Source organism: Phacochoerus africanus, chromosome 11 (assembly GCF_016906955.1).
Source record: "Phacochoerus africanus isolate WHEZ1 chromosome 11, ROS_Pafr_v1, whole genome shotgun sequence".
Classification (NCBI taxonomy): domain Eukaryota; kingdom Metazoa; phylum Chordata; class Mammalia; order Artiodactyla; family Suidae; genus Phacochoerus; species Phacochoerus africanus.
This window is the reverse complement of record NC_062554.1, coordinates 114,808,047-115,377,785: the sequence shown is the minus strand read 5'-3', so window position 1 is coordinate 115,377,785 and position 569,739 is coordinate 114,808,047. Positions and strand designations below refer to the sequence as shown.

The window sequence follows — 569,739 nt, the reverse complement described above, 5'->3', positions numbered from 1 at the left end:
AAATATTAACTTCTGGAGTGGCGTATTATTTCACATATACTAGGAACAGAGGTAGAAAAGAGGGGCTTTGGAGTCAGATATTCATTCATTAAACTAATATTAAGCTCTTAGTGTGCACTTAGAATTGTATTGGGTAATAAGGGATGTAACAGTGAAGACAAAAAAAAAAAAAAAAAGATCCCTGTCTTGTGGAAATTATATTAGAGAAGAGGAAGGCAAAAGAAATAATTTCAGATGGAGATAAATACTATAAATAAGGAAGTACAGTTTGACAAAGGGTGAGTAGGTTGGGGCCCACTTTATATACAATTGACAAGGTCTCTGAGAAAGTGACATTTGAGCTGAGTCCTGCATGATAAGAGAGGATGAGCTGTATGAAGATCTGAGGAAGTGTGTGCTATTCAGGTGAAACTTCAAGAGCAAAAGCCTTGAGATGGTAAGAACTTGGGTTGTTTGAAGAATAAAGGAAGTCTGTGTGGCTGGATTATGGTGAATAAGGGTGGAGTAGTATGAGATGAAGCTAAAGAGGTTGTGCAGCAGAGACTTCTTCCATGGTGTTATGTCTCTTAATTTGTGGCTGGACATGTGGCTGCCCAGAATAAAGATGACACTTTCTAGCCTTTCTTATGGTTATGTATAATCATATGACTAAGTCATATAGCATGTAAATAGAAGTGTCATGCAGAGCTTCTAGGAATCTTCCTTAAAAAACAGCAGGCATGTACCCCTTGCCCTTTTCTTACTCTTCCAATTTTGCTGCTTGGAACACATAATGACTGGTACTCTAGCTGCTTTTTTAGGTCACTGGGCTGAGGGTCAGGTCCCAGTAATGTCAGAGCATGGCCTGGAGAGAGTTTGTACCCTAAGGACTTCTTGAAGCTGTACTCCAATACCAGCCTTGGATGGTCTCTTCCAAACTTAGAGATATAAACTTCTATCTTGTTGAAGCTATTTTTGCTTTTATTCTCTTGATCATAGCCAAACCTAATGCTAACTGATACACAGAGGAAGGATCCACATCATCTAAGTTTTTACAGGTACTTTGAAGAGATTGGGTTTTATTCTTTTGTTTCGGTTTTTTTGTTTGTTTGTTTTTTTTTTTTTTAGAGCCACACAAGCGGCACGTGGAGGTTCCCAGGCTAGGGTTCTAATCGGAGCTACAGCTGCTGGCCTTGCCACAGCCACAGCAACGCAGGATCCAAGCCGAGTCTGTGACCTACACCACAGCTTATGGCCACACTGGATCCTTGACCCACTGAGTAAGGCCAGGGATCGAACCCTCAACCTCATGGTTCCTAGTCGGATTCGTTAACCACTGTGCCACGACGGGAACTCCTGGGTTTTATTCTTAATGCAGTGAAGAGCCATTGAAATTTTAAACAGAAGAGTAGTATGATCCAGTTTGTATTTTATAGGATACAATGGAGAATGATGAGTTGTAGGTGGTCAAAAATGGACAACAGTGAAAAGATTGTTAGAAATGAACAACCTCATGGAGAAGTTAGTAATGTCTTGAAAAATTATGTATGGTTTACCCTTTGACTAGCAATCCCACTTCTGGGATTCTGTCTCAAAACTCACTAGCAAAAAGTACAAAATGAAGCAGGAATAAGGTTATTTATTAGAACAGTATTTGTAATAGCAAGACTAAGAATTATCAAAGTGCTCATCAGAAAGGGATTAATTGAATAAATTATGGTGTAACTGCACAGTGAATTACTGCTATTTAGTTTAAAAAGTTTGAGGAAGATAGCTAATATTGCCATGGAGTTATTTCTAGGATACATTATGTGAAAGAGCAAGGTATGGACAGGGATTATAGTATGCTATTTTTTATAGAAGGAATGGGGGAAATGGGTATGTGTGTGAATTTCCTCAGGTTTTCAAAAAACAATTGTAGGATGGACCAAAAACTAATAAAAGTGGTAACTAATGGAGTAGGGGGAAGCAACTGATTAGAGGAGACAGGAATGAAAGTTAGGATTTATCTGAATGTTTCTTGTTTATAATTTGAAACCACATAAGTGTTTTATGTAATTATGAAACAAAATTAGATCAAAAAGAAAAGAACAAAGCAATACTTAAAAATTGAAAACAGATGAACCTGACTATATTAAGTTCATGCTATAATCACACAAGGAATTATTTTTAGTATCACTAAATGCTTGTATTTTGACTATATTGTGAGTGGGCCACATCCTAGGAAAAGAAGAGCAGCAAAGCAATCTTAAATTGCATTCAGTTATTTATTTATTTATGTTTTGCTCTTTTTTAGGGCCGCATCTGTGATATTTGGAGGTTCTCAGGTGAGGGGTCCAGTCAGAGCTGTAGCTGCCAGCCTATGCCACAGTCAAAACCACGTGGGATCTGAGCTGCATCGGTGACCTATACCACAGCTCACAGCAATGCCAGATCCTTAACCCACTGAGCAAGGCAGGGAATCAAACCCTCGTTCTCTTGTGGATACTAGTTGGATGCATTAACCACTGGGCCACAATGGGAATTACTAGTTATCTTGTTATTAAAAAATGTTGGTATTGTAATTTTACCACTATTTATATTAAGATAAAATATATGTAATTATAACAATGTCTGTAACCAAGATTTTCAGTTTAAAAGATACACACTTATAAAAGCAAGAAAGCTAAGTAGAAACTCTGCAATATTAAGTTTGAATTGGAAATATGAGAATGAACTCATTTTTGAAAAGCAAAATTTTTTAATTTTGATAAAGACAAATTTATCAGATTTTTTTCTTTCTTTTGCTTTGGGTGTTGTTCTTGCTTAACCCAAGGTCCCAAAGATTTACTCATTTTTTTTTTAAACTTTAAAAAATTTTTTGCCTGGCATGCAGAATTTCCCAGGCAAGGGATCAAACCTGTACCACAGTAGTGACTGAAGCCACAGCAGTGACAATTCTGGTTCTTTAACTCTATTAGACCACTAAGGAACTCCCTATTTCTTGTTATCTTCTAAGGATTTTGTAATTTTAACTTAAATTTAGGTTTGTGGGAGTTCCCATCGTGGCACAGTGGGTTAAAAACCTGACTAGTATCCATGAGGATGTGGGTTCAGTCCTTGGCCTTGCTCACTGGGTTAAGGATCTGGTGTTGATGCAAGCTGTGACGTAGGTCACAGATGTGACTTGGATCTGGTGTTGCCATGGCATAGGCTGGCAGCTGCAGCTCTGATTTGACCCCTAGCCTGGAAATTTGCATATTTTACAGGTGCAGCTCTAAAAAGATAAAAAATTTAGGTTTGTAGTCCATTTTGAGTTAATATTTATGTATGGTGTGAGGTAAGCATTCAAATTCATTTTGCACATGGATATGCACTTGTTCCAGCACCATTTATTGAAAAGACTATTGTTTTCCCATGAATTGTCTGTCGCCTTCCTTAGAAATTAATTAGCCGTAAATGTTTGAGTTTATTTCTGGACTCTCAATTGTATTTCATTGATCTGTATGTCAGTCCTTATGCCAGTACCATACCGTCTTGATTACTGTAGCTTTGTAGTGTGTTTGTAGGAGTGCGAGTCTCCAATCTTTGTGCTTTTTTCAAGATTGTTTTGGCTATTCTTTGTGTTTTGCATTTTCATAAGAAGTTTAGGATCAGTTTAGGTCAGCCTCTGTTAAAAAAAAATTAGCAGAGATTTCGATATGATTGCCTTGAATCTGTAGATCAGTTTGGAGTGTATTGCCATCATAGTGATATTAAACCTTCCTGTTTATGAACATGGGATATTTTTCTCTCTCTTTAAACCTTTCAGAATTTCCTTCAACAATGTCTTATTTTCACCGTTCAAGAATTGCACTTTTTTTTGTTGTTAAACTTATTCCTAAGTTGTTTTTTATGCTATTGAGAATGGAATTGTTTTCTTTTTTTCTTCTTGAATTATTTTCTCAATTTCATTTTTGGATTGTTTTTCTAGTGTGTAGAAATATAATTGATTTTGTGTATTGCTTTTGTATCCTTTGATCTTTCTATAATCTTGCTGAACTTCTTTATTCTTGTAGTCGCCCCACCCAAGTGGGTATCTTAGCATTTTCTATATATAAGATCTATGTCATTTGTGAATAAAGACAGTTTTACTTCTTAATTTTAATCTGGATGCCTTTTAGTTCTTTTTCTTGCCAAATTGCCAAGGCTAGGTTTTGAGTACAATGGCAGATAGAAGTAGTGAGAATGTACAGTCTTATCTTGCACTGGGTTTTAGTGGGAAAGTATATTTCACCATTAAATATGATGTTAACTGTAGGTATTCCATAGACGGGCTTTATCAGGTTAAAGAAGTGCTCTTCTATTCCTAATTTGTTGAAGGTTTTTATTATGAAAGGATGTTGGATCTTGTCAGATTGTTTTTCTGTGTCTATTGAGATGATTCATGTCTTTTGTTTTGTTATGTGTTTTTAGTTAAAAACACACATTTCACTTCTGGTTTCACATGTAAGGAGCTTGGAAGTCACTACTTGGTCCTAACAAGGAAGGAGCTGAACAGATGGAAAAATCGACTATTCTTGGATCAGTGAGAAAGGGGAGGACACAGAGAAAACTGTTACCCCCAAGATTGGAGAGACAAATAGGCAAATACAGGGAGTCATGTCATACAGAAGCAGTGACTAAGGCGCAGAAAACCCCTGTGGGAACCAGTGCTGGGGTCAGAAAACCTGAACTATAATTGATGAATTTCTGGAGGCTTGGTGTGGATAAGTCTGAGAATTTAGAACTCTAGGAGAACCTGGTCATTGATTGGGTGGGGGGTGCTCACAGTATTGTGAGATTTACCTTAGGGGCTCAACCAGGTTCCTATAGTAAATATCAGAGAAAAATTCTCTCATAGTTCTGGTGAAGAGAAGGGAAAAGGAACCATTTTGAAATATGTAAGAGCACTCGGTTCTTAACAAGTTCTTCCCTCAGGGGAGATTAGCTGGAGCCTAACTAACCTGAGGAGAGGGAAATAGCCAATACTAATCCACTCTAGCCATTCTGTTGCACCTAAGGGGAGAGAAAAAAACAAATTTATGAAGTTCACAGTCCATAGGCCCAGGCTCACTAAAAGGTTGAGACCTAATCACAGGACCACAAACTTTTCCCTTCTCACCACCACATTACTAAAAGCCTATTTACAGTAGTTTCTTTTACCTGGTTCAGAATGTCTGGCTATCAAGAAAAAAATTATGTGGCATACGAAAAGGCAAAAAACAATTTTTTTTCAAGGCCACACCTGTGGCATATGGAAGTTTCCAGGGTAGGGGTCAAGTCTGAGCTGCAGCTGCCAGCCTACACCACAGCCACAGCAACACTGGATCCTTAACCCACTGAGTGAGGCCAGGGATTGAACCTGCATCCTCATGGATACTAGTCAGGTTTGTAACTGGCTGAGCCACAATGGGAACTCCAAAAAACACAATTTGAAGGAATAGGCCGAACATCAGAAACAGACATGGTAGTGAAAAATCTTATTATCTGAGAATTTAAAACAATTGTGATTAGTGTGCTAAGGGATCCAATGGATAAACTTTTCTTGTGCAGGAAGAGATGGGCAGTGTAAACAGAGAAATGGAAATCCATATTAGAACCAAAAAGAAATGCTCAAGTTTAAAAATAGTGTAACAGAAATGAAGAATGCCTTCGGTGGGCTTATTAGAAGACAACACAGCTGAGGAATCTCAGCTACAGGACATAGCAATGGAATCTTTGAAAAGCAAGGAGAACAAAGACTGAAAAAACAATATACAGGGTCTGTGGGACAACTCTAAAAGGTATGACATACAGTTGACTCTTGAACAACACAGGGTTGAACTGCCTGAGTCCACTATACATGGATTTTTTTCAATAGTAAATACAGTACATACAACCCAAGATTGGTTGAATCTGCAGATATGGAATTGTGGATACAGAGGAATTGTCTGTATAGGAGTGTAAGTTAACATGCAGATTTTCGACTGTGCAGATGGCTGGGTTGGACCCTTAATCCTGTGTTATTCTAGGGTCAACTGTTGCACAAAATGAGAATACCATGAAAGAGACAGGAACAGAAGAAATATTTAAAATAATAATGACCAAGAGTTTCTTCAAATTAATGTCAGATACCAAACCACAGATCCAGGGACCTCAGAGAACACCAAGTAGGATAAATGCCAAAAAAAACTGTACGTGGACATATAGGAGTTCCCTTGTGGCACAATGGGTTCAGTCCCTGGCCCAGGAACTTACACATGCCGTGGGTGTGGCAAAAAAACAAAACAAAACACTATACCTAAGTATAAATTATTCAAAGTATAAAAAATCAAGATAAAAAATCATGAAAAAAGCCAGAAGGAAGAAAATACCTATAGAGGAACAGAGATAAGAATTACACCTGAGTACTCCTCAGAAACCATGCAAGCAAGAAGAGAGTGGAATGTTAAGAGGAAAAAACTCACCAACCTAAAATCCTGTACCTTGTGAAATTATCCTTCAAAAGCGAAGGAGATGCAGATATTTTCTTGGATAATGAAATTTGTCATCAGTAGACCTGCCCTGCAAAAAATTTTAAAAGTTCTTCAGAGAGAAAAATTATATAGGTGAGAAACTTGGATCTGTATAAAGTAAGGAAGAACATCAAAGAAGGAATGTGTGAAGGTAAAATTAAGTTTTTTTTCTTATTCTTCATTATAAGATGACTGTTCAGAATAATACCAACAATATATTTGATTAAGCTTGTTTAAAATATACATAATAAAATGTTTTGATATATTTCATAATATAAACATATAAATATGTATTTATGTCTATATGTAATTGAAATGAATGACAGCAGTGATACAAGGGACAGAATGGCCTGTCCAGATATTACATATGTCCTTATTGATGAAAAAAAACACTTAAGAAATATTTCTAAATATTTGAGTATCTATAGAGGAGTATAGGTTTGACTGCTACTTTTACAATAGGAATATATGCATATACATAGAATAGAGACTAAGGGGACTATAGAAGGACTTCTAAAAATGACTGAGCAAAAGAACAAAGAAGGAATTTGACCAAATGAGTGACTAGAAGGACAGAAAAAGAAAACTCCAAGGTATAATTGCAAACATTAAATAAAATGATAACTAGGGGAATTTTAATATGAACTGGGTATTATGTGATATTAAGGAATTGTTAATTTTGTCGTGTGATAGTATTATTATAAGTAGATCTTACCTGTTAAATATTCAAGTGTGAGTGAAATAACATGATGCCTGGGATTTTTAAAAATACTCCAATGGTGCTGAGAAGAGTAAGAGTGGGAGGGAATAGATAAAACAAAATTAGCAATGTTTTGATAATTTTTGAAGCTGGTTGATGGGTACGTGGGCATTCCTGGATTTGTTAAAACCTCCCCCCGCCCCATGCATTTGCTTCTCCCAGAGTGAGAGAAGAGAGGAAGAGAGAGAAGTGAAAGGAAAGCAGATGCTTTTATAACTTAATTAGGAAGTGACATAACATCACTTTTTAGCATATAATTAGACTCACAGACCGGACCAATCTTTGTGCAGTGCAGAGGGGATTACATAGGGCTTGAATACCAGAAGGCAGGGATCACTGCAGGCATCTTGGGGCCTACCCTCCCCACCACATAGAAGAAAAGACTTATGGGAATAAACATCAGAAAAGAAAGCAAAGAGAGGAAACTACAGGCATCCTTTATGATAGTACCTGTCTGATGCCTTCTCTTGTCTTATTTCTTGAGGCTTGCCCTTTTGCATTTTATTCTCCTGATAAACCAAACTGCTGAGATAGCCCCAAACACTCCATTTTGTCTCATTGCCTTTATTCTGTGTATTTTGCATATGCTACTCTTATCTGGAATGACTTTCCACTCTTGCCTACTTGGCAAAACTCCACTGTCAAACCTTTCTCAGCCACAGCTCCTTTTCTGATCACTTTTCCAGTGCATATCAGGCCAGACTATTGAATCACTGCTGCTGGGCTAGGTGCAGTCAACCCTTGAACAACTTGGGTTTGTACTGTGGGTCTACTTATATGTGGATAATTTTCAATAATAAGTACTATAGTGCCCTATTGTTTGAAGTTGATGGAATCCAAGCTGATAGTAATTGTATCAATCAAGGTTCTCCAGAAAAATAGAACCAATAGGATCTCTCTCTCTAAGGAAATGGTGTATGCAGTTCTAGAGGCCGAGAAGTCCCACAGTCCACTTATGCAAACTGGAGAACCAGAAAACCCACTGCTATAATACTTCAGTCTAAGTGTGAAGGCCTGAGACTCAGGAGCTCTGATGTTTAAGGGCAAAAGATGAACGTCCCAGCTCAAGAAGAGAGAGAGAATTTCCCCTTTTGCATTTTTGTTCCGTGCAGCCCACAACGGATTGGATGATGCCCACCCACATTGGTGAGTGTGGGTCTCTACTCAGTTGACTGAATCAAATGCTAATCTCTTCCAGAAACATCCTCACAGACACACCAAGAAGAAATGTTTTACCAGCTATCTGGGCATCCCTTAGCCTACTCAATTTGACACATAAAATTAACCACCACAGTGGTCCATACAACTTTACCAAAGTTCTATTTTTCTTGTGAAAGCTTGAATTTTATCATTGATGATAAATGCAGTCAACTGTTTTCCTTGCAGTGACAGCCTCCCTTTGTGCATTTTCCAGAAAATGTCCACTGGACACCCAAGTCTGAATAACCTTAATTTGTCATTCTTACAGAAAGTGGCTTGTTCAGCTTACAACTCAGAACAGTCACGCAAGATTTTTCTTGTGACAATCACTGTGTTTTGGTATGCAGCAGAAATATTTCATATATCTGAGCATTGAGATTTCTTAAATGAAATAGGTATTTTTTTGAACTGTAAGTAGATGGTAGTGAATATTATAACTTGCGGTATAATTTGGTGCCACTGCTTTGAATTGTGCTAAAGTGTCAGCAGTTTTATCTACCATTACTTTTGCATTATCCGTGCAAATAGTATCACAATTAAAAAAAAAAAGGCAAAAAACTTCCTAGGATTACAAACAAAAAAAGCTCTGACCGATGGATACTTTGAAAGAATCTTGAGGACGTCAGGTCCATAGACAACGCTTTGAGAACCACAAATATATAGGCTTGATCAAATTCAGGTTTGAAACTAAGGGTTTTTTTGTTTGTTTGTTTTGCCTCCCCTGTTGCATGTGAAAGTTCCTTGGGCCAGGGATCAAACCTGTCCTGCAGTTGCAACCTCCGCTACAGCTGCAGCAACCTCTGATTCTTAACCTGCTGTGCCACATAGGAACTTCCTAAAACTGTAAGCTTTTTGAAGGCAGAGACTCTTCCTGTTTAGTAGCAGTTCCAATGTTCATTGATCTAAATTCACACTAGTAGATAAAACTGTCCCCTTTCCCTAGGAATTCAGAATCCGATACGTAAATATTCTTTCTAGGAGAGGGGTTTTAATAGGTTACCGTTATTGGAATAACCCCCAATTTTTTTCTTTTCTTTTTGTCTTTTTGCATTTTCTAGGGCCACTCTTGAGGCATATGGAGGTTCCCAGGCTAGGGGTCGAATCGGAGCTGTAGCCACTGGCCTACGCCAGAGCCACAGCAACGCGAGGTCCAAGCCACGTCTGCGACCTACACCACAGCTCACGGCAACGCCAGATCCTTAACCCACTGAGCAAGGCCAGGGATCGAACCCACAACCTCATGGTTCCTAGTCAGATTCGTTAACCACTGAGCCACTACGGGAACTCTGGAATAACCTCAAATATTTAACATTAGTGCAATAAATACCATTCATCTTTTACATTTAAAAGAATGTAAGTTCTTAACTATAAGGGACTGAAAGATTACTGTTGCTAATGACCTTAAAGACAACTCTGTTGCAGAGTTTTGTCATTTCTAGGAACTATTCTTATCAATCACTTCCAGAACAGGGACCTCAAAGCAATTTACAGAGCCGGTTGTCACAAACTACTTAGACAAACAGCCAGTGATATTCAGGTTTACTGAGCTATTTTTGCCTCTTCCTTCTTCTGTCCTGTACATCTTCCCCATGCCTCTTCTTCCTTTTCCTATCTGTTTCCTAAGTTAATATAACATTTAAAAGGCTTTTAACACAAATATTGTTTGTGAGGGAACTTTTCTACTTCACAGTTGTCAAGAACTATTCTCTTCAGTGTGGATATTTGCAGGTAAAATATTGGCGAACAAAACTGGGGGAAAATGGGAGTTCCCATTGTGGCTCAGTGGTTAATGGACCCAACTAGCATCCACATGGATGCAGGTTCGATCCCTGCCCTTCCTCAGTGGGTTAAGGATCTGGCGTTGCCTTGAGCTGTGGTGTAGGTCAGATCCCATGTTGCTGTGGCTGTAATGTAGGCCGGTGGCTTCAGCTCCGATTTGACCCCTAGCCTGGGAACCTTCTTATGCCACGGGTGCAGCCCTAAAACAAATCAAATGACAAGAAAACTGGGGAAAAATGATGACAGAATGGGGATGTGCAGAGTAGTAGAGAGAAGAATGAATTTGGAATCAGGGAATGTGGATTTGAGGTTCCAATTCTACCATGTCATTTTAACTTTTCTAAGCTTCAGTTTACTCACTTAAAAAATGAAGATGACTACCAACCCAAACCAATTCTATGAAGTAAGTAACTTAGAGTTGTAGAACTCACTATACAAATAAGTTAATAAATACTGTATTTTACACCAATCTCTTTTATAGAGTAAGTATATTTCACTCAGTAATAAAACTGGAGCACCTTCAGTGGAAGGAAAAAAAACCCCTTTTAAGCTCCATTGAACAATCTGGCCACTGCTATAGTTCCTGAGTTTCTAGTCATCAACTGCTACTATAAAATGCTCTCACTGGGAACTTTTTTCTGCTTATGGAGAGTCCAGTCCCTAGAATTTTGTTCCTATTATCTTCCTCTCCTTTTCTTCAAATATATGCAATATATAGTCTTGGGAAATATGTGACTTTGTTTTGAAGAGTGACTGTTAATAATGCAGTACTGTAAGGATCCCATAAATTTTTTTATACTTTTTCAATGTTGCATACCAGACTTACTTAAAATTAAGGTCTATTAGTATATTTAGTTCCAGGCATGTCTGCAGTGGCTGTGTGGCAAAGAGAGAGAATGGAGTAGGAGTTTGGGGAACTGATTTTAAATGCTGGTTCTATCATTAAACTGTTTACTCTTAGGTAGGACTTCCTTGGTTTATAGACTTAGATCACAGAAATAAATGGGTTTGGATCAGATGATTATAAAATGTCCTTCCAGCTCAAACCATATGATTCTAAATGGTTTAAAGGTTTGGTAATAAAATACTATTTTATATACATACAAAATAAAAATTCATTATTCTAGCTGATAATCCCTGTATTTCTTCAGGTTGAAAGTACTTGTAACTTTACACATAAGAAATATAAACAATATAGAAACAGAAAGTTTAAAGAAATAACAAAGCACAAGCATTAAAAAGGATTAACTAATTTTTTCATGGTAAGTACTACCTTTATTTATAAAAGTTATACATGCTAGAAAAAAGCATAAATGATACATGTAAACAACTGTTTACCAAATACTTGTTTTTTTCCTTGTAAAGGTGCAAATGATCTTTAAATGTAAACACAGAAGTTGCCAAACATTTTTGTAGTAGGAGGGAGGGAGAAGAAGGTTATTTGTTTTGGTTGTGGTTAAAGTCTTATTCAAAGATTTTCCTGCAAAATACATTGAAAAAAAATGGTCTATGAACATAACAAAAAAACCTCAACCACTGAAATTTGTATCTTTTTTTTCTTAAAAATGTTAATTTTTTTTACCAGAAAGTGCAATTTGAGAGTAGTAGTAATAGTGGCTTTATAGAATGAGGATAATGATTTACAGTTTTTATAAAGGAACCAAGATTTTATTAATAAAATGCCTCCATTGATTTTACACTCATTAGCATACTATTACATGAACTGAAGAATTCATTCCCTTTGGAGGTGGTGATTACAGGTAAGCCTCAGCATCAGCAGGCCTGAGCATCAAGTGTAAATTGCATAACAGTGTTCACTGCTGGGGAGAAGACATTTCTCCCTGCTGGTCCTTAGTAGCAAGAGGAAACAGAAAGGAAATTTGCTTCAGTCAGTAATGTTTTGAGCAAAAACTCTTGCCAAGTTGCACATGATTCTACTTGGGGGATTCTCAAGACAGTATTTGAGAAGTGTATACTGTTTTTGTAGAGGTACTGAGTAGAGCTCTAGATCTAGCAAAAACTCTATGAAAATACAAAAAAAAAAAAAGATTTTAAATATAGTGGAAAACAAGTTAATATGGAAGGATACAAGATGTACACTTCCACTGATAAAAACTTTAGCATCAGAGTCCTGGTTTTATCAGTTTAATATTCCTTTTGACTTGTTCTAGTTAAATGTTTCCTTTGTTTTGTTTTATAGATTTTCAAGTCTTCTGGTGCTTAGTGCAAGACTGATGGCCAACTAATACACTATCCTTGTCACTGGCAGTTCCTGTAAGTAGTGATGGAATGCTCAGAATGAATAGTTAGGTCATATATAGCCTCCTCTTCTCTTATTAGCATTTTCAAACTACTAAAGGGTTTTCCTGCTCAAAATTTTTGTCCTTTTTGTCTTTTTTTTTTTCTTTTTTGGTGGAGGGAAGGCTAAATTAAAAAAAAAAACCCAACAACAAAAAATCCATGATAAATTAAAACCAAAAATAAATATTATTCTGCAGAAAACTGAAAATTATTGTGCAAAGGTGGCATCTTGCAGGTGAAGTACTTTCCTTGTGTTTGTATTTCCACATGTTGAGGCACCGGCAAAGAATACAATTTGTTTAGTGTTTTCTAGAGCTGTACAAAGCTCCAAAGTCAAAGCTCTCCAGAACACAGAAGTGCATATACATGACTCTCTTCTTTATGTTCACCATATATGGGATTCACAATGTGTCATTTTTATAACTCCTACACCACCCCCAAGCCGACGGTAATTCATCCCACCATATAACCTGCAAAGAAAGAAACACAATTAGATTTATAAATGGAAAAAGCACTCTTTCTTCTATAACATAGATGTTAATAAAACACATTTCTAACTTTTATATCACAACTAATATTTTCAGCTTCATACATCTCTTCCAAAGATTACGAGCTTGAATTGAGCACTGGCAAGTAGCAGAATCATAATTATTTCAGATACTGACCGAAATGGTCTGACTTATGGGATACTGTTTTTTTTTTTTTTCTTTTTTCTTTTTTAGCGCCACATGTGCGGCATATGGAAGTTCTCAGGCTAGTCGTCGAATCGGAGCTGTAACTGCCGGCCTAATGCGAATTGCATCTGCAACCTAAGCCACAGCTCATGGCAACACCAGACCTTTAACCCACTGAGCGAGGCCAGGGATCAAACCCTCATCCTCACGGATACTAGTCGGGTTCATTATCACTGAGCCACAACAGGAACTCCTGGGATACTGCTTTAAGAGAGTACCATATCCACTTTTTGCATTGTAACTTTATAACTCTACACTTAGACTGATTTTAAAAATTATATGGAACCACATATTCTACATTTTTGTGCCTAATTTGACCCTGGCTGTATTTCTCCACCTACATTTTCCTTTTGCCTAAACTTTAGTTATTTTTATCCTCTTCTTTTGTCTGTAGTCTGAGAAATCTTCTCAAACCCTTTATGGAACAAAACTGGGTATGATTAAAGTCAGCATATAGCTTGTGACATGTGAACAAGATCATCTTCAAAATTAAGGATTTTCATGGAAAAGAATATTAGATCGTCTGTCACCTGTAAGGTATTGATTTTAATTTGGTTTAATTTTGAGATACGTAACTAGAGAAATTTAGATAGTAATGTCTCAATAGATGATCCTTAAGAATTCCATGAATATTACTTGGTCAAATAATACTAACATATATTAATAATAGCTACTGAGAAACAAGTCCTTATATAGGATCATAGTCATTAAGTGGCAGGAATACATTTGGTTATCTTCCCAAATGATGTTTACTCAAAATTCCCACTCAAAATAGAGAGCTATATATAGACGAAAATACACCACAAGTGAGAGGGTCCTAATCATGAAAACCTGCCATTCTCTCTCCCCTACCTCTATTAGGTTTTGCTAAAATGTTGCCTTTTCAGTGAGGCCTTCCTGGGCCACCTTTTGAAATGGGCTCTCCTCTCGCACTCTCCACCTTTGCTATGGTATGGCACTGTTTATCTTCCTCGTTGTCACGTCAGCTCTGGGAGGGCAGGGAATTTTGTTTTCTTCACAAGGCTGTGAAAATGTGATGTAGAAGCAAAAAGTGCTGCAATGTCATAGTCTGCCTTTAGTGTTGTGACCACTGAGCCATAAAGAGTATGAGAGAAATGCAGAATCCATAGAATGTCATTTAGGTATCTATCAAAGTTGTGACTTTCTCAGAGATGAAGACTATAAAAATAAACCAGTAAATTCATTAGTTGAATCTTACAGACTAATGAAAAAATATGGGGGGGGAGAGTAGTTACAGGCTCAAAATTAGAAAATGCAGCAGGAATGGACTACAAGACTGCCCCTTTTGGAACAGTGACTATAAAGTAGACTTCAGTTTATTTTACCTGGTCATGAGAAAAATCTTTCAGAATATCTGCTGCTTCATATCTCATGTCCAAATGGGTATCTGTGGTTAATGTGTAACCTCAACCACTGAGATGGTTACTCTAGATTTATTTAGGCAAATAAGTCTAACTAATTGACAGAGAAACCTGCAATTGCTTGGAAGATGAAAGTGTTTTCTTACAAGGTTAGTATTTAGAATAGATATTAGCATAGGTATCTATACCATCTATAAAATAGTATTAATATTTTATATTAAATGTGAGAATTAACTATATATTTGACATTTTAAGTTCCTATAGTGTTTAAGAGATTTCAGTATATTAGAGCATCTATAGATTAGTTTTGCGAATTAGGTATAAAATATGTGATTGAGCAAAGATTTAGACTGAAGAGTTTAGGTTGAAAGTTTCAAGAGAATTGTGCTAAATTTGTTAAAGTTTTTTTTTTGTCTTTTTGCTATTTCTTGGACCGCTCCCACGGCATATGGAGGTTCCCAGGCTAGGGGTCGAATCGGAGCTGTAGCCACTAGCCTACGCCAAAGCCACAGCAACGCGGGATCCGAGCCGCGTCTTCAACCTACACCACAGCTCACGGCAACGCCAGATCGTTAACCCACTAAGCAAGGGCAGGGACTGAACCCGCAACCTCATGGTTCCTAGTCGGATTCGTTAACCACTGCGCCACGACGGGAACTCCTGTTAAAGTTTTTGAATGTTTAAAATAAATTCACGAGTCACCTGATTTATGTGAATATATAAGAACTACTTAAGTACTTAGGAAGGATTTGTTAGACAAGGTTTAAAAGCAAAGTAAAATTAAGTCTATATAGTTTAATATAGTCAAACTCTTAAGAAAGATGTAGCCTTCTCCCTAAAAGTGACTTTAGGGAGTTAAAATTTATTGGACTTTAAAATAGAATAATAATGTATTTAAGAAGATTTTAAAAGTTCAAAGAAAAAAACCTGGTTTTAAAATTATTATTATTAGTTTGTCTTTTCTAGGGCCGCACCCGCGGCATATGGAGGTTCCCAGGCTAGGGGTCTAACTGGAGCTGTAGCCACCGGCCTACACCAGAGCCACGGCAACTCAGGATCCAAGCCATGCCTGCGACCTACACCACAGGTCATGGCAACGCCAGATCCTTAACCCAAGGCCAGGGATCGATCCTGCAACCTCATGGTTCCTAGTCGGATTCGTTAACCACTGAGCCACGATGGGAACTCCTAAAATATTATTTTAAAAAAAGTAACTGTAGGAGTTCCCATTGTGGCTCAGTGGTAATGAACCCGACTAGTATCCATGAAGATGGGGATTTGATACCTATCCTCACTCAGTGGGTTAAGGATCTGGCATTGTCATGAGCTTTGGTATAGGTTGCAGAAGCGGCTCAGATCCCTTGTTGCTGGCTATGGTGTAAGCTAGCAGCTGCAGCTTCGATTTGACCTGGGAACCTCCATATGCTGCAGATGCAGCTCTAAAAAGCAGGAAAAAGAAAAAAAGTAACTGCAGTTTCGTTTTTCTGGGTATAAAAATTACAGTGACAGATTGAGAGCCAAAGGTTCTGACCCTAATTGCTTAGATAAGTTATTATATCTCATGGTGCCTTAGTTTCCTCAGCTGAACATGGTGGGGCTGGAGAGAGATTATTTGTTTTTGCTGTCTCTGATTATGAAACTGGACAGTTGGAGAAGAAAATTGTGTAAGATGTCAGCCACTTCAGAGCAGTAAAGTCAAAATAAGCCATCAAACCTGGGTAACTTTGAGCCCTTTTCAAAGTACCGCAAGAGGTTAATTCAGTGTACTGTCCATCTTGGTTTTGATGGTCATGGACTATCTCAAGCCCATAATTTTCAAGTTAGCAGTAAGGTGATTTGCAACACTGCCTAAAGGTTACCTCCACGTATTGGCATCAGGATCAAAAACTTCAATGGTCTTCAAGTACGTTGTGCCATCAAAACCTCCAACAGCCATGAGCTGTCCATTCACGACTGCCAGGCCAACCTACGGGACCAGAACACAGTGGCTGCTGAAGAAACTAGAGAATCATTAGGAAAATTTAGACTGGTTTCTAGGTTAATCTCTTTAATAAAAGATAGTCCTTTAGGGCCTTACATTCTGGTTTACTTGAACACAGAGGGAAAAAGTAGTCACAAAAATCTATTTAACTATGGGAACTATAATATTATATATTCAGTTAGAATATTTACACAGAGTCAAAAACATTTATTTCTTAAATTTTAGGTAAAGCAATCACTGGGAGTTAGCAAGAACCTCCAAACTGCTCTTAATTGTTTTGGTATTTGCCTGTTCTAGTCTACTATGTAAATTTCCACTGAAATTCTCTTTAAAATATAGATCTAACAATGCTGTCACTTTCTGCTAAAAACTTTCTACCTCCCTACTGCCTAAAGGTAAGTGTAAAATCCTTATGTCATTCAGTTCCTCCAGACTTCTAATGCACTCTATGCTGCAGTAATGCTGGTTAATTGCTAGTCCCAGAAAATACCATATGTTTTTATACCTACATATTTTGCACATGTTATTTTCTGGCTGGTGTTTTCTTTCCCTCTTCTAGAAAATTGTATTCTTCCTTCATGGTCTAGCTTACATGTAACTTACCCTGGTAAGTCTCTCCACTGTTCCAAAAGCATTGAATGTACTATTCCATGTTCTCCTATAATGCACATGCCGCTACAACAGAATGTGTTTTCTATAGTTAGAAAGAAACACTTCAATTTCCCTCAACAAATTGGGAGCTCCTTGAGGAGAGGAATCAGGTCATGCTTATGTTTGCCTTCCCAGCACACAGTAGGCACTTAATAAGTATTTGCTAAATGAGTGAAAATATAATCAACACAGTGTAGCAGTGAAAACAACAGGAATGTGACTAAGAAGCTGTTATTTACCAGTAATAAAGAGCCATAGATATGTGAATGCTTTGACTTGCTGATGCCTACTGGTGGTGTTCCTGCTGTGTGAAAACCAGAATTTACTCCCTTTTATTCTCAGGTTATGGAGTCTTTAGCTGCAGCTGAGTTCTCCCACCTATTATCCTACATTGATGGGCTCATGATATGACCAGTGGTTTATGGCTTGCACTTCACTCTGAGCCAAATGTCTTAGGATGGATAAATTCTATACTCCACTCTCGAAGTCTCTTGCAGTCACAGGTCATTGATGGTCTAAAATATGACATAGGTCAGCCTGCTCTAGCCTATACTATAAATGGGATAGATGCAAACCAGTTTGTGGAGACTAGTGGTGGGGTCAGATAGGTTTCTGCTTTGAATTGCTAGGCCAGCTACTTAGAATATTACCTAAAAACATTAGGTAGGAGGAATTAACTCTAAGAGATTTGGATAAATCCATATACCTAATAGATATCAATGAATATGAGTAGAGTTAGATATGGTAGTAGCTAAGACAGAGAGATGCCTTTCAGAGAAGCAACTGTTACAAGATAAATCATAAAAAATCATTCTCTAATTAACTATATGATTGGCTATAAGATATTTAATGACTTGAGATAACAGTAATCAAAAGAAGTTAACTTTTTTCCCAGTAGAAAAGTAGCAGGAGTTGTAGTGCCTATACAGTGCATCTCCTCACTGACTCAGTGTATTATATTTTACAGATCAGACTTCCCCTTCTGCACAGCCCTCTCCTGGTTCTTGTTTTTCAGTTTTCAGTAGTTGGCACTTACTCCACTACGGCGGGATGTCATAGCCACCACTGGAGACCACTGGTTAGTTCTGGGGTTGTATCTCTCAGCACTGCTAAGCTCTGTAGTGTCATCTCTACCTCCTACGGCATAGATCATGTCCTGATACACCGCACAGCCTAGGTGTTTCCTCCGGGTCCCCATAGGGGCTATGGTGTGCCATCTGTTTTCCTGAGGGTTATAACGCTCCACTGCAAGGAAAAGAAAAACCAGAAAGTGACTATTCAATCATTTCCTCTCACCTCTAGCAACGCTGTATCCTTAACCCTCTGAAAGAGGCCAGGGATCAAACTTGTGTCCTCATGGATGCTAGTCAGATTCATTTCTGCTGAGCCATGACGGGAACTCCTCTAGTTTTCTTTATAGCCACTTTGCTTTGTGATAACATATTTTCAATAAGCAATCTCATATTTGCTTCTGAGAAGGACTTACCCACCTTTGAATAATACCACTATACTCTTGTCAGGGACTGGTTTCTTTTAGGTATGGTTGGTGGAAAGGGCAAATGTTGGAATCATGGTACCTTGTTCTAGTTCTGGCTATATAACTCATTAGCTCACTGACTCATGGCCTCTCTCCTCATCTTAAAAAGAGAATGTTAGACTATATGATCTGTAAGTACCATTCCATACTGATAACTTGTTATAAGCAGAGAATTTTTTTTTTTGTCTTTTTGTCTCTTCAGGGCTGCACCCACGCATATGGAGGTTCCCAGGCTAGGGGTCGAATTGGAGCTGTAGTCCCCAGCCTATGCCAGAGCCACAGGAACACACGATCCAAGTTGTGTCTGCAGCCTACACCACAGCTCACAGCAATGCCGGATCCTTAACCCACTGAGGCCAGGGATCGAACTTGTGTCCTCTTGGGTGTTAGTTGGGTTCGTTAACCGCTGAGCCACGACGGGAACTCCAGCAGACAGCTTTATTCTTGTTCCCCACTGCCTTAAATTCCTACTATATCCCAAGCCACCAAGGAGACAAGATATGTGACAGTCTGATGTCAGTGCCACACTGACAATGTCCTCAGGCAAAAATTTCTTTAAAGAATACCAGTTTATAGCTATAAACCAGTTTATAGCTGTGTTTTTACTTATTTTTAGATTATAACATAGAGGGTTTTGGGGTTTGTTTTTAAAGAAAGATAGTTGAAAGGAGGGGAATAATCATATTAAGAAAATAGTTCTTTTATTCATTATAAATTCCCACCAACTTGTAAAAGGAAGGGAGAAAGAAATGCTTTTGGAATATACTAGTAGTCCATGGCTGCAGAAGGAGCTGAGGAGGAGTTAAGAGATGCACTCTCCTAAAGGGAAAATAACGTTCTTAAATTATAGGATAACTTGGACTTGTTATATTTTTTATAGGAGGACTCTCCTAAGAAAACTTGCTTTGGGGGAACCAGACTGACCTTAGAAGAGACTAACCTGTGTTGAGTGGAGATGTCCCATCAGAGCCACCTACAGCATATAAGAACCCTCCTAACACAGCCACGGCCACACCCAGTCTTCTGGTACTCATTGAAGCCACCCGAGTCCACTTGTTCTCCTTTGGATCGTACCTGTGGTGAGAGAAACCAAAGACTATATATGCGCATGTTTTTATTAAGTGAAGCCTTTTCCATAAGGTATGAAATCATGCTAAGGATATGTTAGATACATAGACTTGCTATGGTCAAATGGACAGTGAGAATCTAACATATTTTACTTTATTAGAGAAAAAAAGAATTAGTGCCTGCATCAGTTATTAAGCTATCTTCTATATGCTGATTTATGATGCTGGGGCTAGAACTCTGAAAACTACATCTCTCCTTTGCCAAGCTGGCTCTCTTTTAGATTCTGCCAACAGAAAGGACTAGACACTTTCTGTTTGTTTGCCAATGCTATATCAATGTTGTCTTAGCAATGGCCCTTTACTCTGGCTGTACTAGTTAATTTCAGTTTCTAGCCTTTTTCTGCCACTTCCAAAGCCATCCTTGTTGTACTTCTTAAAGATCTTAGTCACTGCTCTGTGAGGGACCTACTCTGAGCTCCTAAGATAGAGTATCAGTGTTCCAGTTATCTACTGCTATGTAACAAAGCTCAGTGACTTTACACACTAATCATTTATTAACTCTCATGTTTCCACAGCTCAGGAATTTCGGAAGGGAAAGGGAATTAGGGATGTTCAAGTTCAGATGTCTCATGTGGTTGCTGTCACATTGTAGCTGAAGCTGGAATGGCAGGGGGCTGAAGCAGCTGGGGGCTGGGTGGGCATGTCTCCATGTAGCCTCAGGGTTTCTCCATGTAGTCTAGTTGGGCTTCCTCTTAGCATGGCAACCTCTGACAGCTCAAGGGTTCAAAGGTGAGTGAGGTGTGACTTAACAGCTATTTGGTGCTGTTAATAGTTATCAGGTGCTGAAGGCCCTAGTTCTGTGGAAACTCTCCTCTTAACTTCTAGGCTCTAATAACCTGAATCTCTTTTGTTTTCCCTGCCCTAGGGTTCTTACAGTTACTTCAGTGTCCATTTTTTTTTCAGCCCTTCAATATCTGCTAACCATTTTTTAAAATATAAAACTCTATTTACTAAAATAACTGGTATTGTTTCTATTTTATTTAAAAACCTGAGCCTTGCCTGATTGATAAACTACTAGCATTCAGAAATAGATATGATGGAGTTCCCATTGTGGCTCAGTGGTAACAAAGTTGACTAGTATCCATGAGGATGCAGATTTGATCCCTGGCCTCGCTCTGGCATTGCTGTGATGTAGTGTAGGCTGCAGACGCAGCTTCAAATCTCATGTTGCTGTGGCTGCAGCTGTGGTGTAGGCCAGTGGCTACAGCTTGGTTTTGACCCCTTAGCCTGGGAACTTCTACATGTTGAGGGTGTGGCCCTGAAAAAGACCAAAAAAAAAAAAAAAAAAGGAAGGAAGGAAGGGAAAAGAAAAAAATAAATAGATATAAAAAAACCACTTGGAATAGTTCTGACATTTTATTTTGTGAAAAATTCTGTTAGCTTATTAAGTATTATATAGCAAACTATACCACTATTATAGGATATAAAATAAATAATACTGAAAAAAAAAAAAAGACCTTGTTCTTAAGAATCACATGAGGGAGACAGAGCACATTCTTTAGAAGTGGCTCAGCAGATTAAGGATCCAGCATTGTCATTGCAGTGGCTTGGGTCACTGCTCTGGTTCGGGTTTGATCCCTGGCCTTGGAACTTCCACCTGCCATGAGCCTGGCAAAACAAAACAAAACACCACCTCCAAACAAAAGCTGAGAATGTAGTAACTCATACAGATGAAAGAAGCAGGGATATAAATGCTGCAGAATGCAGGCCCTGGTTATGGTTAGCCAGTGAAAGTATCTTCAGGTTTATGTACTTTGAATAATGTTTATCTTTCATCACTTTTGGAAAATTCTCAGCCAAAAATTCTATCTCCAAATATTGCTTCTGCTCTTATTTTCCTTCTGGAACTCAAATTACATGTGTGCTATACTATTTGTTTTCCATGAGTTGCTTATGGTCTGTTCCTTCCATTCTGTTTTGTTTTTCTGTTTGAATATTTTCTTTTCTTTTGTCTTTTTAGGGCCACACCCTGGACATATGGAAGTTCCCAGGCTAGGGGTCTGATCGGAGCTATAGCTGATGGCCTATTCCACAGCCACAGCAACACCAGGTCTGAGCTGCATCTGCAACCTATACTGCAGCTTGCAGCAATGCCAGATCCTTAACACACTGAGCAAGGCCAGGGATTGAACCTGAGTCCTCACAGATACTAGTGGGGTTCTTAATTCACAATGGGAACTCCCAGGATATTTTCTATTAATCTGGCTTTGAGTTTACTAACTCTTTCTTCTGCTGTGTGTCCAATCTACTTCCACTGTGTCTAGTTAATCTCATTCAATGAGTTCATTTTAGATACTATATTTTCCAGTTGTAGAATGTACATTTTATTTTTAGATTCCAGTTTTATATTAAAATTCTCCATCTCTTTACTCATCTGTTGATCTTTTCCTCTATTTTATTTAATGCATTTATTATACTTTAAAATCTTTCTCTAATTCTAAATGTTGATTATCTGTAAGTCTGCTTCTGTTGTCTACTTTTTCTCTCAATTATTGGCCACATTTTTCTGTTTCTTCATATGTATGATAAAACTTTTTTATTGTATGCTGGACATTATCATAAAAGAACAGAATCCTAGAAAATAAAGTTGACATTATTCTACTCCTTAGCAAACCCCAACCCGTACCAATGGACTCACTCTTTCAATTGTATTAGGCAGATCAGGAATTTAGCTTTAGTTAGACTCAGTCCACCTCTGTTTTCAAAGATCTCAAGGATGACATCTGTCTTGTATTTGTTGCAGGCCCCTCTAGTAGACTTTATTTTCTTTTTCCTTTTTTTTTTTTTTTTTTTTGGTCTTTTTGCCATTTCTTTGGGCCGCTCCTGCGGCATATGGAGGTTCCCAGGGTAGGGGTTGAATTGGAACCGTAGCCCCTGGCCTATGCCAGAGCCACAGCAACGCAGGATCCAAGCCGCATCTGCAACCTACACCACAGCTCAAGGCAATGCCGGATCGTTAACCCACTGAGCAAGGGCAGGGACCGAACCCGCAACCTCATGGTTCCTAGTCGGATTCGTTAACCACTGCGCCACGACGGGAACTCCTAGACTTTATTTTCTAGGCACTGTAAGACTGCATGAGATTTCATTTATCCTGGTCCTCTACTTTCCTGTGCTACCCTAACACTCAGCAAACATACCATGGGGAAAAACAGCAGTATGCTCTAGATTCCAATCTGGCATGCCAGCCTGCATGACTGGCAAGAGTTCCACTGATTTCTCTTTGGGAGAATCCCTCTGCCTAGACCAACTCCAAAAGTCAACCCATATTAAGACCTGGCAAATGTGCCCAGTGAAGAAAACATTTGATGATTTCAGCTCACATAAGGTAGGCTCTTTCTTCAATGGCATTTTAATTCATCTAGTCTTTGTTATTCCATACGACTCTGGTGTTTTAAAGGATATATTTGTACTTTGTCATTTTTTTCTTCTACTTGGAAGCAGAAGCCTTTGCTTAACTTTTAAAACCTTTATTGTAAAGTAAAACATAGATACAGAAGGACCCTCAAAATGAATCTAAAGTTTATAATGAGTTAATATTAGGCAAGTCCACTTGTAACCACCATCGAGGCCAAGAAAGGTAACTTTGCCTGCCACAATGGAAGCCCTTCCATGTGTCCCCTTCTAATCTCGAAGCATTCCTCCCCTTAGGGTAACCATTGTCCTGACTTTATACAGTAATCACTTCCTTGTTTTTCTTTCTTTTTTTCTTTTTTTTTTTGGTCTTTTGTCTTTTTTTTTTTTTTTTTTTTTAAGGGCCGCGCCTGAGGCATACTGGTTTCCAGGCTAGGGGTCTAATTGGAGCTGTTGTCGAAGGCCTATGCCACAGCCACAGCAATGCCAGATCCAAGCCACGTTGCCACCTACACCACAGCTCACAGCAAGGCCTGATGCTTAACCCACTGAGCCAGGCTAGGGATCAAACCTGCAACCTCATGGTTCCTAGTCAGATTTGTTTCTGCTGTCGCACAACAGGAACTCCCCTTGCTTTTCTTTAGAGTTTATCACCCAAGTGTGCATCCCTAGACACTTACTTATTACATGTTTCTTGTATTTTTTTAAAGTCTCTTTTATCTATAGGTTTCCCCTCCATTCTCTTTCTTCTTCTCCTACTGCTGGAATTCAGGTTTTAGAATCTGAGGCATTTGACGTGCAGTTTCCTCCACAATATGGATTTGACTGACTCTACACTACAGAAGGTGATGTGTTTGCAGCTATTAATCATTCATGTGTAGGTTCATTAACTTACTGAAGCTGCATTATGGTAAAATCCTATCATTTATTTTCTTTTACTGGAATACTTTTTTTTTTTTCTTTTTTGGCCTCTCCAGAGATGCTGGGCTAGGGATCAGATCCAAGCCATAACTGCAACCTATGCCACATTTGCAGCAATGCCAGATCCTGCTGAGCCATGCAGGGGATCAAACCTGCATCCTCTCATTCCAAAGATGCTGTAGATCCTGTTGTGCCACAGCAGGAACTCTGGAATACTTTTTAAAAAGAAACAGAGTTTCTGTTATGGCTCAGCAGGTTAAGAACCGGACTAATATCCATGAGGATGCAGATTTGATCCCTGACCTTGCTAAGCTATGGTGTAGGTCATAAAGGGCTCAGACCTGGCATTGTAGGTCATAAAGGGCTCAGACCTGGCTGTGGTGTAGGCCAGCAGCTGCAGCTCTGATTCGACCCCTAGCCGGGAACTTCGCAGCCCTAAAAAGAAAAAAAGGAAAAAACAAAAAAGAGAGAAACAATCTTATCTACTATTTTGTTACCCAATTCATATGTGATACAGTTCGTGTAAGAAAGCCTGGATTTATGCTTGCTTCCTTCACTTTATTTACTAGTTTTCATGATAATAAATTTATTCCTTACGATCTTCCAAAAGTAACCAATTAGGGACTCATAGATTTAAATATATTTATTGGATTTTAATCAATTACAATTATTATCTCTTTTAAACTTAAAATGGTCTCATCTTTGGTTAATGAGAACATCTTCAAGGTGGCTCTTGAATCTTTTTGATATCTAGTAATCTTTGATAGCTTGCTTACAGTCTGGTATAATAAGATGGTTCAGGCTCATCTGTACATCCCTGTCCTAAATCTGGAATCAGGCATTTCTCCAAGAAGCTCTGGTTTCTTTTAGTGGGAAATACCATTTCAGGACCCAGTGAGGGAGTGGAGATGTTCACTGACTTGGTTAGTCATTATTTCTAAACTTGGTTGGTTATTATTTCTAGTTGACAGAGCTACAATATAATTTTTTAAAAGAGAAATTTAATTCAAATTCAAATTAGGACCACAAGGTATTTTACTTAACCTCTTCTAGTCTACATCCATATTTTTTCATATCAAAAGACCTGGTTTTCAAGGACATAGGAAGATGACAGAATCATAACCCATACTCATTTCTTTTATTTCACATTATACACATAACAGTCTTAAAACAGTAATATCATTACTCAGATATCCCCAAGAACAATAGACTTTCTTGTTGCATGTCTCTTCCCATTCTCCTCCCACTTAAAAAAAAAATAGTTAAACTAATTTACATTGACTGAGCATACAGTCAGTGCATGCTACATCCTCTCCTTTAGTCATAGTTTTCCAGTTTACTTTAGGTTGAATGTTCACTATCATTCTGTTAGTATCTCTCCAGGAATCTGGCTGAGGCTTGTTCTCTTAGTAGAATCCTCAGAAGAATTCTTTTATATTTCATCAGTTTCTCTAGGTATAAAATCCTTGGGTTACATTTTTTTTGACTATTTTAACAATGCTACTTCATTTTCTACTGGCATAAAGTATTACTTTTAAAAAATCTGATGATAAATAAGGAACATATAAAATACATCAAAAATTTGTTGATGACTAAAGGATTTTTTTCCTTTATCTTCAAGGTTCAGTAATTTTATAGAATATGTTTTCATTGTTCTTGGTCAGTATTCAGAAGATATAGTGTATTCTTTCAACAAACCATTTCAATTTGAAAAAAAAAAGAAAACCAGGAAAATAAATGAAATAGTTTTTAAGCATCTGTTCTGTTCTCTCTTGCTTCTGTTTTTTTTTTTTTTTTCCCCCTCATGGACTTCTATTATCTGCATATTGGATTTTTTACCTGCCTTCAATATTTGTTGCAAGCTCTCAAATCCTTTTTACCTCTTTATTTCTTTTTATCTTTAAAACTTTCGGAGTTCCCATCATGGATCAGTGGAAATGAATCTGACTAGCATCCATGAGGACATAGGTTTGATTCCTGGCCTTGCTCAATGGATTAAGGATCTGGCATTGATGTGAGCTGTGGTGTAGGTTGCAGCCAAGGCTCGGATCTGACATGGCTGTGGCTGTGGCACAGGCTGGCAGCTGCAGCTCTGATTCAACCCCTAGCCTAGGAACCTCCATATGCCACTGGTGAGGCCCTAAAAAAACAACAAAAAAACTTTCCTTGTTTTCACTTTCTCCTTTTCTTTTGGTATGCTTATCTGTTATGCTTATTTGTTCTAGTTTAAAACTTCTGATAGGAGGTTTTTTTTTACATTGCTAATATTTTTCAGAGTTTTGTCATTTTATTTCTGATCTTTTCTAATTTTGTATGTTTTCATATCTTGCATTGTTTTCCTAATTATTTTAGCACATAGTTATAGTTTTGATCTGTTCAGTAGGTATGTCTTTGTGGTGTGCTTTTATTCTCTACAGATATGTTATTCTGTATATTCTCTCTACATATATCAGCTTTGTATAAGACCTAACCTCAATACATTGCTGTTGCTCATTTTTACATGGAATGAGTTTTCCTTAACTTTCCGAAGGAGGAGTGGATTGTGGTAATATTTCCAACTTCATGGAGCATCCTCTTATTTTTTTCACATATTAATATAAAATAGTGGTTTGCCTCCTGAAATTTATCGGCTTTCTTCATTGCTTCTAGTTTTAGCTTGGCCTTCTCTTTTTATTGTATCTGTTATCCTTGTCCTGCTCAATTTTGACTCTAGTCCCCAAAGTGTGGGCCCTATTCCCCAAAGGCCGTCCTAGCTGGTCAGTCTTGAGGATTCCTAGAGACTAGGTGGCTTTAGCCCAGCTGGTTCTCAACTGGGGTGACTGGGCCTCCAATTCCAGCCACCCCCCTCAACCCCAGGACATTTTTGGTTGTTACCACCAGGTATGTGCTACTGGCACTTAGTGGATAGAGGCCAAGGATTCTGTTAAACATTCCATAATGCAGAGGATGCCCCCAAACCTTCCCCCCCCCAAAAAAAAACTCCTCAAAGAATTATCTTTTGAAATTATCCAAAATTTCAGTAGCACTGAGGTTGAGAAACTCTAATAAATCCTTCAGATCTTACTGCAGGTCCCCTGCACTTACTCCATATTGGGAATGAGCTAAACGTTTTGAATTTTAGCTGTTGTTCATAAATTTTCCTTTCATGCTTTCTAATATATATATATTGGCTACTTTGGGAGGGGGGTTGTTCTGTTCTTACCTCTCTCAGACTTCTGATTGCTTCTTGCTGTTTCTCTTGTACAGACAATGATTTCATGTAGGTCTCCTGGCTACTGGGATTTTGTCTTTGCCGATTTGTGTTTTTATGTTCATTTAAAATGTTGTACATAGGGTTGTTTTTTTTTTAATTGTGGCAAAATATCCATAAAATTTGCCATTATACTCACTTTTAAGTGTATGGTTCAGTAGTGTTAAATATATTCAAAGAGTCATACAACTAAGTCCATAACTTGCCTGTAGGTTTTTAGCTTTTCTGTTTTATTGCTCTGTTTTTATATGGGAATTGGAGAGATGAAAAAATTACACATGATTTTGAAAGTGAAGAAATAAGTTTCTTGATAGATAAAAGGGAAATGGCATTGCTTTCAAGAGTTATTACTTACAACTTTATCTCTGTTTAAGAGAAAGTTAAACTCTTGAATTTAAACAATGGCACACAACTAGTAAATGCTACTTAAAAAAAAAATTCAGGAGTTCCCGTCGTGGCGCAGTGGTTAACGAATCCGACTAGGAACCATGAGGTTGCGGGTTCGGTCCCTGACCTTGCTCAGTGGGTTAACGATCCGGCGTTGCTGTGAGCTGTGGTGTAGGTCGCAGACGTGGCTCGGATCCCGCGTTGCTGTGGCTCTGGCGTAGGCCGGTGGCTACAGCTCCGATTAGACCCCTAGCCTGGGAACCTCCATATGCCGCGGAAGCGGCCCAAAGAAATAGCAAAAAGACAAAAAAAAAAATTCATTTCTTTTTAAGAAGTGAGGATGGGGGAGTTCCCATCGTGGCGCAGTGGTTGACGAATCCGACTCGTAACCATGAGGTTGCGGGTTTGATCCCTGGCCTCACTCAGTGGGTTAAGGATCTGGCGTTGCCATGAGCTGTGGTGTAGGTTGCAGACACGGCTCGGATCCCCCGTTGCTGTGGCTCTGGCATAGGCTGGCTGGCAGCTAGAGCTCCAATTAGACCCCTGGCCTGGGAACCTCCACATGCCAAGGGTATGGCCCTAGAAGAGGCAAAAAGACAAAAAAAAGTAAGGATGGGAGTTCCTGTCATGGTGCAGCAGAAATGAATCCGACTAGGAACCATGAGGTTGCAGGTTCGATCCCTGGCTTCATTCAGTAGGTTAGGATCTGGCGTTGCTGTGATCTGTAATGTATGTCACAGATGCGGCTTGGATCCTGCATTGCTGTGACTGGTGTAGGCCGGCAGCTATAGCTCCGATTGGACCCCTAGCCTGGGAACCTCCATATGCCACAGGTGTGGCCCTAAAAAGCAAAAAAAAAAAAAAGAAGTGAGGGTGAGGTATAGTATGTTCTTGCCAGTAATCATAGCACATGAGGCTCCAAAATTTAATCTCTAAGAATGATCAAAATAAGATGGGGTAAGAAATGAAGAACAGAATCTACACCAAAATTAACTGATTAATAAAAGTATAAAGTAAACCATGGTATCCCACCAAGATTTCTCTAAGTACACTTCAAGAATAAATGAAGAGAAATTCCCGTTGTGGCTCAGTGGTAACGAACCCAACTAGTATCCACTAAGATGCAGGACCAATCCCTGGCCCCACTTGGTGGGTTAAGGATATGGCGTTGCTATGAGCCATAGTGTAGGTCACAGATGCAGCTTGGATCTAGTGTTGCTGTGGCTGTGGTATAGGCTGGAAGCTGCAGCTCTGATTCGACCTGTAGCCTAGGAACTTCCATATGCCACAGGTGTAGCCCTAAAGAAAAAAAAAAAAAAAGAATAAATGAGAACCCATATAAAAAATACTTCAGAGTTTTCATAAGATGTGCTAGAGAAGGTATTACTTTAATCATCTTCTGAAGGAAGTCTAAGCAAAGTCATTCCAAGTACTAGTAGAAAAAAAACTCCAACAGATTTCAGAAGTGGTATGCCCTGATATAATTTATAAAATGTAATTCCAGCACTTCAATGTTAGGCTCAATCAGTATAACACATAATTTAAAAAACTGGGTTTTATCTTTCATCTTCGTAGATTTTAAGGTTAACTGAAAACTTTCCCTTAAAGCCCAGGGGAAATCTCCTGAATACTGAATCCCCTATTGTTCTAAATTGTTTTTCGTTTTTTTTTTTTTTTTTTTAGGGCCCTCTATATTCTTTTAAAAAATTGAAAATGACTTAAAAATCACCTCTCAACAATGTTGAGGCAAGACACGCCATCCTGGCCACCCACAGCATAGAGAAAGCCTCCAAGCACTGCCACACCGACACTTGTCCTGCAGGTGCTTGTAGGAGCCACATCACTGCTCCATTGGTTTGTTTTGGGATCGTATCTGCAGAAAACACAAGAACAGTTTATATTACACAAAGAAAGTCTAGTTATATTTACATATTCAATGATATATAACATGATATCTATTCTTTTCCTAAATAGGCTGATTAATAAATAAACATATGGAAATCTAATTTGTTTTTATTTTCTGAAATTATTTTACTTAAACTTATATATGAATATATTTTCTTTATAATTTTTTCAGAATGTTATAAATATATTTTTATATTTATAAATATAAATTTGAATTCCACCCAATTCCTGGTCTCTTCTCCTTTTGATTTGGTGTACCTCTTTCAAGACTCTCAGTAAAACAATTTTAAATAGGTTATCTATCTATCTATCTAATGTATCTATCATTTGTCTATTTCTTTACATGCAAACATGTTTTCCTTACATAAGTAATACCACACATTAGGCACTGCTTTTTCACTCAACATATTTCTGAGATCTATTCATGATAACAGATATAGCTCTAGATTTTCCTTTGACCTTTCATTATATTGTATGCCATATATTAGCTAATCATATTCTTACTGATGTATCCTTACACTGTTTCTGACATTTTATTATTAAATACAGTGATTATCCTTGTATATTTCTCCTTGTGCAAACAGATGATAAGAAGCAAAATCATGGGGCAAAGAGTATATTCACTTTTTTTCCCATTTTTTTTTGGCCACACCCATGGCATGAGGAATTTTCTGGGCCAGGGATTGAACCTGTGCCACAGCAGTGACATGAGCCACTGCAATGACAATACCATATCCTTAACCTACTGAGCCACATGGGAACTCCAGAGTATACTCATTTTTAATTTTAAAAAATACCATCAGGAGTTCCTGTCGTGGCGCAGTGGTTAACGAATCCGACTAGGAACCATGAGGTTGCAGGTTCCATCCCTGCCCTTGCTTAGTGGGTTAACGATCCAGCATTGCTGTGAGCTGTGGTGTAGGTTGCAGACGCGGCTCGGATCCCGGCTCGGATCCCGCGTTGCTGTGGCTCTGGCGTAGGCCAGTGGCTACAGCTCCGATTCGACCCCTAGCCTGGGAACCTCCATATGCCGCGGGAGCGGCCCAAGAAATAGCAAAAAGACAAAATAAATAAATAAATAAATAAATAATAAATAAATAAATAAATAAAAAATACCATCAAATTGCTCTTTTTGTAGCTTTATCAATTTTATGTGTTTTTAATTTCATTAGTTTTTCTTCCTATTTTCTTGGGTTTTGTTACTCTTTTTATAACTTCTTGATTTAAAAGCATGATTTATTTTCCCATCTAATTTTCAAATGAATGCATATGTTTATAATGTATATAAATTTGCTTCTGAATATTACTTTTGTTGCATTCCCCATATTTTGATATATATGGGCTTAAGTGTTACTAAGTAGTAAATATTTAATCATTTCCACTCTTATTTAACTCATCAATTTGTTTTTAACTTGTGGCCTTTTTTTTTTGTAAACTTCTATATAGCTGATCCTTCTGTTTTTCTTTTTTTTCAGTTATACAGTCTATTTCTCTAGATCCTGATATGCTGCAGGGTTTGGCAGATATGTTGGGAAGTATCAAGAATTACTGTAAATCAATGCGGCAGAATGAAAAAGGGCGAATGAAAGCAAGAAACTACCAAGTTATTAAAAAAAAAATCAATGACTGTAGGTATCCAATGTGCCAGGCATTGTGATAGATATGGGAAAAGACATTTCAACAATTATAGCCAATGTAATATGTACAAGTATGTTCAAAATACTTTTCAAAGCAGAGGAAAGAGTAACTAACTTGTCTGTAAGGTGCCAGAGAAGGCTTTATATAAGAAGTAACATTTGAGTCTTGAAGAGATATTCCAGCACAGAATAGCTTTCATAAACGTAGGCAAAGAGGCAAGAAAAAGGATAGCATGTCCAAGGAACTGCAAGAAGTTTGGTGGGTCTGCACTAGCATTTTTAGGCAATAGTTGTGTGCCAGGGGAGCCAGGCTGGAAAATTAGGTAGAGGTCAGAGTGTAAGGACTCTTATGTCACACTAAGTGGTCTAGGCTGCCAACTAATGCTACAGAACAATACTAAAGCAACAAATCACATCTGTTTCTTTTTCTTTGTGAACAATTTTTAAATTTTATGTTTCTTTTTTTTTGGGTCCCACCCATGGCATATGGGAGTTCCCAGGCTAGGGGGTGAATCAGAGCTGTAGCTCCTGGTCTATGCCACAGCAACAGCAACGCGGGATCTGAGCTGCATCTGTGACCTACACCACAGCTTACAGCAACACCAGATCCTTAACCCACTGATTGAGGCCAGGGATCAAACCCGCATCCTCATGTATACTAGTTGAGTTCGTTAGTGCAGAGCCACAAATGGGAACTACCTGCTTCTTTTTCACTTTTTTTTTTTTTTTAAACTTATGGCTGTACCAGCGACCTACATCACAGCTGTGGCTATGCTGGATCCTTGACCCACTGTGCTGGTCCAGGGATTGAACCCTCCCCTCCACAGCAACCTGAGTCAACTATACTTAAAAAAATTTTAAGTATAGTTGATTTACAATGTTCCTTCAATTTCTGCTGTATAGCAAAGTGACCCAGCCACACATAGATATACATTCTCTCTTTATACCATTTTCCATTATGTTCAACCCAAGAGACTTGACACAGTTCTCTGTGCCGTACAGTGGGACCCCAATACTTATCCATTCTAAATGTAATAGTTTGCATCTACCAACTCCAAACTCCCAGTCCATCCAACTCTCTCCTCACTCCACCCTGGCAAATATAAGTCTGCTCTCCATTTCCATGGTGTTTCTTTTTTGTAGATAGGGTCATTTGTACCATATTTTAGATTCCACATATAAGTGGTATTGTATGGTATTTGTCTTCCTCTTTCTGACTTACTTCATTTAGTATGAGAATCTCTAGTTCCATCCATGTTGTTGCAAATGGCATTATTTGTCCTTTTTTTATGGCTGAGTAGTATTCCATCGTATATATGTACCAAATCTTCTTAATCCATTCATCTGTCAGTGGACATTTGGGTTGTTCCATGTCTGGGCTATTGTTAATAGTGCTGCAATGCATGTTAATAGGGATGCATGCATCTTGTTAAATGAAAGTTTTGTCCAGATATATGCCCAGGAGTGGGATTGCTGGATCATATGGTAGTTCTATATTCAGTTTTCTGAGGAACCTCCATACTGTTTTCCATAGTGGTTGTTACCAAATTTATGTTCTCAACAAAAGTACAGGAGGGTTCCCTTTTCTCCACACCCTCTGTAGCCTTTGTTATTTGTTGACCTGTTAATGATGGCTATTCTGACTGATGTGAGGTGGTACCTCATTGTAGTTTTGTTTTGCATTTATCTAATAATTAGTGATATTGAGCATTTTTTTCATGTGCCTATTGGCCATCTGTATGACTTTTTAGAGCAATGTCTGTTTAGGTCTTCTGTCCATTTTTCAATTGAGTTTTTTTTTATTCAGGTCTTCTGCCCATTTTTCAATTGAGTTTTTTTTTATTCAGGTCTTCTGCCCATTGTTTGATTGGGTTGTCTTTTTGTTTTGTTTTGTCCTGTTTTATTTTTTTTGCTTTTGAGCTATATGAGCAGTTTGTATGTTTTAGAGACTAAGCCCTTGTTGGTTACATGGTTTGCAAAGATTTTCTCCCATTCTGTGGGTTGTCTTTGCTTTTTTTTTTTTTGTCTTTTGTCTTTTGTTGTTGTTGTTGCTATTTCTTGGGCCACTCCCTTGGCATATAGAGGTTCCCAGGCTAGGGGTCGAATCGGAGCTGTAGCCACTGGCCTACGCCAGAGCCACAGCAACGTGGGATCTGAGCCGCGTCTGCAACCTACACCACAGCTCATGGCAACGCCAGATCATTAACCCACTGAGCAAGGGCAGGGACCGAACCTGCAACCTCATGGTTCCTAGTTGGATTCGTTAACCACTGCACCACGACAGGAACTCTTTACATTTAGGTCTTTAAACCATTTTGAGTTTATTTTTGTGTATGGTGTTAAAGAAGTTCTAATTTCATTCTTTTACATGTAGCTGTTCAGTTATCCTAGCACTACTTATTGAAGAGACTGTATTTCCTCCACTGTATGTTCTTGCCTCCTTTAGTCATAGATTAGTTGACCATAGATGCTTGGATTTATTTCTAACCTTTCTATCCTATTCCATTGATGTATATTTCTGTTTTTATGCTGATACCATACTGTTTTGAAGATTTCAGCTTTGTATTACAATCTGAAGTCAGGGAGCCTGATTCTTCCAGTTCTGTTTTTTCAATATAGCTTTGGCTATTCAGGGTCTTTTGTGTTTCCAAACAAATTTTAAAATACTTTGTTCTACTTCTGTGAAGAATGTCATTGGTAGTTTGATAGTGATGGCACTGAATCTATAGATTGTTTTGGCTAGTATAGTCATTTTGATAATATTGATTCTTCAATCCAAAAGCATGGTATATCTTTCCATCTGTGTCATCTTTGACTTCTTTCATCAGCATCTTATAGTTTTCAGAGTACAGATCTTTTGTCTGTTTGGGTAGGTTTCCTTCCTAGATATTTTATTCTTTTTGATGCAATGGTAAAAGGGATGGTCTCCCTAATTTTAATTTCTCTTCATGATCTCTCATTGTTAGTTTATAGAGATACAATCAATTTCTGTGCATTACTTTTGTATCCTGTTACTTTGCCATATTCATTGATGAGCTCTAACCGTTTTCTGGTAGACCATTTAGGACTTTCTAGCTAGTATCATGTCATCTCCAAACAGGGATAGTTCTACTTCTTTTCATACACACACACACACACACACACACACACACACACATATTTTTTTTCCTTTTTAGAGCCACACCCAGGGCATATGGAAGTTCCCAGGCTAGGGGTTGAATCAGAGCTGTAGCTGCTGGCCTACACCACAGCCACAGCAACACCAGATCTGAGCCATATCTGTGACCTACACCACAGTTTATGGCAACACCAGATCCTTAACCCACTGAGTGAGGCCAAGGATCAAACCTGCATCCTCATGGATTCTTGTTGGGTTTGTTACCACTGAGCCACAATGGGAATTCCTTCTTTTCTAATTTGGATTCCTTTTATTTATTTATTTTTTCCTTCTTTGATTGCTATGGCTAGGACTTTCCAAAACTATGCTGAATAACAGTGGTGAAAGTGGACATCCTTGGTGTGTCCTGATCTTAGCAGAAATGCTTTCAGTTTTTCACATTGAGAATGTTAGCTGTGGGTTTGCCATATGTGGTTTTTATTATATTGAGGTAGTTCCCCTTTATGCCCACTTTCTGGAGAGTTTTTATCAGGAGTGGATGTTGAATTTGTCAAAAGCTTTTTCTTCATCTACTAAAATGATCATATGGTTTTTTTTCAGTTTGTCGATGTGGTGTATCATACTGATTGATTTGTAGATATTGAAGAATCCTTGCATCCCTGGGATAAATTCCACTTGATCATGGTGTATGATCTTTTTAATATATATTTGGATGCTGTTTGTGAATATTTTGTTGAGGATTTTTGCATTTATGTTCATTAGTGATATTGGCCTGTAATCTTTTTTTGTGGTACCTTTGTCAAGTTTTGGTATCTGGGTTATAGTGGCTTCAAGGAATGAGCTTGAGAGTGTTCCCTCCTCTGCTATTTTTTTGGAAGAGTTTCATAAGAATAGGTGTTAAATCTTTGAATGTTTGAGAGAATTCACCTGTGAAGCCATCATGTCTATGGACTTTTGTTTTTTGCAAGTTTTTAAATCACATTTTTAATTTCAGTGCTTATGATTGGTCTGTTCATATTTTCTATTTCTTCTTGGTTCAGTCTTGGTAGATTGTACCTTTGTAAGAATCTGTCTGTTTCTTTTAGGTTGTCCATTTTATTGGCATATAGTTGCTCATAGTAGTCTCTCGTGATCCTTTGTATTTCTGCAGTGTCAGTTGTAACGTCTCCCTTTTCATTTCTAATTTTATTGATTTGAACCCTCTCCTTTTTATAACTTGATGAGTCTGACTAAAGGTTTATCAATTTTGTTGACTTTTCAAGGAGCCAACTTTTGATCTTCTCTATTGTTTTGTCTGTGTGTCATTAATTTCTGCTCTAATCTTATGATATCTTTTCTTCTACTAATTTTCTTCCTTTTCTAGATGTTTTAGGTGTAAGGTTAGGTTGTTTATTTGATTTTTTTTCTTCTTTCTGAGATAAGATTGTATTGCTATAAACTTCCCTCTCACAACTGCATGTGCTGTGTCCCATAGGTTTTAGATTGTTGTATCTTCACTGTCATTTGTCTCTAAGTATCTTCTGATTTCCTCTATGATTTCTTCAATGATCCATTGGTTGTTTAGTAGCATATTGCTTAGCTTCCAGGAGTTTGTGGTTTTTGCTGTTTTTTTTTTTCTTGTAGTTGATTTCTAGTCTCATAGCATTGTTGTCAGAGAAAATCCTTGAAATAATATCAATTTTTAAAAATTTACCAAGGCTTGATCTGTGGCTCAAGATGTGATCTATCCTGGAGAATGTTACATGTATATATGTATACCTGAGAAGAATGTATGTTCTACTGCTTTGGGATGGAATGTTCCATATATATCAGTTAAGTCTGTCTGGTTTGGCATGTCATTTAAGCCTATGTTTCCTTGTTGATTTTTGGTCTGGATGACCTGTCCATTGATGTAAGTGGGGTGTTATTAAAGTCCCCCAATATTATTGTGTTGCTGTTGATTTCTTCTTTTATGACTGTTAACAGCTGCCTTATATACTGTGGTGCTCTGGTGTTGGGTGATTATATTTACAATTGATATATCTTCTTGGATTGGTCCTTTGATCATTACATAATGCCCTTCTTTGTCTTTTGTGACCTTCTTTATTTTAAAATCTATTTTGTCTGATAGGTGTATTGCCACTCCTGCTTTTCCATTTGCATGAAAGACCTTTCTACATCCCTTAACTTTAAGTCTGTATGTGTCCTTAGATCTGAAGTGAGTCTCTTGTAAACATACGGGTCTTGTTTTTTGTATCCATTCAGTCAGTCTGTGTCTTTTAGTTGGAGCATTTATTCCATTTACACTCAATGCAATCATGGATAAATATGTACTTATTGCCAATTTCTTAATTTTTCTGGATTGTTATTTTGGGTCTTTTTTCTTCCCTTCCTCTTTTATTGTCTTCTCTTGTGATTTGCTGAATGTTATGTTTGGATTGCTTTTTCCTTTGTCTTTTTAGAGCCACACCTGTGGTATGTGGAAGTTCCCAGGCTGGGGTTGAATCAGACTGGCCTACCACAGCCACAGCAATGCCAGATCCAAACAGTTTCTGTGACTTATACTACAGCTCAACAGCAACACCAGATCCTTAACCCACTGAACAAGGCCAGGGATGGAAACTGCATCCTCATGGATACTAGTTGGGGGTCATTACCACTGAGCCACAAAGGGAACTCCTGATTTTTCTCTTTTTGTGTGTGCGTCCATTAAATTTTTTTGATTTCTGGTTCCCATATATTTTGATATAAGCATCTATATGTGTACAGAATTATTTCTGATTGCTGGTTTATTAATTTCAAACGTATTTTCAATGTTCTGCATTTGTCCTCTCCTCTTCTCATGCTTGCTAATTTTGATACATTTATCAATGGGTTACTTCCTACTTTTATATTATCTTTGCCTTTACCAGTGAGCTTTTTCATTTGTAATATTCCTATTTCTAATTGTGGCTTTTCCTTTTCTGCTTAGAGAAGTTCCTGTAGTAGTTGTTGGAGAGCTGGTTTGGAGGTGCTGAATTCTCTTAGCTTTTGCTTGTCTGAAGAGCTTTTGATTTTTCCATAAAATCTGAATGAGAGCCTTGCTGGATAGAGTATTCTTGGTTCTAGGTTCCTCCTCTTCATCACTTTAAATATATCTTGCCTCTCCCTTCTGGCTCGTAGGGTTTCTGCTGAAAAATCAGCTGTTAATTCTTACGGGGATTCCCTTGTATGTGATTTGTTGCTTCTCCCTTGTGGCTTTTAATATTTTTTCTTTGTATTTAATTTTTGTCAGTTACAATTAGTGTGTCTTGCTGTGTTCTTCCTTGGGTTTATCCTGTATGGGATTCTCTCTGCTTCCTTAACTTGAGTGTTTTCTTTCCCATAACAGTAAAGTTTTTGGCTATAATCTCTTCAAATATTTTCTCTGGCTCTCTCTCTCTCTTCTACTTCTGGAACCCCTGATGCAAACGTTGGTGCATTCATTGTTGTCCCAGAGGTCTCTTAGGGTCTCCTCAGTTCTTTTCATTCTTTTTCTTTATTCTTTTCTGTGGCAGTGATTTCCATCCACTCTGTCTTCCACCTCACTTATTCATTCTTCTGCCTCTGTTATCCTGCTATTCCTTCTAGTGTATTTTCCATTTCAGATATTGTACTATTCATCTTAGTTTGCTTGCTCTTTAAATCCACTAGCTCTTTGTTAAATATTTCTTTTAACTTCTCAATCTGTGTCTCAATTAATTTTGAAATATCCTGAATCACCTTTACTATCACTCTGAATTCTTTTTCAGGTAGATTGCCTATCTCCTCATCATTTAGTTGTTTTTGTGTGTTTTGTCTTGTTCCTTTGTCTGAAAGTTACTTCCTGTCATCTCATAATGGCTACCTTTCTGTTTACTGTCCCCTTGAGAACGGGTATGTAGATGTAGTAGGTGTCCAGTCCTGGAGTTCTAAGGGATGGTAGTGGTTCACATGTACCTGGAGCATATGATATGAGCAGCAGTATCACACTACCTCTCCTGGAGCTGAGTGGCAGCTAGGGAGTATGTGAGGAAAGTGGCAGTACTCTAAGTTCACAGGATTGCTTTTGTAGCATGTGGGGGCAGCAGTGGTTCCTGAGACCACTCTTGCTACTAGGTAGCTCTCTGGACTATTTCCTGTAGTTGGCAACATCAGCAGTTCCTCTTGTGGTCCCTCTCTTAGCCAGGGAGGCTCTGGGGACTGCTCTCTGCAGCTGGAGGGGCAGGTGCTGCTCTGAAGTTACTCTCCTTTTTGGCCACTCTAGGTATCTCTCTCTGTAGCCCCAGTGGCAGGGACTGCTCCCTAACTGTTGCTAAATGGCTTTCTCTATAGCTGCAGGACTTTTACTTCTGGCAGTCACTATCCCAGCTTGGCTTCTGGCAGGAATGCTCTCTGTAGCTGCCACAGATCAGAATGTAGACCAATGGGCCTCTTGCAGCTCCTTTGGTGTGGAAGTAGTACAGCCAGCTTTTCCTGGTAGGCCAGTTTGAGGCTCCCACAGGGAACTTGTACCAGGGGGTCTCTCGAGGCTCCTTTGGCATGGGCTGCTGCAAGGCCACCGGGAGGAGCTCTGGAACTTGTGTTAGTTGCCTGGGTGGTTACTCTGCCTGCTGCCATAAGTTGGGATGCTCCCCAGCTGTTGCTAGGCAGCATCTGCTGCTGGGTGGCTCCCACAGATGAAGCAGACAGGGTCCTTCAGACTCAGAGCACCTGCAGGGACAAGGCTGTATAGTGGATCCAGCCCCTTCCCTCCAGCACCCCCAAACAGTGGCGCCTAGCCTCTAAGCCTGAATGGGTTGCCTCAGCTTACACCCTCAAATGTCACTGCCCTATATTCTAGACTCTCCAGGCTGTTTCTGCCCTGCCAACCCCAGTTTTTCCCCACATAGCTAACCTCAGCTCTCTCTTTGCGTGTAATCTCTAAAGCCAGTTTTAGTTCCCAATACCTGCTTGCACCAGCATACGGCTGCCATAGCACTGACCACTAGTGGAGGATTGTTTCCATTTTCACTGCTCCACACCTTCTGCTTTGTTCCCCTCCAATACTCTAAAGTTCCTCCTCTGTCCAGCTGATCTCCTCACCGGTGGGGGAACTTCCCAGGGTACAGAAGCTTTTCCTTTTTCCAGCTCCCTTTTAGGGGTGCAGGTCCTGTCTTGCTTCTTTTCTCTCTTTTTTCTTCTTTCTTTTGTCTTGTTCGGTTTCATGAAGTTTTTCTTGCTCTATCATAATCCTGAGGTCTTTTTGTCAGTGTTTAGCAAATTTTCTGTGCAAAGAGTTCCACATGTAGATGCATTCTCAGTATATCTGTGGGAGTGGGTGAGCTTCATGTCCTACTGCTCTGCCAGCTTCCTCCCCCTCCACAGTTGGATTCTTAATCTACTGCGCCACAGCAAGAACTCCAAGTCATATATCTTTCTAATTAATATCTCAAACAAAACAATATGAATAGAGAAATTTCAAATTGGCCTTACTTACCTTTCAACACTATTGAGATAAGAAGATCCATCATGGCCTCCTACTGCATATAACAGGTCATCAAGAACACTGACCCCAACTCCACATCTCCTTTTGCTCATTGAAGCTACCATTCGCCATTCATTGGTCTGTGGGTCATATCGTTCAACACTGGAAATGGCATCTCCACTGCACCAACCACCAACTGGGGAAGTAATAGAAATGGTAAGGAGAATACCTTTCCAAAAGTATAGAATATATCACTCATTTCTACCCTTTAAATTGTGACCTCTGCCTTTCTGGGTGTGTATATATGGAGGCAGGGTCAGATTCTGAGCTACTTTAATAGCTCCCATGGTAGGTCCATGTGTGTGACTACTGTGGCCCTGGCCCATGACTTTGGTGGATTAGGGCCTAAGGATCTGTGCTGGAAGCTTTGTGAACACAGCATCTCAGGATGCCTGCATTCTCAAAGCTGAGGTAGGGCTGATGGCAGAGCTAACAGTGTAGTTGTGAGCCCACACAGGCAACACCACAGAGCACACTCCCTGGTAAATAGCTCTGCCCAAGGAATACTTATTGGCTTCTCTCCCAGCAGGAATGCTCCATTCTTGCCTACCTCACACTGCAGCTCAGAAATGGATCTGGGGCCTTCTATTCCAACAACTATGGAACAGACCTTGCCCGAGAGCACTGAGAACCACAGAACAAAGAGGCGGACCACTCAATATCCAGCAAAGGCTCTGGTCACCACAACACTAGCCACACGCCCTATCAGGGGGATAATGACCAGTACACACTGAGGAAACAGGCAGCAGACATCCTGTTACTAAAAACAGCCCCCATACCAAAAATATTAAAACCATGCAAGCTACAAAGGAATACTCCCATATAAAAATAGCCCTCCAATACCAGAGTAGATGATTGTTTCTCCTAAGCTAATAGAGCAAGAGAAATACAAGTAAAATGAAGAAGCAAAGGAACTATTCCCAATTAAAAGATAAAGAGAATTCTCCTGAAAGGACAAACAATGAAACAAAGTTCTTCAGTCTGAAGAAGTTCAAAAAGGAGATATGAAAATACTGAAGGAATTAAGAAAGGCTATTGATAGAAATGCAGATTACTGAAAAAGAAACTAGAAACTGTAAAGGAAGCAAGAAAAATTAGAAAACTCATTCACCAAGATGAAAGCTGAGCTTAAAGGCAATGAACAGAATGAATAATGCAGAACAATGCAAAAGTGATCTTAATGATAGAATAATGGAAATCACCCAATCAGAGCAGCAGACAGAAAGTCAAATGAAACAAAATGAAGGCAATATAAGAGACCTATAGGATAATATAAATTGTGCCAATCTACACATAATAGGGATTCCAGAAGGAGAAGAAAGAGAAAAAGGGATTGAAAATGTATTTGAAGAAATTATGGGTGAAAGTTCCCCAAACCTAAAGAAGGATTCTGATATCCAGTATAGGAAGAAGAGAGGTTCCAAAATGCAATGAAGCCAAATAGACCTCAAGACATATTATAATAAAAATCGCATAAGTTAAAGGTAAAATAGAATTTAAAGGCAGTAAGAGAAAAACAAAGAGTTATTTACAAGGAATCCCCACAAGACCATCAGCTGATATCTCTACAGAAATGCTGCAGGACAGAAGGGCGTGGCAAGATATATTCAAAGCCCAGAAAAGGAAAAATATGCAACCTGGGATACTCTACCCAGCAAGATTATCATTTAGAATAGAAGGAGAGATAAAGAATTTCTCAGACAAGCAAAAACTAAAAGAATAGAGCAATAACAAACATATCCTAAAAGAAATAGTGAAAGATCTTCTCTAGATAGAAAAGAAGAATCTATAGGAAAGAGAAAAATCACAAATGTAAAGCACTTAAATAAGCCAGTGCACAGATTAAAAACAAAATAAAAAAATTTCTTTGAAATCAATGAAAACCACAATAAATAGCAAAAGGATGAACATGAAGATGGTAAAAAAGGACATCAAAATCAAATGTGTGAGTGGAGAGTAAGAAAATACATTTTTTTCCCCCAGAATGTGTTTGAGCCTATATGACAACCAGTGTAAAGCAAGTAGTTATAGGAAAAGGTTAACATACTTGAAAAACAGGGCAACTACAAATCAAAAACATACAAGAGATAAACAGAGACCAAAAAGAAGAGAACACAAGCATAATGCAAAAGAAAATTATGAAACCACAAAAGGAAAAATAAGAAAGGGTTAATAAGAAATATAAAATCAGCATGAAAACAGGTTTAAAATGGCAATAAGTATATATCAATAAATACCTTCAATACTCCAATCAAAAGATATAGAATGACAGATTGGATTTATAAAAAACAAAACAAGAGCCTATAATATGCTGCCTACAAGAAACTCACTTTAGAGCAAAGCATACACATAGATTGAAAGGGAGGGGATGGAAAAAGACATTTCATATAAATGGAAATGACAAGAAGGTGGGGGTCATAATTAAAACAAAGCTTCTAAAAAAAAGATAAAGGAGGTCACTATATAATGATAGAAGGATTAAGACAAGAAAAGGATATTACTCTTGTCAACATATATGCACCCAAAATAGGAGCCCCCAGATACATAAAACAAATACAAACAGACAAAGGAAGAAACTGATGGGAATACAATAATAGTAGGAGACTTTTTTTTTGTCTTTTTGCCTTTTTTTTTTTTCTAGGGCCGCTCCCGCAGCATGTGGAGGTTCCCAGGCTAGGGGTCGAATTGGAGCTGTAGCCGCTGGCCTACACCAGAGCCACAGCCACGCAGGATCCGAGCCACGTCTGCGACCTACACCACAGCTCACGGCAATGCCGAATCCCCAACCCACTGAGCGAGGCCAGGGATCGAACCCACAACCTCATGGTTCCTAGTTGGATTCGTTAACCATTGCACCATGACGGGAACTCCAGTAGGAGACTTTTAACACTCCACTGACATCAATGGATAGATCTTCATGACAGAAAATCACTAAGGCAAAAGAAATCCTAAATGAGACAATAGAACAGTTAGGTTTAACTGATATTTTCAGGACTTTCCAAAAAAGGAGAATATACATTCTTTTCAAGTTCACATGGAACATTCTCTAGGACTAACCACATACTAAGACACAAAACAGGCCTCAACAAATTTACCTTGAGACAAATGATAATGGCAACAAAACTCTACAAAATCTATGGGATGCAGTAAAAGCAGTTCTTACCGAAAGTTTATAGAGATACAGGCCACCTTCAAGAAGCAAGAAAAATCTCAAACAACCCAACCCACCATCAAATGAATTAGAAAAAGAAGAACAAACAAAACCTAAAGTCAGCAAAAGGAATGAAATAACAGAAATCAAGAGGAAATAAATAGATTGAAAAAAAAAACAATAGGAAAAAAATCAATAAAATCAAGAGCTGGTTGTTAGAATGGGTAAATAAAATTGACAAATCTCTGGCCAGTCTCATAGAAGAAAAGAGAGAAGAATCAAATAAAATAAGAAATGAAAGAGGAGAACTTACAACTGACACCACAGAAATACAAAGAACCATAAAAGAATATTATGAACAATATATTACATGCCAACAAATATGACAACCTACAAGAAATGGACAAATTTCTAGAAACAGCCTACCAAAACTGAATCAAGAAGAAATAAATAAACAGAACAATCACTAGAAGTGAAACAGAATCTGTAATTTAAAAACTATTACATTTAGAATGGTTAAGCAGTGAGGTCCTGCTGTACAGGACAGGTAACTATATCCAATCTCTTGGGAAAGAACATGATGGAAGATAGTATGAGAAAAAGAGTGCATATAAGTAAGACTGAGTCATTATGCTGTACAGGAAAAATTGGCAAAACATTATAAATCAACTATAGTTTAATTTAAAAAAAAGTAAAAAATGAAAAACTCCTTACAACAAAAGTCCAGGACCATATGGCTTCACAAGTTGAATTCTACCAAACACACAGATAAGAACTTATACTGATCCTTCTCAAACTCTTGCAAAAGACTGAAGAGGAAGGAATACTTCCAAAGACAATCTATGAAGCCACCATCACCCTAATACCAAACTAGGCAAAAACACTACCAAAAAAGAAAATTATAGGCCATTATTTTTTTATAAATATAGATGCAAAAATTCTCAACAAAATATCATCAAGCTGAATCCAACAACACATTAAAAAAATCATATACTACGACCATACTGGATTCATCTTCAGGGTCACAAGGATGGTTCAACATATATAAATCAATGTGATACCACATCAACAAAAGAAAAGACAAACACCACAGGATCAGGAGTTCCCGTCGTGGCGCAGTGGTTAACGAATCCAACTAGGAACCATGAGGTTGTGGGTTCGGTCCCTGCCCTTGCTCAGTGGGTTAACAATCCGGCGTTGCCGTGAGCTGTGGTGTAGGTTGCAGACGCGGCTCGGATCCCGTGTTGCTGTGGCTCTGGCGTAGGCTGGTGGCTACAGCTCCAATTCAACCCCTAGTCTGGGAACCTCCATATGCCGCGGGAGCCGCCCAAGAAATAGCAACAACAACAACAACAACAAAAAAGACAAAAGACAAAAAAAAAAAAAAACACAGGATCATCTCAATAGATGCAGAAATAGCATCTGACAAAGTCCAATATCCATTTATGATAAAACTCTTACAAAATTGGGTAGAAAGGGAACATATCTGAATATAATAAAAGTTATTTATGACAAAACCACAGCCAATGTAATACTCAATGGTGAAAAGCTGAAAGCCATCCTGCTAAAATCTGGATTAAGACAAGGAGGCCCACTCTCACCACTTCTATTCAACTTAGTATTGGAAGTCCAAACCACATCAATCAGACAAAAAGAGGAAAAAAGAAATGCATTCAAACTGGTAAGGAAGAGATAAAATTGTTATTAAATGCAGATGACATAATACTACATACAGAAAACCCTAAAGACTCCATACAAAAACTACTAGAATGCATAAACAAATTCAGCAAGGTAGTAGGATACAAGATTAACATATAGAAATCTGTTGCATTTCTTTGCACTAACAGTGAAATATCAGAAAGGGAACATAAATAATTCCTTTTAAAACTGCACCAAAAAATAGTAATAAACCTCACCAAGGAGGTGAAAGATTTATATGGTTGAGAACAATAAAACATAAATAAAGGAAACTGAAGATAATTCAAAGAAATGGGAAGCTATCCCATGATCTGGGATTGGGAAACTTAATATTATTAAAATGGCCATATAGCCAAAGCTAGATTTAATGTGATCCCTATCAAATTACCTGTGACATTTTCCACAGAACTAGAACAAATAATCATAAAATTTATATGGAACCATAAAAGACCCAGAATTGCCAAAGCAATCCTGAGGAAAAAGAACCAAGCAGGAGATATAACCCTCCCAGACTTCACATAAAACTACAGTAATCAAAAGGGTGTGGTACTGGCATAAAAATAGACATATGGATCAATGGAACAGAATAGAGAGCCCAGAAATAAACCCACACACCCAGGATCAATTAATCTTTACCACAGGAGGCAAGAATATACAGTGGAAAAAGTCTCTTCAGCAAGGGGTATTGGGAAAGCTGGACAGCTGCATGCAAATCAATGAAGTGAGAATATACTCTCAAAGCATACACAAAAATAAACTCAAAATGACTCAAATACTTTAATATAGGACATTATACCATAAAACTAGAAGAGAACATAGGCAAAACATTCTCTGCCATAAAATGTACCAATGTTTTTTTAGGTCAGTATTAAAAGGCAAGAGAAACAAATATATATATATATATATGAGTCACTCTCATATATATATATATGAGTCATCTGCTGTATACCCAAAACACAACTGTACTTATAAATGAACTATACTCAATTAAAAAAAACTCAATGTGCTGTATACATTTTATTTTATAATATTTCATTTAAATTAGGGTTATACAACTAATACTAAATCACATTAAGTTTTGTATATATCAACTTGCTTAAATTTTAATTCTGTTCTGGGATATATGTTAGAAATCTCAGTATCAGAGAAAACATCTTAACTTCCAAAATCTGGCTATAAATGTGAGGGATATAAGTATTTGAGAAAAAATTAAATAGCCTAATCATTAAACTTCACACACAATTTTATAATGGAAACCATTAAAATCAGCTTTTTACTGGATTACATGGCTCCAAATAAAATTAATATCACTTCATAAAATGTGTTCTTTGATACTAAAGAAAAAATAAGTTGTCAGGAAGTAAAATTTAAATCTTTGCTGTGACATGGGGAAACAAGAAAAAGAAATGGCTGTTCAGTTACACTGCCTCATGGCAATTTTATGTGTATTATCATTTCCAAGGCAGCAGATGATGGCATAACTGGGATAGAACTAGCAAGTTATTATTATAAACCAAGTATACTGTACTTAGCAAAATAAAGTGTATGCACTAGTTTTTGCCGTGGAAACTCTCAATTTGTGTTGAGTGATGTATGGAAGGAAAAATATTGCTGAAAAGCGGACATATAGTTTCATCTGTTGACTCTAAAAAGAGTTACTTCAAAGGTAGACTTGGTCAAAAACTGTTACCTTAAATTAGGCAATCTTCATAAAAATATCTAGATTAAGAATTGCTGTCTGTGAAAACTAAAAATCCCAAATACAGAATTGAGAAGCATGAGAGGACAAGCCAGAAGACATCAGCAGGAATAAAACGCTCCCAAGTAAAAAGCTACTAAGATTACAGATTTGAACTTAGGCATCCGGGATGAGGAAAGGAAGATTCAATTTTCCAAAGTTAAGTAAGAATTGATAATATGGCATTCCAAAGATAATGAAAACAAAATACCAGTAAAAACCAGAGCAAATCAAGGATTAAGTTTTAAACAGAAACAGATGGATCAAAATCTAAAACAATGTCAGTGGACATTGGAACTCTATTCACTCAAGAATAGAGTTCAGATCGGGATAACATAAAAAGACTGAGAAAGCAGGGAAAACCAATACTAGCTATAAAGAAAAAGACTCAATGGCTTTTCTCTACAAATGAAAATAGAAGCCTTAATAGTGACAGATGATTTAACTTTTCTTTGAGTTTTTCTGTTAATCAATATTCTATACTACATGTGTAGGCACTTCTATAATTAGAAAAACATGAATTCCCATTGTGGCTCAGCAGTAATAGTAACAAACCTGACTGGCATCCATAAGGACTCAGATTTGATCCCTGGGCCCATTCCATGGGTTAAGGATCTGGCATTGCTGTGGCCATGGCGTAGGCTGGCAGCTGCAGCTCCAATTCATCCCCTAGCCTAGGAACTTCCATATGTGGCAGATGGCAGATGCAGCCCTTAAAAATAGAAAAAGAAAAAAATTTCATATACAAAGTGGCTTTAGTATCCATTAATGCTTTCTAAATTTCCTTTTCCATTAATCATGATGAGTCTACGCTAATTTCTCACTAGTGCTCCTTAGGATCAACAGCAGGCAATTAATCTTTATTGAGTGCCTGCTCTTTCAAGATTGCTACACAGTCTGGAAACTACAAAGATAAATCAGAAATGGTCCTTGCTCTAAAGTAGTTAATAATAGAGTAGAGGAATAGATACCAAATCAGCAGTATAAAATTATAAGATTATTAGCAAGAGTTGAGATCATGAAAATGATCCAATTTAACTGGCAAAGTGCAATTTCATAAACCATGATTTGCTCAAAAGGGACAAATGAGATTTTAGTGAAACACTGAAAACTTGGCACCTGACAATTTATTATCATGTCACATTGAAAGAATATGGTGAGAACTAGTAAGATAGAAATGGCAGTTGTTGAATAATTCAAATGAAGTCAAGTTTAAATTTCTATTTAATAGAGTTACATTACTGTCTTAAGAGCAATAAGCATTTCCACAGGTATACTTTGTCTAGTTCCACTAGATTGGTACCCTCCACTAAATTGAGAAAGAACCCTGGGCCTGAAATGTACCTTCTTTCTTTCTTTCTTTTTTTTTTTTGGTCCTTTTTTAGGGCCGCACCCGCAGCATATAGAAGTTTCCAGGCTAGGGGTCAAATTGGAGCTGTAGCTGCAGGCCTACAGCACAGTCATAGCAATGTGGGATCTGAGCCATACCTATGACCTAGATCACAGCTCACCGCAACACACTAAACTAGGCCAGGGATCAAACCTGCATCCTCGTGGATATCAGCTGGGTTCGTTACTTCTGAGCCCTGATGGGAACTCTCTGAAATGTAATTTTCATATATCTATTTGGCTTAGTCTTTAGCTTTTGATCACAGGGAGGTTCTCTTCTGTTCCATTTTCCCCTGAATTCCCATTATCCTCCCCTCTTCCTTAATCTAGTTCTTAATCATTGCCAGATGTCCTGAGGCTGAGACGGACAATAGTGTACCATCATCCCTACTGCAGGTACTATAACTAACAGCAAAATAAAATAGTTAATAGATCTTGGTAACAATGTATCTACCTCCACAAAGATGACCCTACTGCTAGAATTCCTGAAACTAACATAACATCATGAAACTAAACTACAGGTATCAAGTAATTAGACCTTACATCCTTCTAATGAAAAAATATAGACAACTGACTTCCAAATGGGGAAAGAGAAACTCTGATGTAACTTACAGCATTCTTGTATGAATAGGTAGCTGGCACAACAAACCACTTCTATAAATAAAAGACCCCAAAAACATAATTTATCTAGTTTAACCAACAAAGCTAAACAAATGTCATAAAAGCTTCCCTGGGAACTTAACCAGATCTGGCAATGAATTTATTCACCAATTTATGGCAACTATAGATGCTATGTGGGAGTGAGGAGGCAGATGTACAGAACTATGAGCATGCAAACAAGTGTCTGGGCAAACTCACATGAATACATGAATGTGTACTGGCACATGCATACATAGGAATGAAAGTCACAGTAGTAAATAAGAATAATAGAAATAAACCTGTTAATAACAATGAACAGAAACATTAGGATACTGGGGGTATAGAAGAGTTAAGTACATGATGAATTAATAATAATAAAGTTTAATTTAATAATTGCCTGAAATCTAAAACAAGAATGAAGGAATTCTTTAAAAGAGAAGGAACTCATGGAGTTCCTTTTATGGTTCAGTGGTTAACGATTCCGACTAGGAACCATGAGGTTATGGCTTCGATCCCTGGCCTCGCTCAGGGGGTTGAGGATCCAGCGTTGCCCTGAGCTGTGGTGTAGGATGCAGACGTGGCTCGCATCTGGTGTTGCTGTGGCTCTGGTGTAGGCTGGTGGCTACAGCTCTGATTAGACCCCTAGCCTGGGAACCTCCATATGCTGTCAGTGCAGCCCTAGAAAAGACAAATAAAAATAAAAAATAAAAGGGAAGGAACTCAGCCATAAAAAAGAACAAAATGATGCCATTTGCACCAACATGGATGGAACTAAACATTCTCATATTAAGTGAAGTAAGTCAGAGAAAGTCAAATACTATATGATATACAGCACAAATGAACTTATCTACAGAAAGGAAACAAACTCATGGACATGGAAAACAGACTTGTGGGGGGAGTTCTCATCAGGATTCAGGAGTTAATGAACCCAACTAGGATCCATGAGGATGCAGGTTTGATCCCTGGCCTCGCTCAGTGGGTTAAGGATCCAGTGTTGCCGTGAGCTGTGGTGTAGGTCACAGACATGGCTCAGATCTGGTGTTTCTTTGGCTGTGGTATAGGCCGGTAGCTACAGCTCCAATTGGACCCCTAGCCTGTGAACCTCCATATGCCGTGGGTGTAGCCCTAAAAGACAAAAAAAAAAAAAAAAAAGCCACACCAAAAAACATACTTGCGGTTGCCAAGGGGGAGGGTGAGGGACTGGGAGGGACTGGGAATTTGTGATCAATACACTGAAACTATTGTATTTGGAGTGGATAAGCAATGAGATCCTGCTGTATAGCACAGGGAACTATATCCAATTACTTTTTTTTTCTTTTTTGGTCTTTTGTCTTTTTAGGGCCACACCTGCAGTATATGGAGGTTCCCAGGCTAGAGTCTAATCGGAGCTGTTACTGACGGCCTACGGCCAGAGCCACAGCAACGCGGGATCTGAACTGTGTTTGCGACCTACGCCACAGCTCATGGCAATGCCAGATCCTTAACCCACTGAGCCAGCCAGGGATTGAACCCGCAACCTCATGGTTCCTAGTTGGATTCGTTTCCGCTTCGCCACGATGGGAACTCCAAAATCCAATCACTTGTGATGGAACATGATGGAGAATAATGTGAGAAAAAGAATGTATATACATGTGTAACTGGGTCACTGCTGCATAGCAGAAACTGACAGAATATTGTAAATCAACTACAATAAAATTTTTAAAAAATGAAAGAAGGAAAAAGGCTGATGATTAGAGAAAAAGAAAACTTGGCAACAATTTTCTTTTTGAAGAAATGTTGCAACTGTCTGTGTGAAGAAACTTGGAAAAATTTACAAAGGAGAATTTAAACACAAATTATCAATTTTTCCTTCTAAAAATGTAGGGAAAAATACCTTCTCACATGCCAAGAGAAAACAAAATTGGAGGGGAAAAGATGGGCAAGTGGATAGGCTGATAGGAAAGCATACTATGCTCCAGTGATTGCAGAGAACTCCCTGACAAAAAGGAATAGAACACTTCACATGTCAAAATGGGAAAACAGAATCTGAAGATGCCTACATTTAAGAGCCATGGAATTACTGGAACTTCGAAGTGTAAATACAAAGACTATAATAGGTTCCAGCTAGCTTCATGAATCAGGATTTGAAAAAAATTGAAGTGAAAGAACTTGCTATGGACTGATGTTTGTGTCCCTTCCAAATTCATATACTGAAATCTAATCATCAATGGTATCAGGAGGTGGGGACTTAGACAGATGTGGCCAGGGATCGAACCCACAACCTCATGGTTCCTAGTCGGATTCGTTAACCACTGAGCCACAATAGGAACTCTCTGTTTAAGATTTTTTTTTTTTTTTTGACAGTTGTATAATTATGAGGTGACTCGCACACTGGAATAAAAATTAATGCGTGGTATTCATTGAAACAAAACATCCACTGTATGACATTTTTAGATTTATATAAATCTTTTTTGGAGGGTACCAGTGTTGGATCATGAGTTAAGAGTCAAGATACATCATGTTATTATGTATTTCTCTTATGAAAGTGGATGCCACAACAGTCCAAGGGACTATTCAAATGACAATTTCTCATGTGGGAAAATATTCGGTTTAGTCACACTAAGATCCAAACCTGCGAACAGTACTTCTCCACATCTGATAGGTTTCCGTGGTCTTGTCCTTGGTCCTTGCATTAGCGGTCGTTCTTGAGGCAACAGAAGATAGTTTTTAGCCTCATCTACCAAGTCCCTGTGGAAAAAATTCTGCTTTTATTCCAGATGTTTAAATAATGCTGTTAGTCAAATCCCAATGTGGTTTAGGAATATATAAGATGGTAAAAAGGAGCAAGTATTAAATCAAACCAAATCACAAATGCCAGCCAATATTAAAATGGTCACAAACATGACAGCAACGATGCCAATCATACTATTAGCTGTGAAATGATTGGTATTTCCATCATGACTTCATATCTCACTGCAAATTTAGTCTAAAACTCAATATGCCTGAGGCTAACAATAACTTATGAGAAACTAAAGATTATAACTTAATTACCAGCCTGCATAGTTACTGCTTTCTAACAAATTTATTAGATTTTGCAGGATACTGACAAAATAGCACATCAGTCAAGGCATTAGAGATTTGCTAGATTGATTAAAATAATAGAACTAGGTCAAAAGATTGGATTGCTAGAAACTCTACTGTCCTTTAATATTAACTTGCTATCAGGTTCTGTATGAATAGTTTACTCTCAACAAGTCTACTAGGATGGACAGTTTTTTTTCTATTAAGGTACTTTATGTAAAGAACCTAGTAATCATACTTGTTAGATACAATATCCTAATTCAAACTATTTATGGACTTATTTCACTTGAGTCGAGTGATTCAGTGACTAATGCAAATGCAATCTTTTAACTCTGTTTTCTCTCAACTCTGAAAGTGTTTCCTAAACTACACTATTAATTATTTCTCTAATTATTTTATGTTACAACGAGTAATTTATTACTGTTGGACCAGTCCCAGGCATGTCCCAGCTATGTGACTTTGCTAAGGCCCCTTCTGAGTTTATTCATGCTAAAAACAAAAACAAACAACACTCTCCAAAACTCCAAGCTGATGACCAAGAATTCTTTCTAGCTTCCTCAGCTAAAAACAAAGACTATGATCTTCTAATAGGTGGTTTTTAATTAAATTGTTTAGGGGTTCCTAGAAAGAGTACAATAGAATGAATACTTAGCAGCCAACACAAAATTAATAGTAACAACAACAAAGTCTTAATACATATTACCTCATTTAATCTCCACCACAGCCCAATGGAATAGATACTGTCACTATCCCTATTTTATAGATGAAGGAACTGCAGCAGAAAGAGGTCTAAATAACTTGACTAAGGTCACACGGCTAGTAAATAATAATTCAAAAGGGACTTACACATAAGTATCTTTACGTTCTGCATTGGAATCAGTACCATCTGATTTATATTTTATAAGAGGGGGCACCTTTGTATTGTTTCTTCAGATTTCAGGATCCACAATTCATATGGTTTTCTTTCTGCTGTTATCAATATTGGGGGGAATTAATTGCTATTTATCTTTTTTTTTTATGTTTAAAAGATAAACATCTAAAACCCCCTGTAAAATCTCCTGTTAAAGGGACAGGCTTCAGATTACAGAAAAATGCAAGTGAATGTATATATTCTATCTCTGTCCTAGGGATTCCCGATTCTAGAACAAGTTTGTTTAGTCACTAAAGAAGATCCCAAGATTAATATAGTTTAAGGAGAATTCTGAGTACTGACTCACTCTTTCATTTTAATATATGGAACATGCTGGGGAAAAAATGGTTAATTGGTTTATTAATTCTATATATATTATAAAGATAGCCCAATAAAATAGGTGTCCTATTTGTCCATTTGTCTTGTAAAAGCATTCAGAATTTCTTTTGATCAAAAAAACATAATGGAGTTCCCCTTGTGGCTAAGCAGAAACAAACCCAACTAGTATCCATGAGGATGCAGGTTCAATCCCTAGTCCCCCTCAGTTGGTTAAGGATCTGGCAATGCCACGAGCTATAATGTAGGTCACAGACCCAGATCAGATCTGGTGTTGCTGTGGCTATGGCATAGACTGGCAGCTGTAGCTCCCATTTGACCCCTAGTCTGAAAACTTCCATATGCTACAGGTGTAGCCCTAAAAATAAAATAAAATAAAATAAAATAAAATAAAATAAAATAAAATAAAATAAAATAAAATAAAAACAAAAACATTATGAGGAGTTCTCTTGTGGCTCAGCAGGTTAAGGATCTGGAGTTGTTCCTACTGTGGCTCTGATTACAGCTGTGGAGCAGGTTTGATCCCTAGCCCAGGAACTTCTGCATGCTCTGAGCATGGCCAAAAACAAAAACAAAAATTATGAAACTGCTTCATCAAGCTGTAGTGGAACTCCTTCTACAGCTACTTTAGGAATGTGGTAGACCTTTTAAGTCTGTCTACAATCTCAGAAAGCTAGGCTGGTCCTATTTTCTACCTAGGCATATGTGATAGAATGAAAAAGTGCTCCTGACACTCTTTGATAGAGTCAACAGTATCATTTAAACTTATCTCAAGAAAAAATATATTAGCAGAGAACTGCCTCTTCGAACTCAAGCTTGCATTAAAATCTTAGAAGTCCACCTCTTTGTTGCCATGTCTATACCAATAAACATTACACATAAAAAACTAATGGAATGGAATACTAGTAGTTCAGTCCTCCTCTTCTTCCATCTCTTCTTGACCCTTACCCAGAAGAAAAACCTGTTAAACACTGCCCTGACTTCATCACTGAAAAATACAGTATTTACAAAACAGTACAAATAAGGAAATTAGGAGAAAACAGGAATGTTTAGTTAATTTTTACCATCCAGGGTCATTTATACCTGCATTCTTCATCACTTTTGATGAGAGGATCAGAGCCTACAGTGCCCACCAGGAATTTGGGACTAAGCAATGGCAAACGAACATGCTGTAGCACCTATGAGATAATAAACAGTATTAAAGGCACAGACTTCCATCTGCAAGATATTTAAGAGAATACATAACTCATGCTCACATATTGTGTTTCCAATTGTTCTGAATCTAAATGAATTAATCAATTGATCTAACAAATAAATAAGGAAGACAGAAGAAAGGCATAAATACTAAATTTATTCTAACTACCAATTCAGTAATTAGAATAATCAGAAAATTGAAAGCACACCAGTATCACTTTAGAATGCTAGTACATGCTTTCAAAAGTATGTTATAAGCTCTTCTATAATTAGCATATATGACTGGACTCTAAATTCAAAAAAATATCCTATTAAATTGCTAAGGACTATGGTCAGAATAAGAATATTAACCATTTCATTTAGTGAGACTTAATGACCCATTCATTACTTTAATCTTCATATAGTGGTGGGATTTCTAAGCCATAGGGGAGGGAAGCATGATGATTGCCATCCTTGTTTTCTTTTGTTCATTTTTTGTGCCATTTAGGTTCTGATTTGTACTATAGCACAAACCTAGAGTTGATACAAAATAGAGAGGAAGGAAGCAAAGGAGCAAAAAGTTCATAATGATAAACACAAAATGCTTAACACTTAGCTCCATTATTGGGAAAGAGATGGTCTTTCTTACAGTCTAACAAAAAGGATAATGGTTTATTTTTTGCAAGTCAGCTACATATTGTTTCATCCAGTACAAAGCAGTCACTTCAAGAAGCATTTCTATCATACCTGGGGTAACTGAGGACGTCTTTCTTGAATACTGTACTTGACCCAGGCCATCACTGCATTGAACACCTGTTCTTCACTGCGAACATTAAGTTCATCACTAGATATTATATCAATGAGTTGATTGGCTGGAAGCAACATGAATTCTTCACTTTCCATCACCTGTTTGAAGTTAGGTCAGAATAAAAGAAAAAAAAAAAAACAACCCTGGGATCAGATTTATTTCAATATTTTTCTTTACAGTTGTAGGGCGAAGCTCTATTTTACAATGGAGCTGAAGTTCAAAATAGTACCAAAGGACAAGAAAAGTTTAAAAAGAAAACAGAGTACATAAGATTTTTACGACAATGAAACTATACTGTTGATACTACAATGGTTGGTGCATGTTATCATACATTTGTCAAAATTCATAGAATGTACAACACCAAGAGTGAATCATAATGTAAATTATGGACTTTGGGTGATCATAACATGCCAACGTAGGCTCACTTGTCATAACAAATATACTTCTCTGGTGCAGGATGCTGATATTGGGAGGGGTTACGTTGTGTATGGAGACAGGGCATATGGAAACTTCTATCTGCTTGATTTTGCTCTCAACCTAAAATTGCTCTAAAAAATAAAGTGTATTAGTTTTTTTTTTGGGGGGGGGCTCAAAGGACAATACAGAAAGTACAATTAAAATTCAGGAAAAACAATTTGTGATCAAGCAATTTAAGAAAAATGATACTTTCCCCAAAAGTGAAGTATCAAAAATTTATATTCAAAATAAACTAAACTATACCAAATTATAATTCTAGAAATACAAGAGTCATGGAGTTCCTGTTGTGGCTCAGCAGAAACAAATCTGACTAGGAACCATGAGGTTGTGGGTTCGATCCCTGGCCTTGCTTAGTGGGTCAAGGATCTGGCGTTGCCATGAGCTGTGGTGTAGGCCAGCGGCTATTAAATCTAGCTCAGATTAGACCCCTAGCCTGGGAACTTCCATAGGCCGTGGGTGTGGCCCTAAAAAGAAAAAAAAAAAAAGAAATATAAGAGGCATATAAAAAAATCAGGAAAAACTTTCAGAGGAAGATGAGCTGCCCAAAGAGCAATATCTAGGAGCAAAAACACCAAGGAGCCAGTTTGAAAAAAGAATGAGGGTGTCAGCAATTCTACAAGTAAGAATGAATACAATGAATTCCCATGAAAACTTCTGAGGACCAAGCAACTCTGGTGTATTCATATGTGTATGAAACTTCAAACACACCAATAATTTATCTTTATCCAAGGCTTAGACCATTGTTAGAATGCAGATGAAATGGGAGTTCCCTGGTGGTCTAGTGGTTAGGATTTGGCTCTTTCACATTGCAGCCTGGGTTCAATCCCTAGTCTGGGAACTGAGATCCCACATCAAGCTGTTGCACACATGGGACAAAAAAAAGTACAGATGAAATGGCAACAAGGATATTACCTCGTTGTACAATCCAGCCACATATCCCCAAATCATGTGAATCTTGTCATCAGTACATAGAGTAAAAGGGACAGGGTGCAATGCAGAGGAGGGTAACAGTCACTGCTACACTCCATGAGGTTTGCTCTTTCATTCAGACAGAACAGTGAGCTATACGTGATGTCTACAAGTGTAGTGAGGATATGGTTTAAGAGCTCAAATTCCCACCATGCAACCTCTGATGCAAATGATATATTCTCTTGGGACAGGGTTATTTTCATGCTCATCAAAAAGTCAAAATGTTTGGCAGGATATGAGATAAGCCAAACAATTTGAATATTTGTTTGAGAATTCTTCCCCAAGCTACATTAGAGAAAAATTGCAAATCTCAAAACAGTTAAGGGCCATAAGCTGTACTTAGGGTAAAAAATACTAATGAGCACTTCGATTTTTTTGGCACAAGTCTTCTGGGGTTCAGGAAATTAAATAGGAAATCTTGAGATTTTAGGTGAAATTGCTTAGCCAGATCACTTAGTAGTTAGAATGGCTTGGAGTTCCCGTTGTGGCGCAGTGGTTAACGAATCCGACTAGGAACCATGAGGTTGCGGGTTCGGTCCCTGCCCTCGCTCAGTGGGTTAACGATCCGGCATTGCCGTGAGCTGTGGTGTAGGTTGCAGACGTGACTCGGATCCAGCGTTGCTGTGGCTCTGGTGTAGGCCGGTGGCTGCAGCTCCGATTCGACCCCTAGCCTGGGAACCTCCATATGCCGCGGGAGCGGCCCAAGAAATAGCAAAAAAAAAAAAAAAAAAAGGGCTGCATTGTATTCTTTGTGGCAGGTCTATCAGATTTAGCAAATAAAAATACAGAGCATACTTATACTAAAAACTATTTGTTGTTTATCTGAAATTTAACTGGGCACCCTGTATTTTACCTGGCAGCTTTATGTCAGGGAGCTATAAAGTCAAGAGCCAAATTTGGGGCCTAGCTCCAAATGAAGTATGCTGGCCTTTACAGCACGAAAAATTTTAGCCATGGCTGTATCTTACTTTCCTCTTCTTTTCACTATGATTTCCTAAGTACAAGTATGATATTGTATATCTCTCTGAAGTCCTTAACATTCTTTTAGGATCTTGTCAAAGTATATAATTTCCCCCTAATTTAGTAATTATAAACCAAATATTATATAAATATGAAGGCTCACCAAGTTTAAAGTTTATGAAAAAACCACTACGATATTAAAAGGTCACTTATTGGAAATCTTAGATGGCAAGAAGACATGAACATTAGTGTGAGAAAATTTTTTTGGCGCTAAAAGAGCAAAGGGCAAAAATAACATTTTTGATGAACAAAGTCTGATTAAAACATAACTTCTCTTTTTTCCATCAACAATAAAAAGATATTAATGATGTATCATTAGGACAAATCTAACACTGAAGTCTATCCTTGAACCAAAAAAAACAGGTTAAGAAAATAATGCTTTAAAATACCCACTTCCTCGGAGTTCCCGTCATGGCACAGAGATTAACGAATCCGAATAGGAAACATGAGCTTGCGGGTTTGATCCCTGGCTTCGCTCAGTGGGTTAAGGATCTGGCGTTGTGGGGAGCTGTGGTGTAGGTCGCAGACTCGGCTCGGATCCCGAGTTGCTGTGGGTCTGGCGTAGGCTGGCAGCTACAGCTCCATCAGACCCCTAGCCTGGGAACCTCCATATGCCGCAGGCGGGGCCCTAGAAAAGACAAAGACAAAAAAACAAAAACAAAACCCATTTCCTAAATAAGAGTTTGTAAGAGATCTAAGTTTTAACTCCCATACTCTTATAGTAATGAACTTACTTTTAGTTTGTTTCTTCAGATAAATGCAGATGCAATCTGAAGAATGAATAAAACTGAATGAAAACAAGAATGAACAAAGAGAGTATTCTAGAGCTGTTGTAACAGAAGTGAATGGTGAACTCAGTGTCGTTGAGTTGAAAGAAAAATTTTAAGTTTATGTTTACAAGCAAGAGTAATGCTGTATGGATTAAATAACAGAAGGAAATTAAATATAGATTTGTTTGAAAATAATTTAGATGAGTCACAAGTGTTAAGCCTCAAATGGTAACTTTTTTTTTTTTTTTTTAACATCTACACAGAACCATTCTAGTCCATGAACAAAGGTAATCTCCTCACTGGGATTTCATTATATATTGGGTTCACTTAGAAGACAGGGTTATAACTACAAAAGATTCTAAAACTTTCTTTACTATTAAGAATGTTCTTCAGGAGTTCCTGTTGTGGCTCGGTGGTAACAAAACCTGACTAGTATCCATGAAGACACGGGTTCAATCCCTGGCCCTGCTCAGTGGGTTACAGATCTGGTGTTGCTATAAGCTTCGATGGAGGTCACAGACATGGCTCGGATTTGATGTTGGTGTGGCTGTGGCGTAGGCCAGCCGTTCCAACTCCGATTTGACCCCTAGCCTGGGAACTTCCAATATGCTGTGGGTGTAGCCCGAAAAAATACATATATATATATATTCTTCAGATATTTATTAACTACCTCAAATCAAAAAAATAAACTGTTGTTAAAACAGGAAATTTTTAAAAATACACTTTATTTTCTTATTTTAAATGTATAGTTCAATAAGTTTTGATAAATGTATATGCTCATGTAACCATGCCCACAATCAAGATAGAGGACATTACCGTCATCCCCAAAGGTCCTAAAGCAGGGAGTTTTTAATCTGGGGTCCAATGACTTTGGGAAATTCTCAGTGATGACAAATCTTTCTTTTTTAGAGGGTGCATTTGATATTTGAAAATAGTGGAATGAAGTCAAGGGTCAAATCTTTTTAAAAAGTTGTAGGAAGAAGTTGAACTATTTTGAATGAAAAAGTAAGTGTGACTATAAAATACCGACTTTTTATTTAATTTAATGAGGTGTAAACTCCATTTAGTCATGGTGTACTCCTCTTTTTATACTTTGTTAGAATCGATTTACTAATATTTACCAAGAGTTTTCCCATCTAAATTCATGAGATACTGATCTGTAATTTTCCTTTACGGTCAGTAGTTTTGACATCAGAGTTATTTTTCCTTATTTAGCAATCTCCTCTACCTTTTTTTGAAAGATTTTGTATAAGATTAGTATTATTTCTTTCTTAAATGTTCAGTAGAATTCACCATCTGGGACTGGTGTTTTCTTTGTGGGAGGGTTTTAAAATTATGAATTCACTTTCTTTCAAAGATACAGGGTTATTCTGGTTTTCTCTTTCTTTCTTTCTTTTTTTTCTTAGGTGGGGGGAGGTGCTGCACATGGAAGTTCCCAGGCTAGAGTCAAATCAGAGCTGCAGCTGTAGGCCTATGCCACAGCCACAGGAACATGGGATCTGAGTCGTGTCTGTGATCTATACCACAGCTCATGGCAACACGGGATCTTTAACCCACTGAGCGAGGCCAGGAACTGAACCCACATCCTCATGGATACTCAGCCACAATGGGAACTCCTGGTTTTCTCTTTCCTGAGTTAGTTTTTGGCATTTGTGTTTTTCAAGTACCACTGGTTTTTGCTCTAACCTTTATTCTTTGGGTTTAGTTTGCTCTTCTTTTTTCTAGTTCTCAAAATTAACCATGAGAACAAAAAACCTTCCCACATAGCAGAAGAAATTAAAACAAAAAACAAAGAAGGAGTTCCCATTGTGGATCGGTGGTAACGAAACTGACTAGTATCCCTGAGGATGTGAGTTCAATCCCTGGCCCACTCAGTGGGTTGCCGTGAGCTGTGGTGTAGGTCAAAGACACGTCTCAGATCTGGTATTGCTGTGGCATAGGCTAGCAGCTATAGCTCTGATTCAACCCCTAGCCTGGGAACTTCCATTTTAATTATTTATTTAGTCTTTTTTAGGGCTGCACCCTCAGCATATGGAAGTTCCTGGGCTAGGGGCTGAACTGGAGCTACAGCTGCTGGCCCACACCACAGCCACAGCAACACCAGATCTGAGCTGAGTCTGCGAACTATGCCACAGCTCACGGCAATGCTGGATCCTTAACCCACTGAGGAGTGAGGCCAGAGATGGAACCGTGTCCTCATGGATGCTTGTCAGCTTTGTTTCCATTGAGCCACGATGGGAACTCCTAACCTGGGAACTTCTATATGCTGCAGGTGTGGCATCACCCCCTGCTCCTCCCAAAAAATCACACACACACACACACACACACACACATAAAGCAAAGATACTACCTAAAGAAATATAGTAAAAACAATTTTGGATACTATTTACAAAAATATTATGACCGAGAACAAACATATCAGTCATAGTAATAGATACAATCAGGCTTTAATTTCTTATTTAAAGAAAAAAGATTTTCAAACTGGTTTATAAAGTGTAACCCAATTCTACTTGAATTCAAGAAAAATACTTACAATATCATGATGCAAAAAGACTAAAAGTAAAGGGATGAGCAAAGATATATCAGGTGAGTGAAAACAATAGTAACTGAAAGCCAGATATCAGATAAAGTAGAATTCAGAGGACAAATGAATTAAATCTGACAAAGGAGGACACTTTATAAAGCTAAAAGTTACAATCTGTAAGACACAAGATGACTGCATATATAAATCAAGCAACATAACAACAACCAATATAAACACAGATAATGCAAGGAGTAATAGAAACACACAAATAAGAGACTTATAAGTCTGTGGACAAAAAATGAGAATATATAGGGATTCTCATACTAAATGAAGTAAGCCAGAAAGAAAAAGATAAATACCATATGATAGCACTTATTTGTGGAATCTAAAATATGGCACAGATGATCCTATCTACAAAACAAAACAGATCACAGCCAAGGAGAGCAGACTTGTGGTTCCCAGGGGGAGGGGGAAGGGAGTGGGATGGACATGCAGCTCAGGGTTTTTGGATGCAAACTGTTATATTTGGAATGGATGGGCAAAGGGACTCTACTGTACAGCACAGGGAAATGTGTGTGATTGGGTCACTTTGCTGTGCAACAGAAATTGAAGAAACGTTGTAAAGCAACTATACTTTAATTTAAAAAGAATATAAAAGACCTAAGCAACAATTAAAAAGATAGACCTTATGAATCTAAAACTATTTTATAAGAATACAGATTAGAAAATACACCTCCTTCTCATACACACATAAAATAGAAAAACTGATCATATATTAGGTTACTAAGAAAAATGTTAGTAAATTTCATGAAGTAGAAATATTATAAACAACACAAATGCAATACACTGAATGCACAATGCACTAAAATTAAATACACAATGCACTAAAACTAGAAATTGAAAATAAAATACAAATTCCCCCCAAATCCCTTCTTTCTGGAAATTAAACTTTTTTCTATTAATTGTTCTTGGTAAAGAAAAAAAGTGCTAAAAAAAGAACTCAGGAAGCCAAAAGAGAGCACAAGGAAGGAACTAAGAAAGGTAAAACCAGAACATAATGAAACAGAGTAAAAAAGTTGTTGATCTAATTAATAAGTCAAAGTACTGTATCTTTGGGAAAAAATGAATAGCACTAGCTACTTTATCCAAGGAAAAAACATTGAAAGCACACATATACAAAATACTAAATACCAAGGGGTAAGTAACCATTGATGCAGAAGCCAAAAAATTAACAGAGAATACTTTGTATCCCTTTATACAGATAAATTTGAAAGCCAAGATGAAACTGATTATTTTCTTTTTTTTAAACTTTATTTTTATTATTATTTTTTGTCTTTCCATCTTTTCTAGGGCTACACTCACGGCATATGGAGGTTCCCAGGCTAGGGGTCTAATTGGAGCTGCAGCCACCAGCCTACACCAGAGCCACAGCAACGCGGGATCCGAGCTGTGTCTGCGACGTACACCACAGCTCACAGCAACACCGGATCCTTAACCCACTGAGCGAGGCCAGGGATTGAACCTGCAACCTCATGGTTCCTAGTCAGATTCGTTAACCACTGTGCCATGATGGGAACTCCCGAAACCGATTATTTTCTAAGGAGATATATTTTACCAAAATTGATGCTAGTAGAGAAAGAAAATTTTGTAGAAAAGAGAGAAAATTATCAATAAACTACTTCATAAAAAAAACACCAACTCTAGATAGTTTCACAGAGAAATTCTACAAACTTTCAGAGGCTACATAGTCCCAATGTTTTACAATTTCAAAGCACAAAACATGATGAAAAACTTCTAACTCATTTTTATGAAGTATAACTTTATATCTAACCTGATAAAGACAGCACAGGAAAAAGACTAATATCACTTATGAATATTGATATAAAAATTAAAGAAAATAGTAGTGAATAGATTCCAACATCACAATAATAGTATACCACAACCAAAATGTGTAAAGCAAGACCATAAAAATGCTCTAATTTTAGAATTCCATTAATGTCATTCATTTTAGTGCATTTAAGGAGAAAAACTCATATGATTACCTCCAAAAATACTGAAAAAGCCCTTGACAAAAATTCAACACCATTTCTAATAAAAAGCATCCAAGAAAATAGGAATTGTTGGACATGGATATTTCTTTAATATGATAAAATGCTCACATCTCAGTCCCAAAGCCAGTCTATTACGGGAAAACACCAAAGGCATTCCTACTATCAATAGAAGCAAAGAAAGTATGTCCAATATTTCCAATATTATTTAACATTTTACTAGAAATATTAAACCAAGCAACTATAGAAAGATAACAACTGGAGGTATGAACAATTGGAAAAGAAGAAATAAAACTACTGACATGCAGATGACATGATAGAATGCTCAGAAAACTCTAAAGAATCAATGGAAAAAGAAGCTGAAAGAATTAAAAAATTCAGTAAGGTAGCTTTCATATACATTAAATAAGACTAGAAATTCTAATGAAAGAGAAAAATCTATTTACAATACCAACAAAAGATACACTTAGGAGGAGACTGACCATGATGGCAGAGAAGGAAGACTCTGAGCTCACCTCCTCTCAGGAGCATACCAAAATCACAAGTATCTGCAGAACACCATTGATAAAAAAAGACTGGGAAAGATCTACAACTAAAGACATAAAGAAGGAATCACAACAAGACAGGTAGGAAAAGCGGACTCATGATATAATCAAATCCCATATTCCCAGGGTGGATGACCCACAAACTGGAGAATAATTATATTGGAGGGATTCTCCCCCAGGAGTGAGAGTTCTGAGCCCTGTGTCAGGCTCCCTAGCCTGGGAGTCCTGTACTGGGAAAACAATCCCCTAAAGCATTTGGTTTTGAAGACCAGTGGGGCTTAATTCTAGGAGCCCCACAAGACTAGAGGAAATAAAGACTTCACTCTTAAAGAGTGCACACAAAATCTCATGCTCACTGGGACCCAGGCCAAAAGCAGTAAACTGATAGGCATCTGGGCCAGAGGTATTTGCTGGTCTTAGAGTGTCTCCTGGACAGGTGTTGGGGAGGGCAGCTGCAGCTCGCCCTGGGGACACAGACATTGGTGGCAGACATATTTGGGGACATTCTACCTGTGAACACTGCTACTGGTGGCTGCCATCTTGGCTCATTAGTACCAAGACTTGGTCCCACCCAAGAGCCTGTAGACTCCAGTGCTGAGATGCCTCAGACCAAACAACTAACCGGGTGTGGACAAAGCCCCATCCATCAGCAGACAGGATAGCTGAAGACTTCCTCAGTCCACAGCAGCCTCCAGACACGGCCCTGCAGAGGGTCAAGACTCAGCTCCACCTACCAGTGGGGAGACACAAGCCCTTCCCTCCAGGAAGCCTGCACTAGCCTCTGGACCAGCTTCACTCACCAGGAACAGACACCACATTCAAGAAAATGGATCCCACAGCCTGTGGACCCAGTCCACCCACAGGAGGCCAGGCCTTACTCTGGGACCAGATATCCACAAGAAGGCCAACACAAGCTTTGGGATACCCTGGACTCCATATCCAACCCCAGCGTCCCCATCCCCAACCCCCTAGTGATCTGAAACAAGCTCTGGAATCCCTGGGCCATGCAACCAGACTCCAGGAATGGCTCTGCTGGCAGTAGTCCAGTACTAACCTCAGGAACTAATGTCATCTGCCAGTGGGTAGACAACAGCCCTGGAGTCTTTGGGACCCTGACTCCTGCTGCCAGTGAGCCAGCACTAACCCCAAGGCCCCTGTTGCAGGCAGCCACCTTGTGAGCAGGTCTTGCTAAACAGCAGCCAGGAAGTAACATATGCACAAGACAGGACCTGGCAACCAACTGAGTTAGGGGCTAACCAAACCTACCAACCACCCACAGTCATCCTGCTACAATAGAAAGATTTACATAGCTCTCTTAGGGGGAACTCCAAGAGCATAAAGCCTGGGTGATTGAGAAGGAAGTGCATCATTGGGACATGCAGGACTTCTCCTATAGAAGGCTACTTCTCCAAGGTATGAGAAATGTAACTAACCTACCATTTACATAAAAATACAAATAGCAACTTAGAGAAAATGGGAGCAGCAGAGGTACATGTTTCAGATGAAAGAACAAGATAAAACCCCAGAAGAACAACTAAATGGCATGCAGATAGGCAATCTACCCAAGAAAAGAGTTCAGAGTAATGACTGTAAAGATAATCAAAGAACCTGGGAGGAGAGTGGAGGCACAGAGTGAGAAGCTAAAAGTTTTTAACAAAGAGTTAGAAAATATAAAGAACTAGTGAATAGAGATGAAGAATACAATGAATGAAAAGAAAAATACACTATAAGGGATCAATGGCAGACTAAATGATACAGAGGAACAGAGCAGTAAGCCAAAAGAGAGCAGTGTAAATCACTGCCACTGAATAGAAAAAAGAAAGAAAAGAAATGACAGTTTGTGAAAGCTCTGGGACATCAAGCATACTAATATTTGCATTATATGTGTCCCAGAAGAAGAGAGAAAAACCTGAGGACATATTTGAAGACATAATAGCTGAAAGGAAATAGTCATCCAAGTCTGGAAAGTACTGGGTCCCATACAGGATAAACCCAAAGAGGAACACACCAATATATATTGTAATTAAAATGACAAAAATAAAAAATGAACATTAAAAGCAGCAAGGGAAAGGCAACAAGTAACACACAAGGAAACTCTCATAAGGCTATCAGTTGGTTTTTCAGCAGAAACTCTGCAGGCCAGAAGTGAATGGAATGATATTTTTCAAAGTGATGAAATGATAAAACCTACAACCAAGACTACTCTACCCAGCAAGGCTCTTGTTCAGATTTGACAGAGAAATCAAAAGCCTTACTGACAACCAAAAGCTATAAGAATTCAGCATCACCAAATAATCTTTACAACAAATGCTAAAGGAACTTCTTTAGGAGAAACAGAAAAGGCCACCAAGTAGAAATAAGAAAATTAGCTCACTGGTAAAGACAAACAGACAGTAAAGGTAGGAAATCATCCACACATAAAGCTGGCAGGGAGGTTAAAAGACAAAAGTAGTAAAACCATCTATATATACAATAAGCTATTAGGGATACACAAAACAATTAGATGTAAAATACAATATCAAAAACAGTACTCATGAGGGGAGGAGAATACAACTGCAGGATTTTAAATTACATTTGAAAATAAGAAACCAGCAACTTAAAACAATCACATATATCTACGTATGCATGTGTGCATGTACATATTATTGCTATACAAAAGCCTCATGGTAACTGCAAAAGAAAAATCTTTAATAGATTTACAGAGAAAAAAGAAAAAAAGAATAGGAATCTAACACTAAAGATAGTCATCAAATCATGAGAAAAGAGAAGAAAGGGGAAAAAAAAGACCTACAAGAGCAAACCACAAACAATTAACAAACAGTAATAAGAACATATATATTGAAAATTACATTAAATGTAAAGGGACTTAATGCTCTAACCAAAAGAAATAGGAGAGGCTGAGTAGATACAAAAACAAGATCTATATATATGCTGCCTATAAAAGACTCACTTCAGATCTAGAGACACATACACTCTGAAAGTGAGAGGATGGAAAAAGGTACTCCACGTGAGTAAAAATTGTAGGCAGAGTAGCAATGTTTATATCAGACTTTAAAATAAAGAGTGAGGGTGGGGGAAAAATGTATACATGTAAGGATAACTTGATCCCCTTGCTGTACAGTGGGGAAAAAAATAAATAAAATAAAATAAAATAAAATAAAGAGTGATAGAAGAGACAAAGGAGAACACTACATAATAAGAGAAAAACCCAAGAAGGTATAACAACTGTAAATATATATGCACTGAACATAGGAGCACCTCAATATATAAGGGAGATATTAACAGAGAGAAAAACAGAAACTGACACTAAAACTATAGTAGGGGACTTTAATACCCTACTTACATCAATGGCAAATCATCCAGACAGAAAAATCAATAAGGAAACACAGGCCTTAAATAACAAATTAGACCAAATGGGTGAAAATGATATATATGGAGCATTCCATCTGAAAACAGCAGAATACACACTCTTTTAACTGCACATGGATCATTCTCCAGGATAGAGCACATGCTAGGGCACAAAGCAAGCTTTGGTAATTTAAGAAAACTGAAATCATATCAAGCATCCATTTTGACCAACATGTTATGAGACTAGAAAACAACTACAAGAAAAAAAACCCACTAAGTTCCTACTGTGGTGCCGTGGGTTAATGATCCAGCTTGTCTCTGTGGAGGTGCCAGTTCAATCCCTGGCCTGGCATAGTGGGTTAAGGATCTGGCATTGCTGGTACTGTGCATATGTCCCAGCTCTGGCTTGGATTCGATCCCTGGCCAGGGAACTTTCATGTGCTGTGGGTGTAGCCAAAAAGAAAAAGACAAAATCCCCACAAAACCCACAAGCATAGTGGGGAGACTAAACAATATGCTACTCAACAACCAATGGATCACTGAAGAAATCAAAAAATACCTAGAGACAAATCAAAATAAAAATATGACAATCAAAAAACTATGAGATGCAGCAAAAGAAGTTTTAAGAGGGAAGTTTATAACAATACAAATGTACTGCAGGAAATAAGAAAAATCTCAAATCAGCAACCTAACCTTATGCTTAAAGCAACTAAGGAGAGAACAAATAAAACCCAAAGTTAGAAGAAGTAAAGAAATCATAAGGATCAGAGCAGAAAAATGAAATAAGAGACTAAGAAAACAACAGAAAAGATCAATGAAATTAAAACCTGGTTTTTTGAAAAAATAAACAAAATTGATAAACCTTTAGCCAGACTCATCAAGAAGGAAGATGAGGGGGCTTAAATCAATAAAATCGGAAATAAAAAAGAAGTTACCACCAACACCACAGAAATACAAAGGATCTTAAGAGACTATTATGATCGAAGGTATGCCACACACTTATGATCAATTAATCTACCATTAAGGAGGCAAGAATATACTATGAAGAAAAGACAGTGTCTTTTTCATTAAGTGCTGGGAAGACTAGACAGCTACATGTAAAAGAATGAAATTAGAACCTTCTCTAACATAATACACAAAAAACAAACTCAAAATGGATTAAAGACCTAAATGTAAGGCCAGATACTATAAAACTCTTAAAGGAAAACATAGGCGGAATACTCCTTGAAACACAGCAATATATATATTTTTTTATCTGTCTCCTAACATGAAGGAAATAAAAGCAAAAATAAACAAATGGAACTCAATTAAACTTAAAAGTTGGGAGTTCATGTTGTGGCTCAGTGGAAACAAACCTGACTAGTATCCATAAGGATGCAGGTTTGACCCCAGCCTTGCTGAGTGGGTTAAGAATCCGGTGTTGCCATGAGCTGTGGTGTAGGTCACAGATGTGGCTTGGATCCCATGTTGCTGTGGCTGTGGTGTAGGCTGGCAGCCATAGCTCTGATTCGACCCCTAGCCTGGGAACTTCCATATGCCACACCTGCAGCCCTAAAAAAGAAAAAAAGCAAAAAAAAAAGGTTTTTGCACAGCAAAAGAGATCATCAACAAAATGAAAAAGCACCTTACTGAATGGGAGAAAATATCTGCAAATGATATGATGATAAGAAATTAATATGCAACATACATATACAGCTCATACAATCCAACATCAGAAGAAGAGATATTTTTCCAAATAGTAAATGCAGATGGCCACCAGACACCTGAAAAGATGCTCAACATTGCTAATCATGAGGGAAATGCAAACCAAAACCACAATGAGATACCACCAATCACCTGTAAAAATGGCTACATCAAAAAGAACATAAATAACAAATGCTGGCAACAATGTGGAGAAAAGGGAACCCTAGAATAGTCTTGCCAAGAATGTAAACTGATACAGTCACTGTGGAAAACAGTATGGAGATTATTCAAAAAACTAAAAATAGATCTACCATATGACCCAGCAATTCCACTCCTGGGTATATATCCAAAAGAAACAAAAACACTAATTCAAAAAGATACATGCACCCCAATGTTCATAGCAGCATTATAATTGCCAAGAAACACAAGTGTATCAGATGAGTGGATAAAGAAACAGCATGTGATTTTACACACACACACACACACACACACACACACACACGTGCACATGCACAATGGAATACTCCTGTGGCGCAGGAGGTTAAAGATCTTGTGTGGTCACTGCAGTGGCTTGGGTTCGATCCCTGGTCTGGGAACTTCCACATGCTGTGGGCGTGGCAAAAAAACAAAAAACAAAAAACCAGCAAACAAAAAAGAATGAAATTTAGTCATCTGCAGCAACATGGATGGACTTGGAGGGCAATATGTTAAGTGAAATAAGTCAGAGAAAGACAAAAATTATATATCGCTTATATGTGCAATCTAAAAAATGCAAACTAGTGAATATAGCAAAAAAAGCAGCAGACTCACAGAGACAGAGAGCAAACTAATGGTTACCAATGTGGATGGGGTAATGCTATACAGAGGTGGGAGAGGGGGGAGGTACAAACTACTGGGTGTAAGATAGGGCTCAAGGATGTATTGCACAAGACAAGGAGTACAGAGAATATTTTATTACTATTAATGGAAAGTAAATTTTAAAAGCCATATAATTTTTTTTTTTTTTTGCCTTTTCTAGAGTCTCTCCCATGGCATATGAAGGTTCCCAGGCTAGGGGTCTAATCGGAGCTGTAGCCACCAGCCTACGCCAGAGCCACAGCAACATGGGATCTGAGCCGCATCTGTGACCTATACCACAGCTCACGACAATGCCGGATCCTTAACCCACTGAGCAAGGGCAGGGATCGAACCTGCAACCTCATGGTTCTTAGTCAGCTTTGTTAACCACTGAGCCACGACGGGAACTCCAAATTTTTCTTAAATTAAAAAAAAGAAAACAGGAGTTCCCGTCGTGGCGCAGTGGTTAACCAATTCGACTAGGAACCATGAGGTTTCGGGTTCGGTCCCTGCCCTTGCTCAGTGGGTTAACGATCTGGTGTTGCCGTGAGCTGTGGTGTAGGTTGCAGACGGCTCGGATCCCGCGTTGCTGTGGCTCTGGCGTAGGCCAGTGGCTACAGCTTCGATTCAACCCCTAGCCTGGGAACCTCCATATGCCGAGGGAGCGGCCCAAGAAATAGCAACAACAACAACAACAAAAAGACAAAAGACAAAAAAAAAAAAAGAAAACAAATTGGAAACAGATTCAAATAAGCAAATGACTGTTAGGAAAAAATATACTTAAAATAAGCTTAAAAACTACACAAAACCTAACTGAAGAAAACTATACAAAATTCCTAAGAGACACAGAAATAGAATTGAAGAAATACAAAGACATCCATTGTTTTTGGATACGACAACTCAATGTGCAAAAATGATTTCTTCTTAAGTTAACTAATAAATTAATATGATTTCAATAAATACAGGAAAAAGTTTTTCTTCTCAGAGCTGGATAATGTGATGCTAAGTTTATTTGGAAAAATAATCGTGCAAGAAAGAAGGAAAACACTGAAAAAAAGTTATATGGTGGGAGTGCTAGCTCTTGTACTATATTCTTCTGTTTACTCTACAGAGCCTAAATAATTTAAACACAGCGAACAGTGCAGTACTGGTGCATGGCCTAAAACAGAAGGTCTAGAACCAAGCACACACAGAAAGTCAGTTTATAGTAAAGATGTTATCTCAAATCACTGGGGCAAAGAAAGACTTTAAAGCCTTTTATTATATAGATATTTTAATATATTTTATATATAATAAGAAAAATGATAAAGAAAATATGGCAAAATGGTAACAACTACTTGATCTGGGTAAAGGGTATTTGGAAGTTTTTTCTTTTTCCTGCATTTCTTATGAACTTTAATTTTCTTTTTGAATTTTTTTCAAATAAAGTTTAAAAATTATTTTTCTATGGGAGTTCCCATTGTGGCACAGTGGAAATGAATCTGGCTAGTATCCATGAGGATGCAGGTTCAATCCCTGGCCTCGCTCAGTGGGTAGGGGATCTGGCATTGCTGTGTGCTGTGGTGTTGGTTACAGACACAGCTTAGATCCCAAGTTGCTGTGGCTGTGGCCGGCAGCTGTAGCTCCACTTTGACCCCTAGCCTGGGAACTTCCATATGCTGTAGGTGCAGCCCTAAAAAGCAAATAAATAAAAATTTTTTTTCTAATCTTATAGGTTAAAATGTGTTGTTTTGGTGTACGTTCAACTATGTCTAAGAGTGAGTATCCCTTCATGCTTTACACTTGAATGTTTCTTTTTTCTTTCTTTTTTTTTTTTTAGGGCCACACCCTCGGCATATGGAGGTTCCCAGGTTAGGGGCTGAATCAGAGCTGCAGCCACCAGCCTATGTCAGAGCCACAGCAATGCAGGATCTGAACTGCGTCTGCGACCTACACCACAGCTCACAATACTGGATCCCTAACCCACTGAGGAAGGCCAGGGATCAAACCCACGTCCTCATGAATGCTAGTCAGGTTAGTTAACCACTGAGCTACAACGGGAACTGCAGAATGTTTCTTTTTTCTTTTTTTCTTTTTTGTCTTCTTTTTGCCTTTTCTAGGGCTGTTCCCTCAGCATATGGAGGTTCCCAGACTAGGGGTCTAAGTGGTGCTGTAGCCGCCATCTACGCCAGAGCCACAGCAATGTGGGATCAGAACCGTGTCTGTGACCTAGACCACAGTTCAAGGCAATGCCAGATCCTAACCCACTGAGCAGGCCAGGGACTGAACCCGCAACCTCATGGTTCTTAGTCGGATTCGTTAACCACTGAGTCACGACGGGAATTCCCAGAATGTTTCTTTTTTACACATTGTTTATTCATATCCTTTGCCTATTTTTCTTTTCTTTTTTTTTTTGTCTTTTTGCCTTTTCTAGGGCCGCTCCTGCAGCATATGGAGATTCCCAGGCTAGGGGTCCAATTGGAGCTGTAGCCACCAGCCTACACCAGAGCCACAGCTCTGTCATGTATGTCCAAATAGGTTTTCTGAGTTTGGTATAATTTAATTTAGTTTACGGTGCTTTTTCATTTGTTATTGTTGTTATACACAACAACAATTTTTATGCAACCAAATTTATCAATCTTTCTTTATGGCTTCGGTGTTATATCCTGCTTAGAATGGCCATTTTTACCCCTGGCCTGCTAATGCTTTCTTCTAGAATTTAAAAAATTTTTTAGGTATAATTTATTTACTCATTGGGAATTCCATCTGTTTAGAGTTTATTTTTCCCCCAAATCACCGGTTTTCCTAATTACATATTTTAACCAATTTTATTCCCATATATTTTAACTCACCTCTAAATTACTTATAATACCTAATACAATGTTAACATTACATAAATAGTTGTTGGCACTTGACAAATTCAAGCGTCACCTTTGGGAACTCAATGGAATTTTTTTTTCATATTTTTGATCCATGGTTGGTTGAATCTGTGAATGCAGAACCAGTGAATATATATCTATATCTGGTTATTTCCTCTTTCTTAAAACAATCCCTTCCTTTGCATTTCATGACCCCCGAACTGCTGATTTTCCTCTTCTCTCTACTCTAGTTATTCCCAGTGTCCTTTGCCAGTTGCTCTTTCACTAATCATCCTCCAATATTGGAAAAATTTTAGGGTTTTTCCCCTTTCTCTCTACTATATGATAGCACTGACATTGATTTTTTTTTTTAACCTGTTTATGGTGCTTTTTGTTTTTAAAAAGTTTTAAATTCATTTTCAACCAAATTTCTTTTATGGCTTCAGGGTTAGTTATATCCTGCCTAAAAAGGATTAAGCCATAGTTTAATTAATATGACTTAATTACTATGTTGATGATTCCTAACTTTTAATCTCAGCCTAACCTCTTTTCTAAGATACAGACTCATATAAACAGTGACCTGCTCAAATTCTCTGTTTAGGTATCTCATAGGCATCTCAAACTGAATGCCTAAGATGGAATCCATGCTCTTAACTCCTCAAACTGTTTGCCTCTCCATAATATCTGTAGTACAGATTCCCAGAAATGGGGTTGCTGAGTCAAAAAGCGTGAGCAAAAAGTGTGTAATTTTGATAGTTACTGCCAAATTTCCTTTCAGAGGGGTTGTATCAACTTACACGTACACTAGCAATATAGCTAATTCTCCTTGGTCTTGTCAACAGGGTGTGTAAATCAAACTTTGTAATCTGATACATTAAAAAATAGTACTCTGGTGTAGTTTTGTGTTTCACTTATTATGAACAAGTTTGAACAGATTTTCATATGTTTAAGGGCAATCTGAATTCCTTGTTTACTGACCATTTTTCTACTAGGTCACTGGTCTAGGTTACTGACCAACAGGAGCTCTTGATATATTAAGGAGATAGCATTTGTGATATGAGTTGCAAATATTTCCCCTCCATTTGTCTTTGACTTTTGCCTTGTTATTGTTTTGCTTCATTATGCAGAAATTTTTAATTTTTATATGGTCAAATCTATCAATTTTTTCCTCCATGCCTTTTGGGTTAGTCAATTAGAAAGGTCGTCTTCTTTTCAAGATTATAAAGGAATTGCTTCATATCATTTTCTACTATTTTCATGGCTTCGCTTTGTATTTTTAAAACCTTTGATCCATTGGAGGTTATTCTGGTGGACATAAGAGTGACATTAAAATATGAAAAGGATCACATCTTTCCTTTGCTTAAAATGTTTTAATGGTGTTCTATTGGTCTTAATATTAAACCTCAAATTCTTAACATGGTCTATTAACTCCAATGTGATCTGGCTCTGTTCTTTCTGTAAAAGCATTATCTAACACCCTCCCCTTTGCTCTCTGGATTTCAAAGGTTCCTCAAACTTGTTAATATTTCTTCATGTCTCAGAATTTTGTATGCACTGTTCCAGAACCAAAAGTAAATCTCTCTGTAATACACTGTTAAATCATCCAGGGACTCTTCTTTGTAGCACCTATTAACTATAATTAATTATTTGTATAATTAAGCATTCAACTGCTGTCTTTCCTGCTAGATTATAAACTCCACTAGAAGAGACACCTAGGTATCTTGTTCCCAAGTGCAGTGGCTAAAGCACAGTAGCTTTACAAATATTGATTAAATGAATGAATGAAAAATAGGTTTAATAACAATTATTTTGATAACATCTAATTTCACTTTTCTGATTATTAGTTCACCAAATAATCTCTGATGTACAATTTATTTTGCTGAACAATCCATAAAATCAGGAAGGAAATGCTTCATGCAAATGACCAGTACCAAATATCTTATCAGACACAAATCTCCTTATAAATTAATAAACCATATTCTGACTTGAAAATTAGCCTTTTATGAATGTGGCTGGGGGAAATCAATCCTTAAACTTTAGTTTTTGCTAAGGGAATACAAAATTGTTTTCCAATATAAAAACAAGGCTTAGAATTTATAACCTCTCTGATGAGTTAGAATCAGCAATAAACACTTAAGCAGGTATGTGTTAGTTAGCACAATATGAGCCCATATTGCTCTCCTGACAAATACATTGTGAATGCATGCAAACCACCAAGTACAACTCACCTCTTGAAAGTTATGCTGAGTGAACTTGTCAGCTATCCTTAGCAACTCACGACATGAATGTGTGTCAGCAAATGCCCGAATGCCCAGGCAGTTAGAAGGATCTAATTGTCTCTTTAAGAATTCACAACAGGCTTCCTGTATTTCTGCCAGTTGGAGGAGGCAAGCAGCTGGCAGAAGGGTCTGAACATTGCCCTCTTCCACAGTTATCTGGGAGGTATATGCGAAGTCTATCAGTAGTTCCATAGCCCTCTCATCTATGTCTCGGATCACTACTTCTGTCTGACGGCTCTCCGCCAATTCTCCTGTAAACATCGCTCGGAAGTAGGGACTACAGGCTGACAAAATGACTCGATGGGCATATATCTTCTTAGCGCCCACAACCAGCACCACATCACATAACTCCCGGTGCTTTCTCAGAAGGTTAATCACTTCCAAGGTTTGTCTAGGGTGTTTGTCCGAAATATAGGGCATGCGGGCAGGTTGGGGAACCCCTTCTGGCAGTTTGTTGGGGTCTCCAAGGGTGCAGCGGCTTGTTACATCCATTCCAGTCTCTCCTGGTCGAATGTTGGTACACCTACGGGAATGGGGGTGGAAGAGAAGATGGCAGTATTCTTAGAAGTACATTCTTACATTTCATATATATCATTTCATATGTAGAAATTCAGGTGTTAACTTACTAGGCAAATGCTATAAACTTAAATTATTGATAAATAATTAGAACTAAGATATTTGCATTTTCATAATCATCATACTGTATCTATCAATAGGCAGGAAAAAGGGCCTATGCCTCTCAGTTAAGACAGTAACTATTCTTTTAACAAATATATACCAGTTCTTAAAATTTACAAAGCATTTTCCTATGGATAGAAAAAAATTCAAAGGAATATAAAGAGGCAATCAGGGAACATAATTATCTAGGAGAGATACATGAAGAGCCAGAAAGAGGGCAACCAGGATAAAAAATGTGGTTCACAAAAGCAAAACCTACAAACTACTTGTTTATACTGGAATGAAGAGCTGACTGGCATAAGATATCAGGTTACTACAAGGGTATATATTTTTTTGTGAAGTAGGACCATCACATTGGGTTTTTCCAGAGCATAGGTGAAATATCCAACACACATGCTTTAGACTGTTTATTTCTATTCTGATTCTATACTTACTAAGCAGTCTTCTGACATACAATTCTTTCACAAGTAACATGTTATTTAAAAGAAGGGTAGGTGACTCCAGTGTCCCGATCGCTGGGTTTTAGGCCAGCCTCATGTGAATCTCAGAAACTAATCATCTGTGACTATATTAAGATAGTCTAATACCAGGCCTGCAAGGTACCGCTAAAGCTGTAGCACTGACAAGACCTACAGTGTAATAAAACACTGGAGGGTCGACAGAGTACCCTGGAAGGGAGAGGAGAATCTCAAAGGACAGTTTGGGAAGAAGAATCTACATTTACATTACAAAGACATAACTTGAAAACAAAGAACAGATTTTTTCCTTTCTCTAAAAACAACCTGTCTTTCCAAAGTATTTATAAATTCAGTCTTTCTATGCTTGGCCTCAGCCTACCAGGTGACAGTGTTCCAGAGTACAAACTGTTCATAACTCCTGACATCTGGTAGAAACAGCACTGTTCATGCCTGACACTGTAAACTGAAACAAAGCTGAGCAAGTTAAAGGATCATTTTTACCATCCACATAAACAATCAAGAAGGCTTTTAACCACAGTGCTTAATAGTGCCTTGTTTGTAGCAGATGCTGAAAGAACAGATCATGTTGGTTACTAGTGGTATAGTCAAGCTTTAAAAAAAAATCCCACCATTAAAGACAAGACCAATTTAAAAATTCCTATTGTACTAGTGACACTGTACGTTGAAATTAAATGTTTTTGTTGTAACCTTAATTATGTACATAAAGATGGTACTGTTGAGTTCAGATATAAACAATTTTTAAATTTCATCTAAGTGCAATATGGATGCTAATTTATACATATCTACTCATGCCATAGCAAAAAAAAAAACTGCTGTTATTATTACATTAGCAAAGATTCTGACTTTCAATAATGGGTAGTTTCTATACTTTAATCAATTGTCTGGTTTACAAACTCAGAAGGAGTTTTCTTAAATGTGGTCATTCTCTAAAAGTTCTGTTCTTTCTACTCTGTATACACATTCTTGAGGAAGTGCATTTATCTTTTTTTTTTTTTGTCTTTTTGCCTTTTTCTAGGGCCGATCCCGTGGCATATGGAGGTTCCCAGGCTAGGGGTCGAATTGGAGCTGTAGCCACTGGCCTACGCCAGAGCCACAGCAACGCGGGATCCGAGCCGCGTCTGTGACCTACACTGCAGATCATGGCAACACCAGATCCTTAACCCACTGAGCAAGGCCAGGGACCAAACCCACAACCTCATGGTTTCTAGTCAGATTCATTAACCACTGTGCCACGAGAGGAACTCCGGGGAAGTGCATTTAATTCATGGTTTCTATCACCTGTATGTGAATGGCTAAAGGATTCCTAACTCCTACCTGGACAAGTTCTGAATTCAGATCCATGCGAATGTCCCACATCACTTAAACTCGATATATATCAAGGACATTACCTATAACTGATTCCTTGACTCTCTACCTTCCCCCAGGCAGGTGCCTCTCCTCCAGTCTTCCCTGGATCAATAAAAAGCAATTCATTCTTCCAGTTGCTCAGGCCAAAAATCTTGGAGCCCCTTCCCTTTCATACACCCTCAAACCCAATCCATCAATAAATCTTGTCATTTTCCCTCCAAATAACACTTAGAATCCAACATTTCTCTATATTTCCACTAGTCCCACCCTAATTCAGGCTAGGCTCACCCTTATTGTAATAGCCTTGTAAGTGGTCTGCTTATTTACACTTTTGCTGATTTACATTTTCTTCTCTAAATAACCAGAATGATCCTTTAGAAAAGTCAGATTATGCCACTTCTCTGCTCAAAATCCTTTAAACACTCACAATAAAAACGAAGCCTGTTGGGTTACAGAACCTCTAAATGACTCCTCCCCCTCCTCCTACTACTCCTCTTGCTCACAGTTCTCTACTCACACAGACTTTGTTGCTATTTTGGGGCCATGGCAAGGCCTCTCTTCCTTCAGAACCTTAATCCTTCTTCTTGAAAGGTTCTTCCCCAAATATGTGCAGAGCTCATTTCCTTATTTCTTTCGGATTTCTGTTTGACTATCAACCTATCAGACCTTGCACAAAACAGCATTTTTTTTACATTTACTACCCTATACCCTTTATTTTGCATAATGTTTCTTTATAAATAATTATCTCCTGTTATGAAATACTAGCTTTCTCCCCCAACTAGAACATAAACTCCATGAAAACAAGGCTTCTGTTCTCTTTTGCTCAATGCTATACTTCAAAGCTGGATGCAGTGCTCATTACATAGTTGTCAAATGCACTCAACTTTTCTTCCTGCCAAATTAAGCTATATCATCCTCCAAACTTTCTCGTCTAGTTCTCTTGAAAAAATTTGCCAGGTTTGTAGCCAGGCAAACATAGGCTCACACCTTAGCTCCATCATTTACTAGGTATAGTCCTGGGCAAATTACTTAATTTCTCTGATCCTTGAGTTCATCATTTGTAATGTGAGGATAATTACAATTACCTCACAAGAAGAGTGACAGTTTTGGGATCTGTTTGACTGTAGGTCCTCAGACTCCAGTCAGTGCTATCCCAAACTGTCTTGGTCAAATGGATCAAGCATTTGAAATGAAAATGACCCTGGCAATCTGGTTTATGTGGTAGTTATCCTTAGAGGGAAGAAAGAGCAAGCATGCTGCTATCTGACTGGACTACACCACTCGTTTAGGAGAGTGAGAAGGAGCAAGAACAGGGATCACTGGTGGGCTGAGACTTTTAAGCGGTACCTCATTTTAAATCTTCTGAGAAGTTGTATTTAATTCTAGTAATTTAATCCTTGAAGTAAAATTTATTTCTATTCATTAAATAAATTAAACTTCTACAGTTGTTCTATTTGTTTTTGTAAATGTTTACTTTAAAAAAATCCTATATTCTCCATCATTCCTATCACACCCAGAGACAGAAAAGGTCCCCCCCCCCCGTACATTTTTCTGGGCAAAACTGAAGAGAGATTATAATAAATAATCTAGAAATAGACTGTTTTCACAATTTGTCACATCTATATTCACAACTATTTTGTTTGGAGTCTGATGGATTAAGCACTCTAAGGGCTTAAGGGATGGGGTTGTAAAGTGAAGTATGAATTGCTTTCCAGGACAGCACAGAGCCTTAGGAAAGCAAGTCTGATTGTCCAAGGGAAAATTCATCTAGAGAGGAGTTCCCATCATAGCTCAGCGGGTTACAAACCTGACTAGTATTCATGAAGATGCGTGTTCAATCCCTGGCCTCAATCAGTGGGTTAAGGATCTGGTGTTGTCATGGCTGTGGCATAGGCCAGCAGCTGTAGCTCTAAATTTGACCTTTAGTCTGGGAACTTCCATATGTCACAGGTGCAGCCCTAAAAAAGAAAACCAACAACGATAAAAAACACCCAACAACAACAACAAAAGAAAATTCATCTAGAGAAACTAGAGGATCTGAAATTATTCGCTTTTTTTTTCTATTTTCTTTTGCTTTTTAGGGCCACACCCACAGCATGTAGAGGTTCCCAGGCTAAGAGTCCAATCAGAGCTACAGCTGCTGGCCTACACCACAGCCACAGCAACAGAAGATCTGAGCTGCATCTGCGACCTACACCACAGCTCATGGCAACGCCGGATCCTTAACCCCCTGAGCGAGGCCAGGGATTGAACCCACAACCTCATGGTTCCTAGTCGGATTCGTTTCCGCTGTGCCAAGACTAGAATTCCAGAAATTATTTGCTTTCTAACCTGTGGATTTCTATCACAATACTGAATTAAATTACAAATATATATAAAAAGAAACTGAACTCAAATAATATTTGGATTAGCTTAATTTACAAGACTAAACTACACATGTTTTAAGGTTGAAGGAGGCAAGTGGAAGGATTACTCCAGACTCTATCTACTGTTAACAAACTAGGGAGACCAAACAAATAGAGCTTTTACCTTCTCCTACGAAATGACTCCGCCAATTCTAGGAAAGAGTCAGTCTTTCTAAAACCAAAAGGGTATAAAATCTGCTAATGATACGTCTGGCAGATTTTGTATTCTGTTAGCATTTATGAAAAGCATAACTTCAAGATAAATTCTATTAATGGCCCATTTTACCATCAATTCTCTCAAACTTTAACATAATCTTGATTTTGTTCTTCTACTAGCTATATCCTTCAAGGGAAGCTGACAATGTCTCCAACTTTAAGAATGACTCCTGAATTCTCTTAAATCAATTAGCTGATGGAATTCTCTTACCTAAGCTGGTTACCAAACTGTAGGAACAGACTTATATTCCATAATTTAAGGAGAATTTCTTATGCAGGGCGTTAATAAGGAAGAGTGTAGCATTCTACATTGGTAAGGGTGGTAAGGGGGTGGAAAAGCAATTTCAAGTTGGGATGAAGCTGATATTGCAGAGGCTCTATTGGAGACAGAGAGAACCTGGGTCCCAGTTGATACTATCAAGCCAGGCAACCCTGGAGTCCACCCCACATCTAGATTTCTTGTTATGTAAACAAAAGATTTCCATATTGATTAAGTCAGTTTGACTCAGGAAATCGTGCTTTCAGCTCAAAATATTCTGATACCAAAAACAGAGTAGTTAAAATGTTAAAGAGTAAAATTAGCCACATAGTCTAAGTTATGACCAAGCTGAATATAGAAAATTACCCTTGCTTTGACTGGCCACCTACTCCTGTATATAGAGTTTCTTCCTCCATTATTATCAGATTTTCTAAATATGATATTGATAGATTAAGAATTATGGTTTGAATTTATGCCTTTTCTTTCAAATGAAGAAAAAGGTGGGATAAAGACTAGATACTCTTTCTTCCCTGGCTAACTGCCCAACTCCTATTAGGCTGTTATATTAAGTCTTAAAATACTGTGTTTCTCTAACACCACCTACGTGGGGGTGCTTGGTAAAAATGCAGATTCTTAAGAGGAGCCAGAAAAATCAAAATCTTGCGATATGTGGCTCCAGAGTCTACATTTAGTAAGCAAGTTATTTAAACACAAATTAAAGTCTGACTAATAACTGGTTAATAAATTTAACAAATAATATTTCTTTCCTAGTATAAGCTGGTTTTTACAAGAAGAATACATTGAAACACAAGAGGCATAAGCAGGTTCATTATGACTAGGTCAAAGAACAGCTGGAGTGGGTGTTCAAAATGCTATGGTCAGGAGTTCCCATCGTGGCGCAGTGGTTAACGAATCCGACTAGGAACCATGAAGTTGCGGGTTCGGTCCCTGCCCTTGCTCAGTGGGTTAACGATCCGGCGTTGCTGTGGCTCTGGCGTAGGCCGGTGGCTACAGCTCCGATTCAACCCCTAGCCTGGGAACCTCCATATGCCACGGGAGCGGCCCAAGAAATAGCAACAACAACAACAACAAAAAAGACAAAAAAAAATGCTATGGTCAGAAAACATTAGGTTTTATGACTTCAGACAACATTTTTCTGATTGATAGGAATGAATTTTTGAAGTGAATAAAGGTAAAAGTCACAAGAATTTTAGAAGGAAATGTAGGCTAGGTGAACAGAGGGGTTGTTCCCATGAATACTGAATCTCCTTAAATGACAGAAGAATCAAATTATGTGCATATAGGAAGCAAAGACCAAAGAATAAATCAAGTATCTTAAATATTCTTCATGTTTACTAAAGAAATGTTAGAATTTTTGGTACCTCCCTAAGTACACTTAATAACACTTCCACCCACCCAAAATGTGTAAGTCAACTTAAATTTGAGAGCTATCATGTCACTTATTCCTCAGGACTCCTTCAAAAATAATAGAGTCTATTGAGAAAAGAATAATTTTATGTAAGTGGCTATGACTATGTGAAATCAAGTACAATAAAAAGTTTGAAAAAACCATAGTCTTCTAAAGCATTTATAATCAAGTTTTATCTATTAGTCCAAAGAGCTAGACTCTTTCCTTAGCTTGGAATTGTGCTATCTGCTAGATGAGCATCTCTCCCTTTATACTTCAAAATTTTTGTTTTAATTTAGAAATTAACAGCCTCCTCTTCAAAAAAAAAAAATAAATAAATCTGTTGAGTTGACCCTCAAAGTCCTAAGCACATTTGAATAGGGAGAGCTAGAGATTTGAGTATATACATCCTTAAAACAGAAATAACATCTTATAGTGCCTGTTCTGCTTATTAGAAGAGCACCCACCAGGCATACATTCCATATCTGATTCCAGACCAGAAAGCCAGGTTGTTAATCCCTTCATGTGAAAACAGGTCGAAAATGCTTCAGCTCTAAGACATCTCATCATTGTTTGCTGGATGAAATAAAGGTCAGCATTGCATGCCCCGGCTCAGCAATCAAGGTAAGATGGAGGAAGGGCCATGCAAGCAAGCTGATCTCCCTACATGTTAGGAAAGCAAGTCTTCCTGGACAGCAACCTCCTATCTGACATCTCATTGGCAGCACCGTATTACAATGCCATCCCAAAATGCAAAGAATATTAAAGATATCAAGTATAATATTCACTTTTCTTGAGTGTATATATTAGGAAGAAAGGAAGGAAAGTTGTTGAGTAAGCCAATGTACAATGTACAGCCACATCAAGAAAGAGCCAAATCAAGCAGGTATTATCTTATACTATCTTAAGTACACATTTTAAACTGGCAAAAGATAAAGAGGAAATTCTAGAGTCAAGTGATCTGAATGGGATTTGTCTTTTGATGTTGAACTCAAGGAGCTCATCTGATCTTCATCATTAGTGAACATTATCAATATAAACTCTAGATACAATTAAAGAAAACAGATCCAGAGAAACTAAAGCTTTTTACCCATTTATGAATCTTCACTGGATTTTTGCCTTAGGCCCCACCTTAGACACCTTTAGTACTCTCTAGGATTCTGTTTTGGGCATCCTCTTTTTCTGTTCTACCCTCATTCACACTTACAACTTCAAGAATATTCTGCATACTGATGACTCATGTCCCCCCGCCTCCAGCCCAAATCAATCTTCAGCCACAGACCTATATTTCAATTACATGCTGGCTATCTCTATCTGGCTGTTTCCCAGACATAATAATCTTAAAGTATATGAAAGAGAATCTATTCTTGACTTACTGAAACCTATTCCTCTTCCTGTATTTTTCAATCTCATTATCTCATAATTAGGTAGCACATTTGAATAGGGAGAGCTAGAATTTTTGGAATCATTTCCCAATTTGGAATTTTTGGCATCATTTACATTGTTATCTTTTCCTTACTCTATATCATCAAATCCTTTTGATTTTACTATTAAACAAACTCCCAATTCCATTCACTTCTCCCAGTCTCCCTTTCCACAGACCTACTTCATGTTCTCATGATCTTTCATCTAATCTACCATAACTCCTTTAAATTAGTTTTATTTTTATCTTTTATTTTGGGGGGCATCATTTCTTCTCTCTTTCCAGTCCACATCCTATCTTCTAGCTCCGTCCAAAGAACAAATCTGATTTGTATAACAATATTCATTTGCTCTTAAAGGTTAAAGTCAAAACTCTTTCCCATGGTTGCAGCCTTGTTTTCTATGATGTTTTTCCCCTTTCCCTCGTCACATATTCTATACTTGGGTTATACTTACTATTCCATACATGTTATACCTGTCCAGGTCTTGGGGTCTTCTTCTTCTTTTTTTTTTTTGCATAGCTGTTCCTTCTGTTTATGGTGTCTTTTATTATCTCCCTTTTTAAATTCTTATCCCTTAAAGTACATTCTTTACTTTAAAGCAAATTCTTATTCTTTCTAGAAGATCCAGCTCAAATATCACCATATCTGTGAAGCTTTCCCCATCTCCACAGAGGAGAGGTTTACATCTCTGTTAAAATCCTATTTGGAGTTCCCCTGTGGTGCAGTGGGTTAAGGATCCAGCATTGTCACTGCAGGGACTTGGATCACTGCTGTGGCATAGGTTTGATCCCTGGTCTGGGAATTTCCATATGCCATGAGTGCGGCCAAAAAAAAATAATAATAATAAATAAAATAAAAAACTGTTCATGTTGTATTATGGTATCTGTTTACATGTCTTTCCATCACTTCATCTGTATATATGCAGTATACAGGCATAGAACAAGTATATGAACATTTGGTGAGTGAATAAACCAATTCCTGTTAAAACCAAGCTTAGTTTACTATTTGTATATTTAAGGAAAGATGGAAGAATTATACTGCAAAACGTTTTACTGTCTCTAAATTAAATAAATGATTAAAAAATAATATTTTGGGAAATAGGCACACTGTTGATGAGACCACAGATTGGTATAATCTCTAAGGAGGGAAGTTTGTTAAAATTAACCAAAAATTTTAAATGCATGTACTCTTTGGGCAATTTTAGTTTTTTTTTTTTTTTAGGGCCGCACCTGCGGCACATGGAGGTTCCCAGGCTAGGGGTCTAATCGGAGCTATAGCTGCTGGTCTACGCCAGAGCCACAGCAATGCCAGATCTGAGCCACATTTGTGACCTATACAACAGCTCACAGCAATGCAGGATCCTTAACCCACTGAACGAGGCCAGGGATCAAACCCGCAACCTCATGGTTCCTGGTCGAATTCATTTCTGCTGCACCACAATAGGAACTCCTCTTTGGGCAATTTTACATCGAATAATTTATTCTATACTTACACAATTAGGCAAAAACCACATACATTGATATTCACTGCAGAGCTGGATATAACAGCAAACCATTTGAAATAACTTAAATGTCTCTCAATGAGACTAGTTAACTTTGTGCCTACAGATAATAGAACACTATGTAACTATTAAAATGAATAAGATGGGTCTATAGGTATTTGCCATAATCTACAAAATAATATATGAAGTGAAAAAAGATACAGAAGAATGTGTATGATATGCAAACATACATTTTTTTAAAAAGAGGATAATCTATATATGCTTGTAAATGCATTATAATACTGTGAAAAGAATGAATAAGAAACTGCTTTCAAGTGATTCTTCTGGAGAGGAAAACTGGGAGCTTGGGAGCTAGGGTCATATTAGCTGACTTTTCACTCAATAGCCTATTTTATCTTTTAAGTTTTGTAGTATTTACACATAATAGCTAGTTAAATAAATGAATGCAATGAAGTTTTACTAATAATATGCCAATCAGTTTCATAAAACTTTATGACAAGGCATTAGAATACTCTTAAAAACAATTTTCAATCTTTTCTTGGTCATGGTGCGCCACCCCCCTGCCTTGGGAAAAATCTGCAGGTACTGTTCAATTGTTGAGTGGTTCAAGCAATCATTCAGTGATCATTAGGTGCCAGGGATGAAAAGATATAGAAGACACATGAGACTCAAAAAGCTCACACTCCCGTAGGGAGAATAAACATATATTCAAATAATCTCAATATAAACAGTTATTTCTTTTTTCTTTTTTCTTTTTATTTGGCCGTGCCCATGACACATGGAAGTTCCTGGGCCAGAGATTGAACCCTTGATACAGCAGAGAAAATGCCAAATCCTTAACCAATAGGCCAACAAGGAACTCCTAAATAGTTATTTCTCATTCAAAGCTTCTCCAATAGCAGGTAAGTATAAACCCAAATGCTTTTTATGTTGCAGCAGCAAGAATGACAGCCCAATAAGGAAAGAGCAGGGAAGTGTGACTGTGACCTAACACACGTAGCAGGTAGAAGTGAAACCAGAGAGCAATAGCAGGCCAGGCTCTGCCCAAGTGATGGTGATGAAAAAAAAAAACAGTAACTTAACAATTAATGGCACCAAAATTCTCCAACATCATTTTGATTAACTGGCAATGTTATATAATAAAACAAGAAAAAAAGGGTAGATATGAGTGATTAAGCAAATATTTTATATGGAAATTATTGATAAACCAAAAACATTCCCACATTTTAAAAATTAAAAATTAATTTTTTTAAATTAATAAGCTCTTATTTTAACAATTACATAACATATGACATTCCTGGGAGCTGAGGATGAGAAACAATCAGTGGCTTTTTGAAATCATGTTAGAAGTTGAAATAACAAAGCACTTAATATATGTGTTAATTTCTTCATGTACTTTCAAACATTATTCCTACTATTGAATAAGATAAATAAGATAATGGCATTTATTATATCTATAATAACTCTCCATTTGGAGATCTCAAAGCATTTGCAAACATTCATTAACTCTCAATATCCTGGTCAGATATATTAGAGAAGAAAATTGGGGCACAGAGAAGGTGAATAACTCAAGGGCAATCAAAAAAACTCAATAATAGATTTGGAAAAATATTCGTATTCTGGTTCTTGTTCCTTAGTTCTAAGTCATATCCCCATCATGGTATGCTTCTTTTCTTGAAAGGGTCTGCCAGAGCTGTTTATCTTTGATGTTAAACAAAAAATAATTAAATACAGTTCAATAAGTGTGAAATGAGTTTAAAAATGAAGAAATAGAACTGGGCTGACTTTATTTCAATAACGATTTGAGTCCTACTTGTTAAAACAGATTGAGAAAAAGCATTACTAAATTCTAGGGTTGAGAAGGTCTATAAGTGTCTATATTTTCCCACACACTGTTCTATTTTTCTATGGACTAAGTTATTATGTCAAATACCTTTTTTAGTCTTCTAACAATCTTCTATTAAAATAGCAATGCAGCTATTTTAATTCAAAGAACAAATGTATTAATGAACACGAGTGACATAACCAAAGACATAATTAGACATTCAGTACAGTGTATTATAAAAAATCATTATTCTTATATGGCAACAGAACCCTCTGTATTCTACAGGGAATTGAAGACTATAACTAATCTGTATAGTATCACAGTACACATAATATTATCACAAAAAATTACAATGCAAAAAAGAAAATTGAAATGTTAACTACATAAAGCTCAAAGCACTCTTTAGAAATTTGTTCTACATTTTATTTTATTTAAAAAGCTATTAATTCCTAATATTACCTTTATTTTACAAGAATTTTTAATTCTAAACAGAATTTGGTAAGATTTGACAATCTTTTAAAAAGATTTAAATGAAGCCCTAGATTATTAAGTAAATTTCATTTAATGAAACCGAAGATTTTCTTCCTAAATGCCTACCTGCGCATTGGCTTTCCTTCCATGCACCATGAAAAGTACCCTTCACCACACTCTAAAGCCGAACCTAAGACAACAGAAAAGCAGTAACTTAATAAAAACTATTTCTGATTTCTCCAGTAACAATCTCTACACATTCATCTTGTTCAGTGATAAAGAATTTTATATCCTACCATACGAAAGGCCTTTTGCAGATGCACAATCACAACCCTTAGCTAGCACCTTTAAGATGACCACCCTCACTCTGAACGCTAAAACGATTATATGGGAAGGTGAGGAAAGGTGCGCTAAATAGTCCCCCGACTGCTAGGTTAGTCTTCTCTCTTCAAAAAGTGCTTGGAGACATTTAACTTTGACAGAGTATTTACCAGACACCCACAGCAGTACAAATATGATCAATCAGATAGAGAACACACTGGGTTAACGAGGGATATGAAAGCTCTTAGCTTGCCCAGAAGTGACAAGAGCAGGAATAGGCACTTGCCATAAAAACAAACCAACTTCCCTTGCGATAGCCCGGGCTCCTAGAACAGAGTAGACAAACTATGGCTTCAGACTAACATTCCCTCTACAAGCCCTTCCCCTCAGTTCCCGAAACAATGTTCATCACCCACTTGGCAAAGTCTTGAGAGTTAAGCGGGACGCACCGTATCCACTTTCTTTCCCCTAAATTCCGCCCCCGGTCTAGGGAAGCTGTCCAGGGTGCGGAACCCCACGCCCTAGGGCAGAACAGCCCAGCGCCGCCACGGGCTCCGGGGTAGGGTTGCCAGCCAGCTCGAGCGCAGTCAGGTGCCCCGCAAGGCCCAGCCCCAGTGCCCCGAACAGCCCCTTCTTGGTGCCTACTGACAAGCAGCGTGCAAAGCACGGCCCCTACCCACCTGGGCAGCCCAGCAATTTAGAACCGCAGATATTACAAACCACTTGCGGCCCACTGCCCCAGCTCTAAGGCGGCTAACCTACCGGCTCCAACACTTGTCTTCCGTAGCCTCTTCTGCGTCCTCCTTTCGGCACCTCCACCCTTTTCTCTGCAGACGCTAGCGCAAGCAGGATGCGGCTCCCGGAGCGATTTCCTCCCCACTCTCGCTCCACTTCACCAGCAGGAAGTTGTCCTGTTCCTAAATACTTCCCTCTGGAACCCACATACTTCGACAAAGGGTTCCGGCGCAGATCAGGAAGTAGCCTTGCCCTGCTGGGGGCTTGGGTACTCCCAAAGACTGCATGTGCAGTTATCCAGTTCCTTGTACCCCGAGAGTGACCACTGTGCGAGTTCATCACTGAACTGGCAGTATCCGAATACTGAAGCCTCCTCCTCTCTTCGTTTTCCCCAGCAGAAGCCAATAGAAAGATGATAGGAGTCATGGAAAGCCAGGAATTTTGATTTATTTGTAGCTGGTGGTCTCCTATTAGCACAATCTTTCCTCTAATTGTGGACCGAATGATTGACACATGCATGTATGGGGTTTACACAAATTAGGTCCCTACTATGTGCAAGCTGCTGAGGATCCACAGACAAATCATAAATAGACGCAACCTCCTAGATTTTCCACTGTTTAGGTTTCAAAACACCAGGGTTTTATTCAGGATGGCAATGTTAGCTTGCCCTTTCACTTAGTATTCACCAACAGACATTTAACAAAACTCTTCTGTGTACCCACTTTAGCATTAGGTAGGAAAAAATATATTTTTCAATTTGTCATTTGCCCCATTTTCCTACAGCACACAATCATGAAATTTTCACTCTATGTTTAGGAAACAAACAGGTGACAGTGTGGGGGATGCAATTATCAGTAATATCAGTGAAAGACTGTTGTTGGTTTCTTGTTGACTATATAGGCTAAGCATGAACTTAACCAGATTTTCTTTAGCTGTTCTTCACATGGGATCTACATAGGATTGTCTAATTGTTTCTGAACGGGAAAGTATACCTTTTGTTAATTAGCTTGTAGTGGGAAATGCATGGTATTTAGATCCAGGTATTCATAGCTTTAAATCCCAGGCCTGTGACTGACTAGCTTTAAGATCATGTTGTATATCCGGGAGTTCCTGTTGTGGCACAGTGGAAACAAATCTGACTAGGAACTATGAGGTTGCGGGTTCAATTACTGGCGTCGCTTAGTGGGTTAAGGATCCGGTGTTGCCATGATTTGTGGTATAGGTTGCAGATATGGCTCGAATCCAGGGTTGCTGTGGTTGTGGTGTAGGCCTGTGGTTACAGCTCAGATTCAACCCCTAGCCTGGGAACCTCCATATGCTGCAGGTGTGACCCTAAAAAGAAAGAAAAAAAAAAAAGGAAGAAATATCATGTTGTATATCTGGCACTTCGTAGGCACTCAACAAATGTCAGTTTTCCCTCCTCTCCTTTAAATGGACTCATTAATTGAACACTTACTGTATACCAAGTACCATGCTAGACCTTGGAAATACGGTTGTGAATGAGATGGACACCACCCTGAAGTGCTAGTGATCATTTATGTAGTTATGAAGGTTGACTGTCAACATTTTATTTTTCCGTTTTAGGGCCACACCCACAGCATACAAAAGTTCCCAGGCTAGGGGTTGAATCAGAGCTGCGGCTGCTGGTCTACACAACAGCCACAACAATGTGGAATCTGAGCCACATCTGCGACCTGTGCTGCAGCTTGGTGCAACATGGGTCCTTAACCCACTTAGCAAGGCCAGGAACTCCAGAAGTATTCTAAATCACGTAAAAGGATATAGACAATAAAAGGTAAAAAAAATAAGCAAAATAACTTGTCAGTGGCAAATGCTATCTAAGAAGGTAATGTTATAGAGAGTGACTAGTTGGGGAAAGAAGAGGCTACTGTAAAAAGCGTGATCAGGAAAGTGCTCTCTGAAAAGATGGGTTGAGATCTGAAGGGTGAGGGAGAGCAATCCAGATGGAAAGCAGAGAGAAGAGTGTTTCAAGTACAGTGGCTAGCATAGGGAAGGGACCAGAGACATAAATAAGCTTGTCCTGTTCAAGGAACATTAAGAAGGCCAGTATGACTAGAAGTAATATGAGATATAAGAGAGATAGGCAAGAGCAAGGTTATATATTGTCTTGTTGGCTATTGTACGAAATTCAGATTTTATTTTAAATTCTATGGGAAGGCTCTGTATAAACGGAGATATTTCAGTTCAATTTAGTTTTGATAGTTGATCCCAAATTCAAAACCTTTAAAATTAGAAGAGGAAAATGTGGATGTTCCATATTAACTATAGAAATATAGTTAACTGTCGCATGTGGGAAAGAATACAGATCATTATTTCCAGAAATATTCTTGGTATGGCTGATGGTAAACGAAGGCTGATTTTATTTTTTTTTAATTGGGTACTTCAATAAAGAAATTTTTTGGAGTTCCCGTTGTGACGCAGTGGAAATGATTCCGACTAGGAACCATGAGGTTGTGGATTCGATCCCTGGCCTTGCTCAGTGGGTTAAGGATCTGGCATTGCTGTGGCTGTGGTGTAGGCCAGCGGCTGTATCTCTGATTTGACTCCTAGCCTGAGAACCTCCATATGCCACCAGTGCAGCCTTAAAAAAAAAAAAAAGAAAAGAAAAATTTTTCCTTGGTAGAATTCACTCATACAATTAATTAAGGGTTATCATCGAAAATAGCTGCCTTCCATGGCTAATCATTAGTCCCAGAATGACTTATAAAGAAAAAAGATGGAGGCACTAAGATGCCCTCAGTTCTTACTTTCTCATCTGAGAATTTAAGGTAAGTTTCAGGTGCAAAGTAACAAGACTAAGCTAGAAAGCAGTGAGTTTTGAGTTGATGGAAGGAAAAAAATCAGGATGTGTGCATGTATGATGTGATTTTAAGTATATTTAATTTAAATTGGATCCATAAACTTGGATATCTTATGTAAGCAACTGACCCAAATTGTGTTTATATAAACTCTGTAAAATGGAAAAAAAAAATTACAATATCCATGGTGCCTTAGGAAGTATTGGATAATAATCACCACAAATTCTATAAAAGTAACCAGATGTCTTTACTGACATACTCTAACCTTAAAAATAAAAACACCAGGAGAGAGAAATTATTCCCACTCTACAGATGAGGATGATGAGGTATATGTATATTAAATGACTGACTTAAGATCCTGCAGCTAGTTAACTTTAAACAAAAAAGTGATAAAATATAGATTGAAAACAAAATCAATCTATTGCCACTCCCCCTCACTGGAAAAGTTTTAAAAATTATCGCTATGAATTGTAGGAAACTCTGCACAGAAAAGGAAAATATCAACAAGATGAGAAGGAAAGCAGTGAGTTTTGAGTTGAGGAAAGTTTTGAGTCATTCTCCTACTGAATGGGAGAAAATATTTGCAACACATATATCTGATAAGGGGTTAATATCCAAAATACATAAAGAACTCAAACATCTTAATAGCAAAAAACAAACAAAAAGTAATCAAAAACTGAGCAATCTGACAGGTATTTTTCCAAAGAAGACATATAGATAGCCAATAGGCACATGAAAAGTTGTTCAACATCAATAATCATCAGAGAAATGCAAATCAAAACCATAATGAGATATCACCTCACATGTTTTGGAATGGCTATTATCAAAAAGACAAGAAATAGCAAGTGTTGGTAGGAGGTGGGGGAAAAGAAACTTTAGTATACCATTGGTGGGAATGTAAACTAGTGCAGCCATTGTGGAAAACAGTATGGCGATTCCTCAAAAAATTAAAAATGCAACTACCTTATCATCCAGCAATTCCACTTCTGGGTATTTATCCAAAGAAAATAGAAACACTAACTCAAAAGGTATAGGAACCCCCAAGTTCATTGCAGCATTGTTTACAACAGCCCAAGTATGTTCATCAATGGATGCATGGATAAAGAAAATGTGAAATATATATAGGAATGTTATTAAGCTATAAAATATAATGAAATCTTACCATTTATGACAGTGTGGATGGACCCTGAGGGCATTATGCTAAGTGAAGTAAGTCAGAGAAAGACAAATACCATATGATTTCATTTACATATGGAATCTAACAAACAAACAAAAAACAAGCTCATAGACTCAGAGAACAGATTGATCGTTGCAAAAGCACAAGGCAGGAGATGGGTGAAATGGATGCAGAAGGTCAAAAGGTATAAGCTTCTATTTTTTAAAAATTACTCAATGAATTTTTATTACATTTACAGTTGTACAATGGCCACCACCACCAAATTTTATAGCATTTCCAACCCTCAGGGCATTCCCTCACCCCGCCTCCCAACCTGTCTCATTTGGAAACTATAAGTTTTTCAAAGTCTGTGAGTTAGTATCTGTTCTGCAAAGAAGTTCATTCTGTTTTTTTTTTCAGATTCCACATGTCAGTGAGAGCATTTGATGTTGGTGTCTCATTGTCTGACTGACTTCACGTAGCATGATAATTTCTAAGTCCATCCGTGTTGTTGCAAATGCCATTATTTCTTTCCTTTTAATGGCTGAGTAATATCCCATTGTGTATATGTAGTACATCTCCTTGATCCACTCCTCTGTCGATGGACATTTAGGTTGTTTCCATGTCTTGGCTCTTGTAAATAGTGCTGCAATGAACATGCGGGTGCATGTGTCTTTTCGAGTCATGGTTTTCTCTGGATAAATGCCCAGGAATGGGATTGCTGGATCAAATGGCATTTCTACTTTTGGTTTTCTGAGGAATCTCCATACGATTTTACACAGTGGTTACACAAAAGGTACAAGTGTCAGCCACAAAGAAAAATCACAACAATCATTGGAGCATCTACTTAGGACATACACCTAATAAGTGTTTATAGTGTGCTCAAACTTCTGCCAGGTAGAATCCTTTCAATGCTATCAAAAAATACACTTAAAACACCAGAAATATACATGCCCCAAATGATACCTAGTCAAGGTCATAGCTTGTCCTAGCCAAAGAAGAAAGCTAATGATGACGTGTTATCTCTTGACTCATGGAAATTAAATGTTGTAATGCATATAAAGTACTTAAGAGGTCCCTGGCACATCACAGATGCTCAACAAATGCAATTACCTAGATTTTTAAATGAAAAAAATTTAAGGGAAAATCCAGTGATTCAGGCCATAGAAGAGGAAGAAATGACTACGAGACAATTAATATGTAAAATTTTTGTGAAAAAAAGGAAGATAGGGTAACAGGGACTGAATTCCCCATCCCACTGAGAACAATCAAAAACTGGATAAAATGTATGAAGTGATGGTTTTCAGGCAGCATAGAACATGAACCCTCGTGGACACAAACAATTTCCCCATCTTATTGCTTGGAGATTTGGCTAAAGAGCAGGGAAGATGCAGGCAGAGCCTGACAACCTCCTTTAACTGATGAGACAAAAGTTAGGAGTTTGGGAAGATCAGGCAACTAGAGTTTTCAGAGAAGTGTACCGAAGAGAAAAGAGCCTCATGGAGAGTTCCAAATGATTTTAGAGGATTTCTGTTGAATATTTGTTTTCCCCACTTTATTGAGATATAATTGACATATAAAACTTTGTATATAGCAGTTTGTAAATGTGGTGCTGGATCAATAGCATTGGCATTGCTTGGGAAATGGAAATTATTGAGACACTGACCTTTTTAATCAGAAACTCTGGAGGTGAAGGATGGTAATCTGTGTTTTATTTATTTATTTATTTTTATTTGTATTTTTTTGTCTTTTTGCCATTTCTTGGGCTGATCCCGAGGCATATGGAGGTTCCCAGGCTAGGGGTCTAATCAGAGCTGTAGTCACTGGCCTACGCCAGAGCCACAGCAATGCGGGATCTGAGCCGAGTCTGCAACCTACACCACAGCTCACAGCAACGCCGGATCCTTAACTCACTGAGTGAGGCCAGGGATCGAATCCGCAACCTCATGGTTCCTAGTCGGATTCGTTAACCACTGAGCCACGATGGGAATTCTGTAATCTGTGTTTTAATAAGACCTCCAGGTAATTATTATGTATGTTAAAATTTGAGAACCGCTATTCTAATTTATTTATTTTCACTTCTATATTGTATTCCATTGTGCAAATATTATCACAGATTAAAAAAATACTATAATCCTGCAGATGGATATTTTGACTGTTTCCAGTTTTCCCTTTTACAATGTTAAAATGTAAAATCTTGCATGTGTCTTGTCTACACCTGTAACAGTGTCTCTGGGATATGAAGTAGGAATAATATCGCTAGGTTCTATGCTATGCATATCTTCAACTTGACTAGCAATAGCCAAATTGCTCTCCAATGTAGCTGTTTTATGTTACAATGAGAACAACAGGAACAACTACTACTGCTGCTGCTGCTGCTGTTGCTGCTGCTGCTACCAGCAAATACTTACAAAAGACTCCAGACATTGTTCTAACTGCTTTTCTTATATTAACTCAGCAATACTCACAGTAGTCCTCTTGAGGTAGAGGCTATTATTATCGTTATTCCAATTATACAGGTGACACTAAGACATTAACTAACTTGCTCAAAGTTGAGTTAAGCCAAAGAAGCAGAGCCAGGATGGAAAACCATGCGAAAGGCTCTAGAGTCTGTGCTTTCAGCTGTAGTCCTATGCTGCCTCTCCCACTAGCAGCAGTACAAGGGTTTTTGTTGGTCTACATTTTCATTACACTTGCTGATTCCCAAATTTAAATTTGTTTTGCCAATCTGATGAGTATAAAATGGTAATCCACTGTGGTTTAGACATCTATTTTTCTGATTACTAGTACAGTCAGTGCATCTTTTCACATGTAGTCAGCATTCATTCTCTTCTATAAATTTCCTGTCACGAAACGTATCTTCAAAGTGACCCTTAGCTTCTCTTACCATATGAGAAAAGTATGATGAGGATGGTATCAAAATGTTAAGGACTGTTGCTTACCAATGACTGAGTTTTTAAACCATTGGCCAAGGAGTTCCAGTTGTGGCACACCGGAAAAGAATCTGAATAGCATCCATGAGGACACAGGTTTGATCCCTGGCCTCACTCAGTGGGTTAAGGATCCGGTGTTTCTGTGAGCTGTGGTGTAGGCTGGTACCTGTAGCTCTGATTCAACCTCTAGCCTGGCAACCTCCTTATGCTGTGGGTGTGGCCCTTAGAAGGAAAAAAAAAAACAAAAAACAAACAAAAAAACCTTGGCCAGGATAAGAGCAGTCCCTTCTATTTTTGTAAAGCTATTAATTTTCCATCCCACTGCAATCTGGTTTGTGCTTCTGCTCACTATGTTTCTTTTTAAAGTGGAGCATTAAATGTAAACCAATCCTTTCTATTTACGTCAAGACCTACAGACCTCCATTTAGAAATATGAATACAGTAAACCTGACATTTGCAGAAACTAGAGGATTTTTGTCACCCCTAGTAAGACTTTGCCCTTAGGAAATCTGCTTTTCCAGTTGAAAATATCCCTGAAATAGATTTTACCTGGATTGGGTGTGAGGGAGTAACAACAGCCAAACCATTCATCAGGGGCTGCTACGGTCACCTTAATTTCAACTGGAAATTACATTTTTCACTTTTTTTTTGTAGTTTTGTCTTTTCTAGGGCCGCACCTGAGGCACACAGAGGTTTCCAGGCTAGGGGTTGAATCAGAGCTACAGCTGCCAGCCTACACCACAGCCACAGCAACACCAGATCTGAGTCGGGTCTGCAACCACAGTTCATGGCAACGCCGGATCCTTAATCCACTGATCAAGGCCAGGGATGGAACCTGCAACCTCATGGTTCTAGTCGGATTCATTAACCACTGAGCCACGACGGGAAATCCACTTTTTTTTTTTTCTTGCTGTGTATAGAATATCATGCTTGGACCCAAGGTTCAGCAGTAAATAAGACCAACAGGTTTCCTTGTTTTATGGAATTTCATTCTTGAGACAGGGGCTCTAAAATTAAACCATGAATTACACAAATAATTGTTTAATCACAAATGGGATAACTGCCTGAAAGAGACCTCTAAGATACTAAAGAAGATAAACAGTAGGGAGCTCAGAGAGTCTGGAGGGTCAGGAGAGGAGGAGTGGGCAGGCTCTAAGATGGCCCCTGCCTTAGTTCAGGCTGCCATAACAAAATACCACAGACTGGGTGGCTTAAACAACAGTTCTGGAAGCTGGAAGTCCAAGATCAAGGTGCCATCTGATTTGGTTTCTAGACCCCACCCTTATTAGCTCCTATAGGCCTTATGTCCAAACACAGTCACATGGAGAGTTGGAGCTTCGACATGTGAATTGGGGGTTGTGGTGGCATAATTTAGTCCATAATAGCCCACAATGTTCTCTGCCACATGGTATTCACGCCCTTGTATAATTCTCTGCTTTGAGTGTGGCCCCGTATCTAGTAACTAACAAATAGAATATAATAAAAGTGGTGGGATGTTACTTTTGAGATTAGGCTACAAAAGGACTGTGGCTTCCACTGTGGATGTCATCTCTCATTTCCTTGTTTTGAGGGAGTCAGCTACTGTACTGTGATGTGCCCTAAGGAGAAATCCTCATGGCAATGAATGGACAGAGGCCTCTGGTCAGCAGGCAGTGAGGAACAGAAGCCCTCAGTCCGAGAGCCCAGAAGGAACCGAATCCTGCCCTCAGCAACATGAGTGAGCTTGGAAGCAAATTTTTTCCCACTTGAGACTTCAGGTGAGATTGAAGACTCTGCTTGTAGCCTGACTGCAACTTCATGAGAGACCTGAAAGCAGAAGATCCAGCTAAGCCATGCCTGGCTTTCTGATGCACAAACCCTGTGAGATAATACATGTTTGTGTTTTTAGTCATAAAGCTTTGGGTAACTTGTTATGAACAACAGATAACTAGCACAAAAGACTTCCTTGAGGGAGTGACTCTGGGTAGGGTTATGAAGATGATGAGAGTTATTAGGTGAAAAAATTGGAGGGGAGGGAGGATGGTTTTAGGCAAAGACACTAAAGCCTATGAAGCAAGGACAGCTTGGCAAGAGTGCAGTGGAGAGGGCAGCATGAGAAAAAGCTGGTGAAGTGAGATAGTGCTTTGGAAAATTCAGGAACATGACAGGATGAATGAGCACAAATCAGACAATGACAGAGTACTTTCCTAGTTCCCTAGATGCATGTATAGAATTATAGGATGGTACAGTGGAGAACATCAGGATAGATTCCAGGAGACCTGAGTCCCACTGCAAACTCTGTGATCTCAGTCAATCACTTGGTCTTCCTGGCCCTCAGTTTTCTCATCTATAAGATGAAATCTGAATTCTTGACAACTCCCAGTCAAGCATTATAGTTATATGAAATCTATACGTGGAAAATGATAAGACACTCCTGAAAGAAACAAGATAGGCTTGAGCAGAGACAAAAACATCCCATGTTACTGGAGAAAAAGACTCAGTTTCATAGGGATGACAGTGCTCTGTAAGTTAATTTATAAATTTAATGCAATCCAAGTAAACCATGATCAGAGTTTTACTTTCATTTGTTTTGTTTTGTTTTGTTTGGCTGTGGTATGCAGCTGCTTGATGTGGGATTGAACCTGGACCATGGCAGTGAAAGTGGCCGAGTCCCAACCAACAGGGAACACTCCAATATCAGAGTTTTGAAAGAGATAAGTTGATTATAAAGTTCATATGGAAGAATAGACAAATAAGAATACTCAGAAATAGTAGTTCCCGTCGTGGCGCAGTGGTTAACGAATCCGACTAGGAACCATGAGGTTGCGAGTTCGATCCCTGCCCTTGCTCAGTGGGTCAAGGTTCCGGCGTTGCCGTGAGCTGTGGTGTAGGTCACAGATGCGGCTCAGATCCTGCGTTGCTGTGGCTCTGGCGTAGGCTGGCAGCTACAGCTCCGATTCGACCCCTAGCCTGGGAACCTCCATATGCCGCGGGAGCGGCCCAAGAAATGGCAAAAAGACAAAAAAAAAAAAAAAAGAATACTCAGAAATAGCCTAAAAATAGAAGCAGCAAAGGGGAGGGCTAACCCTACGGATATTATTACAACATGTTTTAAAATCTCTATAATTAAATCTGTGGTTTTGGTGTATCAATAGATAGATAAACGGAGTGGGATAGAAAATCCAGAAATAGAACCTAAGGACACATGGAAATAAGTTGGTGATAAAGATGATATCTCAAATCAGTGGGGAATATATGGACTATTGCATAAATAATGTTGATAAACTATGTTAAAAGATAAATTTGGATGCATTTCATGTAAGGAGTTGGTCCCTACTGTAATCTCAGCGAAGGCCACTGAGGACCCTATGAAAATCTCAGAAGCAGGGAGTTGTCACAAGTTGGAATCAAGGAATTGGGTCTTTATACCACATAACAACTGAATGTGTCATAAGTCTAAACATAAATAATGAAAGTGTAAATATAGTGTAAGACATGAATGAATTTTTTTATTAAGCATCAATGGAGGAAAACTTCCCTGAGTATGACTCAAAATCTAGAGGCAAATTTGTGTAAAAACAAGTTCCTTGGAAAAATACTACAAATAAAGTGAAAAATGACCATTAGGAAAAATATATTTGCAATATGGGATTCATAATGTACTATATCCATGACTCTAAAAATGGCGAAAAAGAAATAATATAGATGACCCTTTAATACTTGAAAACATATTCAGGGTGTTCTCTTGTGGCTCTGAGGATTAAGGATCTGGAGTGTTCACTGCTGTGGCTGTGGTTACAGCTAAGGTATGGGCTTGATCCCTAGCCTGGGAACTTCCTTGTTCCACAGGAGTGGCCAAAACAAACAATAAAAACATTAAACAAACAAACAAACAAAAAAAGAAAATATGGGGAGTTCCCACGGTGGTGCAGTGGGTTAAGAATCCTAAGGCAGCAGCTTGGGTCACTGTGGAGGTGTAGGTTCAATCCCTAGCCCAACTCAGTGGGTTAAAAAATCCAGTGTTGCCACAGCTGTGGCATAGGTCACAGCTGTGGCTGGGATTCAACTCCTGGCCTGGGAACTTCCATATGCTGTGAGTACAGCCATTTAAAAAAAAAAAAAAAAAAAAAAAAGGAGTTCTTGTTGTGGCTCAGCAGAAAGAAACCTGACTAATATCCATGAGGATGTGGCTTCCATCCCTGGTCTCACTCAGCAGATTAAGGAGCTGGTGTTGCTGTGGCTGTGGTGTAGGTCACACACGTGGCTCGGATCCCAAGTTGCTGTGGCTGTGGTGTAGGGTGGCAGCTGTAGCTCTGATTTAATCCTAATCTGGGAACTTCCATATGCCATGAGTGTGGCCCTAAAAAAGCAAAAAAAAAAAAAAAAAAAAAAAAGAAAAGAAAAGAAAAGAAAATATATTCAGTCTTGCCCATAATAAACATAAATGCAAATTACAGCTATATTAAGACCTATCAGGTAGGCAAAAATCCAGAATTGGACAACTTACTTTGTTGGCATGACTGTGGGGACGGAAGCATTCTCATTCATGGCCAACAAAATGATAAAACTTCTATGGAGAGAAATTTGGCAAGATTTAGCAAAATTACATTTGTATCTACTTTCTGACACAGCAATCTCATGATCCCAAGGAAACACTTGCAAAATTTTTTTTTAAAATTATACACCAGGTTATTAACTGCAGGATTCATTGTGGGAGCAAAAGAATGGAAACAACCCCAAAGCATCTCAATAGGGGACTGATTGAATAAGCAATAGGCTATCCCCATAATGAGGATCATGCAGCTAAAAAAGGAAATGAGGAACAGAGAGCCTCCCTGTTTACTCACATGGCATGTTCTTTGGCTATACTGTGAAGTAACAAAACCTAAGCAAACAATGTTAGCAGCATGCTAACTTTGATATTAAAAGGGATAGAAATATGCATGGGTATAATATGTATATTCAATTTTTTCTTTTTTAAAATTATAGTTGATTTACAATGTTGTGCTAATTTCTGCTGTACAGCAAAGTGACTCAGTTATACGCATATATACTTTCATTTTAATATTCTTTTCCACTATGGTTTATCCTAGGAAATTGGTATAGTTTCCTGGGCTGTTCAGTAAGACTCATTGTTTATCTATTCTAAGTGCATTTACTTATTTTTAGAACAAAGGAAGGATAAACTGAGAATTAATACAAATGGCTAGCTAGAGGAGCAAGGTGGGAAGAGTAGAGGCACTAGGGGCTGAAGTCAGATTTCTCTGAAAGTATTGAATTTTATATTTTTATTTATTAAATGTTCTTAATGACTAAAACAATTCACTTTTCTAGCAAATTCCATTTTTACTTAAATAAAATTTTGTTATTTTTATTAATTACTAAATAACATTTATTTTTCTCAATAAAATTAAAGGCATTTATCTTGTTTTATTTATTTATTATTAGTTTATTTATTATTATAATTATTAAATAAACTTTATTATTTCAATATTTAGGGCATTTTATTTAAATATCTTTAAGAATTTTTAAACAATTGTAATCAAAAAAGAAGAAATCAATGCTTGAATATTGAAAAAAAATGGGCCTACTGTATGTCAAATTGGTAGCATAGGGTGAATCCAATAATATACCAGTCAGACATCTTTCAGGAATGAGGGACATAATCCATCAGCCACTAGAAGAGCTACTGACAGAGAGATCTCAATTGTCAACCCTTTCTGGGAAGCACCTTGTGGGAAGAGAGGGGCTTCCTGTGCAAGGGCTTGCTTCCTTCCTGGGGTAGCTTGCAGCCACTCACTGGTTGATGCAGGGGTACAAGGTACATCTCCTTTGCCCCATCTTGGGACAGCTCTGAAGGGCCACCCAACTTGAGAGCTTCCCAGAGGGTCTGCATATCATAGCCCAGATTCTCTCTCTGCCCGATTTCCCCCTACCTTTCTTTCCAGCTGTTGATTCCAAGAGCACTCCCTAATAAATTGCTTGCAAGCTAAATACCACCTCAGAATATGCTTCCTGAGGCACCCAATTTGACAGTTGTGCCAGGAAGGCCAGGAGTGGGTCAAGAAGCAGTCTAAGATGGTGCTATTGGAGCACTTGCTGCCAAGCTGGCAGAAGATATTATTACTGGTGGTGGAAAGAGTGCAAATGATCTCTGACACAATTGCAGCACGTTTGTTAAAAATTTTCAGTATTAGCAAACTGTTGGGGAGGAAATACTCTAGTGGGTGCAGTGTATCAGGTGTTACAGATAGAAGGAAGAAATATGGGTGAGCTGTTGCTAAGCTCATTTGATGCTCTCTAAAGAAATATAGGGAGTGATTAATTGGCTAGTAAAAACTAAACATGAATGCTAAAGGATTTCCTAGGTAAAAAAATATAGAAGTTCTCTTTTTTTGCAACTGAAGAGCAGAAAAAGCTGAGGATCAGGTCCAGGGCTTAATCATAAGAGTAGCAGGGCCTCGAAGAAGGTCAAACTCCCAATACTGGCAAGTCTGGTAGGCCAAGGATATGATGTTAACTGGGAAAGCGTGGGATCCTGACATATGGAATGGGGACATTGGGGTTCATGCCCCTAAAAATATTTAATTCGCAAAGGTCCATGAGCCAAAGAAAGGACTCCCACCTCCCTAGGGCTCCTCCCTTCTTGCAGGACAATTGAGTCCTTTCATGGTCAGTTCTGCTTTTCCTTAGCTAGGCTTACCATTAGGCTAATAACTAGAGTTACGTCACTAACTAACCTGGCTGGGGATGTGTGGACCTGATAATGAAGGAAAGAGATTTTACCTTAATGAGTTCAGGATCCAGGAGGCAACACATAATAATAGAGTAAAAGGGAATATATCCTAGGAGTTCAGAACCTAAGTATATATGGGATTGAACTCTGAGAGTGCTGGATTAAAGGGGCAGAATATAGAGTTGAATTAAGGGAGTTTAGTTCATTTGGAATCATTCTCCTGGGCTGTCCTAAGCCCTCTGTTCTTTCGTTTATTTACCTTGGATGACTTCGTCTTCTTTGTAGGTTTTTGTTAACTTTTATATGCCTATGGCTCCCAAATCTATATTTATATCCTAGTCTTGTCTACTAAGCTTTGGTTTCAAATATATGTTAGTTGGAGGCACACTGATATTTCTACCTTTTCCTTTCTAAGACTGAATTCATCATCTTGATACTTAACCTGCCCTTCAAAATCTCTTCTGTTTACGCAACCACAAGCCACCTGATCACACAAGACAGAAACCAGGGGGTCAGCTTTGTCGGCTCCTCTTTGTTCCGTGGTCTTGTCCTCTCCAAACCATTCTCCACATTGCTGTTTGACCTCTTCCAATCCCTCTGACTGCATCTCTTATCTCTCTCCCAACCACATACTCTCTTGCTATTTCAACCTACTTAGGTATTTACTAGTGCACTTTGCTATTTATTTTGTGTCTCCATGTACTTTCACACATTTCTTTTGGAATGCCTTTTCCCATTTCTTTGCCTGTTGAATTTCTAGTTATCTCTTGGTTCTGGATTTTCACTCTGCTATCCTCTATTACTTATTATTCCAAACTTTGGGCTATCTGATAAGTACGCCTTGTAGAGTTATATTTTAAGTTACTGACACAAAGATGGTGAAATGGAGAGGGTGACAGAACACTAGGGCATTTTACTAGAAACCTGCCTCCAGGTTAACACTGATTGACTAACCAATAATATTCAAGCATAGTTGTTTATCCACAAGTGAAACACATAACTGTAAAATCATCCTTCCCAAATTTCATGTATTTATCCCTAGGGATAGCATGTTTCTAAAATAAACTTGTACTATATTTTCCCCCTCCATATTATGAGACATTGATGTTACAGGTAATGAAAATTGAATCTTTTTGAAAAAAATAATTTATTGACTTACATGATTTACTGACTTACACAAGGGTAAAATATGACTTCAGACATGTCTAGTCCTGTGACTCAAGTGATGATCTCAGGATTCAATCTCATGCTCACTTCATGAACACTTCTTGGCGCTTTCGTTGCTCTGTCAAGCTCTCTCCACTTGATGGCAAGATGGTTACTGGCAACTCAGGTTGACCTCCTCTTATCACCCCTACTAAAACCAACCAACTAACCAACCAAACCTATTTACTTACTGCTCTAGCAAAAATTCAGAATTAGCTTTGGTTACACTGGTCTCTGTTCCATGTTTTCCCTGCCCTAATCACTGTGCCTAGGGCTTGGCCAATACTTAATCTGGAGTGGAATCAGTCCCACCCAAACCACATAGGCTGAGAGTGTGCCCAAGGAGTTCCCTACTAGAAAACTGTGCTGCAAGCAGAAGAGGAAGTGTGCACAGGCAGAAACAGTGGATGTTCAGTACCCCCTCCTTCATGTTTCAGAAGAGCTATACGCTAAAATAGTCCTTTAGTCATACATCAGGAGGGGCATTAATATTATGTAATTACTGCCAAAATAATGCTCAAGATAGAGTTTTTTTTTTCTTTTTGGCTGCACCCACAGCATGTGGAAATTCCTGGGCCAGTGATCAAACCTGAGCCACAGCAGTGACAATGCTGAATCCTTAACCTCTAGGCCACCAGGGAACTCCAAGATAGATTATTTTAAAATTATCATTTTGGATGGGCATCCTCTAATATGTAATTAGTTTATAGCTAACCAGTGGCAATGCTGTTGTGATTTAAACTAGACTGACCTAGGTTCATATCCTGGTTCAGCCCTTTCCTAGCTGTGTGGTCTTAGGTAGGTGACTCAAATTTTCCAAGCGTCAGTTTGTAGAAGAATACTACTATCTTCACAGAGTTGCTCTGAGGATTAAATACATATACTCAGTATATGATAGGCCTTCAGCCAATGAAATATAAATATTAATATAGTACACTAAGTTACCTTGGAGTAACTTTCTCATCTAGGTAGTTTATCCTATTGTTTCATCAGAAATTAAATTGTATAAAGAACATGATTACTAGTCTATAAACTATGGAATTTAGGAAATATAATAACATTGAAATGATTTAAATTCTATTTGGATGGTCCATTCTCCTAGAGAGAAAAAATTAATTTCAATCAATTTGGAAACCACTCTACCATAATTTTTTGGAGCTGACCTGATTTCAGGGGCGGGGGGGTGGGGGGGGCTTGAATAGTTCTTATCTCATCTGCTCCTGAAGTCATTTGTACACCAGGCCCTCAAGTTTTATCAGGACTCCCATCATTAGTACCTTCAGGTATCCTTGACATGTCTCTGGTACATTCATTTGTCTCCTTCAGATGCAATGGATTTTTTTTTTTTTTTTTTGGCTGCACCCTTGGCATCCTGGGCCAGGGATCAAACCAACTCCACAGTTGCAACCTGTGCCACAGCTGTGGCAACTTGGGATCCTTAACCCACTGCACCACAAGCAAACTTCCCCAATGGCGCTTCTCAGTATTCTCATTCCAAGTTTTGGGGTGGGGGATGGGAGCTCAAGTTGATCATAGAAATGTCTCTGCTGTATCTGGGCCACCCTTGAGGCAGGGATCTCTCTCTCCTAAGGCTCTTTCTAACCTAGTTAGCTCAAATGAATCACGTAGCTGTTTCTGACATGGAGGTAGGAAGAGAAGGCCCTCTTGCTTTTAGGTTTCTCAGACCTATTTAGTGCTTTCCCACCCTTTCTAACATTCAGAGAACTAAAAATATACTTTTAATAACTCTAAGTTATTTAATTCAATTTAAGACTTCCAAGACACAATTGTATTTGAGAATCCTTCACATCCAGTGATGATTAACTAAAAACAGAATCATGCACAATGATGCATCATAAGTCATCTTCCAACCAGACATTAAAAACTCTCTCCCCAAACTAAAGACTATGAAAAACAACATATTAAAAGTTAAAAACCTAAAATTTCTTTTTTCATGAACTTCAGTAGGAACTGAGTATTTAGTAGAGCAAATATGGTGTATTGTGATTATAGGAGTAAGCTAGCAGTTGACAAAGCTTTTGGACTATTGTTTCTGTCTACAATGTCAAACTCTACAATTCTGACTACCACAACTTATGAGAATAAGAAGCATTAATAATTACAGTTTAGATTTTTCAAAATTATTAATGTATTCCAGAAATTCAAGTCTATGATAGTGATATTTTTCTTGGACCTTAGGCCAAGTATTCATTTTAAAACTAGGCTATTCAGCCTTCAGCTTAAATGTTTAGAGTTCCTCTAAAATATTACCTGCTCCTTAATGATTTCCTTGTAAAAATAGTAAAGAAATGAATGTTTCCCTTCACACTTGTCTTCAGCACTGTGATGAATGTGAGTATTTATATAATTTCCAGGTAAGCTCAGACCTTCTCTTCTGGTTTCTTTCGATGTTCTTGTTCCACCTTCCTCCTGTTTAAAAAGTGGATTGTTTTAGATCTTAAATTTAAAAAGAGATATGGTTTCCAAGCTGCTTCTGCTGCTGCCATAGTTGGCACTTGGGAGGTACGAGGAAACGCTTCTTCTTGTGACAGTAACGATAAACCATAGGTGATATATCCTCAGTAGACTAGAAAATTAAGGAGTTCCCTTTGTGGCTCAGCAGAAACAAATCTGACTAGCATCCATGATCCCTAGCCTCCTTCAGGGGGTTAAGGATCTGGCTTGCCGTGAGCTGTGGTGAAGGTCGCGGATGTGGCTCAGATCCTGCGTTGCTGTGGTTGTGGCGTAGGCCAGCGGCTTCAACCCCTAGTGTGGGAACCTCCATTTGCTATGAGTGCAGCTCTAAAAAGACAAGAAAATTAAGCAAGTTGTCCATTTTAATTACAATCTTTCCTGATTTTAAAATGCATCCTCATATTTTCCGAAAATTCTTTCGTTTAAATGCCAAAGAGAAGGCTAAAACAGACTGGCCACAATACTCACACCTTGTTTTTAAATTTTATTTTTTAAATTGCAAATAAATATAGGCCCTATTAAAGAAAACTTACGAAATTAAAAACAAACAAACCTGCACGCCGCTGTCCGAACACAACGATTTTAAGTGTTTTCATGAATTCCTCTACATCTTTCGTCCCTTGCTTCCTACACCTGCCACCAAGACCTCCGCGCGCAGCGGCAAGGGGGCGGTGCTGCCGCGCTGTGTGCGCCGTCGCCATGGTAACCTTGCTAGCCCTCGGCCTAGGAAGCGGTGAGTCGGGGGTCTCCAGACCCAGGGCCCGGGGTGGGCGCTCGGGTGGGCATGGGTAGCTGGGTATCTCCCCCAGCGAAGCTGCGAGGCTGGTGCTGGAGGAGCATGGGCTTCCACCGCTGCGTCCTCAGGCTTTGCCTCTGCCCCGAGCTTTGCGTAGCAGGCCCCGCCCCGCGGGCAGTCCCTGGGGCCTCAGGCCGAAAGGCGAACTTTGGTGCCCAGAGGGGACCGGTGCCCCTCCTCCGGACCTCCCTATTCTCTCCTTGAGGCTGCCGCTCAATGCATCCTCGTCTGGCTTTCGCTTTGTTTAACCCTCGGCGCCCAGGACTGCCCTTTAAGGCCTTCTCCTAGAGCTGGGATTTAAACTCCTCAAGGGACTACGGTTTTGTTTTTGGTTTTTTCCCCCCTCGTTTTCCGCTGCAGGTGCGGCCCATGGAAATTCCTAAGCCAAGGATCTTATATGAGCCACAGCTGTGGCAACACTAGATTCTTAACCTGCAGCCAGGGACTACTTTTTTTTTTTGGAAGGACATAGTCAGTTGTCTTAAAAGGCTCTTAAGAGTTATTCATCTACCACAACTTCAGACTGTCTTGTCTGCCTCCTTGCCCTTTGTTTATGCTAAAACCCATTCCTTGGATTACCCATTTCTCCTTTTAAGACTCGATTTTCTATGCTGAAGTATCACCTCTTCTGGGAAGCCTTTCTGCGACCTCTCCACTGGACCTCTAATTGAGAGGTTCAGCCTCTTTACTCTCAAAACTCTCTTTGCTTATCTCCACAATGTCACTTATCTCACTCTGTCATTGCTGATATACTTCTTTTTTTTTCATTTTTAAAAGTTTTATTGCAGTATAGTTGATTCACAAGGTTGTGATAATTTCTGCTGTGCAACAAAGTGATTTAGTTATACTTGTACACACATTCATTCTCTTTTAGATTCTTTTCCCCCTAGATAGATTATCACAGAATATTGGGTCCATTTCCCTGTGTTATACAGCACGTTCCCACTGACCAGTCATTCTATGTACCTCAGTGTGCATATGCTAATCCCAAACCTCCAGTCCATCCCTGGAGTTTGTTTTCAAACTCTTTGAGTCTGTTTCTGTTCTGCAAATACGTTCATTTATATCCTTTTTAATTTTTATTTATTTGTTTATTTTTGGTCTTTTTGTCTTTTAGGGCCGAAGTTGCGGCGTATGGAGGTTCCCAGGCTAGGGGTCCAATAGGAGCTGTAGCCACCAGCCTAAGCCACAGCCACAGCAACGCTGGATCCGAGCCATGTCTGTGACCTACACCACAGCTCATGGCAACGCCGGTTCCTTAACGCACTGAGGGAGGTCAGAGATGTAACCCGAGTCCTCATGGGTGATAGTCAGGTTTGCTAACCGCTGAACCATGACGGGGACTCCTTTTTATTTTTTGTATCATTTTTTAGGTCCCACATATAAGTGATACCATATGATGTTTGTCTTTCAATGTCTGCCTTAGTATGATAATTTCTAGGTCGATCCATGTTGCTGCAAATGGCATTATTTCATTCTTTTTTAATGGCTGAGTAATATTCCTTCTTTTTATGTATCACATCTGCTTTATCCATTCCTCTGTTCATGGACTTTTAGGTTGTGTCCATGTCTTGGCTGTTGGAAACAGTACTACAATGAACATTGGAGTGCATGTATCTTTTCGAATTATGATTGTCTCGGGGTAGATGCCCAGGTGTGGGATTGCTGGATCATATGGTAGTTCTATTTTTGTTTTTTTGAGGAACCGCCATACTGTTTTCCATAGTGGTTGTACCAATTTACACTTCCACAAACAGTCTAAGAGGGTTTGCTTTTCTCTGCATCCTCTTCAGCATTTATTGTTTGTAAACTTTTTGATGATGACCATTCTGACTGGTATAATGTGGCACCTCATAGTAGTTTTGATTTGCATTTCTCTAATAATGAGCAGTGTTAAGCATCATTTCATGTATTTTTTGGCCATCTGTATGTCTTCTTTGGAGAAATATCTGATAGATCTTCTGCCCATTTTTTTGGTTGGAGTTTTTTTTTTATATTGAGCTGCAAAAGATGTTTATATATTTTGAAGATTAATCCCTTGTCAGTTGGTTCATTTGCACATAGTTTCTCCTGTTCTTTGGGTTGTCTTTGTGTTGTTTATGGTTTCCTTTGCTGTTCAAAGCCTTTTAAGTTTATTTAGTTCTCTTTGTTTATTTTTGTTTTTATTTTCATTGCTATAGGCAATGGATCTGAGAAGATACTGCAGAGGTTTATGTCAGAGTGTTCTGCCCATGTTTTCCTTTAAGAGTTTTATAGTATCTGGTCTTATATTTAGGTCTTTAATCATTTTGAGTTTATTTTTGTGCATGATGTTAGAGAATGTTCTAATTTCATTCTTTTGCATGTAGCTGTTCAGTTTTCCCAGCACCACTAATTAAGAGACTTTTTTTCTCCATTGTGTTCTTGCCCCCTTTGTGGTAGATTAGTTGAAGCTGATTTAGTTCTGACTTTCTCACCAGGCTGATGCCTGTGGGGTCAGGACCTATTTGATTTCTATTGTTAGTACCTTAGCAGCCTCAAAAGAAGTTCACACTTTACAGTTAAAAGGGAAAGTTTATAGCCTTATTTTCCTACACTAATTCAGTAAGGCAGAGTAGGTGTTGTTCTCATTTCGCAAATGAGGAGACTGAGTTCAAAAAGTTACATAAGTAATAAAGATGAGAATCAGGACTAAATCAGGGCCCTCTGACTCACAGTTCCACCTTTCAGAGTTCCAGCCCTCCTTCTCCCCTCTCCATGCTCATATTCTACATGAAGATTTGGTGTATGTAGTGGGAGCTGCAATTTTGATTCATGTTATAACTTTTCTGGGCAAAGAAAGTATCTGTTCGTACAGTAACTATTATAAATACAGTAAGAATTAGCAATTAAAATTGAGAATTAAAAAAAGTTTATTCTTTTAACAACGCAAAACCCACTATATGTTAAACATAAATTACATATTTCTCATGGGAAAAACTATTTTCTAAAGTAAAAGTAGTACAAAGTTGAATTAACTATCTAGAATATTGATAAATGGAAGAAAGGTTGTATCAAGGGTAGCTTTGGCTATTCGGGCCTTAATCATGGGCCCATATTAGATCTGGTTTTGTCCCAAATTTATGAATTAACCTGGGATTAAACTGATCTCTGGACGCACAATAATCTGCCTGTAATTAAGTGTTTGGTGGTCATAGAGTAGAAAATCAATTACTCAGACCCTATACAGGAAAACTGTGTATTAAAAAAAGAATGGAATTACCATCTTGTCTTTTGCTTCATGGATGCTTTTGCTCTAGGATTGATGATGTAAGGTTCTGCATACCAAGTGCTCACCGTGTGTTTAGTGCATGCATCATCTGATTTAAATGTTTACCTATGTGATTAAAACAAGATATCACAAACTACTATATACTGTATGTTATAAGAGAAGTAATATATATGTATTTGGACAGGACATCCACCTCATGGGCTAAATTAGCTCTGCAAGCTGTAGTTATGCTTGCAATCCAGTGAGAAGGAATTGCACTTTTCTAGAAGTGGCATACCACATATCTGCTTACATCTTATTGTCTACTACTTGGGCACCATATTGCAAGAGAGATTGGGAAATAATTTTATTCCAGTGTAAATGTTGGTTTAAAAAATGTGGCTTAAAGAATAGAGGGTGGGATTCTATTCGTAAAGAAGGGGAGATTAGATTTTGGGAAAGAATTATGTCTAAGTGCTATACTTACCAGGGGCCTATAAGATCAGGGAGGCTGGATAAGCAGGAACCAACGGAGCTCTGGAGGGTCAGATCACAAGAACAACTGCAGCATGTTCTCTTAGTAGGATATTTGATCAGTATGTTCTTGCTGTCCCTTATGAATAAGGACCTTCAAGTGGCCTCATGTCTTCGAGTCCCATGTTCAAGAGTCAAGGTCCTGGTTTCTTTCTTTTGTCTTTTTTTGGCCCGCACCCATGGCATGTGGCAGTTTCTGAGCCAAGGATCAAATCCGCACCCCAGCAGTGACCTGAGCCACAGCAGTGACAATGCTGAGTCCTTAACTGCTAGGCCACCAGGGAACTCCAGGATCCTGGTTTCATATTTGTGGAAGCTAAAAAAAAAAAAAAAAAAAACAAACTCAAAGATACAGAGAACAGATTGGTAACTGCCAGAAGCAGGGGGTAGGTGGTGTGGGGTGGAATAAGTGAAGGTGGTCAAAAGGTACAAACTTCCACTTATAAGATAAATACATTCCAGAATGTACTATACAGCATGGTGACTGTGGTTAGCAATGTTGTGTTGTATTGAATTGAATACATACTATATTGTATTTTAAAGCTGCTAAGAGATTAGATTTTTTAAAGTGTTTTATTCTTTCTTTCTTTCTTTTTTTTTTTCCAGCTTTTTTGCTTTTTAGGGCCACACCCACAGGATATGGAGATTTCAGGCTAGGGGTCAAATTGGAGCTACATCTCCTGGCCTACACCATAGCCACACCAACACAGGATCTGAGCTGTGTCTGTGACCTACACCACAGCTCACGGCAATGCCAGATCCTTAACCCACAGAGCGAGGCCAGGGATTGAACCTGCAATCTCATGGTTCCTAGTCAGATTCGTTTCCACTGCGCCATGACAGGAACTCCAATTTTTAAAAGTTTTTAATCACAGGAAGAATTTTTTTGTAATTATACAGGGTGATAGATATAACTAAACTTATTGTGCTAATAATCATTTCCCAATATATACATATATCAAATCACCTAAACTAATGCAGTGTTATATGTCAGTAAAAAAAAAAAGTAGTGCAATGATTAACAACAACAGCAAATAGTGTCAAGACCCCTGGGACTGATTGCCTGAGCCTAACTTATGTGTCTGCTCACAAGCTTGTGCTGATATGCAGAGAAGGAGGATCTTGCCTCTCTGGCTTCTGTAGTGGGAAGTTGGCTTTATCTTCCATTAGAATAATTCTCTAAAATGGAAATTAAAATTTTTTCAGGAAGTATGTGTATGGGGATGTGTCTTGGGAGTGTGGAGAGTTCAATGCCAGGCACTCAAAAGGATTATATTTTCCTCTATATTTATTCTGTACAATGAAGAAATTGAATGAAACAATCTCAGATAAGGTATGGATCAAATCTTAGAGAGGATTCATGGTTCCTTGGCTAAGTCAATGCCCATAGAGGCAGGAAAATTACAAAACTTGCTTTTTTTTTTTTTCTTTTCTTTTTAGGGCCAAACTCGCAGCATATGGAGGTTCCCAGGCTAAGGGTCAAATCACAGCTACAGCTGCTGGCCTACACCACAGCCACAGCAGTGCCAGATCTTTAACCCACTGAGGGAAGCCAAGGATCAAACCTGCATCCTCATGGATACTAGTTGAGTTTGTTAACTGCTGAGCCACAGTGGGAACTCTGAGAAACTTGCTTTTTAAAAAATTTTTGTTTTGCTTCTCTCTTATTTATTTATTTATTTATTTATTATCTTCTTAGGGCTGCACTTATGGTATATGGAAGTTCCCAGGCTAGGGGTTGAATTGGAGCTATAGCTGCCAGCTTATCCCACATCTATAGCAACGTAGCATCCAAGCCAAACCTGTGACCTACACCATAGCTCACAGCGATGCCAGATCCTTAACCAGCTGAGCAAGGCCAGGGATTGAACCTGCATCCTCATGGATACTAGTTGGATTCATTACCGCTGAGCCATGACGGGAACTCCTATTTATTTATTTTTAGGCCGTGCCGTGGCATGTGGAAATTCCCAGGCTGGGGATCGAACCCAAGCCACAGCAGTGACAATGTCAAATCCTTAACTGTTAGGCCACCAGGGAACTCCTATTTATTTACTTTTTTTAATGACTTCACCTGTGGCATATGGAAGTTCCTGGGCCAGGGATTGAATCCAGACCACATCTGTGGCCTACACTACAGCTGTGGCAATGCTGGATCCTTTAACCCACTGCACTGGGCCAAGGATCGAACCTGGGTCTCTGGTGCAACCCAAGATGCTGCAGTTGGATTCTTTACCCACTGTGCCACAGGGGGAACTCTTTTTTGCTTCTCTTAAAGAAAAGGCACAATCTGTCCTTTGAAATATAAATGGAAGTTTGTTAGATCTTATTAGGAAAGATTTTGTTTAGTAAAGAATATGGCATTTAAGTTGGGCCATAAAGAATGGGCAAGATTGGTCAGTCAGAAGTCAGAAGCAAGGGAAGTGTGATTCCCTTTATCCCACTTCCTGAATCCTTCCTCATCCCCTCAACACTATGCTGAATCTTGTGTTCAATCTTGCTTTTCTTTTTTTAAAAATAATGTTATTGTGCTACTTATATTTCTGAAAAGTCTATTTTAATTTTAATTGCTTTGAACTTTACAAAAATATATCTTGATAGCTATAATCTTTTGGATTTACTTTTTTCAGCTAATATATTGCTAAGATTCATTCATATTGTTTTGTGCCTTGGTTATTAATAGCTATATAACAAATTATTCCCAACCTTGGTAGCTTAAAATAGCACATTCATTATCTCACAGTTTCTCTGGGTTAAGAGAATCAGGGCACAGTTTAGCTGGGTCTTTTACTTCAGGGTCTCTTATGAGGCTGGGATTGAGGCATGGCCTGGGGCCACTGTCATTTCAGAGTTCAGCTGGAGCAGATCTACTTCCAAACTCACTCAGGGGCTGGTGACAGAATTAAGTTACTCATGGGCTGTTGTACCAAGGGCCTCCGTTCCTTACCGCTGTTGGCCGGAGGTTTCCCCCTGTTCCTTGAAAGGTGGCCCTCTCCATCCTAGCACTTGAGAAGAGCCAGAGAGAGGATACCAACAAGGCAAAAATCACAGCCTGTTGTAAATGAATTATGGAAGTGACACCACATCACCATTGCTGTATTCTCTTCATTAGAATAAAGTCACTTTGTTTAGCCTCCATTCAAGGGGAGAGAATTACACAAGGGTGTGAATACTAGGAGGTGTGGGGTAGGGCTATGGGAGTCATGTCAGAAGCTGTACCACGTGCTATATCATTGTAATTTCTTCATTTTAACAATCCTGTACTATTTTATGTGAATATGTCATAGTTTATGCTCCTGTTCATGGACACTGGGTTTTTTTTTCCTACCCGTGATTTTAGCTGTTATGAACTTTGATGCTATAAACATTTTTATGCACATGAGGGGACTTTGCTACTCTTCCCTGAATAATTCCCAATTTAATATGTGTTCTGCCAGAATAAATACTGTTAGGTATTCATTCTTTGATTAATTCTACCTGGAATAATCTTGTCCCCTCTGAACTCCCATAGCGCTTCATGTCTTGTGATTCTTAGTTGTCATCCTTTATTACACTTGTTTTGTGCATGTCATATTTTCTCCTTTACAATTGTAACTTGTTGAGGGCAGGAAATAAATTTGATTCTTCTTTGTAGTTTACATAGTGCCTACACAGCACTTAGTATATTAGTAGGCTGTAGACCTATGCTGCAGCCACAGCAACTCAGGATGCAAGCCACATCTGCGACGTATTCCACACTTGTGCCAACGACAGAACCTTAACACTGTGATGGAGGTCAGGGATTGAACCTGCATCCTCAGGGACACGATGTTGGGTGTGTAACCCACTGAGCCACAGAGGGAAACTCCATGTGCCTGATTTTTAAGATCTGGCTTCAGTGATCCAACTGAATGTCTCACTTCTGCCCAACATGGACCCTTCTTTAGGCATGCGAAGTCTCTTTAACAATCTCTTTCAGTCTTTTCCTCATGAATCTCACTCACATTGATCTCTTTCTTCTGTTCCTATTGAATTTAATGTTCACATCACAGTTGAGCATTTTAGTATATATTCAGGCAGTGTGTTGGTGCATAGTACACATTATTGATTGAATGAAGTATCTTGTTTTAAAATTATTTTGAACCGGTTAGGTATTTTCATCCCGTCCATGTTGTCTGTTGACTGATAAATAAATATTGATTTGTTTGAGTAATTTCTGTGACTTTTTTTGGGTTTCAGGTATTTTTGGAGTTAATGGAGTCAGAAGGACCCCCAGAGCCAGAGGGTTCAGAAAAATCACTGTTTTTCTCACAGCATGAAGAACAGGAAGATGAAGAAGAAGAAGAAGAAGCCAAAGAAGAAGAAGAAAAAGAAGAAGCCAAAGAAGCAGAGGAAACTGCCACCATTAATCCCCTCTTACAGCCTGCACTCACAGGGGATGTAGAAGGTCTGCAGGAGATATTTGAGGATCCTGGGAACCCTCACCATGAACAGGCCATGCAGCTACTCTTGGAAGAAGACCTGGTTGGGAGAAATTTGTTATATGCAGCTTGCATGGCTGGGCAAAGTGATGTGATTAGAGCTTTGGCCAAATACGGTGTGAATCTGAATGAAAAAACAACCAGAGGTATTTTTCTTTCATCAGTATTACTTCTGATTACCTAAAGATGCTCTGTATTATCTTTAAAATTTGGATACATTTGACGTGGCTGCCTTATATTTGCATATGTTATGTATGTATATATATGAATGTGTGTGTGGTGCATGTTGATGTGGTATAGATTGTAGTTAAGAACACGGAATTCACTATTTATTAGCTGTGTGATTTGGGTGAATTACCTAATCTTTTTTGTGTATCTGTTTCTTCATCTGCTAAATGAGAGGATAATTGTATTTTCCTTATAGGTTATGAAGATCAAATAAGATAATAAATATAAATATCTTATCACAGTACTTGGCACATATAAGTTGGTATATAGTAACCACCCAGTAATATTTTTGTCTCTTTCCTTTGAAGATTTATTAGTTTTTGCAGTCATTATCCAATTAGCTCTTTAAATTCAGTCACTTGGGTTTTTTTTTGTCTTTTTGTCATTTCTTTGGCCACACCCGTGGCATATGGAGGTTCCCAGGCTAGGGGTCTAATCAGAGCTGCAGTTGCCCCCTACACCAGAGCCACAACAATGAGGGGTACAAGCCGTGTCTGTGACCTACACCACAGCTCACAGCAACGCCGGATCCTTAACCCACTGAGCAAGGCCAGGGATTGAACGCGCAACTTCGTGGTTACTAGTTGGATTCGTTAACCACTGAGCCGCGGTGGGAACTCCCACTTGTTTTTGTCTAGATTGCAAATATAAAACATGGTCATTATAGATAATAAAAGAAAACAATGATCTTTTGCAAATAGAGGCTATACATTTTCTTCATGCTGACATGAAACAATTTTTAAAATAGATCATATGTCAGGCCATAAAGGAAGCATCAGCAAATATCAAAGAATCTGTAGCATGCAGTCTGTGGCCTCTGACCACAATAAAATAAAGTTAGAAAATAGCTAACAAAAAGATATCTGAAAATCCCTATAATTTTGGAAACAAAAACATGCTTATCTGTTGGTAAGAGAAGATATAATAGAAATTATGAAATATTTAAATAGCAGCAGGATCAGTATGTCAGAACCTGTGGAATAAAACTAAAATTAAAATTCTAATGCTCATACTAGAATATAAGAAATAGTGAAAATTATAAAGCAAAGTATTTAACTCAAGGTGTTAGAAAAAAGAACAACTGAAAAATCCCCCCAAAAGAATAAAGTAATAGAGTAAATCAATGACACTGAAATAAAGGAACAATAGAGAGGATCCACAAAACTAAAATCTGTTTTTTTTTTTTTTGTCTTTTTGCTATTTCTTTGGGCCGCTCCCGTGGCATATGGAAGTTCCCAGGCTAGGGGTCCAATTGGAGCTGTAGCCCCCTGCCTACGCCAGAGCCACAGCAACGCGGGATCCGAGCCGCGTCTGCAACCTACACCACAGCTCACGGCAATGCCGGATCGTTAACCCACTGAGCAAGGGCAGGCACCGAACCTGCAACCTCATGGTTCCTAGTCAGATTCGTTAACCACTGCGCCACGACGGGAACTCCTAAAATCTGGTTTAATGAAAAAGACAGACTTGAAAAACCTGTGATGATATTGATAATTTTTGATATTTGACAATATCAGAAGAGATATAATAAATAATATTTGGAATTTTTAAAATGAAGCATTCACTCAGGAAAAACTAAGATTTAAAAAATCATTAGAAAATATTGTAAACAACTTCATAACAATACATTTGACAACTTGGATGAAATGGATGATTTTCTAATAAAATATAAATTACCAAAATTGATTGAAAAAAAATAGAGGAGTTCCCGTTGTGGCGCAGTGGCTAATGAATCCGACTAGGAACCATGAGGTTGCGGGTTCGGTCCCTGCCCTTGCTCAGTGGGTTAAGGATCCGGCGTTGCCGTGAGCTGTGGTGTAGGTTGCAGAGCAGCTCGGATCCTGCATTGCTGTGGCTCTGGCGTAGGCCAGTGGCTACAGCTCCGATTGGACCCCTAGCCTGGGAATCTCCATATGCCGCGGGAGCGGCCCAAGAAATAGCAACAACAACAACAACAACAAAAAGACAAAAGACAAAACAAACAAACAAACAAACAAAAAAAACAAAAAAAAAGAAAAAAAATAGAAACTTGACTGGTTCAATAGTTATTTGTAATAGTTCTGAATAAGTCATCAGAACGTGCCTCATTTTCCCACCCTGACCTAATGCCAGAGTCAAATGTTCTAAAAGATAAAGTTTACTACACTTGTAAGGAAAAAGTAATCTCTAGCTTGGACAAAGTTTCCAGAGAATATAAAGAGAGTTGGAAAACTGCTTAATTTATATATGAGAGATATAACTAGCACAACTGGTTAAGGACAGTACTAGAAAGGAAAACTATGGGTTGATCTCATTTAATAACAGATTTAAACATCTTAAATAAAATATTAACAAATTGAATCTGTGATTGTGTGTTAAAACATTTATTGGACTAGGTTGGGTTATCCCATTAATGCAAGGGTTGTTTTTAACATTAGAAACAATATTAGTGTAATGGACTACATTGAAAGAGTAAATGAATAAAAGCACATGAAGTACGTATGATTCGCTCCATTAAGGAGCCAGAGCAAAGTGCAGATCAGAAAGACAAGATGTGGGTGTCTTGCACCCATAATTTACTGGCTGTGTTCCTTGGGCCAGTTTTCTTATCTGTAAAATAAGAATTATAATGGTTTTGACCTCATAGGTTTTTTAAATGAACTAAGGGAGTTCACGGTATGCAAAGCATTTAGAATAATGCCTGGCCCCCTGTAATTGTTCAATTCTTGATTGCCATTATGAACCTCTACTCTGTCTGGATTGTGTTTGTCAGGTTACACACTCTTACACTGTGCTGCAGCTTGGGGTCGTTTGGAAACTTTGAAAACCCTGGTGGAATTGGATGTTGATATAGAAGCTCTGAACTTCCGGGAAGAAAAAGCTCGAGATGTTGCTGCTCGGTATTCCCAGACTGAGTGTGTTGAATTCTTGGACTGGGCAGGTAAGGAAGCTCACAAGAGAGCAAACTGCCTGAGTCATGGATTTCCTCCCAGAAGTTGTCCATTTATATGCTGTGTCTTTAACAAAGCAAAGAGGTGATTAACATTTTCACCTTCTATCAAGATGTTGTATTTGTAGACATAATCATAGTCACTATTGATAATATGTGAAATCTTGCTATTTTTCTTCTTCTTCTTTTTTTTTTTTTTTGCTAATTTGCTTTTGGCCTAAAACATTGTACTTAATAGAAACTGTATTGGAAACTGGTTGATTTACCAGCTTCTAACAATTTCACCAATAATTTTCCATAAGAATATATATGTAATGTAAGTTCAAGGCCATTTTCTGAGAGACCTAGGTAGAGTGGACCATTCCTTAAATGTTTTTTTAAAACAACAGATATTTGAGTAATGCATTTGATTCCCTAGGTAGAAACAATTGTAATAATTTAAAGTGGTTTGCTGGGCAAAATTAATCTATGGTTTTAGAAGTTGAAATAGCAGGTATCTTTATGACATGAGGGGAACTTATAGGGCACAATATTCTTATTTCTTAATTTGGTTGCTCTTTACATGGTGTGCTCGTTTGTGAAAATCATTGAGCTGTACGTTATAAACTTTTCACTTTTTTTGTATGTTATACTTCAATCAGAAGTCAAAAACTGTATTATTTTGAGTTTTACTACTACTTATTTATTTCCACAACCCTCCAGAATAGAGCTTAAGAGATTTCAGAAGGATACACCTGTGTAATTATGTGTGCATACAAACATTGGTTAAAAAACTAGTACTAAGGAATTTCAAGACATTTATTTTACATAGTTATCCGGATTTGTGTTTTTAGCAAGCATTTTTTAAATGCCTTCTTGTGAGCATAGCATTGTTGTGGTACAATTGATTGTTCTTGCCCTTTGGATATGTGTTAGGTGGGGTATGATTAGCTAGAGACACATCCTAGAGTTAAATAACAGTATCAGAAAGACTATAATTAAAGGTTAAAACAGCAGAGCTGGTGGTATATGTTATGTGATGGTCAAAGAACATGAATTCAGAACATGTGAGAGTTGAAATGGGCCTTGAGGAAAGGGTGGAATTTAAATACACAGTATAAGGGGAAAGGGGTGTGAGCAAAATCTTACAACTGTGAATGAAAGTGACATGTTGGGGAAATGGTGAGATTTCTTTGCTAGAACAGCAAGGCGTAGCTTACACTGGTAGACTACAGCACAGGTAGAATAATGAGAGAAAGTACATGGGTTCTTAAATCAGATTGCTTGAGTTTAGGTACTGGTGTCTCCACTGGAAACCTGTGTGACCTTGGACAATATACTTAAATCTTTTATGCTTCAGTCTTTATTTCTAGAAAAGGCGGGCCAATAATAGTTCTTACCTCTTGGAAGGGGGTTGTTGTGAGAATTAGATGAAATGATATAAAGCACTTAGCACAATGCCTAGTATGTGAACAACACTTGAAAAATGCTGCTGCTATTATTACAGTCAGATTATACCTTCAACTATCAAGCTAAGGTGCTTTCATTTCATTTCATTTATGTAGTCATTGGGAGCCATTGACAATTTTTATGTGGATGAAGAAGAGGGTGAAAGTGATATCTAGGAAGATTCGTATGGCAGCCCAAAGGAGCTTGCTTATCAGTAAAATGAGAAGGGAACTGGGAGAATTAATAGAAATAAGGAAATTGAGGGACGGTAACATATTTGAGAAGAAAAAAATGTTATACTTTGTAGATTATCTTATACATGATTGTCCTCTTGTACTAAATGTTTTCTGAGTCAATATTTCTGTCAATACCTTCAATTTTATTAGTTATACAAGCAAAATGAAGATAGCAAAGAATTTAATTGATCCCCATGAATAGATATTGTAAGCGAAACCCACATTATATAATTTAAAATTCTTTTTTTTTTTTTGCCTTTTCTAGGGCCTCTCCCATGGCACATGGAGGTTCCCAGGCTAGGGTTCTAATCCGAGCTGCAGCTGCCGGCCTACACCAGAGCCACAGCAATGTGGGATCTGAGCTGCGTCTGCAACCTACACCACAGCTCACGGCAACGCCGGATCCTTAACCCACTGAGCAAGGCCAGGGATCGAACCTGCAACCTCATGGTTCCTAGTCAGATTCGTTAACCACTAAGCCACAACGGAAACTCCTAAAATTCATTTTTTAATCTTTTATTTTTTTATTTATTTATTTTTTTGCTTTTTAGGGCCATACCCATGGCATATGTAAGTTCCCAGGCCAGGGGTCGAATTGGAGCTACAGCTGCCTGCCTACACCATAGCCACAGCAATGCCAGATCTGAGCCATATCCGCGACCTACACCCACGGCTCACAGCAATGCTGGATCCTTAACCCACTGGGCAAGGCCAGATCAAATCTTTGTCCTCATGAATACTAGTCAGATTCATTTCCACTGAGCCACAATGGGAACTCCCTTAAAATTCATTTTTTGAAGAATGACCCATGGTACTTAAAAAAACACAATCCAGGAACAAATTTTTCTGTAACTTAAAGTTTGGGACTTAGTGGGTATTGAGTTTCATTTGTTTCCTTCTCCCTAATGTCCACCTGTTTAGTTTGCATCCTTGAGTGCTTGTTTGGAGGTTCTAGTAGGGGAGCACAGCTACTCGCATACCCTTGACCAAAGAACAGTCCTCCTCTATCGGGGATGGTTGTCCTCTTCGACCCAGCCTGCAGCTTCGGGAGGGGCGCACATGGAGCAGTGAGGGAGGAAGGGGACACCTGCCTAGCCAGCCACATCAGCCGAATCAACCCTGGAAATCAGTGGGGTGACATGTCGCAGCCAGATCGCCGTCACATCCTAGTTTGCATCCTTACAATCTTGGGGGAATTATACCTACTATTTCCTATCAATGAAGGTAAAAGAAGACTATAGTACTATAATTGTTCCGTTTCCAGGTCAATAATGGAATTGGTCAGAATTGGAGCTTCATGGTAATGTAGCTGTAGAATGTCGGAAATACAAACTACTTAACATAAAATATTACATTTGTTTAATTCAGACTTAAGAGTACAAACCACTTCCATTTCTTGTTCTAGTAAACAAGAACATCTGGAGTGGGAGTCATCTGGAGAGGTTACAAGATTGAGGACTCCCTACCCCAGAGATTTGTCTATACTACTGAAGATTCCACTATAAGAGAGAAATGTCTTTGGGTTTTTGAAGTTTGTAGACTTTTTAAGTACTCAAGTGTCCTCCATTAAAAGAAATATATTATCAGTGTTCTCTTAGAAGGGATTAGTTGACAGTTAAGAACCGTAAAGGGATGGAACAAGTATTCATGGAAATGTGGGAGCAGGGCTGTGCTATGGAAGAGTGGAAGCAAGGAGGGTCTAGAAAGTGGAACCATAAAACAGCTTTTAGTAATTTACAGTAACCCAAGGCAGGCTTCTTTCTTTCTGTTACTTGTGAAGACCATAGCACTATTACTGTGCAAATGATTTTTTTTTTTAAGTTTTACCCCTTATATTGATGGGAGATATGTTATAGATTTTGGCATATTTTTCTAGGATTTTTCAACATGTGAATAAAATCTGTCCTAGTCTCAGACCAGTCTCTCAGTTTTTGTTTGGAAATAGGGAATTTTTTTTGAAAAAATTGAGGTGGCAGATCCATAAAGTGTGGAATAAAAACTGAGGCATCTATCAACAAAAGTTGAAATTAAAAAGTGTTAATATTTAATTCTTCACTTATTCTACTGAAATAGAAACATCTATACTTTAAAAATTAATCTATTCCTTCATATTTCCATACTATTTTTAACAATCTGAGATGGAAAATTAAAAGTCTCCTCGTGGCCATAAAATTTGCTCAGCTGACAGAAAAATCACAAACAGTATTTAAATCAGAGATTTATTGAAACATTAAATCAAGATTCTATTCTACAGATTGCCTAATGATTAGTCATTTAACACATTAAAAAGAACAAAACACCTAAACATGAAGAAGTGAGAGTATACAGTCTTTTCCCCAGTACTTTTAGTAAGTATGGATGCTGTTTTAGCTGAAGAGTAGCTTTTCACACTCAGGCTTCCTTGGAAAGTTTCAGTAAAGAATGTGGCAAAAAATTACAAAGGGTTCCCAAAGAACCATTTTTATCCTTACAAGTTCTTTCAATAAATTTCTTGTGCAGTGTCCATATTGGACTGAGCTATATTTGCACATGGATCTTTCTAGTATCTCCTGAGTCCTTCTCCTCCTTCACTCTTCTTCCTCTTTAGTTTTCGGTGCTTGACCTTTCTTAGCTGGAGGGTGGTGGGACACCTGATTCAGGTACTTGGTCATCATTGATGTTGTGGCCACCAGTTTGAAGAGTATTTGGTCAATGTCGTAAACGGACTGGTTTTCTATATCATTACCAGATGTGTCTAAGGAGGCTTGTTTCTTCAGCTACAAGGAGAAAAGCAAATAATATTAAAGATTTTTCTCTGACTGTGGTTCAAATTACAAATTTGTTTTTCTGGAATGAACGCACTTCAGCTCTAAACACCATGAATTAATTAATTGATTAGTTAAATGACTTATTTAGACAAAGCAAAAGTTTACTGTAGGAGAAAGGTTTAAATGCAGAAGAAAATGCTCTTTTGTATATGCCCCTGTATAAGATTATAGTGATCTATATCATCAGCAAATATTTAATACACACTTTTTATGATTAGAAACATTCTGCTAGGAGAAATTATTTAAATATTAGTAAAGTATTTTTCTTTACTAAACAACCTTAAGGTGTATGTGATGAAATCATAGTCATAAACATCTGACTGTTGTGAAGATCAATGAGCTTTTAAGATTGCCTCAAAATACGGTGTCATTAGCAAAGTGGGAAATTAGTTTGAGTGCTGTTTCCAGAAAGTTATCCTAAAGTTAGAAATGAGTTTACAGTCCATTAAAAAAGTACATGCCAACTTTTGTAGACTTAGCTTTCTTAGATAGATCAGGAAGGGATCTAACAAGATCTGTTGTTCCATATCCTTCTTTTTATGGATCAGGCAGCTGAGAAAGATACAGTGATTTACCTAAGGGCCCAGACAGATAATGTCATTTCCTACACATTCTACTCATTGTAGCTCACTACTTTATTGCTGTGTTTTGTAACTTGAAATAATCTATCTAAAATAATAGATTATCTTATGGACCTTTTAATTCATACACATTGTTGAGCACCTAGTATGTGCAAGATACTGTGCTAGATGCTGGTGGTGAATGGTGGGAGTGGGGAAGGTTACAAAAGAGAAAAAGGCACCCCTGCTGTTGTGCAATGGGTTCAGCAAACATCTCCGGAACGCTGGGACATAGGTTCGATCCCCAGCCAGGTACAGCGAGTAAGGATCTGGCATTGCTGCCAGCTGCAGCATTGGTTACATCTGTGGCTTGGATCTGATCCCTGGCCTGGGAACTCCATATGCCAAAGAGCAGGGGAAAAAAAAAACAGTGTTTATTCTCTCAGAGAAGCTCATAATCTTATATCTTATCTTTTAAACTCTTTGACATTCTATAACTATCACTATTTGCATCACTAATTTACCTTTTTTTTGTGTTTCTTCCATTTCATCCACAGGTAATGTGCAGACAAAACAAACAAGATTAAAAGTAGAGCTTGTGCTAAAATATAAGTAAGATGTAAACAACCCTGAAATATGTCCGTATTAGCAAAACTGCAGCATAGTTTGTCCAGAGGGTAAGGTAAACAGTGGGATGGAGGAGGCTTAACTTTCAGATAATGCATTTCTTCTGGAAAAAATCTCCCATCCAACCTTTGTCCAGGTAGTGCCATCACAAATGCAGAAGCTCCCCCTGAAGAAGCAGATAACCAACAGAGAAAAAATCAGGGATAGTCCTTGAGTGGACATTTTTCTTTCTTAATCGGGAAAAAAAAAATTATAGTCAAAAAATTGGTTAGAGACAGAGCAAAAACACCCTGAGTATTAGTTAATGTGGTGCTCCAGAAAGCACTTGAGGTAATTTTCCTAGTCAGGAAAATATATACTGATGACCATGGTAACATCATCAGTCATAGTGATTCAGGGATAAGCTCAGTGACATCATAAAGAACCACATTGGAACCTAAAAGGTGCCACTTAGCCAATCACCTTGGTTTCTTAGGGAGACTTTTTCTTGCTTTTTTACCAGAATGGTTTGAAACCTCTTCAGTTTTCTGATAAACAAAGACTTTCGTAATATTTTGCTAGATACTACATTTAAATTATAACTATATGAATAGAATTTCATGGAAACAATTTACATATATTCCTTCCAACCCTTTTAAAGTATGGCACATTCATATCTGCTTAAAAAATAGCTATAGTTATACCATTTCATACAAACTAGCACCTGCTTCTGTTTCTTTCATTCTAGAATGTCATTCCCTTCAAATAGTTAAGCAAATACTGAGTGTCTCCTCTTTTGACCTATGTATTTTTGGTAGCAATGCGGAACTATCAGGTATCGGGTAGGGGTGGGGAATTGGCATGGTATGTGAAAAAGAGAAGGTGAGGTAGCATGGTATACAATAAGGTGAGACAGACTCTGACTTTAAGGAGTTTACAGGCTAGAGGTAGAAAAGCAAGATAATAAAAAATTACAAGACAGACTAAACCCAAGCTAAACCGAATTATAATCATGTTGCAGCAGATAGAACAATGAGTTCTGCTTGGGGGAATTAGGAGTTTCACAGAAGTGCATTTAAGTAAGCGTTGAAGAATGAATAGAATTTTTGTGGGTGGCAGTGCAGAAAGGGCATCTTAGGTTGATGAAACATAATAAGCAAAGAAATTCTGTGTAAACATTTATACAATAAATATTTATTGAGAACCTCTTATGTGCTAAGTACTGTTCTAGGAGCTCAGCATGTGTACACAACACCCACAAAGCAATCTCTGTGGAGTTTACTTTCTAGTGGGGAGACACAGAAAATAAAATCTATCTAAATTGACGCATCTGTGGAGTGCTATGGAGAAAAATAGAGTGGCAAGGAAATTATGAAGTTGCTAGTAAGTGAATGAGTGAGTGTATGTTACTTTTTGGAGGGCAGTCAGGAGACACCTCTTTGATAAGGTGATGTTCAAGCAGAGACCTGAGGAAGTAAAGAAGGGAGCCCTGTCGACATCTATGGGCAGAGGGAACAGGAAGCCAATTATGGATAGACTCTGGATGAATGTTGGGAGAGATAAAACTGGGAAGATGTGTGTGGCTAGATAGGCCTCAGAGGGCCGTGCATTTTACTCAGTAGTCAATATGGAGTTATTCATAGGATTTTGAGGAGAGGAGTAATATAACAGTAAACTTATTGAGTGTGCCAGGCAATGTGTTAAGATATTTGCATGCATTATACCATATTTTGCTTAATTCTTACAACAACGCTACGGGGACTGTACTATAATACTTCCATTTTATAGATGGAGAAACTGAGGTTAAAAGGGGTTAAGATATTGCTATGGTCTGGATGTTTGTGTTTTACCAAATTCATATATTGAAATCCTGGTGCCCAGTGTGGTGGTATTAAGAGGCGGGGCCTTAGGGAGATACTTAGGACATGAAGCTAGAGCTGTCATGAATGGAATTAGTGTTCCTATGAAAGAGTCCCCACAGAGTTCCCTAGTCCCATCCATTGAGTGAGGACACAGGGAGAAAATGCTGGGGATGAAGGAAGAGGACTCTCACTAGACTGCAGCCACCGGTGGCCTTGATCGTAGACTGCCCAGCCTCTGTAACTGTGAAAAATAGTTCCTGTCGTTTATAAGCTACCCAGTCTGGTGTTTTTCTACTCTGAATGCACTAAGACAGGTTGGTAGCATTAAGAGGATGCTTGCAGGGAGTTCCCGTCGTGGCGCAGTGGGTTAACGAAGGCCGACTAGGAACCATGAGGTTGCGGGTTCGGTCCCTGCCCTTGCTCAGTGGGTTAAGGATCCAGCATTGCCGTGAGCTGTGGTGTAGGTTGCAGACGCGGCTCGGATCCCGCGTTGCTGTGGCTCTGGCATAGGCCAGTGACTACAGCTCCGATTGGACCCCTAGCCTGGGAACCTCCATGTGCCGCGGGAGCGGCCCAAAGAAATAGCAAAAAAAAAGACAAAAAAAAAAAAAAGAGGATGCTTGCAGTAAGCTCCTTTCTCTACCAAGCCACCCAAAAATAAATAAACATTCTCAGTAAAATCAGCATGCTTACAACAAATGCTCTTTTATGGCAAGTCCCTTAGGCCCCTCTTCTAATTCCTCCACTATTCTCCATCCTGTATTGCAGGTTTTTGTTTTGTTTTGTTTTGGGGTTTTTTTTTTTTTTTGCCATTTCTTGGGCCACTCCTGCGGCATATGGATTTTCCTAGGCTAGGGGTCAAATTGGAGCTGTGGCCACCAGCCTACACCACAGCCACAGCAATGCAGGATCCGAGCCGTGTCTGCGACCGACACACTACAGCTCACTGCAACGCCGGATTCTTAACCCACTGAGCAAGGCCAGGGATCGAACCTGCAACCTCATGGTCCTGTATTGCAGTTCTGGAACCACTACTGACTCCAGGTCATCCAGCTGGTGGAGCCAAAACCTAAACCTTGGATTCCAGTTTAGGGAGTTAATTCTGCTTGCAACATGATTGATACTTTGAAGCTGTTAAGAGCTGGCAGGAAGAAGACCAATTGACTGGTCCATATACATTAATACTCTTCCAGATGTGGCTCTCAGTTTGACTATGTAAAGCACTCTTGTCCACTTTACAAATAGGCAAAAGAGGCTCATCAAGATGGTTGGATACTACAGAGGACATAATTGAACTTCAGACTGATTTCATTACATCTTTAAAAAAATGCCATTTTGGAGTTTTATGAAATTGTCTCTACTGATGATGTTAAGCTTGATTGTGGCCTCCAAAGATATCCAGGTCCTAATCACTGGAACCTGTGAATGTTATAGGGCAGATATGATTAAATTAAGGATCATGAGGTAGGGAAATTATCCCGGATTGTCTAGGTGGACCCTATATGTAATCATGGGTGTCCTTATGGAAAATAGAGGGATGTTTGACATGAGGAGAAAATGATGTGATGTCAGAAGCAGAGATTGGGGTGATGCACTTTGAAATGTCAGGGAGGGCCACAAGCTGAAGAATATAGATGTTGCTAGAAGCTGAGAAAGCGAGGAGTGGGTTTTTCTCACAGAGCCTTGAGAAGGAGTAAGCCCTGCCAATGCCTTGCCTTTAGTCCAGTGAAATGGAGATTTCTGGTCTCCAGAACTGTAAAGAATAAGCTAGTGCTGTTTTAAACCATCAAATCTGTAGTAATTTGTTAACAGCAGCCATGGGAAATTAATACAGATGTTTATACCTGGAAGTGTGGTGTGACTGTAACAAATACTGAAAAATGTGGAAATGGCTTTGGAATTGGGTATTGGGTGGATGGAAGAATTTTGAGGTCCATGATAGAAAAAGCCTCAATTGCCCTGAGCAGACTGTTGGTAGAAATATGGACCCTAAAGTGCCGCTGGTGAGGGTTCAGAAGGAAATGTGGAACATATTATTGGAAACTGGAGGAAAAGCAGTCTTGTTACATACTGGCAGAAAGCTTAACTGAAGTGTGTCCTGCCCTTGAGTGGAAAGCAGAACTTATAAGTGCTGCCCTTGGATATTTACTGGAAGATACTTCCAAAGGAGGTGTGCAAGGCATGACCTGGTTCCTCGTGTTGCTTATAGTAAAATGGGAGAGGGGAGAGATAAATTGAGGAAAGAACTGTTATACAAAAGGGAAACAGGGAGTTCCCATCGTGGCTCAGTGGAAATGAATCTGACTAGTATCTATGAGGACACAGGTTCGATCCCTGGCCTCACTCATTAGGTCAGGCATCTGGCGTTGCTGTGAGCTGTGGTGTAGGTGCTGTGAGCTGTGGTGTAGGTCCTGTGACCTGTGTCTGTCCAGGCTCGGATCCCACATTGTTGTGGATGTGGCTTAGGTGGGCAACTATAGCTCCAATTCGACCCCTAGACTGGGAACCTCCATACGCTGTGGGTCCGGTCCTAAAAAAGCAAAAAAAAAAAAAAAAAAAATTACAAGAGAAATAGGACCTGATGATTTGGGAAATTCTCAGCCTACTTAGGTGGTAAAAATGCTAAAATTAGGAGATTCACAGCCAGGAAAGTGTACTCTGGAGTGAAGCAAGGATGTGGTGGGACAGTGTTTTTCACTAGTGCTGAAGTGATTAGGTGTGTTACTCATGGATTCCCCTCATACATCTCTGCAGGCATCATAGGAATGGAAATGAGATTATCTAAGAAAGACCTGTGGAGGAACCTCTTGGATAATAGAATGAATCTTTCTGACATGCAGGGAGACTAAAGAGGTTTTTGAGAATGTTCTACCAGTAGAAACATTGCCAATGTGGACCGATGGACAGAGAGATGACCAAATGAGAAAAGACTGCCAGATGCCTAAAACTATATTGGCAGGAAATGGACTGACAAAACCATTCAGCTACAAAAACTTTCTATCTTTTATGAAAAAGGAAGGATGACTTGGGCTGGAGTTGCAGGCCAAGAGGATGGAGTCTTACACCACAGAGGATTAGTCCCAGGTTTTTATTCCTAATAAAATTTGCCTGGGATTTCAAAATTGCTTGGGACTTTGGTGATTCCTTTTTTTCCTTCTATTTTCTCACTTTTCAGAATGGAAATATCTGTAACTATTGCTCTGTGCCTGTCCCATCATTGTACGTTAGAAGTAGATAACTTGTTTTCTAGTTTCACAGGTCTGCAGATGGAGAGGAATTTTACCCTGGGGTGGATGTCTCACCCATGCCTTATTTAGATGATAAGATCTTAGACTTTTGAGCTGGTGATATTTTAGATAAGCATTTGTGCTGAGACTTGGCTTTTGGCATGGGGTAAATTTATTTTGCACACGGGATAGATGTACTTTTGTGAGGCCAGAGGGTAGACTGTGGTAGGCTGAAAGCTGTCTACCGAAGGTATTTAGGTCCTAATCCCTGGAACCTGTGAATGTTACCTCATGCGGGATTTTGCAGACCCTTAAATTAAGGATCTTGAGATGTGGAGATTATCCTGCATTATCCAGCTAGGACCTAATATGTAATCACAAGTGTCTCTATTATAAGTGAGAGGAAGAAGGAGATCTGACACAGCAGAGAAGGTGAGTTGATGATGGGAGGCTGGAGTGATATCCTTTGAAGGTGAAAGGAGGAGTCATCAGCCAAGGAATACAGGCCTCCACTAGAGATTGAGGCTGAAAAATGGCAAGAGAATAGATTCTCCTCTCAGAGCCTCCCAAATGAATCTTCCCTGCCAACACCTTGACTGTAGCTCAGCAAAACTCATTCAAGACTTTTGGCCTCTAGAGTTGAAAGAGGATTAACTCACATTGTTTCAAGCCACTAAATTTGTGGCAATTTGTTATAGCCACCAGAAATGAATCAGTCATTAATAGGAGGCTAATCTACCATTTCCTATATTCAGTTGTTCCATCTAAGAATATGGTAAATTTTTCCATTTATTTGAGTCTTTTATTTCTCTTAGAGTATTGTAATTTTATTTAAATGGGTCTTGGAAATTTTGGGATGAGTGCTATAGACAATGGAATTTTTTTTTTTTTGTCTTTTGTCTTTTTAGAGCCGTACCCACGGCATGTGGAGGTTCTTAGGCTAGGGGTCTAATTGGAGCTACAGCTGCCGGCCTATGCCACAGCCACAGCAATGCCAGATCCGAGCCATGTCTGTGACCTACCCACAGCTCATGGCAATGCTGGATCCTTAACCCACTCAGCGAGGCCAGGGATCGAATCTACAACCTCATGGTTCCTCATCGGAATTACTTTAAACACTTTTTTTTTTTTTTTAAGGAGGGAAGCTATTTTGAATTTATTTTGAAGGATTGAGAAGCAAGTGATTGACAGTTTTTCTATTGAAAATATTTTTGTTCTTTACTCCAGAGTAGATATTTTAATAGAATATGGTCTCTCTGGGATCAGGTATCACATTTTATTTTTATTATTTTTTACAGCCACACCTGCAGCATATGGAAATTCCTGGGCCAGGGGTTGAATCAGAGTTGCAGATGCAGCTTATGCCACAGTCACAGCAATACCAGATCCTTAACCCACTGATCAAGGCCAGCGATCAAACCCACATCGTCACAAAGACAACATCAGGTTCTCAACTTGCTGAGCTGCGGTGGGAACCCCTTTTTTATTTTTTTTTAAAAAATTTAACAGCAGGTATCACATTTTATATTTATTTGTTCTTCAAAAATTTTAATGCAATTCTGGGACTACAGCAAATGTCTCAAAGTGCTCTGCTAGTTGAGTGTTTTTCCTTGAAATTCTGCAAGGAGAATAACCACAATAAATCTCCCACACAGTCTTTATAAAACTCTAGATATATAATAGTACATTACAAACTGTTGAGCATATTTTTTTGTCTTTGTCTTATTTTTGTGCATTTTGCTGTCCTATTCTTTCAGACGCAAGGCTGGCACTGAAAAAATATATTGCAAAGGTCTCTGCAACTGTTACAGACCCAGAAAAGGGCCCAGGGAAGCTTTTTAAGGAAGACAAGGTACTACGTTGTGCTTATAGTTTGTTCTGAAGTCTTTTGTGATTTTTGGCTTGTATCTTTTAATTTCTACACTAATGCACTAGAAGTAGGTGGTGGTCCTTAGGTCCTCACTGCTTTCTTCTCCCTCCCTTCCTTCCTTTTTTCCTTTCTTAATAAACTACTGATTAGAGATAGTCTGATAATAATTAAATGAAATAATATTACAGAGTGACATGGAGATATACTAAGTATCACAGCCAACACCATGAATGGATCTTAGAAATGTAATGCTGAGTGAAAAAAAAATCTCCAAAGAATACATAGATTTTTGTAAAGCTCAAACCCAAGCCAAACTAAACTCTGTCGTTTGGGGATGCCTGAATATGGGGTAAAAGTATTTAAAGAAGGAAAGCAAAGGTATAAGTGCAGATCATGGTTATCTCTTGGAGGTGGGCAAGGGGATGAAGTGGGAGAGGGGCACAGAATTAGTGTTAATGGTATTGGCAGTGTTCTTGTTCTTTAGGTTGATTAGTGGGATCCACTGATACTTATTTCATTTTATGTTTTAAAACGTCGATACACAGCATATGTCTTATATATATGCACATTACATATTTTTTAGTATATCGAATTTTACACAATGGTATAAAGATACAGAAATGTAAAGAGAGCTAATTGTAAAACCAGCTTGCCACATTTACTATATACTAAGTACTGCTTCTGAATTAGTTTTTACTTTGGATGTACACACAAAAGAGATAGGCTCAAGATATCAGAAATGTGTTTTGGTTTTAATTTTTTTCCTGTGTTTCTATGCAAAATGTTCTGTGTGAAACAAAATATAGGCAAAATTCTATTAGAATAGCTATTGCATCTTTTAGATCTGCAAAACAATCCTTCTGGCACAAACAGTGCTTTGTCAAACTGGTTACTGTAAAAGCCTTTAATTTCAACTTTTAAATATTTGGTTATTTGAACTAGAAAATATTATGTATATTTAGTAATAATTAGAATAAAAGTGAAACATATAAAGCAAACTTAATAGTTTTCTCTTTTCCCTTTCTAGTCTTATTATCCTATGGTTCTAGTAATACTTCTGTGTTAATCTCATCATACTTTTCCTTTCACTTATATAAACACATGTATGCATATATACAGTTTTGTAAGTTTTTTTATATATATAAAAATGGGTTAAGGGAGTTCCTGCTGTGGCACAATAGGTTAATGATCCAGCTCATCTCTGTGGCTTTGACGGTTTGATCTCCAGCTCAGTGCCTTGAGTTAAGGATCCAGCATTGCCCCAGCTGTGGCATAGTTTGCAGATGCAGCTTGGATTTGATCCCTGGCCTGGGAATTTCCATGTGGCATGGAGCATGGCTGAAAAAGGAAAAAAATAAAAATGGGTTCATACGATACAAATTATTCTTTAATTTGCTTTTTTTCCTTTCAAGAATATATTATGAACATCTTTCCACATCCATTCATTCTGTATGCTTCTGCATATACCACTGCTTATTTAATAATATGGATAGGACACATAATAAATTTATTCATGTCTCTTTTGTTACAAACCATAGAACATGAACATCTTAAATCAGACACCAGCAGTTTGCTGTGCAAAGAGATGGTTTTACAATGCAAATTTAGAGGCTTTCAGTGAGATGGAGACCTTTTTGTATTTCTTGTACTTCTTCCTCCTGTAAACCTGAGAAAGAATAAAATACCAGCATTGTTTGTTGAGTGGCATACAGGTCATATCATCCACTTATTCTTTTCCAACCTTTTTTTTTTGTCTTTTTGCCTTCTCTAGGGCCGCTCCCGCAGCATATGGAGGTTCCCAGGCTAGGGATTGAATCGGAGCTGTAGCTGCCGGCCTATGCCAGAGCCACAGCAACGTGGGATCCGAGCCATGTCTGCAGTCTACACAACAGCTCATGGCAACGCCAGATCCTTAATCCGCTGAGCAAGGGCAGGGATCGAACCTCAACCTCATGGTTGCTAGTCAGATTCGTTAACCACTGCGCCACGACGGGAACTCCCTCTTTTCCAACCTTTGCAAACACTTTTCTTTATCAGAGGGCTCAATGAAAATAAAGAATTAGGGAGAGGGGGTAGACTGGCTCAGGGCTTCATGAGTCTAGATTAAGAGTTTCATTATTCTCACATTCTACTAATGTTAGAGTTGCACTGTCCACTATAGTAACCCCTAGCCACATGTGGCTATTTAAATTAGAATTAATTAAACTATTTAAAAATTTAGTTTGTTAGCCACGCTAGCCACTTTTCCAGTGCTCACTGGCTATGTCTAATGGCGACTGTGTTGAACAAAGCAGATAAAGAGCATGTCCATCATCACAGAAAGTTATGTTGCACAGTGCTGGTTTGGAGATATTAGAGATTTTTATTTTTTTAATTTATTTTTTATTTTTTTTATTTTTTGCTATTTCTTGGGCCACTCTCATGGCATATGGAGATTCCCAGGCTAGGGGTCGAATCGGAGCTGTAGCCACCCGCCTAGGCCACAGCCACAGCAACGTGGGATCTGAGCCACGTCTGCAACCTACACCACAGCTCATGGCAACGCCGGATGGTTAACCCACTGAGCAAGGGCAGGGACTGAACCCGCAACCTCATGGTCCCTAGTCGGATTCGTTAACCATTGCGCCACGACGGGAACTCTGAGATTTTTATTTTTTAATAAATAAGTGGTAAATTCTTTGTTTCTGGCTCTAGAATACCATCCTCAGTGCATGCCGTATAAAAAATGAGTGGTTGGAAACCCATTTGGAAGCTTCCATTAATGAGCTTTTTGAGCAGAAACAGCAACTGGAAGATATTGTGACTCCTATCTTCACAAAAATGGCTACACCACGTAAGTTTTGGGTAAAAAATGGTTTGATTGTCAGAAAAGATGAAAATAGGTTCAGTGTTATTTCTGATGTACTCTGATTTCAACAGTTGTCATTAAGTAGTCATTAACCTTGTTCCAAGCACTAATCTATAACTCAGTTTCATTAGTAGTTTCAATATGATCAATAGCTAAAAGTAATGACTGAGTGATAGCTGTAGAGAATGTCTAATAGTAATCTTATTACCATCATTAATCATTTAGTTTTACGTAATTTACTATGGTTCTGACCCATGATTTTCAACTAAGAAGGCCTGTCCTCCAAGGAGATAGAGGTACAAAATTTGAAAAAAAACATTTTCAGTGTTAGAACTCTATAGCTTGAAAAACCTGTTGTGGGAACACTACCCTGTCTGTAGAGAAGGTGCACCATCAGAATCTCGATGGCATATGTGCCTAAGATTTTTAAAATATCAGTTCTTTGAGATGGAATTCTCAAACCATTAAATTCAGCACTTAAAATGTGTACAATTCAGTGGTTTTCAGTATAGTCACAGAGTTGTATAATCATCACCACTGTCTAATTTTAGAACTTTTTTTTTTTTTTTGTCTTTTTGCCATTTCTTGGGCCGCTCCCACGGCATATGGAGGTTCCAGGGCTAGGGATCGAATCGGAGCTGTAGCTGCCAGCCTATGCTAGAGCCACAGCAACGTGGGATCTGAGCCGCATCTGCGGCCTACATCACAGCTCATGGCAACGCCAGATCCTTAACCCACTGAGTGAGGCCAGGGATCGAACCCCCAACCTCATGGTTCCTAGTCGGAAACGTTAACCACTGTGCCATGACAGGAACTCCTAATTTTAGAATATTTTAATAGCCCCCCAAAGCAACACCATGCCTGTTAGCAGTCACAACCCATTCCTCCCTCTCTTAAACCCTGGGCAACCGCTAATTTATTTTTTGTCTCTGTGGATTGCTGTTCTGAACATTTCATAGATAGAATCATACAGTGTGTCACCTTTTGTGTCTGGCTTCTTTCACTTTGGACAATATTTTTAAGATTCATCTGTGTTGTAATATGTGTCAGTATTCCTTTTTATCACTGAATAATAGTACATGGGATGGATTCAAATTTATCCATACATTAAGTTGATGGACATTTGAGTTTTCACTCTTTTGACTATTAAAATAATTATACTATTAAGTTTTGTGTGCACATTTTTTGTGGCCACATGTTTTCATTTCTCTTGGGTATATATTTGGCAATGGAATTGCTGGGTCATATGATACCTCTATATCTAACCTTTCGAGAAACTACAAAACTGTTTCCAATTTTCCATTTCCATAAGCAATGTGTATGAGAATTCCAACTCCACATTGTTTTCAATGTTTGTTATTGTCTTTAAAAATTTTTTTAGCCATTCTGGTGAATATGAAGTATCTTAATGTACTTCTGATTTGCATGTCCTTAATTATTGATGATGTTAAGCATTTCTCATGTGCTTAAGAATCATTTGCATATTTTCTTTGGAGAAATGTCTATTTGCATCCTTTACCCATTTCTAAGTTGAATTTTCATATTTTTTGCTTGTTTGTTTTTGTCTTTTTAGGGCCCTACCTGTGGCATATGGACGTTCCAAGGCTAGGGGTTGAATTGCAGCTATAGTTGCAGGCCTATGCTACAAACACAGCAAATCTCCAGATCTGAACTGCATCTGCAGCCTACACCACAGCTTGCAGCAACACCAGATCTTTAACCCACTGAACGAGGCCAGGAATCAAACTCGCATCCTCATGGATACTAGTTGGGTTCTTAATCTATTGAGCCACATGGGAACAACTTGTTTTTTTTTTTTTATTTTTTTATTTTCCCACTGTACAGCAAGGGGGTCAGGTTATCCTTACATGTATACATTACAATTACATTTTTCCCCCAGCCTTTCTTCTGTTGCAACATGAGTATCTAGACAAAGTTCTCAATGCTATTCAGCAGGATCTCCTTTAAATTGAAATATTGTGGATTTGCAATATGGTATTAGTTTCAGATGTGCTACATAGTAATTCAATATTTTAATAGAATTTAAAGTTATTACAAATAATGGCTATATTTTCCTTGTATACAGTATATGCTTGTTATACTTGTTGCTTTTTATAAAAATTGAAGTATAGTTGATTTATAATATTGTGTTAATTTCTGCCATAAGGCAAAATGTTTCAGTTATGCATACATATATTAATAATATATTAAATAACACAAATATGTATATAATACAAATATATATTAAATATATTAAGTAATATTTTAAAATAATATATTATTTAATAAAAAGAATATATATACATTCTTGTTATTTTAAAATTTTATTTATCTATTTATTTATTTATTTTTGCTCCACCTGTGGCATGTGAAAGTTCCCAGGCCAGGGATCAAACCCATGTCACAGTAGCAACCTGTGCCACAGCTGCAGCAATGCCAGATCCTTTACCCGCTGTGTCACAGTAGAGCTTCCTATTAATTCTTTTAAATGTTGTTTTCTGTTATGGTTTATCTCATATAATGAATACAGTTCCCTGTGCTATACAGTAGGACCTTGTTCTTATCCATCCTCTGTGTAATAGTTTGCCTCTGCTAACCCTAGTCTCCCAGTCTATCCTCCTCACCCCTCTTCCCCCTTGGCAACCACAAGTCTGTTCTCTATGTCTGTGGGTCTGTTTCTGTTTTGTATATAGGTTCATTTATGTCATATTTTAGATCCTACATATAAGTTGTATGATATTTGTGGAGGTTTAAAGAAAATTTTTTTTAGGGCTGCATCTGTGACATATGGAAGTTCCCAGACTAGGGGTCAAATTGGAGCTGCAGCAGCCAGACTATGTCACAGCCACAGCAATGTGGGATTCAAGCTGCATCTGCAACCTACACCACAGCTCATAGCAACACTGGATCCTTAACCCACCTATCGAGGCCAGGGATCAAACCCTTGTCCTCATGGATACCAGTTGGGTTTGTAACCCGCTAAGCCACCTGCTAGGAACTCCCTGTCTTTCTTTTTCTGACTTACTTCAGTTAGTATGATAATCTGTTTTCATCCATGTTGCTGAAAATGGCATTGCTTCATTCCTTTTATGGCTGACTAATATTCTATTATATATATGTACCAACTCTTCTTTATCTGTTTCATCTGTGAGTAGACATTTCGGTTGCTTCCATATCTTGGCTATTGTGAATAGTGCGGCTATAAACACAGGCAGTCATTTATCTTTTTGAATTATGGTTTTGTCCAGATATATACACAGGAGTGCAAATGCTGAATCACATGGTAATTCTATTTTTAGTTTTTGCGGAGCCTCCATAATGTTTTCTGTAGTGGCTGTACCAACTTACATTCCTGTTGCTTATTTATACCCTTATCTTTCCCCTCCCCTCTTCCCTCTCCCACTGATAACCAATAGTTTATTCTCTAAATCTGTGAATATCTTTCTGTTTTGTTATATTCATTCATTTTTTTATTTTTTAGATTCCACATATAAGTGATAACCTAGAATATTTGTCTTTCTCCATCTCACCTGTTTCACTAAGCATAATGGCCTTTAGGTCCACCATGTTGTTGTAAATGGCAGAATTTCATTTTTTTTTTTGATGGTTGAGTAATAGTCCATTATGTGTGTATACCACATCTTCTTTATCCATTTATCTTTTGATGAATACTTAAGTGGCTTCTGTATCTTAGCTATTGTAAATTATGCCACTGTGAACATTGGAGTGCATGTATCTTTCCCAACTAGTGTTTTCATTTTCTTTAGATACATACTCAGAAGTAGAATTGCTGGATCAGGGAGTTCCTGTTGTGGCTCAGTGGTTAATAAACCCAACTAGTTAGTATCCATAAGGACATAAGTTTGATCTCTGGCCTTGCTCAGTGGGTCAAGGATCCAGCATTGCAGTGGGCTGTGGTGTAGGTCATAGACACAGCTCGGATCTGGCCTTACTATGGCTGTAGGCCGGCAGCTACAGCTCAGATTCGGCCCCTAGCCTAGGAACCTCCATGTGCCACAGGTGTGGCCCTAAAAAGACAAAAAAAAAAAAAAAAAAAGAAATTGCTGGATCATATGGTAGTTCTCTTTTTAGTTTTTTTGAGGAACCTCCATACTATTTTCTACAGTGGCTGCACCAATTTACATTTTACCAACAGTGTACTAAGGTTCCCTCTTTTCTACATTCTCACCAACATTTGTTATTTATAGACTTTTCAAGATAGCCATTCTGATAAGAGTGTGGTGATAACTCATTGTGGTTTTGATTTGCATTTCTCTGATGGTTAGCAATGTTGAGCATTTATTCATATGCCATCTGTATGTCTTCTGTGGAAAAATGTCATTCAGGTCTTCTGCCAATCTCTTAATCAAATTGTTTGTTTTTTTTTATTGATGTTGAGTTCTGTAAGCTGTTTATATGTTTTGGATATTAATACCTGGTCATTTACATCATTTGCAAGTTTTTTTTCCCCATTCTGTAGGTTGTCTTTTCGTTTTGTTGATGCTTTCCTTTGCAGAAGCTTTCAATTAGGTCTGTTTATTTTTGCATTTGTTTTGCTTTTGGAAACAGAACCAAAAAATATTGCCACATTTTATGTCCAAGAGTCTTCTCCCTATGCTCTTTTCTAGTAGTTTTATGCTTTCATGTCTTGCATTAAATTTTTATCCATTTCAAGTTCATTTTTGTATGTGGTGTGAGGAAATGTTTTAATTTCATTCTTTTACATATAGTTGCCCAGTTTTGCCAGTATCACTTATTGAAGAGACTGTCTTTTTTCCATTGTATATTCTTGCCTCCTTTGTTATAAATTAATTGACTGTAAGTTTGTGGGTTTATTTCTGGGCATTCTGCATCCTGTTCCATTGATCCATGTGTCTGTTTTTGTTCCAGTACCATGGTGTTTTGATTATTGTAGCCTTGTAGTATGGTCGAAAGTCAGGGAGTGTGCTTTGCTCTTTTTCTCAAGATTGTTTTGGCAATTTTGGGTCTTTTGTGGTTTCATATAAATTTAAGTGTGATTTTTTTTTCCTAGTTCCATGGAAAATGCCATTGGTATTTTGATAGGGATTGCATTAAATCTGTATATTACTTTGAGTAGTATGGCCATTTTAACAATATTATTTCTTCTCATCCAGGAACATGGGCTATCTCTCCATTTTCTTATATCATCAGTTTCCTACATTAATGCTTTATAGTTTTCAGAGTATAGGTCATTCACCTTCATGGTTACATGTATTCTTAAGTATTTTATTCTTTTTGATGTGATTTTAAACAGGACTATTTTCTTACTTTCTCTTTATCATAGTTCATTATTAACGTACAGAGAAGAAACAGATTTTGGGGATATAAATCTTGTATCCTGCAGCTTTACTGAATTCATTTGTTAGTTCTAATAGTTTTTTGGTGGAGACTTTAGGGTTTTCTGTATATAGTATCATGTCATCTTCAAATAGTGACAATTTTACTTTTTTCCCCCAATTTGCATGCATTTTACTTCTTTTTCTTGTCTGATTTCTGTGATTTGGACTTCCAATGCTATGTTAGATAGAAGTGGTGAGAGCAGGTATCCTTGTCTTATTCTTGATTTTAGAGGAAAATCTTTAGATTTTCAGCATTGAATATAATGTTGGTTGTGGGTTTGTCATAAATGGCCTTTATTATGTCCAGAATATATTCCTTTTTATGGATTTTGATGAGAATTTTTATCATGAATAGATGTTGAGTTCTGCATATGCTTTTTATGTGTCTTTTGAGATGATTGTGCGATTTTATCCTTTTTGTTAATGTGGTGTATCACATTGATTGATTTGCATGTATTGAACCATCCTTGCATTCCTGGAATAAATCCTGCTGGATCATGGTCTATGATCCTTTTAATGAATTTTTAAATTTTGCATGCTAAATTTTATTGAGGATTTTTTATCTATAGTCATTAGAAGTATTGGCTTATAATTTTCTTTTATTATAGTATCTTTTTTTTTGTCTTTTTGCTATTTCTTTGGGCCGCTCCCACGGCATATGGAGGTTCCCAGGCTAGGGGTCTAATCGGAGTTGTAGCCACTGGCCTTTGCCAGAGCCACATCAACGCGGGATCCAAGCCGCATCTGCAACCTACACCACAGTTCACGGCAATGCCGGATCGTTAACCCACTGAGCAAGGGCAGGAACCAAACCCGCAACCTCATGGTTCCTAGTCGGATTTGTTAACCACTGCACCACGATGGGAACTCCTATTGTAGTATCTTTAGTTTGGGTATTATGGTAATGATGGCCTCATAGAATGAATTTGGGAGTGTCCCCTCATCTTCAGTGTTTTAAAATAGTTTGAGAAGAAAAGGAAAGATAGCCCATATTAACTCTTCTTTATATGTTTGGTAGAATTCCCCTGTGAAGCCATTTGGTCCTGTCTTTTGTTTTTCTGGGAATTTTATTATTATTATTATTACAAATTCAATCTTATGACTAGTTATTGATTTGCTTAGATAGTCTACTTCTTTTTGATTCAGTCTTTGATGGTTGTATGTCTAAAGAAATTTGACCATTTCTTCTAGGTGGCCCAATTTGTTGGCATGTAACTATAGTATTTTTTGTGATTTATTTTGTATCTTTGTGATATTAGTTATTATTCCATCTCTTCATTTCTTACTTTGTTTACTTGAGTCCTCTCCTTTTTTTCCTGATGAGCCTGGCTAAAAGTTTATAAATTTATCTTTTCAAAAAAACAGCTCTTGGAGTTCCTGTCATGGCGCAGTGGTTAACGAATCCGACTAAGAACCATGAGGTTGCGGGTTCAATCCCTGGCCTTGCTCAGTGGGTTGGGAATCCAGTGTTTCTGTGAGCTGTGGTGTGGGTCACAGATGTGGCTCGGATCCCGCATTGCTGTGGCTCTGGTGTGGGCTGGCAGCTACAGCTCCGATTCGACCCCTAGCCTGGGAACCTCCACATGCCGCTGAAATCAGCCCTAAAAAAGGCAAAAAGACAAAAAACAAACAAACAAACAACCAGCTCTTGGTTTCATTGATCTTTTCTTTTTTTTTTTTGGTTCTCTTATTTGTTTCTTTTCTGGTGTTTATTATTCCCCTCCTTCTGCTGACTTTGGGCTTTGTTCTTCTTTTTCTAATTCTTTTATATGGTAGGTTAGGTTGTTTATTTGAGATTTTCCTCGTTTCTTGAGGAGGTCTATATTGCTATAAACTTTCCTCTTAGAATTACCTTTGCTGCATCCCATAGATTTTGGAAAGTTGTGTTTCCATTTTCACCTGATCTGAGGCATTTTCTGTTTTCTTCCTTGATTTACTTTAGTAGCATGTTGTATCATTTCCACATGTTTGCATTTTTCTTTTTATTGTTGAATTATAAAAGTTCTTTATGTATCTTGGGCACAAGCCCCTTATTGCATATGTGATTTGCACATATTTTCTCCCATTATGCAGATTATCTTATCGTTTTCTTAATTGTGTCCTTTGCACAAAAGGCTTTAATTTGATGAAGTCTAATTCATCTGTTTTTCCTTTTTCCCCCCTTTTGATTGTACTTTAAGTGTCATGTCTAACAATCACTGCCTTCTTCAAGGTCACCAAGATTTATGTTTTTTTGTAAGAGTTTTCTAGTTTTAAGTCCTATATTTTGTTCTGAGATCAATTTTAAGTTATTTTTTATATGGTGTGAAGTAGGATTTCAGCTTCATTCTTTTGAATGTGGATGTTCCAGTACCTAAGATATATGTGTTTATCAAAAAGAGGTGTGTGTGTGTTTTCTTAAAGGTTGAGACACTTAATCTGTTTTAGGTAGTATGACAGAATATCCCTTGCCACTGATACCTAACATCTAATGAACATATACATAGCATTCTCCTAGGTTCCCTCAGATGCCTTTGCACTATTCTTGTCTTTAAGGATTCCACCAGCAAGTTTGTGAGTAAACATATGTATTTGAAAAGATAAACTAAGTACTGTATATATTCCGAGAAGCCTAAGCATAAAGAGGAAGCATCATGAAGAGGAATTGCCTGAAAAGATAGGTAACCATGGTAGAATAGGAAGGGAATTCTGGATGAAAGCACAGTATGACGATAACAGTTTAAGATGTGGGAATACAAAAGTGGTCAGGATCCATCTGGCTGATTGTAGTTGAGTTGGAGTTAAGGAACAGTAGAAAAAGTTGGAAAGTGAGCTTGTAATCATTTGATTAAATGTACAGTATTGTGGAGTTCTCGTGTGGCACAGTGATTTAAGGATCCAGTGTGGTCACTGCAGTGGTTCAGTTCACTGCTGTGGCATGGGCTGGATCCCTGTCATAGTTACTTCCATATGCTGTGGATGCAGCCAAAAAAAAAAAAAAAGGAACTGAATTGTAAGCTAGAAGTTTGTAATTTATTTTCAGGGCAGGGGGTTGCATTAAAGGCTTTATTTGAAGTAGAAGAGAAGAGGGATTAAGTAGTGGAAAATAATCTGGTTTTCCTTGTAAAATGGAATAGAGGGAGAAGAGACTAGAGGGAGTGAGACCAGTATAGTCCAGGAGTAAGAAGGTTAAGACCTGAATTGTTGGTTATGTGGTTCAATTCCCACCTTCCCCCGCTGTACCACCAGTATTGTTAGTCTGGCCCAGCTACCCTCCCTCCCCTTCTCACCCCTCAGGAAGGGTTAAATGTCTCCTCAGGTCCCCTCTATCCCCTCCAAGCACCCGGTGTCTTAAACCTTCATATTATAGAAGTGTTCAATCTTGATGGAACCTCTGAAATGACCTCCTTGCTTTACAACGAAGAAAGTACGGGCACGTGAGGTTAAGCAGTTTATTCAGATTCACCCTGTTTAATGGCAGAATTTGGAACAGTAATACTGATTATATGAGAATTGTGACCTCACAGCTTTAAATATTAAAAAAAAGAAAAAAAGGTGGAGGGGGAAATGCTTGCATTGACTCACCAACACCAAGTTTTCATTAATGACTGGTTCAGGCTTGGATATACTGATTTATTTCATGTCTATTGTTTTAAAAATTGGCTTCATTTTTGTTTTCTGTTGCAAGCTAATGAAATTATTTAAAAATCTGCTTCCTTTCAGGTCAAGTGAAAAGTGCCAAATCTGTATTCTAAGCCATGATCAGAAAAGAAGCCAAGATCATACCTTCTACTGAACATACATTTTTAAAAAGGCCACATTTTCTTCTAGTATCTATAGAGGCAAACCTATTCATGCCAACTGAAGTTAAGAAAATAGATGTGGGGTTTTATAAAAATGTTCAAGTATGAAATTAAATCACCTTTGTTTTGTTTTACTCCATTCAGCATGCTAATGTACAGACTCTCTGGCCCTGCCTCTGCCCCTTGCAAGTCAGCCTCATGTGAGTTCCACGTGCTCCTTCCGGAGAGCACCAGTGTATGACTCCCTCTAAAAGACCATATGGAAGCTCTAAAAGCTGCTTGGAGAATCTAACAATTTTCTGTGTAATTGAGGCAGGAAATTTCTCTTTCACTGAGGAATTCTGTTTTTTAAAAAAGACGTATTTTCTATTTGCAGAGGAAAAATATTTTCTTCTCTCAAATGGAAAGCTATGGGATAACATTCTAGAGCAATGAAATGTTAAGAATGGTTTGGATCAGACCTCAAATTAAACAGCTATTTATTTCCTATGTCCAAATTAAAATTCACCTTTAAGGTAGGATATAGTCTCTTAGTAAATCTCATTTCTTTATCTTAATCTCCTTCTAAATTTAATAAACACAGATCTTTTTTTATACTTAGATTTCCCCTATTCTGTAGTTTTGGCAATACAGTTATTATAAATGGATTCCATTTGGCGATATAGTTATTGTAAATGGATGCTATTTTCCCTTCTGTTTTATATTATGTAGGTTTTAACTGTCATTGATGGTTTCATATCAGTGATTTGGAATGTCCTTTGTTCTTGTTTGTCTGAGAGCCCCTGAACCTTCTATGACTCTGATTTTCTGGAAAAGTTTTACAGAGTGAAAATTATTCTCTTCTTTGTCCTGCCCTGAAAGCTAGTTTTTCCACTGTAGAGAGGAAGGAAAAGAAATGGGCAATTCAGTAATTCCTTATTGGTTGACATTTTCTTTCTTTTTTTTTTTCTTTTTTTAGGGCCCCACCCGTAGCATATGGAGGTTCCGGCCAGGGGCTGAATCAGAGCAGTAGCTGCCAGCCTATGCCACAGTCACAGCAACGCCAGATCCATATCTGTGACCTACACCACAGCTCATGGCAACTCCAGATCTTTAACCCACTGAGCAAGGCCAGGGATCAAACCTGCATCCTCATGGATACAAGTCAGATTTATTTCCACTGAGCCACGATGGGAACTCCAGTTGACATTTTCTCAGCCGTAGTTTTGAGGAACACTGTTTTAAATTCATCTCACAAATTTTAAGGTTTTGAGATCTTTTTTTATGTATGAGCAATTCCATTTCAGTTGCCTTAAACAGAAGAACAGAGCAATAACTCTCATTCCCCTCTCTGGTAGATCCAGTGGGTGTTGGTGGTGTAATGCAAAGAAAGAGACCTGTGTTTGTGCCATTCTCTTGATATTGTAGATTGTAAGAAGTACATTATCTTTAAGCACTGGGATAATTTGGAAAAATGCCAGGTGCCATTTTTGTCATTTCTGTTCTAATTCTACATTTCCTGAACTTTTATCTTGAATATGACATTGCTTTCCAGTCCTGGTGATTAGGGAAGGATTTCTCAATCTCACTTAAAAGATTCCTAGATAAGACCAAGGCATTTCTAGAGACTTTGAGTAGAAAATAAACCTCTCTCTCCTTTATTCATATTTAAGTCTTTTATTCTTAATTTTTTTGTAGCTTTTGGTGTATTCACTAATATTTTCTCCTTGAAACTCATATTGGCACCTTTATGTCATTATGGTTCCTTTACTTTCTTATAAACTACTTTTCTCTTTTCAGCAGCTGCTATGAATATGTTTGTGCCCCCACCCCCCCCCCCAGTTTGAGATCTAGTGCCCAATGTACGAGTATTAGGAGGTGGAGACCTTGGGAGGTGAATAGGTGGTGAGGCTGAGCTCTCAGGAATGGGATTAAGCCCTCATGAAAGAGGCCCTAGATAGCTCCTTTGCTCCTTGTACCATATGAGGTTAGAGCGAAAAGACATCCATCACTAGACAGAGCATCTGCTGGCATCATGGTCTTGGACTTGCCAGCCTCCAGAAGTATAAGAAAATAAATTTGTTTTTTATAAGGTACCCAGTTTATGGTGGTGGTATAGCATCCTGACCGGACTAAGACACCAACTCCTCTTCTTCATCTGCCTCCAGCTACAGAAACTTTTCAAAAATTAATTCTTACAATTGTATATGTCAGTTATAACTCAGTAAGGTTGAAAAAAAAAAGTTAATCCTGATCCTTAATGAAGCAGTCTGTAATTCTCTTCCCCGTGACCTCTATCCCCGTTGTTAGGAAGAACTAATCCCTCCCTCATTGGGGCACCCATAGCATTAACAGCCTCATACTCTAGTCTATTTAATTGTTCACATGTTTGTCTTCCCATGTGAACTATGAACTCTTTGAGAGTGGGGGCTTTGTCCTGTTTTTCTTCATTCCCAAAGAGCCTATAACATAGTAAATTAGTAAGTAATAGTTGTGAATGAATTCTTTCAGTGCCACCTTATTCACAGAACTCTGTAGTCTTTATTCACTTATAGAGCTTGTTCACTTGTATAAAAAATGACTCCTGAATCCTTATCTCCATATTTTTCTGGTGTCAGAACCCCATTTCAACTCCTGCTCCTCTGGAAGACAAGACACAAAAGCATCCAGCTTTCTGATGGTGTATCTAGTTTCTTCTCTAATCTTCTCTTTTTTTAACCTTCGTCTTGCATGCTGTACTACTTTTTTTTTTTTTTTTGGTCTTTTTTGTCTTTTCTAGGGCCACACCCATGGCATGTGGAGGTTCCCAGGCTAGGGGTGTAATCAGAGTTGTAGCCTACGCCAGAGCACAGCAATGCAGGATCCGAGCTGCATCTGCAGCCTACACTACAGCTCAGGGCAATAAGCTGCATCTGCGGCCTACACCACAGCTCAGGGCAACGCCGGATCCTTAACCCACTGAGCAAGGTCAGGGATCGAACCTGCAACCTCATGGTTCCTGTCGGATTCGTTAACCACTGAGCCACAATGGGAACTCCCATGCTGTACTACTTTTTAGGCACGTGAACCTAGGGACTTCTGGATTTCACTTCAAAGATTTTATTGATGTGAGGATCTGAATATACATTTGTGTCTATGGCTTTAGTATGTTTTGAGAGATACACAGTATGTCTTGTGACATATTGTTGCATTGAACTATAGTTGTAGTCACAGGAGTATGAAATGCCTTTATGCTCTGAGTCTGAGCTGTTACTCAGGCAGCTGCATGGCTTTTTCTGAACACTCAGAGTAATTAGTTACTATTTTAAAGTGCATACAGGTAAATTAAATCACGGTATTTGAGAGGTAGTAAAGCAAAGGCTACGTTCAGTTTCTGATAACTTCTAGACAGTAGTTCCTTAGGCTTTTTTATTTCTTCATTGAAAAAATGTAAAAAAAAAAAAAAAAGGAGGTTGGTATGACATCATTAAGAAAATAAGTACTCTCTGCTATCACTATTATTTAATGAAAGAAAAGACATTCTAACACTGTAAGAAGGGAGGATGTTACCTCAGTATAAGGTTCTACCCTTTAAGTTGAATAAATTTTACCATAGACTTTTTTGTTTTTATTTTGCCATATATGATGGAACTTCTGTCATGAATCACAACTGGCCTATAGTTCAGCCTTTGAGAACTACTGCTTTAGACTAAGCTAAAGCAGGCAGACTGCTAACATGACACCCCAAATTGTAAAGGGCTGACAATCCCGCCCCCCATGTATAATGGAATTTGTGATAGATTGTATTTTCCAAGATGGCCACACCTCCCATCCCACATGCTCTTCTTACAATGTGGTCATGACCTTCTCGTGTAGAGAGGTGGGTCTCTGTTCTCTCCTCTTGAACCTGTGCAGGCCTGTGACCACAGTGGAAGTGATAACTGTGTGATTTCCATAGATCGTATAAGATAAAAGGTGATACAGTTTCCACCTAGTTCTCTTGAGATGCTCCTTGGAAACCAGCCTGTGGAGAGACTCATATGGACAGGAGCCCTGGCTGAGCTCCAGACAGCAGTCATCAGTGATAGGAGTGGTCATCTTGGAAGCGGTCCTCCAGTTGAGCTATCACAGCTGATGCTGTATGGAACAGAGACAAGCCTCTGTTGAGCCCTGCCAGAATTGTAGATTTCAGCTAAATAAATGATTGTTGTTGTTTTAAACTACTAAGTTTGGTCTGTTTGTTACACAGTGATATATAATATATAAATTTTGGCATGTGAAAGTGAAAAATTGGCATAATAAACTATAAAACATGTGGTATTGCATTTTTGGGATTGGGCGGTGGCTAGAAACTGAAAGGGGCCAGAGGAGAGTGTTAGTGAAAGCCTGAATGACCTTGAATAGATTATTAGCAGAATCTTTAAGGCAATCTAAGAGACTATTAGTGGGGATTTATAGAAAAGAGAGGAAATTTTTATTAGAAGTTGCAGGAAAGGGACCCTTGTTAGGTGACAGTGGTAAGTTTAGCCACACTGTTGTCTAAGTAAGGAACTCAGTGATCCTGCTAGGGGCTTTTCCAGACAGGGTTCGTGTTCCACCTGACTTCCCCTGCTAAAATATGAGAGGAGAGAGACGAGCCAAAAAGGAACAGTCCAGTTTTCAAATAAAATTTAAAAGAAATATAAAAGATCCAGTACTTGCTGGGTTTGAAAATAAAATTATGTCTCATTCTTAGCCTTTCTAGATGGCAGAAGCTCTCAAACTAAGAAATGGCTTCTGAAATCTCAGGCAGAATTGTGAGGTCATTTTTTTAAGACCTCAGAGATATCCACATGGTATGTCATGGAAATGTCTCTCCTTGAAAAGGTTTTCCTCAGCCTCAGACTTCTCAGTGCAGCTGGGAAGACAACCTCTAGTTGCTGTAGGCAGTCATTACCACAGCTAAGCTCAAATGGAAAGAGAACAGTTCTCTCCCAGTAATGATATATATGTATAATCTCAAGGCAATGGGAGCTATGACCAACCAACCTGTTCCATGCCTATCATCAGAAGAGAGGTTGGGTGGAGACATACTGGGAAGCCTGAGCTACTTAAGTCTACTCACATGGCTCCACCAAAAATGGTGCAATATGCATTTACTGCTTTCTATTTTAGCTCTATGGCAAATATTGTTATGGAGGAAAATCTGATTATCTCTGTGTTTTAGTTATGTGCTGTCTCTACCTCTCAGAACCATATACAACCTAGAGCCAACTCTATGAATTTAGTCCAAGTTTTCTTGAGGTCTGAGGATTTTTCCAAAAGTCATGGACAATCTGACTTTTGAAATGTAAAACTGCATGAGTCTTACCTATAGGGTCTAGATGAACCAAATGAGCCTGAGGGGACAGCAGTAGGATAGGAACTAGCTAGAACTCAGGCATTATTGAAATCGATCTGAGGCATTGCTGTGGAGGAGAGAAATCAAGGTGACAAGCAGTATGGATAAGGTTAAGATGAAATTGGGAGAAAGGGAATGAGTAAGGAATGGGTCTCTCAGAAGACAGTCTGTGAATAAGACAACTTAAGAAACCTTGGTCCTTGGGATTTATGGGATGGGTCAAGTGGTTTAAAAGAACCATACCAGATAACAGCAACAAAATGATATAAAGCAAACATTTAGGGGGAATGGTGCAAGAGTGCTAATGGTAGTTGTTGCAGTCAGGGGCAGACATAGAGCTGTTGACTGAAACCATTTAATCTCAAGTAGGAATTGGGACTTTTATTTGTCAAAGTTTCCTTGAATTTCATTGCCACAAAATAACTTTCTTGAAACTAAACTACAAATTGATTAATAAATAGTTCATTTGCTTAATTTTATACTGTATTTGTTTTTAATGATTAGATTTGAGGCAAAAATAGCATGTTTGGCATCATGGTACTTGGGACGTGTTTGTCCTCCTGTGAAGTATGGGTGGTATTGTTCCTTCAAATTAAGGACAAAAAGCCAATGACAAGTAGGAGTTAAGGAGGAAAACGGGAGTGAGAGACTCCATTGAAGAAAAAGGAAAGAAAAAAAAAGAAAATAGAAAGGGATGAATGAAAAAGTCGGGAGACAGGGCAGTATGGAAAATGGTTAGGGTTGAAAAAAGAAAAACAGTATATATTTAAAAATATTTAGGAGGAGTTTCTGTCTGTATGATCAATGACCATTTCAACCACTGTCAGTCAAAGAAAATCAGTTAAAACAGTTGTGAATACAGACACAATCAGAATAAAAGCCAATCAGTTGTGAATACAGAGCCAATCAGAATAAAAGTAAGTCAGCAAGAAACCAATAGGAATTAGGCATGGAAATAGCTTTTGGTGTGATTTCAGTTGGCAGTACTGTCTCTGGCAAACAGATGCCCAGCTGAGCACTGTTTGTGATTTTCGAGTAATTTCATCTTGATTTCAACTCTAAACCAGCTTAGTTTTGGTAGAAGGTATTGCTGGTGTTGGTAGTTGGGAGAACTTGATTTGAGAGTGATGCTTTCCTAACAAGAGGGGATAATAGGCTCTGAAGGTGCCGAGGAACTGAAGAGCTGCTTGAGGGAGAGGTAAGGCAATTTGAAGAGAAAACATTTTGAATTTCATTTCTTGCCCACCATCTACTTCACAGCAGAATCATTGTGGCTTGTAGATAAAACATGTACAGAACAAAGATGCAAAGATGAGCTCCAAATATTATTGAGGATACTTTAGGAACCTCTAGGAATTTTAGGTTAAAGCTAGCTGCAAGGAAAAGTGAAAGAGGTGTTCCTGTTGTGGCTCAGAGTGTTAAGAATCCAACATAGTCTCCATGAGGATATGGATTCGATCCGAGGCCTTGCTCAGTAGTTAAGGATCTGGAGTTGCCGCAGGCTGCAGTGTAGTTCACCGATGTGGTTCGGATCCGTTGTTGCTTTGGCTGTGGTGTAGGCCAGCAGTTACATCTCTGATTCAACACCTAACCTGGGAACTTCCATATGCTGCAGGTAAGACTGTAAACAAACAAACAAAAAAAGATAGAGAGTGAGTACATCTCAGGACCCTCACCTATATTTGTGCAGCGTATGTCCCACAGAGGAGCAGCAGCCAAGGGGTGGGATGGGTATTTGGGCTGAAATCTAGCCTCTTATTTACATGCCAAGCCATGTGCTGTGTTGTGAGGGAGGGGGACTTTTTCTAATTCACTCAAATGTACCATATGATCAAACCTCAGCTTAAGACTTTTCCTTTGTTTTTTGGTTATTTACATCCTCCCCATTCCTAACCTTTAAGTGATGTGACTTAACTTTGACCTTGTTTCCACATCTGCCATTTTGGATTTGAAGGGGCCTGAGGGTGGAAAAAGGGGACAAGAGATTGCAACAGTATGAGAAAATTCTAGAAGTTCAGTTCATCAAATATTTATGGAGAGCCTATTATGTGCTATATATTGTGTGCACAGCCTTAAGGGAAATTAATAGTCAGTCTTGGTCCTTGAGAAACTCACTGTCCAATAGGGAAGGCAACCATTACCATGCTGTACAATAAATAGTAAATGGAAAAATCAGCACAGTCGTTCCCCATACACATGTAGCAGCATGAGGAAGAAGCGCTGTCACTGCTACTAGTGTTCCTATAAAATGTTCTTAGAGCAAAAGTGTATCAGGAGATATTGATGTGTACTTGTGGCAAGAAGAAACGTGCTCAGATCTGAGAGTAGTGTAATCTAGGGTAGGAAGAATGCGGATGGCTTAGGTCTTAGCAAGTCTTATTTTCTTCCTTTCTGTGTATCATAACAGGTGAGTCTGTACTAGTCAAAGTGTCAACAGTAACTCATCCAGGTTCATCAACTGAGACTGAAAAAACAATGCAAAACCCAAACCTGTCCTTCTGGGCACAAGAAGAGGGTAACAGACCTGATTTACTCTGTGGAAGGTCAGCTGACTATACTATCGAAAAGGTGTATTTCCCAGTTCTTGTATGTTCTACTATTGTTTTGGGAGGTAGGTGGTTTTTTAAAAATTTTTTTGTTTTTTGTTTTTGTTTTTAAATCTCCTCACAAGTGCAACAAAAGTAGGGGACCAATGAGATTATAAGATGTGAGTGAATGCTATCTGTCTTGTTTCGTTTAATTATAAGTATGATCTACACTACTTGCCTTCATTCAGTGACTTCATTTTCTGGGTACAACAGGGTGGAGAATAACACAGTCCTTCACTGCAAGGAGTCTTCTCACAGGGGAGACAGGCAAACAAATAATTACAATGGAATATCAGTAGTATAACTATAAAAGATTTGGTCTAGAATCTCTGGTAACAAGGGAGAGGGAGCGCCTTGCACTGCCTGGCTTGCACTGCCTGGCTTACACTCTGGTCTGCCAGTCTTAACCTGATCAAAGTATCTGAGGTGGGGGCAAGGTAAATGGGGCAAATAGAACCCTGATATATTGTTCACAATTTTCTTAGTTGATGTCATTAATTTTGTCCATTCTAGTATAGCTTTTGAAGTGCTTCTTTAGAGAAGGTGCACCACCCACCCCACCCCCTAGTAGGGAATTAGGAAAAACTTCACCTGCAAGGGTCTCTTAAAAATTTTAAGAATTTAATAGGTTAATAGGAGTGCTGAGTGATACTCATGCAGGTAACATATTAAAAAACACAGATCTTTATTAAGATTTTAATAGGTTAATAGGCATGCTGAGTGATACTCATGTAGGTAACATATTAAAAAACACAGACCTTTATTCCACATTTCAATGCTAGTGATTAGAGAAAATTTTCTAGTTCCCTTAAAATTGTTTTTATTTGGGGAAAAATTTCAGGTGCTTGAAAATCCTTTCCAGAACTAGGCAGATTATAAAGAAGCAATGATGCAAACACATGTAAAGAACTTCTTCAATTTTACTCGTCAGGGGATGAAATTGCTTTCTCTGGGGTCTTTAAAATACTCATTAATGAGCTTGGTCCCTTTAGGTACTATAGATGCTGTTGACCATGCATTTCACTAGCTTTGGATCCTTTTTGATTACATAGAGACATGTGCTCCAGCAGTAAATGGATTGTAGAAATAATGAGAAACATTTCTTTATCTAGCCTTATGCATAACAAGTATACAAAAAATATTTACTGATTTACTGATTTGTCATGACCTATAGCTGGAAGGCAGGAAATGCAGAATTTGAGATGCCAGTGGGTCTTGTCTGAGGCATAAACTAATTGGATTATAATCTATATATTGCCTTTGGAGGGAATGAGCTGAATAGAGTAGGGAGTTTTAAAGTAAGAAAATGTTATTCTTTGTTTTTCTCTATGGCCTTCATTTTAAAGTCTATTTTGTCTAATATGTGACAGAATAACCAGTGTCTTTTGACACTTGTAGGTGAAAATTTTTCGCTAGGATTAGATAGTTAAAAGTATATTTGGCTTTTAGGAAAACTATAGAATAATGTTGCTGTAGCTTAGAGAACTTCAACAGTTTCCACATTGACCTATGAGTGATGCCTCATTATGTGTCTTGTACTTGAGACAGCATTTGTAACAGATGTCAGTTTTTATTCATAATGATAGGACACTCAGAGGAAGTTTAAAATTAAATACATAGATGGAATATTGTTTTCAATCTATACTTTATGACTAAATAACCCATATATGTGTTATTTTTTAGGACTTCTGAGAGCATTTTTAAAGAATTCTGAAGTCATTGTCTTGATTCTTTTTCTATTTGGATTTTTTTTAATGATGTAATTATGATTGTATTTTATTTTTATTTTTAAATTTTTTAGTCAGCTTTTAATTTTCTTATTTTTTATTACTCAATGAATTTATTACATTTATAGTTGTATAATGATCATCACAATCCAGTTTTAAGGTATTTCCATCCCATACTCCCAGCGCATTCCCCCCACCCCCCAACCTGTCTCCTTTGGAAACCGTAAGTTTTTCAAAGTCTGTGAGTATCTATTCTGCAAAGAAGTTCATTGTGTCCTTTTTTTCAGATTCCACATGTCAGTAAAAGCATTTGATGTCGGTGCCTCATTGTCTGACTGACTTCACTTAGCATGATAGTTTCTAGGTCCATCCATGTTGCTAAAAATGCCGGTATTTCGTTCCTTTTAATGGCTGAGTAGTAGTCCATTGTGTATATGTACCGCATCTTCTTGATCCACTCCTCTGTCGATGGACATTTAGGTTGTTTCCATCTCTTAGCTATTGCAAATAGTGCTGCAGTGAATATTGGAGTACATGTGTCTTTTCGATGCTGAGGAGTGGGATTGCTAGATCTGTATACTTTATGTCTAAATAACCCATGTATGTATTATTTTTTAGGACTTCTGAGGGCATTTTTAAAGAATTCTGAAGTCATTGTCTTGATGATTCTTTCTCTATTTGGATTTTTGGTAGGACAACTGGCCTACAGTTCAATTCAGGTAATGTCCGTAGGATACATTAGAGAATAAAAAACAAAGACCAAAACAAGATCAACTCCCATCCTATCCCTGAATGAGTGGAATTTTTTTTTAATGTGAATAGCTACCGATAAAAATTCATCTGGTGTTAAACATTTTGAAAATGAAAAACCATCCAAGAAAAGAGACGTAAGTTAGGCTTAAAATAAAGCAATAATTTGGAAGTAAAATGTGACTGAATTCTTGGGTTCTTCACCATCTGCCTGCAGTCTTTGCTGTTTCCTTCCCCTGTACATATACTGGATTCTTCTGTGCTGTTGTCTTCAACACTCGTGGAGACTCTAGTTACAGAAGGCAGCAGTCACAGTCAGGATGAATGGTTGCTCTGCCAGATTGAATGCAAAACTGGCATCATATAAAACATAATGTAGATCCAAGAAAATTTTCATTAGTTTCTTAAAACTTGATTTCAAATACATAGTGGTGTAATCAACAACCATTTCTTCACTCATTCTATTATTTAAAAAAAAAAATTGGAGACAGAGCTTGTACCTTTCTAAAATTGTAAACGCCTCTTGTTACTCTTCTGAAACACCACCACCACTACCAGCTAACATCTCTTGAGTGTTTACTATGTGCCAGGCTCACTTTTAAGTGCTTTGTTTCATTTAAATTAATTTAACTTATTAACTCTTGAGTTAATTCATTCATCCTTACATCAGTGTAAGTAGGCACTCTATTCCCTTTTTACTGATAAGGAAACTGAGGCACAGAGATGTTAAGTAAGGAATCTTAAGCTTTTAATTGGGCAAGAGACTTGAGGAGGGAATATTTACAGCACTTCAGTCATTATTGCTGTGTTTTCCATTCATTTGTGTATAACTTCATGATTTATGTCCTACATATACAATATACAATACAATCTGTATTATTATCTATGTATTATTTTTCTATACTTGACCCATTTATAGATTTTAAAATCCTAAGCTGACCATGAAGTCACCAGTATCCATGTGAAGTTCTTTTTTCCTTCTTATGCAAAGTAGAGTAAATATCTTAGAGTCAAATAAAAAATAATTATCTGTGAACCACCCAGAATGATCTCAGGGATCACCAGTGGTAGAGGTACCACTTTTGAAAACGCTGATTACTTGCCACAAACTATGTTCTTATAGCCTGAACTCATCCAATTTTCCAGTGAGTGGAGGACTATGGATTTAACTCATTTGGACAGTTAGGTCAAGAAATCTACCATAAGACCCCCAGGACTGGCCTTGCAGATAATCTCTCATTAGTTACAAATTGGAATATTGTACAAATTGTATTGATTGGCAGAGCATCAACCTAATTTCTAATACTTCAAAATGTCAGCAAACTAATTTCTTGCTTGCCTTTGTTAGTTTAGGTGCACCGAATCATCTACCCTCTTCTAAGAACACCAAGTTTTTCACTCTATTGTTATTTTTCACCTTTAATTATATTTATGGCTGCATTGGATGTGGATTTTTATATACTCAAGAATGTGTTTTGGCAGGTAAGAACACATATTAACACTAATTATGGTCCATTCTTGCTTATTCATGTTGATGAGAATCTGTCTAATAATTAATAATCCACAAATCACACTTTTAGTTGCTTTATCCTCCTCATTCTGCAGACCCACTACTTAAAGAGAGTTGAGGGGAGGGAGAAGGAATGAATATTTGCTGAGTGACCACTGTGACGAGGCACTGAGTTAATGTCATCTCCCTTTCATACATAAGCAGGGTGTAGTTCAAAGGTTACAGGACTGAAAAATGGCAGAACCCAGATCAGACTTTCTTTCAACTGTCTCTAGATTTGTCTACTTTCACTGCTTTGGTTGTTTTCTTTATGTCTTCTCTCTTTCTCTTAATCATGCTTGCCAGACTATTTTATTTTTCTTTTAAAAATGTTTTATTTTCTTTGATTTTGTTCTGTACTTTTTCTGACATCTTGAGTTAGATATTAGCTAATTGACTTTTAGCTTTTTCATTTTTTGTATTTTGTGCATTTAAGGTTTTAAATTTTCCTGTAACTACTTTTCAGCTTCATCCCACATGTTTAGATTTTTAGTGCTTTCATTATCATACTTCCTATTTAAATTTTATTATAACCTTTTCTTTGACCCATTAATTACCTAGAAGTTGTTTTTAAATATCCAAATATGGCTATTTTTTTTTTTTTGGACCTCTCCTCTGGCATGCAGGGGCCGGAGTCAGGGACCAGGGATTGAACCTACACTATAGCTGTAGCCAGAGTCACAGCAGTGATGAGGTCAGATTCTTAACCCATTGAGCCACGAGGCAACTGCCCAAATATGGCTTTTTAATGATCAGTTCTCATAGCACATTGTGATCAGAGAATATGCTTTGTATATCAACTCTTTGATTTGTGTAGGAGTTTATTATTTTGCTAATTAATTTTTTCCCCTCATTATTTAGCTACCCTTTGTCCCAAGTAAGGCTTTTATTTTAAGTTAATTTGTTGGTAGTATCAGAAAACTGTTGGGCAATGGAATAATACAAAAATTTGCTGAGAATGGCTTCTTCTAGAAAACTTTTAGGAAGGTGCCAAATTAACTGGCATGTGCTTTTTTGCCCATTGTTTTACCTCTCTTTCTGCCTGAAGCCTTGCAGATCATCACTGAGGAAACTAAGAAATGTTTTACACAGAAGCAAGAGAAATTTGCATTTTATTTTAGAACATTTTGATGTCAAGAACTGTTAAGCTGGAAAAACAGGAAAGATTGGTTTACTGGTCTTTTCACAATAAGGTAGACTCTCATTTGCTTGGAAGAGATGGTTTCTTTGAGGCAGGTAAACTCAAATACCTTTTAATATCGTCCAGGGTAATTGCTTAAAATATATAAGCAGAGTCTGCTTTTTTTTTTTTTTTTTTTCTGGCTTTTTGCCATTTCTTGGGCCACTCTCTCGGCATATGGAGGTTCCCAGGCTAGGGGTTGAATCAGAGCTGTAGCCATTGGCCTACACCAGAACCACAGCAGTGTGGGATCTGAGCCGCGTCTGCAACCTACACCACAGCTCACTGAAACGCCGGATCCCCCACCCACTGAGCAAGGCCAGGGGTCGAACCTGCAACCTCATGGTTCCTAGTTGGATTTGTTAACCACTGAGCCACGAGACGGGAACTCCAGAGTCTGCTTCTTACATAAGTAAACGCAGTCGTGACTTGTTAGCTGTTAAGTCTAATTCTGTGTTATGAATTGGTTTCACAGGTCTTGTTAACTGGATTAATTAGCTTTTCTACAGCATTCATCATAATTGGATATGTGGTTCTGAAATTCAACAAAGATTCCTGGGATTTGCAGTCTTGCCTACTCTTTAGCATGACTCTTGTCATTACAGATCCTGTTCATTCTGTGAATTCACTGAAAACTATTGGTATGTCAGATTCATTTCCCTTATTTTGAAGATATGAGGATATATTATTTTATTTTGATAATATTTTTCTTGGACAAGTTGTTCATCCACCCGAGTAGATATTTGTGCTGTTTTTTTTTTTTCTTGGAGATGGAGCATTGACTGACTTGAGGTATGCAAAGTCAATAAGACAGTCTGGGATCTGGGATAAATAACAAAAATTATAATCTCAGATAATTTTTTCAAGAAGAAAATGTGATCTTTCTCCAAAGTGATAAAAATTACCATTCTATTCCATCCCATTGAATTCTAAGCCAAAAAGAGAGGCTCTACCCACCCCTAATGGAACTTTTTCAAGGCCTGCATACCTCTTGTTAGAACTGCCTTTATTTTGGAGCAGTTAAATTGGGCAGAGGGTAGGGGAAATTGTAGTTTATATGAAAGAAATAGGGTGAAATTATAGTCTGGTAAATAGGTTATCCAATAAAAGCGTATTCTTAAGAGGGTTAGATGTTCTGTACTACTATCCATCTTATTTGGTAAAAGGTAATTTCACTCTGAACCATCCCCCTGTTGTCATGTTTTTTTAACACAGCCGTGAAAACTAAAATGGTTAGATGCTATGAGTTCTGTTTTTGACTCAGAAATATTTAATCAGTTTTAAGGTGTCAGTTATATTTAGTGGAAATACATTGCCTTATTTTTTTTCACTTTGTTTATAGCATTTTTTTAATAATTTTTTTTATTTTCCCACTGTACAGCAAGGGGGTCAGGTTATCCTTACATGTATACATTACAATTACATTTTTCCCCCACCCTTTGTTCTGTTGCAACATGAGTATCTAGACAAAGTTCTCAATGCTATTCAGCAGGATCTCCTTGTAAATCTATTCTAAGTTGTGTCTGATAAGCCCAAGCTCCCGATCCCTCCCACTCCCTCCCCCTCCCCCTCCCATCAGGCAGCCACAAGTCTCTCCTCCAAGTCCATGATTTTCTTTTCGGAGGAGATGTTCATTTGTGCTGGATATTAGATTCCAGTTATGAGTGATATCATATGGTATTTGTCTTTGTCTTTCTGGCTCATTTCACTCAGTATGAGATTCTCTAGTTCCATCCATGTTGCTGCAAATGGCATTATGTCATTCTTTCTTATGGCTGAGTAGTATTGCATTGTGTATATATACCACCTCTTCCGAATTCAATCATCTGTCGATGGACATTTGGGTTGTTTCCATGTCTTGGCTATTGTGAATAGTGCTGCAATGAACATGAGGGTGCATGTGTCTCTTTTAAGTAGAGTTTTGTCCAGATAGATGCCCAAGAGTGGGATTGCAGGGTCATATGGAAGTTCTATGTATAGATTTCTAAGGTATCTCCAAACTGTTCTCCATAGTGGCTGTACCAGTTTACATTCCCACCAACAGTGCAGGAGGGTTCCCTTTTCTCCACAGCCCCTCCAGCACTTGTTATTTGTGGATTTATTAATGATGGCCATTCTGACTGGTGTGAGGTGGTATCTCATGGTAGTTTTGATTTTCATTTCTCTTATAATCAGCGATGTTGAGCATTTTTTCATGTGTTTGCTGGCCATCTGTATATCTTCTTTGGAGAAATGTCTATTCAGGTCTTTTGCCCATTTTTCCATTGATTGATTGGCTTTTTTGCTGCTGGGTTGTATAAGTTGTTTCTATATTTTAGAGATTAAGCCCTTGTTGGTTGCATCATTTGAAACTCTTTTCTCCCATTCTGTAAGTTGTCTTTTTGTTTTCTTTTGGGTTTCCTTTGCTGTGCAAAAGCTTTTCAGTTTGATGAGGTCCCATGGGTTTATTTTTGCTCTAATTTCTATTGCTTTGGGGGACTGACCTGAGAAAATATTCATGATGTTGATGTCAGAGAGTGTTTTGCCTATGTTTTCTTCTAGGAGTTTGATGGTGTCCTGTTGTATATTTAAGTCTTTCAGCCATTTGGAGTTTATTTTTGTGCATGGTGTGAGGGTGTGTTCTAGTTTCATTGCTTTGCATGCAGCTGTCCAGGTTTCCCAGCAATGCTTGCTGAATAGACTTTTTTTTCCCCATTTTATGTTCTTGCCTCCTTTGTCAAAGATTAATTGACCATAGGTGTCAGGGTTTATTTCCGGATTCTCTATTCTGTCCATTGGTCTGTCTGTGTGTTTTGATACCAGTACCACACTGTTTTGATGCCTGTGGCTTTGTAGTATTTCTTGAAGTCTGGGAGAGTGATGCCTCCTGCTTGGTTTTTGTTTCTCAGGATTGCTTTGGCGATTCTGGGTCTTTTGTTGTTCCATATAAATGTTTGGATTGTTTTTTCTAGTTCTGTGAAAAATGTCATGGGTAATTTGATAGGGATTGCATTGAATCTGTAGATTGCTTTGGGTAGTATGGCCATTTTTACAATATTGCTTTTCCCAATCCAGGAACATGGAATATCTTTCCATTTCTTTACATCTTCTTTGATTTCTTTGATTAAAGTTTTATAGTTCTCGGCATATAGGTCCTTTACCTCCTTGGTCAGGTGTATTCTGAGGTATTTGATTTTGTGAGGTGCAATTTTAAAAGGTATCGTATTTTTGTATTCCTTTTCTAAAATTTCATTGCTGGTATACAGAAATGCCACTGACTTCTGAATGTTAATCTTATATCCTGCTACTTTGCTGAATTTATGAATCAGTTCAAGTAGTTTTGGGGTTGAGTCCTTAGGGTTTTCTATGGAAATACATTGCCTTATGATTGGAGTGGGACACCTCCAACCTTTCTGGCAGGTGAAACTCCCATTTTTACACCCATTTTTACTTACAGTTGAGAAAACATAGTAGGTTTTAAGATGCTTTTAGTGGTGATATTCTAAATTGTCACCAGATATTTCTCTAAGAGTTTGATCCTCTTCTCTTTTTTCCACCTTTTTCCTCTAAATGTAATTTTTTCTGTCTTTCTTTCACCTGTTTTTCTCTTTTAGGCATTTGTGTTGCCACTTGTTTTATTCACTGAATTCTTTTTTCTGCTCCCTTTTCTGCAATCTCTGACTGTAAGAGGGTCTAACTATAAACTTTAAATATTTATTGCAGTTTCCATATTCAAAATTTTTTTCAAAAAAGGGAATGGAGTAGAAAGGCTTCTATTTCTTTAAAATAAAACTAGTAAAATTATCTCCCTCTTAGTTGATATTTTCTTTATGTCAGTAATACTCAGGGGGTACATGGTTCTGGATTCAGTGGCATTTTTACCTAATAGGACAAATGTGTCTTGTTTTTATGGGGAAAAAACCACTCTCACTTATTTATGCTATTGACAGAGCCACCATATGTGTCCTTTTTGTGACTGATATAAATGATCCTTTCTATCTAATTGTCAAAAACATTACTTTTTAAAGGAAAAATATTTTTCCATATGCCTAAAATTATCATAATACACAGAACTGCAATTTCTACAGTGTAAATGGTGCTTTGTTTCATGTAGCACCCTTGCACTACCTAAGTCTGAGGTGGACTAACGCACTGAAAGAAGATGTTCACATGCAAGTTAAAAGGGACTTGTCTATTCATTACCTGTTTAAAGAGAGTGCACAGGACTTGAGCAATTTTTCACTTGAAAACAGGTCTGGAATGGGAGCTTGTAAAAGAATAAAATACGAAGTCTTAGTAAAAATAATAACTTGAGGCTTTGAGTTCATGGAGCTGTGGGCCAGTCTCAAGTAAAATTAATTATATGCTTAGGAAAAGTCTTCAACATTCCAATGATTCTATCTAGGTCATGGAATTAGAGATGATTTATGCTTTATTCTTTCCTTTTCCAGATTTTGCAGTGAGTTAAGTAAGTTCAGAGTAATTTTTTTTTTTGTCTTTTGTCTTTTGTCTTTTTAGGGCCGCCCCCGTGGCATATAAAGGTTCCCAGGCTAGGGGTTGAATTGGAGCTACAGTTGCTGACCTACACCACAGCCATAGCAATGTGGGATCCAAGCCACATCTGTGACCTACACCACAGGTCATAGAAACGCCAGATCCCCAAGCCACTGAGTGAGGCCGGGGATTGAACCCATGTCCTGTGGAAATTAGTCGGATTTGTTTCTGTGGCACCGCAATGGGAACTCCATATACTTCTTTCTATATCAATCTGTAGTTATACTAGGTTGCATAACGTACCATAGCATGTGATTTTTTTTTTTTTTTTTTTGCTTTTTAGGGCCACACCCATGGCATGTGGAAGTTCTCAGGCTAAGGGTCAAATCAGAACTACAGCAATGCAGGATCTGAGCTGTGTCTGTGACCTACACCACAGCTTGGGGCAACCCCAGTTCCTTGACCCACTGAGTGAGCCAAGGGATCAAACCCTCATCCTTATGGATACTAGTCAGATTCATTTCTGCTGCACCACAGTGGGAATTCCTGTATGTGATATGTTCTTAATTTGGGGTTTATGCTCTTAAGTAAAAGAAGTTTAGGGCTGGCCTGCATCTCCATGAACTCATCAGGGACACTGGGTCCCTCTATTTATACACGCCTATGGTTAAGATGGAATGACAGGGACTAGATTTACCTTTTTGCCTGAAATGACTAAATAGATAAGATTTATGAAAGTAAGAAAATAGTTCTTAGATAGTGGACATCAGGTTGTGCAGGACAATGATCCCAATAAAGGCAAAAAAAATGTGTGTTTTTTTTTTTGTCTTTTTAGGGCCACACCTGTGGCATATGGAGGTTCCCAGGCTAGGGTCCAATCAGAGCTACAGCTGCCGGTCTAGGTTACAGCCACAGCCACACCAGATCCAAGCCGAGTCTGTGACCTACACCACAGCTCACGGCAACGCCGGATCCTTAACCCACTGAGCGAGGCCAGGGATCGAACCTGCAACCTCATGGTTCCTAGTCAGATTTGTTTCAAGATCAGCAGATAGTCTGGATGGGCAGTTACCAATCACTATCCCCCTACTTATAAGTTGTATAACACTAGGCAATTGACTTGATATATTTTCCATTAAACTAAACTGTTAATGAATGTTAAGTGCCAATAAGATTTTGTACTTATTTTTTATTTTTGGGACTTTTTAGGGCTGCACCTATGGTATATGGAAGTTCCCAGGCTAGGGGTACAATCAGAACTGTAGCCACTGACCTATGCCACAGCCACAGCAACACTGGATCCGAGATGTGTCTGTGACCTACACCACAGCTCATGGTGATGCCGGATCCTTAACCCACTGATCGAGGCCAGGGATCAAACCTGCGTCCTCATGGATCCTAATCGTGTTCACTAACCACTTAGCCACGATGGGAACTCCAGTACTTAATTTTTAAACACCAGCTTTATTGAGATATAATCCACATATCATAAAATTCACCCTTTTAAATTGTACAATTCAGTGGTCTTTCATATATTTACAGAGTTATGCAGCCATCATCACTATCTAATTTTAGAACTTTTAAATCAACCTCAAAAGAAATCTCATACCTATTAGCAGTTGCTCATCCTTATTCCCTCATCCCCAAGTTCCTGGCAACCAGTAATCTATTTTCATTTTATGGATTTGCCTATTCTGGACATTTCATATAAAAAAAACTGTACACCCTGTGATTTTTGTGTCTGGCTTCTTTCACTTTGTATAATGTTTTCAAGGTTCATCCTTATGTCATTCAGTACTTCATTCCTTTTTTGTGGCTAATATTCTATTGTAGGGATAGACCACATATGTTTATCTTTTCTTTCTTTTTTTTTGTCTTTTTGCCTTTTGTAGGGCCGCTCCCGCTGCAGATAGAGGTTCACAGGCTAGGGGTCCAATCGGAGCTGTAGCTGCCAGCCTACATCAGAGCCACAGCAACGCGGGATCCAAGCCACGTCTGCGATCCACACCACAGCTCATGGCAACACTGGATTCCCAACCCACTGAGCAAGGCCAGGGATCGAACCCGCAATCTCATGGTTCCTAGTTGGATTCACCACTGAGCCACGATGGGAACTCCTGTTTATCTTTTCATCAGCTGATGGACTATGGGTTGTTTCTACTTTTTCACTGTTAGGAAAATGCTATGAACATTCACGTATAAATTTTTATGTGGACAAATGTTTTCAATTCTCTTGGGTATATGTCTAGGAGTAGAATTGTTAGGTCGTATTTTGTACGTATTTCTAAATGTGATTCTTTTGGAGTCTGACAGTTCATATTTATTCAAGCTAAATGTAGTGGCGTAAGAATCTCATTGTGAAGCTCAAGCATGGTTTGAGGCAGTGGACACTTCAAAGAGTGCTACTGCCATGTTCCTTTGGCATTGTAGTTAAAAAAGTCACAATGGAGAAAGTTAAAAGCAGTGATTTTAGACCCATCCCAGTTATGGCTGCCTTCTTGCCTTTTTTTTTTTTTCCTATCATATTCCTTCTATTTTTGTGTTTCTTGTGAAAGAGCATCATCTTCATGTACTATATTAAATTGTATTTTATATTTCCTTTTACAGGCATTTCTAAAATGTATACTGATATCATTAGAGGAGAATCAATGATTATCTGTGGCTTCACATCCATTTTTTTTGGAATTTTACGGAGCAAGTTACTTAGCATTTCCAGTTTTAAGGGTAAAGGCTTTTTTTGTCTATGTATTTTCTGAAATCATTCTTATATGGTACATATCAATTCATACTGAAATTAAAATATATTCAAGATATCTTTACTACTTTCCCTATACTTTACTCATGGACCAATTTAAATAGTGTATTAGGTAATGAGAAAATAATTATCACCTATGTATTAACTTGGAGCTAAAGGGGAAAAGAATGTTAAGGAAATTATTTCATCTCCCTTAATGTGCATGTGCACATGTGTGTGTGTGTGTGCGTGTATGTGTGTGTGTACACACCACACAATCGTGTCTTCTAGCCCAGATGTGCTTCTTTCCTGGATCAGTCTGGATTTCATTGAGTGAATGTTAAGAATTGGCTTGGTCCTGGATTTGAGTCTGAGGGTGAAAGCAGAACAGTTCAAGCAGTACTGAAAAGTCAGGTGCTGGAAGTGATACTAGTGAGGCTCATGTGCACTGGGATATGGAGCATGCTGACTTGCTAGGTTTTTAGATGTGCTACTAGGAAGGAAGACAGGGTGGGGAGGAACCTCAGCATGAAGAGGGAAGAGGTACCCTCCTGGTATGTTTATGACATAGTTGTAGGAAGAAAGAGGTGCTAAAAGGAGAAAAATTTTTGTGACAGATTTGCAGTGCTTCTCAGTAGGGGAGCTGATGGCATTTGGGCTGGAACAATCTTTGTTAATTAGGACTATACTTAGTGTTGTCTTATATCTGCTCACTAATTGCTACTATTGCTCCTCAGATATTGTGACTAAGGAAAATCTCTCTTTTTCATTTCCCAAATGTCCCCTGGGATGGGGGCAGGGGTCACAAAGAGACTACAGGTTGGTGGGTATCCTGGACGTGGTGTTCTTGGCCCTAACATAGTTTGCAAAAACATTTGTACTCGAATGTCTTTTGGTTGATCATCCACTTTCCAGTTTGTTATAGATTTTTCACATTTATGCTCCTTGTCTGTGTCCTGAGGGCATTTGAATCTGCTGTCTCCAGATAAGCAAACCCAAGCCACAGACTCTGAGGGAAATATATCCCCCGAAAGCCTCTTTTGCCAGGCTTTCATGGGAAATTTCCATTTGCTGAAGAACAAGGTCCCCCCTCAAAATCTCAGAGCACACCAAAGTGCAGAGACCCAAATGCCATCAATGAAAGAAACAAAAGTTATGCTTTAACTTTCTTTTTTCTTATTTTCCTTTCTAGAGTTACATATAATCATATGCCTCTGCTTGGACATTTTTGGAAGCACAGTATGTGGATATTGGTGTGCAAGGATCATTCAGTTTATATTGACTGACCTTTTTAGCAACACGCTGACCAATATCGTTCTTTGTATTTCAATGGTGTACATGACTTTCTACATTGGTAAGGCAGAAACAGATATTCAAAATGCTGTCCTTAAGTGAACTTCATGCATTTTAATTTTCCCTTGTTCTTGAATCCAGTTGTTTCTTCTGAGTTGCTTCCCCTTAATGTGTCTCCTCTGTGCATCTTGTCATATTATCTTTCTGCCACCTCTAGCTCTTTCCTGCTCTCTCTCTCTCTCTTTTTTTTTAATGGCTGCACCCATGCCATATGGAAATTCCTGGGCCAGGGATTGAATCCGAGCCATAGCTATTACCCAAGCCCCAGCTGTGGCAATGCCAGATCATTTAACCCACTGCTCCAGGCCAGGGATTGAACCCTCACCACCATAGAGACAATGCTGGATCCTTAACCCACTGCACTACAGAATGACCTTCTCCTGGTCTCTCTTAATATGCCCTTAATTTCAATTCCTTTGCATTCCTCTTCCGTATGGTTTTTTTCTTACTCTTTTTTAACTCCACCCTTTCACCTTACATTTAGTCACTGGCAGTCTCCTGGAAGGGGAATTGGAACTGAGCTAATTTCTGCCATGACCCTTAGCAAGCTGTCTCCAAAATGAGAAAGTTGGGAGAGATGCTCCTGAGATATTTTCTGGCTCAGCAGTACCCATTCAGTGGGTACCAACCTGAGGGGAGAAAATGGTGTAGAAAATGGTGGCCCTTACCTGAGGCAAAGAGGCAGGAAAGGAGAGGGAGAACTTAGGTATGTCCATATCTGGAAGAGAAGCAGGTGAGTGGAATAATCGCAGGAGTCAGTGCCTGGCACTGGTAGACCTTCAGCAATCATTTGTTAGTTTAGTCCAGTGAGATTGGGGATTAAATTTTTTACTCCCTTGACTGAGGGAACCAGTTCCCCAAATCCATAGCAACCATGGCAAAAACATGGCCAAATTCTATTTCTGCTCTTACCATGCACAGTAGAGCAACTTTCACCCATGAAAGGTATCAGTTATCAAGAGGTTAATTACTCCTTTTTTCACCTCCAGTTACCAAACAGCTCTGCTTCCACTGTAGATAAATTGCCACCTGATGTTGCACATTACCCCAAATCAGTAAAATTATAAAAAACATTCACTGTAGGGCCATTTCTTTCAACTTCCTTCATTTTTTACCTCCCTTGTATACCTATTATGAATGCCTTAAATGTCTGAAGAAAAAAGTTTAATGTTTCCTTTTGTTCTCATTAAACCATGAGTTCCTTGAGGTGGAGGTTGTCTCAAATTCATCTTTTTATTTATTCTGTTTTCTCTTCCCCCAGGCAAGCCCAGTGCTTGCCATGTGCCCAGTAGTAATTTAACACATGGTAGTTAAATAAATTACTAGTGCTTAAAGATCTTTGGTATTAGGAAGACTTGAATTCAAATCCCATGTTCACAATTTACTAGCTTGGTGACATTGAAATATTACCTAAACTCTCTAAGCTTTAGTTAGTTTCCTGACCTATAAAAGTGATACAATCTAACCTAATTTAGAGGGGTGTTGCTGGCATTAATGAAACAGTATATTGTGTGACTCACTAGTGTCTCTTACCAGCTTGCAAGAGCTGATTTTGCACTTCTCTTCCCAAGGCTGTGTACGAGTGACATGATGTTGGTGGCTTGAAGTTGGCCATAATGGCACTATGGAAATTGTCAGGCACTACCTTTTTTTTTTTTTTTTTGTCTTTTTAGGGCCACACCCATAGCATATGGAGTTTCCCAGGCTAGGAGTCAAATCAGAGCTGTAACAGCCGGTCTACACCACAGCAACGCAGGATCTGAGCCGCGTCTATGACCTACACCATGGATCCTTAACCCACTGAGCGAGGCCAGAGATTAAACCTGAATCCTCATGAATACTAGTCAGATTCGTTTCTGCTGAGCCACTACAGGACCCCCCACCCTGTAATTTTTTTTTAAACCCAGTTTGCTGGTTTTAAACACATCAGTCCAGTACATCAGTGGACTCAATGTAGGGCAGCCAATAAAAGTTGGTTCCCTTTCCTTCTAACTCATGGAGGTGTTTCCAGTCAGTGCTTGAGAGGCCAGGAATAGATTCACCCTCTCAGCTTTCAGAAGAAAAAACTGCTGCAAAGCCTTGATCTTGGACCTCTAGCCTCCAGACTATGAGACAATAAATTCCTGTTTAAGACACTTAGTCTGTGGTACTCTGTTACAGCAGTCCCAGGTAGCCAGTAATCCTCCTTCTTCCTTTACAATTTCCTCTGCTTTAGGAATTAAAAACAATTTTGGGCAGTTTTTTACTCTTATACTTAATCAGATCCTGACAGCAAAAGTCAGTGATAGATAGTTATAAGAGGTTTGATTTCCAGAAAGCTAAATACAGGTAAAATTTTCATTACATATTCTCTAGTGTTACATTTCTGTCCTGTTATCTAATTTTATTTTTTTCCCGTCACCAATGAATACAGTGTTAACGGGCTTAAATCCAGGAAGTGTCTGATTGAGGTTAGAGAGTCACCTTTTTGAGCATAGGCAGCGATCTCCATTTTTGTCTCTGTCAGGTGAAATTCACAACACCTGGACTTTTAGAAATCACTTGTTTCCAGACAATCATTCATAGTCAAAAAATTGTGCAGACATTGCCACACAGACCAAAGACATATTGGAACATTCTCGGCTGACAGATAGTGTAGTTAGAAATACTGCTATATCAGCCCGTGGAAGAAAATTTGCCTTTAGTATATAAAAGTCACTCTAAGAGAGTCAGTGTATAATTCATGAAGATGGTGGGTTATATCAAAGTCGAGGCCGGAGATACAGCAACAGAGGTGGTGTGAGGGATTTGTCCTGGCAGAAGGAATATTTTATCAAGTGACATTGGTCAGAATTTCCGGGGAAAGGAGATAATAAAAGGCAGATGGGCTTTAGTCATTTTATTGCCTTAAAATACTCTACAGACAGTGCATTCCCTTCTTGCCTAGGCCCAGGCTGACTTTTCCTGCTGTCTCTTTTTTGTTGTATCATTGGTCCAGGTAATCAATGTCAAAGGACTTCAATCATCATCCTAATATTTTTCTAGTTAGGAAAGATCCATTCCTGAATCCTGCTACTTTTAGGGAACAAATCCCTTGGTTCTCCCATTAGGAGGACCTTCACTTTTCCTGAACCAGAGAGAGAGAGTGGGATTGAGAGAACCACTTTCCTGTGGCATCAGTTTTCTGTGATGATTTCTTTCCACTGAGTCGGAAAAATCTTCCAACTCTATTTTTGAATACCTGGGTTTATGCTGATGAGAATTACTTCTTTTATTGCATGTTCCATGACTTCCCCCCCCCTTCTTGAACGTATATTAAATGCCATTAAATAGCATTTGTAATTTTTAAAAGATTTTGTTTTTCTAATTATAAAAGTAATACATACTCATTGTAGAATTTTGGAAAATTTCTGAAAAGTCAAAAAAGAAATCAGGAGTTCCCGTCATGGTGCAGTGGAAATGAATCCAACTAGGAGCCATGAGGTTGTGGGTTCCATCCCTGGCCTTGATCAGTAGGTTAAGGATCCGGTGTTGCTTGTGAGCTGTGGTGTAGGTCATAGATGCGGCTCAGATCTGATGTTGCTGTGGCTGTGGTGTAGGCCAGTGGCTACAAGCTCCAATTAGACCCCTGGCCTGGGAACCTCCATATGCCCACGGGGTGCGGCCCTAAAAAAAAAAGACAAGGAAAAAAAAAAAGAAATCACCTACAAATCCATGTCATAAGTTTAGTGACTGATACATTTTGGCATATATACTCAAACTTTAAAAAAATATCTATAAGTGTACATACATGTATTGATGTATGCATTCCCACCATATATTCTTATAATATTGGGATTATATTAAGTGATATTAGTTTTAAAATAAAGTTATTTAGTGTTTATCTCACAGCAGATTTTATCGCTAAGTAGTGACTGTTACTGAAAAAGACCAATGAGCTTTAAAAGTCCCATAGTATGAGTTGTGTGAGATTTCGAGAAACAGAAAATTGCCCTATCATCACAGTTCCCAGTACTACTGGTTTTAGCATCATTGGTTATTTACATTAAATTCAGTTAAATAAGAAGGTAAAAAAAAAATCTAAAATGGAGTGAAGTGATTAGATAAACCAAGAAATAATAAAATCCTCTTCAAATTAATTAACAGTATAAATTTACTGGGCAGTTAAACTGAACACTTAAAATAATTAATAGCATAAGACTAATGATTAATAATTATTCCTTGTTTTAAAAATATACCAAGCACCTTTTCATGTTATCTAGTTTCATCCTCACAACAACTCTATGAGGCATTATTCTTTTATACCCATTTTACAAACATAAGGACACTAATGGAGCAAGAGGAGATGACATTCTAAGAACCAGCTCTGCCCTGCTCCAAAGGGCTTCCCCTCCTGCCTTGCATTTTCTTTCTTTCCTTCTGTCTGACATTGAAAATGTGCTATCTGAAGGTTCTGCCACCTAGAACTATTGGTATTTACGATATACAACCATTTTTCATATTTGGTTTTCCTGCCTCAGAATACATTTACAAATTTGTTTAGATCCCCAAGAATTACAGTCGTAGGAGAGTCTACCTCAGGTTTCAGGACAGCAGGCCTCAGGACCTGTGGTCACCAAGGCAGTACTAAGCCTGGACCACAGCCCCCAGGACATGCAGCACAGTGTCCCTGAAGTTCTGGGCAAAGGCTGTTAAACTTATTTTCATTAGCTCTTTCCTCAAGGATGGCCAATGGCAGGGCTTGGCAAACTACAGCCTGTGGGCCAAATATTCCTATTTTTTGTATATCCCACAAGCTGAGAATGGTTTTTACATTTTAAAATGGTTAAAAAAAAAAAAAGAATATTTTGCAGCATAAAAAATGTACAGTTCAAATTTCAGTATTATTTATGGAGCAGTCATTTGTTTATATATTATCTATGACTGCTAATACACTGGAACAGCTGAATGGATTTGCTGCAACTGAGACCGTACGGCTCACAAAAACTAAATATTTACCATGGGATCCTTCACAAAAATTTGTGTCGACTGCTGATCTAAGGATTAGGCCAATCCCTTTAAGCAACTTTCTCCAGGAACTACTACTACTCTTTTAAGTGTCCCAATAATTCTTCACTTGAGATAAAGTAGCTCAGTGTGTAGATTTGAATATATAACTAATTTTATTCATTTCTTTTCTCCCCAGTGGAATTTTTGGGAATGTCAGGTATGGTTGCTTTAGTCACTGTAGGACTGAATTTAGATTCCTTAAGCTTTAAACCGAGGATCGAGTTAATAATTACTAAGTAAGTCTCCTATTGTGTACTTAGTATAGATCTCATAGAATTTTAGAGTTTGAGTGGTCCTGCCTTCATTAATATTAATAAAATTCCCTTTTTATAACTTTTTTCTATTTTTACTTTTAACTACTAGTTATATTTGAAAAGAACTTAAGCTTCCAACAATTACTGACGTCAGTAATTGTTGGAATTGTTGGTATTCCTATTATGAATAAAGAATCAGTGACACAGAGATCACAGTGCTTTTAATACATATAATTCTTTGATAAAAATTTACGTTGAATTGTGGGAAGTTTAAAAATACTTTATTCCTTTGTTTCTTTCATAATGTGCCTGAATGACAATATCTGAGTATGGGAAGAACTGCAAAAGTAAAGTAGCAGAAAGATGCAACACCAGCAAACTCTTATTTAGCTTTCACATCTGCTATCGTATGGACATCTGTGGATAGAGGAAAAGCCATTTGCCTATCTTCTCAGGAAAATGAGTTAGCTGTTCTCTGAGGGACTATGCTAAAATACAGAATTGCTGTAGAATTATTTCACACCTAATCATAGTCTAGCATAGAAATTCTCACATTGGATGAAAGTAAACATTGAAATGAGAATTCATTATTCTGAATTTTCCCATGAAGATTTATTGCTTCAATATAAAGGGTTCATTTTTCTGAAATTATGTTTCCTACTTTTTTGATGTGTAAAGTGTCATTTCTCTTATGAAGTTCTAGTCACAGAAGATCAATCTTTTTAAAAAATAATTCTTTTTTTTAAATAATTCTAAGTAGCAAAATAAGAAATTGGCACCTGTAACTTATACTAGTTTTGTATGTGTATGAAGGAGACTTTATTGATTTTTTTTTTCTTTTCTTTTTTTTTTTTTTTTTTTTTAGGGCAACACCCATGGCATTTGCAAGTTCCCTGGCTAGGGGTCCAATTGGAGCTGTAGCTGCTGGCCTATGCCACAGCCATAGCAACACCAGATCCGAGCCACATTTGTGATCTACACTGCTGCTCACAGCAATGCCAGATCCTTAACCTACTGAGAAAGGCCAGGGATTGAACCCGCGACCCCATGGATACTAGTTGGATTCGTTACTGCTGAGCCACAATGGGAACTCTGACAATGTACTGATTTTTAAAACCCAGAGCTTGGAAATAACTAGTTCTGCTTTTTTGGCATCCCATAGATTTTGGTGTATTGTGGGGTTTTTTTAATGATTTTTTTTCCATTATAGCTGGTTTATAGTGTTCTGTCAATTTTCTACTGTAATTCCATAGATTTTGTATGGTTATGTTTTCATTGTCATTTTTCTCAAGGTATTCTCAAGGAAATGAAAAAGTTTCCTTTTTGAAAAACTTTCTTTTCATTTCCTCATTGATCCATTGATTTTTTAGTAGCATGCTGTTTAGTCTCCATGTAGCCAGTTTTTTTCTCATTCCTTTCCTGTGGTTGATTTCTAGTTTCATGCCATTGTGGTCAGAAAAGATGCTTTTCTATACTTTTAAATTTGTTGAGGTTAGTTTTGTGCCCCAGAATGTGGTCAATCCTAGAGAATGTTCCATATACAATTGAAAAGAATGTATATTCTGTGGGCTATTATTATTTTTATTTTTTGGATGTAATGTCCTGAAAATATCAGTTAGGTCCAACTGTTCCATTGTATCATTTAGGATCTATGTTGCCTTGCTGATTTTCTGTCCAGAGGATCTGTCCATTGGTGTGAGTGTGGTGTTAAAGTCTCCTACTATTATTGTATTCTCATCAATTTCTCCTTTTATGTCTGTTAGTATTTGTTTTATGATTTTGGGTGCTCCTATATTAGGGGAATATATATTGACAAATGTAATATCCTTTTGTTGAATTGATCCTTTTATCATTAAATAGTGTCCTTTTTCTTTCTTTATAGCCTTGTTTTAAAGTCTCTTTTGTCTGAGTATTGTGACTTCTGCTTTCCTGTCATTTCCATTTGCATGAAATACCTTTTTTCATCCCCTCATTTTCAATTTATATGTGTTCTTTGCCCTAAGGTAGGTCTCTTGTAAACAGCATATTATAGGGTTTTATATTTTTATCCCATCTGCCACTCTACGTGTTTTGATTGGAGTATTCAGTCCATTGACTTTTATGGTAAATAGGTATTTATTGCAATTTTAAACCTTGTTTTCCAGTTGATTGTATGTTTCTCCTTTATTCCTTCTTTTTCTTTCTTTTTCTTTTTTTTTTTTTGGTTGGATGATTTCCTTTTATTTTATACTTGTGTCCTCTTCTGTTTGTTTTTTGTAAATGTATTATTTGTTGATTTGTGGTTGCCCTGTTTTTCAAGTATGTTAAATCATTCCTATATCTGCTTGCTTTTATTGATAGGCTCAAATACATTTTTTAAAAAAGTCTATGTATTCTTACTCTCCTTCCCCACATTTTATGATTTGATGTCCCTTTTTACATCTCTTCTTTATCCTTTTGCTGTTCCTTGTGTTTTTTGTCACTTTCATAAATAGGTTTTTTTTTTTTTTTGATCTATATACTGGCTTATTTAAGTGATTACTTTCCAGTATTGATTTCCTCCATCCTATATCTTCTTACTTCTTTCCTTTTTAGAGGAGAATTTTCAGTATGTCTTTTATGATAGGTTTAGTATTGCTGTAGTCTTTTACTTTTTGTCTTCTGCGAAGTTATTTATTTCCCCTTCTATTTTAAATGATAATGTTGCTGGACAGAGTATTCTAGATTGCTTATTTTTCCCTTTTAGAACTTTGAATGTATCCTGCCACTCTCTTTTGGCTTTTAGCATTTCTCTGAAGCCTGAGTCTCAGTGCCTAGCCCCCACCTGAGTATCTTAGACTGTGGTGGACCAGGTGGTGGTACCGATTGTCTATGTGGCTCTCTCTCTCTGATTTGCCTTCCTTGGATCAGCTGTTGTGATTTTTTTTGGAGGCTTTGAGTCTCTCTGACCTGGCTGATCTCCATGTCAGTTAGGTGGCCTTCCTAGGTGTGGATTCCTTTCCTCACAGCTTCCTCTCAGGTCCCATCCTAATTCTTTTTTTTTTCCCCTCTTCTCTCTCTCCCTCTCTCTTTTCTTTTTTTCCTTTTTTTCTACCCAATTATGTGGAGGATTTCTTGCCCTTTTTTGGAAATACTAGGTCTTCTGCCAGTGTTCGGTAGATTTTCTATATGAATCATCTTACATGTAGATTTTTTTGATGTGTTTGTGGGGGAAGGCAAGCACCATGTCCTATTCCTCTACCATCTTTATCCCACCCCCCGAGTCCTTCTTAATATCTACTGTGACCTGGACATTGTAGCTAGGTTTGAGGCTGTGAAAATAAGTCCCTTCTCAGAAGATGCCCATTATTAAGTGGTAGACATGTTTATGTAAGAAACTGATAATTTGTGTAAATAAGTATATATTTATCAGGATCTTACTATATGAAAAGCATTTTTAAGGTCCTGTGAAGACATTTAAAAAGTTATTCTACTCGATTGTTCCATAGTTTCTGAATTTTTATAAAACTAAGCTTTGGGGTTTGAGTTCCCACTCATACCTTTTTCTTCTAGAAGTTCTGAATCTATTGAATCAAGAGACGGGGATCAAAGAGAGAAAATCAAACTATCTGCTTGACTGGAGTAATGCTGTATCAGGAAACATGGTTTATATCTGAAGCTAAAATGAGGCTACAGAATACCTCTTTCCTAGTATAGATCTTGAGACCTACCTATAGGAAGACTGGTTGGTGGGACAGACAACAGTTACCCAGTCATCTGAAAGGGAAAGTCTGAAATGGGGCATGTGGGGGGGACCAAGAAAAGGCAGGACTTGAAATCTGCCTATGGAAAGCAGACCTGCCCCTAACCTGGGTGTGTTACCACATGGAACCAGAACAGCCCCATGCCCTAAATGCTGTGCTTTGGTCTCTCATTAATAACATTTGGGGGTGGGGCTAGATATGTAGAATTGTCAAAACAATCTGGTGATTCTAATGCTCTTCTCTGCTTAAGAATCTGGATTGTGTAGGTGACAGCTGCTGTAGGGATTCAGAGGAGGCTAACCTCCAGTGAGAGAGTTGAGGATATTTTCCTGAGGAATATGGGATTAGAGTGAGCCTTACAAGATTTTTAGGAATTCAAGGGATGAGGAAGCAGACAGAAGACACTTTCAGGATAAGGGACTTTCATGCAATTCAGAAAAAAGTGTGCAGAGGGCATCACAGAGTAAGCTTTCACAAAGCCAATGTTACCCATGGGGTTCCTTTTGGCAGCCTCAGCTGTGGCTTCAGCTGTGGGCCTGACAGTTGACATGCTGCCAACTTATCTCAGCAAAACTGCCCTGTCACCAACCTGGGAGGTTGGGAATCCATATTTTTTCTGCCTTGCCCTTGCTATTCTGTGGTGAGAGGCAGCCCACTGGTACTGGTATGATGAGAGTAATGGTAAAAATGGAACCAGATGTATTTTAGTGCCGACAAATATACTTTTATTTTAATTAAATTAATTTTTATTTAGGTATAGTTTATGTATAACATATTAGCTTCAGTTATACAACATAGTGATTGAATATTTTTATAGATTATACTCCATTTAAATCCAAAATAGTAGGTATATTTCCCTGTGCTATGCAATATATCCTTGTTGCTTATTTATTTTATACATAGTAGTTTGTACCTCTTAATCCCCTACCCCATCTTATTTTTCCACCTCTCTACTGGTAACCATTAGTTTGTTCTCTATGTCTGTGAGTCTGTTTCTGATTCCAATAAGATACTTTAAAATGTTGTTTATAACAGTGATGGAGGCAAGGACCTCTACTAAGACAGGAATGGCACATCTGTGATAGATGCTTTTATGTGAAAAGGAAACTATTTAAAAAACACATTCCTTAAATTGTGATCTCCTTTCCATCTATCCTAGGTTTCTAATAATGTTTTCATATGTGTTCCAACATTTAATATATACTTTCTTTGGCATTGTGATTGGATGTGCTGAAATCAAGTATATTCAATTTCAAACCATAGTTTTCATGTTCGTCTTATTTGTCACAGTTTGTCTTGCAAGGTAAGAATTACAGTTTAAAGTTTACCTAGTGGACTTAGGTTAGCTCAGAATTAGAATTGGGAAGAAGTGGGTTATAGCAAAAAGAGCTCTGAACATGCAGTCAGAAAACCTGTATTGTTATCATGGTCATGATAATAGCTTTCTGTGCAACTGAGGGAAAGCCTGTTTATTCTTCAAGTTTTCATCTGTAAATGAGAAGGGGCAGAACAGCAGCATCAGCATAACTTAGGAGCTTGGTAGAAATGCAAATTCATGGGCCCCTCCCATTTCACTGAACTGAATCTCTGGAGATGAGATCCAGGAACCTAGTTCAAGATGCATGTTAAAGAGTAGATCTCTTTTAATGAAAGACTTACAATTCCTGGATTCTTTTTTTTTTTTTTTGGTCTTTTTTTTTTTTTTTTTTTTTTTTGCTATTTCTTGGGCCGCTTCCGTGGCACATGGAGATTCCCAGGCTAGGGGTCCAATTGGAGCTGTAGCCACCGGCCCACGCCAGAGCCACAGCAACGCGGGATCTGAGCCATGTCTGCAACCTACACCACAGCTCACGGCAACGCCGGATTGTTAACCCACTGAGCAAGGGCAGGGACCGAACCCGCAACCTCATGGTTCCTAGTCGGATTTGTTAACCACTGCGCCACGACGCGAACTCCAATTCCTGGATTCTTATTAGGGTTCCTGAATCATTTGCTTTTTGCTTCTAATTTCAGCCATAGAACTCATCATTAGGACATTCAGAGCATCCTTGTGCTTTGGATTATTTGTGTTCATTTCCCACCAATCCTTTTGTTTTAAATATGTTTCTGCTGCCCTTTGTCAATCAGAATTGATGGAGCATACAAAGAACAAAATGTTAAAGAAAGAAAGGATGCTTGTTAAAGAGCGCCAGTGGACCAGATTAATGGCTTCTAACATTTTTTGACTTTCATTATCATTTATTATCATCATAACTATGATAAGGCCATTTATTAAGCACTAACTATATACATTATGCCATTAATATTATACAACCCTTTAAGGTAGGTGTTATTGCATCAGACTTAACAGATGAAGCCCCAGAGAGGTTAAAAACTTGACTGGAGTCACCAAATTGTAAGGACAGAGTTGAAATATAAACTCAACTCCCATGAGCTTGCGTTTTCTAAAATGGCATTGCCCATGCATGGCAGCTGTGTCTTCTATAAGAATACATGACGGTGTCTCTGACAACACTGTCATTTCCCCTGAGGACAGGCCTGGCTGAGAGCGCTTCCTTTATAAGATGGTCTGATGAAATGTTACTTCTGCTGATTCTGAGGGCCCTGCAGGCAACCCAGACAGGCACTCTCACACAGAAGGAGGTGTGTTCAATTTATGTTTCTTTCCACCACAGGAGCACAAGTGCAAGCTGAGATTTGTCACAGTGTTTGAACAAGTATACATGGCTTTTTGCACATTGTTTGACTCAGCTACACATCTGTTTTCTCATTTTATCTGCATATGGACATTGGGAGATAAGAATTATCATCTCCATTTTGTAGATAAAAATGTCCAAGAAAAGTGAAGTACTTTGCTCAAGGTCAAATGGCTGATGAGTGCCAGGGATCTTGTGTGAACTTGTGGTTCCACATCACTGGAAAGAAAGACTTTAGTGGAGCGAGTCATCCTGAGGGGCCCTCAAAGTATGGATGGACTTTCCATAAGACACTTGTTAAGAAAAACATTTCTGAGAAGACGAGCCAAACACAGGCCTGGCTCTAATAATAATTGCTAGCAGGTATTAAGAGCTGACCACAATTCAAAACATCATTCTTAGCCCTATGAACATTGCATTCTTTAATTAAATCTTCATAAAAGTCCTTTGAGGCAAGTGCAATTACCATTATTATCTTCATCTTACATATGAAAAAAAAAATCAAGACTTAGAGAAGTTAAGTTAGTAAAAGAAATTTAAAATTGAACCCAGCTAGCTGACTCCCGAGGTTTTGCTATACTGCCTCTCTGTTTTTGATGTCAGGAAATGACATAAATTATTCTATTTTGGCTGGACTTGATGGTATTTTAGAGAAAGATCATTCAGTAAGGCAGAAAAGTTTGATAAGAATTACTTTGCGGAGTTCCTGTCCTGGCACAGTGGTTAATGAACCTAGAAACCATGAGGTTACGGGTTCAATCCCTGGCCTTGCTCAGTGGGTTAAGGATCCGGCGTTGCCGTGAGCTGTGGTGTAGGTTGCAGACATGGTTCGGATCCCCGCGTTGCTGTGGCTCTGGTGTAGGCCAGTGGCTACAGCTCCGATTAGACCCCTAGCCTGGGAACCTCTATATGCGGCAGGAGTGGCCCTAGAAAAGGCAGAAAGACAGAAAAAAAAAAAAAAAAAGAATTACTTTGCAAAAGGCTTAAATGCAAGGCAGAGGGGTTTGGCCAAATTAATTATATATATTACAGATGGCAAATTGTAGATTTTCTGTTTCTCAGTGACAGGAATTCTCTAAATTGTCTTATACATTTCCCAGTTAAGCAATTGATACACAACACAGTATCTTTTTTGAGGCTGAGAACATGTCAATTTTATTTCTGCTTAAGTTTCATTTGAAGGACAGTACTGATACTCTTTTGGTGCATATCTGCTAAAAAGGAATGTAAATTTGGCACAGAGTCATATAGAAAAATGATCTGTAAAGAAAGGAGGCCCAAATTGAAATTATTTACATGGTATTTTGAGTATGATTCTGTGGGAGCTCAAGAAAAATTTGGTTAAGCTAAATTTATGCATGTGTCTATAATAATTTTATTTTTTGGTCATGATCTGAAGGTCCTTCTGGACAAACTTCTGAATCTAGTAATGGCCTTCCAGGGAACTTGACAGTATTATTTGATGTTTCCCTGTAACAATTTACTACCGACAGTAAACACTGGTGTTAATGATAATTTCTTGTATTTGTATGGAACTTACAGCATTATTTTTCAAGATTTGACTATGATAGGCAAAATTTAGGTAGTAGATTTGGTTAGTCCCAGAAATTTTGAACATCTTATCAGTAAACTACATTGTCTTCTCTTTTCTGAAAAATTTCACATGAAATTTAGTGTTTACTACAGCATTTAAACCAAAAATAATATTAATACATAAGGTGTGATTGTAAAAATAAGTGTTTTTCTCTCCATAGGTTAGTTACTATTGTATTAGTGAGCCCAATTCTGAGGCATTCAAGTTATGAGTACAATTGGAGATGGGCAGTTGTTATAGCATGGTCTGGAATTAAAGGAGTTTTTAGCTTACTCTTGGCTCCTGATATTCATAATCTGGCTGAACAAAAAGTAGAGTCACCACAGCTGGTAAGAAAAATCATGTCCCATGACTATTGATATATATTCATTTTTATTTTGTAGCATGTGTCACAGTACCCAATAATAAAGCTAGCTGTTTTAAAAATTAGATTTGAAGAATGCCTTCTTTTAAGTAGAAAGAAACTTTTGGAGCAAAGTTTATTTATATTAACAGTATAAAAGGGACTGAAAATCAAAGTCATGGTTTGGACATGGGAGTCAGATGGAATCGAATCCTGGCTTCAGCTCTCACAGGCTGAGTGAGTTCTCCAGACTTGTGGAATTTCACTTTCTAGTGGAGGATTTAAATGATGCTTAATAAAACAACCCGACGCTTAGTAAATGCTCAATAGATATTACTGAACCGATAAATGTTGTTTTTCAATAGCTGTCAAAAAAAAAAACAAAGAAAATAATGCCTGGTCCAGAACATTCCAATCCCTATAGCTCTCAGCGCAAAAACTGAAATGCTCATTAAATACACCAAGGAAAGGAAGACTTTGTACATTTTGGAATTAAGGATCTAGTTATATTTATTTCTTTTAGGACTAATTAAAAATTAGTTTCTTGAAAAAATTTAGCCGATTACTATGTTATCCATATTGAAAGACAAAGTTCAGTTTCCTTTCACCTCTCCCTCAAAGCATCTTGCCCATGGGTTCACCTGTGGGTTTCTGGGCAATCTGGTAGTAGCAACATCAGTGAGACTGAGACTCCAGGGAAGGTCCACAGAGCCCAGAGCATCTGCTGACAGCCCTTGGGCACCTCATCATTTGTAACAGTACTCTGTGAACTAGCTGGTTAAGTTGTTAGAAGTTTCTAAAAACCCCAGTGCCCTCAATCATCTCCCAGTCAAATGAATCCCAAACTGCTCCCAAGAGGGAGAAAAGCCTTGAATAATGGGAATTAAGAGCACTACCCACCTCCCAAGAAATTTTAATCTGGAGATAGATGTGCAGAATTTCTCGATATTATTCCAACTTCAAGTTCAGAATTTTCTCCGCTTTGCTCTTTTGCTCCTGTCCCAGAAGCCCCTAGGAGTGCAGTATTTCACAAATGTCCTTTTTGAGAGGATCAACTATCACCCTCTCCATCTTGCATGTGGGGAAACTAAAACAGAGAACAGCATGTTAGTGAAAGAACTCAGGTACCCTGACTCCCCAAAGAGTTTTTGTTTTGTTTTGTTTGGCTATACCCAGGGCATGTAGAAGTTCCTAGGTCAGGGATTGAACCCCTGCTGCAGGTGCAACCTGTGCCACAACTTCAGTAATGCTGGATCCTTAACCTGCTGTGCTGCAAGAGAACTTCCAGGAAGAGCTTATTTTGAATGGTGCTTAGAAAAAACGAAGTATCATAGTCCTCACCGTCTTTCCTGAGTATTTACACTTCATAACTGGGAATTAATTTGGAGTTCGAACACACCTATAGTTTTGCGGTGGACTTTGGGTCCTTCCATGTTCTAGAGGAAAAGAATAATAACCAATATCTGAGCTCCTTCGGCTTTCTGTTGTGCAAGGAATTGGCCCGAAACCAAGTCAATGATATGTTAAGTAACATTTGGGTGTCATTTTACAGTGTTTCTCAAATCTGTCTAATATTAAGAATCCCTGTGATACCACCCCAGACCTATAGAATCAGAATCTGCAGGGAAGAAGCCTGGGACTCGATATCCTTAGGAAGCACTTCAGGTGCTTATGGTGATCAGTCAAGTTTGGAAAATACTCTCTGAAGAACATAATGCTAACTCCATTTTCAGTGAAGGACACTGAGACTCAGAGGGGTTAAGTTAACTAGCCTCTAATTACATGGCTAGTAAATGGCAGAGCCATGACCTACAACTGTGGTTAAGCTTCTGCTTCTGCTGCTGCATGGAGCCTCTCTTGCTTGACCCATCACAGTCCCTGACTGCTTCTTTAGAGCTTATTGTGGGGCTATAGTAAATGCTTGTGGCAGGGGCACTTCCCTGTCCCCTGTGGTCACCTCTGCCTCTGCTGTTGCTGGGGTTCTTCCCCACCCCTGCAGGTTCTGCAGCCTCAGCCAAGTCTGAGATGCATCCACGGTGCTGACTTTGCATGGCTACTGCTGATGGCAGCAGCTGTGGAGAGCTCTTCTCTGGGCCCTTGCACCTCCCAGAAACTATGCAATCTATTTTTTCTCACTCTGATTGAGAACTAATTTCCATGCCAGTAGGTTGATTATATTCACATAATATGAAGGTGTCCACATGACAACTTTTTTGCCTTTACTTACTTATCAGAGACAGGTTAAAAGCTGTGGATTAAAGTAGAATCTTGTTAGTGGTTAATTGCACAGTGATTCCTTTTGGAGAACTTATTAATGTTTTGGTTCTATTTGTGTGGTTTGTTTTTTCAGTTTATATTGTATATACAAGTAATATCATTAATGACTATGGGGATAAATTCATACATGATGACTCATTCAGCCAGGACATTAGGTAAAGTATAGCTCTTCTTCATTAATTACTTGGGAGGATAACACAAATAGATTACTGTTGGGGGTGGTGGAGATATTTCTTATGCAGCTCAAGAAATTGATTATGAAATCATTCATTTTCATTCACTCACTATTTATAGATGACACATTAATTGGGTTCTTGGTTCAGCCCGTTTAACAGAAATCACATTACTAGTGGTTTAAAGAAGGCTTTGGTTTTTGCTTTTTCCCTCCATCAAAAGTCCAGAAGGGGGAGTTCCCACTGTGGCACAGTGGGTTGATGATCCAGGTCGTCTCTGTGGCACTGTAGGTTGCAGCTTCAGCTCTGATTCTGTCTTTGGCCTGGGAATTTCCACATGCTGTGAGTGTGGGGGGAAAAAAAAAAAAAAGGTCCATAAGGGTGGGATGGTTCTGCTCCACAAGGTCCAGAGATCTCTGATCCTTCTCTTTTGTTGCTCCTCTGCTTCCTGGGGTGTTGCTCTTATCTGCAGGGGTAGAGGCTGGCTCACCGCCGCTATTATCTTCAGTCCAACCAACTAGAAAGAGAAAATGGGGGTGCGTGTGATGGTGGTGGTGATGGGCACTGGAGGGTAAGCAACATCCTTTTAATGGCACAATCCAGAAGTTGTGTGTATGTTTAACCCTCACATTCCACTGGCCCGAACCTAGTCACATGGGCACACATGGGCACACATGGGCAAGGGAAGCTGGGGAATATTATTTTAACCAACTGGCCATGTGTTCAGTCAAAAGTTAGAGATTCTATTGGGGAAGGAGGAAGGGGAGAATGGATGCTGGGAACAATCAGTAGGTTGGCCAGAGTTGCCTCTGTATAGAAAAAAATTTGAGGTTGTTGATAATAAAATATGTAGACATAATAAAATCACAAATAGACCAATGATCGATAGAGAAATCAACAATAAAATAATCAGTGGCAGTGGAGTCAAGGGTGGGGAGAGAGGGTGGGATGGGATTACATGAAGTCTAAGAGTAGGGCCTTAGTGTCATCCAGTATCCCATGGCCTAGTCCTCAGCTTGGCTGGTGCAAAGAACTGACTCTCTCAGTGTGTCTAGAATTGACCAGCCTCCTGGAAATTTATATATGCTGCACTCACAGGAAATTGTAAAGAAGAAAATAAATTTATTAGTTTATAATGAGGATGATTTCTTTCTGCCTGAAGTGATTGTGACCTTTATTCAGGGTATTCACCTCTACATGCCAGTTTTCTTGATAAATCAAATTACTGATCAGAAGGTTTCTTGGAAAGCATCAAACTAATGGAAGGGTAATGTTTAAGGAGAGTTCCTGTAACAGGGAACTAGCCTGGTGAATTTAGCCTGTCTGCTTTTGTCTTCACAGCCCTACCCACTCCTGAAACTGTGCCCCATCAACACTACTGCAGAACTTCCTGTGATAGCTTATCTCAAAGTCAAGGGCTCCAATTTCTGAACAGGGATAGTAACTGGGGTAGATTTTTGGTAGTTCTCCTTCTTCCCCAGTTTTGGGTTTGTTCTTGTTTGCAGAGGAAAGTTGCTGCTGGACCAGCAAAAATCTACCCTGGAGCATGAGTGAAGTTAATTTGATCCCTGAAGATTTGCTCGCACCTCCCTTCTCACCCGTTTCCTTTGACTTTTAGGGATCTAGACCACTCTGATCTCTTGCTTAAGACATAACATTTGAGTTTCTCCTATGCTTGCTTTCTTGGGATTGCTCTTACTTTGATATTCAAAGGCAAGATCAAAGTGTTTTGCTATCATGGGGATGATTTTTTTTCTTCTCCTTTTCTTCCCTTACAAATTTTATTGTATTAAAATAAATAAACCTCAGGATTCCACTATGAAATAAAAATATATTACAAGTATTTATCCTCAGAATCAGTGCTCATCAGTTCTAGAAATACATGCATGTTAGCATATAAGTGACAAACTTGAGTTTTAGCAGTAAGAGTTTCAAACCATCCTGTTCCATTTGGCCTAATGCTTTTTAAGAGATCCTTCCTTATTCTTTTCCAGGATCATCTCAAACAGGAGTTCTTTCAAATGTACTGTTGCCATCAAGTGGTCCACATATATTTGTTTCCCTTGAGCAACTGGAGAGTGGCTGTTGCTCCATCATGATGAGTAGGATGTAATTAGGCAAATGAATAAACTTTCTTTTTGTGTGCTTTCAGCCATAGGAATTTTAAATCCAAATCTGATACTTTCTAATTGTTTAGCATGAAGTCAAATGCATCTTTGCTCTGGGCTGTAGAGAACTGACTCCAGACCTTTTCCAATCCCTGAAATTTCAGCTACTACTGTTGCACACCACAGTGTCCTGTGGAGAATGCAGTCAAGTTAAACTGAAACATTTAGAAACATTTTAAACTCTTTATGAGTCATCCCATACACAATTACAAAGAGAATGGTTTTACTGAGGTGAATTCTGAGAGAGTAGGCTAAACTCATTCACCGGTTGCACTCACCAATTGCAAGCAAGCCTCATAGTTATAACTCCAGATTCGTATTTCAAGATGATACAAACTACTGCAAGTTTTGGACATGTTAAATTTGAGGGATCTCTATTGAAATGGCCTTTAAATTTTATTATGTATAAGAATCAGTTGGGGAAAGAAAAGAATCGGTTGGAAAAATTGTTAAAATGCTAATCCCTAGGCCAGTCTGAGTCTCCAGATATGGGATAGAGCCCAAGAGTTTGCATAGTTTAATAATCAGCCCCTTCACCTCTAGAAGATGTAAGTAGTTTTCCATACTTTGAGAAATACTGACTAGGTGCCTTGAGGTATTCATGTCTCTAGCTATAGGGAACAAGAAACTAAAAAAACATTCTTCAGTAATGGAGTCAGATAAAGTTGGGCTGTACAGCCAAGAGAAAATGGATGGTTGGGTAATTTACTGGAAAATTTTGGACGAAAGTTGTTCCCGCCTTGAGCACTCTGGTTGACTATGCAGGTGATGCCAAGATTTCACTACATCATGCAGTATTTTGCTTCCCTGTGTCTTCACTGTAAGATCCTTGCTTTTCTTTGTCACAGGTTTGTGTGCCATCTCTCTTCCAAGACAAATGGCCATGCAAAATGCCATTAAGCACATCCAGGAGATAATACAGAACAAAATAACTTTATTTAAAACCGAAAAAATTTTGACAAATGTTAATTGGACCTTAGTAGAAGAAAAAACGAGAATTGAATACATCATTCCTGTGAGTCGATTCCTGGCCAAAAAAAAATAGGCCTTTTCCTTCCTGGATCTGCCTCTCTTGCTTTAGTTTATTATAAAAAACTTAATTTTGCTAGTTATATGTCAGGATACTAATGGGAGACATATTTAGTAGCTTTGCTGTATTGGCAAAAATACTTCATTGAATTCTGTCTCCAAAGAGGAGGTCTTGGTGATCCAGCCTTATTTGCCAAACACAGCAGAATTGGTGTTGTTACGTACTGGCTGGTTGATTAACTATGAATGACCTCTGCCAGGGCGACTTTTCCAGTTGGTGGATGAGGTGAGAGAGCTGACCCTGTGTAAGTACAATCAAAAGCAGAAAACAGCGGCTGCTTCAGAGAGCAGTTAAGTGTAGACTTATTTGGGGAGGAATTTGGCTTCTAAATCTCTCCAAACGAATAGTTACTTCACCACAATTGAAAGCCAACATTTCTTATAGGGAGAGTGTTGTTCATTTATTCACAACCTTTTATTTTACTGACTCTCGTTTGAGTTGTTGGAATCTTTACTGAGTGTATTTGACAGCTCCTAATCATTTTAACTTATTTTTAACTTGTCTATTTGTTTTTAAACCTAGTGTGATACTGTTCAGTTTGCCCACACTTCATATGATAAAAAAGCAAAGGAGGAGTGCCCAACAGATGAGGTTTTAATAGAAGAAGCCAGATTGCATATAGCTATAATACAAATGGTTGGTACCCCTCATATAATCTGCTTTAAAAAAAAATTTTTTTTTTTTTGCATATGCTTTTCAAGTGACTAGAATTTTTTTTCACCTTTGATTGGTTGTTAACATTTATGTTTGGTGTATGGAAATTAAGAAATAAAAAATAAACCTCTTAGGCTTTAAATTCAAGTCACAAATCTTATTGTTCTAAGTCTAGCAGATTTACATTTACTTTTGAGGATTCTTTGAATAATGTTTGGTGCCACTTACATACTTAGTTAATTAAACAGCTTCAAAGATTTAAAACTGCCTTTATAAATTTAATGTATTTGAGTTCCTTTTATACAAAATTCTCTGAAGTGCTTGTTTAACTCTTGTAAATCTAAGAAGTTAAAATAAATCTATTGAATCAAAATTCTCTTAAAATATTTGAAATGTAATATTTAAATGCTGTAAAACACAGAAAGAGTACTAGGTAAAATCACCTTATCCAATTGCACACTTAAAATTGGGGTTTATTATAACAGTTCATATGTCATTCAGTTTTACAAACATATAAAAGACTCACTATGCCCAGAGTCTTTCTTTTTTACTTAGATTTTAAAACTTATTATTGTGAGGAATTTCTAACATATACAAATGTAAATACAGTATAATGAATCCTCAGGTACCCATCACCCAGCCTTAAAAACCAGTCACACTTGACCAACCCTGCCCCATCTCTGCCTTCGTTCACTCACCCATCTTCCATATTATCTTGAAACAAATCCCATATATCATATCTTTTCATCTGTTACTATTTCAATATGTCTTTCTAAATTTTCAAGTCTCTTAAAAAACATAGTAAAATACTCATATTGCACCTAAAAATTAATAATTCCTTAAAAAACCACATATTGGGTCAATGATCAAATTTCCAATTATCTCAAAAATGTGATCAATATATATTTTCACAGTTTATATTTCAAAATTGGATTTCAATAAAATTCACATATTGCAATTAAGGAATATGTACTCTAAGTCTCTTTTAATCCATAAATTCCTTCTCTTTTATTTTTTCTGTGGAAGAACATACTTCTTAATACAAAAATATTAACACTGTATTTTAATTTTTAAAAACATTTCTATGCTTAATTTAAAACATGCTCAGAATTTGAAAGGCTCTTGCCCAAAGACATAAAGTATGATCATGAATTCTTTGTAGAATCTCCTATTAAGAGGTGGTGTCTGTATTCCTCCCCACCATGACTTGTTTTGACCAAAAAAAAAAAAAAAAGTAACGAAATGACTTTAGGACTGTACTTGAGGCCATATTTTACTGGCAGAACTCTAGATTTGGTTTTTACTCCTCAAACTTTGGTCACCTGGAGAGATGGCAGATGAGAAATTGCTTTGGTTTTCAACTTGGCAAATCATGGTTTCTTTATAGTTTCTGTAATTTCTGCTTGCAGATTGAACTGCTGCCCTTCAGTTTATCATTATCATCCCATACTTTATTGTATGCAGCTGAAAAAGTTGACACTTTACTATTTCTAGACTATGAGAAATCCAGAAGTCTCCTTAGCCAGGTACATAAATTTATTAGGTACATCTTCCACTTTCCATGTTCCCTTAGGTGACAGTATTGCCAGTTGTGAGCCTTCTTTGTAGCATAGCTGCCTTGCTCTAGTCTGCTGCATCAGTTTCTCAGTGCTCTTCCAGCTTCCACTAACAGTCTCCTTTTTGTCCTTCTAGCCTCTGCTCACCACCTGGCCCCAAAGCTAGTGACACATGCTTTAGCTTTTTGTTATGTAAGCTCTCAGTGCTGACTTTTGTTTTGGTTAGCCTTTGGAGTATTGCAAAATTTATTGGCAGAAAACAATAGTTTGGTATTTCTCATAGTTCTGTGGTTTGGCAATCTGGATGATTTTGTGGTTGGTCTTGCCATGTGTCTGCTGCCATCATAGTTCAACTGGAGGTTGAGGGTCTAGCATGTCCTCATTCATAGAATTGGCAATTGACTCTGGTTGTCTTTTAGGGCACTTTGGTTCTCTTCCATATGGCCTCCTAGCTTCCAGTAGAGTGGACTGGGCTTCTTCACAGCAGGGTGGTCTCTGGGTTCCAACAGGGTGAAGGAAAAGCTGCAAGAACTCTATATCTCCTAGGCTCTGAAAGTTGAATAACATCACTTTTACCTCCATTCTATTAGTTAAAGTAAGTCACAAAGCTAGTCCAGATTCAATTAGTTAAGGATTGGAGGAGCAGCAGTGTTAGCTCCAAAGAGGCACGGGCACAGACATGTTGCATTGGGACCATTGTTATAATGACCTGCCACATGTACTTTTTAAACCATCAATCTGGAAGTTCCCTTGTGGCACAGTGGGTTAAGGATCCAGTGTTGCCGCAGTCGAGGCGTAGGTCACAACTGAGGCACAGGTTCAGTCCCTAGCCTGGGAATGTCCACATGATATCAGCCAAAAATAATAAAATAAAATAAAATAAAATAGTAAAATAAGATAAAATAAAACCAAAATCCTATGTAGTGACCTACTCCATGTTACCTTTTTTTAAAAAATTGGAACTATATTTGATATATGGTATTGTGTTTGTTTCAGGTGTACAGCATAGATATTCAGGTTTTTTCAGATTATATTCCATTATGGGTTATTATAAGATAGTGGATATAAGTCTCTGTACTATATAGTAAACTCTTATCCTTTTGTGTGTGGTAGTTTATACATGTTAATTCCATACTCCTAATTTGTCCCTCTCAACTCCTTCTCCCCTTTGGTAACCATAAGTTTGTTTTCTATGTCTCTGAGTCTATTTCTATTTTATATAGATTTATTTGTGTTATTTTTAACATTCCATGTATTTGTTTTTCTCTGACTTATTTCACTAAGCATAATATTCTCTAGATCCATCCATGTTGCTATAAATGGCAGTGTTTCACATTTTTTATGGCTGAGTAGTATTTCATTATATATATATACACATACTACATCTTCATAAGCAAATTGTCTGTTGATGGGCCCTTGGGTTGTTTTCTACGTGTTGGCTGTTGTAAACAGTGCTGCTATGAACATTGGGGTGCATGTATATATTTTTTTAATTTACATGCAGAAGTGAGTAGAGTTACTAGATCATATGCTAGCTCTATTTTTAGTTTTTTAAGGAACCCGCATACTGTTTTCCATAGTGGCTGCACAAGTTTTCATTTCCACCAATAGTGTAAAAGGGTGCCCTTTTCTCCACATACTCTCCAGCATTTATTATTGGTAGACTTTTTGATGGTAGCCATTCTGACTTGTATGAGGTGATATTTCGTTGTAGCTTTAATTCGCATTTCTGTAATGATTAGTGATGTTGAAAACCTGAAGTAAACTCTTTGCGTTGTATAGATTTTGAGTTTTCTGAAGCTAGAAATCTTTTTATCTTTTATAACATCCAGGAGAATACTTTGCAAAAATTGAATAGTCTGTAACTATTTAAATTTAATGAAGTTTATTTCCTGCTATAGAAGTTTTTGAAAATTATATTTGTATATATTGAGTTCAACAATAATACTAAAAGTGAGGGCTATGTAAAGGTCAAGCAGAGTACATTACTTTAATGCTTTGGTCCTTTGTAATTTTATTTAAAATTATGTTTAGAGTAGCTTTGAAAAACAGTGTAACGATGGAGTCCTTGGTGTAGAGGCAGCCCGGACATTAATTGGTGCAATCAAAAGCTATTGCCACATTCAAGGAAAGTAAGTGTAATACTTCTTTATTTGATATTTCCAAAATTGAATGGGAATGTGGTAATGAATGAACAAACTGAAAGTCAGGTGTACAGATTGGTCATTCCTTTTATCTCATCTATCTATCCATCTATCTACCCATTTATTTCCATTTTCACTTGTTTATACTTTTTTCTCTCAGATTTTTTTTCTCAAAACTTCGTAATTTTGATTATGAGGAGTTTTTGGAGGAAGATCTGACTATAGAGCAATTATATAAGAGACAAGGGAGCCATAAAAAAACTCATATAGATTTAGTTATGATTTCAATTATTTTGTCTTTATATCACGTTTACTAAATTACTGCATAGGGAAAGTGGGGAAGCCTGGAGCCTGCCATTAAACTGCCCTCTGGGTTGGAACAGGCTCTAGAGGAATTGACCCAACCTATGGGATTGATAGGTGTAATTAAATGTGCTGGGGAAAGCTCAGTATCTTGGAGATATGTTGCTATCTGGTTACAGTCCTGGGAAACATTAGATAATAGTTTAAGGCAACATTGGGGGACAACAATGATAGGATAGTTAACATTTCAGCAGCTTGGTAATACATCTGGGAGATACAGTATCAGTTCCTAAATAAACTTTGGGAAGGATAGGGACTTCAGGGCCTTGGAGAATCTTGGGGCTGGGCAATGCATAACAAAAGGAAGCTTGATTCTGAACCCCAAATAATTTGTCAGAAGAAATTTTGATTATATTTTACTTCAGGTCAGGAGTAGTTCCAGGAACATGGAAAGCAGGAGTCTCACACTGAAAATGACCATGTGGATGGATATAGAGGCGTATTTAATAACCTATATTATATTTATATTTATTTTAGTGTAACTTTCTGATTTATATTACCCAAAGATATAGCACTTGCTTTTCATTATAACATGTACATATATTTTCTCTATTAGATTCGTGAGTATTTATGATGTTTCAACTTATGTAAAAGCTAGAAGTTTGGCTTGTGAAGTTTAAAAACCTGTTAACTTTTTTGGAATATCATAAAGATAACATATCTCCTTTTTATATGAGTAAGTATTGTGAATCTTTAATAGCAATGTTCTTGAATATATGACCTTGTCTACATTGTCAGAATAGATTAACTTGACTTCCCCCCCCCAAAAAAAAAACAAAAAAACCCAAAAAAAACCCCACAAGTAATATTATAGTCAACTCATATTGATTGAGTGAGGAAGGACCAGAATGCTTGCTTGCTTATGTTTCTCCATTCTGTTGTAGCAATTTCATTGACACCTCTATTAGAGAGTGGGTAGAAAAAAGAAGAAAAGGTGGTCATATTTAGATTCTTCAAGTTTTAATGCCACGTCTTGGATTCACATTACATGTTGGACTTCTTTCATATTCTTATATATTCTTCTGGGGGTGAGCAGGGGTAAAAAATAGCAACTCAAAGACTACATGTAATTCTCAACTTAACGTCATCTATGCCATGGGATTGTTCTGTTGAAGTCTATAATTAGGATAAACACAGCATGTCCTTAATGGCTATAACTAATTTCCAAATATCACAAGATAGTAAGATCTGAGATTTTACTTGTGTAGACTCTTATATGCTTACATCTTTTTAGAGCATACTTTAGAGTATACTTATATACTTTTTATATACTTTTTCTACTAACAAAAGATATAAAATGACAAGATACTGGGGCCATTAATGTTAATAAATTTAAAGTGAGTGTTAACATCCTTTTTAATAACAAATAATGATAATTTTTTAGCTTTCTTCCACTTATTAATTTTTAAGTAAAATATAAAAAATTAAAACCCTGGGATCTGGGAGTTCCCATTATGGCACAGTGGTTAACGAATCCGACTAGGAACCATGAGGTCGTGGGTTTGATCCCTGGCCTTGCTCAGTGGGTTAAGGATCCGGTGTTGCTGTGAGCTGTGGTGTAGGTTGCAGACACAGCTCAGATCTGGCGTTGCTGTGACTGTGGCGTAGGCCGCAGCTACAGCTCCAATCAGACCCCTAGCCTGGAAACCTCCTCCATATGCCATGGGTGTGGCCCTAAAAAGACAAAAAAATAAATAAATAAAATAAAAAAATAAAACCCTGGGATCTTGGCATATATCCAGGTAACCTCTTTGTGCTAACCTCTATTTTAGATGAATAGAAAAAAAATTTTAAATATGTCATAGTAACTATTGAATAGAATATTTTTTTCTATTCCCAATTTTAAGTAGTGATAATGTTTTCCTCTAAATGTATTTGTTTCTTATTTTTGATGTATGAATCATTGCATTTTCCCATGTGCTATTAGCATTGATTTTAAAAAGAACCCTCCAAACAAATTTCATCAACAAATTACTCAACCTTACATCTGAAGGAACCTGAAAAAGAAGAACAGTCAAACTCAGGAAGAACGAGAGCCCAGAAATGAACACACACACACTTATATTGGCAATTAATTGATAACAAAGCAGGCAAGAATATACAGTGAGAAAAGTACAGTTTTCCAATAAATGGTATTGGTAAAGCTGGACAGCTACAAGCAAAAAAAAAAAAAAAAAAATCAGACTGGAGTACTCTTTCAAACTATTCACAAAAATAAATTCAAAATAGTTTAAAGACTTAAATGTAAGACCCAACACTATAAGCATTCTAGAAGCAAACATAGGCAGTAAGCTCTAACATTGGTCTTAGTAGTTTTTTGGTATGTGTCTCCTAAGGCAGGGAAAACAAAAGCAAAAATAACAAATGGGACTACATCAAACTAAAAAGAAAGTACCAACAAATAAAAAGGCTACTCCTGAATGGGAGAAGATATTTGCAAGCAGTATATTCAGGAAGAGATTAATATCCAAATTATACAAAGGACTCAAATAACTCAACATTAAAAAAACCCCAATAATCCAAAAAAAGCCAGAGGATCTGAATAGATATCTTTTTTTTTTTTTTTTTGTCTTTTTGCCTTTTCTGGGGCCGCTCCTGCAGCACATGGAGGTTCCCAGGCTAGGGGTCTAATCGGCTGTGGCTGTGGGCCTATGCCACAGCTCACAGCAACCGGATCCTTAACCCACTGAGTGAGGCCAGGGATCAAACCCACAACCTCATGGTTCCTATTGGATTCGTTTCCCCACTGTGCCACGATGGGAACTCCTGAATAGATATTTTTCTAAAGAAGACATATAGATGGCCTACAGGTACATGAAAAGATGCTCAGCATCCTTAATCATCAGGGAAATGCAAATCAAAACCACAGTGAGATATCACCTCACACCTGTCAGAATGGCTATTATAAAAAAGTACAACAAATAAGTTTTGGTGAGGATGTGGAAAAAAGAGAACCCTCATTCACTATTGATTAGAATGTGCATTAGTGCAGCCACCATGGAAAACGGTATGGCAATTCCTAAAAAATTTAAAAATAAAACTACCACACACGACTAGGAGTTCCACTCCTGGGTTTATTATCTGAAGAAAATGAAAACACTAATTACAAATAGATATGCAGTATTATTTACAATGGCCAAGATATGGAAGCAACCTAAGTGCCTATTGATAGGTGAATGGATAAAGATGAATGGATATATATATATACACACTCAGCCATAAAAGGAATGAAATCTTGCTATTTGCCACATGGATGGACCTAAATGCTAAGTGAATGTAAGTCAGACAGAGAAAGGCAAATACTATATGATTTCACTTATAGGTAGATTCTAAAATACAAAACAAATGAGTAAACTTAACAAAAGAGAAACAGAGTCATAGAAACAGAAGACGAATAGGTGGTGACCAGAGGGGAGGGGTAGGAGGAGGCAAGAAATAAGTGAGGGAGATTAAAAGATTCAAACTTTAAGTTTGCAAAATGAAAAGTCATGAGTATGAACTGTTCAGTGTGGGGAATGTAGTCCATAACTATAGAATATCTTTGTGTGGGAGTTCCCTTTGTGGCGCAATGGTTAACGAATCCGACTAGGAATCATAAGGTTGCGGGTTCGGTCCATGCCCTTGCTCAGTGGGTTAACGATCTGGCGTTGCCGTGAACTGTGGTGTAGGTTGCAGATGCGGCTCGGATCCCGCGTTGCTGTGGGTCTGGCGTAGGCTGGTGGCCGCAGCCCCGATTAGACCCCTAGCCTGGGAACCTCCATATGCCGTGGGAGCGGCCCAAGAAATGGCAAAAAGACAAAAAAAAAAAAAAAGAATATCTTTGTGTGGTAACAGCATAACTAGGCTTATTGTGGTTATCGTTTTGAAATATCTAGAAATACTGAAATCACTTTGTTGGGTAACAGAAACTAACATAATCTTGTAACTCATTTATATTTCAAAATCAACCAAAGAACTCATAGAAAAAAAGATCAGATTTATGATTACCAGAGGTGAGGTGCAGAGGAGGTGGTATTAGATGAAAACAGTCAAAATGTACAGACTTCCATTTATAAGATAAATAGGTACTAGGAATGTAATATACAACATGATAATATAATTAACACTGCTGTATGTTTATATGTGAAAAGTTGTTAAGAGAGTAAATCATGAGTTGCTTATTATATGGAAAAAAATTTTTCTCAATTTCAAAATTTTTGAAATAATTTTGTATGTATATAAAATGATAGATGTTCACTAAACTTATTCCGGCAATCACGTTCATTATGCATACTTAATTGGAAGAGCCCCTTCCCCCCCAAAAAAAACCCCAAACTAATATGTAGGGGGTGAAAAATAAATGATACTTAGAAGAAAAATTCCTCAGTCCTGATATCGATGAACAGCCATATTTTAATCTTTTTCCTTTATGATTTTTATGTATAGAAAGTATGTTTTATATTTTTGCTTAACTATTATTTTAAATTATTTGTAATCTTCAAATTAGTTTAATATTTGTTTGAATAAATGTTGAACTTTAGATTTTAATTGTTTTACCTTTAATCTGATGTGTTGATCTCTTTTTTTCAGGAATAATAAATTTTTGACTTTTATATATCACATTGTATTTTCAGAAGAATTTGAATATGCAGGATATATTATAGCAATAATATACATTTACCCCATGATAATGCATCTATGGCCAATGGCAAGAGAATTAAATGTATCAGCACTGATATTAGTGAACTACTATTTTGTGTTCTTATATCTGTTAGAGTCGACATTGAAGGTACTGTTTAAAATAGAAAGTATCCTATAAAAAGAACAGTTTACACAATTAAATGTATTTTTGTTCACTTTTTGAAATAATTGATACTAGAAGACATTGCCGTAATAGTTGAGACGATCCTGGAATTTTAGTAATCTTTTTGAATTTTCTGAACTTAATAATGAAATCAGCATAACAGTCACAATCTTGGATGTCAGATAAGAGAAGTATTGTAAAAGTAGAGAGAACTCAACAATCAGGTTAAAGAGAACTGAAAATTTAGACATGGGAATTTCCCTCCAGTAGTCTCTGTAATGATGCACAAAATAAATAAGTAAATAAAACCAAATTGGTTTGCTAGGTCTTTGTCATAATATGAGAGCTACCTTTAGGATAAATGCTTCAAAGATGATTTATCAGCATTACTGTTTTCATACTTTAATTATTATTAATAGCATTGCAGTGAAGCTGTTCACTGGTTTTCATTGCTTGTCTTTGGCATTCCAGCTTCGTGATAGATTATATATAGTTTGAATCAAATTATAATTTTTGATGTAGGACATTTAAAAGGATTTTTTTGAATTTCAAGTAAATGACTTAAAACCCACCTCTTGGTACATAACTCATTTGTACTTGAGGATTTAACTCAATTTTTTAGAGTCTCCCCCCCATATCATTGGATAGTGCTATAAAATGATGTACATTCTATATGTTTTCTAAACAGATAATAATTTTGAAAAGGAAATACTTTCATCAGCACTGGAATACTTTGGAGTTTTTGATCGTGATTATTGGAATCATTGATATATTTTGTATATACTTTGTCAAGCTGAGACCAGACAACTTGGTTCTTATTCAATTTACAGTAATAATGGGTTATTTCAGAATAATTAGATTTTTTCCTCTTATCAAGGTAAAACTTTACAATTTTAAAATATTTTTTTTACACTATTTTCAAATGAATTAAGAAACCTCATTGTTTCGAAAGAAATAGGGAAGGAGCTGTCTTTTTCCTGGAGTGCTCCCTCTCTCTGTAGATAATCTGTTTGGTTAACTCTCTCACTTTCTTGGAGTCATTGCTCAAATCTCATCTCTTCACAGCGAAGGGCTTCCCTGACTATACTATGAAAAATGGCAACCTGCCCTCCACCGTCCCAATTTTTGGCTCCATCTTCCTGGCTCCCCTCCACCTGTTAAAGTTTTAATTGTTCTCTATAGCACTTACCACCATTTTTACTCTGTGCTGTAAGTACTTTCCATGAGATAGGGATCTTTGTTTTGGTCATTAATAAAACCTGTGGCTTTAGAATGCTACCTAGTATCTAGTGAGTAGTTAATAAATTATTTATTGAATAAATAAGTGAAAATGATGGTGGGAGTTCTCTCTGTAGTGCCATGGGTTAAAAATCTGACAGTAGCAGCTCAGGTCACTGCAGAAGTGAGGGTTCGATTCCCAGCCTGGCACAGTGGGTTAAAGGAACTGGTGTTGCTGCAACTGTGGTCTCAGATTCAATCCCTAGGCTGGAACTTCCATATGCCCCAGGTGCGCCATCAAAAAAAAAAAAAAAATTTTTTTTTTTGATGGTGCCACTTGAAGCAGGATAACCCAGAAACAAGTTCTCCAAGTTTTGGTAACCTTGGAAGAATACCGGAGATCATTACTTTAGATCCTCTTAGAAAAAGCTCAGGGGCGTTCCCGTCGTGGCGCAGTGGTTAACGAATCCGACTAGGAACCATGAGGTTGAGGGGTTCGGTCCCTGCCCTTGCTCAGTGGGTTAACGATCCGGCGTTGCTGTGAGCTGTGGTGTAGGTCGCAGACGCGGCTCGGATCCAGCGTTGCTGTGGCTCTGGTGTAGGCCAAAGGATACAGCTCCGATTTGACCCCTAGGCTGGGAACCTCCATATGCCTCGGGAGCGGTCCCAAGAAATAGCAAAAAGACAAAAAAAAAAAAAAAAAAGCTCAGAAGGTGCCAGTGCATCATGGAATAAAGCTTTATAAAAATCCTCTTTAATAAAATCTTTCCCTCTGCCCCAAATTTCACAACCAAAATAAGATTTTTTTTTTTTAAGAAAAATCTTTCCCCTCTTTGCTCTTGTGCTTCCTTTGCTATGATGTTCTTTTCCTGGTCACATCTTCCTCTTGTGTTACCTGGTCCCTCACCATCATCCCTGTGCTGTGCTGTGCTGTGCCTCTGTCTCTGTTTGACTATTTTGCTCCACTGCTGCTATCTTGGTTCTTAGATATTATTATCCTCATTGGGCAGATGAAGACACTGAATCCACGAAATTACTAATAACTTGCTCAATGTCATAGAGCTGATATTTGAACCCAGAGAGATTTTTTTTTTGGTCTTTTTGTCTTTTTCTAGGGCCGCACCCATGGCATATGGAGGTTCTCAGGCTAGGGGTCAAATTGGAACTGTAGCTACCAGCCTATGCCAAAGCCACAGCAGCACAGGATCCAAGTTGCGTCTGCAACCTACACCACAGCTCACAGCAACGCTGGATCCTTAACCCACTGAACAAGGCCAGGGATGGAACCCGCACCTTGTGGTTCCTAGTCGGATTTGTTAACTACTGAGCCACGATGGGAACCCCTAGGGGTTTGTTTTTAAAATCCCATTCTCTTCAGTCATGCACTCTCCTACCTCAGCTTATGATTTGAGAAATTTAAAGCTAAGGAGGATCTTGGATACCCTAACTTCCTTATCTCACAAGTAAAGAAACTGAGGTGTAGAGCAATTTATTTGGATGGCAAATGTCACTAAGGTTACGGGGTGATCTCTCGGGTCTCCTGAAATCTGAGTGTATGGAGAATGGGGGAAGAGGCCTTGGTAGGGACCCTCCACTTAAAACTGCAAAACCAGTTATTCATTGAGCTTTCATTCCTTTAGAGAGTGGCTCTCAAACTTGAGTCACGGGGAGGACTTGTTAAAGCACGGAAATTTCTGCTTCCATCCTAGAATTTCTGGCTCAGCAAGTCTGGGGTGGGGCCTGAGAATTTGTGTTTCTAACAAGCCTCTGGGTGATGCTGTTGCTGGTCCAGAAATGATGCTTTGAGAACGTTTGCCTTAGAGGGTGCTTTTCCTCATCAAATTGTCAAGTATTTTTCTCTCTCTCTCCATTATTCCAGATAATAATACCACTGCTTATAAATATTGTAGATGTGCAGATCAAAAAGCGCCTGAGCTTGATGTATAGTATTACAAAAGGTTATGTCAAAAGCCAAGAGGATACCAAATTTTTAATAAGACAGATTTCTAGCCGAGAATCAATAAATCAGGTGAGTTGTGACAAGCACTGGTCATTTGGGAAAAACATCACTAGAAGGTGTATTAATTTCTTTTAAGGTCGTGTCTGCATGTTTTTGACCCCATAGATAAATTACAGCAAGTGAAGGGGAGTCATTTGTTTATTATGTCATATGAGGTGCTGCAGGAGACAGTCTCTGCTCTTTAAATTTTCAGCTGTCATCGAACTCATTTATGATCTTCATTGAAGACAATCTGTTTGTTTTTATTTTCTGAGTGCAGAGTAGAGATTCCATCTGTCTTTGTGTAACACTCTCTGAAAGGTAGGATACTTGAAAAGGCTTCATATAGGAGTTGAGATATGAACAAGCTTTAAAGAAAGGCTAGGTCTGAAGTGGTAGGAAGAAAGAGGGAAAGAAAACAAAGATTTAACAGTGAAAATGCTGGTACTGAGGAGTGGATGAGGGGTAGTATATATAATTATAAATGTTATTTTTCAAGACCCTCCTTATTTTCAGGCAGCATAAGGCAAGTACCAAATGGAAGGTGAGGACATAAATACATTAGGAACTCATAGACAGAATGGATCACCTCCTAACCAAGTTCCCTCATGCCAGGCTGTCCTTTACAGGCTACTCTGCAGTTTCGTAGAGAAACGTCCCTAAAGGGGCTATTTTAAGTTTCATGAGTGATTTTCTGCTTAAGAGTATTCATGTCTATGCATGGCCTAAATGTCCTGGAAGCCATATGTGTATGTGTGTGTGTGGTTGTATGTACACAAAGAGAAGAGGACAGGGATAGTAAAAAATAATCATGCATAATTTTACAACTTGAAAGGAACATAATAAAAGAAGTAAAATATCCCTCCCTGCCTTCCACCCTACTACTTCTAAGAGACAGGCCCATAGTAACCATCTTGGGTTAAATTCCCCTACTATTTGCCAATAATAATTTTTATAATATGCATAAATATTTAATTATTGATTCATTATTATTATTTTTTTGGTCTTTTAGGGCCGCACCTGCAGCGTATGGAGGTTCCCAGGCTAGGGGTCCAATCTGAGTTGTAGCTGCCGGCCTAAGCCATAGCCATAGCAACGCCAGATCTGAGTCGTGTCTGTGACCTACTCCATAGCTCATGGCAATTCAGGATCCTTAACCCACTGGGCAAGGCCAGGGATTGAACCTGCATCCTCATGGATACTAGTCAGATTTGTTTCTGCTATGCTACAACGGGAACTCCAATTTATTATTTCTAAACCGCCTTTATTTACTCTGCCGTTAAATATATATAAGGAGATTAGAACATTCCTTTAACCTTTTCTTTTTCTCCTCATCTTAAATTTTTGGAGCTATTGTTTATTTTTTTGGGGGGGGGCTGCATCTGCAGCATGTGGAAGTTCCTGGGCCAGGGAGCAAACCCACACCACAGCAGTGACCTAAGCCACTCCAGCAACAACACCAGATCCAAATCCTTAACCTGCTGTACCACAAGGTAACTCCACAATGTTATTATTTTTACAGGGAAATGGTTTATAACATTTATAAAATTTGCATTTTATGCTATAAATATAATTAAGCCTTATTCTTTTCAATAATTCTATACATGGAAAACCAAAAAAACCTTTACTTCATTATGGTTGTATATATATTATTCACTGTTGATCCTATCATTTGATTCAATCCATAGCAAAGGAGATATGATACAATGTCACTAAACATTTAGTATTTAAAAGATACTCTTCTAGGTGAGACAGTCAAATTTGAATTAATACTTTTAAAAACTATCTTTCTTTTCTTCCTTTTGTTCTATTTCTCATCCACTCTTTCTGTAGTCTAACACGAGCTTCCTTTTTAATTTCTTTTATTATGCCAGATTATGCCCATAAGTAATTTTTTCCATACCTCCCCAAATTTTTTTCCATAAGTCCAAAATTCTTTTTGTTTTGCTGTTTATTTTTTAGTTTGACTCTCCAGAAGTATTTTCTTGAAGTCCTTGCCTCTCTGTCTTCAGATATAAGACTGACTGTACTTTTGCTTTTGAAGGTGACTTTTTTCCTCTCTTATTAAGAGGCTTTGGGGACTTTCTTTTTATCCTTCAAAATTCTGAAATCTCACAAGATGTGTCTAGATGTTATTTAAAAAATTTTTTTTAATGCCGTGCAGCACTTGGTAGAGCCTTTATAGTCTCACAATTGCTATCTCTCTTTCATTACTTCTTTGATTATTTTCTCCCCTTGGTTGTTTCTATTTTTTCCTTTTGGCATTCCTTAAAAAAGAATTTTGAGTATCTGTGTGTAGTCCTTCTTTCACCTTTTCTCATAACTTTCAACTCTTCCTTCTTTGCATTGAGAACCCCCAGTTTAATTTTCTAGGTTCCTGAGCCGATCTTTAACTGTGTCTCTTCTGCTCTTAAGCCCATCTATTAACTTTTCTTTTTTGACAAATACTTTTGATCTCTAAGAACTTCTATTACTTCTTTTTCCTAATAGTTCTTTCTTTTATTTTTAATGAATGTGATATTATCTTGAATGTCTTTATTTAAAAAATTTCTGTTTCTTGTACTATTTCTGCTTTTTTTGAAGTTCATTCTATTTATTGTGTTTGGTTCTTGTCTTTCATTCTGGTTTCCCCCCAGTGTTTATTGATTTGTGGTTCCAGTTTCATACATGTAGATCAAAGTCTACATAGAATAGTAGCAATAGCTGAAGAGTGTTTTCTCAGCCCAAGTGAGACTCTTGATTTTTAGTCCAATAATGAATTTAAAGACTAATTACTAAAGCCCTAAATCTTATAATTGTGTGAAATACATAAAATCAGGGATGGAATGAGGGTTATGTCTTCTGGTTGTTATGCCTGTTTTTTGTGATGATTGTTGGTTATCTCAGGTTCTCATCCAAGAAAGAGAGGCTATTTCCCTATTAAATTCAGGAGAGGGAAAAGCTCGAAGACACCTAATTTAATATTTTTATTTTAAATTTCTAAAATACATAAAGTATATTGTTAAATATCTTTTGCATTTAAGATTTCTTTTTTATAATCAGGGACCACTATAGGAAGCATATACCTGAATTTTAGGAAGGCATTTGACATCTTTTATGATATCCTTATAGAAAGAATAGAGAAATATTACCTAGATTTGTCAAAGGAGTGTTGATTGTTGCATTAAATATTAATTTGCAACAGAATTCTGTCCTGTTGATTTACTTGGAATATTGGAGAAGAAAGTTAAAAGAACTACTGAAAGTCTAGGTTGATCTGTATTAGAATATAAAGCTATTCATAAGAGAAAAGATTTCAGAAACAGGAAGAAGAGAGAAGAAAAATGAGAACCAGTGAGAGGATTTAAGAATGTGTTTTGAGGAGTTCCCGTTGTGGCACAGTGGTTAAGGAATCCGACTAGGAACCATAGGTTGCGGGTTCGATCCCTGGCCTTGCTCAGTGGGGTTAAGGATCCAGCATTGCCGTGAGCTGTGGTGTAGGTTGCAGAGGCGGCTTGGATCCTGCGTTGCTGTGGCTCTGGTGTAGGCCGGCGACTACAGCTCTGATTCGACCCCTAGCCTGGGAACCTCCATGTGCCGTGGGAGCGGCCCTAGAAAAGGCAAAAAGACCAAAAAAAAAAAAAAAGAATGTGTTTTGAGGAGTTTGGATGAAGATGTAGAGATTTGGGGGCAGTTATCTGGAAGTGTAAGAGATGAAATGAATATTCCTTTTGCATTTTTAAAGGAAACTTTGGTAAAGATTTAAGCGGCATCTTGGGATATGTTTAGATATCAAACTGGTGTTTCTTCAGAAAGTGACATGATTCAAGAAACTGGTCAGTGACAGCTCAGCTTTAGAGAAGTCACACATATATCTGGGCTTTCAGGATTATTTTCTCTTTGTGGGCTGGAGTCAGTTTCTATGTTCCTTTAGTTCCTTTATGCCAGGTCATTCAGTGGCAGTTTTACAGAGTTGCTATAGGTGCAGTCTGATATGAAGGGGGCTTAGCTGCTGTCTATGCACCTTTGCAAACAAGGCTGGAGCATGGTGTGTGAGTGCAGGCTAATAGCTTGGCACCTAACCCAGTGTTGGTTCAGTGTTATCAAGGGAAAAGAAACAACTTAATTAAAATTGTACATCTCATTCCTATATTCAAGATGGGGGATTTATTATTACATGTGATTTTTCCAAACCAAAAATAGCAGTGCACACCTAACTTAAACTGTAGATAGCAAACAAGCTGTTCCCTGTAAATAGCACTATGCCATGCATTACCCAGGTGCAGAATTTCAGTTGTCTGTGCCTGACCATCCTAGGGAACTGTCAGTTGTTCAGTCCTAGGGCTAGTCCTAGGCTATTGGTATGGCCATGTGCAAGCTCCAGACTCAAAGCTAGAGGGTAAACTCTGTGAAGAGCCATGCCTAGGACATGGTGGGCATTGGGCCAATACCTATTGTATGACTGAACAGTGATTGGTTAGCCCAGAGAAGAAGTATTTCTTCAGTTATGTCAGGATTTATCTGTAGGAAACGTGAATGACTTGTCGCCATTATTTTTCTCCTTATTCCACTTCTTTTTGTGCTCCTGATGATTGGCCCCTTCCCTAAACAGCTGCTCAGTTGACCACCCTCTAGTGGGGCTCAATCTATGAGAATTCTCCTTGAGGCGCAGTGGCGTACACACGAATCTTTTCTGAGAAATATCAGGCACAGTAGTTACGTAAGCTCCTGACTGCATCATAATCACTGAACTTCCCAGTAGGAACCTGGGAAAGCAGAAGAATGACATAGAGGGAAAAACTGAGCCATGTTATCTCTCCCAAATGATAAACTAAATGAGATTTCTTCTACCACATCTCTTTTTCTCAGATTTTAAAGCCAGTAATGCACTTGGTATAAATAGAAATTAATATTTTTTCTTAACTTCTCACAGAAATTATACGAAATTTTGGAAACCAACAAACGAGATGCTGTCAAAGAACTAGGTAGGTAGTTGGAATATCTGATTTCCTTATTATCCCGTAATTTAACCAAAGGAAGAGACAAGTTCATACTTTCATTCAATTTCATTTCATTCATTTATTCATTCTGTAAACATCTATAGAACACATGTAATGGGCCAGGTGTGCAAAAAGTGCAGATCCTGGTGGGAGGTGTGAGCGTATCAATGGATAATTGAAGAACGAGTAGTTCTAGTATTTGCTATGGGTGGGAACATAAAAGTAAGAATGAGGAATGCAGAAAGTGTATTAAGGTGGCAAGATCACATTTTTTTTTTTGTCTTTTTTGTTGTTGTTATTGTTGTTGTTGCTATTTCTTGGGCCGCTCCCGCGGCATATGGAGGTTCCCAGGCTAGGGGTTGAATCGGAGTTGTAGCCACCGGCCTACACCAGAGCCACAGCAACTCGGGATCCGAGCTGCGTCTGCAACCTTCACCACAGCTCACGGCAACGCCGGATCCTTAACCCACTGAGCAAGGGCAGGGACCTAACCCGCAACCTCATGGTTCCTAGTCGGATTCGTTAACCACTGCGCCACGACGGGAACTCCCAAGATCACATTCTTTAGAGTTGGAAGTAAAAGACTCACAGTGGTTACCTTTGGCAGAGGGTGCTGTTTTGTTTTACTTTGTTGGGAAGGACACTCAGGAATGTGGGGTTGCAAGGGATGTCATTTCTTGAGCATCTGCCGTCACTCTGCTTGAGGTGAAACATACAGTGGAGCCCTAGGATTTTATACAAAGCTTCTTGCCTCTGCTTTCCTCATAAGGGGGCTGTGGGCCAGGCTCTCAGTGTGTGCAAAGTTACCTGGTGTAGAGTCTGGTGTATGGTAGGCCCTTAATACATGGACATTATTACAAAAGAAATAAAGCAAAACCGTTTTATGTTCATAACCCGGTTGTAAGATGCCATCTGGATTTACAAGGATCCTACTTTTCACATCAAAACTGAAAGAACATGGTCCAATGAATGAAATTGTAAGTTTGGAGACAACAAATCAGAATATATGGCACTGTCTCAGGAAATCCATTACCCATTGTTTCCATTTATGTATTAGGCAGCTTTTTATTTCTGTGCTTTTAAACACTAAGGGCCTAGGAGTTGCTGTCTTATGTTTTAGATCAATATGGAATATTGCAAAGTTTTCTGGATTTGTACATGCAAAGGGAGTTCCTGTTCCTGTATGGTTACTGCAACCTATTGTTGAATGCTAATTATGTCAGGAATTGTGTTAGTGGCTTTATATTGCATTTTTTCATTTAATCCTTATAATTACTCCATGAGGCAAATACCGTTATCATCTTCATTTTATAGATAATGAGACTGAGGCTTCGAAAGTTTAACCTGCTTGTGGCTTTACAGCTGGTTGAGTGGTGAGCTCGACCTCAAGCCCAGGTGTATCTGACACTAGAAACTACACTCATGACCATGGTGTCCTTCATTTCACTGCTCAGCTCATTTCAGCAAAAAAAAAAAAAAATGATTGAATACATTCCAATGTCAGGCATGGTGCTCCAGCTTAGGATTACAAGCATGAAACAAATGCAGTTTTATCCTTGACTCCCAGGCTGTTCTGTGACCCTCACATTTGTTAAAGAGGAAAGAATACGCAATTTGACCGCCAAAAGACCCAGCAGCCAAAGTCCAGGGGCTCCTTCATTCAGACATTTATTCATTCACTCAACAAAAATTATACACTATGGAGGTTGAAACAAATAAAGAAAAATAATACGGCTACAATGTAATGAGTTCCATAATGAAGATATGTAGGCAATGCCATGGGAATAAGATGGAGTGATTTTTTTTTTTTCTTAGTTGGTATAGGAAGGCTTTTTTCAATGTTTTCATCCATAAAATGGAGATGAACATTACTTTAGTCTTATCTACCTCATAAGTTCTGTATGAAACAGAAATGAAAATATACTGTTTATATCCTATGAAAATTATAAGCTGTTATGCCAGTATTAGTTATTATTGTGGTTATTGAGTTTGCTTGCTGATAATTTTATTTGCCTCAGGACTTATAGAGCATGAGGGTCGTGATGTTGTCATTGCTTTGAAAACTAAGCAGGCAATCCGGAACGTGATTGCTAAAGCTCTGAAAAACCTCACCTTCCTTTGGTCAAGAGGCATTATTGATAAACATGAGGGCGTTGAGATGAATAAGGTAATAAAGCAGTTTTCTATATAGCTTGATTCCATGAGCCCAACAGCCAAGCCTGCCCAGTGTTACTTTAGCAGAGTGTAATGAGTGAGGGAGATTGAATAAAGAGTGAGTCATTCTGTACAGTAGGAAAAAAAAATGTATTGAGGAAATAAAAAAAAAAGTTTTTAAATTAAAAAAAAAAGAGTGAGTCATGTCAGGTATAACTCTATAATTGCCTAAGCCTTTGTTACTTACTTTATCTGATACACTCCATGTCAAAACCACTTGGTTTCGGAGTTCCTGGAGTTTTTATTGTGGCTCAGCAGTAACTAATCCAACTGGTATCGATGAGGATGTGGGTTTGTCTTTTTTTTTTTTTTCTGTCTTCTAGGGCCACACCCGCAGCACATGGAGGTTCCCAGGCCAGGGGTCTAATCGGAGCTGTAGCTGCTGGCCTATACCACAGCCACAGCAACACCAGATCCAAGCCGAGTCTGGACCTACACCACAGCTCATGGCAATGCCGATCCTTAACCCACTGAGCGAGGCCAGGGATCAAACCCGGAACCTCAGGGTTCCTAGTTGGATTCATTTCCTGGCCTTGCTCAGTAGGTTAAGTATCCGGTGTTGCTGTAGGCTGGCAGCTCGAGCTCTGATTTGAACTCTAGCCTGGGAACTTCAATATGCTGCACATGAGGTCCTAAAGGAAAAACAAAAACCCAAAACCACTGGAGTTCCCATTGTGGCTAAGCAGAAATGAACCTGATTTAGTATCCATGAGATGCAGGTTTGATCCCTGGCCCTGCTCAGTGGGTTAAGGTTCTGGCATTGCTGCGAGCTGCAGTGTAGGTCACAGATGTGGCTTGGATCTTGCGTTGCTATGGCTGTGGTGTAGGACAGCAGCGACAGCTCTGATTCAAGCCCTAGCCCCTAGCCTGGGAACTTCCACATGCTACAAGTGTGGCCCTAAAAAGCGAACAAAACACAAAACACAGACAAACAAAAAACAAAACAAAAACCACCACTTGGTTGCAAGTAACAGAACCAACCTGAGCTAGGTTTAGCAGAGAGATGTGGTTGAAGGATTTATTATAAGAACACAGGGTGCCTTACAGAACCCGTGATGGCCAGACCTCAGGAAGGGTCTTAAAGAATGACCTGGAAAGCGTTCCAGAGTCTCCATTTCCTATCAGGGTTGCCCTCTATGGCATCTTCTTTTGGCTCCTTTTACAGATTCATTAGATTTTTCTGCCTTTCTGTCCACTGGTGGAATACGTATTGCCCAGTCCTACCAGCTATGGCAAGGGAGGTGGTCATCACATAATGTTGACATAGTTGGAAGGGGATCAACCTGTGTGTGTGTGTGTGTGTGTGTGTGTGTGTGTGTGTGTGTGTGTGTTGGTGGGGATCAGAGAGGGAACCACTGTGAGAGGAATAGGGAAGACACCTTAATTGATTAGCTGATAAATGGACTTCTGAAAAATTATAAATTTGCAAAAAGGAACACAAGATAGAGGAAAAACATATGTAATTTTTTTTATTTTTTTATGACTGCACTTACAACATATGGAAGTTCCCAGGCTAGGGGTCAAATCGGAGCTGTAGCTGACGGCCTACACCACAGCCACAGCGGTGCAAGGTCCAACCCACGTCTGCAACCTATACCACAGCTCATGGCAATACAGATCCTTAACCCACTGAGCAGGGCCAGAGATGGAACCTGCATTCTCATGGATACTAGTCAGATTCATTTCTACTGAGCCACAATGGGAACTCCAAAAATATTTAATCTTTAATCCTACCACATTATCACACCCATCATCTAGACAGCATTATAAGAACACAGAGGGCAAATAGGAATATTCTTTCTATCCAGTACAAGTGTCCATCTGTTTCCTAGAAGTTCTGGTCCCACATTTTTCCTGTGTCCCCAATGATAAGCTGCTCCACAGTGTCACACGCTTTTGCTTGTCACTGACACCTTTCAGCCACAGGCCACCATGGATTGTACTTCTGGATGTTCCGTGGACACAGTCCCCTCTCCACGGCCTCTGAAGGAAAGTGGGTGTGGGACAGGCCAGCTTTCTGCTCTATAGCCAGCCCACTTCTTTAGTCTCTATAGCATCATGGCAAAGGACTAAATGGATAATATGATTTCTCCTTAGGGTCTGTCAGAGGGACAAAAGTGTCACTTTGCTGTATTCTTCAAGTTATACCTCTATGCATTTTGTGTTTTGTATTTTTTGTATATTTTTTCATTTATCACTTTGAAGACTATATAGATGATATATATATATAGATAGATAGACTATAAGATTTAATTGAATGTTGATACCCATTTGTTAAACAAATAAATAATAGCCCTTATGAGGAGAGACTGGTTTTTTTTCCTATAGGTTTGTTTAGAAAGGTAACAGGTAAATCAGTCATTCAACAGTTATTTATTGAATGCCTACTGGTTGCCCATATTGTCAACCAAAGAGATATAATTATTACTCTCAGGTCATAGGGGGCCAGGTAAACTTAGCCAGTTTAATTAAGTATATTTCCAATGCCTACTATATGCCGTGGACTCCTCAGAGGAGCCTGGGGGTGCACAGGAGTACAACACTGACCCCAAAGTCCACGGGCTCTTCTTCATTCTTTCATTTAGTCATTTATTCAGCCAATCAACAAAAGTTACATATAAGCAAAGATACTACTACTACAATGTAATGAGTTCCATAAAGGAGAGTTGTAAGAACTACCATGGCAATAAGCCAGATGAGTGATTATCTCTTACCTGCTTTGGGAAGCCAGAGAAGGCTTCTCAGGGGCCATAGAACTAGAACTTTATCCTTCTAAATTATAAGAATTTAGAGAAGCAAATCATATGCATGAAAAAAAATTTTGAGAGAATGTGGCATTAATTCGTACGGTAATAACGAAATTTAAATAATTTGAGATTAACAGGGTAGAATACAACTGTTAACTGGATTATAAAGATGATAGGTTCAATATGAGTTAATATATCTGAAAATAATAATAAGGGGAGAATAGGGACAAAAAAAGGTTAGAGGACCCTTTAAACAGGGTAAGAGAAGCTCTGAATCAAAAACATGGTTATGTTTGCATAACAGTATTTTATTTAGATTTCCTTAATTTCCCTTTTCTGTGACAGGATCTGATCACCATATTTTGATTATTTGTTTTAGGTACTTCTTACAAAAATAAAATCACTGAATAACATTCCAATGGCAATCCCTCCCCCTACTCCTGACAAATATCTTCATAACATCGTTTGGCTGGAAAATAAAGATGCTCTTATTGAGTTCTTCAAGGTAAAGATTTTCTCTTCTATTCTGGATTAAGTTCAATGATAGTTATATTTCATTTTTTCCACTCTCTGATGCAAGATTAACAAGAACTTATCCAAAGCAAGAATCCAGTAATTGCCACTGAAGGGGGCAAATCAAAACCTAGAAAGTGGATTTCATTTTGAGCCTAAAGGGCGAAGATATTTTTTTTTAAATAATTGCTTACTTGCTTATTAGGATGAGTAATCTGTGTTACCTGATTATTACCAATCCCATCTTATCTTCTATCATAGAGCCCTGGGCTTCCAGATGCACAGTCTGGAAAAGAGTTTTCCAGAGCAAGGGTTTCATATTTAAATTACTGTACAGGTGAGGCAGATAATATAAAAGTAAAACCATCAGTGTGTAGTATAAAGAGAGAACAGTGAGGACTGTGGTGTATTCAAGAGTTCATGCTCTGCCTTAAGTCAGCAGAGTGTTGCTATAGGAATTTGTATTCTTTCAACAACTGTGTATTGAATATCCTCTATGTGCCAGAGACTGTTCTAGGTTTGGGGATATGGTAGTGAACAAAATAAATAAGTCCCTGCTTTTATGACTTTATATGATACGTATGGAGATGGACAATAAACACACAAACACGTAAACATAGTAGTCAGATGGTGACAGATGCTATGGAGAAAAGGGAATATGGTTGGGCAGCTATTTTATATGGGTGGTTAGGAAAGCCTGTCCTAATAAGTATCATTTGGAAAGAGATCTGAAATAAGTAAAGGAGCAAGCTGTACAGATACCTGGGAGAAGGCAAGTGCAGTACCCTAAGGTGGCGTGTGCTTGCTGTGTTCAAAGAACATTGCAAAGGCCTGTGTGGCAGGACAAGCGATGGAGGGAGGAGATGAAGCCACAGCAGCTGCAGAGAACTTGAGTTTGTGGAACTTTGTAGGTCATTGTAAGAACTTTGGCTTTTCTCTGAATGAAATGTGAAGTGGACTGGAAGGTTTTGAACGGAGAAGTGACATAATCTAATTTACACTTAAAAATGACCACCTGCTGATGTATTGAGAACAGACTGTATGGGGTCAAGGGCAAGTTGGGGAGTCCAGTTAGGAAGCGATTACAATAATGTAGGCAGAAGATGATAGTGGCCTGGATACGTGAAAGTGGTGAGAAGTGGTCAGACTTGATATGTTATGAAGAGAAAACTTATAGGTGCTGATGGAATTAGAGAAATGATGACTTCTAGGATTTCAGTCTGAAAATAGAAAATGGTCTGAAAATGGAATAACCATTTATATGGGGAAGAGAAGATGTATATGGGGGAGAGGACATGAGTTTGTTTCTGAAAATGTTAAATTTGAGAAAGCTATGAGACATCTAGGTGGCGATGCTGTGTAAGCAGACTGGAATGCAGGTGGGAGGCTAAACTGGAGAAAGAAATTTTGGAGTTGTCAGCAGAGAGATAATATTTAAGGTCTTAAGACTTGAAGAGATAACTTAAGGAATTATTATGGAATCCAAGGATTTAATCCTGAGATACCCACCATTTAAAGGTGAGGAGATGAGGAAGAATTAGCAAAAAGAATTGATGCTAGAAAAAGAGATCAGATTTATGGTTACCAGAGGTAGGAGGTGGAAGTAGGTTAAAGGGTACAGACTTCAAAGGTAAAAGTAAATCCTGAGGTTGTAATATACAACATGATGACTATATTTTTATAGTTATATTGTATGGAGTATTTGAAAGTTTCTAAGAGAGTAGATTCTGATAGTTCTTATCACAAAGAAAAAAACTTTTTGTAACTATGTGAGGTGATTGTGTTATTGTGGTAATCATTTTGCCGTACATGTGTGTTAAGTCATTATGCTGCACACCTTAAACTTATATAGCGCTGCATGTCAATTATAGCTCAATAAAACTGGGGAGGAAAGAATCGAGGAGTTATCCATCAGGTAGGACGAAAAGAAAAAATGATGTCCCAGAGGCCAAGTGTGAAATTATTTCAAAAAGGAGAAAGTGATCAACTATGTCAGATGAGGCTAAGAGAGCAAATAAGACTGAAAGTTGACTATTAGATTTAAGAATGTAGAGGCTAGACCTTTTTTAAAAAAAGAAAATCCATAGATTTGAATTTTATATGAAAATTCCAAATTTTAAGAATTTGGCAACCCATTCAGAGTTTAAAAAATACTGTGGGAGTTCCTGTCGTGGCACAGTGGAAACGAATCTGACTAGGAACCATGATGGTTTCGGGTTTGATCCCTAACCTCGCTCAGTGGGTTAAGGATCCAGTGTTGCCATGAGCTGTGGTGTAGGCCTCAGACATGGCCTGGATCTGTCGTTGTTGTGGCTGTGGTGTAGGCTGACAGCTGTAGCTCCAATTCGACCCCTGGCCTGGGAACATCCATATGCCACTGTGTGGCCCTACAAAGCAAAAAAAAAAAAAAAAAAAAATGCTGTGTAGGCTAAACCAAATACATCTGTGGACTGGTTGTGACCCATGGACCACCAGTTTGTAGCTTTAGCTTTTATGGCTATTGTATGAATTATAGGGATAATAACTTTTCATCAACTTGTTCAAACCTGTTAGGTTTTTGGAATTAGGAAAACTCTGACAAATAATGGTTCTTGCTTTACTGCAAATTTGGTTGTACTATCCCTAGTGATCTAGGCATCGAGATATATAAGGAATCTGTCCATAACGAGGACATTTTCCTTGTTTTCTAGGAAGACAGCAATCATAATGGGGTTCCTACTGAGCTTTGAATATCTGACTTCTTTTAGGCTGTCCTAGTGTTTTCTTCATGTCAGAAACTTGTACAATTTTCTTTTGAAGTTGATTTCAAATTTAGTTAAATTAAGGCTCCTTTGGTTGGAAATAACAAAAACCTGCTTGAACTAGTTTAAGCAGAAGGGGAGCTTACTGAAAAGATACTGTGGTAGTGAGGCAGAATATTAACTCAGGTCGTCAGCGTAGGAGCATGGGCTTCGATGCCTTCTTTGATATGGCCATTGATTAACATTTGTGGCTTACGGGCTCCAGGGAGTAACATCCCCACAGGCCTTGTTTACTGTAGGGAGTGTACCTACACCCAGATGGACTTGAATCCCTAATCCCCTGTGACTCAGTTTACGGGAAGAAAAGGACAAAGAAACTATGAGACTTAGGAACATTTCCACACCTAAGACCCTATTGGACAAGGACTGATATGGGTAATTGAATAAGGCCAATGGGAGAAGACCACATCTCTCTGGGCCTCACGTTGGTACCCCCCCACCTTTAAGGAGTAAAAACCCCTATAGGACAATAGAGAAAAGGGGGCTCTTCTCCCTCCTCCCAGTAACCCTGGGAGCTATCTGCTTTCCTTTAATAAAAACTTTGCCTGTGTGTTTGTGGAGTTCGTTCTTCGACCACCGTGAACGAGAACCCAGATTCCGGCACCATCTTTCCGGCATCAGTGGTGTACAGAGGCTAAGAAACAGTTGACCAACTAACCCTGAGCAGAGTGGGAATCAGGCCGGCTCAGCGTGTCGGTGTCAGGAATTTGTGGACCCTTCTTCTAGCACGTGGCTATGGTGACTCTTAACTCCCAAGCTCTTTGTCCCTCAGTTCAATTTCTCAAGAAAGAAATCTAACTGGCTTAGCTTGTTACCTGCAGTGCAGATGTTCTATTTACTTCTGAGTCTTTGCAGAAACGGAATCCTCTGCCCCGAATGATCTTCAACTCATCTTATCCTAGATGAAGGATGACCTTCATGAAGGACGGACACCTCTTCCTTCAGGTTTCCACGTAGCTATTCTTTCCTCTGTGAAGGCTCCCTGGACACCCACGACAGGGTCCTGTGGCCTTTCTGAGTTTTTTTTCCCCAGAGTCTCTTACCCTTGTTAACTTGATCAGAATTATTATTGTAGACGTTTGTCCAACCTAGCATTTACTGGGTGTTTCTACCAGTCACTCTTGTAGGTTCTAATCACAAAGCCTGCGGTTTTCTGGCTTGTTCCTTTTTTCCTAGGAGTTACTGAGGTATGTCAGAACATTATAATTCATTAAGAAACCAAAGAATACAGCTGGAGTTTATGCTACTTTTTAGCTTGAAAATCTTACTTAAATATTTTTGCTTTAAAATCGTATTTCTATTTGGAAAAGGAGATTATGAAAATTTATGTTGATTCTTTTTCTTTTGTTTTCTTTTCTTCTTTTTTTTCCTCTCAGGATAGAGCCAAACTTGCCTATTTTGACTATGGAGATATCATTTGTAAAGAAGGTGAAATGCCACAAGGAATCTACTTAATTATTTCAGGAATGGCAATTGTAAGAGACCATTTATTCTTTATTGAAAATATATTTTCTAATATGTAATTAATCACATAAGAAGAAACTTAGGAACCAAGACGTTTACAAAGTTTTAAATAATTTCTTTTCCAAACGACACTGTTTCTGTTCAGAGTGAACACTGCAGCTAAGATATAATGATAATACCCACCATCTGAAAGGTGCTTCCTATTTTAAAAAATGCTTTCGTATTTATTACTTATTCCTTACAACAATTCTGTGAGGAACAGTATTTTATACAATATTCAGATAAGGAACCTGATTCTTAACCCTGCTTAAGGAGGGTTACTTAAAAGGAAACCACAGTCAAGAATGGAAGAATAATAGGGTGTGTTCCCATTGTGGCTCAGTAGAAATGAAGCCTGCTAGTATCCATGAGGATATGGGTTCAATCCCCAGCCTTGCTCAGTGAGTTAGGGATCTGGTGTTGCTGTGAGCTGTGGTGTAGTGTTGCAGATGCGGCTTGGATATGGCATTGCTGTGGCTGTGGTGTAGGCCAGCAGCTGCAGCTCCAATTCAGCCCCTAGCCTGGGAACTTCCATAAGCTTCCAGTGTGGCACTAAAAGGCAAAAAGCAAAACAACAACAACAATAATAATAATAGACCACATTATCAAATTCTTTTTTTTTGTCTTTTTGTTGTCGTTGTTATTGTTGTTGTTGTTGTTGTTGCTATTTCTTGGGCCGCTCCCACGGCATATGGAGGTTCCCAGGCTAGGGGCTGAATCGGAGCTGTAGCCACTGGCGTACACCAGAGCCACAGCAACTCGGGATCCGAGCCGCATCTGCAACCTACACCACAGCTCACGGCAACGCCGGATCGTTAACCCACTGAGCAAGGGCAGGGACCGAACCCGCAACCTCATGGTTCCTAGTCGGATTCGTTAACCACTGCGCCACGACGGGAACTCCACAATATCAAATTCTTAACAGAGATCAAACAAGAGGAAGATCATACAACTTTTAGCTTTTAAAGGATCATACAATCCTTTTAGAAGGATTTTGGTGTCAGTATAGTGCTAGGGACAAGAATCCTTTAGAGACTGAATACTAGTAGCTAAATCCATGATAAACCCTTGCTACGACCTAAATAATTCCTATATCCTAGATGACAGTTACAAGTGACAAACCCTTATTATAGTACAGATAATTGGCTTTCTCTTTTTGGGATGGCTGTTTCAGACCTTAAAATATCAAAATTAGTCATGGAAATAAATGACTATAGTAAATGTAATGCTAACATGTATAGCATTAAGTGGTACTTTTCAATTCATTCATTCAACAAATATTTACTTCACTACTTTCATGCAGCGGGTACTGTTTATTCTAGGTATAGTATTGACAAACAAAAATCCCTGACTTCTTAGAGTTTAATTTCTAGTAGAGTCATAGAAGGAGATGGGACAATGAACAAAACATGTCAGTTAAATATATAGTATGCTAACAGTGAAGGAGAGATGAGGAGGCTAGTTGTGACATTTAAAAGGATGGTTGAGAATGGCAATATGTTATGACATTTAATCCTTGTATCAGCCCTATGAGAAAACTGATGGACAGAGAAATCAGTTCATTTGCATGCATCCATCCTTTGATGACCACTTCCTTTTTTACATTTGAATGGCTCATGTGATTATGTTGGGCGAACAGGATAATCCAGGATCATCTCTTTAAGTTTAGTTTATTAGTAACCTTAATTCTATCTGCAAAATTCCCCCCCCTCCCCATAGCACTTCACAGATTAATGTCGGATTGAATAACAAAGAGATAGGAATCTTGGAAGGATTTCTTTAGAATTCTGTTTACCACAGGTACTATCCTCTTTGTTGCTTTGTAAAAAGCAGAGATAGTCTTTATCAAAGTGCCTTTAAACTGCATTCACAATTAAATTAAGGGACTTCCTTTGTGGACTAGTGGTTCAGACTGGGCATTTTCACCGCTGAGGCCCAGGTTCAATCCCTAGTCTGGGAACTGACATCCCACATCAAGCCACTGCATGTTGTGCCAAAACAAACAAACAAAATAAAGTTATTACCTTAAAAAAATAAATTGAAAAATGTCAAAGTTGTTTGGAAGCATGAATGCCTCTAAAAGTTTGAATGGTAATCACTAGTAGAGGGTGCAGTTTTCATAGCAACTCCTTTAGTGAATACCATTTCCCCCCCTGTTTCTTGTGTCTTGAACAATAACAGCCTTGCTCTGAAATTCACAGCTAAACTTCCTGGAACGTTCTGTAATCCCTCTGGTTGATTCCTGCATCTTCTTCCTGAAATCTGATACCTTTCTTTTACCCATAACGGGCCTACCAGTTCTTTTCATGAAATAACCAACCAACCTGTGTTATCCTAAGACCTTTTCTATTAATGTCTCATGGTAATTATTCTTAAGCATCTTAAGGGAGGCAAGGCTTCTACTGAAATCATGATTTTGTTTGGAGGCATATTAATTCATGATACCTGATTTATGCATCCATGCAATCAAAAGTTTTTTCCACCTCAATCACTAGCCTATTATGCTAAGAATATCTAGGACACTCAGAGTGTGTGCCTGCATTAGTGACAGACTGCAATGACTATTTTTTTAAATTTTATTTGTATGGCCACACCCACAGCATGTGGAATTTCCTGGGCCAGGAACTGAATCAGCAACAGCTGTGACCTATGCCACAGCTGTGGCAATGCTGGATCCTTTAATCCACCATGCCAGGCCGAGATTGAGCACGCACCTCCACAGTGATCCAAGCCACAGCAGTCAGATTCCTAAACCACTGTGCCATGGTGGAAACTCCTGCAATGACTACTTTTGGTGGGATTTTAATGTAAGGCAGGTAAATAGGGGTCATCTATCTGTAAAGCTAAAGGTTAGGAACAGTCTTTGCCTTGGAGAGTTGAAATGTGAAAAAAACTGTGATTTTTTTTTTTTCGATGTTGAAATGTTTGTTATTTTTTTTAACCTCAAAAAATTTTATGTTTATAGTTGTGCAACAATCACCACAATCCAGTTTTATAGCATTTCCATCCTAAACCCTTAGCCCATCCCTGCCCACCCCCCAACCTATTTCCTTTGGTAACCATAACTTTTCCATGTCTGTGAGTCAGTATCTGTTCCACAAAGAAGTTCATTGTGTCCTTTTTTTAGATTCCACATATAAATGATAGCATATGGCTTTGGTGTCACACTGTCTGACTTCACTTAGCATGATAATTTCTAGGTCCATCCATATTGCTGCAAATGCCATGATTTCATTCTTTTTTATGGCTGAATAATATTCCATTGTGTGTACGTACCACATCTTCTTTATCCGCTCCTCTGTTGATGGACATTTAGGTTGCTTCCATGTCTTGGCTATTGTATATAGTGCTGCAATGAACATTGGAGTACATGTATCTTTTTGAGTCATGGTTTTCTCTGGAGAGATGCCCAGGAATGGGCTTGCTGGATCAAATGGTAATTCTATTTTTAGTTTTTTGAGGAATCTCCATACTGTTTTCCATGGTGGTTGCACCAATTTACATTCCCATCAATAGTGTAAGAGGGTTCCCTTTTCTCCATACCCTCTCCAGCATTTATCATTTGTGGACTTTTTTTTTTTTTTGTCTTTTTGCTATTTCTTGGGCCGCTCCCAAGGCATATGGAGGTTCCCAGGCTAGGGGTCCACCGGCCTACACCAGAGCCACAGCAACGCTGGATCCGAGCTGCATCTGCAACCTACACCACAGCTCACGGCAACGCCGGATCCTTAACCCACTGAGCAAGGGCAGGGACCGAACCCGCAACCTCAAGGTTCCTAGTCGGATTCGTCAACCACTGCGCCACGACGGGAACTCCCATTTGTGGACTTTTTGACGATGGTTATTCTGGCTGGTGTAAGGTGGTACCTCATAGTAGTTTTGATTTGCATTTCTCTAATAATTAGTGATGTTGAACATCTTTTCATGTGTTTTTGGCCATCTGTATGTCTTCTTTGGTGAACTGTCTGTTTAGATTTTCTGCCCATTTTTTTGATGGGGTTGTTTGTTTTTTCTTGGTATTGGGCTGCAGGAGGTGTTTATACATTTTGGAGATTAATCCCTTGTCAGTTGCTTCATTTGTGAATATTTTCTCCCATTCAGTGCATTGCCTTTTCATTTTGTTTAGGGTTTCCTTTGCTGTGCAGAAACTTTTAAGTTTAATTAGAACCCATTTGTTTATTTTTAATTTTATTGTCATTACTCTAGGAGGTGGATCTGAGAAGATATTGCTATGGTTTATGTCAGAGAGTGTTCAGCCTAAGTTTTCCTTTAAGAGTTTTATAGTATCCAATCTCATATTTAGGTCTTTAATTCATTTTGAGTTTATTTTTGTGTATGGTATTAGGAAGTATTCTAATTTATATTTTACACGTAGCTGTCCAGTTTTCCCAGCACCACTTATTGAAAGGATTGGAAACCATGATTTTTACAAAGCCTTATTCCTCCTTCACACCTGAAAGGATTCATAAAGGATCTTTTCCTTCTGTCATAATAATTGCAAGAACCAGAGGGAGCTCCTAGGTTTTGGTCAAGGGCTTTTAATTTTGTGTTTCCATTTGCAGCTGCAGAGTTCACCTCCAACCTTTGGAATAGAGAGGAGCCTAAGGGCTGAAAGAGAGTCCACATCCAGGTTTACAGAGTACTGTACTAGCGGGGACATAATTGGAGAGCTGTGCTGTCTGCTTAAGCGTGAATTTGAATATACTGCCATCTGTGAAACTATTTTACAGGTAAGAAATTGGTTCTATCTGTATTGTGGGTTGCTAGTTAATTCTTCCTCAAAGAGTACCAGTGTCTTCTCTTCCTCTGGATTTTGATATCTTTAGTCAGTCACCCATCCAGCTATTGTGAAGCAGTGTAGACTAGCTGAGAGAATGCCAATTTAATGTCTCACAGCTGCCATGGGATCTGGGGGTGGGGAGAGTGTTTTATGATCATTTAAAAATTTTTTATGCAACTTTTAAAGGTTACTTTCCATTTACACTTATTACAAAATATTGTCTATATTCCCCCAAGTGGTACAATACATCCTAGCGCCTATTTTACATTCAATAGTTTATACTGTTCACGCCCTGACATACTGTTCACGTGGCATATGGAGGTTCCCAGGCTAGGGGTCCAATTGGAGCTGTTGCTGCTGGCCTACAACACAGCTGAAGCAACACCAGATCCAAGCCGCATCTATGACCACTTGTTGCTCACAAGCAACACCGGATCCTTAACCCACTGAGTGAGGCCAGAGATCGAACCCGCAACCTCATGGCTCCTAGTCGGATTGATTTCTGCTGCTCCAAGATGGGAACTCCACTTTTTTTTTTTTAATTAAAAGATAAGATACCTAACTTGCGATGTTATGAAGATAAGGAAAGTACATACGTAAGGTGCTTGGCATATTTAGGTGCTCAATAAATGGCCCCCATGATGAGAGCACTTTTAAAAAGAGTTCTGGTTGGAGTTCCCGTCATGGCTCAGTGGTTAATGAATCTGACTAGGAACCATGAGGTTTCGGGTTCGGTCCCTGGCCTTGCTCAGTGGGTTGAGGATCTGGCGTTGCTGTGAGCTGTGGTGTAGGTTGCAGACGTGGCTCAGATCCCGTGTTGCTGTGGCTGTGGTGCAGGCTGGCGGCTACAGCTCCGATTCGACCCCTAGCCTGGGAACCTCCTTATGCCATGGGAGTGGCCCAAGAAATGTCAGAAAGACAAAAAATAAAAAAAGAGTTCTGGTTTTTCAATGCTCTTTCCTCCATTTTTCACTTGCTAAGTAAGAAGTTTATTTAGCAAGTCAGTGGCCTGATATTCCCCTAGCTGTGGGGGATTCAAATAGAAATTTTCCAATTTGCAAAGAATTCTCAAGTTTTAGGGACCGTTAGATGCAGTAGATCAGGATCCAGAGTTTGAAGAGGGTGACAAACCCAGAAGGGAATGTTGCCTCATCAGTTTCATACATTTCATTTTTGGATGAGGATAGAAGGCATAAATGTATTCACAGGGCTGAACTGAATTCACTAACGTTCCGGTACCTTGAATTCTGAGTCACCCTCCTTATTCAGACTGGCACTTTGCTATAGAAACAAATACCGTGAATGAGCCCACTTTATCTACTATGGCAATAAAAACAGGCAAGTTTATGTGGCTTAGTTCCTTAATCTTGGGCTCATGAGCAGTGTCCTTTATCATAGCTATTGATTGGTATAAAATTTCCTGGCCTAATATTAAGTCTATAGCTTTAATTGGACTGTACATTTTATCATCTTAAATAGCAGTGTATCATAATTACTGTGCCAGAGTTGATAGTTTTTCTAGAAGGTGAAGATGAAATCTATAGGCATCTTTTTTTTGATTTATTATTATTTTTTTGCAATTTAGTTTTGAATCAAGCTTATTGCTTGATACCTTGTTGTTTCAGGCCTGCTTTATCTCCCTGGAGGATTTATATGAAGGTTTTGATGTCTTCTGGCCATCCCTGGAATATAAAATATGGCTAAAGCTTGCTCTCAGTATTGCCTATCAGTATTTTGAATCAAGTCTTGTTGATGAGGTAAGTCACATGATTAAAATATGAATGAAATTTTATTTGCTGTATTTTTTACAAAATGGAGTTCATATTTTGGAGACAGAGACAGAAAGGAAGGTTGTGTCTGATCTTTTTATTTTTTATTTTATTTTATTTTATTTTATTTTTTGTCTTTTCTAGGTCCACACCCGAGGCATATGGAGGTTCCCAGGCTAGGGGTCTAATCGGAGCTGTAGCCACTGGCCTACACCAGAGCCACAGCAACACAGGATCTGAGCCGTGTCTGAGATCTACACCACAGCTCACGGCAATGCCGGATCCTTAACCCACTAAGCAACGCCAGGGATCAAACCTGCAACCTCATGGTTCCTAGTAGGATTCGTTAACCACTGAGCCACGATGGGAACTCCATTGTGTCTGATCTTTTAAAGAAAGATTCCAGAATTTTCACTACTCTCTTATCCTGACTTCTTGTGGGTTGTCAGTCCCCTGTGATGGCTAATTTTCTAAGGCTACCTGCAGTCATTTCTTAAAAATAATAAAGTAGATTCAGCAAATCTTAATAGGTAGAGCCCCAGAAATCAAACATAGCATTAGTTAGAATGGGTTAATGAACACTCAGCCTGGTGTTGATTATAGTCTACTGTATCTGCATTAATATATAAATCTGGCTTTTCTTTTCTTTTTTTTTTTTTTGGTCTTTTTGCCTTTTCTAGGGCTGCTCCTGCAGCATATGGAGGTTCCCAGGCTAGGGGTCTAATCAGAACTGTAGCCACCAGCCTGCGCCAGAGCTACAGCAACACAGGATCTGAGCCGCGTCTACGACCTACACCACAGCTCACGGCAACGCCGGATCCTTAACCCACTGAGCAAGGCCAGGGATCAAACCCGCAACCTCATGGTTCCTAGTCGGATTCGTTAACCACTGCGCCACAATAGGAACTCCTAAATCTGGCTTTTCAAATCTTGATTGAGTTTACTGAGGCTTGTCTATGAACTTTCTCTCCAAAAGGTAGTTCAAGTTTGTTCTTGGACTGGCATAATATGCAATTGTATATTTACATCTCATTTGATAATTATTTGAGCACCTATTGTGAGTCAGTAACTGAGGAAGTGATAGATATGAATTTCAGCAATATACATTGAATTGTGAGACTGGATATAAATATTGGGTTAAAAAAATTAGCATGTCTCAAGAGAATGGCAATACAAGCCACAGACTGGAATAAAATATTTGCAAAAGACATATCACATAAAGAACTATTATCCAAAATATACAAAGAGCTTTAAAAACTCAACACTAGGAAAACAAAAAGCCTGATTTAAAAAATGGGCCAAAGATCATAACAGACACCTCACCAATGTTACATGAATGGCAAATAAACAGGAAAATATGGTTCACATCATATATCATCAGGGAAACGCAAATTAAAACAACATGTTACCACCACACACATATTAATTGGCCAATATTTGGAACACTGACGGCACCACATGCTTGCCAGGGTGTAGAACAACAGGCACTCTCATTCATTGTTGGTGAGACTGTGAAATGGTTTAGCCACTTCAGAAGGCAGTTTGGAGATTTCTTACAAAACTAACAGACTCTTGCCATATGATCTAGCAATCACTCCTTGATATTTACCCAAAGAAGTTCAAAACGTATGTCCACACAAAAACCTACACACTGATGTTCTTAGTAGCTTTATTCCTAATTGCCAAAACTTCATTTTCTTCAGGTAAGTACCCAGGGGTGGCATTGCTGGATCATATGGTAGTTTTATTTTTAATTTTTTGAGGACCCTCCATACTGTTTCCCATAGTGGTTACACCAGTTTACAATCCCACCCATACTGCATGAAGGCTTTCTCCACATTCTTGCCAGTGCTTGTTATTTGTTGTTTTTTTTTATGATAGCCATTCTGATAAATGTGAGCTGGTTTGTAGTTCCTTGATGATTAAATGATGTTGAGCATCTTTTCATTGGAATTTGCTTTCTTCTTGATACCATGTGTCATTTTGTATGAATTATAGGAAAAAAAATCTGATTTTATTTTATTTTACTTTAGGACTTAACGTTTCAGAAATGCGTGGTGCTCAATCATGCATATGTGGAGACTTTATCGAGCTATAACGAAGTGACTATTGATAATGTGAACATGAAATTTGTTATTGTTGTGTACGGCAGTGTTATTGATACTAAGACAGAGATACCATATCTTGCACCTTGCATTTTACCTAAAACCTGTGAACAGGTAAGGAAGAGCATTTCTAGAGTCATTTTCTGTTCATGGTGCCCCATAAGTGACTTTAAAACTCAACTGACCACCTTAAAAACAAATCTAACCTATGGAGTTCCCATTGTGGCTCAACAGTAACAGACCCGTCTAGTATCCATGAGGATGTGGGCTTGATCCCTGACCTTACTCAGTGAGGTAAAGGATCCAGTGTTGCTGTGAGCTGTGGTATAGCTTACAGCTGTGGCTCAGACCTGGTGTTGCTGTGGCTGTAGTGTAGGCTGGCAGCTGCAGTTCCAAATTTGACCCCTAGCCCGGAAACTTCCATGTGCTGTAGCTGTGGCCCTAAATAAATAAATAAATAAATAAATAAATAAAAAGTAAAAGAAATTTAACCTAGAAAGACCCTACAGTTTTCACCTGCCCTTTACAAAATAATCAAAATGTAAACAGGGCTTCTGTGTACTGTTGTGCAAGTTATACCTTGTACATGGGTGTCACTGAGGGACAGATGGGGCAGGAATCTGCCTGCTCTTTGCTTGCCAAGCTGTTTGCCCTGGCATGGGCTGTGCCTCCCCAGAAGAAGGATAGGGTATGTTTTTTCCTAGATCACAACAAGGCATTGGCACCATATGCTAGCATGGCCCTGGAAGTATCTGCACTGGTTGATAAGAGGGGAGATGAGTAGGGACCATGTCACTTTGTTGCCACTTTAGGGGCTATGGGCCCTCAACTTGACAGGGGCCCTGGGCCTCATCATTCCATACCTCTGTAAGGAAGGGGGAGATGTGAACATAACAGGGATGGGAAGAGTAGAAGCATGGTCTCTAATTTGCCAAACCACCTGCCATTGCACTCCAGAGGGGATGGGAGGACAGAGCTCAGGAATGGGAGAACCAAGAGGTGGTGCGAAGAGCTGACATCTCTTTAATCTGCTAACAAGTTTCTCCTCTTTGGGAGAGACCCTTTCTTCTTGTTCAGGCTGGGAAAGGTCATGAATTGAATGATAATTTATGTCCTGGAAAAGTTGATACTCCTAAAAAGTGTATTTACCCCTTTCATAACATTCTCATTTCATCAACCTCTCAACAATTTGGGGTATGGAGGTAGTTGAAATGTTTTCTAATAGAAGATGAAAATCAGGAGTTCCCGTCGTGGCGCAGTGATTAACGAATCTGACTAGAAACCATGAGGTTGCGGGTTCGGTCCCTGCCCTTGCTCAGTGGGTTAACGATCCGGCATTGCCGTGAGCTGTGGTTGCAGATGCGGCTCGGATCCCACGTTGCTGTGGCTCTGGTGTAGGCCAGTGGCTACAGCTCCGATTCGACCCCTAGCCTGGGAACCTCCATATGCCGCGGGAGCGGCCCAAGAAATAGCAAAAAGACAAAAAAGACAAAAGACAGGGAAAAAAAAAACAAAAACAAAACCTGATCCCTGTGCCCACTAGCTGCGTGAGCTCGGAAAGGTGCCTTCAGCTTCCTATTAGTAAATGAGAATAAAAGAGGCAGCTATCTCATAAGGTTCTTGTGAGGATTAAATGAGATGTTATGTAATAATATCTAGATAATATCTAGAAATGACAGTTAAAATTGTTGCTTGTGTGCTCCTTGTGTTCTGGGAGGACAGATTTTTTTTTTTTTTTTTGTCTTTTTGCCATTTCTTGGGCCGCTCCTGTGGCATATGGAGATTCCCAGGCTAGGGGTTGAATCGGAGCTATAGCCACCGGCCTACGCCAGAGCCACAGCAACACAGGATCTGAGCCGCGTCTGCAACCTACACTACAGCTCACAGCAAAGCCAGATCCTTAACCCGTTGAGCAAGGCCAGGGATAGAACCCGCAACCTCATGGTTCCTAGTTGGATTCGTTAACCACTGCGCCACAATGGGAGCTCCTGGGAGGACAGATTTTGTGGTGCATGGGGCAAAACTCTAGGAAAGTGCTTTATTTCCATCTGTGCCCTGGGCCCTTGTGTGTCAGTATTGGAGTAAAAGTAACTCAGTGGATGCTGGGGATTCCATTTTCCAAACTGGTTACAAGAAATTTCCTTTCTGATGTCAATAAATATGCAAAAGATAATTTGCTGGTCCAACTTCTTGAAACAATATTGAAGAGGATTTGAAGTGAAAAAAATAGAGCTTAGGTTGGAGGCCCAGTTCTAGGTTTTGGCTTATGTCTTATATTCTTTGGAAAGGTTAGCAAGGGACCTAGTTAGAGATTAAAAAAAAACATGCCCTTTTGACTCATTTTGACTTTTCTCCTTTAGGTGCAGGGAACTTCAGATTTAAGCAAGCTGCTGATTATCCAAGCATCTGAGCTTGTTAAAAATAACAACACCAAGGCCATGGGTAAGGAGTAGCCCTTCACTGGTAGGAAAACTGTTGAGAAGGACTTCTGATATGTTTAAGATTCATTTCATTCTAAGAAAATGATTCCAGGGCATTGTGTATGTTTATCATCAGTCTCCATTCTTAGGTCCACCCCAGCTGCCACATTGCTTCGGGGAGGTCACATGTGAGAGACTTCTAAACACTGAAATTCTGATGGTTCTTTCTCATGTTTCTCTCCCTACACCCTTGTGGGGGGATGGCACCTTGTAATTTGGTCCTGCAGGCTGGAGCCTCATAGTCCTTTGCAAAGCAGAGCAGGAGTAGGGAGGGTATAGACTCACACAGAAGGCCCAGGTGTGGGAAGCCAGGGTTCTCTAACAACCCAATGGAATATGGAACCTGACCCATGTTCACTGAATATTCCAAACCATGATCCCAGCCACAGCTCAACTGACTTACTTTGAGTTGCCCTTTGATAGTCACTAAGTAATTATTGTCACTAAATGGGCTTAGCACTCATTTGTATTCATTCTAAAAGAAGACTAGATAGGAAGGCCTTGCTCTAGGGAAAATACATTCAAGATCTTTCGTTCAGTGCTCAGCATTTACCAAGTGACCATTTTTGCAGCTACCCAGCTTGAAAACATGGTAATCTTTGATTTGCTCCTCTCATGAGCACCATCCTGGTGCTTGCAATTTGTGTTCTCTGCTAGCTTAGACATTCTAAAGGAATTGTTAATTTGTGTGTGTGTGGGGGGGTGTTCCATGATTTCAACTTGTTTGCACAAAGTGACATTTTATCAATAGTGTATGTCTCATTATTTCTCATTTGCATAAAGTCTGCCAACCCTCAGCCCTCATATGTGGCAATAATCAGATAGAGCTGAGCAGCGCTGGCTCCTGTAGGGGAAGCAGATACTTTACAGTTTGTTGCAGTCCAAGCCACTCCCTCTTGTGTTGTATTGGACTTTGGGGAGCCTAGTAACAAACCTCCTTGAGGGGGAAGAAAGTAAAAAAGCCTCTTTGAAAGGGGAGAAGGGAAAGGGGAGACTTACAGGGAGAAAGTAAATTGAGATTTTGAATATTCTCCTGCTATCTATACTCTTAAGTTCCTAATTGAATTTTTCTGTTTCACACATTTATTTGGATTGGCTCAGCCCACACCAGTTTTGAAATGACCAAGAGAGACTATAACTGGAAGCGAAAAGATGAGGTAATAAACTTGACACCTTGATTAGATTTTTCTCATTGTGAATATTAAACCGCAGAGCAAAAGTAAATTATGAAGTCAGGTAGTGACATGTAGGTGGTGTGAAAAGAGACTCTTAGTGGAAGCTTATTAATATGGAAACATTGGGATCAGGGCTTACCTAAATTACTAAAAAATTAAATCATGGAATATTTTTGAAAAATACAATAATTTTGCCCCAGTTCTCCCTCTCCCATTCCCCCCACTCCCAACTCCTTCCCCCAACATTTAATTCAAAAGCAGGGATCTCTGAGATTAGGGAGTGGGAGGACCATTCATCATGCATATGGTTAGACATTAGGGTTTGAATATGGATCCTTCTCTTTGGAGCATGACTTCCCGTGGATGTGTGCGTCCCTGGTGAGGCTTTGTGGAGCAGAGCTTGAGCATAGGCATCTTCCCTCGATATCACTTTTACTTGATGATCTTTCAAAGGGAGAAGTGAATTCATTTTACTGTTAGGTTATTACGTTTTATATTGAAACAAACATACCATGGGGTAGGATGACAATTTGTATGAATCTAAGATAAAACAAGATAACGCAAAACATTTTATTATGGAGTGTCACTTAGGTTTTTGTCTGACACCTTTTCCTAGTTTCCTCAGCAATCAGGGCTAATTTAGAAAAGTTTGGGAAGTGCCAGAAGCTGTGCCTAGAGGTGGCGAGGAGAGGGCTGGTCACGCTGGGCCAGGACAGAGTAGAGGCAAGTCTGGTGGGAAGAAGTGTAGCCTGCAAAGCTCATTACTCAGTGAGGGCCCCTATCAGCTCTCATTTGGGCCAAAGCCCACTGCTGAGTAGAGTGGAGAAAAAGACAGAGCAACAGGGCACCAGGCAAATGTGGAAGTGGGCCATGTAGCAGTCATGGTGCCAAGAATGGGCTGCACCAGTTGTCAAGTCACTCCCCATCAGCATGTCCTCTAAAGAAAAATGATGTGCTGTGTAGGTGCAGCTTCATGAGACGTCACTTGGCCCATCACATCCCCAACCAGATAGCTACCCTAAAACCCTTCTAATGGAAATGCTTGTCCTGCCACCATCATTTATGAGAGTCAGGGTGGTTTGCAGTGTGTTGGGGGAAGGAAAGCTGCACTGACCAAACTTACAGTTATTGATTCCTTTAAACAAAGCAACTTCATTCTCTGTAGGCAGTCTTCCTAGGTTATCCTCTCCTCGTCTAAATGGGACCCTTTTTCACAAATGGGAAAATCTAGTGATTTGACTCCTCATTTGCCACTCTTTTCTGGGGTCCATTATTTAAAAAATTCTCATTCCAATTTAGGAAAAGTTTCCAGTTCACCTTGAAACCAGTCACAAAGTTAACTGGAATTTTACTCTCCTAACATTTAAGTGTACCTTTGATAGACTACTCTAATTGAATTAATGTATCTCTTTACAAGATGGTGTTTAGATGGCATAGAGATAGATGCACACATACTTACTCAAAGTCCTTAATATGTCAGATCTTTTAAAAAGGGGGTGTTCCAGATAATAGAATGAAAACTTTTCAGTAAGTTTTCTGATTTTGTGACTTAAGTTTTTTTTCTGGAATGTTCATAGTCTAACACTTTTAATTCTGACTTTCTTTTATAGTTGGAAGCTGGAACCCATTTTAGAAAAGGATATTAATGGCACTAATGAGATATGTGGAGTCAGGTTAAAGACCAAGCTAATATCCTGACTCAAGTGCCGAACGATGATCTGGCAAGGAGTTTATTTAGAAATTGCTAAAACAATTTACTGCTGCATTTATTTTACAAGTGATTGATGGACTGCTCCAAAAGCTCTGATTTTAAGTTGTTACATTATACTTGAGATGTTCAAAATTCTTCAGGATAATATATCCTAAAATTTATGGCCTAGCAAATGAAATCCTGTATCCAGCTGAGGGCAAGTTATAATAGAGTACAAGTTATCACAAGCGTAAATTAACATATTACTATCTAAAGCATATGATTTATAATTTTGATTTGTGATATTGCTATAGTAAGTATCTCCCTAACATTTTTTCAAAGCTATTTCCCCCATTCCCAGTTTAGTAAATATTGGAAAATGGAACTCTATTCCATAATCTCAGTTTCTGAAAGCAAAGCTTAAGAGAAATTAACAAGCTTACATTGCATACTATTTTTGATAATCACTTTTCATTTTATTTTAAAGTCAAATAAAATTAAATTTTATGGTCTGATTATTTAGAATCTATCATTCCTTTTCATCATGTGTTCTTTTAAAAGAACACATGATTCTCCACTCCAGGGTAAACCATAATAGAATAGAAGGAAACATGAGAAAAAAGTCAAGCCTAACTATTAAGAACTTTTAGGATAGCTAGAATAGGGCAGTATTTCTCAGAGTGGCCTGTAGGGCACCTGTGTCTCAACAAATGTCAGGTGTGGCTGCACATTACAGAAACCACAGGACTGGTTGCTAAAGGAAGTTATCACAGACCCAGGCTCTTTTTAGGCTCCTCTCCATTCTTGGCCTGTGCTTTCATCCTTAGGGTGGCAAAACAACATCTGTCACTCAGGCATCCCATTTGCTTTTCAGTAAGGCAAGTTCCTTTCTCATTACTGAGCTTTGCTTTTAGTAGGAAGGGACCCCCACCCTGGGGGCAGCACTGTCACATGACTATACCTATTTGTCGTTGTAAGATGAATTTTAACTGGCAACTCACTTTGTCACCCTTAATCCAATCTAGGTCTTTTAGTAAAGAATAAAGGGAAATGGGTATTGGGTCAGCTGCAGTGTCTGCTGTGCACTCTTATCACAATTACCTGTGCTCCAGATGAACTTCTGGTCACCTGTAGACTCAATCTCTGGGGGTAGGCCCCTGACCTCTGCATTTTAACATGCTCTTCATGTGATTTAATACATATCGAGGCTTGAGATCCACAGGGTAGGGGATGAAGAAGTAGCAGAAAACAAATGTCTGCTCTACCACCTTGCTTATGAGGCACATTGCCATGTATTTGAAACAACTAGAGGACAATACTTCACTCCAGCCACATCAGGATGCTTTTGGCCTCAGGCAGCAGAAAACCCAATTCAAAAGGCTTGAACACTAAGGTAATTTATTATTTTACTTAATAGAAGTCCAGAAGTAGGATAGGTTCACAGTTGGTAGGTAGATTGGTGATTATGAAGGATCAAGATTTTTTTCTTTCTCTCCACTTGGCTGTTGATCTTTACAGCCTCATCCTATGGCTGGACTCCGGCTCCCAGGCTGTAAGTCAACTGCCAGCAGCAATCCATGCTTCATGTTTTCTTGTTCATATTCAGTGTGAGAGAGAAAAAGAGGCTTCCAGTTGCTCTCGAGTCAAGAATTCTTTAGAAACTCTGATAATCCTCTATTTGCGTCTCAATCCCAAGAACTGAATCACATGTCCATTTCTGAGCTAATCACTGACAAGAAGGTGGCAATGACCTTTTAATTAGTTAATGCACCCTTTGAGTCAAAGTCGTATTTCCTCAGTTTGTGTTGTCCTGAAGGGATGGGGTCAAAGGGAGTAATCACTGTCAGTTCACTGCATCCAATAATTGACATCTTGACTTGGCCCTTTAGAAACAGCTGTTCTGGCTTCTTACCCCTTCTTGAGCTTTTCAATCCAGATTCCTACCCTTAGGGTAGAGGTTGGAGGTGAGGTCAGACTTTAAACAAGACCACACATGGGACTCAAATTTATCACTTTACTAATCTATCTAAATTAGCCTAAGCATTTGATGATTCCTTGAGAAGTTACATGGTACGCTGCCTCTCAAGTTCTTATACTTCTCTCATAGCCACAAGGGCCATATAATTCACTTTCTGTTAATACGTCTTTGGATTTATTAAATCTGTTCTCCCCATGAAAATTGAGAGCAATAATTCTAGAAAGGCAGACTCTCCTCCCCATGCCCAATAGTGTATTAAAAAATGTACGTGTCATCACCTCTACCCTGGCAATGCATGTTCATTGATTAACATTTTATATTTGGAAAAGAATGCTTTTAGTCTCAGGGCTTCATCCTGCTTAGTGTCAGAGTCAGAGCTCAATTTGAGGGTTCATGACCTCCTTTTTCCTTGAGCTTTTCAGCATTTTTATGCTGACATCATCTATATGGGCAGATAGATACAGCCAAACAAAACACCAAGGTTTGGGTGCCTGAGCGAGTGACAAGAGGGGCAAAATATTTATTGGGGGAAAAATTGATGAATTTGATTTTGAATTTATAAAATTCAATGGCCAGTGTTCCATTGATCAGTAAAGATAAGACTCAAGTTTGAATAATTAGTGTTGGAGATTTAGACTTTGAACTCTTACCATGAAAGAAAGTCGAAGCCAGACGAGGACTTAAGAAGGTAATAGCCAAGGAAAGAGAGCAGTGAGGAACCTAATAATGAGGGGGGTGACAGGATGTGGAGGATCCAGGGAGTAGTCAGAAGAGGTGTGCTAAGGAGGACCAGAGAAGCTTAGTTCCTTAACGCAAAGACATACAGTGTCTTGGAGAAGAGGTGAAGCAGGATGCCAGCCCTCTTGTATCTCTTTCAGACTAGCATTCTTCTAGACTATAATGTAGTTTGGAATTTTCACCTTCCTTTTCAACCTTCTTGGTGTCACCCAAATTTTACAAGTGGAAAACTGAAGTTAACTTGATTTCTCTAAGTGACTTCTATAAAACATGGTACCAGGGACCATGTTTTACACAATTCTACTCAAAAAAATATAGAGGGTTACATGAAAAAGATTTTAACAGGTATGGGACACTTCTTTCTAAACCCAGGACTAATTAGAACAGTATAAGTCTGAGAGACTCCAAGTCAGAGTGCTTAATACCCTTTCCAGAAGAGCACAGATGTCCCATTATTCTCAAGGTTCACATTCTTAAACCCAACAGTCCCACTAAAACGTTAGGTTAAGGAGAGCTCTTTACAGCAAGTGTCGCACATTCCACAGGATCTAGGCAAGTAACCCAAAGAAGCAAAGTAGGTGGTGAAATCACATGTTCATCTGTTGCCCCGCCCTTTTCATTATGTGAAATTTTATCTCCCTGTCTTCAGAGAAAGCACCAGGGTCAATCCCACTAAGAAGGAAACATCTGCCCCCAGGGCACACATCTAAACTAGTAGTTCAGAACATGACAACAGAATTCTCTGATTGCATTTTAACAAAGGGTTTATTTGCTGATTCCTAAAAAGCAAAATTCAGAAAATAGCCCCCTTCCCCCACTTATGACTAATTCTATAGTAGAACATTTCCAATTGTCCTCTCTTGCCAAGGTGTGCCCTTTCATAGGCACTTCATCATAGAGCAGACCGACATCCAGAGATACTTTGAAAGGCACCTGGCACTGTTGTACTGCTCACGCCTTCTGGTACACCTCCCTGGCAGGGAAGGGGAACCTTTTCTGTAGTTGCCCCCTTTCAACAGAAATTCATTGAAAAAATTTCTTGATAGCAAAGTATTTAAAGATCCCTCCCCCAGCTTCAGTCATCAACTGGAAAAGTAAAGAATTGAAAAAGTTTTTCCCAGCTGTGATCAAAACATGGAATACTGAAGAACATCTGGAGTACTCTACATCCTTAGGTTCTGTACTTAGATGTGTACAGGGGAAGTTGAACCCCAAGTTCTGTTGCTTTCCAAAATGGGTAACAGAAGAGAGGATTTGATTAGAATAGCTAAAAAACAAAACAAAACAAAACAAAAAAGCCTGATAGTCAATCTCTGATGGAGCAAAGCTGATTTTTTTCAACCATAAACTGATACCATCTTATTGACCCTGCAGAGATCCAACAAGATGAGCCTCACATTTCAGAGAGTTGGCAGAGAGCTGATAAGTGAAGAGAAGAGAATGCTGCTGAAGGCACAGAGCAAAGAATCCCAAGGAATTTTTAGTGCCATTTTCATTTAATAAGCCAGTAGTATAGCAACTTAAAGACCTTGGCTGAGATCACACCAGGATGTTTTTATGGAACTGCTGCAGGAAAATGAGAGGGGCTGCTGGCATCCTCTGGCTCATGGTGCTAAGTGAGCAGCTCCAGCACCAACTCCTTGGAGAGCCTATGGCTGGGGTGTGTAACGGAGGTATTTCTTGCCAGATGGGAGCTCTTTGGTGAAGACTCCTTTAGGGAAAAGTTTTTTGGCTTCCTCTTCAGGGATATTTGGAAGGACCATCACGCTGTCTCCATTCTATGGAAAGACATTGACAATGGTGAGTCTTATCCTAAAGCCTAAAGGCAAGAATTAATTTTAGAAAAGTAGCTACAGGTACTGATGAGAATGATTATTCTCCTTTGCTTGATTAAGTCTCCTTTGCTCCCTCCCCTGAGGAATTTTGGTTTTGACACTTTGGGGAAGTATTTCCCCATCTTAACAAGAAATAGTCCTATTTTAACCCAGTAATGGCTCGCCACCACACTTTGACATTTCTCTCTTATTTTTCCTTTTCTTTTTTGCTTTTTAGGGCTGCACTTGTGGCATATGACAGTTCTCAGGCTAGGGGTTGAATAAGAGTTGCAGCTGCCGGCCTATGCCACAGCCACAGCAATGCAGGACCTGAGCTGCATCTTCAACCTACACCACGGCTCATGGCAAGGCTGGATCCTTAAGCCACTGGGTGAGGCCAGGGGTGGAACCCGCATCCTCGTGGATACTAGTCGGGTTCATGACCCACCGAGCCACAACGGGAACTCCTAAAATTTTAATTCTAAAATTCTAAGTCATTAGTGTCCTGCTTGACTGAATCTGGCTTCCTCTCTCATCCCCTTCCCTTCATCCCACCTCCTGCTGCTGCTTTTCCAGGCATGCTGGCTCTTCTCTTCCTTGAATATGCTAAGCTCACTGTTAGGCAAGCTCCTTAGCTGTTGTTCCTTCAAGTCTGCAGTGTGTTTCCCTCCCAAATATGTGTGACTTGGTCCCTTGTTTTCTTTAGAGCCTTCCCAAAGGTCCCTTCAGAGAAAGGCCTTCCTTGACAGGCAGATACAAAACCAAGCCTTTCACCATTGCTCTCCTTCTCTCCACCTCCGCTTGCTCACTCTCTATCACACTGTCACCTCATAGCCTATAAACTTGCTTATTGTCTGCCTCTACCCACTGGAATGTAAATTCTGTGAGGGTAGGGACTTGATATTGACTGTTCACTGCTCTCTCCCAGTGCCTGCTGTCTGGGCTCAGTGCATGTATGCTTAACGCATGGATACAGAATTTAAATGACTTGCTTGTCAGAAGAAACAAAATAACCAAACCAGGTATTCAGGTTAGCATATTAAAAAATGTAGGTTAAAACATTCCTGTGATATTCTCCATGCCCTACCTGTGGCAGAAATCTTAGATATTCAAAGTTCATGAACAAGTTTCAGAGAATTCTACATGGGTCTAAAAGGCTGAAACTTAGGAGAAACGAAATGCTTCAAGATATTAATACACCAGATACTTTGATGCCCTTTTATGTCCTTTTCTTAGGAAAAGGAATCATTCTGACCAATTATTTATCCAAATAATCTAAACAAAATATAGGGAGTTTGTGTTTTGTATAAAAGGTGGTAAGAGCCTGAAAATGGCCTCTCAGCAAATCTTCTTAAACTCAGCCAGGAGAAAAACTCTTCCCAGTGTACCTGCATGCTGGAAACACAGCCCCAGGTAACACAGAACTTGAAGGTGGCCATTTAGAGATTGGGCCCCACAGGCCTTCCTGGCAAGTTGAGAGTCTGCCCTTTTAACATCTTTACCTTCCAGTCAACCGGAGTGGCAACCCTCTTTTCTGCTGTCAGCTGGAGAGAGATAATTACTCTGAGAATCTCATCAAAGTTTCTGCCAGTGGTAGCTGGGTAGAGGATGGACAGTTTCAGCTTCTTGTCAGGACCAAAAATAAATACCTGCAAAGTACACAGACACAAACAGGAAGAGCTCCTTGAGTGTTTTTGATATTGAAGTCTCTTAGAAAGCTTACGTCATTAAAAATTTTCAAGGGTATGACAAAACAAAACAACACCAACAAAAATCCCCAGATATCTAGAAGGATATGCCACTCAATCTGAATGGCTGCAATACAGATGATTTTCTTTTCCATGTTATTTTTCTAAACTTGAAGAGAATTATATTTGGTTCTGGCTGTCTCAGCAAGAAAAACTGATTTGCAAACTGTACCTAGGAATGGCCTCAGGAAGAACTATGTTTACGACAGATGATTGTCATAAAAATATAGTACTAATGGGAGTTGAGACTGGTCCTCTGTTGTACATTTGTGCAGATGAGGGACTAAGTTTGGTGGGTAAGGACAGAACAAATAAGAATTCAAAGCCAGAGTGCCTTATGAAGGCTATGACCCACTGCTTTAAAGAAAGGGCTGTCAGGAGTACTACAGAAAAATATTTCTCAGTTCTAGATGACATCTAAGGATAACTTTTATGTAGATTTCCAAAAGCTGTGAAATAAGCAGTTTAAAAATTTAGCTGAAAATTTTTTATTTGTCCCAGCGTTTAGATAATAAGTGAAGAGTGCCACCAAGACATACCCTAATTGGAGATAATTCTCCCATTTCCTTTAGTTGGTCCAAGCATTTCCTTGGACATATATAGCCTGGTCAGTCATGATGATTATATAATGGATGTTTACAACTCACCACACGAGCTGTCACAGGCATGCCCTGTTCGTCCTTTTCTGCTGGGTCTAGCATACCCAACTGGATGGCAAGGTCCCGACTCTTATCATCAATGATGGGAAAAGGTAACGTTTCCTTGGGCTCCTCACCATTGTAAGCATTGATATCCTGAAATGCAGGTGAAAGGGGAAAGAGCAATTTCAACCTGTGAATTTAATCAGTTAACAGCCATCGTCTTTATTATAAGACAGGGAGGAGGGCCATAATAATAAAACTTTCTCTAAGCAATTTTAATAAGAAAATTAATGAATGAGCACTCCTCATCCCAATTATTCATTGACAGGAATAGCACTAGGGTATAGTACTTAGGTTATAAGCCTTTTCTCTTAAAATTTAGCATGCTTTTACTGCTTTGAGAAAGCAGCATTAACTCTTTAAGAGTTGAATAATGTAGAGTTACACCCCAATCCAAGGTACTTCTGGGTACCCAAATACCAAAAAAACCTTCAGAAACAATGAGTTCACATTTAGAAATTATACCACATGCAGAAATAATTCAGTAGATCTGGTCTTTGCCTCAAAAGCACTCTGACTCAGACATTAAACTACTGTTAAGACAGATATTAATAAAGGTAAAGAAACATGAAACTTAAAGCAAACATAAGAACAGAGTTGAATATATACTTCAAGGACGATTTAAATGATGGGTAAAAAGGCAAAGGTAACTTTATACTAGGGTGAAATCCACATAGAAAAACCAAGCATTTCAAGTCTGAACTAAAGGACCATTATGTACTCCCTTTCTCTCTGTATCCCTTGTTCCTGTAGTAAAACTTCACTTATTTTCCTATCCCTGGAAGTTTTTTTTGGGAAAAAAAAAATCTAGCTTCATCATTTGATCTAGTGTTGATATTGCACATAAGGTGGGTTAAGCATTATGGTAAGTACATGTGGGATACAGATGAGTAAGACACAGTTCCTGCCTTCAAAGGAATTTCTAATTTGGTTGGATAATTCCCATAAATAGCAGCAAATGCAAGATGATAATATGTAAATGACAGGTTGAATATACTGAAGTATACCAACCTCCTCATTGGTAGGACTGCTGTGTTGGGAAAGCCTTTGAAAAACCTTCTGGGGAGTTCCCGTTGTGGCGCAGTGGAAACAAATCCGACTAGGAACTATGAAGTTGCGGGCCTCACTCACTGGGTTAAGGATCCAGGGTTGCCAGGAGCTGTGGTGTAGGTTGCAGATGCGGCTCTGATCCACCGTTGCTGTGACTGTGGTGTAGGCCAGCAGCAACAGCTCCGATTGGACCCCTAGCCTGGGAACCTCCATATGCCACAGGTATGGCCCTAAAAAGAAAAGACAAAAAAAAAAAGAAAAAAAGAAAAAAAAGCTTCTACCTGGGCCTTGAAGAATAGATAAGATTTTCATAAGGCAAAGGAAGGTATTCTAGGGAGTGGGAGCAATATTAATGAAACATATAGGCATAAACTACTGATTGGAGAATGAGGAATTTATCTTGTGATTCAGTGGGTTAAGGATTTGGTGTCACTATAGTGACCTGGGCTGTTGATGTGGCACAGGTTCCATCCCTGGCCCAGGAATGTTTGCATGACACCTGTGTGGCCAAAAAAACAAAACAAAACAAAAACAAACAAAAAAAAACCCCACCACAAAAAGGTCTATTTATTATGTGGAGCCTTGCCAGTAAAACAGGAAAAACAGGAGTTGATGTCACAGCAGACAGATCCTTTGTATATTTCTTAATAGAGACGCCATAGGATAAAAGACATTGGTGAACTTTGAAATGGATCACAAGAAGTTTTAACACGTTCCTTAATTTTATTAGCTTAACTTTCCTTCTGCTGACACAGGCTGTCTATCAAGTCACCAGACCTAAGTAATAATCAGTATGATTTCATGCTAGAGGCACCTTGAGGTTCCCTATGTAACCAGTTTGTTCAAAGTTTGGACACTATTTTGAAAATTGGGACTCGTTTTCTATTTAATGCAATCACAGTTTTGAAAATTCTAAGGCACAAACTCACCAGTGGAAATGAACCTGGGTGTGTTCCTGTACTTTAAAAGGGATTATATAATGGGCTATGAACTCCTTCAGCCAACTGTAATTTTCATTATTACTATGCAGTAATACTCAACCCTTCCATTTTCACAATAGGCATTACATTCTACCCTTTGAACACAAAAGAGCCATATGCCTTCGCTGTATTCTATCCTAAATCAAGCTAATTACTACTTTTTATCATCTAGTATTAAAGAGAACACTGTTTGAGATTCAAATCCCATTGTCACCATTTTCTGGCAGGTAAATCTTGAGCTTGTCCCTCCAACTCCCTAGGTAAAAAGAGTATTCTCATTTGAAAAACTGGGAGCAGGAACCATATACCTCCCTTAAAGGGCTATACTTAGAAACTGATGAGAAACTGCCTGTGAGAATACTGTGGAAATGTCAGCGGCCATTCACAGCCAAATGTAAAGAATGAAAAAATACACCTCAAGAAAGAGAAATGCATTTCCTTTCTTCCTATACATGATTCTTCTAATATCAGACACTTAGAATTAACTGGTATACAGTGGCCATGGAATGGAGCCCCAAGTGGCCAGCTCACGAGTCCGTGCTACATCTTCTATTCAGCTACACATGAAGGGCTTGACATTGTGCCTAATGCACGGGAAGCATTCTTCAAAAGTTCCCTAGCATCATTTCGTAGACACTGTAGCAAAGTCATTAAAATGTTGTCTAGTCTAGACCACATTTATTATCCAAGTAAATGCTTTTGTTGAAAGTAGATAGTTGCTTCGGTTCATTCATTCAACAAATAAAGACTGCTGCCTGGGATGTACTGAGTCCTGAGCACTGTTCCAAGAGTGCACAAAACAGGGGTCTGCCCTGCTGAGCCTCCACTTTGGTGGGGAGAAACAAACAAATCAGCAATGTACAGAGTATTTGAGATGGTGACAAACGCTAAGGAGAAAAATTGACTGGGGGAGGAGGAGGGGTTATAATTTTAGATAAAGAGGGCAAGGATAGCCTTAATGGGTGTCATTTGAGTTGAGACCTGAATAGGTAAGGGCAAGCCATAAAGATACCTGGGGAAATAATCTTCCAAATAGGATTCTGGATATATTTTGAAGGTTGAGCAAATTAAGTTAGCCAATGACTCAGGTAGTGTGGAAAAAAAAAAAACAAAAAAACAAAAAAAAACACAACAGAGGAATTAGGGGTGAATCCTAGATTTTTGGCCTGAGCAAATACCAAATGCAGATGTCATTAGCTGAGATGAGTAAGACCCTGGGATTAGGAATAGGAGCCTGGTTTTTGACATACTATATTTGAGATGATAGGACATATCAAGGGAGATGCTGAGTAGGCAGTGGTTACAACATTCTGGAAGCCAGGAGAGTCTGGCCTAGAGATAGAAATTTGGGAAGCAGAGCACAGCAATGTGGGTAGATGAGTTCACCAATGGAAAGAGTATAGATAAAAAGAGATCCAAGAAATGAGTCAGGGCAACTCCAGCATATATTAGCAGCTGGGAGATGACATTCACTCCAAGGATGAGCAGGCACAGCTAGAGATGTGGTGTCCTGCCTGGAAGCCAAGAAAAATGGGTCTGAGAACAAACCACTGGATTTAGCAAGGTGGACATACTGTGTAGTCCAAGTCAGATTTTCAAATAATCAGTGAAGTCTGAATCTAAAGTTACTTGTACCCTTACCTCAAAAAAAACCAAGCTACTCCATAAAATTTTTAACTTAATCTATAACCTTAAAGCATGTGCCAATGGGTACTGTACCTTGCTCCAGGCAAGATGGTCTTCGACACTGTCTATTGAAAGGGCAATCATCTTAACATTCCTCTTGGCAAATTCTGGTGCCAGCTTGGCCGCTCTGCCAAGCTCTGTGGTGCACACTGGGGTGAAGTCCCGAGGGTGGGAGAAAAGAATGCCCCATCTGGATGAAGGAAGAGAAGGCCACAAATGAATAGAGAGATTCTTGCCAACATCGTGTACAATGATAAATCACAAATGCTAGATCGAAAATGACTGTCTTTCTTTCTTTTTTGGCACAGCAGTGCAGTGGCTTGATGTAGAATCTCAGTTCCCAGACTAGGGATTGAACTTGGGCTGCAGTGCAAATCCTAACCATGAGAGCACCAGGGAACTCCCCTAACTTTTTAAATGAATGCCTATGAGGACAATTACTTTCAAACTTTTCTGTTGAAGAATGCTTTTGGTTCTTCTTACCTCTAGAAGAGCCTATGTTTAAAAGTCCAATTCAATCAAAGATATGAAACTCAACATGATAGATACTTAAAAAGACTTTAACAGATGTCCCAATATGCCCTGAATCTAGACCAACCCCTGACTTACAATAATAAACAGATTATGTAATCAGAAATAAATAGGCTTCTATCCTCTATTTGTAAAATTAAAGCTGACACTTGGCTTCTTTGAAGTGAACAGATATAAAAACTTTTCTAAAACTAGTTTACTGCTCTAACCTGCCAAATGGGGCACCTGCCCAATATTTGTACCCGGGCAAAGCAACAGCACTTTTAAGAGTTTTACCTATCCCTTCATTTGCATTTTCTTCTTGCTTTAGACCAAGTGGGTAGGAAAAATGACAGCCTACAATGTTGATTTCTGCAACTATAGATGCTGAGTAATTACTAATATCTAAATCATCATTACCTATGGTTAAACTTGTATAGATTTTAAGTACATTGCAAGCTAAGTCACCAAGAACCTTTGGAGTAGTTTCCTTCTCCCTGGCAACAGAAACTACTCTTTCAACTAAGAAAATCTAACACTCAGTTTCCACCCTCCCATCGACTTGACAACATTAAAGCAGGATCCTAAACTACTAGATTACTAAATCTAGCCTAGATGCCAAGCTGACCTCTCCAAAGTTTGCCAAGTTTCCTGAAGCACAAAGAACAGAGCAGAGACAAGATACTTAAATCCCACCTACATCTGCCACTCAACTCCCAAGTCTTCAGGAAAGGAAAAGACCTCCTTACAAAAAGGGTGGATGGCCCTATGGCAAGACTGGGATGAGAGAAGTAATATTTTTAAGATTGTGGAGGGATGTGGTATGTTTACTTTTTATGAAGGGCAATAAGAGATATATATATTTTTAAATAAACTATGAGTAAAAACTAGGCCTTAAGAGCCTGCGGTAAAGGATCTGTTTACAGATCAGATGAGACTTAAGGAAAGTCTTCAGAAGTAGAATAAAAAAACAACAACAACAGGGCATTTCCTCCTGTATTGTTAGGCATTCTCTTTCCATTGCTGAGTCAAGAGACGGTTTTGCTAAATCATGTTAAGGAACTCCTTTGAAGCCACCTCAGAACCAAACTCTGTAGCTTACCACAAGGCTGGGAATAGGATGAACTCTGGGAATGTCCTACTGTGTATGGCCTGTCTCCCCTCTAAAACTCCCTACTGCTGCTCTTCAGAGTAATACAATTACACTATCCTATTTCCTTCCTTCCTCATTTTCAAAAGACAAAATGTTTCCTCCTTTAAGGGAGGGTCCCTCCTCATCACCCCAAGGAAAATACATGTTTTGTTTGGTGGAGATGCACTGTGAAGAAGCTGCTTCTACTACATGCATACAGAAAGAGTGATTAGGCTCAATAAACTCACCAAATGCAGCCCCAAACCCCTTAGTTGTTTCCAGTTGCCGAGGGCAGGGTAGATACCAAGAGTGTTCGAAATTATTTTAATTTTTTACTCCAAAACACAACTGGATCAAAAATGGATCACCTGGATTGAGATCACATTAAGAATGGAGTTTGGAAAAATTATATTAGGAAAAAAAAATCCATTAAAATGATATAAAAAGCTCAAACTTATTTTTAGGGTAGGGCAGGAAATAGTACTATCCCCTGCCTGGTTTGAGATTGACTTGTATATTATTTGTTTATAAATGCAGATATTTTTCTCTTCCTACTGGTGACTCCCTGAGAAGGCACACTATTAATCAAATCAAGGTCAAGGCCAATACACAATACTCCCACCAGCCCCCACCAAGTTGGTTAGTTTAAATAGTTACATCATTTATAAATATCGCTACAGTAAATATGCTTTATATTAATAGTTATCTTTAATATATTTAACTCAAGAGTTCTGATAAGATTTTGTTTTATGGGAGGTGAGGGCTGTAGATTGGAATGGGAAGAAACATTCTCTGAAAATCCTTTGGAGTCTTGGAGAAATACTAATACCTAGATTTCAAGTATGAGACTGGACATAGTCTGTATTTCCGAAGCCCTTCCCTGTCTTTAAGGTCTGAATGTTCCATTTCTCATCCTTTTTCTAGCCTAGTTCTCTTTCAAAAACCTTAGCTTTTCCCTTAATCAGTGGCTGGAAAATGGATTTAAGGAATTGTAAAAGGGGGGTGGTTAGGACTAAGTTTAAGAATCTCTCCCAGGTGCTCTGCATGGGTCTCTCCAAGCATTGATTAATCTCATAAACTTTGCCCTCTGTATATACTACATATACCTGGACACTATATAAAAAGGGTACAAAGCAAAGGTCATAAAGCCTTGGACCACAGTGTAGTGGGGCCACTGGAACTCCAGAAACATAACTAGACACATCTGGGACGTTTCATATTAAATGTAATAAACTTAAAGTTTGCTTATTCAGGAGCTGTAAAACCACGGTTACACCCATGTACTCCAAGTCATAGTGGTATGATTGCCAGGCTAGATCATGGGTCAGCAATTCGGCAAGCCTACGTGCTTCTGGAAGCATGGCAGATGGGGGAGGGGGCAGTGAGAGGCACGCAGCTATGAAACAAAAGGGTCTACAAGTGGGGAGGTGGGGTGCTCCGGTGCCTGCCATGGGTCACTGCAACTGAACGACCTCAGGAAGCCCTTGCCTCAAGGTGTTGCAGGTTCTGGAGTGAAGGACACACCCACACACAGAGTGTTCTGGGATCCTCCCAAAGCTGTTATCAAATCATACTGTGGCCACTGGAGCAGGATCTGGGTAAAAAGTCTTTCAGCTACTTACTTGGCAAGCTAGTGGTTTCAAATTTTTTGTGCAAATACCACTGCAGCAAGCAGAACCCTCAGATAACACGCTGGGCCCTTCCTGAACCTTCAGCCAGCAGCAGTGTCCTCTGACTTTGGCCTTGGACACCCACTTTCCCCAGGGAGCAAATTCCAGAACCGAAGGAGGGAGGTGAGACCCTGGGCACAAGTCCCAGGAACTGACCGCAGATGAGGCTCGGCTCCTGCCCCCTCCCTGTTTCGGCAGAACCACGCTACTTGCAGAGTTTAGAAGACAGAATTAAATAGACAACAAACCCTCCTCTGCACTGGCCTGCAGTTCCCAGGACCTGATTTTGTTCCCCTCCCCCTCTCTAAAGCCAGCCCAGCCACGCGGGGGCCGGGAGGCTGGAGAGGATCAAGTGGCGGGCGCTTGGCTGACCAGAGGGTCGCCTCCTCCCAGCGGCGATCTGTCGCCGCGGGGCAGGGCACACAGGAAAGGCACGTGCAGGAACCGGTGCCGGGAGGAGGCGGGGCGGCAAGCGGTGGAGGACGGAAGGGAGAAAAAGGGGAAGGCACCTCCGAGTCCGGGCGTAACCCAGGGCAGGGCGACAAACTGGCCACTTACGAGTCTCCCAGATAGTCGTGGAAACGGATGCGGGCCGATGGTAGTATTGGCTTCGAAGTTGGGAGCCTCGTCCCCGAGAAGCAGACCTCCGGGCATGGCGGCAGCAGTGACGCGGGAAGATGAAGAAGCCCAGCAGCGACAGCTAACGGATGGCTGGTTCTAGCCTTGTAGGTGTTGCGGGGAGGAATAAATGGGGCTTCAAGGGGCGGGGCGGGACAGGACGGGAGGGAGCAAGGTGGGCGGGACCAAAGCACAGTCAAGATAGGCGGGGCCGCGGCGGGCGGGAGGGGCGGGGCCAGGTCTTGGCGGGGTGGGGCGGGGCCAGGCCTTGGCGGGGTAGGCGGGGCCCACGCTGGCGGGCGCGGTAGAAGAGGCCGGAACTGGCGGTAGTCTGAAGCAGGGCTGGGACAGAACAGCCCTGGGCGCGGTCCAACACCTCGCCAGGCCTCCGACCTGCCAGGATCCCTCACGTGACAGGGGACTCAATGACGTCGCCCTTTGGAATCTTGGGGGTGCGTTCTGGGCTTTGGAGGTAAAGGAAGCGGAACGCAATAGGAAGGGGGAGCCCCAAGGCTGAGAGCCGCCCTGCGGAGCCGCAAGAATCCGCGGAGACCCTCCTGACACCCATTCATGGTCGACTCCCAGCAGAGGGGTCCCGCGACCCCTCCACTCCCTGCTCTCTTAGTGTGAGCGTCTGGAATCCTGACCGCCCCAGCCAGCCTAGCCATCCTGATCTCTGTATCTGAGAATGTGGCAAGACCCAGACATGTGGGGCACCTTACGTCAGAGGAAGTGGCTTTCTTGTTGCAGCAAAAATGCCAGCACCTATGTCAGTAAGTGCTTGGGGGAATGAGAACAAAGTTTTATTTTTATTCCACTCCCAGAGTTCACTGAATCATAAGCTATTCAACACAGTTATCCTGAAATCTAAATCTAAATTAAAAACATATTTGTTGTGGTCTATTGTGTGCAAGTCAACTCTTCCACCCAAGAAAGTGGGAAGTTTAGATTCATTTCTTTGCTTTCTGTGTGCCAAGCACAAGGTAGACAAAATGACTGTATTCTTGGAGCTTTCATTATAGTGAGGGAGGCGTAATTAAACAAGAATATGTTAAACCGTAGTAAATCCTATTCAGAGAAAGTAAGGTTATGTGCCACAGGGTGACTGGGGTGCATCTTGGATTGGATGGTCTGGTCTGAGAAAGCCTCTGGGTTAATGTAGGTAAACTATAAGTAGTTACCATTGTCAGCTGCATCTGTTTCCACAATCATCTTAGTTTACATAGTAAGTTCTCTGGCAACAGTAGCTATTATTTGGATGATGATAGTAGTTTATGCAATAACCCTTGTTTTGCCGACTATGTGCTAGGCATTGTGCTAGGCCTGCTGATAACAGAGGAGAGATATAGTTTTACAAGGAAGGCAGAGGTATGTACAGTTATGATAAAAACCTAGCGTAAATGCTGATGGAGTTTGGGTGGAGAAGATGGACCAAAATGTTAGATTCAAAATTACCAAAAATTCTCTGGATGGTGGTCCCCAGGCTTAGAGAAGGCACATGGCAGTGTGAAGAAAAATGACTCACATACTAAGATTTCAGTTTTCAGTGGAGTGATGTTTTCATGTGTATGCGTGCCAATCATATTTGCTCAGTTTTCCTGTACAAGGACTTGTAAGATTACTGGTAAAATTTCTTAGCCATTTTAGAAAACTCTGTGAAGCTACTATAATTTAATCTGTAAACCAGTTTGACTCCAAGCTTTGGTTTTAAAAGCTCTATGCTTTAATTCCTTTTGTAGGGGTGAAAGAGAAGAGGAAAGGGAAGGTAATTTGAATTTAAGGCTATTAACAATGTTGTGGAGATAGGCTAGAAAATGCAGATATGCCAAAATTATGGAGAAAGAACACAGAAACATTATAGACCTCTATAAAAGGCATAATTGTAAAACTGTTATATATTAAGCAATAATTTAATAATAAAATAAGATAAATGTCTGTTAGAATTTACAATTCCAGAGATCGCACACTGGCAGTCCTCTTGTACATTGCAGACTTGTTTGCTTTAGCCTTTTCAGCATTTTAAATTCTTTTGATTAGCTGTCAACATTTAAATTTTTTTAATTTTTAAAAATTTTCACAAAAATATCTGGATTTCTGTTTCCTAAAAAGTCCCAAGAGCTGGCCACACTGGGCTTATGTTCCACTTGGCAAACAGTGACTGGAGAGTAGCCTTCTACCAGTGCCTATATTCCTTATTTTTTCAGAAGGCTCCCTGCTGCTTACTGATGTGGTCTGCTGACTTCTACCCCATTCTTGCCTGGTTATTTTTCTTAGATTAGAATTAGGAGGAAAATGAGTTCTATCCTAACGTATCCTATCTCTGTCAAAGATGTAAAAACTCAAATGTTGCCTAAGGGCTATATGTTTCTAGGAAGAACAAAATAGAGCGTATTTCCTTGTTCCCATATTCTTGATATGCAAACAAAGTCGAAAGAACACCAGCAGTCCTACCTGACCCTTGTAGGTAGTTGAGTTTGACCTTTGTGCTGCTGAAGGAAGGTGCTGTGTGGTCCAGCCCCCATTCTTGAAGGAATAGCAAGGTGTGCCCTGGGAGAGAAGCAGCCAGAGAGACATTCCAGACATTCCAGGGAGAGCAGAATGTGGAAGTGAGAGGGCTAGGCTAAGAGAAGGATTTACTTTGCAGAGAGAGTGGAGGCCTTGATATCAGAAAAAAAGTGTCTTGGAGTTTCCATGCAGCTCAGTGGATTAAGGATCCATTGTTGTCACTGCTGCAACCCCTGTCACTGCTGTGGTGCAGGTTCCATTCCTGGCCTGGGAACTTCTGCATGCTGTGGGTATGGCCAAAAAAACCAAAAAAACAAAAAACAAAGAAAGAAAAGAAAAAAAGAAAAAGAAATGTCTTCAGGCAGATCTCAGGTTTGGGGGAAACTTGAAGTCCTTAGAATTAACTCCTGAGTGACAGAAAGGCAGGGACTGCAGGGATTTTTCAGAGGGATGTGACTCTTGGCTGATTGATAGTCTTTTCTGTTCCTAACTGCTTTGGACAGACTGGAGGAGGAGATGAAGGGATTGGCAATGCCTATTTGGAAGAACAACAGTATATTAGGATGTCTCACAAAGTTTTACACTCCTAAGTTTAGACCGTATTTTACTGATAAATATTTGTGACCTGTTAGACATAATGGATGTGGAGCTAGATCAAACAAAGTATTGGAGGAGTGTTTGGCCATCTCCCTGCAGCCACAACAGCAAAATTTCTTCTCCACCTTCTGCTGGATATAAAAGAGCAATGTTTCCCTATAATTGTAGCTACGTAAAAATTCTTATGCATGTGTGAAGTGATATGTAAAACTTGAAATTAATGTTAGGAAGGTGGAATGATTTTTTTTGTTTTGATTGGTAAGAAATAGATTTACTATTTAGATGCTTGTGAGAGATGCAGGCGGGCTGGCAAGGAGGCTCTGCCCTGAGAATTAGGTGGGCTACATTTTTATAATCCAAGGGAGGTAATGATGTTTTTAAAAGCAATTCTTATGAAGCTTTCTTGTTAAATTTTTTTCAGGTAAAAATATTGAGGGCTGGAAACTGTACCCGCTGGTCAGGTGCTATCAACCTGCTATGTGAGTAGGGCTGATAATCTTTCCACTGCTCTTCTTCATGTTTAATGTGTTTAATCCTCCCTATCATATCTAGTATAGGACATATGCAATTTGGAAAGAGATCAGAGTAGGATATGTGGCTACAAAAATGAAAGGACAACAGCTTCTAAAATGCCAGAGTGATGAATAGCTCTCAGAGGGTTTTTGGAGTGGTTAAATTCTGGCACTTCTTTTCCCAAATAAAGCACCCTTCCTAAAGGTGCTTATACTGAGACTGTTTATACTGAGACTATTTACTTAGTTTCACAAGTCATGATTTTTTTGGGGGGGGAATATTTAGTCATAAATGGTTAAAGGATTAGATTTTAACACATGACATAATAAAGACAAAACTTGGAATTGCTTAAAGGATGGTGAGTTAACCAATTTTCTCATTGGCTTTTAGTTAAGCATAGTGTGCTGATGCTATAAAGGAAAGAAATTGTGGTTTTTACAGAGTGGTCACTGAACATCGACTTGTGAAGCTTCATATCTGTATATACAGAGATTGTAATAGAGAGGAAAGAGGGAAAGGGTAAAGAGGGAGAGAAAGAGAATGCAGATAGCAAAGAAGTCGTAAGAGCTGGGAAAGGGAAGAAGAAAGGAAAAGAGAAGAAAAATAAGTGTTTTGAAGAGGAACCAATTTTAATGCCTGCCTTGCCCAGGCTCCCTCCCAAGGAAAGCAGACCACATGGTGTTGATGCTTTGGCCATCAGTGATTGCACAGAACTAGGTGTCTGGCTCAAAGGCAATCAACCTACAGACTGGCTAACAGCCTATGGGGGCCCAGTACAAAATACTTTATTATTGGATCCTCTTTTGGTGACTGAATTGCAAGACAGTGGATTCAGTCAGCAGGTCAGCTAAGTATAGATAGAAGCTCAAAGACGGTCGGGTAAGATAGTAAGCAGAAGCCATGAGACAGCCAGGACAAGAGTGGAGAGTGGCAGGAACTCTAGAAGCAGAGCAGAGAGGACTGATGCTGCCGAAGGGTGCAAGATAAAAGGTCACTAAAGGATACCTTACACAGGATTCTAATAGCCTGCTAGCTTCCAAACTTAAACTCTTTAAGGCCTAATGCCAGGGTAAACTAAAGCTAGGTGGTGAGAGAAGGCATCTCGGGTACAGTCAGTCAAGCTATGCATTTTCTGAAAATTTAACCATGGTGATGATGATGATGATGGTATCAGTCTGCTTGTTATTATCATCCAAGATCTGGTACTTCTAAGCAATGTTAGAATCTTCATGTTGGTCTAAATTGTAAGCAATGGCTATAGTCGCTGTCAAATTTTTGTAATGTACATTAGTTCTGGATTAGCACATTTAAATTACTTATCCTTTATATTTAAAAAGTCTTCTACATAGAAATTAGTTTGGAGAATTTTCCATTATATAGTCAGAGCTCCTTATGTGTAGACCTTATTTATTTACACAGTGAATTGATTGTGGTTCAAGCGATCTTCCAGCACAGTTTCTGTCTCCAATTCCTGAGGTAATAATTCCTGCATTTAAACACCAGATTTAAAGTATTTTTTAATTAAAGAATAGTTGATTGACAATGTTGTGCTAATTTCTGCTGCATAGCAAAGTGATCCAGTCATACACACACACACACATGCACATATATGTATACATGTTATCTTCCATCATGTTCTATCCCAAAAGATTGGATATAGTTCCCTGTGCTATACAATGGGCCTCATTGCTTATCCATTCTAAATGTAATAGTTTGCATCTACTAACCCCAAACTCCCAGTCCATCCCACTTCTTCCTCCTTCCCCTTGGCAACCACGAGTCTGTTCTCCATGTCTGTGAGTCTGTTTCTGTTCTGAAGATAGGTTCATCGGTACCACATTTTAGATTCCACATATAAGTGATATGATAATATGGTATTTATCTTTCTCTTTCTGACTTCACTTAGTATGAGAATCTCTAGTTCTCTTATTGCTGCAAATGGCATTATTTTGTTCTATGGCTGAGTAGTATTCTAGTTTGTATATTTACTGCATCTTCTTAATCTGTTCATCTGTGGATGGACATGTAGGTTGTTTCCATGTCTTGGCTGTTGTGAATAATACTGCTCTGAACATACGGGTGCATGTGTCTTTTTGAATTGTAGTTTTGCCTGCATATATGCCCAGGAGGAACCTCCATACTGTTTTCCATAGAGGTTGTACCAAATTTACATTCCCACCAAGAGTATAGGGGGTTCCCTTTTCTCTACACCAACTACAGTCATTTGATATTTGTGGTCTTATTAATAATAGCAATTCTGACCAGTGCGAGGTGGTACCTCATTGTAGTTTTGATTCACATTTCTCTAATAATTAATGATGTTAAGCATTTTTTCATGTGCCTATTGGCCATTTGTATGTCTTCTTTGGAGCAATGTCTATTTAGGTCTTCTTCCCATTTTTCAATTGGATTGTTTTTTTTTTGTTGTTGTTGAGTTGTATGAGTTGTTTGTGTATTTTGGAGATTAAGCCCTTGTCAGTTGCATCATTTGCAACTATTTTCTCCTATTCTATAGGTTTTGTTTTCTTTCTTTTTTTTTTATGGTTTCCTTTGCTGTGCAAAAGCTTGTAATTTTGATTAGGTCACATTTGTTTATTTTTCTTTTTATTTCTATTGCCTTGGGAGACTGACCTAAGAAAACATTTCTATGGTTGATGTCGGGGAATGTTTTGCCTGTGTTCTAGTTTTATGGTGTCTTGTCTTATGTTTAAGTCTTTAAGCCATTTTGAGTTTATTTTTGTGCATGAATACCAGATTTGAAGTGAGCAACAATAGCTCAATCATTATAAAGTAAAAGTAATAGAGCTTAAGTTATTTATTGTGAATGACCACTTAGACTTTTTGTTTTTAAATTTAAAATGTATATGGTATCATATCATATGCAAACCATGACAGTTTTACTTGTTTTCATATTTGGATTCCTTTTATTTCTTTTTCTTCTCTGATTGCTGTGGCTAGGACTTCCAAAACTATGTTGAAAAAAAAATGTGAGAGTGGGCATCCTTGTCTTATTCCAGATTTTAGGGGAGATGCTTTTAGCTTTTCATTGTTGAGTATGATGTTAGCAGTGGGTTTGTCATATATTGCCTTTATTATGTTGAGGTGTGTTCTCTCCATGCCCGCTTTCAGGAGAGTGGTTTTTTTTTTAAATCATAAATGGGTGTTGAATTTTTTTAAAAGCTTTTTTCTGCATCTATTAAGATGATCATATAATTTTGATTCCTCAATTTGTTAATGTGCTATATCACACTGCTTTGTGGATTTTGAAAAATCCTTGCATCCCTGGGATAAATCCCACTTGATCATGGTATATGGTCTTTTAACATAAAGAAATAAAATATTTATTTAATAAATAAATATAGAAATAAATAAAGAAAATCCTAAAGACACCACCAGAGAACTACTAGAGCTCATCAATGAATTTGGTAAAGTTGCAGGGTGGAAAATTAATATATTGAAATCTGTTGTATTTCTATATACTAACAGCAGACTATCAGAAAGAGGAATTAAGGAAATAGTCCCATTTACCATTACATCAAAAAGAATAAAATACATAGAAATAAACCTCTTTAGAAGGCAAAAGACCTGTAGTCTGAAAACTATAAGATGCTGTTGAAAGAAATTGAGGATGACACAAATAGGTAGAAAGATATACGACGTCAGTATACAGATTCATTGCAATCCCTATCAAATTACCAATGGTATTTTTTGTAGAACTAGAACAAATAATTTTAAAATTTATATGGAGAAGTTCCTGTCGTAGCTCAGTGGTTAACGAATCTGACTAGGAACCATGAGGTTGTGGGTTCGATTCTTGGCCTCCTCCGTGGGTTAAGGATCCGGCATTGCCATGAGCTGTGGTGTAGGTTGCAGACGCGGCTCGGATCCCGTGTTGCTGTGGCTGTGGCATAGGCCGGTGGCTACAGCTCCAATTCAACCCCTAGCCTGGGAACCTCCATAAGCAGCGGGAGCGGCCCAAGAAATAGCAAAAAGACCAAAAAAAAAAAAAAATTATGTGGAAATGGAAAAGACCCCAGATAGCCAAAACGATCTTGAGCAAGAAGACCAGAGCTGGAGGAATCCCATTCCCTTACTTCAGACTATGCTACAAAGCTTCAGTAATCAAATAGGATGGTACTGCCACAAAACCAAACATATAGGTCAGTGGAACGGAATAGAGAGCTCAGAAATAAACTCACACACTTATGGTTAGTTAATCTACAACAAAGGAGACAAGAATATTTAATGGAGAAAAGAAAGTCTCCTTAATAAGTGGTGATAAGAAAACTGAACAGGTATGTGAAATGATGAAATTAGAACATTTTGTAACACCATATACAAAAATAAACTCAAAATGGATTAAAGATCTAAGTATAAGACCTGATACTATAAAACTCCTAGAACGCTCTTTGACATAAATCACAGCAACATCTTGTTTGATCCACCTCCTAGAATAATGACAATAAAACCACAAATAAACCAATGAGACCTAGTCAAAATCAAAAGCTTTTGCACAGCAAAGGAAACCATTAAAAAAACTATAAAACTCCTAGGAGAAAACGTGGGTAGAACACTCTGACATAAATTACAACACTACTTTTTGGATCCATCTCCTAAAGTAAAGGAAATAAAAGCAAAAATAACAAATGGGACCTAATTAAACTTAAAAGCTTTTGCACAGCAAAGGAAACCGTAAACAAAACAACGACATACAGACTGGGAAAAAATATTTGCAAACAATGCTACCAACAAGGGATTGATTTCCAAAATGTGCGTATAGCTCATACAGCTTAATAAAAAACAAACAAACAAAAAACAACTTGGAAGTTCCCTGGTGGTCTAGTGGTTAGAACCCACTGCTTTCACTGCTTTGGCCCAGGTTCAGTCAGTCCCTGGTCTGGGGATTGAGATCCCACATCAAGTGGTTGTGTGCTCTAGTCAACAAACAAACAAACAAAAACAAAACAAAAAACCCCTAAACAATCAAAAAAATCATAGAAGACCTAAATAGATATTTATCCAAAGAAGACATACAGGTGGCCAACAGGCACACGAAAAGATGCTCAATATTGCTGATTATTAGAGAATTTGAAATCAAACCACGGAGTTCCCGTTGTGGCGCAGTAGTTAACGAATCCGACTAGGAACCATGAGGTTTCGGGTTTGGTCCCTGCCCTTGCTCAGTAGGTTAAGGATCTGGCGTTGCTGTGAGCTGTGGTGTAGGTTGCAGACGCAGCTCGGATCCCGCGTTGCTGTGGCTCTGGCGTAGGCCGGCGGCTACAGCTCTGATTAGACCCCTAGCCTGGGAACCTCCATATGCCGTGGGAGCGGCCCAAAGAAATAGCAAAAAGACAAAAAAAAAAAAAAAAGAAGAAAAAAAAGACATCAAACCACAATGAGCAATTAACTCACACCTCTCAGAATGGCCATCATTGAAAGAACCCACTAATGTTGTTGAGGATATGGAGAAAAGAGAACCCTGAATTACAGTTGATGAGAATGTAAATTGGTGTAGCCACTGTGGAAAACAGTGTGGAGTTTTATCAAAAAAAAAAAAGAACTACTATATGATCCAGCAATTCCACTTCTGGGTATATATTTAAAAAAAAAAAAAAAAAACCCAAAACTAATTCTAAAAGATACATGCACCCCAATGTTCACAGCAGTATTATTTATAGTTGCCAAGATTTGGAAGCCACCTAACTGTCCACCAACAGATGAGCAGATAAAGAAGATGCAATGGAATACTAACAAGCCATAAAAAGGAATGAAATTTTGCCATTTGTAGTGACATGGATGGACTTGGAGGGCATTATGCTAAGTGAAATAAACCAAAGACAAATACTGTGTGATATCACTTATATGTGACATCTGAAAAATTCAGTGAACTTTTGGGGTGGGGTGCTATAACAGGGATGGAGGAGGTACAAGGTGAAGATAGGCTCAGGGATGTATTATACAACATGGGGAATATAGCCAATATTTCCATAACTGTAAATGGGAAGTAAACTTTAAAAACTGTATAAAAAAATTCAAAAAAATTTAAAATGTGTACACTGAAAACTATAAAACATTACTGGAAGAAATTAAAGAAGATACAGATTAATAGAAAGACATCCCATGTTCATGTGTTGGAAAACTTAATATGCAGATGTCAATACTACCCAAAGCAATTTACAGATTCAGTGCAATTCCTATCAAAACCCAAAGTTATTTTTTTCAGAAATGAAAAAATCATTCTTAAATTCATATGGAATACTAAAGGATGCTGAATAGATTAAATAATCTTGAAAAATAGGAACAAAATTGGAGATCTTATGTTTTCTGATTTCAAAATATATTATAAAGCTACAGTTATCAGAATAGTATGGTACTGACAAAGATAGACATATAGACCAATGGAATAGAATAGATAGCCAGAATAAACCCTTACATATATTGTTAAATAATCTTTGGCAAGCGTGCCAAGGGCACTTGATGAGGAAAGATGGTCTCTTCAACAAGTAGTGTAGGGAAAACTGGACCTCCACATGCAAAGGAATGAAGCTGGGCTTTTACATCATATGCAGGAAAAAAAAAAGGGTGGGGGAGAAGCTTATGAAAAACAAATGAACTATTATGAAAGCTCCCTTGGCCAAAATCTAGTCCACAGCCTCCATAAAATTACCTATCAAGGGCAAGTACAAATGTTAAAATCTTCTGCACAAATATTAGTAAAAAATCTTAAGTAGTCTGAATGGTTAACCTTAACTTGCTCCATTTGCCAGAAACACAATTTGTATCCAACTGTTCTTTTGTAAACTAGTGAGTTTGTGTTATTATACATGTCTTATGGCTAAAATTTTCAAATGACAATGGTAAGATTTTTGTTTGCATTTGTATTATGTATGTTATGTATATGTGGTACTTTTCTATGTTCATATGGTATTACCAAAAGCAACTTGTAAAATAGCTGTATGAAATTGGCTTAATAATGCTTATATAAATTAAGACTAGTCAAATGAGCTTATGTTGTCTGTTAGATATTTGAAGTTATAAAATTATGAATTCATGCTCTAAGAACCAAAATACAATAAAATAAATTGCTTAGTGTATGTCAAGCAGAGAAGTGAAAAGAAAGAGAAAAGCTGCATATTTAATTTTTTAGATGCTTTGTTTCTATGATTTTGGTGTTTTATATAAATACATATACAAAAACAAAAATTGTCACCTGATCATTATTATATTGAACAAGTGTATTAAATAAATGTAAGTGGAATAAAAGTTTATAAATAAACCTTTTAACAATGATTGTTTATTAAATAGATCTGCTTAAACATAGTTTCCAAAATCTTTTTGGTAATTTGACTACTTAAAGTTAATCTAAATTAAATTAAATGATGGATAGTTATTGAATATCTAGATCATTTCCAAATAAGATAAAATACTGAAATATTACATGCTAAACATAAATTTGTTTAGCTATTTTTGGCTTCTTATTATAGGAGAGACAAAAGATATTTAGGTTTGTTAATAACATATTCTTCTTGCCATACTGAAAAAAAAAACCGTATGCAAAGTATCCAAGTAAAGAAGGATGTGATTTTGGTTTAAAAAAAGATATGAGGTAAGAAGATGTGTTTTTGTTTTGTTTTGTTGTCTTTGTTTTTTTGCCATTTCTTGGGCTGCTCCCTCGGCATATGGAGGTTCCCAGGCTAGGGGTCCAACCGGAGCTGTAGCCACCGGCCTATGCCACAGCCACAGCAATGCGGGATCCGAGCCGGGTCTGCAACCTACATGACAGCTCAGGGCAACACTGGATCCTTAACTCACTGAGCAAGGGCAGGGATCGAACCCGCAACCTCATGGTTCCTAGTCAGATTTGTTAACCACTGAGCCATGACAGGAACTCCAAGATGTGTTTTTGTTAAGGAAAAATGGAAAGAAATTTTGTCCTGGTTTAAAGGTTATTTAAAATTGGTTCAGAATTAAAAAAAAACAAAAACAAAAAAAACAGGATGAAGGACAAAAACTAAATGGATATATGGAATGTTGGGAAAAAGAGAAAGAAGGAAAGAGAAAAATCTTATGTAATCATACTGGCTAAAATTAAATGAGTTTATTATAAGGGTTTAAATAATAAACTTCAGTATCAGTAGTGTACCTATACAAAACTAAAATTTAGTTTTATTTCTCTGTTAAAATGACACAGTTTTCTTTTGTTGGTCTGCTCTCAGTAAGAGATTATAAAACTTCTTCTTACCTTTTAAGTAATCCTAGCTTTTGGTCTTATCTAATTATTTCTTGTGCTTCATGTTGTCTCTAACAGGGCTTTGATTACATAACAAGAATGAGTTTTCTCAATATTAAAAGAGCTGAGGGTTTTTTTGTTTAACAGCTGTATAACTTTCTGTATTTGCCTTCAAAATCTTTGTCACTTTGGTTAGATTGGTAACTAAGAATCATTTCACAAAAGACCTGCGATCCTATTTAATCATGTGTTTTAAATCTTTGACATTTCTGACAAACTTCCCCAAATCAAATGCTAAATGAAGTCTTTTAAATTTTTTTAAAAGTTTTATTGAAGTGTAGTTGTACAATGTTGTGCTAATTTCTGCTGTATAACAAAGTGATTCAATTATTCATGTACACACATCCATTCTCTTTCAATTTTTTTTTTTTTGATAGGCAAGAAACAAATTTATTAAGGTAGGATGCTTATGAGAGATACAAGCAAGCAGGCAAAGACGCTCTCTTTCAGATTCTTTTCCCACATAGATCAACACAGAATATTGGGTAGAGTTCTCTGTACTATACAGCAGGTCCCCATTGGCCAGTCAGGCCATAGGCCTCAGTGTGCATATGCTGATCCCAAAGCCCCAGTTCATCCCTTCCCCCCACCTGACTTCTTTGGTAACTATAAGTGTGTTTTCAAAGTCTGCGAGTCTATTTAAATGAAATCTTTTGACCTCGAGCTAACTACTTTGGGGATTTTTTAGAAGGCACAATATCTTAAGAGATTTGTTCTCCTTATAAACAGATATAAAACTAATTAGGCATATTTGATATGTTAAATTACATGGTAAGCATAGTCAAGTAAGAAGTGATGTTTGACCTTTTTGGGTTATATTTGTGTGGATATGTATTATTAATATAAGTGTTCCAGAAATTTTGTGAAATTCCTGGAAATCTGATATGTCCTGGTATAATGTTATCAGTAAAATTCCAGTCACAGCAAATCAAATTTTCTTGTCAATTATGTCTAAATAAACTCTCACTAGATCCTTAACCATGGCTATTTTTAAGTCTTGTTGTTCACAGTTACTGATTTACTCTGATGCTTTCATGAAAGCTTTTGTAAGCAACTATGATCCAAAATTGCTTGTCCTCAAAGAGATTAATGGAAAGGACTTTGACAAATACTCTAGAATACAATTCTGATAACTTTTAAGGTCATACCATTGAACTGGGTATGAATTTCAAGAACTCTAATGGAAAAATGAATGGATTAATAAAACTGAAAACCCAAAATAAAACATAAAAACAATTAGATGGCACTGAATGAACTGACAAGGATAATTATAATTTTTATGAGTTCTTGTTTGAAACATAGCTTGTTCTTTAATATTTTGCTTTTCAGATTTAAGAAAACCTTTCCCACTTTTCTCTTAGCTGTCTCTAACTTGTAGCATCTTTTTTTTTCCCCCCACACCTGCAGCATATGAAAGTTCCTAGGCCAGCAGGCCAGGAATAGAATCCAAGTCACAGCTGTGACCTGCACTATAGCTGCAGCAACAATGAATCCTTAACCCACTGCACTGGGCCAGGGATTGAAACCATGCCTCAGCAGCAGCCCAAGCCACCACAGAGACAATGCTGGATCCTTAACCTGCTGTGCCACAGCAGGAACTCCTCCAGCTTACAGCATCTTGATAAAGTATACCTTCATAGACAAAGGTGAAAGAATTTTTGTCCCTACTTGATTCCTCCAGAATTTAGAAAATCTTACTGAATATTCTTATTTTCATGACAATATAATTAATTTTACAAATTCAATAAAAATCTGTTATCCTTATAACAGGACACAATTGGAGACACACATTATATTACTAAGGATTGACTGGAATGTAGTCTTTCAGAATGATATGCCTGGAATCAGATATGACCAGCCAGATTTAAGGAAGTAAGGTTTTCTTTGTTGAGCCAATAAAGACCACTTTGAAAAACCAGCTAATATTTTGCTTTTAGGGTTCCTAACTCACAGTGAGTAAGGGAGGCCACTATCTTGCAGCCCCAGAAATCTCAGGATATTTTGGGGACCTTAAGGATAGAGGAATTAACCCAAATCTATAGGTATTACAGGCAAGTCTTGTGGTGACTCCGTGGCTTGGCTTCCTAGCCTTGAGAGGCTTTTAAAAGTCCAATCTTATATTCCTTATGAAGAATTCCAGCAAAGCAAACTCAAAAGATCCATGGTCAGTCACAATTCTTGCTGTACATATATAAATAATCAGGCCAAATTTAATGAGATTAGACTTATTTGCAAATTTTTTTTAAATTTTTTTTTTTACTGTAGATAGAAATATTATCAGAGCCATATAAAGTGGTACGTCCTTGTGGATATTAGATTCTAGCCCTGTTCTTTGACTTTGAGATTTTATCTGTCTATAAACTGTACTGGATCCTAACTTTTTTAGGTTTCCTCTGAAACCTGGCTGCTGCTCTCCAAATTATTGTTTTCTTCCTTCCCTATTTTGTTCTCTCTTTTTTTTTTGTGATTTGATGACCATCTTTAGTGTTATGTTTGGACTTGCTTTTTCTTTTTTGTGTATGTATCTATTGTATATTTTTGGTTTGATGTTCCCACGAGGTTTCGATACAGCAGTCTACATACATAGCAGGTTGTTTTAAGCTGCTAGTCTCTTAATTTCAAATGCAACCAAATTTTTGTTCTCAATTTTTCTCCCAAACTTCTGACTTAGAATCACCTAGAACTAAAACTGCCCTTTTCTCTAAGCACTGCAAGCTGCAGCTGGATAAATGACATGAACTTCAGAAAATCACCACAGCCAATGTGGTATATGGACATCCTTCATGTCCATTGCTATGTGCGCCACTCAGGAAGTTCACCAGGACATCCAACCCCAACATCATAGCCATTCAAACTGCAAACCTGGAGATTCATCAAAGACTGCCACTGCCATCCCCACTCCACTAACAAAGGAAGCCCCATATCTAGAATTACTCTCTACCGGTTTCTCCTACCATTACACTTTCTTTCTACCATTAAACTTTTTTTTTTTTTTTTTTAATTTCCACAGGAATACCCCTTATTAAATACCCAATTGCTTGGACTACGCAGAAACCAGATTTAGGTGGAAGCCCACCTGTAGTACTGTCTCCTTAAATGAAACACAGCCATTTAACTGGACTGACCTATTCCTAAGACTAAGAGATTGAGTCAGTAAGATATGGAACAATGTAATTAGATTGGTTCTTTTCTCCTTCTTCCAATTTATGTTTCTTCCCCCTTGGCTTGATCTCATATCTCACAACATCCAACTCAAGTCCTCTTTGCAGTGATCAACTCAGCTTCTAATATGTGAAATTTTCTGAAGAGAAAGTTTCAAATGTGGAACCGAAGGTAACCAGAATGTCACTCCAAAGTATGTCTCTTTGACATAAAAATTATTTTGGGGCTGAAGGCAATTAAGAAGCATCAAAGCCAGAAAAAGCTCATTCTTTCTTCTTAAAGGCAACAAATAAATTCTTTTGTTGGAGACAGACTCTTAGCAGCTCAGAAGTGGCACCAGAGAAATCTGCAAGCAAACTTTATTTCACTCATTTCCATATATATATATATATATATATATATATAGATATATATATATATACACATACCTTCCCACAGCTTATTACTCTTAGAAGCCTCAAACAGCACTTTCCTCTGTCCTGCCATTTCTGTACAAATTTATTACTCCTTGTTGAAGATGCTGTGTAAGTCAAGTTCTAAGCAGGTGTCAATCTTTGGGCAGCCAGGTGTCTTGAGGAAGGTGACAGAGATAGTCCTCATTGGTCTAACTCCAGAGGTAGTCCTTATTGGTCCAAGATAATCAGTATCAGCATTACCTGAGAACTTAATAGAAATGCAGATTACCAGGCTCCATACCACACCTACTGAATCAGAAACGGGATGGGGCCCTGTGATATGTGTTCTGATAAGTCTTCCAGGAGTTTCTGATGCTCCAGACTAAAACAATACCATACCACTTACTGGGATTGGTTCAGAGATGGGCATTTGATTTAACTCTTGCTAGTGAGGCATGATATCCTTAGGGGAACTTCTGGGGAAAATGTCCTTGCTCTTAAATGAAAATCAAAAGGAATCAGTTTTTTATCTTTTGAAAATTACGCCTGGATGCTTGGAAGTATTGCAGTCATGTTACTACAAAACAAGGAATGACATAATACTCAAGTGTGGCAGAGCACGAAGGTGGAAAAAAATCTGGATTCTTAGTAATGTCATTGAACTATAACCTGTCCTGAAACTTATGCTACCTCTAGACTTCCTGCTGAGTCAAGAAATACCTTAATGCTTAAATAATACCTGTACAGTTTTTTTTTTTGTTTGTTTGTTTTGTTTTTTGTTTTTTGTCTTTTTACCATTTCTAGGGCCGTGGAGGTTCCCAGGCTAGGGGTCGAATTGGAGCTGCAGCCACCGGCCTATGCCAGAGCCACAGCAACTCGGGGGGATCCTAGCCAGGTCTGCAGCCTACACCACAGCTCACGGCAATGCCGGATCCTTAACCCACTGAGCAAGGCCAGGGATCGAACCTGCAACCTCATGGTTCCTAGTCAGATTCGTTAACCACTGAGCCACTACGGGAACTCCAATACCTATACTGTTAAAGATAATTTGATCTAGGGTTTCTGTTCAAAATATCCTATAGTCTAGTATATTAGACTTGCTAATATATTAGTTTGGATTTTAAAATTTATATTCCTTAGTGAAAACAACCCAAGGTTTATTTTATTTCATTTTTGCTAGCATTGTTAGTTTTTAGTGTTAGGACAAACTTCTTGTTAGTAAACTGGGAAGTATGTCATAATTTTTATTATCTGAATAATTTAAATAACTCAGGAATTATCTGTTCTTTAAGATATGTAGGACTTTCTGGTAAAACAACCTGGAACTAGTGCTTTTTTGAAGTTAGATATTTGATACATTTTCAAGTTCTTCTCTGATTATTGGGCTAATATTAGTAATTTATATCTTCCTAAAATGTGTCTATTTTATGTAGATTTTCTAATTTATTGGCATGTGTTGGAAATTTTAGAATTTAAATCTATTTTTGGTTACATTCCCTTTCTCATTATATATACGTTCATTTCTCTTCCCATTTTTCTTGGTTCAACTTACTAATGATTTTTGTGTTGTATTCAAAAACAAAACAATGAAAACAAAGCTATTGTTTTATTTATCAGGTCTATGCAGTTTGCTATGCTTTCTAGTTCATTAATTTCTACTTTACTTAGTTTTTTTCTCCTATCCCCTGTTGGTTTTACTATGATGTTCTATTTTTTAGTTTCTTGAATGCTTAAATAATTTACTTCTGAATTTTTCTTATAGTTAAGGCTTTGGTTATATCCCTTAAGTTTTGAAATGTAGTGTTATTTCTAAACATTCTGTATTTTATCATTGATTTCCTCTTAACCCAAGAGATATTTAGAAAACTGTTTCATAATGTTTATGGGATTAGATTGGGTTTGCTGCCTTTTTCTATAAAAATTTCTTGTTTTACTGCACTATGATCTGTTCTTTGGAAGCATATTGACGTTTTATTTGTCACCTAGATCTTTTTTTTTTTTGTCTTTTTGTCTTTTTTGTTGTTGTTGTTGTTGTTGCTATTTCTTGGGCCGCTCCCGCGGCATATGGAGGTTCCCAGGCTAGGGGTCTAATCGGAGCTGTAGCCACCGGCCTACGCCAGAGCCACAGCAATGCGGGATCCGAGCCGCGTCTGCAACCTACACCACAGCTCACGGCAACGCCGGATCGTTAACCCACTGAGCAAGGGCAGGGACCCGAACCCGCAACCTCATGGTTCCTAGTCGGATTCGTTAACCACTGCGCCTCGACGGGAACTCCTCTTTTTTTTTTTTGTCTTTTTGTCTTTTTTGTTGATTTTTTTTTTGTCTTTTTATTTGTCACCTAGATCTTGATATCAATGCCTCATGGCCATTTAAAAAGAATGACTAGGAGGAGTTCCCTGGCTCAGTGGGTTAAAGATCTGGTGTTGTCACTACTGTGACTCTGGTTACTTCTGTGGCTTGGGTTCAATCCCTGGCCTGGGAACTTCTACATGCTACAGGCATGGCCAAAAAAAAAAAAAAAAAAAAAGAAAAAGAAAAAACAAACAAACAAAACCCCCAAATAGTCTCTGTTTAAAGGCTATAACAAATATTCACCCACATGCATCTGTCTTTCATTCTGAGTATCCATCCATCTAGGATTGTTTCCCCACCCCTCCCCATCTACCAAGGATTATTAAAGTCTTCCCTGTTCTGTTTACTCTTTTTCTTTTGACAACATCAGTCCCTGCAGCTCCACTGCTCATTCTATTAGTACAGAAACATGCTCTAGTATATAGTTCTCTCTAACAGGAATATAAAGGGAGCCACGTATATAATTTAAAATTCTTTGATAGCCATGTTAAAAGAATGAAAAGGAAGAGGTAAAATTGTATTTTATTTATCCCAATATATAGAAAATGTTATTTTACTAGGCAATCAATATAAAAATTAACGAGATATTTTATACTTTTTTGTAGTAAGTTTTAAAAATCTGGTGTGTAATGTACACCTATAACACATCTCAATTTGCACTAGTCATATTTCAAGTGTTTGATGACTAACTGTGACTAGTGGCTCCCATATTGGACAGTGTAGTTTAAAAGTCCTACCTTGAGCCAACATTTCTTCCTGCTACAACTTGCTTCTCTGTTCCTTTCTCTTTTTCTCTTCCTCTGCCCATTAAAAATCATACTGTTCAATCCAATGGAGGTTGTATTTGACAGAATTGACTACTTTGGGGGGAAACACTTCTTACTCTGCTTCCATAACACCAACTCTACACGGATTTTTTTTTTTCCTTGCTCACTGGCTACTCTGTCTCCTTTACTGGCTCCTCATCCCTTCTCTGATTTCTTTTTTCTTTTTCTTTTTTTTTTTTTTTTTTTGCTTTTTAGGGCCACAGCATATGGAAGTTCCCAGGCTAGGGGTCGAATCGGAGCTACAGCAGCCAGCCTACATCACAGCCACAGCAATGTGGGATCTGAGCTGCCTTTGTGACCTACACCAGAGCTCTTGGCAATGCCAGATCCTTAACCCACTGAGTGAGGCCAGGGATCGAACCTGCATCCTCATGGATCTTAGTTGGGTTCCTCAACTGCTGAGCCATGAAGGGAACTCCCCCTTCTCTGATTTCTAAGTGTTGGAGCTTCTCAGGGCACATTCCTTGATTCTTTTATCTAATGATGTTTTCTCTGTTAAGCGATGTCATCTAGTTCTGTGACCTTAAATAGCATCCATATGCTAATGATGCTCATTTTTATCTTCTCACAAAGTCAAGATTTGCATTGCCATCTATCTGCCACTTGATGTCTTGACCTCTGTCCTGGACATATGAAATATGTCCAAAATGTAGTTCTTGCTTCCTTACCTTCTCCACCAAAACAAACTCATTTGATACAAGACTGAGTATCCCCAGTTTTCTCCTTTTCTCTTAGGAGAAAGTCATCTTGATTCCACCTTTTACTCAGCTCCAAAAAAACACTTGTCATCAAGCACAAGTGATTCTGCCACCCACTATATCTTGTAATTGTTCACCTTTCTGCATCCTTACTCCCAGCCTCTGTATTCAGATGTGTCAGTTATTAATTTATTTTCCCTTATTATTTTCCCTTAGTTCTGAATCTACTTTTCTTTGCCCTAGTTTATAGTTCTGGAGCTGTACTCTGCAAACTACCTTTTTTTTTTTTTAAATCTCTGCCAGATAGGTTTATGTTTGTTTCAGCCAGTTGAACGTGAAGAGTGTGCTAAAGGGATTCACAAGGCTGGAGAAGGAGGGACTTACCTTTTTTTTTTAATCTAAATTTTTTATCTAATTTTTTTTTTTTCTCCACATGATAGCAAATGAATCAGTATACAGCTGGCTCTGGCCATATTCTTTGTGGTGGTGAATTGTTCCCATGGCTCTAGCTAGTGAATGTCTTCCAGAAGGTTTCTTCTTTATCTCAGCGGTGGGTGATATGCTTCTGCAACAGCTGAACCATCCCCCTAGAGGCCTGAATCTTAGCCTGGTGCAGCCTTTCTCTATGTTTTGATGTTTCCTCTTTGCTTTCCTTTCCCTCAGCCATTAAGAGTGATTAGCCATAGTCTGTGTGTGCCCATCTCTCTTACCCTAAAACTCTTTTCCACTCTTTTAGAAGCTAACCACCTTTTTTACCAAGAGAACAATTCTTTATATTATACTTACCCTGTTTGAGTTGCTGTGTGGTTTCTGTGTCTTGATTGGACCCTGACTGAAATAGAAATTGGCACTAGGAGTGGTCCTAGGAAAAAGACTCTTAAGGATTGATTTTTGTGGTTGGTTTGGTCTGAGTCCCTTGCCAAGGGGAGATGCGATGCTAGTTATATATGACATTCAGTGGCGTCACAATCAAATCATCACACATGGCCGATTGCGATGAAATGCATGTGCTTTGGAGGCCCAAGTGGCTGCTGCACCTCACTGTTAGGGCTGTAGTGATCACCAAAAGTAATGATCACTTGCTGCATGTTGGATATTTCTGAGTACAGTGGAGTACTTGCAGAAAGAAAGTGAAAACCTCAGACCCTGAGCTCTTGGTTCAATTCTTGGTTTGAGAGAGAGCTTCAGTGGCAGTCCTAAAGTGACTTTTATTTCCTGTAGCTACAGGGCTAATATTGTTAAAGATTAAATGCAAAATTTAATTGTGTGGGTTGCAGAATTACATCAGTTGAATTCATAGCCTTGCCAAGGTTCCATGTGAAAGTTATGTTATTGATCAGAAAGGAATGAGATCCCCAAACTTGGAATGAGGTGTTTTGGTTGGACTCAAATGAAACTGAGAATCTTGAGTCATTCAGTCTCCCTTTCCTGCACCTCTGTATTTGAGGAGCCTTTTTCTCCCTTGAAAACACAGCGGTTATTTCACCTGGAGTAGACACTTCACAAAGAGAGGATACCTATCCTCCTTAAAAATATACCCCAGACACGTCTGCTGCCATTAGACATATAACTAGGGTTAAATTTCAGCATGTTCTGATGGCCTGGAAATGATAGTAGGTCTCTGAGTATAACTAATGCTGAGTTCATGTGCCCAGTTTTGCCCCTTCTTCTAGGGAATTACTGCTTGCTTCAGAAAGAGTATGGGCCAAGATAACTTCAATAAACATTAGGCTCCAGATTCTCAACCACTGTTTTTCATCACTACAGTTTCAAAAACTAAATTCGAGAGATAATTTTCAGACTCTTCAATAGAAGAATTCTTCTTAACATATCTATGGTAACTGTTGTTCATTTCTGCCAGCATTGTCTCAGATAGCCTTTGGACCACATGGGTGATGCTTAGGTAGCATCTAAATATTGGTGGGAGAAATGGGGCATTTGGCAGAGGCAGTTCCTCTTTATTTGAGATTTGTTCTCATGAACTTTCTGAGCACTTTCTTTAGCAGTGGCTGGGGTTTAGCTGTTGAAATGAAGGATCTTTGTGTTCTAAGGGGATTGTCGTAGTCCTTTGATGCTGAGCTCCAGTGTCTCTAAATTCTTTCATTTTTCAGAGAGGTAGACAATTAAGGTTATATAAACAAAGTATTTACATGTATTATCCAGTCAGTGATATTCTTTCCCAGGAGTCCCCATGGGCAGATAGGTAATCATAACATTTTATAAAATTTAGATATGTGGATTAGAAGCCAGAATTTAATCTTATACCTTTGGTTTATTTTTCTGGGTATCTGCCCACCAATGTATGTAGTCAGTTCTTGTCAATAAGCGTTCAGCCTTCATTTCCATCTCATATTATCTGAGAGTACAATTCCACTGAAATCCAAGCCATGGGTTTGGAGCTAATGGCACCTGTTAACCTTATTCTGTTCCATGGCCCCATCTCTGGGATAAATACCCTGGTCATGAAGGGAGCTGGGTCCAATGTGTGCCTGGTTCATAGCTAATAGAGGATAAACAATAGAAAGTAAGCATTTCTGATTGGAGGATCTGGGAAGGAACATCATTAGTGTTATATTTTTATATAAAAGCAAATTTGCTTTTTTTTTTGGCTGCCCCATGGCATATGGAGTTCCTGGGCAGGAGCATTTCTGAGCTGCAGCAGTGGCAATGCTGGATTTTTTAACTCACTGTGCTGGGCAGGGAATTGGACCTGCATCCTGGTGCTGCAGAAATGCTGCTGATCCCATTGTGTGACAGTGGGAACTCCAAGATTCGTTAGTATTTAAAGAGTTAAAGCTATTTAAAAAGTTGATTTATTGTTATATCTTATTTCTCTCCTCTTTTTCCTGTTCGTGTATTATTCATTCATCCATTCAATAAGCATTTCCCTCTAATTGCAAGGCACTATGCAAGGCATTGCTCTAAAGCCTCAATAAGCTTATAGTGTAATGTTCTCTTTCCTGCCTCCTCTCTATTTTTTCATCCCTTTGCTATCCTCGTTCCCCTAGACATTTCTTCTTTCCCATTCCTTTTTTCGTTTACATTATTATTCAAGCATATGATAAAAATAATTTTTTGCCTATTAAGAAACAACTAACTCAAATCAGGAAGGTTTGAGTACTTCTTATAGCAATGATGGGCCACACTCCTGCATTTTACCTTTGTCACCAACAATACCTGCCAGTGGGACAGGTGGAGACTTGAGGTAGTGCCAGCTATGCTTACTACTTTACCAAGATCGGTTGCTAGATGATCGACTCTAAACTAATCATCTGCTCTTTCAAAGTCCATTTTGTCCTCCTCCAGCATAAGTACAACACCTACTTCCCTCAGAAACAATCTGAATTTTAGGGGATGCTCTCCATCTGGCTACCTTGCCCATTTGGAGCCTAGAAAATTTAGTCACACAGAGATATGTCACCCAATGAATAGAGTTTAGAATTGCTCCTGTAAACACAATTTGTGAAAACGTTAAGGTGTTTGATTACTTTTCATTTAGACTCTGTAATGCTGGGAACCCTGGCTTTGTATTTTCTTGTGGTTGTGTAACACATGATCTGCTTTTCTTGCCCAGTAAATCTGCTGTGATTACTTAGTAAATATTTCCTGATAGCAATGAATAAAAACTGAGAAGCTGGGCTGGGTGTTTGTCAAGGAGACAGATTCTTTGAGAACAAACTTATCCACTTTCCCTTCCAAGCTGGAGTTTGTATTTGTACTTTGGCCTTGCATCCTAAATTGAAGCCAGAAGCTGGGTCAAAGGATTACATTTTCAACTACTGAAAATAAACAAGGGCAGAGATGGGAGCTATGTATACCTCAGCCTGTTTTATAATAGGTGTTTAGTGAAGACATAATATATAGATTATCTTGGTCCATACTCTAAAGAGCAAGTAGTGATTGCCTGTAAGGAGGGGCAAATCTGGGAACCTGGACTCAGCACCAGTTTTACTCAGAATCTGCTACCACATCCAGGCCATCAGAACATTCTGAAATTTAACCCTTGTTATGGGTCTAATTGAAATAGGAGGTGTTCGGGATAGGTTTTAAGGAGGATGGGCGTCTTCTCTTTTGTGAGGTATCCACTCCAAGTGAGATAATTGTAAGCGTTTGTCTGTTAGGGGAGGATTCTCAGATACAGAAGAGCAAACTACTTTTTAAAAACAGATAGAATTGATTCACAACATTATATTAGTTTCAGGTGTACAGCAAAATGATTTGATAATTGTATATATTGCAAAATGGTCACTGCAATAAGTCTTGTCAACATCTTCAATGGACATACAGAATTTTTTTTTTCTTGTGATGAGAATGCAAGCTACCTTTTTTTCTAGAATTTTCTTAGTTTTATATTTTACATTTAGGTCTATGAGTTGATTTTGTATAAGGTCAAGGTCTATCTTTTTTTTTTTTAAGAAATTTATTTATTTATTTATTTATTTATTTATTTATTTATTTATTTACTTACTTACTTATTTAATGGCTGAACCTGTGGCATATGGAAGTTCCTGGTCCAGGGGTCAAATGGGAGCTACAGATGCTGGCCAATGCCACAGCCATGGCAACACAGGATCTGAGCCACATCTGCGACTTATGCCACCAGATCCTAAACCCTCTGAGCAAGGCCAGAGATTGAACCTGAATCTTCAGAAACTGTTGGATCTTAACCTGCTGAGCTACAATGGGAACTCCAAGGTCCATCTTTCTTATGTATGTGTGTGTGTGTGTGTGTGTGTGTGTGTATCATGTATTGTTTCTAAATGTCTAAGTGTTTCAGCATCATTTGTTAAAAATACTATAATCGCTCCACTGAACTTCTTTCATAGTTTTGTCAAAAATCAACTGACCATAAATACAAGGGTTTATTTCTGTACTGTCACTTCTCTTTCATGGATCTATACTTCTGTCCTTTTTAACACTATCACACTGTCTAGAAATCTTGAAATTAGATAGTATGAGGTCTCCAACTCTGTTCTTATTTTATGATTTTCTTATGTGTGTGTGTGTATGTGTGTGTGTGTCTGTATTTTAAACTATTCTGATTCCTTTGGCTTTCTACATAAAATTTTGCATCAGCTTGTTTGCATCTAAATGAAAGTCCTGCTGGAATTTTGATTGGGATTGTCTTGACTCTATAGGTTAGTTTGGGGAGAATTGACTTCTTAACAATACTGAATCTTCCAATTCATGAATACTGTATGTCTCTGCATTTATTTGGATCTTCTTCGGTTTCTCTTTTCAATCTTTTTAGTAGTTTTTAGCATGTAGAGTCTTTTCATATATTGTTAGGTTTATGCCTAAGTACTTCGCTTATTTTTGGTACTATCGTCACTTGTTAGGTTTATGCCTAAGTACTTCGCTTATTTTTGGTGCTATCGTCACTTGTTAGGTTTATGCCTAAGTACTTCACTTATTTTTGTACTATCGTCGATGGTGTTAAAGTGAGAAAGGGCTATGTGTTTGGAGGTGAAGTAAATAAAGGAAGAGAGTCCAGAGCATTGAGGCTTCAAGTAGGTTTATTGACCAGCAAATGGCCAAGAGCAATAAGAAAAGGCTCAGGCTCCTTAGCATTGGGGGATTAGGGTGGGTGGGAAGTATTTTTTTTTTTTTTGTCTTTTTGTTGTTGTTGTTGTTGTTGTTGTTGCTATTTCTTGGGCCGCTCCCGCGGCATATGGAGGTTCCCAGGCTAGGGGTTGAATCGGAGCTGTAGCCACCGGCCTACGCCAGAGCCACAGCAACGCGGGATCCGAGCCGCGTCTGCAACCTACACCACAGCTCACGGCAACGCCGGATCGTTAACCCACTGAGCAAGGGCAGGGACCGAACCCGCCACCTCATGGTTCCTAGTCAGATTCGTTAACCACTGCGCCACGACGGGAACTCCGGAAGTATGTTTTATATAGGCTTGTGGCTGAAGTAACCTGGGTCAAGGTTAGCATCAGGCTACATGAGAGGGGTAGGAGGAGAGGATGAGGATGAGAAAGTTGCAAGATAGGTTGTGAGTTGAAGATTGCCCTGGCTAAGACTTCCGATATTATGCTGAATAAAAGTGGCAAGAGTGGGCATCCTTGTCTTGTTCCTGATCTTAGAGAAAAAGCTTTCAGTTTTTTACTATTGAGTATGGTATTTTTTTTAAATTCCAATTTTAATTGATTTCAGCTTTTATCTTAATTATTCCATTTATTCTACTTGCTTTGGGTTTATTTTGCTCTTTTTCTATTTTTTTTAAGGTGCAAGACTATAACATTGATTTGATACATTCTTCTTTTCCATTATAAGCATTTAATGCTATAAATCAAGTTTGAATTACTGCTCTAAGTGTCTCCCACAAATTTTGATATACTGTAGTTTCATTTTCCCCTGAATTTCATTTGTGGCTTTTTCTTTGACCTGTGGGTAACTTAGAAGTGTGTTGTTTGATTTCAAAATATTTAGAGATTTACTAGATGTCTTTCTTTCATAAATTTCTTTTCTTTTCTTTTTTTTTTTTTTGGTCTTTTTGTCTTTTCAAGGGCTATATCCACAGCATATGGAGGTTCCCAGGCTAGGGGTCCAATCGGAGCTGTAGCTGCTGGCCTATGCCAGAGTCACAGCAACACAGGATCCCAGCCGCATCTGTGACGTACACCACAGCTCACAGCAATGCTGGATCCTTAACTCACTGAGCAAGGCCAGGGATTGTACCTGCGACCTCATGGTTCCTAGTTGGAGTGGTTAATCACTGACAGGAACTCCTCTTTTGTAAATTTCTAATTTAATCATATTATGTTCCAAAAAGATATTTTGTATGGTTTGAATTATACTAAATGTGTTAAGATTTGTTAAATGGCCCAGAATGTGGTGTGTCATGGTGACTATCCCATGTGTACTTTAAAAAATTGTTTTGTACTGTTTTTGGGTAGAATATGCTATAAAGGTGAATTAGGTCAACTGGTTTATAATGGTGTTCAGGTTTTCTATCTTGGTACTGATTTTTTTGTCTACTTCTGTCAACTACTATGAGAGAAATGCTGAAGTCTAAGATAATTTTTGGAGTTATTTATCTCCTCTTTTCAATTCTATCTGTATCTGTTTTAAGTTTTTGAAAGTTCTCCTAATAGACACATACACATTTAAGATTTTTATGTTTTTCTGGTGAATTCACTCTTTTCTTATTACATAATATCTTTCTCTCTCTCTCTCTCTTTTTTTTTTTTTTTGCCACACCCATGGCATGTGGAAGTTCCCAGGCCAGGAATTGAACCTACACCACAGTAGTGACCTGGATTGCTGCAATAATAATGCCAAATCCTTAATCCACTGTACCACAAGGGAACAATGTAATATCTTTTTTTAAGTGTCCTGGTAGTAGTCCTTGAAGTCCATTTTGTCACCATACCCCATTTTTCTTTTGATTATTGTTTGCATTCTATTCTTCCATTCTTTTACATTTAACACATTGATGTCTCATTTTAAAATTAGGTTTCTTTTATATAGCATATATTTCCATAATGTTTATTTTTTTATTTTTATTTTTTAGAGCCACACCTGGAGCATGTGGAAGTTTCTAGCCTAGGGGTTGAATCGGAGCTATAGCTGCTGACCTACACCACAGCCACAGCAACATGGGATCCGGGCCATGTCTATGACCTACACCACAGCTCACAGCAATGTAGGATCCTTAACCCATTGAGTGAGGCCAGGGATCAAACCTGCATCCTCATGGATACTAGTCATAGTCATTTCTGCTGAGCCACTATGGTAACTCCCAGTAGTGTTAATTTTTAATCCAATCTGACAAGTTCTCTGTTAAATTAGTAAACTTAGACCATTTACATTTAATGTAACTACTGATATGCTTGAGTTTATTTAATTATTAATTTTCTATTTGTCTTCTTTGTCTTTTGTTCCCTGTTCCCCTTTTCTATTGATCTTTCATTATGTTCATTGACTCTTTTCTCTCTTCTTCACTTTGCTATTGAGCCCATCAATTGCATTTCAGACATTGTATTTTTTCACTTCTAAAGTTTCCATTTCATTCTGTAAAATTTTTGAAAAATAGTCTTCACTTTTTAGAGCATTTTTTAGGTTCATAGCTCAAATGAGCAGAGAGTACAGAGATTTTCTACATACATCTGCTTTCCCCTGTACATGCCTAATCTCCTTGACCCATCTGGCACCAGAGTGGAACTTTTGTTACAATTGATGAGCCTACAGTGAGACATCATTATCACCCAAAATCCATAGTTTACATTAGGGTTCACTCTTGTGTTGTACATTTCATGGCTTTTGACAAATTATAATGACAAGTATAGCTATTATGGTTTCATATAGAATAATTTCATTGCCTTGAAAGTCCTATATGCCCCATTATTCATTCTTTCCTCTCCTCTAAACCCTAGTAACCACTGATTTTTTTTTTACTGTCTCCATAGTTTTGACTTTCCAGAATGTTTTATTGTTAGAATCATACAGTATGTAGCCTTTTCAGATTAGCTTCTTGATGTAGATATATGCATTTAAGTTACTCCTATGTCTTTTCATGGCTCGATAGGTTATTTCTTTTAAGTGCTGAAAATAGTTTATTGTGTGGATGTAACAGTTTATCCATTCACCTACCAAAAGACATTTTGGTGGCTTTTAATTTGGCAATTATGAGGAAAGCTGCTGTAAAAATTCTTGGGTGGGTTTTGTGTGCACAGAATTTTCAGTTCATTTGGGTAATGTCAAAGAGTGCAAATGATCAATTATGTGTTAAGTGTATGTTTGGTTTTGTAAGTTTTTTTTTTTTAACATTTCCTTTTTCTCTGCCCATATTTTGTTTTTTCCTAATACCCTGGTCATCTTGGTGGGTTACATTTGTTGACTGTCTTTTCCTTGATAATTTGTCATCTTTATTTGGTTCTTTGTGTGTTGAGTAATTTTGGATTATATCCTGGACATTTTAAATATTGAATTTGAATGGTTGCCATTAGAATCCTCCACACAATGTTGAACTGTTTGATTGTTTTAACAGGCCATCCACTTGGTTTATTTCAGATACTCTGACTATATTCTGGGAGTGATAGTTCCAACATCATCTCAGTTTTTGGAACATTTGCTAGGCCGCTTTGAATATGAATACATGCTTGTGCAGTTTAGGGGTAAGCCTGGATCTTGTGCCTGTTTATACACAGAATTAGGAGTGCCCTTTCTCTCCAGGATTTCCCCTCATTCACCCACCTGCAGGGTTCCCTGTTCTTGGTCCTCTGGCCAGATGAGGAGTCTCTTGAAATCTTGCTGCCTGTGCTGCTATACAGTTCTTGTAATTAGGACCACTTTTGTTGCTAAGTGGAGAGAGAAAAAAGAGAAAATATACCCAGTGATTTACTTCAATTTTGAGGGGGGGCACAAGAGCCTTTTCCTCTGTTTGACCAGAAAAATAAGGTTTCTGTTGAGATGTTAGCTGACAATGCCACTTTCCACCCTGATTGGCTTGGCTAGGGTATCACCCTTGGCAAATTCTGAGGGAACTGAGACAGAGAGAGCAAGAGACAGGGAGAAAGAGAGATGCTCTCCCATAGTCTTAGCTCAAGAAGTCCCTGTCCCTTTTTTCTACTCGTCTTTCCAGATAGGAATTTTTCTTGAAGTCTTAGCTATCTGCATTACCACCATTGCAAATCTACCATGTGACTGCCAAACTTTGAGATAAGAGAAGAAATATGAGAGGGCCCTACTCCTGCACAAATTGCTCTTAATTTGTGACTTGTTTTCTTTATTTTTTCAGAGTCCTTTGGTAGTTCTTTTCTGTATCTTGTCCCATGTTTTTCATTGCCATCAGCAAAAGAAATAGGCTTTGGTGAACTTATTCTTGACTGCATTTTCTTTTGTATTCTTTTTTTCACTTTTATTTCACCTGCTTCTGCCACAATACAATGACTGACACCTACCCTATGCTTTCTTTCTGTTTTTGGGAGAAGACCCTCTTCTAGGATCTCAAAGTGAGGCCTTCTAACACTTGGAAATGAATTGTCTGAGGAGACACACCTACTGATAAAACAAACCCCTTTGTTGTAAAGGGGTGCTTGAACAGAAAGCAGCAAGCTAAGGGGACTCAGGAGGACTGCTCTGCCTTGTGGATCATAATTTCAGGTTTTATGGTGGTGGGGTTAGTTTTCTGAGTTGTCTCTGGTCAGTCCTCCTGCTCATGCTCATTTTTTGTCCCACTCAGGGCCCTTCTTGGTGGTATATACATCGTGAGGGTTTCTGGGAGGTTGGCAGAACATATTATGAGCTGGTGTCTCTTTTACTCTTTTTGTCCCTTATGAATTTTTTGGTTGGTTTTGGAGGCAGCTTGTTAGTTCTGTGTTCCTTATAGGGATCTCCTATTGTGAGACAACTTATGCAAATGGTTACTTTCATACCTGGCCAGAGTGAGTGGTTTCGGTCAACAGTTCCCTAATAACTACCCTCTGAGAGACTTCACATTCAAGACGCTCCTTGGGAATTGGGGATGAGGTTTCTTTCTCCGTAACTTCTTCATGCTGACATAGGGTACCATATTCAGAGTGGAAGATGTCAACATAGGTCTATAGCATCTCCCAAGAGAAACTTGGTTAATATTATGTCTGTGGCCTTGAGTGTAATTTAAAATTTAAGTTAAAAAAAACAAATTATCCATATTCTTTGTAGAAAAAAATAGAAAATGTAAATAATCAAAGAAACCCCAAAATATCCCAAAGGTAAATACTGTTTTCTAGTTCACTGTTTGTATACAAACATGTTTTCCCTTAAAATGCACTAGAGCACAATAGTTAGTTGGTTAGAAGGCTAGGGAATTAGTTGAGCCTGAACTGATTCTATAGCCTTGCTTTGTTGGAGGAAAGTGTTGGGTGGAGCAGGTATTGATTTGCAAAGGTTGGTTTACATAAAGAATTTTTCGATTTTGGTATTTGGGCAAGGCTTGAGATGGGATTTCTTGGTTAGGAAAATTTAGGGCATGAAAGAATTTGGTAGTGTGTGCTATGTGCCTTTTTATTCTGCTTTCCCAAAGAGCTCACCTATACTGTAGACTAAGGCATTCTATTACTTAGTTGCTCTGGGAAGTTTGATTACCATTATCAAATTTATAGTACCAATATCTTTGTATCAGAAAGCCTGTTTATCTCCTTATTCCTTTGCCAACAAACAGTGTTATCAATCTTTTTAATCTTTGCTGACTGGTAGAGAAAATTTTTACAACATTAATTTAATTACTCTAATTTAAATGCTGCTTTTGCCTTATACTAAGTTTCTTCCAAAACCGAGACCTGTTTTTAGTTTCTGTCTTTTTTTTTTTTTTTTTTTTTTTTTTGTTGTTGTTGTTGCTATTTCTTGGGCCGCTCCCACGGCATATGGAGGTTCCCAGGCTAGGGGTTGAATCTGAGCTGTAGTCGCCGGCCTACACCAGAGCCAGAGCAACGCGGGATCCGAGCCGCGTCTGCAACCTACACCACAGCTCACGGCAACGCCGGATCGTTAACCCACTGAGCAAGGGCAGGGATCGAACCCGCAACCTCATGGTTCCTAGTCGGATTGTTAACCACTGCGCCACGACGGGAACTCCAGTTTCTGTCTTTTTTAAAAAAAAATTTTTTATTTTTGGGGTCCCTGCCCATGGCATGTGGAAGTTTGTTCCTGGACCAGGGATGGAACTTGCATCACAGCTGTAACCAGAGCTACAGCAGTGAAAAAGCCAGATCCTTAACCTGCTGATTCATGAGGGAACTCCTGGATACTGGATTTTAACAAATATATTTTTAGAATCTATTGAGCTGATAATATGCTTTTTCATTGTTACTCTATTAGTGAAATGAAGTATATTAATAGGTTTCCTTATGTTGAACCACATTTTCAATCCTAAAAATAAATCTGTTTGTCATGGTGTATTCAACCTTGAAATACACCACTAATTTTGGTTATGGACATTTTTGTGGGACCTTTACATCACTATTTATAAGTACAAGTAGTTTATGGTTTATTTTTTAAAGTTTTGGCATAAGCGTTACCCTCAATTTGCAAAATGAATGAGGAATTGTTTCTCTTATATTTTTAGCTACTTAAGATAATGTGAATATTTAATGAATAACATCTGACTTTTATCCTGTAGACAAACATGGAAAAATATAATAATTCATTTTACCCATTACATTTTACAGAATCAGACAGAATGTTTGTATAAGCAGTGTCTTTTAAAATAAAAATGGCAACTTAACAGTTTCTATTAAAGTGCTACACCCTACTCCTTGCCCCAGTAAATGTGACTTGTCTTTCACACAAGGCTAAGTGGCAGCACATACTTTTGAACACCCACACACAATTTGTCAGGCACACACATTCCAGTTCCTCAGACAAGGTCACCAACAAGCAAACAGCTCTCCTATTTCCCTTGTTACTCATAGCGAGCATAACCACTGGCACAGGTCCTTCCTAAATTCAAGTTAGTAAACAAATCTGATGACTCAGCATCTGAATCCTTTTCACCTTCTTCTTCCTCTTCATCATCCTCTGCTTCATAGTCATCTTCTCCCTCATTGTGCTAGTTGGTATCACCATAGTTATCAGAGGCAAGGTTCTTCCAAAAGGCATCATACCCAGAAGCTCCATCTCCCTCTTCACCTCCAGTCTACCAGCCAAACTTCAGGGAGCACATTGACATGCTAAGATCCTTGGTTTCCTGAGTCTCATGTCCATATTTCGGGCAGGGAGGCTGTTTTCCTTTTTCTTGTTTAAACACCTTGCTCCTTGTGTGATCATCACAGAAACCAGCCTTACGACGGAGACAGGAGTGCTGACCAAGCTGATTGCATGAAACACATCTAAATGTTTCCACCTCTAAAATTTGGCAGCTGTCTTGATGTTCAAACTGATCATCTTCACAGAGAAAGTTATGTCAAAAAGAACAACCGAAGATCCTCCCTCCATGGTCCCAGATACCCCATTCACATTCCACATACTCAGCATCAGGAAGTGGGCAGGCACAGGCATGTGTCCTGAGACACTTCCTACCATGACAAACCCAAGCTTCAGAGAAAGTCACAGATTGCGCCTACATTGCAAGGCTAGTACCGTAGACACCAGCATATTTTATGACATAGTCTGAAGACTTCATCGTGCACTTTATTTTCCCACACTGTGCAGAACCTCCATACAGAATTACAAAAATAGCAAAATGTTCTATTTTTTGGCTGCCTCTGATGCTTATCACATTCCATTGAAACATTACATAGGTGTTTAGCTAAGTCAATAGTGCTTCTTGATGCTCTTAGTTGTTTTTCATATTCCGGCGGTTCTCTGCCTTCTTCCTCTCACTGGTCTTTTTTTTTTTTTTTTTTTTAAGGCATTTTCCTGTCTTTCCTTGGGGGAGGCTGGGCCTACTCTGGGGGCTGAGGGGTAGGGGATGGCATGAGGCCTGCCCATAGCAGCAGCAGCAGCAGCAGCAGCAGCAGCAGAAGATCCAATTCCTGGACCACAGGTCCCTTGTTTCTTTTATTATTATATGTGCTGAGTTATATAACTTAGGAGTTACCATTTGAGTCTAGAATTTTGGGGGCAACTTTAAAAGTTTCTTCTATAGTTATTGATTTTTTAAAAAAATTTCTTTTGTTAATTTTGGTACATACTAAATAATCTATCATTGTCAAATTTAATAAAATTTTGCATTGCATTTGTATCTTGAAGTGCTTTAAAAATTCTCTCCAGATTGTGCTTATGTCCCCTTTCTAAGTGCAGCGTTAGGTATATATTTCTCTCTTTTTGGAGAAGGTCAGATTTTCCAGATATCTATTTTGCTTTTCTTTCAAAATAGCAGCTTTTTAAATTCATCACTAATTTTTTCTAATCCCTTAACCTGTTTTTTTCAATGTTTAATTAAACAATGGCATAGCTGCTGAGTATACAATAACTAGTGCTGCTCAGTATACAATAACTAGTGTCATCAAACCAGATTGAATTCCAACTTCGAACAAAGAAACCTGATATTTCATTAATCCCTGTAACTTTATAGTAAGTAAAATAATTTCGGTTAGACATTTTATACTGTGGGATTTGAGTCAGAGATTCTCATGATTACATTTGGGATTGCATACTGATTGCCAAGAATATGATTGATACAATTGTCAAGGACAGTGGATTGAAAATATTTTATTTAACAGTGAGCTTGATTTATAAGTTCAGGGAATTTGTACATTTGGTATGTGAGCCTCACTAAGTATTTTGGCCTGGTGCTCAACAAATGTTAGGGCAACCTATGGGAGACTCCTCATGTTGTGCTAGGCATTGACTCTTTTGTTTTAATTATATTTTTTATTATCTGTATTTTATGTGCTTTGACATTTGGAGGTGTTGCTGACTGGGGAGTCTGTCCCTCTTAGGGTTAGCTAATTCCTAGAGATAACAAACAACTTGCCTCCAGGCATGCCTTTGATATGCACACCAATCCCAAGTGCATAGTCCTGAATTACCCTCTTTATCAGGCTCCTAAAGTCTGGGACATGACCCCTGTCCTAAATCACCCCAGGGCCAGGTGCCAGAAAACTAGGGACCACCTCTACAGCCCAGAGCCCTCTATCACTTTATCCATTCCTAAGCCTGCTCAGCTGCTTACCCTGCCTTGCTCATTCCTTCCTGTGAAAACCATTACAAAGGCTTTTGGCTATGCTTTCCCCTCACTCCACCTGCCACCTGGCCAACTCTGGTGCTTCCCTGTGTGGCCCTGTGTGGTATGGCATGCTCCCAATCTTCAGAGTGTGAGTAACCAACTGTCTTTTTTGTGATAAGCGTCCCCTGATCTCTTGTCCTCATCATACCTAAAAAAACAAAATCCTGGGCACATTTTAAAACACCTTTAGTTGCTGGATGGTAGAAAGGTCTAAGGCACACGAGGGGCAGGTTTGAGTGGTTGGGATGGGGAGGTGGAGGCATTGGGTAGGGGACTTGGGGTGCCAGAGAGTTACCGTCTGGTAGGAATACAGTAAATAGTGACTGGAAAATCAGCCCTGAGTATAATCCTTCATTGAGTGGTGACACAGCTGTGTCTGATAATTAATTAGGAGTAAAGCTGGGAGTACAACTTGCCAAGACTTTCTTATCTTGTCAGACTGCCCTTTTTAGAGAAAGACTGCATCCTTTAAGCCCATCCAGTCTCCTCAGAAGAGGAGAGCTCTTAGTAAGTTTCCAAAAACCGTGATAGAAGCAGCTAGAACTAGGTGCTGATGAAAAGCCAATAAAGGGGGTATGAATGTTGGTTCCTCTTCTCCAGGAACTAAATTTTTTATTTCTATTTTTGTCTTTTTAGGGCTACGCCCATGACATATGGAAGTTCCTAGGCTAGGAGTCGAAATGGAGCTGTAGCTGCTGGTCTGTACCACAACCACAGCAACACAGGATCTGAACCTCATCTGTGACTTATACCACAGCAATGCCACATCCTTAACCCACTGAGTGAAGCCAGGGATCAAACCTGCTGTCCTCATGGATACTAGTCAGATTCCTTTCTGCTAAGCCACAGTGGGAACTCCTGGAACTAAAAATTTGGTTGGGAATTAAATACATGGTGGGTAGGTACACACAGAGTACAGATTAAGAGACATGCAGTTAACCAGAGCCGCAGGAGCACGGGTCCTGAGGCTGAGAAGCTGGAGATAGGATCCAAGCTAGTTCCCGAAACGTGGGCAACACTTGGAAAGAGAGGAGGGCAAAGGGCTTCTCAGCAGGGAACAATAGCCAGATTGAATGAAGCTAAGGAGATATGTGCTCAGGGAAACAATGCTTAAGTCAGTTTGGGCAAAGTAAAAGTTACTGGAGATAAGTTGGAGAGGCACAGTGTGGAGGGCTTTGATGAAAGTGATGATTGAGGGAGCTGAGCTGGTGGTAGATGCTGTGTCTGGTGCATCACAGGCCCTGAAACGATATTCTTCTGGCCAATGAAGTGCAATCTTTATGCACAAATGCCAACAACAATGGGAATTTCCCTTCATGCTAGTTTTCCTTCATACTTGTAAAAAGGCCTTCTTCTATTATTTCTGCAGCCTTTAAAATCCCATTTGATCTGAATAGCCAGCCGTTTTCCATATAACTGGATGACAAGTGTTGACTTTCCTCAAGGGGTGTTGGCTTATACCAGATTGTAAGAGTAGAGTGTTAACATTTTTAGGAATTTTGCAAGCTGGTTGTCAAATATAGCCATTATTAAAAATTAAATTACGTATACTTGCACTTAAGGAAGTTGTGCTGTTAACAAAGGTAAAAATACTAAAAACTCATCACCTTCTAATTGTTTTAGCAACATTTAATATTATCTATCTTTTGAGGTTATTTGAATCTACTGTATTTACACAGTGGAAATATCATTTTGCAATGGGCTTACTTACTGTGCATTGACTGCCAACTCAGTGTTCAGTGATTCCATGGTAGCAGCTTGAAATTGGTTATGACAGGAGCATCTACACCATAGGAATCGTCAGATGCTACAACTCAGAGATTTTTACCCCTCTCCTCCCACTTTCCCCAGCCCAGTTGTTAAATATTATCAGCATACCACTAGTTTCTTCTCACTCCTCGTTGCCAGACTGCTGCACACAGTTCACTCCCCGGTCCCACTTTGGAGCAATTGGGAACTCCAGCATCTTGATCTGTCTTTTGGGGCTGCTTAATGTGGAAGGTGGACAGGACTGGTTTTAGTGAACATTGTAAGAATTCATCAGCCCCCTCCTCAGGACTCTATCTACAGCTCTCTGTACAACCAGAAGAGATAATTGAGTTCAAGGAGACTTGAAAGGGCTTGTCCAAAGTAAAACTCTAAAGTGGGCATCCCTTTTCTCTTTCAAGGTTTGCTAATCCCCGTGGAGAACACCATGAACACAACGCAGGCACAGACACACATCCATGTACACCCACACATAGAAAAATAAACTTATATTTTAGAGTAAAAATAGAAAATGTCCAAAGCACCCACTTTAAACAGTAAAACAAAGAGTTCTCAAAGCAAGCAATAACAATTTATCTTTGGACTTGATTTTATAGCCTCTGAATGGCAAGGGATGGGAGGAGTTAGGGAGGGCAGGAAATGAGACTGAGAAAATGAGAAAAGAGAAAGGAGGAGTTCCCATTGTGATGTAGTGGAAACAAATCTGACTAGTAACCATGAAGGTGGCGGTTCGATCCCTGGCCTCACTAAGTGGGTTAAAGATCCGGTGTTACCTTGAGCTGTGGTGTAGGTCCAAGATCGGCTTGGATCCTGCGTTGCTGTGGCTGTGGTGTAGGCCAGTGGCTGTAGCTCTGATTTGACCCCTAGCCTGGGATTCTCCATATGCTGTGGGTGTGGCCCTAAAAAGCAAAGAAAAGAAAAAAAGAAAAGAGAAGGAAAGGAAAGGGGCAGAAAAAGAGGAAAATGATGAGAAGAAAAAAATGTGTAGAGAGGAAAAATATGGAAAGGACAGGTAGGAGAGAAAGTGGTTCATGGGATGAAGAATGAGGAGCCTGCTGGGTGGTGGTTAAACTGCTCTGGTTTCACTTAAACGAAAGGACAAGAGTGGTGTTATTCCTACTCTGGCCAGCACTCTAGGGGTTAGTGACAATCAGAGAAGTAGGTTTTTAAAAATGAAATATAGTTGATGTACAATATTATATTAATTTCAAGCATACAACATAGTGATTCAAGACTTTATAGATGATACTCCATTTAAAGTTATAAAATATTGGCTATAATCCCTGTATTGTACAATATATTCTTGTAGCTTATTTATTTTATACATAGTATTTTGTACCTCTTAATCCCCTTCCTCTTTTGAACCCTGCACCTTTTCCCTCTCCACTGGTAGCCACCGGTTTTGTTCTCTGTCTGTGTAAGTCTGTATCTGTTGCAAGACATGTTTCCCTAATTTTCTGCCTTGATTGTTGAGAGACATGTTTCTCTGATTTTCCTTGATTACCCTCCAATAGCCCCTCCTCACGTGATCGCATTTAAGAAACGCAATAAAAGCAGTGTGGTTTCTGGAGGCGGGGCTTTTGGTTCCTGAGACCTTGAGTCATCAGGGTTCCCACCTTTACTCTCTCTCTGTGTCTTGATATTTTTGTCTTGCTGTTTTGTTATTTATTCCTTAAGTTCTGTAGCACCTGTTCTTCAGCCCCATCCTGCTGAGCTGGCCTTGGCAAGTGGCGCCCAACATGGGGCGGGTAAACAGGCAGGCACAAGGAACGAAGGGCCACGACTACAGCGGTATTTCGTGGAAGTGCTATGGAGCCCTGAGAAGAAGGGAGGAATTTTGCATGGCCACACTCAAAAAAAAAAAAAAAAAATCCTGTGGATAAGTTCTGTCTCTCAGGTATTTACGGGGTTAAATGGGAAATAAGGTAATTGCAGGAAACCATAATTCTTATATTTGTTTGTTAACACAACTCCTTAAAAAAGGGGGCATAAAAATAAGTGAAAATAAGCTCTCAGAACTTTTTAAGACTATTGAGAAACACTGTGATTGGTTTCTTACCTTAGAAACGTTAGATTTAAACATGTGGGAAAATGTAGGAATGGAGCTTATTAGGACATTGCATGGTAAGGGTGTTTCAGTTCCTCTATTTGGAATACTTGGAGCTTAATCAAATCAGTTTTAGAACCTCTACAGACTTCAGGGAAATTAGAGGAGGAAGAAAGGAGTTTGCGCCTTTGTTGGAGGAACCTAAATATGTAGTCCCTGAGCAAAACTATCATAGAGAATGTTTGGCTCCTGAGCCTTCGGCTCCAATTTTGGATACTGATATTCCTCAATTGCCTCCTATTAGGAGTAAGGTGATGAGGACTCATTAAGCCTCTACTTCTAGGCTTGCAAAGGAAATGAGTGCTATTCCTGAATGCCATCTATCATCCATTCCACAGGGAATTTTACAGGCTTGAAGGGAAGGCGATTTGGATGCCATACGTTTAGCCTTTCCAGTAACTGTCAGGGAGACAATGACTCCAGGCATCGATCCTGCCAATCCTGATGGAGTTTGAGTTCATTCATGAGCGCTTTCCTTTTAAAATTCTTAAAGAATTAAAACATGCTGTTCAAGATTATGGTGTTAATTCTCCCTTTACAAAAGGAATCATGCAGGGAGTAGCTGAAGGAAACCGTATGATTCCTGCTGATTGGCATAGCTTAACCTGTGCTGTGCTATCATCTAGTGAATACTTAGAATTTAAGTCTTGGTGGCAAGATCATGCCCAAATTGCTGCTACTCGTAATCAGGCTCGAAATCTTCCGATTACAATGGAACAGTTGTTAGGGATTGGTCCTTGGAGTAATCTTCAGGATCAAATGAGGATTGAATGATTTGGCCATTGAACAAGTCAAACCATGTTGCTTAACAGCATGGGATAAAACTGAATCTAAGGGCCAAATAAATACTTCTTTTCAAAAGATCCTACAAGGTCCTAAGGAACCTTATACTGAATTTTTAGCTCATTTACAAGAGGCATTAAAATGACAAATTACTAATTTTGAGGTGTCTGATGCTATTTTTCAATTATTAGCATATGAAAATGTGAATACGGATTGCAAAAAGGCCATAGAATTTTTAAAGGGAAAGGCTAACATTGCTGAATATATTAAAGCCTGTCAGGGAGTAGAGATGGAGTCCTTTAAGGCCTCAATGCTAGCTCAAGCGATGGCTAATTTAAAAGACAGGTTTTTAGAAAAATGTTTTAATTGCGGCAAGACAGGACATAGTAAAAAACAATGTCATGCTCCTCCATGAGCCCGACCTTCCTTTCACGGAGTTTCGGCACCTTCTAGTTACAATAATAAACAGCCCAGACTATGCCCAAGATGTAATAAAGGATACCACTGGGCTAGCCAGTGCCAGTCCATCTTTCATAAAGATGGAACCCCCTTGTCAGGAAACTCTCCTTGGGGCAAGCTTCCAGCCCCATCAACCAAGGAAGCTTTCCCTATTCAGAACAAAAGCCAGACCCTTAACTGAAGCGAGGTTCCCTGGGACTACACCTGTACAAGCATTTAACATCACAGTAGATCTCTTAGTTTACAGGATTTAATTCTATTTCCCAGTGAAACTCCTATTACAATCAAATTAGAAAAACCATTACCAACTGATAGGGTTGGATTGATAATAGGAAGGGCAGGGCTAATGGAACAAGGAGTTCGAGTTCATACCGGTGTATTGGATAATATAGGGGATGATAAAGTACAGGTGATGGTTTCCATTGCAATCCCTTGGAAGGTTAATAAAGGGGATTGGATTGCTCAAATCTTAATTTTACCTAGAGTACAGAAGAAAAAAAAAAAAACAGGAATAATTTTAGACAGAAGCGATTTAATACCACAAGAGGGGCAGGAGTGTTCTCATCTGAAAAGGTCCTAGAGGAACGACCCACATGTCAAGTTATCATAAATGGGAAATCTTTTAGAGGACTAATTGATACTGGGGCTGGTGTTTCAATCATTAGCCATTTACATTGGTCAGACACCTGGCCTCTTCAGCCAGCTGATATTGAAGTCACTGGGTTAGGAAGAACAGAAGGTCTCAAAAGGAGTGTCCAATGGCTTAATTGTGAAGGACCGGATGGGAAGCCAGCTAAATTGAAACCTCGCTATTAATCTCTGGGGGAGAGATTTATTACAATAATGGCATGCAGAAATTTACTTAGCACCAGTAGATCAATATAGTCATCAAAGCCAAAAAATGTTTCTGAAACAGGGCTGCAAACCTGTCGAATCTGAGATTAAAGTGGAAAAAACTGGTGTGGGACATCGGCCTTTTCATTAATGGCCACTGCTGGTAAAAACTGTTATACTTCTCCTGAACCTATTTGATTAAAATGGACTACAGAAAAACCAGTTTGGGTTGAGCAGTGGCCTCTTTCTTCAGAAAAATTAAAAGTTTTAAATAATCTTGTCCAAGAACAATTAGAGAGGGGCCATATAGAACAATCCTTTAGTCCTTGGAATTCGCCAGTGTTTGTTATACAGAAAAAATCAGGAAAATGGAGATTGTTAACAGATTTAAGAGGAGTAAATGCTGTAATTCAGCCTATGGGTGCCCTTAAGCCAGGCTTCCCATCTCCTAGTACGATACCAGCAGACTGGCTGTTAATCATACTGGATTTAAAAGACTTTTTTCACAATTCCTTTACACCCAGAAGATAGGGAAAAATTTGCCTTTTCAGTCCCAGTGATAAACAATATAACCCCTAGAAAACTATCAGTGGAAGGTCCTGCCTCAAGGTATGTCAAACAGCCCTACCTTGTGTCAGTATTATGTGGCTTCAGTTACTGAGCCAGTTCAACAACAATTTCCTAAATGCTATATTATTCATTATATAGATGATACACTTTGTGCTACACCCTCTCGGGAGCAGCTGCTTGAGGTTTTTCAGTGCTTGCAATCCTGTCTAAAAGGAGCAGGATTGATTATGCTACCAATAAGATTCAAATGAAAAGTCCATATCAATATTTGGGAACTGTGGTGGAACATAGCACTGTTCACCCTCAAAAGGTAGAATTAAGAAGAGATCACATTAAATGATTTACAAAACTGTTAGGAGATATTAATTGGCTCTGACTATTTGGGGATTCCTACATATGAATTGTCAAATCTATTCTCCTTACTTAGGGGAGATTCTAACTTACACAGCCCCCACTCTCAAACTGCAGAAGCGGAAAAGGAACTAAAAAAGATTGAAAATAAAATACAAAATTCCCAACTAAGTCGGGTCAATCTAAAACAGCTCATTCAGTTAGTAATTATACCTTCTCCTCATTCTCCCATGGGAATATTGATGCAATTAGAAAATATTCTTGAATGGCTTTTTCTTCCCAATAATGTCATGAAATCTTTGTCTCCATACCTGGACTTGATGACACAACTTATTCTCAAAGGTTGTACTCATTGTGTACAAATGTCTGGAAAAGATTTGAATCATGTAATTGTTAGTTTAACTGTTAAGGAAATCCAAAATTGTTTTCAAAACCATATAGGTTGGCAAATTGCTTTTGCAGATGATGTAGGATCAATAGATAATCATTATCCAAAAAACCCGGTTCGACAATTTATAAAGCGAACTCAATGGATTCTTCCAAAAAAGGTGAAGGACTCACCCATCATTGAAGCATCTGTGATCTTTACTTATGGGATTAGTAAAGGGAAGGCCGGTTATGTGGCTAATCAAAGATTATAGAAATGCCTGGCCTTTCTGCTCAACAGGCTGAATTAACTGCTGTAATACATGCCTTGAGGGACTATCCTGAGCCAATCAATATTCTTTCTGACTCAGCATATGTAGTTCATGCTGCCAAAATGATTGAAACCGCTACCATTAAAACAAAATTTACCTATCTTGTTATTAGATCTATTTACAGAATTACAGACTGTTGTAAGGGAAAGAAGATACTCATTTTATATCACTCATATCAGAGCACTTACTAACTTACCAGGACCTCTAGTTGAAGGTAATAAAGAAATTGATTGCTTGGTAACACCTGTGTTACAAGAAGCTCAACATTTTCATGATTAACACATGTAAATGTTCAAGGCCTTAAAGAGAGATTTGGAATAACATGGGCTAAAGCTAAGACAATTGTCCGTCAATGTTGTGCATGTCAAACTATTAACAATCCTTCTCAATCTGAGCCTGGAGTTAACCCTAGGGGACTTGTCCCAAATGCTCTTTGGCAAATGGATGTTACTCATTATTCATCTTTTGGGAAATTATCATTTATTCATGTACGTATTGACACTTGCTCTAAATTTATTTGGGCTACTGCTCAATCTGGTGAATCTGCTAAACACGTTATGCGTCATTTATATGCCTGTTTGGCAGTCATGGGCCTGCCACAAGCAATTAAAAGTGATAATGGATACATGGCATATTGCTCACGCCACTGGCCTCCCTTACAACCCCCAAGGACAGGCTATTGTGGAATGAGCCAATTTATATGTAAAACAAGCTCTTCAAAAACAAAAAGGGGGAGACACAAATAGTTAGGTCACAACGAACACTTTTGAATAAAACTTTATTCACTTTAAATTTTTTAAATTTGGCCCCTAATGAAGAAAACGGCTGCAGAGAGACATTTTAATACGGAACGAAAAAAGATTAACTTCCCTCAGGCTGAACAGCCCTTGATTTGGTGGCAGGACCCATTAACAAACTTCTGGTCCCCTGGAAAACTTACTATGTGGGGTAGGGGATATGCTTGTATTTCACCAGGTCATGGATTACAACCTGTTTGGATTCCATCAGGAAGAATCAAACCATATCATGAGTGAGTCTGCAGAGCATTCCTTGACTCCAGATCCCAAATGATAATGATAAGGGCTCATCTTCCCACTTCAAACATCTAACCAGAGAGGCTGAAAATCTATTAAGAGAAGGACTCAGAAAGGTGTTGAGAAAACATAAACCAAGGAACCCAGAAACTATGAAGGGCCAAATAGTGTTAAGGATAAATTCATAGCTTAATTGGTGCCAGATATATGGAGAAAGCCCCCCAAAATTGGCTTTTGGCCCTGATCAGGACCTGGAGCACCTCCCCAGAATAACAAATATGTTACAATCGGGGCCAGGAAGAATGAAAGGAGCACAAGAAGAGAGATAGAGAAAAGGCTGAGGCTCTAATGAGTCAACCTGGGAGTTCCCAAGGTGCAAGGGCTAAGGTGGAGACCTCTGACCGGAGCCTGTTTCCTAGAGATCACTGGGAGAGGGACTGCCCCTGAAGACGAAGGTCTCTGTGGTTGACCCCTCAGGTCCAGGATCAAGACTGATGGGACATTTCCATAATGGTTCCTTTCATTATCACCATTCAGGAGCCCTGGGTGACTCTAAATGTAGGAAGACAGCCTATTGACTTCGTCTTGAATATGGGATCCACTTTTCCATCCTCCTCTCCAATCCTGGGCCCCTTCTTCATAAATCTACCACATTCTTATTTCTGGCAAGCCGGTTACAAAATTTTTTTACACCTTTTTGAGTTGTGACTGGGAATCCGTTTTCTTCTCTCAATGCCTTTCTGATTATTCCAGGGAGTTCAACTCCTCTTTTGGAAAGAAATATTTTGTGGGAGGTTGGAACCTCAATTTATATGCCAATAGAACTTAAAGTTTATATCTGCCTTCAGTGGACTAGGTTTAAAGATGCCTTTATTTCTGTATTTCGTTGACTAAGGCCTTGATATTATATTATTATATTCATTTGTTTATTTTTATATTATACATATGAGTGATAACATACAGTATTTGTCTTTCTCTGGATTATTTCACTTAGCATGATACCCTTCAGGTCCATTCATATTGTTGCAAATCGCAACATTTTCTGCCTTTTTTATGGCAAGTAATATTCTACTTTATTATTATGTGTGTGTGTATGACAGCTCTATCTTTGTTTTAAAATTTTATTTGAATTTTTTTTTATGGCTGCATTCATAGAATATGTATGTTCCCAGGCCAGGGATTGAATCCCAGCCACAACTGTGACCTACATCACAGCTGTGGCAACACCAGATACTTTAATCCACTGGGCCAGGCAGATTGAACCCAGTCCTTAACAGCAACCAGAGCTACTACAGTTGAATTTTTAACCCGCTGCACCACAGCGAGAATTCCTGAATATTTTTAAAAAATTTTATTGAAGTATAGGAGTTCCCGTTGTGGATGCAGTGGGAATGAATCTAACTAGTATCCATGAGGATGCAGGTTTGATCCCTGGCCTCACTCAGTGGGGTTAAGGATCTGGCGTTGCCATAGGTTGCAGTGTAGGTCACAGATGTGGCTCGGATCCCATGTGGCTGTGGTTGTGGCTGACCTACGTCAGCAGCTGTAGCTCCATTTTGACCCCTAGCCTGGGAACTTTCCACATGTTGCAGGTGCAGCCCTAAAAAGAAAAAAAAAAAAATTGTCGAAGTATAGTTGACTTACAATGTTGTGTTAGATTTAGGTGTACAGCAAAGTGAATTAGTTATACATATATCCATTCTTTTTCAGATTCTTTTCCCATATAGGCCATTACAGGATATTGAGTAGGTTTCCCTGTGCTTCTTATTATTGATTGTGTATAGTGTGTCTCTGGGAATCCCAACCTCCCAATTGATCCCTCCCTTTAACATTTCCCCTTTGACATCTTCTTCACCTGTTGATAGAAGCTTTTAGTCTGATTTGCCATTTTATTGTTTAATTTTGACAATGAGAGTATTTTTCGCATGGAATTTTGGACATTTTCACCTTGTGGAAAATTATTTAGAATTTAAAATTTTAGCAGTTTATTTTAGATTATATAAGTATAGCCGGTATTTTGCTTTGATGGATTTTAAACTGACAGGTTTAAAATGCCTCATCTCACAGCGTCCATAGATTACATCTGGAAACAATGTTTATTTAAAAGTAAATCTGTTTTTGGTCTATTTAGGACTTGGTATGAAAAGCATACAATGCAAGCAAATACACTTGAGAGAAGATATTTTAACAGGAGGCTTTACTGGTTTATTTCACATAGAATGAAATGCTTGTTTCTTACTTGAATGAGAAAGTGAAAAAGGCCCAGTCATCCTCCAGGAAGAAAATCAGATTCTGATTGAAACTTTAGCAGAGGTTGGGAAGCGTGGAAGAACAGGATCATCTTCCAGCAGGTGCAATTGAGAACATAGAACATATAGAAATGGGTTTCCCACCCATGAGGTGGATAGATTTGAGTAATTACTTACGAGTTGTGTTCTGGGTGGCAGTGGTAGGGGCAAAGGGTCATGCTTTCTTCTTGGGCACAAGCAAGTCTGTAGAATCATTCAGCAGCTTTACTGGCAGACTTAGCTTGTGTCCTAGTGTCATGGACTGTCACCTACAGCAATAACTGGTGGCCTTTAACTTCTCATCAGAGACAACATTCCCCTCTTCCTCTGTTCTCTTGCTCTTTCTCTCCTTGACTTCTGTGAGGGGTAGCAGGATCATGACCAGCAGCTGACACTTAGGGCACAGGAGAGTAATGCTCAGGGACAGCATGACATTTTCTCTCTGAGGAGACCTGGTAGATGGAGGCTGCTAGTGCCCCCTTTTGCACGTGCTATAGGCAGTGGGCGATCAAAAGGGATGCAGCTGTGATCCGCAATGGCAGTCTTATTTTGGGTAGGTAGAAAATGGCAGAGCAGAAGAAAGAAACAAGAGGATGCAAGACTGATCAGGGAATTATCTGAGTGAAAAGACTCCCACTGGCCGTAACAGTGTCAGATATTTGCAGGTACAGCACGTTGTTGATTAGAAAAGAACCTCCTTGTTCTGAAATGTCTTCATCAGTGAAAGTGAAGGAGATGAGTTCAGCAGGGACACAGTGAATGCAAGTCTACTCCTCTGCATTGAAGGGGCCTTGGGACTGGTCTGCAGAACTCAAACTTACTTTCTGTAACAGCTTCTCCTGGCTCTCAGCCTACACACTTTTCTCTGTCTCTGAGTTCCCACAGCCTCAGTTTAGCATGAAGTGGTGGTTGATGGTGGGAGCAGTCTCAAATTGTTTTGCAAGTTTTTAACTCAGCTAGGTCAGGGATTATGTTTTGTTTTACCTCATACCCTCATTTATTTGTCCCATAGTAGGTGTACAAAAAATACATTCTAATTGGAAATAGATGGTGTAAAGAGTTCTGAACTTAGAGGCAGATGATCTGGACTTTAATTCATTTTTTTTTCTTTTTATGGTTGTACCTGGGACGTATGAAAATTCCCAGTCTAGGGGTCAAATTGGAGCTGCGCCTGCTGGCTTATGCCACAGCCACAGCATTGCCAGATCCAAGCTCCATCTGCAACTACACCGCACCTCGTGGCAATGCTGGATACATAACCCACTGAACAAGGCCAGGGTGAAACCCACATCCTCACAGACACTATGTTGAGTTCTTAACCTGCTAAGCCATGATGGGAACACCTAATTTGGTTTTATGCTTATCAGCTTTCTCATCTTTATATAGAGAAGAGTGATCTCTGCTCTGCTTTCTTCACTGGGTTGATAAAAGAATTCATGAAAAATGCTGTTGGTTCACAAACTGACCCATGTACATGAAGGGCAGAGACTATTCCAGGGAGAAGAGAAAAGACGCATACCATTCTAGATGGGTAGGTAGGTGATGGTTTTAATAAGCAAGGAAACTTACGTGCAAGGCTTGCCTTGGGTGGCCACAAGATGAGTAGATCTTGGTATCTGCTCAGCAGAATCTGAAAAGTTTTATATAGCTGGCTTTGATCATGTACACTGTCCAGATGGTCTCAACAAACACCTTGCTCCCTCAGGGCAGCATCTATGAAAATTATTCTCAAGTAGGAGTGGTGTACGGATGTACTTTCTAAGGCCAGGGGAGCAGGTGGGGAGCCTCTGATTGCCTAGGGTCTAGCTCTAGGGTCAACCTCTAGTCATATCTTCCTAATGACTTTCTCTGACAAATAAGAATCTCCTTTTGTGAGCTTGGAACTACTATAGAAATGTAATACACCCATCATTTAGGTCTTTATTCAACTCTTACCTTCACTGTGAGAACTTCCTGGTTCTTTAGCCGGATCTAGACTTGGGGAAGTGACTGGCTCCAAGCCTGGACTTGCCCTTGCCTGTCACACACTGCCCTGTGTGTGAGTTATTTGCAGAGTCTCAACTGTTTTCCTAAGTGTATATTTTTATTGCAGGTGCTTAGATGTCTACCCTGCAGAGGTGGTACAGTATTGGTCTCTGTTGTCTGTAGGCTGCAGGCAGGCTATTTTTCTTATTGATGAATTGTGTTAGAGGCTGAAAAATCAGAGATCAATTTTTTAACAAAGCTTACAGTCCAGTGAGGGAGATAGAACACAAACAAGCAGACATAAAAATATGTGATTATAAATTGTGGTAGGTGCCAGGAAGGAAACTAACAGTGAGGACATAGTTGGAGGGAGACAGACTTTGAGCAGTTAGAGGTGTCCTCTATTAACAGGGACCTGAGGGAGAAAACAAGCTAGCCATGCTGAGAGCTGTGATAAGAACATTCTGGCCTGAGGGAACAGGATGCATCAAACTCAAAGCCACTGCCCCTCTTGTCTGATGGCCTGTAGAAGCCTTCTAGGCAATACTGTGCTGATAAACTGGCTCTTGAGTGCAGAGAGGTAGGGAAACGTGGATTTGTAGCATTTGCAAGATTACTTGGTATAAATACTCACACCATGACCTATTTCAGTCTTTTTTTTTTGCTTTTTAGGGCCATACCTGCAGCATATAGAAGTTCCCAGGCTAGGGGTCAAATTGGAGCTTCATCTGCTGGCCTATACCACAGCCACAGCAATGCCAGATCCGAGCTGCATCTGAGACCTACACTGCAATTCATGGCAATGCTGGGTCTGGATCCTTAACCCATTGAGTAAGGCCAGGGATCAAAACCGCATCCTCATGGATACTAGTTGGGTTCGTTTCTGCTGAGCCACAACAGGACTCTGTATTTCAGTCTGTTAACCTGATGGCACTAGATGTGACCTTGGGAAGATATGGACACAGTTAACTTTCTTGAACTAGAGCAAGCCATCAGCCACCTACCACCGTGTAAGCCTTCCTGCTCCCTTCTTGAGGTGTTCCCCTCTGTTGTCCATATAGCAACTAGAGTACTCTTTTTTTTTTGGTCTTTTTAGCTATTTCTTGGGCCGCTCCCGCGGCATATGGAGGTTCCCAGGCTAGGGGTTGAATCGGAGCTGTAGCCACCGGCCTACGCCAGAGCCACAGCAACTCGGGATCCGAGCCGCATCTGCAACCTACACCACAGCTCACGGCAACGCCGGATCCTTAACCCACTGAGCAAGGGCAGGGATCGAACCCGCAACCTCATGGTTCCTAGTCGGATTCATTAACCACTGCACCACGATGGGAACTCCTAGAGTACTCTTTTTTTTAATTGAAGTGTAGTTGATTTACAATGTTGTGTTAGTGTCAGGTGTACGGAAAAGTGATACACACATATTCTTTTTCAGCTTCTGTTCCATTACAGATTATTACAAGGTATCAAATATAGGTCCCTGTGCTATACAGCAGGTCCTTGTTATTTATTTTATATATAGTAGTGTGTATTTGTTAATTGCAAACTCCTAATTTATCCCTACCCCCCTCCCACACTTTCCCCTTTGGTAACCATAAACTTGTTTTCTGTTTTTAAGACTATTTCTGTTTTGTAAATAAGTTCTTTGGTATCTTTTTTAGATTCCACATGGAAGTGATACTCATATGATATTTGTCTTCCATTCTTTTTTATGACTGACTAATATTCTGTTCTCTCTCTCTCTATATATGTATACACACACACACACACACGTATACCACATCTTCTTTATCCATTCCTCTGTTGATGGGCATTTGGGTTGTGTCCATGTCTTGACTATTGTAGATAGTGTTGTTACGAACTTTGGGTGCACGTATCTCTCTCTCTTTTTTTTTTTTGTCTTTCTGTCTTTTCTAGGGCCGCACCCGCGGCATGTGGAAGTTCTCAGGCTAGGGGTCTAATCGGAGCTGTAGTTGCCAGCCTACACCACAGCCACAGCAATGCCAGATCCGAGCCACATCTGTGACCCATACCACAGCTCATGGCAACGCTGTATTGTTAACCCCCTGAGCAAGGCCAGGGATTGACCCTGAAGCTCATGGTTTCTCATCGGATTCGTTAACCACTGAGCCATTACGGGAACTCCCACATATCTTTTTGAATTAGAGTTTTTTTTCTGGATGTATGTCCAGGAATGGGATTTCTGGATCATATGGTAACTCTATATTTAGTCTTTTAAGGAACTTCCTTACTGTTCACGTCAATTTATATTCCCACCAAGAGTGTAGGAGGATTCCCTTTTCTCTATACCCTCTCCAGCATTTATTATTTGTACACTTTTTGATGATGGCCATTCTGACTAGTATAAAGTGATACCTCGTTGTAACAAGAATACTCTTTTATTTTTAAATTTTTTTCAGAGTACTCTTTTTAAAGCACAGATCTGATCATGCCCTTTCCCTCCTCAATGCCTTCCCACTGTGTTTTGACTTTATTGCGACTTGGGCAGAGTCCTCTTGAAAGAAGAGCCCAGACTTGATCCTGAGTTCTTGTGAAGAATTTTGGACCTCAGTCTTACAGATGCACAAATACATCTTTGAGCCAGCTAAACTTATAAATCATTTTAAAAGTATTCCTTTGACTCCACACAGCTTGCATGTAAATTCTCTCCCTTTCCCAGTCCTAACACTGCCCAGGGATAGAAATGTAGTTCATGTGTGTGAACACCCTTTGGCTGGTAGTGGTGTGTGTTAGATCATTGTAGACCTTATGAGTCTGGTACAGCCAGAAAATTAAGGCAAAAAGTGAGAGAACTGTCCTCACTCACCTCTATTTTGCTAGTGTATATTTCAGTATTCAACATGTGATAGGGGCTCAGTAAATGCTATTCTTCTTTTTCCTGCCTAGACATAGTACCTTCCTACCTTCTTGAAGGTGCCTAGACTTAAGCTAATGTATATGTCTGCCCTGGGGAGTGTTGTGGGCAGGAAGTGTGCATGGTTCAGAACTGGGGCATGCCTTGAATGGAGGCAGTGGGCATCTAGACAGTGCGTCCCAAGACTGGCTGAATAAGCCAAGGACGGCAGGCGCTGCCATCTCTTTAGTTAGAGAAGTAGCCTAAGTTCAATCCCAGGTTAATTAATAACTACTAATATTTTGACCATTGCTTTACAGTTTATACATTACGTTCACATAAATTTTCTCATTTAGTGTTGGCAGTAATCGTATGAGGTCACCCATTTTATAAGAGGAAATTGGAATTCATTAAAGTGATCTGCCCAAGGTCAAATCATTGCTGTTGGAACAAGGACTCCAGGTTTTCAGGCATTCAATGTAATGTTTTCTATACTGTACGATATTTGATGTTAGGAGAGATTTCTCCTGCTCCTTAGCTTTGCTGTGTAAATAGTACTTTGCTGGAAATCTTAGTTCAGTCTGCCAGACCCATTTGATTTCTCAGAGGGTTATGTTTTCCTTCGGTTGAACAGCTTTCTTGTAAGAATGCCAGACTTGGTGATTGTAAATTAATTCTTTGTACCCTTGGGGGATTGTGTACGCAAGTGAATTGTAGCAACACATTTTTACAGATGGCGCTGGTAAAATAACCCCTTTAACTCTTGCAGCCATTCAGAAGACTCGCAGAAGCCCCAGAGGGACAGCGGCTGGCAGTTGAATGATATTCAACATTTTTTAACTAAAAGGTACCTTATTAGACACACTAGTAAGAAGGCTTCAGCTGTAACTGCTTAAATTCCTTTAATAATGAGAACATTTTATTACTGCAGTGAAGAGTGTGTGCCAAGAAATTCTGTACTTAAAAATTAAGTAAACCAAAAAGCTTTGACACAGAATAACTTCCAAAAAAAAAAAAAAAAAGAACATGGTTCAGTATGCAGACTTAAACAAACCAATCCATTTATACCATAAGCTTCTATAAATCCAGTGTGGATTTGGGAACTAAAATTTTATTTATTTAATTTTTTAGGCTTAATGCCAAGGATGGAAGGGTGGAAGTTTGACTCCTAGGCTAGGGGTCAAATTGGAGCTGCAGCTGCTGGCCTACGCCATAGCTATGTCAGATCCAAGCCGTGTGTGTGAACTATACTACAGGTCATGGCAACACCAGATCCTTAATCCACTGAGCAAGGCTAGGGCTCGAACCCACATCCTCATGGATACTAGTTGGGTTTGTAACCTTCTGAGCCCCAACAGGAACCCCCTAAAATTTAAACAAATAGAAGAACATATAAATGACTTGAAGAACCTATACACAAATACTCTTATGATCTTTGAATTGGAGGACTTCCTGAGTATAAATGAAGAAACCATAAAGAATAGATTTGTGTAGATGGAAAAATTTTAATTCTGTGTATCAGAAACTATAATATACAAAATTAAGAGGAGGCAAATGATGTGCAGGGAAAAATACTTCCACCTGCTAGGTCAAAGTATTATTCTTAATATAGAAAATAGGCAAAAGCTAAGAGTTCACAAAGAAATACAATAAATAAATATATGTGACATCATTCAACCGCATGAAAAGTCAAAGAAGTGCACATTAAATCTACAGCGAGATACTGTTTTTTTACCTACTCAGACTGGCAGGGGGACATTTTCAATCTTAAATTTTGTGAATACTTCTGGAGATAATACAGCAATGTGCATTAAGAGCCATAAGAATTCTCATTTCTTTGAGGTTAACAAGAAATTTGCTGGACTTGTATGAAGAATATCAACTTAAATTTTTAAAAAATTTTTTATTTTTACTGTGGGACATACCATGTTTCTACATGGAAAGATTCAGTTTTGTAAATATGTATATCAATTTCCCCCCCAGTTTTAAGTTTAATGCAATTCTAGTAAAAAGCTCCATTAGTATTTTATTTGGGGAGGTTGATAGAAATTGACAAAGTGATTTTAATTTGTCTTTTATGTTCTTTTTAAAAATTTTTTTTTTTTTTTGGTCTTTTTGCCTTTTCTAGGGCCGCTCCCATGGCATATGGAGGTTCCCAGGCTAGGGGTCTAATCAGAGCTGTGGCCACTGGCCTATGCCAGAGCCAAGGCAACGTGAGATCTGAGCTGCGTCTGTGGCCTACACCACAGCTCACGGCAATGCCGGATCCTACCCACTGAGCAAGGGCAGGGACCAAACCCGCAACCTCATGGTTCTTAGTCGGATTTGTTAACCACTGAGTCATGACAGGAACTCCTGTCTTTTATGTTCTGAGTAAATCATTTCTTGGGGCACATAAAATTTTCTTACGGAAGAATAAAGAGGAAAGTAAGCCAAGAAGATTTTAAATAGGAATGATAAACAGGAAAGATATCTTCAGTGGGATATTAATATGTGTTATAAAGACAATAAAGCAAAGGCAGGGTTGTGCAAGAAAAGACAGTGCTATAGATCCAGCAGAATAGAGTGAGCACATACAAACCCTAGTATATGTGGGAATTTAGCATGCGATAACAGGGTAAAAAAACATAACTATTCAAAAAATGGTACTGGTCAATTAATAAACTATTTGGAAGAAAGTAGCAATAGATTTTTACCTGGTAGCATATAACAAATCCCAAATGGAATTAGTTAAATAAAGAGCAATGACACTGTAAAAAACTAGAAAATAAAGATGAATGCCTATATGTTTTTCTAGTGAGAAAGTAAACAAAAGCTATAAAGGGAAAGATTGATAGAGCTGATTATCAATCATTTAAAATTACCACAAGTTAAATAGGTAAATTATTACTTACAACGAAAAACAATACAGGAGTTCCTGTCATGGATCAGTGGGTAATGAACCTGACTATCATCCATGAGGACGCGGGTTCGAGCCCTGGCCTCACTCAGTGGGTTAAGGATCCGGCATTGCTGTGAGCTGTGGTGTAGGTCGCAGACGCAGCTCAGATCCCACGTTGCTGCGGCTGTAGTGTAGGCTGGCAGCTACAGCTCCAAATGGACCCCTAGCTTGGGAACATCCATAGGCCGTGGGTGAGGCTCTAAAAGCCAAAAAGCCAAAAACAAACAAACAAAAAAACCCCCAAAAAACCAAAAAACCAAAGTTAAAATCTTTAAAAAAGAAAAAACCTAAAGAGCTTTTTCATGACCACCCTTAGGTTTGATCATTCACAAGGGTGATTACAGAACTCAGGAAAGTACTATATTTATAATTAAAGTGTTACTGTAGTGAAAGGAAAGAGACTAAAATCAGCAGAAGAAAGAGATGCATAGGCCAGTGTCTGGCAGGGGCCCAAACATGGGTTCTGGTTGTCCTCACCCCATGGAGTCATGCATGGCATTGTCTTCTGGCCATGATGCGTGACGTGATGATACTCACAAAATATTGCCTATTGGGAGATCACCAGGGCCTTCGGTATCCAGAGTTTTAATTAGAGCTTGATGGCTGGCTTTGTTTCCATCCCCTCCAGAAACAGACTAGAGACTAAAGACTAGCTTTTAGTCTCTGGTTCCTCCAGAGGTCAAAACTGGTATGGCGTGGCTCAAAGCCCCAACGTAAATTGATCACGTTAGACTATATCTCAGGCAAACAAAGACACTGTTGTCAGTCAGAGCCTTCCTGGGGCCTTGAGATCACCTACCAGCAGCCAAGCACAAGAAAAAAGTGCCAGTGGATTCCATTTCTGGTGTGGGCTCTCTTCTTGGCTTGTAGGTAGCTGCCTTCTTGCTGTGTCCTCACCTGGTGGGGAGAGAGAATTGAGTTCTGGTGTCTCCACTAATAAGTTCCCTAATCTTACTGGATCAAGCCTCCACCCTTATGACCTCATTTAGTCATAATTGTTTCTTCACTCCAATTACGGCCACACTGGGGGTGAGGGCTTCAACTAAGAATTTTGCAAGAATACAACTCAGTCCACAGCATACATGAATAAATATTAAATTGTAACTTTTAGAAAACTAATAAGTAGTGTGAAGACTCCCACCCTACCCCTCCCAGCACCCTCCTGGTCTCTCACCCTGTCTCTGCCCAAACCCATCTTTCACTCCCACTCCTATGCTGAGCCTCATTAGCATCTTCTACTGATTCCACACTTGGTGATAAAAGAAGGTGAAAGGTTAATGATCAACTTGGCTGCATTGAAATACCCTGTTTTTGTTGCAGCACATCTATTATTTGCTTACTCGCCTATTATTCCACCAGGTCTCCTAAGTGATCTTTTGTACAAAAAGAAGAGAAAATGTCGCAAGGTAATTTATGAGGCTCAGCAGGAACTAAAAAGCAACTAGATCTGGAGTTCCAGTTGTGGCACAGTGGTTAAAGAATCCGACGAGGAACCATGAGGTTGAGGGTTCGATCCCTGGCCTCACTCAGTGGGTTAAGGATCCGGCGTTGCCGTGAGCTGTGGTGTAGGTCGCAGACGCGGCTTGGATCCCGTATTGCTGTTGCTCTGGCGTAGGCTGGCAGCTACAACCCTGATTCGACCCCTAGCCTGGGAACCTCCATATGCCGCGGGAGCGGCCCAAGAAATGGCAAAAAGACGACCAAAAAAAAAAAAAAAAAAAGCAACTAGATCTAACAGTAACGGTTATCATGAGCACCTAATGTCATAATTAGACACAAGAAAATATAAGGAAAGCTAATGTCATTAAAATTTCCCATATATTACTTTTCTAGGGCTGCCATAACTGAACACCACAAAAAAGGTAGCTTACACAACAGAAATCATTGTCTCGGAGTTCTGAACACTAGAAGTCTGAGATCAAGATGTCAGCAGAGTTGGTTTCTGGTGAGTCTCTCTTCCTGCTTTGCAGATGGCCACCTTCTCGCCATATCCTGTCATGGCCTTTTCTCTCTGTACAGAGGGAGCTCTCTGGTCTCTTTCTCTTCTTGTAAGACACCTGCCTTATAGGATTAAGTCCCCACCCCCAATTCTCTAGACTGACCACCTTTCACCTTAATTACCCCCTTAGAGGTCCTGTCTCCAAAAACGGTCACATTGAGGGGTTAGGGATTCAACATATGAATTTGGGGAGGACACAACTCAATCTATAATACTGGTTCCAACTTCAGTTTTCTAATATAGATCCAATTGCCTTGAACTCAGCAGAGCATCTGAGAGAGAGTTGGTCTCTCAATTTGGACTGGGTTCTTCACTGGGGAACAACCCCATCAGCTCTAAAAATGTGTTTTGTTTCACATTGATTATACACCAAGTGTATCATTGTGCAGGCCTTGTCTTCCTTTACCTTGTTAGGTGTTAGCTATCAATCCGCATGGCTTCCTTTCACCCACTTCCTGCAGGCCCTCTCGAGGCATTGCCACCTCCCTCTTGTTTCTCTCTGCGTCTCTTGTCACATACATACTCTGACCCCAGAGCTCCATACTGAGCTTAATGCCAACCCTATGTTCACGAGACATCTTTGGTCACAAGTGAAGCTTGAGGAGAACAAGTAGGCCAGGGAAATGAGCACAAAATGATGGCACCTTGATATTCCTCTTCATCCAGGAAGGCCTCTCCGTGGCCAGCACAGAGCAAGGGCCAGGCTCTTTTCCAGTTCCCTCTTATGTGTCTCCATGACCTTGATCACAGGTTGTAGGAAGCTGGAGAGAGATTCCTTTATCAGGCTTCCCTTTTCTTTTTTTAAAATTTTTATTTTTTCCATTATAGGTGGTTTACAGTGTTCTGTCAGTTTTCACTGTACAGCATAGTGACCCAGTCACATGCATATATATACACATTCTTTTTCTTACATTATCCTCCATCACATTCCATCATAAGTGACTAGATATAGGTCCCTGTGCTATACAGCAGGACCTCACTGCTTATACACTCCAAATGCAATAGTTTGCATCTGTTAACCCCAGTCTCCCAGTCTATCCCATTCCCTCTTGGCAACCACTAGTCTGTTCTCCAAGTCCATGAGTTTCTTTTCTGTGGAAAAGTTCATTTGTATCATATATTAGATTCCAGATATATGATGTCATGTGGTCATTTTTTTTTTTGACTTACATCACTTAGTATGAGAGTCTCTAGTTCCATCCGTGTTGCTGCCAATGGCAATATTTTGTTCTTTTTTATGACTGAGTAGTATTCCATTATTTATATGTACCATATCCTCTTGATCCATTCATCTGTTGATGGACATTTAGGTTGTTTCCATGTCTTGGCTATTGTGAATAGTGCTGCAATGAACTTAAAGGTGCATGTATCTTTTTCCAAGGAAAGTGCTCAAGAGTGGGATTGCTGGGTCATATGGTAGTTCTGTGTTTAGTTTTCCGAGGTACCTCCATACTGTTTTCCATAGTGGTTGTACCAATTTACATTCCCACCAACAGTGTAGGAGGGTACTCTTTTCTCCTTACCCTCTCCAGCATTTATTTGTTGAGTAGTCTTCCTTTTCAAATTTGCCTCCCATGGAAAGATTCCCAGCTTTTCTAGCTCTTGGTGTATGTCCTCACCTGGAGGCCCTTGTATACAAGGAAGCTAACATTTTTCTGAGCAACCACCCTTGAGTGTATGTTTTTATACATTACCTTACCTTATATTTCTCATATAGCCTTTTCTACTGTGAGGGTTAGAGGTGCTCAAAGATTAGGTTATGTCCCCAGGTCACCTGCAAGTAAGCATTTGGCCAGGATCTAAACTCAACTCCAAACTTCACCAAATGTCAAAATCTGGATATGGTCCTGAATGCTCTTTGTATGCCAGGCATCCTGAGGCCATGGCATACTCTCAGTGGAGGACAGCAAACAAGGTAATGCATGTGAAAGCAATCTGTCAACTGTGAGTACTTTATTCAGAAAGCGAGCATTGGCAAAAAGAATTTTTTAGCAGCCAGTCTTCCTCCTGGGGAGGAAGCTCAGCTGAAGTTGGTTCACTCAAGATAAATGAATTGGCCCTTTGTAGCTAAGGGCCAATAATGTCACAAGAAGACAGTGTTTCTCTTTGCTGGTCAGAGGCCCCAGCAGGGCCCAGAGCAAGGCTTCTCTTCCATTGCGTTTATAACAATCCCTGCCTCAGGATGCTGAAAGCACCCTCCATTACCCAGCATCTTACTCAAGAAGGAAGGTAAAGACCTTTAAGAACCTCATCCTGGAAGGCACCATGGTATTTCTGAATTTCAAACCTAATTTGAAGGTTGCTATTTAAGGAACTCAACATTTTCTTAAAAAAAAAAAAAAAAAAGACTGAATTGGAAGATATTCAGAATATAAAAAAAGTATTCTCTAAAGAAAGTTCAAAACAACTATTTTAATTCATCCACTTTGTCTGTAAATAAGAAATATTCATTTGACTATATATATATAAAATATGCTCTTTAGCTCTTAGCTCTTCAAGTGGGGAAAACTTAAAAATAATTACTGGCTAAATAGCATTTTAAGAAATCTTATTAAGATGAGTGGCAAGATTTCAAACATCCCTTTAGGGCTGGTATGTGCATTATAAATGGATTCTTCATTTTGCAAAAGACTTCAAAGTAGGTCTAAGCTTGCCTGTCAATTATCCTTACCCCAGCTGAGCTTTGAGAATCTGAGAAGGTAGGACTTTGTGGGCTCTTTGGGCTCTAGGGAAAGAGTTTCTTGTCTGGAGAATTTTTTTTAGGATTAAATACACTGCCTGAGTTACCTCTGACCGAAGTGACAGAATACATAAATGTTGAGATTGCATATGTTGTAAAATTATTCATAGAGTATGATATCGGTTCCTGCTGCGAACACTTCCATCAGCTCTTTATTGTAACTATGGAGTCCTATTTACTCTGCGTCCACTTTTTAAAAGAATCCCTTAGGGAATGTGAGTGCCAGGCTAATTGTTCTCATAACAAGCAACGTAAGGAAAGCAGCGAAACCCCTGTTCTGTCCTCTTCCCCGTGATACTTTCCCCTCTTGTTGCGAAAAGTGTTTTCTTTGGCATTCTCTCTAACTCCTTAGGCCATCACATGTTTGTTTTCACAACTGTGCTCTTTCAAAACATCTGCTCTTGACACAGGCAAAGTGGAAAACTTTTAAAAAGTTATTTACGTTAAACATAAAAATGTAAAAAAGATTGGTGACTGGCAGAAGTATGCTAAGAAAGCAGTTGTGAATTCTGCACCCTCAGTAAAAAAGAGATGTATTTGTATACAATAGATAGATATCCATCCAACTGGGTAAATGAAGACCATTCAGATTGGCCGGCTGTCCTTTTTCAATGCTGCCTGAGTAGTGAGTTCTCTGGAGACCTTCTGTTTTCTTTGACCCCAGGCTCCTTTGAATAGCAAGCTCAGCAACCCTTCTTTATTGAGGTATGATTGATAGGCAAAAAACTACAGTGATCCTTCAACAACTCAGGGGTTGAGACACTGACCCCCTGGGAAGCTGAAAATCTGAGGATAACTTGTAGTTGGCCCTCCGTATCGGTGGTTCTTCTGAATCCTTGGTTTCTTCTTATCTGTAACTCTGTGTTGGTGGATTCACTCAGCCACTGATGGTGTGGTACTGATCATGTGGTACTATAGTGTATATTATTGAAAAAAATTTGTATACAAGGGGACCTGGGCAGTTCAAACCTGTGTTCTTCAAGGGTCAAGTGTTTATTTATTTTTTGTTTTTTCTTTTCAGGGCTGCACACGCAGCATGTGGAAGTTCCAGGCTAGGGCTCGAGTCAGAGCTGCAGATGTCGGCCTATGGCCTATACCACATCTCACAGCAATGCTGGATCCCCGACTCACTGATTGAGGCCAGGGATCACACCCGCATCCTCATGGATACTAGTCAGATTCGTTTCAGCTGTGCCACAACAACTCCTCCCAAGGGTCAAGTGTTTTTAACGAACACAACTTAATGAGTTTGGAGGTAACTGTACACCTGTGAAACCATTACCATATGTGCCATAAACATATCCATTGCCTCCCAAAAGTTTCCTCCCACCCTACTTAGTTATGTAATATGTTTGCTTATTTTTGTAATAAGAACACTTGACATCAAATCTACCTTTTTAGCAAGTTTTTAAGTATATCATGCAGTGTTATCACCTCTCTACTGTGCAGCGGTTGTGCTCTATGGGAGTAGATCCCTAGCCGGAGAGCAGGAGGGGTGGGTGAAGTGAGCTCAGGTGTGACTCAACAGCTGTGGGCAAGGCCCTCCACACCTGTCTTGAGGACTATGATAAAGGTTAAAAATAAAATTGTAGCACTTGAGTGGGCCTGTGTGAGTAGTTATTTAGGTATAGGATTTATTTGACAAAGCAGCAGCTGACAGCCTCAGCCCAGCACCTCCCTGAAAATTCTTGCTAAGATGGGGAGCCCTGCATCTGTGCTGATGAGGTCACTTTGCAGTTGTGGTGGTTCTAAAAGGAAGCTCTCTGATTAGGACTGAAGGATGTTGCTAACACTCCATAAAACATTTATTTATGCTTGCTTAAAAACAAAGCCTGCTAAATCCTCCTCCTCCCTCCTCAAACATCTGCAGAGTGCCCACCAAGTGCTGCACAGTGCTCGGTGGTGGGGGTTTAAAGGTGGATGAGCCAGGAGGTCTTGTTCCCCACAGGAGGTGGAGGTGGCGGCCCAGCTTGTGCTCAAGCACTGGGTTTCAGCCTTTTGAGTACGGATTCCTCCTTCCAAGAGCCACAGAAAACTAGGGGAGTCTAGTAAACAACAGCACCCCTCCCAGCTTCTCTCTCTTTACAAGTGAATGCCGCACATTCTAAACTGGGATATTTTCTGTTTGGCACCTGACAAATGGTAAGTGAACTCTGCGTATGTTTTCTTTCTTTTTTTTTGTCTTTTTGCCATTTCTAGGGCCGCTCCCTCGGCCTATGGAGGTTCCCAGGCTAGGCGTCGAATTGGAGCTGTAGCCACCGGCCTATGCCAGAGCAACCTACACCACAGCTCAGGGCAACGCTGCATCGTCAACCCACTGAGAAAGGGCAGGGATCGAACCCGCCACCTCATGGTTCCTAGTTGGATTCGTTAACCACTGCGCCACGACGGGAACTCCATGTTTTCTTTTTGATTTTGCTTGGGCGCACATTTCTGAGCATGGCAGATGTGACAGATCATTTGGAGAGATGAGGACGTATAGGAAAGGGAGAGGGACCATTCTCTCTCTGAAAAATAGACATTTTAAATGGAAACATTTTCGTAATATTCTTTTTAAACTGTTTTAATATGGAAAATTTTGAGCATATAAATGTAGAGAGAATAGCATCATAAACTCCCTTGTGCCCTTCACCAACTTCAACAATGATCAACTCATGGCCTAATCTGGTTTCACACACAGCCCCTCTCCTGTATTATTTTGAAGGAAATTTGATACATTGTTTCATCTGTAAACATTTCAACATGTAGTTCTAATAGATACAGACTCCTTTAAAAAAAAAGTTACCATGACACAAATAATTCACCTGAGTTAGCAATAATTCTTTCATGCCATAATCGTCTAGTTAATATTTAAATTTCGAGTTGTCTCATAAATGCATGTGTGCATTTTTATAATAAATTTGAATTAGGATCCAAATTATGTCTATGTATTCCACTTGGTTATTTTGTCTCTTATCCTGTAGATTCCCCTGTTCCATATCCCTTTGTCTTTATTACTCTTACAATCTCTTGAAAAACTGATAACTTTTTCCAATAGATTTCTCTAATTGGATCCATGGGGTGCTATTTAACAGGATCCTGAACCTTCTCTTTCCTGTAAATTAATACATTAATAGTTTGATCTAGAGGTTTGGTCAGAATCAGATTCAATTTTTTCCTTAATCTTGACACTATTGAAATTTGGACTGGACAATTCTTTGTTATGGGGGTCTTTCCTATGCATTGTAGAATGTTGAATAGCATCCTGGTCTCTAGTTGACAGTAATATCCAGTCGTGACAGTAATATCCAGTAACATCCTGCAGTTGTGACAAAAACATTTCCAAACTTTTCCCATATTCTCTAGAGAGGGCAAGGCATTCTCATTCTTACTGAGAACCACTGTAGACCAACCACCCATCAATTGTGCTTAAAAGTTATCTGCCCACAACCTTTCATCGCTCATGTGCTAATGAGGACTAGCCCATTCCCTACATCTGTTTTATTGGTTGCCTATAGCTGCTATGAAAAGTTACTACAAAAGAAGTGGCTTAAAACAATAAAAATGTATTATCTTATGGTTCCAAAGGCCAGAAATCTGAACTGGGTTTTGCTAGCATGAAGTCCAGGTGTCAGCAGAGCTGTATTCCTTCTGGACCATCGAGGACTGAATCTTCTCCCTTGCTTTGTCCAGCTTCTAGAGGCTGCCTTCATTCATTGGCTCATGTCCCTTCCTCCATCTTCAAAGCTAGCAGGCTATTAGCATCTTCCAACTTCTCTCTCTCACTGATTGTCTTTTATCCTTTTTGTAGGAGCCCTTGAGATTATACTGGGCCCTCTGGAATAATCCAGAAAAAGCCCCCATTTAAAAAAATTTAACTTAGTCACCATTGCCAAGTCCCTTTTGGCACATAAGGTAATATATTCACAGGTTCCAAGGATTGGGACATGAATGTCTTTTGGGAGCTGTTATTCTGCCTATCACATCCCCATAATGAGAGTCAGAAAGAGTGGAAAATTCACCGGGAAATTTACAAAGAGTGATTTTAACAGAAAAGAGAACAGAAGTGTGTAGAATGTAGGAACAGTCCATGATTTAGCCACAGCACCTGGCTCAACTTCCCTGCTGGTGGTGTGGAGACACAAAATGCCATATGTGCATTAATACTTTACTACCTCTGATTTCTCCCTTGAAAAGGCTGAATTCCTAACTACTGCTAAGAAAAACCAGACTTGGACATGAAGTGGTAAAAACAGATTTTATTTAGAAAAAACTGTTGCAATAGGAGAAAAGAGATCTGAGTATAAAGCTGGGCTCATTTCCAAATAGAAGGACAAGCGGGGAGGAGCAGGTTGGTTAGTGGATGTGAAATTACTAAGAGGAAACATCAAGGGTAAGAGGGGTCCTAACTAAACTGACCTACTGGGATTCTTGCCGAAGGCAGACCAGGGTGACCAGATGTCACCTACTGATTATGGAGGACAAAGAACCTGATTAGATATTGAGGGTGATCCCCTATGGAGGATGGGGGATTCTGGCTAAACCGACTGAGCAGGTTTGTTGCTAAAATCGGACTATGCAGAGAATTGGACATGAGAAGAGACTTCAGGGGAGTCTGAGTAGAGTTTGGTCAAGAAGAGAATCTTTGTCGTGATGTTTTCCTGTCTGGTTGTGCTATTACTGGCCTCTAACTGGATGTGTTCCAAATAGATTCATTGACTTCCCTTCCAAATCTGCTCCTTTTCCCCTCTTCACTAGTTGGATTATGACACTAACATCCTCCTAGAGCCCAACTTTCAATCTCTTCCCTTACTTCATCTCACACGTCAATTATTTGCTAAGTCCTAGGGATCCCATTTCCATGAGAGCTTTTAAATATATCCTTTCTTCCCTATTCCTAGCACTGTTCTTTTACTTCAGGCCTTCAGAGTCTTTTCTTGGATTATGCAGTCGTCCTCCTAAATTACCTCCTAAGCAGCCTCCACAACTTCAGTTTCTCCTCTTTCAGTTTCCATCAAGGATAATAATAGCTATTCTTAATACTTATAGCCAGCTATTCTGTGAGCAGAGTTGAGCAGATTTGAGCCAAGGGTCAGGGCAGAAGGGCAGAAGTTCAAAGTTACAGCCTATACAGGTTATCACATTCACCAGGAACTCCCATTGAAGGTCTGAACACAATTCAAAGTGAGCAGACTCAGATTTACTACAAGGTGTTGTTTGGCTGGCTGGCTAGAACACTAAAATTGCTTGGAGGCAGGGGAAATTGCTTAGAGGAAAGGCAAGGGTCTCCATCTGACCTAGTGCTCAGCCTCTTTTAAAAAAAAAAGTGGGGGAGTTCCCATTGTGATGCAGTGAAAATGAATCTGACTAGTATCCATGAGGATGTGGGTTCAATCCCTGGCTTCGCTCAGTGGGTTGGGGATGTGGTGTTGCTCTGAGCTGTGGTGTAGGTCGCAGACGTTGGCTTGGATCCTGCGTTGCTGTGGCTGTGGTGTAGGCTGGCAGCTGTAGCTATGATTCGACCCCTGGCCTGGGAACTTCCATATGACTCGAGTGTGGCCCTACAAAGCAAGGAAAAAAGTGGAATCAATAGTTAAATATCAGATAGAAGGGACATCAAATTATTGCATGGCTGGGGACCTACCTCTCTGGCCCGTTTTTACAGATGTGGCTACTGATGAGGTTCAGGAGGTTTAAATAACTTGCCCAAGGTCACACAGGCCGAAAATAGCAGAATGTGAATTTTATCCTAGGACTCTTAACTTTCATGTTCTTTTCACTCTACCATAAGGTCTCACTATGTTTGCAACTTAATTTCTCCCTCTTTTCTTTGTATCTCTAATGTTGCAGTAAAACCAAACTCCTCACTCTTCTTTGCTGGACCTTGAACTTTCTCAGCTTTCTATCTTTTTTTTTTTTTTTTTTTCGGTCCTTTGTCCTTTTTAGGGCTGCCCCTGTGGCATATGGAGGTTACCAGGCTAGGGGTCTAATCAGAGCTGTAGCTGCCGGCCTATGCCAGAGTGACAGCAACTCGGGATCCGAGCCATATCTGCGGCCTACACCACAGCTTCTGGCAACTCCAGATCCTTAACCCACTGAGCAAGGCCAGGGATGGAACCCGCAACCTCGTGGTTCCTAGTCGGATTCGTTTCTGCTGTGCCACGACGGGAACTCCAGTGATTAACTTTCTATCTTTTTGTGTGTGGTTTCCTCTGCCTCCTGGAATGGCCTAGAACCCATCTTCGTCTTTGCAAATCCTATCCTTGCAAGGCTAGCAGCAACACCATTGTTTCTAGGAAGCCATCAGAAAGATCCCCACCTGGAAGTTGCAGGTTTTTCTAATGAATCATAACAGTCCATACCATGCTTATGGTTGTTTCTACTTTATACATTTTATTACAGATATTTATGTATAGGTCTTTCTCTCCTAGTGAACACATTGTCTGTGAGGGCAGGTCTGTGTCTAATTCATCGTGGTGCCTCCCACAGAGCCTTGCCTATAAAAGACACCCCCAAATATGTATGGCGTAAAGGAGTGGTGCAAAGATGCTTCTGTCAGAATTGTCTATTTCTAATTATCAAAGATTTGGCAAAACACAGTGTTAGAGCCAGAGACCTGGAAGGTGGATGTAATTTTGTTTTACTTTGATTCTGTGCCTTTGTACAAATTACTTCTTCTCCATTGTGTGGGATACTCCCCTTCCTATCCCACATGCTTTTGCCAATTCATAGCTTCCACTTTCTTCAAGACCTGCCTCATTGATGATGGATGTACAATTATAAATATAATAAAATTTATTGAAAGAAAAAAAAGATTGGTCTCAAAGCCTAGCTGTGCCTGCAAGACTTCTCTCCTGAGTCCAGGACACCATGGTTGCTCTGTTCCTAGTGGTTACAAGGCACCCACACAGATCAACCATTGCTAAAAATCATCAAGTCATTATCATCATAAAACGTCAAACTATTACCGAGTATGTGGCATATGAAAGGCTACACTGTGTGCTATGATGGAGAGAAAGCTTACAAGGAGGTGGGATACTAGCAGGGTTTTTTTAAAAATGATTTTTATTTTTTCCGTCATAGTTGGTTTACAGTGTTCTGTCAATTTTCTACTGTACAGCAAAGCGATCCAGTCACACACACACACCCACCCACACACACATTCTTTTTCTCACATTATCCTCCATCAAGCTCCATCACAATTAACCAGACACAGTTCCCAGTGCTATCTATATAGCAGGATCTCATGGCTTATCCATTCCAAATGCAATAGTTTGCATCTATTAACCCCAAACTCCCAGTCCTCCCATTCCCTCTCCCTCCCCCTTGGCAACCACAAGTCTGTTCTCCATGAGTTTCTTTTCTGTGGAAATGTTCATTTGTGCTGTATACTATATTCCAGATATAAGTGATATCATATGGTATTTGTCTTTCTCTTTCTGACTTCATTTAGCATGAGAATCTCTAGTTCCATCCATGTTGTTGCAAATGGCATTATTTTGTTCTTTTTTATGGCTGAATAGTATTTCATTGTGTTTATGTACCACATCTTCTTAATCTGTTTATCGATTGATGGACTTTAGGTTGTTTCCATGTCTTGGCTATTGTGGATAGTGACAAGCAGGATCTAGAAGCCTGTGTTTTAATTCAAGAGGTGGAAAGAAAGGGAAATAAAATTATGCAGACTACTGAAGTTCAAATCCTGCTCTTTCTGTTGCTGGTTGTGATCTTGAGAAAAATCATTAAATCTCTTTTGGAATCTGTTTCCTCATTTGTAAGATGGGAATAATAAAATTTGTTATGATGGTTATGAGGATTAATGTGGAAGACTTAAGTACTGGTTAGATCTCTTTTGGTGGCCAGGGATACTTATATAGTTAATTAAGATATAATATATAACAACATTTTCAGTGGTCAGTATATGAAGCAGACAAAACTCCTTTCTCCAAATCACCAAATCTCTCATCTGGTGGTGTCTGCCCTCTTGCTCAGGTTGGCTGAAGTTGGGAAAAGCCTTTTATCTGGTCTTCCTTCTGCAGGGGACCATGGTTGGTTGTATATGGTTCTAGTAACTATGTAGTGGTTAGTATTGGCTGATTTCCCAAGGGAGAGGGGAACTGCATTGTTCTCAGCCCCCTGCACATACTCTGCTGCTTTAAGTCTGTGTTTTACTTAGTGGTGTTCTTCAGTGTGAAATGAACCATTTTCCCAGCCTTAGCCTGGCCAGCTTTACTGCCCCAATAGAAGGCAGCTGAGGACTGTAGCCCATTTTCCTGACCCCTGTTTGACCCACTTGACTGGCCTTGGTTCCCTTTGTCTGTGCTTCCATGCTTGCACGGGATATCACTCTCTTATTGCACAGTTATCATACTATAAAGACCTGCCTCTCTTTCCAAACTCTTCAGCCTTTCAGAATTAGCACATGACACTCATTTACTAAATGTTGAATGAGTGAATAGACTTTTCTCCATTCTTATCTTTTTGCTTCTAGAACCACTATTACTCCTGCCTCTTTTTGCATCGTTTATGATGTATTAGTTGTAAAACCACTTCCTGATCTGACCATCAGTATTGTCCCCAGGTGTTAAAAATGATAATATTCAGAGTTCCTGTTGTAGCTCAGTGGGTTAAGAACTCTGCTTAATGTCTGTGAGGATGCAGGTTTGATCCCTGGCCTTGCTCAGTGGGTTAAGTATCTGGCATTGCTGCAACGGTGGTGTAGGTTGCAGATGTGACTCAGATCTGGCGTTGCCATGGCTGTGGCATAGGCCTACAGCTGTAGCTCTGGTTCAACCCCTAGCTCGGGAGCTTCCATATGTCATACGTGTGACCACAAAAAAGGAAAAAAAAAAAGATAACCCTAGCTCACATCTACTGATCACTTCCTGCTTGTCTGGCACTGTTTCAAGAACTTGACAGGCATAAATTCCTTTAAATGTCCCTTTGTTGCCAAAGTTTTCTGCTAGAGGTTAACCTTGACTTTGTGAAGGTATTCCATCCTGTTAGAGTCTCACCATAGCACAACAAATCCTTCAGTAAAACACAAGATGGTTAGACTTATTAAGTACTGAAAGATATGACTAGGAAGCTCCCATGGTGGCGCAGTGGAAACAAATCTGACTAGTATCTGTGAGGATGTGGGTTCAATCCCTGGCCTCTGTCTGTGGGTCAGGGATCTGGTGTTGCCATGAACTGCAGTGTAAGTCACAGATGCAGCTTAGATCCCACGTTGCTGTGGCATAGGCTGGCTGCTGTAGCTCTGATTTAACCTCTAGCCTGAGACCTTCCATATGCTGAGGCTGTGGCCCTAAAAAGCAAAGAGAGAAAGAAAGATATGACTAGAAAAAACAACAACAGAAGGAAGTACCGAACATGTGGTATCCTTATAATGCAGTGACACTACAGTTTTTTGGTTCTCTTTAGATTTAAATTACTGTATTATGTTTCAGGTAATTTAAACCAGAAGCACAAGTCAGGATGGGCTGTTATATTTACATTTCAGTTTCCTGAGGCAGTCTAGAGTTACAGAAACATAAATATCGGCATGAAAAAAATGAGGGAGATTTTCATTGTTTTTCTAAAAGAGGTAAATTTACAAGGAAGATAGATTTGGGAAAATTAGTCATGGGGATTCATCTTTCAGTGAATCCTTCTTGGCTGGGAAGGAAAGTTTTCTTCTAGTTAGATGGGAGTGGTAACAAGGATTATTTTACCAGAAGGTGGAGGCAGTTGGCTGATGAGGAGAGCTTCCTGGGCAGACAAAGAGGGGACAATATAATATGGAGGGAATAGGGTTCAGTGAGTCTCAGATTCAGAGCTCAGTGACACTGCTAACCAGGTGTTAGCTTTGGTCAAATTACTTATCTTCCTGGAGGCTTAGTTTTCTTATCCATGAAAATAGAGTTTGGGTTGCCAGTTTTACCAAATAAAAATACAGATGGCCTAGTTAAATTTGAATTTCAGATAAACAATAATTTTTTAGTATACTGCTTTCAGAGTCAGGTCCTTGAGAATTATTTTCCCCTCAGCAGAGCCACAGCCCAGCAAGGAGCTCCAGCACCCCAAAAGGCCTTTTAATGGCAGTACGTCTTACAGGGAGCCCTTGATGAAAGTTACTGACTCTAATTTAGGGAAGGTAAATTATAAGCAAAGTCTGGGAATCAGATTGAGAATTATGTGGGTGTGTTCCTTGGGAGAGGAAGAAAATTATAAAATTATATCATTTTTTTAAATTACTTGAGAGATTTTCTTTAAAACTTTGTTCCTTAGGGTATTATTAAAGAAGAAGATATTCACTGATACTTGTTAAAGATGGTAAAGCATCTTTACCACTTTATTCAGGACAATTATGTTAGGTGTACAGATCACTGCAGTGGGATTTTGTGGTAGAGGAAAGAGATTGGGCTCAACCCCAAATACAACATGGGCAAGTGGGAATTTATAGCCAAAGAGCAGATAGGGGTCATGTATGGAAAATTACTAAGAGGCAACACCAGGGGTCAGGAGGAATCTGGCTAAGTGACCAAAAGGAGTCTTGCTAAAAGTAAGCCAGGATGATCAGACATTACCTCAGAATTCTGAAGGATGAGGAACCTGATCAGATATGAGGGCGGTGTTTCTGGTTATGCTGACCTAGCAAGGTTTTTTTTTTTTTTTTTTTTTTTTTTGCTAAAGCTAGGTTTTACAGGGACATGTGCAGATGGGCTTAGGAGAAGTTTCAGGAGTCTGACTGAATTTTTGAGTGTCAATATCATTTAATATATTTAGTGTATACTGGTCTGATGTTTGAAGTTTCAGATATTTTTCATTTGTTTCATTTTTAAATGGAAGGAAAGTGTATTTAGCTTTTCTTCAGGAACTTTAGCATTTTGAGGAGATTGTGTGGTCATATTCAACCTGATAGTTAGGCACTTCTGACAAGAAAAAAAGACCTTTACTGCCACCTGATGGCCATATCATCTTACTGCAACATGCCTTAGAGCTGCCACAGAGGAAAGTGCATCTTTGAAATTTGCAGAATCCAGAGGACCCTAAGGCTGTGTCCTGATGGTAAAAGCCATAAACAAACTGTGCCTTTTCCTGCAATTCCCCTTCACCCAAGACTTGAGGTTGACAATTAGCAGCTGACTAGGGAAAGTAAAGATGGGAAAATGGTGAAGTCCATGCTCTCCTCCTCTGTACAGTGAGTTTCCAAAACTGAAGAAAAAAGCCAGAGAGGGCAGCTTTGCATGGAGTAGGGTACTGATTATTACTTTGGACTGGTTGTATAAAGGCCAAGACAAAGGAAAGCTCCTCTTTGTTTTATGCCTAAGAGTGGCTAGAAAATCCATGGTATTGCTCAGCTTTTATCACAATGGCAGGGAAAACACAAATCCAGACAGTGAACTGAAAAGACAAGGAAGAAGAAAAAAATATGTTTTTCACTATATCTATTGCATGCAGCTCATTTCAATAAACAGGTTTCCAAAGCAGGGGAAAGGAAGCTCAGGGATGCTGAATTGTGTTTGGATCCAGCTTTTCACCTTAAATATGAACAAATTTAGGTCAAAATCAGGGAGGCTTGAGTCCAGGAAAATGTTATCAGTGGAGTCAGAAATGTATCTATTTTTAAACATATTTTAAAAGAATCCATTCAGTCCATGATAGCAGAGACATGAGTGGTGTCCTACTCCTGGCCTCATCCTGACCATGGCAAGAAGAGCTGCTTTCCTCTTGTTCTCCTCTTTTTCTCCCCATGGTGTTTTGCAGGTGCTGCAGGGAGGCATGGAAGTTGGTTCAATCAGGCCTCTTACCCAGCATTCATCTCCTCTTTTCTGTGAACTCTGTCTTCCTGCCTCTGGGGCTGCAAATAAGGCTAACCTTTGAATGCTCCTGGCAGTCGGCCCAGGCTGCTTTCACACTCACTGAATCGGTGAACCTTTCTCACCTCCCAGTGAGGCCTTAATATCTCTCTTTACCAAAGAGGGTCTTGAGAGCAGTGGCTGACGTGCCAGAGGCCATTGCACACCTGGAAGTGGCAGGGCCTGGCAAACCTGGGTCTTTGGTTGATGGTCAGGCCCCTCTCCCTTGTATTTGCTGCCCTAGCATCTCTGCCTTCAATTTCTTTTGTTTCCCGATTTGGACTATGATGATTTTCTTGATTCTTTTTTTGTTTCTTTTCTTTTCTTTTCTTTTTTTAGTGTGAAAGTTTTCAAGACGCCCACGAGTGGAAAATGCACTCCCCCCAGCCAAATCAAACTTCGCCAGATTCCTAACAGCTGTGTGCATTGAAATGACTAATGAAAGAGCCCTCTGCTGCCAGTGGAACTTTCACACAGGGCATTGTCGCTGCTACTCACCAGGACCCAACCCTGCGTATTTACATACTGGATGTCACCTCAAAAGCCCCCGACCAGGGATTTCCGGGATGTAATAAGTAAGAACACTGTTCTGGGCCTTGGAAGGGGCACTGTCTGAGAACCCATTCTTTGGCGGGGGGTTAGCATTTCAGGTCCCACCCCTCCCTTGCTGAGGGCCCTTCTTCTGGGGAGATGTCCAGATTTAGTCATAGATCCATCAGTGGCAGGGTACTGCCTGCCAGCTATAAATTGAGATGCTGGGGATACCTGGCTGAGGAAGTCAGGGCACCTCCCTGCCTGGAGCTTGATGTCTGCTTAAGGCAATGCACAGGAATGCTTGGATAATTTCAGCTGGTAGCATAGGTATGGAGGGGGTGTTCTGGGAGCTCAGAAGAGGGGCACCTAGTTTAAGGCTGTTTAGGGATGGCTTTCTGGAGCTCAAATGACTGAGCAGATTCTTCAACATTTTTCAAAGAATTTTTTTTTAATCCAGTTACAAAGGTAATATATCTCATTGCAAATAACTTAAACCTTATAGAAATAGGTTCCTTTAGAAACTAGTTCAGGGCATGAAGTGGAAGAAAAAAACTTGCTTAGTAGGATTTCTACTCATTTGAAGCTTGGGGCTTTCCTCCTGAAAAGGAGTTTGTGTGTGTCTGTGTGTGTGAGTGTGAGCACATGTGCAGGTGTGAGGGGGTGGAGTAGTGCCTGAAGGAGGGAGGCGAAGACGCTAGGGGAGACTTGTCCCTGGTCCTCACGCTCTTTGCGATGATGCCAGCCTGGGTAAGAAATCAGCCAGGCACTAGAGACCCAGCCATTATGGGACTCTGGTTCCTCCAACCTCACCTTCCAGGTTTTACTCTTGGTTATCGCTGTCTTAAAACTTCAGAGTCTCATCTCTGCCTTCTCCTCCAAGTGATTTATCATGGTGTTTTCCTGGACAAAATGGGTCTCCCTCTATGAAAGAACTATAGGGCTAGGTTTAAGATGTTAACAGCATTTGAAGTTCCCATTGTGGCTCAGTGGAAATGAATCTGACTAGTGTTCCCCAAACAATAGAAGGAGGTACAAAGTACCAGATGACCAAAAAGAATAAAAAGTTCCCTAAAGATACAGGGGAATCTTACAGACTCCCAAAATGGAAAGTATAGCTTCACTCATAGGACCAAGAGGAATTGGAATTGGAAAGTCAGTGGCTAGGTTCCTCAGAGTGTACCAATCTGTCTCTCTCTCTCTTCTCTTGAAGACAGCATTTCCCCAGTCCCCTTGCTCACCTCCATCCTGACTATTGGAAATTAGTTGCCTGTCTCGAGAATATCTATATTCCTCTCTTCTAGAAATGCCACCAGATTTCCTTCTCTATCCATTCTTGGTCTGGGTGGGCTCCATCCCCAGCCCTAGGAATGAGCCATATGACCCAGGCCCAAGCCAGTTATTGTACTTCTGGCCACAGTGATTGATCCAGGGGTGAGCATGTGGTCTAAGACAGCCTAGCAGTTCTATAAAAATTGAATTATAACTTACATCTTGTAAAGTGTATAGATCTTAAGTGTACAGCTCAATGGATTTTATATATTTATACATCTATGGAACCATGACCAAGATAAAGCTGTTCAAATATTTCTAGCAGCCCAGAAGGCTCCCTGTCAACACACCATCCAAAGGTAACCTACTCTGACTTCTGTTACCATAAATAGAAATCTTACCTTTTTTGAATTCCATTTACATGGCATCATACAGTATATAATCTTTGGTATTTGTCTTTGATCGAGATTACATCTGTGAGATTCATTTTTTATAGTATTTGTTCATTTCTTTCTATATCTTTATGGTATTCTATTAGATGAATCATACCACAATTTTTTTTTAATTTTTTTTTGTTCTTTTTTTTTGTGCTATTTCTTGGGCCGCTCCCCGGCATATGGAGGTTCCCTGGCTAGGGGTCTAATCTGAGCTGTAGCCACCGGCCTACGCCAGAGCCACAGCAACGCGGGATCCGAGCCGCATCTGCAACCTACACCACAGCTCACGGCAACGCCGGATCTTTAACCCACTGAGCAAGAGCAGGGACCGAACCTGCAACCTCATGGTTCCTAGTCGGATTCGTTAACCACTGTGCCATAATGGGAACTCCATACCACAATTTTTTATCCATTCTACCATATGGACTTTTGGGTTGTTTCTGGTTTGTGTCTAGTTGCTACGTACTTTATTGTGTGTATCTTGGTGAATATAAACACTCATTTCTTTGGGTATGTATCCGAGTAGAATTTCCAGGTCAGAGAGAAAAAATGCATATCTTTAGTAGGTATGACCAAATAGTTTTCCCAAGTGATTGTACCAATTCATACATCTACCAGTAGTATATGAGACTTACAGTTGCTCTATATGCTTGCCTATACTCACTGTCAGCCTTATAAATTATAGCCATTTTGAATGGGTATCATTGTATCATATTGTAGTTTTAATTTGTATTTTCATGATGACTAACGGTGCTGAACACTTTGTGCTGAACACTTTGATATACTCATTGGCTTCGGATATCCTGTTTTGTCAAATGGCTGTTTAAGCTTTTGCCCATTTCTAAAAAAGCATTGAGTAGTTGTTGGTCTTTTTTTATTACTGATTTCTTGTAGTTCTTTATATATTCTTGATATGAGTCCAGATACAAATATTTACTTTATGCATATACTGCAAATGCACTCTCCTAACCCATGGCTAAGCATTTTTACTCCCTTGATGATGTCTTTTTATCATCAGTTAACAAACACAAGTTCAATTTGTTAATCTTTTCTATGGTAATGTTTATTAACGTGCTCTGTTGGCTCACTCTGAGGTCATGGACCAGTTAGCAACTTTTGAGGGAGGTTGAGGTAAATAGTTCCTTCTTTTTTGATGAATTTGAGGTCATGAGGAGGTGAGGCTGAGTCAGACATGAAAGCGGAAAGCAAAAAGACTTGCAGGGCTGGTCTTGAGGTGGAGCACTGTCAGAACTAGGCCAAAACTGTCCACTGGTTGTGGCTGAGATCAAGAAACAGGCTGAGAGGATGTGGCAGGGAAGTTGATCTCTGAACAGGCTCATTTAGTTTATTCTTTGATAAAGTATTTACTGAATGTTTATTCTGCAGTGTGACACTCTCGTGGAGCTTATATTCTAGAGGAATAGAAATTACTTAAAAACTCTCATAGTACAGATTAGAGAACCCAGGTGAGGACACGATAAGTAATTTGTCATCATAGCTAGGGCAGAACCACTGCTAAAGCAGGGCCACAGCTGAAATCCAGGTCTCCTGGGTTAAACTCTCCCCTAGCCCCTCCTCCTAACACTAGTCTGGCAAAGAAAGCTGAGAAGTGATGATCATGAATGACATCCCCTTTGACTCAGGCTTAAGGTAGACTAAGCCTATCTCAAGTGGCTGGAGGTTTTCCTCTCTTCCTTTCACCCTGGGCAAATAGAAAGTGAGATCCTCTCTGGTCTGCAGTGGCGGAGACTTCAGAAAGCCCACACAGGTCAAGGGACTAAAGCAGACCAGTGTCAGCAGGGGGAAATCAGGGGGACTTCCCCAAAGTTCTTCCTGTCAAGAAAGAAGCATTAGAGACCTTCATGAAGGGGGAAGAAAAAAAAAAATCTCAAGGACTATTCCAGACTGGGTTAAATGTCTCACTAATGCAGCTGTTACCCTTTGGGTTTTATTCCAGGACACTGGGCTTCATCCCTCAGCTCCAGGAATCTGGGATTTGAAGCAGGGTTCCACTTCAAGCAAGTCTTAGGCCGATGCTCAGTTCTGAAGAGCACCAGGGTCTTCCCATTGGCAGTAGATGGGAGCGGATGGACATTTGGATGCCTTGGTATTGATGGATGAACTGGAGGCCAGAGACATGGTGAGCTGGTGATGCTATGAGGCTGAACCCTTTTCCACAAAGGGGAAGCAAATGGATGAATAAATGAGGGCTGGTCTCCAACGCCTGGCTGACCAGGTGAAGCCGCTGGCCAGCAGTTCTGGCACAACCATGTTAGAAAGTTGAATCACCCCCTCTCACAGTCTGAAGCTGCATTTTAGCAAGGTCCCCAGGTTAAAGTCTGAGGAGTGCTAAGAGGAGGCAGAACTGTTGTGTGGAGTAAAGAGCCTGGTCTATGCAGCAAGGGTCCATGTGCTTGGGAGTTTGAATTTCTAGGTGGAAATTACTCCTCCTTGGTGAGGAGGAAAGGGCTATTAAACTTAGAATGGTATTTGCATGGGAAGTTCATCCCTGCTACATCCATCATACAGGAGTAGAAGGGCTCCGAATTTTTACCCCCATCCTTTGGAATTCTGCTGTCATTATTGTTTAGACACCAGCACCATGAGGGCTCACTTAGACATGCTCATAACTGTTAAAGCATATTGGCTAAGCCCCTTTATAATAAAAATCTTTGAATGTTGCCTCACATTACTGGAGGACAGCAGTAACAGTGGGGCTGCAAAATTGGATCTTTTTTTCCCCTTTCTATTTTGGCAACCCCACTGCATATGGAGTTCATAGGCCGGGAATCAGATCTGAGTCACAGTTGCAACCTATGCTGCAGCTGCAGCAATGCCAGATCCTTAACCCACTGTGCTGGGCCAGGAATCAAACCTTCATCCTGGCACTCTGGAGTCCCTGTCAATCCCGTTGTGCAATAGCAGGAACTTTGTAAAATTGGATCTTGATATCTATCTACCATTTTTTGCATGAGAAGATGACATGCAGAATCAGTGAATGTATTTTTTGACTATTCTGGGCTCAAGTGACCTTCTCCCTTGAATGCCTGTTTACAAATTTGGAGTTTTTTGGGTTAGTTTTATGGTTCACTATTAATTTGTGAGTGTTATATATGCAGTTCTGACAATGTTGTCATCATCTCATGTTTATAGTGGATTGTGGATTTTTAAATATTAGGGACTATGTCTTTTTTTCATTTCAATTCAAATTTTATTGAAGTATAACACGCATATAGAAAAGAGCACAAATCTTAAGTGTATAGCATGAGGGGGTACATAAAGGACGTCTAGCCAGAGCCCAGATCAGGAAACAATACCAGAACTGCAGAAACTCCTCACCACTCTCTTCTAGTCACTATTTCCCCATTATCCTCCCATTAGGGTAACCAAATCCTCACTTCTGATACTGTAGATTAATTTTGCACATGGGAGCCATATTTTTATATCAGAAAAAAAATACTTGGTGTTCCTGTCATGGCTCAGTGGTAATGAACCCTGCTAGTATCCATGAGGATTCCAATTTGATCCTTGGCCTCGCTCAGTAGGTTAGGGATCTGGAGCTGCAGAGAGCTGTGGTGTAGGTCGCAGATGCTGCTCAGATACTGTGTTACTGTGGCTGTGGTGTAGGCTGGCAGCTGTAGCTCCAATTTGACCCCTAGCCTGGGAACTTCCATATGCTCTGGGTGTGGCCCTGAAAAAAAAATTGAGTTAAAAATACTGTAAATCAGTAAAGGCAAATGTCTTTCAGGGAATACACAGTTGTTCAGTTACAAATTCTGTCGTCCTTGGCTTTACCTATAAATGTTGAAAGATTTTTAATTTAATTTTTCTTATTTTGAAATAATTTCAAACTTAAGAATAGTGTAGTAACCTTTTTTCCCCTGATCCACTGTAGAGGAAGTAGCTGGCATAAATACCCTGTCACCTCCTCCCCTCCAATATTTTAGTGTGTTCCTACAGGGATATCCTACAACATAACAGTCACACAACCATCAAAATCGGGAAAATAACATTGCTGCATTATTGCCACATAATCTGCAGACACATTCAAGTTTCAAGAACCAGTCCAGGATTACGTGTTGCATTTAGTTGTCATGTCTCTTTAGTCTTCTTCAAAGTAGAGGAGTCTTTCCTTGACTTTCAGGGCTCTCACAGTTTATTAAATTACAGAGCAGGCATTTTTGTGGCATGTACCTCAGTTTGATTCTGATGTTTCCTCATAATTGGATTTAGGTCACGCTTTTTTTTCTTTTTAGGGCCGCACCCACAGCACATGGCGTTCCCAGGCTAGGGTTTGAATCAGAGCTACAGCTGCTTCCCTACACACAGCTCACAGCAACGAGGCCAGGGATCCATCCCAAAACCTCATGGATACTAGTCTGATTCATTTCCGCTGCACCACAATGGGAATTCCTAGGTCATGCTTTCAAAATTTTATTTTTGGCAGGAACATCACAGAAATGATGGTCTTGTCATTGCCTCCAATAGGTGGTGTACAATTTCAGTTAATTAATGGTGATGTTCCTTTGATCACTTGAGTATCTGCCAGACTTCCTTCTTGTAAAGGTATTCTTTTTCCCTTTATAGCTAGTGAGAGGTACTTTCAGACTGTGTAAATACCGATTCTGCACCAAACATTCACTCATCAGTTTTACCATCCATTGGTTATTCTTGTCTGAATCAGTATTATGATGATGATTGCCAGGTAGTGGTTTTCTAATTTAACTTATTCATTCTACATTTATTAGTTGGCATACTGCTGTAAGGAAAAGCTCTTCTTATTAATCAGTTAATGAGTTTATTTATATCAAATATGGCCTCATGGACTCCTAGCTTTATTTATTGGGTTCTCATCTGTTATCATTATTTATCAAATCTGTTAGCACGTTGTTCGCAGGTTGGCAGTGCTTCCCTTGATCCATGTTGCTCAGGCTCTGACATCCTACACTGGGCTGTGCTGACATCCTCCTCATCCTACTTGGGCCCTGATGCCTCAAACCAGCCTATTTCTTCTGCTGCTCTCCTCACCCTCGTTGGCTTTGGGTAAAGCCACTGCCACCACCTTTGCTCCTTTGCGTAAACATCTGCCTTACTCCACTCTGGCTTCGACAGCCTACCCTGAGTGGTGGGGTCATCCTCCTCATGTGATCTGCTCAACTGTCAACTATCCTGCCTTGCTCTCATTACCGTATCCCTGACCCTTGATCCCCCCTCACTCTGCTTAGATGCTAATGCCTTTCACTGCTGTCACTGCCCCTCTGCACAGATGCCTTCCTCACCCCATCACCATAGGCCCCCCACTTGGAAGCTCTCCATAATTAGCATTCAGGGCCCCCACACCCTGGAATTCTGCCTATCAACCCCACCTATCTTGCTTAGCCCTTTCGAATACTTTTCAGACTGAATTATCCAGGAGAGAAGGCAGGAAGGCAGAGACTGTCTCAGGGTAGACTTTGCCATAAGTCACAGGAGACACAGTACCCAGGGCCCACCATTGTTTGTATACCCCAATGTTGCACTTTTAATTTCTTTTTTAAATTCAGAAGAAATAATGAATATAATAATAATGATAAATATAATAATCTAGCTTGAGGATATTTGTTCTTACATTAATACAAAATAAAACTTTTAATTTTTTTTTTTAACGGAGAAAGGGACCCGTGAAAAAAGTGCCTAGAGCCCATGAAAGTTGTAATGCAGCCCCACTGTGTCATACTTAGCTTTGTATGCCCAGTTCCTTGGAGAGTTTCTGGAACATAGTATGAACTCAGTAAATGGTTGTGAAATTAGTGAATAAGTGGTCAACGATCAGCATCACCTGAAAATTTGTTAGAAATGCAAATTCTCAGCCCTCACCTCAGGCTCACTGACACTGAAACTCTGGGTCTGGGGCCCAGCAGTCTGTGTTGGAACAAGCTGTCTGGGTGACTTTGAGGCACACTAAAGTTTGAAACTCACTGGCCACTCTTCTGTCTCTATGTATTTATAGCCGGGACTCACCTTGCCCTGCCAAATGCCTAAGCTATGTGTTGGGTGAGCAAGGAGCTTCTTTTGTAGACCTTGGGAATGACCTTGAAGCAGGAAAAGCCCTCTAGGGATTGAGATTATACCACTTTTCCAATTGTCTCAACATTTTCTCTCTGACTCATGAAGATTGATACACATTGTAATGAAAGCTGAGGGCATTGCATACTTAGGTCAGATGTTGAAATAAAAGGAGCTTTAAAAATCTTATATTGCCTCTGGCTGGGCTTTGGTTGTAGCTGAACATATATACCAGCTGGACTTTTACAAGATGGTGTGGAGTCACAGAAGCTCTGCTCTGGTTTGGATGTTCTATTTGAAAAGTCCTCTTGCAAAGTGCAGAAGGCCAATTAATAATAGATAAACTTCCTCTCCAGAGTCTCATGGCAAATCAGTCTGTAGGAATTACGGGTATTAATAATTCCAACCTTGTGGGATTGCAAACATGGTGTGTCTTTGGCTGAGGTATGAGAAGAATAACCTAGGAACGCATCTTTGACCTACGAAAAAATATACTGACAAATATACCCCCTCCTCCTATATAAAATTTCTGAGCACAAAAAATGAGGCTTAGAAGTTGAGACAAATGATTGTAAATCAACTATAAAAGAAAAAATAAAAATCTTAAAAGAATTTGAGACAAATGATTAAAAATATCATTGTAAAGAAGCCAGGGATTTTTGGACAATATTAACAAAGGAAGTGCAAGTGATTGAGCAAGCTCCAGCCACACAAGCTTTACACTAGCTACATTACAAGACAAAAAAGAGTGGGATTCCGTGCTCTGCTAAGGGGTTTGAACATGATCCTAGTGGTACATGGTTCAGGTTTATTATTTTGGATACTCATAGGCTGGAGGTGGCAAAAGACCTGGAAGGGGGAAGTTGGAGGCAGGGACAGGTGGGAAGAAGGAAAGATGATCAGGAAGACACTTAAAGGCGCCTGAACTAGGGACATGATGAATAATGCAGGATGTTGAGTGAGGGTGAGAGAATGTCAGGAATGGCTCCCACGCTTCTGCCAATGAGTTATATAGAGAGGACATCTGGATAGAGTTCTGGGAATAGGCACAGGAGGCAGGCTGAGCTTTCAGTGGAATTTTAGGTGTGGGGCGCATGTCCTGCATTTAGGGCTTGCCTCTGGTACCTCATCTGGATAGCCTCTGGGATTCAGTACATCAGGATGCACATTCTGAGGTTGGTACCCTCATGCCCATTTCTGGCTCTCCAGACCCCCCTTTCCACCCAACCTCTAGCCTTAATTCCTCTAGTGTTCCTGTCTGTCTCATGACCTTCCTCACTCTACCTACCAAACTGTCATTCCTTCCCAGCTCTGAGTTAGGAAATAAAACTTCAAATTTATGGCCATGTGATTCCATTTCAACTGTTGTATTTGGGGTGAAATCCCTTTCTTTCAGTAGTTTTAATGGTGATTCATAGCATTTTTGTGAAACATTTATTTATAGCCAAGAATTGTGGATGGTATGGTTATAATTTTAGATATTACGCTAAATATAAGGCTTTTTCTTCTATTTTTGCCCAAACTATTTCATATCCAAGTTATCTGATTTAGGCATTATGAATGGGCTTTCTTTCTTTCTTTTTTTTTTAGGCCCCCACCTGAGGCATGTGGAAGTTCCCAGGCTAGGGGTCAAATCAGAGCTGCAGCTGCCAGCCTGTGCCACAGCCACAGCAATGCTGGATCTGAGTGCGTCTGAGACCTATGCCACAGCTCATCATGGCAACACTGGATCCTTAACCCACAGAGCCGGGCCAGGGATTGAACCCGCATTCTCATGGATTCTAGTTGGATTACTTGGGAATTCCACAATGGGAATTCCTGAACGGGGTTTGTTATATTGCTTGTCCAATATGAGGAAAATCTGATTTTTTGCCCTTTTTTTTTTTTTTTTTGGTCTAAGAATAACTTTCTTGAGAAAGATGTTTTTCTGTCTAAATATTTTAGCAGCATCTCTCAGTAAATATGTGTTTGATGAGTGACAATGACTGAATGAATAGGCTCTTGGGACTTTAATAATAACACAAATAATAATTACCAGTTGGTGAATGTCAAGTAGTATACTATAATTTAAAATTATTATTTCTTATCCTGATGGAGACAATGGCTTGGAGGGTGGAGATGAGGTTTACAAATTGTGTTTTTTAATTCCCTTTCCAAGTTTCTTTCTTTCAATTTCTTCGAAGTAAATCTTTGGTTGCACAACCATGCTGTGTTTATTAACATTTTCTCAAGTTTAGAAATGTTTTCTTTCTTTTTTTACTGAAGTAGAATTTTCTTTCTTCCTTCCTTCCTCCTTCCCTCCCTTCCTTTCTTCCTCTTCTGCCTTCTTTCTTTTTGCTTTTTAGTGCTGTACCTGCAGCATATGGAAGATCCCAGGCTAGGGGTAGAATTGGAGCTATAGCTGCTGGCCACAGCCACAGCAATGCAGGATCCGAGCCATGTCTGCAACCTACACCACAGATCACAGCAGTGCTCTATCCTTAACCCACTGAGTGGGGCCAGGAATTGAACCTGCATCCTCACGAATACTAGTTGGATTTGTTTCTGCTGTGCCACAATGGGAACTCCTTTTACTGAAGTAGAATTGATTTACTATATTATACTAGTTTCAGATATAAAATATGGTGACTCAATATTTTTATAGTTATACTTCACTTAAAGTTATTATAAAATATTGGCTATAATCCCTGTGCTGTAATCATGTTCTTGTATCTTACTTATTTTATACCTAGTAGTTTGTACCTCTTAAATCCCTAATCTTATCTTGCCCTTCCCAACTTCCCTCTCCCCACTGGTAGCCGCTAGTTTGTTCTCTGTATCCATGAGTCTGTTTCTGGTTTGTTATATTCATTCATTTTATTTTTTAGGTTTTTACATATAAGTGATAACATACAGTATTTGTATTCCTTTGTCTGACTTATTTCACCAAACATAATACCCTCCAGGTCCATCTGTGTTGATGCAGATGACAAAATTTCACTCTCTGTTGTGGCTGAGTAATACTTAATTATTTGTATGTATGATATATTTATATATAGAACATGTTCTTTATCCATTCAACTGTTGACAAACATTTAGATTGTGTCCAAGTCTTGTCTATTGTAAATACTACTACTGTGGACATTGAGGTTCATGTATCTTTTTTTTTATAATTTAAATTTTTTTTTTTTTTTTTTTTGCCATTTCTTGGGCCACTCCCTCGGCCTATGGAGGTTCCCAGGCTAGGGGTCGAATTTAATTTTTTTTTTTTTTTGCCATTTCTTGGGCCACTCCCTCGGCCTATGGAGGTTCCCAGGCTATCGGATCCCAATGTGGGATCCGAGCCGCATCTGCAAACTACACCACAGCTCAGGGCAACGCCGGATCAAGGCCAGGGATCGAACCCACAACCTCATGGTTCCTAGTTGGATTCGTTAACCACTGAGCCAAGACGGGAACTCCTCATGTATCTTTTTGAATTAGTGTTTTTATTTTCTTAAGATATGTCCCCAGGAGTGGAATTGCTGGATCATATGGTAGTTCTATTTTTAGTTTTTTGAGGAACTACCATACTACTTTCCACAGTAGCTGCAACAATTTAAATTACCAACAGTGTACAAGGGTTCCTTTATCTACACATTCTTGCCAACATTTGTTATTTGTGGTCTTTTTGATGATAGCCATTCTAACAGATGTGAGGTGATATCTCATCGTGGTTTGGATTTGCATTTCTCTCATGATTAGCCATGTTGAGCAGCTTTTCATTTGCTTCTTGGTCGTCTGTATGTCTTCTTTGGAAAAATGTCTATTCACATCTTCTGATCATTTTATTTTTTTTTTTCCCATGGCCACCCCTGTGGCATATGGAAGTTCCTGGGTAGGGGTTCAATTGGAGCTGCTGCTATTGACCTACACCACAGCCACAGCAACGCCAGATCCAAGCTGCATCTGCAGCCTATGCCATGGCTTGTAGCAATGCTAGATCCCCAAACCACTGAGCGAGGTCAAGGAGTGAACCACATCCTCATGGACATGGGTAGGGTTCTTAACCTGATGAGCCACAATGGGAACTCCCTGATCATCTTTTAATTGGGTTGTTAGCTTTTTTTTTTTTTTTTTTTGACGTTGAGTTGTATGCACTGTGTATATTTTGGATATCAACCTTTTAAATGTGAAATCATTTGCAAATATTTTCTTTCATTCAGTAGGTTGTCTTTTTGTATTATCAATAGTTTTCATTGCTATGCAAAAGCTTTTAAGTTTAACTAGCTCCCATTTGTTTATTTTTGCTTTTGTTTCCTTTACCTGAGGAGATAGATCCAAGAAAATGTTGATGTGTAAAAGGAGTTCTACCTTGTTTTGTTCTAGGAGTTTTATGGTTTACTAATTTTACATTTAGGTCTTTAACTCGTTTTGACTTTGTTTTTTACTATTGTGTGAGAAAATGTTCTTATTTTATTGTTTTAGCATGAGCTGTTGGTATTCCCAACAAAACTTATTGAAGAGACTATCTTTCCCCCATTGCATATTTTTGCCTCCTTTGTCATGGATTATGGTCAAGTGTATGAGTTTATTTCTGGATGCATTATTCTGTTCCATTAATCTATGTGTCTGTTTTTGTGCCAGTATCACACTCTTTTCATTACTGTATCTTTGTAGTATAGTCTGAAGCCAGAGAGCATGATATCTCTAGCTTTGCTCTTTTTTCTCAAGATTTTTTTGGCTGTTTGGGCATCTTATGTGGTTTTATATAAATTTTAGGATTATTTATTCCAGTTCTGTGAAATGTCATGAGTGTTTTGATAGGAATTGCATTAAGTCTGTATATTGCTTTGGGTAGGATGGACATTTTAACAGTTTTATTTCTTCTAATCCATGAACATGGAATATTTTTCCAATTCTTTGTATCATCCTGAGTTTCTGTCATCAGTATTTTATAGTTTTCAGAGTATGGGTCTTTCAACTCTTTGATTAATTTTACTCCTACATATTTTATTCTTTTCTTTTTTTTTGTCTTTTTGCCATTTTCTTGGGCCGCTCTCATGGCATATGGAGGTTCCCAGGCTAGGGGTTGAATCAGAGCTGTAGCCACCAGCCTACGCCAGAGCCACAGCAACGCTGGATCTGACCCGAGTCTGCAACCTACACCACAACTCACGACAACGCCGGATCATTAACCCACTGAGCAAGGGCAAGGACTTGAACCCTCAACCTCATGGTTCCTAGTCGGGTTCGTTAACCACTGCGCAATGACGGGAACTCCATTTTATTCTTTTTGATGAAGTTTTAAATGGAATTGTTTTCTTGCTTTCACTTTCTGATAGTTCATTATTATTCTATAGAATAAGCAATAGATTTCTGTATATTATCCTGCAACTTTTTTGAAAGTATTTATTCTAATAGTTTTTTTATTTCCTATAAATAGCATCATTTCATCTGTAAATAGTGACAGTTTTACCTTTTTTTTTTTTTTTTCCTTTCCTTTTAGGACTGCACTTGGGGCATATGGAGTTTCCCAGGCTAGGGGTCGAATCGGAGCTGTAGCTGCTGGTCTACACCACAGCTACAGCAACGCAGGATCTGAGCCATGTCTGCGACCTCACCACAGCTCACAGCAATGAATGCCAGATCCTTAATCCACTGAGTGAAGTCAGGGATCTGAACCCACATCCTCAAGGATCCTAGTTGGATTCATTAACCACTAAGCCATGAAGGGAACTCCTTACTTTTTCCCTTCCAATTTGGATGCCTTTTCTTTTCTTTTTTTTTCTTTTTTTTAATTATTTTTAGTGAATATTTAAAAAGAATTTTAAATTATACTTGATTTACGTTCCTCTGTCAATTTCTGCTGCACAGCAAAGTGATCCAGTCATACATCTGTATACATGCTCTTTCTCATATTATCTTTCATGATGCTCCATCACAAGTGATTGGGTATAGTTCCCTGTGCTATACAGTAGGACCTCATTGTCTATGCATTCTAAATGTAACATTTGCATCTTTTAACCCCCAACTCCCAGTCCATCCCACTCCCTCCCCCTCCCCCTCGGCAACCACAAGTCTGCTGTCCATATCTGTGAGTCTGTTTCTGTTCTGTAGATAGGTTCATCTGTGCCATATTTTGGATTCCACATATGTGATATTATATGGTATCTTTCTCTTTCTGACTTACTTCACTTAGTATGAGAATTTCTAATTCCATCCATGTTGCTGCAAATGGCATTATTTTGTTCCTTTTTATACATGGATAGTATTCTATTGTGTATGTGTACCACATCTTCTTAATCCATTTATCCTTGGACATTTAGGTTGTTTCCGTGTCTTGGCTATTGTGAATAGTGCTGCAGTGAACATAGGGATACATGTATCTTTTTGAATGTAAGTATGGTCTGGATATATGCCCAGGAATGGAATTGCTGGATCATATGGTAATTCTGTATTTAGTTTTCTGAGGAACCTCCATACTGTTTTCCATGGTGGTTGTACCAATTTACATTCCCACCAACACTATGGGAGGGTCCCTTTTCTCCATACTCTGTCTAGCATTTGTTATTTGTCATTTTATTAATGATCACTGTTCTGACCAGTGTGAAGTCGTACCTCATTGTAGTTTTGATTTGCATTTCTCTGATAATTAGTGATGTTGAGTATTTTTTCATGTGCCCATTGGCCATTCATGTCTTCCTTGGAGCAATGTCTATTTAGGTCTTCTGCCCACTTTACAATTGGGTCATTTGTTTTTTGCCATTGAGTTGTATGAGTTGTTTGTATATTTTGGACATTAAGCCCTTGTTGGTTGCATCATTTGCGACTATTTTCTCCCTTTCTGTAGGTTGTCTTTTAGGTTTTTTATGGTTTCCTTTGCTGTGCAAAAGCTTTTATGTTTCATTAGGTACCATTGGTTTATTTTTGTTTTTATGTTTATTTCCTTGGGAGACTGACCTGAGAAAACATTTGTGCAGTTGATATCAGAGAATGTTTTGCCTATGTTCTCTTCCAGGAGTTTTATGGTGTCTTGTCTTATGTTAAGTCTTTAAACCATTTTGAGTTTATTTTTGTGCATGGTGTGAGGGTGTGTTCCACTTTCTTTGATCTAACATGCAGCTGTCCAGTTTTCCCAGCACCACTTACCGAAAAGACTGTCTTTTTTCCCAGTTTATATTCTTGCCTCCTTTGTCGATGATTAATTGAATGTAGGTATCTGGGTTTCTTTCTGGGTTCTCTGTTCTGTTTTGTTACTCTGTATGTCTGACTTGTACCAGTACTACACTGTCTTGATTATTGTAGGTTTGTAGTTTTGTCTGAAGTCTGGGAAAGTTATGCTTCCTTCTTGGTTTTTGTTCCTCCGAATTGCTTTGGCAATTCTGGGTCTTTTATGGTTCCATATAAACTTTGGATTGTTTGTTGTAGTTCTTTGAAAAATGTCTTGGGTAATTTGATAGGGATTGCATTGAATCTGTAGATTGCTTTGGGTAGTATGGCCATTTTAATGATACTAGTTCTTCAAATCCAGGAGCATGGGATATCTTTCCATTCCTTTGACTCCTCTTTAATTTCCTTGATTAATGTTTTATAGTTTTCAGCCTGTAACTCCTTTACCTCCTTGGTCAGGTTTATTCCTAGGTTTTTAAATTTTTTGGGTGCAATTTAAAAAGGTTTTGTATTTTTCGTATTCCTTTTCTAATAGTTCATGGTTAGTATACAGAAATGCAACTGATTTCTGAATGTTAATCTTGTATCCTGCTACTTTGCTGAATTTGGTATCAATTTGAGTAGTTTTTGTTTATAATCCTTAGGGTTTTCTATATAAAGCATCATGTCATCTGCATATTGTGACAATTTTACCTCTTTTCTTCCACTTTAGATACCTTTTATTTCTTTTGTTTATCTGATTGCTGTGGCTAGGACATCCAGTACAATGTTGAATAAAATTGGTGAGAATGGGCATCCTTGTCTTGTAGCAGATTTCAGTGGGAAGGCTCTCAGGTTTTCTCTGTTGAGTATTATATTTGCCGTGGGTTTGTCATAAATGGCTTTCATTATGTTAAGGTATGTTCCCTCTATCCTTCTTTGGTAAGAGTTTTTATCATAAGTGGATGTTGGATCTTGTCAAATGCTTTTTCTGCATCTATTGAGATGATCTGTGGTTTTGGACTTATCTTTTGTTAATGCGGTCTATGATGTTGATTGATTTGTGTATATTGAACTATTCTTGTGAACTTAGGATGAAACCCCCTTGGTCGTGCTGTATGATCTCTTTTTTGTGTGGTTGGATTCAGTTGGCTAAAATTTTGTTGAGAATTTTTGCATCTATGTTCATCAAAGATATTGGACTGTAATTTTCTTTTTTGGTAGTGTCTTTGGTTTTGGTATTAGGCTGATGATGGCTCCAGAATGTCTTTGGGAGAGTTCTTCCTTCTTCAGTCTTTTGGAAAAGTTTAAGAAGGATGGGTATAAGTTCTTCTTTGTATTTTTGGTAGAATTCACCTGTGAAGCCATCTGGTATTAGGCTTTCAGTTTCTTTTCTAGTGATCCATCTGTTCAGTTGATCTATTTCTTTTTCATTCAGTTTTAGGGGGCTGTAAGTCTCTAGGAAATTGTCCATTTCATCTAGGTTGTCAAATTTGTTGGTATAGAACTGTTCATAATATTCTCTTATGGTATTTTGTATTCTGCATTATCCGTTGTGATTTCTCCTTTTTCATTTCTTATTTTGTTTGAATCTCTCTCTCTTGTGAGTCTGGCCAGAGGTTCGTCAGTTTTATTTACCCTTTCAAAGAACTAGGTTTTTATTTTATTGTTTTTTTTTTTCTATTTTTTAATCTCTATTTTATTGATTTCCTCTCTGATATTTATAATTTCCTTCCTTCTGCTGACTCTAAGTTTTGTTTGTCCTTCTTTTTCTACTTCATTTAGGTGTTTGGTTAAGTTGTTGATTTGAGATTTTTCTTCCTTTTTGAGGAAGGCCTGTATTGCTATGAAGTCCCTCTAAACACTGCTTTTGCAGAATTGCAAAGATTTTGTTTTTGTTTTTTTTTCTTTTTTTAATTTTCTTTTTTTATTATTCAAATGAATTTATCACATCTGTAGTTGTATAATGATCGTAACAATCTGATTTCACAGGATTTCCATCCCACAGCCCAAGCACATCTCCCCACCCCCCAAACTGGCTCCTCCGGAGACCATAAGTTTTTCACTGTAACAGAATCCCAAAGATTTTGAATGGTTGTGTCTTCACATTCATTTGTCTCGAGGTGTTTTTCAATGTCCTTTTTGATTTACTCATTGACCCATTGGTTTTTTAGTAGCATGTTGTTTAGTTTCCATGTAGTCAGTTTTTTTCTAATTTCTTTTCCTGTGCTTGATTTCTAGTTTCATGCCATTGTGGTCAGAGAAGATACTTGAAATAATTCTATACTCTTAAATTTGTTGAGGTTAGTTTTGTGCCCCAGTATGTGGTCAATTCTTGAGAATGTTCCATGTGCCTGTGAAAAGAAAATATATTCTGATTTTTTTTTGATATAATGTCCTGAAAATATTAATTAAGTCAGCTTTTCTCTTGTGTCATTTAGGATCCCTGTTGCCTTATTGATTGTCTAGAGGATCTGTTCATTGATGTGAGTGGGGTGTTAAAATCTCCTACTATTGTTGTAGTTCCATCAGTTTCTCCTTTTATGTCTTTTAGTATTTTTTGCATATTTTTGGGTGCTCCTCTAGTCGGGGCATGTATATTGACAATGTAATATCCTCTTCTTAAATGGATCTTTTATCATTAAATAGTGTCCTTCTTTGTTTTTATGGCCTTTGTTTTAACATCTGTTTTGTTTGATATGAGTATTGTGACTCCTGCTTTTCCGTCTTTTCCATTCACGTGAAATTTCTTTTTCAATTCCGTCACTCAATTTATATGTGTACTTTGCCCTAAAGTGAGTCTCTTGTAGGCAGCATATTGTGGTGTCTTGTTTTCTTATCCAGTCTGCCACTCTTAAGCATTTTGACCAGAGCATCCAGTCCATTGACATATAAGGCATTTATTGCTAAATATGCATTTGTTGACTTTTTAAACCTTGTTTTCTATTTGATTCTGTTTCTCCTTGCTTCCTTTCTTTTTTTGGTTGGATGATTTCCATTGATTTTATGCTCATGTCCTTTTCTTTTTAGTCTTTGTGAATATATTGTGTGTTTTTTTTGGTGTGTGTGTGATTGCTCTCTTTTTTACATATGTTAACCCCTTCTTGCTTTAGCTTAATAGTCATATAGACTCAAATACATTAAAAACCAGATTTTTCTTACTCTCCTTCTCCACCTTTTATGATTCTGATGTCTTTTTTTTACATCTTCATGTTTATCCTTTTGCTGTTCCTTGTGTTTTTCATTGCTTTCACAAATAGTTTTTTTTTTTTTTTCCTTTTAGGTCTATATACTGGCTTAAGTGATTAGTTTCCAATTTTGATTTCTTCCATCCTATGTCTTCTTTCATCTTTCCTATTTAGAGGAGATCTTTCAGTATTTCTTTTAGAATGAGTTTAGTATTGTGATATTCTTTTAGTTTTTGTTTGTTGGAGAAATTCTTTATTTCTGCTCTTTTCAATGATAATCTTGCTGGGTAGAATATTCTAGGCTACAGATTTTGCCCTTTTAGAACTTTGAGTACATCTTGCTATTCCCTTCTGGCCTGTAATGTTTCTGTAGAGAAGTCAGTTAGCTGGTAGCTTTATGGGGTTTCCCTTAACTCTTCGTCTTTCTCTTGCTGCCTTTAGAATCCTCTCACTATCTTTAACGTTTGCCATTTTTATTATAGTAAGTATTGGTGTGGCTCTGTTTGGACTCAGCTTATTTGGGGCTCTCCGTGCTTCCTGTATCTTGATATTTGTTTCCTTCGGATTTGGAAAGTTTTCAGCCATAATTTCTTCAACCCCATTTTCTTTTTCTTCATCTTCTTCAATCCCTGTTATGCATAAATTGCATATTTTCCCAAACATCTCTTATATTGCTTCTGTGGTTTTTCATTTGGCTTTCTGTCTGCTGTCCTGTTTGGGTGATTTCCATTGTTCTATCTTCCAAATCACTTATTCATTCCTCTGCATTATTCATTCTGCCCTTCAATGACTTTAACTCAGCTTTTGTCTCTGCAAATGAATTTTCTAATTTTCTTGGCACCTCCTTACATTTTCTAGTTCCTTTCTAAAGTAATCTGCATTACTGTTCATATCCACTCTTAATTCTTTCAGTATTTTCGCTCTCTCCTTTTTGAACTCAGTGTCTGTTAGACTGCAGAGGTCTGTTTCATTGTTTGTTCCTTCAGGGGAATTTTCCTATTCTTTTAACTGGGAATGGTTCCTGAGCTTCATTTTGGTTATATTTTTTCTTATTCTATGAATTTAGAGAAAAGAATTACTGTAGTCTTGGAGGGCTATTTATATGTGAGAGTGCCCCTTAGTAGCTTGTGAGTGCTTAAATTTTTTCATTTTATTTTATTTTTTTGCATGGAAGCTGCTTTTGGTTTGTGTGCTTGCTGTCTCTTTCCTCAGTGTGTCAGAACTGTTATCCCCTTGATAGAGGGTATGCCTGTGTAAGGCCTCGGCTTGCTTCCAGGAAGATGAGGCAATGGGCAAGGCCAGTAGCTCGTGCCTTGTTGCTAGACCCTTGACAGTGCAAGGACCCACAGGTAGGTGGTACAGGCTGCTCCTGGTTGCAGGGCCCTGGGAAATGGCAGTGACCCTCAGGGAGGTGTAGGCAGCACCCAGAGCCTTTGGCAGTGACAATAGCAGGACATGTTTGTTCTCAGGGAAGTGAGGGTAATGGGCGGCTCTCGGTTGTAGTGCCCTCCTCTACAGCAAACCCAGTGGTGACTAGGGCTGTAGGTGGTGCCTATTCACGGACCCCTAGTGGTGGCATGTCATGCTCACCTCTGGAGTCTGGGATGCCTGTGGCAGTTTGCCTCTGCTGCCCATAGCCTGTGAAAGAGACACCCTGCCACTTGAATGCCTGCACATGTGCAGAGAAAGATATTCTTATGGTGGTCCCTCTACCTCCTCCTCTTGCCCTCTCCAACAACAGTGCCTTACTTCCCCTGCAGGCCCAAGCCTCCTCCCACACTCCTGGCCCTCCACTCCCAGACCAGGTGCAGCACTGTCTAGCCCCTCAGACTCTCTCCACACGACCAACCCTAGTCCTCTTGCTGGATCTGACCTCTAAAGCTTGAGTGTCACTGCCCAGCCTCCACCTGAGTGTCTCAGGCTGTGGTGTCTGTGGGCGGTGGTACTTATGGTCTGTGAGGCTCTCTTTCTGTTTTGCCCTCCTCAGTCTGGCTGCTGCAGTTTTCTCTGAGCTTGAGGTTCAACCTCAGGGACTGTGGCCTTTGAGGGTGTGGGTTCCTTTCCTGTTTCACAGCTCCCTCTCAGGAAAGCTGGTCCTGTCCTGATTCCACCCCCCCCATCTTCTTTCTTTCTCTTTTTCCCCTTTTGTTCTACCCATTTATGTGGAGGGTTCCTTGCCATTTTTGGAGGTTTAAGGTCTTCTGCTAGTGTTCAGCAGATGTTCTGTGCCAATTGTTCTACATGTAGATCTTTTTTTTTTTTTTTTTTGATGTGTTCATGGGAGAAAGTGAGCATCACATCTTACTCTCCTCTGCCATCTTGATAGCACTTTTAATTTTTTATTTTATTTTTATTAGTGTATAGTTGATTTACAGTGTTGTGTCAGTTTCTGCTGTACAGCATAGTGACCAAGTTACACACACACACGTATACATTCTTTTTCTCACACTGTCTTCTTTCGTGTTCTATCCCAAGAGATTGGATATAATTCCTTGTGCTATACAGTAGGCCCTCGTTGCTTATCCATTCTGAATGTAATAGACATCTAGATAAAAACTCTGACCAAATTGGGTATAGAGAGAACACGTCTCAGCATAATAAAGGCCCTTTATGACAAACCCATAGTTAACATAATCCATGGTGAAAAGCAGACAGGTTTTGCTCTAAAATCAGGAACAAAAACAAGAATGCCAATTCTTGATACTTCTATTTAATGTAGTATTTTAAGTCTTAGCCACAGAAGAGAAGAAAAAAGAAAAAAAGAAAAATGAGAAGTTATAGCTGACATCACAGAGATACAAAAGGTCATAAGAGACTATTGCAAACAGCTATATGCCAATAAAATGTACCACCCAGACAAATTCTTAGAAAGGTACAATCTTCCAAGACTGAACCAGGAAGAAATAGAAAATATGAATAGACTAATCATAAGTACTGAAATTGAAATAGTGATTTAAAAATTTCCAAGAACAACAAAAAAAGTCTAGGACCGGACAGCTTCACAGATGAGGTCAATCAAACATTTAGAGAAGAGTTAACACCTATCCTTTTGAAGCTCTTCCTAATATTGCAGAGGGAGGGATATTTACAAGCTCATTTTTTTTATGAGGCCACAATCACCCCGATATCAAAACCAAAGATACCACAAAAAAGGAAATTACAGGCCAATATCACGGATGAACATATGTGCAGAAGTCCTCAACAAAATACTGGCAAACCAATTCCAATGATATATTGAAAGGATCATACACCACAACCAAGTGGGATTTATCCCAGAGATGTAAGGATTCTTCAATATGTGCATATCAAACAATGTGATACATCATGTTAACAAACTGAAGAATAAAAACCATATGAGCATCTCAATAGATGCAGAAAAAGCTTTTTACAAAATGCAGCACCCCCTTGTGATAAATACTCTCCAGAAAGTGGGCTTATAGGGAACCTAACTCAACATAATAAAGGCCGTGTATGACAAAACCACCGCCAACCTCTTTTTTTTTTTTTAAACTTTTTAGGGCTGCACTGTGGCATATGGAGGTTCCCAGGCTAGGGATCCAATTGGAGATACAGCTGCTGGCCTATGCCACAGCCACAGCAACACAGGATCTGAGCTGTGTCTGTAAACTATACCACAGCTCACAGCAATGCCAGATCCTTAACCTGCTGAGCAAGGCCAGGGATCAAACCCACACCCCTTGGTTCCTAGTTGGATTCTTTTCCAGTGCACCACAACAGGAACTCCTGCCATTTTCATTCTTAATGGTGAAAAGCTGAAAGCATTTCCTCCATCAGGAGCCTGACAAGGATGTCCATGCTCAGCACTTTGATTCAACATAGCTTTGAAAGTCCTAGCCACAGCATCAGAGAAGAAAAAGAAATAAAAGGAATCCAAATTAGAAAAGAAGTAAAACTGTCCCATGACGCTATACATAGAAAACCCTTAAGATGCTACTAGAAAAGTAGTAGAACTATTAGAGCTCATCAACAGATTTGGTAAAGTTGCAGGATATCAAATTAACATGTAGAAACCTCTTGCATTCCTATGCACTAACAATGAAAGATCAGAAAGAGAAATTAAGGAAACAAGCCCATTTGCCATCACAACAAAGAGAATAAAATACCTAGGAATAAACCTACCTAAAGAGGCAAAAAGGCCTATACTCTGAAAACTCACTGAAGAAAGAAATTGAAGATGACACAAACAGAAAGATATACCCTGTTCTTGGATTGAACGAATCAATATTGTGAATGTGACTATACCACCCAAGGCGATCTACAGATTCTATGCATTCCCTGTCAGATTACCAGTGGTGGAGTTCCCTTTGCGGCTCAGTAGGTTCAGAAGCTGACATAGTGTCTATGAGGATGTGGGTTTGACCCCTGGCCTTGCTCGGTGGGTTAAGAATCTGGCATTGCCACAAGCTGCAGCACAGGTCACAGGATGTGGCTTGGACCAGCATTTCTGCAGCTGTGGGGTAGGCCAGCAGCTGCAGCTTTGATTCAGCTGCTAGCCCAGGAACTTCCATATGCCTCAGATGTGGCCATAAAAAGAAAAAAAAATTACCAATGGCATTCTTCACAGAACTAGAACAAAAGTTTTAAATATTTATATGGAAATACAAAAGACCTTGAATAGCCAAAGTGATCATGAGAATGAAAAATGGAGATGGAGGAATCAGGCTCCCTGACTTCAGACTATGCTACTAAGCTAGAGTCAGGAAAACACACACATGGCACAAAAACAGACACATTTATCAAAGGAAAAATATAGAAAGCCTAGAAATAAACTGATGCACCTATGGTCAATTAATCTATGTCAAGGAAGGCAAGAATATATAATGGAAAAAGATAGTTTTATCAATAAATAGTGTTGGGAAAACTTGACAGCTCCATGTAAAACAATGAAATTAGAAATTCTCTAACACTATACTTAAAAATAAACTCAAAATGGATTAAAGACCTAAATGTAAGGCCGGACACTCTTGAACTCTTAGAGGAAACCATAGGCAGAACATAAATTGCAGCAATCTTTTTGATCCATTTCCTAGAGTTATGAAAATAAAAACAAAAATAGAGATAGGACCTAATTAAACTTAGAAGTTTTTGCAAGCAAAGGAAATTATAAGCAAAATGAAAAGACAACCTGCAAAATGGGAGAAAACATTTGCAAATGAAGAGATCAACAAAGGATTCATCTCCAAAATGTACAAACAACTCATGGAGCCTTATATAGAAAAACCTTTAAAAACCCAATAAAAAAAATGGGCATAAGATCTAAATTGCTCCAAAGAAGGCAGACAGATGTCCAACAAGCACAAGAAAACATGCTCAACATCACCAGTTATTAGAGAAATGCAAATCAAAACTACAATGAGATATGACTTCACACCAGTCCTAATAGCCATCATCAAAACAACAAAAATACAAACAATAAATACTTGAGAAGGTGTGGAGCAAAGGAAACCCTCCTACATTGTTGGTGGAAATGTAAATTGCTGCAGCTACTCTGGAGAATAGTATGGAGATCCCTTAAAAAACTAAAAATAGAACTACCATATGATCCTGCAATCCCACACGTGGGCATATATCTGGAGAAAAATCATTATTTGAAAAAGATACATGCACCACAATGTTCGTTGAAGCACTCTTGACAATAGCCAAGACATAGAAGCAGCCTAAATGTCCATCAATAGAGAAATGAATAAAGAAGTTGTGGTACACATATACAATGGATATTACTCAGTATTACTCAGCCATAAAAAAGAATGAAATAATGCCATTTGTGAGCAACATGGATAGACCTAGAGATTATCATACTAAGTGAAGCGAGTCATATAGAGAAAGACAATTTCATGTGAAATTACTAATATGTGGAATTTAATAAAAATGATTCAAATGAATTTCATTACAAAACAAATGTACTTAACAGATTTTGAAAACAAACTTATGATTACCAAAGGGGAAGTGTGGGAGGGAGGAATTAAGAGTTTTGGATTAACATATTCTTAGTGTATGTAAAATAGCCAGAAAGGACCTGCTGTATAGCACAGGGAGCTCTGCTCAGTATTCTGTAATAACCTATATGGGAAAAGAATCTGAAGAGGAATGGATATATGTATATGTATAAGTGATTCACTTTGCTGTACACCTGAAACTAACACAACATTGTAAGTCAACTATACTCCAATAAAAAAAATGAAGGCCACCGTTTCCTTATTTACTTTTTGTCTAGATAATCAGTCCATTGATGTAAGTGGGGTGGTAAGGTCTCCTAGTATTATGTGTTATTGTCAATTTCTTCCTTTTTATCTGTTAATATTTGCTTCATATATTTAGGTGTGTCTATATTAGGCACATATGTATTAATGAATATTTTACCCTATCCTTCTGTTGATCCCTTTATCATTATATAATGGCCTTTGTCTTTTGTTATAGACATTGTTTAAAGTCTACTTTGTCTGATGTAATCATTGCTATGATAATTTTCTTTCCATTTTTATTGGCATGAAATATCTTTTTTCTGTCTTCTCACTTTCAGGCTCTTTATGTTTTTAGCTCTGAAGTGGGTGTCTCTTGTAGGCATATAGATGTGTCTCTTTTTTATCCAATCAGCTACCTTAATGTCTTTTGATTGAAGCCTTAAGTCCATTGACATTTAAAGTGATTATTGATAGGCATGTACTTACTGCCATTTTATTACTTGTTTTCTGGTTATGTTGTAGTTCTTCTAAGTTCTTACCTTCATTTTTTAGTTTTTTTCTCTTGTGGTCTGATGATTTTCTTTAACAGTATGCTTATTTTCCTTTCTTTCTAGTTTTTGTGCATCTAATATAAGTTTTTGACTTGTGGTTATCATGGAGTTCATATATCATGACAGCTATACCTACTTGTTTTCAGCTGATAGTCATTTTAAGTTCAAACTCTTTTTAAAAGATCTACATCTTTTTCTCTTCTCTGCCATGTTCTGTTTTTTGACATATTTTACATCTTCATGTCTATCCCTGAACTGTTTATGATAGTTATACTTAATTTTACAATTTTTGTCTTTTAATCTGTATACTAACTCTTTTAGGTGATTGAAGCACTGCATTTGCAACATATTTTTTCTTTACTGGTGGAATTTTCCCTTTCCTGTAAATTCTTACTTCTTGTAGCCATTTCTTTTTCACTTAGAGAAGACTCTTAACACTTGTGTGGTTGCTTTGGTATTGATAAACTCTTCTAGTTTTGCTTGTCTGAGAAGTTCTTTATTTCTCCTTCAATTCTGAAAAATAACCTTACTGGGTAGAGTATCCTAGATCATAGGTTTTTCTCTTTCAGCACTTTAAATATATCATGCCAGTCCCTTCTGGCCTGCAGTTTCTGTGGAAAAAAAAATCATCTAATAGCCTCATGGACTTTCCCTGGTATGTGATTCTTTGTTTTTCTCTTGCTGCCTTTAATATTCTCACTTTAACTTTTGTCATTTTAATTATGATATGTTTTGGTGTGGGTGTGTTTGGGCTTGTTTGGGACTCTCTTAATTCCTGTACCTGGAAACCTGTTTCTTCTTCAGCTTTGGGAAGTTTTCAGTCATAATTCTGTGAAATATATTTTCCACCCTTTTCTCTTTCTCTTCTCTTTCTGGGACCATGGTGATGTTAATGCCAGTATGCTTGATTTTGTCTCAGAGGTCCTTTAAATTTTTCTCATTAAAAAAAACCTCTTTTTCTTTATGCTGTTCTGATTGAGTGATTTCCATTATTCTCAATTCCATATCACTTATGCACTCTCCTGTATCACCTAGTCTGCTGTCAATTCCTTATATGCTTCAGTTTTAGTTCTTTTAAGAAATATTTTCTAATTCCTTCTTAAAATTCTTACCTTGTTCGTCTATTTTTTTCCCCTCAAGTTCAGTTAGCGTTCTTATTTCTAATGCTTTGAACTCTTTAGCTTGTAAATTATTTCTTTCTCTTTCATTGGTTTTTTTTTGGGGGGGTGTGGTTCATTATTCTTTTGTTGGAAATAAATTCCTCTATCTTCTTATTTAACTTTCTCTATCTCTATGAATTAGGTGAAACAGTTTCCCATCCCAGTCTTGAAGTGGTGCCCTTGTGTAGTAGTGTTCCTATGCCATTTGTGTGTGCCTAGTGGCTTTTGTAGAAGAGCTGAGTCTAAAGTGAGTATGGGTCACGTCTTCCCCCAGGGTGTGCTGGTAGCTGTTAACTTGGTGGGAGGTGGAGCTAAGATGGAGGGGCTTGAGCCAGAACCAGGTATTAGTTGGGGCTTCTCTTCGGTTCAGTGGCCATCACTGCCTTATCAGGTGCAGGGGCAGGTCCCAAGGTGCTAGAGCAGAAGCCCTGAGAGTTGGGTCCAAGCTGGTTCTGCTCCTTCTAAGTGTTATCTCTCCCTTCTCCCAGAAATGGGACTTTCACTAAGTGGGGAGCAGTGCTAGAGCAAGAGGAGCTGGAGCGGGTGCCCAGTGTAGGTCAGGGTGTACACTGGGATGACCCTAGCATGCCAGTCAGAGCTCCAAACATCTAATCTGCTACTACTGTGAGCACTGGCACTGGCTGCCCTTACCCCATTCAGATGCAGTCCTGGGTCCGTACTGGCTCCATCTCTCCCAGGTACACACTCTCCTTGGCAACAGCAGCCTCAACCCTACTGGGGAGCTGTACTGGAGCAAGAGAGGCTAGAGCAGATACCCAGTACAGGCAGAGTCATGTGCTGAGGTGATTACGGGAAACAAGCCAGTGCCCCAGGGCAGTTTGAACCAGCTTCTTCTGCCTTGTTCCTGGGAGTAAGCATGTATGTGGGCATATTCTTCATGGTAGACAGTCCTCTAGTAAATCCCACTGGTTTTCAAAACAGCTAATGGGATTCATCTTCCCAGTGTCAGATTTCAGGGTTCCCAGTATGTGGCTCCAGCTCCTCATGGAGGATCTCTGAGCCCATGATATCCCCTTCCTCTTCTGTGTCCCTTGCTATGGGCATAGATCCTGACCTGATGTTTCTCCCTGCTTCCTACGCAGCTCCTTGTGGATCTTTCTTTATGCCTTGTTTGTAGAAGAGACTTTCTACCAGTCTTCAGTTTGTTTTTAGTGAGAGTTGCTCTCATGTAGATGTATTTTTGATGTATTCATTGGAGGAAGTAAGCTCAGTGGCCTCCTATTCCACCATCTCCATCTCCTCTTGGAAATATTTTCATGTGAAATATGTAATAATCAAGACAATCCTATCATATAGATAGTAATCTTCATTTTATAGATGAGGAAACTGAGACCCATTGGGCAAACAATTTAGCCACAGAGCTGCTACCAGGCTTTGTGATTCCAAGACTGGCTCTTTTGGAGTTCCCGTTGTGGCGCAGTGATTAACGACTCCGACTAGGAACCATGAGGTTGCGGGTTTGATCCCTAGCCTTGCACAGTGGGTTAAGGATCCGGCGTTGCCGTGAGCTGTGGTGTAGGTTGCAGATGCTGCTCTGATCCCGAGTTGCTGTGGCTCTGGTGTAGGCTGGTGGCTACGACTCTGATTAGACCCCTAGCCTGGGAATCTCCATATGCCGCGGATGCGGCCCTAGAAAGGACAAAAAAAGAAAAAAAAAAAAAAGACTGGCTCTTTTTCCACTGCTCTGTGTTTATCTATGTGCTAGATTAATCATTTATTTTAATGCTAAGCAGTACTCAGGATTTATTACCTTTTCCTCTTACCAGGACATCTTAGTGAAACATTTATGGTGTTTATTGCATCCTGTATCCTATCTTCTAGGATCTATCAGTATAGGCAGGAACAAAGGAAAAAAAAAGCTATTAACAAAATCAAGAGAGGTATACAGAGTTTCAGGGTTCTTATGAATCTGATCTATTGAGGTCATGGCTATAATATCAATTGTAGTGGGTTGCAGTTACGGAAATCCATTCTTATTTTCCAGGCCCCCTTGGTCTCAGGTATTGGCTAAGATAGAGGAATAAAATGAAGAGACAATAGGCATTATTTCTCATGCAAGTTAATATTGTATGAGGTTCTGCCCTCATTTCTATTATTTGGCTTGGAAGGAATTCCTGCCCTAAGGTATTAGGGTGCTTCCTGCAAAGATCGCTCTTATTTTATAGGTCAGGGCCAGTGAGGACATTCTGCTATGATATTCACTCTAATTTTATTCTCTTAAACTGAAGAAGTTCACACAATATGTGAACTCCCTTGGAAATACTGTGACCTGACATTGAGTTAGAACTCCATTTATCACCTAACTCCTATATAAACCCCTGCTCAGACTGATATATTCTACAATGGTATTATGAGTCATAAGGAATTAGATTTGAAGATATTTTATGGGTGGATAACTTCAGGCCTATTTGGGCAAAATCATGAAATTTAAAAGTCTTTATGCTTATGCATTCTGGCTTATATAAAGTATTTGTTTGCAAGTTCTTTTTATTTCTATTTTTGTAATAAAGTCACTCAAAACTCTAAATTTTATCTTTGGAACCTGCATGGTCTATAAGTCAGAGTTAGGCTCTCTGAGCATCAGGCCACTGATTACTATATGTATTTGATGGTAATTATTAGTCATCCTCACTTCATTTAGGAGTTGGTTTAAAATGTCCAGCTGTTATCAGGATGGAAATGGGGTAGACTGGGATAGACTGAAGAGGAGAAACTGTCAGAATTTTAGGGAGAGGGAGATAAAACTGTGGATTTCAGGAGTGGTGGAGAGGGAGGAAGATAAACATCAGCTCAAGTTCAAGAATGAACAAGACTATAGCAGATTTAATCTTGGTCTAAAATCCCCTAAGAGATTTAAGAGTGTGGGAAGCAGTTCGGGGGATACAGAGCTCAATAGTATGGGAACCTTTTTTTTTTTAAAATTTACTTTGTAAGGAAAATGGACTATGCTAGTGGGAAAGCCTTAGATATATCAAACAATCTAAATGAATTTGTGTATGTCCATTTGCAAAGTAGCCAGAGAGATGCCTGATCTGGAGAGCACTGGAGGGATGGAGGAGGAGAGGGAGAGAGAGGGGGAAGGAAGGAGAGAGAGAAGAAGAGTTGGGTTAGAAAGGGGGAGGGAGAGGGAGACAAGGCAAACAGAGAGAGAGACAGACAGACTTGAACTGAGGATGTGGATGCAAAAGCAAGGAGGGAGAAAAAGAGGCTTGTGAGCCCAGGTGCTGCACAGGAGAAGGCCAGAACAAGAATCCTCTGAAGGCAAGACTGCCTGGAAGGCTGAGAATAGAAATGTTGAATATAGGTTTTTAACGTTTGCTATGGTTGTATACCCTTTAGTAGTCAAGGCAAGAGGAAAACATGACCAGTTCTATAATGTACAGTTTTTCATAAAAAAAGAATGTTGAGATTAGGTTGATAATAACATTGACAAGAGATTGCGCCTTTCCACTGTCTTACAAAGCTGGAGGAATACAATGATTTAGATTTGAGAGGAGAAATAATTTGGAGGATAAATTTGGTTTTGTCTTTAGGTGACCTAAGCTTGAGCAATAATGATAAAGACTTCTGTTTCTAGCAATATAGTGGACTAGATTATCTGTTACCTTTTCTAGTGCAAAACATCTAGAGATGCTGGACAAAGTACAGCAGTTATTCTTTTCAACGGATACTTACAAGAATTTACAACAAAGGAAGGGAAATTCCCAGGGCCAAAACTTGAGAGTAAAATGAAAACTTGGAAGGGTTTGTAGGTAGGTCTCAGTAACTGGTGTGCTTGGGTTTTAATGGCATCAAGGACAGGAGGCAAAGCCTTATGTCTCTTGGAGATGACATTTAGATCTCTGTGCACAAAGCAGAGACCTACAGTGGCAACAACGGTGAACAGGGTGGACTAGAAAATAATGATTTTTGTCTGAGCACTGACTGAAAAAAAGTGTTTCATGATAAATGTTAACCTCAGAACTATTCTAACATGGTTTAGGGGTTCAAATTTATATTATCCATATACTCTAGTAATAACCAAACCAATAAATCACTATAAAAGTGAATCCTTGGATACTTGGTAGTAGCAAGTGCAAAATCTGACTGGAAGGACATACCCTCAATCTCCAGGTACAAAGCAAACTGCAGAGTTAATTCCCAGGAACTTCAGATATTAGAATTATTCAAGTTTCTAAAATAAATATGTTCAGGAGTTCCCATTGTGACTCAGTGGTAATGAACCTGACTGGTATCCATGAGCACACAGGTTTTGATCCCTGGCCTTGTTCAGTGGGTTAAGGATTGGGTGTTTCTGTAAGCTGCAGTTTAGGTTGCAGATGCAGCTCAGATCCCGAATTGCTATGGCTGTGTCATAGACTGGCAGCTGCAGCTCTAATTTGACCCCTATCTTGGAAACTTCCATATGTATGGGGTGTGGCCCTAAAAAGACTAAATAAATAAATATGTCCAACTGAGTAAATAAATCTATGAAAGAATAAAACTATGAAAGAGAAATAACACTTTACAAATAGAAGAGATTAGGTATTTGAAAAAAAGAATCAAATAGAATTTTGGGAACAATATCTAGTAATTGATACTAGAATGGAATATCTAATGGAATAGTTTAATTGTAGATTATATACAACTAATAAGAAAGATTCCAGAATCTGTAAGTTAGAAATGCAGAAATAATTAAGAATTATTTCTTAATTATTTCTAATAATTTAACTAACCAGAGTTAGTTAAAGAGGAATATTTTCTCTGGGTAGATTACATACATCCTTTTGGTTTATATTCTAGTTATATTGGCACAGGAGCTGTTACTACACCCCTAAGGAAAAGACAATGCATTAGTGCTCTAATTATTCAGAACAATCCTATTAGCTCAAGGATAAGGTGATTGAAAAAATAAATAAAAACAGAAATTTTCTTATAGTCATAGACCTGATATAGATTTTTCTTACCCTATCATTGACAGATAGGCATCAAAAGGGAAGTTGGAGTCCTTGAATGACTCAGTTTCTGAAAGAGAAAACACACAATGTGTTTCCAAGGACTTGGAGAAGGAAGAGTTTGAAAATATGATGAAATGACTTTTTTTTATTTCAAAATCAGTCTCTGTGCATAATATACACCCATTTATAAAAAGAAAAATATGGGATGCATTTACTTACATATGCATGTAATACATAGGAAATTGGGAAGGGAGGTTGCCTCTGATGAGGGAAACTGGGTGTCTAGGGGAATAAATAGGTATGGGAGAGAGGCTTATTTCTCTCTATCAGTAATTCTCAAGATTTTTAGTCTGAGGACTCCTTTAACTTTTTAAAATTATTGACATTACCAAAGAGTTGTTGTTTATTTGAGTAATACATTTATTGAAGAGACTATCATTTCCTTACTCGATATTCTTTGATTCCTTTGTTGTAAATTAATTGGCCATACATAGGTGGGTTTATGTCTGGGATTTCCATTCTGTTCCATTGAGCTATGCATTTGCTTTTATGCCAGTACCATAGTGTTTTGATTGTTTTGGACGGAACATCAGTAAGGGAGCAATTCCAGTTGGGGTTTAGTGGGTTAAGGACCCAGTGTTGACTCTGTGAGGATGCAGGTTTGATCCGTGGCCTAGCCCAGAGGGCTAAGGATCTGGTGTTGCTGCAAGTTGCAGGATAGCTCGTAGATGTGGCTTGGATCTGTGTTGCCCTGGCTCTGGTTTAGGCCACAGCTGCAGCTCCAGTTTTACCCCTAGCCTGGGAACTTCTATATGTCACACATGCGGCCACTTAAAAAAAAAGAAAAAGATCGACAGATGATTGGATTCGGAAGAAGTGGTATATATACACAATGGAATACTACTCAGCCATAAAAAAGAATGACATAATGCCATTTGCAGCAACATGGATGGAGCTAGAGAATCTCATACTGAGTGAAATGAGCCAGAAAGACAAAGACAAATACCATATGATATCACTTATAACTGGAATCTAATATCCAGCACAAATGAACATCTCCTCAGAAAAGAAAATCATGGACTTGGAGAAGAGACTTGTGGCTGCCTAATGGGAGGGGAAGGGAGTGGGAGGGATCGGGAGCTTGGGCTTATCAGACACAACTTAGAATAGATTTACAAGGAGATCCTGCTGAATAGCATTGAGAACTTTGTCTAGATACTCATGTTGCAAAAGAAGAAAGGCTGGGGGGAAAATGTAATGTATACATGTAAGGATAACCTGACCCCCTTGCTGTACAGTGGGAAAAGAAAAAAAAAAAAAAAAAGAAAAAGAAAATCAATAAGGGAATATTGGCCTTAAGCTACACATTAGAAAAGATAGACTTAACGGAATATACAGAACATTCTGTCCAAAAGCAACAGAATACACATTCTTCTTAAGCACCTGTGGAGTGTTTTCCCATATAAATCATTTGCTAAGCTATAAAACAAGCTTTAATAAACTTAAGACGACTGAATCATATCAAGTATCTTTTCTGACCACAGTGATGTGAAACCAGAAAACAATTACAAGAAGAAAACTGGAAAATTCACAAATATGTAGAGATAAACAACTGCTACTGAACAACCACTGGGTCAAAGAAGAAATCAAAAGAGAAATAAAAAAGTACCTTGAGAAAATGAAAATGGAAATACAACATACCAAAACTTATGGAATGCAGCAAAAGCATTTCTAAAGGGAAATTCTGAGCGATAAATGCCTACATGAAGAAATAAGAATGATTTCAAATAAACCACCCAATTTTATACTTCAAAGAACTGGAAAAAGGAGAAGAAATGAACCCCAGATTTGGTAGAAGGAAGGGATTAGCCAAGATCAAAGCAGAAATAAATGAAATAAAAACTAGAAAAGGCCAATGAAACGAAGAATTCTGTTGGTTTTTTTTTGAAAAGATAAACAAAATATACAAAACTTTAGCTAGACTCATAAAGAGAAAGAATATAACATTGTAAATCAACTATAAGCCAATAAAAAAAGGCAATACACTTTCACTGTAAAAAAAATCAAATTGCACAAATGTATATATAGGAAATTAAAGTCCTATTCTTGTCTCCTAAAAAAAAAAAAAGAAAAAAGAAAGAAAAAGGACCCAAATAACTTGAGAAATGAAAGAAGAGATTTTACAACAGATACCACCAAAATACAAAAATTATGAGACTACAATTTTGTGCCAATAAATTGGACAACCTAGAAGAAATATTTAAATTCCTAGAAACATATAATCTTCCAAGACTATATCATGAAAAAATAGAAAATTTGAATAGACAAATTTAGTAAGGAGGTTGAATCAGTAATCAACAATCTCCCAACAAAGAAAAGACCAGGACTAGATGCCTCAGTGGTGAGCTGTTCCAAACATTTAAAGAATTAATGTCAATTCTTCTCAAACTCTTCTAAAGAGTTGAAGAGGATGGAATACTTGCAAATTGTTTTTACAAGTCCAGGATTACCCTAATACCAAAATCAGACAAGAATACCACCAGTAGAGAAAAATTAAAGCTCAGTATCTCTGATGAATATAGATGAAAAAACTCTATACCAAATTCAGCAGTACTTTAAAAGGATCATACACCATGATCAAGTGGGATTTATTCCAGGGATGTAAGGATAGCTCAACAATTGTGAATCAATTAGTATGATAAGCCACATTAACAAAATAAAGGATAAAATATAACCAGCTCAATAGATGCAGAAAAAGCATTTGACAAAATCAACATCCAGTTATGATAAAACTCTCAACATATAGAGGGAACATACCTCAACATAATAAAGCCATATATGACAAGTCCTTAGTTCCCCTAAGATTAGGAATAAGACAAGGATGCTCACTCTTGCAACTTTTTTTTTGCCATTTCTTGGGCTGCTCCCGCAGCATATGGAGGTTCCCAGGCTAGGGGTCGAATCGGAGCTGTAGCCACCGGCCTACACCAGAGCCACAGCAACGTGGGATCCGAGCTGCATCTGCAACCTATACCACAGCTCACAGCAACACTTCCTTTGTCCTATCAATGCCTAGTCCTAGCAATGTCCTTTGTCTTGTCAGTGTCCTATCCTAGCAATGTCAAGTGTAGGCATATGTTGTCTCACAGCTTTCTTTACAGCCTTGTTCTTGCTCTTGTGATGACTTTAATAATTTTTGTGGTTATTACTTCCCCTTACCACCTAATTTCTCACAGCTGGGTTCCTGGCCTCCCTGTGAGTTTGGAAAATATAGATCAAGCATGATAGGTAGAATTAACCATATTCTTTTTGAAGGTAATCTTTGATCTTCAAAATTGCCATATTTATTTTACCACCATGTTGAGCTATTGCAGCCCACGTGTAGTGGGAGGAAAGTTTAAGTTTTAACCGCTTGAAAGGCTTTTCTGCCAGAGTTGGCAGCGACTTGTCAGGCAAACAACTTCCGAGGTGCAGCTTTGATCTTGACAACCTTCACAGGCTTTGAAATGAAAAACCAGGAAAGACTTTAGAGAGAGGTGTCTATTTCATGGCCATTCGGGTCTTCATCTGGCAATAGCTAATTTTTAAAAAAGCCTCCAAGCAAAGGAGATCGACATATAGCTGTTTTTAAGGGTGGAATCAGAACTGAATCTGTGTTATCAGCCAGGTTAGTCAGACTGGGGAGAAGCCAAGATTACTATTGGTAGTATGGTTGCTACCTGTGTGATCATCATAGCCAGGGTTAACAGTATGATAAGTGAATCATTGACCCTGTGGTTAAATGGTCTGACCAATGTCCAGTGTGCGATGGGTAATGGTGTGCAGAGAATGAGTTATAAGAATGCCAAGATGTTGACCTCTTCCCCTTCTGATGCTCCAGCTAGGACCTGATAGGACCTTGAACATCAAGAGCACCTGAATTTCTCAGCTCTGGCCTCGAGTACCTTCTCTCATTTAAGTGTGTGTTACAAATCGCATACTTTTCTCTGCGTGTCTTGAAGTGGAAGGACTGGAAACATTACCTTGGCCTTGGTAAACCTATCCTTAAATTCTAGTGGTTAAGGAAACTATGGGGTCGGGGATGGATGGAAATGGAGCACGAGAAGGAAACGTTAAAGAAAATGAGCCCAGAATAGCTCACTACACTAATGTGAAAAGAGCTGGTAGAGAAAGGTGACTGCCATTGGATCATTGAGGATGAGAGCAGATATCGTGATTTGTTGTTATTGTTTTGGCATTGGGGAAAGAAGAAAGTCCTTGAATTTTCCTTTAAAAAAAAAACTCCTTTTTTTTTATTACTCAATGATTTTATTACATTTATAGTTGTACAATGATCATCACAATCCAATTTTATAGGATTTCCATTCCCACAACCCCAGCGCATTCCCCCTACCCCCCAAACTGTCTCATTTGGAAACCGTAAGTTTTTTAAAGTCTGTGAGTCAGTATCTGCTCTGCAAAGAAGTTCATTTTGTCTTTTTTCAGATTCTACATGTCAGTGATAGCATTTGATGTTGGTGTCTCATTGTCTGACTGACTTCACTTAGCATGATAATTTGTAGGTCCATCCATGTTGCTGAAAATGCCAGTATTTCACTCCTTTTAATGGCTGAGTAATATTCCATTGTGTACATGTACCACATCTTCTTGATCCACTGCTCTGTCGATGGACATTTAGGTTGTTTCCATGTCTTGGCTATTGCAAATAGTGCTGCAGTGAACATTGGAGTACATGTCTTTTCAAGTCATGGATTTCTCTGGATCGATGCCCAGGAATGGGATTGCTGGATCAAATCGTAGTTCTATTTTTAGTTTTCTGAGGCATCTCCATACTGTTTTCCACAGTGGTTGCACCAATTTACAATCCTACCAACAGTGTAATAGGCTTCCTTTTTCTCCACACCCTCTCCAGCACTTATTGTTTGTAGACTTTTTGATGATGGCCATTCTGGCCAGTATAAAGCGGTACTTCACAGTGGTTTTGATTTGCATTTCTTTAATAATGAGTGATGCTGAACATCAAAAAATAACTCCTAATAGAGTTATACATGTGTGCACAAGGTAGTGTAACAAAACAGCTATCAACTCAGTTGCCTTTATCTTCATCCTTGAGATATGTCAGTTTTCAGTGAACTTACTGGAACTCATAATTAGTACTTGGCAGACCCTACAGTAATATAGGTTTTCTAAGAAAGCAAGTAGATAACTAGGAATTAATTCTTTTGAAAAATAAAGTTTATTGGATTTTATTGAGAAAAATAAATACCTCCTAGACTCTGAATGGCATTTGTTTGCCTTTGCTTACCTGTTCCACTTCACTATGGACTTATTGTTTTTTTTTTTTTCTTTTTACAGCTGCACCCACGGCATATGGAGGTTCTCAGGCTAGGGGTCGAATCAGAGCTGTAGCCACCGGCCTACTCTAGGGCTACAGCAATGCCAGATCTGAGCTGCGTCTGAGACTTACACCACACCTCAGGGCAATGCCGGATCCTTAGCCCACTGAGCGAGGCCAGGGATCGAACCTGCAACCTCATGTTCCTGGTTGGATTTGTTTCCGCTGTGCCATGATGGGAACTCCACTATGGACTTCTTGAGAATAGGCTCTATGTTTTTTATCTTTTTATTTCAAACACCTAACACAATGCCATTTAATAAATAAATGCTTGTCAAAAATGATCAGGCACAAACTAATTATAAAAATAGAAATTCATTCATTTGTATAACTCAACAAACATTTTGGAGCCACTTGCTACATGCTAGCTCTGGGCATTCAGATGAGTTAGAAATGCCACATTCTTCAAGGAGTTCACAGTTTAGAGGAGCAGACAGAGAGGTGCTACATTATTATAGATGGCATAATAGAGGCTGAACAAGAGAAAATTAAACACCAAGAAGGGAATGATCAATTTTATCCTGGGGAGTGGTTAGGAAACCAGAGGTGATGCTTTAACTGTTTTTTTTTTTTTTTTAAAGTTTATCAAAATATAACATATACATAATATGCATGTATAGTAAATGTACAGCTTAACGAATTTTGGCAAATTGAATACACCATGTAAACCAATATCCTAGAAGCATCTCTCACTTTCCCTCCTAGCTACTAACCCCACAAATTAACACCTATATGACTTCAAACAGGTTGGAGTATTTATGCCTGCAACTAGTGCCTTAAGTAACAGGAATCATACATGTGTTCTTTTGTGTGTCTTGTTTCTTTCACCAAATATGTCTGTGAGATTCATCTATATTTTGAAGTATAGGTAAGGATCATTCAGTCTCATTGTTGTGTAATATCCCATGATGACAATTAATTATTTCATCAATATATCTTTCATATTGCTTGGTGGACAAATAGTTTGCTACAAATAATTTGTTGTGAAATTCCAGTACATACGCTTTAGTGAAAAGATTAATACATTTCTGTTGAGCATATATCTAGGGTACACTTTCTGCTTCTTATGGTATATTCAACCTCAGCAGGCCCTTCAAACAGTTTTCCAAAGTGATTGTACTTATTTATACTCCCAGCAGCAATGTGAGGGTTTGGTTACTCTCTTCCTTGTAAACACTTGATCTTTTTGCTCTTTTCATTTCAACCATTCTGGTGGCCAATCACATGGTAGTTGAGCAGGTTTTGGAAGATGCACTGTGTGTCATCAGGCAAACTAGCTGGTAGAAGGCTCTTGGAGAGGATCAGAAAGGGTGCTTGAGAAAGGAAGGCCAATGAGAGTCTTCATGTGCACTCTGTGAGCCTGGTGAGTTGCAGGTAAAAGGTAAATCAAATACACACAAAAAATATGTCTCCAAAGTATTGTCTGTAGTAGAAATTTGTAGTAAATTCTGGAGTAGAAATGGACTTTATGTCAATGCAATTTGCCAACAGCTGACGATTCAAGCACAGCCCTGAAAGTAATAAACAAATGGCATCTCAAATCGGGAACTCTGTGACACTTAGTGGCTTGTGTACAGGTAAAAAATTGATAAAAATAATAAAAAAGTGATACTGCAGTAGGTTCTCACCTATAAGATGTCTTTGCCTAGGGCGAGAAGGAATGCAAATGCAACACAGTATCACTGGAGTGCACCTGGCATCTACTGCACTGCTTGGTTAATGTGGCTGTGTCAATTGCCAATCACATGAATAATTGTTTCTATCATTTTGAGTAACAGAATCCTCAGTTTTATTGGGGGGGGGTTGTTGTCAGTATGCCCAGTTAAAGCCCATTTTTCCCAGTTTCCTTGCAACTAAGTTCTGGCCAAATGAAACCTAAATATAAATATTGTATGCCACTGCTGGGTACTATCCTTTCCAGGTAGAAGAAATACCCTTCTTTACTCACACTTTTCCCTGATGACTTGGATAGGGATGTGATAACAGGAGCTTGAGCAACCAATTTGGACCAATGAGTGGAAGCCACATGCTAAGTGTTAACAAAAGGAACCCAAATGCCTGACTTGATGAGGCCACCGTACCACCTCTGGACTGCTCACTTTTGAGTTTCTTTTTCTATGAGAGAGAAATAAACTTCCATCTTATTAAAGTAGGGTTATTTTGTGCACATGCTCTCTTTCCACTCCTTTGCTTATATGTAGCCCAGCATAATATTAATTGTATATTAGCAAGAGGAATGCTCTGCCTGGAAACCAACATTTCCAATGAGAAAGAAAGCATACAAGCTTTAAGTATAAGCATTGTCTGTATTTCTTTATAATACCAAAGGCATGGAGTTTATGTGAGATCTGATTGCAAATAAACCCTTGTTGGATTGAATTGAATTGTTGCCCAGACCAATGTAAGAAGGTCAGTGTATTAGTTTCCTATTGCTGCTGTAACAAATTACCCAGACTTACTGGCTTTAAAACAACTTTGTTACCCTACATGCAGAAATCTGAAGTCAGTTTGGGCTAAAATCAAGGTGTTAGCAGGCTTGTGTTTCTTCTGGAAGCTCTAGGGGAGAATGTATATCCTTGTCTCTTTGTAGCTTCAAGAAGCTGCCCACATTCTTTGGCTCATGACTACACATCCCTCCAACCTTTGCTTTTATCATCACATATTCTTCTACCCCTCTACCTCCCTGTCATAAGGACCCTTGTAATTATGTTGAGCCCACCCGGATAATCCAGGATAATCTAATTTCAAGACTCTTAACTTAATCACACCTGCAAAAAAAACATATTCACAAATTCCAGGGATCAGGGGCTCTTATTCAGCTTACCATAGTCATGTTATGTCCCACCTTATCTGTACTGTGAGTTACTCCTATTTATATGGGTAAGGTTCTGAGAAGAATAGTGAGATGGAAGGGATATGGTTTGGAGTTTCCATAATTAAGAGTCCCAGAGCTGCTTCTAAGGAGCTGTGAAGTCTTAGACAAATCATTTAAACTCTCTTGGCCCTTATTATTATTATTTTTTTTTGGTCTTTTGTCTTTTGTCTTTGTTGTTGTTGTTGTTGTTGCTATTTCTTGGGCCGCTCCCGCGGCATATGGAGGTTCCCAGGCTAGGGGTTGAATTGGAGCTGTAGCCACCGGCCTACGCCAGAGCCACAGCAACGCAGGATCCGAGCCGCGTCTGCAACCTACACCACAGCTCATGGCAACGCCGGATCGTTAACCCACTGAGCAAGGGCAGGGACCGAACCCGCAACCTCATGGTTCCTAGTCAGATTCGCTAACCACTGCGCCACGACGGGAACTCCAGGCCCTTATTTTTTAATTAGTGAAATGAGAGTATTTGACTAGATCTGGGAGACATGCCTGGTGTCAACCCTTCCTCCTATAACCATAACAGAGATGACTGCTTGCTCAAGGCCCTTTCTCTTGTGACCCTATTCCCAGGTTTCCAAACAGCCATTGCCAGGTGGTCAATACGGACAGCAAATCTGTTTTCTTTCCCTGAATAGGATCATCTCTAGGGCCTGTGACCTAAGCTGTTAAAACACATACACAGCTAAAACTCAACTTGCCTCATCATGGATCATTGAGTGCCCCAAAATCCTTTGATTCCCTTTCTTTTCAAAATATTTTCTTTTTCTCTCTTTTTTTTTCTCTTTTGTCTTTTCAGGGCTGCACCCATGGCATATGGTGATTCCCAGGCTAGGGGTCTAATCAGAGCCACAGCAATGCCAAATCTGAGCCATGTCTGTGACCTACACCACAGCTCATGGCAACACCAGATCCTTAACCCATTGAGGGAGACCAGGGATGGTACCCGCAACCTCATGGTTCCTAGTCGGATTTGTTTCCAGTGTGCCATAATGGGAACTCCAAAATATTTTCTCTTTTAAATTTCCTCTAGACCTATTAACTTGGCTTATCACTATTATATTATCTCCCTACTTTTCCTCTGAAGAGAGCAGTTAGGAACAAAAAGGGAAATAAAAGGTCTGAATGGTATCCTACCTGTCTTATCAATCAGGTATCAATGGGAGTTGCCCATATCGCAACCCTGCCTTGCTGTCATACTCAAGACCCCATGTCCTGAAGCAGACTGTGCTTTAGCTTGGGGCTTGAACTTTACACTTACATTTACGCATATACCTATACCTGCACTTATACTTAAAAGTGTATGTCGTTTTTTTATATACCTAGTTGGAGCTTGCCTCTTCCTAATATACAGAGAACACAACAACAGACTATACTTTCATTGCCAGACCCCAAAGCTAGACATAACTCTTTCAAAAGCAAATGACAACCAGACATGACCAGACATGTGAAAGATCTCACTGAGGGTAGGTGCAAAACATTAAATAGCTTAGGTCATGGAAAAAACTGTGAGACAGGATGTAAACTCACTTCTATTGAAAGGACCGTAACATTACAAAAAAAAAAAAAAAAGACAACACAAAGCTAGACTTAAGTTGCTCACAAGGAGCAAGGTCAGGTTCTAGACAAACCTCAGAAGAGTCAAATGATCAAACTGTCTATAATATGTGGTTTCTGGAATGCATTATGAAAAATGAAAGGGCAATTTTCTATTAAGACAATTGTCTCTTATCAGATTCTGTCCAGACTTACTGAAACCTGACTCTTTCAACCTCTGTTTTTGATTTGTAAGATTTTCCAAAGAAGAGATGATCTTTCTGTTTATTCTAATAGCCCTTCTTATCAAAGTAGAACTTTAGATTGCTTCGTCTCATAACCACAGGTCAGAGAAGATGCCACTTCTGAGATGCGAGTTCTGCTCTGGAAATTCTTGGTAGAGATGCTGAGGTGTGGTGCTCAGGAGTGGGTCTCCCCTAAAGCATCCCTCTCCCTAATTATGTATTTGCCACCATATAAGCCTGTTTTATTATCCTTACAAAACTTATCGATGTCTGAAATTATTTTCTTTGTTTCCTTTGAGTGTGGCAACCCTGTGCGTGATGAGTGGGAGTACTGAACAAAGTTACAGGTTTGTTTTCTTTGGCCAGCATAGATCTATTTCAGTTTTGAATATGAATATCTTTAGGCATATAGAAACTCGCCAGCTCAGCATAATAATCACCATTCCCTATAGTCTCCCCCTTGCTTCTTCACATATCTTAGTTCTCTACCTGGTGCGGTAAGGCATTCGATTGTGGGAACTATCGCTTCCATGTCACAGGTCTCCTGAGCCTGTGATGCCACAGAGTGGCATCTCCTATAATGCCATGGAGTGGGGACCTCATCTATACCCTAGCATGTATAATGGTAAGCATTCATGGGGGTACAAACTAGGAGGCTTTATTTCTGGCTCCTTCTAACTTGTTGTGGGTCAGGGAGAGGACGTTTTACCCTTTTCATATTTTTACTTTCTTACCTGTAGGTAGATTATTAAATAGTGCAATGTATAGGAATCCAAAAGGAATAGGTAGAGGCCTGTTAAAAATTTTTAGAGAATTAATACTCTCCAGACAATGAGGAATGCCTTCTTTTTTTTTTTTTTTTGTCTTTTTGCCTTTTCTAGGGCTGCTTCCTGCGGCATATGGAGGTTCCCAGGATAGGGGTCGAATCGGAGCTGTAGTCACTGGCCTACGCCAGAGCCACAGCAACGTGGGATCCGAGCCGCATCTGCAACCTACTCCGCAGCTCACGGCAATGCCGGATCCTTAACCCACTGAGCAAGGCCAGGGATCGAACCCACAACCTCATGGTTCCTAGTCGGATTCGTTAACCACTGCGCCACGATGGGAACTCTAAGGAATGCCTTCTAAGTAGTCTTTGCAGAGAAGTGAACTGCCTCCTTAGATGGGGGACAAAAGTTTACAGTCTCATTGTGGGAGTTCCTGTTGTGGCTCAGCCAGTTAAGAACCCGACTAGTATCCATGAAGATGTGGGTTTGATCCCTGGCCTGGCTCATTGGGTTAAGGACCTGGAGTTGCCTTGAGCTGCAGTATAGGTTGCAACATGGCTCAGATCTGGAGTTGCTATGACTGTAGTCTAGGCTGGCAGTTACAGCTCTGATTTGAACCCTAGCCTGGGAATTTCTATATGCCACAGGTGCAGCCTTCAAAAGAAAAAAAAGTTCATAGTCTCATTGTAGTAAGCCCCCTCTATGATAGATGAGGTAATGAAGAGCCAGTCGGCCAGGCAGAATAACGCTCCCCCACCTCCAAAGATGTCCAAGTCCTAATCCCTAAAACCTGTGAATACTATACTTTAATAAAAAAAGAAAAGAAATTCTGACACAAGCTATAACGTGGATGAACCTTGAAGACATCATGCTAAGCAAAATACACCAGTCACAAAAAGAAAAATACTGTTTTCCTAATTATGTAAGATGTCTAAAGTAGTCAAATTCATAGAAATAGAAATTAGTGTTACATGGCAAAAGGAACTTTGCAGATATGGCTAATTTAGGGTCTTTAACATGGGGAGATTATCCTGGATTATCCACCCAGGAAGGTCCAATACAATCACAGTGTCTTTTATATAGAAAAGGGCGATGCAGAAGAGTCAGAGTCAGAGAAGGCTATGTGATGATAAAAGCAGAGGTCACAGTAAAGCCCCTGCTGGAAGAGGGCCATAAGCTGAGGAATATAGCAGGTTACTAGAAATGGAAAAAACAATGAACAGATTCTCTCCTAAAGCTTCTGGTAGGGACGTAACCCTCCCTGCACCTAGGTAGTGAGACTCATGTCAGACTTCTGACCTTCAGAACTGTAAGATAATACATTTGCGCTGCTCTAAGAAACTAAGTTTGTGGTAATTTGCTACGGCAGCATTAGGAAACAGAGACAGTGAATCAATATTTACTGAGCTTCTGTTGTAAGCCATGAACTGTGTTATATTCTCAGAATAAAAGATACATGCTCCCTAAACTGTACTTTTTCAGGGAAGGGAAACATCAAACAAATGCTTATAAATAATAGTTGAATACTTAGAGGTGTGAAAAATGATGCAACAGAGAAATTCAGAATGCTATGAGACTCTAAAACAAAGAGAAACATAACCTTGATTGAGGTGATTCTAAAGTAATACCTGGGGAATGCAACAAGAGATTCTCATACTAAGTGAAGTAAGTGAGGAAGAGAAAGGCAAATACCACATGATATCACTTACATGTGGAGTCTAAAATATGGCAGAGGTGAACCTACTTACAGAACAGAAACAGACTCACAGACATGGAGAACAGACTTGTGATTGCCAAGGAGGAGGGAGGAGGGAGTGGGATGAACGGGGAGTTTGGGCTTAGTAGATGAAAACCATTGCATTTAGAATAGATAAGCAACGAGCTCCTGTATAGCACAGGGAACTATATCCAATCTCTTGGGATAGAACATGATGGAAAATAATACGAAAAAATGAATGTGACTGGGTCACTTTGCTGTACAGCAGAAATTGGCACAATGTTGTAAATCAACTATACTTTAATAAAAAAAGAAAAGAAATTGTGACACAAGCTATAACGTGGATGAACCTTGAAGACATCATGCTAAGCAAAATACACCAGTCACAAAAAGAAAAATACTGTTTTCCTAATTATGTAAGATGTCTAAAGTAGTCAAATTCATAGAAATAGAAATTAGTGTTTGTTAACCAGGAGTAGGGGGAGGGGGAAAAATAGGTTGCTGTTTAATGGATATAGAATTATGTATTTGCAAGATGAGAAAGTTCTAGAGATGTGTTTCACAATAATGCAAACACTGCTGAACTGTACATGTAAAAATCTGATTTTGTTATATGCTTTTTCATAATTATTTATAGTTGCCTTATTCATAATGCCAAAAAATTAAACACTAGCCAAATATTCAATAGGAAAATTATAAACAAATATGTTCATAAAATGAAATTCTTATACTCAGCAGTTTTTAAAAATGAACTACTGATACAAGCAAAAATGTGGATTAATCTTAAAAAGTACTATGTTGAGAGAAGAAAGCTGGGCATGAAAGAGTATATGTTCTACCCTTCTATTTATATGAAATCTAAGAACAGAAAAAATACTAACATGATGATAGATACCAGAATAATGGTTGTCTCTGGTGAAAGAAATGACTGTGTCTTGTTTTGGGAGTGGTTACACAGATTTTGTGCAATTATCAAAATTTATTGAAAAAACAAATATACCTAAATAAAAACATGTATTTTAAACACACAAACACACACAGAGCTACTTAGGTTGACATCCAAATGATGAGTAGTAATTAGCTGTAAGAGACCAGGCAAGAGTCTAGGCAGAGGGACCAGAGTGGCGAAGGCCCAGAGTGAACAGGATGTGTTCAAGGAGAAGGAAACTCAGTGTAATTGCCATACTCAGGACTTGGGGAAGAAGGGTAGGAGATGAGACTGAGAAGCTAGACAGGTCCAGATAACATGGGTTTGATGAGCACATTAAGCTCATGTTAAGATTTTGGGCTTTGTTTTATAAAATCATAGGAAGTGCCTAGAGTGTGTTTTTCCAATGGGTTCACAGGATGTCAGAAGTGAATTTACTAGGTTGACACCTTTAATTGCCAGCATGCAGCCCTCCATCATTCTTTCTCTCTGTTGAGCCTACTAGGGTGGATACAAGTGTTAACTGTTGCAGCTGGAGGACAGTGGAGACACCAAGAATCTTGGCCCTCTGAGCTGCTAGATGGAAGAGTTTCTTCAAAGTCTCCTGCACTTATAGCAAATTTGAGTTAGAAAAAAGAGCCTCTGTTGTGTTAAGCTCTTGATGTTTTGGTGTTTTTAATGCATAGCCTAGTGTTTTTTGATTAATTCAGTAATTGAATATGGTGACTCCTTGATCATCGGAGTGAACTTGGGAAACAGTTGAAATAGAATTTTGTGTGCCCACCCACCTTGTTCTGATACGGGCCTTAGACAGAGCTGGGAAATTTATTGGTATGTTTCATAGTAGAACCTAGTGATTCTACTAGTCTCTTTTTAGCCAGGATTACCAGAACTAGGCATGTGGGTTGAATTGTGTTGGCTTCCCTTATGGATAGTGTATGTTATTCAAAAAAAGAAAGAAAACACTTTAATGTCAGTTGTCTTGGGGATCCTCGGTCGTCTTTTGAGATAACAATATATTTAGGAATGTCAGAGAAACGTGATGTATTAATTTGCTACAGCTACTGTACCAAAGTACCACAGACTGGGTGGCTTACACAACAGACATTTATTTTCTCAAAGGTTCTGCAGGCTGGAAGTCCAGGATCAAGGTGTTAGTTTCCTCTTAGGCCTCTCTCCTTGGTTTGTGGATGGCATTTTCTCCTCATGTCCACAGCTGCAGCAGCACCAGATCTGAGCTGCATCTGCAACCTATACTGCAGCTTTCAGTAATGTGGGACCCTTGACCCACTGAGCGAGGCCAGGGATTGAACCCACATCCTCAGGGATACTTTGTTGGGTTCTTAACCTGCTGAGCCACAATGAGAACTACCTATGTTATTTTTTTGAGTCAAATACTTTATTTTTTAAAATTTAATTTTACTGGACTATATAGTTAATTTACAATGTTGCATTAGTTTAAAGTATACAGCAAAGTGAATTGGTTATACATATAAATATATTAATTCCTTTGTCCCATATAGGTTATTACACAGTATTAAGTGTATCTTCCTGTGCTACATAGTAGGTTCTTGTTAATCATCTATTTTATACACCAGTGTGTTTATGTTATTCCCACCCTCCCAATTCTTCCTTCCCCACAGTGATTTCACCTAATGGTAACTGTAAGACTGATTTTTGAAATCTGTGAGTTTGTTTTATAAATAAGTTCTTTGCTATCATTTTTATTAGATTCTTTATGTAAGTGATATCATATGATATTTTCTCTGTCTGACTCAGTGTGATAATCTCCAGGTCTATCTGCGTTGCTGCAAACGGAATTATTTCATTCTTTTTAATGTCTGAGTAATATTCCATTTTATATATACCACATCTTCTTTATCCATTCTTTTGTTGATGGACATTTAGGTTGCTTGGCTATTGGTGCATGTATCTTTTCCAAATAGAGTTTTCTCAGGATATATGCCCAGAGATGGGATTGTTAGATCATATAATAGTTCAATTTTTAGTTTTATAAGGAACCTCCATACTGTTCTCCATAGTGGTTGTACCAGTTTACGTTCCCATCAGCAGTGTAGTTGAGTTTCCCTCTCTTTCCGCCCTCTCAGTGTTTATTGTTTGCAGACTTTTTGATGATGGCCATTCTGGCTGGTATAAGGTGGTACCTTATTATAGTTTTGACTTGCATTTTTCTAATAATAATTAGTGATGTTGAACACTTTTTCATGTGTTTTTGTCCATCTTCATGGGCAGAACCTTTATTTTATGCAGTTTGCAAAGAGAGGAACTTAATTCAAGGATGGAGATATTTCTAATTAAGAGAAAAACTACATGAGTTACATGGTGATAAGTCTGATTCACATAGTTCACTTAGGTAAATAGATGCCAGTTTCTATAATAAATATATCTTGCATAATAAGTGTACTATTCATGCTTCTAGGCTGAAGTTTACATTCCAAGGAAAGTTTGCACAGAAACTCTGAATTCATTGTTGAATGAATATCCCAGGAAGGAGTGGGAATCTCTTGAAAATCTTGGTAAGTATCTTGTTTTTTCATATCAAATACAGCAGTAGTTGTAGCTGATTTATATTTAAATGCTTACATGCATGCATATATTTGTATTTTGAATTTGAATTTTAAGAAAAGCTTTTGCCCATTGCTCCATTCTCATAGTTTTTTTTATATTCCTAAGGATCTGGAATATAAATATTTCCCCCTGAAACACTCACTTATCTTATTGAGGAAAGAATAATCAGTCTGGTATTTGAAAGATTTTAAGTACTATTCCCAATGTTTATAATTGTGACCTATATTGTCTTTCAAGTTTAATCTGGGTATTTCACACTATGAGAAAAGTGAGACTGGGGAAATTAAGTGACAGCCGGAGGCCACTTTGTCAACTGGAGACAGAGCCAGTATTATAGCTCATATACTTTAGGCTTACTGTACAGCTGTGTTCCACATACATTATGGCAGAAGAGATTTATGGCATATTTATAGTATATTTATGTTATGTTTATAATATAGTTTAAAAAGTCCATTGAACATGTTTAGGGATTCACTAGATTTCCAATTAAATATCAGGTGGAGTTCTGTTGCAAAACACCAACCAACCAACCAAAAGCAAATGAGGGGAGCTTAGAATACAGAGTTGGAAAGATTCTTCATTGCTCACCTTTGTTCAGATCCCTACTGAGAAAAATACTTTGTCAGTTGGGGAGGCTAGGTTGTGTTAGGATAACAAATAACTCTAAATCTCAGTGGCTTGACACAATACAGGTTTATTTATCACTCATGGCATATGTCCAAAGTGGATCAGCAGAGGGTTTACTCTGCTCCATATAGACCTGAGTACCTGGACCAGTAGAGGCTCCATCCTCTCATAGTGGCACCATATGGAAAACATGGCTTTTGTGGCCACTGTAACAGAGAAGGAAGTACTTGTGGGTCTCACACTGGCATTTAAACACGCTGGCCTGAAAGTGAATGCCATTTCCACTCATGAAACATTAGTCAGAACTGGACATATGCCCCGTCTAACAGCAAAAAGATGGAAAAGTATAAATCTGGATTTCAGAGAGAAGAGGACTGAAAAGTGGTGAGCACTAGAAATCTCCACCCTAAATGCTTCCCTTCTTTGGGATCCCTCTGTTAGTCATCATTCTTTTCTTCATGTATTAATTTATTCAACAAAGATGTGCTTACAAGCATCTTTGTTGCTGAACAAAACAGACATTATCTTGGCCTTTTTGAAGTTTACAGTTTTGAGGGAGACAAAAATAATGCTGTCATAAATATTAATAAGTGCTCTGAATAAGAGGAAAGAGCAATGATAGAGAATCATGATTAATAGAAGAAATTTACACAGGTAGCTGGCAAAAAGAAAATTAAATCACTAAGTGGTTTCATGAGTGAAGCTGATAAAAGTAAATTGAAAAGGTAACTACAGTAGACTCTTTTTACAATTTTATTGGACTACAGTTGACCTTCAATGTTGTGTTGGTTTCAAGTGCACAGCAAAGTGAATCAGTTATACGTATACAAATATCCATTCCCTTTCACATTATTTTCCCATGTAGGTTGTTACACAGTACTGAGTAGATGCTAATCTCAACCTCCGAATTTATCCCACCCCCCAGTGTTTCCCCTTTGGTAACTATAGTTTGGTTCCAAAATCTTTGAGTCTGTTTCTGTTTTGTGAATAAATTATTTTGTATCTTTTTATTAGATTCCATATATGAGTGATATCATATGATATTTGACTTTGACTTAACTTCACTCAGTATGATCTGCAGCAAATGGCATTATCTCATTCTTTTTTATGACTGAGTAGTATTCCATTGTATATATGTACCACATGTTAATCCATTCCTCTGCTGATGGACACTTGGAGAGTGTTTCCATGTCTTAGCTATTATAAATAGTGCTGCAGTGAACATTGGGTTGCATCTCTCTTTTTGAATTAAGGTTTTCTCTGGATATATGCCCATGAGTGAGATTGCTGGATCATATGATAGTTCTATATTTAGTTTTTTAAAGAATCTCCATACTGTTTTCCATAGTGGTTATGCCAATTTGCAGTCCCACCAGCAGTGTAGGAGGGTTCCTTTTTCTCCACACCCTCTCCAACATTTATTATTTGTAGACTTTTCAATGATAGCTATTCTGACTGGTGTGAGGTGATACCTCAATTATAGTTTTGATTTGTATTTCTCTAATACTTAGTGATGTTGAACATCTTTTCATGTGACTTTTGGCCATTTGTAATTGACACTCTCTGCCTTTTGATTAGATAGTCAATTACATGTAATGTTATTGTTGATATGGTTGGATTTATATCTAACATTTTGCTTCTTGTTTTCTAAGTTTCATATCTTTCAGGGCCCTGTATTCCTTCTTTACTACCTTATTTTGTTCTAGTTTATGTTTTTAGGTACACTATTTTAATTCCTTTGATGATTTGTAAAGCCATTTTGAATTATTTCTTAGTGGTTAAACTAGAGATTATAACATGCATATTTAAATTTTCCCAGTCTAATTCAAGTTACTACTGATTTAACTCCAGTAAATTATAGCGACTTTATTCCATTATAGGTCCATTCCATTCTCTCTCCTTTGTGTTGTTATTGTCAAATATACTTCATCTTTTGGGTTAGATATAAAAATCTAACCATACATCTTTACAATTACTGTTTTAAGTAATCTGTTTTATAATGCTTTTTCCGCTTTTTATGGTTGTACCTGTGGCATATAGAAGTTCCTAGCATAGGTGTCCAATAGGAGCTGCATCTGCAGGCCTATACCACAGCCACAGCAGCTCTGGATCTGAGCACATCTGTGACCTATGCCACAGCTTGTGGCAACAACAGATCCTTAACCCACTGAGCAAAGCCAGGGATCAAACCCGCATCCTCAGAAATACTCGTCGGGTTCTTAACCCATTGAGCCACAATGGGAACTCCCTTACTACTTTTTTAAAAATTGGGAAATAGAAGAAAAAGGAAAGAAAAAGAGAAAAATATATATAATCACATATTTACTCACATTAAAAATATCTGGTAATTAAAAAAATAAAATATCTGGTGATTTTTCTTCCTTTTTCATTTGCATTGTCATTTTCTTTCAGCTTGAAGGACTATTCATATTATTTCTTGTAGGTTGAGTCTGCTAACAATGATTTCCCTCTGTTTCTGTTTACTCATGAATGTCTTTTTCTTCTATTTATTTTTGACTAGTAGTTTGCTGGATTTAAAATTCTTTTGGGGACAGTTTTCTTTTTCTTTTTTTGTCTTTTTGCCTTTTCTAGGGCCACTCCCACAGCATATGGAGGTTCCCAGGCTAGGGGTCTAATCAGAGCTATTGCTGCCGGCCTATACCAGAGCCACAGCAACATGGGATCCAAGCACGTCTGTGAGCTACACCACAGCTCATGGCAACGCCAGATCCTTAACCCATTGAGCAAGGCCAGGGATCTAACCTGCAACCTCATGGTTCCTAGTCGGATTCGTTAACCACTGCGCCATGATGGGAACTCCTGGGGACAGTTTTCTTAGCCCTTTAAATATTTAATTCCATTGCTGGCCTCCATAATTTCTGATGAGAAATCAGCCATCAATCATTTTGCTGATGAGTTGTTTTCCTTTTAATATTTTGGGAGATTTTCTCTTTTCTTTTGTTTGGCTCTAATAGGTCTTGATGTGGATGTCTTTGTGTTTATTTTACTTGCATTTTTTTTGAGTTTCTTGAACCTGTGGATGAATATTTTTCGTATAATTTTGGAAGTTTTCACTCATTTCTTCAAATATACTTTCTACTCCTATCTACCAGGACTGACACTGACATTATACATAGGTCAGTATACGTGGTCTTATTCAAGAGATCTCTGATATCCTTTTTTTCAGTTTTTTTTTTCTCGAAGAAGAAAAAGGGGGGGGGGAGGGGCGGGTGGCGGGGCGGGGAGGGCGGCGGCGGGAGTGAGCGGGGGGCGGGCGAGGAGGGAGGGAGCGGACGGAGTAAGGCAGGCAGGAGGAAGGGGGAAGAAGGAGGGAAGGAAGGAAGGGGAGGGGGAGGGGGAAGGAGGGGGGAGGGACAGGGGAAGAGGCGGAGGGAGGAGGGAGGGCAGGAAGGAAGGAGGGGAGGGAGGGGGAGGGGGGCGGGAGGGAGGGAGGGAGGGGGGGAGGGAAGGAAGGCCGAAGGGGAGGGAGGGAGGCGGGACGGGAGAAGAGGGGGGGAGGCGGAAGGCAGTGCGTAGGGGCGGGAGTGGCTGGCTAGTAGCGGAGGCAGGGATGCTTAGGGTTCTTGGCGGGTCTGGGGAGGGGGGGGCGGGTCCAGGCTTGTAGGTGGAGAGGAGAGGAGCAGGAGGGTGGGGTACTTTCTTTTCTTTCTTTCTTTCTTCTGCCTTTTCTTTAGTGCGGCTGTTCCTGCCTTCTGCATTAGGTTTTTGTATCTTCATTGTCACTTCCGTCTTCCTTCATTCCTTCCTTCTTCTTTCCTCTTTTTATATTGCTGTACCTATGCGTGTGGAAGTTCCCAAGCCACGGATCAAAGCTGAACCACAGCAGTGACCTGAGTCACAACAGTGACAACAGTGGATCCTTAATCTACTTCACTACCTGGGAACTCCTCAATCTACTTTCAAGTTCACTAGTTCTTTGTTTGCCCTTTCCAATCTGATGTTAAATAAAACTAGTAAATTTTTCATTTTGTTATTTTGCTTTTCATCTCTAAAATTATCATTTGTTTCATTTGGTAGTTTTACTTTATTGAAATTCTGTATTTGTTGAGTAATTTTCAAAAAATTTTAATTCACTGAATGTAGTTTTCTTTTACTCTGATCTTATCTATCATATCTGCTTTGAAATCTGTATTTGGTGAGTCTAAAAATCTGTGCCCAGGTGGAGCCAGTTTATAGTGGCCCTTCCTCCTTTCTTTCTTTCTTGCTTTCTTTCTCTCTCTTTTTCTCTCTTTCTCTCTTTTATCTATCTATCTATCTATCTATATCTATCTATCTATCTATCTATTCTATCTACCTACCTACCTTCTATTTGAATCCAGATCACATATTTCTGTTTCTTTGCATGTCATATAATGTTTTATTAAAAATTAGACATTTTGGATTTCGTGCTGTGGTGCAGTGGGATTGTTGCATCTCTGCAGCACCAGGATGTAGGTTTGATCTCTGGTCTGGGGGTTAAAGGATCTGGCATTGCTGCTGCTGCAGCATAGGTCACAACTGTGGCTTGGATCTGATCCCCGGTCTGGGAATTCCATACACTGTGGCATGCCTGAAAAAGAAAAAAGGACTAGACATTCTGGCAAGATCTTTCATTTTTATTTGGTTTCCCCAACAATAGTTGCTGGCCATGCCAGGGAGGTAGGTTTATAATTTAAAAGATGCTCCATTGCATGTTTTTCTTGTTGAAACAAATAGCCTTCTCCTTATTTTTCTTTCTCTCTTTCTTGGGAGCTGTTTGAGGAATATCAGTGCTTCTGAAGCTTAGGAACCCTGGATTTTATTTCATCTTTTATGAAATAAAAGTCAAGCAGATGCAACCCATTTTATACAGGTTCTTAAGATAATAAGTAGTCCTCAAATAAGAGCACTTGATTAGCACTGTTTGTCACACATAGTTCTTCCTAAAATTGCCTGGTAATTGGGATAGACAACATATTTACTAATTGCCTTCATCCAAAGGGAAAATGAAATTCTCATTTATTTACCACAGGAAGATGATACATCTTTTTACCAGATCACGTGTGACATATCACATTCTGTTTTAATATATATACAACAATAAAACTGTTTTGTTCCTCTTCTGCTTTTGTGGACAGGTTTTCTGATTTGGCAAGATCTTTCATTTTTATTTGGTTTCCCCAACAATAGTTTTGGCCATGCCAGGGAGGTGGGTTTATAATTTAAAAGATGCTCCATTGCATGTTTTTCTTGTTGAAACAAATAGCCTTCTCCTTATTTTTCTTTCTCTCTTTCTTGGGAGCTGTTTGAGGAATATCAGTGCTTCTGAAGCTTAGGGAGATTCTACATTCCATCAGTTTCTTTCTCCCATGTTATCTAGGGATCCTTTCACAATTGTATGTAAAGTGCTAAGCAAACTCAACTGCAAGGTAGGAAACAAGTAACAGTTATGCACAAATGGACTCTTCTTTTGGCCTTTCAGTAGATATGTTTTAGATACATCCTTTGTGAGAGTGGACACAGAAATCAGAGGGATTTTAATTTTTTTAGCCAATATGGTTGTCATTGATTTGTACTCTGGTCTAGCAATTCGGTAAGGTGTACTTTTCTACAGTCACAGAAGATGCATCTCTTTTCTGATTTAAGATGTTTAATAAACTCTTGTCCTGAGGGGCTTGAGCAGGTGTCCTACCGCTGTGTAGAGTTGAGATGAAGTTGAAAGGATTATCACTTTTGTTTGAATTCACTTACTAATGGGGTATGTGTGTGGGGGACTGAGGAATCATTAGGGGTTAGACAATGCCTCATCTCAGCGCCTCAAGAAGGTGAACCACAATATGCTTCCTCATTCCTTCACTCTTTTTTTCTCTTCTCTTTTATCATGTTCTTCCTTTAGTCCTCCCTTGAATTCCTCTCTACCCAGAGTCCCTGCGCTCACCCTCACTTTGTCACTCTTGCCCTTCCTTCAGGATAATGAAATAGCAGGTTCAGACCCACCCTAAACCCAGCTCAGACTTCCCCTGACTTCCACTGGGGAAGGACACAGGGGATGGTAGTTGCTTTAACTTCAGTTCCATCTCTTTGTGCTGGCAATGCTAAAGCCGGTTTTTCATCTAAAATACTTAATGACAGACATATTTTTCCACTGGAATAATTAATTTTTTCCAGAAAACTTCTTAGTCCATTCTGTATCTTTTGTCCAACTACTTAGGAAAACAAACAACAACAACAAACACACCCTGGTTTTGTTATGCTTAGGGATGTTTTCCTTTGTTCTCACCTAATTTTCATTATAAAGGGTTACTGGATTAAATCATACTGTCTCTGAATAGCTTTTTGGATCAAAGGGCTCCATATTCAAATAGTTTCTTTCTCTCTGACCCCCAAATTTCTCCTGTGACAAATGTGGTTGAAATTTCAGTACTACCATCACACAAATATTTAGTATTGAAAGATATACTTGTAGCCATAAATGGCAGAGGATGTTCCAATGAGTTTGCATCATCTCTTGAAGAGCTATCTTTATTTCTATATATGTCTTTGACAGTAATTCATTGGAAAGATGTCAGTGATTGTGATGGGTCCTAAGTGAATATTGAGGATTTGCATAACACTTTCAAAATAATTTTTAGTTTTTTTGTGAGTGAGCTGAATATAAAAAGTAATTTGTATCTACTCTTATTCCTTTCCATCTTCTCATAATACATTCGGTCTCCGGATGTTTAAGTTAGAGATATTTTCTATGGAAAATGAAACTATCACTGTGCATCATAATATGGAAAATACTGACATATGTCTAAAAATGAGGCTGAGACAAACTTTAAATCTCTATCATATTTTGAACTTTGGACTAAGAGAGAAGGAAGCCAAACGATATATTGTTAATGCTCCTAGTATTTCAAGGTATGTAGATATTTCCCATATATTATCCTATTACTTTTTCTTAACAACCTTACAAAATAGGTTTTATTCTCTCTCTCTCTGTTTCTTTCCCTGCCTCCCTCCTCTCTTTCCCTCTCCCTCTCTTTAAATCAAGAAAGTAAGTTTGGAGAGTTTAGTTTTCTCTGGGATATATTATATATCCCACATCTTTTTTATCCATTCATATGTAGATGGACACTTAGATTGCATGCATATCCTGGCTATTGAAAATAATGCTGTAGTGGACATTGGAGTATATATATATTTTTCAAATTCGTGTTTTCATTTTCTTTGGATAAATACCCAGCAGTGGAATTGCTGGATTGTATGGTAGTTCTATTTTTAACTTTTTGAGGGATCTTTATATTATTTTTCATAGTAGCTGCACCAATTTACATTCCTACTAACAATGCACAAGAATTCCCTTCTCTCCACATCCTCACCAACAATTGTCATTTCTTGTCTTTTTTTATGATAGCTATTCTGACAGGTGTGAGGTGATATATTATTGTGGTTTTCATTTGCGTTTTCCTAATGGTTAGTGATGCTGAAAATCTTCATGTATCTGTTGGCCATCTGTATGTATTCTTTGGAAAAATGTCTATTCAGGTACTCTGCCCATTTTTTAATTATACTGTTTATATTTTGATACTAAGTTGTGTGAGTTCTTTATGGATTTTGGATATTAACCCCTTATCAGATGTATCACTTGCAAATATCTTTTTTAAATAAGATTTTTATTTTTTTCTGTTATAGTTGATTTATAATTTTCTGTCAATTTCTGCTATATGCAAAGTGACCCAGTCATAGATATATATACACATTTTTTTCTCACATTATCTTCCATCATGTTCCATTGCAAGGGACTAGCTATAGTACCCTGTGCTATGCAGCAGGATGTCATCGCTTATCCACTCCAAATGCAATAGTTTGCATCTATTAACCCCAGATTCCAAGTCCATCCTACTCCCTCCCTCTCCAACTTGGCAACCACAAGTCTGTTCTCCAAGTCCATAACTTTGGTTCTTTTCTGGAAATAGGTTCATTTGTGCTGTATATTATATTCCAGATATAGGTGATATCACATGGTATTTGTCTTTCTTTTTCTGACATTTCACTTAGTATGAGAGTTTCTAGTTCCAACAATGTTGCTGCAGATGGCATTATTTTGTTCTTTTTTATGGCTGAGTAGTATTCCATCATGTATATATACCACATCTTCTTAATGCATTCATCTGTCACTGGACACTTAGGTTGTTTCCATGTCGTGGCTGTTGTAAATAGTGCTGCAGTGAACATAGGGGTGCATGTATCTTCTTCAGTGAAAGTTTGTCTGGATATATGCCTAAGAGTGGGATTGCTGGGTCATAAGATAGCTCTATATTTATTTTTCTGAGGTACCCCCATATTGTTTTCCACAAAGGTCATACCAATTTACATTCCCACCAACAGAGTAGGAGGGTACCCTTTTCTCTACACCCTTTTGAGCATTTTCTATTTGTGAACTTATTAATGATGGCCATTCTGACCAATGTGAGGGGTACCTCGTTGTAGTTTTTATTTGCATTTTTCTAATAATTAGTAATGTTGAGCAATTTTTCATGTGCCTGTTGGCCATCTGTATGTCTTCTTTGGAGAAATGTCTATTCAGATCTTTTGCCCATTTTTCAATTGGGTTGTTGGCTTTTTTGCTGTTTAGTTGTATAAGTTGTTTGTGTATTAGAGAGTTAAGCCCTTGTCAGTTGCATCATTTGAAACTATCTTCTCCCATTCTGTAAGTTTTTTGCTTTTTTTTTTCTTATGGTTTCCTTTGTTGTGCAAAAACTTGTCAGTTTGATTAGGTCCCATAGGTTTATTTTTGCTTTTATTTATGTTGCCTTGGGAAACTGACTTGAGAAAACATTTGTATAGTTGATGTCAGAGAATGTTTTGCCTATGTTCTCTTCCAGGAGTTTTATGGTGTCTTGTCTTATGTTTTAGTCTTGCAGCCATTTTGAGTTTATTTTTGTGCATGGTGTGAGGGTGTGTTCTAGTTTCATTGATTTACATGCAGCTGTCCAGTTTTTCTAGCACTAGTTGCTGAAAAGACTGCTTCTTCCCAGTTTATATTCTTGCCTCTTTTATCAAAGATTAATTGACTGTAGGTGTCTAGGTTTATTTCTGCATTCTCTATTCTGTTCTATTAGTCTGTGTGACTGTTTTAGTACCAGTACCACAGTGTCTTGATTACTGTAGCTTTGTAGTTTTGTCTGAAGTCTGGGAGAGTTATGCTTCCTGCTTGGTGTTTGTTCCTCAGAATTGCTTTGGCAATTTTGGGTCTTTTATGGTTCCATATATATTTTTGGATTGTTTGTTGTAGTTCTTTGACAAATGTCTTGGGTAATTTGATAGGAATTGCATTGAATTTGTAGATTTCTTTGGGTAGTACACGGCCATTTGTATGGTATTTTTTCCAACCTAGGAGCACAGAATGTCTTTCCATCCCTTTGAATCCTCTTTAATTTCCTTGATTAATGTTTTATAGTTCTCAGCATATAAATCTTTCACCTTCTTGGTCAGGTTTATTCTCAGTTATTTAATTTTTGGGGGGTGTGATTTTAAAAGGTATTGTATTTTTGTACCCCCTTTCTAATAGTTCATTGTTAATATACATAAATTCAACAGATTTTTTAATATTAATCTTGTATCCTTCTACTTTGCTGAATTCATTGATTAGTTCTAGTAGTTTTTGTTTAGAGTCCTTAGGGTTTTCTATATATAGCATCATGTCATCTGCATACAGTGACACCTTACCTCTTTTCTTCCAATTTGGATATCTATTATTTCTTTCATTTGTCTGATTGCTGTGGCTAGGACTTCCAATACTATATTGAATAAAATTGGTGAGAATGGGCATCCTTGTCTTGTTCCAGATTTTAGTGGGAAGGCTTTCAGATTTTCTCTATTTTGAGTATTATATTTGCTGTGGGTTTGTTGTAAATGGCTTTTATTATGTTAAGGTATGTTCTCTCTATCCCACTTTAGTAAGAGTTTTTATCATGAATGCATGTTGAACTTTGTCAGATGCTTTTTCTGCATCTGTTGAGATGATCTGTGGATTTTGACTTTTCTTTTGTTAATGTGGTATATGACGTTGATTGATTTCCTTATGTTGAACTATCCTTGTGAACCTGGGATGAATCCCTCTTGGTCGTGATATATGATCTTTTTTATATGTTGCTGGATTCAATTGACTAAAATTTTGTTGAGAATTTTTGCGTTGATATTCATCAAAGCTATTGGCCTATAATTTTCTTTTTTGGTAGTATCTTTGTCTGGTTTTGGTATTAGGGTGATGATGACATTATAAAATATCTTTGGGAGTATTCCTTCTTCTTCACCTTTTTGGAAAAGTTTGGGTATAGGATAGGTAAAGGTTTGGGTAAAGGAGGATGGATATAAGTTCCTTTCTGTATGTTAGGTAGAATTCACCTGTGAAGCCATCTGGTATTGGGCTTTTGTTTGTAAGGAGTGTTTTTATTACATATTCAGTTTCATTTCTAGTGATCCATCTGTTCAATTGATCTATTTCTTCTTGATTCAGTTTTGGCAGGTTATAAGTCTCTAGAAAGTTGTCCATTTCTTCTGATTGTCAAATTTGTTAGCATATAATTGTTCATAGTATTCTCTCATATTTTTTGTATTTCTGCTATAACTGTTGAGATTTCTACTTTTTCATTTCTTATTTTGTTTATTTGGGTTCTTTCTCTCCTCTTCTTGGTGAGTCTGGCCAGAGGTTTGTCAATTTTATTTACCTTTTCAAAGAACCAGCTCTTGGTTTTATTGATTTTTTTCTATTGTTTTTTTGAATCTCTATTTTATTGTTTTCCTCTCTGATCTTTATGATTTCCTTCCTTCTGCTGCTTTTAGGTTTTGTTTGTTCTTCTTTTTCTAATTCTTTTAGATGGTGTGTTAAGTTGTTGATTTGACACTTTTTTTTTAGGACTGCAAATGGAGGTTCCCAGGCTAGGGGTCAAATTGGAGCTGTAGCTGCTTGCCTTCACCACAGCCACAGCAATGTGGGAACTGAGCTGCGTCTGTGACCTACACCCCAGCTCACGACAACACTGGATCCTTAACCCACTGAGAAAGGCCAGGGATTGAACCTGCATCCTCATGGATGCTAGTCATCAGATTTGTTTCCACTAAGCCATGATGGAACTCCAAGATTTTTCTTCTTTTTTGAAGAAGGCCTGTATCGTTATGAATGTCCCTTTCAGCACTGCTTTTGCATCATCCTATGGATTTTGAATGGTTGTGTCTTCATTATCATTTGTCTTGAGGCATTTTGATTTCCTTATTAACCCATTGGTAGCATGTTGTTTAGTCTCCATGAAGTAGGTTTTTTCCTCATTTCTTTTCCTGTGGTTGATTTCTAGTTTCATGCCATTGTGGTCAGAGAAGAGACTTGAAATAATTTCTATACTCTTAAATTTGTTGAGGTTAGCTTTGTGCCCCAATATGCAATCAATTCTTGAGAATGTTCCATGTGCACCTGAGAAGAATGTATATTCTGGTTTTTTTGGGTGTAATGTCCTGAAAATGTTGATTAAATCTAACTTTTCTATTGTGTCCTTTAGGATCTTTGTTGCCTTATTAATTTTCTATCTAGAGGATCTGTCCATCGATGTGAGTGGGGTGTTAAATTCTCCTGCTGTTAGTATTCCCATCAATTTCTCCTTTTATGTCTATTAGTATTTCTTGTATGTATCTGGGTGCTCCTATGTTAGGGGCATATATATTGACGATTGTAATATCCTCTTCTTGAATAGATTCTTTTATCATTAAATAGTATCCTTCTTTGTCTTTCTTTATGGTCTTCATTTTAAAGTCTATTTTGTCTGATATGAGTATTGCCACTCCTGTTTTCCTGTCTTGTCCCTTGGCATGAAATATCTTTTCCCATCCCCTCACTTTCAATCTATATGTGTCCTTTGCTGTAAGGTGAGTCTCTTGTAGACAGCAGATTATAGGTTTTTGCTTTTTTATCCAGTTTGCCATTCTGTGTCTTTTGATTGGAGCATTCAGGCCATTGACATTTAAGTGATTATTGATAAATAAGTATTTATTGCTGTTTTAAACCTTGTTTTCCAGTAGATACTATGTTTCTCCTTTGTTCTTTTCTTTTTTTTGGTTGGATGATTTCCATGTATTTTATGCTTGAGTACTTTTCTTTTTAGTTTTTGTGAATGTAATGTTTGGTTTTGATTTGTGGTTGCCCTGTTTTTTAAGTATGTTAACACCTTCTTATATCTGCTTGCTTTAGCGTGATACTTATATAGGTTCAAATATATTATTTTAAAAAAAAGAGTCTATATTTTCTAACTTTCCTTCCCCATATTCTATGATTTTGAAGTCATTTTTTAACACCTTCATGTTTGTCCTTTTCCCGTTCCTTGTGTTTATCACCACTTTTATAGTAGGTTTTTTTTTTCCCCCTTTTACATCTGTATACTGGCTTATTTAAGTGATTAGTTTACAGTTTTGATTTCCTTCGTCCTTTTTTCTTCTTACTTCTTTTTTATTTAGAGAAGCCCTTTCAGTATTTCTTTTAGAGTGTGTTTATTATTGGTGTAGCCTTTTAGCTTTTGTTTGTTGGAGAAATTTTTCATTTCCCCTTCTATTTTAAATGATATTTTTGCTGGGTAGTGTATTCTAGGCTGCAAATTTTTCCCTTTTAGAGCTTTGAATATATCTTGCCACCCTCCTATGGCCTGTAGTGTTTCTGTAGAATGTAGTGTTTATATATGGGGGTTCCCTTATAATTAACGATTTGTCTTTCTCTACTGCCTTTAGAATCCTCTCTTTATCTTTAACTTTTGCCATTTTTATTAGAATATGTCTTGGTGTGGGCCTGTTTGGGTTAAACTTGTTTGGGGACCTCTGTGCTTCCTGTATCTTGATATCTGTTTTCTTTAGACTTGGAAAGTTTTCAGCCATAATTTTTTCAAATATATTTTAAATCCCCTTTTCTTTTTCTTCTCCTTCTGGAATTACTATTATGCGTAGGTTGACCAGCTTTATATCATCCCATAGATCTCTTATATTGCTTTTTGTGTTTTTTCGTTTGGTTTTCTGTCTGCTATCCTGATTGAGTGATTTCCATTGTCTATCTTCTGTGTCTCTATTTCGTTCCTCTGCATTATTCATTCTGCTCTTTAGTGCCTTTAGCTCAGTTTGCATCTCTGCAAATGCATTTTCAAATTTTTCTTGGTTCCTCTTTATATTTTCTAGTTCCTTTCTAAAGTAGTCTTCATTAGTATTTATATCCACTCTTAGTTCCTTCATATTTACTCTTAATTCCTTCAGTATTTTCACTATCTCCCTTTTGAACTCAGCGTCTGTCAGGCTGCAGAGGTCTGTGTCATTGTTTGCTGCTTCAGGTGAATTCTCCTATTCTTTTAATTGGGAATGGTTCCTGAGTTTCTTCATCTTTCTTATGTTTTTCTTTTTCTGTTAGTTTAGGGAAGCTAAACTGTCATCTTGGAGGGCTATTTCTGTGCAAGAGCACCCTTTTGTATTTTGTGAGGGGTTATTATTTATTTTTGTTGTAGGAGTTTGGATATTTGCTGTCTCTTTCTTTGATGTGAGCAGGCTGTTATCCCCAAGGTGCTGAGTGTGTTTCGAGGGAGAAGGAGGCATTGGGTATGGCTAGTAGTCAGTGCCTGGTTTCTGGGCTGTTGACAGTAGCAAGGACTTGCTGGAAGGTGGCATAGGCTACTCCTAGTTTCAGGATCCTTGGAAGTGGTAATGAGCCTTAGGCGGATTTAGGAGGTGCCCAGAGCATTTGGCAGTGGCTATGGCAGGGTGTGTGAGTTCCCAGCAGAGTGAGAGCAACAATAGGTGGTGTTTGGTCACAATGCCCTCCTCTGTGGTGCCCTCCAAGGTTATCGAGGCCACAAGTGGTGCCCGTTCACAGACCCCTATTGCTGGTGGGCCACGCTCGCCTTTGGAGTCAGAGAGAACTGCCATGGTTTGCCTCTGCCACCTGTAGGCCATGCAAGACCATCCCACTTAACCCACACAGGAGGTGCTGCATGAGCTGCTCCTAATTGTAGGGTCCGGGGAAGGGATAGTGATCAAGTGTCTGGGTGCTGCCCTGAGTGTCTGGCAGTGGCAGCAGCAGGGCGGGTGTGTTCCCAAGGGTGTTAGAGCAACAACAGGCTGTGTTTGGTTGCAGTGCCCTCCTTTTTGCTGACCTCTGAGGTGACTGGGTCCACAGGTGGAGCCTGTTCACAGACCCCTAGTGGTGGCAGGCCACCCCTCCCTCTGGATTCTGAAATGACTGCTATAGTTTGTCCCCACTGTATGTCACACTTAGCCCCCCATTGCCCTTAGCTAACCACACAATAGGTGGCTGGACACCTGTAGCCCACACAAGAAGCACCTGGTCTCCTGTAGCTTGAGCAAGTGGCCTCTCACCATCTGTAGCCTGAGCCAGAGGAATCCTGCCCTCTGAGAGCCTGCACAAGCCCAGGAAGATTCCCATGGTGGCCCACCCCTCCTCCTTTTGACCTCCCCAGCAATGGCGCCTTGCCTCTCCTGAGGGCCCAGACCTCCTCCTGGGTTCCCTCTGCTGTGGCATTCTGCTTCCCAGCCCATGACACACTACTCCTTAGCCCCTCAGGCTGTTCTCCACACAGCCAATCCTAGTCCTCTCCCTGGAACTGATCTCTGGATCCTGAGTCTCAGTGCCCAGCCCCTGCCTGGGAGTCTTAGGCTGTGGTGTCCAGGGCAGTGGTTCAGATGATCTGTGTGTCTTTCACTCTGCTTTGCCCTCCTCAGTCCAGCTACTATGCTTTTCTCAGTGACTTTGAGGTCCCTCTGTCTTGGGTCATCTCACTGTCAGTTAGGTGGCTTCCCAGGGTGTGGGTTCTTTTTTTTTTTCACAGCTCCCTCTCATGAATGCTAGTTCAGTCCTGATTCCTTTTCTCTCTTTCTCTCTCTCTCTTTTCTTTTCTTTTTTTCTATCCCAGTTATGTGGAGGGTGTCTTGCCCTTTTTGGAGGTTTAAGTTGTTCTGCCAGTGTTCAGTAGATGTTTTGTGCAAGTTGTTCTACATGTGGATGTTTTTTGATGTGTTTTGGGAGAAGGTAAGTGCCATGTCTTACTCTTCCACCATCTTTATCCTTCCTTCCATTTTGTTTATTTTTGTCCATGATGTGAGAAAGTGATCTGTTTTCATTCCCTTATATATAGGTGTCTGGATTTCCCAGCACCACTTATTGAAGTTTCTCTTTTCCTCATTGTATATTGTTGCCTCCTCTGTCATAGATAGTTGATTGTATCTATTTGTGTTTATTTCTGGGCTTTCTGTTCTGTTCTGTTGATCCATGTGTCTGTTTTTATGCCATACCGTACTGTTTTGTTTACTATAGTTTTGTAGTATAGTTTTAAGCCAGGTAGCACAATACTTCTAGCTTCTTTCTCAAGATTGATTTAGTTATTCAGTGTCTTTTGTGGTTCTATACACATTTTTGATTATTTGTTCTAGTTCTTTAAAAATGACATATATATTATGATAAGGAATGCATCGAATGTGCAGATTGCTTTGAGCAGTATGAACATTTTGACAACATTAATTCTTCCAATTTGTGAGTATGTTATATCTTTCTATTTATTTACATTCTCTTCAGTTTCTTTTATGACTGTCTTATACTTTTAAGAGTATAAGTATTTCACTTCCTTGGTTAAATTTATTCCAAGGTATTTTATTCTTTTTTGATGTGATTGTTTTCTTTTTCTGATAGTGCATTTTTGGTATATAGAAATGGAACAGATTTCTGCATATTAATTTTGTATCCTGCAACTTTACTGAATATATGTATTATTTCTAATAATTTTCTTTTTGGGTGTGGAATCTTTAGGGTGTCCTATATATAGTATGTCATTTGTAAATAGTTATATTTTACTTTTTTCTTTCTAAATTTGTATGACTTTTATTTCTTTTTCTTGTCTGATTGCTGTGACAAGGGCTTTAAACCATGTTGAATAAAAGTGGTGAGAGTGGGCATTCTTGTCTTGTTCCTGATCTTAGAGGCAATGCTTTCAGTTTTTTACCATTGACAAGCTGTGAATTTGTCATAAGTGGCCTTTATTATGTTGAGGTATGTTACCTATACTCACTTCCTGGAGAGTATTTATTAGGAAGGGAGGTTGAATTTTGTCAAGTGCTTTTTCTGTATCTATTGAGATCATGTGATTTTTTATTAATATTACATGGTATTGATTTGTAAATATTGAGCCATCCTTGTATCCCTGAGAAAATTTCCACTTGATCATGACACATGATTCTTTGAATGCATTGTTAAATTTGATTTGCTAACATTTTGTTAAGGACATTTGCAACCAGGTTCATTAGGAATATCTGGCTATAATTTTGCATGTGTGTGTCTTCAGTTTTGGTATCAGGGTAATGCTGGCCTCATATAATCAATTGGGAGGCATTTCCTCCATATTAGTTCTTCTCTAAATATTGGTAGAATTCCCCTGTGAAGCTGCCTGGTCTTGGACTTTGGTTTGTTGGGAGGTTTTGTGGGTTTTTTTAAATTACTGATTCAATTTCATTCCAAGCAATCAGTCTGTTCAGATTTTCTATTTCTTCCTGATTGTCTTGGAAGATGCTCTATTTCTAGGAATTTATCCATTTCCTCTAGGTGGTGCAATTTGTTGTTGTATAACTGTTCTTTGTACTCCTGTATAATCATTTGTGTTTCTCTGATGTTGGTTGTAACTTCTCCTCTTTTATTTCAAATTTTATTCACTCGGGCACCCTCTCATTTTTGTCTTGTGCATCACCATTTCTTTTCCTTTGTTTCTATTTTTTCCGTAGTAGTTCTTGATATGTGGCATACTGTGTGTTCCCATAGATGAACCTGCCGTATCTCTTAGCAGAATTATTCAGTGACTTCCCTCCCCACCCCTAATAAGAGCCAAACTAATCACAGTGCTGAGAAAACTACCCTGAGTGGCGTCTGTGAGCCCTCTAGCCTCTTCCCTTCCTGTTTATCTCCTTAGTTACTCCACTTCAGCCGCACTGGGCTCCTTGTTGTTCCTTGAAGGCATCAGGCTGCTTCCTCCCTTATGGCCTTTGCACTTGCTTTTCCCTCTGCTCATGACACCCTCATTTCTTCAGCACTTACTCACATGATCAGACAGGCCTTGCTTGACTCCCCTAGTTCTAATTCCGTCACCTCCCCTCCCACCCATCCAGAATTCCCCATTCCCCTTTTATTGCCTAGCAGAGATCACCTGTTATCATAACCTTCATTTATTAATTTATTTCATTTACTCCCTGAAGACTATAAGCTCCATGAAAACAGAGATTTTTTTTTTTTTTGATTCTCTTAAAAGTCACATAGAAAGTCTCAATAAGTAGTGGTCAAATGAATGAATGAAAGGCTGGAAAACAGGAAATGCAAAGGCAAAGCTGTAAGAAATTTTAAGGAAGTGCTAAAACTCTAATTTGGACTGATTCCTTCTGAGATCCCAGATTGCACTGCTCCAGCATTGTGGATAGAGCAGTGTGGCACCACCTCCCTTAGACTCTTGCTGAGGGCTGATTTTGCTAAAAGGAAGAAAACATTCCATTTTGCTTGGTGCTGATGACTAACTTTCCCTCTCTCCCCCAGATACTTTATTTTGAACCTTAACCACCACCACAGAATCCCTACCAGACTTCTGAGCAGGGCTCTTCCCTTTGACCAAGACATGTGATTATTCTCCTGTGGTGGTATGAATTTCCTGGTTACCGTTCATGGTCACATTATAGAAATTAGAGGTGGAAAAAAAGAGAAGTTGGAGTTTTAGGTTACTGGATTCTTTTGCCTTGGTGTGTAGGAGACAAGATCATCAGTTGAAAGAGGGAGGAAGTAGGATAGAGATGATGAAATTTAACTGCCACTGATGAGATTGGGAAGGAGGCTAACAAGAGAAAACAGAGTAGTTGCGCAGAATGAAGTGTTTGGGAGATATATAGCATGTAAGATGTTCGATATAGATGTTGCATAATGTGTCATTTGTGCTGTGGTTTTGTTAGGAAGAAGAATGAATTGGATTCACTCCTCTTCCTAATAAGACAACAAAACAACTGGAAGCAATAACATGGTGTAATTTACCTTGGAGATCCCTGTTGCTCTCAAATTATAGGTGCTGCTAAAGGTGGAAGAACCCCATAAGACCAGGTAATCAATAGCACATATGAAATGATCAGACATCCAGCAAATACATAAGAAGGGGCATAGGCACCCTGCCTTCCAGAAGTCAGGCAGTCCTAGAGAGATTTTCACTGGGACTGTGACTTTCCAAGTGTTTCTTGTGGGAGCTGTGCCTGTTATCACACAAAGCTTTTGAGAGGAACATCCATACTCAGAACATCAGACAGGCCCTTCCCTGTGGAAGTAAGAGAGGCCGTTGGAGACCAAATGTCCTGGTTCATACCTTAATTCAATTCCCTGTAAGATCAACAATGAGAGTTATTTTTCAGAACAGAAAAATAACTCTGTTAGCAGAGTGTCCCCAAGTGTGCTATGATCATACTGTAGAGAAGCAGAATAGGTATAGAAAGAATCAGGGCGGGGAAGGAGCAGGAATTTCAGGGGTAAGCCTAGAGCCACTGAGACTTCCAGGAGAGGTGAGGAGACATGGACAAGATCCAGGTGCTAGGGTGTAGGATGGGAATTTGGGGGCAGGGAATGGTTAGGGACTTCCACAGGGGACTATGAAAACATTTTCTGCCACAAGGAACAAACTGGAGCCCATACCAAAAGGAGGGAAAAGTAACACTTGCAGGGTACCGAGTATATACCTGGGATTTGTCTAGTACTTGTCACATAACACTAACATATGTCATGTATGTCTGATAATAGTTCTATAGAAGTCCTGTAATGCCTCAACTCTGCAAACGACAAAACTGAGGCCTAGAAGAGCAGAGTAAGTTGTTCAGGGGTACATGCTCATAAGCAGCCAAGTTGCTATTTATCCTCAGTCTCCTGACTCCACATTCAAAGCTTTCAGCTCATCCCACTTGGGCAGAGGATTATAGCAGCCAAGCTACTGGGTGACAAGACTTTAGTCATAGGAGTCTGTACTATATACACTTGTTAAATGTCTGCTAATGAACAGATACAAAGCTCTACCGCTTGGTTTTAAGTTTCTGGATTCTACTTATTGCTCTGAGCCTCCTTGTATCCTCTTTCATAGTGCATTTGCACCACAGTTGGCCTTCCCCAGTGCTGTGGGCCCTATTTTCCCCATAAGGCTAAGAAGGAAGGATCTTACCTCTGTCTTCCAGGCTATGCAGCACTAACAGACCTGGTATCTCTCTGCTAGCAAAGCTTGAGAATGGAGAAAAAGGAAGAGAGTAGAGAAAGAAGGTCTGTCTCTCTATTGCATCTCTTCCTCCACTCCCTACTCCACATCCCTCTTTGCCACTCTCAGGCCAGGCTGGGGAGGGAGACCTCCAGAGAAGTGAAAGCTTCCTTCCTGTGTCTGCTTCTTTAAGTGTTTTCTGAAGACTCTAGATTTCCTGAACTCTGCCCCTTACCTCACCCCATTTTACCCTTGAGAACTTACCTGCTCTGGGGATCTGATGAGGGTTATAGGCCTCTGAAAACAAATGTCCTCCCCCATTAAATTGTCTAACCTTCTTCTAAAGGGTCAATCTCACAGTTTCAAACAGGCCACTCTTAGTGCAGCTTAGCTCTAGCTGCATTTTGTTTCTGCTCCGCCCTTTCTCCTTCCCTGCTGTGTTAGGCAGGGTACTCCAGAGAAGCAGAACCAATATGCTACATATAGCAGTAACAATTAGCTCACATTATTATGGAGACCGAGAAGTCCCAAGATCTGTGGTTGGCAAACTAGGGAGTGGGAAGAACCAATGGCATAGTTCCAGTCCAAAAGCCAGCAGGCTCAGAACTAGGAAGAGTGGGTGTTTCAGTTTAAATGTGAAGGGAGGAAAACCTATTATCTCAACTCAAAGGCAGAGAGGCAGAGAGAATTCCCTCTTATTCTAGGGAGGATCAGCCTTTTTGTTGTATTCATGTCTTCGATTGAATAGGGCCTATCCACGTTATGGAAGGAAGTTTGCTTTACACAGTCTACCAGTTCAAATGGTAATCCCATCTAATACACACCCTCATAGAAACACCCAAAATGTTTGACCATCTGGACATCCTGTGGACCGGTCAAGCTGACACATAAAAATTATCCATTACCTCTACTCTTGTCATTTTACTTTGTTACCCCCTATGCCCTGAAGACCTTTCTACTGCTTCTGATCCATGTCCATATTCTACCCATTCCATGATAATCACATGTCAATATAAAAGGACAAAATTTCTGGCATTCTTCACTAGTTACTTCTGTCATCTCATCTACAAAATCCTACACTTCTAAATGGTGATGGCAAAGATTTTATTTGTTAAATGAGAGCTGTATAGGTCTATTATATTATCTGTATCCTTCTTAATGGCAAGCAGTGGGTACTTAATAAATACTGACTGCTTAGTGCTATACATTCCAACTAATTGGAGAGTGTGTTTTCTGACCACATGGCTTCCCAGGAAAGCAGTGACAGAAGTGAGTGATAGGAAGCTTGGGACTGACAAGTGATTCTCACATCTTCCCTCACGCCTGTGCAGGTCCTCACCCTGGGGCTCTGGGCTAGGACAGAAAGGGAAGGACTGGTTTGCTTCACTCTTGCTGGCTGAGAAGAGGTGGATATGAGAAGCTCCCTTTCAGGGTCACAGTCACTCTCACACCTAGATTTCTGGGTCTCAAACATTGGTTGGGGAAGCTGAGGGTAGCTGAAATTTGTCTAGAGCAGGGATTTTCAACTTCATCACTATTCCCATTTGGGCTGGATAATTCTTTGTTGTGAAGGGCTGTCCTATACATCATCAGATGTTTGGCAATGTATGTAGTGGTCTCAACCTTCTAGATGCCAAGAAGAACCTACACCCCCAGTTACATCAGAAATGTCTCCAGAGGAGTTCCCATCATGGCTCAGCAGTAACGAATGCTGCTATGATCATGAGGATTCAGGTTCGGTCCCTGGCCTTGCTCAGTGGGCTAAGGATCCAGCATTGCTGTGAGCTGTGGTGTAGGTCACAGACACTGCTTGGATCTGGCATTGCTGTGGCTGTGGTATAGGCCAGTGGCTACAGTTCCAATTCAACCCCTAGCCTGGGAACTTCCATGTGCCATGGGTGCAGCCCTAAGAAGACAAAAAAAAAAAAAAAAAGAGAGAAGAAGAAGAAAGAAGAAGGAGACAGCGACGAAGAAGACGAAGAAGAAAGAAATGTCTCCAGATATTGGCAAATGTCTCCTAGGGAAGAAAAGCATTTAAGATGTTTTGTTCTTGTACGTTGTTCCTTACCAAGGAGTGCCACATGTGTTACCACATCTGCGAGTCACTGTAACTCTGAGAATCAGGAAGGAACCTATTCTTTTCTCTATTACAGCTGGTCAAGAGACAGGGAAAAAAAACAGAACTCACAGCTGAATTTAACTTTACAGCTATTTCTTATATATCTCCCAAGTCAAGGTAGGAAAGATTCCCTCAGGATGACTGATTAAAAGAGACAGTAACTTGACCCCATCCTGATGAGAATGTCAATTCCGAGTTAAAGAATAAAATCCTTGTTAAATAACAAGGTTTGACAGAGGAATACTATTTAACAACTTTGATATTTGCAGACTTTGCTTCTTAATTTTGTTTTGAACACTTTCATTTCACCGTTCTGAAAGGGAAAGAGTTTAGATTTCCTTTCTTAAGTGGCTAGTTTTACTTTTGACCTCTAGGGTTTCAAAACCTTTCGAACCTTTTAAGAGGAGGAGGAAGGTCCTAATAAAACTTGTTCACTTCCTCTTGGGGATGTGTCATTGTGATAACACTGTGTATCCAGTGGTGTTTTCCAAGAAAACCGAAATACAGTACACCCTCAAAAACAGAAGTTTGCAGTACCTGTTATTGAGACTACCTCATAAAACTAAAAGTACTGAAATAAGTGTCCAAAAGGCACAAAGTTTCTAAGAATACAAAATTTTATTTTCTGTGTTTTGAAAAATAAAAAGGTAGTGTGCTGTTTCAATCTGATGTCTAAAGGGAAAGAACTAAAACTTGCTAAGGAGGGTGAGGAAATACTTAAACTTGAAATTTTAATTTAATTAAAGCATTTCTTTTTCTCAGGTCATATTTCTTTGCCTTTGAAATACAAGCCAACTATGCTTAGGTATCAGGCTTTAAATTCATCATTTTGAAAGTACATGAAAATTAATGATAATTAATATCAAATGAGGGCCTACTTTGTGCCCGTATGTTCCAAGAGCTTCAGTTGGCAGAGGCATCTAGGGGCATGGCCTAGAGAGTTGTCAATATCTGCCTTTTCTACATGTTTAAAAAGTCTTGGCCTTTTGTAGACATTTGGTCTTATGTCAAGTATGTAGCCTCTTTGAACCTCAGCTTTCTCACTTATAATATATGCAGTCATAATGTCCAACCTATGTGGTAAAGATTAAATGAAAAAAATTATGTGAAAGCTTAATATTAAATTAGTATTTAATATCAATAATTTATTGATAATATCACATACAATTATATATTAATAACATATTATAATTAAATGATATTTAGTATTAACAGTAAATGATATAAAATAAAAATTGATAGAGGTGAAGGCTCAAAACAACAGTATCTGGGGGAGAGAGGGAAAGTTAGTCATCAGCACCAAGCAAAATGGAATGTTTTCTTCCTTTTAGCAAAATCAGCCCTCAGCAAGAGTCTAAGGGAGGTGGTGCCACACTGCTCTATCCACAATGCTGGAGCAGTGCAATCTGGGATCTCAGAAGGAATCAGTCCAAATTAGAGTTTTAGCACTTCCTTAAAATTTCTTACAGCTTTGCCTTTGCATTTCCTGTTTTCCAGCCTTTCATTCATTCATTTGACCACTACTTATTGAGACTTTCTATGTGACTTTTAAGAGAATCAAAAAAAAAAAAAATCTCTGTTTTCATGGAGCTTATAGTCTTCAGGGAGTAAATGAAATAAATTAATAAATGAAGGTTATGATAACAGGTGATCTCTGCTAGGCAATAAAAGGGGAATGGGGAATTCTGGATGGGTGGGAGGGGAGGTGACGGAATTAGAACTAGGGGAGTCAAGCAAGGCCTGTCTGATCATGTGAGTAAGTGCTGAAGAAATGAGGGTGTCATGAGCAGAGGGAAAAGCAAGTGCAAAGGCCATAAGGGAGGAAGCAGCCTGATGCCTTCAAGGAACAACAAGGAGCCCAGTGCGGCTGAAGTGGAGTAACTAAGGAGATAAACAGGAAGGGAAGAGGCTAGAGGGCTCACAGACGCCACTCAGGGTAGTTTTCTCAGCACTGTGATTAGTTTGGCTCTTATTAGGGGTGGGGAGGGAAGTCACTGAATAATTCTGCTAAGAGATACGGCAGGTTCATCTATGGGAACACACAGTATGCCACATATCAAGAACTACTACGGAAAAAATAGAAACAAAGGAAAAGAAATGGTGATGCACAAGACAAAAATGAGAGGGTGCCCGAGTGAATAAAATTTGAAATAAAAGAGGAGAAGTTACAACCAACATCAGAGAAACACAAATGATTATACAGGAGTACAAAGAACAGTTATACAACAACAAATTGCACCACCTAGAGGAAATGGATAAATTCCTAGAAATAGAGCATCTTCCAAGACAATCAGGAAGAAATAGAAAATCTGAACAGACTGATTGCTTGGAATGAAATTGAATCAGTAATTTAAAAAAACCCACAAAACCTCCCAACAAACCAAAGTCCAAGACCAGGCAGCTTCACAGGGGAATTCTACCAATATTTAGAGAAGCTCAAGGATGGCTCAATATTTACAAATCAACACCACAGAAACAAAAATCACATGGTGATCTCAATAGATACAGAAGAAGCACTTGACAAAATTCAACCTCCCTTCCTGATAAATACTCTCCAGGAAGTGAGTATAGTGAGTTCATACCTTAATATAACAGTGGCTATTTATGGGCAAACCCACAGCTAACATCATCTTCAAGTGGAAAACTAAAAGCGTTTTTTTCTAAGATCTGTTTTTTTTCAGTAGCGTAGTGTTCAGTCTCCATGTTTTTGCTTTCCTCATTTTTCTTCCTGTAATTGATTTCTAGTTTCATACTGTTGAGATCAGAAAAAAGTACTTGATATAATTTTATCCTCTTAGGTTTGTGAGACTTGAGCCCTCCCCGCCCCCCGCCCCAGCAGGTGGTCTATCCTGGAAAACATTTTATGTGCACTTGAAATAATGTGTATTCTCATGTTGTTGATTGGAATGTCCTGTAGATATCTATTTATTTCAACTGGTTTAATGTGTCACTGTTTCCTTATTGACTTTCTCTCTTGATGATCAGTATGTTGATGTAAGTTATTGTTAGTCTCCTACTATTACTGTGTTATTGTCCATTTCATCCTTTATATCTGTTAATATTTGCTTCATATATTTAGGTGCTCCTATTTTGTGTGTACATATGTTAGTGAATGTTATATCTTGGATTAATCCCTTTATCATTATTAATGCCCTTCTTTGTCTTTTATTATAGACATTTAAAGTCTCCTTTGATATAAGTATTGCTTCCACAATTTTCTTTCCATTTCATTTGCATGAAATATCTTTTTTCTTCTTCTCACTTTCAGTCTCTTTGTGTTTAGCTCCCAAGTGGGTCTCTTGTAGGCAGCATATAGAAGAGTCTCTTTTTTATATGTTTAACCACCTTATATCTTTTGATTGGAGCATTTTTTTCCATTAACATATAAAGTGATCATTAATAGACATGTACTTATTGACATTTTGTTACTTGTTTTCTGGCTGTTTTTGTACTTCTCTCTTCTCATCATCTTTTAGTTTCTTCCCTTGTAGTTTAATGATTTTCTTTGGTGGTATACTTGTTTTCTCTAGTTTTTGTGTATCTACTGTAGATTTTGGATTTGTGGGTCTTATGTCTTATATCTATTTGTTTTAAACTGATAATCTTTTAAGTTCAAAATCATTCTAAAAGATATACTTTTTAAACTTCTCTTCCCCACATTTTATGTTTCTGATGGCATATTTTACATCTTCATATCTATCCCTAAACTGTGTATCATGGTCTTTTAATCTTTGTGCTGGCGTATTCAAGCTTCACAGTCTTTATTACAGATTAGCCTTTACTAGTGGAATTTTCCCTCTCCTATAAATTCTTAACTCTCGTTATAGCATTTTCTTTTCCATTTAGAGAAGGCCCTTTAATGCTGCCTGTATGTTTGGTTTTGTACTGATGAACTCTTCTAGTTTTGCTTGTCTGAGAAATTCTTTAATTCTCCTTAACTCTGAATGGTAACTTTGCTGGGTAGAGTCTCCTAGGTCATAGGTTTTTCCCTTTCAGCACTTTCAATATAACATTCCACTTCCTTCTTTTTTCTTTTTCTTTTGATAAAAATGAGAGTAATTTTATTATTTTTATTTTTTATATTACCCAATGAATTTATTACATTGATGGTTGTACAGTGATTATCACAATCCAATTTTATAACATTTCGATCCCAACCCCCCAGCATCCCCCACCCCCCCAAGCTCTTTCCTGTTTTTTCAAAGTCTGTGAGTCAGTACCTGCTCTGCAAAGAAGTTCATTGTGTCTTTTTTCAGATTCCACATGTCAGTGAGAGCATTTGATGTTGGTGTCTCATTGTCTGACTGAGTTCACTTAGCATGACAATCTCCAGGTCCATCTATGTTGCTAAAAATGCTGTTATTTATTTCCTCTTAATGGCTAAGTAATATTGCATTGTGTACATGTACCACATCTTCTTGATCCACTCCTCTGTTGATGGACATTTAGGTTGTTTCCATGTCTTAGATATTGCAAATAGTGCTGCAATGAACATTGGAGTATGTGAGTCTTTTCAGGTCACGGCTTTCTCTGGATCGATGCCCAGGAATGGGATTGCTGGATCAAATCGTAGTTCTATTTTTAGTTTTCTGAGGAATCTCCATACTGCTTTCCATAGTGATTGCACCAATTTACAATCCCACCAACAGTGTAATAGGGTTCCTTTTTCTTCACACCCTATCCAGTACTTATTATTTGTTGACTTTTTGATGATGGCCATTCTGGCCAGTATAAAGCGGTACTTCACAGTGGTTTTGAGTTGCATTTCTCTAATAATGAGTGATGTTGAACATCTTTTCATGTGTTTTTTGGCCATCTGTGTGTCTTCTTTGGAGAACTGTCTGTTTAGATCTTCTGCCTATTTTTCGATGGGGTTGTTTGTTTCTTTGGTATTGAGTGGTAGGAGGTGTTTATAAATTTTGGAGATTAATTCCTTGTCAGTCGATTCATTTGAAAATATGTTCTCCCATTCAGTGGGTTGTCTTTTCATTTTGTTTAGGGTTTGCTTTGCCGTGCAGAAACTTTTAAGTTTGAGTAGGTCCCATTTGGTTGTTTTTGTTTTTACTGTCATTACTCTAAGAGGTGGATCTGAGAAGATGTTGCTGTCCTTTTTGTCAGAGAGTGTTTGGCCTATGTTTTCCTCTAAGAGTTTTATAGTGTCTGGTCTTACATCTAGGTCTTTAATCCATTTTGAGTTTATTTTTGTGTATGGTGTTAAGAAGTGTTCTAATTTCATTCTTTCACATGTGGCCATCCAGTTTTCCCAGCACCACTTATTGAACAGGCTATCTTTTCTCCATTGTATGTTCTTTCCTCCTTTGTCATAGATGAGTTGGCTGTAGGTGCGTGGGCTTAATTCTGGGCTTACTATCCTGTTCTACTGATCTGTATTTCTGTCTTTGTGCCAGTACCATATGGTTTTTGATGACTGTTGCTTTGTACTATAGTCTGAAGCCAGGGAGCCTGATTCCTCCAGCTCCATTTTTCTTTTTCAGGATGTCTTTGGCTATTCTGGGTCTTTTGTGCTTCCAAACAAACTTAAAAATGTTTTGCTCAAGTTCCTTGAAAAAGTCCTTGGTAATTTGATAGGGATTGCATTAAATTTATAGATTGCCTTGGGTAGTATGGTCGTTTTGATAATATTGACTCTTCTAATCTAAGAGCATGGCATGTCTTTCCATCTATTTGTGTCATCTTTTATTTCTTTCATCAGTGTCTTATAGTTGATAGAGTACAGGTCTTTTGTCTCTTTATTCCAAAAAAACCACAGAGAAAGGGACACTCTCAAACTCATTCTATGAGGCCACCATCACCCTGATACCAAAACCAGACAAAGGTTCCACAAAAACAGAAAATTACAGGCCAATTTCACTGATGCACATAGATGCAAAAATCTCAAAAAAATGCTGGCAAACTGAATCCAACAATACATTAAAAGGATTGAACATCATGATCAAGTGCGATTTATCCCAGTGATGCAAAGATTCTTCAATATCCACAATTCAATCAGTGTGATACAGCACATTAACAAACTGAAGAATAAAAACCATATGATCCTTTCAATAGACACAGAAAAAGCCTTTGACAAAATCTGACATCCATTTCTGATAAAAACCCTTCAGAAAGTGGGCATAGAGGTAACCTACCTCAACATAATAAAGGGCATATGACAAACCCACAGCTGACGTCGTTCTCAATGGTGAAAAGCTGAAAGAATTCCTGCTGAGATCAGGAACAAGACAAGGATGTCCACTCTCACCACTACTGTTCGACATGGTTTTGGAAGTCCTAGCCACAGCAATCAGAGAAGTAAAAGAAATAAAAGGAATCCAAATTGGAAAGGGAGAAGTAAAACTATCACTATTTGCAGATGACATGATACTATAGCTAGAGAATCCTAAAGACTCTACCAGAAAACTGTTAGAGCTCATCAATGAATTTGGCAAAGCCCCAGGATACAAAATTAATACACAGAAGTCGACTGCATTTCTATATACTAATAATGAAAGATCAGAAAGAGAAATTAGGGAAGCAATCCCATTTACCATCGCATCTAAAAGCATAAAATACTTAGGAGTAATCCACTCCTTTCTTATCTGCAAAATTTCTGCAGAGAAATGAGGATTCCCTTGTATGTGACTATTTGTTTTTCTCTTGCTGCCCTTAGGATTCTTTCTTTATCTTTAATTTCTGCCATTTTAATGATGATATGTCTTTGTGTGAGTCTGTTTGGGTTCATCTTTTTTGGGAATCTCTGCTTCCTGTATCTGAATATTTGTTTCTTCAGGTTTGGGAATTTTTCAGTCATAATTTCATCATATATGTTTTCAACCATCTTCTTTCTCTTGTCTCCTTTTGGGACATCTATAATGTGACTGTTGGTATGCTTGATGTTATCCCAAAGATCCCTTAAACTATTTTGTTTTTATTTTTGCTATTTCAATTGAATGTGTTCCATTATTCTATCTTCCAGATTACTTATGCTTTCATCTGTTACAGTGTGCTGTTAATTTACTCTTGTATGTTTTTTATTTCAGTATATTTCTCGGCTATCACCAGTTCTTTTTAAATTTTCTAGTTCCTTGTTAAAATTCTCACTGTTTTGTCTATTCTTTCCATAATTTAGTTAGCATTCTTTTATTAATGCTTTGAATTCTTTAGTAAATAATTTCTATTTCATTAGTTTTTTTTCAGTGTTTTTCTCTTGCCGTCTCATTTAAGAGAAATTCTTCTATCTCCTTATTTTGTTTATCTTCCTCTCTCTCTTAGAAATCAGGTGAAATAGCTACCTTTAGTGGCCTTGAAATGGTGTCCTTATATTGGAATGTACCTATGCAATCTACATGGTCCCAGTGGTTTTGGTGAGATAGCTGTATTTGATGTGAACACAGTCATCTTTCCTCAGGAGTGCTGGCAGCTATTCACTTGATAGGAAGTGAGGCTGGAGAAGGAAGGACTAGAACTGCAATCAGTTGTGAAGTGGGGATTCCTCTCTGCTCAGTGGCTGTCACTGCCCTATTCCAAGTTGCTGGAATGGAAGCCTGAGGGTGGGGTCCAAACTGGCTTAAGTCCCTTTAAATGTGCATTCTTTCCCCTCCCAGTGCTGGCATCCTTTTCCCCAATAGTGCTGGAGCATGAGGGGCTGGCATAGGTGTTCAGTGAGGATTGGGGGATGAGGTATGATAGTCTGGTTGCCATTAGAGATCTGGTCTACTTCTGATGGGCAGCCTATGCTATTGCCAATAATGGATACGCCCCTCCCTGTTTAGATGCTGTTTAGGGTTTTAGCCACCACAGAGAACACTCTGCTTTTGGTAGTGGAGGAAACCTGTATAGCTACCACGTGACAAGACAGATAAATACTATAAGCATAATGTTGAGGAAGAGAGGCCAGGAACAAAAAAATACACACTTTGTGTTTTCATATATGTTAAGGTCAATAAAGGCAAAAGCAATCAATGATGATAGAAGTTAGAATAGTGATTTTCTTTGGGGATATATTGACTAGGAGGGAGCCATATAAAGTGGTGTAACTATCTATGCTATGTTCTGTTGGTGAGTACTCATGTTGAATTATTCAATTGAAATTTGTGCTCCTTACATATATACCTTAAGAAAAAGAAAAAATAAAATTCAAGTAAAAGTAGTGCTTAACTTAAGAAAGAAAGAAGGAAAGTAAGAAAGCATTAAATGCTCTAAGGTGCAGGATATTTCCACGAAGTCTATATATTTATTTATAACTGCTGTGGTCTGAATTGAATGTTTTTGTCCCCCCCCCCCCCACGCCAAATTAATTGAGGAAACTAATGCCCAAAATGACAGTGTTCAGAATCAGAGATGGGGTACCTTTGGGAGTTGATTAGGTTATGAGGGAAGAGGCCTCATAAATGGGTTTAGTGCCCTTATAAAAGAGGCTCTGGAGAGCTAGCTTGCCCCTCCTACCATGTGAGGATACAAAGATACATCTGTGACCTGGAAGTGGGTCATCATCTGACCATGCTGGAACCCTGATCTCAGGCTTTGAGTCTCCAGCACTATGAGCAACAAATTTCTGTTGTTTATAAGCTGCCCAGTCTATGGTATTTTGTTTTAGCAGCCCAAACAAACTGAGATGATAACCATACCTGGACAGGCTCATTAACTGTATCTTAGAAAAATAAATAAGGATTTGTCGAAAAATTGGATTCACAATATGAAAACTAAAAGTTATGGGGAGTTCCTGTTGTGGCTCAGTGAATTAGGAACCCAACTAATATCCTTGAGAATGCAGGTTCGATTCCTGGCCTCACTCAGTGGGTTAAGGATCCAGTGTTACTGCAAACTGCAATGTAGGTTGCAGATGTCACTGGATCTGGCATGGCTGTGGCTGTGGCTGTGGCACAGGCCAGCAACTGCTACTCCAATTTGATCCCTAGCCTGGGAACTTCCCATATGCTGCAGGTTCGGCCTATGCTACAGCCACAGCCATGCGAGATGGAAAAAAAAAAAAAATTTAAAAATTATGTATATTCACTAGTACCTTAATAAGTAAAGTTAACAACACTAAGGATTATTCATGAAATTTGATAGAAACTCCCAGTTTCCCCTCTTGAATGTCTGGGAGGAACTGACTTCAGTGTGGTTAGGGGAATAACTTCCAGCCTGGTCTGATCTAATCTGTTGCCCTTTTTTCCTTGCCTCGTTTGGAGTCCTCTAGTGCCATTTTCCTATCATATTTTAATTGCTTTCTACTACGGATGCCGTGGATGTCTGATTTCTTGTGTTCCAGCCATATCGCCAGTCTTTGCTTATACATGTTGCTCCCTACAATAAGCCCTCTACAGTGCAGCTGTTTCCACTACATGTCAACCTGGAAATAGATGTCCTATTGCTTCTCTGGTCTTTCCACACTGTACTTTCTTTTCTTTTCTTTTTCTTTTCTTTCTTTCTTTTTTTTTTGTCTTTTTGCTTTTTCTAGGGCCACTCCCTCGGCATATGGAGGTTCCCAGGCTAGGGGTCGAATCAGAGCTGGAGCCACCGGCCTACGCTAGAGCCACAGCAACTCGGGATCCGAGCCGCATCTGCAACCTACACCACAGCTCACGGCAATGCTGGATCCTTAACCCACTGAGCAAAGGTAGGGATCGAACCCATAACCTCATGGTTCCTAGTCAGATTCATTAACCACTGCACCATGAAGGGAACTCCCCACATTGTACTTTCTGAATTCACTTACTCACTTAACAAAGTCAATGTGTTTGCACTTTGTGCACAGGGATTTTAAAGATTTTGGAGGTCCTTTGTCATTTCAGATTTATAAAAATGTCTTCATAAATCATATAAACTTTTTCCCCTTTAGCTTTAAAGTTTTTGAAGGATTTTTTTTTCTTTTTCAATAACTTAGCTTCAAGTCATGCCCTTAAAATAGCTGTGATTTCTTGCTAATATTTGAAGGTGATAAAATGTAACTTAAAAGTAGTTTCCTTTTTAAAAATTTTTATTATGATTGATTTACAATGTTCTGTCATTTTTCTGCTATGCAGCAAAGGGACCCAGTCATACATATATATACATTCTTTTTCTCACGTTATCCTCCATCATGTTCCAGCACAAGTGATTAGATACATAGTTCCCTGTGCCATATAGTAGGATCTCATTGCCCATCCTCTCCAAATGTAAGAGTTTTCATCTTTTGACCCCAGACTCCCAATCCATCCCACTACCTCCCCGCTCCATCCCTGGCAAACACAAGTCTGTCCTACATGTCCATGATCTTTTCTTTTTGTAGATAGATCATTTTTGCCATTTTTAGACTCCACATATAAGTGATATCATATGGTGTCTTTATTTTTATGACTTGCTTCACTCAGTATGAGTTTCTAACTCCATCCATGTTGCTGCAAATGGCATTATTTTGTTCTTTTTTATGGCTGAGTAGTATGCCATTGTATATATGTACAACATCTTCCTAATCCATTCATCCATTGATGGACATTTAGGTTGTTTCCAGGTCTTGGCTATGGTGAATAGTGCTGCAACAAACATAGGGGTGCATGTATCTTTATCACTGAAAGTTTTGTCTGGATATGTGCCAAGCAGTGGGATTGTTGGGTCAAACGGTAGTTCTATATTTAGTTTTCTGAGGTATTTTCCATAGTGGTTGTACCAATTTACATTCTCACCAACAGTGTTGAAGGGTTGTCTTCTCCACATCCTCTCCAGCATTTATTTGGTGACTTGTTAATGATGGCCACTCTAAGTGGTGTGAAGTGGTGCCTCATTGTACTTTTGATTTGCATTTCTCTAATAATTTTTTCATGTGCCTGCTGGCCATCTGTATGTCTTCTTTGGTGAAATGTCTATTTAGGTCTAATGCCCATTTTTTTCAGTTGGGTTTTTTTTTTGTTGTTGAGTTGTATGAGTCATTTGTATTTTTTGGAGATTAACCCTTTGTCGGTTGAGTCATTTGCAAAAATTTTCTCCCATTCTGTGGGTTGTCTTTTTTTTTTTTTTTCTTTCTATGGTTTCCTTTGCTGTGCAGAAGCCTTTGAGTTTAATTAGGTCCCATTGGTTTAATTATGTCTTTATTTTCTTTATTATAGGAGGTGGATCAAACAAGATGTTGCTGTGATTTATGTCAGAGTGTTCTGCCTGTGTTTTCCTGTAGGAATTTTACAGTGTTTGGCCTTAAATTTAGGTCTTTAATCCATTTTGAGTTTGTTTTTGTGTATGGTGTATAGACAATGTTCTAATTTCATTCTCTGACATGGAGTTGTCCAGTTTTCCCACCACCACTTATTGAAGAAACTATCTGTCCTCCAGTGTATGTTCTTGCCACCTTTGTCATAGATCAATTGACCATAGGTGTTTGTGTTTATTTCTGGGCTTTCTATCCCATTCCATTGATCTATATTTCTGTTTTTGTGCCAGTATCATACTATTTTCATGACTCTAGCTTTGTAGTATAATCTGAAGTCTGGGAGCCTGATTCCTCCAGTTCTATTTTTCTCTTTTCAGTGTTACTTTGGCTATTCGAGGTCCTTTGTACTTCCACACAAATTTTAAAATATTTTGTTCTAGTTCTGTAAAGAATGTCATTGGTAATTTGATAGGGATTGCATTGAATTTATAGATTGCCTTAGGTAGTATTGTCATTTTGACTACATTGATTCTTCTAATCCAAGAGCACGATATATTTTTCTATTTGTGTCTTCTTTGATTTCTTTCATCAGCATCTTATAGTTTTCAGAGTACAGGTCTTTTGTCTCTTTAGGTAGGTTTATTCCTAGGTATTTTATTCTTTTTGTTTCAGTGGTAAATGGGATTATTTACCTAATTTCTCTGTCTGATCTTTCATTGATAGTATATAGAAATGCAACTGATTTCCGTGTATTAATTTTGTATCCTGTGACTTTACCAAGTTCATCGATGAACTCTAATAGTTTTCTGGTAGTGTCTTTAGGATTTTCTAGACGTAGAGTCATGTCATCTGCAAACGGTGATAGTTTTACTTCTTCTTTTCCAACTTGGATTCCTTTTATTTCTTTTTCTTGTCTGATTTCCATGGCTAAGACCTCCAAGACTATGTTGAAGAACATTGTTAAAAGAGGATATCCTTGTCTTATTCCTGATCTTAGTGGTAATGCCTTCAGTTTTTATCATTGAGAATGATGTTAGCTGTGGGCTTGTCATAAATGGCTTCAATTATATTGAGGTAGTTTCCCTCTAGAGAGTTTTTATCAGGAATGGGTGTTGAATTTTGTCAAAAGCTTTTTTGGCATCTTTTGAGATGATCATATGGTTTTCATTCTTCAGTTTATTGATGTAGTGTATCACATTGATAGATTTGCAGATATTGAAGAATCCTTGCATCCTTGGGATAGATCCTACTTGATCATGGTGTGTGATCTTTTTAATGTATATTTGTATGCAGTCTTCTAGTGTTGTGTTGAGGATTTTTGCATCTATGTTCATCAGTGATATTGGCCTATAATTTTCTTTTTTGGTGGTATCTTTGGTTTTGGTATCAGGGTAATTGTGACTTCATAGAATGAGCTTGAGAGTGTTCCTTCCTCTGCAATTTTCTAGAAAGTTTCAGAAGAAGAGTTGTTAGTTCTTCTCTGAATGTTTGGTAGAACTCAGCTGTGAAGCCATCAGGTCCTGGACTTTTGTTTTATTGAAGTTTTTAAATCACATTTTCAATTTCAGTACTTGTGGTTGGTCTATTCATATTTTCTATTTCTTCCTGGTTCTGTCTTTGTAGGTTGTACCTTTGTAAGAATCTGTCCAGTTCTTCTAGGTTGCCCATTTTATTGGCATACAGTTGCTCATAGTAGTCTCTTATGATATTTTGTATTTTTTTTGTCTTTTTGTCTTCTGAGGGCCGTACCCCTATGGTGTATGGTGGTTCCCAGGCTAGGGGTCTAATCGGAGTTAACAGCTGCCAGCCTACGCCAGAGCCACAGCAAAGCCAGATCCATGCTGCGTCTGCAACCTACACCATAGCTCATGGCAACACTGGACTCTTAACCCACTGAGCAAGGCCAGGGATTGAACCCACAACCTCATGGTTTCTAGTTGTATTCATTTCCAATGTGCCATGACGGGAAGTCCATCTTATGATACTTTGATACTTTGTATTTCTGCAGTGTCAGTTGTAACTTCCCCTTTTTCATTTCTAATTTTATTGATTTTAACCCTCTCCCTTTTTTTCTTGATGAGTTTGGCTATGCTTTATCAATTTTGTTCATCTTTTCCAAGAACCAACTTTTGGTTTCATTGATCTTCTCAATTATCTTCTTTGTCTCTATGTTATTAATTCCTGCTCTGATCTTTATGGTTTCTTTCCTTCTACTCATTTTGGGCTTTGTCTTTTCTTCCTTCTCTAGATGTTTAAGGGTAAATCGGTTGCTTATTTGCATTTTTTTCTTCTTTCCTGAGATAAGACTATGTTGCTCTAAACTCTCCTCTCAGAACTGCTTTTGCTGTGTCCTATAGGTTTTGGATTGTTGTGTCTTCATTGTCATTTGTCTCTATGTATCTTTTAACTTCCTCTTTGATTTCTTCAATTATCCATATTGTTTAGCTAGAGATAGTGTTTTTTTGCTGTTTTTTTTTTCTTGTAGTTTATTTCTAGCCTTATAGCATTGTGATCAGAGAAAATGCTTGAAATAATTTCAATTTAAAAAAATTTATAAAGGCTTGATCTGTGGCCCAAGATGTGATCTGTCCTGGAGAATGTTCCATGCATACTTGAGAAGAAAGTATATTCTGCTACCTTGGGGTGAAAATTTCTAGAGATATCAGTTAAGTCTCTTTGGTCTAATGTATCATTTAAGGTCTGTGTTTCCTTGCTGATTATCTGTCTGGATGATCTGTCAATTGCTGTAAGTGGGGTGTTAAAGTCCCCCACTATTATTGTGTTACTGTCAATTTCCCATTTTATGGCTGTTAGTAGTTGCCTTATATATTGTGCTGCTCCTATGTTGGGAGCGTGTATATTTAAAATTGTTATTTCTTCTTGTATTAATCCTTTGACCATTATGTAATGTCCTTCTTTGTCTCTTGTGACCGTCTTTATTTTAAAATCTATTTTGTCTGATATGAGTGTTGCTACTCCTGCTTTTCTATAATTTCCATTCGCATGTAACATTTGCTTCCATCTCCTCACTTTTTTTTTGTCTTTTTTGTCTTTTTTGTTGTTGTTGCTGTTATTGTTGTTGTTGTTGCTATTTCTTGGGCCGCTCGCGCGGCATATGGAGGTTCCCAGGCTAGGGGTCGAATCGGAGCTGTAGCCACCGGCCTACGCCAGAGCCACAGCAACGCAGGATCCGAGCCGCGTCTGCAACCTACACCACAGCTCACGGCAACGCCAGATCGTTGACCCACTGAGCAAGGGCAGGGACTGAACCCGCAACCTCATGGTTCCTAGTCGGATTCGTTAACCACTGTGCCACCATGGGCACTCCCATCTCCTCACTTTAACTCTGTTTGTGTCCTTAGATCTGAAGTGGGTCTCCTGTAGACATCTTATATGGTTCTTGCTTTTGAATTCTTCAGCTAGTCCTTTTCTTTTATGTGGAGCATTTAATCCATTTACATTCAGTGTAGTTATGAATAAGTATGTATTTATTGTCATTCATTTAAATTTTTTGGGGGGGATTGCTATTTTGGGTCCTTTTTCTTCCCTTCCTCTTTTTTTCCTTTTTTTTTTTTGTCTTGTGATTTGCTGACCATGTTTAATGTTATGTTTGGCTTGGTTTTTCTTTTTTATGTGTGTGACCATTATAGTCATTTGGCTAGTGGTTATCCTTATATTTTGATATATCCATCTATATGTGTGCAGAATTGTTTTGTCTTGCTGGTCTTTTTAATTTCAAATGCATTTTCAATGTTCTGCATTTGTCCTCTCCTTTTCTCTTGCTTGGTAGTTTAGATATTGTATTTGTCAATGGATGATTTCCTGCTTTTAAATTATCTGTGTCTTTACCAGTGAGCTTCTTCATTTTCAATATTCTTGTTTCTAATTGTGGCTTTTCCTTTTCTGCTTAGAGAAGTTCCTTTAGTAGTTGATATAGAGCTGAATTCTCTTAGCTTTTGCTTGTCTGTGAAGCTTTTGATTTCTCCATCAAATCTGAATGAGAGCTTTGCTGGGTAGAGTATTCTTGGTTCGATTTCCTCTTCTTCATCACCTCAAATATATTTTGCCACTCCCTTCTGCTTATAGAGTTTCTTCTGAGAAATTGGCTGTTATCCTTATGGGAATTCCCTTATATGTGATTTGTTGTTTTTCCCTTGTGGCTCTTAATATTTTTTCTTTGAACTTTATTTTTGTCAGTTTGATTAATACGTGTCCTGCTGTATTTCTTCTGGGGTTTATTTTGTATGGAATTTTCTGGGCTTCTTCCATTTGAATGAGTGTTTCCTTTCCCATATTTGGGAAATTTTCAGTTATAATCTCTTCAAATATTTTCTCTGGCCCTTTTTTCTTTCTTCTCCTTCTGGAACCCCTATGATGTGAATGTTGGTACATTTAATGTTGTCCCAGATGTATCTTATACTCCCCTAGGTTTTTTTCATTCTTTTTTCTTTATTCTTTTCTGTAGCAATGATTTCCACCACTGTCTTCCACTTCACTTATCCGTTCTTCTGCCTCCATTAACCTGCTGCTGGTTCCTTTTAGGGTATTTTTCATTTCAGCTATTGCACTATACATTTTACTCTTCAAACCCTCTAGCTCTTTGTTAAACATTTCTTTTAAGTTCTCAATCTGTGTTTCCATTCTTTTTCCAAGATCTTGGATCATCTTTACTATTATCACTCTGGATTCTTTTTCAGGTAAACTGTCTATCTCCTCATTATTTAGTGGTTTTTGTGTGCTTTTGTCTTGTTTCTTTGTCTGAAAGCTGCTTCTTTGTTGTCTCACAGTGTCTACCTTTCTGCTTATTATCCTCTTGATAGTTGGTATGTAGATGTTGAAGCAGGTGCCCAGTCTTGGAGTTCTCAGGAGTGATAGTTTTTCATGTATACCTCTTTGCTGGGTAGGTGCTACGGATTGCTTTATGTAGATATGGGAGCAGGTGCTGCTGTTCTGCTGGCACTCTCCTTTCTTGGCCACACTAGGGATCTCTCTCTAAAGCATCAGGGGTTGGGGGCTTTCCCTACTTGTTGCTCACAGCCTCTCTCTGTAGCTTCAGGATGTATGTTTCTGGTGGCCCCTCCCCCTGCCTTTCTGCTTGTAGGAGTGCTCTCTGTAGCCTTGCAGATTGGAATGTGAGTTAATGGGCCTCCACTGGCTCTCTTGGTGTGGAAATAGTGCTACTGATGTGAGGCTTCACAGAACCACTGGCAGGGGTCCTGTATCCTGTGCCTTTCACTGGTTGGGCAGCCCATAGCTCCATCAGAGAGCAGGCACTGGCAGCCCTCTCATGGGAATGGGCACTACCACACTTGCACAAGCCTTTGCAGATTCTCTGAGCAGAGCTGAGACACCTGTGTTTACCTGTGTTTTCCATGCTCAAGCAGATCACTGCTTTTGCAAGAAGTGGGCGCTGCCACCAGCAGTTTTTCTAGTAGTGCTTTGCAGGCCTGAGCCTCTGTAGAATCTCTGGGTAGAGCCAAGGTGCCTCTGTTTTCCCTGATTGGCAGGGAGCAGACTCCCAAGGCCTTCATGGGAATGGGCACTGCCTCTCTGGGCGGAGCTGAGATGCCTGTGTTTTCCTGCTCAAGCAGGTTGTTGCTTTTGCAGGAAGTGGGTGCTGCCACCAGCAGCTTTTTTGGTGCTGCCCTGCTGGTCAGAGCCTTTGCAGAATCTCTGCCAAAGCACCTGTGTTTTCCCTGATTTCTTGGGGGATGAGCGCTGCCATCACTGGCAGCTTTTCTGGCACTGCTTGGGCTCCACTAGTGCAGGAGGGGGGATGCTGGCAGGAACAGGGAACTAGTGTTATTCTCCCAGGCGGTTACTCCACCTGCTCCAAGAAGTCTCTGCCCTAAGAGCAGGACTACTTCCCAGCCATTGGTAGGCAGCTGTTAGGCTGAAGGGTTCCTGAGCTGAGGCAGGCAGTGTCCATGGCTTGAGAAAGCTGGTGTAGGGAACAAGGCTGTAGTGCTGGATCCCGCCTCTTCCTTCCAGCACCCCAAACAATGGCATCTAGTCTCTAAGCCCAACTAGGCTGCCTCTGCTTAGATGCGCTCCATTGTGGTCACTCTAGTCTCTCCAGGCTGTTTCTGCACAACCAACCCTGTTTTTTTCCCCAGATAGCTGGCCCCAGCTCCCTCTTTGGGTCTGATCTCTAAGGCCAAAGTTTTAGTTCCCAACACTTGCTGGCACCAGCCTACAGTTGTCCATTGCGCATAGCACTAACCATTTGTGGAGAACTGTCTCCTTCTTAACTGCTGCAGACCATTTGTCTAGACTTCTTCCTCCATTTTCAGCTGATCTCATCGCTGGTGGGGGAACATCCTGGGGTACAGGAGCATATTCCTCTTTCCAGCTCCCTCCTGGGAGAGCAGGTCCCTTCTCATTTCCTTTTGCTTCTTTTTCTCTTCTTCTTCTTTCTTTATGTCCTATCTGGTTTTGTAATGTTTTTCATGTTCTATCCGAATCTTGAAGTTTTTTTTCGTTTTTTTTTTTTTTTGCAAATTTTCTGTGTGAATAGTTCCAGATATAGTTGTATTTTCAATGTATTTGTGGAAGTAGAGGAGACTTATGTCCTGCTCCTCCACCATCTTAGACCTCCATCCTTCCAGTGTCCCTTTTGACATGCAAAGTTCTGGGAATTAGATTTGCACAACTTCTTTTTTATTTTTGTCTTTTTAGGGCCACACCCAGGGCATCTGGAGGTTCTCAGGCTAGGGGTTGAATCAGAGCTGTAGCTGCCAAACTACATAACAGCCACAGCAATGTGGGATACAAGCCTCGTCTGCAACCTACGCCACAGCTTATGGTGATGAAAAGTAGTTTTCAAATATAATGATATTTTATCACAACTAAGCTTAATTATTATTAAAATAATCTATGAATTAACTGATAATCTTTAATAGTCAATGCTATATTTTTCGACTTTAACATTTGTTCATTTTACTTTCTCAATGTTTATTTTTTGGAACCAATAAATATATTTTAGCTCTTGAAAATTTTAATTAATCTTGGAAAAGACTGAATCCTTTTTTCACTGATCCTGTGATAATTATAGTGCATAAAAGGAGCCTGATTGTTTAGTCTTTCTATACGAGTTTTCTTTCTATGTATTTGTTCTTTTCTGCAATTGGTGTGCTCTTGGTTTTGCCAATGGAAGAAGTGTTTTTGAGTTTTTTTTCTTTTTGCTTTTTAGGGCCATACCATCAGCATATGGCAGTTCCCAGGCTAGGTGTCGAATCAGAGTTGCAGCTGCCAGTCACAGCCACACCAATGCCAGATCTGAGCTCCGTCTGTGACTGGTGCCACAGCTTGTGGCAATGCTGGATCATCAACCCACTGAGCAAGGCCAGGGATCAAATCTACATTCTTGTGGATATTGTGTAGGGTTCTTAACCCACTGAGCCACAGTGGGAACTCCTAGTAATTTATTCTTATTATATTTTTTCAAAGGTATTTAATCATGATAAACTGTGGGGAAAATGGTCCTTTACTGTAAATGCTTTAAGAAGCAATGCCACACACTACACTTTAACATAGTGAGTTCTTTATATTTGTTTGTTTCAACAAATAAGTAATCTAATGATCATGTGGGATTTCATTTTTTAATTTCATTTCTACTATTTCATTGTAGAAAGTCATAAGTGTCTTATTGCCCTTGAAAATTTGCCAAAGAATCAGTTTTTGCATCACAAGTAGACTTCCTTTCCTCATGTGCCTCTATAATTTAGAATATACTTGAGAAATATATATATAGTATATATTATATATTTTACACACACACACACACACACACACACACACACACACACACACTCTTACAATTTCATGGAGTTTTCTAAATCCCCAGTAGTCTTTTTCTGAAGCAGTAGGCTGTGGTTAAAGTCAAATAGGTGAAGATCTCCCCTGTGATATTGATCTGGCATTCTTTTGCTCTTGATGACTAGACTGTTTACCCTTAAAGATGATGGAGGCTCTACCCTGTAAGAGGTATGAATGGAAGGTTTAATCTGTTAAAGCAACTTCTAGGTGATTGAAATAGAAGGATTGAAATGCCGGATTAATTAAAAAAATCCTTTTATCATACATTTAACTGTACTGAATTTTCAAATATGCTAATTGACCTATTTCAGCAAGTATCTAGGCTGGCTAGGCTTTCTGTTTATCTAAGTAGTCATAGTTTTAAACCATAACTGAGGAGCACAGAAAAGACTTAACCATGTATGAAAAGTGGGAAACAAGATCGTCAGCTTCTAATGACCTTTCCTCTCAGCTCATCTTTCGTCCTTCCTTACTCTTCATTATTAGTTACTGTTGACCACTTCTGCATCTTGGACTGTCTCTCACTTACGTTTCCATGGCGTTGATTCACCCTGCTGCCTACTTCTCCTCCTCATCGCTTCCACCCTCAGTTCTCCTCCCATTTAACTGTGGGCATAACTCATGATTGGTGCTCAACCTTCTTGATTTTGCCTCACTTGGGAGAGTGTAGCTTTAAATGTCATATGAATGGCTCTTTGAAGGGGTTGGTATCTCCAGCTCTGATGTCATTCAGCCCTTTTTTCTCTGTGTTTCTGTCCATAAATTCAGCCTTACAGCACGGCACACAGAAGTACTGCGATGTTTTCTCAGTGATCAACTATTAAATAATTCAGCTAATGATTACTTCTTTCAATAGTGACTGAGTCTCTATTTTGAGCCCTTTGCAGCATACTGGAAAGAAATCATAGATGGCAGAAAAAGAAACTGCTCTCAAGGAGCTTAAATCCCAGTAATAAATGCACTGAATGAAATAAGTTCCATAATAGAAGTATGTGTGATAGATGTGCTGTGGAAACACAGAGTAGGAAGATGGCTGTCTTTGGGTGGGGGACACTGAAGGCTGAGAAAATGATGTGAGTAGAGGCAATAATACATTAGCAAGGGTGGGAGGGAATTTCCTCCTCTACTCCTCTTGAGTTCCTGTGGCTGGACTAATACTGATATTAACACAAGACAGATTAGCGGGAGAAAAAGAAACAAATTTTAATTTGTGAGCATAAAGCTCACATAGAAATGGGACCTGAGAAGTGGCCAAAGCAGGCAGTTTTATATATTTTTTTAAAAGAAATAAGAAATTTGATAGAAATTGACTGGACAAAGAAACTTAGGTTTGGGTGCTTAATTAGTAAGGAATTTAAGCAAAGTTTGGGCTTGAGTAGTAAATTACTACTTAAAGAAGTAACAAGGTTTGTTTATGTAGCCTTCTTGGTCCTGATTTCCCTGTCTCTGGTAACTAGGATGTCTTTCTATCTCTTGGTATAAGGATGGAACCTTTTGCATGGAAGATTTATTTCCTGCTTTCAGGGAAATATAGAGAGGAGGGCGAAATTGTCCTGCTTGCATCAGTTGTTTCTTAAGTAACTTTAATTCAAAATAATCAATATACCATTAAAGCATATTTTGGAGTGACCTGCCCTGAGCCCCAACAATATATAGCCTTCTTGAGAATTAGAAAATATTCTTTGGTTCAGTAGGCTGAGAAATGAATCAAAGTTAAGAGCTCAAGGAAAGGAAGAAGGGTGTAAAACAAAAATCAGTAAGCAGAGAGGCCAGTAAATTTTACTAAGATTTAAAACAATACAAATTTAAGCAATAGTTCTTAGAAGATATGCTACATAAGGTAAGCAACAATAGAATAATTTGTATCAAAAAATTAAGTTAAAGTTTATAAGCTAGTAAAGGGGAGGTTGTCATATTTAACAGACGGAAACACTATTGATTTTGATCTAGAAATAGGGACTCAAAGGTATTCATTACAATAATTATTATGTAAAGATGACAATAGAATAAATAGGATGTATGAGTAATTAATCACTAGGAAAAAGCTAGTAAAAGTCAATACAGCAAAAGAAAGAATTATGGAAAAGGGAATTAGCAAGAAGTATAAAAATAGAAAGCATACAAAATGATAGTAAGTCATATCACACAAATCACTTAGTATAATTAATGTGAATGCTGCAAAAATCCTTGATATAAGATTCCTGGGCTAGGCCCTAATTAAAAAATCTAAATATTGCTATTTACAAATAACAGATATACCTAAACCTAAATGCCTAGAGAGTTCAGAATGAGGGGATGAGATTGACATTTTTTTATCAAAGTGTGTGTAACGTGTGAAGAGAGAAGATAGACTTTCCATGGATAATGAAAACTGACAAGTCTTTAAGTGAAGTACTGATATTGTATAAAAATATGCTGAATTCTACAAGAGATGATTTAAAGGGAGTACCTCCTTCAGAAGAAAAACCCGGAGAAGATCAGGAGCATTGGGAGAATGTGTTGAAAATTGTGTCAGTCTTTTTCCTTCTTAGAAAACATAGAGCTACAATAATATATGAGAGATGATAAAATATACTGTTATAATTAAACACGTTACTGCTTAGGATACAACACAATTAGAGGTATCTGTTTCTGTGTAAATCTGATGTTCCAAAATAATTCTGAAGCTAAGTGGGCATGTAGTTTATTTAAAACAAAACCGAGTTGCCTTATTAAGCTTAAAGTATTAATAGATTTCATCTTGTGTTCACAATGAATTCTTTATTGCTTTTGAATTTGGTATGAAAATGCTAGGTATCTAAAACATCTTTTAAAAATCACATTAAAAATTAGAACAAAATGATAAACCAGAAGAAAAAAATAAACTATATCATGGGCAATGAATTGATATCTTTAATGTATCAATGTCTCTTATATAGAGGGGACTGTTTTCTCCTCCCAGAATCCTATATAGGCCACTAAAACAGAATTTTCATCTATGTGTATTAGAAAAAGGAAAGGAATTTCCACCCTACATTCTGTCTTTCTCAAACCTTTAGTGAGATTGAGAGAAAGAATGAAGCATGCAGGGCAGCTACCTGCACAGGGCTGCCCATCTGTGCTGGCAGTGAGTAGGGGGCTGAAACTTAGCTGACCTTTCAGGCCTTGTGATTAGGAAGGATAGTTCCAACAAACATGTTATGGAGTCTCAGCCCCGTGCCAGAGGGTCTGGATCCATCTAAAGAAGGTACCCCTGCCTATAGAGTTTCCATTTCTGCAATCTGGGGCCCTGTGAGGATGTGCATTAGCCTCTTCTGGGTTCTTTCCTCTTTTGGATCTGCCTACCCCAGAGCCAGGGTATCCTAGTCTCGTTCCTCCATTGGACAAGCTTAATGAGGGGAGACACTGTCTCCTGAATTAAGAGAAGTATGGTTTATGCACATCCTGGTGGAAGGGACTGGTGTTAAGTCTGATTGATTCAGGATCCAAGTTTTAGGAAGTATTAGCATTTGGCCTCTGCATTCTTCAAATTATCTTTGTTAGTAAGAAAACTGATAGTTTGACCTGATGTCTATATTCTGAATCTTTGTTTGCTGTTTCCTCAGGATTAAATTCAGATTATGTGTTCTTGGCAGGTATACTACGTTAGTGATGTTTTGTCCTTCTCAGTACATCCACAGTGACATAAAGGATCCAGCATAAAGCACATCATCACTATATCTCACATATTGTTTTATCTTTTACTGTGAGCTATTTCTCAGCATCTTGGGAAATTAGAGAAGGAATTTAAACTTTTTTTTTTTTTTTTTTTTTTAGCATTTTATATGTAAGTGGGTTTGTCTTAAAGTTCAGGATGAAACCTGAAACAGAGTGAAGTTGCTTAAGATTGATCATTCCAAGAGGCAATTCACAAGATCGTGTTCTCAGACCCAGTGATGGTTCTAGAGGACCATTTAGAGAGTTTTTCACATGTTCCCTGACATTGGAGGGATGTAGGGCCTGGCATCTGACTTGTTACAAAGTTACAAATACTACAGATGAGAGTCTGTGGCCTAACCATATCTGTGTAATTTTTCTCTTTTAAGAAATACATTTCATCCCATAACCACCTATTTCTTTTTTTCTTTTAATTAATAATTAATTCAAGATACCAAAGTGGTCTAGGTTCAACTCAATATTTTTGTTAAGATGCAAACTATTGAATTTGGAGTAAATAAGCAGTAAGGTCCTGCTGTACAGCACAGGGAACTATATCTAATCACTTGTGACAGAACATGACAGAAGGTATTATGAGAAAAAAAGTGTATATATATGTATAACTGGGTCACTTTGCTGTACAGCAGAAACTGGTACAACACTGTAAATCAACTATAATAAAAAAAACAAAAAACAAAGCAAAACAACTCATTTGGGTCATGTTGAGAGTTATTTTTTTTTTCTCAGTATTAGAATATTTACTACCACTAGTCCATCACGTTACCTTTTTGTTTTCAAAAATATGTTTTCAGCTCTTACTTTGGGTCTTCTATGATGTTACCACTTTCCAGGATTCTCCCATTCAAAGGCTTTTCGAATTTAAGGTTTTTAATTTTACTTAGTTATAAAAGCTTTACATAAATGCAGTTTAAAATTAAAAAAAAAATAAAAGTGAGAGTCTGTGGCCGGAGAGCTATTGACTTGGAGCACAGTGAGGGAAAAGGGCCAGGTTGGAATCTACCACAATCTCTAGCATCTGGCGTGACAAAGGATGTTCAAATTTCCCATGAACCCACGAGGCTCCCAAGTGAGAACTGTATTGGGTTGTTCCAAATGGGACTCTACACAAGAGGACTAAACCCAATGGGGAAGTGGGTCACAAAATAACCAGTGGCTTGAGGGGAAGTTGTAAGCGGCCAGCTGGAGGAGGCATAGTGTACGTCAAAGGAACTGCAAGTGAGAGATCTCCGATGCTGAACAAAGCCACAAAACCACTCCAAGAAAGAAAGAATTGACATTTAGAACATCCCTTGCAGAGAAAATTGCTATATTAGAGTCTAACTGTACAGTGAAGTAATATTTTATTTACTTTTATTATTATTATTATTTTTTGCCACACTCACAGCATGCAGAGGTTCTGAGACCAGGGATTGAACCCATGCCACAGCAGTGACAATGCCAAATCCTTAACTTCTAGGCCACCAGGGAACTCCTACTTTTACTTCTTTTCAATCATCTCACTCTGAGGCAGGAGATAGATAGGCTACAGGATAGAGGCTTAAAACTAGCCACCTGTTTATATGTCAAGATAGAAATTACAACAGGACAAAGTAAATAACTGGCCTTTGCTTTCTGTGGACAGTTTAAACACTGGTAATGGCAGGGGCAGAGAGGGTCTAAGCCCCACTGGGGCAAAAGATCAAGAGATCACATACTTCCCATCCTTGGGGTCAAGGAGGCCCCAACCACACATACACAGAAATACCTCTTGGGGTCAGAAAGGGAGTGGTCACCAGGCCATAATAACTCCTGCTAACTTTCCCATGGGCCCTTTCTCTTGAATCCATCTTGGTTAAAAGATGTGCATGCATATTGGGGAGAGCCCTAGGTTCAATCAGGTGTGAGAAACAAAGCAAGATAATTGGCCAAAGGAAAAAAAAGACCCCCCAAAGTTGCCCCTATATAAATGCCTTCAGTAACCTCTTTGGCATGCTTCCCACTAGCAGGAGCATCCACATTCCTCTCTGGGTGTGCTGTTTTGCTTCTAAATTGCTTCCCTGTATGCTTTGCCGCATGTTGTACTATACTGTTTTTAGTCTTTGCCTCCTTGAAGCATTCATTCTTGCTTTCAACTGGTGCAAGAAATCAGGGCAATTCTGCTTTTAGCCTCAAGGTGGTCTAGTGAGCTGCCCAGGTTCAATTCCTGAACAAGGAAGGAATTAAGATCTCGCTTCATGCCATCATTCGCTGCGATCTTTCTGAGATGAGTTATTGAAGGGTCCCAAAGCATCAGCCAGGGAGTCAAGGACAGGTAGAGGAAGAGCTGGAGATGACCCTGCCTGCCCCCATCTTCTTTGCTTATAGGTTTCCAAGTCTGAAGCAGGCCAGAGATCAAAAAAGGGAGAAATTTGATGAGAATAGCGTTTTTTTTGTTTTGTTTTGTTTTGTTTTTTAGGGTTGCACCTGCAGCATATGGAAGTTCCCAGGCTAGGGGTCGACTTGGAGCTGCAGCTGCCTGCCTATGCCACAACCACAGCAATGTGACCCACGCTGCAGCTTGCAGCTACACTGGTTCCTTAACCCATTGAGAGAGGCCAGAGATTGAATCTGCATCCTCATAGATGCTAGTCAGGTTCTTAACCTGCTGAGCCACAACAGGAAGGAGTGTAGGGTTTTGATTACTATGCTTGACTAATTTTTTTTTTTTTTTAGTACCTGGAAAAAGAGATTTTTAAATTTCATTGAGTCCGAGATGCTTTTGATTATTAGATGTTCTATTATTTTATATAACACTTAGGAGAAGAAAACCTTTTAAATTATGATTAAAAGATGACAGATTCAGAGATGAGATATTAAAATGGAAAAATGTGTTCATCTTAGAGTGACTGGAAAAGCTGAGGGTGATTGGAAAAGCTATTAGATCTGATTGAGAGTTCCTTGAAGGGAGGGTAAATGAATTAATTATAGAGCATTTAAAGGGGGGCAGTGGTAATAAAAAATGCTTATTCTGCCTGTATTCTGTGGTGTCCAACTGGTATAGTAAGCTGGTTAAACAATGTAATTACTCAGTCTAATTTCAAGGAAACACACACACACAAGCTAGATCTGCCTCTGACAAAAGCCTGAAGAGAAAAGGGGGTCCAGATACTGGAAGGCTCATTTTAAGTTTCACCTTCTCCAACTTATGTATATCTAATTCTGCCCAGAAAGAGCAGAATGCACTCCCTGAGTGGTAACGTAGATGTTAGAGTTTGGTTGGAATTAAAAATTGGGATGGAGTTCCCATAGTGGCTCAGTGGTTAACGAATCTGACTAGGAACCATAAGGTTGCAGGTTCGTTCCCTGGCCTCACTCAGTGGGTTTAGATTCCAGCATTGCTGTGAGCTGTGGTGTAGGTCATAGATGTGGCTCGGATCCTGTGTTGCTGTGGCTCTGGTATAGGCCGGTGGCTACAGCCCAGATTCGACCCCTAGCCTGGGAACCTCCATATGCCGTGGGAGCAGCCCTAGAAATGGCAAAAAGATAAAAAAAAAATTGGGATACATGGAAATAATGAAATAATTGGTATATTTTCATAATTTACAAGAACCGACAGGAAAGAATTAGATATCAGGCTGTAAGTAACACATTTAATTACATGGGAAGGTTAATTGTATAACTGAAATATCATATGGCCTCCCTGCTGCTTAAATGTTTAGATAAACTCAACTGATTCCTCCCAATTCCATGGACTGTGAAAGTCTGAAGAACTCCCATTTGCTTTTGTGAATTCCTGGAGAATTATGTCTCACAGTCCCCTAAGCCTCTGGCTCTCATTCAATCTGGATTTGAAACTAGACTCCCGTGGTGGTTTTAAAATGTGTTAAAAAATTCTTTGACATTCCTCTCTTGAAGAGATGGACTTACTTCCTCTTCCACTGAGTATGGGATGGACTGATTTACTTTGAAGGAAATGAATAAGGTATATGAGACACTGGGTGACTTCTGATGAGGTGATAATGCACATGGTTTCCTTCCGGCCCTCCCTCTTGGACTGCTTGCTCTGGAGGAAGCTTGCTTCTGTGTCATAAGGACACCCAAGCAGCCTTCTTGAGAGAGAGATTCGTGTGCTAAGAAACAGGTTTCCAGCCTACAGCCACGTAACTAAGTCATCTTGGAAGTGGAGGTTGGTCTCTTTGGCAACTTACTGAGGGCAAGGGACATTTTAGGAGATGTAGCGTTTGGGCTTATACTCTTTGGGAGGAAGAAATTTTCCTCTGCCCTTCTAAGTTCTTCTGGTTGGTCTAAGAATTAAATTGGCATGAGACATATTACCCGGACAAAATCACACAAAAGTTTAAAAACATGTATACATGGGAGAGATCCAGAAAAACTGAGTACGTTGCCAAAATGGCTGATACCTCCCCTTAAATATCATCATAAGCTAAGGACAAAAGAGGATGTTGTGGGTAGAGGTTTGGGACTTCAAAAGGGAGGAAGGCAATTGACAGGGAGATGGTAAAGCTAATGTTCGGTAATAAATGTTTGCTGGATCATACAAAGACTGGGACACAGAGTGGAATTTTAACAAAGAGACTTTGCTAGGTTCATCCCTGTTTACCAGCCTAGTTCATACTATGGTTATCTGTGGTAATAGCTCCCTTCCTGGAACAAGTCCTCTATCTACTATTTTCAGGCAGTTACCAGAGAGATGTTTTAGGGTGGCAAGCCTTGCTCCCCTACGGTACTTCTCTCAGCAGTGATTATATCAAGGCTCAGAATCAACTTGCCCCAATAATACTTAATATCATAATAAAGTAAATAAATCAATATTAAAGAATAAAATAAAGGTAAAGTATGAATAAGGTGTAACATTTAGTACAGTGGCTGAACAAGGGGCTATCTGCTCAATGCACACAGAAACCAATACTATAGCACCAACTTTTGAGAAAAGAAAAAGCTTTAGTGAGAGGACAACCAGCAACGAGACAGGAGGCAAAACTCTCAATCTGTTTTTCTCATCTGGGATTCAGTCAAATTTTTGTAAGTTAGAGGAGAGTGGGCTGGTATGTGGAAGCACTGGTGGGGCAGGTGATTGGAGGGCTTTGGAATTTGGCCATTTATGGTAAGGTATGGTAGAGGGGACTTCAGCACCAGATCTTCCTGGGCAGTGGACCTGTTGCTTCTGAAAAGGTTCAGGCATTCAGGTTCTGGTCATGTCTTGGTCTTTTGGTTCCACGGTAGGGGAGAAACTTCAGCTATCAGTGTAATTTGATGACAAAGTTTTCTCCTCTGTGCGTGCATTGGCTGCATGTTTATAGCTTTGCTCTGCTGTCTCGGAAAAACATCTGTATCTGGAACGGGATAGGGCCAGTTTGGGCTGCTTTTTTGGTTACACTACCTTAATAAAAGACTTCTCCCTCATGAGCAACTGGGTCTCCTTGCCCCCGGATTTTCCCCTATCCTAAACCGCTATCTTTAGCCAGTGAGACCTTCCTATATCATTTATCTGATCATGCTATTCCCTAGTTAACAAGTACAGTCATACCCCACCGACTCCCAGTGTCATCAGAGTAAAATCTCAGCTCCTTTACTTGGCTTATAAGAACTCTTAGGTACTGCCAGGATGTGAGATAGTAGTCACTTCTCTGACCGTGGGATATTTATTTTGAATTTCATGCAATAAAGATTTTTTTTTTGTCTTTTTGCCATTCTTGGGCCGCTCCCACGGCATATGGAGGTTCCCAGGCTAGGGGTCGAATCGGAGCTGCAGCCGCCGGCCTACACCAGAGCCACAGCAACACAGGACCCGAGCCATGTCTGCGACCTACACCACACTTCACAGCAAACGCTGGATCCTTAACCCACTGAGCAAGGCCAGGGATCGAACCTGCAACCTCATGGTTCCTAGTCGGATTCATTAACCACTGAGCCACGATGGGAACTCCAAGATTTTCTTTTTCACAAGTTCCGTGTGAAGCAGAAGATACTATAACCATTACTTGGAGAATTTTTTGTTCTAGAAATGAATACTTATTTCATGTCAGTATTTCTTAACAGACACAGAATTGGTGGACCAAGTGACCAAAGCTTCTGGGAAAGCAGGAAATGACTGTTTTCACACCTGTAAAGTAGGAACCACTAAAATGCTGTGGGTGGTTGAAACTGGACAGGAGAATGAAAAGAAATTGGTGAAGCAATCCATCTTTCTTCTGAAAATATTCCTGTATTAAATTCTCAAAGAAGAAGAAAATAATAATTATAGTATGTCCACTATTGAAAAGAAAAAGGTAGATTTATCTTTTGAGCTGGGACGTTGTCTATCACATGGAGTGGAAAAAATCGTTAGAGAACAGTATGGAAATGATCACATAAGAAGTTATATATGCATAAAAAATACAGAGTAGAAGGTACAATATCAAATTGTTAATGATGATTGTCTCTGAGGACGGGGCTTAGGAAGGGAGCTTGTGGACTACTTCCTATGTTATTCACTTTTGAATTTTAAAAAATGTGTAAAAGCGTATCCTTTATAATTTAAAAGATAGTTCCATTTTATAGAGATCAAGGGTAACAACTAGGAACTTTAACATCTATCCCTTTGTCTTCACCCAGATTCTCTCACTCAGATTTTCCTGGAGTGACATCAGAATTTAATTATACCTTAAAGCCATATTCCAAAGGTATCCCTCATAATCTCATTGGTGGCTAAAACACTATATCTGTTATTAAATTCTTTGTCCTAGCTAATCCTCATGTTACTCTGTATACATTCACCCCCAGAGTTTGGTTAAATCTGGGGAAAAAACCCAAAGAGTTGATAATTCTCCTTTGTTTAAAAATGATTGAGTGATTTTAATTTTCACTTCGTATCATTTTTCTCTTTTGCCAAATTTCTTGCTTTTGATCTTTTTTGGAAGCAAGAGGGTAAAAATGAAGAGTGTGGGGTTTGAAGCAGAGAAACTGGCCTCACAGCCTGCCGTCTTCATGTACGGGTAGGCTACTTGTGGCTAAACCACTCCCTTAACTCTCCACACCTCAGTTTCCGAGTCTATAAAATGAGGTGAGTGACTGAGAAGATCACAGGAGATAACGAACGTGGAGTGTGATGAACACCTTATAGAGACGCTGTTTGACCCTTCTCTTCCTCCTGCTCCCACCCCACCCCCACTTCTCTCTTTTTCTTGCTTCTTTTCTTACTAGAGTCAAAAGAACGCTCTACTATTAGCATCCTCTCCTGTAAAACAGAATGAAAATAATCCTTCCCTTCTGTACTTCAAAGGGTCAATTTTGTAAGACGCAGCTGGGCAGCTGCATGTTAAAGCATGTTGTAAAGGCTAGAGTACTAATGCTAGCTGTGTTTGTATCCTGCCACATGACAGCCCTAGAAGTAGGTTTGTCCGAGTGGACATCATCCTTCCTATTTTATAGACAAGAACATAATTAAAGAAGCTGTGACTTCCATAGGATCTCACAGCACTAGAACCCAGGTCTCTAGACTGTCAGAGAATATCTTAAAAGTGTATTTCTCCTCTGTGAGTTAAAGGATCCCAACTCTTCTAGCTTTTCTTCATAAATTCCACACATCAACCTAATCCACAAAGAAAAGCTAATGAATCGTTCAAATGATTTTCTTCTCTGGAGTGGTGCTGTTAAAGTTCGGTGGAATTATGTGAGCACTGAGTGTTAGCCGGCACTGAGTATTAGCCAGCACCGTGCAGGGAAAACAGTGGCAAGTGAGAAGTCACGGTCCCTGCCTTTATGGAGTTGGGGTTGGGGTGGAGTGAGTAGATAGGGAGGGAGTTCCTTTGTGGCTCAGCTGGTTAAGAACCCTACACAGTGTCCGTGAGGATGCAGTTTCAATCCCTGGCCTTGATCAGTGGGTTAAGGATCTGGCATTGCGGTAGATGACCTATGGCATAGGTCATAGATGCAGCAGGGGTCTGGTGTTGCTGTGGCTGTGGTGTAGGCCTACAGCTGCAGGTCCTATTTGACCCCTAGCCTGGGAACTTTCATATGCTGCAGATGTGGCTGTAAAAAGAAAAAAAAAAAAAAAGAAAAAAGTGAATAAGCAAATAAATTAACAAGAGAGTTTTGAGTAGTGATAAAGCATTTTTGAATCAAATAAAACCTAATAAAGCATTTTTGAATCAAATAAAACCTAGGGACCTGACAGGGTGACAGTGTGGTAGTGGTAGACGAGGAGGTGTGACCTAGTCTAGTGATAGAGAAGGGCTCTGGAAGGAGATGACAGTGGAGTTGAGACTTCAAGGAGAGCAGGGACTTTGCCTCCATTATTGTGTCCCTGTTCCCAGTGACTCAACCAGTACCCGGAAGACAACATGTGTTCAATAGATATTGGGTGAGTGAATTAAACAATGAACAAAGGAGCCCTTCATGTAAAGATCAAGGAGTACCTGGAAATGCTTTTGCTACAATGGCTAATACTAACAGCTGCCTTTGATTTTGCTCATATTACATTAGGCTTAATGATTTGCATTTATTTAAAAGTGAAATCTTCATGATAGCCCAAAGACTCAATTACATTATTACCCCATGTTTCAGATAAGGACTATAGTTACATTTGTGGTAAAGGGAGTGGAATTTTATATTTAAAAATTTTGAATTCTTGTGTTACTTTTTGATCTCAGACACTTTAAGACCAACATTTGGTCACATTTTAATTAGTCAAAATGCTGGGGAAAGTGTTCTGATTCACCTACTTTCCTATTAAAGCATATTTGTTTAAGTTTTTTGTATAAAAATAATAGTTTCTCTATCTGCTTCATTCATGTGCTAGTTAAAACTGAATCACAGAAATTCTGAATTGAAAGCAACTATAAAATTCAACTTGTCCAACAGTACTGTTTTATATATAATGGGAATTACGTATCAGAACCTTTTCTTTCTTTTTCTTTTCTATGGCTGCACCTGTGGCATATGGAAATTCCTGGGCTAGGTGTCCCATCAGAGCTGCAGCCTATGCCACAGGCTTAACCCACTGAACCAGGCTAGGGATCGAACCTGCATCCTCACAGTGACAATGTTAGGTCCTTAACTTGATGAGCTACAATGGGAATTCCTCAAGACCATTTTCATTTTTTTTTTTAATGACTGAATTTTTGCAGTGAGTATTTAAAGCTATAATAACAAAATTGGCTGTCATTTGTTAAGCATATGAATCATGTGTTTCAAAAACAGTTCATTTGCTGTTCAAAAGGTCTGAAATGACATGGACATTAGAATCTCCATCTTGCTGATAAAAGTATCTGAGGCTCAGGGTCACATTGACCATAAATGGTAGACCTCATATTCATAGTCAGAATCCAGTACACCATGCTGCTTCTTCCAAAACAGGATCAATTCATAGTAAAAAATTAGAAATTGATCACAGAAGTTAGGGCAGTTTGGATTGACTGTTTATTCATTCCAGGATGCTAGAAATTATGTTGATTTTGGGTTTTTTTTGAGGGGGGCCAATTTTTCCCCACCTGAAAGTAAGAGCTATAAAAAAATTCTGCTTATTTTTGAATTAATGCATATAGCATCACACATCCAAGGATCAAAAAATACAATTCATTTGTATGGTATGACAGTTGGCTTTTGGCAAATGCAGAGAAGGAAACTTGATAGAGACTCTTGGGGAAGTCCCTACCCTAAGAAAATCCCTCCATGACAACAAAGTGCCCCAGGGGCCTTTGAGTTCTCTAAGGGCTGATCAAGTGCTATCTTAACACCGGTGGCAGATACTATCTTTCATGTCTTCTCTGAATGACTAAGGATTTCTAACTCTTATATTCTTCCCCCCTTTTCTTTCTCATAGGAAGTTTCTGGCTGGAGAAACCCCCAGTATAGGTAGGCTAAAGATAAAGGACTCTGGGGTTGCTTGGTCTTTTCCAGAGACTTTAAAGATCAATATCAATTTTTATTTTATCTATCTATCTATCTATCTATCTATCTATCTATCTATCTATCTATCTAATCTATCATCTGTCTCTACCTCTGTGTCTATCTATCTATCTATCTATCATCTACCTATTTATCTACCTTATCTTCTATTTATCTATCATCTTCACCATCATTCCTTGGAGGAGGTAAGGAATTATAATGAACAGCCATAAAAAAATCAGTAGGAGTTCCCGTCCTGGCGCAGTGGTTAATGAATCCGACTAGGAACCATGAGGTTGCGGGTTCAGTCCCTGCCCTTGCTCAGTGGGTTAAGGATCTGGCGTTGCCGTGAGCTGTGGTGTAGGTTGCAGAAGCAGCTCGGATCCCGTGTTACTGTGGCTCTGGCGTAGGCTGGCAGCTACAGCTCCGATTAGACCTCTAGCCTGGGAACCTCCATATGCCGCGGGAGCAGCCCAAGAAATGGCAAAAGACAAAAAAAAAAAAAAAAAATCAGTAGACCTAGTGACTTACTGAGCTCATAAAACAAATCAGTAAAATATCCTTCCAGAGACTGGGAGAAATCAGCCTAAAAGTAATGTTAGCCATATGAGAGTTTTTGAGGATGGATTTAAACATCACTTAGTCTTTACGACTGAGTAGCCACTCACTGCCAACTCCGTACTCCCACCCCACTTTTCCACCCTGCTTTAGGGGCATGGTGAGATCCCAGTTTATGTAGTCATCAAAGTCTGAGAAACATATAAATGTATAAACTCTGTATTTGTGATTACAAATTTAGATTATTTCTGCAAAATCATTGTTATACATCACCCCCAAAAGCTTTAATTCTAGAATCATATATCCAACTGTCAATATAAAAAGCACTTGTGAGTTACTTGCTGTGAATCTTTTGATAAAACCTGGTGAAATTTAGGGGCTAGGCTGTTATAAACCAGAAAAAAAAATTTTTTTTAAGGAAATAGAAAAAAAAGAAAAAAAACCTTACTTCCCTGAAATCATGTAAATGTCAAGCCTTGATCTTGCCAGCTAGTCCTTGGGCATTTTCTCATATCTGCATGACATTACTCTCCAAAATGGATTACCATCACCTTCTTCAGCTATCAAAACTAGTATAATGAGACTGGAACAAAGATGTCTATATTTTATAACTAAAAACATCAGGGGATATGCTATTCTCTGTGACTAAAATTTACAACTCCCCATCCCAGCTCTAACCTCAGGATATATTGCTTCATTGTAGAATTACCTCCATATACTGCAATTACCCCTTTGCTTCTTTAACTCCTCCTTCATTAGGCCAAATCCTTTAAAGGCAGTGAGGGCCTGTCTCACTGTGCTTACCTTAGTCAGGCTTCCACTGGAAAACTTCCACCAGAGACTGGAATTTGTGTGTAGGGATATTTTCCAAAGCAACACCTATAGGGGAATGAAGGAAGTAAGACTGGGCAAAGGGAAGAGTTGAAATGTGAAACCATCACAACAAAAGCCGTAGAAGATCTTTGGGTGACTCTAAAGCTAGAATGACCCTTTCAGAATCCTCTCACCTTGGAGCAAGGGAATGAGGCAGTGGATGTAGGCTGGCTCTCCCAGTGGGGCAAGACCTCAGGCAAGGCAACTTTCTACCTTCACCAAGGGCAGTTTCCAGAGAATGCCTCAGCTACTGCCAGTATTCCCAGAAGCTGGGGAAATAATGAGTATGCTCCAATCATGAATTCAGGGGTCTGAGTGGCATGCTACAACACCCACTACAGTACTCAAAAAATATTAAATAAGTGACAGAGTTCAGCCATTTATCCAAGTGACTGGTGTTTTTGACTTCACATGTGTAAGTGGAATATTTTAATCAACCGAGGATGTATCTTGCATAGTTGTTAGTTTAGGAACATCGCTTTTAGGTACTTGTTACATAGCTGTATGGTTTCAGAACAAATTTTATTTGGCATAAAATTTATTTTATTTATCCAGTGTGATCTGCTGGAAGAAGCTCTGAGACTTGAGTTAAAAGACCTGGGTTCTTATTAGAACTCTGGCACTTACTCTCTGACTCATGTTACCTCTTTTTTTTCAGTTTTCTCATCTGTAAAATGGCAAAAATGATATTTTGGGTGAGTCTTTCACAAGGTTGTAGTAGAGTAACAGGAAGAATCCTTGTCAAAGCCCTTTGTAAATGTAAATGACTGATGGAGAAGGGTGGTGGGAGCCTTCTGTTAGCATGAGGAACGGGAAGAGATCACAAAGGGAAGTGATGAGGAAAAGAGGTGAAAGTTTTTGTGAGGTGCCAAAAACCATCTCTTTTTACTTCACCAGTGTAACTCAGGCCTGCTCAAGTGAAGTAAATGCAAAATTAAACAGAACCAAACAAAAGAGAATTGAATCACACACCTTAACTAAATCTTTTAGTATTTTAAAAACGTGTTTCTCACCCCCTCCCTGCCAGGTAGAGGCTGCAGCAATCATATTGTTGGGAGGAAAGGAAAACCACTGTATTTGTTTAGTTTTAGGGGTTCTTGGCTATAATATAGGATCTATCACCTCAACACCACTTTGACTCAACCTGTTCATCCGAAAGCAAGTGGGTGTTCATTTCTAAGTCTCTGTTTATCTCTCTCTCTTTTTGTTGTGGTCGTGGTTGCTTTGGTCTCATTTTTGATCTTTCCCCATGATAGCCCTTTCTTAGTCCCTGTCCTGAAAGTAAGTGATCATCCTTCAGGTCAGGGTAAAGTTAGCATGGACTTCCCCACAGTAGCGGAAATGTTTCCTTTGAATTTTAAGCTTTTTCAACCCTGATGGCATGACCTTGGTTTTAGTTGAAAACTGGAGATAAATGTCATGTGGTCAACTCCAGGGAGGTGCACTTGGCTTATTTCTAACCAGAGGCATTTCTCAACCCTTTGCCCACACGAGGCTAGTTTTCTCTTCTACCTCAGAGGTTTTCTGTTGCAGGTTCTGCTCTTCTCCCTCTGCTCTTCTTTCTAGTAATCCATCCATTCATCCATCTCCCTCCAGTCTTTCTGTTTAAGAAGCCAGATTGGGTTGCATTGCACATTTCATATTCCCTCCTGCAGCCTCCTTGCATGGGCCAGATGTGGATGAACTCTGTTTGCAATTTCAATGCTGTGCTCCTGGGGCCCCCTTTTTTTGGCTTGACCTCCGTCTCTGGGAACTGGTGATTGGCCAGAAAACTTTCAGCAAAGCAGCAGGGTCTGGCCTGCCTTGTGCTTCCTTGTTGTTTCAAGATCTGTGGGTTGAATGAATCTTACACTCAACCTCTGCCTTTGTCAACAACATTATTTATTTTTATTTCTAAGGTTCCCTAGAAGGAGACCACTTCAATGCCTGGGGAATCTGACTTTATTTAGACTATGACAGATCCTCCTTGCTGTACCAAGGACTTGTCAAGCACAGTCTTATCCATGGTGGAAGCATGATTGGTGATGGGTACAGGTGGTCAGCAGGAAAGAGCAAGCTGCTGATAAACACAGTATTTTCTTCCTATCTACCAATGTTCATGAACATGATAAGGAGGTGTGTTTTTAGCAGTGTATGCATGCTGCCAAGATCTTTTCCGAACCTCCATTTTTTTTTCTTCAGATATCAAATCAATGTTTGTTGGGTAGAATTGAAATTTAGGTGGTTAGACACCCAGGTCGTGTTGGGCAGATGTGCTTGATACTATCACCTTTTATCTCCAAGAGGTGGGGCTTCTAGCCAAGTGCATTCTCTTTTTAGCAATTTTTCTGGCCAACTCATCTTAAAAATATCTTCCTCTAAGAAGCTCTGTGAGGTGATGTAATTTTGGGCTCTCTGCTCTGTGATACCTCATATCATTGGAGTGTATTTTCTTGTATAATTTGTCTTTGTCACTCATGAGAACAAATTTTTTTTTCTTTTTTTTTTCTTTTTAGGACCACACTGTGGCATATAGAAATTCTCAGGCCAGGGGTCAAATCAGAGCTACAGCTGCTGACCTACACCACAGCCACAGCAATGCCAGATCCAAGCCATATCTGCGACCTATGCCACAGCTTGTGGCAATGCTGGATCCTTAATCCACTGAATGAAGCCAGGGAATAGACCCACATCCTCATGGATGCTAATCAGGTTCTTAACCCACTGAACCACAATGGGAACTCCAACAAACACTTCCTGAGAGCAGGGACCTTGTACGTCTCCCTCTTTTTTGTGGTCAGGCTTGTTTTAACGGTGCTATTTAAGGGAATCTTTGGCAGTGATGGAAATGCTCTATTCTTCTCTATTCAATGAGGCAGACACTAGCCAGATGTGGTTGTGAACACTAGAAATATAGCAAGTGTGACTGAGAAACTACATTGATCGTATATCATTTTAATTAATATCTGTATTTAAATTTAAATAGCCACATATGACTAATGGTTATGGTATTGAACCACATAGTTAGAAGTTGTCTAGTTCTACTATTCAAAGAACAAACTTGGCTTTGTTGATTCTTGATTTTGTTTCTTTCTTTACTATTTCTATGAATTCTGCTCTTTATTTTTCCTTCTTATTTTCCTTCCTTTCTTCTTTCCTATCTTCCTTCTTATTCTTTTTCTAACTTAACTTGGAAGCTTATTGATTTTAACACTTTTTTCTTTTAATGTAAGCCTTCAAAGATGTAAATTTTCCTCAAAGTGTTACTTTATTATATTCCACAAATTTAATCTATAGTGTTTTAAATCAACTTTATTGAGATTTAACTTACATACATTAAAGAGCACCCTTTTAAAGAGAACATGTAGATGAATTTCAGTAAATGTACACATGAACTTTTTTACCACCATCACAATTAAAATATGGACTTTTCCTGTCACCCCCAAATGTACCTTTGTGCCCCTTTGCCATCATGCCCTACCCCATTAATCTACTTTCAATATAGATTAGTTTGGCCTTTTGTAGAATTTCATATAAATGGAACTAGCATGCATTCTTTGTCTCTTTTTCTTTAGTTCAGTGGAGAATGTTTTTGAGAGTTATCCGTGGTGTTGTATGTAATAGTAAGTACTTTCTTTTTACTACAGATTTATATTCATGGGATGGATAGATCACAAATTTCTTATTTATTTCTTGGTGAATGTTTGGGTTGTTTTCAGTTTTGGGATATTATGAATAAAGCTGCTTTGAACATACATGTACAGGTTTTTATGCAGAGATATATTTTCACTTTATATATTTTCATATATTTTCTATCTAATCTATATTTTCATAAATTTTCATTTTTCTTGGTAATTACTTAGGCGTGGAATTGTTGGGTCATATGATGACTGTAAGTTTAACTTTATAAGAAATGGCCCATGTGTTTTAAAAACATAGTTCTGTCATTTTCAATTTCCACCAGTAATACATGAAAGTTTCAGTTGCTCCATATCCTCATCGATACTTGTTATTATAAGTCTTTTAAATCTTAGCTCTTCTAGTGGGTGTGTAGTGGTATCTTACTGTGGTTTTATGTTGTAGTTCCCTGATGACTAATAATGTTGAGCATCTTTTCATGTACTCATCAGATAATTGTGTAATTTTTGTGATATGCTTATTCAAATATTTTGCCCGTTTTAAAAAATTGAGTTGATTATATTCTTGTTATTCAGTTGTAAATGTTCTTTATATATTTTGGATACAAAGTTTTTTGTCATTCATATGTACTGCAAATATTTTCTCCTTGTCTGTGGCTTTCCTCCCCCATCTGCTCTTTTAAGGGCAAAGGATTTTAATTTTAATTTAATTTTATCAACTTTTTTTATGGTTTATGTTTTCTGTGTTCTATGAGGAAACATTGTTTACCCTAAGATCACTAAGATATTTTCTTATGTATTTTCCTCGAGAAGTTTTATAGTTTTAGTTTTAAACATAAAGTTTTATAGTGTTTTAGTTTTAAACATAAAAGTATAAGTCTGTGATCCATTTTGAGTTATTTCTTGTGTAAGGTGAAAGGGTCAAAGTTTTTTTTTTTTTTCAAACAGACATCGGTTCTTGCAGCACAATTTGCTGGATTTCCTCTCAATGAATTATCACGGCACCTTTGTTGAAACTAAGTTGACAACACCTATGTGGGTAATGTGATGGGTCTTTATTGTCTATTGTGTTTTGTTAATCTATATGTGTACTTTGTGTCTTGATTACTTGTAGTTTTGAATTATTTTGAAATCATATAGTGGAAGTCCTCTAATGTTCTTTTAAAAATATTGTCGGCATTCCCATCGTGGCTCAGTGGTTAACCAATCTGACAAGGAACCATGAGGTTGTAGGTTCAATCCCTGGCCTCACTCAGTAGGTTAAGGATCTGGCATTGCTATGAGCTGTGGTGTAAGTCGCAGACTCGGCTCAGATCCCGTGTTGCTGGGTCTCTGTCATAGGCCAGTGGCTACAGTTCCAATTAGACCCCTAGCCTGTGAACCTCCATATGCCACGAATGCGGCCCTAGAAAGACAAAGAAAAGACCAAAAAAAAAAAAAAGTCTAATCTAGATCGTTTACATGTCTATATAATTTTAGAATTAGTTTTGTCAATTTCCAATTTTGTTTGAAATTGTATTGAATCTGAAGATGAGCTTGGGGCAAATGACATTTTAACAAGACTGAGAATTCTAATCCCTGAACATGGAATATATCTCCATTTTTTTGGACACTTAAAAACCTTCTGAATAATGTTTTATAGTTTTAGTGTACAGACCTTGCACATATTTTGCTAAAATTATACCTAAATATTTCATAGTATTTCATTCTATTATTTTTTCTTAAATTTGATTTTAAATTGTTATTTAAACATAATTTTTTATAGTCTTTTATATCCTGTATTGCCAAATTCACTTATTATTTCTAGTATTCTTTTTTAAGACATAGAGTCCTTGGGATATTCTGTAGTTGCTAGAAAGTTGTCTTAGAATGAAGACAGTTTTACTACTTAATTTCCAATATGTATAATTTTATTGTGTTTCTTCCACTGTTGTATGGGCAAGGAACCTCTAGTACAATATTGAAAAGAAATTGTGTGAACTCACATTACCTTCTCAGTCTTAGGGAAAACATTTAATCTTTCAGTATTAATTTTGGTACTAGCTATAGGTTTCTTGAAGATCTTATTATTAAGTTGATGGGGTTAGTTCATTCCTAGTTTGCTGAGAGGTATTATTGTGATTGAATGTTTGAATCTTGTTAAGGGGCTTTTCTGCATCTACTGAGATGATCATATAGGTTTTCTTCACCTGTGAATATGGCTAATTACCTTGATATTTGATTGTTAGACCAAACTTTAATTTCTGAGATAAACTCCACTTTGGTGTTTATTATGGTGTATCGTCCTTTTTTACATATGGCTGGATTTGATATGCTAGTATTTTATTAAGAACTTTTGCATCTCTCGGAGTTCCTGTCATGGCGCAGTGGTTAACGAATCTGACTAGGAACCATGAGGTTGAGGGTTCCATCCCTGCCCTTGCTTAGTGGGTTAACGATCCGGCGTTGTCCTGAGCTGTGGTGGAGGTTGCAGATGCGGCTCGTATCCCGCATTGCTGTGGCTCTGGCGTAGGCTGGTGGCTACGGCTCCGATTGGACCCCTAGCCTGGGAACCTCCATATGCCGCGGGAGTGGCCCAAGAAATAGCAAAAAGACAAAAAAAAAAAAAAGAATTTTTGCATCTCTCTTCACACGGAAAATTTATTTGCATTTATTTATTTTTGTAGTAAGTTTGTTTGGTTTTGGTATTAGGTTAATGCTGGCTTTATGAAAGGAGTTGGGAATTAGTCCCTTCTCTATTTTTGGAAAGGGTTTGCGTAAAAAGTGTATTTTTTTTCTTTTTAAAATATTTAATATAGTCCATCAGTGTAGCCATCTGGACTTGGAATTTTCTTTGTGGAAAAGTTTTTTTTGTTTTTTTTTGTTTTTAGTTTTTTGGGTTTTTTAAAAATTAATTGATTATGTAGGGTTATTAAGGCTTTCTGTTTTTTTCTTTATTTTTGTTGGTTTGCTAGTTTTTTTCCTTTCTGTCTAATATGGTATAAGTTGCACATATTTTTATTTTTAAATTATCTGTTGGCTCTTGAATCTACTCATTTTTCATACTGATAATTTTTGTCTTTTCTTTTTTTACTTACACACCTAGTTAGAGATTTATCAATTGTATTGCCTTTTTCAAAGAATCAGCTTTTGGTTTCATTGAATTTTCTGAATTGTTTGTCCCATTTCTGTGTTATTGATATATATATATATTATTTATATATATATATATAAAATTTTGCTTTCTTATATATGTTGGACTTAATCTACCCTTCCTTTTCATTTTTTTTTTTTCTTTTCTAGGGCCACTCCTGTGGCACGCGGAGCTTCCCAAGCTAGGGTTCTAATTGGAACTGTAGTCGCTGGCCTACGCCACAGCCACAGCCATGCCAGATCTGATCCACACCACAGCTCACGGCAACGCCAGATCCTTAACCCACTAAGCAAGGCCAGGGATTGAACCCACAACCTCATGGTTCCTAGTCGGATTTGTTAACCACTGTGCCACGATGGGAACTCCTTCCTTTTCATTTTTTAAGGCTGATGCTTCCTGGAAGATTGATGTTAGAACTCTTTTTTTTTTTTTTTTTTAAAGGAAAACCCTTGTAGGTCTCTCATGGTAATTGATCCAAGGCTGAAAACTCCTAACAGAGAATCTAGCCAAGAGATAGGGAGGCCTGCATAACAGCAAGAGTCAGTCTGAGGAAGAATTATCTTGGTTAGGGCCAGTGGGATTACCATCCATTGACATCTTTTTAAAAGTAAATTGGTTAATCACCATCTTTTAGCTAACTTCTTAACCATCCTCCAGAAACATGAGGCAGGGGGCACTTATCCATTAGGCACAATAGGTAAGATGCCTAAATCCTATGATCTCATGAAAATGGTTTAATTTCTTTCACAAAAATGATGCTGAAGACAGTGGAGTTTGTGATGGCAAAAATAGGATAAATCAAGTATGGTACCAAGGATAGGGCCCATTATGAGAAGCTATTTTCAATATTTTGGATATTAACTCCTCCCAGAGCATCTACAAAACACATCTTGAAGGGAGACCCATGAGTCCTCAATCTGGCCTGACTCTCTTATTTGACAATAGGTAAAATTTATTTTTTTTTCTGAGCAGGAGATCAGGATGCTATTTCTAGAGAAAGGGAGGGGGAAGGGGAAAGGTGGAAACAACTGGGTTTACAGCAGAAGCCCGGTATAGAACCACCTGTGCTCTTGCAGAACACCTGCGACTAGAAGTGCTGGGGTGGAGTACAGAAGAGAATGCATACTCTACTTCAATGTCCTGAACCTGTGCAATGCAAGCGGTTTTAGATGCACTAAGCTCTGGGCTGCAGGCTATGCTTGCTCTGTTATGTGGATTCATTACTAAAAACCTGAGTGCTTTAACTTTCTCAAGGTGTGTATTGGGTTTCTTGCAGTTTATCTGACTCAGAGTGCTTTTCAAATCCAGCTGGAGATCCTGCTCCTCCTAGAAGCATGGTGGGCTCTTCAGAAATACAGAGCAAGCAGCACCTAGTCAGTCATTTCAGCTTAATTACTATCACGTGGCCTGTGCAGGCTACCAAATAGGCAAGGTTGGACAATAGTCCAAAAGTTTGGTCTCCAAACTTTTCCACAAGGGTTCTTGCAGATAGTGTCAGGTCTCCTGCCTTCCCTATACCTCCAAAATCAGCTTGCAAAACTCAGTACAGCCCCTTCCTCAGAGCAGACCCTCTGCTGTGGTGGAGAGCAGTGAGCCGAACTGTAAGCCAGAGCCAGAATTCCACCAGACGCTGCTTTCCCAGAATACCCCTATTTTTTTTTTTTTGCCACGCCCCAGCCACCTGCGTACGTAAGTTAAGTCCCACCCCCTTGTGAGTGGTGGTGAAGAGAAAGTCAATAGCAACCGTTCAAAGAGTAGAGCATAGGCCTTGAGCATAAGGAGCCGAAACTGGTACCAGGCATGAGAAAGAACGCCATCCTCGGTCGCCGCCCGCAGCTCTCTGTGTTCGCAGTCCGCTGAGCTTGTGGAGACACAGGTTTCCAGACACTGGCTATGGTTGCTCTGCCCAGGGGCCACTACTGTGACCCCAGATGCAACTTCCTAAGAGTGTACAAAGAGGAAATAAGATCTGAATCTATTCAGACTCCAGCACCAGAAGCCAGAGAACGCTAAGTTGAGGAAGGAGATTCGGGCGTCGTGGACCTTAGGGACCCTGAGGCTGCGAGAGCCACCAGGCCGGCCATGGCTGCCGGGAGCAGGCAGCAGCCACCTGAGGAGTCAGGCCTCTGCCACGGAGGACAGCAGCTGCGAACTGGCTACCCTTCTATTGTAATGTAAGTTTATTTAGAGCTATAAATCCCATCTAGGTACTGCCTTATCTCTATGCCACAGATTTCGTTATGGTGTGTTTTAATTTTTTATTTAAAAAATATGTGGTTTCCCTTGTGATTTCATTTTTGATCCATGGGTTGTTTAGAAGTGCATTTTTTAATGTCCAAATATGCCGTATTTTACAGATTTCTTTAGGTATTGATTTATGTTCTTTGTTTATTTCTAACTTTAATTTTTGTTGTTTCAGCCCTAAATTTATCAAGATTTGTTTTTTGGAGGAACATATGGTTTATTTTGGTCAATGTCACATGTGTATCTCAAAAGAATGTGTGTTCTGCTGTTGTGGGTTGTAATGTTCTATACATGCCAGTTAGATTAAGTTAGTGTTATTAAATCCTTCTATGTCTATATTGATTTTCTGCTTACTTGTTCATCATTTATTAAGATAATAGTATTGAAATTTCCAGTTATATTCGTGGACTTATGTATTTCTCTTTGAAGTTCTGTCAGTTTTGTTTCATGTATTTTGTGATATCTTCTGAAATGATTTGACTTTTTTATCATTATGAAATGCCACTCTTTGTCCCTGATAACTTTCCTTATTATTATTATTTTTAATGAGAGTTGCAGCGTTAATTTCAGGTTCTCTCTTGTGTTTGTCTTTTTTGCCACAGGGGCAGTATGTGGCAGTTCCTGGGCCAGGGATCCAACCCATACCATACAGCAGCAACCAGAGCCACAGTGGAGCCTCAACCCACTAGGCCATCAGAGAACTCCCACTTTCCTTATTTTTATGTCTGTATGATACTAATAAAACCACTTTAGCTTTTTATGGTTAGAGTTTTTAATATCTTTCCATCCTTTTGCTTTTAACCTGTCTGTATCTTTATACCTAAACTGTTTCTCACAGCGTGAGATAAGCCTTCCTTTTTATTTCATCTGACCATCTCTGCCTTTTAAGTGGAATGTTAGCAAACATTTACATTCTTTATAATAAGCAATTTGATTAGGTATAAATCTACCATCTTGCTATTTGTTTTCTACCTGTACCATCCGCTCTCTCTTCCTTTTTTCTTCTTTCCTACCATACATTAGATTAATTAAGCATTTTTTTCATATTCTTATTTATCTCCACTACTGGCCTCTTAGCTCTCTTTTAAGTGATTGCTCTAGGGTTTCAATTTATATCTTTTAACTTATCACAACATACCTCCAAATAATATTATATTTCTTCATATGTAATGTAAAATTCTTTCAACAGTATATATTCATTTACTCTTTTGTAGTTTTCAGTATTGTGTCATACATTTGATCTCTATGTGTAAAAAATGCTCTACTTTCATATTATTTTTTTGCTGTAACACTTGCTAGTTAGCTTTTAAAAAATGATAAATTAAGAGATTTTTTTAATATTTACCACATATCATTTCTAAGTCTCTTCACCCTTTTGTGTAGGTCCAACTTTCCATCTGGTATAAACTTTTTTTTTCAATCTGAAGAACTTCTAATATTCCTTCTTGTGTAGATCTGCTAGTGACACAGCCCTTCAGCTTTTGTCTGCAAAAGAATATTTCTTATGGATCTAATTAATGTTGACAGATTTTTCAACACATTAAAGATGTAATTCCCAGATTTCCCTGGCGGCCAAGCACTTATTCGATGTGGTCACGTTGTGGCCTAAGTTCCATCCCTGGCTCAGGAACTTCTGCATGTCACTGTCCCCCACCATGGAAAGGATATGATAAAGATATCATTCCTTTGTAGTCTGGTGTTCATTATTCTGACACTCTTCGGTCATTCTTATATTTGTAATGTAATGTCATATCATATCACATGCTGTAACATATTTTTTTTTTTTTCTGGCTGCTTTTAAGACTTGCTTTTCATGAAAACTTTTAAAAAGCAATTTGATTATAATGTGCCTGGTAAGATTTTCTTTGCTTTTATCCTGCTTGTGTTTCATTGAGGTTCTTGGGTCTGTGGGCTTATAATTTTCAGAAAATTATTTCTTCAAAAATTTTTTTTTGGCTTCACATCTTTCTCCTTTCTCTCTGGGACTCCAGTTACACTTCAGTTAGATTGCTTAATGTTGTCCTTCATATTTTTGAGGCTTTGTTAATTTTTTCCATCCTTTTTCTTTCTGGACTTTAGTTTGGATGCTTTCTTTTGCCTATATTCAAGGTCATTGATTCTTCTGCATGGTCTAATTTGCTGTAATTACATTCAGTGAATTTTGCAATTTAAATATTGCTTTTGCAGTTCTGGAAGTTCTAGTTGGTTCCTTTTTAAATCTCCCATATCTGTTCTCATTTACACCCTTAAGCATATTTTTAATTGTTATTTTAATGTGCTTGGTTGCTAAGTTTTCATTACTGCCATTTTTTTTGGTCTGTTTTTACTGACTTATTTTTCTGGTAGTGTGGGTCACACATTCCTGCTTTTGGTATGTCTAGTAATTTTAAAAAGTAATTTTTGTTAGGTGCTAGTCATTATTGTTACATTACTGAGTGTCTGGATTTGATTGTATTTTTTAAAAGACTGTGGAAGAAATTCAGGCAAGCAGTTGTTATGTGTGGATAAGCTTTTTCATTTTCAAATTGTTTTAAACTTTATTTGGAAAAGTTTAAAGTAGCCTTCATTCACTCACACATCCTTCCACCTTATGAAAGCTCTGGTATTTTTTCATCTTGGGGCTCTCCTGTAATTCTTTGCCCAGTCACACATTTCACCTTATATGTACATGGCTTTCTATGCAACAGTGGACTCAAAGTGATTACTATACATATTTCTAGAGTTTTTTTCTATGCATCTGTTCCTTTTCTCTAGTATTCTGCTTTGAAAAAATATGGTTTTCTTAGCACCCACACCCACTACCAAAACTCCTTTCTCCGTCTCTTCAACTTGTTGAGGGAAGTGGTCCCTGACGGTGTCCTCCCTCTCTGCACTGTAGTCTGGAAATTCCTCCAGCAGAAATCCAGGGTGAGCTTAAGGTTCTCCTAGTTTATTTCCTTTCTGTGAGGGGTCACAGTTCTGTGGTACCTGTTGTACAGTTTCTTAAAACATTGCTTCATATATTTTGTCCAGTTTTACAAATGTTTGTAGTTTGGTTTTATTTATTACATCATGGCAGAAGTGGAAGTTTTGAGCTGTGGCATTTTTATTATTGTGTAATTTTAAACATTGTAAGATTTCTATTATGATTTACCTTAACCTATGAATTATTAACATCTCTATTTTTAAATTTACGAGTTTTAATTTTTTTATTGATTTCAAATTTATTTGCACTGTGTCCTGAGAATGTATTCCGTCTAAGAATAGGTATCTAAAATTTATTGGAATTTGACATATGGATTATTATCTTTTTTTTTGTTGTCTTTTTGCCATTTCTAGGGCCGCTCTCACGGCGTATGGAGGTTCCTAGGCTAGGGGTCCAATCAGAGCAGTAGCCACCAGCCTACGCCAGAGCCACAGCAACGCGGGATCCGAGCTGCGTCTGCAACCTACACCACAGCTCACGGCAACGCTGAGCAAGGGCAGGGATGGAACCCTCAACATCATGGTTCCTAGTCGTATTCGTTAACTACTGAGTCAGGACGAGAACTCTGGATTATTGTCTTATAAATGTGTCATGCATATGTAAGAAGAAATCCAAACAAGTCTCTCAATAAGAAAAAAAAAAAACATCCAAATGGCCAATAAACATATGAAACTGTGCACACCATTAGTCATCAGAGAAATGCAAATTTAAAACCACAATAAGATACTAATGTGCAGCCACCAGAATTTCCAAAATTAAAATAGAGACAATACTAAGTGTCTGCAAGGTGGTAGAACAACTGGAATTCTCATTCAGTACTGGTAGGAGAAGAAATCCGTATAATTATTTCAAAAAACTGTTTGTACATAACATGTACTTACCCTTCTTCTTAGGACTTAGTGATTCTACTCCTGGGTATTTGCCATTCATTATATGTGAATACTTACTCTCTCCACCAAAGACAGGTACAAGAGTATTCATAAGAGTATTAGTCATTAGAGCTCCAAACTGGAAACAGTCTAAATGACTGTCAATAATAGAATGAAGAAATATTTATATAATACTATGAATAAATTATTCAGAACAATTTAAATCTACTGATATACAAAAAATAAATACTTCTTAAAACCATGTTGGCAAAAATGATACACAACAAAAAATGTGTCTTATATTTCTCTCCCATTGGGTCATCCATCTTTTCTCTTTATTTATAGAATTTAAAACATGTATTTTGGATAATAATTCTTTGTCATTTATATGCATTAAAATAGTTGAAAAATCAGTGTCAGTTTAATCTAATGTTCATTTCTTTTTTGGTGATCTGCATTCTCTCCCTAATTTAAAAAGTTCCTCAACAGTTAAACTTTTTGTTTCTAAAAGTACTATTTTTCACATCTTTCTACCCAGTTTTTTTCCTTTTTGAATCTCAGTGGCATCTGTGACCTGTGCCACAGTTGTGGCAATGCCAGACTCCTCTCTATACATTTTTGATAATCTTTTGATTATTACTCTTTAAAAATTTTTTATTTTAATTAATTAATTTATTTTTTGCTTTTTAGGGCCATACCCATGGCATATGGAGGTTCCCAGGCTAGGGGTCCAATCGGAGCTGCAGCTGCTGGCCTATGCCAAACGCACAGCAACGCCAGATCCAAACCGCGTCTGTGGCCTACACTATAGCTCAAGGCAGCGCCAGATATTTAACCCGCTGAGCGAGGCCAGGGATCGAGCCTGCAACCTCATGGTTCCTAGTCAGATTCATTTCCCCTGCACCATGACGGGAACTCCTGATTGTTGCTGTTTTTGTGACTCCATTTCTAGAAGCATACATAGTTATTCTATATTCTGAATCAGCCAAATTCCAGAATTTTAAGTAATTTTCCCTCTAAATTTACTGTTTTTCTCCCCAGTCATAATGCTTTTTGGTGACTGGGAAACACAGCAATTTCCTTTAAAGTTCCTAGTTGGTTGAAATTAATCTATGAGGATTCTGAGGTCATACATTGGGAGTGCTTTTGTCCAGTTGTTTCTGCTACCAATCAGGAGGCACTACCAAACAGGGACCATTTTTATCTTTTTGTAGGTTTCTTTTTGTGGGGATCTTTGATTTGGATTGCCAACATTGAGTTTTAGTTTCTCTCACTTAACTTCAGTGCTTTTCAGAACAAACTGTAGAAAAATCTTGTCTGTTGCTTATTACTCACAGATTCCCATTCTGGCTTCTGCTTACTCTTTTTTTGGTTTTATGTTGTGGGGGATTTGTTGGTTGGGGCCTTCATAGATATCCCAGAAATGTGTTCAAGGGTCTCTTTCATCCAGAATCTAGTTATTTTATAGCAGGAGAGCCCTATAGAGTATTTTGATTGAGTAATTTGTTTTAAAGGCAAAAGTGGAGTATGTTCACTTGACCCCAGTGCCTGTTACAACTCATTGTTAGATGAATAACTTATCTTTAACTTAAATAGAGAAGGTGGTCATCAATATAGTATGTCTTGATAGATCTGGGACAGATCTGTTGCTCAATGATCTTTCTGCATTTGCCCATAGTTGATGCCTGAAATTCTCTCTTAAAATCGTTTTTCTGAAAGCAGTTATCACTTAATAATGGCAAATGCTGCTCAGTTTGTGACTGCAGGTGAAATATCAAAATTTTTATCACATCACTTAATACCATACTAAGATTTATTATATGCATAAAATCAAAGAATCATCACATGTTCAAGTTAAAAAAAATCTTAAGACTTTATGGAAGTTAATACTTGTATTATACATATACATATTATTCATAACAAGAAGTTTACGTCTGCCCTAAGATCCTGAAATTAACTCTAGAATAACAAAGCAAAATTGGTTTTTTTTTTTTGTCCTTTTTTTAGGGCCGCACCCGTGACATATGGAGGTTCTCAGGCTAGAGGTCTAATTGGAGCTACAGCTGCTGGCCTACACCACAGCCACAGCAACGCCGGATCCTTAACCCACTGAGCGAGGCCAGGGATCAAACCCGTAATCTCATGGTTCCTAGTTGGATTTGTTTCTGCTGTGCCACGACGGGAACTTCAAAATCAGATTGTTGATAAAAAGATTGGAGTGAAGCATGAACATGAGAAGACTTGGAGTCAGACAACACTTGGCTCTGCAACTTAGTGTTATGTGACTGGGTGAATTCTCATTCTTTTTGTGCCATAGTTTACTGTTCTCTGAAATTGGAATAATTTTTTTTTGTCTTTTTTTTTTGTCTTTTTGTTGTTGTTGTTGTTGCTATTTCTTGGGCCGCTCCCGCGGCATATGGAGGTTCCCAGGCTAGGGGTTGAATCGGAGCTGTAGCCACTGGCCTACGCCAGAGTCACAGCAACGCGGGATCCGAGCCGTGTCTGCAACCTACACCACAGCTCACGGCAACGCCGGATCGTTAACCCACTGAGCAAGGGCAGGGACCGAACCCGCAACCTCATGGTTCCTAGTCAGATTCGTTAACCACTGCGCCACGACGGGAACTCCTGAAATTGGAATAATTTTAGTAACTCCATTATAGGATTGTTGTATTAAATGAGATAAGGTATATAAATCATTTAGCAAGTATCTCATGAATAATGGATTCAATAAATGTCACCTGTAGAGGTTATGATCACCCCATCCCTCTACCTGCCACTCCAAGCCAAAACAGAAGAGAACCACTGACATATATATATATTAATCACCTTGAGTGACCAGAAAATATCTAACTAAAAATAGAGTAGCGAATAGAGTCATCTTAGCTTTGTTATGTAAACTGATTTAAATAATGATGATGATGAAATTTTTAGTTTAAAAGGGCATACAGTAACTGCCTGATAAATGCAGTTATATATTCGTGTTTATTCAATTTCTGATAATGACGTAAAAACAAAATGTGGTGTGTATATACCACTCTGCCAAATTCCCCTGTTCTTGTTCTTATTTTGAAGGTGAGGATATTTAACCTTAGGAACATGGAATAACTTGCCTAAGGTCATAGAATTAAAAACCTAGGATTCTATACCAAAACACCCAGGATGTTAAGCTTGAGATTTTTCCACTTAGTGTATAATATATCCTTCTATATCTTTATTCTTCTATACTGAAAACAAGAAACAGAGTGCCTGAGGAACTAGAAGAAAAACCAGAAAGAAGTACAGCCTCAAACTATGAGGGCAGAATTTTATAAAGGAAGAATGACTGACATCATTGAATGTCACTAGGAGATTAAGAGAAAGATGAAAAATGTAGATAGACATTTAATTTTGAAATATTAAATTAACTGCTGCCCTTGGTCGCCATTAAGTCTTTATATAAAAACTAGAAGTTGTGTTTTTTGACCTAAAATTTGCTGTTGGAAACTAGCCAACTTTGAAAGTCATCAAATAATAATTGAGTCAGTGGGCAGGGCAAAAGAGAATTTCTGGCAATAACAACTTATGTCCATTTGACAAGGCAGGCAGCTGCTGTGTTTCTTGTGTGTTAGTAAGAATTTATCTTGAAATACAGCACCTTAGTTTTACATAAATGAATTACAAACATGATCTTACTTAAGATGTTTCCTGCAGACCTTGGGCAGGAAACCTATTTTGTATGCAGCCCCCTTCACAGATCTTACATTCTTAGGAGGCTTCTAGTGATGAACTGGCCAAATTATATCATCAAATCAGTTTATTTCAAGAATGTTTCTGGTACCTGGGACATGTGCCCTGGAAATCTTCTCTCCTTGCTGTGCCTCCCATTTCCTCATTAGAAGTGGAACACACTTGTATAGAGAGATGGTTTCTCCATATTTATACAGTCACTATATACTAGCTGTGCTCTAGCATTATATTTGATTTCTTAAGATGTTAAGTGCAGTTTTTTCACACCTTTGTATCATGGTACTGACATAAATGATGGTGATGGTGTTATTTAAAGAGACAAAGACAAGTGCTATTAAAGTCTTATATCCTAGCCAGAATATGAAAGGAAGAACAAAATTTTTTTTTTTTTGCCAATAGTAGGGAGGCTAGGGATAACCAAAAATGCATCATTTTGAAGGATCAAGAAGAAGAGTATTGAGATACTTAAATGCATTCAATCATTAGTTTAAATAACTAATTGAACATCAATTCAAGCTTTGTACAAAGTGCTGATGATACAGTAGTTAATTAACAAGGCAGTCAAAATCTTCGGACACATGTAGTGGGAGAACATAAGAACACATTCTTAATTGCAGGTTGTTGAGGAATGCTATAGAAAATAAAAATGAGACTGACTGTCTCCCACTTTAGTTATCTGAGAGGATTTGGATGACATTTCTCTTCAATGGCAAATCTTACTGGGTAAAGAATTTAGGTCTGATACAAGAAGGATTCAGATCTACGCTAACATTTGTATGCTTGCTGGGGTTCTTGGTGGTGTTATGCTTCCCTTGGTGTAATTGTCCCTCTTCTAGTCATCATACTATTTCTATTAGGAATCTTTTCTAAGAGCTTGGTCATGTAACAAAATGATTAAGAACACGAGTTTTGGAATAAGACTGACTGGAACTCCAGTATCAGTTTTGTCATTGATAAGCCGCATATCATTAGTCAGGGTGCTTCATGTCCATGAGTTTCAGTTTCCGATCTGTTGAATGGGGGCAATAACAATACTTACTTCATAGGATGATTGTGAAGGTTAAATGAAATGAATCCCCAAAGGTTTTAGCATAATGTCTGATTCATAGTTAGTATCTATTATTGTTGAAATTAATATGTTCATTTATTAAGTACTAAATATGTTTCAGCTTTATGCTAAGTAATTTACATGTAAGTTGATAGTATCTCTTCCTCGTTATTACTTTTTACCCCTCATTTTTTGTTTCTACTGTTGAAATTCCTAGAAGGCCTAGAAATAGAACGTCTCCTGAAAATTGGAGTCAGTAGGCCAGAAGAGCTATTCTGGTCATGGTAGGATGCTAATCTCTGACTACCAGGTTTAAGACTCACTTTCCTTCAGCTCTATATTTAGGCCTATTTCTGGTTATTCTCATGGTTGATACATCAGAAACTGGTTGGACAGAACACCTCTGGTGCAGTTACATCTATGACAGATGGTAACTGCCACAAATTCCCCCATGTTCTTCACCCCAGACAGGTTTCTGTCTCATCACTGTGGAAGGTGGAAGGTTGAATATCATGAAACTATGTGCTGCTTTCTTTTTTACCACAGGCAGAGTTTCACTCTGGTTGAATAGGTTCAAAGAGGAGGTTTCGTTCCAACTGGTGGACTTACAAACATCTGGGACATTTGAAGCATTATTATGATAGCTGATTTGTTCTGAAGAAGTAGGGCTCTTCCTATATTTTAGGGACTATAATTGTGTGTCCTTGTATGAAAGGGAGAGAAATGCTGCCTTTAGAAATCAGTGTTCTCTCACAGCATCGCAGTTAGATGTCACACTTAACATCCAGCTACAAAAATTCTTGCAACAGTACTGAGTACCCTGTGGAGGTTGGGGGGCTCAGGAGTCTGGTTCTTGGAATAAAGAGGTTAGAGGTGAACAAGTTCTTTCTGTGATTCTGCACCTTTATCCCAATGGCCTGTTTTAGTCTCCCTTTCTAAAATTCAGGTAAATGCCAGTTTTCTTGTCAATAATAGTCAATTTTGGGGGTAAATTTTAAATGTAAAATAAGAAATTTTTGCCAAGTTGAGTTTAATAAATGAATAATGGTCACAGGAGCTAACCAGGAATGTAACACGGTTAGACATCAGCTACTTTTCTGTGGTCTGGAGGCTCTGATTCAGTGATTCTTCTTTGCCCTCTAATCATAAACATCTTCTCTGCTCCTTCATTCTTTCCAGCTTGGTGTACTTTTCTCCTGGGCAAGATTATGGTGGGTCGACTGCTATCATAGTGTGTGAGAGTCTTTCCCAGTCGTGGCAAGTTGGAAGGAACTGTATACACTCTGAGGATATTAGTTGAGAGGTGAGGAGAGGAGAAGGAATAGGATGATTGGGAGAAGTCTGGAGCCTGTCCTTTAAAGGGTGTCTTCCAAGGGAAAAGTTTTACTCACTGGACAGCAGAGTTACAGAGACAGGGATATTTGGATTAATTAATTAGTTAATCTTTCTGTAAACCAGTATTGAGGTTTTTTTTTTTTTTTCATAAAACAGTTGTCACTGGCCTTCTTTCTTGTTGCTCTCTCTTTGGCAGAGGTTAACATAGTTAACTTTTTTTTTTCCCCTGTTTTTAAATTTTTTAAAATTTAATTTTATTGGACTATAGTTGACTTAGATTAAGTTAGTTTCAGGTGTACAGCAAAGTGAGTCAGTCATAGATATAAATATATCCATTCTTTTTTTCCCATATATGTTATTACATAGAGAGATCTTCCTGTGCTATACAGTAGGTTCTTGTTAATCATCTATTGTATCCAGTATGTGTATATGTTATTCCCACCCTCCCAGTTCTTCCCTCCTTGGTTTTGAAATCTATTTGTTTCTGTCTTTTAAATAAGGCCCTTTGTATCATTTTTATTAGATGCTACATATGAGTACTATCATATGATATTTGTTTTTCTCAGACTTTCTTGACTGAGTATGGTAACCTTTCGGTCTATTCATGTTGCTGCAAATGGCATTATTTCATTCTTTTTAATGGCTGAATAAGATCCCATTGTATATATGTACCACATCATCTTTATCCATTCTTCTGCTGATGGACACTTAGGTTACTTCCATGTCTTGGCTGTTGTAAATAGTACTGCAATGAACATTGGGTGCATGTATCTTTTCAAATTAGAGTTTTATTGGGATATATGCCCAGGGGTGGGATTGCTAGATCATATGGTAGTTCTATATTTAGTTTTTTAAGAACAGCAATTGAAAATTTTTTTTTCCAACAATCAAAACCACTCTTCCCAGGGACATAATGTGTGTCTTTGGGATTATAATTTTTGTGTGTAATTCCTGCTTCTTCCAGAAAACACTGGTCATAAGAGATCTGCAGATGTTTACAATGGAATGAATTTGGTCTCATCCTACCAATCATATTAATTGGAGGGGCCATCAGAGTGATGTACTCATAAAGGTATGGAATGAGGCAATTCTCCATGGTGTTTTTATACATCTCATGTCAGCTTTTGTTCCTGACTATCTTTTCAAAAATCAGATAGCACATAGCCTTGGAAATTAGAGATAGTGTCTGCCTTTGGGTCAGAAAGCAGATTTATTTCCTGACTAGGATAATAAAGATGATAGCCATTTGTGGGGTAGAGTTTGTAAAGGACTTTTTGGAGTCCCAGAAAATTTCCTAAGCTCTGGCTTCATTGTCTGGGACAGGGTCTTCTTGTGCAGCACCCACACAGGCCCTCTTTCTCCCCACAAAGGATTTGGGGACAAGATTACAGATGTGAACATGGAGCTCAGGCTGCCTGCTCTACTCTGATTACAAACTTTCTAAGTCAATTTGAGCTTATTGTTTCTTTACCTATTAAATTTTGAAAATGTAGCAAGTCAGTTTAACACCTACACTCCTGATTAGGGATTGCTCAAACCCTTGACAAGAATTAGACAAATGACTCAGAATAGTGGTCAAAATATGTTAATAGGCAACTCACAGAAGGGGAAATCTAAATAAACATAGATATAAGATAAATATATTCTTTATCAAAATGCATAAAAAAAGAGATCTTTTTAAAAACTTAACAAATTGACTCAATTAAAAAAATATAGTTAAGTTTTGATGCTGGTTGGACAATGAAGAAAATAGGCATCTGGTACATTGCTAGTAGGAGGGCGAATCTTACTGTGTTATTTCCTATTGCTTTATAATGTTCCCACACATTTAGTGGCTCAAGACAACACAAGTGTGTTATCTCACAGTGCCTGTAGGTTGGAAGTCCAGGGATAGCATGGCTGGATTCCCTGCTCAGGATCATAGTGTTTGCTGGGGCCACAGTTCTTACCTGGGGTTCTTCCAAGCTCACTGGTTATTGGCAGAGTTCATTTCCTTGTAGTTTTAGGACTGAGGTCCCTATTTCCTTGCTAGGTTCCAGGCACAGGCTACTCTTAGCAATCTTAAGTAACCAAATTCCTTAACATGTGGCCCTCTCCATCTTCAAACCAATAATGGCAAGTTGAAGTCTTCTTGTGCTTCAAATCTGTGACTTCCCTTTTTATGGTCAGCTGGAGGAAACTCTGCTTTTAAAAAGCTTGTGTGATTCTGTAAGGCCCATGTGGAAAAATCTCCCTTTTTTAAGGTCATATAACATAATCGAGGGATCTGAAACATTCATAGTACCGTGGATTATTACAAGGGGCATACATGGTGAAGAGGGGAAGGTCATTTTAGAATTCTGCCTGTCATAGTTACTATAATTGGAAAAAGTAATCTGACAGTATCTTTTGCAACTAAGCATACATATACCTTTTAATTCTTTTAGGACTCCATTTTATAGATATTAGTCCATCAACATATAAGAATACAAATCCAAGGGTGTTTATTGCTTTCTTTGCAGTAACTCCAAATTAGAGTTATCAGTTCTTCATCAAAAGGAGACTGCTTGTATACATTATGGTTTATCTGTAACGTCTTAATATGAGTAGTTTAGATTTTTTTTTCATTGATTTGGATAGTGAAAAAGCAAGTAGTTGAGCAAAGTATTTAACAATAAATATAATCATACTTTGAAAAGAAAATTATGAAACTGTGTGTGTGTGTGAGCGTGAGTGTGAACATGGAGAAGGATGGACACCAGTCTGTTAATTTGATTACCTCAAGTGGCTAGAAATGGAAAGAGTTAGATGGGGTGGAGGATGGGGTAAATGTTAGTAACTTTATCTTTATACATCTCTTCATTATTTCATTTGTTACAACTATATATTGCTTTTCTACTTAAAAATAATAAATATTATAAAAGCTAAACAAAAGTAATATGTGTTCCTTATAGACAGTTTGCAAAACACAGTAAAGCTTATAGAAACAAATACAGTTACTCAAAATAGAAACATCCAGACATATCTTGTTAAAAGTTTGCTGTAGTCTTTGCACTTATATGCCCAAATTCATAATATAAATATTACATTGAAACTTGATCTTTTTCATTCATATATCATAGATGAAAATCCATTCTTACCTACGTTCTATACATGTTCATGAATATTTTCTTGTAAGGCTGCTATTTAATCCTTAAACATTTAAATCTTTAATTTCTCTATGGTTTATTTTGGTTGACAGTGCTTAATGGAATCAATCATTATCTGTATTTTCCAGCTGGTTAAGCTGTTTGTTCCTATAACATTTATCAAATAGCTGTCCCCAATGATTAGGCCTACCACTTTTATTATATACTAAATTGTTACATGTGTTTCTGAAAATTCCTTTCTGTTCTACTAGTAAAAGTGTAGTCTGACACTGCCACTGAATTTAAAAAATGTATTATAGCTTTGTAGTATGCCATAATATCCTGTATGGAAATCTTCCCGATCCTAAACATTTCTAACAGTTTTTGTTTTTTACTTCCTTTTATATACCTTTAATTCCCTCACTGCTTTCTCATTTGCTTGCTTTAATCCTAATCCTGTCTGATCTGTGCCTGCCCCTGAACAGCCCATTGTGATTGGGAAAAAGTACAACCATGTTGACTTTTTAAATTTGTGATCATTTACCTTAACCATCATGCTGCCCCGCCATGTATTTCCCTAGGCTCTTCACTCTCCCACTCTCCTAGATGATTATTTTGTACCATCTTTTATCTTCATATCTCTCTTCCCCTATCCTCACTGTCAGTTGCAGACTCTACTTCCACCTCAACTCCCTATCTTCTAAGCATTCGAGAGCCCCAGGGCTCAGTCGTTGGACCTCTCTATGTCTGTATTTGTGGTCATTCCCTGGATGAGCTTGTTTAGTCTCATGACTTTAACTGTCACTTGCATGCTGATAATTCCCCAGATTACAACCCCAGTCCTGATCTCATCTCTGAACTCCAGAATCTAGCATCTAGCTGGTACTCATCTTGACTTTGAGGTGTAGCAGGCTTCTGAAACTTAACAGGCCCAAAAATTGAACTCCTGAATATTCCCCCCTCAACTGATTCTGCTCTTGGTCTTCCCTATTTTAGTACAGGGCAAATCTAATTTTTCCAGTGGCTCAAGTCAAAACAACCTTGACCTCTCTTTTCCTTGCATACCACACCTCTGTTCTGTCAGTAGATCTTGCCGCATTTACTTTCAGAGTATGTCAAGAGTCTGACGGCTTTTCAGCACCTCTGCTATCATCAGGTTTGAGGCACCACTGTTGTACCACTGGGTTACGGGGTTTTTACTGGATTACATTATACAATTGGATTACTGGATTATTGCAGTAGCCTCCTGGCTGGTCTCTCTGCTTCTTCCCTTAACAACCCCTTCAGTCTGTCCTCAGCAGGCAGCCACTGTGAAACATAAGTCAGATCATGTCATCCTTTTAATTAAACCACAACATTTTGTCGTTATTATTTCATCTACTGCTACACCTATGTCCTAGACCCCTTTCAAAATAGTGTGTTTTTGGAAATTCATTTTTTAGACTAGACATGGTAAATATATGTAATCGTTAATTTATTTGACTTAGTAAGCTGCATGCACGTACTATATTTTCATATATAAAACTGGATTTTTTAAAAAATCATGGGAGTAAATGTTGTATTCTGACCATCTGAGCTAAAGGCTATATCGTCAGTGACATGGCAGATGACTTCTTATCACATATTTTAAGGCTATGTGTTTATGACTGCTGCCTTTATTACTACCACTCATGGTTTCAAATATAGTAGCTACATAATGTCATGATATTATAACCCTTTTAGTCCTTAGTAATTTTCATTGCTCTCAAGTCTACTTTTTCTGGTATTAAGTAAGCCATTCTTGCTTTCCTTTTTGATTATTTACACGATATATCTTTTTCTACTTTCTTACCTTCAACCTGCTATGTTATGTGTGAAATGAAATTCTTGTAGACAATAGCTGGATTGTGTTTTAAAAATCTCTGCCAACCTCTTTCTTTTAGCTGGTGTAAGTCTGCCATTTTGTTATTTGTCTTCTGCTAGTTCCCTTTTTTTCTTGTTCTTTTTCATTGCTTGCCATCTGGTGGGTAACTTGAACGTTTTTAGAGTTTCATTTTGATTTCTATATGGCATTTTAAAATTATGTTGTATATATCTAGATATTTCTGTATATACACATAACAGTCTACTGGTGTTGTTTTTTTACCACTTCTGATGGAGTCTAGAAACCTTACTTTCATTTGAGATCTCCTTAACCCCTTCATCTTTTAAGTACAACTGTCTTAAATGTTTTCCCTGCATACATTGAACACATCAGATGGTGTTTTAGCTTTGTATCAACCGTAGAATATTAAAGAGTCTCATGAAGTGAAAGATGGGCATTTGTATTTTTCATTTTTTTTGCTCATTCAACTGGTCTGCTTTCCTCTTAGCAGGGGCAGGCAGCCTTCTTGTGTTACTATTTTCTTTCTTTGTGGATTTTTTTAAGCAATTCTTTAAGGGTAAATCTGCTAGCAATAAATTCTCTTATTTTCTCTTAATTTTAATGAGGATATCTTTGTTTCCCTTTTGTTTCTAGAGAGTAGCTTTGTCAGATACAGATTCAAAATTAACAATTCTTTTCTTTAAGCATTTGAAAAATATTGTGTCGTTTTATTTCCCCTGGCCTCCATAGTTTTAGATGAGAAATCTGCCATTGTTTGAATGATGTACCTTTACAGGAACACCTCCTCTCCTTCCCCTTCCTTCTCCTGTCTGTCTTCGTTCTCCTCTGCCTACTCTCTGAAAGTTAGATTCTGTCGTTTTGGCATTCTGGTGGGGAAGTGACTGGTGAGTTATCTTGGAAGCAGATCATCCCCAGTCAAGCCTTTAGATGGCTGTGGCCTTGGGTGGCAGCTTAAATGCACCCTTATGAGAGACAGTCACCCAGAACCATTTAAGTAATTCTTGATTCACAGAAACTAAAGTAATAAGTTTATTATTTTAAGTCACTAAGTTTATAGTAATTTATTATGCAGCAATAGATTAATTTCCCATAATGTGCATGAGTGGTTGCTCTTACATGTACAATCTAGCAGGTATTTTGTTTTCATAATTTAAAAAAATTATTATAGTTATTTACAGTGTTCTGTCAATTTCTGCTGTACAGTAAAGTGACCCAGTCAGACACACACACACACACACACACACACACACACTTATACATATGTTCCTTTTCTCACATTATCCGCTATCATGTTCCACTTCATGTGATTAGATATAGTTCCCTGTGCTGTACAGCAGGATCTCATTGCTTATCCCCTCGTAATTTGATGGACCTACTGGTATGCAGAATAAGAATCAGCATTTATCACATGTGCTGTACACATTTGGGGGAAAAGTGCACAACAGCTTTTTCTTTTATTCATCACTGAAATCCCATGTTATAGAAAAGCTATATTTCTCTTTGCTACTGATGATTTCATAAGCTGTAATGTAACCTGTTAAAGGTGCCTCAGGATATATAATTCCAAGATACCCACTATGTTTGCAGAAAGAACGGGTGTTGCCCTGCTAATAAAGGAGATTAAGTCTAAGTTCTGTTCCACACTTAAGTGTATATGGAGGATAATTATCAATAATATGCCTCTTGATCCTAATTTATATTAAAGGAAATAGTCAGTGACTGTATCTCTTCATTGCTGTGTAAAGAAATGGATAACATGTGAATATAAAACTAGCCCTTTGTCATACTAGGAACTCTAGATATCAAGAGTTAAAGGTTCTCACTTGAGTTTTTATAATAGCAACTGAGTTTAAAACATTTCTTAATATCACTGGTAATAAGATTGACAGTAATGAGCATTTATTTGATTCCTTATGGTTTGAATTCCCATTCGGTAGTTCCTGGATCCTCAAAACTTGAGAAAAACTCAGTAGACACATGGTGGACAATAAATGGCAGTTACTGTTATATCATTTTTTGAGAGCTCCCCAGATGTTCTGTGCTGTGATTGAGAATACACAGCGTACATAGCTAGGTATTAGGGAATATAAAAATAAATGTGACTGTCAGGCAGGCTCAGTACAGAACTAGAAAAGGTGGCGAGGCACATAAACTGATCATTTGGAAGTCAAGGGATGGTGGGGAAAATCACAGGGAACACAGTTCAGTTTGGATGGGGGGCTGAGAAAGCTTTCCCATAGGAAAGATATTTGAGCAGAATCGTAAAAGAAGAGTGATAATAGAGGCTGTTGATTGAGGGTTGGCTCAAGTACTCCCTATACTTTAGAAACCAGACAAGGAGGTGCCTATTCTATTTTGAGATGACCAAGACTCTCACCTGGTAGGAGGCCATCCCTCTTCTGTACAAAGTTGGGGCATATTTGAAAAATATATACATACTTCCAGTAACTTACCTTGTTCTCTCATATTGTATTTTTGCAAAAGCTTTTTTTGCTCTCTTCAATACCTTTTACTGCATCACCCATTAAACTAATTCATACCCATCTGTTAAATACTCATCCTATGTCACTTCCTCTTAGAAGGATTTCTCATTTTCCTTGTTGAATTGGATATTATCCTTCCATTCTCTTCCTACTCCAGCATGCTCTTTATATTCATTAATGATTTTTTTTGGTGTGTGTTCCAGTATAGTTTTAGCTTTTGGAATATAGACTTTATGTCCTATTAGGATGGCCTTATTATTATTCTTTTTTTTATTAATCCAACAAACAATCATTAAGACCTATATGCCAGGCACTACTGTGCACTGAGAATAAAGAAGTGATTAAGTAAGGTTTCTGCCATCAGAAGTCTGCAGTTTAGCAAGAAAAATAAATATACAATATATTCTAGTACGAGATACAGGAATTATGACAGAGTTTTGTAGTAGCACAAGGAAAAACCTAATCAATACTGTGAGGCTCACAGAAGACTTTAAGAGGAAGTAACCCTTGAATTGTTTCCTGAAAGATAATTAAGAATTTACTCAAGGGAAAAAGCGGGTTCGGTTGAAATAAACATTATGTTCAAAGGTGTGAATAGCCATTTGGGCATTTGGGGAAGCAATGCTGTTTCAGTATATCAGTGGATAGTGTGAAAGAAGAGGAACACCCATAATAGATGAAGCTAAAGGGATTGGCAAGTGAGAGCCTTGTATACCAGCTTAAACAGCTTAAACTCCAGAGCATGGAGGAGTTAAGGTTTATAGGAAGGGAATTTTGTCACTAATTTTACCATCCCTAGATGACTTTTGCAATACAGAGGATGGAGTAGAGGAGCCAGTAAGGCCAATTAGGAGGCTCTTACCACAAAAGCAAATTAAAGTCATGAATGACATTTTTAAAAAAAAAAAGCTAGAAATCATTTCTAGATCCTCAACTTCCAAATATATTCCTTAATTTTTTTTTTTTTTTTGCTTTTTAGGGCCACTGATCCGGCATGTGGAAGTTCCCAGGCTAGGGGGTGAATCAGAGCTATAGCTGCTGGCCTATGCCATAGCCACAGCACTGCCAGATCTGAACTACTTCTCCAACCTACACCACAGCTCATGGCAGTGCCAGATCCTTAACCCCCTGAGCAAGGCCAGGGATCAAATCTGCATCCTCATGAATACTAGTCAGCCACACCGGGAACTCCTATTCCTTAAAATTTACCTGACATTCCATCACCTGGGTCAGACAGTATTCTGGACTCCTTTCTTAGCTACTTTTCACATTTGGCCTCTCTCTCTTTTAGAAAAAAAAGTCCTATTTCTCGCTCATTCTGAATTTTACTAAGCTACATTGTTCTGGGAGTAAGAACTGGGACCATTTGAAATACTGGTATTGGAGAAATCACCTTTGGTCAAGGTACCATAAAGTTGTTTTTAGTTTGTTTTGTTTTACTTCCTTTGCCTTACATATATTTCCACGAAAGACAAAGCATACACAGAAACAAGATATTTTGCCTTGGGTTGTGACATTCAGAATTCAAATTTGCTGTAGAGTGGGGCAGTAAAATTATGGCAATTTTCACTTAACAGTTTGTTTTGTGTCCCTCCCCCAGTGCCACTGAATGTTGTAACCCTGAGGTATCCCAAGGGAGTGTCATAAGCCAACAGCAGAATTTTAGAAAGAACCTGGACGAAAGTCAAATTTATTGCCGTCATTAACAAATCTAGGGTAAGTTTCAGTCCCTCCTCTCTCTTTGTCTTTCTCAGAATTATAATTCAAAAGGGAGCAGATTGTTACAGAGAAGAGTATTAAGTAGCCTCTGCTAAATTGTCAGCTTCAAGATTTGATAGAAAGTATATTTAAATGTAGAGTTAAGTCGAATATTTACAAAAAATTAAATGTTTACATTTAAATACAGTAACATGAAAAAAATTATATGTAGTGTATTAATCGAGCTTCTCCAGAAAAAAAGAACCAATAGGTTGGAGGTATTTATTTACTTCACTTATGTATTATGAGAAATTGGCTTATGAGATGATAGAGGCTAAGAAGTCTCATCAGCTGTGGTCTGCAGTCTAGAGACCCAGGAAAGCCAGTGTTGTTCTTCAGTCTGGTCTGAAGTCCTGACAACCAGGGAGCTGACAGCGTAAATCTTAGTCCCAGGTCAAGAGGAGATAAGGTGAAATGTCCTAGTTCAAACAGTGAGGCAGGAATAAAAGGGGCGACTTTCTCCTTCCTCTACCTTTTATAGATTAGATGGTGCCCAGCCACTTTTTTTGCAAGGGTGATTGGGGGGTGGGGGGTGGGGTGGGTGTAGAGGCTACATTATTGAGTTCATGGATTCAAGAGCTAATAACATCACTCAGAAATACCTTTATAGACACAATCAGAAATGTTTAATCTGAGCACCCCATGGCAGGTCAAGTTCATACATAAAATTAACCATCACAAAGTGATTGCTGTGGTGTACATCCCAGATTCTCCCTTTAAAACCAAGATACCGATTTCTCTGGCTACTTGGAATGGTGACTTCTCACAGCCCTGTTTCCAACGTGATGGCTGCTTACAAATCTTTTAGGATTTGCCCTCTGCTGCCCTTCTCAATGCTATGGTCCTCCCTGGGGTCAGCCTTCATGTAGTGACTAGCTCAGTGTAGGCATATTAAGGCCCCACCACTTGCCTTCATTTGGGACATCTCCATAGGGCCATTCCTGCTTTAGGTCTCAAACTAAAGGAAGTGCCTCACCACAGGAGTAACAGCTACAACTTGTAAAAAATTAATAAACTGAAACGTCAATTAAATAGAGTTGGGAGATCAAAAAGGGGAACTTTCATACTCTGCGATAAAAGTGATAGCAGAGCCCAACAGGAAGAAGAAAAGCTCTTTTTTCCTGACAAGGTTTCAGCCAATGAAAGTCATGGGCTCTTTGTTTACTATAACCCTCCTAATTTCCTTTTCCCCTCTATAAAAGCATTCTCCTTTGCCTTGCAGTGTGAGAATTTGTATATGACTCACAGGGTTGCAGATCCTGAATTGCACTTCTCTGCTGATCCCAAATAAATCATCTTTTCAGGGAAATGTCTGTCTATTTCAGGTCGACAAAGTAATAATCATTTGTTAAGCATTGGTAAAAGCCCTTTTCTAGTTTACTTTCTAGAAATTGAGAAAGTGAATAACTGTAATTGCTGGGTAATAAATTCTTTAGTGAGTTAGGTGGTTTCCAATTTTTTGCTTTCAACAAAATTGCAATAGGATCAGATTGGGTTGTCAGATAATGCACATTAGATATAATTTCTGATGATAGCTTATTAAGTGATTTCTGAATGTAACTTGGAAAAAATCCAAAGAATTGAGTAAATTTACTACAGTAAATCTCCTTCAGTTCCCATATGTTTATATAAACAAGGTTTCACAATTTAATTTATAAAAACTAAAATAAAGATAATGCTGGATCTTATCTCATTTAGCCTGAAGTATTATTCAACCAAGGATAAACAAATTAAAGTGCCATTCACCTCATTAAATTACACTTCTGATAAAATTTTGCTTCTACATATTACTTGATAGGTTGTTTACTGCTAATAATTTTTGTTGTAATTTAATCCAGACAAGATTTTTTAATAGAGTCTTATAGTAGTAAGAAATAAAATAAAGAAATATCAACTAATATATTTATTTTATTGAGGGAAAATGTAATAGGGTAATAATTAAAAGTTAAAAATTTTAAATGTTAACTTTTTTGGATAAAAATCTGTGGAGGGAAATAAAATGGAAGTATGATTTCAAGGAGAAAAAAAAAATGATATAAAATTTCTAACCATTGAAGAAGTACCAACTTGTGTATTTTAAACAATAAATAATGGCAAGTATGAAGTTTCTCCTCTTCTCTTTGGACAAATATTAAAGAGTTTCAGTGTTGTTTTAAAATGTTAATACTTACAATATTGCAAGGATTATATAATTTTAACTATTTAAACATTAGAGAACTTTCAGATATCAGCTTACATATGTGTGAGGAAAGAACATAATTTTTTAAAACTTCTTTTAGGGGATATGTAAGCAATAAAAATTGGTTGCTGCCCTAGATGAAGATGCTCCTGCTTTATGCTCCCATAGGAAATTTGTAAACTCTCAATTGAATTTTATCATAATGTGATATTAATTTGTTTTGTGCAGTGGTTTATAATATCTGAAGGCAAGAATTCCTTGCTTAGCACTGTATCTCCAGAGCCTTCTATGTTGCCTGATATAGAGCAGCTCAATAATATGTATCCTTAAGCATCAAAACGTTATTCAAAGTGAAGAAAGCTGAAAACAATTTAAATGGCCATCAGTAGATGAATGGGTAAATGAATTATGGTAATCCACATGTTGGAATACTGTGGATATTCTAAAAACTTATGTTATCAAAGAATACTTAATATTAAGGAGCCAGGTCAGAGTGCTAGTCTAGATTCTGGTTTGATCTGTCATAGAGTTTTCCTGAATGAAAAAAAAAAAAAATGTAATCCCATGTTTTGGAGAAACCTCTCTCACAGCTATATATGCTGATGTAATAAATAATTTGGCTGGCCTTTGTCTCTGATTCCTGGGAGGCAGTCTCTAGACTCATGGAACAAAAATTTAGCTGGCTTTTATCCCTGATTTCTGGAAGTAGCCTTTAAATCTTTGAAATTTCTCAAGTGATAAGATTATCTTTGTTACTCATGGTGTGCCCTAATAGTTTATGCTGGGGAGATGACTCAAGAAGAGGAGCTGGCCATGTCGGAAAGACCAACCACATGATTAGAGATTGGGGCTTTGAGTCACAGACATACCAGCCTGACATTCAGGGAGAGAATGTTGGACCTGGAGACTGAATTCAACTACATGGGAAATGATTTAATTAATCATTTATATGTAATGAAATCCCAATTAAAAACTCTAGATACTGAAGCTCAGCTTAGCTCTTCTGGTTGGCAGTGCTCTATGTATGATCATTCATGATGTGCTGGGAAGGGTATCCTGCAGTTACTGTTAAGGGTATATCAACTCTCTAGCTCTATATTGTAATTTAGTTCTTGATTGCTTTTACAAACCCTGATAAGATTTCATACTGGCCCATTACATTGATGACATTATGCTAATTGGACCAAGTGAGCAAGAAATAGCAACTACTCTAGACCTATGGTAAGACATTTGCATGTCAGACCATGGGAAATCCAATAAAAGTTGATGGACACTCAGCCCTCAGTGAAAATTCTGGGAGCACAGTGGTGTCGGGCATGTCAAGATATTCCTTCTAAGGTGCAACATAAGTTGTTGAATCTGGTCCATCCTAAAACCAAAAAGAGGCACAATTCTTAGAGAGCCTCTTTGGATTTCGAAGTCAATATATTCCTCATTTGAATGTGCTACTCTGACCCATTGACTGAGTGACTCAAAAGACTTCTAATTTTCAGAGGAGTCCAGAACAAGAGAAGGCTCTGCAACAGGTCCAGGCTTCTGTGCAAGCTGCTTTATCACTTGGGTCATATGGCCCAGCAGATCCATTGGTGCTTAAAGTGTCAAGTGGCAGACAGGGATCCTGTTTGGAGCCTTTGGCAGGCTCCTACAGGTAAACCACAGCTACTTCTTTAGTTCCTTGGGATTTTGGAGAAAAGCTGTGACATTTTCTGATAACATCCATAAGGATACCTTCTCTTCTTTTGAGAAGTAGCTCTGGTCTACTACTGCTCTTTAGTAGAGACTAAACATTTAAGCATAGACCATCAAGTTACTGTATGAGCTATCCACCATGAATCTGATCCATTAAGCCCAGAAGTAGGGTATGGACAGCAGCACTGCATTGAGTAGAAATGGTATACATGTGATTGGGCCTGCACAGGCCCTGAAGGCACACGTTATATGAAAAAGTGGCCCCAGTGTCCATGGTTCCCGCTCCTGCTACATTGGTTTCTCTCTCCCATCCTGCATGCATTGCCTCATGAGTTTCCTGTGGTCAGTTGACAAAGGAGAAAAAGACTTAGGCTTGGTTTTCAGGTGGTTCTGTATGACATACAGGAAGCACCTGAAAGTGGACAGCTGTAGCAGTATGACTTCTTTCTGGGACATCCTGAAAAGACAATGGTGAAGAGAAATCCTTCCAGTGAGTAGAACTTTGAGTAGTGTATCTGGTTGTTCACTTTACCTGAAGGAGAAGTGGCCAGATGTGCAATCATATACTGATTCATGGACTGTGACCAGAGGTTTGGCTAGATGGTCAAGGACTTGGGATGAACAAGATTAAAGACAAGGAAATTTGGAGAAAGGTATGTGGATAGATGTGTCTGAATAAGCAAAAGATATGAAGATATTTGTGTCCATGTGAATGCTCATCAAAAGATGACCTCAGCAAAGGAAGATTTTAATAATCAAGTGGATAGGATGCCCCATCTGTGAATAACAGCCGCTTTCCCCAGCCACCCCTGTAATTGCCTGGTTAGCTCATGAACAATGTGGCCTTGGTGCAGGATTGGAGGTTATGCCTAACTCACTAACATAGACTTCCACTCACCAAGGCTGACCTGGCTTTGGCCACAAGTGAATGCTGTAGCCAACACTGAATTATAATATGGCATCATTCAGCTGCCCTGAACTCCAGATGATGGGGTTCAGGGCAGGCTGCCTCAAGATGTACCTGTTGGCATGTGGATCATTTCATGCTGAAAATAAGTAAAGGTCCAAATGCTTCTTGTCCTTTACTGCCTAAAAGAACTGAAGATAGGTGGCCTATCCCAGGAATGAGCTATCACTATCACCATGGATAACAAAATATGAACTAGGTATGGTATACAGGGAGGAACCTAGCAAGGCCTGTTTCATCCAAGTCCTGACTATGTCCCTTTGTCTTCGTTGGCCAGCAAACATTTGTTTATCAAACTTTAACTCTTTTTATCTTGCTGTGAATTACCTTACTTCCCTTTGAAGTCCCAGGCACTTGCCACCTCCTTGCTCCAGAATAGTATATGTACTTCATCTTGCCTTTCTGTCTTTGGAAATCTTCATGCTTTTTTGGATTACCTATATGTATGTAATAAATTGGACTTTCTCCTATTAGTATGCCTTATGTCATTTTAATTGCCAGCCAAATGAACTAAGAGGGGAAAGGGGAAAATTCCCCTTCCCCACAATTGATGGAGTCAGCAAGATAATTCACAGGCTGACAAAATCTGGATGAAAAGCTGCTTCCTCCTGAAGGCTCCTGAAGATGAAGAGATCCTGGGACGTCTGGCAAAGGGTGGCAGAATGTAAAATTTCTTACCATGTCAACCTCCCAGAATTTCAGTCTGTAGGATCTGATGGAGTGAAAGTTATGAGAATCTTTTTTTTTCCTTCACTCTAAATTTGGATTAGCAGGTGAATATATTTGTGCAGCTAGTTCCTTGACTCCTACTCTTTGGAAAATTGGTAGAGCACTCTGGATTGTTGATCCTTTTCTTCTCAGAGATAACCAGTGTCTTTCTTTGTCTCTGTCTACTGTGTCATTTGTCATAAGAAGTAAATTCTGTGGGGTTAGACACAGGCTTAGGCCCTATAAGCCTGGACCTGCCCTGGAGTCTGGTGAGTTTGTGGATCTCACCAGACTTGTGTCTGGTTAAACTTTGCTGGGGATTAATAGGGACATGAGGTAAAAGCTATGCTAGGGGATTTCTTGGAAGCCACAGCCAGATCCCTGGTGGGCATGGATCATGTATTTGACAGCCATTAGGGTATTTGTCACCTCAAGAAGGAACCCATGAAAGGATAATTTGGTCAAGGAATCAGTTAGATAGACACTAGGTCACCTGCCAAGCTCAAGAAAGTTTCTGTGCAGTGTGGTCCTCTGTAAAACATCATACACTCTCAAACCCTGCAGGTCATTCCTCTTAGGTGTTAGTGTGGCTCTAAGAAATCCAAAACTTACCTAAAGCTGTTAATGTATATATAAGAAAGAAAAGTGTAGATGAGGTTTTTCCTTCTTTCTTTTTATGTGTTCCAAAGAGCTTGGTGTTTCAGCCAATGAGAAAATCCTTTTGGGTATTTGATACTTGGAATTTACTGGGGTGCATCTGTTGGCCAGCTGAATAGACTGGGGTTCTGAGACATGAAGTCATAAACAGCACTCTCTTTGTCCGGCTATACAATGTCTCAGGGGAGTTTGTCATTAGAGGACTTAGTCCATAAGGGTCCTTTGTCATCTCAGTCTTCGTTGCTTATTAGTGCTGGAGAAGTCCATTCCAGTAAAACCTTCCTGGTGCCATAAATTAGTGGGTTTGTGGCTGGAAGTGTCTCACATTTTTGTGGGATACCAGAGATAATACCACACTGCCTGTGCCACAAAGATCTTTACTTTCTTAGAGTATTTTGAGGAGTGACCTTTGGATCATGGGGGCTGCAGAATCTGTATTCCCACCAGGAATGCTCTTGGAGTTGAGAATTCCTCCCTCTGTGCCCAGATGTCCTTTTCTTTTTCTGGTAGTGTTCCCTGAATCTTTAACAATATATCAGTAAGGTTACTAGAAGTCTCAAATGGAAAGGCAGTGGTTAATTGTTGTTTTGTAAAACCACTGTCTTGGCAGCCTGATCTGAAAGAGTTTCCTCTTACTTCTGCATTGTCAGACTTTGAATGACCCCATGCTTTAATAATAGCAAGTGTATTTGGAAGCAGAATTGTATCTAATAGTTCTGCTACTTGTTTTCCATTTTTGATAGTCTGTACTAAGGATGTTGAAATACTCTGTTTCCAAAGCATGCCACAATCATATGTCACCCTAAAAGCATAGCGTTTAAATATTAGCAGATTTTCCTTTTGCGAACTGGCAGGCACTTGGTAGTGCTATTATTTCAGCCTTTTACATTAGGCAAGGGAGCATTTTCAAAGACAGACCCTGGAGAAACAATGGCATGATAAACCTGGTACTTTCCACGAGGTTCTCGCAGATATGAACCGTCAGTGAATAATATAAAATCAGGAATCTCCATAGGTATTTCTTGAAGGTCAATTGTAGGAATAAAAGATTGTCAGTTAAAACAATACAATTATGTTTTCCATTATTGATGTCTGATTCTTCTGGGAGCAAGGTGACTGGATTAAATTTGTTATACCTGTGTGGAAAGTTATGTTTGGTGAGAGCAAGTCGAACTCATGAGAAATTAAATAGTTTGCTGAGTAATGTTTGTGATGAAAGTTCCGTAAAGCTTCCTCAGAGTGGGGAATAAAGGCAGTGAGAGGGTGATCCATGACTATCTCTTCTGTGGCCCGACACAGCACAGCTATTGCTCTGACAGCTCAGAGATAAGGGAGAGGCCCTTAGGACCAAATCTGGCTGTTGCCAGTAACAACCTATTGGTCAGTGGTAGCTGCCAGGTTGCTAGGTTAATATTCCTAGTGTAGTGACACCCTTGTTTTCAAATACAAAGAAAAAAGAGGGTAAATCATAATTTGGATGTCCTGAGGCTGGATGGAGCCTTTGCCAGGAATTTTTTTAGGGTGTATGTGGCTTCAAAATGTTCTTTTTCCCAATAAAGAGGTTCAGGTTGGTCTTGTTTAAGCAAATTATATAGTTCTTGGACCAATTAGAAAAATCTGGAGTCCAATTCCTGCAGTAACCTACAAGATCTAAGAATCCCCTTGAGTGCTCTTTTGTCTCAGGGGTGGGGAAAGTCAAAATGTCTTTTACTCTAAATAAGTTAAAAGCCTTTCTTTAAATATCATCATTTAAATATCATCTCACATTAACTTTGCAAAATTTTAATTTCTCCTTGGACACTTTATGTTCCTTTTAAGATAGCTTCTGAAGTAAGTAAAGGGTGTCTTGCTGTTTACCGAAGAATTCGAATATGACAGCAAATCATTTATATAGTATATCAGAACTGACTTATGAGGAAAAACTTAGATCATCTAAGTCCACCTTCGACATCTGAGAAAGTAAGTGGGATTTTAAGTATATCCTTGTGGCGTTACAGTCCACATATATTGCTGTTCATTCCAAGTGATGGCAAAAAGATACCAATCATCAGGATGTACAGGGGTACTAAAGAAAGCTCTGCAGAGACTTATCACAAAAAACACGTCACTGTTTTTAGGAATATAGGACAGTAATTTATGGGGGGTTGACACTATAGAATGGTGAGGAATACCATTGATTGATCTCACATCTTGTACAAACCTCCAACCCTTGCCCTTACTTTTTCTTTTTTAATTTTTATTTTACATTGGAGTAAGGCATATTTGCAATGTTGTTTTAGTTTCAGATGTATGGCAAAGTAATCCACTTATATATATACACACATATGATTGTTATTTTTCCCATGTAGATTATTACAGAATTTTTATTAGCGTTCCCTATGCTATGGAGTAGGTCCCTGTTGATTATCTAGTCTATATTTGGTAATATGTATATGTCAATCCCAAACCCTCAATCTATCCCTCCCTCAATAGCACATTTCCCCTTTGGTAACCATATATTTGTTTTCAAAGTCTTTGAGTCTGTTTCCGTTTTGTAAATAAGTTCACTTGTATAGTTTTTGAATCAGATTCCACATATAAGTGGTATATGATATTTGTCTGATTTTCTTCACTTAGTATGGTAATCTCTAGGTCCATCTATGTTGCTGCAAATAACATTATTTCATTCTTTTTCATAGCTGAATACAGCATTCCATTGTATCTATATGTACCACATCTTTTTCCATTCATCCGTTGATGGACATTTAGGTTGCTTCCATGTCTTGGCTATTATAAATAGTGCTGCAATGAACATTGCAGTGCATGCATCTTTTCAAATTAAGATTTTCTCTGGATGTATTTCTAGGAGTGGGAATGTTGGATCATATAGTAGTTCAATTTTTGGTTTTGTAAGGAACCTCCATACTGTTCTCCATAGTGCTTGTACATTTAAATTCCCACCAACAGTGTAGTGTCCCTTTTATCTCCACCATCTTTGTATTTATTGTTTACAGACTTTTTGATGATGGCCATTCTGACTGGTGTGAGGTGATTACCTCATTGTAGTTTTAATTTCTTTAAAAATTAGCCATGTTGAGCATCATTTCATGTGCTTTTTGGCCATCTGTCTGTCTTATTTGGAGAAATGTCTGTTTAGATATTCTGCCCATTTTCTTGATTGGGTTGTTTGTTTTTTGATATATAGTTGAGTGAGTTTGTATATTTTGGAGATTAATCTTGTTGGTCACTTTGTTTGCAAAGGTTTTCTCCCTTATATTTAGGTATTTAATCCATTTTGAGTTTGTTTTTGTATGTGGTGTTAGAGAATGTTTAGATTTCTTTCTTTCACAAGTGGCTGTCCAGTTTTCCCAGCACCACTCATGAAGAGGCCATCTTTTCTCCATTGTATGTTCTTGCCTCCTTTGTCGTAGATTAATTGACCATAGGAGCATGGGTTTATTTCTGGGCTTTCCATCTTGTTCCATTCTTCTGTGTGTCTGTTTTTTTTTTTTTGTGCCATACTATTTTGATTACTATAGCTTTGTAATACAGTCTGAAGTCAGAGAGCATGATGCCTCCAGCTCTGTTCTTCTTTTTCAATATTGCTTTGGTTATTTGGGATCTTTTGAGTTTCCATATAAATATTAAAAACTTTTTGTTCTAGTTCTGTGAAGAATGCCGTTGTTAGTTTGATAGGGATTGTGTTGAATCTGTAGATTGCCTTGGGTAGTATAGTCATTTAGATGATATTGATTCTTCCAATCTAAGAACACAGTATATCTTCTACACCCCTATCTTGTCTGGGATCAAGGGACTGCTTTTAGTTTTGATGTTTGCTGTATTTTTCCTTGCTGTGTGCTGGCTCTTATCCCCTTGATATAGGATCTACAGTTGTAGTGGTTTTTACATAGTACTGGGACAGTGGGGGCAGTGCCAGGTGCCTCCTCATGGGTCTCATAGGCGGCAGTAGCCCATGCCTGCCTCTGGAGTCCACAGTGGTGGCAGTGGCTTGCACCCACCTCCAGAGCTCCTGTAGACAGTGTCCTGTTGCCTGAGAGTGTCCTGTTCCCTAATCATAGGGAAAGAACTCTTATGGTGGTCCTGCCCATCTCCTCACATGCCTCCCCAAAAGTGTTGCCTTGCCTCTCCGGTGGGCCCAGGCTTCCTTTGAGCACACTCTCAGTTGCCCAAGTCTAGCCTCTTCAGGCTGTCTTTGTACTCTCATCTCCTATCCTCTTCCTGGTCTGACCTCAAGCCTCAGCTTCAGCACCCAGCCACCACCCTCATTGGTGGGCAAGTGTCTCAGGCCGGGGAGCTCAGGGCACTGGTGCTGACTTTCTTTGCCACTCTGTTTTGCCTTCTGCAAAGTGGCTACTGTGCTGTCCTCCTATATTCTGAAGCTCCCCCTCCATACAGGCTGATCTCCCTGCCTATGAGGAGACTTCCCAGGGTGCAGGAACCTTTCTTCTTTAACAGCTCCCTCCCTGGCACAAGCCTTGTCCCAATTCCTTTCTCTCTCTTTTTCCTTTTGTCTTACCTGGTTTAATGGGGGTTTTCTTGCCATTTTAGAAGTCTGAGGTCCTCTGCTGGCATTCAGTAGATATCTGTAAGAATCATTCCACTTGTAGATGTATTTTTAATGTATTTGAGGGGGGGAGGTTAGCTCCACATCCTACTCCTCCACCTTCTTAATCACTCCTATTTCACCATTAGGTTTTTTGACTTGCACAATGGTAGTGTTATAAGGGCTGGTACAAGGCACAATAAGCCCTTTCTTAATGTAAGCTTATATCAAGTGTTCTTTTCCTTCTATGGCTTTTTGCCTCAATTGGTATTGACAAATATTGGGAAGGGGGTTGTTGCGGCTTCTGGTGATTTTAATGGGTGATACAGAATGTGCTTTCCCTATGTCATCTGGATCAAGTTCCCATAATTCATGTATTAAGCCTAGCAGTTTTACTTGTTCTGCATCACCCTCATCATACATCACAAAATATGATGAAGGAAAACTGTTTGATCCTTCCGGTCTAAAAACATTTCCCCCTTAGGAATACAAGTAATATGGGCTTCATAAGTTTCTAATAAATCTCTACCTATTAGGTTAAATAAGGGTACTTTCTACTTGGAAAAAGGAAAGTCTTCCTTAAAGTTCTTATAAGTAAAATTCTAAAGGTGTAATGATTTAAGAAGCTTAACAGGTACTTTGGAAACTCCTATCATTTGCATTGAAATATTACTCCAAAAGAGGGAGCCTTTACTTTTGGTAGTTTGGAACTGAAAAGGTGGCCCCTGCATCTATTAAAGCTTTAATTGTTTTTCCCAGTATTTTTATTTCCACTTCTCCCAGGATGTTAAGAAAGGAAAGATTCCCCATGTTTCCTCAGAGAAACTCTATTCTTGTTTAGGTCAGTATTCTCTGAAATCCTGAGAGAATTTGCCCTCAAAATTTTTTTTCATTTTTCTACACTCGCTTCTCTGATGACCTAGTTTTTTATAGTAAAAGTATAAAAAAGGAACAGTGCTAGGTTCCTTTATCAGTGGTGGATAGAACGGGGTTTGTTAACCATTGACCAACCTTGATTACTTAGTTGGCTAAATTGAGGGTTCATAGCTTTTGTAGATGTATTTCTCTCCTTCCTTTTAATGGTTTTGGAAAGTTGGTTGGCGTTATAGGGCTCAACCTAAATTGTGTCTTTAAATAGGGTAGCCAACTCTTCCCCTATGCTTTCCGAAAAGGTGCAGTAAAGCAAAGGATCATTTTGATAGTTAAAGAGTGATTCAGGTGCCTTGCCAGATTATTATTTGAGAGTTATCTTGAACTTCTCATGATAATCTGGAATTGATTCATCCGGTTTTTGTTTACATTGCTTAGTCTTGAGTTTTACATTGCTTGAATCTAGAGTTTCTTCTATTTTGGAAAAAACACTCTGGGAGGGCTAAGTAATTTATGAGCTAATTCTTTTCATTCAGCTTGATCCTGTAGGCAATGTAAATTGAAATCATTAAGGGATTTCTCCATCCTAATGTCTCTACCTACTCCTTTATTTTACTTTCAGAAACTAATAGCTGCATTAATTGACAGTGGTTTGAAAACCTGGGCTCCTAGTTTTAGATGAGTTTTAACCAGAATTCTTTAGCAAATCCCAGTGGGTCTTGACTATGGCTGCAACAGTGTTTGTTTACTGAAATGGCAGGCAACATTTCTTTTCTCCACAAAGAGACATTCTTCCAGCTCATGACTATATGTAGCTATCGGACATGCTAGACAACCCCCTGGAGAAAGTCCTTCTCACGAAGGAAATATGTGACCACACACTCTCGCACAATCTCCTGCAAATGACCAAGGGATTGCTCTTCTGAAGGTGACATTCAAGGTTAAATAGGAGTGATTTTAGAGGTATTTCTTCCGAGATTTAATTGGTCAAAGATTGAATTATGCACTCAGAAGGAAGGATGGCATCCAAAAATCTTCTTGAATGTTTTATACAAGCTTTTCAAGGGCACACGGTTGTGAATGAAATATATGGCCATATCAGTAGGCAAAGGATGTTGCCTACTGCCCTGTATGGACAGTGACCCCTGAGGGAACTGAGGATGGAAATAATGCCTGCTGCTGAAGCAGTCACCATCCCGTCTGATGGTGCACCCTCAGTAGATTCAGGGTGAGAAAACATAGGATATTGATACCAGATAGCTGAGGTGCATATCAAAGGAATGGTTTCAGTAAGCCCTGACTCTTGCATCTTCTCATATACAGAAAAGCACTAAGTTCCTTAACTTGAGATATTTGGTTTTCTCTAATAAATAGTAATTTTTGATGTCCCAACTACCTGGCATTTTGTTGCAAAAACTCCTATCTATCCCAGCTCCCTCCTTGTCTCTTTGGAGTCATCCCTCAGAGTGATCTGAGGGTCCTGTCTCCTGAGTTGAAGTCCTCAGAAAGTCTGTTGAATAAAACATAACTTTCAGCTTCTAAATTATGCATTTTTTCAGTCGACAGTGCATTAAACCTGGAAGCTCCAGAGCATAGTAACGTCCAAATTTCTGCTTTAGAAGGAAAATATCTTCCTGATATTAAACAAAAAGTCCAAGTTCAAAAATAGAATGGTTGGTCAGTCAGGACAACTGTTAAGCATAATAATGGAGACTACTCCAAATGCAGTAGTTTGCATCTACACAATTCTGTGTAAACAATTCACAGGAGAGCAGAAGGAAAAAGGAATTAAAAACAACAGTTCTTGCTCTGCATCTTTGAATTTTTACAACAGCAAAAACATAACTTAGAATAATTTAAAGCTCACACAGAGCCCTCCTTATGTTCCTTCAGACAACTGAAAGTGTTATAGAAACTTAGGACATTGAAAGAGGAATTGCCTGGCACTTTAGAGAAGAGAAAGTTTAAGAAATAATACTCCTAGCCCCCAACACCTAGAAGGTTTGTTTTGCTCCTCCCGAGAGACAGTTTCCCCTCAGCTGATGGGGTCAGCCCATCCTCATTTCCACCTCACAGCCAACCAGGAACTGGGTATTGCAATTGACACTAGGGCAACTTTCTCTATTGTCAGCTCAGAGGATTTAGCTTTACCTGTCACCTCTGATTCTGTTTGAGCTGTCAGAGTCTCTGGGCAGCCTGTTTCATTGCCTGTATCTTAGCCTACCCAAATATCTCTAGGGTTCTTAACACTCATCATGCCTTTCTAGATTTCAGCTGTCAACCAGCAGATCTTTATGTAAATTTAATGCCATTGTAAATTGTTATGAGAAAGTCATTTTAAGAATTTCCCTGCCCTTACACCAAACCCTAAATATACTTACCTTACTAGAAACTCATTCTGATTTAAAGTCTCCTGAAGAGGATGAGCCCTTAAAAGATATCCTTCATGGAAATGAAGTTACTGATTTAATTACATGAAGTTAATGATTGTTACTGAGTGCAGGACCTATGCACATTACTTGGAAAAGGAACAGACCATTTACATAGTAGCCCAGTGTTCTCTCTTCAGGAATTGAATCTATAAGAGAGTCCCTTCTTTTTTAAGATTTTTATTTTTTCTACTATAGTTGATTTACAATGTTCTGTCAATTTCTACTGTACAGCAAAGTGACCCAGTCATATATATATATATATATAAATAGATAGATATATTCTTTTTCTCACATCATCCTCCATCATGTTCCATCACGAGTGACTATATATAGTTCCTTGTGCTATGAAGCATGATCTCATTGCTTATCCACTCCAAATGCAGTAGTTTGCATCTACTAACCCCAAACTCCCAGTTCATCCCACTCCCTCCTCCCTCGCAACCACCAGTCTGTTCTCCATATCCATGAGTTTATTTCTTTTCTGTAGATGGGTTCATTTGCGCCATATATTAAATTCTAGATAGAAGCGATATCATATGGTATTTGTCTTTCTCTTTCTGACTGACTTCACTTAATATGAGAGTTTGTAGTTCCATCCATGTTGCTGGAAATGGCATATTTTGTTCTTTTTTATGGCTGAGTAGTATTCCATGGTGTATATGTAACACCTTCTTCATTCATTCATCTGTTGATGGACATTTAGGCTGTTTCTGTGACTTGGCTATTGTGAGTAGTGCTGCAATGAACATACACATGCATGTATCTTTTTCAGTGAAAGTTTTGCCGAGATATATGCCCAGGAGTGGGATTGCTGGGTCATATGGTGGTTCTATATTTAGCTTTCTGAAGTGCTTCCGTACTGTTTTCCATAGTGGTTGTACCAGTTTACATTCCCAGCAACTGAAGAAGGATATCCTTTTCTTCACAACCTCTTGTTGGCTTATTAATGATGGCCATTCAGATGGGTGTGAGGTGGTACCTCATTTTAGTTTTGATTTGCATTTCTCTAATAACCACTGCTGTTGAACATTTTTTCATGTGCCTATTGGCCATCTGTATATCTTCATTGGAGAAATATCTATTCATTTTGCCCATTTTTTGATTGGGTTGTTGGTTTTTATTGTTCTTGAGTAGTGTAAGTTATTTGTATATTTTAGAGATTAAGCCCTTGTCAATTGCATCCTTTAAAACTATTTTCTCCCAGTCTGTAGGTTGTCCTTTTTTTAAATGGTTTCCTTTGCTGTGTAAAAGTTTGTAAGTTTGATTAGGTCCCATTGGTTCAATTTTGTTTTTATTTCTGTTGCCTTGGGAGACTGGCCTAAGAAAACATTTGTATGGTTGATGCCAGAGAAGGTTTTGCCTATTTTCTCTTCTAGGAGTTTTCTGGTGTCTTGTCTATGTTTAAGTCTTTAAGCCGTTTTGAGTTTATTTTTGTGCATGGTGTGAGGGGTGTGTTCCAGTTTCATTGACTTATATGCAGCTGTCCAGTTTTCCCAGAACCACTTGCTGAAGGAGACAGTCTTTATCCTATTTTATATTCTTGCCTCCTTTGTTGAAGATTAAATGACCATGGGTGTCTGGGTTTATTTCTGGGTTCTCTGTTCCATTCCATTGGTCTGTATGTGTGTTTTGGTACCAGTACCACACTGTCTTGATTACTTTAGCTTTGTAATATTGTCTGAAGTCTGGGAGAGTTATGCCTCCTGCTTAGTTTTTTTCTCTCAACATTGCTTCTGCAATTCAGGGTCTTTTATGGTTCCATATAAATTTTTGGATTGTTAGTTCTAGTTCTGTGAAAAATGTCATGAGTAATTTAATAGGGATTGCATTGAATCTACCGATTGCCTTGGGTAGTATGGACATTTTAACAATATTAATTCTTCCAATCCAGGAGCATGGGATATCTTTCTATTTCTTTGAATCCTCTTTAAATTCCTTGAGTCATGTTTTATAGTTTTAAACATGTATGTCTTTTGCCTCATTAAACAGGTTTATTCCTAGGTATTAATTTTTTTTGGGTGTGATTTTAAAGGTATTGTAGAAATTCGTATTGTGGCTCAGTGGAAATGTATCTGACTAGTATTCATGAGGACACAGTTTCACACCCTTGCCTCACGCAGTGGATTAGGGATTCGGCATGCTGTGAGCAGTGGTATAAGTTGCAGACCTGGCTTGGATCTGACATTGGTGTGGCTGTGGCATAGGCCAGCGGCTATGGCTCTGATTCAACCCCTAGCCTGGGAACCTCCAAATGCTGCAGATGCAGCTCTAAAAAGACTAAATAAATAAATAAATACTATTATTTTTATACTCCTTTTAGAATATTTCCTTGTTAGTATACAGAAATGCAACTGATTTCTGAATGTTAATCTTGTATCCTGCTACTTTGCTGAATTCATTGATCAGTTTAAGTAGTTTTTGTGTGGAGTTCTTAGGGTGTTCTATATATATTATCATGTCATCTACATACAGTGACAATTTTACCTCTTGTCTTCCAGTATGAATACCTTTTATTTCTTTTTTTTGTCTGACTGCTGTGGCTAGGACTTCCAATGCCATGTTGAATGAACTTGGTGAGAGTGGGCATCCTTACCTTGTTCCAGATTTTAGTGGGAAGGCTTTCAGCTTTTCTGTTGAATATTATGTTTGCTGTGGGTTTGTCATAAATGGCTTTTATTATGTTAAAGTATGTTCCCTCTATACCCACTTTGTTAAAGAGTTTTTATCATGAATGGATGTTGAATTTTGTCAAATGCGTTTTCTGCATCCATTGAGATGATCATGTGGTTTTTGACTTTTCTTTTGTTAATGTGGTATATGACATTGAATTTTTTTTTTTTGGTCTTTTTAGGGCTGCACTTGCAGCGTATGGATGTTCCATGGCTAGGGGACAAATTGGAGCTGTAGCCTCTGGCCCTACACCACAGCCACAGCAACACAGGATCTGAGCTGCACCTGTGACCTAGACCGCAGCTCACAGCAATGCCAGATCCTTAACTTTGAGTGAGGCCAGGGATCAAACCCATGTCATCATGGATATTAGTTGGGTTCCTTAACCACTGAGCCATGACGGGAACTCTGCCTTGATTGATTTGTGTATGTTGAACCATTCTTGTGAACCTGGAATGAATCCCACTTGGTTGTGGTGTATGATCTTTTTTATATGTTGTTGGATTTGGTTGGCTAAAATTTAGTTGAGAATTTTGTGTCTATATTCATCAAATATATTGGGCTAAAATTTAGTTGAGAATTTTGTGTCTATATTCATCAAAGATATTGGGCTATAATTTTCTTTTTTGGTAGTATCTTTGTCTGGTTTTGGTATTAGGGTGATGGTGGCTTCATAGACTATCTTTGGGAGTGTTCCTTCTTCAACCTTTTAGAAAAGTTTAAGGATGATGGGTATAAGTTCTTCTTTGTATGTTTGGTAGAATTTGCCTGTGAAGTTATCTGGTCTTGGACTTTTATTTGTAGGGAGTGTTTTTTATGACATATTCAATTTCATTTCTAGTGTTCTGTCTTTTCAGTTGATCTATTTCTTCTTGATTCAGTTTTGGTGGGCTCTAAGTCTCTGGGAAGTTGTCCATTTCTTCTAGATTGTCAAATTTGTTGGCACATAATTGTTCACAGTATTCTCTCATGGTTTTTTGCATTTCTGCAGTATGCATTGAGATTTCTCCTTTTTCATTTCTTATTTTGTTTATTTGGGTGATCTGGCCAGAGGTTTTTCAATTTTGGTTACTCTTTCGAAGAAAGAACTCTTGGTTTTATTGATTTTTCCTATTGTTTTTTGAATCTCTATTTGATTGATTTCCTCTGATCTTTTTGATTTCCTTCCTTCTGCTGACTTTAGGTTTTGTTTGTTCTTCTTTTTCTAATTCTTTTAGGTAGTGGACTAAGTTGTCAATTTGAGATTTTTCTTCTTTCCTGAGGAAGGCCTGTATCACTGTGAAAATCCCTCTAAGCAAAGGGATGCTTTTGAAGCATCTCATAGATTTTGAATGATTGTGTTTTCATTATCATTGCTTTGAGGTATTTTTAAATTTCCCTTTTGATTTCCTCATTGTCCCATTGGTTTCTTAGTAGCATGTCGTTCATTCTCCATGTAGTCAGTTTTTTCTCCTTTCTTTCTCTGTGGTTCATGTCTAGATTCATGCCATTGTGGTCAGAGAATATGCTTGAAATAATTTCTATACTCTTAATTTGGTTGAGGTTAGTTTTGTGCCCCAGTATGTGGTCAGTCCTTGAGAATGTTCCATGTGCACTTGAAAAGAATGTATATTCTGATTTTTTTGGATGTAATGTCCTGAAAATGTGAATTAAATCCAACTTTCCTATTGTGTCATTTGGGATCTCTATTGCTTACTGATTTTCTGTCTAGAGGATCTGTCCATTGATATAAATGGGGTGTTAAATTCTCCTACTATTATTGTATTCCCATCAATTTCTCCTTTTATGTCTGTCAGTATTTTTGTATGTATTTGGTGCTCCTAAATTAGGGGCATATATATTGATGAGTGTAATATCCTCTTCTTTATTGGATCCTTTTATCGTTAAATAGTGCCCATCTTTGTCTTTCTCTATGGCCTTCACTTTAAAGTCTATTTTGTCTGATATGAGTATTGTAACTCCTGCTTTCCTCTCTTTTCCAATTGCATCAAATATCTTTTTTAATCCCCTCACTTTCAATTTATATGTGTCCTTTGCCCTAAGGTGAGTCTCTTATAGGCAGCATATTGTGGTGTCTTGTTTTCTTATCCAGTCTGCCACTGTATGTCTTTTAACCAGATAATTCAGTCCATTGATATTTAAGGTAATTATTGATAAATATGTATTTATTTCCATTTTAAACCTTGTTTTCCAGTTGATTCTGTTTCTCCTTTGTTCCTTTCTGTTTTTGGTTGGATGATTTCCTTTTATTTTATACTCATGTCCTCTTATTTTTAGTTTTTGTGAATGTACTGTTTGGTTTTGATATGTGGTTGGCCTGTTTTTCAAGTATGTTAACCCCTTCTTATATCTGCTTGCCTGATAGTCATATAGGCTCAAACATATTCTCAAAAAAAGTATCTAGATTTTCTTACTTTCCTTCTCCATAGTTTATGATTTTTAAGCCCTTTTTTAACATCTTCACATTCATCCTTTTTCTATTCCTGGTGTTTATCATTGCTTTTACAATTTTTTTTTCTTTCCTTTTAGATCTGTATTCTGGCTTATTTAATTGGTGGTCTGAGTGGCTCTCACTCTGCTTTGCCCTAATCAGTCCAGCTGCTGCACTTTTCTCCATGATTTTGAGGTCTCTCCATCTCAGCTGATCTCCCCATCAGTTAAGTGGCTTCCCAGGGTGCGGATTCCTTTCCTCTTTTACAGTTCCTCTCAGGAGTGCTATTTCCATCCTGATTCCTTTTCTCTTTCTCCCTTTTTTTCTTTTGTTCTACTCAGTTATTTGGAGGGTTTCTTGCCCTTTAGAAAAGTTGAAGGTCTTCTGCCAGCATTCAGTAGATGTTCTGTGTGAATCGTTCTGCAGGGTTTTTTTTTTTGATGTGCTTGTGGGAGAAGTTGAGCACTACGTCTTACTCCTCCACTGTCTTGATCCTTCTCCTCTGAGCCCCTTTTGAAGCAGGGTATTCTAGTCTTAACTTCCTCACCTCGTAACATCCCAGTCTTACTGGTAAGAAAAAGGCAATTTTGACTGTATTGATTTGTACAAGAACTAAGAGCCTAAACTCTTTTGTAATTCCTCAACTTCCTGTTATTCTTACTCAGTTCCTGCTGACACAGTCTGATTTAGTGATTGACCTCTGTTCAGCCTTCGTCTTAATCCCATTGCACCCTGACTCACAATTTCTTTTTGCATTTCTCTTGAAAGTGAGACAATTCATTTGAACTCACAGACCTCAGGGATACTGTGAGTCTTCCTCAATATTTTTCCCAGATCTTTAAGGCAGACTTCGATTCTGTAGCATTTACCCAAGGCTCCAAGCTTATTCAATATGTTATGACCTTTTGCTTTGTAATCAAACTAATAAGGAGGAAAGTCTTACAAACTCTTTCATCGTCCTAAAAGGACTAACTAAATGAGGCCAGAAAGCCTCCAAATCTAATTTCACTGAGTGCAAATGACTTTTACCTCCTAGAACATAGTCAATAGGGTTGGATGCTTGCATCTTATCATACAAAGAAATGTGCTAAATTTCTTGAGATATTTCAAGGCATTTGAAAGCTCACCACCAAATGTCTTGAGTCAGTTTTGTCCACTACTCTCCCCTAAGTGAAAAAACAATATGTAAAATATTAGGGGCAGCTAGCTACTGCTGCCAGTGAATTCTTAATTTTATACCTTATTAAATCTCTGCATCCCCTTCCCCCAGTTATTATCTCAGAGCTTATTTCAGAGGCTTTCAGAGGCATTCACCTCCTTTGAAGCCTTAAAGTTAGCTTTATACACATCCCTGGCTCTTGGCTTACCTAATTTTGGTAAGCCATAATCTTTTTAACTATAATGCTGTGAAAATAATGGGATTGCCGCAAGCATTCTGGGACAGTCTTTTGCCTCTCAGATACATTCACAGCATGACATTGTATCCTGTGGCATCAGGTGTGCATCCATGCTTACATGTAGGGCCTGCAACAGCTATCTTTATTGATAAAGCCAGTACTCTTACATTAGGATCCCCGTTAATCTCTATGATCTTGGTGCTCTGCCTGCTGTATAACAAGTCCATAGGACACAGCAACTCTATAAACAGTGATAGACCACTTATGGGAAGGCTCTTTTAATCTTTCTGTCATCTTAAATCATTGTGACACTTTGAATCCAGCTACTTTATTACCACCCCCATGATATAACTCCCTGCCACTCTGTTGCTATGTGATTGCCTTGAAACCCATAGATATGATCTCTAATCTTTAAGAGTATCTCTCAGACATTATTTTATATAACCAAGACTTGTATTTTGTGAAGGCTTCTGTAGATGAAATTTCTGGGAAATACAATAATTGGTTATGCCATAGTTTCCTCTCATGAAACCCTTGAAGTTTATTCTTTGTTTAGTATAAAAACCAGCCCAAGTTGTTAAACTCCTAACTCTTAATAGTACTTGCACATTAGCAGAAGAGAAAACTGTCCATGTTCACATGAACTCCAAATATGCTTCTGAACTCTTCTGACCCGTTGGCACAATTTGGAAATTCCATGGATTCTAAACTTCGGCAGGTACTCCTATTTCTAATGGGCATCTAATTTCTTCCCTATTATAAGCTACTTATTTCATTTCTAAAATTGCTGTGGTTTATTGTTCAGTCCATGCTAAGGAGACAGATGCTGTATCTTTAGAAAATAATGGGGCTGACAGAGCTGCTAAATATGCAGGTCAAAATGGACCCCCTTTGTCTTTTTTTTCCACCTAACTTTTAAGCCTGCCTTTATCCCTGGCTGATAATTATTAATTATCTGAGAAATGCTTCACAATCTAAAAAAGACATGGATATACAAAAGAGTGCCAAACAGCTACCATATGGATTATACATCTGGCCAAATGGACTTTCCTTTTTAGCCTTTTAGCTCTCACTTAAATCCCATCAAATGGGACATATGTGTAGATAGGGGGAATAATTAAGGAACTGAAAGAAAATTGGTTTTGTCCTGACAGCCACAAAATTTCTGTCCAAATTATTTCTAAGTGCACTACTTGTAAATCTTACCAAATTTCTGAGACAAATCAGTGCAGCTCAGGAAGTTCTCCAAAGCTTTTACTTTTACTTGTGGCACCCCAAATGCAGTTTACAGATTTGCCACCAGTTTGAGGCTGTTCTCACTGTTTGGATTTTGTCTGCATGTTTAGTGGATGGACTGAATGCTGGCTAGGTGTGTTGATGCCACAATAGTGGTAAGGAAATGAACAACTGAGGTTATTCTCCTTTTGGCATTCTTTTATGGATTGAATCAGACCAGGGAACTCAGAGATAAACTACTTGATTGCAAAAACTTTGGTGTATTCATTAAAATTTCATACACCATAACATCTTTAACGATCAGGGCTATAGAATGTAAAAATCTAGCCATGAGGATTTCGTGGAAGACTTGTCAAGAAAATGGATTTTAGTAGCCAGAAGCTTTGCCCTCGGCCCTTAATAATGATCTGGAATACTCCAAATAGGTGTGGCTTGAGCCCTTTTGAAATAGTTTTTGGACACTTACTGGCATCTTCAGACTTTTCATTCCTGGATTAAGTAAACATCATGGAGTCTTAAGTGAACAATTTGATGTTATGACTAGCTATATGCAAGAACCAGCTAGTACACTTGAAGTATATCGCCAATAGGTAAGAGAGGCATGATCTTCTCCAACTGACAGGGTTTGATATTCCTTTCAACTAGGAGACCAAATGTATATCAAGATCTTTAGAAGAAAACATTCACTGTGTCGCCTTGTTAGGAAAGACCTTCTAAGGTACTGCTGGCCATATACACTACCATCAAAATAAAAGTTCCTTCTGGATCCATGTAAGCCACACCAAAATAGACCCAGATTATTGCTCTCAAGACAGTTGGGAGACTGTCATCATGGGTGACTTAAACTGAGGGTTTCCAGGGCCAAGTCCCAGGTCCAAAAAACAACTGACAAGATGGCTTTTCCCAAGATCACAGATTAAGAAACCTCACTTTCACCTATTACTCCCTTTCTGCTTTTAAGATTTCCTATACACACATTAAAAAACACAAGCAAACAGATGAACAGCCACCACCAGCAGACCCCCCCAGACTGTATCTTATTAGTGAATGCTTTTTCTGCATTTATTAATCATCCATTAAATGGCTGACAAGAAAAACATCACTCTGTCTCTTCTTTTTTGTGACTCCTTTGGGCCCCAGAAAACTTTATTGAAGCCCGAAGACAGAAGATATTGCACCAGATTCAACCATTGAGTCATTTCTTTAGACTAAGGAGCATATTTTATAGTTTGTAATATTTAACCATGAGCAGAAAGAAAGCCTCTTCTATTTTGAAAGAGAATTGGAATGGGTAGTTGAAGAATTGCTTGTCTAAAATTGGAGGATATAGGCATGGAGAGCTGGTTTACATATCTTCACAAACGTGCATTTATACTCAGTGTCTATGGGAGGGTTCCCACTAGATATATTCCTCTATTTTTCCGGTATATCTTGGGAAGAGGAAGTGGGGAAAGGTCTAGTCTGACAGTGACTACAAATTTTTCTTTCTTCTCCACATTATCTTGCTTTATTATTTTCTATTGGTGTAGTGGTCTTAGGATGAGGGTGACAACTGCAAGTGTTGGAAACAGGTACGATTCCTAAGCAAGAAACTGTAACTATATCTTTAAACCTTTAGGTCAGAATTCCTAAGGGCTCAGTGGAGTGCCTTCAACCCATTTAGCAAAATTGGCATTGACAGTTAATGCAACTATGTTGCTTAATGGTAGAAACAGCCCATTAGTTCATATGTAATCTTATCCTATATGAATGGCAGTAGACTGAGGTTGGGTGGCACTTACTAAACTAGTATTGCTATAGGAATCTCCACCAGCCTAGTAGCTGAACCTAGTACTCTTTTTAAGATAGAAAATTTTGTGTTAAATTGAGAGGAGGAAGAATAATAGCTTAAGGGATAAGAAAAGTAAATGGGTTACACAATGAGGAAATTCCAATATATTATATTAACTCTCAGCAACAAGCTCAGGAATTCCTACCATGGCATAGCAGGTTAAGGATCTGGAGTTATCTCTGTGGTGGTGCAGGTTCAATCCCTGGCCTGGCACAATGAGTTAGGGATCCTGTGTTGCTGGAGCTGTGGTGTAGGTTTGCAGCTACAGCTCATATTTGATCCCTGGCCTGGTAACTTCCACATGCTGGGGATGCAGCAAAAAAAAAAAAAAAAAAAAAAAAGAAGCTCAGAGTAAAAGATTATACTGTTTTTTAGCTCCATTAAACCAGATACCTGAAAGGATGATGACATACTGCTGCAACTTCTGTTCTTTGAACCTGATGGGATTGAATGAAAGCCTGCAGACATGAATGCCTTTGTCTAAAGAGACATTTTGGTTATATGATAGGATGATGGATTGGCCTAAATGCTAGCTATTGAGTGGGACTCAGTAATGTGCTAGTACCTTTCACCCTTTTTTTCTTCTGGTTATATCTACCACACTTAGGGTATAACACTGGCATTGTTGTGAGATTTTTTTATTACTCAGTGAATTTTATTACATTTATAGTTGTATAACGATCAGCACAACCAAATTATAGCATTTCCATACCAAACCCCCAGCACATCCCCCCACGCCCAACCTGTCTCATTTGGAAACCATAAGTTTTTCAAAGTCTATGAGTCAGTATATGTTCTGCAAAGAAGTTCATTGTGTCCCTTTTTTTAGATTCCACATGTAAATGATAGCATATGATGTTGGTGTCTCGCTGTCTGACTGACTTCACTTAGCATGATAACTTCTAGGTCCATCCTTGTTGCTGCAAAAACTGTTGTTTATTTCCTTACAATGGCTGAGTAATATTCCATTGTGAATATGTGCCACATCTTCTTTATCCACTACTCTGCCGATGGACATTTAGGTTAAGATTTTTTTTTAATACTAATATTGGTGGGTTAATGTATTGTGACACTGAGTCAAAAGCCTTTTATATCTACCCCAAATGTTAGGTGTATAAGAAGAACCATGGCCAATGGCTGGCCTTTGTCCCTGGTTCCTGGCAAGTAGCCTTGTAATTTCCTGGATTACAGGAGAATGTCTTTGTTATGCATGGTCGCCTCTAATAGTTTTAATAGGCTGACTCACAGTAGGCTCCTACATAGTTTATGCTAAAGACCAACCATGTGCTAAGAGCTTGGGAATTTGAGCCACAGTAATACTAGCCAGACTTCCAAAGAGAAAGGGAGGGGATGAAAATTAAGTTCAACTGATGATTCCAACAATGATGCCTTGTGGTAAAATTCTGATAAATGCTGGACGTCAAAGCTTGGGTGTGCTTCCATAGTTGGCAGTGTTCTGTAGTATTATCTTACATGGCGTGGGATGAGGGTAATGCATCTTAACTCCATGGGGAGAGGAAAGTGGAAAGTTTGAGTTTGGACCTGTTAATGAAAAAATTAATCACTTGGTCTAAGAAAGGATTGGAAAATTTTCTTCAAGCCAAATTGAGACTATAACTTAAGAACAGCATCTCAGAAAGCTCTAAGAATTGTTCTGCCAATTAGAAGTTATATCAGTTACCGCTGCCTCTTAATCACTGGGAGCTTGTATGGCCCACTACTGCCATTGAGGGTTCTGCAACCAGGCGCTGACCTCTGCCCTTGCTTCCTTGGGAGTGCATATGGCCCACAGCTGCCGCCAAAGGGTCTGTGACCAGGTGTCAACCTCTGACCCATGTTAGGTTCTAGGAGGGGTCACATATGCCAATGCCACCTCCCCTATGGATTATATCACTAGTCTCAGCACAGCTCTAGGTGAGTGAAAGAACTACTACCACTATGGAGAACTTTAAGATCAGGCACCAGCTGCCACATATGCACACCTACTACCAAGGGATAATGGCCAGCACACTCTAAGCAAAGAGACGTAAACATACTAAAAACAGCTCTACTATTAAGGGGGAAGAGCTGAAATCTCTCCTCCCAATTGCGTGAATTGTGGATTTACTCCTCTGTTGCTGGCCTTATAAATTCAGTGCAGGTGAAACATCTGAAAGGACAATGAGTGCTCCCATACCTGAGACAGATCTGGCTTGAGCAGCTGTGGGCTTTGTGGGCATGTGCACATAGAGGTTGGGCCAGGCCAGAGTCTGAACTGCCTGCATAAATTCAACAGTGGGCCCTTCAGCATGAATACTACAATCCTGTGTCCTGACCTCAGTGGGTTTGCACTAATAACCTAATGAAAACAACATCTGAGAGACACCAGGGCCAATTACAGACTTACCCAGTACCATGGTTAAGGTGGGGCTAAGAGCAGTGCCAGTAACAGTGTACTCTGTGAGCCCACACAAGGAGGAAAATGTGACAGAACAGAGCACACAGATGAACAACTCCAGCAGAGTAATACTCAGAGGCTCCTCCCCAAGTGGGAGAGCTGCAAACCCACCTTCCTTGCATTGCAGATCAGCAGCACAGATCAGAAACAGATCTGAGGGCACCCACTCCAACAACTAGAAAGCAGACCCTGCCCCTTACAGGTCAGTGACAATCACAGACCAAACAGGAAGTCGCACTCAATATCCATCACAGGCTTGGATCACCACCATATCAAGTGCACCTCCTATCAAGGGTATAAAGGCCAGTAAATGCAAAGAAAAGAAGTGACAGGCTGCCTAAAGTCATACTGAGCTAATATCCACCTTTAAACACACCCCTTGACACATTCCCAACCACCAGAGGGGCAAGACCCAGCTCTACCACCAGTGGTAAGGCACCAGCCCTCCAGGCAGGAAGCCTACATAAGCCCCTGGGTCAGCATTACCCACTAGAGGGCAGAAAACAGAAACAAGAAGAACTAAAACCATGCATCCTGCAGAAAGAAAACCACAAGTAGAGACAATTAGATGAAATGAAAGAGAAATACACTTCAGACAAGGAACAAGATAAAAACCCACAAAAACTACTAAATGAAGAGGAAATAGGCAACCTACCTGAAAAAGAATTCAAAGTGATGATAGTAAAGATAATCCAAGATCTTGGGAAAAGAATGGATGCACAGATCAAGAAGTTACAAGATATGTTTAATAAAGAAATGGAAAATTTAAAGAAAAGCAAACAAATAATACTACATCTGAAATGAAAAATACACTATAAGGAATCAACAGCAGAATAACTGAGGCAGAGAAATGAATTAGTGAAGTAGAAGACAGAGTAGTAATTACTGCCACAGGAAAAAAGTAAAGAAAAATAATAAATGAGGACAGTCTGATAGATCTCTGGGGAAACATTTGCATCATAGGGACCCTAGGAGGAGAAGAGACAGTAAAGGGCCTGAGAAAATATTTGAGGAGATTATAGCCAAAAACTTCCCTATTATGGGAAAGTAAACAGTCAAGTAGAGGAAGCACAGAGAGTATGATACAGGATAAACTCAAGGAAAAATACATCAAGAAACATTAATCAAATGGAAAAAAGCTAAATACTGGAGTTCCCGTCATGGGTCAGTGGTTAGCGAACCCAACTAGCATCCATGAGGATGCAGGTTTAATCCCTGGTCTCACTCAGTGGGTTAAGGATCCAGTGTTGCTGTGAGCTGTGGTATAGGTCACAGACATGGTTTGGATCCCACATTGCTATGGCTCTGGGGTAGGCCAGCAGCTACAGCTCTGATTTGAACTCTAGCCTGGGAACTACCACATGCTGTGGGTACGGCCCTAAAAAAAAAAGAAAGAAAAGAAAAAAGCTAAATACAAAGAAAAAATTATTAAAAGTCACATGGGAAAAGCAACAAATAGCATGTAAAGGAACAGTCATAAGGTTTTCAGCTGGTTTCTCAGCAGAAACTCTACAGGCCAAAAGGGAGTGGCAAGGTACATTTAAAGTGATGAAAGGAAAAAAACCTTCAACCACGAATGCTCTACCCAGCAAGGCTCTCATTCAGATTCAATGGAGAAATCAAAAGCTTTACAGACAAACAAAAGCTAAAAGAATTCAGCACCAGCAAACCAGCTTTTCAACAAATGCTAAAGGAACTTCTCTAGGTTGAAAAGTGAAGAAAGGCTACAACTAGAAACAAGAAAATTTTAAATGGGAAAGCCTACCAGTAAAGGAAAACATAAAATAAAAAATTAGGAAGTCATCCACAAACAAATATGATATCAAAACCAGCCATTGTGAGAAGAGGAAAGGATAAATGCAGAATATTGAAAAAGCACTTGAAATTAAAAGACTAGCAATTTAAAAGCAATTTTGTGTATATATAGAATGCTATATCTAAACCTCATGGGAACAACAAGCCAAAAAACTACCACTGGCACACTCATTTAAAAAAAAAGCAATTCATATACAACAATAAATATAGTAATCAACTCATAAGAGAATGGAGTTCCCATTGTGCCTCAGTAGGTTAAGAATCCAACATAGTCTCTGTGAGGATGTAGGTTTGATTCCCAGCTTTGCTCAGTGTCTTAAGGATCAGGTGTTGCCATGAGCTGTGGCCTAGGTCAGAGATGGGGCTTGGATCTGGTGCTGCTATGGCTGTGACGTAGGCTGACAGCTGCAGCTCTGATTTGACCCCTAGCCTGGGAACTTCCATATGCTGCAAGTGTGGCCTTAAAAAAAATCAGAAGAGAGCAAAAGAGGAAGGGGAGAAAAAAGCCCATCCAACTATAACAAATCTAAAACAATTAAGAAAATAGCAATAAGTACATACATGTAGCTAATTACCTTGAATGTAAATGGATTGAATGCTCCAACCAAAAGACAGAGACAGGCTGAATATATGCAAAAATAAGAGCCATGTATATTCTGTCTACAAGAGAGCCACTTGATACCTTGTGACACATACAGACTAAAAGTGGGGGGGACAGAAGAAGATATTCCATCAAAATGGAAATGAGAAGAAAGCTGGAGTAGCACTACTCAGACAAAATAAACTTAAAAATAAAGAATGTTACCAGAAAAAGGAAGATACTACCTAACAAGGGATCAATCCAAGAAGATATAACAATTGTAAATACATATGCACCCAACATAGGAGCACCTCAGTAGATAAGGCACTTGCTAACAGCCATAAAAGGAGAAATCAGCAATAACATAATAATAGCGGGGGACTTTAAAACCCCCCAGATCATCCAGACAGAAAATCGATAAACACAGGCTTTAAATGGAACATTTCATCTGAAAGCAGAATAATACACCTTCTTCTCAAGTGCATATTCTCTAGGATAGATCCATCTTGGGCCACAAAAGCAAGCCTCAGTAAATTTGAGAAAAGTGAATTCATATCAAGCATTTTTTCTGACCACAATGCCATGAGACTAGAAAGCAACCACAGGGGAAAAAACAATGAAAAAAAGGAAGCACATGGAGGGTAAATAATATGCTACTAAACAACCATTGGATCACTGAAGAAATCAAAGAGGAAATCAAAAAACACCTAGATATAAATAACAATGAAGAGACAATGGTCCAAAACCTATGGGAAGCAGTAAAAGCAGTTCTCAGAGGGAAGTTTATAACAATACAATCTCACCTCGGGAAACAAGAAAAATCGCCCAAAACAACCTAACCTTACAACCAAAGCAATTAGAGAAAGAGGAACAAACAAAACCCAAAGTTAGTAAAAGGAAAGAAATCATAAAGATCAGAGCAGAAATAAATGAGATAGAGACAAAGAAAACAACAGGAAAATTCAATGAAACAGAACGCTGGTTCTTTAAAAAGATCAACAAAATCGATAAACCTTTAGCCAGACTAAAGGCTGAAACCAATAAAATTAGAAATGAGGAGTTCTTCCTGTGGCTTAACAGGTTAAGAACTCGACATAGTGCCCATGAGGATGCAGGTTTCATCCCTGGCCTTGCTTGGTGAATTGCGGACTGGGCATTGCCACAAGCTGCAGTGTAGGTCACAGATGTGGCTCAGATCCAGTGTTGTTGTGGCTGTGGCCTAGTCTGGCAGCTGCAGCTCCAATTCAGCCCTTATCCCATGAACTTCCTTATGTTGCTGGTGTGGCTCTAAAAAGAAAAAGAAAAAAAAAAGAAATGAAAAATGAGAAATTACAACTGATGGCACAGAAATAAAAAGGATTGTTAGTACTGTAAGCAACTATATGCCAATAAAATGGAGAACCTAGAGAAATGGACAAATTCTTAGAACAGTAATAATCCTCCAGGATTGAAGAAGTAGAAAATGTGAATAAGCCAATCATAAGTTCTGAAACTGAAACTGTGATTGGAAAACTTCAAAAAAACAAAACAAAACAACACACACACACACAAGTGCAAGACTATATGTCTTCACAGGCAAATTCTATCAAACATTTAGAGAAAAGTTAACACTTATCCTTGTGATACTCTTCCAAAAAACTGCAAAGGAGGGAACCTTCCCAAGCTCATTCTATGAGTCCACTATCACCCTTACACCAAAACCAGTCAAAGACACTACAAAAAAAGAAAATTGCAGGTGAGTATCATTGATGAACATAGATGCAAAAAATCCTCAACAAAATATTAACAAACAAAATCCAGCAACATATTAAAAGTATCATACACCATGATCAAGTGGGATTTACCTCAGGGATGCAAGGATTCTTCAGTGTCTTTAAATCAGTCAGTGTGATATACCACATCAATGAACTGAAGAATAAAAATTGTATGATCATCTCAATAGATGCAGAAAAAACTTTTTACAAAATTCAACACCCCCTTATGATAAAAATTCTCCAGAAGGTGGACATAGAGGGAACCTACCTCAACTTAATGAAGGCCATATATGACAAGCCTACAGCTAACATCCTTCTCAGTGGTGAAAAGCTGAAAGCTTTCTCACTAAGATCAGGAACCCAAGAAGGATATCCATTCTCACCACTTTTATTTAACATAGTTTTGGAAGTCCTAGCCATGGCAATCAGAGAAGAAAAAAAAAGTAATCCAAACTGGAAAAGAAGTAAAACTGTCATCGTTTGCACATGACATGATATTATACATAGAAAGTCTTAAAGATACTACTAGGAAACTACTAAAACTCATCAATGAATTTGGTAAAGGTGTAGGATACAAGCTTAATACACAGAATTCTCTTGCATTCCTTCCTATACACCAACAATGTATCAGAAAGAGAAATTAAGGAAACAATTCCATTTACCATCTAATCAAAGAGAATAAAATACCTAGGAATAAACCTACCTAAAGACACAAAATACCTGTACTCTGAAAACTTTAAGACACTGATGAAGGAAATTAAAGATGACACAATCATATGGAAAGATAAACCATGCTCTTTGATTGGAAGAATCAACATGTCAAAATGACTACACTACCCAAAGCAATCTATAGATTCAGTGCAATCCCTATCAAACTACCAATGACATTTTTCGCAGAAATAGAACAAAAAAATTTAAAATGAGTATGGAAACACAAAAGATCCTGATTAGCCAAAGCTATCTTGAAAAAGAAAAACAGAACTCTTTGACTTCAGACTGTACAACAAAGCTACAGTCATCAAAATAATATGGTACTGGGACAAAAACAGAGATATAGATCAGTGGAACAGCACAGAAAGCCCAGTGATAAACCCATGCATGTATGGTCTAATTTATGATAAAGGAAGCAAGAACATATGACATAGAAACAATAGCCTCTTCAATAAATGGTGCTGGAAAAACTCCATGGCTACATCTAAGAGAAGGCAATTAGAACACTCTCTAACACCATGCACAAAAATAAACCCAAAATGAATTTTACAGACCTAAACATAATAAGATATACTATAAAACTCTTAAAGGAAAACATAGGCAGAATACTCTTAGACATAAACCACAGCAAAATCTTTCTTGATCCACCTCTTCTAGCAATAAAAATAAAAACAAAAACAAATGGAACCTTATTACACTTAAAAGCTGTTGGAAAACAAAGGAAACCATAAACAAAACAGAAAGACATTCCACAGAATGGGAGAAAATATTTGCAAATGAAGTGACTGATAAGGGATTAATCCCCAAAATATACAAATGCCTCCTGCAGCTCAATATCAAGAAACAAACAACCCAATCAAAAAATGGACAGAAGACCTAATTAGACATATCTCCCAAGAAGACATATAAATGACCGAAATCACACGAAAAGATGCTCAACTTAGCTGTTTATTAGAGTAATGCAAATTAAAGCTACAATGAGGCATCACTTTTCAACAGTGAGAATGGCCATCAGAAAAAGGTCTACAAAGAGTAAATGCTGGAAAGGGTGTGGAGAAAAAACCCTCCTACACTGTTGGTAGAGATGTAAATTTGTGCAACAATGATGGAGAACAGTATGGAGTATTCTTGTAAAACTAAAAATAAAATTACCATATGATCAAAAAATCCCACTCCTGGGCATCTATCCAGAGAAATCCATGACTTGAAAAGAGACATGCACCCCAGTGTTCCTTGCTGCACTATATGCAATAGCCAAGATATGGAGTAACCTAAATGTCCATTGACAGAGGAGTGGATCAAGAAGATGTGGTACATATACGCAATGGAATATTACTCAGCTATAAAAAAGAATGAAGTAATGCCATTTGTAGCAACATGGATTGACCTAGAAATTATCATACTAAATGAAGTTAGACAGTGAGACAAACATCATATGCTATCATATGTTGAATCTAAAAAAAAGGATATAAATGAACTTATTTTCAGAATAGAAACAGACTCACAAACTTTGAAAAACTTAGGGTTATCAAAGGGGACAGGTTTGGGACAAAGGATGGACTGGGGGATTGGGATGGAAATGTTCTCAAATTAGGTTGTGATGATGGTTGTAACATACATATGATAAAATTCATTTAATTAAAAAAATCTCTAAGGGCCATCTAATTAGAGCCTTGAAGAGAAGTCTACCATGGCAACATGGGAGTTCTGGACTTAGGTAATTGGCTACAAACCTAGCAACTGGATTGAATTTTGAACCTTGCATATGATTGAGCCCCCAAAATGCATTTGGTTCATAAGCAAAAATGTGAGCAATTTTCAAAGTAATCAGCATATAGGTCTGGTCTAGCATCTTGGGGCAGTTGTCTACTTCAGATGTCTTCTTCTCATCCTGGTCTAGTATTGTTAAATCTTAGTTGAAGTCGAGTGTTAAAAACAGGAATTGCAGTTAATTTAGAAGTGGTCTTATGTGGTCCCTTCTGTTATGACTGTAAAGAATCCTTTATCTGATATTTTCTCCAGCATGCATAATCTCTGCTTGCAGTTCATGGTGGATTCAGTCTTCATCCAAAGATAGATTTATGTAATATACTTCAGAAACAAACTTCATTGTCCTCTTAATAGCTAAAGTTTACAAGGAGCTATCTGGGAAGTAAGTCTTAGTAAATATAGACCTTAATCAATAAAACTAGAATTTAATATCCACTGAAACATAATCTTTTCCTCTGTAAAATTACTCTCATTTCTACCAAATATAATCAAATTAAGACTAATTTGTTTGCAAAATATCTGGTTAATTGAGCACACAAACTCTTTAAATTGGTTGTACTAGAATTTTTCATAAGGATTTCAGATAGAACTTAAAAAAAATCTCAAAGGCCAGGAAAGCCACACCGAAGGCATGTCATAGATTTCACCTATGATATCTATAGTCTTGGTTGATAGAATTGAACAAATTCCTCTCTTCTTGAGGTCTCCCAAATACCTTGAGATTTCTGGACCTGCTAGGAGGTGGTCTTTATTATATACCAGAGAAAGCTGCTGTTTACTTGAGTTTCCAGTTCTGGAGGGATCAGGTAGAGAGAAAATATAAATGTTTCAATTCTATTTTTATATACATTCTACATATATTATATATATATGTATATGGGTATATACATATATGTATATTTTAAATGTTTCCTTATATCTGAAAAACACAGATGAAAAACCAGTAACAGTTCAGACAAAACCTTAAAAGTGTAGCCATACCTACAAGTATACTTAGTCTTATGTGAATAATCCTTGATCTTAATCTTCTATTAACAGTATTATGAAGCCATTGGGTTTTCCATTAGAATTCTTTAATTTCTCACCCAGTTCATTAATTTCTGAAAACTATCAGAAACCTATACTTGTCAAAAGTCCTTTCTGTAAGTCTTCTTAAAGACAAAGCATTTTTTTTGCAAAAACATCAGAGTAAAACAATAATTTTCTGTAAATGGCAAAAGACTTAAAAACAGGATTACAGTGCAGTTCACAAAGAAACTTGTTTACTGCTGTGACATAAAATTGAAGATAATTACTAAAATAATGACTGATATAATTTACCAGAACATACCAGAATTTTAGAAGTTCCATGCAATTTCTAGAATAGCTATATTAATAATATTTAGACCACAATGTCATGAAACTAGAAATCAACCACAGGAAAAGAAATGAGAAAAAACCTACTTCATGGAGACTAAACAACATGCTACTAAAAAACCAATGGGTTAATGAGGAAATCAAGAAGGAAATTAAAAAATACCTCGAGGCAAATGATAAAGAAGATACATCCACTAAAAATCTATGGGATGCCGCAAAAGCAGTTCTCAGAGGGAAGTTCATAGCAATACAGGCCTTCCTCAAAAAAGAAGAAAAATCTCAAATTGACAACTTAACTCATGACCTAAATGAATTAGGAAAAGAAGAACAAGTGAAACCTAAAGTCAGCAGAAGGAAGGCAATCATAAAGATCAAAGGAGAAATCAATAAAATAGAGATTCAAAAAACAATGGGAAAAATCAATAAAACCACGAGCTGGTTCTTTGAAAGGTAAACAAAATTGACAAACCTCTGGCTAGACTCACCAAGGAGAGGAGAGAAAAAACCCAAATGAACAAAATCAGAAATGAAAAAGAAGTCACAACAGATACTACAGAAATACAAAACACCATGAGAGAATACTATCAACAATTGTATTCTAACAAATTTGACAACCTAGAAGAAATGGTCAACTTCCTAGAGACCTACAGCCTGCCAAAACTGAATCAAGAAGAAATAGATCAGCTGAACAGACCAATCACTAGAAATGAAATTGACTGTGTCATAAAAACACTCCCTACAAATAAAAGTCCAGGAACCGAAGGCTTCACAGGTGAATTCTACCAAACATACAAAGAGGAACTTATACCCATCTTCCATAAACTTTTTCAAAAGGTTGAAGAAGGAACACTCCCAAAGACATTCTATGATGCCACCATCACCCTAATACCAAAACCAGACAAAGACACCACCAAAAAAGAAAACTATAGGCCAATATCTTTGATGAATATAGATGCAGAAATTCTCAACAGAATTTTAGCCAACTGAATCCAACAACATATAAAAAAGATCATATACCACGACCAAGTGGGATTCATCCCAGGTTCACAAGGATGTTTCAACATACACAAATCAACGTCATACACCACGTTAACAAAAGAAAAGTCAAAAACCACATGATCATCTCAATAGATGCAGAGATAGCATTTGACGAAGTCCAACATCCATTCATGATCAAAACTCTTACCAAAGTAGGATAGAGGGAACATACCTTAACATAATCAAAGCCATTTATGACAGACCCACAGCAAATATAATACTCAATGGAGAAAAGCTGAAAGCCTTCCCACTAAAATCTGGAACAAGACAAGGATGCCCACTCTCACCACTGTTATTCAACATAGTGTTGGAAGTCCAAGCCTCAGCCATCAGACAAACAAAAGAAATAAAAGGCATCCAGATAGGAAGAAAAAAGTTAAAACTGTCACTGCATGCAGATGACATGATGCTATATATAGAAAACCGTAAGGACTCAATCCCAAAACTACTTGAACTGATCAACAAATTCAGCAAAGTAGCAGGATACAAGATTAACATTCAGAAATCAGTCACATTTCTGTATACTAACAATGAAATATTAGAAAAGGAATACAGAAATACAATACCCTTTAAAATTGCACCCCAAAAAATCAAATACCTGGGAATGCACCTAAGGAGGTAAAGCACTTATATGCCAAGAACTATAAAACATTAATCAAGGAAATTAAAGAAGACATATAGAAATGGAAAGGAACTCCATGCTCCTGGGTTGGAAAAATTAGTATTGTAAAAAAATGGCTGTATTGCCCAAAGCAATCTATAGATTCAATGCAGTGCAATCTCTATCAAATTACCCATGACATTTTTCACAGAACTAGAACAAACAATCCAAAAATTTATATGGAACCACAAAAGTCCCAGAATTGCCAAAGCAATTCTGAGGAACAAAAACCAAACAGGAGGTATCACTCTCCTAGACTTCAGGCAATATTACAAAGCCACAGTCATCAAGACAGTGTGGTACTAGTACCAAAACAGACATATAGACCAATGGAACAGAATAGAGAACACAGAAATAAACCCTGACACCTATGGTCAATTAATCTTTGACAAAGGAGGCAAGAACATAAAATGGGAAAAAGACAGTCTTTTCAGCAAGCATTGCTTGGAAACCTGGGCAGCTACGTGCAAATCAGTGAAGCCAGAACACACCCTCACACCATGCACCAAAATAAACTCAAAATGGCTGAAAGACTTAAATGTAAGACAAGACACCATCAAACTCCTGGAAGAGAATATAGGCAAAACATTCTCTGACATTAACCTTACAAATGTTTTCTCAGATCAGTCTCCCAGAGCAACAGAAATAAAGGGAAAAATAAACCAATGGGACCTACTCAATCTGACAAGCTTTTGCACAGCAAAGGAAGCCAAAAAGAAAAGAGAAAGACAACTTACAGAATGGGAGAAAATCATTTCAAATGATGCAACCAACAAGGGCTTAATCTCTAAAATATAGAAACAACTGATACAATTTAACAGCAAAAAAGCCAGCAACACAATGGAAAAATGGGCAAAAGACCTGAATAGACAGTTCTCCATGGAAAGTATACAGATGGCTAACAAGCACATGAAAAAATGCTCAACATCTCTGATTATTAGAGAAATGCAAATCAAAACTACCATGAGATACCACCTTACACCTGTCAGAATGGCCATCATTAATAAGTCCACAAATAACAAGTGCTGGAACAGGTGTGGAGATAAGGGTACCCTCCTGCACTGTTGGTGGGGTTGTAAGCTGGTACAGCCACTATGGAGATCAGTATGGAGGTACCTTAGAAAATTATACATAGAACTGACATATGACCCAGCAATCCCACTCTTGGGCATATATCTGGACAAAACTTTCCTTAAAAATGACACATGCCACCAGCATGTTCACTGCAGCATTATGCACAATAACCAAGACATGGAAACAACCCAAATGTCCATTGACAGACGATTGGATTAGGAAAATGTTGTATGTATACACAATGGAATACTCCTCAGCCATAAAAAATGACAAAATAATGCCATTTGCAGCAACATGGGTGGAACTAGAGTCTCCCATACTGAGTGAAGTAAGTCAGGAAGAGAAAGACAAATACCATATGATATCACTTATATATGGAATCTAATCTATGGTACAAATGAACATACCCACAGAAAAGAAAATCTAGGACTTGTAGAATAGACTTGGGGTTGCCAAGGGTGAGGTGGAGAAAGTGGGTTGGTTGGGGAGCTTGGGATTAATAGATACAACCTATTGCCTTTGGAATGGATTCGCAATGAGATCCTGCTATGTAGCACTGGGAACTATGTCTAGTCACTTATGATGGAGCATGATAATGTGCGAAAATAGAATGTGTACATATATAGGTAACTGGGTCACCATGCTGTACAGTAGAAAAAAAATTGTATTGGGGAAATAAGTATTAAAAAATAATAATGATAATAATAAAGAAGTTAGCAACAATGTAAAAGAACACCATTCTTCTCCTTAAATTTTTTGAAAATATCATTTTTTCCACAGAAATAAAAAAATACTTATCTATATGATACAACTTAGAAATTTTGTCATGATGCATTTGACAGTGCTTCTCATGTAATTCTGCAAGCCACATAAGCCTAATTAGCTTAATGTTTTTCTTTGAGATTGGAAAAAAATATTTTGAGGTATTCTGGGGATCCTTTGGAAAACCTCAAAGTTAGATAGAGGTCAATGGAACTTCATTTACAATTTGATGTTTGTAAAGTTGGTCAGAGTTCCTATTGTGGCTCAGCAGGTTAAGGACCTGAAGTTGTCCCTCTGAGTACATGGGTTCGATCCCTGGCCTGACTTAGTGGGTTAAGGATCTGTTGTTGCCTCAAGCTGTGGCCTAGGTCATAGATACTGCTTTGATTGGTGTCACTGTGGCACAGGCCCCAACTGCAGCTCCAACTTGACCCCTAGCCTGGGAATTTACATATGACATGGGTGTGGCTATAAAAAGGAAAAAAAAAGAATGTTTGTCAAACATATCAAAAAGTTTTAAACACCTGGTAAATAGGATTATAGGTTGCTATGAAACAATATCCATTCATTTAACCAAAGTAATAGTAGAAGATCTCAAAGATTCTAATAAATCACTTAAATGCCAAGAAACTCACACAATCTATTACTAAAAGCAGATCAATATTTTAAGAAAACTTTGTCCTCTGTAGAGAACTAAGTTAAGGTTTTTTACTACTTTACCTTCAAAATTCATTTTCTTAATTAAATTCAGTCTTATCCTAGCCAATCCTGAACATGTGCAAAACTCTCTGTGTTCCTCCACAGACTTTCCACAGATTTCTGTATCCATATTAATCTGTCCTTCACTTTCTTTTCCATTCAGAAACAACAAAGTCTAGGACAAAACTACCTTTTTTCCTTTAACAAAATACATTTCCATTCTTTATATCCTCTTGCCCTGAAAATGTGCCCCCCATTTTCCTTATATACTGAAATGTTTCTTTTATTATTTTAGTAGCTTTAGTTACTTATAATTCTTAGCCATAAAATATTATTTTATAGTGAAAGCAAGAAGTGAGTAATTATTATGTATTTGCCATACCAGTGTTCCCTGATTGGCATGTAAGTCCATATTCTACAACTTATAGAAACATATATTTTCTCAGACCAGAGTTTCTTCACTCAGTGTGGGACAAGATGTGTGTTTCATAAACCCAAACATTTTTAGCTTCCCTCTCATAAGACAAAGGTAGGTAGACTTATATCTTCCCAGCAGTAACTGTTCCAGTACTTTACCCTATTTGAAATGATGTGGACAATTAATGAATTCTTGTAATTTAGCTTAGCTTAGTTTCAAGTTACCAAAATCTGGAGATACTACCCTTAAAGTAGACATTCCCAAAACATAATTATCTCTAAAGAGTTTACCTAAATGCTCTTGTATCATTTGCCTCCATTTTATTTATTTAAAGTTTCATCATATTATAATTTTTCTTGTTGACAAACTTTGTAACAGGAAAAAGGAAGTTCTTATCTCTAGCAAATCTAGATATAGTGAAAATATTATAATTAATGTTGATAACTCTAAAGATATTTTGTATTAATTAAGCCAACAAGCTTAAGCTATTGTTAATACCAGGTATTATGGATATTTCCCAGATCATGTGAACTGGAAATTCATTCTGTCCAGTTTCTTTTGTATTTCTGAGTATTTATATAAGCACTTAAATTACTTTAAGCCAATTAAGTAGAGCTCTTTTACAAATTAATTTGGGCACTACCATACATCTGCAACGCACATATATAGATACATACAAACACACAGACACTGAAACCTCATAGTTCTTTTTTTAATTTATTTTTTTATTTTTATTTTTTATTTATTTATTTTTTTTAATAATTTTTTTATTTTCCCACTGTACAGCAAGGGGGGTCAGGTTATCCTTACATGTATACATTACAATTACATTTTTTCCCCCACCATTTGTTCTGTTGCAACATGAGTATATAAAGTTCTCAATGCTATTCAGCAGGATCTCTTTGTAAATCTATTCTAAGTTGTGTCTGATAAGCCCAAGCTCCCGATCCCTCTCACTCCCTCCCCCTCCCATCAGGCAGCCACAAGTCTCTCCTCCAAGTCCATGATTTTCTTTTCGGAGGAGATGTTCATTTGTGCTGGATATTAGATTCCAGTTATGAGTGATATCATATGGTATTTGTCTTTGTCTTTCTGGCTCATTTCACTCAGTATGAGAGACTCTAGCTCCATCCATGTTGCTGCAAATGGCATTATGTCATTCTATTTTATGGCTGAGTAGTATTCCATTGTGTATATATACCACCTCTTCCGAATCCAATCATCTGTCGATGGACATTTGGGTTGTTTCCATGTCCTGGCTATTGTGAATAGTGCTGCAATGAACATGCGGGTGCACGTGTCTCTTTTAAGTAGAGTTTTGTCCGGATAGATGCCCAAGAGTGGGATTGCGGGGTCATATGTCAGTTCTATGGATAGATTTCTAAGGTATCTCCAAACTGTTCTCCATAGTGGCTGTACCAGTTTACATTCCCACCAAGAGTGCAGGAGGGTTCCCTTTTCTCCACAGCCCCTCCAGCACTTGTTCTTTGTGGATTTCTTAATGATGGCCATTCTGACTGGTGTGAGGTGGTATCTCATGGTAGTTTTGATTTGCATTTCTCTTATAATCAGCGATGTTGAGCATTTTTTCATGTGTTTGTTGGCCATCTGTATGTCTTCTTTGGAGAAATGTCTATTCAGGTCTTTTGCCCATTTTTCCATTGATTGATTGTTTTTTTTGCTGTTGGGTTGTATAAGTTGTTTATATATTCTAGAGATTAAGCCCTTGTCGGTTGCATCATTTGAAACTCTTTTCTCCCATTCTGTAAGTTGTCTTTTTGTTTTCTTTTGGGTTTCCTTTGCTGTGCAAAAGCTTTTCAGTTTGATGAGGTCCCATGGGTTTATTTTTGCTCTAATTTCGATTGCTTTGGGAGACTGACCTGAGAAAATATTCATGATGTTGATGTCAGAGAGTGTTTTGCCTATGTTTTCTTCTAGGAGTTTGATGGTGTCCTGTCGTATATTTAAGTCTTTCAGCCATTTGGAGTGTATTTTTGTGCATGGTGTGAGGGTGTGTTCTAGTTTCATTGCTTTGCATGCAGCTGTCCAGGTTTCTCAGCAATGCTTGCTGAATAGACTTTCCTTTTCCCATTTGATGTTCTTGCCTCCCTTGTCAAAGATTAATTGACCATAGGTGTCAGGGTTTATTTCCGGGTTCTCTATTCTGTTCCATTGGTCTGTCTGTCTGTTTTGATACCAGTACCACACTGTTTTGATGCCTGTGGCTTTGTAGTATTTCTTGAAGTCTGGGAGAGTTATGCCTCCTGCTTGGTTTTTGTTTCTCAGGATTGCTTTGGTGATTCTGGGTCTTTTGTTGTTCCATGAAACCTCATAGTTCTGATTCCAAAATTTCACCCAGAAATCAGGTGCAACAATATAAAACCCATTAGTTACAAAAGAGGCTGAATTCCAATTGGGTTTTTGGCAGGTGGAACAAATTCAGGTCACCTTGCTAGATAGCTAAATTTTTTTTACTAATATTTATGAAGAAGATTTCTAGTTCTCCTTGGCAAGTCAGGTTCCAAATTACCTACCTGATATTTGCATTTTAAAAAGATGGCAGAGATTATGGGCTCCTGGAGAAGAGCAGGTGGAACATTTGCATCTCAAAAGGCTTAGGAAGAAAAATGCAAGTTCCTGCTAGAATGACTTTGTTTCCTTAAGGTTCCCCTAGAATTTTTTTTATCGGTACATACAAGTGTAGACATTGACAGAACATTGTAAATCAACTATAATAAATTTTAAAAAAAATACATAAAGCCCTTATAATTATCAAAGCACAGCAAAAGCTCAATAAATGTTCTTCATTTAAAAAAAAAAAGATGGAGTTCCCATTGTGGCTCAGTGGTTAACAAAGCCAACTAGCAGCCATGAGGACGCAGGTTTGATCTCTGGCCTCACTAAGTGGGTTAAGGATCTGGTGTTTCCTTGAGCTGTGGTGTAGGTCATAGACACGGCTTGGATCCCATGTTGATGTGGTGTAGGCTGGCGGCCACAGATTCGATTCAACCCCTAGCCTAGGAACCTCCATATGCTGCAGGTGTGGCCCTAAAAAGGCAAAAAATAATAGATAAATAAATAAATGAAAAGATAAATAGGGGAGGTTTGGGGCGTGGTAAAAGAATTGGTGGGTTTTGGATTATTTCTGGAGCTACATACACTTCTGGTCCTATAAAGACTAGATTTATAAAACAAGGACAGTTGCTTTAAAGTCCTCAGAGAATTGGGTGGCCCCTTCAATGATAGCAGATGACTGATACACCCAGTCACCTATGTTGGGATGTTTTACCTTCCCACATCTAGCTTAGGGGAGAAGTCTACCTCCGAAAAACTCCTGTTATGCTTTGAATATCAGCTATGGTCAGTTTAGTCAAACCAGTAGCCTCTCATTTTGGCAATCCATTTAAAAATACTTTTGAGGATCCTCCCTCAGTTTAAGAAATTCTTTCAGTATGGTCCTTGGTTCAGCCTCTGATTTGGGGAGGCTTGCCTATAGCCTAAAGTGGTTCTGATAGGGATGGAAGAGGCACAGGTAATTACAGAAGTCCCAGTAGAGGATCATAGATTGAGAGGGAAATCTAGAGACTTTGGGAGTGACTTTGGGAGATCACTTAAGGTCATAAATTGCTCAAAAAAGCCATCAGATCAAGGCAGGCTTGTTTGATTAGTGGAAGTATGAGAATTGCCTCAGGTAATTGGGTGGGGGGTGGGATGAGGCCTGCATTCAGATTCAGTTTTGCAACAATGGGCAGGTAGTAGGAACAAAAGATTATTGCCAGTAACAGAAACAGATATCTCAAGGAATTCAGCACTTTTTTGTGTGTGGGAACTAGGCTGCAAGGGTTTGGTCTCACTGAAATCATTCCATTGAAATGCACCTCAGCTCTCTGGGTCCTGTATCCTGTGTTTTCACAGCCTGAGGGCTTAACTTTAGGAGTGACTGCAGTCTGATGGCTACTGTCTGGAAGGTATTCTTTGTTCCCTTCCTGAGTTCCCTTAGGGCTCACTGGTGTGCAATTGCTGATGACTGTGACATCTTTTGTTTAGTGATCTGGCAGGCGATATTTTATTTCTCCCTCTAAGACTGTCGTGGGTGTTTGTAGCCCTAGGTCATCAGCCTCTGTGGTGCTGCCCAGAGAAGCAGTATTTACTTTATGGGTGTAATGGGTCTCCTTTATTCTTCAGAGCTGAATAATTTAGTCCCTCATTTCAAGTAGCAGATATTTTCTTCAGACCATAGATCAACTCACTTTTAAAAATTTAAGCCACGTTTAACAAAAAAATCCTGGACACCTATGTTTTCGGCCTCTTGCCTGGACTCCCTAGGTCCTGTCTAGGAAATACACTGGTGCCCCTTAAGACTCCAAGTCTGAAGCCAAACAGCTCAAATAAAGTTTTCAGGATCATCACTGAAACAATGAGATCTGGATATCAGAGCACCTGAGGAGTACGTAGAAGCTGGGGGGATCAATGGACCCACACTACTACTGAGTACTTATTCTGGGTAGACTCTAGGTGCCTTCTGGTGGGGATCTCTCATATCCTACACACTACACCGTCCATGTTGACAAAAAATTAATTATTTGATCTATGAAAGAAAAGGAAAATTTTATTCAAGCCAAATTGAGGATTATAACTCGATAACAGCATCTCAGAAAGCTTTGCGAATCATTTTGAAACAGAGGGCTGTGCATTAAAGATGTATGTTGACAGTTTACATAATCCATATTTAAGCATCATTGTGGCCCCTTACAGATCAGGAAGGAATGTTATCTTCTAAGGAGTTGTCTTGTTGATGCTAGGAAAATGCTGCTCTTTAGATTTGAACAGGTATTTCTGCTGATAGGGAAGGTTTAGTTAATACCTAATGTAGGTACACAGTGTGCAGTAGAGGAGAGAGAAAAGCCCAAAGAGACAGAGACATTTTTATGTTTAAATTTTTATCTCACCATAAAATTTGAATTTTATTTCATAGAACCTCCCCAAACCTTGCCCTATGCATCTCCCCTCTTTGGCTGTTTTGTATCCTTTTGCCTTAATTATGCTTTAATCGTAAACATAATAGTTTTCTGAATTCTGTGCATCGTTCCAGTGAATTATCAAACCTTGGGGGGTAGTGGAAATCTCCAAATTTATAGACAGTTGGTCAGAAGTGAAGGTGGCCTAGAGACCTCTGCACTTAGAGCTGGCGTCTGAAATGAGGGCAGCCTTGTGAAGGACTGTGCTCTTCACCTGTGAAGTCTGGTCCAGCTCCAGGTAGTTGATGTCGGAAGTCATTGCAGCACTACCCCACCCCCATTTAGTTCTGGCTAAGCATATCAATAAGGTATTATTTAGATATATTACTATCTATAGATCTGATGTATGTCTAAAGCCACAATTACACTGGAAATGAGAGTCAATCAAGAGGGACTAGATTAACATCCAAACATTCAAATCCATACAGTGTTTGGTATTTTGTGAAGTGACTCATGCTGAAATTGAAGTGAAGCCATTAGTGCCTAGGTATAATTTAAAGCAATTAGACTGAGTTAATACCTATAGACGATAAAGAAATTCTCAGGTGTCTAAAGAAGGGGTAGATGGTGTCTTCTCCTAGGGGAGAGGAAGATCTTGCCTCATCTAATCACATGGGCCACATGGGCAGTGAGTTCAAAGTGGAGAAGTGATCTAAAGTAGAACAGGCGTTCAAAAAGATGACTTTAATCTCTGCCTCATCGGTCAAAAGCTTCCATGTAACCCTTATTGTCTTTAGAGTCTCTTTATATTTGAAACATATCAGAATCTTCTTTGAAGGGCTATGAATACAAGAGTAGGAGATATGTTTAAACACTTGAGTGTTCTTTAGAGGTAAGAATGTGGCTAAAAATACAGCAGGAAGAATGGTCTGGCCATCCACATCAAAGGGTCTTCCCCTAAAGGTAAGGGAAATATCTGTGTTTTGGTTGTTGCAGTCATCCTTCTAAGGAAAAGTGATAGAGTAAGAGTTGGGTGGAAGCTTCATCCTGTCTTCATTCTATCGAAATTTACTCTTGTTTTCAAGGTCAGAATATAGACAGGCTATGAAAGTGTCTCAACTTGACCCTCTCTCTTTTCCGATTGCTATGGGTTGTTTCCCCCCTCCAAATTTGTATGTTGAAGCCCTAACCCCTAATATGATATTTCAAAATGGGGCCTTTTGGGACCCTAGGTTTAGATGGGGTCATGTGGGTGGGACTCTCATGATGGAATCAGTGCCCTTAATAGAAAGAAACACAGTATTCTCTCTCACAGTGAGAAGGACACTGTAAGCAAGCTAGAAAGAGGACTCTCACCAGGAATGCACTTGGCCAGCACCTTGAACGCCTCAGCCTCCAGAGCAAATTTCTTTTGTTTATACTTCTCTGTCTAGTGTACTTTGTTATAGGAGACTAGGTCAATTGTGGTAATTTGGCCCAAAATCTGGTAAATATTTTATTGCACATTCTGTGTGAGTATTTTTCTATTTGTGTGCTTGTTTCAGTATTCATAGATGCATTGATAAACAATTGAGACAAAATCAGGCATTGTTATCTTTCTATTATTTAAACTAAGAAGTTCAGCCTTGGTATTTGTTTGTTTGTTTGTTTTTTTAAGGCCACATCTGCAACATGGAGAATTTCCCAGGCTAGGGGTCGAATCAGAGCTTCAGCTGCTGGCCTATGCCACAGTCACAGACAGCTATGCAGGATCCAGGCCACATCTGCAACCTAACCACAGCTCACAGCAACTCTGGATCCTTAACCCACAGAGTGAGGCCAGGGATCGAACCTGAGTCCTCATGGATACTAGTCGGGTGCGTTACTACTGAGCCACAATGGAAACTCCAGGCTTGGTATTTTTGACTTAATTTCCTTTACTTTTTCAAGACTGAATTGCAAGGAGTACCTTCTCTTCTCAGCTTTTATCTCTTTAACAACACCTGAATATAAATAATGGTGTTATTAAAATGATATTTTGATAGGATACTATCTGAATCATGACCTAAATATACCAACTCTCCCCTCATTGTGAGTTTCTTTGGCTGAGGGTAAGGTAGGGAAGGTGAGAGGAGCGTTAAAGGCTGACAGATGATGAAGGTGCAGTAAGATGAGGCAAATCTTAGCTCCTAAGCCTAATGCAAGAAGTTTCAATGGACCCCTTGAAGGATTCTTTTTTTGCTCTGCTGATATGTACCTATTTAGCTCAGTATAAACTACTGTCTCCCAAACAAAAACTCAAGTGCAGATCTTACACTTCAGTTTCCAAAGAGGAAGGGAATCCAAAAGAGGATTATATCAATTGTTACCCTGGCCATGTGGGACCATCCAATATCAAATAGCCAGTAAAATCCTGAACTTATACCTAAACAGTGTTTCACCATGGGGCTGGAAGGAGGTAGGGAGAAGGAACCTGGAGCTCCCTCTAGAGGCTGGCAATAATATTCCCATAAGTTAGGTCATATTATAAACTGACTTTTGCTTTCTTGTATAAATATATGTTCTGACATCAGTCATCCTCCCAAAGTCTGTTCACATCTTTGAGGAGCATTAAAGTAACTAACAAATTAAAAAGAAAGCCCAGGAGGTGGCAGCAAGATGGTGGAGGAATGAGAGGATGTGCTCACCCTCTCCAACAAAGACATCAAAAAAACACATCTACATGTAAAACGATTTACACAGAACATCAACTGAATGCTGGCAGAGGAACTTAAACCTCCAAAAAGGGCAAGAAACTCTTGACATAACTGGGTAGAACAATAGAAAAAGAGAGAGAGAAAAGGAATTAGGACAGGAGTAGCACTCCTGTGAGGGGGCTGTGAAGGAGAAAGGGAACCCACACTCTGGGAAGCCACCTAACCAATGGAAAGATCAGCCGAGTCAGAGGGAACTCCAAGAAACCAAGGAAAGTGCACCAACAGGTCTGAGAACCAAAAAGCAGAGTGAGAAATGGACAGACCATCTGAACTACTGGCACAGACACCACAGACTGAGATGCTTGGGTGGGGGCTGGGTGCTGAGACTTAGGCTCCGGAGGTCAGTCCCAGGGAGTGGGCTGGGGTTGATGGTGTGGATTCAACCTAAGGGCCCAGGGAGCGGTGTGCTGCTGGTGGGGGGAGCGGTACACTAAGGGCTGGAAAGTGGAAAGCCATGGCAGAGGGAACCCCAGAGAAGGTCTGGACCCACTTGGAGAGATGAGGTGCCATTGTTGGGAAGGGGAGAGGAGGAGGGGAAGGCCGCCATAGAAAACTCCTTGTGTCCCACTAGGATTGCAGAGAGCAGAGCATTCCAGGCGCAACCCACCCCCCACCCAAGCCCCTGCTGGCCTCACTTCACACTTCTGGTGCCCACGCCCCATCCTCATGGAGTTGCATCCGCCAGCCCCACCTTGCAAGACTGGCGCTGACGCCCCACCCATGTGGAGCTGCCCCCACTGGCCCACCCTGGACTGTGCCAAACTACAATTTGGCTTCCCCAAATTCATGGAAAAAGAAAAACATATGCACAATGAAGAAGCTCAGAAACCATACCCTGTTAAAGCAACGGGAGAATTCACCTAAAGCAATCAACAATGAAAGAAAGCCCAGGAGTCTGACAGACTTTGAGTTCAAAAGGGAGATAGTGTAAATACTGAAGGAATTAAGAGAGGATATGAACAGAAATGCAGATTCCCTCAGAAAGGAACTAGAAAATATAAGGAGGAGCCAAGAAAAACTAGAAAACTCATTTGCAGAGATGCAAACCGAGCTAAAGTCAATAAAGACCAGAATGAATAATGCAGAGGAACGAATTAGTGACATGGAAGATAGAATAATAGAAATCACGCAGACAGGACTGAAGACAGAAAACCAAATGAAAAAACATGAAAGCAATATAAGAGACCTATGGGACAACATAAAGCAGACCAATCTACACATAATAGGAATTCCAGAAGGAGAAGAAAAAGAAAATGATATTGAAAATATATTTGATGAAATTATGGCTGAAAACTTTCCAAATCTAAAGGATAGTCATATCAAGATACAGGAAGCACAGAGGGCCCCAAACAAGTTGAACCCAAACAGGCCCACACCAAGACATATTATAATAAAAATGGTAAAAGTTAAAGAGATTATTCTAAAGGCAGCAAGGGAAAAGCAAAGTGTTATTTATAAGGGAACCTCAATAGGGCTATCAGCCGATTTCTCTACAGAAATACTACAGGTCAGAAGGGAATGGAAAGGTATATTTAAAGTGCTAAAAGGAAAAAAAATCTGCAACCTAGAATACTCTATCTAGCAAGAATGTCATTTAAAATAGAAGGGGAAATAAAGAATTTCTCCAACAAACAAAAGCTGAAAGAGTACAGCAATACTAAACCCATTCTAAAAGAAATACTGAAGGGCTTCTTTAAGTTAAAAAAAAAAAAAAAGGAAGAACTAGGATGGAGGAAGCCACAATTGGAAAGCAGTCACTTAAATAAGCCAGCATACAGATTCAAACATGGAGATGTTAATAAAAAAAAAAAAGCATCAAAATCATACAGTGTGGGCAAGGGAAGTAAGAAAAAATGGATTCCTTTTTTATTTTAATGATGTGTTTGAGCCTATGTGATTATCAGGCTAAAGTAAGCAGATGTAGGAAGGGTTAACATACTTAAAAAACAGGGCAACCACAAATCAAAACCAAACATTACACTCACAAAAACTGAAAAGAAAAGTACTCAAGCATAAAATAAATGGAAACCATCCAACCAAAAAAAAAAAAAAGAGAGAGAAACATAGAGTCAATTGGAAAACAAGGTTTAAAAAGACAGTGAATAAACTTCTATCAGTAATCACCTTAAATGTCAATGGACTGAATGCTCCAATCAAAAGACAAAGAATGGCAGATTGGATAAAAAAGCAAAAACCTACAATCTGCTGTCTACAAGAAACTCACCTTAGGGCAAAGTACACGTATAGATTGAAAGTGAGGGGATGGGAAAAGATATTTCATGCCAAGGGACAAGACAGGAAAGCAGGAGTGGCAATACTCATATCAGACAAAACAGACTTTAAAACAAAGACCATAAAGAAAGACAAAGAAGGACACTATTTAATGATGAAAGGATCCATTCAAGAAGAGGATATTACAATCGTCAATATATATACCTCTAATATAGAAGCACCTAGATATCTACAACAAATACTAATAGACATAAAAGGAGAAATTGATGGGAATACAATCATAGTAGGGCACTTTAACACCCCACTCACATCAACGGACAGATCCTCTAGACAGAAAATCAATAAAGCAACAGAGATCCTAAAGGAAACAACAGAAAAGTTAGACTTAATTGACATTTTTAGGACATTACATCCAAAAAAACCAGAATATACATTCTTCTCAAGTGCACATGGAACATTCTCAAGAATTGATCACATACTGGAACACAAAGCTAACCTCAACAAATTTAAGAGTATAAAAATTATTTCAAGTCTCTTCTCTGACCGTAGTGGCATGAAACTAGAAATCAACCACAGGAAAGAAATGAGAAAAAAACATACTTCATGGAGACTAAACAACATGCTACTAAAAAACCATTGGGTCAATGAGGAAATCAAGAAGGAAATTAAAAAATACTTTGAGGCAAATGATAAAGAAGATACATCCACTCAAAATCTATGGGATGCTGCAAAAGCAGTTCTCAGAGGGAAGTTCATAGCAATACAGGCATTTAACCAGATGCCTCTATGAAATGTGCAGTTTTAAATGGTTTGAATTATTCCAGGTAAATGTAAAATTCTGAGAGCAGAGTCGCTTGAATTTGACCAAGATCTATATATCTGCCTAGTATTTGCTGTTTTAAATACCCAGCAGCTCTATAAAGTCTATAGATCTACATTGTGCCTCACTCCTTAGTGTTTCCAAACCTGAATGTACATCAGAATCACCTGGAGAACTTGCTAAAGTGGATCGCTCAGCTCCACCCCCAGAGTTTCTGATTCAGTGAATCTTAGGTGGAGCCTTAGAATTTGCATATCTATAAAGTTTCCTGGTGATGTAAATGTGCTAATATAGGGATCACACTTTGAAAACCTTTGTTAGATCACTCTGCTAATTTTAGTCTTCCTAGTTATGTTATGAAATAATTCTTTTTTTTTTTTTGTCTTTTTAGGGCTGCACCTGTGGCATATGGAGGTTCCCAGGCTAGGGGTCGAATTGGAGCTGTAGCTGCTGACCTACACCACAGCCATAGCAACATCACATCCAAGCTGCATCTGTGACCTACACCACAGCTCACGGCAATGGCAACTATGGATCCTTGACCCACTGAGTGAGGCTGGGGATTGAACCCAAGACCTCATGGATGCTAGTCATATTTGTTTCTGCTGAGCCATGATGGAAATTCCTGAAATAATTCTTTTTGATGGGATCCGTAGTGAGTTTAGTTTCTCCATAGACATCTGATCGTAGCCACCTAAGATCTCACTCTATTTCTCTCCTTTCCATCCTTAAAAAAATATTTATTGAGACCTGTATGAAGAAACTGGAGTGAATAAGACCTTATGACTGGAAGTTTTGTATAAATAAGACAAAAATTTCTATCTTTTAGCCTCTATCTTCATATTAACTTACAGTGTAAAACATTAATTTTTTTAAATGGGCATATTCTCCCTGATGTTGAAAATTTCTTTCAAGATGATCAAAATCAAAAAATTTATCCACATTTTGTTAATGTGATAAAATGGTCAGAATTAAAATTTTCATAAAACAGATAGAAAATACCAATCATGCAAATTAGCCACTAGATGCCATGTACATAGAAGAGTTAGATATGGAATGACTTATCATCTGTATTGATGATCAACTTCTAAATGTTCAGAATGCAATTAAGTATACTCTGTACTGTATTTTTTAAGAAAAATTCTTGAAAATTAGATGGCTCTAATGATCGATATGACCACCACCACAGCTGCCACCACCACCAATATTTATTGAGTGCTAACTGTATGTCAAGCAGTGTATTTAGTGCTAATTATGCATTATCTCTTACTCTTCATAAAATACGTGAAGCAGGTACTATTATCTCTATTTAACTGAAGCTTCGAAAGATTTAGCCCTAAGTGTTGGTGTTATTGCTAAGGGCAAGAAGCTTTGGTGTCCAGGTGCACAAACTTTGACTTGGGGGAGGGTGTGTATTGTGAAATGAGTGGGTAGACTCAGGCTACTTCCCAGCAGTCACACGAGCTCTGCCCAAGTCCTCTCACTGACTTTATACCCCATTGAGCTTTGCCCTTTTCTTGTGTTCTCCCATCCTTGGTGTGCAGGATGTGGCCTTGTTACAAAAGTGACATCACAAGGAACAGGACATATAATCCATCCAAGGATGGTTCCCCCGTGGCAGGCTATTTTGGAGAAATTAAATGGACAATTTCATTTTTGGATTTTTCCTCAACCTTGCATGTTGGTAATGTGAGGGAGGTTCTCAGATACTAACAAAGACCTTTTCTTGATACCTAGATCAGTTTTTCAACACTCACAAGTCCGGCTGCTGCTTTAAAATCTCAGTTTTGATATGTCCAAATAACTTCTATCCTCCGGCGCCTGTAAACATGCACCTGGCCCCTCCGAGGTTGCCCTGTCACACACACGGTTATCCAAGCCTGAAACCCATCCTCCATTCTGGTTTCCTCCCTACCCTCACCACAACTAATTAATCAAGTCTTGTCAACTTTGATTCCTAAAAGATTATCCATTCTTTTCCCAACCCACTTTATTTACCCTTCTTCTTTTCTCTCCTTATTTGCGACTCTCTTACCTTTTATTCATATTGTCATGAAAGTGATTCTTCTGAAACTTAAATTGTTACTTCACATTCTTATTAAGTACCCTCTAACAGCTTTCTATTGCTATCAGTATAGGCTTTAAATTTCATACTGTGACTTAGAGGACACGCCATGACTGGCCCCTATCTACCTCTCCTGTCTGTCTCTGACCACTTAGACTTCTGATGAATGTATTTTTGCTTCTTGAAAGGACCATGCATTCTCTCCCATCTGGGCCATTTATATGCTATTCTCTATCTGAAACACTCTCCCCTCAATTCCTACTTAGACTTCTGACATCAGCTTAATTATCACTTTCTCTGAGAAACTTTCTATCCTTCTGCATGAAGGAAGGTATGATGCTTGCTACAAGTGTCTCAGACTTCTCTAACAGAACACAATCACCTCATTAATATATTTTTGTTTAATTATCTTTCAAGTTTGCTAGAGTGTAAACTCAGAGATATCAGAGACCATATCCTGTTGTTTGTAAATGTATAAATAGGGCTTGGCACATAGTAGAGGCAAAATGGAGCTAAGTAATTAATTTAATACAAAACTTAAATAGAGACAGGTATTGTATAATCTTGTACTGTCTCAGGTCACTGAAAACATGTATACAGCATTTTCATCTCTACTAGCCTTTGCTTTTCTTATTGGCTTTAAAAGACAAAAATTTAAAAATCCCAAACTGTGTCAGAAGTATCTGTAATCTTGTTTTCTTTCTAGGTGAAACTGTAAATGGAGAAAAGATGAATTCAGTAGTCCCTGTTGCAGGTGGCTGAGGTTAAGATTTCTCTCCCTTCTGCCCAATGCTCTCAACCGAAAATCTTGGTATGTATAGCTACCCCTAGAATTTGAAATTTTTTTCTACTAATCTGTAAATAATTCTCATTAAAAGTAATCTCAGCTGTATCCTTTCCCTCTCTCCTCCTGTAAAACATACCCTGTGTTCTGCTTTATCATGAAACCATTGAATGACAGGTAGGATTCAGTAAGAAACCTAAGACAATATCTGGTAGAGCTTGCCATCCTGTACTTTAACTGTTTAATTTTCCTGTCAAAGCTTAGTCAGCACCTGTGGCACAGAACTCCCTACCTCCAGAGACAGCCCGTATAGATGGTACTAATTGGTCAGAAGCCCCTGTTGAAAGGGCACCCCCTAGGAGGGAGGGGACTTTTGACCTCGTTGCCAGTGTAAACTTTGAGGGAGTTTATCTTTTTCTGAGACCAGATTTGGTAGGGGATAAAAGAAGATAACATTTAAGGCATGGGGTTCCCTGGGAAAAGAAGATTAGAAGGAGGCACTAGACAAATAGGAAAAAGGGTATAGAAATGAAGATTTGTCACATTTAGGAAGACGGAGCCCCTGCCAAGTTTACCAGGTTCTTAGACTTGGGAATGCTTGAAAAGGTAGAGGTGCTTGCCAGACCAAAGACCCAGAGAGACTAACAATGATAGTTGTGGTGGCATGTGTTTTGGAGGGTGGCGGAGGAGGAGGGAATGGATGTTGCAAAGTTGTATTATTATTATTATTAGCACACACTTTTGTTGTAAGTGGCAATTAGTTTCTAAGAGGAAAAAAAAAGATTTTTGCAACTAATACTTCAGCATGTGTGTTCATAAGTGTAATAAACTACTTGTTGTCAACACTATTGCTAGATATAGTCAGCAAATTTATGTTCAGCTTTTCCTAAGCAGTTCTTAAAAATTCGTCGTTGTGGAGTTCATGCTGTGGCACAGCGAGTTAAGGATCTGGTGTTGTTGAACCTGAGGTGCTGGTTTGATCTTCGTCCCAGCACAGTGGGTTAAGGATCCAGCGTTGCCGCAGCTGTGGCTTGGATTTGATCCCTGGCCCAGGAACTTCCATGTGTGGGGGGGCAGCCAAAAAAAAAAAAAAAAGAATTTGTCATTTTTTGGTAATACATTAAACATCTAAATGATGAAGAAAGCAAGGGAACTCATAATAATATCTCCAAAAGCAAATATTGTCCCTATGAGAAATGGAAATTATGAAAAGTGTAAATAATAAAGAAATATAGTCATCATCAAAAAAAACATTTATATCTAAATACCATGGATAAGAGCCTTACTGATCCCTTAGTCCAGTGGCTTTAAAACTTTTTTATTTTTTATTTATTTATTTATTTTTGTCTTTTTGCCTTTTCTAGGCCCGCTCCCGTGGCATATGGAGGTTTCCAGGCTAAGGGTCCAGTCGGAGCTGCAGCCACTGTTGAACCTACGCCAAAGCCACAGCAACGCAGGATCCAAGCCGCGTCTGCAATCTACACCACAGCTTACAGCAACGCTGGATCCTTAACCCACTGGGCAAGGCCAGGGATCGAACCTGCAACCTCATGGTTCCTATTCAGATTTGTTAACCACTGTGCCACGACGGGAACTCCTAAAACTTTTTTAAAAGAAAGCTGGTATTTGTTTTATTTTTTGTTTTCTAAATGAAATATCATGCCAAAACCAAATAGAAAAACTTTTTTTTTTTTTTTTTTGGTCATTTTAGGGCTGTATCCACGGCACATAGAAGTTCCCAGGCTAGGGGTTAAGTCACAGCCATAGCCTCTGGCCTATACTACAGCCACAGCAACACCAGATCCGATCCACATCCATGGCCTATGCTGTAGCTTTTGGCAATGTTGGAGCCTTAACCCACTGAGCTGGGCCAGGGATCAAACCTGCATCCTCGTGGATACTAGTCAGGTTCTTAAACCACTGAGCCACAATGGGAACTCCAAAGCAAAGTTGTTTTTATTGAATTTGGGGTGGGACCCTCTAAGTTCTGTTCACTTGTTTATTCTTCCCCTCCTCTGGAGGAACTGAGGGCTCTTTGGAATTTACTACTAATCCACTATAACCCATCGTTATCATGCATATACAGTTAGGATCATGTCAGACTTACTATATTAGATGCCCTTCCAAAATAGCATAGGCAAGAGAAGTCCTAATTACAGAGGAATAGAACTAAGAAGTAAAACATTCTGTGAGCATGTATTAATTATAGGCATATGCACAGACACACACAAACCTGTGCAAAAAGATATTCATATTATGTGGTGTTATGTAGTACAAAGTAATGAACATACTGTGGACACATATCCAGGTGTCACTTGGGCATTTTGGAAAGTTCCTTGTGCCCCTCAAGATTTTTACTAGTTATAGGGCTTGTAATTTCATAGTCATCTCTGATTCAAAGCTCCTGCTTCAATGGGATTTGCTGGATTTATGAACTGTTACAATGTCGAGCTGATACTTTCCCTTCTTTCTACTGTGTCACAAAAGATATGGGAACTCAGTTCTAAGGCGTAACAAATAATCCACTTCATTTGAAATGTCTTTATTTTAATTCTACTATTGAAACTACTGGAATGACAGTTTTATTCTGCTAAATGCATCATTTTTATAGTTTGAGCTTTATGATTTAATGTTTAATATTTATTCCTTATATATGAAGAACATTTATATGATCAGGAGAAGAAGGAACAGCTTTGACAAGGCTGGGGAAGACATTAGTGTACTGACATCATTTTGAAATTACAAGTGGCTGCTCCCGGTTCTGAAAGACTCCTCCCAGTGACTTATTAAGACAAATTTTGCACAATCTTCTCTAAGGGAGAGATGATTAAAATTGTTGTGGAGTAGAAGGGGACAGACCTAAAAGCAGAGGCATAAAAGAGGGGACTGGAAGAGATGAAGATGCCACCACTGTGAGTTGATTAGTGAGGTGTGAGAATGTAGTGGGAGAGGGCAGGCAATGGCGGTGATAGAAAAGGGGAAGTCATAAGGAAATGGAAAGATTTTTATCTTTGACTTTTCATGTTCTGTTTTGAGGATAGGTAGATGCCTATTATTTTCAGACTTGCCAAAATTAGAGATGCATATTAGTTTTCTATTGCTGCTATAACAACTTATCACAAACACAGTGGCATGAAACAACCTGAATTTATTATTTTACAGTTCTGTAGATTAGAATTCTGCTGCCTTGAGTCTCACTAGGCTAAGATCAAAGTGTCTGCAGAACTGTAGTCCTTCTAGAGACTCTAGGAAAGAATCCGTGTTCTTGACTTCTCCAGCTTCTAGAAGTCATTGGCTTGTGGACTTCATCCTCCATCTTCAAAGCAGGCAGCATTGCATCTCTCTCTGATTATTTTTCCATGGATACATCTCCCTCTGGAAGGGGCCTCTGCTTTTAAGAACTCACGTGATTAAATTGGGCCCACCAGAATAATCCATGATCATCTTTCAAGGTCCCTAATTTAATCACAGCTCAAAAATTCCTCTTGCCATTTTGTAAAGTAGTATTCTCACAGGCCATTGATTTTGGTTAACTTCAGGATAATTTCTTCTCTGGCTTACTCTAGAATTACTGTCCTCATTAATCAAAACAAAATGGGGACAGTAATACTAGCCAGAATAATTCTACTCTTTCTCTGTTCCCTATAAAATTCATTGTTAACAGCAATATCTGTGTTTCTTCTGTCCTGTCTAAAGCTGATCTTTCAGACACTAATTAGTAGATACTGGAAGAAGAGGCATTGGTTCTTGGCAAGATGAAGCCCCATTCCATCTCACTTTCCCAACAAATCTTTTTGTTGTGATAGCAAGATTTGAGCTGAGAAGAGATTGATGTCTAGAATGCAAAAGGAGCTCCTACAGATCAACAAGAAAAAGACAAGAAATTGAATAGAAAAAATAGGCAAATATGTGTCTAGGCAATAGGCGACTAGGAAAATCTTGATGGCTAATAAACATTTGGAGAGGTGCGAAATCTCACCAGTGGTCAAGGAAATGCAAATTAAAGTAAGAATATGACATTTCACTCATCATTTGACAAAATTAGAAAGATAATATCAAGTGTTGATGGGGATGTGGGGAAACTGGGTTTTTCATGCACTCCTGGGGAGAGTGTAAACTTGGCGTAGCTCTTCCAAAGCGTGGTCTGACACAATTGGTAGACAAATTAAGCATGACTTGCACTTCTGCTCTTGGGAATAGATTCCAGAGAAGTCCTCAAGGAGATGTTTATAAGGTTGTTCAATCAAGTGGTGTTTTTGGCAGCAAAGAATTGGAAACAAACTAAATGACTTGTTTTCCAAGACAATGGCTAAATAAAGTTTGATGAAAAGATCAGATTCTCCTTATCAGACAAAAATAGTAATTTAAATTTCTATTTAGCAACATTGATAGGTCTCAAAAAACAACTCAAAAATAGGATGACACTTACAGACAATTCCTTTTATGGCGATTAAAACCTAAACATGAAACATGCCATATGTTTTATTTTATTTATTTTATTTTATTTTATTTTTATTTATTTTTTCTGCTGTACAGCATGGGGACCAAGTTACACCTACATGTATACATTTTTTTTCTCCCTTTGTTCTGTTGTGATATAAGTATCTAGACATAGTTATCAATGCTACACAGCAGGAATTCATTGTAAATCCATTCCAAGAGCAATAGTTTGCATCTGATAACCCCACGCTCCCCATCCCTCCCACTCTCTGCCTCTTCTGCTGGGAAGCCACAAGTCTATTCTCCAAGTCCATGATTTTCTTCTCTGTGGAAATGTTCATTTGTGCTGTATATTAGATTCCAGTTATAAGTGATATCGTATGGTATTTGTCTTTGTCTTTCTGGCTCATTTCACTCAGTATGAGAGACTCTAGTTCCATCCATGTGGCTGCAAATGGCAGTATTTTCTTCTTTTTTATGGCTGAGTAGTATTCCATTGTGTATATATACCACATCTTCCTAATCCAATCATCTGTCGATGGACATTTGGGTTGTTTCCATGTCCTGGCTATTGTGAATAGTGCTGCAATGAACATGCAGGTGGACGTGTCTCTTTTAAGTAGAGTTTTGTCCGGATAGATGCCCAAGAGTGGGATTGTGGGGTCATATGGAAGTTCTATGTATAGATTTCTAAGGTATCTCCAAACTGTTCTCCATAGTGGCTGTACCAGTTTCCATTCCCACCAACAGTGCAGGAGGGTTCTCTTTTCTCCACAGCCCCTCCAGCACTTGTTATTTGTGGACTTATGAATGATGGCCATTCTGACTGGTGTGAGGTGGTACCTCATGGTAGTTTTGATTTTCATTTCTCTTATAATCAGCGATGTTGAGCATTTTTTCATGTGCTTGTTGGCTATCTGTATATCTTCCTTGGAGAACAGTCTATTCAGGTCTTTTGCCCAATTTTCCATTGATTGATTGGCTTTTTTGCTGTTGGGTTGTATAAGTTGTTTATATATTCTAGAGATTAAGCCCTTGTCGGTTGCATCATTTGAAACTCTTTTCTCCCATTCTGTAAGTTGTCTTTTTGTTTTCTTTTGGGTTTCCTTTGCTGTGCAAAAGCTTTTCAGTTTGATGAGGTCCCATGGGTTTATTTTTGCTCTAATTTCGATTGCTTTGGGAGACTGACCTGAGAAAATATTCATGATGTTGATGTCAGAGAGTGTTTTGCCTGCCATATATTTTAAAAACACACATGTCTCAAAGTTAATGTGTGAAAAGTCAATTGGATTGAATGTTTGTCATTGGAGCGGGAGAGGGAAATGGAATTGTGGATGTGACATGAAGATAAAAATAGTAAAGTAAGATACAACAAATGAGGGGCCTTATCCTAACTGAGATGATGTGTACCACAAAATGGGAGTTAGGATTAACTCAGTTCTGTATACCTGATTCCAAAGAAATTAAGAAGGCAAAAAGGGGCATAATGTGGGGGCCTGATTATAAAAACTCTACTTTGGGGGCTTGGGTTTTCAACTACTGAGGCAATTCTCTTGTAGCCACTTCGGGCTCCTTCTCATGAGGACAAATAGGAAGACATCCTGGTTTAGCAGAAAGGAACTTAGAGTGGAAGGTGAGAAACATACACATTTCTTAGAGCTGGGTTGAAAGCTGGTTGAATGACTTTTGGTAGGTCACAGACATTTTCCTTAGATGGTGAATAATAGGACCTGCTCTGTATACCCAGCAGGATCTTTGTAGGGGTGAAATCAGGGGAAACTATGACAAAATGCTGAAAGCTTTTCATAAATATCATATGATTATGTCTATTGCAAGGCTGGGCATAAAAGAGAAATTATTCTAGTTGGGAGAAGGAGAGTAGAACCAAGTTTCATGTGCCCTGGACTTGCTTGGGTCTTTGTCACTTAGAAAGAGTGAGAGGACAAAAAATCAAATCTAAGGGAGTTTCTCTTAACTACCCTCCCATCCTGGCTCCTTATTATCCCTCCCTCCTTCCTTCCTTACTTTTTGGTTAGTGCTGTTAATATTGAGTGTCAGCAGTTAGATCTTTCAGTCAGTCAAAGGAGTTCTTTTCTGGGACACATGAGGGCAGGCTTGGCTCCTGAGCAGATCAAGCATGTTGGGTTGCAGGATCACCTGAAAGAAGGAAGGAAGGGGAAGTTATATTTCTTGAACACCACTGGAGACATCATTTAATTATACTTTAGTCCAGTGAGGCAAGCATCATGGTCCTCATCTTAGAGATAAATATCAGTCTTGGGGAAGTTTAAAGTATGGTCAGTGACACATAGTATCACACACAAAGTGACAGAATTGAAGTTTGCCTCTGATTGATGCCAAAGCCCATTACTTTGTTCTATACCCCTGTGGGGCATTGGATAACATCTGGTACCGTTCTCCTCCTCCAACTCTCCTCCCTGCTTTTTCAGATGTGAAAAAAAGAGGTCCTCAGAGAAGATCTGCTCTGTCGTAGGTCATGTGCTAATTCACGGCAGAATTTGAATTGGTACCTGAGTGCTCTGAATTCCTCTATCTGCCGCAATTTTATGCTCCTATAGTCACAGAATTATATTATACATAATCTAGTCATGGTAATAAAAATCAACGGATACTTTCTTTGTTTGAAGATGCTTATTAATAATGTCTGTCTTTCCAGCTCTTCACCCTGTTTGACCACCACAGCCTATAGTGTGCTCTATTTTTGGAAATATCTGTTGGTGCACAGAGACAGCTACAGGATACACTTGTGGCTGGGAATTTCTAGGTACTCCATGTAGAAATATGAAAGAACTAAGGGCCAGTAGCTGGGTTTGAAGGTACTGCAAGGAAGGTATTTCTTACAGAGCAATCCACAGATGGCATTGATTCTCTAGAAAAGTGATGAGTCCTAACCATTGAGTGTTGAAGCTGAAACTGGGAGACTCTTGGTAGGAATATCCAAAGGTGACACAAATGTAAATAGGAACTGAGGGGATGGATATTTATCAGGTGATTGACTATATGGCTTGTAATTAGTTTCTAGGCTGAGCATAAATGGCTCCTTAGCAGAAAATTACAGGTTCCAACAAGCCATTCTGTATTTTACATAAATCCTGTTTCCTTAAAGGGGCTTGAAAGTACCAACAAGCAGCAGGTGATTGTTCTGTGCCTCTTGCTCCCTGGCTATAGACTCCACTATATTAGAGGACACCTGAAGTTATCCATCTTATTTTCTCTTTTCCTCCTAATCCAGGCTCTTCTTTAAGGGTCATGTGAGATTCTAGTTCCTATGTGAAAATCTACAAGCCTCCTTAATCAGGGGAAATAGATGAGATACAAGTTCCTGGGGAGTGTAAGTTGCTCTTGAGCAAAGGGGATTGTGAGGATGGTCGGGAAAAGAGGATGTAGAGACAAATCATACATTTCTAGGAAGGAAGATAACATTATAGAACAAGGTAAACTGAGTGAAAGGGTTGCAGATGGAGGATCAACATAGACAGTTCTGTGGCTAGGCCCTGATGGGAATGGACATGGGATGGGGACAACTGTACAGATTCAGGACGGGTGACTTAACAGGGAGGGGGGTGATCATTGTTAAGCCTCTGCATCGGGGAGCTGGATAGCAACCTCACAGATTTCCCACTGTTAAGTCTATAATATGCATTAGCATTTAACAAATTAATTCTGAAATTATCGAACAAATGATGTGAGTCTGAATGGCCCTTTGTGAAGCGGAGGATGGTGATGGATGGATGTTGGCTGAATTCCAATAGAATATGTCATAGGAAAAAGTTCTTTCTAAACCTGGAATGTGATTCTCTGATTCTAAAAGTCTAAGTTTAAAAACAAGTAAGGATACAGAGGCCTTCTGACAGCTCTGTTCTGTAATACCTTACCCCCACTAATATATTCATTCTGAGTTCTTTTCAAAAGTATACTTTCTGGAAAAGATAGATTTTGCCACTAAATTATGAGTCTCAAAAGCCACAGGGCTGGAGCACACTATCACACACCTACAGTTTATGTGAATTATACTTTGAGATTTCTTCCAATAGAAGGTGCTTCTATAGGCTTTCTCTACAGCCCACTCTGGAAAAGCCCTTAAAGCCACCTTTTTCTAAATTGCTGTTTTCGGTAAAGATGGACTACAATTTTTTTCTCTTTTTCTCTTTATTAATTTTGTTTTTTATTTTTTATATTACTCAATGAATTTATTACATTTATAGTTGTACAATGATCATCACAACTCAATTTTATAGCATTTCCATCCCAAACCCCCAGCACATCCCCCCATGCCCAACCTGTCTCCTTTGGAAACCATAAGTTTTTCAAAGTCTGAGTCAGTATCTGTTCTGCAAAGAAGTTCATTGTGCCCTTTTTTCAGATTCCACATGTTAGTGAGAGCATTTGATGTTGGTGTCTCATTGTCTGACTGACTTCACTTAGTATGATAATTTCTAGGTCCATCCATGTTGCTAAAAATGCCAGTATTTCATTCCTTTTAATGGATAAGTAATATTCCATTGTGTATGTATACCACATCTTCTTGATCCACTCCTTTGTCTAGGTTGTTTCCATGTCTTGGCTATTGCAAAGAGTGCTGCAGTGAACGTTGGAGTGCATGTGTCTTTTCAAGTCATGGATTTCTCTGGATAGTTGCCCAGGAGTGGGATTGCTGGATCAAATCGTAGTTCTATTTTTAGTTTTCTGAGGCATCTCCATACTGTTTTCCACAGTGGTTGCACCAATTTACAGTCCCACCAACAGTGTAATGGGGTTCCTCCACACCCTCTCCAGCACTTATTGTTTGTAGACCTTTTGATGGCCATTCTGGATTTGTAGCCCAGGATGTGATCAATCTTAGAGAAAGTTCCATGTGCACTTGAGAAGAATGTGTATTCTTTTGCTTTTGGATGGAATGTCCTATAAATATCTATTAAGTCCATTTGGTCTAATGCTTCATTCAGGGCCTGTGTTTCCTTATTGATTTTCTGTCTGGATGATCTGTTCATTGCTGTAAGTGGGGTGTTAAAATCCCCCACTTTGATTGTGTTATTGTTGATTTGTCCTTTTAAGGTTGTTAGCAGTTGCCTTATATATTGTGGTAAACCTCCGTTAGGTGCGTAGATGTTTAAAACTGTTATATCTTCTTCTTGGATTGATCCTTTGATCATTAGGTACTGACCTTCCTTGTCCCTTAAAATATTCTTCATTTTAAAATCTATTTTGTCTCATATGAGTATTGCTACTCCAGCTTTCTTTTGATTCCTGTTTGCATGGAATATTTTCTTCCATCCTCTCACTTTCCATTTGTATGTGTCCCTGGAAGTGAAGTGGGTCTCTTGAAGACAGCATATATATGGATCTTGTTTTTGTATCCATTCAGCCAGTCTGTGTCTTTTGGTTGGGGCGTTTAGTCCATTAACATTTAAGGTAATTATTGATATGTATGTTCTTATTGCCATTTTATTAATTGCTTTGGATTTGTTTTTGTTGCTCTTTTTTCTTCCCTTCTTCTCTTTTTCTATCCTCTTGTGGTTTGATGACTATCTTTAGTGTTGTGTTTGAGTTGATTTTTCTTACTTGTTTATGTATCAATTGTAGATTTTTGCTTTGCAGTTATTCTGAAGTTTTGATATGAATCTATATTTATATGAGATTGTTTTAAGTTGTTGGTCTCTTAATTGCAAGTGCATCTCCAGTGTCCTGCATTTGTACCCACCTCTTCTCAGGATTTCTGATTTTGGTGGCATAATTGTGTGTGGGTGATTTCTTACCTTTACTGTATATATACCTTTACTGGTGGGCCTTGTCATTTGTAGTATTTTTGTTTCCTCTTGTGGCCTTTTCTTTTCTGCCTAGAGAAGTTCTTTTAGTATTTGTTATCAAGCTGGTTTAGTGCTGCTGAATTCTCCTAGCTTTTGCCTATCTGTGAAGCTTTTTATTTCTCCTTCAAATCTGAATGAGAGCCTTTCTGGGTAAAGTAATCTTGGTTGGAGATTTTTTCCTTTCATCCTGTTAAGAATATCATGCCACTCCCTTCTGGCCTGCAGTTTCTCTGCTTAAAAATCTGCTGATACCCTCATCAGGGTTCCCTTGTATGTTATTTGTTTCTTTTCTCTAGCTGCTTTCAAGATTTTCTCTTTGTCTCTAATTTTGGTCAGTTTGATTAATATGTGTCTTGGTGTATTCCTCCTTGGGTTTATTTTGTATGGTACTCGTTGGGCTTCCTGGATTTGAGTGAGCAGTTCGTTTCCCATGTTAGGGAAGTTTTCAGCTATTATCTCTTGGAATATTTTTTTCTGTCCCCTTCTCCCTCTCTTCTCCTTCTGGCACCCCTATAATATGGATGTTGTTGCATTTAACATTGTTCCAGAGTTCTCTGAGAACTGTCTGTCCTCCACCTTACTTATTCATTCTTTTGCCTCCTGTATTCTGCTGTTAGCTGCTTCTAGTGAATTTTTTATTTGTTATTGTATTTTGCATCTCTTCTTGTTTAAGTTTTATATTTTGTATCTTTTTGCTCAGTGTTTCCTGTAAGTCATCCATCTTTGCCTCCAGTCTATTTCCAAAGTCTTGCATCATCTTTAGCATCAACAGTCTAAAGTCTTTTTCCTGGAGGCTGAGGATCTCCTGATCACTTAGCTGATTTTCTGGGCTTTTTTCTTTCTCCTTCATCTGAGTTATAGTTCTCTGTCTTTTCATTTTTATAGGTTTTTGGTGTGGTGACCTTTTTACAGATGGTAGAGTTGTACCCTCTCTTACTTTTGGTGTCTGCCCCCTTGCGTCTGAAGTTGGTACTGTCTGCCCCCCTTGTGGCTGAAGTTGGTACAGGGGCTTGCTGTAGGCTTCCTGATGGGAGGGACTTATGCCTGCCCAGTGGAGCTGATTCTAATCCCTCTGGTGGGTGAGACTTTGTCTCTGGATGGGATTAGAGGCAGCTGTGTGCCTGGGGTGGGGGGGTCTTTAGGCAGCCTGTTTATTGAGGGGCAGGGCTGTGATCCCACCTGGATTGTTGTTTGCCCTGGGGCTTCTCAGCCCTGATGGGTGGGGCCAGATTTTCCAAAAATGGCCACCTCCAGAGAATGGCATGCTGCTGAATATTCCTGAGAGCTTTGCTTCCAATGACCTTCCCTCTCAACAAGCCACATTCACCCCTGTTTTCCCAGGGTGTTCTCCAATAACTGCAGTCAGGTTTGACCCAGATTCCTATGGAGCCTTTGCTTTGCCCTGGAATGCAGTGCATGTGAAAGTCTGTGTGTGCCTTTTAAGAATGGGGTCTCCATTTCCCCCAGTCCTGTGAAGCTGCTGTGCACAAGCCCCACTGGCCTTCAGTGCCAGATGCTCCAGGGGCTCTTTCTCCCAGTGCCAGATCCCCGCACGTGGGAGTTTGATGTGGGGCTGAGAACTCTCACTCCTGTAGGTGAGTCTCTGTGAACCAGTTACTTTCCAGTCTGTGGGGCTTCCCACCCAGGAGGTATGGGGTTGCTTACATCATGTAATCACCCCTCCTACCTCTTGATGTGGCCTTCTCTTTGTCTTCTGGAGTAGGATATCTTTTTGAAGGTTTCCGGTCCATTTGGTTGAAGATTACTCAGCCTTTAGTTGTGAATTTTGTTGTTTTTAGGAGAGAAGTTGAGCTCCAGCCCTTCTCTTCTGCCACCTTAATCCCATCTCCATGATGGCCATTCTGTACGATTTTTTTTCTTAATGTATTTTGAGAGTTTATCCTCATAGCCTATTCCAAAGAAATCAATTAAATGCACTTTTGTTTTTTGACATGATAGAAAAAAGTCGTGGGAGTTCCTGCCAGGGCTCCATAGGTTATGAACCTGACTCATATCCATGAGAATGCAGGTTTGATTCTTGGCCTTGCTCAGTGAGTTAAGCATCCAGCATTGCCATTAGCTGTGGTGTAGGTTGCAGATGTGACTCAGATATGCTGTTGCTATGGCTGGGCATAGGCCAGCAGCTATGGCTCCGATTCAGCCCCTAGCCTGAGAACTTCCTTATGGTGTGCCCCTAAAAAAGAAAAAAAGAAAGACATGGACTTTGCGTCTCAGACAGATCTGATTTTAAGTTCTAGCTCCACTGCTCAGTGGCCATGTTTCTCTCTTAAAGTTGTAATTTTTGCTGTTTCTTCTCTCCAAATCTTTTCCTGATTTCCCTTTCATATCTGTTCATTCCCTAGCTTCCTACCCTGTTTAGGTTTCTTCCTAGTTCTTACAATATTTAATACACTGTTTGTCTTACTGGTTATTTTGTTTGGGCACTCTTTTATTGTCTGTTCTTCTACTAGAGTATTATCCGCCATGGAGGGCACACTCACTAAATCCTAATTAAATGAATAAATGAGTGAATTGGTGACTTAGAGCAACTTAGCCTAAGTTTCTTTTTTCTGTTAATCGTGGGTAAGTAAATCCTCCTTTACTTTATTGCAGTAAAGATTAAATGACATGCTACAGAACACCTAGTACAGTACCTGTCACATCAAATGCATTTAGGACTATCTTTTCTTTCCCTGATGATAGACAGTTCCTTTACAATGTTTATCTAATGGATGCTTGAAGCTCTCTATCACTGAAAGATAATTAAGCTGGTATCTGATGATAACAAAAGGCCAAAATCATTAAAAAAACAAAGCAAAGCAAAAATCTCAATGCTTTCATTGGGTAATCTGGCAGCAGGGAGAAAAATAACTCAATGAAAATTGCCAAGAAAGTTTTAAGACATGGCTGCTGGGAGAAAACTTTGTGGTCTTTGGTTTTCAGATTTCCTTCTATTATGATTAAGATGAGATTGATTGAGGGAGGTGAGGTCACTTTTCAGGTAATTAGTAGCAGAGCTGGGGCTGGAACATAGATACTTGAGACTTGGTTTGTGCTCTTGCCTCCTACACGTCAGTTGCCTCTAAACACGAATTGGTTTAAACTAGTTTCAGAATTTAAAGGCTGTACAGTTGGAAAATGTTAATCATGTGGTTTCAGATTCTTGGCTGATTCCAGCTTTCTAACTCTTTAGTTATAAACATGTCTTAGCCTTTGTCATAATAGCACCTTAATAAAAATGAAGATTTGGAAACATATTTTTTTCTCTTACTAAATTATGTGACCTCTTCAAAATGTTCTTTATAGGCCTAAAATTATGTTGTGGAAAACAGGTAATAAAGAAGGCTGATAAAAATAAGGGAAACATATGCAAGATGGAAATAACAGAACAGAATGCTGGAAACACTTTAAAATCAAACTTAATATAAAAATCAAAGACTTGTACTCTGAAAGTGCCAACATCAATCACTAAATGTTGTGAAAAGATGAGGTAAAGCTATAAATAGGATGTGACAATGTGGCAGAAAATAAGCTCAATAATTTTAAAAAGAGTGATTTAAAATCTCATTTTCAATTTTTGGGACATGGATAATTTTCTCTGAAATTTGATTTGTTCTGTATTAAAAGGTTTACAAGTTTAAATAGTTAGACATGCTTTATGCTAAATCAGCTATACAGAAAGATTAAAAATAAAATGTGTATTAGACAATCACATTTTCCATGCAGCTTATTCTGAGTGGAATCAGAGTAGATATTTTTAAAACCTAGTTCCTAAGAATGAGCTTAATTTTTTTTTTTCTAATGGGCTTTGCTGGTTCAGGTTACTTTTTTTTTTGTCTTTTTTTTTGCCTTTTCTAGGGCCGTTTCCCATGGCTTATGGAGGTTCCCAGGCTAGGGGTCGAATTGGAGCTGCAGCCACTGGCCTACGCCAGAGCCACAGCAACTTGAGATCCGAGCCACTTCTGCAAGCTACACCACAGCTCACAGCAACGCCAGATCCTTAACCCACTGAGCAAGGCCAGGGATTGAACCTGCAACCTCATGGTTCCTAGTCAGATTCGTTAACCACTGCGCCACGACGGGAAGTCCTCAGGTTACATTTTGAACCAGCAAAATGTAACCAAGAGCAAGTTGAGTCATTAATTTCCCTCTCATAGCCCTTCCTCATTCCCTTAGTTTTCCCTTCTCCCTCACATCTAGCTCCTTCTCTCCCTCCCTTTCCTCCCCGTCCTTCTTTCTCTTTCTTCACATCCCCTTCCTCATGCAACTGTTCCTCCCCATCTCCATAATTATCTCATTGCCTTTCCCTGTCCTTTCTTTTCTTTTATTGGCCTAAGTGAACTTGGACAAATTACATAAATAAGCAAGGGTCTCAATCTCTTAGAAAACTACATAAGTAAGCCTAAGAGTCTGTGAGGTCAGAACTGTTCTTATGACAATACAAAAACATGCTTACCTTTGTTACTGGGTTGACATTTGCCCTGATGACAGATACACTTGCTGAATCTTTAGCGTAAATTAAGTTATTGACACCACACTGTATTCACGTACCCACAATACACAGAAATGCCAGTTTTACTTCAGATGTCCTTGTGAAGCGGCAAAATTAATTTCATTAAATTTTTACTCTTAGTGTATCTTTTTACTATTCTAGGTGGTGAAATGGGACATGTGCATAAAGTATTTGTGCTTCACACTGAAATATGATGTTTATCTCAAGGGAAAGCCTTTGTGTGACTGAATTGGGGGCTAAATTCACTGTTGTTGTTTTTTTTTATGGAACTCAATTTTTACTGTAAAAAAATACTGACAAAGAGTTTGTCTTTCTGATTTTTCAGCCTTGAGTATTTGGCATACATTTTCTTAAACAAGGAAGAAGTGAGCCCATTGTTTCAAGAAAACAACTGGAGATATTTTTTTGCCAATGATAAAATTAGACTTTCAAGTGAAAGTTAACTTTGGAAAGCTTGCATCTGTCACCTTGACATTGACATCAGCTTTCTGTCCTCCCTTCCTTCCTCCTTTCCTTCCTTCTTTTCTTTTTCCCTTCCTTCCCTCCCTCCTTTCTTTCTTCCTTTTTCTTTTCCTTTTTTATGGCTGCACCTGTGACATATGGAAGTTCCCAGCCTAGGGGTCAAATCAGAGCTGTGGCCTATGCCACAGCCACATCAACACCTGATCTGAGCCTCATCTGTGACCTGTGTTGAAGCTTGTGGCAATGCCAGATCCTTAACCCACTGAGGGGGGCCAGGGATCGAACCTGCATCCTCACAGAGACAGCATTGGGTCCTAAACCAGCTGAGCCACAACAGGAACTTCTTAACAACTTTCTAATACTTACTTAAAAGACTTTTTGGTGATCTTAGTTGTGATATTAATGAATGTGATTTGTTTATTTATTTGACATTGCATAAGACAATGTTGGAAAGATCTGTGTAACTCATTGAACAAATGTTTTAAAATGATCTATAAATAATGATGCAAAAAGATCTTTTCAAAATGTAAGATATTCCAGTGGGCTTCAAGTAACAGTATAATAAGTTCGTTGATGGGATTTTTTTTTCTTGTCTTTTCTAGGGCCACACCTGTGGCATATGGAGGTTCCCAGGCTAGGTGTCTAATTGGAGCTGTAGCTGCTGGCCTATGCCAGAGCCACAGCAACAACACAGTGGCCAGATCCGAGCTGTATCTGTGACCTACACCACAGCTCATGGCAATGCCAGATCCTTAACCTACTGAAAAAGGCCAGGGATTGAACCCAAAACCTCGTGGTCCCTAGTCGGATTTGTTAACCACTGAGCCACAATGGGAACTCCATTTTTTTTTTTTCCATTGATGGGATTTTTGATCCTACATGGCCACTAACCATGGAGAAATTACTGCTTGTTGAGTTATGGTGTGTAATATTCGGTTAGAGTTTTTTTCATATACATCAACCAAAGCAGCATGTCATAACAAATGGAATGCAACAGATATATGAATCCAGTTGCTTTCCATTAAGCCAGATATTTAAAATATTATTAAAAGTGTGTAAAGTTGTTCTCACTAATTTTTGAAGGTACAGATTTTTCATAAAAATTTGTTTATGTAATAGGGTTAATTTCTAAAAGAATAAAAAATAAATATTTAAAAATCCTTTAGGTTTTTTTGTGGTGGTAAATATCAATAGATTAAGACACGTAAAGAAGAACTCTTCAGGGAGTTCCCATTGTGGCTCAGTGGTAACAAACCCAACTAGTATCCATAAAGATGCAGGTTTGATTCCTGGCCTGGCTCAGTGGGTTAAGGGTTGGGCAATGCCATGAGCTTTGGTGTAGGTTGCAGACTCTGCTCAGATCTAGCATTGCTGAGGCTGTGGCATAGGCTGCAGCTCTGATTCAACCTCTAGCCTGGGAACTTCAATATGGAGCAGGTGCAGCCCTAAAAAAAAAAAAAAAAAAAAAAGCTCTTCAGAATTCTAAATAATTTTTAGAAGTATAAAGAGTTCTGAGATTTAAAAAGTTTGAGAATTGCTATGATATAGGTATAATTATTATCCTCATTTTACAGAGGATGGAACTGAGGCTTAGAGGTATTAAGTAACTTTCTCAAAGTCAAATAGCTTTTTGTAAAGCTAAGATTCCAAGTCCAGCAGAATGACTCTAGAACTTACATTTATCACCACTGAAAGTGTTTTTTGGTATTTCTGGATTTAGAAAGCTCAGAAAACTCAAGGCAGTTGTCTCTTCTCTTCCATCCACCTTCCCCCAGAACACATACATTCACTTAGAACAGGATTTTCTGTGCTCACTTTTTATTCTTTTCATCGTAATTTCTTCTCAGCCCCAAAAACATGGATCAGTTTCTTTGCAAAGTTGCATTTAATAAAGTTAGATAAAATACAGTGCAGAGAATGGAACTGTGGAGAGAGAATGACTTTAGACCTATCTGTATGAGGTTTTTCACTTGCTGCTAAGAAGGAAAAGGAGAGAAGGCAGAACTTGGGAGTCTGAGGAAGGGTGGCTCAGTTAGCCAGGGTAGGTGACAAAAAGATTGACCAAAGGACTAGATTTTGTCCTGGTCCACATCTTAGGTCAGGAATAACTCAGAGATGGCACTTCCTCATCTTGGTCTATGGCAGACATTGATGATTGGTCAAAACCCTCTTTCTCATTGAGCTTAGAGACATCCTTAGACTTCTCAAGGCTAGGTCTCACACTCTGCATAAAGGATTTGGCATATTTGATGAAACCCTATTACCATTCTAGTTTTATGTTGTACCTATAACCCCATCTCAAACACAGAGAATATCAAGAGGTTTTGTATGACTTATTCCTAGTCCCAGGCACACAACTCTGGGCATGTCTGGAATTTTCACTGGCTGCGTTAATTAGGACAGATTTGCATATTTTTCCTCCTATGTGTATGAAATTATCATCTATGCTTTGTAGATATAGGATGTGTAATAGTTAATAACATGGGTTTTGGAGTCAGATTATCTGGGTTTAATCTTGTAGAGATACTGTGAGGATTAGATGACTTAATAAAGTATAACACATTTAATGGTGCCCAGCTAATAGTCATGCTCAGTCAATATTAGCTATTATTACTATTATTATTATTACTGCCATTACACTGTGGAAGAGACTTTATTTAGGGAAATGTTTATTGTTTCAAATGAAGAATTGCAGACTCCCACTTCAACAGCAAGAAGGTGAGTGTCCTGAATTATTTTCTGGTTGAGAAAACAACCAAAATAAATGGATAGAATGTAAAGAATGTTTTAAAAATACATCTCTGAGCAAGAAAGGAAGACATCCTCGGAGGTTAAAAACTAAGCAAAAGTGGGAAACTTGAGGGCAAATGAATATCAAAGCAAATTTTATTTGAGGTTAATCTGGCAAACTTTGGTGACCTTGAGGTTTTATTTTGATGGATGCATTGGATTCAGCAGGCAAGAGATTGGCCTAAGGTGGGGAATCCCATAAGAGATCCACATACCAAGGTGGGACACCAAAGAGCTCTGGCCTCAGTTTAGGTTAAGCTCAAAATGAATCTGTCATGTAGAATGGGACAAGGAAACTTGTTTGGTTTGACCATATTTTGAGTGGAGGGAAAAAATAATCTCCCATTAAGAATTTACAGCCACAGGACAGTCTTCTGGGGTTTGAACTTGAATGGAAAATCTGAGTTGCAAAAGAAATAATGAGCAAATATGTGATTAAATATGTGGTTAAATAAAAAGAAACATTGTATAATACAATAACAGTAATAATGTCTAACTGGTTGGACACATCAAAACAAGATAGAACCAAAATACTGGACAGCCAGAGCATTTAAATTCAGAGAGTGATGGTAATTAGGATTGAAACATTATAAGATACATATAGTGTTTGAGAAGAGTGTAAGAATATTTATGAAATTCAAAGTTAAATTTGCATGTTAAAAAATCTGCATTAACCATTAAAGTAATAAACACAACAGTCTCTCCCTTTCCTAAATACCTTTTGAAATTCTTTTCAGATGTGATGATTTGGCACATAAGCAGCATTATCTAAGGCCCTGCAGTTAAGTCATAAGGAGAAGCAAAATTTTGAACAACATAAAATATTCACTAATGAGTTGGCTAATAGTGAAATTAGTCCACATGTAAATATCCTTCCTCATTTTTTCTACGTCCATGTTTGTGTACATTTGAATGCAAAGTGAACTGAGTGAGAGTAAAACTGGAAATCTTGTAAGAGAGTCATGATACTAAGAAGTCTTCAAAAGTACATTGGAGAAGCACAAGGATTTTGAAAACGGGGGCTCTGACATATGGGAATCTGTAATATTCTCTTATTACATTTTTAGTCTCTTCTTTATCTGTGGTTATGTCCCTCTTTTAATTCATTATATTATGTATGTTTTCTTTTGATCCATTTTGCCATATATCTATATTTTGTTAGGCTCTTTTCCCCTGAACAGCCAGCTTCAGCTTTGTTGATTTTCTCTAGACTGCCTCTGGGCACTATTTAATTAAATTTAAAAAATAATCACTCTTTCTATATATGACAGCTGAACATGTTAGTCAAGAATCAAGTATCAAGATGTGTAGTGTTTGCAAGCCGCAAATTTAATAAATCTTAATGAATTATATGTATCAATTTTTCATATTGTCTAAAAGTTTGTTCTTATTTTTGTTATTTCTTCAAGTTGTGTTTATATTCATTTTGATTATTTCAGTGTGTTCAAATGCAGTATATTCTATTCTTGGAAAATATGAATGTTATTTAAAAATGAGAAAGTGAAAAAAAAAAGGAGGCTCTGGCAGGTTCAGATCAGTTGACAACTGAAGAATAGAGAATCAGTAATGATGATAAGATGATTAGATGATTCAAAGAATGATTTTGATATACAAGGATTAAGAGAGCCCTTGAGAAAATAGATAAATCCCTTTCAAATTGTACTAATTATAGAAAAAGCTAAGATGTAGGGAACGGGACCTCAAGATACAGTGACTTAAAGATGGAAGTCATGTCTCTCTCATATAACAGTTTAGCTCTGAGAGGTCGATCAGGGATCCAGGCTCTTTTCACCTTGTTACTCTTTCTTCTATGGAGTGATGTGCCTTTGTATAACAAAGCTAAATCATGTGGTGTGTCTGTGTTTCAGTTAAGAGGAGGACAGAGAGTAAGCCTAAAGCAAAGAATTTCCTTTTAAGCAAGTTATATAGAATGTATATTTATCACTTCTCACATTCTTTTGGAGAAAACCAACTCACATGATCACAACTGCTAGTGAAGCTGGGAAATGTAGTCTCCAAAAGCCTAGGAATAAAAGGGGGGCAACTAATAATCTGCCCCAGGAATATTCGTGCAGAATTGACTCTGTCATCATATGCTCTGTAAAAACATGATACAAAAGGTGATGTACCTATAAATAGGATGAATTATGCCCATCCAAGTCAATCCTGATTCATTATTTAAGTTAAGAAAGATCATACCTGTTATTATTACTCACATTTTTTAAGTCAGAGTAAACATTTTGAGGGTTTACTAGATTACCAGGTGCTTACCAGTCTTTGTTTTGTTCTTTCATTTTCTAGTAAAATGACTAGAAAATTCTTATTTCTCCTTTGCGTCTATAGTTGGTGTGTTTCCTCATGCATAATCTCTGTGTTCAAGAATTGTAACCAACCCTAATTTCTATTATTCTATTTTTAACCTTCATTTATTTTGGCCCAAGCGTGGCGGCTTAATTTCAATTCATGGTTCCTCTTTTTACTCAGATTGTACCTAAGTTCTAGGGACTCATATAGCACACAGAAATTATTGGGGCTCTGTCTAACCTAACCTTTGCTGGGACAGCCATCATCCATCTGGGACTCATTTATTCAAAAAATATGTAAAACCCCTACACATGCCCAGGCACTTAAAAAATGCTTCAGTCCCTTTTCTTATGGAATCTATCATTTAGTGAATTTTGGTGCACTGCAAAAAATTCTGGCCCAAGTGCAAGGCCAAGCATGTGCATGTGTTAGAGAAGTCAATTTAAAAGATTGGCTCAGAGAGTTTCCATTGTGGCTCAATGGTAATGAACCTGACTATTATCCATGAAGATATGGGTTTGATCACTGGCCTTGCTCAGTGGGTTAAGGATCTAGTGTTGCTGTGAGTTGTGGTGTAGGTCACAGACATGGCTAGGATCTGGTGCTGTGACTGTTAGGTAGGCCTGCAGCTGCAGATTTGATTCGACCCCTAGCCTGGGAACTTCAATATGCTGCAGGTGTGGCCCTAAAAATTAAATAAATAAATCAAAATCAAAATAAAAGACTGGCTCAAAGTGAGAAGGAAGAAAATTAATGGCCAAGTACCATTTGGCTGTTTATGATTTTCTATTCTTAATTTTTCATTCCACCATGGTCTATAAAAATGGAGAGTTGGTGCTATGTAAAAGTCAGAAGAGACTTAGAGATGTGTGAGAAAAAGTGGCTTGTGTTTCTCCTGGGGAATTCCTCTTTCAGTGTTGGGGTCAGGAGAGGAAGAGTGCTATAAACACTCAACCTAATGCAGGAGGGTTTAACCCACCTCTTACCATATGACTGTAACTTCTAGTCACTGTGGGATAACAAAGGGGCTAAGAATCATAGTTCTGAAAGTTGCTTAGAGTCTTTCTGCAAAGAAGAATTACAGTCGGGACTGGCAGGAAACAGAATGGTACTAATAAAACACTGCGGCGGAAATAAAGTGTAACCATGAAGATGGCTAGTTTGTAGATTGGCAGAGAGGAGGGATGGTTATAAGATGGGGGAACGGTGTGGTCAATTAATTGCAAAAGGGTGACAAAGACCATGTGCACAGGGGTCTAGGTGGCAGGCAGGACAGACCTGTCGGGGACCAAGGTTTTGGGTGGGAAAGTTTGCTTTTGTGGCTGTGCTCTCCCTCCATCTGCTCATACTGCACAGCCCTGCAGGTCCACTGGCCCACACTCAGTCTAATCCTACTACTTTTCTCTGTAGCCTGTGAGTGGGAGTACTGGCTCTACAGCCAGACAAACCTGAGTTTGAGTTTTAGCTCCACTCCTTACTGCTGGGTGTGACCCTTAACCTCTCTCAACCTCAGTTTCCTTACTGCCTTGCAGGGTTTTGGTGATTGTAAAGAGCCACCATAAATTATCCAGTAGAGTTTTCAAAGTACTCAATAAGAGTAGTTGTCATCATTATGGCCTACCAATGGGGTGATGAGTGCTGGGACAAGGGTGGTTGGATGGGACAAAAAGGATGAAGTGTTTTAACTTCAGATTGTTCTGAGTTCACATTCTAGCAACATACTCCCCTGTTAGCCCCAGGGATTACATGTGATCATGAGTATAAAGTGCATCACAAGGGCATGGCACACCAGCAGTGCTTTTTCCTTCCCCATCACTTATCTACTCTTTTTTTCCTTTTGTTTCCCACCATTCAGCTTCTTGTCTTCTAGTTATGTGTTTGTTGAAAGAGTAGGGCAATAGACTTTGGCTAGGGTGGTCATGTCTTGGCTTGCCCGGGCAGTCTTAGTATAGCTGTTGACCCAACATTATTTTGAGTAGTCTTGCTTTTCATTCACAAAGTGTTCTGGTTTGACAATGCATTGCCCTAGTACTTCCTTCAGTTCTCTGCCCTCTAGCATAACATTCTAGCCATCATCCCAGGCTGCCTTTTCTGAGGAGGAAATCACCTGGGGGCTTTGGGCTGGGGCATATCCCTCTAGAGTTGCTGCTCAGAGTTGGCAGGCATCCCCTAGGCAACCCCCTCATTTGTGTCTTCATTGTCTGGGGGTCCCCAGGATTAACTGGGCATCTCTTCACTTTTGGCCACCGCATATTCTTTCCCATGGGTTTTCTCTCCTCCTGAAGCTCTTCTGAAACAAGATACAGACACACAGTTTCTCCCCTCCCTTTTTGTTTGCTTCCAGCCACACAGCTTTTCTAGTTGCTTGGGTTTCTATGATATGTTTGGAAAAGAAAGGATAAAAATAATGTACAAGAGGAAATCACAACTCTTTACACAGATTAGAAATGATCCTAACCTTCACAGTCATGTGCAAGTTGGTCTTTCCTAGATCTCTTCACTGATTCATCTCTTTTGGCGGACTTCTGAAAACCACCTTCATCTAACCTTCCTGCTTTTTATTCTTAGAACTTTAAGTAATGGTTTCCTGCTAAGTTTTTTAGCAATTTTTTTGGGGGCACTTAGTGAGACATCAATAAATATTCTTTTCTAGAGTGGCAAGCCACAGAAGTAGAATGAAAAGGAATAAGTTGTTGACAGGTTTTTTTTTTAATGCTCATTCCCAGTGAGAAATCCTGGTTCAATCCAGAATGAGGCTCCAGATGATGATATAATAATGTAAATGATTATTAAAAGCTACATGCCAGGTACTTTACATACATTATCTCACTGACATCTCACAGCCACCCTGCAGAGTTGGACACTAGATAAAACACTATACTCTTTCCCACATTTATCAATGAGAAAAACAAAAGCTTTAAAAGGTTAAGTAACTTGCCCAATTACTCCAATAATTCTTCCATTATGACTGAAAAGCTTGACGCAAGCTGGGATTCAGACTCAGGTAGCCTTTCTCCAGACAACTCTCCCCAGAGCAGACGCCAGAGACCCCACCCTGGAGGTGTAGCCCGGATCCAACCTGGAAGATGTTTGCCTGGGATGGGACTGAATTAGGGGTGGGGTGGACCCTTCACTCCTGAAAAGAGGCATGACATGTTAGGCATTACATTTATCTCTCTGTGGTCTTACCCTTGCCATGCTTCCTCTGATTGCTTTTCATACCAGTCATAATGATCACATCTTCATTTTACTTTTCAAAGTTATTGAAAAAGCACCATTTTGGTGGCTGTTTAGTGAGCCACTCCCATCTCCTATACCTGCCTTCAGTTGTCACTAGGTTTTCACTGCTGTTTTTTTGACCATGTGAGGGAGAGGGGATGATATTACCAAAGGCATTCTGATGTTAGGGTGTCCCTTGGGATGTTAGAAGAGGCTGTTGTTCAGGGAAGGAACTTTCCAAGCGATTAAGCTAAAACATCTCAATCTTGCTAATTTTGAACCAGTTCTTCCTGTGAGGTCTGCATGGGGGAAATGCTCTTGAATACTCCTCACCTTTGGTTTTCCAGTATCAAGATCTCTACTGCCTGATTGTATCGTGTGTGTGGTTTTTTTTTTTTTTTTCTTCTTCACTGATGCAACTAACTTTCCCTGATTAAGGTTGGGACTTTTTCTCTTTGGTCATTTCAGACCCTTTCAGTGTAGTTTTTGTATCTTCTCTTTTGTCTCTGATGTTTCCTTTACTTAGTCAGGCTTTATTTCAGGTTTCACTTAGTACATCTCTGCCCTACCCCCACTCCTCTGATTTTTAAATGTCAGAGTATATCCATCATAGGCAACCGAGTTGTCATTTTGGTATGTAGTCTTCATAATAAGAGATAAAACTAGAATCAGAACTGAAGGACAATTGGATGGAGAAAGTATACCTCCTACATGGATTCTTTTATTTGGATTAAGTCTGGGATCATACTACTACAATATTCCTAGCTTTGGAGGTGACCAGATACAATATTAGCTAAAATTTAGTCAACATTTCTTATACATTATATGATGCACATTACCTATTTTGTTGCACTTAATTAACCCTCACCATTATACATCAACTATAATGGAAAAAATAAAATCTTAAAAAAAAGAGAAAAAATTAACCCTCACATAGATCCTGAGCAGAAAACTGTCTATTTTCAAGAGAACAAGTCAAGGCTTAGAGCAATTAAAGGTGGTCCTGGGATTTGAATACAGAAATCTTAATCTCCTTGCTGCTGTGTAAAGGAAAATATCACATGGAGTGAGTTAGCCAGATGATCTTGGCCAAGTTACATAACCTCCCTGTGCTTTGGTTTCCTCATCTGTGAAATGGGGAAAATAAAATGACTCTTGGAGTCATTTTAAGCACCTTTGTGATGCTTAAATGAGGAGCTGTCCAAAACAGAGCTCTTGGCTTAGAAACTGCCTCCCTCATCTCTTCTTCCTCAGTCTTCCTCCCAGGCTGAGCTAACAGCACAATTACGCAGCTGATTAGCCAAATCACCGAGAAGTCACCTTTGAGTCCATGATTTCCTTCATCTCCACATCTAATCCAGTTAAGTCTTACTGCTCTACTTCCAACCCATAATCCCACATCTGGTCATTTGTCACACGCTCAATTGCTATGACCCTAGTAGTCAAGCCACTTCACACCTTATCTGGACTCCTGGGTCTTAACTGCTTATGTCGGTGTTAGTAATAATCAACCTCCTATACAAGTCAAAAAAAAAAAAAAAGAAAAAGAAAAGAAACCTTTCTGCATTTTGTCTAAGCAGTCACTAAAAGACCTACAAAAAAGTTTTTTACAAACCTTATAATAACAGAATCTCACATTTTACACATTATGAAGGAGCTTTAATGTAAAGGTTAGAAGTGGGGGAAGCTAGGAAACATCAAAGGTAGTTTTTTGTATGTTAGGGGAATTTTGTCCTGCATAGAATTTTCTCCTTCTCTCTCTCAGCCAGGAATAGAAAATGAGGTCTTAGTAACTGGAGAGATCATGTAAAAGAAGAGGGGGCTTCTGTATCAGGAGCCATTGGTGGGGATTAGGCGGGCTCTTCCCTTGTCACTTGGCTTCTGTGATAAAGTGGGTAGGGACCCTTGAAATAGAGATATTGGGCTTTTGGGTGCTGTGAATAGATATTTCTAATAGCTGGGGAGAGGACCTAACCCACAGCAAATAGGAACAAAGATGTAGAGAGATCAGTCTGAAATGTCAAGGTGGTAAGACCATGCTATGTGGGAAAAGAATCAGAGAGAATGGATATGTGTATATGTATGACTGGGATCATTTTGTTGTACAGCAGAAATGATCACAGCCTTGTAAATTAACTGTACTTCAATTTAAAAAAGACCATGCAAGGGGCTTGAAGATTCAGGAATAACAATGGTTCAAAGAGAAAAACTGCTGACAAAGGTGACAGGCATCAACCCAGGACAATTTGTGGAGCATCTGAGCTCTCCCTGGGATGCCTGGAACCACACTGTCGGGTGCGATGAGGTCATCCTACCATATGGGTTTAGGGTCTATCTATCTCAGCACTATCCAATAAGAATATCACAATGTAATCTGAAATTCTCTAGTAGTTGTATTAAAAAAGTAAAAAGAAACAAGTTTTTTTAAATGATGTTTTATTTAACCCAATAGATAAAATATGTTATCATTTCAGTGTGCCATAATAGCCTAGTGCTGTGCTGGTAAATCAGCTCTCAAATAAAGTCCAAGTTTTTAGTATTTACCAATTTCTATGGTGTAAATACTCTTACCACCGCCATTTTCAAGTTGTAATAATGAGACTAATAATGACAACTAGCAATTATTGAATGCTACCATATATTAGGCACTGTTTCTCTCTCTGTCTCTCTCTCTCTCTCTATATATATATATATACACACACACAAATATATACACATGTATAATTTTATCTATTTATATAAAATGTTTCTAGTATGTGTCATGTATAGTAGTTGACCGAATGAAAGCTATGAGGTTAAATAATTTGTCCAATGGAAAGTAGCAGAGCTTTTATTTGCATACAGATCTTCTGACTTTTGCCCAAAGTGTCAGGAATGAAAGCAAAGTGGAATCAAAGAAGGGCAGGGAACTATGGAGCTAGAAGATTAAAAGAAAAGATGGATACAAAACTTTGAAGAACTAGAATAAAATTGTAGCCTCAGTTCACTCTAATTCAGTTCTTGTCTTGAGCACAGCCATGGTCTGGTGCTGGGGGAACAGGAGCATATGGAATAAATGAAGCTCAGACTCTCTTCTTCATGGGAAGACAGGAACATACATGCAGAACTCTGAAACAGGGCAGACTATGATATATGCTTAAAGAAGAGCCTAATCCATCTAGAGCAGAGGAAAGGTAGTATGGTGAAGAACCCTCTATAGGGACAGGGGGATTTGGGAGACCTAGAGCTTTGAGCAGTTTCTAGCAGAGCATGCTTTGGGACTTCAGGGTCAGTGACAAAACAGGAGGTTAAGATCTAGGTTCCAGGTTTAACCAAGATAAGTTAAAATGTTTGAGCTAATACAGGAAGGAAAATGGTAGGAACTGTAGAAAGCACCAAGGAACACAGAAAAAAGTAGGAAGGAGAGGTCTAGAGAAATTCCCTAAGCCAGTTTGCATAAAGCTGTAGGATGTGTGTGTGTGTGATTGTGTGTGTGTGTGTGTGATTTTTTTGCCGAAAGGATATATTCTAAGGATTTATCAGTACAGCTTAGGGAGGGAGAAATGAGTGAACAAACCCTATACAGTGGTATTGAGGGTAGGGAACGTAAGGGAATACTACCTTCAAAAAGAGATAGACTGCTGATTAGGCCTGCCAAAAGCTTTAAGAGATGGTTAATGTAACATGTCAGTGAAAGAATAAAGCACTGGAAAGCACTTACAGGTTTAAAAACAAAAAACAAAACAAAACAAAAAAACCCAGCAAAATAACTGTTTAGGGCCTTCTTGTTCTAGACACATTGCTTGTTGTATAGATTATTTTACTCTAGCTACAATATGGGGAAGGGGACTCAGAAAGAGTTCCTTAGAAGGACATCGAAGATAACAGGGTAAAACTCATTATCTCGGAGTGGTTATGTTTGAGGGTAGAAACAAGAGAGGGAGTTTAAGAAATAATACTCTTGGTACAGTTTTTATAATTTTCAGCTGTCTCAATCTGCTCAGGCTGCTATAACAAAATACCATAGACTGTGTATTTAAACAATAGAAATTCATATTTTTTCATAGTTTGGAGGCTAGAGGACCATGATCAAGGAGCCAGCATGGTCGCATTCTGGTGAGGATTCTCTTCCTGGCTTGCAGATGGCTCCCTTCTCACTGCATCCCTAAATGGCAGGTAGACAGAAAACACAAACTTTCTGGTGCCTCTTCTTATAAGAGCAATTATCCTATCTGATTAGGACCCTGCCCGCATAACCTAGTTACCCTCTCAAAGGCCCCACCTCCAAATACCATCAAATTGGGGTTAGCACTTCAACATATGAATTTTAGAGGGACACAAACATTCAGTCTATAATCAGCTACTGAGAGTTTGGTACAGTTAAATGAACAGACAAACCCAGATGATCTTGGTTTGAATCCCAACACTGTTGTGGTTAATTTACTCTGAGATTCTGGTTCCTCATGTTAAAGATGTGGTTAGTAATGACCATGCGCAACGTTCCCAGGAAGGTTGAATAAAAAGAGGCTTTCAAGCCTGGTTCAAAGACGTACAAGAACATAACATATATTCCCATTCACCAGTAATTTGGAAAAATATATCTAATTGCTAAAAAAGTTATTTTGTCTTATTGTATTAGTGGCTGTGTACGTTTGGCATGTTTATATCTGCTTAGATGTATCAACTGTTTGCTCTGTCCCCAGGCCAGGCATAGAGGATATATTTTTATTTAAATAAATATGAGGATTGTTAAAATCAATAGTATCCCATGGAATTTAAGAACAGCCCCAGAGTTAGAGGCCTTGGATTCAGATCCCAGCTCTGCCACATGGTAACCGTGTGACTTTGGCCAAGTTAGTTCATCTCTCTAAGCCTCGGTTTCTTTCAGTTATAAAATGGGGAGAAAAATAGTATCCTCTTCATAGGTTTGTTGTTGGGCAGTGGAGAGGTATTTCAGGTAGGAGAATAATCAAATAGGAGACCCAGAAAGTGAATATTGTATTGCCTCATTCAAGGGCAGTTATGGACATAGACATTTATACCAGGGTTTCTCAACCTCAGCATTGCTGACATTTTTAGCCAATAATCCTCTGTTGTAGCAGGGGCTGTCCTGTGCCTTGTGGGATGTTTAGCAACATCCCTGGCCTATACCCACTAGATATTAATAGCACCCACTCCAAATCCAGGCAACCAAATCTCCAGATATTGCCAAATGTCTCCTGGGGAGCAGAATCATCCCCAGTTGAAAATTACTGGGATTACAGATAATTCCAATTTATACCCAATTAATTGTGTTTTTGGAAAGAGGAGGGAATCTCTTATATACTCAGGTTAGATTTGCTTTTGGAGTGATGACAATTTAAAGAAAATTATTTTGGGGGAATGAATGTTCTGTGTGCGGTGACGATTTCATGAGTGTATACACTGTCATTAATTGTTCAGTTTAAGTAGATGCAGTTTATTATCTGTAATTATATTCCAATAAATTGATTTTTTTTAAAAAAAATCTATGTTCTATTATTAATTGAAAGTTCTACTTACAACTTTTTATATATTCTTGGCATTGCAACATATTTTAAATACATGATTTAAAATATAACTTTGTGAATGCCAAAAATCTATGTATTTGCTTTCCATAAAGGTGTATGTAGTACTTTATGGGCATATTTCTATAAAGAGAAAAAATTCTGCAGCTGTTTTGGGCCACTCAGTTTTATAATCTATCATCATACCCTAAAATAACTTCTGGTGGTCAATTCAAGATAAAGAAAAGTAGCAAACATGAAGAATGAAAGGGAAAATCAGCACTGGAAGAAAAGGAGTTGACAAGTGAGGGGCTAATGAGTCTGAAACCCGAATGGAATATCGTTATACAAGTTCACATTTGCATTTGTACTAATGGTGTACATCCGGTTTCAATGAAAAGCATACATTTCAGGTTTGCTATCTTTCACATAAAAGATCAAAGTCCAACTATCAGGAGACTTCTGTATTTAATGGTGCTATTTTCAGTTTTGTTTAGACTTTCATTCTTTGTTGGTCCTGAAAATAGCATACTTCATATCTACTGCAAGTAAATTCAGTTTAATTTGGCAAATCATTGTAAAAAGACTGTTCTGACCTTGTGCATGAGTTCAATACAGGACTCGTGACCTTAGGATCAGGCAGCATCATGAGGGAGATGGAAACAGATTTAAGTAGTTGTAACACAAGGCAGAGCATGAAAAGTGTCAGCACAGGGGCAGAAACAACTGCATCCTTCTGGGAGGCCCAGGCAAGGCTTCATGTCATAGAAATATAACAGTGAAACAGATTTTACATGGTCCTTTGGAGAGATTCACAATTCTGGATCTTAATCGAAGCTTCTAGAAATACAGATTCACAAGGTACTATTCCTTATTGAATCAGAATTTCTAGAGTAAAGGGATTAGGACTCTGAATCTTTCAAAAGCTGATCATTGTACAGCTATACATGTAATAAATTAATTGAGTAATAAAAAAATTAAAAAATACCCCAAAAGCTCTCCTAGTGATTCTGATGATTAACTAGGTTTTGTGAACTACTGATCCAACAAATCCTCTACTCAGAATTCTCTGGACAGTATACCTTCAGGTTTTTTGTTTAGCTGCTTTTGGAAGAGTGCCAGCTCACTTCATAAGCCAGCTAGCCCTTCATGGAAACTATGTAGGGTATAGGATTTTGATCACCAGAGATGGTGGCTAAGGATTTTTAAAGGCAAACTGATTATCAGAAATAATTAGGAAATAGAGGAAGATAAATTTGGAAAGGAAACTTGGGGTTCCATTAGAGTGACTTGATTGTCATGGGAATTTCAACCTTATCCTCTATGAGATGGATACTCCTTGATAAGAACTTGGTCACCACTGGGTTTAAAGATCCTACCAAAGCAGAATTGATTAGGGATCAAAGAGAATGGAAGTAGGGAGAAGAGCTGTAACTTTAATTGAAGGGTTCAAGTGAGGAGTAATAAGAACCAGAGCAGAAGCAGTCAAAATAGAAAAGTGGAGTAAAGTGTGAACTGTATTGCTGGGATAGCCCTTCAAGTCTGACTGATTGGGGCAATGAAAAGTCAAACCTGATTCTGGGATTTTGAGATTTTGGGGTTCTGAAAACATTAACAAGAATGGGAACACTGGGATCAAGAGAAGATTGAGAAGACAAATGGCAATTCGGGTGTTTAATATTTGAAATGCATTTTTTTTTTCTGTCACCTCCTATCTTTGTCACATGTCCCAGGGCAGAGCTTAGTTATGACACTTTATACACCTGAAGGTTGGCACAAAGTAGGCCCTCAAAATGATTGGTGAATGAATATCCATTGTGAATATCTTTCTTTATCCTCTCTGCTTTATTATTTTTCACTTAAGTAATTACATGCTTGAAGACCACCCCAGCTCATACCACTGTCTTTTTAAAAATTCTTTAAAATTTTAGTTGATTTACAGTGTTCTTTCAATTTCTGCTATAAAGCGACCCAGTCATACATATATATACATTCTGTCATGTTATCCTCCATCGTGTTTCATCACAAGTGATTAGATATAGTTCCCTGTGCTATGCAGCAGGATCTCATTGCCTATCCACTCAAAATGCTATAGTTTGTATCAACCCCAAACTCCCAGTCCATCCCTTTCCCTCACCTGGGCAACCACAAGTCTGTTCTCTATGTCCATGAGTTTGTTTCTTTTCTGTAGATAGGTTCATTTGTGCCATATATTATATTCCAGATATAAATGATATCATATGGTATTTGTCTTTCTCTTTCTGACTGACTTCACTTCATATTAGAATCTCTAGTTCCATCCATGTTGCTGCAAATGGCATTATTTTTTCTTTTTTATGGCTGAGTAGTAGTCCATTGTGTATATGTACCACATCCTCTTAATCCATTCATCTGTTGATGGACATTTAGGTTTCCATGTCTTGACTTTTGTGAATAGTGCTTCAGTGAACATAGGGGTACATGTGTCTTTTTGAATGAAAGTATGGTCTGGATGTATGCCCAGGAGTGGAATTGCTGGATCATATGGTAATTCTGTATTTAGTTTTCTGAGGAACCTCCATACTGTTTTCCATGGTGATTGTACCAGTTCACATTCCCACCAAGAGTGTAGGAGGGTTCCCTTTACCCCACACCCTCTCCAGCATTTGTTATTTTTAGACTTACTAATGACTGCCATTCTTATGGGTGTGAAGTGGTACCTTATTGTAGTTTTGATTTGCATTTCTCTGATAATTAGTGATGTCATACCACTGTCTTTGTGTGAATTAGAACTAGGTGCCCTCCCTGAGTTTATGAATTAGAAAAAAGTACATTTATCTGGGTGGATGCAGCCTCTTTTTAAGGACTTAGGAAGCAGGACACACCCTTGTGTGAAGATACAAGTTCTCCTTTGGGTAAAGTGAAACCTCCTGCTCTAGGCTGGAAGGCTTGAAGAGCTGAGTGCATGAGTGGGGTTTTAGACCTTACTCATCTCTTCAGCTGGCACAGAGTACCCTGAAAAGTTTTCCCAGCTGATCATCTTGATTCCACCCTGACATTTCTGTTTCACTCAGAGTGATTTTTTTTTCTCAAATGTAATCATATCACGTTTGCTTTCTATGTTTTCCCAGTGCCTTCAAGATAAAGTTCAAAGTTCTTAACTTACCCCTGTTCACCTTTCCCTCCTGCACAGCCACCTTGCAATACTATGCTGGCTGTGATTGTCCTCCCTTCCTCTTTGGGACCTCCTTTTTGTTCATTTCTTTCCCTCAGCACCTGGCTCATGCTTATTAAATTAACCAGTGATGTAGAAACAAATGAAAAGTGTAAATTTTACAACCCAGACCCTCCCAAAGGGGGAGGGTCTTTGAGAGGAAGTAAGATGGACTGAAAGTTTGGGGTTGGTAGATGCAAACTATTACATTTAGAATGGATAAGCAATGAGCTCCTACTGTATAGCACAGGGAACTATATATAATCTCTGGGGATAAAACATGATGAAAAATAACATGAGCTGTATAAGTACAGGGAACTGTGTCTGGTCACTTGTGATGGAGCATGATAATGTGAGGAAAAAAATGTATATATGTATGTGTGACTGGGTCACCTTGCTGTGCAGTAGAAAACTGACAGAACACTGTAAACCAGCTATAATGGAAAAAATAAAAATCATTAAAAAAATAGCATGAGAAAAAGAATGTATATGTATGTATGAATGGATCACTTTGCTGTATAACAGAAGTTGGCACAACATTGTAAGTCAACTTTAAAAAAAAAAAAAAAACTTAAAAAAAACTTCCCTGCAAACAAAACTACAAAAAAGACAAATGCCATCTCTCCCACCAAAATTTTTTTTTTTTTTTGCTGCTTTCTAAACATGAGGTATTCTGTCACATGTTAAAGCCTTCTCCCCAGCCTCCCATACTTTTCTATAGTCTTTTGAAGTAGCTATTCATTTGGAAGTTAAAGGTCAATGGGAAGATAATTGTTTAGAATGAAGTCTGAGGCTTCCAAGTCTGATTTGCTCTGGTGTATCTGTGTATTTGATCTTTGTGAGTTGTCTTAACAAAATTACACATAGATTCAGGTGACATACTTGACCTCTTTAAAAACACGTGAACTTTGGTGATGGAGGACTCTGTCCATCTGCTCAAGATTAAACAACATTGATGTCTCTGATGGTTTCATTTGTTCCAAACACTAGACCAACTCGATGAACTTTGAAATGCTCTCATAGTCTTATCAAAAGAACTTGCTTATAACTTCCAGCACAATTGATATTTAGTTTTCCCTATGTATTCCCCCTCTTCCCACAAAGAATGTGAAGAAGCTGTGAGGAAGTGTTCAATATAAAAAAGAAACAATTAAATGCAAAACACTGTTCAAACTTAAATAAAAAATTACAAGTAGGCAAAATAGGGCAATAGGAGATGGAGGCGGGGGAGATCAGAGGCATGTCTCAGATGTGCAGGCCCAAGTGTTGGTATAGTTGATATCACCAAAATGGAAATTCATTCTGTTGCAGAGTTCTCATTGTCTTGTCTATAAAGAAAACTAGCAATTGTCAATTTTTCTTCATAAAAGCCATACTGTTAACAGTGAGAAGAGATAATGCTCAGGGCACAAGGATGAGCTCTGTAAGTGTTTATTTTTTTTCATTTAAATTTTTTCTATGATTTTGAGCAATAGTAGTTTTCACCATTGCTTTTTTCAGCTGGTCACTACAGTTTCCAATAGTATTTTAGTATTATTATTTTTTTGCTGTGGCTCTTTTAGTCAGTTTTTGAAAACAAATGAGTAAATAGTTACTACTTTCAATATTTATGTATGACTATTAATTATTACTCAAGAATGAGGCTCTACACACCGATTTTTCTTGCAGTTTTTTTTTTCTTTTTCATTTTGCCATTTCTTGGGCCGCTTCTGTGGCATATGGAGGTTCCCAGGCTAGGGGTCGAATCGGAGCTGGAGCCACCAGCCTACACCAGAGCCACAGCAACGCGGGATCTGAGCCGCGTCTGCAACCTACGCCACAGCTCACGGCAACGCTGCATCCTTAACCCACTGAGCAAGGGCAGGGATCGAACCCACAACCTCATGGTTCCTAGTTGGATTCGTTAACCACTGCACCATGACGGGAACTCCCTCAGCTTTTTTTTTTTTTCCTCTGCACCCTGTATGTTACCGATACTTTTCTCATAGGAATAACTATTTAAAACTACATGGAACTTGACTTTTAATTTTGGCTTGGAGTATATGGTGTAGTGTCCCAGTCACCTTATATTTCACACAGAAACTTGAACTTCTAAGACCGATATGTTTTGTAAATGCAAGATATAATGATCATAATGAGGCTATCATTTCATATATTAATTGGTTAACACTAATAATAAACATACCTTCCATTTCCCACAGGCTATTTCTCCTTTGAATATACCTTATATCAATTTTCTATAAAATTAAGGTGCATATAACAGCTCATATTGTTGCTATCAAAATGGTTTTCCTTCCTTTTCTTAAGTATTTGTTGAGTGGCTGATAGGGAGCTCAGAGAGACATACTTGCTTGCCCACAGAGGAGTTGTTCTGTCTTAAAAGCCTCTCTGCAGCATGCCTATGCTGTTCAATAAAGTACTGAGCTTACTGTGTACTCAGTAAATATTTAATTTGAACTTGACATTATCAATAATTTTATGATTAATTTCATTTTATCATTTATTTCAGTGGTAAAGGGCAAGTAGATTCTCTTGGTAGAATATTCTTACTTTCCAGATTCTGAGTCTACTCCTAACCTAAAACAAAGGAACAACCTCAAAGCTTATTTGAAACTATTAATTTGTTCATTCATGCAAAAATTATGTATGGAGAAGATGTAAAAGAGAGGGAAGGGAAAAAAGTCAGGATACTCTTCTGTTTCTTTCCTGCTGTGCTTAAAATTAATCATGTAAGTGTTCACTAAATTTGTTTCAAAAAATTAAATGAGAAAATAAGATTGTAAGGTTGAAAGCACAGTGCCTGACACATAGTAGACGCTCAGTATATGCTAGTTTATTTACTACGATGCAATGGTCCAAAACTAGAAGATCTTACTCCTTTATTTCTACCTGATCTATTGTCCTATTTTCATCCTTTCTTTTTCTTTTTCTTTTTCTTTTTTTTTTTTTTTCATTTCAAGAATGGTCTGTATGTGCGTGTTTTTTTTTTTTTTTTTTTCCCTCAAATCTGAAGAATAAGTTCAATGCTTATAGTTACCCAATAGGGTGTGGACAAGAACTTAAGCCTAGCATTTCCCTTAAATCTCTTCTAAGATTAAGACATCTTGGGGAAGGGATAGATGAGTTCCTACATCAACGGATGATGATTTTTATCTTTATCAAGTGACCCACAATTTGGTTACTGGTGCAATGAGAAATTAAGAAAATAGCACACTTTTATGACTGTCATTTCACAGTCACTCAAATCAGAACTGGAATGCCACAAAAACAACTCCCTGTTAGCCCAGAGAAAAAAAAGAAAGAAAGTAAAGGGGAAATTCAGATTAGTCACAAAGAAGTTCCCCCGCCTGCCTGCAAAAGCTGCAGCATTAAAACTGAGAGAGTTCGCTCTGCTCTTTCAATTGCCTCTTATCTCTGGTCCTGGGAGCTTTGTGTATTTTCTAATTGATACGCCTTCTTTTGGCTTTATCTCCTTCTTTGCTGGAAAGAGATCCTTCTTCCCTCTGTCAGATTCCTGTGTGTCACAGTTTTTAATCTTCCTTGCATCCAGATTGTGAAGATGGAAGGGGTCCAACCCCTAGATGAAAATGTGGGAAACGCACCAGGACGAAGACTCTTGAGGAACAAGCTATTGTTGGTGGCCTCCGTAATTCAGGGTCTGGGGTTGCTCCTGTGTCTCACCTACATCTGCCTGCACCTCTATGCTCAGGTAAGATGCACCACTGGCATGTCCTTTCCTCCAGGTCATGCCGATGGCAGCTTATGGTCACTTGGAAATAATCTGACTCCAGAATTGTTTCCTTTTTCTCCTTTTCTCCTCAGCAATTGTAAAGTGTGGTCAAACACCCTCCTGTCTCTCTTTTCCTTCCTTTTTTTCATCAATGGCAGTGGTGAGGCACAGTGGCAGGGGCACTGCTTCTGATTTTTTTTTTTTTCTTTGCAATATAAGAATTCTGGTATTCCTTTATGAGCTGTCACTTTGAAGCTCTGAGTCACTGATATACCTACTTGGTTTACCTGTTCTGCTAGTGAGCATCTGACCATGGAATTTATTTAAAAAGGAAATAAGAGAGAGACCATTTCCGCTCTCCCATCATATTCATAAACCCCATAGATACTCGAGGAGATATGCTTTTTGAACAATGCTGAAGGTATTCACTGTTAATTTCTTTTAAGTAGCTAACCTGTGTATTTTAAGGGCAGAGATATGTGTTTTCACATCTGTATGTGCACATTGGCCAAACATTTACCTCGACGACTTAATCCATTACTGTTCCTCACAGTCTTTCTCTACCATTCACAACTTATAGACATCACTTTGTCCAATACATTATGTAGGAGGTAATCATCTTTTTAGTACTTTCATCACATAAATAAAGGTATTCTTTCTATTCCCCTCTTTTTATCCTGGTCTCTTTTACATTATTTTTCTTATTTACTTGCTCATATCTACAAATATTATTAACTCTTTAAGGATGTTCTTGACTGTGGGAGATTCCACTGCAAAGAAAATAAATGAATAGTCAGTCTCTCCATGTTCCCTTGTTGGGGTTAGTCTGATAATTCTTGTTTCCCCTGTGGTTCCTCTGGGTTAGAAAAGTCTCTCCCTGGTAAAGGTCAGACAGTAGGAACTTCTATTTCTGATGGCTAGGTCAGAGACTGGGGACCTCAAGTTAGATCAGAATAAGATGAACAGAGTCCTAGTCAATGCCTGGGCTTATCTTTGCCTACAGGAAACAGGTTTTCAGTGCATAAAGGCTAGTGAGAGTATGGTTATAACCACTGTACGGCAGAGTACTCCTGTCCCCAATTCCAGAAGAGTAGCCAATGTCATGCTCAAGTCTGTAGATCAGCGGGTACCACAACACACCCATCCTCTCCTCATCACGCCACACATTTCCTTCTCTGTGCAGAACCAACCCTTTGGGTAAAAATGGAGTAGGTGATCTGGGGAGAGGGTGTGGGGGAGGAGCAAAGTGTCCATGGCAGGATGCCCAAGACTTAGACCGGAATTAGGCTCTTCCGAGAAGAAAACACAGTAACCCAAAATAGAACAGCTGTATTTGTTCACCAGGTCCGGGAGCCCTGAGAGTACTTTTTCAAACAACCGCAGTGTTACATATTTCCTTACACTGTGGGATGATAAAAAGACAGAGCAGATGGCCCGAGTCAAGACTCAACAATTAATTGCACTAGGGCTGTGAGCAGGAGAGAGCAAAAGGTAAAACAGACATAGACGTGTAGCCAGCTGGTGGCGGGGCTGCCCCAGATCGTCAATACCCAGGGGACGCAGAGAAGAGGGATCCGTTCTGGCAAGTCACTCAACAGTTCTATGCCAGAGACTGGAAGGGAGGCTGAGTGCTGGTTTCCAGGACACTAGAATTCATGGTGAGCTTATCTTTGGGAGAGAATTAGTCTTCTCTGGTCCTAGTACAGAAATAGAAGTAAAGGTAGAAGAGGTCCGTTAGAGCTGTGTTTGCCCAACAAACAGGCTCTCATATATTCTGGATACAGATATTTGAAATTCCTCACTTGACATTAACTTTATTTTTCTTCTTATTTATAGCTATGCTGTTTTAGGAAACATAATTTCTTAATAGGACCCAGGACAGCATGATGTTTCCTTAAATTTAATTTCATAGACTTTGTTAAGGGGAAGATATAGCATAGATAGGTCATGTGTGTTCTCCCCAGAACTTGATCAGTGATGGTGGTGGCACTGTGTGTGTGTGTGTGTGTGTGTGTGTGTGTGTGTGTGAGAGAGAGAGAGAGAGAGAGGGAGAGAAATAGAGAAATGTATAAAGTAACTGTTGAATAAGGGTCATAGACTGGTAGCCTTTCTAAATTCATAGATAAGATTGGGATTCTGATTGAAGGATGGGGTAGGTGGTGATGCCAGTCAAACCTCTGCTTTTATAAGACATATTACAGTGATCTGTTTGTATAGGGGGTGAACTAGAGCTGAAATGCTCATCATTTACCCAGTTAAATTGAATCTCTTTTATTGTAGGAGAAAGATACTTAGAGAATGATCATGATTTTTCCTTCTTTCTTAGATTTACTTTTTAACTTCATTAAATAGTTGCCTACATGAATGGGTCTGTAAAAAATGTATGTATAGCTGTTAAGCTCCATTTGGCAGGCAGTCTTCCCTTCAGTCAAGTTTATTTAGTAACCTTTGTTTTCTCACCACTTGGTTAAGTTTTATTTACTCTATGAAAAGCAGAAGTTTTCATTTTTGAGGTGTCAGAAAAAAATACAACCTTACCCACTCCTTCCTTATATAATTCACTTCCCTCTTTGGACCTTGATTTTCTCATCTGAAATGTGAGGCAGTTGAATCAAATGATCAGAAATGTGTCTCCCAGCTCAATATTCTGTAAGTATGTAATTTATATATATTCATAAAATGGGTATGAAGATCTGAGAAACACAAAATATAAGTAAACAGATTTTTGTGTCTAAGCTTATGGATATCCTGGTTCTGAAGAAGGGACTGGGAGAAATCAAATTTGCACATATATTTGTAATTTGTATTTATTTATATACCATGTACATATCTAAATAGCTTATTCTGGGTTAGCAGAATAGCTTATTTAGAAATGGGGAAGAGGTTGATTCTGTAGAAGAATATCCATGATAAAAGTTATAAAATTGAGTTGTTTCTGTCACAAAAAACAATACGTGCTATTTGGATGTTCATTGGGGCTGCCATTTAAAGTATCAGGCTTCTAGTCTTCGCTGTAACTTCAGATGGGAACAATGGCAGGAAAAAAACCAACCTATAAGATGAGAAGCTTTTGTAAATTATATCCATGTGTCTGAGCTGTTGAAGCGGGCTCTTCTAAGATTTGTATCATCTTTATCAGAGCACTTTATAGATGTGCTTTTGCTGTTTTCTTGAGAAAACCCCACCCACAATTAAAGGTTTACATTCTTATCACTTTTGCTCCTGGGAAAGACTGAAGTGGAAGTATATGGAAGATGAATTGAGCAGTCCTCTGTCAGTGATGTCCAGAATTAGAATTTACAGTTTATTAATGAAGTTTCAGGTTACAATTTGAGCTTTTGGTATCCTTTAGGAAGAAAAAGACATTTTTACTTAAAAATCTTGTCTCAGACTAGTGTAACTTAAATGTGAACCCATGTAATTTAACAAGTTTTTTTTAAGAATTTTTTTTTTATGACAGACATGGAAATAAATAATTTTCAATGCAGTTGAATTTGCATTCTCTAAGCAATTCTATGGAAATCAAAAAGAAGCACCTGAAATATTGAACTCATTTGTTACCAAATGTTTTGAGGCTCTTAAAGGAAGTATTAATAACATATAATAGAATTGTTGGATTTTTGAGCAGACATTAGACATAGTCCTTTTACAGATAAGAAAGCAGAAACTCAGGGAAGATAAATGCTGGAGGAGCAGATAATGCTTCAGCTGATATTAGAAGAAGGAGTTGGAATTCTTTAAATAGACAAGAGGGATGGTGGTGGTTGGCTACGGGGCAGAAGGCTTTCTATGTTAAAAAAAAAAAAAGACAAGTTGTTCAGAAGAGTTGAGGTTGAGGGTTCATTGGGGAAAGTAGCAGGAAATGAAGCTGAAAATCTAGGGGGAGCAGAACAAAAGGGTCTTGTGAATATTAAGGGAACACACTTCATTCCATTCTATGCAAAAGAAAATACAGGAAAAATTCCCCAAATTGTCGCTTATCCAAATTTCACTTCTCTTATGTGGTCTATGTATTGGCGAACACAGAAAGTGAATCTAATCTCACATAGCACTAGGGGGCACTACAGTAAAACTAACAGTTATTAGATCTCTCTCTCTCTCTTTTTTTTTTTTTTTTTTTTTTTAAAGAGAACTACTCTTTTTTCCCTGAGGAGTTAAGAGTAGAAAATTTTCTCAGGAAGCCAAGTGCTCATCCATGTGTAAGAGGATGAACAATATTAGGAGGGCCTAATATTGTTCACTATTTACACGCTGCTGATAGTTTCTAAAAAATTTAGGTAAAGATTCTGAACCAAGTATTCACAATAAGACAGAATAGCTTAGACAGGAATCATGTTGGAAAATGTCACATATATACACATATAGAGGAACAAATATATATACTCAGAGGAATGACGAGAAGCAAGCATAAAGGTTCTTGGTATAGACCTAGGAATATAACTTTATTTCTGTTTTCTGACCACAACTCCTAGCTACTAACCCTTAGCAGACCCAGCCTTGCCTAGGGGCTAACCGCCCTGCATTTCTTCTTCTTTCAATGGAATTTGCTTCTGTGTCCTTTACTCTCAGAGAACTTCCCACCCACTTCAGGGCTTCTCTACTCATGGAATATTAATTTTCTGGAGTTATTTAGGTTGTAGGAGCCATGTGCAGTGTTATTAATTAGTATTTAGGGAGTGAAAATATACAACTGAGTAACAAAGTAGAAAGGTTATTCCTCACAGCCACAGATAAAATATATGATAATGTTAGAATGACAATGGATTCCCCAATACCCTATGGTGGCTCATGCATTTTGTTTGTAGCCACCCGTACTTGGGATATCTATATCTTCTCAAGTGAAAGAATTAAAATACTTCCTTATACATAAATATAACATATCTTCTCAGACTTTTTGGAGAGTCAATGAGATATTATAGAAGAGAGTACACTGGACCAGAAACTATAAGATTCTGGTTCAGTCCAGTGTTCTACCTTCTTGACTCTGGTAAGTTCCTTGAAATTTTCTGAGTGTCAGTTTAATCATTTCCAATATTGGAATTTGGCTTTTGTGAGGATAAAATGTATTAATAGAGCTCTGTAAATGTTGAGATTATTATTATTCGTGAACATGCTTCAATAAGCATACCACCACAAAATATTTGCCCTATAGCACATACACAGATGTGTACACACACACACACACACTCCCATAACTCAAATCTCAGAAATCATGTCATAGGTAAGGTTATTCTTAATTTCATGGACTTTTACTTCCCTACTCTACTTTTTAAGACTAAAAAAACTCCTTGGAGTAATTAATTATGGCATTTTTGAATATAGGTTTCTAATTAAGAGCTCATGACTGTATTAGTGAACAAAGGAAGAATGAAGGGGAGAATTTATGAAGGTATAAAGTGTTGTTAGGTTGAGAGTTCCCATTGAGGCACAGTGGGTTAAGGATCTGACATTGCTGCAGCAGCTGTGGTGTAGGTCGCAGCTATGGTTTGGCTTTGATCCCTGGCCTGGGAACTTCCAAATGCCATGGGAGCAGAGTGGCCATAAAAAAAAAAAAATTAGTGTTGATAGGTTAGTATCTGAAAATGGTTCAGAGATCTAAAATGACACACTTAGAATACATGGCCCTGGTTGGTTCCATTTCCTCTACTTTAATGTATTTCATTCAATTCTCCAATGACTTGGTTGTCAAATAGAGCAGAAAGTTACACTTGGAAGAGTAGCCTGGGTCACAATACTAGAAATATTGGAGCTATGACTGGCATAATTATGTTTTTTTTTTCTTTTCAGCAATTTTTCCTTTCATTCTGAAATGCGATTTTGGAATATTATTAATTTGTATAAATGTGTCTAGCTTTGATAAGATTGAAAATACTGTTTAACAACACACTCTGACAGAAACATGGACTAGTAGACCCAAACTTTAATTTTTCTAATACTAATTGTATAAGAGCTTATGGATAGAAACCTTAACTCCCAAGGTGTTATACGGGTGGAGAGCTGGGGGTCCAGTGAGAATGCGCGATGTACCCTCAGGCTGGGCTGCCCTGTAGGTCCCCAGAGCTTGAACTTAGAGAACAAGTGAGACAGTCAAGCAAAGATCAGGATGAAAATGACAATATTAGAAAAAATGGAGTCCCCACTGTGGCTCAGTGGGTTAAGAACCCAACATAGTGTCTGTGAGGGTGTGGGTTTGATCCCTGGCCTTGCTCAGTGGGTTAAGGATCTGACGTTGTCATAAGCTATTGTGTAGGTCACAGATGTGGCTCAGATCTGGTATGGCTGTGGTATAGGCCTCAGCTACAGCTCTGATTTAACCCCTAGACCGTGAATTTCCATGTGTTGCAGGTGCGACCATAAAAAGAAAAAAGGCAAAAAATTATAAATAAGCATCAAAGTACTCATCAAAGGAAAATAGAAAAACCTCGTTGGATTGTAAAATAGGTTGTAAAATGCATTTTACTGCTCACTAATGCAGAATATATTTTGGGTGCTTAATGTTTTTAGCTTCCAGGGTCCACAAAAGTCTTAATCTGGCCCTGTCTGTGGTACAGTGAAGACTGGGAACTCAAAGCTCTTTTGGGGAGGCGTTTGGGGGGCATCATTTCTGGTGCTACTTATAACCAGCTCTGATTTTGCGATCTTTCCCCTACTCTTGTCCTCACTTCTTCACCATGACCTTAGAGGAAGATAGATATTTGCGTGCAGCTTTACAATTAGGAAATTTGAGGCACAGAAGATTGTCTAGGTCAATATAGAAAGGTCAGGGTTAGAAATTAGGAGAAGGTTTAAATCCTAGTCCTGTCTCTTTCCATGACATGGGGCCAAGACTCCAAGGTTCTAAGCTGTAAGAATTCTGGCTGGCTATTTTAAAATTTGTTTCCTTTTTTTTTTTTAACATTAATTTTCTTTGGAAGAAAAATTAGGGGAAAGATTTATAACCTGGAATAAAGAGAAGAAAGATTCTTTTTTAAAAGGGATCTAAATCTACTTCTAAAAATGTAGATAATACTGTCAATGAAACTTTAACAAGCACATAATAGTATAATACCTCATGTGTTATTGTGATAAAGCAGCTCATTGCTATGGATGATACATTCGTAGAAGAGAAAAGAGACCTGAGTTTGGGCACTAACTTTGTCATTTATTCTCTCTGGGCTGGATTTTTGTTTTTAAACAATAAGATTAGACTATATAATCTTCTTGGGCTTTTCTAGTTCTATCAGACTGATTCGAAGAGTGTGTGTAAGTGTGGTTTCACACTATATACAAATACCTTTTCAACCATGTATTAGTTTCCTAGGGCTGCTACAACAAATTACCACAAATTGGGTACCTTAAAAGAAAAGAAATTCAATCCTTCACAGTTCTGGAGAACAGACATTTAAAATCTAAGTGTCATCTGGACTATGCTCCCTCTGAAGGCTCTAGGGAAGTATCCTTCCTTCCCTTTTTCTATCTCTTCTTTTTGGCTCCCAGCAATCCTTAGAGTTCCCAGGGTTGTAGTTGCATCATCCCAAGTTCTGCCTCCAGGTTCACATGACCATCTTCCCTGTGTTTATCTGTGTCTTTTCCTCTTCTTTTAAGAACACCAAGTCATATTGGACCAAGGACTCATCCCAATCTAGTTAACCTCATGTTAACTAATTAAATCTATGCAGAGATCCCATTTCCAAATCAAGTCACATACTGAGGTTCCAGGTGGACATGAATTTTGTGGGACACTATTCACTTCACTGTAAATCATTTATTAATTTACTTATTTAACAAAATCTATGGAGAATATGCTACCTGTCAGACATTGAAGAAACACAGTGGTGAGCAAGACCTGATCTTCTTTCCCCTCTCGGAGTTTGTACCTAGTGGAGAAAGATGGTCAGGTAGTAACATAGTGTGTAATAAGTACTGGATAACTAAGTAGGGTACCACTCTTCAGTAGGATGTTTTCCAGAGAGCTGTCTACCCAGCTTCAACACCCAGTTTCTTGATTGAGATTATAAAGTGAGCATACTTTAATTTTTGCATTAGGTGCTTTCGTTTCTCTTCTATTAATTCACTAGTTTAAAATGTCATTTTCATTATTGTTCCATCAACATCATCCTCCCACTGCTATTTGTGATGATTTTTACTAGTAACCAATCTTAGTTCATGCTAGAATATAGGTTGAGGATTATTGAGCCTTATGAAAACAAGACCAAAAACTTCATTGCATAACCAACACAGAAGATAGTGCATTAACCCTAAGAGGGAGCCACTTGGGGAGAAAGCCACTTGGTTTTGTTCCACTGGTGAGTTTATTGTGTTGAAGAGATTTTCTGTTCAAAAGATCTTCTTATCCCCCAATAACTTGGTATTCCCCTAATCTCTGGTATAGAACATTCCTTGGACACTCCTTATTTCACACCATGTATTCCACTGTCTTCATTGAGATTGGACATATAATTGAGGAAATTAGAGACTGAGGAAGGGAAAGGACTTGTTCTGATCTAGGCATTCCTATTCTCAGCCTAATTCCTTGTCCATTTTACTAGGTTGCCTTCCCAAGGCAATAGTATGTTCCTTTTTATATAGCAAATAAAATGGAAAATGAGTGATTTCAAACAGAAAGATATTGATTGTAATAATTCTGCTACCTCCTTTGTACTCAAGGATGAATGGGGTAATATAAAAAACCTTGAGCAATGTATCGTGTTGGATAGAGTCAGTGTTGGATATTATGTGATTATGCAGCCTGTAGCCAAAGTGAGGGCATAGACTAAGCCGCTCAACAAAAATTTAAGGCATTGTAAGATTTATGATAAGGCAGTGGGTACTTGTAAACTGAACCTTCTAGTTGTTTAAAGACCAGGATATTTTGGTAGTGAATTACTGAATCACCAAGGTGAGGAAGGGAGTTATTTTTTAAATTAAATTTTTAAAATTAAGGTATAGTTGATGTACAATATTATGTAAGTTTCAGGTGTACAACATAGCGATTCATTATTATTTTTTTTTTTACATCTTTTAGGGCCACACCCACGGCATATGGAAGTTCCCAGGCTGGGGTTCGAATCAGAGCTGTAGCTGCCAGTGTACACCACAGCCATAGTGACATGGAATTCATGCTATATCTGTGACCTACACCATGGCTCATGGCAATGCCACATCCTTAACCCACTGAGCAAGGCCAGGGATCAAACCCATGTCCTCATGGATACTAATTGGGTTTGTTACTGCTGAACCACAGCAGGAACCTCATAATCCATAATTTTTAAAGATTATATTCCATTTATAATTATTTTAAAATATTGGCTTGGAGTTCCCATCGTGGCTCAGTGGTTGTTGAATCCAACTAGGAACCAGGAGGTTGTGGGTTCGATCCCAGGCCTTGCTCAGTGGGTTAAGGATCCAGCGTTGCCATGAGCTGTAGTGTAGGTTACAGACTCCGCTTGGGTCCTGTGTTGCTGTGGCTGGTAGGACCCCTAGCCTGGGAACCTCCATATGCCGTGGGTGTAGCCCTAGAAAAGACAAAAAAATAAAAATAAAAAGTCTTAAAAAAATAAATGAAATATTGGCTCTGTTCCCTGTATTGTACAATATATACTTGTAGTTTATTTTATGCATAGTAGTTTATACCTTTTAATCCCCCTTCCCTCTCCCCACTGGTAACCACTAGTTTGTTCTCTATTATCTGTGAGTCTGTTTCTTTTTTGTTGTATTCACTAGTTTATTTTTTTAGATTTCACATATAAGTGATATCCTGCAGTGTTTATCTTTGTCTGACAAGAAGAGATTTCCAGAAATGTTTTGGCAAACCTCTCTGTCAGTGTACTTTAAGGACTTTCCCAGTTAATGTGGAAAGGGAAACCCACATATTAGAAAATCTTCCCCTTGAGACTATAAAAACTTGGTTGCAGTAGGTCAGTCACAAAATTATGAAAGTGCATTCCTGTCACATGGATGCTTTTGGTTCATTTGGTTGTGAATACTTGATATTCCTCTTAAGAATCTGGTAATTGGTAAGCATTTGAAACAGTGAAACCACAATTCTTGTTCTCTGAAATAGAAGAGGGTCAGTAAATAGAGACTAGCCATTACTAAGTCAATTTGGTTAGAGAGAGGCGACTATATTAGGATATCACATGGGTTGTGTAGTAGAGAAGAGAGTAAAAGCTGAGAGATATTACAGCAAGAAGGTGCTGAAAGCCATGGTGAAGGGTGGAGATGGAGAAAGAGAAGGACTTGGATGACAGTTAAAATTGCTTTTCTTTGTGTTCATTAAATCTCAACAGACTCTACTCAACAAGTGTTTCAAAATCGCACATCTTCATCCCTAAAAAATGTAACTTTTGGATTAAAGTTTTCTGCATAAGACTCTTTGGTCAAAGAATTAGTTTTTACCCATTCTTCCTCTTCTTTTCTCTAAACTTCTCCAGGCCCTTCCTTTTGTAAGGGAGTTTCCATTGAATACACACTAAATCCACCAGATAAGAGTTTACCTTCCCAGCCCATTGTAATGGGTTAATATGGAAATTCCATCATCTTCTTCAGAGGCTCCTTGAGATACTCCTGAGAGCTTATGAGGATGTGCTTTCATGATCATTCAGGTCTCCTCTGAGTGACATGAAGCACGAGATTGGGGGAGGAGTGTTTCACATACCAGTGGAGGTTGCATGGTGAACCGGGGAGTCCCCATCACAGATCTGTTTCCCCACCATCCTCCACTGACTCACATCCCATCTCACTCCCACCTAGGATCTTGACTAATACCAAGTGAGGAAGGGCAAGGCCCGCATAGTGAATGCAGAGCCCACTTCCTGGTTTCATATTTGATGAGTATCACTCGCTCCTGCCACAGATACATCCCCCTCCAGGATAAATGCCACATGAGTATCAGATTGGCAGCTTCATGCCACATCCCAGTGAGTCGGAATTAGAAACTCACACATTCCAAAGATAACCTCTTGAAGCAAGCATCACCTTTTGGAGGACATGGTACAGGCTACTGGATAAATGCTAGATATCAGACATTTTCCATCTATGTTTTCAGATCAGTGCTCCAGGTCCTGAGGGAAGCCAGGAAAGGACATAATTCTGACTCTTCTTTGCATTACCTGCTTGCTACTTACTTTGTACTTGTTCTGCTGCCCCTTATCAGGACAGTTGCATCTAATCAGAGCTCATTTAATGGCTTTGCCAACCTGTACTCCACAAATAACCTTGTAGGGTTGGCTGAGGAGCTCTTTCCTGGAGAATGTCTAGCTATTTTGAGACATAGCTGATTATTTTGTCAACTATCTAGTCTAATGTTTCACTCTTATTATGTATTGACCATTAAAATAATCAGATTAATCTTGGATTCTCAGACAAATTCTTTCATGGGGGATTTTTACTCTTAAGATAGGGCAGGGTAAAGAGAATGGATGTTATCATGAACTTGGGATTCAATCAAACTCAAATTAATACCTGTTTATTCCTGAGCAAGTTCTTAACAGATTTAGTTTTCCTCTCCATAAAATACGGATAATTAATTTTTGTACTTAGTAGTATTGTTTTTAATAGCAAAAAAAGGTAATGAATTTGAGAAAGAGTAATGCAGTCCTTGGCATGTTATAAGTTCTCAATAAGTTGTTATTTTTATTTTTTGAATATGCCAAGAATGGACTCATTTCTAGACCTTCCTTCCTTAAAATGCCTTTGGATTATCTGGATCCTCTTTCAATGCCTAAGCTGAAGTCTCCTCTTTGGGCTGCCAAAGCCTACAATAATTATTCTGTTCTCTGGAACCTTATGACATACATTGCCTTTTGACATTTACCAAAGGTTTTAGGTAGAAGAATTATTTCCTCAGTTGGCATACACGTTTGTCAAAAAATAAGGATCGTGTGTTCTGTCCCTTTGTGTTCTTAGAGTTGAATGTAATGTCTGCCACATAGCATGTACTCAATAATTATTGAAGCTGTTGCAAATCACCAAATATTATGACAGTCATATAACTTCAGTCCATTACTGAATAATACTTACTGTAGCACAGACAGTCCTTGAGCACCAGCTTTGGGACAGGCCAAGGGCGTGGTTGAAGATACTTCTTTCTGGATTTAGGCTTTTAGGAGTTCTCAGTTTAATGTAGTAATAATCAAATCCTGAACCTTGGATGTTTGTAAAAATGCAGGCTACTAAGTCCACCTAGATCTTTTGAATAAGAATCTTTATGAATAAGCTGGCCATCTGCACAATTTTACAAGTTTCCCAGGTGATTCTAATGCACTTTGGAGTTTGAGGACACTGGGCGAGTGGACCTTTTGTTGCATCACCAGCTGCTTTTAGATGTGACGCACGCATTATTCAGACAGTTGGTCAAAGAGCCATATTAACTGCCCATATCAAGTACTCTGCTCTTCCTCTTTTCTTGGCTCTATTTATGACAGCCCTCAACCCGGGAGGGAAGCCTAAATTCTGGGCTCTCCCTGTGCACTTTCATGATAAGGTCATTGTGAGATCACCACCCTGCCAATCTGCTGTGTGTGGCAACTTCTTTCCTCTCACTTGGCACCAAAGTAGACACAAGAATGGAATATTAATAAAATCCACATGGAAGTTTCTCTTAATTTCAAATTTGAATGGGGAGAAATTTTTTTGTTTTTTGTTTTTGGTGTAATGAAAATTGTCCAGATTGGAGGGCAGGAGTTGAATCTGCCCTTATGTAGGCCTCAATTTCTTCATATGTCATGATGAATTCTTTTATGCGCATGCTTCTGAGGCCATCTCATTCATGACTCAGGGCTGTACTTTGATTCTGGTATGCAGAGTTACAGGAGTTTCTATCCCACTTTGAGGATGGTACAGGCTCTTCAGACTTTCTAGATTGAAGAAGCCTTATTCTATTGCTTGTCTTTACGTGGAAGCCCTTTGGGACCTTTGATACATTCAATTTTCTTTTAGTATCTAGACTAGATTGAGAATTTTGATTTTCTTGATATAGAAAAGACCATGTTTGTACATGTGGGTAAAGGAAGTGTTTTCTGAATGTTTTCTGGTAACTTTCTTATGAAGCCAAGATCCTTTTGTATTGTTTCTCTGGGCTACAGAAGAGCCAGAGAGCTGATATTCTAGGGATTTTGTTGGTGTTCATTTTTATTTTGTAGTTCCTCATTTCTGTAGTCATGTATGTCATATATAAAGCTGAAATAGTGTTGTACAGACTAAATTAAGAACATGGCATCTATTTGGTCTCCTATGGGTGTCCAAGAATAATAGCTGACATTTATTAACCCCTTACAAAGTTCCAGGTTAACCGCTAAAAATTCACATGCATTATCTCATTCAATCTTCACAACAACCCTCTGAGACACAGATTTTACTACTTCCATTTTACAGATGAAGAAACTAAAAATTAGCAAGATAATGCTATTTTCCCAAGAGCACACAGCTGAGTAGTCTTGTAGAGAAGATGTGACATATATCCAATGATGGTAGAGTGAAAGTTAGTAGAGTGATTTAAAAAAATGTTTACATTAGGGTTCACTCTTGGTATTGCACATTTTGTGGATTTTAACAAATGAACAATGAGATTCCCACCATTAGAGTTTCATTATTCTAAAAATCTTCTGCACTTCACTTGTTTATCTCTACCTCTTTCCTCACCCCTGGCAACCACTGGTCTTAAACTGTCTCTATAATTTTGCCATTTTCATAATGTCCGTAATTGGAATCATACAGTATGTAGTCTTTTTAGATTGGCTTCTTTCATTTCGTAATATGCATTTGAAGTGCTTCCATGTCTTTCCATGGTTTAAAAGCTCGTTTCTTTTTAGCATTGAATGATATTCCATTGTCTGGATGTATCACACTTTATTTATCCATTCAACTGAAAACATCTTGGATGCTTTTGCTTGTCAAGTTTTGGCAGTATTAAAACCATCATAAACATCTGTTTGAATAGAGTAGTTTTTAAGTACTTGCTATGGGAAACCAAAAATCAGGGATTTGATTTAGGCCTTGTAAGTAGTGATATTTTTGATGGGTAAACAGAGATTGGGGGACATTCTTGGTGGAGAGAACCAAAGAAGAAAATATTTTTTGAATGCTTACCATGTGCCAAACAGACTGCTCAGTGCTTTCACATATGTTAACTTATTTAAGCTTTACAGTCATCTCCTGGAATGTTATTATGGCTTACTTTCACAGATATGAAAGCTAAAGCTCAGAAATGGTATATAATGTTTTCAAATTCACAAAGCTAGAGAGGTCACAATTTGAATTGAATCTGACTCCCAAGCCTATGTGCTCTCTTTTATCCTACCAGGCTCTATTCAAGGGCAAAGAGTTTAGAGGAAATGACTGGCTGGAGCATAAGACACAGAAAGGATAAGTATAATAATAATGCTTGACAAGGAGGTTGGCACCAGGCCATGGAAGGCCTTGAATTGGGTACTGTGAGGATGTTTCTGGGCAGTGGGGTGGTCAGCATGAGGTAATCAAATATGGGGGATGCAGGGGAAACTTGTGGAGGGACATGGAACAAGAGGAAGAACTACCTTATTTCACAACATTGCCTAGACTTGGTCGTGCTGATGCTAGTGAAAAACTTCTGAGGAAGAGGCCAATTTCTAATACTGGATAATATTCAGGAGAAGGAAGGAAGCCTGAGCCTGGAATTGCAGTGCATCTAACCTGAGAGGGGAGTTGTGTGTATTCCTTGCCGCCTCTCAGCATCTTGGTCTTAGAATGTCCTCTTGGTCACTACCGCCCCTACTTCATCAGAGTACTTTAGAACCTTGGGAAATTTCTTTGATTTGCAGGAACCTTTTGGAGATTTTGCAAAATCACTCAAATAACCAAATCATGAGGGGTTTTAGGTCAGAGAGCTTGAAGTAAATTTGGGATGAGGAGGTTTCCTGTTTTTCTCTTTATTAGAATTGACTTAGAGTTGCAACTTTAAAAATTCAAATCGTGGTCAGTGCTGAAGGGATGCCTGTGATCTTTGAATAATTTTTAAAGTTGAGAAAACTGACACCTAGGGAAGTTATGAAACTGGCCTAAGGTGACACTGTACTTGCCTGATTGCCATTGGAACCAGGTTCCTTCATTGCTGAGCCCTATGCTCTTTGTGTGAAAAGACTGTTTCTGATTTTAGCAAGGTGGCCTTTCAGGCTGGGACCAACCTGAGGGGCATTCATCTACCCAGGGGATTATGATGATTGGGTAATATGCCTTTTGAGAGGCCTTCTTCCAGAACATTGCTGTAAGCACAAAGAACAGGAATCCACCCTCACAAAAGGTCACAGGAGAGACAGCCAAAGACTGTCAAGTCTTCCCAAGTCAGCACCTCTCCATGTGCTCACCACTGACTAATATCATTCCTGGGCCTGGCCGCTGGCAGGGCTCAGAAAGGCTATCCCTTCTTCCTGCACCGCCTGTTGGTTTCAGTTGGTTTGAGGCTTATGATTTTACTTAAAGGGAAGTAGGGGATTCTTCATCTGTGTGGGCAGGCCCCAGAGGAATCCGTTTGCTGCTGCAAGTGTGCCAGGAAAGTGAGAAGCAGGGATTCCCGCCCCCCGAATATGAAAACAAATCCTTCCCCACACCTTTGATCTGGACATCTTGCCAAAAATAACCTGGTGGGAGGAGCTGGTGTTCTTGGCAGGCACAATAGGTGGTAGGTTTTTGTTTTTGTTTTTCTGTTTCCTTTTTCAGTATGTAATACAAAATTTTAAAAATACAAAATAGTAGACCATGGAACGTAAGGGTCCCTCCTACCCCTGACCCCAGATTTCCAGTTCCTTTTTCCAAAGGCAACATATATTCTTTCAGATAAATTCAATGCCTGCACAGACATTATTACTATTTTTTTTAACACAAGTGGTAATATACTTTATACATGATTCTGCCCTTTGCTTTTGCTTTTTTCACTTAGGCTATTTTAGGCTTTGCTCCATATTGAACTTCTTTTTTTTAATACTTCAATTTTTATTATTTATTACTATTTTAAGTGATTTTTATAATTTTTTTTATTTTTTCCATTATAGCTGGTTTACAGTGTTCTGTCAATTTTCTATTGTATAGCAAGGTGACCCAGTTACACATACATGTTTACATTCTTTTTTCTCACATTATCATGCTCCCTCATAAGTGACTAGATATAGTTCCCAGTGCTACACAGCAGGATCTCATTGCTTATCAAACTTTGTTTTTTTAACCACAAAATTTCCAGACATTTTATTTCTTAACTTCCTTTTTTCATTGTTTTTCTTCTTTCTTGCTTTTGAATACTCATTGGTTTAAGGTTTTTTACGTAGTTAAAAAGTAGGAAAAGACCCAACAGTAAAAAAAAGCTACACTCAAATCTATTGATCTCTGAAGGATTAGAATAGTTTTTATTGCCTTTATGCCCTGAAAGTAGGACAGTTACTTCTGTTTCATAGGAAAAGACCCAGTAGCCAGGAAGCTCCCAGGTTTTACTCTCAGTGCATTCTGGGAGTCTGTGACCATTTCAAATTAATTGGTCACAGCTTTATCCATGAAGGATCTCTGTGACTGAATGAGTTTCTTGACAAGATGACTATTAAGTGCTGTTATCCAGAATGGGAAATTGGGGCTCAGTGAGCCAAAACAGTATACCAAGGAGGAATTTGGCAAATGAGGACAGATCTTACTTGCATGAAAGAGCAGAAGACTCCTAACTTGTCTTAAGAGATGTTACAGAAAAGCAAGGGGGCGGGAGCGGTGGGCAGGAAGGAAGGCTGGGTCTAATCTTGCTAAGCTGTTCCTTTTACAGGCTACTGCATTTCTGCTTCATAGGATATGACTCATCATTTCAACTTGTATATTTTTTCCCCTAAAAATATATCCTTTTTCCTCCTTTAGGTGCCATCTCAGTACCCTCCAATTCAGAGTATCAAAGTACAGTTTACCAGTGAGTATTGATGAAAGTTTGATTCATATTTTTAAAAGAATCTTATCTCCAGCCTCTTAATTTCCCTCAAAATGTAAGACTTCTGTCTTTCCTTAGGGCAACATTAAATCCTAGAATTGTTGGAGCTTTCATATTATTTTCGTTAGGGACAAAGAAGGTGCATAAAGAAGAAAAGGGGAGTAATTATGTGCTTGTCACTGTATGTGTTCCTTTATATTCCTCCCTTAATCTTCCTAGAAACCCTTTAAGTAGGGATTATTCTCATTTTTTTAGGTAAGAAAAATTAAACTTCTTAAAAAGTCTGGCTGTAAGACGTATTGTTTCCCAGTCATTCTATTATAAGACAAGATTTTACCCTAATAAGAGTTGGGGGATGTCAGTCTTTGTCTTAAAGGCAAGGTGATAATTTAATTACCAGGAGAGCACTAATTGGGTCCATGATCGATACCTGGGCATGATTAATACTCATATAGTAGTTTCTGTATGGATATTCATTTGTTAAGTTTTCCTGAGCTGAAGGGAAGTATATCTTGCCTTCTATAAGTGGTCCTCATTTTCAATTCAAAGTCTTACGGACTTGATGCAAAGCAAGAATTACTGACTTGTGCCCAGCAGTGGGAACTGTTCATTCCCATCACCAAGGGACATGGGCCAAGTAGGGAGTTTGGGATATGGTTGCTTGACCATCCAGGATAATTTTGAGGCTGCCATGGAAATAAAAGAAATCTAGGTTTTTTTTTTTTTGATTTACACGTGAAACGGCCATACACAAAGCTACCGAAGCCATCACTCTTTATCCTCCCATTCTTCCTTTTTTTTCTCCTGTGGCAGCCACTCTTCCAAGGCACATTCCAGGAAAAACTATCAATAAAAAGGTAGACGGGAGAAGTAGGTCTGTGTTCTTAAACCCTTCCACCTACATCCTACTGAGTAGAACCTGAGCCCATGGACATTCTATGCATTGCAACATTACTAAGCTTAAGTGACTTTTGACCAGGGCCAATAGTACATGCTGTTGGTAAGCCCAGTGCCCAGAGCATGTGAAAAATTTGCATATCATAGTCAGGTGGAGAGAGGATAGAGAAGAGTTAACAGCAATTGCTCTGTGTGGAGGGCATGTAGAGTCCCTGGGCAGGGACACTTCTACTACCCTTTTCCCTAATCTATCCATTGGGCGAGGAAGGAAACACTGAAGTTGCCAGCCCTTCATGGTTTTGAAAAATTAGGGGAACATGGAAGCTCTATTTCCTGCCACAGGTGTGTTAAAACAACTGTCAGTTGCCATAATTTCTCAGCTGTTGAACCCCAGCCCCATCTGAAAATCTCTTGAGTACTAGAATTAGCTTTACCTCTTCTTCCATTGCACAGAGAAAGCAGATTCCAACCCTAGTGTAGAAACACAGTACTTTCTTCCTTTCATGCTTTTCAGAATATCTCCCTATCACTTTCTCTTTGTATGTTTCTAGATGTGTTAGAAGGTTATTGTCTAATGCTGAGCTAAGGAATATTTATTTTCTTTTCATCCTTCCTTCCTTAGAGTGTGAAAATGATAATGGTTTCATCATCACACCCTCAAACAAGGATGGAACCATGAAAGTGCAAAACAACTCAATCATCATCAACTGTGATGGGTTTTATCTCATCTCCCTGAAGGGTTACTTTTCTCAGGAGCTCAGCCTCATGCTTCAGTACCGGAAGGGTCGGAAACCTCTCTTCTCCCTGAACAAGGTCAAGTCTGTGGACTCTGTCACAGTAGCCGATCTGGCTTTCAAGGACAAGGTCTTCCTGAACGTGACCACTCATAGTGCCTCCTGTGAAGACATTCAGGTGAATGGTGGGGAATTGATTCTCATTCATCAAAATCCTGGTGGATTCTGTGTCTACTGAGGACTTGATAGCAGCCCCTAGGCCAGCATCAGCATGAACTCCAAACTGTGGGTGGACAGGACACTGGTTCTTCCTTGGGAGTGGAGGAGTCATCCCAGCTCACCTCTCACATATGGCCACATGGGATGTAACCAGAAGCAGATTACTCCCTCCCCGACTCAGGGATATTTAAAACTTACTTTACATACCAATTAAGTTTATGTATTTATCCTCATACCTTCTAAATCACCTATCCCTCATCTCTCAAGATTGCCTCAAGCCTGTTGGGCACCTCCATTGAGAATGAGAAAATAGGTGCCTTTTCCTCAAGACGTGTTGCTTCTGTTGGTCAGGAAATTATCGTAGTAAACTTTATTGAAAAAGACACCTGACTACCATTTGCTGGATCTCTGACACTGGCGTTGTCAAAATGAAGAGGACCAAGGAGGGAAGTTATGAATCTGCCAAAGGTGGCGTGGACTGACTTTTGGCGGCCAAAAGTGCCTCTCCAAGACAAAACTAGTTGAAGTTTGCATATGGCCTAAATTCCCGTCTCATGTGGTGGAGTTCAGAAGGAAGAATAACTTGTGAACCGCTGTCAGGACTTGATGAAGAGAGCCGGTTAAGGGATACTCTGTGCTCTGGATGTTTTCCCTCCACTTTGCTTTCCCACCCTCCAAATGTTCTTGATAGAAATTTCCCTTCAAAGAACCATCCTGAGGATGTGATGCTGTGAAAAATCTAATAAGGGATTTAAGGGAAACTGGGAGAGATTTTTCTAAACTAGGAGAGTGAGATAATTTGTTGTGAGAATTTTCATTACCACACAGGATAACAGTGAAACTGAACCTCTCAGGGTAAAAGTCTGGGAATTTAAATAGTTTGGGGAGGAAATCACATTCTTTGCCACCAAGAGGCAAAGTAACACATGTCTATTCTCCATACCGAGATACATGCTGCCCTCAACACCTTGAACTTGAGTGATTATATTGTCAACTGCAGCCTTATGTGGGAAGACATTGAGATGCTATTACATCTTATGAAAAATAATTATCTCTGTGTAGAAACACTGTAATATATGATCTCGCACTGATAACTGAGATTAGAAAGACAAATAATCAGCCAGTACCAAGGCTTTCAAGGGAATAAGATCACCTTATGTTTAGTTTAAATGTCCCTCTTAACATATCTGGCATTGTGGACAAACATGGTTTTTCTTAAGTCAAATTTCTAGATGATTTGTAAGTTTTCTGTGTCAAAACTTTTGCAGATTTAAAATTTTGATGTAAGCTTTTTAATGGTAGCAGATGTTTCCCTGCAATTTTAAATAAGAGTGTATACCTATCATAGACTATTTCAGGATGATTCTGGGTCATCGCAGCAGTTGTACTGTGGTGCAATACAGTATTATCTTCAGGATCTCCAGAAAGGTGGAAGGCAGTTTGGCCCCACACTAAATGGCCTCGATTACATTTGGATTTTTTTCTTGTCTGTTTGACACAATTTTCCATCTTCAATTAAGTGCCTATCTCCAACTAGATTTCCACCACTCTGTCTTAATCTGTTACAGACACAAACTGAACAAAATGCTAAATTAAAGAAACTGCATCAAGTAAGAATAATCAAACTCTCAGTGGCTGCCCAGGCACTCATGTGTTTATACGCATCATCATAGGTTCATGACTATGGAGGGCCTACTGTGGACCAAGCATTGGACTCAGTGCTTTACATGAGTTGTTTTGAACAAGATGTTCAGTGATACCTGTCTTGATTACTCAAAGGATTTAAGTGTGTGTATGTCTGCCCAAACACATGGCTGTATGTACTTCTTTGTTATTGGCTATGTTCTGCAAAGTCAAAGTTACCCAATTAGTGATATCTAATAAGCAAATGTTTATGACTATAGATAATATGTAAGAAAACTTATGCTTACTTTTTAAAGTGTGAAATTTTTGACTATTCTTCTTCTGGACATACATGTTCTAGGCCAAAGCTAGAACGTTTTGTGGGTTGGTTGTCTTTGGTGTGTTGTCATGGCCCCTCCTTCCCAGGTGCCCACTCCCTTTGGGTACACATGGTTTTCTCTTTCCATGCTGGCTTCCTTCAGCCACACAGGGACATTTCTGCTATGCACTGGACTCACTCTTCACCTTGCACTCATCAAAATATGTGTGTTCATTTTAAGCCATTCCTTCAAAAGGATAGTTACCTTTCTCTGAAAGCAGTGGAGTTTTGTGGAAAAGAAAAGTCGTGAGATTGGAATTCTAATTTTGACTCAGTCACTAACTAGCCAAGGGATCTTGGACAACTAATTTCCCATTTTTGGATCCCGCTTTTCTCCCTCTCTTGTTGAATGATCATTTTAGAATCTTACGCTCATAATGCTAACTATGAATGTACAGGTACTGGTTGCTATGAGTCAAGATTTACAATCTTTTACTGTATAGGATTTTTTTTTCCTCAGGCAAGCAAACATTTTCCCTCAGCCTTTTTTGGTGATTCCTTTGAGAGCAGGTGCCATTTGCTACTTGGTGACTTTCTGTTTAGTGAATGGCTTAAGAGATTCCAATTTTGGTCTAAATCATTATTTGTTCTTAAGTATACCGGGCAGGTCCCCTATTTTAAACAATTGTTTTGTATTTAGTGCTCTCCTGGCTCTCAGAGAGTATTAATATTAATATTAATAATATAGCTAATAATAATATTGATATTTACAAGGAAACAAATAAAATATCTCAGAATTCACTACTGTTTAGAGTGTTGGAGTTTTTATTTGTCCTTCTCTTCTTTCCATGTCCTGACGAGCTAATTCCCCGATGAGGGGAGGACAGGGCACACTTTCTGGTTTTCCTAGCTGCCTCCAATTTCAGCCATCAGAATTAAGTCCAAGAGATGATTGAGCTGCCAAAGTCCATCTTTGCTTCTGAAAAGACATTCACTGGACATCTCCAAGGCTCCTCTTCATGGTTTAAGAGACTTCATGGCTCAATAGAATTCTACTATGCACTCTCTTATTCTTTCTTTTAGAACTTCTTGTTTAGAACTCTGGGATGATCTCCTTGAGTATTACGCCCCCTCTCCTTGGTAGTAATTACATCTGAAGTCTTAAGAAGAGTTCCCAACTCTTAATGGGATTGTGTACACAGTCTGGCCGCAGTGATCCCTGTGCCCCCTGAGATGGTGTTAACTCTCTCCTCCCTGAAAGCTTCTCTTCCCTGGCTTCTTTGGTCTACTCTTTCCCTCTCTGATTTTTGCCTGTCTTGATCTCCTTTACCTCTCCTCTTTCTCTGCCCCTCTCTTTAACGTTTATGCACTCTCTCTAGAGCTCCATCCTCAGCCCTCGTCTTTTTCTACCCCAGAGGTCACACTCTGGCAGCCAGCAAGCCACAATCTGGCCTATGTATGTGTTTGCTTGTAAGTTTGAATTTAGTTGCCAACACTTAAGCATGGGGAAATTTCCGGCTTCTTTTGACAAAACAAAATAGGAGATCTGGTGATGCTGGGCCCAGTTTTGACATGACAGCAATCATCTCAAGCAGGATTACAGCTTTCCTTTTTAAAAAGACTCTCCATTTTTCCAGAGGTCCCCTCATTTCATACAATGTGCAAATGTTCTTATACCAACTCACTTCACTCACTTGCTGCCTGGCCATGGGGTATTAGAGTTGTGATCTGTGCTCCAAACACTTGCCAATTTCATTGATCCTCATACCTTCCACTACTGCTCATAGACCAATGATATCCAAAATCATTCTGCTGATCCAATGTCTTCTACTCCACAGTCACACTTAGTATAATCATCCGTGTAAATTAGTAATAAATGCCATCTATTGAGTACTTATATGCTAGGCATCATACTGGCCATTTTTGAATGAATTGTTTAATTCTATCTTTGTAGGAACTCTTGGTGATAGGTATTGTTTCTCCTGTTTTTATATATGAGAAACTGAAACTCTGAGGTAAAGTAATCTGCCGAAAGCTATGCAGCTTATAAGTGGTGGAGCTCAGATTCAAGGCCAGGGATAGTTGACACCAAACACCATGCTTTTGATCACTGCTACCCTGCCTCTAGGCAGCTCCATGTGGAAGAAATGGGCATTCTACTCAGGATGCTTATGAAAGAATGTCCTCTTCCTCACCAAACCCACCCCTCCTCCTGATTCATGATGTTAGTTAAAGGTATCATATTCATTGCTGAAGGCAGAAGCCCCATCCTGTTTTCCTCCTTTTCCCTGTCCCCACCCATGAGACTTTGGACTATGGCTTCACATTAACTCTCTCTTAGACTATCTTGGTAACCTCTTACCAGCCCTACAGGCCTCAGTGTGTTATCACTGAATTAAGAAAATGATACACTCTAGTTCAATAAATGAATAAAATGAATAGAAAAAATGAAGCAGAGTGCCATGGTAGAAAGCTCATGATTTATTTGTTTGTTTATTTATTTATTTATTGGTTTTTAGGGCTACAGGTGTGTCACATAGAGGTTCCCAGGCTAGGGGTCCAATTGGAGCTATAGACGCCGACCTACACCACAGCCACAGCAATGCCGGATCCGAGCCACATCTGTGACCTACACCACAGCTCATGGCAATGCCAGATCCTTAACACTGAGCGAGGCCAGGGATTGAACCTACATCCTCATGGATCTTAGTCACATTCCTTACCACTGAGCCACGATGGGAACTCCCTAAGAAAGCTCATGATATTTGGAGCCTAGTTTTAAAGCCTGATTCTGCTTTTCACTAGCTGGGTGACCTTGGCAAGTTTTTTCTTTTCTCTTTATTAAACCTCTCTAAATCTTACTTTTCCTCTCTCTAGAGAGGGGATATTGATATATACCTTATGGATTATTATGAGCATAAGGGTACCTGTTATTTTATTGCCTAGAACATATTTGGTCTCAATATTTCCAATAATAACTTACAAAAGTCACTTCACGAGCCTGAAGTGAGTGCCAAATGAGTATCAGAATTTATCTGGCTTAGGGATGGAAAGATCGCTGAAGCATAGTGGAAGAGCCTTTCAGAAATGAGATTGGACAAGAGGAAAGGAGAACATAGCAGGAGAAGAACAGTGTGGGCAAAGGCCTGGAGGTAGGAATTCCCATGGTGTTTTCTGGGGCAAGGAGATTCCACTGTGGTTATGACATTCATTCTTTCACTCCTTTCTTTGATCACATTCTGTTTTCCAGAATGGAAGTTTGTGTTTGGCCACAGTTGGAAATAAGGATTAATGTGTAGTTTGAGGATAAAATGTTAGAGGCATTAAAGACATACATAAGAATTTTGGATCATGTCCTCCAAAGGGAGACATTCAAGGTTTTTGAATAAAGAGAATTTATGATTTGGGAACAGAGACGAAGTTCTTGTCAGTATCACTTTTCATTTTGACCCAATACATGTGAATACCTTATTTTCTGTCGAACAAAAGATTTGAATGGCTTCTACCAAAAGAAAAAATGAAAAAAATTGTGGTAAAAGCTAGGTTTTCCATTCTTTTGGCAAAAGATATACAGAGATTCTTATTAAATTCAGAATGTATGTTTAATAAAGGCCATAGTGAGTAGTTTATTTTTTTATTTTTTTATTTTTTTTGGTCTTTTTTTTGTTGTTGTTGTTATTGTTGTTGTTGCTATTTCTTGGGCCGCTCCCGCGGCATATGGAGGTTCCCAGGCTAGGGGTTGAATCTGAGCTGTAGCCACTGGCCTACGCCAGAGCCACAGCAACGCGGGATCCGAGCCGCGTCTGCAACCTACACCGCAGCTCACGGCAACGCGGGATCGTTAACCCACTGTGCAAGGGCAGGGACCGAACCCGCAACCTCATGGTTCCTAGTCGGATTCGTTAACCACTGCGCCACGACGGGAACTCCCATAGTGAGTAGTTTTTAAAATATTTCTTAAAATGCAGTATTTTCAAATCACAGCCTGAGATGCTATCAACGTTAAAAAATCCCTGAAGATTTCAGTCATTGTGCATATTTATTTATAATTTAAATTTATTCTGTTTCTAAAATTAAGTTTTTGGCAGTGCTTTGGAATTACACATCCATGTCTGTCTGTCTGTCTGTCTGTCTTCCTATCTTCCTGTCTATCATCTACATTTTCTTTTCCCTGTAGTAGCCTCCCTTACAGAGCATGTGGGTAGCCTGAACCTTCTCCAGTAGCATCTTCAGTAAGTGGTCATGGTAGCTGTTATAGCGACTCGTTCAATCCATAATCCCTGAGATCAAGACACGAAAGGATATTATTAAAATTTAAATGTAGATATTAGGAGAGCTGACACATGAAGCCTGTTATGGCTTTACCACCAGCACTTCCCTCTAACAAAAAGCTGGACATTCCAAAAAGATGGTTCATTCCAATCTTGAGGGCATGGGATAGAATGTCCTTTAGTTCTGACTGGTGCCCTGGGGACAACTAGGGTAGTGTTCAATCCAGAAGCAGGCAGGACGTTAATGTTGAGCATCCAGAGTATTCTTCCATTCTACCACAGCCTTTGAGAAATCTGGAGCCACTGTACATGGGTTGTGGCTAAACATGGGCCTTGACCAGCATTTTGTTAATGGAACTGGTTGACTTTGTTCCTCTTTCTGTGGTCAGACTGTGAGTGGGAACAGAGGAATGCTAGGAGCTGAAACAGATTTTTAGCATTTGGATTTCCTAGAGGCATGCCAAGAATGAGAAAACAATTTTATTTTCACATAATTCTCTTTATTGCTGATAGATATAAAAGGCCTTTCATTTTCCTCCAGTCTTCTTTGGTTTTTGAGATTTGAGGTAAAAAGAAGAACAGTAATAAAATAATGTAACTTATACTGTAGAAACAGAAGCAAGAAGTAATTTCTAAAGGTTATCCCAGTCCAGCTCTTTATTTTTATTTAGGATGTACTATTTATTAGTAAGGACATATATCATCTTAGTGATTTTTAAGATAATGACACTCTATATCCTCCTCTTATAATCAGTTTTAAGAGTTAACAGCCTATAATCCTATACCATTCCCTAAGGCAACACAAAACTTTCAATTTATCAAAATCTCATCCACTGTTATAAATCAAGTAATAAGCAATAAATATAGATATGTTCTACTCCTACTATATGCCAGGCATTGTACTTGGTACATAGTGATAACTTTTTTCCTCATGGGAAATGAAAATGGGCTGTTATACTTGATATTCTTTTACTCTCAAACCCCAAATACTTGCTGCTATTATGTCTATTGTCCAGCCCTCCCCTAACACACATGCATAACCCAGATCGGCGCAGAATAATATTCAACCAATGAAAACATTGGTAAAGTGTACCATATTACTTGTACATTGTTCATTAGTACTATTTCTGTGTACTTAATCACAATCATACATCTTAAAATCTTGAAAATTGACATAAACACACTTCTTTTAGGCAAATAATAAAAAATTCTCATTTTATTGAGGTCAAATAGCATTTTCAAAAGAGCAGATATTTGAAAGTTCAAAATAATTTTGTCTATGAATTTTCACTTTTAGAGTACTGAATCCATAAGTGGACCAGGGGTAGAGTTGGCAGAATTCTTGTGCAACATTCCTTGTATAATTGTTGACATTTTATCATTCATCCACAGATTATTATTTATTATTGAATTCCTACTGTTGTGTTGCTGTGTGCCTACTTTGCTAGCTATTCAAAATATAAAGACAAATATGGAATTGTTTCTTTATACTAAGTATTGGGTACAGTGTGTAATACTAACTGGAGTGAGGAAAAGCTAGATATCAGGTATCAGAATATCAGGTAAGAAACTGGGTGTCGATGACTATAAAGAAAGGAATGGATCTGAAATATACCAGGAGCAGAAAACTTAACGGGATTTGTTAGGATGTGAGTAGTGAAGAATTCATTTGTTCATTCATTAAAAATACTGTTGTTTTGAGAGTCATGAAGAAATAAGAAACAACAAGCAAAAAAAAAAAAAAGGAAAAAATGAGAGTGCTGCGAGAGAAAAAAATAGTTGAGTTATTTATCTTAAATTGGGAAGAGACCTTGTTGGAGAATATAACATTTAACTCAAGATCTTAAAATATGAAGAAGCCAGTTTGAAGAAAAACGTTGGCAGGGGCCAGTGAGGTGGGGGTGGATAGTGGAAAAAGGAAGGTTAAAAATACCATCTATGATCATGTGACTAAAATTAGAACTATGATAGTTACAAGTATTTTTCCTTATTTTGAAATGACTATATTTATGCATATATTAATCACTGTGTTCCTTCCACTTTCCCATTCCACTCCCATCTACTATAACATGTGTTTATAGTAGTTAACTTTACATCTTATATTTTAAGTTACAGAATATCAAAGAGGGAGTGTGACTCAGCTGGAAGAGGAATGAACATCATCCCAGGACGGTAAGTAAACTTTGTTTCTTATTTGTGAGAGAGTTAACATTGCTTTCTTTTCTGTAGCCAAATCTGATCCTGCCTCCCTCTCATAAGAATGATTGAGATTACATCTGGATAATTAGGGTAAACTTCTTATCTCAAGACTCTTAATAGCATTGGCAATGTCCCTTGTGCCATATAAGGTAACATACACAAGTTCCAAATATTAGAACATGAATATCTTTGAGTAGGGGGAGGCATTAAGGAGCCTACCTCAAATACTTACAAACAAAAACAGCTAGAAGAAAACGGAAAACATTTTAAATAATCAAGGAAAGAAAATATAAGCTAAACATTTTATATCTGGCAAAAATAACATTCAAGTATAATAGGCATAGATAAATTGCTTTCAACTTTTAAGAACTCAGGAAATATTGTTCCCATGAACCTTCCTGAAGAATCTATTAGAAAATGAGCTATAAAAGGAGTTCCTTTTGGGGTGCAGTGGGTTAAGAATCTGACTGCAGTGGCTTAGGTCACTGTGAAGGTGTGGGTTCAAGCCCCCACTCAGCTCAGTGGGTTGAAGGAAGCAGTGATGTTGCAGCTGTGGATTAGGTGATAGCTGGGGCTTGGATTCGATCCCTGGCTCAGGAATTTCCGTATGCTATGGGTGCAGCCATAAAAAGAGAGAAAGAAAATGAGCTATAGTAACTAGATAGACATTAACCTAAGGACTTGTGGTGATCATGAAACTTCATAAAAATAAAACTTAAAAGGAAGATATGATAGTATATAATGGCTACATCCTCTAAAAACATAACTTTAAAATGAATAGGGGAAATTGGGGAGGATATAATAAAAATGTGTTTTAAAAACTTCTTACTAATTGTTTTGATGATAGTTGTATTATTGCTATTCTGAAATCTTGTGTATAATGTGGAATAAAATAAGTGCACAATCATCATTTAAGGCTTAGCTAAAATAAAACTGCTCTACAAATCCTTTAATTCCACTAGGAAGAATAAATCTTTTCCTTTCTTTGAATTCCCATTATACATTACTTAATCCTTTTATGTCACATTAAAAATTTTTTTGTGGTGATTAGAACCAGTTTTTTCTCAAGCACCATAATGATGAGTTTTTATACTTGGCACAGTGCTAAGTATATTAATTTGGCCAGAGAATAATTTTTGTGTGAATAAATAAATGATTTATATTGAAGAAACTTAGCAGGTACAGAGATAAAACATTGATATTGCTAATAAGATTCTCACACTGGGTCCGCAATTCTTCCCAATGTGATGTAATATCTGAAGGATGGAGTGTCTTTATTAATAATGTCTGTTCACTAAGGAGTGAATTGTTCCTTCTGTAAGCTTAGGTCCTGCTCCTTATGATTTGTTGTTTGTTTAGATTGGTGGTATGGAAATAACTCCGTAAGGACCCACAATTTTACTGTTTCTGAAGGTAGATATTTCAGGATATAATTTGTTAGACACGTCTCTAAACCATAATTAACTACCCACAAAAAAGCAATCACACCATTACTAATTCCTACCTACAACTTCTTTGTATGCAGAACAGGTAACTTTATATAGAATATAAGGTAACTGTGGCATTTATTCTGAGACTGTAGCCTACCTACATGCTTACAAGCAGAAGATATTTGTAAGAGGAGGCTTCCTCCCGCTGCTCTTAGACTGGAAAAAAAGCATGACTTCTGGCTTGGCTGACTTCCCTGTTAATATAGTGTCAATTGAAGACACAGCTCATTTAGCATGCAATAGGAGTCTTGCTGGAAGAGGAATACGTATCTAGCTAAGGAGACTAGAGGAAAAAATAATGTCTCAAGCTAAGTCTAGACAAGCAGACAGTTGGGTCTAGTTGGGTCACATTCCATTGAATTAATGTTTTCCCACAAAGTTAAATAAGGCAGGAATCTCTCTTAAATTATAGTAAGTCATGCTCTTCATAAGATTTTTGCCAGAAATTCTCAAGTGGCTAAGTGGAAGGCAGCATAATACATGTTATAATCTTCCTTCTTAAGTGGTCTGAGATGGCTCTTGAGAGCATCATGAAGGGAATGAGGGAATACAATGAAGGAAAAGCAAAAAATAAGGCAGGCATGAAGAAGACAAAAAAAATCATGAAAGGAATGATATAAATGTCCTTCAAGTAGGTAGATTTACAATGGAGGCTTATTAAACTTGAGGTTTACAATAGAGGTTTATTATTATTTCAATTCAATTGATTTTAACAAGTATTTGTTCAATTTATGTTACTGGGCGCCTGACACTGCAGGCGTTCTAGAGAATCTAAGAGAGATAGAAAGGAAGAAGAATGATATAATTTGTATAAACTAAAGATTTGGAATCAATAGAGGCTTGAGTTCAAGTTGGGATTTTACTATCACTTAGCTTTGTACTTTGGTTAATTCCTTAATTGTAGGTCCCCTACTCATTGCCTACCCTTCTCTGTTGTATAAATTGGGATGATAAAACCTTTCTTACTGGATTGTTGTGAGAATGAAATGAAGCATTAAATACAGTTCATGACATTTTCAGGAAATTTAATAATCTGTAGTCACTACCTGTAGAAACCATGGCCCTTGCCCTGTAGCATCTTATTTAACAGAAACCAAAGACTCAAGAGCCTCTACAAGAAGTAGAAGAAGATAAAACTTTGTGGGTTTGCAAGAAAGATGAATAAGATAAATGGAATATTTTGCAATATTACCAAATGGTGAAGACTATGATCTATATGAAGTGGTAGGCCTGTTGCTTTTTGTTTTGTATTGAAAATTCTATGGGCTTAAGAAAATTTAAAAAAAGGGCAGACCTATCACTTTATAGATGAGAAAACTGAGGTTTACAGTAGCAGAGACTACTAGCTAATTGACAAAACTCTTTCCTTTTCTCTCTCCTATGCCCATCTTCTCTTGCAGGTAGAAGTGGCCAGGTAACTGAGTTCTAACCAATGGAATGTAACCCATCCCATTTGCAATCATCTGTGTTCTTCTCCTCTATACTGAGTGAATATTGATTTCCCTGGCAACTTTGAAGCCTTCTTAAGCCTGGGTCTGTAACTGATGTCTTTCCCCTCTCTTAAGGGAATTCTGTCACCAATCAGACACACTTTTTGGCCCACATACACAAGAACATTCCACTGTTTTAAGTCATTGAGAGTCTGGGATTTTTTTTTTTTTTTTTTTACAGTAACTAGGATTGCTCAACTAAAACACTTGGAGAGAATAAGAAATTGACTATATACAGGACAACCTAGAGCCATGATTAAAATTTTAGAGCATAAAGGAATCAGATAATAAATCTACCTTTATCATTTTTCATACCTGCTGTATCTTTAGATGTAGCTTAAAACTTGTAAAATTGTGTTAGTCTTGTTCCCAACTGTGCTGAAGTTAGTACATGTTGGTGGGGAATAATCATGTTTATATTTGTAGTAAAAATGCGAGTGGTCAATGTAAGCTTTACATTCTCTTCCATAATTGGGTGACACTTGCTTTTTTATACTTTCTAATGTCATTATATAGATTAAGTCAACCAAGGTGGCACAACTTCAAACATTATTCTTAAGAAGTCTAAACATTTAATACAACAATTAAAATAAAGCCTTGCTTATGAACAGCAGTGGGATCTTCAAATCAAATACTTTCCAAGGAACTTTTCCTACTTTAAAATCATAGAATAATAGTTATGATGATAATTAATTTTCATGGAGCTTACTCTGCTAGGCATTGTTTTAGATGCCTGATATAATCCTATTCATTGCTATCCCAAAGAGATCTGAGTCTCTACATTGATCAGGGACTCCACATCTCTACTTAAAAGTGATTTAAAAAGACTCACTGAAGTTTTTCTTTGTTTTTTTTTTAAATTTTTTATTATAGTTGATTTACAGCTGAGACAGAGGAACCTCATACTAAGTGAAGTAAGTCACTAGAGTTTTTATACACATAAAAGTATCTAGATTCCTTACAGTAGTGATCAAAGAGAGAAATGAAAACTTTGCCATTGACTTGGATGGTTTAATTCATTATCTATGCTTTATTTGTAAGTCAGTATTTAAGATGTCCTTTGAAACCTAGCCAGTCTGGTATATTAGAAGGAGAATTTTACTAAAGGTAAGACCCTTGGGTTTTAGAATAAAGTTGGCCATGCATCTCACAACCCCGGGCCTTAGATCTGTAATTTTTCATCCTAATTCTTACTGTCAAGAAGTTTGAAATCTATGAAATGGATAAATCTGTCAGTATAATCTCTAGAACTCATGAGTCTAACATTCTGCTAGAGGACAAGCCATATTTAAAGGAAAAATGTACCACCAGCACTACCAACAGCACCATCATCGTCTTGAGTTTACATGCCATGGTGTAATCTAGTGGACAGGAACAGACACCAAGCCAGATGAAGTATTTGAATCTTGGTTTTACCATTCATTAGTCATATGACCTTGTGCAAAACACTAGACAACTCCATACCTCAGTTTGTCCATCTCTAAAATAGGAGTGAGGATAATATTTATTTCACAGAATCATTGAGTGGATTAAGTTATTTCATGTATGTAAAACATTTAGAAGAGTGCCTGGCATGTCATAAGTACTAATACTATTATATTAGCTATTATCGTTATGGTTTTAGGGTAAGTTATGGTGCTGGGGAAAATATGAGGCCATTGAGGTCTCACATTGCTGTCATCTTTCCTCATCTATGTGTATATAAGGAGCAAGGTCAGAGATAACAGAAAAGCAAGTGTGGATATTTTGACTCTATGTGGGTGATGGCTTTTAAACATGAGGAATTATTGCTAACATTCTGATTCTTAAATTGGATGATGGGTAATGAGTGTTTTATTATTATGTTCTACAACGTACATATTTTGTGTGCACCAAATATTTCTTCTTCAAACAAATAGGAGTTGTGACATCCTATCTATGAATTTATATAAAATTATATAAATGAATGTGCATATGCAACAAAATAGATTTACAACATTTCAAAAATCTAATTATCTCAGTTGTAGAGTGAAATCCAGAGCTGAGTTAAATATAATGTTGTCTTGCTTTGCTCAGAAAATGGGGCTGGAGGGGGAATGAACCATAGCATATGCAGTGATAAGTGGGTGAGATTTGTCTTTTATGCCAAAAGATTCTTGTCTTTACTCCTTTAGCTCCTGATTTCCTTCTGGTCTCACCTTCTGTTATCAAATCATGATTTTTTTGGCCACCATCACTTATTACCTGGTTTTATTCAGTATCCTCATAACAGGTCCCCTTGCCACAATTCAAGTCTCGTTCAATCCTGTCTCTACCCTGAATACAAGAGGTCCTTTTGGAAATATAAATTTGACCTTGTCACTTCTTGGCTTGAAACTGTTGAACAAATCTCCATTGTCCTCAGATTACCCATTGAAGACTACTAGTTGCTTTTAATATCATTTTCTCCTCCCTTACTAACAGAACCTTGATTTTGTTAGGGAGAGAAATTTGGCTCAGCTAAGAAACTACATTTCTAAGCACTCTTTACAGATAGGAATGGGCGTATGACAAAATTCTGGCCAGTGAGATATAAGCCAGAATATCAAGTGTGGCATCTAGAAAAGTTCCACCAAAAGGGAACTAACTCAGGGGGACTGTAACCTGTTTTTTTTTTTTTTTCTTTCCTTCTGCCCCCTTGACTGAAAGAAATAGTAGCTCAAGCTGAAGTGGTCATCTTGAGACCTTACAATGGTCTTATGGAGAGAAGCCCTGCCCTAAAGATGCCAGAAGTGAAAGCAAGAATGAACTGAAATCGTTGATGGTTCTTCCATCATGGAGATAGTTTGTTCTGCCTACGTGTGGATTTGTTTTTACATGAGAGAAAAATAACCCACTATCTTATTTAAAACTGTTGTTTTGGTGACTGCCATTTCTCATGTCCACACATTATTTCTAAATGATATCCATGGCTTAAGGTCTTGTGTCTATCTCTTCAGCCTCATCTTCTACCCACTTTTGCCCTCAACCCTCAAAGACCTATACATCAAACAGAATAAATTACTTTCAGTTCCTTAGGCTTGTTTCTCTAATCTCTCTGCCTGAGAGATTCTTTCTAGTCTTAATTATTACTTACACTTGGAAAGATTCCTTTTTATTCTCTAAGGCTAGACAATGATCCTTCCTATCTATTTCCATTAAATCCTGTGTTTTCTATCTTGTCTAGTATCAATTATAATTGATTTAAGTGCTTGTCTGCTTCCTTTACTAGGTCTTACAGTCAGTGAGTACAAGAGCTGTGTCATGTCCATAATTTTATCTCTAATATCTAGTAGCAAGCCTGGCACCTTAAAGCCAGTGAGTAAATGTGTGGTAATTAATGAGCAAATGAATGAATTTATACCAAAGTTAAAGTTATGGACTTACCTGAACAAGCTTATTCTAAGAGGGCTATTTTGCCTATAAGGAGAGGTCAGAATGTAGCTCCTATGAAGGAGGTGGGTGGTCCTTTTAGTTCCCCTGATATCATAAGATACAGCATCTAGTACCACAGAAGCAAGAGAAGATAGCAGATTCCTACTTTTGTCCAAGACTTGCCTTTAACAAGATGTACTCCTCATTGTTCCTCCTCCTTCTTCCTCCCCACACAGCATGTCTTAGAGGAAAATTCAATTAAGAATGAAAATTTCTCATCATGGCTCAGCAGTTAACGAACCCACCTAGTATCCATGAGGATGTGGGTTTGGATCCCTGGCCTTACTTAGTAGATTAGGATCTGGCATTGCCGTGAGCTGTAGTGTAGGTTGCAGACTAGCCTGGATCCAGCTTTATTGTGGCTGTGGTGTAGGCCAGCATCTACAGCTCTGATTTGACCCCTAGCTTGGTAACCTCCATATGCCATGGGTTTGGCCCTAAAAAAGACAAAAAAAAAAAAAAGAATGAAAATTTCTTCAGAGGAAATATCATCTCTAATTTAAACCAAACAAAACCCAAGGAATCAGTCTGGCTCTTCTGAGGTTAAGTAATGTGTTTAGAGAAGAATGTTACTATGTGCCAAATGCTACACTGGATACCATAAACTCTTTGTGTAAGTGTGACTTTTTTCCCCCAGTTTTTGTTACTCACACTTTCATGTCTGTCTTCCCCTGATGAAGAGAGAATAATTTTCCAAATGTTAGCTTGCCTTGGGGGGTCTGTGTGTAGCGAGAGTTGGAAACCTGGCTGAAAACATTTGTTGACAAGAATGTATTACACTGATGATGATTTTCTTGAATAATTTTGTGTCTAAAATAATTAACACAAATTGTTACTTAGAACAGAGGACCCTCCTGGGGTTTCCAATAATTCTTATGATTTGCCCAGAAATGAAATGTTCACCCTCAAAGACTGACTAAATAAAGTAATTGAGTCTGAAAAGTCAGTTCTTTATTTCTCTACCTTGGTGTTCTGTCACTGAATAAAGGAGTACTTTTTGGACTTTTGCCTTTTAAAGAACTCAGATGGAATTTGGAAATTCTAAAAAACAGGTTTGGGACTGAGGACCAGAGACGGTGCATTTCTGAGACTTATGTACCAACTTTGTGTTTGTTTAAAGTTTACTTAAGGTACACATATTGACTTTTTTTTTTTTTAATCAGTGGTCACCTACTCCTCCCTCCTTAGTCAAAGTTAAAATAGACTGAAATGCAAATAAAATTCAGGGTGTATATGGATTCACTTTGGAACTGCAGCAAAGTCAAAGCTTTTAAATATTGTGGAACAAATAGGTAGATACTCTTGAAATGCCAAGTTGAAAAAGAGGCTTTACTTTTAAAAAAACAACAACAAAAAAAACCAAAAATAAGTAATACTCTTGCGTCTCACATCCACTAATGGAAACTTGGCTAACAGACAAGGGAGGTGATGTGAAGATAGATGGAGGCAGAGTGAGTAAGGGAATTAGAAGTTTAGATGTCTCAGAGGCTGTTACCATCCCCTTTCCTGGACAGCAGACATTACTAAAGGAGTTTGACATTCTCTTATGCTGACCTAGCCTCATGATTCTTGTTAACACAGTGTTTCACGCAGATGGTAAAATTGATTGACATTAGTAAGGTAAAGATGAGCTCTTTGTAACTAAAATATTAAGGATGTTAATTATTGGAAGTACCTGAAACAGTGAAAAATCTTAAATTAGGAGTTTTTATCAGTATAGTTGAGGGATTAATTGAGTTGGACTTTAAGTACTATAGGTAGGATAGTGGTTCCAGTGGGGACTGAGGATATGGAGGGGGCTTTTGACCCTGTGCAGGGATGCTAAGCATCCTATAACCTACTTGAATGGCATAAAGTGCATAAATCCCTTCTTCATTTTTGGCTATGTGACTGCATAAAGCACTAAACCTCTCTGAATTGCTCTATCATTTGTAACATTTCATGGCAATGGTATTGTGATAATTAGAGATAATCAAGAGAGTTTTGTAATTATAAAGTGTTATGAGAACCTAGGATTAGGGGACTATTGATTTGTATTAAACACCAGCCAGAGAGACCTAGGTGTTTACTACATCAATGGATGCAAAATTTTGAGAATGTTGGAGGAATAAAAATCACACTAGAGCCAATCTACAAAGTAATCAATCTTTCAAATCAAATCATAAGCAGGGGAAAATAACAGTGGGGGTAGGAGTGGTCAAGAGACATCCTAGCCTAGAGTCTGCAGATAAAAGAAATTAGGAGGGTAGCCTGGAGCCTTCATCACAGTGATGAATTGAGTCACCTTATTTGAAGTAATTAGGCTGTTGTGCCAAGCAGGCAGTGGTGGTAGTATGTCTGCGCTGGACGCAGGGTGGTAAGGCTAAGGTCTAACCACATGCCCTTCTCCTCTCCCATGTGGACCAGAGGCAGGTAAGGGTAACCAGAAAAGGCAGGCTCCAAACCAAGCCCCTCAATACAAAGCTGAACAAAAACTTAAGGAAAGCGCACAATGTGAAAAAGAGGCACAAACCTAACAAATAGAACTATTCCCCCTGGTTAGGAAACACAGTGTTCGAAGAAACTCATATGAGGAAGAAGGGACTGGTTCTCAGGGTTGGGGGGGGCTAGTTCTCAGAGGGGCGTAGGACATTTGATGCTAATCCAGAGGTAGTTGTTTGTGAGTATGCATTCGAAACACTTTGGCAGCCACTGACCTACAACCTACATCAAAAGCTTACTTATGACATGTCCTCATTCCTCACACCCTGGTACTACAGACACTTTCTTCAGAGAATCATGAAAAGGAGCTTGGAATCCAGCGGTGCTTCTGGAATTGACACTGGAGTGAGCAGAGACACTCAGACTTGGGGAGTGGCAAGGAAACACTGAGTCGGGTACATTCTGTGGGCAGATTCCTGACAAGCCATGAAGTAGGGGATGGGTGCAAGCTGAGGAAGTAACAAAACTTTGATCACATGACTTTGGATTATTTTTCAGAAGCTTACTATCTAGTGGTGGTCTAACTTCTAAATGTGACGATTATAGAAATATTTGCTAACGTTTATCATGTATCAAGCATGAGAGGTGTATATATGGATGTCTGTGGCAAATAAACCCTGATGGAGTTCTCTTCACTCTCTTCCAGTTGCTTTTACAAACAAGACAACAGGTAAACAACAGCATCGTGAAAGATGCTATCAGTGCAGATGAATGGGACAGACATGGATGGCTATTATATTGCCAAGAGAAGTACTGTGAACTGGAGCTCCCTGAGAAGTCTTCTGAATGTGGTAAGCTAAAGCAGAATGTTAAGATTTCTGATTGAGTAGCAGAAAAAAATAAAAATACTAGGAAGCTTGCCCTGCAATTTACAATCTTTGTGGATATTAAACAGGCACAAAGCTTCTATTGCCAAGAAGAGTTCTGAAACCTAAACATCTCTCTGGACTTGGAAAAAAGTCAAGAATTATTCCACAGTGCAATAAACAAGATGGAAAAAAGAATAAACCATAATAAGGACATCTTTCATTTGTGGCTGTCCAAAGTCTTTTAAATAGATTCTGTACTTTGATTTCTCTCCCGTTGTGATTCCTACCTTTGTTGAATGGAATGGTGTTGCATGTAATCAGACATACAACTTTGGAGTAAATAGTGTGAGGGGAAAGCCTCGGTTCAGGGGACAGTGGCTTGATTCTGAGACTGGTGGTGGAAGAGCTATTCTGAGGTGATGTTTAGGCAGGGGTTTTTGGAAACAACTGTAGGGTTATTTCTCCAGCCCCTTGAGCTACCTAATATCCCATAATAAATTACCTTTCTGCTTAAAATAGTCACTAAAGTTTCTCTTTGAAGCTAAGAGACAGAGCTGACATTCTGTTGCCTTTAGATAGCCTTTGTGGGTCTTAGCTTTAGAACTGTACTTCATCCTTCGCTGGTGATTGAGTGGATCACATCAAGTCTAAGCAGTAGAGTGACCATGTATAACTCAGGATATAAGTAGAATACAAGTTCATTGTCTCCCTCCATCCCTGTAATATTTATTCAGAGGAGGTAACCTTTTCCTATTCTCCAGTGAAAACTCTGGTGGATACCTCTGTTTGGGAGGTATGGTCACTTTAAGTAACAAACACAGTCTAAAGTCAGTAATTAGTATATCCAGGAAAAGATACTAAATATATATCAAAATGTGATTTAATGGCCTATATCCTTCTACTCCTGGATCAGCCTGGCAGTTTCTAGTGGGAAAGGGGAACATGGTTACATGGTTGGCTGCTTCTCCATCTCCCTGTCTTCTCATTCTTCCCCAGCTTGCTGGTCTGGGAGTGAAAAGGGGATTGAAAAAGCATCAACTTTGAGTTCCTGTCATTGCTCAGTGGTTAACAAACCTGACTAGCATCCATGAGGAAATGGGTTTGATCCCTGGCCCAGATCAGTGGCTTAAGGATCCAGTGTTGCCATGAGCAGATGTGGCTTGGATCTGGCATTGCTATGGCTGTGGTGTAGCTAGAAACCTCCATATGACTCCTAGCCTGGGAACCTCCATATGCTGCCAATGCAGCCCTAAGAAAAAAAAAAAAAGAAGAAAAATCATCAACTGAATTGACCAAATAGAATCCATTTAAATATGGCAAGTGTTTAAAGCAGAGTCTTTCATGAAGCACTTTGGTAGCTAAGATCAAGTCTCTCTCAGACTTCCGCTCCCTTTTTCTGAGCAGAGACTTCCTTAATCTAGACAGTTACCTGTGCTGCCTGTATTTTCTGATAATCTGGTTTTCACCACCAGATTTTTGCTGCTGGGGTTCTGCTGCCTCTCTAGGAGGCTGTGTAAGATAAGCATGCAGGATGAGCTCTCACATCTGGTTCCCGTCAACACCCCTTGCCCTGACAAATTCTAGTGGTGTTGGCTAATCTCAATGTAACAGTGCTTTCCCTGTCCTTGCCACAGGAGCGGTTAGCTCATATTTTGAGTTGAGATTCTATGGATAGACATTAGACAGCAAACCACTATGACCTATAGTGGTTACATGTTAAGCTCATTCAGTAGGCCCATGGAAGCCCACACCTTTCCTGTGAGTGTGATGAAGGGGCAGGCATCTCTTTCTAACATCTTGTTATAGAAACAAAGGGCAGCTATGCACTTCGGTAAAGACAAAATTCTTTAAAAATAAAATAAATTCAGCAAACATATGAGCTGTGGGTAATGAGTTAGGCCATGGGGGTGCAGAAATAAAACAGGCTCCTCCTCCCTGTGTAGCAGATTTATAACTGCAAACAAGAAATTGCAAAATGGCACATGCCAGGGAGAAATTGTGATGTAAATCACTCTGCTGGGATGATTTATTCAAAGCAATAGATACTTGAGAAAAGAGTAATGACATAAAGAAAGTGTACCAAATGAACTCAGTGGAAAATGGATGTATGTGACAGGAAAATAGGGGAAACTTTGAAGTTGAAAGAGAAGATTATGCTGGGAATTTGGCTTATTGAAGGGGGAGTTTCCCTTCCATTTTCTGCAGAGAAGTTTTAGATTTTATACTCTAAGTGACATCTGGGAGGCTCATGGCTTCAGATGTCTGCATACTTTGTCAGCTTTAGGTATCTACATAGATTTGAGAGCATTCATAGAGAACATCAGTGAATACCAACAAGACTTTTGCTTCTTTAAAATTCTCTCAGGGAAAATAATAGACAAACACCAGGAATTTCTTAATGAGTAGAATTATCTTCCTTGCATTTGAATAAATTAACAATAGAAAAAAATTCTCCAGGTTATATTCTCTGGTCACAGTGTAAAAAGATAAGAAATGGTTATCAGCAATACTTTATTGTTATTAATTTTATTGATGTAAGAATTCAAATAATAAGAAAACCATATGGAAAATATTTAAAACTCTCCATCATAAACATTAGAATAGACATAAGCCAATTAGTTAATAACATGCCTTGGAGTAAATAACAAAAATTGGAACTCTTCATAATACAGAAAACCTTGGGGGTGGAGTCATAGAAATACTCAGATATCAAGTCACAGTCTTCAATGCTTTCACTGCTGAAAAAAATGAGAGTGTGTCTCCAACAGTATGGCCAGCGACATTAGCGGGCGCTTGCTCTACTCTCTCTAACGGGGAAACAGGGGACTACAAGAGACTGAGCTGTACCTGCCTCTATTTCCAACAGACTCAAGTTCAACTTTCGCTCACACACACACACAAAAGCCGGGAAAATTTTATTAGCCCTTTTTTTTTTTTTTAAAAAAAAAAAAGTTAATATAAAATTACAGCAAAAAAAGGAACCTGAACTTTAGTAACAGCTGGAACAATCCGCAGCAGCGGCGGCAGCGGCGGGAGAAGAGATTTAATGTAGTTGATTTTCTGTGGTTGTTGGTTGTTCGCTAGTCTCACGGTGATGGAAGTTGCACATTTTTTTTCGAAGGGACCGAGAAGTTGCTGGAGGTTTGGTTCTCCAGGCAGCAGCCCGACGCAAATCAAGGATCTTCACGCCATCCCAAGATCCAAACGGGACATACTTATGAAGGATGTGCAATGTTCAATCATAAGTGTGACAAAAACTGACAAGCAGGAAGCTTATGTATTCAGTGCGAGTAGCATGTTTGTCTCCAAGAGACGTTTCATTTTGAAGACATGTGGTACCACCCTCTTGCTGAAAGCACTGGTTCCCCTGTTGAAACTTGCTAGGGATTACAGTGGGTTTGACTCAATTCAAAGCTTCTTTTATTCTCGTAAGAATTTCAGGAAGCCTTCTCACCAAGGGTACCCACACACCAGAATTTCCAGGAAGAAATAGAGTTTCTTAATGCAATTTTCCCAAATGGAGCAGCATATTGTATGGGATGTATAAATTCTGACTGTTGGTACTTGTATACTTTGGATTTCCCAGAGAGTCAAGTAATCAATCAGCCAGATCAAACCTTGGAAATTCTGATGAGTGAGCTTGACCCAGCAGTTATGGACCAGTTGTACATGAAAGATGGTGTTACTGCAAAGGATGTCACTTGTGAGAGTGGAATTTGTGACCTGATACCAGGTTCTGTCATTGATGCCACACTGTTTAATCCTTGTGGGTATTCGATGAATGGAATGAAATCGGATGGAACTTATTGGACTATTCACATCACTCCAGAACCAGAATTTTCTTATGTTAGCTTTGAAACAAACAAGTCAGACCTCCTATGATGACCTGATCAGGAAAGTTGTGGAAGTCTTCAAGCCAGGAAAATTTGTGACCACCCTGTTTGTAAATCAGAGTTCTAAATGTTACACTGTGCTTTCTTCACCCCAGAAGATTGAAGGTTTTAAACGTCTTGATTGCCAGAGTGCTACCTTCAGTGACTACAATTTTGTTTTTACCAGTTTTGCTAAGAAGCAGCAACAACTGCAAAGTTGATTAAGAAAACGAAGAAAAAAACGCAAAAAGAGAACACACATAGAAGAAGGTGGTGGCTGCTTTTTAGATACTGATACCAGGGGCCATGCTTTCCATAACCACCACCTTGTAGTTGCAGAAAGTCCTAGATGTAATGATAGTGTAATCATTTTGAATTGTATCCATTATTATATCAAGGAGTTAGATAGCTTACATGAATGCTCTCTTCTGTGTTTGGGTATCCTATGCCACTCCTGCTGTGAAATTGAAGTGCATGTAGAAAAAACCTTTTACTGTATGAAACTTTGCAACACTTGTGAAAATTCAATTTGGTTTACTCACAGTGTCGTATTTCTCCAGGTTTCATCCAAAATTCCCCACAGGCAAGGCTTTCGTCCTCATTAGGTGTTGGCCTCAGCCTAGCCATCTGGGACTGTTCTATAAAATTGCCAGGATTTTACATCCACCTTACCTCCACTTTCTAGAACATACTCTCTACTAATGTTGTCAGAACCAATTTCTACTTCATACAGATGTTTTTGCAACAGCTGTTAAAGTTTTCCTTCCGTGAGCCAAGTCCTCTAATGATTGCGGTTATCCATTTGGTGTGTTGCTATTTTAACATTGCTTCCTAAACTTGTATTATTTTAATTGATTCGTTCCTCTCCATGGTGTCTCCCCTCCAACCACACCCCCTCAGTGAAGCAATACACTATTACACTGTGGGTTTATGCTATTCTTATACCCCAGAGGGGGGAGGAGGGGATAGAGCCTGGGCTTCATTTTCTTTTAAGGGGAGTTTGGTCTTTTCATTAGAATGAGCTCTTTTGGAGATAGTAACAAAAATAAGGTCATGTCTATGAGGAAAGAAGACATAGATGGATGCTAGAGAATATTGGCAGAACTGAATGGAAATCGTATGCCACTCTGTAGCTCTTGTGCCCACCCCATTAAATGAGATTACCTTCTCAGGAATACCATGCTTTTACTAACTGGCTAAGTGGTAGTATAAAAGAATTATTATCAATATACTATATTTATTAGTGAGGAGATTTAAGATGAAGGTAGTGTTGGATTCAACAGATCAGATAAGCTCAGATGATTCACGTTAACTTTATTTTTGCAGCCATTTCCACTAATTTCTATTAATGATATGCCATAAACTTTGGTTCAAAGCAAAAAAAAAAGAGAAAGTAAACAAACACAGCATTTAACCTGATTATGTAAGAGAAAAAATACTTTAAAGGTCCTAAGAAAATT

At 38.6% G+C, this 569,739-nt stretch overlaps 7 protein-coding genes and 1 pseudogene across 13 annotated transcripts; 4 read left to right on the top strand and 4 right to left on the bottom strand.

Annotated features, from left to right (window-relative positions):
- Positions 1-11,446: 11,446 nt before the first annotated feature.
- KLHL20 (kelch like family member 20) lies at positions 11,447-87,478 on the bottom strand. The gene is made up of 12 exons (XM_047752530.1): positions 87,336-87,478; positions 86,379-86,442; positions 74,189-74,762; positions 54,842-55,000; positions 54,005-54,099; positions 51,227-51,342; positions 39,953-40,136; positions 29,567-29,710; positions 19,739-19,872; positions 18,298-18,506; positions 16,489-16,595; positions 11,447-12,983 (listed from the first exon to the last, which is right to left on the bottom strand). Exons 2-12 carry the CDS (start codon positions 86,399-86,401, stop codon positions 12,899-12,901), a joined length of 1,830 nt encoding a protein of 609 aa, XP_047608486.1. The 5' UTR covers positions 86,402-86,442; positions 87,336-87,478; the 3' UTR covers positions 11,447-12,898.
- Positions 87,479-105,285: 17,807 nt separating this feature from the next.
- Positions 105,286-142,396, top strand: ANKRD45 (ankyrin repeat domain 45). The gene is made up of 6 exons (XM_047752525.1): positions 105,286-105,345; positions 113,390-113,777; positions 116,612-116,779; positions 129,272-129,366; positions 132,079-132,217; positions 141,295-142,396. The coding sequence occupies exons 2-6, from the start codon at positions 113,405-113,407 to the stop codon at positions 141,324-141,326; spliced, it is 807 nt and encodes a 268-aa protein (XP_047608481.1). The 5' UTR covers positions 105,286-105,345; positions 113,390-113,404; the 3' UTR covers positions 141,327-142,396.
- TEX50 (testis expressed 50) lies at positions 120,992-122,668 on the bottom strand. Its single transcript, XM_047752526.1, is given in 4 exon segments — positions 120,992-121,057; positions 121,059-121,208; positions 122,344-122,556; positions 122,558-122,668. Coding segments are annotated over 4 exon segments (540 nt in total).
- Positions 142,397-149,126: 6,730 nt separating the features above from the next.
- Positions 149,127-224,156, top strand: SLC9C2 (solute carrier family 9 member C2 (putative)). The gene is given in 28 exon segments (XM_047752515.1): positions 149,127-149,323; positions 151,646-151,746; positions 153,131-153,259; positions 154,982-155,147; positions 161,587-161,703; positions 162,906-163,067; positions 168,231-168,330; positions 173,230-173,373; positions 176,521-176,689; positions 179,054-179,135; positions 182,170-182,336; positions 182,949-183,047; positions 186,656-186,753; positions 187,685-187,730; positions 187,732-187,808; positions 191,698-191,896; positions 192,600-192,788; positions 195,009-195,158; positions 200,041-200,092; positions 202,126-202,274; positions 205,448-205,573; positions 209,759-209,857; positions 214,448-214,615; positions 216,291-216,422; positions 218,468-218,653; positions 220,900-220,981; positions 222,121-222,176; positions 223,805-224,156. Coding segments are annotated over 28 exon segments (3,417 nt in total). The 5' UTR covers positions 149,127-149,187; the 3' UTR covers positions 223,841-224,156.
- A 3,190-nt stretch (positions 224,157-227,346) lies between these two features.
- On the bottom strand, positions 227,347-238,667 carry PRDX6 (peroxiredoxin 6). Its single transcript, XM_047752516.1, is given in 6 exon segments — positions 227,347-228,378; positions 229,917-230,063; positions 230,810-230,956; positions 234,613-234,769; positions 238,450-238,481; positions 238,483-238,667. Coding segments are annotated over 6 exon segments (675 nt in total). The 5' UTR covers positions 238,546-238,667; the 3' UTR covers positions 227,347-228,249.
- A 147-nt stretch (positions 238,668-238,814) lies between these two features.
- TNFSF4 (TNF superfamily member 4) lies at positions 238,815-549,006 on the top strand. Of its 7 annotated transcripts, none has more exons than XM_047752309.1 (12): positions 238,815-239,282; positions 242,033-242,090; positions 288,984-289,061; positions 292,989-293,100; positions 308,061-308,288; positions 311,911-312,093; positions 355,069-355,165; positions 439,115-439,230; positions 491,474-491,578; positions 527,355-527,513; positions 544,377-544,425; positions 545,963-549,006. In XM_047752309.1, the coding sequence occupies exons 10-12, from the start codon at positions 527,364-527,366 to the stop codon at positions 546,310-546,312; spliced, it is 549 nt and encodes a 182-aa protein (XP_047608265.1). In that variant the 5' UTR covers positions 238,815-239,282; positions 242,033-242,090; positions 288,984-289,061; positions 292,989-293,100; positions 308,061-308,288; positions 311,911-312,093; positions 355,069-355,165; positions 439,115-439,230; positions 491,474-491,578; positions 527,355-527,363; the 3' UTR covers positions 546,313-549,006. The 7 variants fall into 7 exon arrangements, with proteins under 7 accessions (XP_047608265.1, XP_047608266.1, XP_047608268.1 ...); XM_047752310.1 differs by having other exon boundaries at positions 308,053-308,288; XM_047752312.1 differs by lacking the exon at positions 308,061-308,288.
- LOC125110757 (zinc finger protein 330-like) lies at positions 270,240-271,166 on the bottom strand (annotated as a pseudogene).
- Positions 549,007-567,486: 18,480 nt separating the features above from the next.
- On the top strand, positions 567,487-568,734 carry LOC125110921 (S-adenosylmethionine decarboxylase proenzyme-like). The gene is given in 3 exon segments (XM_047752593.1): positions 567,487-567,873; positions 567,876-568,270; positions 568,272-568,734. Coding segments are annotated over 3 exon segments (996 nt in total). The 5' UTR covers positions 567,487-567,501; the 3' UTR covers positions 568,501-568,734.
- Positions 568,735-569,739: the final 1,005 nt, after the last annotated feature.

Bases quoted from the DNA above. Each gene is read 5' to 3' on its own strand.
- KLHL20 (XM_047752530.1), bottom strand. From the start codon at position 86,401: ATGGAAGGAAAGCCAATGCGCAG. The intron at 54,100-54,841 runs GTATGATAGAAA...ATTATCTCATAG, and splicing joins GACGTCCTCAGTTACCCCAG to GTGCTACAGCATGTTCGTTT. The intron at 18,507-19,738 runs GTTAGTCTCTTC...TTTTCCTTGCAG, and splicing joins GACATCTCCACTCAACACAG to TGGAGCGTTATAACCCTCAG.
- ANKRD45 (XM_047752525.1), top strand. From the start codon at position 113,405: ATGGAGTCAGAAGGACCCCCAGAGCCAGAGGGTTCAGAAAAATCACTG. The intron at 116,780-129,271 runs GTAAGGAAGCTC...CTATTCTTTCAG, and splicing joins TGAATTCTTGGACTGGGCAG to ACGCAAGGCTGGCACTGAAA. The intron at 129,367-132,078 runs GTACTACGTTGT...TTCTGGCTCTAG, and splicing joins AGCTTTTTAAGGAAGACAAG to AATACCATCCTCAGTGCATG.
- TNFSF4 (XM_047752312.1), top strand. From the start codon at position 527,364: ATGGAAGGGGTCCAACCCCTAGATGAAAATGTGGGAAACGCACCAGGA. The intron at 527,514-544,376 runs GTAAGATGCACC...TTCCTCCTTTAG, and splicing joins GCCTGCACCTCTATGCTCAG to GTGCCATCTCAGTACCCTCC. The intron at 544,426-545,962 runs GTGAGTATTGAT...TTCCTTCCTTAG, and splicing joins TATCAAAGTACAGTTTACCA to AGTGTGAAAATGATAATGGT.